At 46.4% G+C, this 454,416-nt stretch overlaps 1 protein-coding gene and 1 long non-coding RNA gene across 2 annotated transcripts; one reads left to right on the forward strand and one right to left on the reverse strand.

Moving 5' to 3' along the window:
* Nucleotides 1-50,016: 50,016 nt before the first annotated feature.
* LOC146775848 (persulfide dioxygenase ETHE1, mitochondrial-like) lies at nucleotides 50,017-240,783 on the reverse strand. Its single transcript, XM_085638002.1, has 7 exons — nucleotides 240,628-240,783; nucleotides 147,696-147,840; nucleotides 137,042-137,190; nucleotides 124,715-124,844; nucleotides 111,828-111,917; nucleotides 57,603-57,719; nucleotides 50,017-50,304 (listed from the first exon to the last, which is right to left on the reverse strand). Exons 1-7 carry the CDS (start codon nucleotides 240,658-240,660, stop codon nucleotides 50,255-50,257), a joined length of 714 nt encoding a protein of 237 aa, XP_085494128.1. The 5' UTR covers nucleotides 240,661-240,783; the 3' UTR covers nucleotides 50,017-50,254.
* Nucleotides 55,326-400,166, forward strand: LOC146775849 (uncharacterized). The gene is made up of 3 exons (XR_014972086.1): nucleotides 55,326-55,514; nucleotides 67,000-67,278; nucleotides 400,050-400,166. It is a non-coding gene; the product is annotated as an uncharacterized LOC146775849 (long non-coding RNA).
* The last annotated feature ends 54,250 nt before the right edge of the window (nucleotides 400,167-454,416 follow it).

Below are 454,416 nucleotides of genomic sequence, written 5' to 3' on the forward strand. Positions count from 1 at the left end.
CCCCAGCCATAGGCCTCCCTTCTCTTGCCACCAATCACTGTTGCCTCATGCCCCCCTCAACTACGCCTCAAGCGCCAACGCTGCCCCATTTCGAAAAACGTTGTGCCCTGTGTTTCCACCCAGACAAGCCAGGCACTAACAGCCCGTCACCACAGCCACTGCACCCGTATCTGCTGCCCCATCAGTACCATATCATCGCGTCTCCTGTGTCCTGCACTACCATACTCCCAGATGCCCCTGAAGAAATTGCCATATTGTCAGTGGTGCTACAACACGACCACAGTGTGCTGGCTCCTTGCTCCAGACACGCAACACATCTCCCCGCCCCTATAACAAAAACTGCGTCATGTAAACCAGAATCCCTGTATCCAAATTATTGCCTGCTACAACCCAGGTGACCATCTCATACCCAACGCATCTTGCAGTGCCCAAAGGCCCCTAACCCTGTCTGGCTCCCCCAAGCAGTGGCCCAACCCTTCCCTGGCTCGTCAGCTCCCCGTCCGGCACACCCCCTCAGCCCCCTTTACTGCGATGCCTACCAAAAGGTGAATATCTTATCAAGTGGCCAACAAACTACCTCTACCAGTCTCCACCTCCCAGGCAAGTCCCTGCCTATATAACACTGCCCCCGTCACGCCTCGCGACGCTCGCGCTCCAGGTACTGAGGCCCCCAGAGCCCCACAGTTCTTCAAGACCTCAGCCCCCGCCCAGTGTGCACAGTCAGGCAGGCAATCCCGCCTCCTCTGCATATTTGCCCTGTCTAACAGCTGCCCTAGCACCCAGAGACATCCCCCCCCACCCGGAGACCTCCACTACTCCCAGTCCTCAAATGCTCCCTATGCAGATGGACTTTGCCCCAGGTCTCCCGTACAAAAAAGGGGGAGGGGGGGCATCCATGATGGCCAGCCACGTCTCCCAGTGCTCCCGCTTGCCGCCGCAACTGCTTCCTCTTGTGAGTCAACTAGTGCCATGGACCCATGGCCTCCAAATAATCGAGAAGGACCTCCAGGCCCCTGCCTACCCCCAAGGGCTTCCCCCCCATTCTACTGGGGTGGCCCAGCTCGCCCCGTGAATGACTCTCTGTCCCTCCCACATCGTTGTCCAACCGACACGGGAGCCCTCACCAATCGCCCCTGTGACCTTTCCGGTAGAAGAAGTCCCCAGAAAACCCGCTCCCCCTCCATCCAGGTCAACCCCTCGTTTGATTACTTGCCCATCAATGTAAGTGCCGAGAAAATCTCCTGCCTGCCCCCCCAGCTGTGGGTAGCGGCTGAATATTGCGTTGAAAACCACCCCCAGGTGAGCTACGTTCGGGCTGACCTTAACCCTTCTCCCACCGTTCCAGCCCGGCACACACTCCATCCATCTTATAATACCCCCAGCTGTCCCCGGGCCTCACACCTCAATATGCTGCCCCATGTGTTCGAGACCGATATCCACAACTCAAAAGTCACCCTTCAAACATGGCAAATAGCCTTTAAACACGGCAAATAGTGACGAGCTACCAAAAGAAGAGTTTGAAAGTTTGCCACCTTATGACACTTTGACAGCGTTTGCGGGACTCGAACCCTTGTCCTGTGCGATCCTTTACAACCACAGGCACAAGACTTACCATTGAGCTACAGCTCCTGGTCTTTGCTTGCCAGCCTTCCGTTCGCCCGATATCACAATTGGCCGTTCGAAACCCAAAACCCTCTCCTCGCTTGGCCCCAAGGTTCCCAACGTCTGACATACGCCGCCGTGCTTGTATCACCACCAAACCCCCCACATTCCCCAGCTGACCAGCTGTGCGTCTTTTGGGCCCTGACCTCCCCAGGCCCCCAGCATTGTCCCAAACTTACTGAAGGAAATACCATTGCATACACTTATAACTGAGCACCAGGTGACAACCAGGGAGTGAACACCTAATCTTCAAGTACAAATTCAAGACTTTAACCCCTCATTCCTTTACCTGAGTGTCCGTCCGGGACCTCCTCATCCAGACCGAAGCTGCCATCCCCCTTGGAGCTCCTTGCCCCCGCTCCGTCTTAGGCCGCCCTTGCCTGAAACAACAACAAAATGGTCTGGTTACCTGAACTCCCCCCCCCCCCACCCACCCTGGCAACCCCCCACACCACATCCTCCTTCTATCGCACTGTATCCGGCACACCAAATTCTCATCCGTCGCACACCGTCACATTCCTCCATCTTCACCCCCACAACATCCATGCCATCCTTCACACAGCACATACTCAGAACTTGGTAGGATTCACAAGATTGTATTGCTCAATGCACGAATCCCTCGAAGGAGGGCAGGCCACCGCGGACCCCTATACTGCTTCTGGCCAGTGTCTCGGGCCGTTGTGCGCCCTGCTGGCATCACCCCTTATCTGCTGGACTTATGCGCCGGTCCTGGATCCCCCCCCCCCCACTCGGTCGCGCCAATCAAGTGGGTCCCAAGCACCATCGGGCCTCGTGCCGTGCTGGCAGTCCCTCACCCAGACTCTGATGACCCCGGCCACTACTGCCTGCAGCTCCCCGCCTCCCCCTAGGCCCACCCCCTACACCTCCTTCCCTAGCAGCAGCACCTATGCAAAGCCCTGCCTCGCTTCTCCTACACTGCCACCTGACTCCAGCCCCCCCCAAAAACCTATGCCGGACCCTGAGCCTAGCCGTGGGATAGCCGCTGGGGTGGGCCCACTGCCCGCTACCTTGAGCAGGCTCCACACATGCTGGGGGTAAGCCGTAATCAACCACCAATGCCGCCCCCCCACCCCAAACCATGTCCCTCTGAACCCACTTGGGCAATGTGCAGAGCCCGTTTTGCATATTTATATAACGCGAACTGGACCCGAAAGAATTGGAGCGCTTTACATAGCACCCTATTTGCAGCACACATTCAGGCACGGGGAGATTAAGTGATTTGCCCAGAATCACAGGATGTGGACGCGACCATGAGGCTCAACCCTGGTTTCCTGCACCAGAGGCGGCAGCGCAGCAGACAGTCGGAAAAAACAGATGCCCCTCCCGGGAAGCAGAAAGAGGCGGGGTTCTGCCTCCGCCCCCCCAGACCCCGTTGTACACCCCGCACAAAGAAACCGGAGCGCTCCCCCCATGCCGGGTGACACACGCATACCCCGCCTTCCCCCGCCTCATTCCCGCCCTGGGCCGCCTGACACAAAATTGCGCCGCCGTGTGTGCCATCTCCGAGCGCGCCCCCCTCCCGCATGAATCATTTCAGCACGCTCGCGTCAGACAGCAGACGTGGTGCAGATCAGAGCTTCCGAATCCCCTCTACTTCCACGGACGGAATGATTTCACAGTCACACACGCATACACACATCACACACTGGTGGGGCCCATTACACCAACATTCACCCTAAATCACACTATCCGTGCCCTGTAAAGGAGAAACACCTTCCACATATGCTCTATCTAATCTGCCTATACTTTGAGGTCAATGCGACCAGCTAGTTGCTTAAGATCTAGAGAAATGCATTTCAAAGAATACACAATAAAATCAAATAAACATGACCAGAAATAATCACCCGAGACAGGAATTCAAACAGATTGTTCATTTATCTAATATTTCAAGAAAAGCCAATTAAATGCAAATTCATTTTTCTCATATTTGCCTATTCTGTCTAAAAGTCAGATCCTAAGTCAGAACCGGTCCTCTGAAGAAAAATTAGAGTCTTCTGTTGTCATGTAGAGTCATCGTCCTCTCCGTCAGCATAGGGACCTCGCATCATCAGCTCGGGAAGAAGTGGCGCTAGACCTCTCTAGTCTACTTACTTTTATACTAAAATTCTACATTCAAAAGTTACAAAAAGAATATTAAAACATCCGTTGAACAGGAAAAGCTGTCGTCTTGTAACATTCAAGAATTTTCCCATTATTGATAATTCTAAGTTTCTGAATGAAAAGTCAGATGTCCATAATTTTGTTACTTCTACGGAAGTTCCTTTCGGATTAAAAATGTATAATTTTATGAGACCACCAAAAGTTCATGTAGTCAGATTATTCAGTTGCTACAAATTTTCACATCCAGGGGTTTTTGGCTGCCATCCTGGATTTGTCGTCATGTTCATGGCTTTTCAGTTCAACCAGAAGTCAGGGTCGCAGTCCGTGCAAAGCCTTTTTCTTTATTGCATCTACTCGACTGCAGGCTGCAGATGGTGGCCATCTTTCAGTAGGCCACAATTGTCAACTCAAGAGCAAAGAAACACAAAACATAATTACTGCATAGAAATGACTGAACAGTGTTATTCCCCAGCTAATACCCATATGTGTGTGTATTTATCTAGCCATTTGCGACATCAGAAGCCATTAATGCATATTAATTAGAAGCGCAAAACACCATAACATCACATAAGCAACATCGTTTTCTGTCAGTTTTGCTCACCAACTTAGTTCACTTGTTATTTAGCCATGCAATAGCATTCCCACGTGTAATTCTCTTGTTAATAAGGTTGATTAGTCAACATTCGACAAACTTTTAAATCATTTATAATTAATCAGTAATACTTTTAGTTATAACATGCGAAAATGAAACAGATATTCGGTTTTAGAGAAAAACCCTGCTCCATCAATCCCCCCTTTGGTGATATTTAATCACCACAAAAATCAAAACCCCAAAAATCAATTTAGTTTCCCCTTTTGGAAGAATTTGAAATGTCTTCTTGTTCTTGCTTTTAGACCCTAGTTTCCATCTCATCTTCCTTTTTTGTTTCTATATACATGCTTTCTCTTAGTTCTTCTAGTTCTATTTCTTGTGGATCTCTTTCTGATTTCTTTTGTCTCTTTTTAACATTTTCTTTTATGAATTCTTTTTATTTCTTCTATATCTACAACACATACATCCTAATCTGAGGATCAATAATGCAACTATTACACAAGTTAATGGAAATAATATCTTACCAAATATGGTACTACCTATCTTAGCTACAAAATTCTTAATAGCAATCATCTTATTAGCCATTTTAGTCCAGATACTTTCAGCTTCCAGTGGTACTAAATCTTCATGCAAATCAGTAATATTTTTGATGTAAACTTTTAGATCTTTACTTTCATCAGGAATGTAAGTGCAACAATGTTGATCTTTCAGCATTCCACAGACTCCACCCTCTTTTGCCAACAGAATGTCAAGGGCAAGTCGATTTTGCATCGCCATAGCGTGCAAAGCAACCATTTCTGTATTTACCAAAAGAAAGCCTCCAGCGGTGCTTGTTGACAAGCGATCTACCACTGTTGACAGTTTCCGAATGCCATATGCATTTAAAGAAATTCCCACTGCTGGAATTAAAGCTCCAAAAATATCTCCTACAATTTCTGTCCATGTTTCTCTTTTATAGCGTGTTAATGTGTTAGAATGTTCAGCATCATCTTCTCTATCCATGTGAAAATTCTTTGGAAAGACCAGGCCAACATAACATGTACCAAACCAATGGTCAGGCAAACGGTAATAAGCCTTGTTCCCACAAATATAATACACTCCGGGAAAAACTGGATCTTCTCCTCCTCTAAATCCCCATCCGGTTGCAATAAAGTATGTATCATGGCACTCACTAGTCCCTATGAAATAATAATCATATTGGGATCTCTTCCTGGTAATGCACAGTTTCCCTTTCTGTGGGGCATCTATAGCCATAGTTGGACTGGCTCCATTTTTCAACTCCTTTTCTTTCTCAATATCCCACATTGTGTCACTCATTTTATGCCCTTCTACTTTCTTGTGCTTGTTCAACCTTCTTCTCTCAACCATGTCTAGAAAATTATTTTCTTCTCCCTTCAGCTTACAAGTTAAATTATTTCTAAAAACATAGTCTAAGGTTAATTCTTTGGTTTCTAGAAAAATCTCACCTAACGTGTTAGCATCCTTTGCAGGATTCAGTTCTTTATTCATAGGCAACTGCCCAAGAATATTATCTATATTAGACATATTGTAATCTAATTTCCCTAATTGATAAAAAATACTAATCAACACACTACAGCAAATTCCATACGTAGCCGGAAGATGATGATAAGTCACTCCTTCCGAAACAGAGGCAGGTAATTGCATGCAAACGTAGCAATCCCTTACTTCCATTGTCTTTACGTACTTATACAACAATTTAGAAAAAACATTGCTAGAAAAATCGTTAATTGACCTATCTTTATGAATATGTACATTACTAGTTCTAGTTGGAACTACTTTTAACGGACTCTTCCCTATATTAGTCTTGTTCTCAATATGACCTTCTAAAGTGTCTATAGTGACTCTAAATGAAATCAGTAGAGCAAGCACGCTCCAAAGCAGCATTAATAAACCTGTACAGCAGCAGCACATTTTGCACCATCTTTTCAGAAAGGTACATCTACTTTTATTCTCAGTGTTAGCCATTTTGTTAATCTGACCGTGTCTTTTGATTTAGCCTCTTCTACTCCTTTACTGAACTTTTTAATGGGCAGCAAGTACCCACCAGATTATTAAACTCTACGGATTTTAGTACTACTTCTTCTTCTCTTCTCCAAGTGATTTTTTCCTTGGATTTACTCAATTTGGGTTTTCATCACTTTTCACTGTCTCTTCATCATCATCAAACTGTATCAGGTCCTGAACATCCGTCTCTTCTCCAATGTCGGACAAGATAACTCTCAGGATTCCCACAGCTTCTTCTTCAGCAACCTCCTTCAGTAAAGCCTCCTCTGGACTTTCTTGGCTGTCCGCCTCTTCTCCTTCTTCAGGCAGTGCCACATACGTCCATTCCGGTGACTTGTACCTCTGGTTTGGTTTTCTTATTCTTTTTTCTCTTTCAGGTATCTTTGTTTCTTCTTCTTTGGTTGGGTTTTGACTTGACACTTAGTTCACCTGCTCAGCTCTCGAAGAGTTAACTCGTGTCAGTCTGTACCTCAGTCTCTTTATCTTATTTGGCCAAAGATCTCCTTTAGCATTTCTCTTTTGCTTTCCTTCTTTATTGTTTCTTTCTCCAAGCCAAGTTCTCTTTCTCAGAACTCGTCCTCCATGTATCTCATTGTCACTTTCATCAGACTCTGTTTCAGTTGCTACTGGTTCATTAACAGCTTTCTTTTCTTTAACAACTTCTTTTTCTCCAACAGTCTCTTTTTCCACCAATTGAGATTTCCCTGCTCCTGTCCCTCCTCGGGTCTCCGACACGCAATCTTCTTGCTGTCTACTTGTCCCTTCACCTAGCTTGTTGTTGATGTTCCTTACACCTCCTCGGGGTTTTTCCGCAATCTGTCCCTCTCTATCTTTGTCTGTCCCTTTTTCTTCAATATTTATCTCAGGTGGAACTTGTCCAATTCCTTCATGTGACTCAGGTGTATCTTCTGTTGGAATGTTCTTTTCTTTTCTTTCTTTCTTTTTGTGTTGGTCACTGTCAATTGGAACCTCAGGTAATTTTTCTGAGTCTGAGCTTGCTTCTGCAGTTTGCACTGTTCTCTTTAGAACCTCTTCTGGTGGGATGAAAGCTTCTCTTGACTCACTTTCCCCACTTTCAGGATTCTTTTTCCTTCTTACTGCCTCACTGTCTGCATCATCACTGGAATCTGATTCTTCAAAGTATTCTTTTCCAGTACCATCTCTTGGATTTGGAACTCTCAGTGTGTGGCTTGCATGTATCCAATTCTTCACACCAGCGCACTTCACAGCAGTCGTTGTGGTCAAGATGACTTGTCTTGGCCTTCCCCACCCTGGAACCAGGCAATTCCTTCTTCTGTGGACTTTTATCCTTACCCAGTCCCCTGGGCTCAGATCATGGGCTGGTTTCTTTTCAAGTGTGGTGGCGTCTTCTCCAACCTGGTGAAACACAGAATGAACTGCGTCAGCCAGGCCTTTGCAGTAATCCAAAATCATGTCATCAGTTATAGTCATCAGCTTGTTCACTGGTACATATGCATGCCTCATAGCACGTCCCATGATAATTTCATGTGGACTCAAACCTGTTGTTCTGTCTGGAGTAGACCTAATGGTCATCAAGACTAGAGGCAAGACATCGGGCCATTTCATTCCTGTGGCTAAGCACATTTTGCCAATTCTGTTTTTGATAGTGCCATTCATCTGCTCAACAACCCCAGAAGCCTCTGGTCTGTAAGCACAATGCAACTTCTGCTGTACACTCAATGCTTCACAAATTAGACTCATGATTTCATTATAAAAATGTCCTCCTCTGTCTGATTCAATGGTTACTGGGAACCCATACCTTGGGATGAACTCTCTTAACAGTAATTTGGCCACTGTTATCCCATCATTTCTTCTTGTCGGGTACGCCTCCACCCATCTTGAGAAAAAACAGACCACCACCAGGACATACCTCAACCTGTTGACTGGGGGCATTTCAATGAAATCTATCTGCATTCTTGTGAAGGGTCCTCCCTCTCTGCCTATTGTTCCTAGGCTCACCACTGTTTTCTTTCCAGGATTGAATTGCTGACATATCAGACATCTCTGACAGAGACTTTCTGCTATCAGTCTGAACTTTGGACTGTACCAGGTTTGCTTAAAAGCTCTTATCATAGCATCCCTCCCCAAGTGTCCTTGGCCATGACACATCCTTGCTATTGTTGACAGCATGCTGTTTGGCATGACTTGTCTTCCATCCCTGTAGACCCACACATGATCTTTTTCTCTGGGTGCACAACCTGCCTTCACCCAATCCCTCATTTCATCATCTTCTGCCTCATCCTGCAGCTGTTTTACTTCCTCCCATGTCCCCACTTCATTAGTAAACATTAATGAACAAGAAGACATTTCCCGTTCTTTGCTCCTGTTAATTGAGTGATTGTTCCTTGCACAATATTGTGCTATGTCATTGGCAAACTTGTTACCAACTGTTACAAAATCATCACCATGACCATGAGCAGCACATTTTACAACTGCTAGTTCTTTAGGCAGCTGTATCGCCTCTAGCAGTTTTCCAACCACTTCAGCATTCTTTATGGGAGTTCCACTTGAGGTCAGGAAACCTCTTTGTAGCCATAGTTGGCCAAAATCATGGACAACTCCGAAGCCATACTGGCTGTCAGTCATCACAGTTACTCTCACACTCCTCCCAATCTTGCATGCCTTTGTCAGTGCCACCAGTTCTGCCACCTGAGCGGATTTAACTCCTTTCAAGGGTGATGCTTCCACAACTTCCGAGACTTTGCACACAGCATATGCAGCACTCAACACTCCTTCATCTGTTCTCAGACAAGACCCATCCACGAATAACACATGATCACTTTCAGGCAGTGGCAGATCTCTTATGCCTGGCCTTGGTTTTGTACAGTAATCAAGCACATCCAGGCAGTCATGATCAACATCATTTCTCACTCCCACACATTCAGCATCAGGTAACAGAGTCGCTGGATTCACATTCACACATCTCTCCAGACTTACATTGGTTGCACCAAGAATGACTTTCTCATATTTAGTCAGCCGACTATGAGACATGAACTGTGTCCGGCTCCTTGTTAAAAGGATTGCCACATCATGAGGTACAAATACCCGTACAGGGTATCCCATTATGATTCCCTCACTTTGTTCCAAACTTTTGCAAGTAGCAGCTACTGCTTTCAGGCAACCTGGCAAACCCACAGCTACTGGGTCAAGAGTTGCTGAGAAATAGGCAACTGGCCTTCTCAGACGTCCATGTTTCTGGATTAACACTGAAAGTGCACATCCATTTCTCTCACTGCAGTACAATTCAAATTCCTTTTCATAATCGGGCATCCCTAGGGCGGGAGCTTCACAAAGTCTGTCTTTCAGCTCTCTGAATGCAGCCATTTCTTCTGGGTTGAGTTCTAATGGGTCTTTCACCTCACTTTTGGTCAATTTAATCAATGGTTTGGCAATCAGGGAAAAATTACTTATCCACTGACGACAGTAACCCACCATTCCCAGGAACATTCTCACTTCTCTTTGTGTCATTGGGGCTCTCATTCCCCTAATGATTTTGATTCTGTCAATAGTCACTTTTCTCAGGCCTTTCTCAATATTGTGTCCCAGATACTGGACTTCTTTCTTACAGAACTGCAATTTGGCTGGAGATACCTTTAATCCTCCATCTGCCAAGTGATTCAGTAATGCAATGGTATCTACTTCACAAGCTTCACGTGTTTTTGATGCCACAAGTAGGTCATCAATATATTGGACCAAGACTGAATTTTCAGGCATTGTCAGACTTTCCAGAGATTTCTTTAGCAATTGATTAAATATTGAGGGGCTCTCTGTATACCCCTGTGGGATTCGGCCCCATGCCAAAATCCGCTCTCCAAATCTAAATGAAAATATTGGCTGGCTGTCATGATGCAATGGGATTGAAAAGAAAGCATGACACAAATCAATTACCGTGTACCATTCTGCATCATGAGGAATCTGATACAAAATCACTGATGGATTTGGCACAATCGAACAACATGGCACAACAATCTTGTTAATCTTTCTCAAATCTTGTACTATTCTGAACTTTCCATTAGGTTTCTTTAGTCCCATTATCGGTGAATTACATGGGCTGCTCAATATTTCTCTTAACACCCCTTGCTGGATCATCTTTTCAATTAAGGGTGTTATCCCTTCAATTATTTCAGGTGTCAATCTGTATTGCGGTATATTTGGGTAAACCACTCCCTCTTTTACAGTAATCTTTACTGGATCTACATTTCTCATCAGGCCCACATCTTCTCCACTAAAATCCCAAACTGCTGCTTTCACTGTCTGTTACAACTCTGTGGGTAATGCATCAGGATTAAATATTGCATATGTTCCCAAAGCCTCACATTCTCCGTTATCCATGGTCATTCTAGATAGCATATCCTCATCAGGTGTCTCAAAGGTTATTCCATCTGGAGTACAGAAAATAGTGCAATTCATTTTGCACAACAGATCCCTGCCTAACAGGTTCACTGGACTGGTGTCACACACCACGAATCGGTGCATGTCTGAAAATTTCCCTATTCTAACCTTTACTGGTTCAGTAAGTAGTGTTTTGATCTGTGTGTTGGACACACCAACCACTTGGATTGCTTCGTCCGAGAGAAGAAGATTCTTTATATCAGCTGACCTGACAGTTGATCTTGTAGCCCCAGTATCAACTAGGAAAGTGATGCTTTCACCATTAATTTTCCCGTCTACAAAAGGTCCTGCCTGGTCTATTTCCAGAGTAGCGCCAAGTACGCACTCCTCCTCCTCTCTTCGGCACCGTCAGAAGTCTCCCTCAGAGTCACTTCCCTCATTTTTCAGCCAGTACTGAGATACAGCGCTTGCGCGTTTTGGTTTGATTACCTGCTCTTCATCGTAGAACCCCGATTCTTGCCTGTACTTCTGGGATCCTTTTCTCTGTGGCAAGGGTGGTTTTGGCACCTGATTCTGCTGCTTATCAGCCTTCTGCTGTTGCCGATGCTGACCACACCCCTCGCTCTGCACCTGCAAATTCAATGATGAATTATCATCGTTAGTGGACGGTGGATTCTTACACTCGGATTTCCAGTGCCCCAATTTTCCACAGTTGTGGCAGGGGAACTTTTTCTTTGCTTCCTCTATATTCCCTTTTCCTTTTCCTGGCCCAAACCTAGGTTTATTTCCTGGGTTATTTGCCTGTTCAACTAGCTGAGCTTCCTGTCTTTCTGCAACTTTCACCTGTGCCCACATTGCCTTTTCTTTCAGTTTTCTTTGCTTTGCCTCAATCTCATCACTGAAGTATTTTGCATGTCTCAAAATCTCATCAATCTTCTTACTCTGCCAGTCCACGGTGTACTGCCGTATCATTTCACTGATTTCAGGCCGCAAACCATATACAAATCTGTACACAAAATGACTCAGATCCTTGTCACCCAGGTGTTCATCTCCACTGAACTGCTTAAAAGCTAGTATCAGTCTTTCATAGTAAGCATGGACTGATTCTTTCAATTCCTGATGTGTTCGGTCTATTTTAACCCAATCTGTCTCCTTGGGGGGTACTTTATTTTTCAAGAAGGCCATAACCTGCTCATATTTCTTCATGACCTCCGGGTCTGGAGCTCCTGTCTTTTGATCTCTCGGGTGTTCTTTAGAAGGCCAGTCTATGACTATTTTACATTCTGCCCACAGGTCTGCTGGTACAATTATATCAAACAGACTATTCAGGTCAATCCATAGTACTTTTGACAGTTTTACAAATCTGTCGACTTGTCTGTACCACTCCACTGGCTTTTCCCTTAATCGAGGGAAATCATTCGTGAATGATAAAATATCCTGTCTGGTCCATGGGACATGTACGTACCCTCCTCCTGGAATCTCTCTCATGGGGTAAGCTGTCACTGCCTTCTCTTTTTCTGTCAGGGGAAATGCTGAGTAGGTTCTATCCACTCCATCCTCTCGCTTTCGATACCATCTGTCTTTCCATCTTTCTACATCTCCCCATTTCCTTAACAAGGTAATAATTTCCTTAATCTGTCCTGTTCGGCCTGCATTGTTCAGATTCTCAATATCTTTGTCTGAAAAATCCACTCTGTATGTTTTCTGTAAAGCTTTCACCTTATCCATGTCAATTCCCACCTCACTGGCTATTCCTTTCAACCTGTTGTGTATGTTCTTTGCTCTCCATGTGATACTTTTACATAAAAAGAGAATCTCCCCTTCCTGGTAATTCTTCAGTGTATCTGTAGGTATGGTTCCTACTATCAATTCTTCCATCTCCATACGTAGTCTAGCTACATCCATTCCCTGTGACTCTTTCTCCTTTTTCTGTAATGTTTTCAGCCAGTCATTCAAATCTTCAGCAGTTATCACAGATTTTTCCGCACCCCCTGGTTCTGCCACCCTCTGCGGTTCCAAAATTGATCCTCTGTTCCCTTCCATACATCCAGAATTCAAACTTGAGTTAGTCTGCCCACTCATTTCTCCTCCACATACAGTATGTCTCCACTGATTTTCTCCTGTTCTCCACTGTGTTTCTCCCGCTCTCATTTCTGCCTGTTCCGGAGGTACAATCAACCTATTGCCCACATATGGCACCGTCAAACCATTTTCACCCGTCCTCTGCTTGTCAAAGATCGGCATAACCGGGCCTATTGTCACAGGCACTGTAACAGCCTCAAGATTCTTAGTCAGCTCCCTGATTTTCTCTGTTAGTTCAGATGTAGTTCTTGCTAGTTCTCTGGTCTTTTCATTTTCAAGTTCATTCTCTCTCTCTATCTCTCTTTCTCTCTCTCTCTCTCTCTTTCTAACTCTCTTTCTCTCTCTCTCTCTCTCTCTTTCTCTCTCTCTTTTCCTATCTCTCTCTCTCTCTCTCTCTCTCTCTTTCTCTCTCTCTCTTTCTCTCTCTCTTTCTCTCTCTCTCTCTCTCTCTCTCTTTCTTTGTCTGCCAGAGAACAACCGCTTTTCAGCTCAGGGGCTGTAGCCTCCGTCTTTATAATCCGCAGGGTGTTTCTTATTGGGGTAACTGCTGTTCCTACCTCTGGTTCTCTTCTATACGGGGGTGGTCCTTTGTAGAGCATGTCCTCTAAGATATCATCATCAGACTCATTTGCCCCATATCTTCTGGTCTCTACATTATGTGCTGTCTCTGTTCATTTTCTCCCTCCTGATTCCTCTGCTGTTCTTACAGGATATAACCCCTCGGTCATACTGGCATCTCGCCACCTTCTCATTCTGTCATGATGGGTTTCGCGATCATATTTTCTACCGAACATATATCGGTAGTTACCTCCACTCCTCTGTTTTTCTCGCTCATGTACTTCATCTTCCCATTCCACCAATGCCTCGAATTGCGTCGGCCTAGGCCGAGGCTCTAGATTCATCATTTTCTCTCGTAAATTTCTTAACACGGCCAAATTAAACGAGCCATGTTCTGGGAAAGCCAAAACCCCATCCTCTCTAGTATACTTCGCCCAGTTGTCTAACCAAATACAGGTATGATACCCATATTTTGCAACCATAAAGGATGCGGGGGTTCTGGTCGGAGGAAGTAACTCTCCTTCCCTAGTTATGATATCCTTATCCTTGTCGAACCAGGTCTTAACCTTACTGAACAAGGATTTATTTTTCTTTTCCTCAGCATGGTAATACATTTTCTTATTTTCCTCAAGCTGTTTACTCTTCCTACAACTGTACGATCTTTTGTCCAATTGCAGCGCGACTCACACTAACGCACCAATCCTGGAGCGTCTACGTCACTGACTCAGTCCGCGAATCCTAGCGCGACTCACACCAACGCACCAATCCTGGAGCGTCTACATCACCCTGTATGTCTCCCAATCCTAGCGCGGCGTACACTAACACACCAATCTCTGCGCTTCCTCCGTTCTAACCCACTGTTCAATCACAGCGCGATCTTCCTGACGTCAGCAGCCGCTGCAATCGCTTCTGCTCTTGTCTCCCGTCTCTTGCGTCTACCCCTCCTTTACAAGACTACTTGGTAGACTTTGTTTCAATTTCTACGAGTCTGTTAGTTACAACATACAAACATCTCCATTGTCTGCTTCGCTAACCACAGAACAGCAAAAGACCTTTCCCACGAGAATTCTGCCTTTCCCGAGAACAGCGCTTACCTCTGCCCTACTACAGAATCGTTACTTCCGTTGATAAAGTAGCACATCCGTCTACTTTACCCTTCTATCAAGCATCAATTAACTGTTTCCCTCCGGAATGCTCCTAAGAGTTTCACAATTAACCAGAATGCCTTCTCATTCAGTCACTTACACACCAGAAAATGTAGTACATTCACACAGAATTCTGTCTTTCCCGAGAACAGCGAACAGTCTGTCCTACTACAGAATTATATCATACGTTAACAAAGCAGCGCTTACCTCTGCCCTGTCCTTCTAACAAGCTCCGAGAAAACCTATTACTTCTCCAGCGGTAAGCTTTAACGGCAAACCTTATGGATCCCTGGGACTTAAGACCAGAGTTTCACAGATAACCTTCGCTACCATATACACTTCTTTCACACAGAAAACATTTCTAATGGCAACACACGGCGATGCTACCTTGTCGAACCCAGACAATGCGACGCGCAACTTCAACTGTCACACGTTTTCCCCTGTCTGCATACAGGGCCAACAATCCCGCCTTTTTCCGAGAGCAACACTCCCTCTGCTCTACTACGGAACTGTCACCGACTTCCTACATCCCAGAAGCCGTTCACAATATATAGAACTCAACACGACTTCAACATATAGTGTTAGTACAAATATCAATCAATAATCAACAAGCCTATATACACGCAATTCCGCTAGATCAAGACAATAGCTAACCATCAATCTGCTACCAAGAAACTGGTGCAGATCAGAGCTTCCGAATCCCCTCTACTTCCACGGACGGAATGATTTCACAGTCACACACGCATACACACATCACACGCTGGTGGGGCCCATTACACCAACATTCACCCTAAATCACACTATCCGTGCCCTGTAAAGGAGAAACACCTTCCACATATGCTCTATCTAATCTGCCTATACTTTGAGGTCAATGCGACCAGCTAGTTGCTGAAGATCTAGAGAAATACATTTCAAAGAATACACAATAAAATCAAATAAACATGACCAGAAATAATCACCCGAGACAGGAATTCAAACAGATTGTTCATTTATCTAATATTTCAAGAAAAGCCAATTAAATGCAAATTCATTTTTCTCATATTTACCTATTCTGTCTAAAAGTCAGATCCTAAGTCAGAACCGGTCCTCTGAAGAAAAATTAGAGTCTTCTGTTGTCATTTAGAGTCATCGTCCTCTCCGTCAGCATAGGGACCTCGCATCATCAGCTTGGGAAGAAGTGGTGCTAGACCTCTCTAGTCTACTTACTTTTATACTAAAATTCTACATTAAAAAGTTACAAAAAGAATATTAAAACATCCGTTGAACAGGAAAAGCTGTCGTCTTGTAACATTCAAGAATTTTCCCATTATTGATAATTCTAAGTTTCTGAATAAAAAGTCAGATGTCCATAATTTTGTTACTTCTACGGAAGTTCCTTTCGGATTAAAAATGTATCATTTTATGAGACCACCAAAAGTTCATGTAGTCAGATTATTCAGTTGCTACAAATTTTCACATCCAGGGGTTTTTGGCTGCCATCCTGGATTTGTCGTCATGTTCATGGCTTTTCAGTTCAACCAGAAGTCAGGGTCGCAGTCCGTGCAAAGCCTTTTTCATTATTGCATCTACTCGACTGCAGGCTGCAGATGGTGGCCATCTTTCAGTAGGCCACAATTGTCAACTTAAGAGCAAAGAAACACAAAACATAATTACTGCATAGAAATGACTGAACAGTGTTATTCCCCAGCTAATACCCTTATGTGTGTGTATTTATCTAGCCATTTGCGACATCAGAAGCCATTAATGCATTAATAAACATGACCAGAAATAATCACCCGAGACAGGAATTCAAACAGATTGTTCATTTATCTAATATTTCAAGAAAAGCCAATTAAATGCAAATTCATTTTTCTCATATTTACCTATTCTGTCTAAAAGTCAGATCCTAAGTCAGAACCGGTCCTCTGAAGAAAAATTAGAGTCTTCTGTTGTCATTTAGAGTCATCGTCCTCTCCGTCAGCATAGGGACCTCGCATCATCAGCTTGGGAAGAAGTGGCGCTAGACCTCTCTAGTCTACTTACTTTTATACTAAAATTCTACATTCAAAAGTTTGGTTTTGTTACTGTTTTAGTTTTAATATGTTTTTTGCAAAGCATTGCTAAGGAACACACCAGGCGCACATGAATGTAAAACAATAATTGCCTAAAAGCAAAAATACTTTAGGTCTCAAAAGCACACATTGCCATATCTGTCCTTGGCTTTTAAGGGAAATACTTTATGTGTGGATGTGTTTCTTGTGAAAGGGAAGAATGTCGTCACTCAAAGTGAAGTTAGCCAGTGAGTGAAGTGTGCTATCCCACGCTGTATGTTGTAGTAGACAAATAAAAAATGACAGACCTGTAGATGGAGAGGGAAAGCCTCTATAAGTAAAGATGCTGTACTTGTAATTTTGGTAAAATCAAAAGGTTAACTAACATCAGACTTAAAATTAGATGTATATGGTTTGGAAGCTCCCGAAGGGCACTGAGATCATATTGTGATGGCAGGGAGTCCTAGTAGAGTCAAGGACAGTCATGAATGCATATGATCCTGCATTGAAGTTAGGGGGAGACCTTATGATGGTGACATTTCTTACATTAAACGTTTGCTCTCACTAAGTACAGCACTTCAAGATAGGTGGTAGTCTAATCAGCTTTTCCAAAACCTATTCCTTAAATATAGAGCATGTTTCTGAGAGTTTGTCATTTGAAATTCTACATAACTTTTCACCCAAAAATTATGTCACATAAAATCCCATAAAATGGGATCAAGTTAAAAAAGTGATAGCGTGGCCTGTGATCCAGAAAATATCAAATGATGTAAGTACCATTAATGAGTAACATTTGATTATTGTGGTTGACGATGGGAGCAAGAGCGTAGCAGGTGACAGCATGTTTTTTTTTTTAATTTTATGTTTATTTTCTTTTAAACGTTGAAAATGACAGTTCTTACTGTTTCACTCTTGCATCATACTCCATTTACTAATCTCAGAGGGATGGAAGACTGAGTTTGCGTTTAAGGGTTTTTTATTTGAGACCTGCAGATTAGGAGAAGTCACTAAGAGTGTTCACTCACTGAGCTGTTTTGTGGATGTCTCAAGAGAAGGTGGGCAGAGAGAAGGAAGCAGGCTGTTGGGACAGCCTAACAAGTGTAGGATTATGACCAACGAGGACCGGTATAGAATTCTTGGAAAAGGGTTAGGTTGGAACTGAAGCACTGGTTTCAAACTATGTTCTAAACAGGCGAAAGCATGTATGTAGATGGTATTTCTGCAGCATGATCCTAGCCAAAAGGCAGTTGAGTGCTGTACAGGTTCAAAGACCAGGATAAAGTCAATGAGTTAAAGGGCTGTAGATGGTTAGTGCAGGCATCCGTGTGTTATGTTGCAAGGGTGCCTGTGTTGCGGGTATGATTGTTTTTGTGCATGAAGGGACACCTTCTTGCACAAAATCAATAATTGATGGCATTTCCTATTCTATCCGTGCTGCAGAAATCAGCACACATAGAAAGAGGAAAACATGAGAATTAAAAGTGTTTCTTCCCGTTGGGCCACTCCTACACCTCTCCTGGGGAGGCATAGGATTCTGACGCATTTCCAGGTTTACAACACTTTGTAAATCTGGGAATGTGTCAGGTTCCATGGATGTTGTGTGGGAACACCCACAGCAGCACCCATGGACCACCCCTTTCACACAGAGTAATGCGTGACTTTACGTGGCTTTGTAAATATAGGCAGGCACACTGCACCGCCGGTGCGTCAAAAAAGTGAAGCACCAGCGGCGCAATGGGCTTGTAAATGGTGCCCTGGCTGTGGGTGTGCAGAGATCCACCAGAGATGGTGAACTTATTTGCAATATAAGCAGGATTGCTGCTCGTGACAGCTTTATATATTATGCAGCTGGTTTTAAAAATAAAGCTTGCTGGCAAGTGACCCCTTCCTTCTCTTTTACAAATGGGTTAGCATGCCATCTTAACAGTAAAAATAAATTTCACTTGTGCACACACCTTGATCAACATTTGTTCACTCACAACACTGCCCACTCTCACCATTTCATTGGTGATACCTCATACATAGAATTACAATCTTCTGGTCACAACTCCCACACCATTTACTATTTACCACTCAGTACAATTCCGAACCCAATTGCAATGCCATCTATTTGTGCATAGATTACAAGTCCTCTACATGCAGCACTACTAGGCATCATCACTTCCACCTGTAGCTTACAAAGATACTTTCTTATATAATTCACTAAACATCAGTCTTCTACAGCACCCCTTCATTAAACTCATTCAAGGCATTCACCCCCCAAACTTCAAACTTAGCTGTGTGCGACAAAGCTCATCCGTCTACATGCTAACAGAACATTCCACTCACTTTTAACACAACTCATATAACTATCTCAATAATAATAGCTCATCTTACTCATACAGCCTTATAAAGCACCATTCAGCCACTTGCAGTACTATACAGCAACATCAGACGTGGTGCAGATCAGAGTTTCCGAATCCCCTCTACTTCCACGGACGGAATGATTTCACAGTCACACACGCATACACACATCACACGCTGGTGGGGCCCATTACACCAACATTCACCCTAAATCACACTATCCGTGCCCTGTAAAGGAGAAACACCTTCCACATATGCTCTATCTAATCTGCCTATACTTTGAGGTCAATGCGACCAGCTAGTTGCTGAAGATCTAGAGAAATACATTTCAAAGAATACACAATAAAATCAAATAAACATGACCAGAAATAATCACCCGAGACAGGAATTCAAACAGATTGTTCATTTATCTAATATTTCAAGAAAAGCCAATTAAATGCAAATTCATTTTTCTCATATTTACCTATTCTGTCTAAAAGTCAGATCCTAAGTCAGAACCGGTCCTCTGAAGAAAAATTAGAGTCTTCTGTTGTCATTTAGAGTCATCGTCCTCTCCGTCAGCATAGGGACCTCGCATCATCAGCTTGGGAAGAAGTGGTGCTAGACCTCTCTAGTCTACTTACTTTTATACTAAAATTCTACATTAAAAAGTTACAAAAAGAATATTAAAACATCCGTTGAACAGGAAAAGCTGTCGTCTTGTAACATTCAAGAATTTTCCCATTATTGATAATTCTAAGTTTCTGAATAAAAAGTCAGATGTCCATAATTTTGTTACTTCTACGGAAGTTCCTTTCGGATTAAAAATGTATCATTTTATGAGACCACCAAAAGTTCATGTAGTCAGATTATTCAGTTGCTACAAATTTTCACATCCAGGGGTTTTTGGCTGCCATCCTGGATTTGTCGTCATGTTCATGGCTTTTCAGTTCAACCAGAAGTCAGGGTCGCAGTCCGTGCAAAGCCTTTTTCATTATTGCATCTACTCGACTGCAGGCTGCAGATGGTGGCCATCTTTCAGTAGGCCACAATTGTCAACTTAAGAGCAAAGAAACACAAAACATAATTACTGCATAGAAATGACTGAACAGTGTTATTCCCCAGCTAATACCCTTATGTGTGTGTATTTATCTAGCCATTTGCGACATCAGAAGCCATTAATGCATATTAATTAGAAGCGCAAAACACCATAACATCACATAAGCAACATCGTTTTCTGTCAGTTTTGCTCACCAACTTAGTTCACTTGTTATTTAGCCATGCAATAGCATTCCCACGTGTAATTCTCTTGTTAATAAGGTTGATTAGTCAACATTCGACAAACTTTTAAATCATTAATAATTAATCAGTAATACTTTTAGTTATAACATGCGAAAATGAAACAGATATTCGGTTTTAGAGAAAAACCCTGCTCCATCAGACGCGCCCGCATTCAGTGCCCCCCTGCATCCCGGGCAACCATGATATGGCAGCCCCCACCCCCTACCTAAAACGACCGGTCGAGTCTGCCCTCCAGCGCACGTAATCCGCCCTCCAGCGCACGCGAGGCCATCCCGGCCCACACGCCTGACGATAACGCCCCCAGGACGCAGGAGATCCACCCGGCCGGGCCATCCAAGACCTCATGCCGCGCAAACGGCTGCCGCGTCGATGACACCGTGCCTTACAGCCCGCTGCGGCAAATTCCCTTTACCCTACCCTAACTACCAGTGCCAGCCCCCCGCCGATCGACCAATCGGCAGATGGCCTAACACTGTGACAAACTTTATTCTCCTCCCGGTGGTGCTCAGGTGTCAGGAAGAGGCCGGATCCTCCTCTCCTGACACCTTATATACCCTCCCAACTCCCGCCCCCTCCTTCACTCCTATGATCCCACCCCCACTTTGTCCTTCCGGTCGTTGCGCGAATCCCCCGGGGGAAGACTGGTCTGCGACCTTCACTTCCCCCGGGGGCCGTCATTCCTCTCTGCTTTTATGGAGGAGGTCGCATTCGGGTAAAGGAGAAAACAATCCTACTTTAAACACCTGGGATGCTGCTAAGAAATATGCGTGCAATGTAAATAGAAACATTTTAAAATCCAGCGCCTTATTCCTGGGTTTAAACAAACCAAGCTTAATTTAAATAGGAGAAAAGGCTGCATAATGCAATACAAAGTATCGCTGTGAGTCAGGTTATGCTGTGTGCATCGTATTTCAAACGGGATTAGGGCCACTGTATGCGTCTGAAATTACAGCAATGTCCACAAACCTTTTCCTTTTTCCCAAAACAAGGTTTCCATTCCCAAACCTCCACCACAGTCTCGCCTTTTCCCACGGCTTCTCTCCTAAGTGGTGCCCACACTTTCACTTCCGATCTTGCCTCTGTGCAAGAGGAAAAGCCTTGGTATGACAGCGTTAATTCTGTCAAGAAACTGAATTTTCTCCTCATTTTTGCTCGTTTCAGTTAGCCTGTACCTTTATTTGGTTGCACTTCTCAACTTCTGTGCCTACTAAACCACCCCCACCGTGCACAGTGTTTCTGGTGGTTTCTACTAAATAACAGATACTGGATTTAAGCGGCAGGGAAGGTCCACATTATGCAGCAGGGTTGACTAAATTATGCGGCCACAAAACAATAATTATGTAGCATAATGGGGTACATTATTTCATTATTTTGACATCTGTGGAGATATTAACACTGTCTGTGCAAATGTTTCGCCTCATTACTGTCAGATTAATTCTCAAATGTAAAAGTGACCAGCCAGTATTTGTGACAGGCTTTCCAATCTGTTGCTCTCCTTTTGGTAACGTTGATCCTTTGGAGTTAGACTCAACATTTGTTTTGTTAAAATTTGCAGTTTATGCAGCAGACAATGGATAATACGGCAAATTACGTGGAAAAAGCAGCAGTTGTAGAATCTTATAATTCCAGTAGCCCTGTATATAAATTGCATAAGTGCAGGGCCTGTCATTAGTGCATACATAATATGCTGTTTGAAGAGAGAGCTTCATAAATGTGCCAAAGCATATGTTGGAACTCCTGCATCATGTTGTAAGAATACCAACGCTGCTTTATGATTTGATTTCTCCTCTTCATGATGGTCTTGATGGCCTCCAGGACCATTGCCATTAGAGCATGGCAGAAACAAATTAAGCGACAGGGTTAACTAAATTATGCGGCAAGAAAAGGCACGTTCTTTTTCTAACATATCTTTGCCTTCATAGATCTCCTCCTTCCTTATTCTCCCTTTTATGTTTTTTCTTCTTGCACATATCTTTCATGATTTGCACATGTCTGTTTCCTTCCTTCTTCACTACTCTTTTTCCCCTACTCCTTCACCGTAGAAAATGTTTGCAAATTGTAATCCAGGCCTGGTATGTTAATATAATGATAGTCCATGCACTGTGGGGGTAACTTCACAATTTTATGCAGGACTACTATCATCAGGACTGTTTGTTCAGGACTCATCTGCCCAGCCCAATTCTCACACGGATTCCTGGCAAACAGCAGCATTGAATCTTCTCCAGACAGTGCAAAAAGCAACTAAAAGCTACCCCAAATTGGCCCACTACCCCAGCCATCTTTTCTTTGGCCACACAGTCACTGATTTGCAGGCCTCCTTTTGCATAGTCACAAAACGTGGAATCACTCTCCTACCGTGTTGCTACTCCTTTCCAATGGTCTCATCTATGCCACAAAGTGACAGGACTAGGTTTGAGCAATTTAAAATATTAAATAGGCAAAGGCAAAGCCAAAGGTTCTGGCATTGATCATCATCCGTTTGGTTTTGTTACTGTTTTAGCTTTAATATGTTTTTTGCAAAGCATTGCTAAGGAACACACCAGGCGCACATGAATGTAAAACAATAATTGCCTAAAAGCAAAAATACTTTAGGTCTCAAAAGCACACATTGCCATATCTGTCTTTGGCTTTTAAGGGAAATACTTTGTGTGTGGATGTGTTTCTTGTGAAAGGGAAGAATGTCGTCACTCAAAGTGAAGTTAGCCAGTGAGTGAAGTGTGCTATCCCACGCTGTATGTTGTAGTGGACAAATAAAAAATGACAGACCTATAGATGGAGAGGGAAAGGCTCTTTAAGTAAAGATATTGTACTTATAATTTTTGTAAAATCAAAAGGTCTTGGTTAACATCAGACTTAAAATTAGATGTATATGGTTTGGAAGCTCCAGGAGGGCACTGAGATCATATTGTGATGGCAGGGAGTCCTAGTAGAGTCAAGGACAGTCATGAATGCATATGATCCTGCACTGAAGTTAGGGGGAGACCTTATGATGGTGACATTTCTTACATTAAACGTTTGCTCTCACTAAGTACAGCACTTCAAGATAGGTGGTAGTCTAATCAGCTTTTCCAAAGCCTCTTCCTTAAATACAGATGCATGTTTCTGAGAGTTTGTCATTTGAAATTCTACATAACTTTTCACCCAACAATTATGTCACATAAAATCCCATAAATGGGATCAAGATAAAAAAGTGATAGCGTGGTTTGTGATCCAGAAAATATCAAGTGATGTAAGTACCATTAATGAGTAACATTTGATTATTGTGGTTGACGATGGGAGCAAGAGCTTGGCAGGTGACAGCATGTTTTATTTTTAATTCTATGTTTATTTTCTTTTAAACGATGAAAAAGACAGTTCTTACTGTTTCACTCTTGCATCATACTCCATTTACTAATCTCAGAGGGATGGAAGACTGAGTTTGCGTTTGAGGGTTTTTTATTTGAGACCTGCAGATTACTAGAAGTCACTAAGAATGTTTGCTCACTGAGCTGTTTTGTGGATGTCTCAAGAGAAGGTGGGCAGAGAGAAGGAAGCAGGCTGTTGGGACAGCCTAACAAGTGTAGGATTATGACCAAAGAGAACCAGTAGATAATTCTTGGAAAAGGGTTAGATTGGAACTGAAGCACTGTGTAGTATTCTAGATTGTTTATATGTCACTTTACTATGTCATGCTGGGTTATTGTGTTCTGGTGTGGAATGTACTGGGGTCAGAATGTTACTCCTTGAACGATTTGTCAGTTGCTCTTGAGAGTTGAAGGATGGGGTCTCTTGTCTTCGTGCTACAATAAAAGAACCTACAAGCACATCTTCTGCCTTGTCATCTTTTCCTGCATGCTCTATTCCTCATTTTGGCGACGAGTGGAAATTAACAAGAGACCCCAACTCACCGATCATTGGTTTCACGTCTTCCTTGGACCTCAGGACGAACTGTGTCCTTATGTGCCTCTGTTTCGCTTTCAAGCTAAGGGACAACGTCCACGCTTCTTCCTCTACCGTGTAGAAGCGTCTCTTTCACCGCCGCTGTGATTCCGGTGCCATGACGATCGTCTGAAAGCGTCCGATGCCCTGTTGGGGCATGGATCACCGCCGCTGTGCTTCCGGTTCCCTGTTGACCGTCTGAAAGTGTCTGCGTTGCACAGCTGTCCGCTGCTGTTCTTCCGATCTCCTGTTGGGGCCTGGCTATCCCGATTGCTGACGTGCAATCTTCAAGGCACAAGTAAAGTTTTTTTTTTTTCTGGGGTGTAAACGCGCAATCTCCGTAGTCTTTTGTATGGTTGCCTAGCAACCTATCCTGCGTTGGGCCCAGTGCATTTCCTTCGCCTATGTTGCATTCTGCTGCTTAGCAACCAACGAAGTGCCGACATTCACAACGCTCTACGCACTGCCGCAGCGTCATTTTCAAGCGTCTAAATACACGGAAGAAAGATTCGGCTCCTGAAGGTTTCAAGAACAAGTTTAAGGTACTGTGGGGGAATTTATTCCTTATTGGCAATGCTGATCTGCACAGCTTGGTTGTCTTTCACTGCAGATCATTTCCCAGCAATCTTGGTGATTCATCTTTGTGAAGGTTTCGAGGATATTGTATGTAAAGTATGGTGGGAGTGTTTCTTTATCGTCAGCGCTGATCTGCTCATCTTGCTTTCTTTCCTTACTCGCAGATCATTTCCAGTTATGCCTGTGTGAAGAGCTTTCTTCCTCCATTCTAGCGCTGATCTGCACAGCTTGGTTGACTTTTCTCAAATTAATTCCACAGTTTTCTGTTGGCTTATCTGCATTGCTATTTTTAATGTAGCTCATTTGCAAGTTGTTTTTTTTGTTAACGCTGACAAACACGACTGGTTTTTATAGAAAAGAGGGGATTTGTTGGAAACATTACTCATTTTATATTTTATCTTGTTTTCTCTACTCCTCACTCCTCTCCTTGCTGTTATGCAGAACGTCACTGCTCCTCCTTTCTTTCTATCCACTCCAGGTGATCCCACCATTCCATGGATAAAATGGAAAAAGGTTTTTGCTAATTACGCTAGGGTTTGTGGTACATCCCTGAGTGCGGAAAGAAAGTCAGCTCTGTTCTTACATTGCCTAGGCTCAGAGGGCCAAGAGGTCTTTGAACACCTTCCAGACCTACCTGATGGGGACTCCCTCAATGAGTATGAAACTTGTATTAAGAAAATGGATTTACATTATTTACCCAAAATGAGTATGATTTTAGAAAGGTATCATTTTGGCAAGAGAGTTCAAAGGCATGATGAATCAGTGGAGCAGTATGTTACGTCATTGCGCAAACTTGCTTCCACTTGCTCGTTTGCTGGTAGTTTGGATGAAAGACTTAGAGATCAACTCATGTTGGGTTCTTCGATAGAAAAGGCGAAAGATGCTCTTTGGCAAAAAGATAACCCGCCTTTAGAAGAAGTTATCACCACGTTGAAAATGCACGAACACTCTAAAGCATGTTCTGAAGCCATAAAGAAAGCTTCGGACACTGACAAAAGTGCGAACACTGATGTCAAAGAGATTAAAACAAAGCCTTCTGAAAATTCCGACAAACTGGTTAAATCTTCTTTACAAACTAGTGCAGGCTCCTCTAAGGTCATACGCTCAAACTGGAATTCTAAATTTTCAGTAAAGTGCTTTCGGTGTGGGAATGCAGGACATGTAGCTAATTTTAAAGACTGTCCTGGATGGAAAACAATCTGTTCCATTTGTAAAAAAAAGGGTTATCTTTCTAAGTGCTGCAGGTCTAGCAAAAATACAAAAAATGTGAGTGAAGTAGACATTTATGAGCAAGATGATGGTGATCTGATTGTATCTCAAATTTGCAGTCAGGCGGCAGATGGACCTATAGAAAGAGTGTTAGTTAATGACTATCATGTAGATATGTTATTTGATTCTGGAGCCAAGATCACTCTAGTACCAAAAACTTTTTATGAAAAATATCTAACCACCAAGGTGAAACTATTTAAACCAGATATTACTCCTAGAGGTTATGGTGGTCAAATCATAAACCTTTTGGGATATTTTATGGGAGCAATAGACTTTAGAGGGAGGATCATGGCAGGGAAGATTTATGTCTCAATGAAAGGGGACTCTTTGATCACTTGGTCACACCAACGTGATCTTGGTGTCTTTTTAGATCCCAATGAATCTCCTTCGGTGTGTTTGAGAGACCTATCCACCGTTGCATCCATCTCTGATAACAGTGTCTGGATAAGTAAGTTTCCTAAAGTTTTTGAGAGAAAACTAGGGTGTCTTAGAAAGTATGTACATCTTTTTAAATTAAAAAAGGATTCCATTCCGGTGGTGGCCAAAGTCAGGAATGTTCCTTTGTTGGTAAGAGACAAGATGAAGGACGAGTTAAAAAAGTTGCTGGATAGTGGAGTCATTCAAGAGATTGAAGCTACGGAGTGGGTTTCTCCGGTTGTTATGGCCCAGAAGGCTAACGGAGAGGCCAGGTTATGTATTGATTTGAGAGAACTGCATAAAGCTGTGGTTGTAGATCATTACCCTCTTCCGAATATAACGGAAATGCTATCCTCATTAGGTGGGGCCACACACTTTTCTACGTTAGACCTATCTTCGGCCTACCATCAGGTCAGACTCCATCCCTCGTGCCAAGATTTGACGGCCTTCATCATGCCGTTTGGCACCTTCAAGTTTCTTAGAATGCCCTTTGGTTTAATATCAGCCGCATCAGTGTTTCAAAGGGTGATGGAGAATGCTTTGCGGGATATTGGTGGAGACAAGATCTATCAGGACGACGTCCTTGTTTATGGGTCGAGTTTGGTTGAACACAATGAAAGGGTTAATCAAGTTCTCTCTAGGTTGGAAGATTCTGGTCTCACCCTCAGGTTAGATAAATGCAAATTTGACGTAAAGGAGATTGAGTACCTTGGGCATGTGATTTCTGGGTCAGGGATCAAGCCAAAACCGTCTCTGGTAGAAGCCATCTCTAAGTTGAATTATCCTGCGAGTAGAGATGAACTCACAAAATTTTTGGGGATGGCAGAGTTTTATAACAAGTTTGTTCCTGGTTTTGCTCAGAATACAGAAAAGATCAAGTCACTACTAAAGAAAGGTAGTGAGTTCAAGTGGGACGAATCTTGTAGTGCTGAGTTTGATCTGATTAAAACTTGTCTGAAAAAGGCACCTAATCTTTCCAGTTTTGATCCTACAAAAGACTCCTATGTTATGACTGATGCTAGCTCTAAAGGTCTGGGTGCAGTGTTATTACAACCCGGTGAAGTAGGGGATAATACAATTTTGTTCGTATCAAGGCCTCTTAGAGGGTTGAGTGTAATTACTCAGTAGTCGAGAAAGAGGCTCTAGCCGTGTATTGGGCTGTTCGTAAACTGAGAAAATTTTTGTGGGGTAAAGGATTTTTTGTAGTCTCTGATCACAAACCATTGAAAAAAGTATTCGGGAAAAAGGGTATTGACCGTGTTTCACATAGGATAAGGAGATGGGTTGTGGCGTTGCAAGATTTTGAGTTTGATGTTCATTATTTGCCAGGGGCTAACAATATTCTCGCAGATTGTTTGTCAAGACTTGGTGGCACTTCTGTCTTTGATGAAGGTGAAGATGAGGAAGATTCTTTTCTTGGGGAACATTCTAGAGAAGAATGGGAGTGTGTGTCTAGTCACTCAGGGGGTTGTTACTGAGGAAGAATGGAATGCAGTCATGAGGGATGATGCCATTCTTCAGCGTGTTGTCTGTTTTGTGCGTGATGGGTGGTGTGAGAAACGTCTGTGTGATGAGGAGATTAGGGGTTTTTGGAATGTTAAGGAAGAATTGTCTTTTTCGAATGGGCTTCTCTTTAGAGGAAGTAGACTGATTGTTCCTGGTGCTGTGCGCCAAACGTTAGTTGAAAGTGCGCACTCCAGTCATATGGGCATTGCGAAAACAAAGGAAAGACTGAGGGAGATTTATTGGTGGCCTGCAATGGACACCATGGTGGAAAGATTGGTGCGCTCTTGTCCCCAGTGTGCTGGAAGTGACAAAGTTCTTAAATGCAGGACACAACCCATGGTTATCAGGAAACAAGCAAGTGGTCCCTGGACAGATATAGCTGTTGATATTCTTGGTCCAGTCAAAGTGAAGTCTCGAGATCAGTATGTTTTGGTCTGTGTGGATATGTTCTCGAGGTGGCCAGTCATTAAAATAGTAAATAGTGTTGATTTTGTTGCGGTTATTAATTTCCTCGATGATCTTTTTGCTTGTGAGGGTTTGCCAGCATCTGTGTTGACAGACAATGGGGTGCAGTTTGTGTCCAGGGTGGTGGAGGAATTCTTCAGTGAACGAGGTATTACACACAAACGGGCTGCTTTGTACCATCCAGAATGTAATGGTGTTGTTGAGAGGTTTGTGAGGGTGCTCAAGGAGGCTATGCAGTTGGCATTAATGTCTGATTATGACTGGGAGGAAGCGGTCAATAAAAAAGTATAGGAGTATAGGGTTACTCCCCATTCCTCTACTGGAGTATCTCCTTTTACTTTATTTAGAGGAAGGGTACCTAGTACGCAGGTGAATCCTCTTTGGGTGACATCTAGAAGGTTGGAAGTGGGTGGTGTTGTTGGCAAAACTGAAGGTTGGAAGGATCGTGAAGTGGAAAAAATGGTAAAGAGAAAGGAGGTGTATGACACTAGGAAGGCTGTTAATAGAACGGTCATTCAAGTTGGTGATTGGGTCAGGGTAAAACTACCTGAAAGGAAATTTGGAAAGTCAAAATTTGGTCAACCAATTAAGGTAACCAGACTTCTAGGCAATGCTGTCAGAACCCAAGACCATAGAGTGTGGAATCTTAACAGGATTGCGAAATGTCCTTCTAAATGTATAGAAGAAAGTTTGTCTCATGCTTTGCCTGTTCCCACTCTTTCCTCACTTCCTGTATCGATGAGGCCTGTCAGGTTGAGGAGAGTTCCTCAACGATTTCAAGATTAAGTCTTATTAGTTTATACTGTGCACTTTTTGGTATTTTGTTTTATGTTGTGTTTGTTTGGTTTGGAAAAGAGGGAGGTGATGTAGTGTTCTAGGTTAAAAGAGGGAGGTGATGTAGTATTCTAGATTGTTTATATGTCACTTTACTATGTCATGCTGGGTTATTGTGTTCTGGTGTGGAATGTACTGGGGTCAGAATGTTACTCCTTGAACAATTTGTCAGTTGCTCTTGAGAGTTGAAGGATGGGGTCTCTTGTCTTCGTGCTACAATAAAAGAACCTACAAGCACATCTTCTGCCTTGTCATCTTTTCCTGCATGCTCTATTCCTCACACTCGTTTGAGACTAAGGTCTAAACAGGCGAAAGCATGTATGTAGATGGTATTTCTGTAGCATGATCCTAGCCAAAAGGCAGTTGAGTGCTGTACAGGTTCAAAGACCAGGATAAAGTCAATGAGTTAAAGGGCTGTAGATGGTTAGTGCAGGCATCCGTGCGTCATGTTGCAAGAGTGCCTGTGTTGCGGGTATGATTGTTTTTGTGCATGAAGGGACACCTTCTTGCACAAAATCAATAATTAATGGTATTTCCTCTTTCTATTCGTGCTGCAGAAATCAGCACACATAAAAAGAGGAAAACATGAGAATTAAAAGTGTTTCTCCCCGTTGGGCCACTCCTACACCTCTCCTGGGGAGGCATAGGATTCTGATGCATTTCCAGGTTTACAACACTTTTTAAATCTGGGAATGTGTCAGGTTCCATGGATGTGTTGTGGGAACACCCACAGCAGCAACCCATGGAACACCCCTTTCACACAGAGTAATGCGTGAAAGGGGCCCATATTTACAAGGCCACGAAAAGTCGTGCAGGGTGACTTTACGTGGCTTTGTAAATATAGGCAGGCACACTGCACCGCCGGTGCGTCAAAAAAGTGAAGCACCGGCGGTGCAATGGGCTTGTAAATGAGGCCCTCAGTCTGATGGTGCCCTGACTGTGGGTGTGCAGAGATCCACCAGAGATGGTGAACTTATTTGCAATATAAGCAGGATTGCTGCTTGTGACAGCTTTATATATTATGCAGCTGGTTTTACAAATGGGCTAGCATGCCATCTTAACAGTAAAAATAAAATTCACTTGTGCACACACCTTGATCAACATTTGTTCACTCACAACACTGCCCACTCCTTCATTATAACTCATTCAAGGCATTCACCACCCAAACTTCAAACTTAGCTGTGTGCGACAAAGCTCACCCATCCACCTGCTAACAGAACCTTCCACTCGCTTTCAACACAACTCATATAACTATCTCAATAATAATAGCTCATCTTACTCATACACCCTTACAAAGCACCATTCAGCCACTTGCAGTACTACACAGCAACATCAGAACAAGCATTGGCATAGCCAATAGGTCTCGCCTTTGGGACCTTATAAGTGTTTAGTTATCCAGCACAATATCCTTGGTGCAACAACATCAACTGTTGCATGGCTAAACACTTATAAGGTCCCAAAGGCGAGACCTATTTGCTATGCCAATGCTTGTTTTTCTCTTGCCACTGCAAATTATAGCACCATTTTGAGGTCAGGCATTCTCCCTTCTCATGGCATCCAGAACCACAGAGAGGGTTACATATTGGTGAAATGAACATACATTTGCATATTGTAGATACTAGATTTTCTTCTTTCTTCTCGTGCAATAGCTTCAGGAAGCTCTTTAATACCTGGTTGACTGAAATAACCATATTGCAGCCTCTAGAGTAAAAGTAATCCGATTCAGTAGAGGGGCACATCATGTTCTTGCTATGGTCACCTTTGAGGTTATGCCTCTATTCTTTTGCCTCCATTCATGCCATGTCCTGTTACATGCAACTCAACTATTTCTAAAATGCTGAAACTGAAGACATCAAGCATGAAAATAAAAATGGTTACAAAAATTGAATATTTTTTTCAAAGAGTGTGCGCAAACTGATAGTAAGCAAACGTCTGTGACCATTTCCTTATAATGCCTTGCTTAGATTAACATTTGAGGTCACCATTTAGAGAGTGCTTGTCATTAGTCCCTCTTCCTGAGTCTACTTGATCTCAAGTAATAGTGGGTATTTTCTGTTTACTCGATTTGATCTTAAAAAGGGTTTGAATTTGTTGCCCTCGTGCCACCTAAATGAGATTGAAATTGAGAACCCCCTTTACTCTGCCATTTTACATTATTCGCGTTTGACCCAGTGAGCCTTATTTTTCCTATCTTTTCTCTCTCTCATCTTATAGTTCCTTGATCTTTATTTTTGTTTCTTTTCGTCCGCATGCGAGTAAGATTGCCCTGCATGTGCTACCTTCAGCCTCCCGCACTCTTTAGGGCACTGTTGGTTTCCTGGTATGACCATAGCTTGCATTTGTTTTCATGCTATCATTTGGTCTTAGTCTCCTTATGTTTTTGGAATTGTCCTTCATATCTAATGCTTTTAAGTATGTCAGTATTGATTTATGATCTCTAGATCTGCTGTTACTTCCACATCATTCTGTTACTCACATTGCTCGTTTGCTCCATTTTTTTTGCATGTGGTCCCCACTAGAGACAAGCTGTTGCACTGTTTGTTATTACAAGAGAGTGTGCATGTTTCTGTGGGGCAGAGGCTTAAACTTTACCTTTCGTTGTTGTGTGATGTGTGCATCTTTTGTAATTTATGGGAGAAGGTGGGCTACTGTTTGTGTGTGTGTTTAAGTTTTTTGTTTTTTTTAAATGTATTGAATTTTCAGAAGAAAACAACCAAAGTTCATCAGCATTTACACATAATTACAAAGCCCAGATTAATGATTTGATACATTCCAATAAGATTCTGATGGTAAAATTTGAATACATTCAGCAGTTGGATTGCAATAACAGATCTCGAGCAGTACATGCAATGACATTAGTCCTCAATAATAGTCATCAAATAGGAAGTTAACCGACCCCATATCTCACGTGGCCTAGACGCACTTGGTAATTCTTCAGCATAGCAGGTGAGTTGGTCCCGACAATATACCATATCTTTCATCCAATGCGCATGCTTTGGTGCGGGCCTACCACCCCAATGAATGGAGATTCTTCGTTTCACCAACAATAAAGCTATAGCCACCAATTTCAGATTAAGGACTGTGATCTTTGTGACATTTCCTAATATACACATTTGCATAGTACAACCTATCCGCTCTACCACCATTTTTGTCAATGTGTGTGTGATCAGTACCCAGAACTCATAATTCTTCGGACAGGTCCATGCCAAATGTTCGAAATCTGCATTTGGCGCACCACATCGTATACAGCATGCAGAATCTCTTGAACCATATTTATGAAGCTCTGCAGGTGTATAATACATTTGATGCAAGTATTAAAAAGGTATAATTCTTAGGTTCCCATTTGCAGTCAGCTGTCCTTCAATTTGCAGTATGTTTTCCATTCATCCTCCGTCAGTGGCTCACTTAAAACAGCATTCCATTTCTCCAGTGAACCTACCCTAACGTTTACTGCGTCTATTTGTGAAACACCATATAAACGAGTGAACATTTTGGACCTTATTTGCGTCGTGTATATTAGCTGTAGAGCCCCTAAGGTGGGCGGCTCCTCAGGAAAACGTGTATAATGCACATAATGCTGCGGGTACTCTGCTGTATATGAACAGCAGCATTGCAGAGCCTCCCCTTTCCTCTCCTTTCCTCTACAAACTGCGAGACTCCGATAAATTTCCCTTCATGAAATATATCTCCCATTGTGTGTATTCCTGCGTCATGTAGGACCTTAAGCGCACCAGCCTCACTCGTTACAGAGAGTCCAGTATGGTGCAAAAGTGGCATCGCTGGAGCGTACAAAGGGAGCCATTGTGCCCTCTTCCCAAGCTCCTTCCACGCGTTGGCCGTGCATTGCACCGTATCTATTTCTCCCTTTTCAAAGATAGTGCTAGTGTTTACAATCAGGGTATTGGATGAACAGCGCCAGCTTCCACTGCCACATGCGGAATGAAGGCTGGAGCCTGCTGCCAATAGTAGGCGTAATGCGCCTGTGCACAGAGATAATATAAATGTAAATCTGGAGCTGTGAACCCACCCATTTTGTAAGGAAGTGTTAACACCTTCCACTTCACTCTTGCGAGCGTGATTGGGGATGTGCGAGGTGTAGTGCAGAAATGTTGTGTTAACCGAATTGGAATATTCATGAATAAATATAAGAACTTCAGGAGTACGATCATCTTGATTAGCGTTATTCTGTCTGCAAACGATAATGGTAATTTTATCCATCGGGACACTTGTTCTTCCAGTTGTGTGACTGCCCTTCCATAATTGGTTTGTATAACCACCTGCGGATCCTTATGAACCCAGATTCCCAGGTACTTTACCGGGTCCGTGCTCCATTCTAATGGATACCCAAGTTCTATGCTTGGTGTGCTCTCAGTGGATACTACAACTGACTTATTCCAGTTTATTCTGAGCCCCGAGTGCCACTCATATTCGATATATTCCATTTTCAGTTGCTCCAGATATACTGCCAGGTCACGTACATATAGAACCATATCATCTGCATACATTGATACTGCAAGGGGCACTGGTAAAAGCGCGACGCCGCCTGCGCATATCTCTGCCGTAATATGCATGCTAACGGTTCCAGTATTTCTGCAAATAAAGTCGATAAGGGGCAGCCTTGCTGCGTGCCAAGACGTATCTGGAAAGCATCAGACGTTTGTCCATTAATGCGCACTCTCGCTACTGGATCAGTGTATTATAGTTTGACCCAATTTGTGTATACGTAGGGCACTCCCATGCGGTGCAGGACTGCAAACATATATTTCCAGGAGATAGAGTCAAACGCCTTAGCGGCGTGTAGCAAGACTGACACCTCAGGCAATGTTGGCTCTAAAATATGTAGTACTGCAAATAGCATACGTAGGTTGTGGGACGTGGATCGAGTAGGGACAAATCCCGATTGGTCAGGGAGCACTATTGTAGAGAGCAACAAATGCAGTCTGGTGGCCAGCACTTTTGCCAAAATCTTTACATGCGTGTTCATAAGCGAAAGAGGTCTGTATGATTCGCAACTATCCGTGCCTTTCCAGTCTTCAACAGTGTTATGATCAACGCTTCCCGAAGCGTGTCTGGAAGGCGTTGTTCCTCATACGCCTCTAAGTACATCTCATGGAGATAGGGTACCAGCAAGTCAACATATCCTTTATCAAATTCTGCTAGTAAGCCGTCCATGCCCATAGCTTTCCCATTGGGCAACGCTGTAATGCATCCCGCATTTCTTCTATCGGAATTTGATGCATTAAAAAATTCTGCTGTCTGCGTGATAACCATACTAACGCTATATCTTCTAAGTACTGTGCAATTTGGTCTACTGCCACTGTTTGCCTACTTGTGTACATAGGTTGGTAGTATTGCACAAATGAGCTGAGTATCCCCGGCGTGTCATAATGAATAGTGCTATCTTCTGCAATCGCTTTTTAACTATATGGTTTTTGACCCAAGGTTCAGCAATTCTAATGGCCAATGCTTTCCCAGGTCTTCCCCCTTCCCCATTGTATCTGGCAGTCCATCTACGTGACATATGGCACTCCTCCTGATCTGCTGTCTCATTATACTCAGTGACTTTTGTTCTAATGCTAGCCAGCGTTGTCCTGTCATGCATGGTGTCATATTCTCTTTCAAGTCACCCTAATTCCTGCTCAAGCCACTTCATGGTCCCCCGTAACGATTTGAGCACTCCTGCTTGTAAGCCTATACATACTCCGCATATGGTTACCTTAAACGCTTCCCATAGCTGTCGCATACTCTGTACTGATCCTACATTATTGACAAAATAGTCCGCTATGGCCTCCCTTACTCCTTCACAGAATACCTGGTCAAGTAACGAGGAGGGTTGTAATCGCCATTGAAATTGGGGGGGGGGGTAATAGTCATATTTAATAAAACTGGGGCGTGGTCCAACAATGTTTTAGGCAAATGTTTGACGTTAGTGGTCCAGGTATTCACATCACTCGTGGTCAGCCAAAAATCAATGCGCGACCACGATTGATGTACATAAGAGTGGCATGTACCTTCCTGCAACCCAGGGTGCCTCAATCTTCAGACATCCAGTAGATTCAAATCTCTCATGCCATCCCTGACAGACAGTGCAGCTTTTTTAACTGTGAATTCTGCAGAGGATCTGCCATCCACTTCAGGCACTAATACAACATTAAAATCACCCCCACAAATAATTGCTGCAGGAGGCAATTTATGTACCTTACCATAGAACGTCTCATAAAAAACAGGGTCAACCATATTAGTACCATAGACGTTTACAATAGTCATCAGCGTGCCACATAGTTTGCCTTGCACCAATATATAGCACCCTTATTCATCCTCGTCTACATGTGAAATTTCATTGGGTACAGTTCTTTTTATTAATATCATAACACCTCTTGCATAAGATGAATAAGAGGATGCTAATCGCACTCCAGCTTATCTAGGTTCCACTGCTGCCGCTGTATGCTTAGTGAGGTGAGTCTCCTGCAACAGTGCCACCTGAACATTATGCCACTTTAAATAGACCAACACTTGTTGAGTTTTCTTTAGACTATTGAGACCTCTGACATTCCATGTCACCCTTGTTATTATGTTACCGTAAGTACCTGCCATTGCTGTCCCCATTTCGGGTTTACAGTTTGCTGATCTGTACCATCCAACTTCGTATGTATCATTATCGCCAACTGCATCCTGTGCTTCATGCTGTTACACCTAGAATGTACCCCAACCACCCCCCCCACTTAAGCATCCCAATCATCCTAAGGATTCCCAAACAAACTAAAAGACCACACCCATGCAACCGCATGCCTCGCTGTAGGCAACAACACCTTGTGTGGTGTCCAACCATAACCTGTAACCAATGTGGGTTGTACCCGCTTGGGGGTCGCCCGTAGCATCCGACCCCCTCGCTGCAGCAAAGAGGGGGGGGTCGGGGTACATATATTAATCCCACCCATCCAGCAGTATCTGAGGGCGCCAAAGCACAAGTGACCTCCAATTCCCCGTACATTGTTAGAACCCAGATGAAACACCGGAGTTCACAGAGCAAAAACTCAAACCTCATTATCACAGGTACAGTATAACTATCACCGCATTGATACCCATAACATTCTTAGTGGAGCAAGAACAGTATCTGCATAGATCAAAAAACAGCAGTGTCCGCTATCTAAAATCATACATGCATCAGCCCTCATATTTGCCATTGCGTTCAGATATCCTGCTCCATGCAGTGCATGTGTCCAGTCTTCAATGTCTGCTTCATGCTTGACGTGTAGTCGTGGCTCCTTCCCACACACCTATACATCATTATAGTACCACAATTGATATGCAATGTAACAACACAACAGTGCAATGCCCATACCACAAGTTCCGTAAATTGCAACTTGGATCGTGCACCAGAATTTATATAAACAGTAAGGAATGTCAACAATACCCATCTTTGCAACCGTCGTCAAGTGTTACCACCATTACCAGTTTCCACCTAAGGTGCGCATTCAGTTTTCATTGTCGGCATCTTCACCCGCTGCTTGCTCTCGAGGACTCTTGTTGTTCCACCTGTCGCACAAACTGCATAGCGTCGTTTGGTGATGTAAAAATCTTGGCTTTGCCCTTGTGCTGTACACGGAGTGTAGCTGGGTACAACATGGGATATTGCATTTGCAGATTTTTTTCACTAGATGGAATTCACGTCTCGCTTGTTGTACCACCGTCGTGAAGTCAGGAAACAGTGCAACGTCTACTCCACAATCAACATGGCCGAAAAATGCTCCGCACCCAGCATTTCTTTCAACATGTTCTCAACATAGAGCTCCATTTTGCCTGTGTTGGTTGATTCAGGTACTCCTGTAATACGGAGATTATTACGCCGGGACCTGGCTCCAAGATCCTCATTCTTTGCCTGTATCACTGCCAGGAGCTTCTCCATTTGAGCACAGGACTCATTAATGACCCCAACCTGGACCTCCACAGTGGAGATGCGGTGTTCTGCTTCAGTTATGCGCGAGCCATGCTTATGAAGCTTTGCCGCCATATTGTCCATTCAAAGGTTTAGGGTATCTATTTTACTGTCTATCGATTGCAGGCTTTGCTGCATAGCAAGCATCATGCGTTCAGCTTACTACTGGCACCTGCTTCCAGTTCTGTCTCTGTGTCTGACGTTACATGCATTTGAGACTTAGTTAATCGTTTGGATTCAAGCGAGAGCTTGGACTGCTGCTGCTTGTCTGCTTTACCCATCATCTCACGGTCAGAGCTCAACAGACTTACAACTGGGAGCCACAGATGTGTGTATACTTTATGTTGAGCGCCCACAAGTAATCACCTCCCACCCAGTTCGCTGACCTTTAATGCACACTGTTGGTAGCTTTCAAGGGCCTGCTGTCAGAGCGCTATTGGTGAATGGCTTTGCCGTGTCACAGAGCAGTGCTATAGTGGGAGCTGCTGAGATCGCCACTAAGAATGGAAAGGGCACATCATCACGCGCCCGAATCCCGCAGGCGGCTGTTACAGACCCACAGTGTCACCAGCAACCATCTGAGAGTCGCATCTCTCATGTCGTACTTCAGTCACTCATCAAAGTCTGCCCCTATGGTCCAGTGCACTACTCTAGACGGCCTTCAGCGGGCAGCACCGGTACTCGGGCACCACAGATGAGGAGCGCGGTGTCTGGAAAGTATTACTGGTCGTGGTATGACAGATACGTGCGCTCCACTACACTGTAGGGCGGTCACACCATACCCCAAACAGAGTCGCCGCCTCCAATGTACCCAAGCAGTAGCCTTTTACAGCGTAATCGCCATCTGTCTGTGAATTATTTGTCCGTTGCCAGCACTCTGGTAGGTGCACGCAATGGTGGCCATAAGCGCACTCATGAGCCAAGAGGAGGCCGTTGCCGCAGCCCCGCGCCAGCCCAAGTCGCACCAGCTGTGCAATCCACCACCAGATGCGCGCACTTGTCTTCAGGCTCCGGGTGTAATGAAGCCTGACTCAGTATGTTCTACCTTTTAGAGATTACTGTCGGTCTTGCGCAGTGAAATATGCGCACACTGTAGTCAAGCCAAAAAGTGTACCCTCATGGCGCGTACAGCTTCATAACTTCCAATGTCCCAGTCTGCCCTGCCTTTCCAGCACAGTTCATACATGGCAATTATGCCAGCAGAGGTCGGGCAATGTGATGGCAGAGGCTCAAAATGGCGGCAGCAGACAGATTAATCGGCCCTGCTAGGTGTCAGCAGGCCCACCAACTTTTCATTGTGCCACAGTAAGCTTCCCAGTTCAGATACACCATAGCAATCAATGTGAGCATTCTCAATGTACCAGCTGGTGCAAGCAAAGACAAGTATGACCGCTCAGCCCTCCACAGGGCTTGGTCGCCCCACTCACTGCTGCCGCTCCTGCCTGCCTTTGCCGCCTCCTGCCTGCAGATTCCTTCGCTCGCTGCCCGCTGCTCCTGGGAATTTCCCGCTGCTCCTGGGAATTTCCCGCTGCCCGCTGCTTCTTGGAATTTCCCGCCGCTGCCTCCCTGCGGCCCCACCCCCCTGTGATTCCATTCGCTGCCCCGCTCCTGCCACCCAGCTGCTCCTCCCTCCCGGCTCCTTACTTAAGGGGACCGTAGGGGACCACAGAGTGTGACCGCTCAGCCCTCCACAGGGCTTGGTCGCCCCACTCACTGCTGCCGCTCCTGCCTGCCTTTGCCGCCTCCTGCCTGAAGATTCCTTCGCTCGCTGCCCGCTGCTCCTGGGAATTTCCCGCTGCTCCTGGGAATTTCCCGCTGCCCACTGCTTCTTGGAATTTCCCGCCACTGCCTCCCTGCGGCCCCGCCCCCCTGTGATTCCATTCGCCGCCCCGCTTCCGCCACCCAGCTGCTCCTCCCTCCCGGCTCCTTACTTATAACGCCCCCAGAGCGACCGCGCAGCGGACGCGCGCAGCGGGAGCGCCGATTGAGCGCCGAAGGTGCGCCAAAGGTAAGCCCGTCTGCGCCCGTCCGCGCCTGGACCGCGCCCAGCGCCAGACCCCCTGGTCCTTGCCCTCGCCAGCACACCCTGCACATCTACGACGCCAAAACCCTCCACGCACTCAACGCCGGCCGAAACACCGCCTGCTACCGAGCCACCCCGAGACGCACCCACGGACCCTTCACCTGCCTGACCTGCCGCTTCACCGGCCTCCGACCCAACACCGCACCTGCTAAACCGAGCCCCAGCAACAAACACCTGATGTGCATCCTGCTCAACACCCGCTCCGTTCACAGGCATGCCGTCAAACTCTGGAACCTCCTCGACTCAACAGCACCAGAAATCGCCTTCCGGACGGAAACATGGATGAACGCCTCCTCAGCGCCCGACGTCGCCATCGCCGTCCCGGAAGGCTACAAAATCACCAGGAAGGACCGCGTCAACCAGACAGGAGGAGGCATCGCCATCATCCACAAGAACACCATCCGCATCACGACCAACTCCGATGACACCTTCACCTCCGCCGAACACCTCCTCTTCCAGATACACACCGACCCCAAGACCACGCTCAGAGGCACCCTCGTCTACAGACCACCGGGACCACGCACACAGTTCAGCGAAGACATCACAGACTTCGTCAGCCCGCACGCCATCAATTCCACCGACTACATCCTCCTGGGGGACCTCAACTTCAACCTGGAGGACAACAAGGACCGCAACACCACTGCTCTGCTGGACAACCTGGACAACCTCGGACTCAAGCAACTGGTAACCACCCCCACCCACTACGCCGGCCACACGCTTGACCCAGTCTTCTCATCCAGCAAATACGTCACCTTCAGCCACTCCACCAATCTCCAATGGACTGACCACAGCTGCGTCCACTTCAGCTTCAGTAAAACGACGACCCACCACCACCCTCAACAAGCCCCCCGCAGGAGCTGGAACAAGATCACCGGCGACCAGCTCATCACCTTCCTCAGCCAGAACCTCCCCACCAGCTCAACGGACCCCAACGAAGCCGCCAACAACCTCACACAGTGGATCACCAACTGCGCAGACGCCCTCGCACCACTGAAGAAGAACCCCCCCAGCAGACGCGGCAGCAAGAAAGCCTCCTGGTTCACAGACGAGCTCATCACCTCCAAGAAGAACTGCCGCTCCCTGGAGAACACCTGGCGCACCAACCAGACCACAGACAACATGACGGCTCTCAAACACGCCACCCGCAAACACCACCAACTGATCCGCGCCACAAAGAAGACAGCCTTCAAGGAACGACTGGACAACAACACCCACAACAGCAAGGAACTCTTCAGCATCGTCAAAGAGCTCTCCAACCCCGACGCCGGAAACAATGACATCACTCCCTCGCAAGACCTCTGCGATTCCCTCGCAGCCTTCTTCCATGACAAGATTGCCAACATTCACAACAGCTTCGGCCCACCAACCACGAACCCCACCACCGAACCGATGCCCCCCACCGCCAGCCTCCGCACCTGGACCCCAGTCAGCACCGAAGACACAACACGCACAATGAACACCATCCACTCCGGATCCCCACGGACCCCTGCCCACACCACATCTTCACCAGCGACCCGGACGCCGCCAGAGCCAGCCTACATGAAGGGATGAAAGACGTCGCCGAATGGATGAAGAACAGCCGCCGGAAACTGAACTCAGACAAGACGGAGGTCCTCATCCTGGGATCATCACCCTCCGCCTGGGACGACTCCTGGTGGCCCCCCGCCCTGGGAGCCACCCCCAAGCCAACGGACCACGTACGCAACCTAGGCTTCATCCTGGACTCCTCCCTCTCAATGAACAGACAAGTCAACGCCGTCTCGTCTTCATGCTTCAACACCCTGCGCATGCTTCGAAAGATCTTCCGGTGGATCCCCACCGAGACCAGGAAGACGGTCACCCAGGCCCTCGTCACCAGTCGGCTGGACTACAGGAACGCCCTCTACGCCGGCACCGCCGCCAAACTCCAGAAGAAACTCCAACGGATCCAGAACGCCTCAGCACGACTCATCCTGGACATCCCCCGACACAGCCACATCTCCGGACACCTGAGAGACCTGCACTGGCTCCCCGTCAACAAAAGAATCACGTTCCGACTCCTCACCCACGCACACAAGGCCCTCCACGACCTGGGCCCCAAGTTCCTCAACAGCCGCCTGACCTTCCACAAGCTCACCCACCAGCTCCGCTCCGCCAGCCTCGCTCTCGCCACCGTCCCCCGCATCCGCAGAGCCACCGCCAGAGGAAGATCCTTCTTCTACCTGGCAGCTAAGACATGGAACTCCCTCCCCATCCACCTCCGGACAACGCAAGACCATCTCGCCTTCAGGAAGCAACTCAAGACCTGGCTGTTCGAGCAGTAGCGTTTCCCCCCCCCCCCCTCAGCGCCTTGAGACACTCCGGGTGAGCAGTGCGCTATACAAATGCCTATGATTGATTGATTGTATGCAAAAACAGGCCACAGGCGGGCCGTATTTCCGCTCTCCCAAGCAGTCTGTGCTTCAAATTCGTTTTGCAGGCGTTTATAGAAGTGCCTCACCAGCACTGGTCATGTGTATCTGCCCAGCGAGATCCCCGATGTCTGCAGAGGGAGCAGCACAGTCAACTGCACCTCCGCCACACTTCACGGCATCCAATACGCTGCCGGCCGCACTCCACTCACCAGGCTCCGCACAAGCAAATGCACAGTATTTCGACTCGCTCACCTTCACCTCAGCTAATCATATTCACAGCAAGTCTGCGCTACCGCCACAGCCTTCCCTACTCAAAGCGCCGCTCAGCAAGCGCTGCAGGTGTCCAGTATCGCCCTCTCGCCGGCTGCTGCCACGATATGGGAACGGCCCACGGGAGCCACCATGTTGTGGTTATCCTGCTGTGAGAAACAAACGGTCCACAAAGCTCACTAGTGGCAGCGCTATTCACAGGGCCGTACTCCTTGCATGCAGGGGATTCAATTTTGCGGTTGTTTTCCGGTGGATGGCGTCTGGGAAAAGCAGGATGATTGTCGTATTTAGGCCCCGACCAGCAGAGCAGCAATAATGTGCAGCTTGGTTCGGGCTCCCTAGCACCCCTGTGTGTGTGTTTAAGTTCATACTGATGTCCATACTAAATCTGTTTGGGAGCTTGAATGGCAGCCACACATGACTATTGAGTGTGTGTTTAGCGAACCATGTGGGCCGTGTTTTCTGATGTCGTGTCTGGTTACATCTGCACTGCTCCAGTCCTGGCGCTGTACCTGTATATTATGTAGGAAACTAGCAGTTCTATTTATTTATGTAAACGTTTTGTATAGCGCGAACAAGACCCTGAAGGATATCAGAGCACTTCACAGTAATGGAAGGGAGGAACAAAATAAGGGGACATTGAAGAGGGGGTAAGAGAGGGTAACATAATGAGCGACTAAGATTGTACAAGGATGCAAGCAAACATTACTGAATAAGGTAAGGCAGAAAATCATGGACATTACAGTTGTTAGGACATTTAGCAAGCAGACAAACCATGGCCGATTAAGGCAGGAACTTGTTCTTTAGGATTGTTTTTACTTCATGTTTAAAAGTAGCCATGTAGGGGATTCTGCGGATTTCCGGTGGGAGAGAGTTCCAGATCTTCGGTGCCGATTCAGAAAAGGCTCTGAGTCTCGTTTTCTTTTTGCGAAAGGTCTGAGGTTTCAGTAGTATTGAATTTGCACTTCTTGATGGTCTGCCCCCTCCTGATAGTTCCAGTTTTAGAGCCAGGAAGCCAGGGGTTTTAAAGTGGAGGGCTTTGTGTATCAAACAAGCAATCTTTAGTTGTATTCTTGCTTTGTAGGATAACCACTTTAGGGATCTTAAGGCTGGGGATATGTTCATTTCTTTTTGTATCAGTGATCAGTCTGGCAGCGGCATTCAACGAAGCCCTGAGCGGGCCCAAGGTATATTTGGGGAGGCCACAGAGCATCGCGCTCCCATAGTCTAGCCTCGGTAGGACAAGCGCTTGTACCACCTGCTTCAAGTCCTCTTAAGGGAGGAATGGTTTTAGTTTTCTAAGAATCCTCATTTGGTGATTCGCACCCTTACACATCGTACTAATATTATTCTTCATGTTCAACTGCGAGTATAGGGTGATTCCAATAGATTTAGCTGAGTCGATGATAAGCGGGGAGCAGTTGAAGATAGAGAGGTGTTTCATCCAGAGGTCAATCTTGGGGGTGTGCTTAGGAGGGGTAATGAGAAGGAATTCCGTTTTGGCGGTGTTTAGCAGGAGGTGGTTTTCAGTTAGCCAGTTTTAAGAAATGGTCAAGGAGGAATTGAGTGAGATGAAATCTTCAGAGGAATTGATTTTCAGATAAAGTTGCGTGTCGTCCGGATACATATGGAAAAGAATGTTCATGCATGATAGAGTGTTCGCTAATGGTTTCAGGAAAATATTAAAGAGTATGGGAGAAAGGGCACATCCTTGCGGGACCCCCATGGAGACTGTAGACGTTGGGATAAGGTATGATTCACCTTAACTCTTTGGGATCTGTTGGGAAGGGAGAGAACCATTGCAGTACCAAACCGGAAAGGCCCATCCTGTGTTTCAGAATGGCTGAGAGTTTATCGTGATTAACCGTGTCGAATGCAGAAAAAAGCTCAAGGAGGATTAAGAGGCAGGAATCATTATGGTCTAGCATATTTAAGATGTCATTGATGATGTGAATGAGCGCCGATTCAGTACTGTGACCACTCCTAAAGCCTAATTGGTGTTGATCCAAGAGATTGAAAGTCTTGATGTGTAAGCACAGTTGTGATTGAACGCATTTTTCAAGGACCTTAGCCAGAGTAGGGATGTTGGAGATGGGACAAACGTTGTTGAGATCAGATCCGTCCGCATCAGTTTTTTTTTAGAATGGGTGAAACCTGAGCTGCTTTTAGACATTCGGGCATCTTGCATTGAGATAAAGAGGAGTTGATAATTTTAGTCCAGAAGGGGATGAGGGCCTCCTTGATTTCTTTAAAGACAGACGGTGGCAGTGGGTCGCTGAAGTGATTAGAAGGGTTAATGCAAAGAAGGGTTTTGTAGATGTCGTTTTCACTGAAAGGAGAGAAGGAGCCCCATATGGCCTTAAACTAGAGAAAAACTCTTATTTTACCAAAAGCCACAACTTTTAATTTTGTCATTGCTTGTCATCTCGCTATCCACCAACCTGTGTTTCTCTTTCTCACTTTCCTGTCTCTCTGTGTTGGTGTCAGTTTATCTCAAAGAAGGTAAGCTGCAGCTTTGTTTTTATGTTTGCTGTGTATATAGCAGTAGATGCAGGAACCCCTTAACTATATTTTGTTTTATAAATTAAAATTAGTTTCATGCCTACATACACTATCTGGACTTTGCGCCACATTTTTACAAAGCATGGATTAGACGTGAGATAATTCGTACAACATGGGTGACTACCACATCTGTTCACGCCTGAAGTAACAGCAATGTACATAGTATAACCAAGATCAGTGCTAAGTAAGTGTTCTTGTATTTGCTAAAGTACAGGTGTCTCCCCTAATTTTACTGCAGAATTGATATTTTTTACATCATTGGGGGTTTTGTTGATGTTCCCACCAGGGAACAAAGCTCGTGCTTCAGACACTGTTTCACTATTGGTTTCAGCCCCAATCCATGTTTGGACGTGGAGGTCCGGAGTTGCTGTTGTACCATGAGATTTAGCCTAGCCTTCCCTTATGAGGGTAGAACTTCTGACTCTGCTCTGAGAGAAGAGCTCAATTACCTCTGTGGGTGTGAGTTATGGGATAACCTCAGCCTACACTTGTGACACCTGTGGTTTACATAGGAGAGTAGAGCTCCTGTTAGTGGCTTCTTGATTATTCTCATCTACATAAAATGGATGTTCAAATCCTGATTCTTCCTGTGCACTAGAGCCTCGCTCCTGTGTCATGCAGTAGGTAGTTGATTAATTGTAGTTGCATTTATATTGCGATTACTACTCCGACAAGGCATCGAATGGCAAGACCACTGAGCGAGAGTATTAGTCATCATTCAGACTACTACTTGGAATACACCAGTGGACCACTTCCTAGAAACATAGACCATGTTGGGTTGCCTCAGAGGAATCGGATGTGAAGCGGTCTTCGGGTGACGCTTGTAGTGTCTTCTTGGTTCGGTCCCTAAATATTTACAAAGATTTCTCAGCTAGTGGTTTGTAAAGTGTGAATTGTAGCATGAGTCCTGGTGACCCCAAGTGGGAGAATAGAAGAGAGGGGAGAAGGGTGGGGCTGGGTGATCTTCGTCTTGAGAAACTGCAATCGCGCGTCTGGGTGATACCAAAAATATGCATAATGCACCTGCGCCACTAAATAATATAAAAAGAAGTTGGGAACTCCAAACCAGCCCGCTCGAACGGCTGGGTAAGTGTCTGCCATTGCACCTGCGCCTGACCCCCGCCAATACCAACCTCATCAACATGCCACAGAGGGTGTTAAAGAAAGTAACCGTGAGCGGGGTAGGAATATTCAGAAACAGATACAGAAAACGGGGAAGAACTACCATTTTTATGATAGCGATGCAACCAGCGATAGATAATAGTAGCGCTATCCAACGGTCTATTTGTCCCACCAGCCGGTCCATGGCCGGGCCTTAATTGAGACGGATGACTTCCACAGCTGTGCAGTGTAAGAGTACCCCAAGATATCTGGGAGGATCATCGCACCAGTGCAGGGGGAACTCCATTGCAAAGGGGAGGGTCATCTCTGTCTATGGAAAGATTTCAGACTTGGACCAATTTATGACAAGCCCAGAAAAGGCCCCGAACCGCACCACTTCACGGATAATTGAGGGGTTATTCGTAGCTGGTTCGCGAACAAATAAAAGAATGTCATCCACGTATAGAGAAGCCAGGAGGGGGCCTCGGTTGAACCCAATCCCCCGTTGGAGGTGGCATCTTGCAAATATCAATACCGTACCAGCAGGTCCATTGCTATTATGAACAGCAGGGGTGATAGCCAGCACCCTTGCCTGGTGCCGCAGAATAATACAAATTTGTCCGATAATATCCAAAGTTGTGCAACCAGATTTGTGTATAATAAGCAGACCAAGGAGCGGAAGTTGTGTGGAAAGCCAAGTTTGGAAAGCGCAGAATGGAGGAATTCCCACTCTAGAGAATCAAACGCTTTTTCAGCGTCAAGCAGGAACGCAACTGCGGAGAGAGTAGTATTGATCTGGTTTATGACGGCGAACAGCGTGCGAAGATTTACGGATGTAGAACGGCCTGGTATAAAGCCCGATTGAAAGGGAGAGACCATTCACATTCCACATACCCAACAGACACCTTCGCTCCGCTTATCTTTCCCTGGCTACCGCCCCACAAATCCGCAAGATCAGACCAGCGCCCCACAAATCCGCAAGATCAAACCGGAGGAATGTCCTTCTCCTACCTCGCCTCCAAGACATGGAAAAGCCTGCACATCCACCTCATGTTGTTTAGTCTTATAGTCCTTTAGTGTCTGCAGGTGCAGGTTTGTTGTATATATTTCTTTAGAGATGCAATTTGCGATCAGATACTATAAAAACCCAGGTATCAGTCCATAGGTTAGGGAGACTTTGCACTTGGACGGTCAATCCAGAAGTCACGCTGGTTCGCAGTTTCAGCCATCCCTAGTTGTGGGCCACGCCAGGAGCAGTGCAGAAAAGTGACCTTATAACCAGAACTGTTTTTCATTCAAAGCTGTAATAGAGAATAGCTGAGTTGCTTTCTTGCTAAAGTAAACACATGTATGTTTCATTAAACTCGAACCACAAGCCTGCTATTTGCTGCCTCTGCTAATATTGAGCATAGCTCCTTGAAATACCTTAGAGTGAAAGGATGTTAAGAACTCTATAACCATGTTAGTAATATTCGTACTGCTTTCTCTGACCATGACATGCATTGTTGGATTTTCTTTTGCATTCTTTGTGGTTACTGTTTATACGTTCTGCACTAGACTAGGGTTTTAAAATAAACATTTTAAAAGTACCAAGTGCCTCTCCTGTTTTGAGTGTATTAGTCAACAACAAAAGAGGGTTTGGTTTCCACTGCTGCCCTGAACTAATCCTCTGAGACTGATCATTACCAAAAACCCTTCTTGTGCAGTATTGCTCAGCGGGTTGTGTATGGGTTGCAGGTCAATTGGATTTCAAATTCATTTTGGTGCATTGTCCGAGCGTTTGCACCACTGGGTTAAAAATCCTACCTGTGCGTCTCTGGGGCGGGGCCCTAGAGAACGTGGCACCATAACCAGCTGGGTTTTGGATCTTCTCTATGCCATCTCAAAACAACCACTTTAAAAGAATTCCTGGGTTAAAAGCCTCCAAGCCAAAGCTTTCTGCCAATGTTGTTTGTAATAGCTTAATCTCACAGTCTAAAGGAGCCATACTGGCGGTATCCACAAATAAAACGCGCCACACATGGGTACATCCTGTCGCCACTGTACTGGTGACATTCAGGCCCACAGATCACCTCAAGAGTCCATGCCACAACCTAACATCCTAGCAAGTACTAGAATCTAATTAGAAAATAAAGGAATCCCGGATCCTCAGCACTCACAAAGTGAGCCTTCCCTACCATCTCACATGAAAGTAGAGCGGCTTGGTCATGACAGTGCGCTCCTCACCGCACCAGCAACTCCACCCAGTTGAAGAATGCCACCACCCAGATGCGTCCTCACTTCTTGTCCCATCTGCCATGCAGCCCCGTGCACTTCCTGATCATCAGAGACTCGCCTAGTCCCCTTACTAGTACAGTACAGACCTGCTCTCCGGCTCCAGTATGTCTGATTAGTCACCCAAGGTCTACAAATAACTATCTCCATCAACACCCATTTGCGGCACTCAATGTAACAGGCCACTGGCTGCCATGATGATAAAGGGCCGCCTGCAGCCATTTTGGTACAGCGCCATACTCTACCATACTGTATTGACTCCATTTTCCTACACTTAAATTTCATCTTTCAGTCTTTTTATTTGCTTCATGCACTTTGCTCAGTCTCCGAAGGCAAACAGGAATAATTCTATCCCCGACCATCTGCATTCGCTTTCCAAATAAATCAAAAGCAAGGGAAGGCGGATAGTGGGCCAGCATTGGCTGAGATGCTGCGGTGCCTTCGCTCGTCTTTTATCACCATTACAAAACCACAGGTGTGCCTGAGAGCGGACACCCTTTGTAATGGTCTGCGGTGGAGGATGGGCTCATAAGCATCCTACTGACTGGGAGCCTGTGTCTAGTTTTCTTAACATTTTATTTTGAATCAGTTCACCTTTTCATCGCTGAGGCCTAGTCTTGAACAGTACGAATCCATGGACTCCAATGATGTGCCTACATGACGCACTGCATCAGATTTTCGGCACTTGCCCCTGCTGCTTGATTTCTCGGTGCTAAATCACCATCTACGATCAAATGTGAATTGTGATATGTGCACGTTACGTACCTCCTTCAATTTATTTCCTTTTTTCCCCAAATAAATGCTAATGTGTAAACAGGTTCAAACATATTAATAACGTTTCTGACAAACTATCACCAGGCCCATAAAATATGACAGCAACAATACCGTAAACACAACTAAGTGAATTGATTTCAAAATCGATTATTATGGAGACCAAAGCCCATTGGGATCAAATCGAGATAATGTAATCCTGAAACTGTGCTCCACTTTAATTAACGCCCCACATGAAATTCAGGGGCCAAGGTATGATGCACTGATTCACTGGAATGAAGTAGTATAAATGTAACATTATACAGTGGGAGTCACCTCAGGCTAAGGTTCTTACATGTAGTACCAAACGTTTATATCTGAGCAGACATCAGAGCTTCTCTTTCCAACAGGATCTCAACATTTTAGGCGCAGGCCTGACTTCCCCAACGTTCTTCTTCTAATCCACCTCCACATCACCACGACCCCACTGTAGGTGAGGACACGTCACAGTTTCAGAAGCTGCATTTAATGCAGAATGGTCCCACTAGTCCAGCTATATTTTATAGGGATCTGTGGGAGGGTGTTGTAGTGAGGCAACCTATCCACACACAAACCAGAAGATTGGATATTCCCTGAAGAATTTTACACCCATGCAGCCCCTGGATGGAAATCAAGATGCAGTTTTAAATTCAGCATCATCATAATGATCAGGCAATACCAATACTTCAGCCCAGCCCACTCACCTGAGGCTGCGTAGGCAACCTTGCGATGTTGCTCCGGGTCTTCAAATTGCTTCCAAAGATAATTCATTCATCATTAGACCAATAGCCAGCCTTGAACTGTAAATGTACACCGCACAATACTGTTGTCTCCCTACTAACAGCAGGCTGGCACTTCCAAGAGGTTGGTAACAATCAAGCATTCTGTCATTAGTCGGGCATATAAATCACTCTGTCGCATCTATACTGGCTTTTCACGCCCATCAGAATGTGAGAAAATGTATGGGCTTCCATATTTCGGTGCTCCTCTCACCCTTCCAGAACTTGACAAAAATTGTCAATAGAGATGGGCAATATTAACCTGTTTAAGAGGTGCCAAGAGACTATTCAGTGATTGTTTGTCTCTAAACGGCCCCCACAACGTTAAGGATGCCTGGCCTCCACCTTGGGGGTGCCCAGGAGTGGATGCCTCACAGGGAAAGCCAGGATGGGTTCCAGCGTGGTATTCGTACAAGCGCCTTGAGACCCTTGCGGGTGAGTAGTGCGCTATACAAGTATCAAATTTACATTTACATTTAAATTGGATTATTAGAGCCCAGCCTGCCTCTGGGCTTGTGAATATCACTATGGCCAAGCTACTGAGACCTTTTAGAGTACATTAAACATGAATCATGACCTGTGAGATGTGCAACTCATCTCTGATGGTAATCCTACAAACCCAGTCCAACCTTCATCTAGTAACTACAATTCATTCAGTGTGGACTGCACATTTATTCATGTTTTTTACTGGTAAGTTCTGTTCGAAGTTCTTAAGAAACTACTTGTTTTCGTTCCTACAAAAACAAATGTAAACTTTAACAAAGTACCTTTGAAGCACATCTTGGGCAAATACAATACAAAAATGAATACAAGTTTAGTAGGAGTTAGAAGTCAAAAAAGCACCAACGATTAAAAGTAACGTGTATCGAATTGTCTTGACACTTAGAAGCCTAAGATGAATCCTGGACACCACAGAGGAGGTTTGCTGGAACAGCTCGATCTAAAAATGACAAGAAAATGACATTGATTAGGTTTTGTTTCATGTTATGTGCTCATTTTATTTTATTTTGGTAGCGCATACCTAACTTGAGTAGTTAGTGTAAAGAACAAATGTGGACTCAGTATTATATCTTTATTACTTTTCAGAAGGTGCCGCCAATTCATTCTATTTGCAGCCACTGTATAAAGGCTTGAGCGCTTCTTTGTTGGGTGTCCTAATGCCCAATAACAAACATAAATGGCGGTACATTGATTCAGTATATTAAGGCATAAATGTCTTAAGTCATCCAACCCGAATGAATTATTTTAATATTTATTTAAACCATCAATATTTCCAGGGCAAGATGATCGCAGGCCGATGTGCAGGGCACTATCAAACTGCCCCCACACGCAAACATTCTAACCCGATAATGAGTAGATGAGGGCAGCAAAATCTCACTTTGGATACGCTCCACTAAAGTGGCAAATATGGCTGCACCACAACTTCACAGGATGAGGCTATTGAATAATATAGCTCTATGCATTCATTCAGTAATGATACTGGATGGGAGGTCTACCACAGAGCTGAAGAATCATCACAGACAAGAGTCAATTGCCCCTGTTTAGTTTCCCTGCCAGAGGTCTTTTATTATGTTGAGCAATGACTATTGTGATAGATGCAAGTGGAAATTTTAAATGGCAAGAATATATAAATCATGCTTTTATCTATGCAATGAATCAGTTAAGGCCTAGAAATACACTTGTAAGGATAGCCATTTCTATGCTATTTGTTTACAATAGCAATTGGATAGAAGAGGTTGTAAGAACCCAGGTTACTGCAATAGTCAATACCATAATTGACAGTAGGAATGAGACCAATTATGGCTGGTAACTAACTAATCTTTTCCCATTTCTTTTTCAGTCAGTTAAATATAATGACTCTTCTACAGATAGCTTTCTCACTTCCTTTACCCATCAGACGGAGGCATTCGCCATTTTTTTTCTAATAAATTTCCAAAAACACGACACAGGCACCGCTCGGCGGAGACAGAAAATCAGTTTAGTGCCTGTGAGTCGTGCGCCAATTTGCCTTCTAGCTAGTACAAGTTTATAGGTCTGGCTCATACACCTAGCTAGAGCCAAAAATCAAATCTGATCCTAGCTTTACCTGGGATGCAGATTGCCAACTATGTTATAAAGTCTACTGGTGGACTCTGTATTTCGGAACTATATGTGTCTTGTGAGTCACTTCTACTTTGAATACATTATGTTCAAGGTGTATGTCACCCCATTCTCACTACAATTTAATGTAACGTTTGAATTAATTTTATGGCAAGGCACGGAGGCTAGCAGGAATCCATATGTCCACAAAAATTGCTGAGTGGTAGTCTGTTCTTAAGTCTGTATTGGCTTTCACCAATGGTTTATGTTTTCTGTAAGGCGGGGCCAAAGCTCTGGCTCACAGCTGTCCGCTAGATTCTTCCATCTATGGTGTCTGCAATGAATTGGGCAGGATTCTGGTTCATAAGAAGGTCTTTGTGAGCCCCTTTAGTAAATAATAACCAGCATTAGAAATACACTAGGTCTCGCATTTGATTGTGTTACAGCTATTGGCGTTTTAATTGACAATGTTTTTTACCCATGTGTGTTATGTAGTGTTTGTATGTGGTGTGTAGTGGAGTTAAGATCAGTTTTTTTGTAAAGGTATAAAAAATATTAAATTTACATGAACTGTTGGCCGTAAAGTGCCCTAAATTTCTTAATATTTCTAACTATTCTCAGCCTGTTGAGAAATGCCGGCTTGTCACAGATATAAATGTAATTGTACCGATATGAAATACCCTTGTAATAACGCTTGTTTTAATTCCTACAAAAATACATGGGGGATATTACCAAGGAATGGCAATAACTATCGCCAGCCTAGGTTAGCGGAAGTTTTCCTATCGCCTACTATCCCTGAAATATATCGCCATGTTAGTGAGAAGAGAGAAAGGGGACGGTAGGAGGTGGAGCATAAGCATGGATCCTTTCCCGATTTCAGAAAGATAACAAGGATGGCCTCACGTAGCGATGGGGACAGGGCACTGGTGGCCAAGGACTCGATATATAATGCCAGAAGGTGGGAGCCAATAATTGCTAAATGGTCTTATAAAAGCCTTCCAGTTAGGCCATCCAATCCAGGTGCCTTAGTGCCATCAAGAATGTCGCCAGCTACTGCAATTTCTTTAATGGTGATAGGCTCAGTGAGAAATTGGCATTGGCTGTCCGTCAGGCAGACCATCGCTACCTCCTCAAGGGATGCAGACATTTCAGATGGGAGATCAGGTACAAATGAGAAGTATAGATACTCATAGTACTGTTGGAGTTCTACTACAACTCTCTCACCACTGAATATTCGTTGTCCAGACTTCAAGCATAGCTCCATGATGTAATTGTGTAAGTGGTTAGGTCACAAAAATCGGGTAAGAGAGCGGCCCGGTCGCTCTCCCTCCGCGTAACAGCGGGTCCTGGCATGTTTCCCCATATATATGCGATCATTCTGTCAGCATGATCGTGGAACTCTGTCAGCAAGGAAGATTCTTGAACACGGGTCTCCGCCTGCAGCAGCAGGCCTCATCCAAGTCCCGTAGGACGGACTAGACACTATGTAATTGAACACAAATGTCACATAATATTCCAGTGTGTTCGGAGATGCATAATCCATAAATAAAGGCCTTGAAGGCTTCCCAGAGGATGGCCTGTGTCATAACCGATCCCATATTCAACTCTTAAGTATTCGGTTATGGCAGCAAGAACCTCTCCGCAGAACATCGGATGTCAGAGGGACTCACTGTGGACTCTCCAAGTGTGTTCCGAGCCGCAACCATATGGGTCCTGCAATTGGAGAAGGACTGGGCTGTGACCAGACAATGTGCGGGGTAATACCGTGATCTCCCACATACAGGAGTCTACATTAGCCGTGAGGAACCAATAGTCCAGCCTGGTCCAAACAGAATAAGGGGCAGAATAGAAAGTGAATCCATGGGTGGGGGGATGGCGGGAGTGCCAGGCGTCATAGAGCACATAGATGTCCGCGATGTGTTTGAGTACGTCCCGTGCCCGGGGCTTACCACTGGGGTGTGTACTGGTGGAGTCAGTTTGGGTGCACAGCAGCATGTTGAGATCCCCGCCCAATATCACAAAGCATGTATCCAAATGTCCCATGATTGCCAAGAGATCATGAAAAAAGTCAGGGTCATCCACGTTAGGAGCATAAATATTCAACAATAGTACCTGTTTGTCTGCAAGAATGCCCTGAAGTAGTACATACCGACTGGCTGGGTCAAAATGACTAGATTGGAGAATGAAAGGGACGCTTTTATGTATAAGAATGCAAGTGCCCCAGGAGTACGAGCTGCAACAGGAGAAATATTGATGCGCTTTCCAGGGTTGAGTATATGAGCAGTCGCAGTAGGGGGCAAATGGGTCTCTTACAATAAGGTGATTTTGACGTTGTGTCTGTTCGGATATGATAGTACCGGTTTCCCTTTCCTAGGCTTATTGATTCCATGAATATTCCAGGTAATGAAGGTGAGGTAAAGTGTTCTACTAGCATGGGTGGAAGGCATGCCAGTAGCGTGGGAGGAATGGGAGACGACACATGGGGGATAAAAGTGTAGGCATCATAGGATGTGCTGCAGTAGAAACGTATAATTCAACAATTAACCAGAAACTTAGATCAAACCCTAGAACCCCTACCCCCATCCACACTAAACCATAAGGTATCCAGAGAATCCCAAAAGTGCAAACCAAAAAACAAAACAATCCCAATAACAAGAATGTAGTATACACCATGAGGGCACATCGACAACACCGCAGGTGTCGGCCCATTATGAAACATTATCATGCAACAATGGAGGTTAATCAATTGCAGTTATGCAAGAACGACATGCACAGAGAGTACGAAATATGCACAGGTGATGTCAGTACTGAAGGCTTGGTGAAAAGGTAATGGTGGGACAGTGAACAAACTCAAATAAAGCAGTCATTTCGGAGCAGGATGATCCAGAGAGGGGAGTCATGAAGAGATGAAGGAATCAGAGAGTTCTAGTGCAGACCGCCTGGGAGAAGTGGTCATAGAACGCAACGATTTAGAGAACGCAGAGATGTCCAAGAGGGGTATCGAAAACTTGTGTTTTTCCATTGTATTCCACTCATAAGTGAGTTGGATAGAGCATCACATTGTGGAGGCCCTGCTTTTGAAGAACGTTCTCGACATTGCTAAATTTAAGGCAGGCCTCCTGTACCATGAGAGCAAAATCAGGACAGAGTAAGATAATGGCACCCTGATAGTGGAGTGGGTTCCTCTCACGGGCCAGACGCAGCACAGTATCCTTGGAGTTGAGGGAATATGTGATGAGAAATCAAGGTGGAGTGCTCTCAGGAGGATGAGGGCTGAGGGACCGATGCTCTCGTTCCACAGTGAAGGTATGTGAGAAACCAGAACGGTCAAAGAGGCCAGTAAGGAGCTGCTCCACGAATATGTCTGGCCTCCCCAGGTTGGTCGTCTCCGCAGTGCCGGATGTAGGTATGTTGTTTCTTCAGGATCTAGCTTCCAGGTCCTCATTCTTGATTGCCACCTTCTTCAGGACACGTTCCATCTTTTCCAGATGCTTCTACACAGTAGTACTATTGCCCTCCAGTCTCAATATTCGCTCCTTACCAAGGTCTATCCTCGCCCCCTGCGATCTAGGCACTCCCCCAGTCTGTCTATATGACCAGCAAGTTTGTCGAACCGTGCGTCCATTGCACGGAAGCCCACTTTGAGCCTTGGCATAATGACTGTGTCAGGATTCGCCCCTTCCCGACCCCGTGGGACACTTTGGGGACTCACCTTGTTTAATGCCCTCTGCTTGTTTTCAGCTTCCGGACATGGAGGCTACTGTTAGTGATCCAGGGACATCCGACATCCCGGGCTTCTGGCCCTTTAACAGCAAAGCCGGCCTGCAGTCAAACCCCGCCCCTGGAAGCAACGAGGGACGGGATTCGGCCACTTCAAAAGGGTGGAGCCGCAACCAGGGAGAGGAGCGCAAGGACGCCGCCATCGAGACGACCCTGGGAGAGCCCGAATCGGACGAGAGACGGTCGACTGCCGCGGAACCTGCTTCCGACACCGGACCAAGCGTCAAGGAGCCAGGAGGCTTTCCCCGCTCAGCGCCCAGCCGCGGACCAGGAAGTTCGTGGCTACAACAGGTGCGTGATCGGCTTCGGGGGTCAGGGCGACGGGCGGCTGACTTCCCTGTGGGTGGCCACTAAGACGGGCGGGATCCGTGCCTTTACCTGGCGGGACAACCCCGATCCTGGTGTTGGTTTTTGCCCTCACGGTCCGGCCACGCGGGGGCTCCTTCACTTCCCCCTCCTTGCACTAAGAGAAGTAGCCTGACATTTAAGGCTGTGCTTTCTTTTCTTTTCATGTTCCTCGTATATCGCATGGTGGAGAAACCATAGAGGCAACGCGACCCAGCAGAAGTGGCGAGCTAATTCCCTGCGAATAGACCAGAACGCCATCTATTGGATTCACTCTTCTTTGTCTTTTGTTGTGAATAATTTCCGGGACTTGCCTGCGTACTTGAATAAAATACCCCTGTAACTCACCTCTCTGCCTCGAGCATTCATTTACCCCGCAACAGACAGTCATGTTGCTAGTAGCAACATTGTATGGTTCGTTGTTCACAGGTTCATCTGTGTCACAGTGGGAGCCAGTGCCCTTAGCGGGCTTCGTTTGGTCGAAAGTCAGCCTGCGTTCTTTGCGATTGGTGCGGCCATTGCGGAAGGTTGATGAGCCTTGATGAGCGAGGGAAACAGCACTGCAACGCAGAGTGAGGTACAGCGCGAGAGGTTATGCACTCAGTCAGTCTCCAGACAAGGCATTCAAAGCAGAGGGGTTGCTAACTGTAACAGGGAGAACGGAACAAGGAACACTAGGGGCCCTCGTGTACCAACCTCACAGAGAGGGCTGCAATGGACTTCGCCGAGGGGAGTCCCACTAGTCTGCACAGGGAGGGGAGGTAGGCACATATGGCAGCCTATCTATGGGCTATCCGCATCAGGGTCAGAGTGGAGCCAGCCATGGAGAACTGCAGAGTCCCAAAAAACAAGTATGGAGCAGGGAGCGCATTCAGGGCAGGGCAGGTGGTAGGCCCTGAATGCTGAGGGAGGAGAAAGCAGCAGGCTAAAGGACGAAGGCCCCAATGGAGGCACAGAGGGCAACCCCCTTTGGGTGGGAGCAATATCGCGGTCTTAGGGCCTCCAGAGGGTGTGGCAAACGCACCGCTTCGACTGGTAGATGGGGCAGGGCAGGCGCCAGGCACCGCAGGAAGATCCCGAGACCCATCCGCTCCTCATTTTCATTGATGTAGCTGTGAATGGGCTCACCGAACAACCACTCCAGTTAGACGAAGGGAGGACTGTGGTTACCGCTCCTGCAGCTTCAGCAATCCGGGCAGGCCCACGGCGCAGCAGGCCCCAGTCCAAGGGCTCTGTGGGAACGTGGCCACTCTTCTGCAGATCCTGAAGGCCAGGAGGCATCCAAAGCAGAGGTGGGCCACAGTAGGCAGAATGACCCCCCTTCCCCTGGGCCGATGAGCACCTAGGTCAGCATGCGCAGCATCTCTAGCTCTCACAATCTGCCTGCCAGGGTCCAGGCAGGTCCAGAGGGGGGTGCGCTGTCCTAGCGAATCCAGGTGGACTCAGCCTCACCCATGACCCCTGTCGCAGCAGGGCCTCCAAGGTAGCACCAGGCAGCGCCGTCCCCCGATGGCAGGAATGGCAGTCGGAGCACAAAAGCTGCATCTCCCCAGCAACTTCAGTCCTGAGGGGCAGCAGCAGGGCGTACTGTTGACTGCATGAGGCGATGATGGCAGTGATTAAACAGGATACAGAGCCGACGCCGACGGACCCTCACGAGTTTGCTCCCATTTTGCGCCCCCCCCCCATTATCCCACTATTATGACATAATTGTTCAGGGTGAAATCAGTTATGGATTACGAAAGGATGTATTAGAAATGGCAGAGCCAAATCAAGAAATATGAGACAATACTTTGGTCTACATTAGACATAAAGAGACTGAGCCTATTAGGTTAATATATTACTATAGTGCTTTATTGTAAATCACCACATTTTACTCCAGTTGTTCCTTTTTGGATGATCGCAAAACTAATAATTAGTTAGATATGGTTCCTTTCTTTCTGCATTCTGAATTACAAAAAAAGCATCCACTTTGGATTTGAGTTTCATGTGCTTACCCCACCTGCTGTCAAATAATCACTAGCACATCCTTACCGATCTGCTTCGGTCTCGGTAGGTTGAGGTTGTTCATAATCTTGCAGAACTCTGACAAAGGCTTTGTGAGTCTTGGGTTGAACTTTTTCTCCTCAGATACTGTGGTTACAGTTTGACCTGAAAAACATTGATGTTATTTTTGCATATTTAATAAAACAGCTTTGAGAAACTATCAGTGTCCAAATTTGCCATAAAGTGGTAGAAGACTGTCACGGCTTAGGAGGCCAGCTGTGCCCTACATCGTTGTACAAAGACTCGTAAATTAAATATAGCTGAAAGAATGTCTAAACTGATCAACTTAATCAAACAAAATCTTTAAACTATTAAATGTTACATTACATAGCAAATAAAAAAATATATACATACATATATGTGTGCGTGTGTAAAACATCAGCCTTTATAATGTGCTCTAGAAAAGAAATGGTGTCCATGAACAATGTTATGACCATGCTTCTGACCCCTCTAACATGCCTCTCTTTTAGAGGTTTCCTATTTCTAAATTATTGAGGTACACTAAAATTTCCACTTCAGAGATTTTATGAAGCATCTCACCACACAAATTAATATACTGCAGTGCAATGTCTAAATTAATTATGTCATCCAAAGCAGCACAGGTTAGGTTTTCAAAGTTTAAGGCTGTGCTCAGAGGTTTGTGACATGATTGGTTCATGGGAAACTTTGGGGCATATGTACAAGAACTGCGGCTAACTAACGCTAACGCTAATTAGCGGCAGTTTTCTCAACGCGGCCTATCACCAAAAACTATCGCCCTGTTAGCGATGTATTTACAATACATCACTATATGGTGATAGATTCAGGTAGCTGCGGTGAAAACTGCCGGTAACACTAGCATGAAGGCGATACAAATTCTGATGTTAGCGGGCGAAATCTGATGAAAGGCCCATTAGCGGCAAAAAAACTCACGTTAGGCAGCCCAACATGGCTTTTTTTGCCTCTAGAGGCAACAATAGCCTATAAGTCCGCCTCCAATGAAAAACAGTGAACAAAACCAATGGAATGTAGAATTGAGTAGCCAGGGCTAAGTGCAGCATAGATCAACAACCCCTAAGCCCCCCCAACAACCAGGATGACCAGCCAGAGTCCCATTGAAGAGGAAATTCAGGGCTAAATCAATGAAAAGAGGCATCACTTTTCATTTCGCACTCCTTGCAACATAATGGCATCCAAAACCTTGAAAGCGTGGACAGTCCCTGGGGCCCTGAGACCTTGCTGGGGCTGTGTCTGGGACCCGGACCCGGACCCGGAGTGGGATGCGGAGGTGCTGTGGAGTCGCTGGGCCATGGCAGTAGACATTGAGGCGTGGCGATCGCCCTTACCTGGTGGTGACATCTGGCATGTTGCATAGAGACACATTGCTGACCTGTGTGAGAAGACAGCCTTATGCCCCTTGGAGCTGTGAATGGTAGAGGCGCTCCTGTGCACCAACGAAGGGAGGTCTGCATTGCATACTATGATCCACCAATACCCCGGGGTGCATGGAAGAGATTATCAATGGTGTGCCTTTCCTCTCTGCATCACAGGCCTTAGGATTTTGTGCTGGCTTGGACGCTGTAGAGGGTGAGGCCCCTGAGCTGTTCCAAACTTGTGTGGCGGGAGCACTGTAACTTTGCACCTAAGGGGGCCCTGTTGCCACACCTGCATCGGGAGGTTCCCCAGCAGACTTGGCAGCGACTGCTGTACCCATGCTTGTGAAATTCCAACTGGCTGAGGCTCCTGCTGGCTGAGTCACAGATTTGGAGAGAGTGCAGTGCATTGAGCGCCGGTGTCAATGTCCAGGTGAGGAGAAAGTGGGAGGCGTAGCGGAGGAGGCCGGGGGCGAGTCGAACCCAGGCCTAGAACCTGTGGGTGATGCACACCGTGCCCTGAGCAATCCTTGCGCTGCGGCTGACCTACATCACTGAGTGCACCGCACAAGACTGGCGGGGGACTCCACTAGCTTGCTCAATTCGCTGAGAACGGCCATTGGTGGCAGTGGGTGCCAGGGGCATGGGGGCTGGTTCTGGCCCAGGCCCTTGGGTATGCAGCACGATCCGCTGTTACTCGCTGGGGAACTCGGAATCTGGTCACCACTGTCAGATTGGAAGAGGCAACCGGGTGGTGCTGCCTTTCCTTGTCCCCTGTTAGTTTGCTTTTGGTTGTACGGGGGACTAACCCTTAGTGGACTTCCTCTTTCCACAGCGCTGCGCCGTCTGGTTGATGCTGCTGCTGTCCCCATCTGCTGCTGCTGGTTCCTCTGACACAAAGTTCAGGTGTTCGAGTCCTCCTCAACCCACAGGCTCCTGCCTGCACCTCTTCCCTGGTGGTCCAGTGGTAGAGCGTCACTGCTCTGCAGCTTGACTGCCTTCCTGTCCCTCTCCTCTTCCTGTTCATCTTGCTGCTCTCCTCCATTGCATTCCAACCTTGTTCTATATTTTTTATCTTTGCTGTGTTTAGCTTTGTTTTTCCTGTGCTTTCTTGCAGTTCCTTTTTCCCTATCCTCTCCCTCGTTGCTGCTGCAATCACCCGCCTCCCCGCCCCCCTCCAGTGTCCTTCCCTGCTTTTTCCGCCTCACAGCTGTCCAGCCCCCCTGCAGCACTGCTTAATGGTGGACGCTGTGCGGCCATGCGCAGCGGGCATGTCACTGGTGCGCCAAAGGGAAGCCACAGGCAGGCCTGTCTGTGTTCGTCCGGCCCTGTACTGTGCCCAGCACTAGGGACCCTGCCTCTCGGACACTCCACCGCTACGACGCTAGCACCTTCCTCCCCCTCAAAACTGGACGCCACACCGCCTGCCATCTAGCATCACCAAAGAATACCCTTGCACCCTGCGCCTGTCGAAACTGCAAACACACTCTCTGCCACATCAGCACACCACTGCCTCCTGCCGCCCAGCCGATCAACAGCACCCCCAACCAGCTCAACTCCATCCTCCTCAATGTGCTGTCCCTCCACAAATATGCCACAGACATCTGGGACCTCCTCAACGCCACTTCTTCAGACATCGCCTTCTTCACGGAAACCTGGACCAACCTCTGCTCCGGATCAGACATCGCCATCCATGACGGCTACTAAATCACCCACAAGGACCACCCCGATCGTCAGGAGGAGGCATTGCCATCGTCTACAAAAGCACACTCTGACTGACCACGCACTCTAATAACCCAACAGTGACCATGGAACACCTCCACATTCAGGTCCAGACCAACCCCAACACCATCCTCTGTGGCACCCTTATCTACAGGCCCCCCCGGGCCATGGACCCCATTCACCAATGGCATTGCAGACCTCATTGCACCCCAGACTCTCCTATCCACCGACTACATCCTACTCAGAGACCTCAAGTTCAACCTGGACAACTCCAGTGACCAGAACACCACCCCATGCCTAGGGAACCTTGCCAACATCGGACTCAAGCAGCTAGTCACTGCACCAATCCACATAGCCGGACACATGCTCGAGCATGTCTTCTCCGCCAGCAGGAACATCAACTACAGCCACAGCACCGGACTCTCCTGGACCGACCATTATTGTATACATCACGTCTTCACCATACCCACCACACACCACTGCCGTCATCGCCCTTCCCCCCTTGCAGCTGGATCAAGGCCATCGAAAAACTTCTCGTCAACTCCCTCAGCACCACCACTCTGCCAAAGCTTACACACAACAACACCACAGGGCGCAACCTCCCCTTTTGAATCCCCAACTGCGCAGACACACTGGCACCCCTCAAGAAAAGACCAGGCAAACAACACTACAAGAAGGCCAACTGGTTCACTCTCGCCCTCCACTAGTCCAGACGCACCTGCAGACATCTCGAAAAGTGATGGAGCCACAACATCAATCAACTCCGCAACACAGACTCCCTTGCATCATGGCACAAGGGTGCCTGCATTGGCATATGGCAGCCATTGTGGGCCAGCATAGGGGGAAAAGACAGGGGGGGCTTATTCATGAGCCCCTTCTGACAGGTTCACCCCGCCAGTGCGTCATTTCCTTGACGTACTTGCAGCGTGATTCTTGCACCACGTTGCGCTGTATTTGCAAAGTGACGCATCTAGGAATATGCGTGACCTTGTGAAGCCCTGTCCACATTATACCTGCATCAGGTATGATGTATGCAGGGTGGGCGTTACCATGCAAAAAAGCGTCATAGGAGTGGCGCTGTGAAATCTATCAGATTTCACTGCAAAAATTGAAGGATGCCACTGCATCAGCACCTTATGCCTGCCTCATGGCAGGCGTATGGGTGACGCAGTGCCACAGGCATAGGCTGGCTCCATGCATTGCTGGAGTTGCATCATGCTTGTGACACAACTGCAGCAATGCGTAACTTTAGCGCTAACAGATATGTCAGGATTACAGACATATCTGCCCCAGCCCCTTGGTATTCAGAAAGCCTGAAGGCAGAAAAAGCCATCCGGAGAATCAGAGAGCAGAAATGGAGGAAATCAAAGTTAGAGGAGGATAAACTGGTATACAAAACATTTGACAGAACGTACCTAAAGAATTGTAACATAGCCAGGAGATCTTATTTAGGTACACGAATCACCGAGGCAAAGTACTCCTCGAAAGAGCTCATCAAGATTCTTAAAAGAATTCACCAATCCTAGAGCAACTAACCCCTCGCTTCCACCCACGCAGAGGTTATGTGATGAGTTAGCTTCTCATTTTAAACAGAAGATTGACAAAATCTATAACGCCTTTGATCTTGAAGAGGAGGCTGGGGCAACACTACCCACCCCGGCAGATTTTCTCTCCCCAAGACTTGAAACCTTTTCAACCATTTCCGTGGAGCAAGTTCTTTCTCAGTTAACACATAGCACGTCAGGCTCGCTGTCAGATGTAGCCCCCCCTCACATTATCTCCGATCTGGCACTGGCCTTGTCCAATCCAATTATGGAAGTCTGCAATGTGTCATTAGATACTTCCTCGTTTTTCTCGAAATGGAAGAAGGCCTTTATTAAACCACTGCTTAAGAAAGCACTAGCAGATCCCGCAGACCTTCAAAATTATAGACCAATCTCGCTTGTTCAAAAATCTTGGAAACCCTGATTAATCAACAACTTTCGGGCTATTTGGAACAGAATAACTTGCTTGACCCCTCACAATCAGGTTTCCGTGCCTGTCACAGCACGGAATCTGCTTTGTCAGAGGTGACAGACTCAATAAGAATGGTGTTGGATGAGGGAACACCGACGATGTTGGTCCTTTTAGATTTGTCGCAGCCTTTGACACCATCTCTCACAGAATCCTTTTGGACAAGCTGTGTGAGATTGGTGTCAGAGGATCAGCACTAAAATGGATGCAAAGTTTTCTGTCCGATAGATCACAATGTATACAGTTGGACACATTTGTGTCCCAGACAACAATTCTAGATAAGGGGGTACCACAGGGCTCTATCCTAAGTCCCACTCTGTTCAATATCTATGTGTCTTCCCTGGCCACTATCATTAGATCATGCGGGTTCCAAACAGTCTCTTATGCGGACGACACTCAGGTGATAGTCCCCATAGAGAAGGACCCCGCCGTGACCAGAGAAAAATTCAAGAGTTGCATGTTAAAAATAGCCACATGGATGAGCAAGAACTTCCTACAGCTGAACTCCAATAAAACAGAGATCTTGCTATTTGGGAAATCTGAGGAGTAATGGACCACGGAGTGGTGGCCTGTGGAATTGGGAGAAGCCCCTACACCTAAAAAATGGGTGAAAAATCTGGGCATCATAATAGACGACAGACTCTCTATGGAAGAGCATGTCAAAACGCTCTCAGGTAAATGCTTCGGCATGATGCGCATGCTGAGCAAGATCTTCCCTTGGATTCCCCTCTCGGCCAGAAAGGTTCTTGTTCAGTCGCTTCTAGTCAGTAGACTAGACTATGGGAATTCTTTACTGGTAGGGATTAGGGAATTTTTGTTATCAGGGCTGCAAGTCGTCCAAAACACAGCAGCACGCCTGGCCCTTAACAAACCTGCACAAATCCCATCATTGCCTCTGCTACGAGAACTGCACTGGCTCCCCATCATGAAAAGATCAGTTTTCAAACTCTTATGCCTGGTATTTAAATCTCTCCATTGTCTAGGCCTGGTGTACTTAACAAAAATACTAGAATGGTATACTCCGGTACGCCAGCTGAGATCCAGCAGTCAAAAGCTTGTCTGTCCCCGGAGAATCAGGAAAGTTAAGATGGGTGTTGGGGCCTTCTCCCACCTAGCCCCTAAACACTGAAATGGTCTGCCAGAAGATATTCGGGCATGCACCAACTTGGCACAATTTAAGAAACGCCTTAAAACCTGGTTATTTTAATGAGCACTGTTCATCTATGTTGTCTGCTATCCGGGCGCCGAGAGATCCCCCTAGGGATGATTTGTTGCGCCATACAAATACTAAATACATTATTTTTAAAATAAAAAATTGTGACATGGAGCGTCGTACAGTAAATACAGCGGATCCATGGTGTCGCAAGAGGGGCGTAGTAAAAAGTGTTGCAATGCTGTTTTGTCACAGCATTGCGACACTTTTCATGAATGAGGCCCAGGAATGCGCCATATCGTATTGATGGTGCGCATTCCAGCCCTGTAGATTTGTCGCAGGGCAGCGCTGCAAGGAATGTTGCTGCCTACCTTGCATCTCATATTCATTAACTCTCGCTAACAGAAGTGAAGATTTTAAAAATTCATGTTTTTGACAGAAAACTGACGCTAACTGAGGTTAGCGGCAACTTGTAAATAAGGCGATAAAAAATCTAAAAAATCACCGTAACGTCAAAAATGGACTCTACGGCGGCGTTAACTCCTTCTACATATGCCCCTTTGTCTTTTAGCCCATGAGAGATAGGTGATTATAAGATACATATGTAAGATGTATAGTCAGAGTTGGGGTTCTACGATCCAGAGTCTCTTTTGATAACTGAGCACCAAAGTAGGTCTATGCATATGCATTATCTTCCAAGATATCACACAAATAGCAGCCCTTAATCCTTACCAAAATTATATCATGAGTTCAACATCTCTGGAGCCATTCATTTTAGAAATTTTTGTTAGTGCTGTCAGTGATGTAGTATAATATAATTAGGCAAAATAACTGGCTTGCCTTGAATTAAATCCACTTGAATCAACTTAAAGGTGAGCGTACCAGCTTATTCAAATATCTTTATTGCTCATTGGAAATTATATATATAGTCTGTCAAAACTATCACACATACGCACAGTTCTACCATAGCTCTCAATTATACTCTGCTACCATAATAGTATATGTTTTTGAAATCATAACGCAGGATACTATGATATAATGAACTATGTCTAACTGCAAACCAAACTAGTCATCCAGAGTCGATCTACCCTTACTCCCAACTGAAACCCCTCTGATTATAGATACAATTTGAGGTTTTACTCACCAGCGTGGAGTTAATTCAGATTAGAAATTGTACATTACCAAGTGACATTTAGCCCATTGCTAAAGAAATCCTGGATCATTCTAAACCCAGTTTGTGTGACCTTTTGATAGTGATGTTTATACAAATACAGTGTTGATAATGCAACTTTATAAATGTGGATACCACATATATGTAATAGAAATTATGCATTTTTAAACCAACATTTGAATTTGCTAAAACCCACAACCTATTCAGTACTTTGCAAAAACAAATTGGTCACTGTGCTATTCAGTAACTGAAATTTATTGAAACTAGATAAAAAAGGATATCATTAAATAAAACATCAATTTGAGGACAGCTATCATCTTTAGCAAGGTACCTAATAACAAAATACAATAGTCTATCAAATACTTTTTCAGGATATTAACTGGGACTCCACCTTTTGCAGCTGAGAGGAATAAACAAACATTCATAACTCCATCAATTTAGTGGGTGTGTACATATATATACCACCCAGTGCAAAAATCTGGATCCCAAAGGATACAACGAGCCAGAAAGAAATAAAATATTAAAGAAAGAAGTGACTCAAACAGATGGATTTACCAAAGAACAAAAATATATTTCCACTACAACGTTTCAGATTCCGCCATACTGAGGCAGTACAAGATGGTTTGCTCAGTGGCCACACAGATGATACAGCTGAATTTTCAAAAAGCATCACGAGTGAAGATTCCATTTGAAATGTGGAATCAATGCAGTCCTGAGAGCTCTTGAGATATGCAGTAATCAGGTAGCATTGGCAGTAATGTTCATTCCATCTGGATGCAGTGATTTTAAACAGTACATCTAGATGTTTTCTCTGGAGTCCAGTAGCTCTTCCTTTAAGACATGTTCCACAGGGAAAATCTTCACATCTGATAGCAGATGATCCACAAGGTTAAAATGATTAGCTACAGGCTGGTCAAGTTTCTTATTGAATATTGCCAATATGCATCAATATGACAGTCAGACCACGGCATGAAAGATCTTCTTCAAATCTTCAGACAAGTGGAAGAACTAGGCTAAGTACTAGATATCAGGTTAGTGCACACTAAACCACCTGTAGTAGCAAACAGGACAGAGTATCCACATCTTCAAAGTCTATAGACCTTTCCTTCATGTCCTCTCTGTGATTTACTCCAGAGCTTCTTGTGTATTTATCCTCTGGACCTTTCCTGCAACCTTGGCCCTAAAACTGTATCGTGCAAGGATTAAAGGCTTGAGCTTTGTGTTTCTTTGATGAACAGTAGCGCCAAGAGAAAACACTTCAGAGTCTTTAATATATGCATGCACCTTTTACTCCACTCTGTGCTCTGAGTGTATCCTTGGGAGTGCAAGTAACTCCAACCTTTGCTCAGAGTGTATCCTAGGGCTGCAAGTAACTCCAACCTTGCTCTGAGTATATCACTAGGAGTGCAAGTAACTCCAACCTTTGCACGAAGAGTATCATTAGGAGTGCAAGAAACTCCAACCTTTGCACAAAGAGTATCATTAGGAGTGCAAGAAACTCCAACCTGTGCACCAAGTGTACCCTTGGGAGTGTAAGTAACTCCAACCTTTGCACCGAGTGTATCTTTAGGTGCGTAGTAAATCCAACCTTTGGTCCGAGTGCATCCTAGGAGTGCAAGTAATTCCAACCTTGCTTTGAGCATATCAGTAGGAGTGCAAGTAACTCCAACCTTTGCACCGAGTGTATCCTTAGGAGTGCAAGTAACTCCAACCTTTGCACCGGATCTATTCTTGGGAGTGTAAGTAACTCTAACCTTTGCACCAAGTGTATCACTGAGGTTGCAAGTAACTCCAATATGTATTTTAATGTTATTCCTTTGAGTGCCACACCCCAATCTGTGATTTTGATTATTCTGCTCTTGTGCCGAGCTGCTGATGGAACTTGTAAGTGTGTCACTGTAGTTAATGCATCGTCATAGTATATACAGGCCTGTTAGTGTACTGATGGTAACTGCCTCCTCTTGTTATTTCCAGTGTATTGCATCATCGCAAAACCAGAGGTTCTGGTCCAGGGCGTATCTACCTCGCTGACACAGAAGGTGTCAGGAGCTGCAAATCCTGTTACGCACTGTTGCACAGCAGCTGAGCAGATCCAGCATAGCAAGTCTCTCTATACTTAATTCATCCCATTCAACCCCCCTCCCCAGGAACTAAAGTGGGAACCAATGTTTTCGATTCCTTGACCTGCATTGTTCTCGGGAGGCATAGGAGATCCAGCATCAGCTACAGTGTCGTCTCCGCGGTTGGATCCTGGTGAGTGCATGAGATATAATGGCATCACTGATGACTTTTTAAATGACATCATTGAGTACCTTATTGATGAACTCATCCAATGAATGTGACAGTTTGCCATACAATTATCATACTGGTAGCTATTCAGCGAGCTACACCTACATCTAATTTTCTATCAGCTCTGTAGTGCCAATGGGTGCAACAATTTACAGTATACAAGACATGAAACATATATGTGAAATCACCCACATTTAATAAATATTATGCTCTTAAGATGTATCTACTAAATACATCACCTGACAATTTTAAGTCAACAGCTTCACATCTATGCAATAGCCACTGATAAGGTATACACAACAAGGACCTATGCACAACCTTCCGTAGTTTATAAAAATACCTTACACATATTTCTGAATTGAGCTGAATGGCATACACCGTTAAAACAACACTTACAATCCTACAGCGACTTGAACTGTTTGTGAGTCACCAATACATTAAACATTCTATAACAATATGTCTGAGAATTTTCACTGTACTCTTGCAAATAAATGTCTGCACCTTATAAATCACCAGTTTACATAGAAAATGTTGATAGCACTACATGACAACTCTTTAATATCAGCATGTGCACAGAAATCCACTTATGAATAATGTAAGGTAAGGATGCACTTTACATTTTCACATAAATCTTGGAAACTTGAATTTGGTTTAAGCCACAATCTATTTGTTATTTAAGTCCGCAACTAAAAACTAGTCGTGCTTACTCTCTACTTTGTTGAAATGTAGCTTTGTTCGCACATGAAGATTTACTGGTACCATATAACTTTGACCATAGTAAATCAGATTTGCCTCCAATACAAAACTATTTCTATTTTGTATATGTTTATATAGCCAATTTATGCTGTATATGTTTGTTGGCCCTTTACTACCTAATTTGATTTCTAAAATGATGTGGTTTACAGAGTAATTTGAGGAGCAGTAGCTTGGATGTTGTCATCAGTGATACAATTTAACATGTTATGACATACTATGTGAGGTCATAAGCAGTGCATGTTGGTGGCACAGATATAGTTAGTGCACTGACCGATTTTGGTGCTTTTTTAATGTTATCTCTTGACTCATCCCATCACCAAAGTAAAAAGTTGCTTTAACCAATGTTTTTTAGTGAATGTCTAAGGTTTTTTCACATATGTTGTGGTCGTAGTGCCAATTTTAAGGAGGCTGTTAAGAGAGTGAAAAGATGGGTAGGCTGAGTAAATAGATGGGGAAATGGGATGCTATAATTATTTAAAGGTCTCTCTCTTTAACTTTTTTTAGCACCTTTAAAAATACACTGTGCCTCAAATTACTAAAAACTCATAGCTTCCCCCACATTTTAACCCTCTTGTTTCATGCCTGCATTAACATCTCAATGCTCATTTACTTTAACCGGCACTTCACAACAGGCTTTAAATTGAACAGCTCCTGTTCCAACAAAATGACATCCAAGAGTGCCTCACTTCTTGTATTGATTACAAAATGTTAGTGCTCTTGTTCTTCATTAGAACTGTGTGGTGATGCTGCAGCTGATTACCATGGGATTACCTGATAGACTGCTGCTGGTGTTAAAAGTACATGTTTTAGTTTGCATGTCAGAATGTTTTCCTGATATTGATGAGAAAGATATTTGAGAACTGATAGCAAATATGTCCTCATTTTAGCTTTCTAGAGCACTAACAATAATGTCTATGACAAAAAGAACCCGCTCCTTTGTTTTTTTACAAATTAAATACTATAGATTTTACAGCTTTGATTCCATAAAATGGCTTTAGATGTGCCACACATTTGTCATAAATACAGGATGTTAGCACTCCAGTTGTTCATTAGAACATTGTAGAAGCTGCATAAGAATACAGGGGAATCAACTGACAGGCTGCTACTACTGCAAGTATGCCTAACTCATAATATCAGATTTTATTCTCACACGGCTAAAACGTTTGTCTGAATTTATAGAAAATGTGCTCTCATGTTAGCTTTTGGAGCACCTTCCATAACCTTTATGAGAAAAGCATTAGATAAAACAGTTTTCTCTCAAACATAGTTTCTTAAATCACAGCAGAGGGTAAGCATTTTTCACATGGTAGAATTACCTGAAAACACCCGCAGAATTCCTAAAATGGTTATAACATTACCAACAATGGATTTGTACTGTAACAAAAACATTTTACCACCTTTTTTCTTCTTTTTGTGACCTTCAAAACCTGGCATTCATATTAATACATTTCAGTGGCGACCATGTCCCCAAGTAGCCAATCAGGGAAGGAGGAGCCCCCGTGCTCCTAGAGGTTTGGGTGTACTCTTGCCCTGCCACTATATATATATATATATATATATATATATATATATATATATATATATGAACAAGGAGGTGATCTCCGAAACGCGTAGAGTGACATAAAATCGTGAAAATAAAAACACGCTGAGACGAATTGTGTGGCCATGGCATCGTTTTTGTGGCATGGCAGTTCGGGCTGGACTGTTCCCATGAGGCACAGGGTCAAGACTGATTTGCATATGGCCATGTCTAAACTGGGGTGGTGTAGTGGGCAAAAGAACGATGGATTTAACCCAGATCTCTTGACTGGGGGAGAATGTATGCATTGTCAGCATTCCGTCCATCATTTGTTTGTTGTAACGCTTTTCGCCCTAAGTGGGATGGGTATTCCCAGACGTGGGACCCGTGCTCACTACGCCACTGGAGTCAAGCTATCCTGGCTGATGACGGCTGATAGCCAGAAACCGGTCCTAGGATGCTTGATTCCGGTCCAGGGAAGACATGGCTTGGCAGTTCGGGCTGGACTGTTCCCATGAGGCACAGGGTCAAGACTGATTTGCATATGGCCATGTCTAAACTGGGGTGGTGTAGTGGGCAAAAGAACGATGGATTTAACCCAGATCTCTTGACTGGGGGAGAATGTATGCATTGTCAGCATTCCGTCCATCATTTGTTTGTTGTAACGCTTTTCGCCCTAAGTGGGATGGGTATTCCCAGACGTGGGACCCGTGCTCACTACGCCACTGGAGTCAAGCTATCCTGGCTGATGACGGCTGATAGCCAGAAACCGGTCCTAGGATGCTTGATTCCGGTCCAGGGAAGACATGGCTTGGCAGTTCGGGCTGGACTGTTCCCATGAGGCACAGGGTCAAGACTGATTTGCATATGGCCATGTCTAAACTGGGGTGGTGTAGTGGGCAAAAGAACGATGGATTTAACCCAGATCTCTTGACTGGGGGAGAATGTATGCATTGTCAGCATTCCGTCCATCATTTGTTTGTTGTATCGTTTTTGTGAAAGCATCGTAACGATATCGTTGGAATATATATATATATATATATATATATATATATATATATATATATATATATATATATATATATATATATATATATATTTATATCAGCAAAGCACTCTCCTCTCTTGTGTCTGACCAGCTGAGCAGAAGGGAGCACGGACCACGGATTCTTTTCCAATATCGGTTTATTCACAAGACTAAAACAAACCAGGCAGCCATAACGCGTTTCATCCCTCCTGGGGGACTTGATCACATATATAAAAAACAGTGGTCCATGCCATTCAGAAAACTAAACTCATTTCTAGAACGGAAGCACTAACACCTAAGGCCAGACCAGAAAAGTCATTGGAAATAACTTCCGGTTTCCAATCGAGAGTGATTCTCTCATTTAGCAGACAACATCAAGAATTAAGAAAGATCTTCAATCGGAATTGGAACTTGATTCAGGGCGACCCAGTTATAGGTGGTACTATGAATAGTAAACCGGCCATAACATTCAGAAAAGCATTTTCAATGAGTGATGGGTTAGTAAAGAACAACAGTCCTGACTCTGTTCCAACTGCCACCTGGATGTCCAAAATGAAAGGCTTCAGGAAATGCCCTAGTTGTAAGGCGTGCAAATTTGGTTGTAGCAAGACTCACTTTTTAAGTCCATTTAAATCGACACCAATTGAGATAAATAAACAACTCACGTGCAAGACTGATTTTGCAATTTATGTGCTTGAATGTCCCTGTGGGCTTAGATACGTGAGCAGCACTAAGCTGCCGGCCCATAAAAGAATCTTGCAGCACATCAGGGCCATCTCTAATAAAGATCAGGCCTACCCTGTGGCTAGACATTTTGAACATAAGCACAATGGCAACCCCAGTTTCCTCCAGTATTATGTCATCGACACAGTATTACCCATGAAACGGGGTGGTAATCGGGAGGCTAAACTTCGATTACTTGAAACTAGGTACATTTTAGAACTGGACACAAAAAATCCGATAGGCCTCAACTCAAGTGAGGACTTTTTTACCTGTTTATAGCTCTCTCTATCTGAAGCCATTCCTTGGAGGTTAGACCATGTGGGCTCATTTGGTAACTCTGTAAGGAACGGTAGAGTTTTTTTATTTTATGTACTATAGGAGTTCCTTCCATCTTTCCCTACATCTATTAACAGAAGCAAGCAGGAACTTTATGTAGTCTTCTTTTGAAGTCCATTATGAGAAGGGACACAGCTTGTAATCGAGTAGAAATCATGGATTCTACTAAACTTATTATTGCTGTAGGTAAAACAGGAACATCAGAAATAAAGAGTAATAATAAACAATAAAGAATAATAAATAATGTATAAAAAATATATAACAAAAATGTGAAAATAAGTAATAATGGAAAATTGTAAGAACTCCAATCTTGACAGTAACAACTCATGGATAGTTTTTTTAGTTGGATTAATTGTTTTACTCTCGATGAGGGAATTGCCACAAGACGGGGCGGATACTCCTTGTCTTGTTTGTCACTGGGTGTTTTTTTCATACATTTATGTCTATTTTGGTTCCATTACACCCTATGAGCTTAAGTAGGGGATTTTGGGATTATATAATAAGGTGACCTTACGGCCAATGAGGCCTGCATCAGCCCACTTGGGCATGATTTAGCTAACAGAAGGACAGCTTACATGTTTACTCCTGCCATCATTCGTGGCCAACACTGTTACGAATTAGCATATTTGCACATTAGATTTTCTAATTTAGTCTTAATTTACAGACTCATGTGGTTTAAATTCTTCACCATTGGTATTTTATGGATTTTGCTGTTTTTATGAGATTTTATATATCTGAAATATTTATTTCAATGTAAATATTTATTTTTGTACATATGTATATTTATTGATATATTTATATATTTATAGATGTATAAATGAGTCGAGATATATTTTGTTCCATATTGTGCAATATATTTCATTCACCAGCATTGTAAATAGGAGAACAAACTTGTGAGGAGTTTCTCAGTTGAGTAACTCTTCGCTGTCCATGTTTGCTTTGCACTAAGGTCACACCCGGATGTACTTCACCTTTAAAAGCTGCTATTTCCCTTTGCAACGCGTCATGTGATCAAGGCCCAAGTGGGGGCTGAAACGCATCATGTCGGACAGGCTCGATGTAATTCTAATAAATCAACTTTGATTGGCACTGATTTTGGGTTCGTTCCTCGTCTTTTCTACAGAGACAGCAACTCAGACGATTTTACCTTCATATATATATATATATATATATATATATATATATATATATATATATATATATATATATGTATATATAAATTATCTACTGGCGGTCGCCAGTAGATAGTTATAGTTAGGACCATGTTTCCATAGGAAATCTGAAAATTCTATTTTGAATAACTTTGGCGCCGGTTGACGAATCCTCGTGAAATTTTCAAAACTAATGGGGCGCTCCGCTCAGCTCCTACCCTGAAAGTCTCGGGGGGATTCGTCAAGCGGGGGCTGAGAAAAAAGGGGGGTCCCAAAACACGTTTTCCCCATGCATTTTCCCATAGGGCCTTTAGTCGAAGGTACAGCCCGTACGGCTGAACAGAATTACTTGAAATTTGGCAAAGAGGTAGTCCTCAGGTCAGGGATGTGCCTTTTGCATATATGGAGTCAATCTGTTCAGTAGTTCCTGAGAAAATTGCAGATAAAGCACATAAATATCTATAGCCGCGCACAGTGCGCGCACCGTGCGCGCACCCTAACGTGCGCGAGCATAATTCTGATAGGTGGTTACATGTCAGTCAACGTTCGAATCGGTCGAAATCAGGAAGTGTCGGTCGCCATTTTGTTTGTTTTGAGTGCGAGAGTGAAAAAGGAAGGTGGCGAACGTGAAAAGGGGGCAGGGTAGAGAGTTCCTGACCCCCTAGCCTTTGTCAGGGGGTCCCCGAAGGACCCCGAAGGCAGAAAAAAACATTTTAATTTCTTTTTTAAAAATCGCGGGGTGCGCGCACGGTGAAAAACCATTAAAAAAATGTAAAAAATTTTTTAAACGTAGTTTATTGTAAAATAAATATATCAAAAAATATAATAATAAATACATAACTTAGCATTTAAAAAACCGTACAAATTCACTGAAAAAACCATAGGTTTCACACACGTTATAGTTAGGAATTAGTATTTAAAAAACCTTGCAAATTCACTTAAAAAACCATAGGTTTCACACATGTTATAGTTAGGTGGACATTTCACTTGTAAAAAAACAATGAAATTCCCCCGTTATAGTTAGTTGAGATAACTATAACTCGCGCGACCGCCACTCTATCACAAGGATGATGTCATCAGTGATGTCATGAGTGATGCCACTGACCATGTCATGAGTGATGTAATATGTGACGTCATGAGCAGAGGATTGCGGGCGCGCGAGTTAGAGTTATCTCAACTAACTATAACGGGGGAATTTCATTGGTTTTTTACGAGTGAAATGTCCACCTAACTATAACATGTGTGAAACCTATGGTTTTTTAAGTGAATATATATATATATTATATATATATAAATATATATATATATATGAAACAAAAAGGTTACCCTTCATTGAAGACGCACTGTTTCATGTAGTACGGCAACCCAGCTGTGAAATGCAGCTTACCCACAATAAAAGACTCTGCTGAGTTCATTTTGCCTTGAGAGTGCGTCTTCAATGAAGGGTAACCTTTTTGTTTCATGTAGTACGGCAACCCAGCCGTGAAAACGCACCACCATCAGAGGGAAATATGGGACCGGAAGCCTTGAACTTTTTAAGACTTTGTTACAGTACGGCAAACAAGGAATAATTAGGCTGCATTTTTCATTTGAGAGGCTCAATGGAGGGCTTGAAATGACTAAATTTTGCATGGTTTTGGCACACAACCCACTGGATGGGCCATGTACGCACCGTGCCCGCATGGAGGACATATTATGCGCTTCGTTGTGAAAGGTAATGTTTGATTTTTTGTTGTGCAACGGTATATATATATGCCATGCACAAATGGTGCACTCCGGGCACCATTTGCACACGGGGTGTGGAGAATATGGAAAAAAAATTTTTGTTGCAGTTTTTTTACCGTATGCGTACGGTAAGCGTAATCGGCGATGTGTCGAAAAAAATTAAAATTGCATTTTTGCCCTTGGGGGTTCTTTGAGGACACCTTCATCAAGGCTAGGTGGTTGGGAGCAGTCTAAACAGCCCCTTTATATGTTTTTTGCCTTTGTTTTTCTTCCACCCCCTCAGAGTGCGAGATAGAAAATGGCGGCCGCCGCTTCCTGGTTTCGACCGATTTGAATGTTTACTAAGATCTAACAGCCAATAAGAATCGCGCTCGCGCACGTCACCGTACGCGTACGGTAAGCGCACGGTAAGCGCACCGTAAGCTGGCTCAGATATATATATTGATTTAAAGGCTATTTTCTCAGAATCTACTGAACAGATTTACACCAAACCTACAAAAGGCACTTCCTTGACCTGTAGACTACCTCTCTGCCAAATTTCAAGGAACTCTGTTCAGCCGTTCGGGCTGTAGCTGTGTCTAAAGGTCCTATGGAAAAATGCATGGGAAAAATGCGTTTTGGGACCCCCCTTTTATCTCAGCCCCCGCTTGACGAATCCCCCCGAGACTTTCAGGGTAGGAGCGGAGCGTAGCGCCCCATTAGTTTTGAAAATTTCGCGAGGATTCGTCGACCGGCGCCAAAGTTATTCAAAATAGAATGTTGCGGTTTTCCTATGGAAACAGGGTCCTAACTATAACTACCTACTGGCGACCGCCAGTAGGTAATATATATATATATCCAACAAAGAGGTTAGCCCCAAAAGGGAGAAGCCACAGGTACGTGTATAATCCTCACTTTATTATCGTTGACAGCTTGCAGGCAGATACTGGGCAGTCAAATTTCAACACAAGTGTTCAGACACGCCAGACGCGTTTCGGGAATCCATTTCCCTTCTTCAATGGCGTTCAACCCGCAAACATCAAACTGCAATCGCGCACCAATTATATTCCCAAAGTCCTGCCCCAGTGGGCGGGGCCATTCCCATGACCTTATGGTCTTTGTAGTGCCGACATAAACGTAATCTCAAGTGAGTCAGTTTAGTGCGCAGTCTTTATAAACAAATTGTTGCCCGTGTGGGTTGGTGAAATTCCTGCTTGCAGTCTGCTGCGTTCACCAGCTGTCACCAGTGTACACCGCCTCCTGTTGTACAGACGAAGCCTCCTGGCTCCATCGCGGGCCCGCTGCTCACGGTGGGCTTTCTCCCGCGGCTGGGCTCAGCCGCTACAAATCCAACAAAGAGGTTAGCCCCAAAGGGAGAAGCCACAGGTACGTGTATAATCCTCACTTAATTATCGTTGACAGCTTGCAGGCAGATACTGGGCAGTCAAATTTCAACACAAGTGTTCAGACACGCCAGACGCGTTTCGGGAATCCATTTCCCTTCTTCAATGGCGTTCAACCCGCAAATTAATATTCAGAACGTGGGAACCATGCCCCTGGATCCTGTAATGGTTCCCACAAAATACTGTACATGTTGAGGCCGTCAAATCTGGATGCACTAGTCCCTTTTAAACTGGCCAATCAGAGCATATCTGGACACCAACAGTTCGGCTATACCTAACATTTTAACCTCTTCATGGCCACCTTAACATCACTTGAAACAGAAATTTCTCATACAGCTAATTGGATTTCACAAAAATATCACGCTTTCTGAATAAATTTCTAACTCTTTGACAGATGCGGTGTAATTTCGATCTGTCGTTTTTCCTATAGTTTTGGTCGCGTTCCACAGAGATGCACTAACTGGCACTTGAGAACCCTGATGTGTAGAGCTATATAGCCTACCCAGATTCAATTTGGAAATGGAAAATCTTTGCAATATAATACTCCACAAGATGATTATTGGTTGCATCTTTCTGTCTCTATAATTTCGAGACAGTGCTTTTAAACTCTTGACCGTGATTAAAACCAGGTCGATCAAATCAAATTAAAATAAATATGTGAAACGAGTCTACTTTGAATACATTAAGACATATTTTCTTTTAGTAATTTGTGCTGCCGGAAGCCTAGAGGTTCACTGCCAGCTATTATTTAATGGCATGAGCTGAGGTATGCTCATTTACGTATACCAAAGGAAGGAATATTATTACCAGTCCTGAAGAAGGTGGTTTTATCTCTTTATTCCACCGAAACGCGTCGACGCAAAGTTTTTGGTTGAATTTGTCTTGGGACTAGAATTACAAAAATCAGGGTGAATTGCTGCTCTTTTTATATATTCTCCTTCCATGTGATGTTTACTCATTGTCTTTTTATGAGATTTTAAATTAATTAAATTGTTTTAATTATGTACTTTCTGTATGAACATTTACATGTGTTTTGTTTAATAAAGATACATATTTGTGGTATATGTTTTTTTATGATTACCTATTGCTGTGAATTGGATCATTAATGTGTTAATAAATTTTATGTAATTCAATGTAAGGTTTCTCACATCTCATTTTGAATTGTTCCTAGCATGTGATGTATTTGACTGAATTATACATTTGACTGTATGGTCTCTAAGTGGCGATTTAAGTAAAGTGTGTTTTATAGTTCAAAGGGAATTTTTCTAACTATATAGTTTCCTATAGCTGGATCAGAAATTTCCTATGGGAATTAAGATGAAAAATCACTTTCTTAGTCCCTGCTTGATGGATCACCCAAATGTTTCCAGGAAGGAGCGTAAGTGGATTAACTTTTTTTGAACGTTTTGTGAAGATTTGTCAAACAGTGCCAAAGTTTTTTGGTGAAACAAAACATCCTGCTCCTATGTGACTTTCTGACCTAAATATAACTAGACTCTGGTACTGTGATATATGATATATGTATACACTATTTGGAAGCCTGCAATCCCAGTATAAAAGCATGTATCTAATTTCCTTATTACAATCAAGTTATGACATCTCTAGTAGGCTGTAATAAATACATAACAAAGCTGCCTAATTGTTATGAACTATTACAGTAGAGTTGTGATGTCATAACGCCTCCTCCCAGAGCCATCTGACAAGGTGAAAGTCAGACATCAAAACATCATTACAGCTGAAATTTAATCAAAGAAAACAAGAACTTGCTTCTATTGTTTTGATCATCTTTTTTTAAATAAACAGTGATCAGCAGAAAAAATATATATGTGGCAATGTGTTGATTTGTTTGCATTCTAGCACGAAGATCTCTGCATGTTTCTACGCATTCTGACCTACAGATTTTTTTTTTATGTAACTTAAACATTAAACTTTAATATCCTTTGCAACAAATTACTAACTACGTTTTGATGTGTTTAATTTTGCACAATAGATTTCACTTTTATTCTTTATGTCTTCAAATATACTATGCCTTTCTTGTGAAAGAGCAAGACACCAAGCATTTAAGCAGATTGTAGGAAGGGTGATGCTGTGACTATGAATTATAAGTAATAAAATGCCCTCTGCTGTGCATTAAAAGGATTTTGTAAGTCACTCTGAATCCAATTACCTTATTAAGGAACTTTTGTCTTTAGCCTTGTTCTTCCATGTGGTCAAAGAACCAATATTGCCCTTGAGGCGTTCCGGTGACACCACAAATTACAATACGAAAGACAAGCAGCTGATCAATGCCACCAGAATCCCCAAGATGGCAATACAGGACCATATTTGATGTTCCTAGCCATGTATTTGTTTGTATTAAGTGCTTATTTGGAGTAGTCGGGTTTCAATAGTGCCTCTTCAAAATGCGGCTAACAAGGAGCACGAATTGGTATAAAAATGTTTAGGTTAACCTTTCATAAATACATTTTTGATCCGACAATGGTGAGAGAGTGGATTTCTTTCTTTCTGTGGATGCAGTCTTTACCACTTAATTATGGATTTACAGCATTTGCCGCATGACTTGCAGATCTCACGCGCTCAAATGGATGAAGATGATACTGCTAGGGAATGCGCCGTATGATTTTCTTATTTGCTACAGAATGTAGATAATCTTGTTGAATTTATTTAGATAGTTTAGGGGCATAATCCTTGTACACACACATACACACAATCAAACACAGACACACACACACATGTTACCCTCAGTGCAACCTTTTAATATTATTAGTATACAATTATGAGTTATGCTAAGTACATACAGGTTACCCTGCAGTGCCACTAGTTAGTGAAAGTCAGTTAAAACTCTTCCTGTTATTGATTTGACTAGTCCCTTTTGGTGCTTTTAATGAAGTTGTGTGTTTACCTGTGAGACACTTTTGCTAGTATAATTTTTTATACTTTGCAGAACATGAGACCAATTCCTGCACTGTTTTGAGACACCACCACAGTGTGTGAGTTATCCTATGATTCATTGTGCAGCTTTACTTAACTAGGCCAAAAATATGTGGGTCTCCTTACATTTCTTATTACGATTTCAAAGATATATCGGCTGAGTAAGAGTATTCCTACACTAAAAACTAATTATCTTAGTTTTGTTGAGGATCAGCTAGATTCCTCATCTTTCCAACCTGTGCTTTGCTTGAAGCTGCTTTAATTTCATACCTTTTGGATTTCCTCTTCGGAACTTGATATGACAAAAGTGGACTCACATCCTGCCTTAAAACCATGGCCACTGAAATTATGCAGCAGGTGACTACCAAATTATGCAGCAGGGTTTGCTAAATTATGCAGAAAGAAAAGTCAAACTATGCTGCGCAATGCGGCACATGTTTTAATAGTATTATCTCATTATTTTGCCAACTGGTGAGAGTAGGTGTGCTCTCTCTTAAAAGGCACTATTGCTGACACTAAAGATCTTGAAGTCCATCATGTTATTCCTATTATGTTCTTGAGTTTAAAGGTGACAGTGTGAAGTGAATAGAGAGCCAGCTTAGCTTCTGTCCCTGCTGTACTTGCTCGTGTGTAAATTTCTCTCCACTTCTTCGCAGTGAGCAAACCCCAATTCAGCCTCCCATCTTTTTTAAAACTTTTTTTAAAAGGGGATTTCTCTGCGTTAAATCTGTTTCAGACATTTACAGATCGTCGCCCTCTTTGGTAGTGTGTCACTTTTTAACTTAGTCAGATGTCTACCACCTGATGATTTCACCATGATTGCATGGCCCAGTAAAAAAGCAGATAGTAGCAATTTCATTTAGACTCTGGTATGCAAAATTCCTGTTTAATAGTCTTGAATTACTTAATAACCGTGCCTTTGAAGATATTCGCCAATCTAATATAACTTCTTCATGACCATTCATTTAAGGAGTTCCCCCTCCATTGCAAGCATGAAGGGCGTATATTTCACTAGTGGTGAGTAATGTGAATGGAATGGGATGTTGTAAGAATCAATCTACAGGACACTTGAGACAATATTGCTAATGTAGCCATGGTGACTGACATGAGCATAGGTCCCGCCCCTATTCATTTTTCTATCCACTTTATCTCTCAAACATGCTTCTCTACTATGATTGTTCAATATAAAGCCTCTTTTTCTCTGATTTGACCCTTTCCCATTCGACTATGAAGCCTAATAATGCCTTAATGATGTTGGAGAGAACCAGACCTCCTTTATTCTGTGCCACACTGTTCTGTATGGTCCAGGTTTCTTTCTGGCGCACATGAAGTCCTTTTTGGATCTCAGGAATTGTTTAAACAGCAGTGATGGTAAAGACGGCAGCAATACCTCTAGTAAGTTAAGAATCTTGAGAAGCGCAGTCATCTTTACTGTCTCAATCCACCCACATAGGGATAGACCTTCTGTGAGAAAGTCATCCTTTTTGCCCTCATCATCCCAATTTCTTTGCTCAGTACTGGTGGTAACCGCTATGCCCTGGACTCTGCTTACAAGGCCCAGGGCTCTGATTACAAGGATTTGAAAAGTACGTGTAATTATAATTGGTACTGACGGCCTAGCTGAAAGCCCCTAGTTTAAAATAGAGCATGTAGGTTTAGAGGCCCAGTAGACTTAATGCACTTAAGTGTGGACTACTGTGGTGCCTGTTGTAATTTTAAAAGCAGCATTGCCTTTAAGGTTGCCTTTACCTTATATGTATATGCAAATCCGACTTTGGATTTAAAGGTACTTCCAAAGTCTTGAACTACCTTATTTGTACATATAAGTCACCCTACGGTCTCCCCTAGGTGCCCAGGGGTAAGGTGCCTTGTAACTATAAGCAGGGCCATTATAAAAAATGTTTTATAAGCCCTGGTGAGGGAAAAATGGCTAATTCAGTTTTTCTCCATTGTAGTGAATGGCTTCATAGGCTAACATTGAAATATAAATATTGTTAGGAGCCACGCAAAAATGTACTTCAAGGTATCAAATTAATAGTTAAGATAAATCCAACCACTTGCCGCTGTTAGACTTATAATAATTAGGACAAAACATTATTTACTAAACTTTCTTTTTGTGAGCCAAACTCCAGCCTTTCAGCTCCTTTCTCCGGATTGGCCAGCATCTGCCCAGGCTGGCTAGGGTGATCTAATGAGGTGTGAAAAGCCCTACTGGAGAGACAATGAGTTTCCTGTGGGTAGAGAAGTACAAGCTGCAGAGTAGATGGCAGGAAGGGGTTGAGGGGTAGCCAACACTGGTCTTTAAAGGGAGAATGACAATTTAGTACAGCACAGGCTGACCCCCACATCCTGCCACCCCAGCCACACAGAAGCCCCTGTAATTAAATTAGGCAGAGTGTTGGAAGGGGAGTGTTTAGGAAATTTAGCCACACAAATAGGTTGGGTTAGTCTGATCCAGCTCTCCTGGAGAGACTTTCTCCATTTTGGATTTTGAGAGAATAGTGCTTTCTGGAACAAGAATATGCCACACTTTGGAGGAAGATGTCGTACACCTGGGTGGCAACCTGCATCTCATGGGTCAGGGGTGACCTCCGTTTGATGCTCTGGAACACTGGATAAATATGGGAGAGCTGCATAGCTTCTCAGATCTGCTGCCTGAAACTACCAGGAGAAGAAGGATTGCCCTGCTGGAATCTGGCTCTGCACCCAAAGGATTGCACTCTGAAGTACTGCACCTGCTGCACAATCTGGTACTACAGTCCTGAGGACCTTGCTTCAAAAAGGATTAAAGAGTGGACTCACTGCAAGCTACAGGTTAATCGAGCCCACCTACATCATCTCCAGACAAGAGTCCCCATTCTGTAGAGTGTGCAGTGGGCCTTTAAGGATTTTGCCAGGTGCGAGAAGGTGGTAGGGGCGTGGCTTAGCCGGCTGCAAGATGGCCGCACTCTGAGTGGGCTCTGCCGACCAAGCCGATAATCCTTAAAAATCCTGCGGACTGCCTAGGTGCTGCCTCCCGGCACCGTGACACACAGACTCACCTCACACCGGGGAGTCGATTGCTGCCTTCCCGGGACTCGTCTGTGCCGGCACGCTGGGATCTGCTGCTGAGCCCCGACACGGCATCAAGGCCTCCCCGCTGGCATGCGGTTGGCGCTCGGCTTGAGCTGGGGCCGTGCCGCGAACCCACGGTCTTCCCCGGCCAGACTCCTGCGGGATGGATCACCTCATCGGAGCTGCCCTGCTACCTTGCTCCTTCGGACCCGGTGAGTTGCATCCCGCGCGGGTGCCTCGCGGCGGGGTAGGGGACGCGTTCCCCGTACCGCCGGGCCCGGGCCTACGCTCCACGCGGGTGCCGCTTTCCTCATCCTGGCGCCCGTTGCTCCGGTCTGCCTGCTCTGGGCCTAGCGGCATGGGTGGCATGCCCCCGTGACTCTTCACTGCCTGTGCCCCTGTGGTCGCAAGCTCCCGGCGGCCCCTCCTGGCTCCTGGTCACCGAGGTCGGGGTCTACATTGCTGCCTTCTGCCGGCCCACTGCTGTGCTCCTGAGCCCTGTGCCTCCGACGTTGCTTGTACATCCGGGTGCGGCCTCAGACCCCCACCCACGCATCTCTACAGACTTTGCCACCTGCATCAAAGGGCCCGATACTTTCCGACCTCCACCCTGATTGGGCATTCTTCTGCCGGGCTTGGCTCTGCGGTGGGTCATTGGAGCTGGCGTTTTGGCCATCTATTTTGCCTTCCTCCAGACTCTCTGGCCTGCATGCCCGCCTCTCGGGCCAACTATGGCGGCTAACCCGCCGAGATTGGTGCCTCCATTTGCTTACCGTCAGCCTCATCCTCCAACAGCTAACTCCCTTGCACAACGGGGACCTGGCACAGAGCCTTACATTCAGGGCCTGGCGCTCACTCACTGGTGCATTGGTGCTCCCTCGTCTCCCCTCAGGCCCCCCCTCTCTGACCCAGCCTGACTTTTCTTCCAAAGGGCCTGCGGACGCATGCTGCTACCGCACCGGCTCCGGCTCACCCTGCTGATCCGGACTGCCTGCTCCCATCCTGCTGGGCTCTCCTGCCAGTCTGGGGCTGTGATCGGGCACTACTCCTCCTGGTCGGCACGTCTGGCTGTGTGGCACCCCGCCCGCTCCGCACTGCCCTTTGGGCCTGACGCTCGCCACCTTCTCTGGTGATCACCCTTCATCTTTGCCTCTCTTGTCGGCTCTGGCCCCCTTGCACGCTGCCCCTGGTCGAGCAGTCTGCCGATTTGTGGGGAGCACCAGTGTCCAACTATGGAGCGGACAGATTCCAAGCAACCGAAGTTGGCATTTGACCAGCGCAAATCGTCACAACAGGAGGTAGCAGTCATGGACGCTGCCGAGTCTGCTACACAGCCCAAAACTAGAGGAGGATGACCTCAAGGACATTATGCTGGATGTGAAATCAATGGTTACCGGCATCGCTGCCCAGCTTGACCAGCTCTCCACCCGTCTGGACACCGTCAAGGCCCGGGTGGACTCCCACGATGAGCGAATAACCCAGGTGGAGGCTAGGGTGTCCGACGCAGAGGATGCTGCTGCCCAGGATCACCACCCACTTTTACAGATGGACAAGGTCTTGGAACTTCTACTCCTGTTACTCCTGCGGGGTGTCCATCCTCCTACGCAGAGGACTCCCCTGATGCACCATTAAGGCTATTGCGGACCCTGAGGGACGCTTCATTGTCCTCCATGGCACTCTTCTGGCTCAACCCATGACCCTCGCAGCAATATATGGCCCCAACTCCGACGACCCTGATTTCTTTGCGCAGGTATGGTGACATATCTCCTCCCTGGGCCCTGCCGCCCTGCTGTGGGGCGGTGACTTTAACATCACACCTTCAGCCATCCTCGATCGCTCTGGTCCCCGCACCCTGCATCCATGCTCCACCTCCCTCTTGCACTCCATACTAGCTGAAAACTCCCTGCTTGACGCGTAGGGACACACTCACCCGGATACGCACGAGGGCACATGTATTATGGGCTCGCTGGGCTGCTGGTCCCATTTGGACCTTTGGATCATTTCTCAAGACGCCTTCGCATGGATTTCTACTGTCGAACACATGCCATGCACTCTTTCCGGTCACTCCCCGGTTTGCCTAAGCCTGCTCCCCCCGCATGCCCCGAAAAGCATGTTTACCTGGCGGTTGCCCCACAATGCGCTCCGCGACGCGGTGTTTTGCGGCGAAATCCAGACCGCGATAGAGAATTATTTTGAACTCAACACCAACTCCGTGGACTCCCTTCCACACTCTGGGAGGGTTTCAAGGTGGTGATTCGAGGCGAATGTATCTCCAAGCAATCCGGTGTCTTATGCTCCATTCGTGGTACCCTCGAGCCTCTGGAGGGGGAAATTGAGACTTTAGATTCCTCGAACTCTCTCAGCCCAGATCCGGACACCCTCGTACAGCTCCGGGGAAAGTTACCTGAGTTTGAGGAAGAGGCCAATAGGTAGGTAGGTAGGTAGGTAAAGCTTTATTTGATAAAAGAAGAGGCCAATAGAGAACTCTCCTTTTAAGGTAGGGAGGCAAAGGCGTGCCGCTATGGCAAAGGTGATCGCCCGGGTAAGACTTTAGCCAATCTCTTGTGGCATCCCCTCGCCGCCTTCTACATCACCTCGCTTCAGGATGGGGGCCCAGAGTGCACTACCTCCCCATCAGAGGTGGTTTCCAGAGTCACCTCCTTTTATAGTTTTATATTCAGCTTTACACCGCTAGGATTGCTCCCTCGCACAACATCCCTGACCAATATTTCGACACTATTAAGCTCCTCTGGCTGGGTAATGCCCATTGGGAGTACTTTGACAAGTCTTTTCTAAAGAAGAGATTCTGGCGGCCATTAATAGCTTGCCTGGGGATAAGGTGCCGGGTTCCGACGGTCTGCCTGCATCCTTCTACAAGGCCTTCGTGCCCCTCCTCATCCCGCATCTAGCCGCTATGTATAATGACTCCTTCGAGTCTGGTCATTTCCCTCCGTTGCTTCGAGAGGCCCTGCTAACGCTCCTCTTGATGCCGGACAAGTTCTCGACTCTTATCGTCCCCTTTCCCTCATCAACACCAACAATAAGATTTTCGCCAAGCTGTTGGCTTCTCGCCTTCTGCCCCTCATGTCAATGACAGCTCGCCCGGACCAGTCCGATTTTATCCCCGGGCACACAACCTCCAAACTATATTTACTGTACTCCACCAGATAAACTCCGCTCTCCTGGCCGTGACGGCTCTCCTGGACGCCACTAAGGCCTTTGACACCTTTGACACCCTCGAGTGGCCCTTCCTTTTTTACCTCCTCTCCCGCATAGGCTTCAGCCCGGTTTTCCTGTGCAAGGTCCATCTTCTTTACTCCCTCTCCCTCCCCGCTGCTCGCCTTCGGATCAACGGTCAGATCTCGGAGCCCATCCCTGTTTCAAGGGGCACGAGGCAGGGATGTCCACTTTCGCCCATGCTGTTCGCTGTGGACATGGAGTCTCTTGCCGCTAGGCTCCGGCAACATCACACCAGAGGGGTCTGGGCTTTGCGGCTCGTGCGCTGGTTGTCTCCATGTATGCGGACGATGTCACGCTCTATGTCCATCACCCTCAAGAGAATCTCGGTCCCATGATTGCGTGAGGGGGTGCGTTTTGGAGGCCTATCTGGCATCCAGGTCAATTGGAGCAAATATATTCTTTTCCCTCTAAGGGATGCCACGGTCCCCTTCAATCCGGACTACCCATTTGTGTGGGCATCGGGGCCTACCACATATCTGGGCATTTGGCTCAGCAGAGACGTGGATGAACTTTGGAAGGCCAATTTTGGCCGGGCGGTCGACTGGCTGGAGACCAAACTGCCTCTCTGGCGTTGCTTGCCCCTCTCCTTGGCGGGGTGCATTGCCATCGCTAAGATGGTGGTACTCCCGAAGTTCTTATATTTGTTTCTTAATGTTCCCATTCCCCTCACGGCCCATTTTTTTTGCACACTCCGTTCTCTTATCATTTCTCTTGTCTGGGCCGATCGTCAGTCTAGAACTGCATATGATATTCTCACGCTTCCCCTCGCATGCGGCGGGATGAGTGCCCCGGACTTCATATTATATGCCCTCAGCGCCCAGGCTAGTTTTCTTCACTTCTGGCTGAACCCGATGCCATTCCAGCCCCACGTGGCAGTAGAGGCCGATCTAGCGGCCCCCTCCGGACTGCCATTTTTGTCCCTGCCAGACCCCCGCGTGGAGAGATCAACACTGTGGAGACCATGCGCTGGGCCTGGGATGGTCTTCGGAAATATTCTGGCTCTGGCTTGCTCTCCGCTAATGCTATGCCCATCGCATACAACCCGATATTTCACGCACTGTACACAGCAGGGAAGGTTAAACACGCGACTGGCCTGGGGCTGGACACACTATCAGACCTTTACCCTAATGGCACCTTTTTCTCACTCTCAGCTGAGTCCGGCCCAATGGAAACTTTGCTCGATTATCAACTCAGGGCGTCCTGTCGGGAACTGCATCCCACCTTCCCTTAGTCTCCCCCTTCAATGGCTGCCCTTGACCTGGCATACACTTCCGCCTCTCCCCGCAGACTGGTCTCCAGACTCTATGCCACCACATTAGCAGCATCCCCAATATCTGCTGATCGAGCCTGCGCTGCCTGGAGCGAGGTTTTCGGGACGGATCTTTCTCAGGAGGACTGGTTGTACTGCTGTAAGCAGACCAAACGTCTGTCCCCCAATTACCGCCTGCGCCTCATACATTTTAAATATTTGCATAGACTGTACAGCTCCCCCGCTCAGCTACACAGAATGGGCCTCATCCCTAGTAATAGATGTATCCGATGCTCGGCCCCAACTGCAGACTTTTCTCATCTTGCTTGGTTGTGCCCCAAGGTGCCTGCATATTGGCGCAATGTGTGCACCACCATTTCTGAGATTATCTCCACGTCCAGCTTGCCAGACCCACTTATTTGCCTCTTAGGCTTTGTTAAAAGCTGCCCTGACGCTTCCCGTCGGCTCACCGCGATGCTGCTCGTACTCGTGCGTCGCAGAGTCGCTATGCACTGGGGCCAGAGACCCGCCCCTAGGGTTTGCGCTTGGCTAGAAGATGCTGCGCGTTGTCAGACACTCCTGTCGGAATTCTGGGAGTTAATGTCGGCAAGAGGCCGCCCACCTGATATCTGGGGCCCCTTTGTCTCATACCTCATCCGCCGGAATGCTTCTCCCTCTGCGACCTCTCCCGCGCTCCCTGCTGGTTCCCCGCCCGTGGCGGCCGCCGGTGCTGGTCCGTAGAGAACTGTTACCCTCCCCCTGCACACTGCTGACCCTTTGCGAACCCTTATGTCTGTGTCGGGCCAGTACTGGGCACTCCTTCATGTCCTGTTCTGCGTCATTTCACAACGCTCCCTCCCATATTCCGTGGCGTGCCATTAATGTACAAATGCCGTTATGATATATGTAACTGATGCGATCTCTGGTTCCTTCTCTTTGTTATTCGCCTAAACCGTGATTGCTTACCCTGTAACCTTATGTGCAAGTATTTCAATAAAGGTCTTTGAAAACTTTTTTTTAAAAACGGATTTTGCCAGGTCCATTGTGGGAATTGTAGTCCAGACAACCCAATGACCATCTTGGAGATTCCAGGCCCTTGGATTTGTGTTTTGGACACTTTGAACTCTCAAGAGGAACTTCAGGAAGAAGTTACAGAAGTTTGGAGAAATTTCGAGCAACTTTTGGGAAAAGCTCCATAAGGTGATCGACTCAACGTTGATAGTTAAGCCGCGACTCGGCCTGGATTTCAGGATCGTCTCACTAAAAGCTCTGGAGCTCCAGACTTCTAGTATTTGATGGGGGCCTCGTGGAGAAGCATTCCGATGATGTCACATCAAAATCGGCCTGCTGGAGGGGACCGCTCCGCATCAAGAGAAAAATCCTCCAGAAAAGCTTTTAAGTCCGAAGGTTAAATTTTGACCGAGGTGTCCCGCTTAGTGGTTCCGACCAGGGCTCCATCGCGGTCAGCCTCAAACTTTGACTTTGTCCAAGTCAAGCGTGACCAGATGTCCCAAAGTAGTGCTATAAGTTTTTAAGCACTAGAAAGTGTTTATTCTTTAAAAAATCATACCTGTGGTTCTACACATTGGATTTTTGTCATTTTGGTATCTATTTGTTCATAAAAATATAATTGATTTTTACAAATTGGGGTTGGATTTTTATTGGGTGTTGTGTCTTACTTATTTAATGTATTGGTGCTTGTAAATGCTTTACACACCTGTCTCCTTAGTTAGCCTGCCTGCTCATTGCCAGCTACCAAGGGTGGAGCAGGGAAATAATTTATTGAGACCCTAACTGAACTTTTTATTGTGTTTGTGGCCAAATTACTAATGGTGAATCACTAATTATCATTACTAACAATCCACTTTACAACACCTCCTTGTTTGCAAATCTTTTCTCATCTCTTGTACTAGGGGTTCAAGTTTGACTCAGATCAATTTCTCTCTTTTGGGAGTTACCTGTATATCCAATTAAGTTATTGATCCTTTAGCCCATTGGAAAGGAAAGCAGACCTTCACTCCTGGGAAACGAATCTGTCAGAATGATATATTCTGAATTTGTGGTTTCTAATTGTTGATTCTAAAATCTAGCATACCCCCCACCCCCACACATGTGGTCTTGTTCCTTGGGCGATCATCTACCATTTTCTGTAGATCAACGTTTCTTAACATGTGGTGCTGGAAGCCCTGGCTGGTCACAATGCAGTCTACTAAGGGAGTCCGCTAAAAAATTTTAATATTATTAACAGACTAATGAAGTGTATATAAGTAAATAAGCAAAATGTAAAATATAATTTTTTTAACTTTGTTAAAATGTGAAGGGATTTGAATTTGGAGGCTAAACATTAAGTTGATTTGTGGGAGCAGTGCAAGGTCAACAGACCGAATATAGTATAAGCTCCAACCTTCCCATTAAAATGAACATTGTAATTTTATAGTAGTTTGTGAATTAAATGACATTTTTAATCATATGTGTATTTGATGGATGCTTGCTTCAGTATTTTTGTGTATTGTTTTGTGGGTTATATCCTATACATTGCATAGGCTTGAGTCTTGGATTCTAGTAATGACTCACTGGGGACCTCTTCATTCCAATAATGATTCAGTGGGGGTTCCCAGATTCCAGTAATGATAAAGTGGGGGTCCAGTAAAGTCAGTTAAGAATAACTGTTCTAGACTGTATACGCGAGAGCCTAGTGTTCCTATGTTGCTTATCAATTCCTTGAAGAAGACCTCGAAGTCCTGTTGTATTGTGAATGTTCCATTTTGACCTCTTTGAGAATAGTGATTTTTGACAACCTTTCTCTTTTTTCATACTTTTATTGGTGAGTAGCTTCTTTACTGAGGGTTTGCATCTTCCCCCGTTGAACATAGTGTGGAAGAAGAAACTACTCATACCGCTTCTTCAAGTCTAAACTAATTTTTTAAACGAGTATACTTAAAAGATGATATCACAATATAATATAGTAGTAGATTCCCCTCACTGCAATGAGCATCTAAAGCAAAAAAACTGCTTTCCCCACCCGCTTCCACGGCATGGAATGTGTTAGAAATGGGGTTCCTGGTGGGCAAGGGCATGCACCTAAGCCAGGCAGAACCCACCACTCCAGTCAGGGTAATGGAGTTACATACACAAGATACCCTTGCTCACCCCTGGTAGCTTGGCAGACCAGCTAGGCTTATCCCAGAGGAAATGTGTAAAGCATTTGTGCACCACATACACACCAGTACACCACAACAGAGAGTCCACACAAGGTTATAAATAAATATCTTTTATATTGTATATAAAACATAGACTATAATCACATAAATCACTTTGCCAACTAGGCAATTGTCATAACATCATAATTATTGCAACAAATTAGACACTTACTTTTTGCACACGTTATGAAAACACCCTTACTGCACACACAAGGCAAATCCTTAAATAATGCTTGTTATCCTGACAAAATAAGGCAAAAACGACATACTTTAAAAGGCAGGATAGGTCATATGTAAATCATGGATACTAGGCATAGATTGCCAGTCCTGGAGATGTAAGGAAACACAACCTACATCACAACCTCAGGGCATAAGTATGAAGCAGGTAGGTTAGAGGCAACCACATGCAAGAGATCACCGTAAGGACCTTAGAGTAAACATTTCAGTCATGGAATGCCAATTCAGAAACAAAGGGAAAACACAAGTTATCATATATCCCTCATAGCATGTAAATCACAAAGCCATGCATCAACACACATGGAGCAGCCCCTACACTCCGAATATATGGTGCTCCTGTTCTTGGTATGTAGGCTACTGGGCATCTGCCCGCCCACAACAGCGGATACAGAAATTCCTGGGTCAGGTTTCCTAATATGCAGCAAGATCTCCGTCGAGGCTCCCCACACAATTTTCCTGCAAAGTGCCCCTCGGTATGTGTACATAAAGGGAGGGGGGAACACCCTGGAAAAATCAATTGAGGGATCCATTCAGGTTCTCCACACTGGAGACCTCAACCTGTCTCTGTGATCACCTTCAGCTGCCTGTGAGCCTGCGGCGCAGCTGTCGACAATCTCGGGCAACCTGGCTCTGGGTGCAGGGGGCGTTCCCTTGCCCCGAGCCCTTGCAGGACTCCTGGTAACACCAAATTGCAAGCGGGCCTCCCTCAGGGGAGGGCAGTGTTCCTTACATCCGACCAATGCCTCCATGTGGGGCAACTCGGGTCTGGACAGACAGCCCCAAGCCAGTAAACATCTGATAGGAGTGCGGCATATCTAGAAGCTGAGTTGTAGTCTGATGGTGTTCAGAAATATGTCTGCCCCATCTTCCTCACCAGTGATCAATCAATCATGCATTTGGAACGTGCACACTGTCACCTCTGGGAGTATGTGGCTGCTGTGCCTGCGTCGAAGAGCCTCCGTATAATGCCGTATAATAGTTCCTGAACGTATCGTTAATTGCATTAGGCGAGAAGAGAGTGCGCCCCTCAGGTGTTAATAAATTGGAGATTGGGGAACCCCTGGTTTCGGGTCGGATCAGCCACGCTAACATTTTTCCAGCCTTCCCTCCTTCTATATGCTGTTTCTCTTGATATGTACGTTAGTGTAATAGCCTCAGCCTTTCCCAAGTCTCACTGTATCTACTTTTTATTTCTGATAATAATTTCCTGTCTTCCCATGGCATTCCCGGCAGCCCTGTCCAAGGTCTGTAATTGTGTCACAAGGGTCTGGAGCTCGTTGTTCATCCCTCGCCTGGCACCCAAAGTCTGGCCCATGCACTGCCTCCTGATTACCATCTTAAATGCATCCCATTCTATCAAGGGTGTGCTAGCGGAGCCCTGATTGTTTTCAAAATAACTTGAGATAGCGGTGGATAACATTTGCCTGAAGCAGTCATCCTCGAGGAGGTTAGGGTCTAATCTCCACAATGGGATAGCTGCTTCCTCCAGGGTAGGAGCGAATCTTAATAAAAGAGGACAATGGTCCGATAGGGAACGTCCTAGATATTCTGACCACACCAGATTGGATGCTATTTGTTTAGAGCAAAGGAACATATCTAGTCTAGTATGTAGGTCATAAAGTGGTGAATAATAGGAGTATTCTCCTTGTTGGTCGTTTTGCAACTGCCAGTTGTCTAACAACTCCCATCTGGTCATCCATTCACTGAGGGCCCTTACCTATAACTGCAGCCGCTGTATCCCGCAAAGGTGATCTGGATCTATCTATGGTTAGATCTACCACGCAATTGTACTCACCCCCCAAGATAAGGTCGCCTGATGCTATTTCGGACAGAGGACCAGAGACGTGTTGAAGGAATTGTGTCTGGTCTTGATTCGGGGCGGATAAGCTTGCTAGTGTTATTTCTCTCCCATTCATCCTCCCTTTCAGTAGTACAAAGCGGCCCTCTTTATCAAGGATTGTGTGTGCAGCATAAAAGGGGGTTCCCGGTTTGAGCCATATAAGGGCCCCTCGAGCATAAGCAGAAAAAGCCATCGCGAACAGCTTACCTCGCCACCTATGCTTGAGCCTGGTGACTTCCTCTATCGTTAGATGCGTCTCCTGGAACATTCCCACCTGCTCGCCCCTGCGTCTAATATAGCTGAGGTTGTTATATCATTAGGCGGGAGAACCTATGTCCCTAATGTTCCAGGAGAGCATCATTGTACCTACAGTTCAGACTCGAGATACTCCCAACTCGAGAGTTTACTAGCAAATGGAAGCCTCCCCACCAGACCCCGGACACTTGTTGGAATTGCGTGGAGAAGGTTGAAAGCACGGCCCACATCATGTTCGAATGCCCAGCGTATAAAAACCCTAGAAGAAGATGGCTAGGCCCTGCCTGCCGTCTCCTGGGCATATCAAACTACCGTGTGGCACTACGCATACTATGATCAGACACCAGCCTAGTGCTAGTCTGTGCCGTGGCCAAATTTCTGGGGTGGTCATGGATCATCAGAAGTAAACTCCCTTGTTCCACCACATGATTCTGTACAACGTTTTTCTCCTGTCTTTTCTCACATGTGAAACGATCTTCTAACCATATTTTAAATTTAACATTTTTTGATATTGTAACTTTTTTAGATAAGTCACTAAGTTATTAGATTGAGAGCGCTTCTACAATCATTGCTATTTGTTATAAATGTCGCTCTTTCGATGAATTGTACCTTTTATGTCTGTATGTTTATGCTTTTATGATACAATTTTTTATCGAAATAAAGCTTTCTGACTGACTGACATCTTAAATTCTTCAGCTCCAGCTATGTGGCTAGCCATAATCTGCATTCATTGTCCCCTCCCCCTCCGACAGTCCCCAACCCATCCTCTAAATAAGGGACCCCAGTGCAGCAAACAATAAACCCCACAAACTACAAACTCCACACCCAAGAGCGGACCGGCAACAGCCAGCTGCCCAAACCTGCAAACAAACATTAGTACATTTAGAACACTGCCTTCAGTTTCTCGGGGGGCACACTCTGGTAGGGGGGAGGGGAGTCAAAAAGGAGAGGGGATCCTAGAAGGGTGTTGTTTCCATCCCGGTACTCCAGTTCATGGGGGAGGTCGACCATTACTCACCCCGGGGACCATGGTGTGCAAAGTCTTTAGGTTTCAGATCCTCGTGCGTGTGGAGGTCACACTCTGTCCCTTCTGCTATATAATGTCACCTGCAGTGTGTGGTGTAATTTTCGGTAGGTCTGAATCATTTCCTGTATTCTCTTCCGGGTCCGAAGATAGGGCAAGATGTTCAGATGATGGGACCATTATTTTATCCGAGTTGTGGGAAGACATCAGCGATGCCACCGCTTGCAGAGTGGCTTTCATGTTCTGCTGTGTCTGTGATATTGTGGGTTGCTGGAGGGCGCTTGTTTCTTGGGGCGTCGTTGTCTGGGCCTTGCTATGTGTTCGTCCCTCGGGCCCTGTTGTGATTTGGGTGGAGGTGGGCCTTTCTCGTACGCCTCCAGCCAGGTTCATGTGTCCTCAGAAGTGTGGCAGAAGTGCGTGGAGCCATCTAGAATGATTCTGAGCTTCGCCGGGAAGATCAAGGAGTACTGTAGGCCAGCCTCTCGGAGGGCCTTCTTTGCTTCAATGAAGGAAGCTCGCTGTGCCTGCATGTGGGCAGTGAAGTCCGATAACATCTGCAACTTACTGTAGTCCAGGATGTAGGGCCCATGGGTCCGGGCCTGTTGTAGAATCGTGTTTCTGTCCCTATAGTGCAGGAGTTTGGCCACCACTGGTCTTGTAGGTCTCCCTGGGGTGGGTGGCCATCCTGGGACTCGATGAGCTTTTTCTAGGGCAAAGAACTTAGAGAGGGAGTCGAGGGGCATTTTATCATTCAGCCATTTCTTAGGAAGTCTATCATGTCCGTGCCCTTTGTTCCCTCCGAAAATACATACTATTCTAATATTATTTCTCCTATATCTCCATGGTGCATCTTTGGCCCTGCCCTCCAAGTCAGTCACTCTAGTGGCAAGGTCATCTAGGTGTGACGCCCCTTGTTTGTGCTCCGGGCTAAGTTCCTCCACAGTGGCTTCCACCTCCTTGACTCTATCAGCCAGTTTCTCATGTTTGACTTGTAATAGTCCTAGCCCCACTGACACTGCCCCTATATCTTGTTGGAGTGTTGCCTTGGTATCCACTATGGCAGCAAGTATCTTGTCAAGATATAGGTGTAGCGCGGATTCAGTGCCCGCGGGGTTCCCGCTATCGTTGTCAGGTAGGGTTGGGGAGGGCTCGCGTGTGGTAGGCTGAGTTGCTTGTTTTGCCCTTTTGTTTTTCGGCATGTTGTCTTCCATTTGTTGGGGGTGAGGTGTGGGAGGCTCATTAAGTTTTTCCCTGGTTTCTCCGCTCTGCTTTCACTCTTGTCCAGGTAATTTCAGGAGCCTATGGCACAAAGTCTTCCGGTCTTTCGAGAGTCACTGTGGGGATCAGCTTCAGGACCCTGCATCTCTCCTTCCATACTCAATTCTGCTTCCTTAGTTTCTCTCACCCGGATATAGGCCGTTGATTGTCCTTCCTGTCCTAGTCTTTCCTCCTTCACTACTGGAAGTGGTCTCAGACCGGGTCTGTTTACTGTTGAGGCCTGGCTGTGCCTCTCTTCGCTGCAGCGCCATACTCAACTGGTAGTGCCCATAGTAGTGAAATGGTCCTCCTCTGCAATGGGGCCCGGGCCTCCTTCAGGTAGGCCTGCTGCGATCTAACGGGCCTTCTGACACAATTCTTCGGGCGCTGCCACCACCTGTCTTTGTGTTGCGCACACCCATGCATCACAGGTCTCTCGCACTGTCCTTAGCTCCTTGGCCCCTCCATCTATGAATTTCGCCTCCCCAGGGGTCTCGCGTTCCATACTTTGAACCTTTGGGGCTTGGATCTGCTTGTGGGCCTTTTCCGATTCCAAAGGAGAGCGTCACCTGTATAGGGGACGTCCCCCTGGGCACTAGCAAAGATCCACAAGAAAATGGGTGTGAAAAGGATGTACACACTTAGGTGTCAAACAATAATTTAAATCCAAGGTGCAAAGTTGAAAGTTTGAATATGCATAGGTCATTGATATTCCATAATTCATATCAATCCCATAAACGTGCATGTGACGTAAATCATCAGAAGATCAAAGTGAGCATTTCAGATTCACGTTGCATTTTGGGCTGTCAAAGCCCTTCGTCAGGGGAAAATGATCTAAAAATATTCAGCAAGGATACAATAAAAAACACAATCCATCCAGCATTAGGATAACATAGATAAAGATAAAGGATATAGAGTACGGGAAGAGAGTACAGCATGATCATCCATGGTGGAACTGTAAGCATCACATGCCGCATCATAGGGTAAGACTATCTGAAGCACCCAAGTGCAAATAAAAAACCTATGTGCGTGGTACATGAAACAAAAGAACGTGCATACCGCTGGTAGCAGTGATTAATAATACAGTGATGCTGAGCAGATTTTAAGAAAGCAAAACGGCATAACAATGATAATTGAAGGGCACCTAAACCAAATTTCTAGCCTGGTGTCTAAAGTGAGACCCAGTGTCTATCCGTGACCGAACGTTAAAAACATGTGCCCAGGTCTAACATCGCGAGACCATAACAAAATGCGAGCTAACCTACAAACAAGAAAGAAAGCACTCACAAAGTTCAGAATGCTACCGCGTCTACACAGGTTGTGGAGTGTATCGGAAGTGTGGAAACCGTCATGCAAAGTGTGCGGGTATAGAAACTGAAAACGGACTCAAATGCGAGCCAGGGTGTAACGAAAGTGCGGCGGCATCTTAAAATGTCCAAAAAGACATGTGAATCAATTCAAAGAACCCGAAATGGTAAACATATGTAAGAAAGCTGCAATATAAACACATTTCATTCTATACGGACAAACCATACTGAAGATAACCTGGAAAATAAGTAGAAAGGTTGAAAAAGAAAGGTGAAAAAGAACGGGGTGTGAGAAATAGAACAGAGCCAGTAAAGTTGGGTGTAGATAGACTGTAACAACAGTGTGTACAAAAGAAAGAAGCAATGAGACAAGGTGAAATACAGCGTGGTAGGCTAAAAACATAATGAAATGTAATGTGACGTGTGCGTTGCTAAGACCCAACATAATATGAAAAAATGAAAAAGAACCGTTGCACAGTAAAATTCGAAGTGTGGCGACTAGGTGACATGAGAGGGGGAGGATAGGAAAAAGAAAAAGAAAAAACGGTGAACCAAAAGATGTGATCAGATGACATGGCAAGTCCAAAGAGGCCAGGGAGCTAGAGATAGCAAGAAAACTCCATTCTATCATTCAAACCAAAAGGTTTAAAAAAAAATCAGAGCCTCGATCCAATAGTTCTCTCTCTGAAGTAGGTAGTTGTTGTTGTTTCTACCTTCAATTTTCTCAATGGTTTCAAGTACTAAAAACTTTAAATGGTTGATGTTATGATTGTTGTCAGTGAAGTGGGTAGCAACCGTAGACTTTGAGGTTCTTGGTTCTGATGTTGCTTTTGTGCTCGTGCACTCTAGTCTTGATTTTTCGTTCAATCTTGCCCGCATAGGGCAACCCACATGGGCATTTGAGAAGCTACACCACGTTGGTGGTGTCACATGTCGCTGTGACTTGGAGGTTGATACGTGTTCCTTTCATAGGATGAGTTGTCCATGTGCCTCTAATCACATTATTAGAGTTGCTGCAGTTTAAGCACCCTTGTAGTTGGTCATCGGGATTGCATTTTGATGTTGTGTTAATAGTTCCTTCAAGTTCTTGCCTCTAGTGTACGCAAATATGGGTTTATTGCTAAACAATCCCTTGAAATCAGGTTCCACAGCAAGTATGGGCCAATGCTTATTGATAATGATTTTATAACGTTGGCTCATGGTCGAAAATTTGGATAATACTACCATGCGGTTCTGGCGAGGTTTGTCATTTTTAGCTAACAATTCAAGTCGAGTTTTTGATGCACATCGTTTTTTGGCTTGTTCCAAAATCTTGGAAGTATACCCCCATTTGGAAAATCTTGTGAGCATGGTGTCAATCTGTTTGGTGCATGTTTCAGGTTGAGAGACAATACGTTTGACCCTCAATAGTTGCAAATAAGGTAAATGATTTTTCAAAGGCTGTTGGTGAAAGCTGGTAAAATGCAGCGAATTATTCCTGTCGGTACTTTTACGGAACATGTCTGTCTCCAATTTGTTAGCAGATCTCTTAATTAGCACGTCCAAAAAAGACATGTACTTCTGGTGTATCTCGAAGGTGAACTGAATCCGATCATTAATTAGATTCAAGCCATTGAGGGCGATTAACAGTTCTTGGTGCGATCCATGCCATAAAATGAAAATATCATCAATATATCTCAGGAAAACTCTTGCATGTTCCATCCATGTCTTCTCGTTAAGAATATGTTCCTCTTCAAATTGTTGCAGGAAAATGTTCGCATACGCCGGAGCGGCGCAATTGCCCATTGAAGTGCCCGACAACTGTAAAAACCATTGTTCTTCCCACTTAAAATAACTCTGGTATAGAGTGAAATTAAGTAGTTCCATGAGAAACAATTGTAAGTTGGAATCTAAATCAGAATTTAGTAGTACATTTTCTATGGCGGCTATGCCCAGATCGTGTGGCATCGAAGTATACAATGATTTGACGTCTATCGTTCATAACCATAGTTCCTCATCTTCTTTTATCTGAATTTGACTCAGCCTGGCAATGAAGTCAGTGGTATCTCTGATGTACGTGCGCATGTTGAGTACAAACGGTTGTAGGTGTCTATCAAGGAATATATATAGTCGGTGATTTGGGATCCAGTTGCGTTAGGTAACTTTGAACCTTTTTTGTGATGACACCATCATCAACAGCCTTTTGGAGGAGAGCTTTCAGAATCGATGCTAATTCATTTGTAGGATTGTAATCCAATAAGACGTAAGTGTCTTTGTCACAAACGTGGTTAAGTACCTGTTGCTTGTAAAAGCTAGTGTCCATTATAACGAGAGCACCTCCTTTGTCTGCATTTTGAAAGGTGATAGAAGTGTTGTAGGATAAGTTTTGTAATGCTTTCTTTTCTTTCATGGTCAAATTGCGGCACTTCGATTTTTTCTGGAAGGTTAGAGACAGTAGATCATGTTTGACTAACGGTTCAAAAGTATCAAGGCTTTTGTGGCTTACTGGAGCCATATACGTGCTTGTTGATCTCAAACCTCTTAGAAGTGCATTATAACCTCACGGTAAATGCTAACTTTGAAACGGCTGCTTAGAAACATGTTGTGTTTGGTGTCAAACACCTTGGAATCATACCTCCCGCCAGTCACTGGCGGGGGAGGTATGATTCCACCCTCCGAGAGGGACTTATGTGAAACACCGGTACACTCGGTACCAGCTTTCGCAACCTGGCATCACAAAATGGATGCTGCCAGCCACAGACACGAGTCTGCCCTCCTGCTGCTGAGCTGAGCTGAGCTCGAGCAGGGGAAGGCCTCACAATAGGTTTCCTGTCACAGGGAGGTGTGACTACCTCCCATACAGGCTTTAGTGTATCGGGGCTGGGTGGGTGCACTCTGAGAGTGCCAGAAAGTCTGCACTGGGGGTACATTTGGTGTCCCTGTGCATAGTCCAGCTCAAACCGGTTGCAGGAGCCATTTGCTCCTGCTCTGGTGTGAAACTGGACAAAGGACATGGGTGTAGCCACCCCTCTGTCCTGATCCTCCTGTTGTCACAGCCCTTTCTTGGGTATAAAGTAGGAACCCTGACTACAGGACTTTAGATTTTACTTGGACCAAACTCTGCTACAGAAACCAAGTACTGCGACGATCTACACTACGCTGGATGACTGAAGAGTCTCCCTTGGAGTAAAGGAGTTACTCCCCTGCAAGGCAGGCACCCTTAACGCATCTGGATGGTTTGCATCTCCCCAGTTCCTGAGGACTCCGAAGATTTCTGCAACACAGGAGGTGGGTTCCCGAGGTCTGTGAGGTCGATCTGCTCTCTCAGCAATTCTGAGACCAGTATCCCTCGTGGGGACCGTGCAACCCGAACCCCTGTGCACCGTGTACTTTTGCAGCAGCATATGCTTTTTGGCAATCCCGGAGGCTGGGCTTTGGGCTACTTGTAGTCCTGACCCCGAGCAGTATTTCCACTGAAGATTTCTGGCCTACACTCCACGAGTGTTCCGTGGGCTGGTGTTTTGTGAATCAGCTCGAGGTCCCTTCGCGATCCCTGGTCCGTTGGCCTGTGGGTCACTGTGAAGGTAACTTTGACTTTCCGTGGGCTTCCCTGGTTGCACCAGATGTGCCCTGACTCTCCATAGCTTGGAGAGTCCCCAGGACCTTGCTGGTCCTCCCCGAAGCTTATTTCCTCTGCCCGTGTGGGTTGCAGTTGCCAAGGCTTGTTGGTGTTCGATCCGGACACTGACCCCCCAGCACTCGACATCCTTCATGGGACAGCTCACCTCCAGACTTTGGTTGTCACAGACATCAACTGGTCCCCGTGGTTGCAGAGTCAAGCATCGCATCTCCTCACCTGAAGCACCAGACATCGGTGGGCATTCGTCTATCGTGCCCCTGGTCACCCAGAAGTGACCCAGACTCTGTACCCTCTGCTTTTAGGTTCTTCTCATCTCGGATCCAGGCTTGGCTCCCACCGGGCACTTTTCATCTTCCCGGCAGCAGCACTTTTTTGCATCACACCACTGAAAACGACGAAGGTTTCCAACATCACTTGATCCCTATGCATCCGGCTCCTCTGGGATAGGTAACACGGGTACCTCAGTACTGTCAAGGGTGCTGGCCTTAGAACCTTCTATGTTTGAAAGAGTTTGTTTAAAGTCCTCTCCGAAGTGTCCTTAATCTTTAAAATTCCAACCGCGACTTTCCCATAGGATTGTACGGAGCTCGCGCCTGTGTTCACACACTGCACCCGTCCTCCGTGGGTCCCCTGTGTCACTACCTTGGGTTGTTCCTTGGAGTGCCAGCAATTCTACGTGCTCTAGGCACTGTGTCTAGTTAAGTCGTGGTTGTTATACCACTTTCTTAGTATATGGTTCGGTCTCCCCCTGGAGCCCGCTGTGTATTGTGCTATTTACTGTCGTTCTACTGATTTAATTTTGTGTGCTTTGTGCTCTAATCTCATAAAGAGGTTAGTAGAGAGTGTTTAGTAATAAATACATATATTTTATACATCTCTTGTGTTGTTCTCCTTTCATTTGGTCATTCAGGAGGTTCACATTGGTGGCAGCGGTGGGATTCAAGCTTGCTATTGTTTTACCAGATAAATCTCATTGAGTGATTAACTGAAAACCCCTAAAGGTATTAGGTAACATATAAATCAAGACTAGAATAAGTAAGTTCTACTGAACTTGGAGTTGGGAAGCCAAGGGTCTAGCACACCCTTTCTCCAACTCAAGAGAGTTTAGTTCCCACTAGGTTAGGTAGGTGCCTACACCAAGAAACACTAGTATGTCTTCTAGGCCAGAAGCAAGTGGGCCTCTGACAACTAGATATGATAATCTCACATTCCAAAAATTGAGAAATATGTGCACATCTAGGAAACTGAAGACAAGGAGACATGCAAGCACCCAACGTCTCATAGAGACTTTGCTTTTAGATGACCTCAGAAAACTCCCAGGGTCTCATGAGGTAGGCAAGTTGGACGGGACAGCAGATGAGGACAGACTAGGAGGTGAACACTTATATGAGCTGGACTCAAATGCTGACCTGGAGGATCAAGACTTAAAAATACATGGTTGGCTGCATCACAAATAACCCCGGAAAATAGGTTCCGAAGGCTGGAGATAGGCTCTGCTCATGCATTGGCACCCTCTCACGTAAAACCCAGCACCCTGCCTTCAGGATTGATAAGGCCTGCCATGGGGTTGATTGATAAGTTTATATGTGCAGTGATTTAGAATAGATATAGTGAACCTATATCTAAGTAAGGGACGCATGCACCACCTTACACAGGCTGCAGTAGCAGACCTGTGGTGCCATTTTGAATGGTCTCTCAGGGGTGGCAGAATACATGCTGCAGCCCCTGGGAGGCCTCTGGGGTGCCTAGGCCCTGGGTACATAATATACCATATACTAAGGACTTTTAAGGGTACCCCAGAATCCAATCTGGAGTGTACCTAAAGTACATGCAATCAATTTAGAGGAGAAAGCAGCTAGACTGGGGTCCTGGATAGCAGGATCCCAGTCAGACTAAGTCGAAAACAGCGATACATCAGCAAAAAGTGGGGGTAACCATAAGAAGCAGATCCTACTCTCCTATAATCAACTCCCCTTCAACTCTGATTGATGTTCCGCCTCCACCCGTCCTGCGAAGACACCATTGTTTGTCTGCCCCCATCTGGTAACTTCACTTCTTGAGTTACACTAGGAAGCCGGTTAATTAAATTGTTAAAAGGCCGGAATCTTGTGTGATGATGTCCCCCCCCCCCTGCCAGTTTGCCTTTGGCCTACTTATGCTGTGTCTATACCATGGGTCATTTGTTGGATAGTTGCATGTGTTCGATGGTTCTGGGAATCGCATGTGCCCTCCTGTGGATTCCCTTCAAGCCTTTCCTCCTGAACTGGACCCTGTGACAGTGGGGTATGATTTAAAACACTTGCTACCTCAGTACGGCGAGTAGTAGGCCCTGAGATCCAAAGCGTTTCGCCCTTCTCCATCAGTGAGGCTAGGTGCTGTTTTATCCCCTCTAAGCGTGCTATCACAAGTTGTAACACCTCTATTATGGTCTGCTCAATCTTTTTACATAAATGATGGGTTGTTCCAGTAGGGGCACCCAGACCATTGACAGAGTCAGTTACATTACATGCTGTTTTTTAGGTCAAGCCTAGCGGCAGCATGCATGCACAGCTCGCTCAGCGAGGTATGCTGTAATAGAGTATGCTGTGGAAGCCTCGCCCTCTCTCCGCCCACACTTTCCATTGACTGGTGTCATTGTCCTTGGTAAATGCTGGCTTCCGATTCATTATGAGGCTTGTTAGTCCCTCCTTGTTACCACCTTGTCGCCATTTGTTACCGCCCATAAATACTGGACCTTTTACTTGGCACATTACACAGACTGCTTTATCTAGTGAGTGAGCACTATTTTTGTTATTGGCACTGATGGGGACAAGAGCGGCTGCTTTATTTTGTGGTATTTACATATTGACCGCAGCGCCCGCTTCATGGACCCCACCCTCAGTTTATTTATTTATTTTATAATTTAATACTGAGTGCGGCGCCCGCTTCAGGGACACTGCACACTTTCTTTTTTTACTTTAATGAGCGCGGCGCCCGCTTCACGGTCACCTCGCTCTGCAATGTAATAGGTGTTGCTTTTGGTATTGTAAATGACAATGCCTTTTAGTTTTTTATAAAAGGCATTGCCATTTACAATGCCAATAGCTCCTAAACTCGCAGTTGGAAGACCTATTGCATTGTAAATGCTTGTTTAGGTCTGGGTGGAATCTGCTGTCCCACCCCACCCCTCTTTCATTTGACTGGTGGTTCTTTTGGTGAGAAATTCTGAAATCCTAAGTGCTGGAGAGTCAGGGGTTAGATTGCTGGAAAGGCAGATTATGCTAGTGACACCCCCACTGGGTTCTCCAAGAGACAGTATACGTTCAGTTAATACAATTTCTTTTGTCAGTACATTATCGGCCCTTGCCAAAAAGGAGTCTAGTGTTGCGATAGTTTCCATTCCAGGTTCTGGTTGCTTGGTCTTTCTTTTCCCCATAACGGTCCAAACATTAGGTCCAGATACACGATGTAAGAGGGCTGGCCAATCCCAGCCTCTGATGGCCTCGGACGGGGCGTGACCTTGTTCCAGGGCTTGTGGGTGTTGCGGTCCTCTCCTCTCTGGACTGGGAAGGCAGACAGTCTCTGAAACAAAGCGGCTACACCCACTGCGTGAGGATGCCGCTCTTAAGAGCGGGAGCAGGGCGTGACCTTGTTCCGGGGCTTGTGGGTGTTGTGGTCCTCTCATCTCTGGACCGCGAATGAAGACAGAGTCCCAAACAAAGCGGCTATGTAGGTCCCAGCTTTTCACAGTGTCATTGAGATCTGGCAACATGCTTTGTGATGTCACTACTCAATGTATCACTGAAGATTAACATATTCATGCGATTAGATGAATTCTGAGAAGAGAGACAGAGTCTATCTTTAAGCTACAAACCATCAGCAGACTGTTGACTGAACAGCAGAAGACGTGGGTTAATACACAATTGAGTCTGGACAGTACTAGAAGTGGCGTCTGATGTTTCTGACAACTGGCTAAAGTGCTGCATTTTTTTGTTGCTGTTGGTTTGCGATGGTATGGTGGCATCTTGAGAACGATTGCCAGGCAGGAAGACCACAGAGCCAGTCAACAAGAGCTCCACCTCCTAGGCCAGACAGCCTCTACCCCACCTACACACATACCATTCCAATCATGGGTCGGTCCGTTTGTCCTTATTCCAGGGGAAACATCTATTACAACGCAGTCATTACAACGACCTACCTTTACAACGCAACTGTTACAACACAACTGCCTTTACATCGCATGCCAATATAATGCATGCATTACAACGCATGTCACTACAACGCATGCCATTACAACGCATCCCATTACAACGCATTATAAGGTAAGTAATATAGATTTTTTTTAGTATTAGGGTGAGTATGGTTATGGGGTACATGGGAATAGTACTTTTTACCCCTACACTATCCAACACTTTCCCGGCTGTTGCACTCACTGAGTGGGAGTAGTAATTTTTACCCCTACACTATCCAACACTTACCCTACTGTTGCACTCACTGGATTGGGAATAGTAATTTTTACCCCTACTCTATCCAACACTTACCCTACTGTTGGCCTAAAAGTATTATGTGTTGTAAAGGTATGGGTTGTGATGGAATGTGTTGTAATGGTAGATTTAAAAAAGCGTTTTAATGGCATGCGTTGTAAAATCATGCAATGTAATGGTAGTTGCGATTTAAAGACTGCTTTGTAAAAGCATGCGTTGTAATTGCATGCGTTGTAAAGTCATATGTTCTATCCCAGGAAGCCGGGTCCGCGCTAAACACCCGAGTTTCCGCTGAGAACAATTACTCACTGCAAATCCAGCATCTTCGCACTTGCTTCGCTCTAGCCAACCCACTGTCACTAATGGTTACCTCCTTTAATTAACTTTTGCCCTTTGGTGGTTGTCAGTTTCCATTGAAGTGAGAGTGGATACCTCTCATGATTCTTCTCAAGTTGTAGGAGGAAATATTTGAATTTTATCTTCTAACACCTTCTCCCTTGGACAGCCATTCATAAAGTTAATTAAGTTTCTTTGATAAAGTCTCATCCACAGCTAACATTCTTTGTACCCTTTCTTCTCTAGTCAATAGTCATGTGTCTATGGCAGTCCTTCGTTTAGGGGATTCAGTGATTAAAATCATGACTTTCTTCTGTGACTGAGACTTTACATGCAGACACCGGCTCAATAGCAGGTAAAGAGCTAAATTAGTACAGAAATCCATGTGATTTAATACTATAGTGCCTATTTTCAAACTGCTTTTTGTCGTATTTTCAGTCATTAGACAATAGTTCTACTAACGTAATACAAAATTCTATTCACATACCTACATGCAGAGGTCATGCCTCTGTCTCTCCTATCTTTTATGTGCAGAGAACTCTGCCCCACTGCAGTGATGATCACGCACGTAGGTACAACATTTAGTAGTAAGTGTTGGTGGGGTGGTGAAGTGACTGGAAATTGGGAAATATTTCCTAATAAAGGTGATGAGTATTGGGAGAAGGAAAGAAGGATAATAGGAGAGCTAGGGAGGGATTTATGGAAGGGCATGCACCCACAAAACAATGAGACCATTGCTACTCCAACACTGCACTTCTATAGATACTAAAGAAGAAGTGGTGGCCGGCATAGCTCGCGGGTGGATGGGTTGGCACAGGGGGGGTTGCGGGGGGTGAATTGCGCGGGGGTTGGGGTTGTCAAGAATTGGTTGTAAAAATAAAATAAGTACCTTGCCGCCGGGTCCAGCGTCTCTGATCCTGCTCTCCTCGTCTTGACTTGAGGAACAGGAAGCACAGCCAGGCCCCACTAACCAATCGCAATGCTGCAATGCAGCATTGTGCTTGGTAAGCCAGGCTCCCCTGACCAATCACAAAGCTGCATTGTAATTGGTCGGAGCATCCTGGTTCGACGCTCAGCCAGGGAATGGGAGCCTGGGCATGTTCTCTACGCAGGCTGTCATGCAGCCTGCATAGAAAACAGGGAAAGTGCGCATGGCTGGTTTGGGCTGTCCGAGTGGGGCGACCAAACAGTCATTGCGCACTTAGGAGTGGGCAAACTTCTCCAGCCCTGCCCTGAGAGCAGAGCAGCCCTGCCCGCCTGCAAAGCAGCACGAAGCATAAAATGATAATAACTCAAAGCTATTATCATTTTATGCAGAGGAGCTCCACATGAAAGCGTGCAGGAAGGATGAGAAACTGGAAGAGGACATTACCATGTGGAGAGAATTATGCAGGGATCTCTTAACCGCAGATGTGAGTGCGAGTGTCCTCCGTGACTCAAGTGCCAACGAGATAGGGTCAGCCAGTGAAGCGAGCTACAGCTCATAATATGGCTATGTATATGTCCCCTAATATATATGATATATATGTATACGCAACTGTATGTATATGATTATTGGTATCAGCAGTTGGTTGAATCTCATGTGCCAATGGTTTCTATGGAATATTGGGCTTGCATTGGTGCGCAGTTGCTGCCTGCACATTTCAACCCACCGTGTTGTTTTTCACAAAATGGAAAAATTAAGTATTTATAAAATATTTTAAAAAAATAGTTTCTGAAGTTTGTCTGAGTCACGGTAAGCATTGCGTGCCCTACTGCCTAGTAGTACGAAATAAAGCCACTTTTCAAGCCAAGGTGTAGAATGCTTTACATGAGCACCAGTTATGTTACATAAAAGCACATGTATTTATTTTTAAGCAGGGGAGATTTAGATAGGTGAAGTGCCCACGATCACAGCAGACTGAGCCGGCACCGAGACTCGAACCGGGTTCCCCTGCTTGTAATTTATATTTAGTGACACAAAATTTATAGTTAGCACCCTTGAACACTAACAGCATTAGCCAATAGCTGCATGGTCGAAGAATGGTGACGACGGAATGACACAGAAATACATAAATAGGAAACATAACTAGAAACAAAACAGATTCTACCTTTTATTTTCTCTGACTTGCAGTGTGCTCATAATTTTGGCTGGACGCATGCCGGGAATCGGACATTCCCAGTTGACAAGGGGTCTCGCGTGCAGCACTCCTTTATGAACAATGCTGTTACTGTAGCAATGCGCACGAAGAGGGAAGAGAACGCAAGAGCAGAGAGGGCCAATCACCGCATGCCTTCATGATAAAGCCATGCAGTGATTGGTCATGCTTCACCCGCGCTACCTCATGCAGGGCCAACGCACTAGAGCCAATCCAGACTCTGCTCCAAGAGAGCAGCACCAGGATTGGCTAGAGCATGTGCATTCAGCGCTCATTAGGAGGCTGTGGGCTATGGCTGTGATTCACCCCGCTCCCTAATTGTGCTGGTGGAGAGAGTGCTCTAGTGCGAATGTCGGGTTGGCCACAGAAAAGCAGCCGGCCAACCTGACATGTGCACAGAGTGTGGACTCGGGTCGGGACCCAGGTGAGCGTGAGTGGCCATGTCTAGAGTCTACTGCTGTCAGTTTAGAGCTCCACCCCCGCAGGCCCGCATGCACTGCCCTTCCCACTAAAGATTTAGGAACTCTAAGCGGCACGGCATGGCTGAAAAAAGCTGATGCCACGGGCATTTAAATTTATTTCACATATACTTATATTTTAATACGGGGCTGGGGGGGGGGACCCCACGCCCTAATAAAGGAACTGCCCCTGGGATTATGTCCAGCACCAGACATGGCCACCTACTAGTTCTGCAACACCTTTCAATGACAATAATGGAGGTGGGACTTAAAATAAAAACCCATAGGAAGTAATTTTAAATTAAGTTAACTTATTTTAACATTTTGTACATACATTTATTGTTATGTTTAAACAAATATATGTGAACAAAAAGTATTCATCTATTATAACATATGTTAACCCTTAGTTTTAATCTAAACAATGCAACTTACATTTTTTCAAAAAATATTAAATTAAATTAAATTACTTCTAAACAGGACTTTAACATTTTTATAACACTTATTCTAAACAGGACTTTAACATTTTTATAACATTACAAATAACTATATTCTTATCTAAATATTGAGCAAAATAATTCTAATGTAATATATTAAAATGTATTTAAAAAATAATTAAAACATTATGTTACTGCTGTAGCTGTTTTATTTTGTCCTCCATATAAAATACATACTTTAGATTCACATTACATTAAAATATTTTTACTATTTTTAAGTTTACTAAACTTTCAAACTTTTTCCTATACTTTATTGGGAGATCTCTGCCCTAGTGGCAGAGACCTCCTTCTAAGTGAGAAAAATTACAGGTAGTAACTTTATACTCGTAATTTAGGCTCCACCCCTGAATTCAGGTTCTGTGGACAGTTAAGCCTACACGTTTGAGTAACTTTGCACTCGTAAATAGTGATTAGCCAAAAGAAATAAAGCTTCTCAAAAGTATAAGTATACGTTTATTTGTAGTAAATCTACAATGTAGATTTAGCTTTGGGAACTGGGCCCCATGTTACAGTTTCAAAGTATAAGCTCATACAATGGGTATTTTCCTAACTTCTAATAGAGCCAAGGTAAGAGTAGCGCACAGTGGGAAGTTACTGTTTCTTCACGGTTGCTCGCAGCCATTATATATCAGGGTTGTTGTACTAAAGGCCCTCACTGGTAATCACTCTCCTACTATCTACAACACTCCATTGTTTAATAATTATCTCGGGAACACACTGGTGCTGTGCATACATATGTACATACATTTAAGATATTAAAAGCTGTTAAAAATAGGACTGAAAGATATTATATTGGTTACTATGGTTCAGAGGAGTACTTATGGCTGTTGCAATTTTCAGCCGATCAGAAAAGCATTCCCATAAAAAATGTCATTAAACAAAAATACAATGAATAGCATTTCAAATTTTATCCAAATGCATTTCTTTAAAAAACATCTTAGAGCAGTTCTAGTTAATTGTCAGTTGAAATAACATGTAAGAACTAGGGGCCTGATTTAGAGTGAGGTGGACGGGTTACTCCATCAACAATGTGACGGATATCTTGTCCGCATTATTGCAAGTGGCATAGGATATAATGGACTTGTAATACGATGGACGGGATATCCATTAAGTTTGTGGATGAGTTACCCGGTCCGCCAAACTTTAAGTCAGGCCCTTAGTAATCCAGTGATTATTGGTTATTTTTGGTAATGGGAATTATCTTGTGCTCTCAAGAAAACCATTCCATGCTTCTACTCAAGCATTTTCGAGCTGGAATAAATTTATAGGAGTTCAGTGTCACATCATCATTTGGGGTGTTATGTGAGTCATAGAAAGGGCTGGTGAGTTGAATAGATAAGATAGGTGAGATTATCTATTTTCATAAGTAAAGTGATGTAGATTTGGGAGACAGGCATGCAATTTAGAGTAGGCCATAAGAGAGGGGAGGCATGCAAAAGATAGAGGTGAGGAGACGGTCTTTTTTTAGAAAAGAAATTACGGGAAACTATTGACCGATTTAAGTCAAGGTCAATTTTTAGGGTCATTTTAAGGAATATTTTGGGATTCACTGGAGATTTTACTGGTAACATGCAATCTGAGGATGTAAAGCTTTTAGAAAGCTGATTGACAGATACAGACATTACTTGACATTATTTTTGTGCTGCTAAATGGTAGGCCTTTAAAGAACGCGCATGACAATAAATGTGTTCAATTTTCTGTCTCTGCAAAACAAAAACGTATTGTAAATTAGTTTTCATTTGCTGGCCTTGCTGCTTTTCTCTGTAGCTTTCCTTTGCTAATATGACATACATTTTCAAGGCTGAAGTCTGTGACCTATTGGCAGAAGTGAACTTTTCATAATGTATCATGTGAAGTTTCCTTCACCATGATACATGAATGAAGACTGGTGCAAGAAGAACGATGTGATGATGTGCAAGAAATGAACTAATGGAGGTTACTTTTAATAGAAAGATTATATGAATAATAAATTAATTGCACTGAAATTAATAATGTGTTTTGTTTTTTAACAATACATGTGTCTGAATGGAAAACAAGAGATGTGTTTTTATCTTTGTGCAAAATCTTGTTTCCTAAATCCATACTGACAGAATGTTTCAAAACTTTATTTAAGATTTTACAAATAACATAACACAGGTGTGCTTTCGAAACCGGCAAAAAAGATCATGTGATCGTGCGTTAAGGTGGTTGCAGTACAAGACATTGGCCTATTCACGGTACATACTGACAGAATGTTAAGCATTTAAAAATATATATATGTTGTCCACCACTAAACTATTTATTTTTTCGCTCGGTTTATATTTTACAACAATTCCCTGTTTATTCCAGTTTTTTACCCAGCACAGTAATGTATTGACTTCTATGAAAACACTTAAGTGATCCAGGCTAATAAACAGATGTTGTTTTAATTAAAAAAGCCTTTTAGAGATCTAAACACTTAGGGGCCCATTAGGATGTAGGGGGGATCGCCACCGCCCGCATGGCGGTAGCGATCCGCCCTACATCCTTCCCCGCCCGTCACCCATTTCCCCCCGCCATAATAGTATGGCGGGGGGACCCCCGGCAGACGGAAACACCCTCCGACGGTTTTCCGCCGGTCACACAGGGTGAGAAAGGGGCCTGCTATGGTGGCTGTGTCTATTAGACACTGTAACCATATTAAGACGGGAGCGGAAAGCTGCCCGTTGCCGCCACGGAAAGGCATGCGGCCCTTGCCATTGGGGGCCCGTAGCAGGGCCCCGGGAATTCTGGGGTGTGGGGGTGCACATGGGGGGTACCTATGGTACCCCCCTAAATTTGCATGCACAACATGGCAGGCACTGCGGGGTGCCTGCCATATTGTGCATGCAAATGCACAACATGCATGTTTGGCATTGCAGCGGGTGGTGCTGGAAGCACCGCCCACTCACCGCAACGTTAAAAGTGCAGGATGCGCCGCAGTGTGGCGGGCGCATCGTAATCCCCCCCACGGGACCGCCGCACCTGTGGTCCCTTTTTACGTCAGGATGGGGGCGGACCAAGTCCGCCCACCATCCTAATGATGCCCTAAATCTCTATCCCCAAAGCACGCTTTAGCTACTGCTTTGCAACACTGACCTTCATCATAGCCTCTGCACAAGGGTTTCCCAAATTGTTAACATTTCCTGTTGCTCCATTTTACTGTCATTGCAAGAACAGTCTCAAGGTGGTCAGGTGTAGGCTCAAGACTGTTGAGGCAGTTCTCCAACCTTAGACTCCATCCAACAGTGACTTTCATTGACCAACACATTCCTTGGAATGATCTTTGTCACATTTTTTAATTTTTCTGGGCTAAAGGTGGGGTGGCAACTTTGTGTTGGGAGATAAAAAACATTTAATTGATTGATATTGTTCGCCTGCCATACTGCGAGTTGCGCGACCCACCTGCTACTCTGCAGATGATCATCGGCTGCCTCTGCCATCCAAAATCTGACCAGCAGCCCACCTGCAACTCCACTGTTGGTCAGTGTACTCTCGAAGGGCCAGCCCAGCCATTGCTTCATACATTCTCCAGTTAGATTATCAGGAAAAATCTTAGGTCCAAATAGGTAAAAAACAGAAATGACCCCCAAGGCCATTGATTTTTTTTCTTTAAGTTTTATATTCATGCATTCATACCCCTCAGTGGGGCATCAAAGCACATTTTGCACATTCTCAGATGGGTAGAGTGCTACCCCAAGGAGACTGAGAGAATATTGTCTATGCTGTCCTCCTGTGGGAAGTCTTTTGGTGTCGTATGTGAGTGCCAAGAAATGTGTTCTTGACCTGGCGCACAGTGTCAAGCAGTATGTGGTATTTCACTTCTTCTGTCATTTCATCTCTTATTGTTAATGCTTCATGGCTTGTTCAAATGGAATCTCAGATATGTCATTTAGTTCTATGCATGAAAAGGTTCTGATAAAGTTCAGTTACTTCACTGCCTGCTTGGTGATGGATGGGATTTATTCTCTTGGAATAAACTACATAAAATTGGCATTCCTGACTCCTGGATTTATTGTATGGAATGCTTCACAGTATGATGGGGTGGTAGGTGTGAGAGGTGCACAAAATATCAATGCAATTATCTGGCGATCATACTGGCTCTGCGGGTTTGGTGTTATATTTCATGGTTCGATTATGCTAGCGGTAGGCGGAAGAGGCAGAGATGAGGTGGATGTTCTCGGTTCCAGGCAATCCAGTGCAATGACAAACTACTTCTTTGGAAGTATGTTACTGGAATACAAGCGGCCTAACAAACATGGCACTGGCTCAGCCGAGTTTGTTGACTTCAGTGAAACCAATGCACATGCGACCGCACTGAGGCTTTAGAGATTCCTGCCAGCCAACCGGGAGGCTTCAAACCGGTGGGCGGTCCTCCACTAGAGGAGCAGAGCAGAGTCACCAATGAACTGGCAGGAGGGGAGACCACCCTCTATTCTCTAATTAACCTGTTACTTTCTACAAACTGGTCAAAGGAAAAAAGTGACAATTTCGAATCCATAACATGTGTTCCATTTCTAATCCTTTGATACAGTCTTGTTGGGGCTCGTAGTTTAGGCTCACAGAGAAACAATTTCCTTCAGCCCTGTATGGCGCAGTGTAAATAAATACACATTTGTGTTTGGAAATGTTGCTGGTCATATAACTGTTCTTATTTATGAAATTATCCTCACACTATGCAGAAGTTTTTCGGTCTAGTGCAGTGGGATTGTTTAAACCCTGCCTTAGTGGCAAAACCTTCCATTGCCGACATGCAGGCATTTCCACCTTATGCTCCAATACATGAGACACTTACCTGTGTAGTCGTGAGCAGGGTAGAGCAAGCACTCATTGGGAAGCGTGAAAATCTGGTCATGGACCGATTTGTATAGTGTTTCACAGCTCCCTGCCAAGGAAAACAGAAGAAAGACAGAAAAGGGAAGTCAGAAGGTGGTTGAACGGCTGAAGTTTATCATCAGACAGGCAGTTAGCACTGCACCAGTACCTCAGTACCCCAATGCCTACTTTCCCCCATTCCCTGAAGGTTACGAACACCACCCTGGTGTCCGGTCACCTCTCTAGCATAAACTCACCAGTGTGAATAGCTTTACATAGCAAAGTGCTCTGAGGTGGCTACAATACATGCATGGCTTGATTGAGCGTGGACCACCGCCAATCTGCCACTGGTGGCGTAGAGCCATGTTTGGCACAAAATACATTTTGTGTAACGTGCAGAGGTGGAAATGGGGAAATGCAGGGATCAAACAACTTAACTGACAGATTGCATGGAGTATTTCATCCCAATGCTGCTGTCTGCTGTCCTCCAGCTCTAGCATTCTAATTCCAACCATGGTACAAGACTGGCCACATCAGGTGTTGAGCCTTCCTGGAAACTGGTAGAAGTGAGGCACATCCTACTGGAAATCATTTGTAGCCTGCGCAGTGATGGCAGGGTCCTGCAAGGCCGTCATCATGATAGAATCTCTAACAGCGTACACCGCAACATGATGCTTCGACTGACCGAATCCATATCAGTGATCTTATAGTGACAACGCAAAACCTTAAAAACTGAAAATTCCTACTCATGTTAAGCGGTGCAAACCATAAGTCCTTCCTTGCTATGCGCTGCTCATGACCTCGCTCAGGACGTCACTGAGGAAATCTCAGATGACATCATTGATGAGCCTACTGAATACATTGATAACAACAGTGTCGTAGAGAGGGAGAGAGATTTAGCAAGAGAAATAGAATAGAAAGAGAGTAAATAGAGTGAAAATTCACTTTTTCAGGGGGCCCCTTGGAAGGTGGTGGCCCTGGGCAATTGCCCACTTTGCCCGTGCCTTAAAACGTCTCTGACGGTTTAGCTGTGCACAGTAGAGTGCAGTAAAATGCCTTTAGTGTTTCTCAATGATTTGCTTTAATTGAATAGTGCACCAAATCCATCCCACCCAAACTAGCCTCTGGGTACAGGGCATGGGCTCTGGTATTGTACATGTTGTAATATGGTATTGTTGGGGTGAAAATATGGTTGAAACAGTATTAGGTTGGGGTGGGCATTAAGGCTGAGTGAGAATGGAAGGCATGGGAGCTATACTTAGATTATTTCCATAATGTGTGAATCTCATATAGCCTAAGAAACATTATAGCCCTCTTGACCAAAATGCCACTTTAACTTCAAGTTTCCGGGGATATGATTGTTCTTAAATAAATGTCTCTTGTACTGGTGAAGGAAAATGTACGACTCACCATGGGTTTTAGAGTGCAGGAGAAATTTGCATACAAGCTCTGCTGTCACCTAGACAGGGTCTTGTTGTGCTGTATAATAGTGAAGACAACAAAGAATGGGGACAGCTAAAAATAGTTTGGCCTGATCAATTTGTCCCAGGGCACTCTACCGTGCATAATCTACGCACCATCTTCACACTCATACACCATGTAGACCCCCGGGCTTCTGCAACTGCGGCCCTTTTGGATGCTAATAAAGCATTTAATTCCCTGGAATTGGATTTAACTTTTTCCCCTGTTGGCACACCTAGGCTCCAGTCTGCAATTCACCAGGCAATACAACTCCTTTATACACTGCAAATGCCCCGAGCCCTGTTGAATGGTTTACTCTCCGATCCTTTCCCAATTACACAAGGTGCGAGTCATGGTTGCCCGTTGTCGCGGCTCCTCTTTGCGATAGCGATGGAGCAGCTGGCAGCATAGCTCCGACAATGTCACGCAAACAAGGGCATTGGCTTTACCACCAGGGGGATGGTGGTCTCACTGTATGCTGATGATATTACACTCTACGTGCACAACCTGCAAGAGAACCTAGCCCCTCTGATGTGTTACTCAGAATAAAAAACATCTGGACCAAATCCATCCTATTTTCTTTCACAGACAGGACACAGCCTTTTCAAACGGACTGCCCCCTCAAATGGGCTTCTGACTATTCGATACATAGGCATATGGCTAAGCAGAGACCCTGAGGCGCTCTGGCAAGCCAATTATGGCCATGCTGTTGATTGGCTGGAGGACAGAGTACCAGTCTGGTCCAAATTACCACTGTGCCTAGTGGGACGCATTGCGTTAGCCAAGAGGATAGTACTCCTCACATTTTTATATCTGTTCCTTAATGTGCTCATCCCACTAATTGCACAATTTTTTTAATGCATCAAATCTACTTTGATTACATTGATATGGGCGAATAAACAACTGTGAGTATCTTGTGACCTTCTCACTCTGGCGCTGGCGCAGGGCAGTTTGAGGACACCCGATATGAACTGTATGTCCTATGCGCCAAGCACACTTTCTCCACTGCTGGCTTCACCCAACTCCATTCCAGACACACTACCATAGAGCTGGATCGAGCCTCTTCTTGGTCATTTACAATGGCATTATACGTGCCTTATTGAACACCAAGAGCTTAAACAGACATGGTTGCATGTGTTTGTTGGGCATGGGAGGGACTGCATAGGCATGCGGAGTTGGCTTGCCGGTATGCCCATTCTGCCCCTATTGCCAACGAACCTCAGGATTACACCATTCCAAGACAGGGGTGCGATTTTGCGGGCAAGAGGGTGACAGCTCAAGACATTTCACAGACTTAAATCCCGGGATCGCTTTATCCCTCCATTTGAGGCTAAATCTACCTCTATCCCAACATTTTTGGACATTCTTCTTTATTATCAGCTCAGGGGTGCTTGCAGCTCTATTCATGACAAATTTCCTTCTCCCCCGCCTCCTCTCCCAGCATTGGAACTCATCCACGCTTCCCTTTCTTCACGCAAACTAATCACTCGCCTGTACAACAGTTTGCAAATCTCATCACCGATAACTACTCCAACTGCACGCAGGGCATGGGATGCAGATATAGACCCCCCGATGAATAAACAATGAAAGCTTTGCTGTAGACAGTTGGAATTTCTCCCCCAAATACAAACTAAGGCTCATACACCACGTTTCTTCATCAGTTTTATCGCACTCCGTTACAGCTATTCAAGATAGGACTATCCCCCGATCTGCATTGCCTTCGCTGCGGTTTTCCTCAGGCCACCTATATGCATTTGGCATGGCTATGTCCCCGGGTAGCATTGTTCTGGGCGGAAGTGTATATGGCCATACACACTATTACTGGGCACATGCCACCCTTTTCCCTACTGGTTGTGTTCATGGGGTATGTCTCAGACACACCTGTAGCTCACCGTCGACTCATTGCTATGCTCTTATTATTAGCAAAATGTAGGGTGGCCATACTGGGGGCGGCAACCTGGGCTTACATACATGGAATGGCTGCAAGATGTCTCATATCGTCAGGAGCAATGAACAAATTATTGGGACCTGATGCCCTTACGCTCCCATCCCAAAGGCATATGGGACCCCTTCCTCTTGTTTCTTCGCCAACAGGACTCCTCTTTGTCAACAGCTGATAAGTCAGATCCATGGTCACACACTGTACAGGGTGGCGATCATCCAGCGGCCTCAGCCTCTCAGTAGAGATAAGGCATGGGCACCATTGTTATGATGTGAATTAGCAGAGATACGCATGGCAAGGGGTAACTTGTTTGTTGGTCCGACCATCTGCTGGATAGCACACCATCCTATAATGTCTTTATACAACATGAATTTGTCTATTCTGTCCTGATATCATATGTACTCTGCGAATTATCAAAATGGAAATGTGTAACTTAAACACCGAATGTGACTTGGCTCCCTTGTTGTATGTTTTTTCATTGAAAAATGTCAAAAAATAAAATAAAAAGACAAAAGGGATAGCTGACACCTCAGCATGTTATTCACCTTTTCAAAGAGGATAGGAGGCAGCTGGGAAATCAATATCACCACCTCTGTCTTGTAGAAGGTCTGCATGCTGTGTGTTGGACCTTTCCACTGTACAACTGGCCCCCCCAAAACCTGCCCATGGTTGGGGCTATGCAGGCTTTTTTCATGTGAAGATTCCACCACTGCCTTCGAGGAAGGGGTGGGGTGACAAAATCTTTTTAAAAAAATGCTATGCCCCCTCACAATTGGGCAAGAAGGGCGATGACATCAGGAGTGACTCTCTCAGGCCCTTAAGCAGTGCTGGGGAGAAGTAAACATATGACTTCTTCAAACCTCCCAACCCACCCCCCAGCCACAATATTTTCTCACCCACTCAGTACCTCACGGCCCTTGCCAGGGGCTATACAAAGACTTATTTCGGGATCTCTCCCCAGGCTGCTTGATTGGACGGCGAAGGATTTGGATATTGTAGAATTGGTGTGATCTCTGTGGGGTTCTTTTTGTCAGTTTTCTTCAAAGATTCATGAGTGTCCATTGCGCATGTGCTTAAATGGCGCCTTCACAATTTGTTTTGTTTCCGTTGGTCGCAATTGACCTGCATTTTTCCAGGTTCTTACAACCATTTACAGATATGTACAGTACATGCTCATTGGATAGTCACATTTTTGCTTAAATTAACTAAACTGCTAGCCAGAAATTCATTAAAGTAGGACAGGGTCTCTGTGCCATTAAAATCTGTTAGGCTCTCACTCTGCAGTTTTGGAGATATTTGTTCAAAATGTTGTGCAGGGGAAAACCCATGTATTAATAATAGGAAAAGTCACACATTTTGTGATCCTCCTATTACTTTTGAATTGATTAACGTGCAAATTGGTCAGTGCGAGGGGGGTTGGGAGTTGGTGGGGGACAGAGTTATTAAGGGGCAAAAAGGTCCGTTCAATATACGGAGGTGGCAACCATGACTGCAACCTGTGGGATACAAACTGCAGACCCATCAACGGCCTCTAATCGGCGGAGTTTTTTCTTGAGCTGATTCACATACACATTTTAATATTATGGGATGTCTGCCATCACCTTGGGAGTGGGCTGCATACAACAGGGCCACTTTAGTTTCAAGATCTGCCTCCAAGATTCCAAGTGCACCACTGGGCCTGACCCGGATCCAACTGTCATAACCTTGAGAAGGTAGCTGACCCTTTTAGTCGGGTATGATGAGTACACTTTGAGACTTCATGTAGCGCAAAATCTATTTTTCATTGTAGGGGTGCATTATAATCACACAAGTAGACTGCATCCGCATATCTTTTGTCGTGTTTACCTAAGTGTTCGGATCTTGTAATGTGGCAACATGAATGTGATGTGTTCAGGCCAAAATGTTGAATACTTGAAGGAATAACGTAGAAAATGAATGTAATTCGCAGAAAATATTGACTGAAACGCTTGTGTTGCACAACAGACTATTATTTCACTATTGAATGTGCTTATTAATCGTGTCATTATATATGTAGATGAAATTATTAACTGTATATGAGTCAGTTTCTGTATAACTTCGTAAAGTTCATGTTCCATTTCTCTTATGTTAGCTGAATTTGGCGACCTGAAATGCATTTTCCCTGGAAGCTCTCGCATTAGAATTATGAATTGAGTTTTATGAGCACATTGGGTTTTATTCTTTCTCACGCTTATGTTGCAGGTGGAAACTCCTCTTGTTAGCTAGAATAAGGTCTTTGTTTTAGGAGTTAGGCAAGGACAGAAGGGGATATATTAAACGTTGATGCTGATATGGAGAACTGTTATACTTACTCACTGGACAGAGCCTGGGAATCATGGTCATCTTGCCACCACTCGGGAGCATTGCTGTCCAGTGGAAAAGTGCCTATGAGGATGTGGCCTGGCTGGATGAAGTGACCCATAAAGGATCCTGGGAAGTCACCTGTAGTACTGATGTATGGTAACTAGGGAAAGAGCCCCTTGGTACGGAGAGGGGTCCAGGTAGCCCTCCTCCAGGAAACCCACTTAGACCGAGAGGAGGGGAAGGCTTTGCAACGGCGCTGGCGGGGCCAGTTGTTCTATACTACTTTTTCGAAGTTTGCCCGGGGTGCTTTGATTTGGGTGAGGGCAGGAGTTCCTTTCCAACCTTTGATGACGCATGTGGACCCGGAGGGCAGAGTTGTAGCAGTACAGGGGCGATTGGATGGGAGGGACATAGCCATATGCAGTGTGTATGCTCCTAATGTAGACCAGACGGCCTTCTTCTCCCGACTGTCGGGGCAGTTGGCGGAGTACTTGACGGGAACGGTGGTGATGGGAGGGGACTTTAATTCTGTGGTCGATGTTGAGTTGGACAGGTCCCACCCGCCCCTTGCGCAGTCGGTGGTCCGTCGGTTGGCCAATAGTAGACGGGCTTGGCAGAACACCTGGGGGCTGGTGGACACTTGGCGGGCGCATCATCCGGTAGATAGGGATTACTCCTTCTATTCTGCTCCTCACGAGTTGTATGTCCGGTTAGACAGCATACTGTGCTCCCCGGATGCTCAGGCTTTGATGCGGCATAGTGAATATCTGGCGAAAACCATTTCTGATCATAACCCCTGTGTGGGTGCGCTGCAGTGGTCCAGGCAGCGGCAGGCGATCCCTACTTGGCGTCTCAACCCCTTGCTGTTGGAGGACCCGGTTTTCCGGGCCGAGGTTAGCGGCTGCATAGAGCAGTACTTTGAGAATAACTTGGAAACGGCATCAAGCCGTGCGACGGAATGGGATGCGTTTAAAGCGGTTGTCCGAGGGGTTTGTATATCGTCCACGGCTGGAGTGCGAAAGACCTTGCTGCGGGAGGTGGAGGGGGCGGAAGCCCAACTGCGGACGGCTGAGCGAGCGCACCAGGCGGGGAGCGGCACGATGGTTGCGGTCACCGAGGCGCGCGAGGGAGTAGCGGTGCGGGTGGAGAAGCTTCGCTGTTTTGACCACAAAGATTATCTCACCCGGGCGCATGTGGAAAGAGATAAGGTGGGATCCTCCTGGCATGGTTGGCGACCCCGACGGCCCGCGGTACCCCGATACTTTCTCTGGTCGAGGCGGGGGGGGGGCCTCGGTCTACTCCCAGACGGGGATAAATAAGCAGTTTGCTAGCTATTATACAGGACTGTACGATAGCACCATGCCGGGGGAACCTGACGGCCTGGACGAATTTTTAGTGGCGGCTCGACTGCCCCGGCTGGACCCAGAGACCGGGAAGGACCTGGGGGGTGCCATATCACCGGGCGAGATTCGCGCTGCGATTAAACATATGGCCCGGAGAAAAGACCCCGAGGGCCGATGGCTTGCCCGTAGAGTTTTATGCGGCTTACCCGGATGTGCTGGTGCCGCAGTTGCAGGTCCTCTACAGCGAGGCGTGGCGGGTTGGGCGCTTACCTACCTCCACTTGGGAGGCAATTGTGGTGCCCCTGTTGAAACCTGGAGGGGAGGCCGGCGCTCGCGCGGCGTACCGTCCGCTCTCCATGCTGACAGTGGATTATAAAATCCTGAGCAAAATATTGGCGTCCCGCCTGTTGACACACATGACCGCCCTGATTCACCCGGACCAGGCGGGCTTTATCCCTCGGCGTAACACGGCCACCTCCATTCGACGTTTACTGAGGGTGATGGAGATGGACCGGGACACGTACCCGGAGGCCTGCGCCCTGTCGGTTGATATAGAAAAGGCCTTCGACAGCGTGGAGTGGCCCTATTTATATCACGTGTTGAGGGCATTTGGCCTGGGGGATGGCTTTGTGCGCTGGACCGCCTTGCTCTATAACGACACAACGGCCCGGGTGCGGACGGGGGCAACTATATCGGCCCCTTACCACGTGCGGAGAGGGACGAGGCAGGGCTGCTCTGTGTACGTCGCTCCCGCATGGGGGCGATTGGTCTGGCCTGGCAGTTTGGGAGGAGCTGGGCGTGCAGGTGGTAGGCGATTTATTTAGGGACGGGGTGCTGTTGCCCTTCCAGGACTTGCAGGACTCTTATGGACTGCCGCGGGGGGACTATTTACTCCACGCGGCCCTTATCGCGAGCCTCCAGAGGCATTGGACAATGGGTCTCTCGGAGCCGTCGGTCGCCGCGGGTTGCCAATATGTAGTGATGGCGGCGGGGACGGCCAAGGCCATTACTTGCCTCTACCGCAGGCTGTCGACAGAAGGCCTGCAACCCCTGACCGTGTTGAGGGGTAAGTGGGAAGCGGACTTTGGGAAATTGATCCCCGAGACCACGTGGTCCACGCTGGTGCGGAGGGCCTGGAAGGGAACGCGGAATGCCCGGTTTCAGTTGGTTCCGTTTTTTATGCTGCACAGGGCTTATCTGACGCCGGTCAAGATATTGCAATATTTTGGGGGTGCTCACTCACAGTGCCCGCGGTGTGGGGGAGAGGGGGCTGATTTCCGCCATATGTTTTGGTCCTGCGTGCAGTTGGGTGACTATTGGGCAGATGTTGTGGATTGCCTAAATCAGGTGAAAGACCGTTCTATTGCTCCGGAAATGGGGGCTTGCTTGTTACTTTTGTTTCCCCACACCCGACGGACGAAGGTTACCAGTCAGTTCTACGATTTAGGGTTGATTATGGCCAAGAGGGAACTGACTATGCACTGGAAATCCCGGGCGGGGCCTAGTTTCTTGCGGTGGATGGTGGCGTTTGCGAGATGGGCTGGAGCGGAGGGTGCGCTCCGGTTGCAGTTGGCCCTCCGGAGGGAAGATGAGAAGGCCCTGGCGACGGCCCGAGCGTGGGAGGCGCTGGTGGTGGAACTTCAGGGGCAGATGTCTGGCGCGGGGGAAGCGGGGAGCACATCTGACAGGCAGGAGGACGCGGTGGGTGGGGAGTAGAGGAGGAGTAATGGTGAGTGCTGGACGTTTTAGAAGTAGCGGGATGTGTGGGAAGCCTGGGTTTCCTAGGGACGGTTGAGCACCCGTACATGATTCATTGTCGGGGAAGGGTACATCAGGAGTTGAGACGGCAGAGGGGGGCACACTGACATGGGGTGGGAGGCGGAGGGGGGGAGGGACCACCTGGGAAGGAGGATTAAGCTCCTGGACATTTGGCAACACTGATAAATGTAACGCTCTCCTTTCGAAGGTGGGGGTGGAGGGGTTTGTATTGCATTGTTGTCTTGAAAACAATAAAAAAATGTTTAAAAAAAAAAAAATAGGGAAAGAGCCCCAGCACTTCTTCTCTGCCTCGAGAGAGAGATCATCTTAGAACGAGCTCTGTCTTAGTACCTTTATGCTGCTTGACCAAACTGATGTGGCGAGACTTCTGAGGAAGACTCCACACGCTGACACCCTAACCGATCCAGCCCTGCAACCAGCTTAACTAGGGATGCCATACTTCTGTTAGTGTAGACATAGATTGTATTTTTTTCCATGAAATCTTCGATGCAGGGGAACTTGGATTCTTGTGCTCTGTTATTTTGTATCCTTATTCTTGAATTAATTATCTTGTGCATGTTGCACCGCCTTAAGTTCATTCATAGATTTGGCTTTGTATTAGTCCCAATGTATTTCTACACCCTCATCTTGAGGTGTTTGTATGTTCAATTATTTTGGGCTTTGTGATAAACCAACTAACCTCATGTAGTAGTCTGTAATTCTTAAGGGTCCTAGCGAATCGCAACTGAAAAGATTGACCCTTTAACGATTTCTCTCCCCCCACACACTCATGCTGAGAAAAATCACCATTGACTTGAGGTTCTAGAGCAGATCTAGAACGTTGAGATTCGGCTCCTTCAGACTTTAGCAAATCTTAGTGTATCTGCACAGAGAAAATGATTCAACCAGGGGCAAACCTCTCTTCCTTTAGTAAAAGATCGACTCTAGGATTGAGAAAGAAGCTTTATGTTGCTATGGCTCATTGAGAAGGAGGTAAACCACCCCATACCTGCCTAATACCATATCAAGAACCACAAAGGCCCTACTGTGCAAGCCCTGGAGTCAAATTCCAGTATATATTACAGGAACCTGCCTGCAAACAGAGTGCTACTGCTTATTCGCAACCAGATAAAGGCACATTGCATTAACACATCAACACAGAGGTTTCTTCCCTAAGCCCCTTTTAACATTTCTCTCGCAAGAGAGGCTTGTTGCTGTCTGTGGGGCAGAAGTTCAAAGCAATGGTGGGATAGCTCCAAAATATCAGGGTCAGACTTCTGCCTTTCTGCAGGATGCCAATGTGCCCCCCCCTTTTGGCTACCGTTCACCCGTCTCCATGCCCCTTTGCTACCTGTTTCAATGATAGTAGGATTCAACAACTTGTGGGTATCCTTGCGATGAGATGATGGCCACTACCCATCCATAGTAAAATGCTGACCCTCACACAATGGTGATAAGCTGTGGACATACATGGAATGATGACAATCACTCACCCTTGATAACATCTTGGTGCCAACATAGTCATGGCATTTCGTGGCTCTTGCTCACCACCGGTAAAATACCTGCCATAGCAAACAGCACTAATTTATGGCATATTCTGAGCATCCATGGTATGATGATGTTGATCTGTGGCATAATGCTGGTACTGACATAATGAGGGTTATTCTGTGCATGTTGTGTGGTCCATGACCATAAAGGCAATCCTGGACGTCGTATCGATTGCACAATGATGTGCAATCTAAGCACAATGTTCACCTTGGTACAATTGCGGTAATTCCTTTCATATAGTGAGCATATATGGCTACTGTGATTGTCCTGGAAGTATGGTGGTAATTGTTATGATGATGTGGGCATCAATTGCCCAGTGGTGGCAACCCTCTGGGTGGTTACCAGCAATTCTTGACATATTACGGGTATTCATGGCACCCACACCTGCTCTAATGCTGGCCCCTCCATATGTTAGTAATTCATGAACATTCGTGAGCAGTCGTGGCCTGCTTGTGCCATGCTAGCTTTATGGTGGCCTTTTCTCAATGGTGCTCATCCTGACATATTGAAAACATAAAAGTTCATGGTAGTGTACAAGCTCAGCCAAACCCCACTGCAAAACCGGGGACAAATAAGTTATTACCAGTGCTTGGATTTTGGAGAGCGGCTTTGGTAAAGGGAAACATACTCCAGTTGTAAATGCTGGCTGCATTGATAGGACATCCACATTGCTGCCTGTTCCTCCAGGAGCGGGCCTTGCCTACTTGAGCTCCCTACCCTCTGATGGTCATTTTCTTTATTATAAGCGGACACTGACAGTTGCGGGTACTCCTGAGCTGCTCCCTGAAATACGACTGTATGCATGTGCTGCCTACCCACTGTGTATGTCAGAGGACTTCAGGCTAGGGGGGAGACCCTCTGATGGGGTGGGGTTCTATTAATGTTGAGGGGGCACCTGGCTTTGGCCAAGAGAAGAATTTAGTAAGCCACTGTAGAGCACACACAAACAATAAACAATCAAAGAAAAGAGTGGAGCTGAGCTACTCTGCTAAGGGCAATCAGTAACTTTTTTGTCAGTCATGACCTGGCTGGCAGTAGGTTTTTAAGTAGGTCCTCCATGGACTCTCATGTTGACTGCACTTTTAAAAAGGACAGCTAAACATAACTGCAATGTTCGAAATCTCAAGCCTCTTTAGAGCTACAAAGAGGCCCGATTTCTTCTGAAACATACATTTTCAGCACGTTCTGGTATTTTAGCTAACATTACATTGCATTTTGGGACTTGTCGTTTCGTTTAACAATTTAAGGATGAGTTAAAAAAAAAATAGAACATTCAAACTCCTTTTGGCTAAATTGTCAGGACTGGCATTAGGTGTTACTCATAACTAGGGCTATTAGAACTATGGAGGTTTCGGTAAATTATGCGCCAAGAAAATGCAAATGATGTGGCATAATGCGGCACATTTTGTAATAGTATTACTTCATTATTTAGTCATTTTTAAACTTGGTGACACTGTCTGGGAATTGGTTGCAACTCATTAGTCCCAGTATAACACAAAAATATAGCAATAAGCAACAGAAAGGAGACCAGTCCAGTTTTGCAAACGGCCTTCCAGTGCACAGCAACACCTGTTGATGCATTTTAGTAACATTTGAACCGTTTGAGCTAGAAACAATTGTTTTTTAAAATCTGCAGATTATGCGGCAGATGGTAGATTATGTGGCAAATGCGGTAAATCTATATTTTTGAGAAATTTACTGCGGCCGCACAATCGCATAATTCCAGTGGCCCTGCTCATGACATGGGGCTAATTGTAAGCTGGGTATGTACATGTAACAAGCTTAAAGGCAAAAAGAACATCAGTTTTTCTGAAAAAATTGTTTGATCTACTTCAAAGTTTTTCATGTTTTACCTCTTCTGCTTACAATATTGTTCCAAGTTCACATATGAGAATTAGTGTAAGAAAGACTAAAACAGAAAATTGCTTCTGGAAATAAATTCTGTAGGTCACTCTACTATAAAATCTCACTTGGAATGATCTGCTCGCTTGCTATATTTTACCCTACATATCTGTAGAGTGAGGGATCAGTAAAAAGTATTTGGATTCAGCTTTGCAATTGGTAGTGTGACCTCAAGCCTCATAAACTTTTTTAACTTTCTTGCGGCAGTATTTAACTTTACATCGAAGAAAAAAGTGAATTTGTGCTTGTCACTTGGAGGAGGAGGGGGGGATGAAATAATTTTACACAAAGGGCGGGGTTGGGCCTTGATATGCTTGGTGTAAGTTATGTGACCTTAGGCTGGATCAGGAAGGTCTGGTAAGCCTCATCCTTTCAGACAGGATCCCCATATATTTACACAGTGGGATTTCCATTCATGTTATGACTAGTGTTCTGCACACAGGATATGTCTGTGCTCACTGCACTCATCCATTGTCACTCCACTCAGGTCACACATGAGAAGTTGCCCCACTTCCAGTATTTATGTGGGACCGAGAGGTTTGCCCTGTTCTTCATCCCTCATGCCACTCAGGAGGACCCGGGGCTACACACCTTGCTGGAAATCGGTTCTTCCACAGCCTCTGATGAGCAGCGCATCTCCGGTGAAGGCCATACTGTGGTCTGTGAGGACGTAGGTCAGACACCCAGAAGTGTGTCCTGGTGTGGCTCTAACCTCCAAACCCTGCATTAAAGGCAACAAAAAAGTTACATATCACCTGTAATTGCACACAAATCTCTGTCTGCCAATTTCTTTCAAGCTCATGGTTTCTGCACAAATATTTTGGTCTTGCGGGTTATCATTATAAAGGGAAATACATTCTTGTTCTTGAGAACATAGCCCACCTTCTTCGACATGTGTTCACTTGTCGCGGTGCTGGTCCGCTGTTGTGCGGGGCTCACTGAGGTCACTGCTCCACCGTTCCATCTCTAAAGGCCAGGGGAGAGGTCACTGACTTCTCTTCATTTTCACAGACCCCACCGTTGTACCATCCACTTGCATGTTGTATTTCTTTTCCTACTCCATTGATGTGCTTGCACTTTCTTACGCTATGCTGTATTGGGGTATATGTGTGACCCTATATGTTGCCACCAGATGGCACTAGTGTGGGATTACATTAGTCCCACAGACCGAGAAGAAGACTGTTTGCAAGATGATGAAGGAAACAGTACACCATTCCATTGCAAGTCACTGAGGTATATATGCCCAGGGACCTATTCCTTTTAGGTTGCAGGTGTACAGTTAACATTGGTTTTAGGTCAGCCTTTAGGTGACCCCTAAATCAAGGCTGCTGTCACTATGGAACAGATACATGCACAACACCCCCGTCTTGCAATCATTTTTTCCAAGCACGATATCAGGCCACTCTGGATACTCCTGACCTCCCCGCATTCATAGCACACTCCCAAATCCACAGACACATCATCCCTACAATCAGTGGTCGAAGTGAGCGGGATCTGAGGTGCACGACGTGCCCATACTTTTTTTATTTTAGATAAACAGTTCCTCTACTCTTTGCGAAAAGAAGACTGTCCCAAGACGGTTAAGTTGACATGCTTCAGCAGAAATATAAGGCAGGGAGTCTCCTGTGCTGTGAAACCAAGGAAGGGGCAGAGCGCTAAACCAGACTTCTTGCCAGGGTGCCTGTTTGCCTGAAAATAATGTAAATGTGGACAACAGGTTAATCTGCAAATGTAAAGACTGCTTGGAAATCGGTATTGGCTTTAATTGATGGAATCACTTGAAGCTTCCTGATGACATACATTTATCTTTTATTAGAGATATTGTAAGGGAGCTACTAGCTATGCTGTGAAGTGTGTGCTTTTAAAAGAATGGTATTAAAAAATCGCACTGCGTACCAACTGGGTATTACAAAAAATCTATGTTTTGGGTGCACTTTTTTATCTTAAACCTTTTTGCACATTTTGTAGCAGCCTATCTTATAGTGTGAGTAATGCAAGTTTAAAATAATGACTTATATGTTCACAGTGCTTTCTGTCACAGACTGAGGTGGGCCTCGTAGCATTAAACAAACACAAGCCCCTAGTTTCTACTGCATTAACCAGGATTACGTTTTGTGGCTCTCTGGTGCAGCGCATTAACTAATAGAGGTTTCTTAATGTACGATAGTGCATTTCCCACTGATTAACATAACTTGCATTTAATTTTCATTTAAGCTGGGTGTTATTTTATATGTAGTTACCTCGAGGTGAAAGACCGAAAAAAGTTACACAATCTTTCATTTCTTTAGCCACGTCTCCACGATTACTATTTCCGCCCCCCTGCGCACAGCATCACAGTTCCCATACTTTTTTTAATGCCCTTCAACCCCTACCTACAATATCCCACTGCCCACAACACTGGATACCAACCTTCTTTCAACAACGCACCCACAAGACAGCACTCACATCACAAGAACACTAAATACAACAGAGTCCACCTCAGCAATCACCAGATAAATACTCACAGAACGAAGTACAGCCCAGTGTTCAAGGAGCCACAGAACATGTATTATTACACACGCGGTCTACAACAGACTGCACTCTTCTCCTTATAGAGGTCTCACCTCATGTTGTTAACTGGTGGTAAACCTGGCAACACTTGCTATGACCAAAACCTTTTTTACACCTGTTCTTCTGGCCAGTTTGCAACTTATAATTTTCATTTCCAATACAAATCACATGCCCATTGCATCAGAAAAATCCCGAATAGGCCCTGGTCACTGCCCGGTAGACAGGCATCCATATGGACACCATGATAAACTCCACCAGGAAGCCTTGCTACGCTCATGCAAAGTTCATGTGCCGGCAACAATCCCCACCACACTCATTTTAATGAGTGACAAAGAAGTTCAATGCCATGGTATTGTAAGAAACTTTCGTGGGCCTTCCTTTTGAGTTACAAGTTCTCAACTAAGACCTTTGACATAGTCCTTTTGATGGACGTATCATGATATGGGCTTTAGGTTAAAATGTCTTTATCATATTCACAATTTATCTCGTTCACGATTATATTTAGGGATTTATATATCATTAAAATGCTCTGATTAACAATACCATTTATTGGCAGTTTGGGAAAAAAGTATTCTCATTGTTAGAATTGTGCCTGATATGTGTACAACTGTTTTTATCCTTCTACTGTTCATTCATCTTTTTATTTACTTAGTGTAACAAAGTATATAGGGCCCACATTTTAGATTGCTGCAAAAGAAGAGAATGCTCTTCTGACGAGATTCTGAAGGGCGAGCGTTAGAGAATCAGTAGCCACCTTTACTTGGATGGTGTGATAACGAAGAGTTCAGAAAAAAGAAGGCATGCATGGATAACGGTTGACAATTACAGGGAGCCGCCCCCCCAAAAATACTTCATGACATTACTTGGATCATTTTATAAAAATAAGCTACTGCAGTTACGTTTTGGTCTATGCCAAACACTAGAATACATCCCTAGATGGCAACCGCAACCTTTGAATACAATGTGCAGACTTTGCGTACTGCATGAAGAAAGTTTGACTCATATTTTAACAATCTGTCCGATTTTATCAACAGAAAGAAGAATTTTATTGAAAAGATTTTTTCATATGTATGGCATTAGATCATGTCGGCAAGCTCTACTATTCTGCATGAAAGGGGGAATCTCCACAAATAGCTGCTTTCATAAACTTTTATCTTAGAGCTGAACGATTATTGACCACAAAAAGACTGATAAATGTAACGTAAGGATGACTCCACAGTGACTTTACTGAGAAACAGGGCACAATATGAACTCCTGTGATGCTTAAAGGAAATCGTTAAAATCGGATTCATAATATTGCAGTACATGTTTTTAATGTTTTTACTTGTGCAATATTTTATGGTTTTTCTTAACTGAAATAACATTATTTATCTATGTGACTTAATTTCACTGGCAATGAGTGTAAACAGGACCCTATAGGAAACGGCACCTCAACACAAAACTGGTCACTTGGAATACAATTTCAGTGTGAGATCCCATTGTCGAACGAGGACCGCTATACTGTACTGATATAGAACGGAGAAGAGACTTCAAATGCGGAACACAATATTTGTTTCTAACTTAAATGTACAGGGTTGTTGGTGCGAATTGCGATCTGCTTACCTCCTGCTGTTCGCCCAAGGCGTGTACTAGTTAACAACATTGTACTGGTTGTTGTATCTCACTCGGTTGCGAAGTACAATATTGTAACATTTTTAAAGTTACAATTGCCTCAGGGCATTCACCTAGCTTAAAGTTCATCAAGGATTCTGATTCTGGCAGGTGAGGGAAAAGCTGCATTAACTGGAGCTCAAGGGTATGCGAGTATTCACAACCACGAGCAGTTGGGGGCTCCTTGACACGGCGGTAAGAGAAGCGATACAGCAAGTACTCAGAACGAGGCTGGTCTACACAGTGGCGGCTGGTGACATTTGAAACTGGTGAGCGTAAAATAATTGTCCTACTTCACTGTGGCGAGCGAGAGTAGCGAGCGAGCATGAACCACCTACGGGGGGAATTTTGAAAAAAGAGAAGGCAAATGGTGCATTTTCAAGCAAATTTGAGAGTGTGACACTATCCCGGAAGTGCTGCGTGTTTTCAGCCTCTGGCCTTTCAATATATATATAACAGCCCAGGTACTCCACATCAGCTGCAGCCTGGTTTCAGCCAGTGACCCCCAACATGCAGGCCTGTACCCAGAAATCATCCCAACATGTGTCTGGAGCCAGTACACCCCCACCCCTTCTTTCCCTATCTGCATCCAGTGAGTTACTCCCTTGGCAACTAGTCGCTCTCCTCTTGCCTAGTTCCTGAGCTGCAGGAATGACAACAAACACAGCAGAGGAGCCAGACGACCTCTTTCTGAGCCGCAGCAGACACTACAAGCTGCTAGCAATACGCCCTGCCGTCTTGCACTTTTGTCCCGCAGGACTGGGATTAAAGTTCTATCTTTTTGATCACCCAAACCTCACAGAGAGAAGCAGTGCTCTCTGCTCTGTGAAAAAAACAGTACTTGAGAGGAGTAACGGCTACAGTGTGACCACAGAAATGGACTTATATCCCTCAAATTTGGAAAGGTCTGCAGAAGCTGTTTAATAGTCTGTCCATGTAATGGACTTACCCCAATCACGACGTGAGTCTGAGAGTCAACACCTTTCCAGTCACGGATTCCCCACAATTAGACATAGATATCAATGGAAATGGGTACAGCTACAACACGTGGGCATTTCCCCTGCTTCGAGGAGGTGATATGGTCAGATGAAAAACAGTCCCCAAAGGAGGAATAGCGTGGGAACCTGTGTGAAAACAGAGATTCCCATCTAATACTCCCTATGTCTCAGGGGCAATCTTGTAATTGTCTGCTATTCCTTCACCCGTTGTAATGGGTGGTGGGGGGGGTCCCAAGTGTGACATTGCCTCTCTATAACAATCAGAACCACTCTCCAAGGCCCTCTCCAGACCACCCCACACTCATTGCCTGGCACAATTCTTGCTAAAGGGCTTACTAGCTGCCCAATACTTTACAGTCGCTAATACACTGTGGGGCTTATTTACAAGACCCTTGTACCGCCAGTGCGTCACTTCTAACATGGTAATAAGAGATGCACCAGTGGCGCATGGGGCTTGTAAATAAGCCGCTTCTGCACTTTTGCAAAATCCGCTAAAGTTAAGAATTAAGAATATAAGTAGTTTACTTTACGAATATGAATGTACAATTGTAAATTTTTTCTCGGTTGAAATTCCTGATTTCATGAAACATCAGCGATACAGCACACCCTTTCAACTTATCAGCAATCATTTAAAATGAAGTGTGCTCATACAAATGAACAACACCTCATAAAACACTACTCCCTGGTCAGCATATTAGAAAATAAACCACATGCTCCAGTCTCGTTAAACAGTAGTATCGTAATGCAATGCCTATTTTCCAATCAAACAAACTCACACCACTATCTCTCCATCGGGCATATTACATAAAGTGCACACTACGGGCCTCATGTAGGTAGCTAAATACCGGTCGGTAACGGCCGAAATTCGGTAAATATGCCGTTACCGACCGGTATTTAGACAAGTGAGATGTAGGAGGCCAAAAACCAGTTTTCGGTAAATATGAAGCGGTAAATACCGATTCATAATTACCGAATTCTAAAATACCGATTCATATTTACAGAATACATATTTACCGAATCGGTAAATATGAAGTGGTAAATATGAATCGGTAAATATTAAGTGGTAAATATGAAGTGGTAAAACTGAAAAAGACATGTAGGAAAATTCGGTAATTAAGAAATCCATGAAATTCGGTAATTAAGAGTCGGTAATTAACACTGAGTGAAAGCAGGTGGTAACCATCAACAGAGCATATAAGCAATCCCAAAATGCAACAGCGTGGACAACATGGCCGCTCTGTATGTCATTGCAAGGCGCCTACGTCTACAGGCAGCAGGTCTGAGGATATGGAGACGGGAGGAACGCATCTACAGACAGCGCATCACACTCTTCCAACTGACTGACGCAGAGATACATGAAAGGTACAGGCTACACCCCCAAACCATCATGGACCTGATAAGGGACCTGCACCCACTCCTGGACCATCCAACAAGAAGGGCGCATGCCATACCACCACATGTGCAGGTGCTCTGCAGCCTACATCTACTGGCATCTGGCAGTTACCAGGGGGTGATAGCTGAGGTGGGCGGTGTATCCCAGAGTTGCCTGTCCCGTTTCTTCAGGAAGTTCCTGGATGCCATGATGCAGAGAATGCACCACTACATCAGCTTCCCAAACACACAGGCTGAACTGCAGAAAACTAAAACTGACTTTTATCACATGGCACAGTTCCCCCATGTCATTGGCTGTATTGATGGCACACACATCCCAATCTGCCCACCAGCTGACACTGAGCACATCTACAGGAACAGAAAGTCCACCCACTCCATCAATGTGCAGGTAATCTGTGATGCAGGGAACATCATCACTGATATTGTAGCGAAGTTTCCTGGGAGCACCCACGACTCTTACATCTTCCAGAACAGTGGGATCTACACACGACTGATTGCCGGAGAATTTGGAGAGGGATACCTGCTAGGTGAGTAACAGTGACGCCCCTTGCAACCTGCAAATCATAGTGTATAGAGGCATGTGACTGATGGTTCCGTTTTACTCACCTAGGCGACAGTGCATATGCCTGCCAGTCATTCATCCTCACTCCCTACCTACACCCATCAACCCAGAGTGAGAGACGATATAACGTGGCACATAAATCTACACGCAATGTGGTGGAGCGCACGTTTGGACTACTGAAAAGCAGGTTCCGCTGCCTCCACAAGAGCGGAGGCGCACGCCAGTACACACCGATCAACTGCTGCAAGATCATTGCCACTTGTGCAATGCTGCACAACCTTGCCACGAAGAGAGGTACAGAGGTGGAACTAACAGATTTTGAGGACAAAGAGGATGAGTCAGGCCAGCCAGAGGGCAACGCAGCTGGAGTGCCAACTGCAATAGATGGGAGAGAGAGACGGGCAGAGATCACATGCAACTATTTCTGAGTAAGTAAGGGGACACAGCCAGTTGTGGTATGTCATGACGTAGTTTTAATGCGGCACTACGCCATTACAACAAGATCAAGCCAATCTGGCAACATAGCATATTTACAAGGGGTAAGTCCAGGGTTACGTCACCCATTGGGAATTGGCTACGCAGGGCTGCATCAATGTTTGCGCACACGCGCTGCAGTGTGGGATGGCACGGATTGAGCATCCTCACTACTGCCAACCCCAAGCCGCCTGCTGCTCCTGCGTGCTTCTGGGACGGGGGTTGTGATGCTGCTCCTGCTGCTGGAGTCGATGCTCTCCGCAGCATCCCCTGCAGCAGTTGTGGCCGCCTGACTTGTTAATAGCACCTCAAGTGCACTTGTGACCTGCACCATCCCCCGAGACACGTCGCTGCAGCAGTGTGTCAGGCCCTCCTGCATCGACACAGAGCGCCGGCAGAGTAGAGAAGTGGCAGTTGCCAGACGGTTGAGTGCCCTGGTGTTAGTGTCCCTCCTCTGCCGTTCCCGGCGCCGTGCATCTATGTCAGCATCTAATTTGCTGCACAACTGCTGGATTGACTGGGACATGTCCCGAATGCCCGCTGCCATTTCACCCATCCCCACTGCCATTGTGCTGATGTTCTTGTCCATGTTGACAAATGTTGATTTCATGCACCGTATATGCCTCTGGACTGACATGACTGCCTTTGTTTGCAGGCGCTGTTGTTTTAACATTTTGCCCTCGAGCCCCGAGAAGACACCATGGCTGTCAATGTTTGCTGGTGGACTCTGGACACGCGACCTGCGGCGCCCTCTTGCACCCGTCTGTTCTGCCTGTGAGGTGTAGGGCACAGTGGCATGGCTCCCATCCTGGGGCATAGTAATTTGCTCAGGGCCCCTGCTGTCGTCAGACGAGGTGTCTAAGGCTCGCAGCCTGGCGGCAGCACGCCTCCTCATTCTCACACATGCAGGCGGTGATGTGGCCGGTGACTCAAACATGAGTGGCGATGCTGGCTCTGGTTGAGGTGAGGCTGGCTCTGGTTGAGGTGAGGCTGGCTCTGGTTGAGGCGAGGCTGCCTGTGTTAGTGGTGCGGCTGCCTGTGGCACTGCTCCCTGGGCTGAACTTGTGCTGGCCAGAGCTGATCTGTGTGGCCGGTGTGCCCTCTCTCCTGCAGCATGTCCTGTCCTGCGCGATGTCACATCTGTGGACAGAAATGCAACATCGGCTCAGTGTACCTGAAGGGCTGCATTGCAAGCATCACAATAAAATCATGTTACACTCTCACATTGTCCTCTGCCTGCTTGTGGCTAATGTGTGTAACATGCCTTGTTGTCCTGTGCTATTTACTTAATGGTTGGGGTTTCCCTGACTACATCTCCCAGAATGCATTGCCTGTCTGCACTAACACATGGACTGGAGTGGGATACTCATTTCACAATGGGGGATGTGGGATAGGGGTAGGGGGGGCTACATTGCTGTGCATTCGTCTTACCTTGTTGGGTGGCGGCTCTGGCAGATCTGTCGGCATCCCCAAGGCCCAGGACGCTCTCTTGCTCGATTGTGGCCTCCACCAGCTCCTCCAGTTCGGTGAGGGCAGGTGCCCTGTTGGTTCCACCTCCAGTCTGGCTGGCCTCCTTCTGGATTTCCCCCATCTTCCTCTTGGTTACAATCCTCAGGTCATACCAGCGCTTTTTGAGGACCTCTATGTCCCTGTGGGTCACTCCCACAGCATTGACCTGCGCCTGGATGGCCAGCCAAATATTGCGCTTTTCTGCCTCAGGCACTTGCAGGGACTGCCTCCCAAACAGCTTCTGGTGCTGCTTCACCACCTCCTCCACCAGCACCTGGAGTTCCTTGGGGCTGAATTTCATCTTCCTCCTCCTTTCCCCTCCATCTCTCACTGTCCTCTGCGTCGACATGATGTTTTTGTGCTGCACAAACAGGCACTGGCTCCCTGCCTCTCCTCTGCACTCCAAGCCTCTCCAGAGTCTGTTAATTGTGTGCACCTGCCTGGGTGTGGCCACTTCCTGGTTGGGTGGGGTGTGGTTGCACAGGATTGGCTGTTTCATCCAGTCATGTGATTTTTTTTTCCCGATTCGGTAAATACCGATTCGGTATTTACCGATTCGGTAAATTACACTTCGGTATTTACCGATTCGGTAAATACCACCTCGGTAAATTCCGATTCTTGATTACCGAATGTTACCGAATGTTACCGATTCGGTAAATATTACCGAATTATTACCTACATATAACCTACCGATTCTTAAATACCGATTCGGTACGGTTCGGTATTTAAGAATCGGTAATTTTTATTTACCTACATGAGGCCCTACATGTGCTAATTTAAGACACAGCTCGCTGCCACAGTTTTTCTAGTTTTCTCAAATAATTTAAGAATGTGTTACTTTTGAGTGGGAATGAAGAAACATTTGACAACATTGCTAAACCAAACAACAGGACATAGAACAGTAACACACACAAAGAAACATGACAACACAATTAAAACATTATAAGACACAATACAAGAAACCAGTAAAAATAGCATGTAACACAACAACCACCTGGCGGAATCTCATCACATTACAATAATGTAGCACAAACATACAGCAACACAAATAAGAACAGAATATGTCACCACCACAAACAAAATGTAATACACCAAATACACACAAGCATTCTTGTGCCAATCACCACCTTCAGAAACCTGCTTTCATAATACATTTGTAACAGGTGTTTGCACCAAGCACAGCTTTAACTTCCGACCAAGGACTTCCGACCAAGGACATTAAATAGCGCATATTAAAATGTTTGTGATCCTTGCTCCATATATTTTAACACAACTGCTTGCACTGGCCAAAATAACACTTCACATATACAACTGTTATCTGGTTTCCACCTACACAAAATTTTTGTTGTAATGACTTTATAGTCTTTGCAGCAGGGAAATTGATTATCGGAATGAAGCGATTTTTTAATGAATCCTAAAATGTTTGTTAGGACTCAATCTTTGGCTTACTTCTGATGTGATGTTATTGGCAAACCCTTTTCACATAATTTCCTGTCCACATCACTCCAGTAATGCTTTCCGAATATATCCCTCTTTAAGATCATTATTATTCAAATCCTTTCCCTCCAAGTAACTGATGCCAACTGCAGATACTAACGGGGAAATAATCTCTAGAACCTAACTAGCCATACCGACTTTCCGCAGTGCCTCGAGAATCGAGAAAGGAAACATAGGCCTATGCCCTTGGTACTGTTATTTTTGTGAGGTTTAATGTTGAGATGTGTAAACTGTAAAATTAAATACTGTAGGCAGTGCCTATAACTACAGCCTACAACTAGATGGAATACGTGTTCTGTCACTTTTTCATGAAGGCTGCTGTTAAGATAGTTTGTTCCACGAATGACTAGTATTGGCGTAGCTATGCACTTTGCCGGCCGTGGCGGTCCCTACCTTGAAGAGCGGGGGGGGGGGGGTGGCGGCGGCGATGATTCCTGTAAGGCCCCCGATGACTAGAGAACTTTCTGTTTGTCATGGTGAAGAAACATGAAAAAAATAGTGATATAAGCAAATATGTAGAAGTGAAAGGACTGTTGATTGGAATAGTACATTCTTCACTTGAAAAGAGAGACAAGTAAACTGTGATCACAGAGATAAAGGAGCAATATGAGTTAAGAATATAAATAAATATTTTAATGACATTCGGACAGCAGCACTTCAGATGTCAGTCTGGGAATAACGCTTTGGCTTTTCTTTGGTATTCATTTTGTGATGTCTCTTTGTTCTTTTTCACACTACCATGAGTCATCATGGAGAATGGGACAGTGCCATCCTTTTTTCTAACCTGTCCTAATAAGCCTACTCTGAAATTGGTTAAATGAAAAAAGTGTTCTCTATATAAGAAAGATTATATGGAATGAGTTTGCGTGCAGAGAGGAAAGCATCACTGCTATTACATTGTTTATGACCAATTGGTCAAGAAGTGTTTGACCACTCACCATAACGCTTGAATGAGGACTCAGTTGGATTGAATGAATGTGAGATATACTAGAGTTACCCTGTCTGCCGAAGATTTTAATGGTCATAGAGAGATGTTTGTGGGTAAGAGGATTCCAAATAACAGGGAGTTAGAAGATTATGATTTGAGGACATTGGCATCTTCTTGCAAATTTGGTAATAGCTTTGAGGAATGAATTACGGTTTAATTCATGCCTGGGTGTGGTAATGACATCAAGAGGGAAGAAATGTGGATGTGTGATGAGGATTTTTATTTGAAATAATAATGCTTGCAAATCAACTATAATGCAGTCTAGCATGCGTAAAAGAGATTAATAATCGAATGCGGACAAATAAGTTGGAAATGTGGTACATAGTAAAATTTGGACTTGGAGCTCTCTCCAGGATCATCCCCAGACTTTTTACCTTCACAGCTCCTATTTGTGTTGGCATTAGGACTATGTGCACTTTACCGCTGCTAACCAGTGCTAAAGTGCTAGAGCACTCTCCTTAAAATATAGTAAAATTGGGCTCCATCTGATTAGCACATTTAATTTACTAAGTCCCTAGTATATAGTACCACTGATACCCAGGGCCAGTAAATTAAATGCTACTATTGGGCCTGCAGCACCCATTGTGCCAGCCACTAAAGAAGCCTTTTAAAACATAATTCAGACCCGCCAATGCAACCTGTGGTGCAGTTTTAGTCTGCCAATGTGACCTGTCAAAATACAAATTTTGCCAGGCTTAAACCTTCCTTTTCAATACATGTAGGTCACCCCTAAGCTAGACCCTAAACCGCCCACAGGGTAGGGTGCATGTGTCTTTATGTTTTATATATCCTCGTAAAGAAAAACTCCTAAAGTAGCTTTTTACTACTGTAAGGCCTGTCTCTCCCATAGGACAAAATTGGGTTTTCTTATTACATTTAATAAACACAAATGTTTGATAGGGTGCAGATAGGGATGTCAAGTTTTGATTCAAATTCATTGTAATTTAAAATCCTCTTTAATGGTAAAGTTGGATTTTATGTTACAGTTCTGGATATGTCATTTTTAGAAAGTGCTCTGCAAACAATTGTTGGACGGAATGCTGAACAAATCAAACATCTACCCCCAGTAAAAAGATCTGTTGTGCTGTTGTGCTGTAGCTCAGTGCCTAGCCTTCATAGGTTTTGTTCCTTTACTACCAATTTTGGGCAAAACAAGTCACGCTCATTTGTCATAACATATAACAGGATTAACAGTGGCACGCTCTAATCGAGACTGGCAGAAAAAGTACTTTTGAAGTGCATGGAACATTGATGTAACATTTTTCAACTGATGCATAGAAATGAGATGAATTACGTACAAAGTTACCGAACTTCACCACATCGCCATCCTTAACGTAAACATCGGCCTTGGCACCACTGTTCAGTGCGATAACGCTCTGGCAGCCGGGGATCTCAGCCTTTAGCTTTCCTGAACCAGTCACGTGATCTGCATGGACGTGAGTATTGGCTACAAAATAAAGTGGAAAAAAGAGTAGTATTAAATATCAAAATCCCTGAAGCATTGGATTTGCTTAGTAGTAACTTGCACAGCTAGTCACCATGTGTAATTCAACAAGTCTTTCCAGCAAGAGATACCATACGCTTAAACGATCCTTCATTCCACTTGGATCCTGCATTGGTTCCCTATTCACTGGTCCCTAGAACCCTCAGGAATCACATAAAGTGCCTCAACTCTTTCCACACATATTGAATAACTTTGCTCCTTTTGGACCTCCTCCTATTCCAGATTATTTGTAGATTCTGTTAAGACACAAACTATGGTATGGATACACAAGGTCTGTGTTCTCTACATAAAATAGACTTGGTTTTTGTGTGTGTCTATGTGTGTGTGTGTGTGTGTGTGTATGTGTGTGTCCGTGTGTAAGATCTGCATTGATACCATATGTTGTAACAGGTGGTTGAACATGTGATGTGTATTTTGAGCATTAGATTAGTAATTTCCTATATATCAGACTACATGTTCTTATATGTGTCATGTTTAGAAATTAAATTTAGCTTTATCTGTATTACCATTGTGTAAAAAAATCATAATCAGTTTTTTGAACTTGCTCTACAATATATTAAAAAGACATTCACAAAAGAAAACTCAAATGAGATGTAATAGTAAATGCACCAATATTCATGACAACCAAAATGAAGACATGGAACTCCCATGAGCCGGTCTTAAGCGTTATGGCTCATACTGGCTTGGACAAATCACTGCGATCTTGGATGCCAGATATGTTTTTTTTTAAAGTACACAAGTGCCAATTATCTTGCAAAAGTTAGCTGCAATAGCCTCTTCTAATTCTCACAAATGTTGCAACTGCAAGTTGTACAAACCTTATTTTAACAGAAATCCATCCTTTTTTGTACTGATTTACTTTTAGTATTTAACTTTGACGTAGTATGCACTGGGTCCTGAAGAGTGTTAGAGGGTTTTACTATTTCAGTTTCTCAAATCAGGAGCAAAATCGAGATTTATGTACAGTTATAGCTGTATCCATATAAAGCAAATTCATGTAAGCCTTGGATAAATATTAGGATATGATTATGCAAGGGTGCGTGAATCATGTGATGTATGTTCTCAAGAGATATGCCCAGCAGCTTTGCATTAGAAGAATGAAGAGCCGTTTTTCAGAACTGGGTTTATTGTCATATGGGGACATGAGAAGTAATTCCATTTTCTTAGGGTTCAGTTGGAGTCTTCGAGGCATCAATCTGTGTACTTGTTCGAGGCAATTTTTGAGGTGCATCGGCCAGCTTGAAGATTCAATTTGCAGTTAGAGGTAGGTATAGTGCATGAGAGTGACCAGTATAACCCAGGGATTTCACAAATCACCAAATGATTCCAGGAAAAGGCTAAACAATATGGTAGCTAAAATTAAAGCCTGAGGAACATTGAATCCTTCCTGCTTGGCAGTACAGAGAGTGTTTCCTAGTTTGATTGCTGGGTAGTAGTCTAGTAAAGTGTTTGAACCATTGTCAAATATTTTCTCAATGTTCGTTCTGGATTCAAGGGTGTTAGACAGTATCGAGTGGTTGAGTGTGGACTACTACAGTCGGGGCTTGAAGGAATACAAAGAAGGTATCATCATTTTCCTAAACCTTAGGGTATTATTCTCTATTTTAAGCTAAAACTATGGCTTTCTTTGAACTCAGACTGGGAATTTAGTAGCTTCCTCTCTTTTATTATTTTCTTTCAATTGGGCAATAATGCATTTTTCCAAAATGTTTTCCTCTTAATTGCAGGGCTAAAATTGATGGTAAATTTTGAGAATTGGATTGATAATATTATTTTTCAAGTTAGTCTGCACTGTACTGTGACTTGAGAGAATGTTGAGTTTTGAGCCAGTGGGCGAGATGTGCTGGCTCAGGAACTTGGCAATGTGAGGCAGAAAACGACCTATGTGGTAGGAATGTGGTTTCGTAGAAGAGATAATTTCCATTGTCTCCACGTTTACTGGCGTGAAATAGGACTACCAGATTTTGTGCATTTTTAGACCGTGTGTTGCAGGTGCTACTGTGAAGAGAGAATCATGTGAGGAAGAGATTTATTACTTATTACTTTCTGACAATCTTCTTGGATAACAAAAGTGCCTTGTTTAACAAGAGTGGAGAGCCCTGGAGTTAATTATTTTAGGTCATTGTGAGGATCGGTATGGTGGGGGGGAGTGGTTCGCCTAGTATATCAACACAGGGACCCACTGATGAGGTAATGAATCGGATTTTTATTAGCTCAATAAGCGTCCTTCTGTTAAGATTCTGTATGCGGTCTGTTGCTCCAGGGGTCAATGTCCGGTTTGGGTTCCTCTGTAGGGATCGTCTCTCCGTCCGGTTCTGCCGTAGGGACCGTCTCCGCCTCCTCCGTCCGTGACCGAGGGAAGAGATACAGAGGGATACAAAGGTGAGTAGGGTTGTAGGGACCAAGGGCGCTTTGAGGGGAAAAAGGGTTGTGAGGGATCACCGGGGACTACCACCAACTCGTGCTACTCGTGCAACTCAGGTGAGGTAAGGAGGTGAACGTAGGCAGAGAAGGCTGGAAGGGTTGAGCGTGGTTGACCCACAGAAAAAAAAAGAGTCCTCAACACTCCCCGTACTCCAGTGACCTCCCTCGTCTCATTCACTTCGACCCTCCCCGTACTTGTGACAGACTCAAGATACGATCACGTACCTTTCCCAGCCACGCTCCTCCAGGAACGTGGTGGGGCGAGTAGCGTATCCGTTGGCCTCCTGGCTCCGTCGGCGCCGTCTCTCGGATTCCGCACTCTCCTCCAGTCGTCTCTCCTTCTCCACTGCTCACTCGATCCTGCTCCGTCTCCTTCTCTCGGCTCTCCTCACGTCCTCCGGCTTTCGCGTCCTTCTTCTCTTCCGGGTTCGTTTTACCAGGTCCCGAGCTCACTGATTGGATGACGTGGTCTGTCGTGTAGACAGTCGGCTCCTCCCCACGGGGTTCTCTGGTGGAATTAAAGGGCCCGTACCAATCCTGTGGCCAAGGCGTAAAGGAACAATCAGTCCTCCGTTCAGGTTGGGTGTCAGAAGCCGTGCCCCCAGTGGTGCCCCCGTGACAATTCCCTCCCCCTGGTGTGACCCGATCGGGGGAACAAGGGAACCGAGAAAGAAAGTCAGCATTACCCTGATTCACCCCTTTCCGTGTTGGACGTCTATCTGATAGGGTTGGAGGGCAAGGAACCAGCGAAGGATCCTGTCATTGTGACCGCGATTCCGTTGCAACCAGGTGAGGGGAGCATGGTCCGTGTATAGGACAAAGGGTCTGCCTTCTAAGTAGTACCGGAGTTTCTCAACCCCCCACTTGACCGCAAGGCACTCTTTTTCTACAGTGGAATAAGCCTGCTCCCTAGGAAACAATTTCCTACTGAGAAAAAGAATGGGGCGTTCGTGACCGTCGGGATCTTTCTGAGAGAGAACCGCCCCGATCCCAACCCCTGAGGCGTCAGTCTGCAGGATAAAGGGTTTGTCGAAATCCGGGGTCACTAATAAAGGGGAGGTGGTTATAGCATCTTTTAGTGCTTGGAATGCAGACGCTTCTTGAACTGAAGGGGCGTGCAACCTGGGTGAGGTGTGTGTTTTGCGCAACAAGTCTGTGAGGGGGCCCGCTATGGTAGCAAACTGAGCTATGAACCGTCTGTAATACCCCACCAACCCTAAGAAGGCCCTCAAGTCCCTTTTGGTCTTTGGATAGGGAACGGACTGGATTGCGGCCACTTTTTCGGTTTGGGGTGCTATATGACCCTCCCCCAAGAGATACCCCAAATACTTCACTTTATGAAAGGCTACTCGGGTTTTCTTGGCGTTGATGTGTAACCCGGATTGACGAAGGCTGTTCAGTACGTTCCCTAAGTGCTCTAGGTGCTCCTCCCAGGTCTTGCTAAAGACCACGATGTCATCTAAATAAGCCCCTGAATAGGATAAGTGAGGGGCCAGAAGCACGTCCATGGCCCGCTGAAAGGTCGCTGGGGCCCCATGCAACCCAAAGGGAAGAACAGTAAAGTGATAGTGGCCGGAAGGGGTGGAGAACGCGGTTTTTTCTTGATCCGCGGGGGCCAAAGGGATCTGCCAGTAGCCCTTGGTGAGGTCGATAGTGGTGATGTATCGGGCCTCACCAAGGCGTTCTATGAGTTCATCCACCCGGGGAAGAGGATAGGCATCCTGCTTGGACACCTTGTTCACCGCGCGGAAGTCAATACAAAACCGGATGCTGCCATCCGGCTTGGGTACCAGTACCACGGGGGAACACCAGTTGCTATGGGAAGGTACTATAACCCCTGATCCCAACATCCTGGACACTTCCTCCTGAAAGGCGGCTCGTCGAGCCTCAGGGATCCGGTAAGGCTTTTGTTTCACCACCACCCCCGGAGGAGTAGGGATACAATGTTCGGCTAGTTGGGTCCTGCCTGGTTGATCAGAGAATACGTCTGAAAAGTCCATCAGCAGAGACCGTATTTCTCGTGATTGGGTGCATGTGAGATCGGGATTGACAGGTGTCTCTAGAGTGGTATGAGAGGGAGGGGTGATTACAGAGACCGTATGAACCCCTGAAGGAGGGGGTCCCAACCATTTTTTCAGTAAGTTGATGTGGAACATCTGGGTCCTCTTTCCCCTCAGCTGTAGAATATAGGTAGTTTTCCCTATCTTTCTTAGGATTTTAAATGGACCTTGCCACTCTTTTTTTAATTTGTGGGTGGAGGAGGGTAAAAGTATCAGGGCCCAATCCCCTATATCTAACTCCCGCCACTTCGTACCTCGATCATAGAAGGTTTTTTGTTTGACCTGTGCCGCCGACAATTCTGTATGGGCCAATGCTCGCAACTTATGGAGGCGGTTTTGTAACTGTTGTGTATAATCCAGCAGGGATTCAGCCTCTTGTAACCCCTCTCGTTCCCAACTGTCCTTGGTAATCTCGAGTAAGGTTCGGGGTTTACGGCCGAACAATAGCTCAAAAGATGAGGTCCCTAAACTGGATTGTTTCTGGCTACGAAGCACGAATAGGGCCAATGGGAGTAATTGGTCCCAGTGCCGGCCATCCCCAGACAGAAGCTTCTTCAAGGTAAGTTTAAGACTCCCATTGTACCGTTCGACTAGTCCGTCTGTCTGGGGGTGGTAAACAGAGGTGGTGATATGTTTAATGTGCAACTGGTCACAGACCTGCCTCATTAACCGGGACACAAAAGGAGTACCTTGATCTGTAATGATCTCTCGTGGGAAGCCCATACGGGAGAAGACTTCCACGAGTCGTTGTGCGATGGCAGTAGTCGTTGCGGCCCGCAGTGGGAACGCCTCTGGGTACCTAGTAGCATAGTCTATCAACACCAGTGCATACTGGTGACCCTTCGCGGACTTGGGGAGAGGTCCTATGAGGTCCATGCCTAGACGGTCGAAGGGTGTCCCAATGATGGGTAAAGGATTTAACGGAACTGGAGGGGGAACATAGGGATTGCGCCTCTGGCAGATTTGGCACTCTTGGCAATATTTTTGGATCTGTGCATAGACCCCCGGCCAAAAGAAATGTTGTAGGATGGCCTGCCCCGTTTTTTCTGCTCCGGAATGCCCTGCTAAAAGATGAGCGTGTGCAAAAAAGAGGATTTGGTCCCTGAACCCAGCCGGAACCAACAGTTGAGGAACAGCGTCGGGTTTGGCTAGACGGTATAACAGCCCGTTTTTTTCTGTGAACGTGGGATAGACACGATTTCCAACATTCGTTAGATCTCGCGCTTTCTGCCAAGCGTGGGTGAGACTGGCATCGTTTAACTGGGCCAGTCGAAAGTGATTATCTCTCGCCCAAGGCTCAGGGGTGAGACACACATTATATTTCATGGGATTGATCGCAGCTTGCAAGAGGGGGGTAAAAGACGGGGAGTCAATCCCTATTATAAGTAATTCAGGGAGTTCGTCCACCACCCCCACTACTACATCTGACTGTATATGGTTGTTGATCTCTAGGGTGATCCTAGCCAATGGGTACTCCCTCACATCCCCGTGTATACACCGTATGTGTACTGTCTTCCCAGGTATGAGCCAAGAAGGGGTTACTAATTCCCGCTTTATGACAGAGTGTCTGCACCCCGAGTCAAGAAGAGCCCTTACCCTCCTGCCATTAAAAGTCACACTTACATAAAATATGGGGCCTGACTCCTGGGCGAATAGGACAGAGCGGGGTGCATAGCTGATGTCCATGGGTTCGTCGTCTTTCTCCCTTTTCTTACGACAGAATCGTGCTATATGGCCCCATTCTCCACAGTCATAACATTGGGGGGAGGTGTAAGGGGGATTCTCGGGACGGGAAAGACGGGGTCGGTTTCCCTCTGGAGGGGGTCGTGGGGTTTTCCTCTCAAGTCTCGCCGGTATCGGGGGACGGCTGGGTTTCTCGGATTCTTTAAGGGGTGGTCGACCCTGGGCCCTAGAGTAAGCCGTCGCCATTTCTATGGCCTGTTCTAGGGTTAGACCGGCGTGTTGTTTCAACCACCGTTGAGTGGCATAAGGGAGCGCCTCCAGGAATTGTTCCAAATAGATTTTGTTCATGACCTCGTTCATGTTGCCTTCATGAGGTTTGAGCCAGAGGTCAGCAGCTCCCTTTAATTTAAAGAACAAGGTCTTTGGCAGATCACCCGTGGCTCCTCTCTCTTGTCTGAACTTCAGGCGATGTGTCTCGTCATCCACGCCTAATCGATCTAGCACATATTGTTTCACGTCAGCATAGGCGGTTGTCCCATCTGGGTTGATTGTCTGATAAGCTGCTTGGGCTTCTCCCGTGAGGAGGGGCGCGAGGTAAAAGGGCCAGCGTTCAGCCGGCCAGGCGCTGGCCCTCGCGGCACGTTCAAAATTCAAGAAGAACGCCAAAGGATCGTCTCCAGGCACGTATTTCTGAAGAGGAACCACGGTTCCAGGGGGGTTACTTGCTCTTCCCTGTCCCAGTGTGATCAGGAGTTGTGCATGTCCCTCTGCTAGTTTTATCAGGCTGTTTGCTTGGTTTTGTATTGCCGAGGTAAAAACGGCACGATCCGCCTCCGCCTGACTGGACGACTTCTCTACCGCCCATTCGAGCTTGGCCTGTCCTTCCTTCATCTGATGCACGATGGCCTCCATCCTGTTTCGGATGCTGATTCTCCACGGCTCCTATCTGGCTCGCCACTTGTGAGGATCGGTATGGTGGGGGGGAGTGGTTCGCCTAGTATATCAACACAGGGACCCACTGATGAGGTAATGAATCGGATTTTTATTAGCTCAATAAGCGTCCTTCTGTTAAGATTCTGTATGCGGTCTGTTGCTCCAGGGGTCAATGTCCGGTTTGGGTTCCTCTGTAGGGATCGTCTCTCCGTCCGGTTCTGCCGTAGGGACCGTCTCCGCCTCCTCCGTCCGTGACCGAGGGAAGAGATACAGAGGGATACAAAGGTGAGTAGGGTTGTAGGGACCAAGGGCGCTTTGAGGGGAAAAAGGGTTGTGAGGGATCACCGGGGACTACCACCAACTCGTGCTACTCGTGCAACTCAGGTGAGGTAAGGAGGTGAACGTAGGCAGAGAAGGCTGGAAGGGTTGAGCGTGGTTGACCCACAGAAAAAAAAAGAGTCCTCAACACTCCCCGTACTCCCGTGACCTCCCTCGTCTCATTCACTTCGACCCTCCCCGTACTTGTGACAGACTCAAGATACGATCACGTACCTTTCCCAGCCACGCTCCTCCAGGAACGTGGCGGGGCGAGTAGCGTATCCGTTGGCCTCCTGGCTCCGTCGGCGCCGTCTCTCGGATTCCGCACTCTCCTCCAGTCGTCTCTCCTTCTCCACTGCTCACTCGATCCTGCTCCGTCTCTTTCTCTCGGCTCTCCTCACGTCCTCCGGCTTTCGCGTCCTTCTTCTCTTCCGGGTTCGTTTTACCAGGTCCCGAGCTCACTGATTGGATGACGTGGTCTGTCGTGTAGACAGTCGGCTCCTCCCCACGGGGTTCTCTGGTGGAATTAAAGGGCCCGTACCAATCCTGTGGCCAAGGCGTAAAGGAACAATCAGTCCTCCGTTCAGGTTGGGTGTCAGAAGCCGTGCCCCCAGTGGTGCCCCCGTGACAGTCATATAGTTGATTTAAGCAATTTTCAGCATCGTTTACGTGGTTCTTGAAGAAATCATGGCTTGTAGAAAATTTGTGAACATATCTTCCATCTACTTTTGAAAATGTGCAGAGATGGGAGTGAGGGTCTTTATTTGCATTTCACTGTATGCTTATATTTCCATTTAGAGGTTTTTTTTTGGATAACTGATCAATTTCACGTATGAGTTTCATAAAGGAAGTCTTGTAGTTTTCAAGGATCGTGGTAGGGTCGCACGGATTGTGGTTGTTTATTAGAACTGTGCATGCTTGTGTCTTTTAAGTAGGTGTTAAATGAGTTGAGTTCCTTTCTGGGATAAGCATACTTCTTGTGTATTTGAAACAGGATCATACAGTGATCAGAGCGGTACAAAAGGGGGTCGTGATGGACGGAGCGTCAGAACCAATCAAACACTCACACCCAGTCAACAGATCTGGGTTTAATCCATCACCGTTCTTTATCCCACTCTGCCACCCCAGTTCAGACATGGCCATATGCAAATCAGTCTGACCCTGTGCCTCATGGGAACAGTCCAGCCCGAATTGCCAAGCCATGCCTTCCCTGGACCGGAAACAAGCTTCCTAGGACCGGTTTCTGGCATTTCAGCCGTCTTCAGCCAGGCTTGCTTGAATCCAGTGGCAAAGTGAGCAAGGGACTCCCGTCTGAGCATACCCTGCCAACTTATGGTGAACAAAGCGGTACAAAAGGGGGTGGTGATGGAGGGAGCATCAGAACCAATCAAACACTCACACCCAGTCAACAGATCTGGGTTTGATCCATCACCGTTCTTTAGCCCACTCTGCCACCCCAGTTCAGACATGGCCATATGCAAATCAGTCTGACCCTGTGCCTCATGGGAACAGTCCAGCCCGAACTGCCAAGCCACCATGCCTTCCCTGGACCGGAAACAAGCCTCCGAGGACCGGTTTCTGGCATTTCAGCCGTCTTCAGCCAGGCTTGCTTGAATCCAGTGGCAAAGTGAGCAAGGGACTCACGTCTGAGCATACCCTGCCAACTTATGGCGAACAAAGCGGTACAAAAGGGGGTGGTGATGGACGGAGCATCAGAACCAATCAAACACTCACACCCAACTCAACTTTGAGTTGAAGTCCTGGGTGGCAAGTGATAATGGTGGGCTGGACCTTACATTTTCAGACCATGTTGTGAGCCGAAAAGATGTGCTGATGGGGGCAGCATTCTGGATGCTGGTGGATGATGGTGAAACTTGGACCCAACAAACAAATGGACTGCTAGCTAGGAGGTCAAGGCTGGTCACGGGGATGTAAACATGCAGGGAATTACACTGTGTCAACTGCTGATTGTGATTAGGAGCCAGTGCAAATGGTGCTGAAAGCAGCAATGACAGACAGGATGCAATCATCATTACATGTATCACAGTGCTCAGCCAACAGATCCACAGGGTTTATGGGATCCAAGACTCCATCAACTGGCTGGTCCTTCACTGGCTAGCCAGTCTGCGATGAATCGGGGTCAGAAAGGAAACCAATGTTCTGGTGATCTTAGATCTGGGAAAGGACTATGTGACTCACATGCATGAGCGAAGGAGGTGGTAGGGCGGATGTAATTGAGTGGCAAATGGCGCATTTGCAAGGATACCTGGTTACTTTACTTATAGCATTTAAAAGTTCCATTATAGTCGAAGGTAATGCCTGAAGCTTGTATTGGAAATGTTTCAGCGAATGGTGCATCTGTTACCACATTAGGCCTGTAACGTTGGTCAAAGTTTGGTATTATTCGAAGCCCATGTTACAACAGGGTAAAATTGCCTGCAACCTACTTCTACTGTTTTGAAAATGTTTGTTAATCCAGTACAAGCCCTGCATGACAGAAGAAGGTCTCGTGGACACTAACTCCCTGGTTACATTCTCTCAAACACTAATAGCATATATTATGCAAACTATAACCTGATTAGTCAACCAGTGAGGAAGGTATATTATTTTTCAATATCAAAGGTTGGAGTAACACTAGAAGATGTGGGCACCAGTTGACTGTGGTTCGATTTTTTTGTATCCAAATTAACCAAACGTGTTTTGAAACCTCCTCGAAGTTTCCTATGTCATTTCGTTACAAGATGGTATATATTCACTTTTCATTGCAGGTCCTCAGCTGCTTTATTGTTGGGCGCTAGGAAACAGAACCTGCCCCTTTTACGCACTGATCTCATATTAGGATTTTTCCACATGTAAAATGTTTTAGGCCATCCACATGCAGTACAGGAAAGGCCATCAGGGGGAACGGAGGGCTACCTTCTGTTCCTGATATGTCTCCTTGGTGAACCCTATTAAGCCTCCCAGGGTTACTACTTACACATTCCAGAACATTTCCAGATGGTGTTGATTGTTAATGTCACATCCTCTTACCTGCATAGAGCAGCTTCAACCCAAGCTGTTGGATCAACCGTACGTCTCTGTCCGCTGTCTCCAAAACAGGATCTATAATGACCGCCTGCTTGGTCTCAGCATCAGCAAGAAGATAGGTGTATGTAGAGCTTTTCAGCTCGAAGAGCTGCAGAGAAATTGACAAGAAATGATACAAAGAATTTAGTCTTTGAACTTGCTCTTTCCTCTACACCATATGAGTACAAGCTTCAACTCTTGCTTCAATCTTTAATATACATGGAGTCCTACCAGGTGTCCTGTATTTTAAATTATTTTCTTCCGTGCACATGATCTTTTTAAAGTGCTTTAAGCTAGGAATTTGTTGTATGGTGTGTACATAGACATCCTTTTCTTGGCATTGCAGTCTTAAAATGAGCTTCAAAACACGAATGACTTTGACTAGAAGTCAGTAGCTGGGGATTTGATGTGTATTTTTATTTAATTGTATTAGTTGTATCTCATAATAATAACTTGGCCACAGTGCCGCATGAACCCAAAATAATACAGAAAACTCTAGTCTTTGGTCAAATAAACAATACAAGTACAGCACCGAATCAGCCCTGCTAGCGGTCACCGATAACATCAGGATGACCCTAGACAAGGGCCATTCTACGATTCTGGTGCTGTTGGACCTATTTGCCGCGTTCGACACGGTTTCTCACCAAATATTGCTCAGGAGATTGCAGGAGATTGGTTTAAGAAGCTCGGCTTTCCAATGGTTGTCGAGCTTCCTATCCGGTTGTTCGCAGACTGTCAATCTTGGCCCTTATCGTTTGGCCCCTATGGAATTGTCCAAGGGAGTGCCTCAGGACTCCTGTCTGAGCCCCACTCTTTTTAATATCTATGTTTCTCCCTTGGCAAACATCTTGAGGAGCCATGGGTTTATTCCAATATCATATGCCGACGATACTCAGCTGCTTTTCCCTTTTGACAAATTTACCTTGGTGGTACAGCTGGCCTTCTCCTCGGGAATGAGAGCTATTGCACATTGGATGAAGAGTAATTTCCTCCAGTGTAACATAGGAAAAACGGAGATTCTGCTCTTTGGGGAGGCCCCTTTATTGTGGTCTCCTGTGTGATGGCCGCCTGATTTTGGCACCCCTCCTGATCCTAAATCCAGTGTTAAGAATCTAGCCATTCGCCTGGATCAGACCCTCACCCTGAAGGAGCATATTGCTCAGACAGCTGGTATCTGCTTCCACATTCTGGGACTTCTTCGCCGAGTGTTTCCTCTTCTTCCGGACTCTACCAGAAAGACCTTGATTCAGGCACTTGTATTAAGCCGGTTGGACTACCTCCCGCCCTCTTTTGGCACAGCTCCACTGGCTTCCGATACGCCAGAGGATAAAATTTAAAATCTGCTGTACTATTCATAAGGCGCTTTTCAACCTCGGCTCCCCCTATCTGGCGGAGAAAGTTTTGCGCTATTGTCCTTCTAGGTCTCTCTGCTCGTGTTCTAAACATTTGTTAGAGGTCCCCCGTATTAAGAGGGCAAGATTAGGGGGGAAAGCCCTTTCCTATGTCGGTTCACGCTATTGGAATGAGCTCCCCCTATATCTACGTCAATGCTCTAACCATCTACAATTCAGGAAGCTGCTTAAGACCACTCTCTTTTCCTGCTGATTTAGGCTGTAGTTGTATTCTGGCTGTGTGCCTCGTCCGAAGCGCAGAGATACTCCTCGGAGTCGATTCTGGCGCTATACACACAAATAAATAAATAAATAAGAATAATAACAACCGAAAGAAGAGATGGAGCTGAAGTTAGGACTGTGGAAGGAGGAGAATTCATCTATTAGATATGATCCTAATCAAAGTTATTTTTCAGGGTTCTCTAGAAGGAGAGCTGGTTGGGATTCAGTCGAAAGGTCTAATTATGAGTTTTGCGTTCGATTGGACCACCAAACTCGCTGTGGAGGTGAGGTGACGTTCAGGGGACCGCCGCACCAGGGATCGGCAGTCTGACCTCCATGGGACCGCAGCAGCTGCCAGAGATCAATGATCACTGGTGCGGAGGTATTGAGGCTGCAATATGCTTGGCAGCGCTGCTGCAGCAACGCCAAGTATATCACCAGTTTCCTCACTGCGACCCTAACCTCGGCGGTGAGACCACATTTAAAAGGTGGCGGAGAGACAACAAATGGGGTCCTACAGGGCCCCCTCTTTTCTCAGCCCCTTGGGATGCATGAAAGGGGGCCAATGGTGTGCCCTCCTGTCTGCATGCACCCCCTTTCCTGCATGGCATGAACTTCACAGTCCATGCCGTGCAGGAACACGCTTTGACATTCCCATTGCGGTGTCTTTTTGAAAGGCACCACCATGGGAATGCTAAAGGCCCGCCTACCAGACTACGAGGAAACTCGTAATCTGGTGGGCGGCCAGAGGCCCTCTTTAGCACTGTGGGAGCGGTGTGGCGGCAGCCTGATTCCAAACCGTCAAACGCGTAATTGGGCCCTAGGATCCTTGGCCACACAGCTCCTGAATATCGGAGTTAACTATGAAAGTGACTGGTTTAATGTATTGAATTTTTTTACGATAGAGATTTCCTGGGGAGTTGATATTTGATTATCGTATTTATTTTCACTCCGATGATAAGAAATTGGACCAAGCAAGTCGAGCAAGGGACCACATGTAGGCAGGTAATGGTGGCTAAAAAGGTTGTATGTCATTACAACGCATTCCATTGCAACGCATGCGTTTACTACGCATGCGTTACAACGCGAATGCGTTACCACAAATAACATTTACCACGAAAATGCATTTACCACGCATATCGGTAAAGGCATTTTCGTGGTAAATGTTCTTTTTTTTTTTTTTTCAATATTACCCCTGTCCGACCCCCCCGCCCCTCTTTCTTCTAATAAATTCCCCTCCCCATAACTTTAATAATGTTTCCCTGTGCGATTCCCCCACCCACAAACCGTTAAATGTATCCCTTCGCTACACCTCATTAATTCCTTAAACTAAATTCCCCCTTACCTCGCTACGTGCTCTCCTCTGGAAGCTCTTCCGCGTCGCACGTCGTAAAGAGGAAGCGGAAGTGTCTTTCCGTTTCCTCTTATGACGGTACGACGCCGATTGCCTCCACATCGATGGAATCAGGATTGTTTTTTTTTGGGGGGGGGGATACACCCCCAACCCCCCTTTTTTTTATATTACCTTTAGCACACATGCCTTTACAACGTATCTCGTAGTAAAGGTATGCGTGGTAAAGGCAATCGTGGTAACCACGCATGCGTTGTAATGCATGCGTGGTTACTGTTATGCGTGGAAATGGCTGCGTTGTAGTGGCCGTTTCCCGGCTAAAAAGAGTGAAAGGACTCCGTCCTCTGCAGATCACATTGGTTTTGGGGCATTAGAATCTGGTTTCATTATAAACAAGGATTGGCAAAGCCAACATGTATGCTTTGGCCGCCCGGGTTTTGTGTTTGCCAATTCTTGTACCATTCTGTTTCAAAAATACAATTGATGAAAGCCCAAGTAATTTCTGGTGTAAAAAAAAAAGAACACAATACAATATTAGTCCCTGTGTTAGAAATTTGGTCTCTAGTTGGCAGAGGTATGCACCCTGTCCAAGTAGGGACCACAATCCTAGTCAGGGTAAGTCAGATACACATCTAAATTAACCTGTGCTCAAACTCTGGTAGCTTGGCACAGAGCAGTCAGGCTTAACTTAAGAGGCAATATGTAAAGTATTTGAGCAACACTTAAAACAGTAAAACTGTGACAACACCACACAAAACAATACCACACCTGGATAGACGAATAGGACTTAATTTGTTGAACAAAACGAGTCCAAAATGACCATAATCCAATAAGTAGAATGGGAGTTATGATTTTTCAAAGAACATCTGTAAAAATAGTGCTTAGAAGCTTAAAATGCCAACTTGGGCAATCTTGTCGCACTGGATTGGGCCAAATCTGAAAGATCAGGTCGACTGCGATGGAGCGCGGGACAGATATAGGGACTGTTAGACCTGTCATCCTTAGAGTAGTCTTCCCCCAAACCTTTTGCTTATATGCTCCATGTTTTGCTGAATCTTTTTGTTTGCCTTAGGATTCTGAGCACCTTACTACTGTTGACCAGTGCTAAAGTGGATGCGCTTTTTCCATAAACATGTGTGTAGTAGGTGTATACATGATTGGCATATTTAATTTACCTATAAGTCCCTTGTAAAGTGGTATACCATGTTCCCAAGGCCTGTAAGTTAAATATTACTAGTCGGCTTGCCCATCCTTAGAAGTTGCATTTCAAACCTGTCTCGGGCCTGCCATTGTAGTCCCTATGTGTACAGTTTCCTGGCAATTCGACTTGGCATGTACAACTACTTGCCACGCCTTAAACTCCCCTTTTACTACATATAGGTCAGCCCATAAGGTAGGCCCAAGGTGGCCCTAAGGACAGGGTGCTATGAAAGTAAAAGGTAGGACATCTGCTTTTATGCTTTGCATGTCTTGTAATGAGAAACATCTAAATTCATTTTTCACTACTGTGAGGCCTACTCCTCTCATAGGTTAGCATTGAGAATTCCCTTATACACTTTTAAATTGTAATTCCTGATCAGAAAGGAATAGCTACTTCATATTTTATATAATTCCTCCTTACTGGTGAAGTTGGATTTAACATTCCTGTTTAGGAAATGGCACTTTTAGAACGTGGACATTTATCTGCACTTACTACTCTGTGGGCCTTGCTGCCTGTCTCCAATACCCTTCTGGGGAGGTTGACAGCTACACTTTGTGCATTCCCTCTTGACAGCCACACACAGAAAGGACAGGTGTGATTTAGTACCAATCTACATACATCTGCATTCTGATCACCCTGCCTGACCAGGATGGAAGGGAGGGGCTAACACTTCACTAAATAGGTAGTGTGCAGTCCCCACACACAGTCCCAACACACAATTCAAGGAGCTGCTTTGAAGTCACCCCCACATCAAAGGCACTTTTGGGTATAAGTACTAGGTCTCTGACCCCCTGAAATCATACACTACTGGACTTGTAACTGAAGCTCTGCCAGAAGAACTGCTGTGCTGCTTAAAGGACTCAACTGGACTGCTGATCTGAAAGGTCTGCTTTTCTGCTGGTTGCCCTGCAGAGTGCTGCTCCCTGACTTTGCTAAAGGCGAGCTGGACTCTGCCTTCAGTTCAAGTGTGCTCCAAGGGCTTGTTGGCTTGTCTCCCATTGCTTGAGTCTCAGGGATATTAAAGTCTCTACCCCTGCTCCTGTGACTGGCCCAGATTCTTGCAATACAGATTTCGATGCATCTCCTGTCTGCGTGTAGCAGAACTGGTGCATCGACCCAGCTGCAGGAGTAAATTGGCGCATTGCATCGGAATGAGAGCTTTGCCACCCACGATCGATGCATCAGACAGCATATTGCCGCCTCTGCAGCTTGGAGAGATTGACGTCTCCCTTCGACTGCGTGGAGAAATCCGGCCCATCGCTTATAGCCTCTTGACTCCAGCACCCTTCTATGGAACCAACGTATCATCATCGGTGTGTGGAAAAAATCGACACATCCTTGACTTGCAGGACCCGCATCGTCAGCTCTCACTAAGTATCTAGCTGTTGCGACCAGGAAAGTTACCTGGTTCTCCAGGGCCTGCGTGTATCCCATAGCTGGCCTGCGCTCCATTGCGGTCCGCCTAAACTTTGACTTTGCCCTGGTCGAGAGCGACCTAAAGTAGCCCCATAAGCACTATTTGCTTCTAAGCACTACACTACATTTATTCTTTTTAAATTCCACATCTCAAATTCTATACATTGGATTTTTTAAGTTTAGGTATTGTTTTGTTCATTATATAATAATCAATTATTTTAAACCTGTGTGGAGTGCTTTTGAGGTGTATTCATTGGGTTACTGTGTGTGTGTGTGTTGCACAAATATTTTATACATTTCTATTTAGATAAGCATGCCTGCTCTGTGCCAAGCTACCAGAGGGTGAGCATAGGCTATTGTTTAATTTGTACTTAGCTTACCCTGGCTAGAGTGGTGATTCCTGCCTGGCGTGGTGCATTCCTCAGACAACCAGGAATTCCAGTTCTAAGTAGGACCAACCTTGTCCCACTGGAAAAGTACCTTGGATGGAGGAAGCATCGATGTTGAAGACCCGATGCAGGAAGCATCAGCATTGATCCCCTTGGATGCAGGCAATGCATTGGTTCCGATCTGCGCGGTCAGAGGCGTATCGTTAGCGAACCCTTTACGATGAAGGTGATGCTTTGTTGTCGATCCATGCATCCAGGATGCAATTTCCTTGACCAGCGATGCACCAGCCTCAATCCCTACGGATGCAGGCGATGTGTCGGATCTGATCTGCGCAGTCAGAGATGCGTTGTCAGAGAACCCTCTACGATGAAGGCCATACGTTGTCTTTCAGCCGCGAAGCAGGCAATGTGATGTTCTCGAGCAGCGATGCTTTGGCGTCAAAGGAGAGGCATCAGTTCTGACTGTAGCAATGGTGGCAATGCATGGATTTTGATGGTCCAACACAGAAAGCCCACTTCCAAGGGCCCAGGACTGCATTAGCAACACTTGGCAGGGTAGGACTCACAGATGGCAGAGTCCAGGTGCTGCTGCAGGGTTGCTGGAAGTCTTTAATGTCCCTGAGACTTCAGAATAGGAGGCAAGGAGACAAGCCCTTGGAGTCACTCTGGGTTCAAAAGGTGTAGGTCCAGTCCTTCTCACCCAGGCAGAGAAGGCAGCAGGCTGCAGGTAGGCCAGCACAGCAGAAAATCTGTTTTTACAGAGGAGCAGTCCAGCAGAGTGGCAGTCCTTCAGCAGCACAGCAGTCCTTCTTCATGGCAGAGTATCCACAGGTCCAGAAGTGTACTGAGCTGGTGGTGTCAGGGGCCCACTACTTATGCCCAGTTGGGGCTTTGAAGTGGGGAAGACTTCAAAGAGAGACCGTTGAAGTGCAAAGAGTCCCTGCCCTTCCTTCCCTGGCTCTAGACTTGCTACACAGGGGTATGCTTCCCTTTGTGTGGGGACAACCACAGCTTATTTGGATATAAGTGTCACCTACTCCCTCCCATTCTGCCCAGGATGACCCATCAGGATGTTGATGGTCCATCCGTCACACCAAGCTCCCTTTGTGTGTGGTTGTGTGGAGCGAATGCACAAAGCCCAGCTGTCAACCACCCTAGACATGTATTTAGGGCCAGGCAGAAGGCACAGAGTGGTTAAAGTAGGAAAATGGCAACTTTCAAAAGTGCAATTTTCAGACTTGCAATTTAAAGTCCATCTTTATCATAAGTTGTAATTTTAAATTGCGAGTCCAGAGACACCAAACGTGAAATGTCAATCTTTTGCCAATTGGAAATTACACTTATAAAACATTATAAGGTAATCCCAATGTTAACCGCTAGGAGAGATAGGCCTTGCAGTAGTGAAAAACGAATTTAAGGTTTTTTATTACTAGAACATGTAAAACTTAAAAGTCCATATCCAACTTTTTAAATACACTGCAACCTGCCCCTGGGGCTGTCCAGGGCCTGCCTTATAGGTGACCTAAATGTTTTAAATTGGAAGGTTTCAGCCTGGCAAGAGTGTTAACTTGTCAGGTTGACATAGCAGTTTAGAACTGCACAGAGACATGTTTAAAGGGATGCTTAAGTGGGTGGCACAATCAGCCCTGCAGGCCCACTAGTAGCATTTAATTTACAGGCCATGGGCACATATACTACACTTTACTAAGGACATATAATTAAATTAAATATGCCAATTGTGGGTAACCCAATGTTACCATATTTTTTTGGAGTGAGCACATACACTTTAGCACTGGTTAGCAGTGGTAAAGTTCCCAGATTCCTAAAGCCATCATAAATGAGGTCGGAAAATGGGGAGGAGGAAGGCAAAACATTCGGGGGTGACCCTACTGAAAGGGCCATTTCCAACAACCTGGCACTGTAGGAAACCACTTTGTGTGTGGATGTGCTTTTATCGAATGAACTCAGCCAATGGCTGAAGTGGGCTGACCCATTGCCCAATAATGCATACTGCAATGGGTGGAAGAAAAATGCGAATGACACCGCAACCGAATAATGAATTAAGACTGGCTGAAATCCTATAAATAACTGGGTTAAACACATACTTCTAGGAAAATCAAAAGATCTAACGCCAGACCTAAAAAAGCCAAGCAATCAGGTATCAGCTGCCAGCTCTTGCCTTAGCTAATGCTTTTTGGGAATGTTTTTGTAAATCTTTATTATAACTTGATAGGGTTGAAAAGATAAATAGAGATGTGTGGAAATACAGACAGAGAGAGTGGTATAGCTAGATCGTAGATAGATAGATAGATAGATAGATAGATAGATAGATAGATAGATAGATAGATAGATAGATAGATAGATAATAAACGGTACAGCTATAATTAATATTGTAGTAGTTAAATGTCTATATAAGCACAACATACTAGTGCACTGAAAGCAAAATAGAAAGGCATCCGATCAGGACATACAGACTAAAGTGGTTTACAAGTATAACTGTACTCCTCAGTTAAAATACTTCACAGCATAAAATATAGCAATGTAGTTTTAAATGCACTTTATTGTGTGCACCCTAAAAAGATGACAACTTTATAAGGAACATTTTCAAATGGACAGAATTTAGTATGCTGTGAAACAGGAGCAGTCAGATAAACAAATTATACTCCAAAAGGAATTTACAACACCAGTAGCAGGAGACAGGAACCTATAAAGGTGGAATGTGCTCATATAAAAACATGGAGAGCTGGTAAAATGTGCCCTGCTTTCACATCAGGGTGTAAACACAAAGGCAACACTAAGGTAATAATAAAGTAAAAGCAAAAACACTGGCAATGAAGGAACCTCCCATGTGTGTGTATATGCTGTTTGTGAAAGAGCAAAAGGCAGTCCAATCAAAGTGAAGTCAGCCAGTGGCTGAAGTAGACTGACCCATTTCCCCATTGCGTATGCTGTAATAAGTGCCTAATTTGTAACAGAATAAGAGCCAGGCCCAAAGTGTTTCTCAGAGCACACAGCCAGTGCTATCGAAGGCCGGAGTGCCAAATACCAAAGTTGCATAGTCTTGATTCTACCTCCTGCTTTTTAATCCATTAGCAGACACTACCTGACTCTTTATCTGAATCTTTCAAGTTCTTTACATCCCTGCTTACTTGCTTTGTCATTGTTTTGTCAGCTTACTTTCCTCCTTTTGTATTTTTCTGTCTCTTGCTCGGAAATAAAGTATTTATAGGAAAAATAAATGCTGGTCCTCAAAAATGAGTGCCGGTGGGCCCCACCTGCAACCATCAGCTCAAGTTAAGCATTGGCTGTAAAGTGTGGAAGCAAAATGTGAAAGAAACAATGACAGACCAATGGTTGAAGAAATCTGGCTCAAAGCCTCTTGAAGTAAGTATATTATACATAAACGTTTAGTAACATTAAAAGGTCTTGCCTAATGCCAGACCGAAAAACCTATGGTGGAATCTGATTGGATTTTTGAAAACTGGGCATTATTAGTAGTTGTATATCAAAAAATTCAATTTATAACCCATTGTTCTACAAGCTCACTCATCCCAATGAGTTACGTATGTCTGGATAGTTTTCATTTTTTTGACTATTATTGTACTCATGGCAATATCTAAGATGTAGTTTTTCGATTATAAATGTGAAATCATTGTAAAACCTGCTTAATGTACTCACAAATCATTATTGCACATTAATATGCATTTTAAACATACTGACATCTTGCACTTCGATGGTGTACACTAAGCACTTATCGTAGCTGTTCGAGCAGGTGTAGCCTCTTTTTCAAGGTGGCATAGACCAGCGAGAACTAAAAGCCTAGTGGTCAGATTTCTAACATACTCTTTTGTAGGAAGTCTTCACACATTCTTCCCATGAGAAGAGCTAGGTGCCTGTTCGTTATTCATTTGAAAACATACTCTTGGGGAATGCAACTATGGTGAAATGGAAATAGAGGTTGCATCACTGATATGGAAAACCTTCAGGACTGTTAGTCATTTTTAGGTCTGGTCTATTGTGGGCTTACCAAGGACTTACAGTGCAGTGAGTCCACTCTGAGACGTTTTAAGGCATGGGCAAAGTGGGCTCTGGCCCAGGGCCCCAGCCTTACAGGGGGCCCCGTGATAGAGCCAGCTATGTTCTGCAGAGTCTTGCCCTGATGACCTTGAATAATTTTTAAACAGATTGTTGAAAATAGCGTTTTTTAATAATTATTTTTAATGTGTGAGAGTCTATTACAAACATTGTGCAGAAAAATGTTTTTATGTTTCATGCAACATCCATATAAAAAATTCCTTTTAGATCAAAACAGGACCTCACATATGAGAAATTGGAGGGTGTGACAGAGATTATTTGCAGTGAAGTTAGTAAGATGCTGTTCTGTTACAATACTAAAACACACATCACTATCCCTGAATATCAGATGTACACACATTTAGAATTAGACCAAAGATGGCATGAAAGAGCTGAAACTGGATCATAAAATCAAAGCTGTTCTGAACAGGGGCCCCCAAAATCCTCAAAACGTCCCTGTGTCCATTGATTGCTATTGGTTGGCTTTATTGTCACTGACATTCCCTTGCTTCTTATTTGAGGGCTTTCCTTGCCCAGCTGGATCCACCTTGTGTTTACCTCTTTCTCACCCTCTTGACTGGCTGACTTATGTCCTTCCACTGCTCACTTTTAGGGAATTATTGTTTTTCTTTTTGGTTAAGCACCTGGCTAATTCTTTTGTTGTTCGTATTCCAAGGAAACTACTTCTCATTTATTTTTAAATATTTTTTGGGAGGGATAGTCATTAAATTGCTACCAGCCCCCCACTTTTAAAAATAGTGTTTTCACGCTACATTGCTATAATTTTTTATTTACAGTTTCATAAATAAAAAAATGCCACCCACACCTTGCCTACAAAATAATGCGGCGACAGCTGCAGAGTCATTGCACCGCTTTTCTATCTTTTTTTTCCTTTTGGACCCACCCCACTTTAAGCCCTGCCTACGCCATGTTTGCAGGCCAATAAACCAGATTTAGATGTGAGACTCCCAATTTCTGAAGCAAAAAAAGTCCTTTATTTTAGCTGTCTCCCTCCTACAATTGCCTTCTTCAGTATTAACAAATGGAGAAAATACGTCCTTCTTCCTTTTTTTTTTAAATCTCCCACGTTGAAAATATTGCCATGTATGCTGCTCGGGCATAAATAGATGTACAGAAATTGAATTCATTAGGAGGGGATGTTTAATTTCGGTTTCCAGGTTTTTGGTTTCTCTGTCCTGAGGTCAGCTCTGTAGGACATATCACTGGCTTTACCCCAGCCCTAAAGTTCTTTCAAATGTTTTAGACAAACTCGTGGGAACTTTTCCAGGTTTCCATTTAGCCCTGCTGGTATCAATGTTTTTGAGCTTGCATAGGTTCTCCGATTTAACTCACCCCTACGGTGCTCAACAGAAAAGAACATCTCGTGCGGCCCAGGAATTTAAATGAGGGGGGCAGTGAAACTTGAAAATCAAGTTGAGGGCCCCTGAGTACGTGACGGCAGTCAGAAGGATCACGTTCGTCTGAGAACAGCTGACTCATGGCCAAAAAACATGGTTCATATCCACGCTGTAATTACCGCGCTTCTTCAGAGCCACAGGAAGGGAGGAAGCCATCTGCCCTCACATTAGACCAACGTATTTGGTCATATTTCCAGAACCACTGTATCAGTCCAACAGCACAACGCAAATGAATTGGGCAACAAACAAAAAAGTATTTCTGGCGAACTGCATGGTAGGAGTCCGTCTCGAGGGTGGTTACACCATGGTGTAACCTCCACGAGTTGGAGTTTAACCCTGATCGGAGGCTCGAGGGGGAGCGCTCGTCTGATCTTGTTCTCCCTGGCAGCCTGATTGCTCTGCAAGTCCATCGCATACATTCTAAGGTTCATACCGGTCACAAGGACATACATACTCCTCCTGCCGGGCCATAACTGCAATGATGCATGGTTCAGACAAGGTGAAAAGAAGTCGCAGACAACTAAGAGGTCCTAACAGTTTATTCACACAACAGCCAGCACCCGGCACCCAAGTCCAGCAGCAAATGCCGAGAGCTGGACTCCCCCACCGCTTGCCCACAACATTCTGTCTCCACGTTCCAAGACTCCTTTAAAGTCGAACTCAATACACGCCCTTACTTTAATAATAATAATATGAAGTATAACATGAACAGAAACAATATTCAAGTAAACTTTACTTGGTTTCAGAAATATAAAACCATAAAAGTTAACAATACATCAGAATTGCATAAAATATCATGATGTCATAGAATATCAACACAGTTTATCATTATTAAAATACATTACACCACAGCCCATAGTGATCTGTAACATAAAAGTCCAGACACAGATAATCTCCCCCTTTGATCAGAGCTCTACAATAAGATTATCTCAACCCACTCAAATATGTGTGTCTTAAAAAAGAATCTTAAACCCTAACTCTTAAAAAACTTTTAGTCAAGACAAGCCCTAGACTTCACCACAGATTTCAAATAACTAACGACGAAGAAGATACATTCTTCCTTCAGCAATTGTAGGTACAGGAGAGCTGAACGAGCCTGTTCAAAATTCATCTTCTTTAAAATCGGGACTAAAAAAGACTTCCGGGGAACCTCATAAAATTTACAGAATAACATAAAGTGTAGCAAGTCCTGTGGAGACTCTCCGTCGCAGCCACACGGTGCTAACAACTGGCCTCTACTGCTCCCATTAGGGATGGCAAGCAGGAGGTGAAAAAGATCAAGGCGAAACCTGGTCAATAAAAAACACTCGTAAACAGATAAAAGACCCAGACGATAAGGCTCGGCTAGTGATGTTGTCTTTAGCATTAAAAATTTACGGACACTAGGTTTCCGCAGTTCCAGCTCCTCCCTTTCCAATTTCCTTAAACTACTAAAGGATTCCCTTATTATCCCCACATCCTTTTTGGTTATTAATTCAGGGGTGGAATATAGATCGACTCGTCCTAACATTTCAAAACTGCTCTTGATATATCTGAGCCAAGGTACGCTGAGCGCATAGTCGACGGTCATACACTCTTTTAAGATCGACTGGCTCAGCGAAAGTCCCTCGTTTAACCAGATATTTAGCCAGAACTATAGCGGGCGAAGTTCCAGGGTGTCACTTAAATAGGGCACCCCTAGTTACTCATGTACCACCAAGTTAGACATTCCACTGGGAACACCCAGCAAGTACTTCAAAAAGGTGTTCTCGACCACCTGTAAAGCATTGGTGGAGGCATGCCCCCATATATCACTCCCATAAGAGGTTGTAGCTACACTCTTAGCTTGGTAGATCTTCAACAAGGCAGCTGTGGGTCTGTTTCCTAACTTGGAAGCAAAGTTAAAAATGTCTGCATTCACCCGCACCAAGTCCCTGGTGACCTCTGCGCAATACGCTTCTCAGGTGATGCGACTCGCTTCGTGGATGATGCGATGGCAAACAGCTGCAGCGGCGGCACGCTTCTCCTCATTGCGTCACACTTTCAGCTCCCAGCGACTCGCAGTCTTCGCAGAGGGTCCAAACAACAGTAGGCACCTCTCTGTAGGCAGAATTCCACAGCAAGGGAATTCAGGGGAGCTGGTGGTGAAGTCTTATATCCCTGAGACTTCAGGCAGGAGGCAAGCTCAGTTCAAGCCCTTGGAGATTCTACTTCAAGATTGCAAAAGTACACACAAAGTTCCTTTTCTCCTTTCCTTGGCAATAAAGTAACCACTGCAGGCCAACAGCACAGCACAGGGGCAGTATCCTCCTTCAGCTTCCTTGGTTCCTCTCTTTGGCAAAGGGTTGTCTTGATTCCCAGAAGTGATCTAAAGTCCTGGGTTCTGGGCCCCAGTTTTTATACACCAACATCCTTTGTCTCTGAAGGTAGAGAGTGTCTGTACCTAGTCCAAACCAGTTGTGTGCAGTCCTGGAGCACTTTTTTTTACAGGACTCCTTCTTTCCTTTGACAGTGTGGGCCAGGGACATCAGACGCTCCACAGGAGGTGGAGCCAGCATTGTGGAAGGCAGACACAGCCCTTTTCAGACCCAGGTGCAACTCCTTCCACCACTCTACATGCAGATAGGTCTATTCAGCCCTGTGCTGACTAGCCCTGTCTCCTGGAATCCCCCAGCCCCTGTCACTCACAAACCAGACATGGAATACACAACCTAGCAGAGGCAGGCTTGGACAGTTAGGCAAGAAAAAAACTCCTTTCTTAAAGTGGTATTTTCACACACAGAATGTTAAAACCAACTTCACTAAAAGATGTATTTTATCATTCTGAGTTCAGGCATACTAAACTCGAATTTCTACCATGTTCCCTGAGTCAGTTAGGATTATAAGATGTTATAATGAAATTGCCCATTCTGGCCTATGGGAACAGGTAGCCTTGCAATAGTGAAAAACAAAATTGGCTGTAATTCACTATCAGGATATGTCACACACATCAGGGCATGTCCTACCTTTTACATACAATGCACCCTGCCCTTGGGCCTACCTTAGGGGTGACTAATATGTAGAAAAGGGAAGGGTTAGGGACTGGCAAGTGGGTGCACTTGCCAAGTCGACATGGCAGTCACAGACTGCACACAGGCTCTGCAATGGCAGGCCTGAGACACACTTTACAAGCTGCTTCTGTGGGTAGCACAACCAGTGCTGCAAGCCCACCAGCAGCATTTGATTTACATGCCCTGGGCACACATGTTGCACTGTATTAGGGTCTGACAAGTAAATCAAATAAACCAATCATGGAGTCACTAATTCAATTTAACACTTTACAATAGGGAGCACTTGCACTGTGACACTGAATAGTAGTGGCACAGAGCCCAAAGCATTTGAACCAGCAAAACACATAGCAAAAACACAGGAGGCAACAGCAAAAAATGGAAGGGAGACCCACGCCAATGGTGCCAGGTCTAACACGTACCCATATATAGGGGGAGTGTGTTTTGATCTGAGCAAACAATGTGAAGCTGCCAGCTCAAGCGGGCGAGTTCAGTCATCATGTGAGTTCCTATTCTGCTACTCAAGGGGTAGATCCAGCTCGTGACTTTGACCCAGAGCCATTGACATAAGCCTCTAGCTTTTGAACCAGAAATTCCAGACATATCTCTTTATTAGGAGGACATAGACAGGACTGACCCCAGACCTGTTTGCATGTTCTTGCTGCTGCCTCACCATGTATTGTACAACTGCTGCATACAAGAAGTCGACCACTTCAGGATAGTTAATACAAAGGAGAGAAAAGATAGGAGAGGTGGAGGTTTCTGGCCGTAAATTGGTGAATGGCACTTTGTGGCACTTTGTAGTAAGCGAGTAGTACTACTGTAGTATTACATTGCATAATTCAAAATGCGCTTTGTGAATCTGGCCCATTGTTTTTAAACCATTGTTCTGAGCAGCTTTGCAGATGGTGCACACACTCTGCAGCTGTCTTCTCCTGGCCCCAACACACATCAGAGCACCAAACGAGGCTAGAGGCAAAGGAGGATGACTGCACCCAGGATTGTCTTCCGCCACCCAGACTGTCACACGGGTGAGGCAAGGGGATGTCATGTTGCCAAGACTGACGTAACCAGCCCGCCACCTCCAACACCCCCGCAGTCAGGAAGAGATGGAGATGACTCAGGAGACTTAGGTGTATGAATTTGACCTAGAAGCGTGCCAAGCTAGAGACAGAAACATGAGCACCTTGGGCAAAAACCACCAGGAGGCTGGAGAGAGGTCTCGATTCTTCTGGCGGACCAGAAAGTCTGCAAGGTACTTACAAACGCGAGAATAAATCGGTGGGCTCAATTTGTGTGCTGGAAAAAAAAATATGTGGGATGTATACAACCTTCTGCTGGCGCCATCAGCAGGCTTTTTGGAATCCCAACTCAAGTTCAATAGATTTGTAGAGCATAGATCCCATTTTCATATTTGTAATAAATTCATAATTTGACTGTAGAAAGTTATTACAACACATCAGTGTTCTTGTTTTAATTCGTAGTGAACTCGCAATGAAACTGTGTTACGGAAATGATTGTTTTTGTATTAAAGAAATATTGTATTTCTGTCTTCCGTATATCATAATTAAGTGGCTGGTATATCTAAGCTTCTCGCTCACTTTCCTTCCATGAGTTTTCACCTTTACAACAGTGCGTGTAATACGTATTTTATACCACTATGTTTAAGTAAGCAATTTAAATTTAAGAATAAATCTCTAGAAATATGACATTGTTTCTGTGTCTTTATTAATCCAGTTCTGTTTTTCATATTCATGGTGGCTAACATACATGGGAAGCAAGCTTTTGGCAAAAGGGCCTCGTTGGTGAACACAGAATAAGGTTAAATATAACTATCTGAACGAATACTTAATGCTACACTTCCCTCCTCGTCGCAGACTCTCCTTCCTAACTTTATAAAAATATGAGTAATTGTCAGGGCTTAATTTGCACAGATCATATGGTTGCAGGTGACGGGTACCAGCACTAATTTTGGAGAGACCAGGACTCACTTTTGGAAAGCAGGACTTATTTTTGGAGACCAAGACTTGTTTTTGGACATGAATACTCAATTGTTGTTGTCGTACTATGACCTAAAGTGAGACAAAGGCAGAAGAGTGAGAAAGAAAAAGGGAGAGAAAAGCGGGCAAATAGTGGTAAGGGGAGAAGTAATGCAAGCACTGCTATTTCTAGCATGCAACAAACTCAAGACAAACCAAGACCGTTATATCTTCTGATAGATTTAACGTGCTCCATAATACAGCTATCTATGTCTTTATCTTACACAGTTTGGCATTTTTCTTGGAACTAATTAGGTTAAATAATGATTGTTCGAAACAATGCATTAGAAACAATGTTTTTAAAATGTACCCGTGTCACTAGTTTTTACTTTTGGTCAAACTTTTTAATTTGAAAACAACTAAAAAAATCTTTTTCTATCTCCAGTCATAGAATATTGGGGAACTGTACTTTTTCACAGAGCTCTGTACCTCTCGTCACTCAGCCTTTCTTTCTTAAAAATGTTTTGTAGAATTTTTACAAAGTTCTAATGCTTCCAAAGCATTCGCATAGTTTCAACAAACGAATTCATTTCAACTTCGTTGATTATTTAGCAAAATATTTCAAGCAATTCGTTATAACCAAGAGTTTTCAAACAATAAACTAGATGAGTGCTTCCCAAACTGTTTAGAACCGTGCCCCACTTCTTAGAATAGCAAACTTTCGCAACGCATCTAGTTTTAATGTATATGAGGCAGGCAATTTTTTAACGTAACCAAAGTATGTGCGGAAGGGCAGTGTCAATTACAGGAATCACCTTTTCCATTGAAATGGCCACTAAATTCAGACATACAGTTTTACTGACAAAACTATGTTGCACACAAATGATAAACTCTGGAAATCGGGGTTCAGTAAATATGTATTATATGTGCATCACCAAGTAAACTGTATTGATTTATTTAGATCCTGTTGAAAAAAAATTCCATCACACTTCAGATTTACAAAAAGGGCTTCATTTTTGCTTTCTTAACTGTTGAATATATTTAGTTCATTTGCAATTATTTACATTTTGTTGTGTGTTACAAAAATGACAGCCTTTTCTTTCACACTTCTTCTACCCCAGCAAGATTGATACATAACATAGCCTTATAGAGGGCTATACCAGCCATTAAAGGCCCGCATCAGAGTTAAAGGCACGTGCGGAAGGCGAGGACCTTTAACAAGGGAGCGGGCCTTTAATTGCCAGTAAAGCCCAGCTACAGCGGGCTATAAGGCTATTAGAACATTCCGCCACTTGAGGGCAGAATGTTCTAATGAATAAACAAAGGCCTCAGTGTGCCCAAGGGGATTTAAATCCCCTTGGGCTCCATGAGGCCTTTGTTCACAACAACAGCTGTGAACGACAAACATTGGAATTTTGTAGCTCCAGGCTTTTACCAGCAATTAGATGTCAGGAGCACTCCATTGTCTTCAATAAAGCTCCAAACATTCCATGTTCTAATATAGAATTAGAGCCCGCCGAAGTAAGTTCGACCATCCATTACCAAGGAAGTGGGCCTCTACTGTCAGGTAGAGCCCGCTACAGAGGGCTTTAAGGCTATTAGAACATTCCGCCCTTAGAAGGCAGAATATTCTAATTTGTAAAACAAAGGGCTCCGTGAAGCCTATTGTTATTGGCATGCTGGAGCTCCGGGCTTCTACCAGCAATTAGAAGCCCGGAGCACTCCAATGTTGTCAATGGAGCTCCCAACATTACAATGGTCTAATTAATTTTACTTTTCTTTCTCTTCCTGCAAAGTGAGAGCTGTATGTAAACACCAAGTTCCATGTTAAAAAATAAACAGCAATTTGTCAGAAGACATAGCCCGACATTTGACCTGTCTTTGAGGAGCAGCAAATGTGATAAGACAAATAAAATATGTAACATCATGATTTATTACTTCCACTTTCATGGCTCACCAAAAATTGGTTCGTGACCCACCAGTGAGTCATGGCCCATAGTTTGGGAAACACTGAACTAGATACTTATAACCAGAAATCTAAAATAAGGATTGATATATGTGAAGCTGAACCTTTATGGATTAAAGGTTTTTGTTAGGCCTCATTTTGGACAAGACAAATGCTGTTTCTGTCACTCAGTCTTTTCCTTCCCACTCCCACCCTGCCCCCCTGCGCATCTTCTCTCCTCAAAAACTCTGCCGAGCAAAGTCAAGCTGATGTAATGGTTTATTTCCACTATTGTGACTACAAAACTTCAGATGAATATTCTGTGTTCCTGACTTGTTGCAACATCAAGGCCCTTCTGCTGCAGCTTCATTGCTAGGCCTGGTCTTATTCACCTGTGTGGAGCGTCATTGTTCATAAGCGTCACCGTTCAAAATTCTGATTTGCCAAAGAGTTGATACTTTCAATCACACCACGATGATTCTGTGATTTTACTGATTTGTTATGCAATAATTGTGTATAAGAACCCCTTGATTATGGGGGTGTGACAGATATTGAAGAGCCTTTCTTTACTACTAGAGATGCTGCTGTCCGACTTTCTTTTGATTTTGCTGCTCACTTAGGACTTTTAGGATTTTTTGCTGATTGCGGCTACTCTGTATAACTCTACATTGAAGCCTTAGTGGCATTTATTCTGTACAATTTTATTTTGAGATTTTTGTATTAAAACCCTTTTCTCTGATCTAGAAATCACTTATTGAATGGTTCCAGTTACTTATTTCTGCTACACTGTTAAATTGATGTCTGGGAAGGTGCCTTTCTGTGCCATTACTTTCAGTGGGAGAAACATCTGAGGTACAGTTTTGCGTTTGCTGGATATTGGGGTGTCCAGACGATAGGGATATGGTTTTTGCTCCCACAGTATCTCCGACATCAGCAATTGGTTTGTTCATGTTATTGATGCCAGACAAGTCATATAGTATAGACAACTGCACCAAACATAGAGAAGCTTTACCCCTGGAGCCACACTGGGTTTCCATGGTGTGGCCCTGGAGGTATCATGGGTGTGACTGCACCAACAGACATGTTCCTTGTCACTGTCTGGTGAGGCTCATTTCAACGAGAATGAGTCAGAGATTAGGGCACCCGCCTGGACTCACAACAGAGTCCAATAACAATCGTGCGCCACTCTGAAATAGGCAGATTCCAATTGGGCGTTCATTTTGTGTTTACAAAAGACACAGAATAAGTATCTGTCATAATCAGGCGACAGGTGGATTTGACTTCTAAGGTAAGTGCCTTCTTCATTTTGGGTCAAAAACAACTTGGAAATAATTACATTTTATAGGCCAGACACGTGAAGGTTTTAGTCAGTTTCTCCACTGCTGAGAGGATTTAAGTTTGAATTCTGACTGCAGATTTCAAAGGTTTTGATTTGACCTTCATATAACATATCCTTTAGTCTATAAATAGCCTTGGAGGACTAAAGCTGCCCAATATTAGGGCACCTTCAAACCAAAACAGCTTCACAGTGTAAACACTACATATTTTATACTTCTTATGTACAGCTGATTGTGAGTAAGAAACTGACAATGTAGGAATGCATGGTTTTGGTGGAGGGGTCTTAAAACTGTTTAGCAATATCCATACATCGTCAGTGTCAGAGAGTATGCTCGTCTAGTCAGTCCCCGGTAAGCTAGATCTAGTTACAGCGGAGGAGACACCACCTCTTCATCATCACCAGAACCATTCCCCAAAGTGACAAGTGCAGCTAAGACAATCCGGTAAAATCTGTATTCATTTATTTAAATCACCGAGTTCAGGATGTCTGATTGAAAACTTTATTAACTGTATAACTAATTAAAATCATTACAGTAAAAACAATCAGTATATAAAAGCTAAAAACAGTGATCTCAAACTTCTGTGCTAGGTAAAATTTGACACCCCTCCCCGAGTCCCACATAATCGGCCTTTCCCCAGCATTTATGGACATGTTCTTAAAGCCCCCGTTTGTGCCCTGAAGATGATCTGCATTATGGAGCTCTTGAGCTGCCCACTGTGGCGCACTAAGTGTCTCTCAAGGGGAAGTGCTCTCTTGGGGGGCATGCGAGAGGGGCACTGTCATTGGTGCATCGTTGAGTGATCCCATCACCGAGTTCAGGATATCGACCACTATGTGTTCCAGGCCTCTATTAACCAAGATAGTAATGTAGTTAAGATTGAGAGTAGGGATGTGCGAAATTCGAGTAATTGTCTTCCGCATAATTACATGACATTTTGAGCAATTATGCACAATTATGCCAAATGCAAAACATTTAATTTAGTGCGATATACGCCATCACTTACATTTTTGACACAATGACTTATTCCATGCAAAGAAGGTAGCAGGACAAACAGAATTGCTGCAAACCACGGCCGCACGCATTTTGGTTGTTCACATTGTTCCCGTGGCCCTACGGTATCATGTTGCATGAATGGCGGCATAATTACGCAATGTGGCACATTGTGCTGGCATAAATAACATTTTGCCCTGGTCTAATTGTGAGGCGACGAGGGCAATGTCTAATGCACAACAGCTGCACTGGCGATATGCCTAATCATCAGTAGGCTCTCACACTTCCCCAAGTCTGACAAAGGTGAAAATAATAGACATGACATTGTGCTTGGAGGACTGGGCCTGCGATCTGCAGTACAACGTCGTTGCCAACTAACATCGTTTTGTGTACACTAACACTAGTGGCTTGATTTCTTAAGTTTGTCGATGTTAACAGATAGAAGCTCCTGGTGTGAGCAGAACGTGCATTGACAAAAGTAATCACCTTTGCCTGGTGCCTCTTTTAACCTCATTCCAATTAGATAAGAAACCACAAAAGTTGACTGGAATTTTTTAATAAAGTTACTTCACTTTTGGCATAAAATTCGGCCCTAGTGCAGCCTTCAAGAGTTAAGAAAAGATACCCCAACTCATTTCAATTCATTTGGGTTAACGCTCACTTGCTCCCATCTCTGTGGGAGAGTACAGAGGATGGTCTCTGAGAAGCGGGCAGGCACAACGTCACATGTGATTTCTGGATAAGACTTGGTATTACAGTGTCAGTCAGTCAGGATCTTCGCCAGGATTCTGACATCGATGTTCACAATATGTTTGGTAATAGATGTTCAGAGGTTGTAGCAGAGGGACTTAATTGTGAAAACTCATTGGTTTATTTTTGACTTCTAGTGTTTGTAAACTTGTTTCGAACTATACCTCCAGTGCCTATCTTATTGTTATTATTATTATTAGTTAACATTTGATAAAGCGCCTGGCTACCCGTAGGCATCCCAGCGCTAGCAACAGCAAGCCGGCAGATAAGAATCTTAAGGAAGATTCAGAAAGAGCCATGTTTTTAGTGGCTTCCGGAACGAGAGATGGTGGGTTGTTGAGCGGAGATGGATGGGAAGAGTGTTCCATAATTTTGCAGTGTTGTAGGAGAACATGCAGCCTCCGGATCGTGCTCTTTTGACTTTAGGTACTGTTGCCAAGAACAGGTTGGTTGATCGCAGACATCTTAAGGGGCGGTAGAGGGACATGAGGGGAAGATTAATTTTGGGGCCAGTCCCCCAAAGGGTTTTGTGTGCTATGCATAGCGATTTGAACATTATACGTTCCTTTATTGGTAGCCAGTGCAATGATCTCAGTTCAGGCTTGGCACACTGTGATTTAGGAATATTGTGCAGCAACCTGGCTGCACAATTCTGCACAACCTGCAGTTTTCTTGTGGTGGCATTTGGAGTGCCCAGGTAGAGAGAATTCTCATAGTCCAGCCGGGACATCACCAGTGCCTGGACCATGATTCTTTGTGCAGTTACCTGAAGCAGTGGGAGAAATTTTCGGGTCTGTCTGATGATCCCATGACAGGAGGCTGCTACTTGTACTGTTTGGTGATCAAATTTAAGCGAGCTATCCAGCCATACTCCTAGACTTTTATTTTTTTCTTTGGGGTTAGGCGGCGGGCCAAAACTCAGTCTGGATGTAGTGATGATCATCAGATCCGTCTTGTCTCCATTAAGCCAGAGACACAACTGGTCAATCCAAGTGGCCACCATTCCTAGGCTAGATTCTAGGTTAGCAGGCACCTTCTTCGGGTGGCTTAAAGCCACCACTAGCTGTGTATCATCTGCATAGGTTACTATATGGATCCCATATGGCAGGACTGACTCAGCAAGGGGTCTTAAATAAACATTAAACAGGGTGGGGCTCAATGAAGAGCCCTGTGGGACTCCACATTTGAGAGGCACCCATCTTGAGGTTTAGTTGCCTCAAAGACCTGATATGATCTATCTTTTAGGAAAGACTTGATCCAAATGAGGACTTTGCCTGAGACTCCCACCATTCTGAGTCTGTCCAAAAGGATGTTATAATTGACCGTATCGAATGTGGAGCTCAAGTCAAGCAAGATGATCGCCACCGTGTCTCCCTGGTCAAGGATTTTCTGGGATTCTTCCACCACTGCTAACAAGCATATTTCTGTGCCGTGATTTGGTCGGAAGCCTGTCTGTGAAGTATGCAGTATCGAATGGGTTTCTAGATGTTCGGAAAGATTTTTATTTACATACTTCTCTAGAATTTTACTGGTCCCAGGAGAAGCGAGACTGGCCGATAGTTGCCTCATAAGTCAGGGTTAAGGTTAGTTTTTTTTAGTAGAGCCCTTATCATGGCATGTTTCCATGCCCTGGGCACTTGACCGGAGTATATAGAGGAGTTTAATACTTCCAGTAACATAGGTATCTTGCAAAATATGATCATTTCCAGTATACAGTTGGGGTAAGTGGTTCTGAGCTGGTGTCACGTGACATACGCATATACACATGTGCAGGCTGAGTGAAGAACACTGTTGTGTCACTCAACCTGGCATCAGAAACACAGGTAACACTGTAGCAGTAACAGTCACGTCTAAATTCTGATGGTCCCAGAACTAAATCATCCCTCATGAGTAACCTGTATAATGGAGAGCAAAAGACAGAATAGAAGACGCGAACCTACACTGCTAGAGACACTACACTGCGATTAAGCGGCTCGTTAAGGGGGGGAGAGGGAGTTGATTTCTTGTTGCAACAGAACAGAGATGACAGACCTGTAAGCTAGAAATGTGTACTGATATCCTGAAAATGTGATAAGGAAACAGTATATCTGCGAAATGCCAGTAATATCTGTTTTAAAAACTATGAGTAACCTGTATAATGGGTAACATTTTCACTGTGCACTTTATGTGTAAATTGAGTTTTAACTGTAACTTCAGATTGGAACATGATACAAGTATCTGACATTAAAAAAGGCCTGTCTAGACACAGTGGCTGTGTTTGGCAGAGGAAGTTAATGATGTTGCAACTAACATTAAGGTTTCTGAATGAAATTAACAACAAACCAATGAGTTGTAAAACGTTTGTTTTAGCAACTAGTTCACTGAAAACAATGCAATGTTCTAATTATCCTGTCAGGCTACATTTACTTGAAACCATGCCTAAATGGCAATAAAACCATGAGTAAGAATCTCCACTATGATAATTATTCCATATTTACCCTGAGGACAATCCTCCGGGATATGCAAGATGGATTTAATTACTTGTTTACAGAGGTGGAAAAGCAATGTGATACACCAGGAATCCATGGTACCAAAAATAAGAAAGAAAAAAAAAAAGAGTATCGGGAATGACAACAACTGAGGTAATGAACTGAACTGTCCATTTTCAATCTAAGAGAAAGCTTGAATATAGCCTTATAGCCAGCAGTAGGAGACTATACCGTCCATTAAAGGCCCACAAAGGAGCGGGACTTTAATGCAGGTGTAGCCCAGCTATTAGAACATTCCACCACTAGAGGGCAAAATGTCCTAACAAATAAAACAAAGGACTCGCAGTGCCAAGGGGGGGTTGAAATCCCTTCAGGCTCCGTGAGGCCTTTGTTCACAGCAACAGCTGTGAAAAGACCACATTGGAATGTTGCAGCTATTAGAAGCCCGGAGCACTCCACTGTCTATAATGGAGTTCTCAACATTCCAATATTCTAATAAGGAGTATAATGAGGTTCTCAACTGCACTGTTTCAGGACACGATTACAGTTTCAAAAGCTGTGGTCTCACTTGGAGGTTTTGCAAATGTGATACTTAAGTAATATGCTTCAGTAAAGGATATACGTATGACTGCAAACATCTGCAGCGTCTCTCATGAGGAGCAAGAAACAGAATTGAGGATGGCCATTCCATGAATGTACTCAAAATACAATTCATGTTTGCCATCCATCTGTGCAATCTGTAGCATCTTTTGGACAGGTCAGGTTGTTTCTTACTTGTCCATCACTAGTAAAAGTGTGAAATTTACATTTTGAAAGCTCACACTGGTAAACACAAAATGTCATTCCGCAATGAGATAAGACCATCTAACAGTGATGGTGTCTGTGGAGTCTTTCTGAAGGGCCGCAGGATGGTATGTGACCATTATATGGACCCAGAAGTTATTTTGAGCCGGGGTGGCAGGTGGGGCCCACCGGCACTCATTATTTAGGACTGGCACTTACCCAGAGCAAGAGAGATTAAAACCCTAAAGGAGAACAAGGGAAGAAGGGAAAGATGGAAAGACAGTGCAAAGGAAGAAAGCATGGATGAAAAAGAACCACAAAAGTGAGCTGATCAGAATAAGAGTATCTGGTGGTCGATGAAAGAAACATGAGGTGGAATCAAGATTACGCAGCTTTGGTATTCGTCATGCCCGATACTCGAGAATACCTGCAGTAGGCTTCGGTGCAAAACGTGCCCAGCACTTATTCTATTACATGCTTACGGGTCATTTATAAACTACTGAGCTCTTTGTTCACTCTCTAATTTTTGAGGAATTGAATCTGTTCTGGCATGTATCTACATATCTATTGTAAGATGTGCCATTACAAATAGCAATATCAGCTTCAAAATAACTGCTCCAGAGTGACGCGAGCCTTAATATGATTGTAAAATGTGCTTGTCCTCAGCCTTCGCATCTTTATAGATCCTCTGCGCATAAATGCACACTTGCTAAGTAATTCAAGCCTTGGTGCTGCCATGGTTCAAAACATGGAAAGTTTCCATTGTTAGAGGGTTCGTAGGTTTTCAACAAACCTGTGGATACTTTAATTGCAGTCACCTTTTAGGTGGAAGCCTACGCTAACAACATCCTGGGGATATTATGAAAGCTTCCCTGGGAATGCATTCCGCTCATTGCTTACCATTGACTTTGTTTTTTTCTAACTCGCATTTCCTTGCTTTCTATTTGTTGGCTTTATTTGTTTTAGGATATCCAGCTTGAGTTTGTCTCTCCCGTGGAGCATAGCCTATTTAGTGTAAAGAGGCCTTTAAATCTGAATACAATCTTGTCACATTTGCTGTGCTTTAAAAGACAGAGGTCAAATGTCAGGCTCTGTCTTCAAAGGGAGCTTGGTGTTTACTTTTCTTTTTCTTACTTTAAAGTGAGAGGATTTATGTGACATGTTTGATGTGAAATGAAAGACTTTTTTCTAGCACACAACTAAATTGTAATGCTTGTAAATTAAATGGGGAGATATTTCGAATATATGACATTAGGAAAGCACAAATTAAGCACTTTTTTTGTAATTCTGAAGTGTGGTGGAAACAAATATTTTAAAACGATCACAACAAATCAGTACATTAGGTGATGACATTTCTACACATTATCATTTATGCTGGTATACTTTTATCACTTTAAACTGTATGCCTGTGAAAATGTAATGAACATGACAATTGAAAATGTGTTGTCTGTAGTGGTAGGGCACTACCACGCCAAGCATACTCCACTCTACGCCACTCCACTCTACGACATTCCACTCCAGTCTATGACATGCAACCCACTCTTCTCTACAACATGCCACTCTACTCTACTCTAAAAAACTCTATGACACACCATTTTACTCTACAATATGGGTGAACAGATGGAAAAGGCCTGTTGTCTTGCCTTTTAATTTTTTTCACACTTTTTAGTCTGCAGTCTGATGGTGACCTGGCTGTGGGTGTGTGTCGAGATCCACAAGAGATGGTCAGCTTGTCTGCAAGATAAGCAAGGGTTCTGACCGTGATGGTTTTGTAAATTATGTGGTTGGTTTTTAAGATGATGCGGGACGGCAAGGGGAGCCAATGTGGATCCGTAAGCATTCGGGGTGATATGATCGTATTTCTTCATGCACTGGATGAGATGTGCTCCACTGTGTAGGCAGCTCCTAAGGGGTGCTGGAAGCTCTGAAGCTTATTTCAGGAAGAAATGTTAGAACAGAGAGCTGGTACCAGTACATCTTTGTGTTTTTTTTTTTTAGCAATGTGTTATTTGAGGTTGAGGTTGGTGTCCAGGGTGATTCTAAGTGACTAGGCATTCCATGAATGTTGGGGTTTGAAGTCATCGTGGTTCAAGGTTCATGTCATAGAGCCAGGTTTGCACTGTATCTTGTTAATTGTTCTTGGCAAATAACAAGAATTCTCTCTTGGGTCGGTTGAGCTTCAGGTAGGTGCAGGACATCCATGCCTGGATGATGTGCAAGCAGTGTTTGAGGCGTTGGATGTCTGAAGCAGAGGAGACTTTCAAGTAGAGTTGTGCATCATCAGCACAATACCAGTCTATAATGGCTGCTGAAACAATTATATGCTTTGCCTTATTTAAGATGGCTGACATGAGTTAATAAGTAAGTCTAGATTATTCTTGTTTCCTACAGAGGGAACTGGATGTCACTGCCATGCCACCAAAACTTTAGGAGCATGGTCAACTGTTTCTTGAGTGACATTTTAATGAGGGGGGTTGTTTGCCTAGCTAGTGAGAATTGCCAATACTTCACTCTTCACAATAACATACAATGGTGGTGCAAGAAGGCCCAGTGAGGAGTTCTGGAGACTTGTAACATTTCCTCTTTGCTAGAAATGTGAGTGCTCAGATACTCAATACCACTTAGCTGTAGTGCGGTGGGTAATGCAGGCATAGCTCCAAGTTTGATTGGTATTTGCTCTCCTACTGAGGATTATAACTGTGGGATTTTTGTATCAGGGTGGGGTATCCCTTGACTATTCTTCTTCAATACTGAGATTTCAATGCCTTAAATCACTTCATTGAGATCTCCAGTAGTTCCTCAAGCAGCAAATAATAATGCAAACCAAGGTAATTAGAGATGTAGTCTGATTAAGGCAGAGGATGTCAAGGGAAGAAGCCATTTTGCTTCTTCGAGCACTGCTTCCTTTTGACTGGTCACAACACTTTGGCGATCTTTCATTATTGTTGTGCTCCTAGCCTCTTGCACCTCAGCCCTTTTTTTTCAGTACTCAACTTTTATGTCATTGTTCTATTTGCTTTTTGTTAATCTTGTTGCAGGCTTCTAATTGTTAACGTACTTTATTACATACAGTGGTGTTATTTGTTTTACGGAGGATGCCCACTCTGTGCCCCCGCTCCCCTTTCCACCTTGCTGATAGGCATTTCACCATCTACACCTGCAGGGCTGTATAATTGGGTGCTGCAGTACAGGCGGTGAAATGCCCATGGGTAAGAATGACGCCTTGCAAATGTCTGCATACCGTAATCCCCCTTCGCAGTCTGTGATGTCACTCCTGCAGATGCCTTGGAAGTAGATAAGAAAACCAAAGGCTTATGGTCTATTTCTATCACATATGGAAATTAACATAAAAATATATGTGTTAGAACTGACAGCCTTGGCGTAGTTTCCCCTGACTTTTTGCCTCTACCTCCTGTATTTTTTGATGCTGTGTTGGATTTCGGTTTTGCTGGCTCAGATGCTTTGGTCACTTTGCCACTGCTGATCAGTGTCAAAGTGCAAGTGCTCCCTGTGTAAATTGTTATTATGATTGGTTCTACCTGATTGGCATAGTAGGACCCTAGTAAAGTGAACTAAATGTTCCAGGGCTGATAAATCAAATGCTACTAGTGGGCCTGCAGCACTGATTGTGCCACCCACGAGTAGCCCTCAAAATATGTCTGAGGCCTACCACTGCAGTGCCTGTGCGCAGTTTGTTAACTGCCATGTGGACCTAGCAAGTGCACCCACTTGCTAAGCCCTAACCTTCTCTTTTCTTACATGTTAGTCACCCCTAAGGTAGGCCCAAGGTACCCCTGTGGGCAGGGTGCAGTGTATGTGAAAGGTAGGACATGCCCTGGTGTGTGTGGCATGTCCTGATAGTGAAATACTGCCAATTTCGTTTTTCACTATTGCAAGGCTATCTGTTTCCATGGGATAGAATGGGGAGTTTACTTATAACATCTTATAAGCATAAATACTCCTGGGAACAAGATCAGAAAATAAAGTTTAGTATGCCTGAACTCAGAATGTTAAAATGCATGTTTTAGTAAGGGTGATTTTTATATTCTGTGTTTGAAAATACCACTTTTAGAAAGTAGGTATTTTCTTGCTTAACCATCCAGTGTGCCTCTGCTATGATGTGTATTGACTGTCTGGCTTGGGAGTGACAGGGGGCAGGGGATGTGCAGTGGCTACAGAGAGTCTGGATGAGTCAGGGCTCAGCTGAATAGACCTGGGCTACATTTAGAGTAGGGTCAGGAGATTTCCTTTCACCTGAATGGGCCTGGTCTCACTTCCACAATGCTGTTTCTACTCCTTGCCAGGAAGCTGCACCAGAGAAGACAGAACTGGTTTTGACTGAGAACAGGGCTTCTCTGCCACCAGAGAACAAAGGATTTTGCGGTATCAATATTGGGTCCCAGACCCCAGAACTTTAAATCATCCCTGGAATTCAAGAGGACCCTTTGCCAAGGAGAAGAGCTGTAGAGACTGAGGAGAAGTACTGCCCCTTTGCTGTGTGCTGAGTGGGGTTGGCCTGCAGTTGCTGTTTCTGCCAAGGACCGGAGAAGGACTTTGCTGTGTGCTGTGTCCCCTGCTTGAAGGAGATCTCCAAGGGCCTGTGGGTGCTGGCCTCCTGTCCTGAAGTCTCAGGGACCCAAGGGCTTTACCTCCACCTCCCCTGAACTCTGCTGCTGTGAGCTCTTACCTGCCAAGAGGTGCCTGTGCCAGCTTTGGACCTCTGGAGGTTGTTGCTGCTGTTTGAGAGCTGGAAGAAAGAAGAAACTTGAAGAACTGCAAAAATCGACGCATCGCTCTTCTTGCGGCTGTTTTCTGATGCATCTCCAAGGCCCGAGAAGAATTCCCACGCATTGCTGTGTTGCTTCAAAAATCGACACAGCGCCTATCGCCGCTGCAAGAATCGGTGCATTGAGGGATTGGGTCTGAAGAAAACCGACACAGTGCCAATTGACACCACCGCATAGACCTCCGCCGCATCCTGGGTTTCCACGCATCGCACCTCTTTGGCAAGTCATCCCGACCCATCACCCGCGGACCAGTATCGTCTCAAAGAATCGACACATCACTTCCCCCTACAGACCGGATTCGAAGCATAACTTCTACTGCTTGCAGCAGAACTGTTCCATCGCCTCCCCAAGGTCTAAAGAGTTGACGCATCTCTTTGTTTCCGACTCTGCGGCTGTTTGGCGTTGTGAATTTTGATGCAACTACAAGTACTTTTTGTAAAAGACACGCATCCATAGTTTTCTATGGTACAAGTTCTTGAAACCTTTTGAAAGTCATATTTTTAATTGTGTACGTTGGATTTTTTTTGTTTCAGTCTTGTTAATTTTAGATAAAGATATTTTATTTTTCTAAACTGGTGTGGTGTCCTTTTGTGGTGTTTTCACTATGTTACTGTGAATGTTGGTGCAAATACTTTACACATTGCCTTTGGGATAAGCCTGCCTGCTCGTGCCAAGCTACCAAGGGGGTGAGCAGGGGTTATCTGAAGTGTGTATTCCCCCTTACCCTAACTAGAGGCAAGGGTCCCTATTTGGACAAAGGTACCTACCTCTGCCAACTACAGACCCCATTTCTAACAATATGGAAAATTATATCATCCGTGTTTTTCATTAGGTTCTGATTAGATTCTGATCAACTTGATAAAGCTGGACAAATGGGCCATTAAAGAGGTGTTGTTTTGTGATCTAATTTGGCATTCTTGAGGTGAGCACAAGGAGGGACCTAGCTATCATTGGTGTAGAAGGTGCAGTGGCAGTTGAGCACAGGTATGTGAGGGTGAGGGATCCACTGAACCAGCTCCTTCAGTCATTGTGGCAAACTGAAACCAACTATCACTGTTTTCTGCCCAATCAAATGGCAAGTGTTCCATTTTCTGCTTGTTCTGGTAGTAAGGTCCACAGCAACCTTGCTACACCTTTGAGTGTATGTGTCCACTCCTGGTGATGCTTTTGATGATCATGCTGGGAAAGAAATCCTGTGTTGTGCAAGGGATGAGCTGGTGATGTTTACCAGTCAGCATGGTAGTGATGGTGTTGCATTTGTGTTTTTCAGTGGAGTGGAAGGGGATGGGATTGGTTCATATCTTGCTAATGAGGGTGGTGAGAGGACATCATTATGGAAAATAGTAGCATTTTGTGGTCTTGACAAATAATGACTAGGAGCAGGGTGACTTTGCTGACGCAACGCAATGACGTGGTACAGTGTTTGAGATGGTGTGAAGCTGAACCTTTATGGATTAAAGGTTTTGGTTAGGCCTCATTTTGGACAAGACAAATGCTGTTTCTGTCACTCAGTCTTTTCCTTCCCACTCCCACCCTGCCCCCCTGCGCATCTTCTCTCCTCAAAAACTCTGCCGAGCAAAGTCAAGCTGATGTAATGGTTTATTTCCACTATTGTGACTACAAAACTTCAGATGAATATTCTGTGTTCCTGACTTGTTGCAACATCAAGGCCCTTCTGCTGCAGCTTCATTGCTAGGCCTGGTCTTATTCACCTGTGTGGAGCGTCATTGTTCATAAGCGTCACCGTTCATAATTCTGATTTGCCAAAGAGTTGATACTTTCAATCACACCACGATGATTCTGTGATTTTACTGATTTGTTATGCAATAATTGTGTATAAGAACCCCTTGATTATGGGGGTGTGACAGATATTGAAGAGCCTTTCTTTACTACTAGAGATGCTGCTGTCCGACTTTCTTTTGATTTTGCTGCTCACTTAGGACTTTTAGGATTTTTTGCTGATTGCGGCTACTCTGTATAACTCTACATTGAAGCCTTAGTGGCATTTATTCTGTACAATTTTATTTTGAGATTTTTGTATTAAAACCCTTTTCTCTGATCTAGAAATCACTTATTGAATGGTTCCAGTTACTTATTTCTGCTACACTGTTAAATTGATGTCTGGGAAGGTGCCTTTCTGTGCCATTACTTTCAGTGGGAGAAACATCTGAGGTACAGTTTTGCATTTGCTGGATATTGGGGTGTCCAGACGATAGGGATATGGTTTTTGCTCCCACAGTATCTCCGACATCAGCAATTGGTTTGTTCATGTTATTGATGCCAGACAAGTCATATAGTATAGACAACTGCACCAAACATAGAGAAGCTTTACCCCTGGAGCCACACTGGGTTTCCATGGTGTGGCCCTGGAGGTATCATGGGTGTGACTGCACCAACAGACATGTTCCTTGTCACTGTCTGGTGAGGCTCATTTCAACGAGAATGAGTCAGAGATTAGGGCACCCGCCTGGACTCACAACAGAGTCCAATAACAATCGTGCGCCACTCTGAAATAGGCAGATTCCAATTGGGCGTTCATTTTGTGTTTACAAAAGACACAGAATAAGTATCTGTCATAATCAGGCGACAGGTGGATTTGACTTCTAAGGTAAGTGCCTTCTTCATTTTGGGTCAAAAACAACTTGGAAATAATTACATTTTATAGGCCAGACACGTGAAGGTTTTAGTCAGTTTCTCCACTGCTGAGAGGATTTAAGTTTGAATTCTGACTGCAGATTTCAAAGGTTTTGATTTGACCTTCATATAACATATCCTTTAGTCTATAAATAGCCTTGGAGGACTAAAGCTGCCCAATATTAGGGCACCTTCAAACCAAAACAGCTTCACAGTGTAAACACTACATATTTTATACTTCTTATGTACAGCTGATTGTGAGTAAGAAACTGACAATGTAGGAATGCATGGTTTTGGTGGAGGGGTCTTAAAACTGTTTAGCAATATCCATACATCGTCAGTGTCAGAGAGTATGCTCGTCTAGTCAGTCCCCGGTAAGCTAGATCTAGTTACAGCGGAGGAGACACCACCTCTTCATCATCACCAGAACCATTCCCCAAAGTGACAAGTGCAGCTAAGACAATCCGGTAAAATCTGTATTCATTTATTTAAATCACCGAGTTCAGGATGTCTGATTGAAAACTTTATTAACTGTATAACTAATTAAAATCATTACAGTAAAAACAATCAGTATATAAAAGCTAAAAACAGTGATCTCAAACTTCTGTGCTAGGTAAAATTTGACACCCCTCCCCGAGTCCCACATAATCGGCCTTTCCCCAGCATTTATGGACATGTTCTTAAAGCCCCCGTTTGTGCCCTGAAGATGATCTGCATTATGGAGCTCTTGAGCTGCCCACTGTGGCGCACTAAGTGTCTCTCAAGGGGAAGTGCTCTCTTGGGGGGCATGCGAGAGGGGCACTGTCATTGGTGCATCGTTGAGTGATCCCATCACCGAGTTCAGGATATCGACCACTATGTGTTCCAGGCCTCTATTAACCAAGATAGTAATGTAGTTAAGATTGAGAGTAGGGATGTGCGAAATTCGAGTAATTGTCTTCCGCATAATTACATGACATTTTGAGCAATTATGCACAATTATGCCAAATGCAAAACATTTAATTTAGTGCGATATACGCCATCACTTACATTTTTGACACAATGACTTATTCCATGCAAAGAAGGTAGCAGGACAAACAGAATTGCTGCAAACCACGGCCGCACGCATTTTGGTTGTTCACATTGTTCCCGTGGCCCTACGGTATCATGTTGCATGAATGGCGGCATAATTACGCAATGTGGCACATTGTGCTGGCATAAATAACATTTTGGCCTGGTCTAATTGTGAGGCGACGAGGGCAATGTCTAATGCACAACAGCTGCACTGGCGATATGCCTAATCATCAGTAGGCTCTCACACTTCCCCAAGTCTGACAAAGGTGAAAATAATAGACATGACATTGTGCTTGGAGGACTGGGCCTGCGATCTGCAGTACAACGTCGTTGCCAACTAACATCGTTTTGTGTACACTAACACTAGTGGCTTGATTTCTTAAGTTTGTCGATGTTAACAGATAGAAGCTCCTGGTGTGAGCAGAACGTGCATTGACAAAAGTAATCACCTTTGCCTGGTGCCTCTTTTAACCTCATTCCAATTAGATAAGAAACCACAAAAGTTGACTGGAATTTTTTAATAAAGTTACTTCACTTTTGGCATAAAATTCGGCCCTAGTGCAGCCTTCAAGAGTTAAGAAAAGATACCCCAACTCATTTCAATTCATTTGGGTTAACGCTCACTTGCTCCCATCTCTGTGGGAGAGTACAGAGGATGGTCTCTGAGAAGCGGGCAGGCACAACGTCACATGTGATTTCTGGATAAGACTTGGTATTACAGTGTCAGTCAGTCAGGATCTTCGCCAGGATTCTGACATCGATGTTCACAATATGTTTGGTAATAGATGTTCAGAGGTTGTAGCAGAGGGACTTAATTGTGAAAACTCATTGGTTTATTTTTGACTTCTAGTGTTTGTAAACTTGTTTCGAACTATACCTCCAGTGCCTATCTTATTGTTATTATTATTATTAGTTAACATTTGATAAAGCGCCTGGCTACCCGTAGGCATCCCAGCGCTAGCAACAGCAAGCCGGCAGATAAGAATCTTAAGGAAGATTCAGAAAGAGCCATGTTTTTAGTGGCTTCCGGAACGAGAGATGGTGGGTTGTTGAGCGGAGATGGATGGGAAGAGTGTTCCATAATTTTGCAGTGTTGTAGGAGAACATGCAGCCTCCGGATCGTGCTCTTTTGACTTTAGGTACTGTTGCCAAGAACAGGTTGGTTGATCGCAGACATCTTAAGGGGCGGTAGAGGGACATGAGGGGAAGATTAATTTTGGGGCCAGTCCCCCAAAGGGTTTTGTGTGCTATGCATAGCGATTTGAACATTATACGTTCCTTTATTGGTAGCCAGTGCAATGATCTCAGTTCAGGCTTGGCACACTGTGATTTAGGAATATTGTGCAGCAACCTGGCTGCACAATTCTGCACAACCTGCAGTTTTCTTGTGGTGGCATTTGGAGTGCCCAGGTAGAGAGAATTCTCATAGTCCAGCCGGGACATCACCAGTGCCTGGACCATGATTCTTTGTGCAGTTACCTGAAGCAGTGGGAGAAATTTTCGGGTCTGTCTGATGATCCCATGACAGGAGGCTGCTACTTGTACTGCTTGGTGATCAAATTTAAGCGAGCTATCCAGCCATACTCCTAGACTTTTATTTTTTTCTTTGGGGTTAGGCGGCGGGCCAAAACTCAGTCTGGATGTAGTGATGATCATCAGATCCGTCTTGTCTCCATTAAGCCAGAGACACAACTGGTCAATCCAAGTGGCCACCATTCCTAGGCTAGATTCTAGGTTAGCAGGCACCTTCTTCGGGTGGCTTAAAGCCACCACTAGCTGTGTATCATCTGCATAGGTTACTATATGGATCCCATATGGCAGGACTGACTCAGCAAGGGGTCTTAAATAAACATTAAACAGGGTGGGGCTCAATGAAGAGCCCTGTGGGACTCCACATTTGAGAGGCACCCATCTTGAGGTTTAGTTGCCTCAAAGACCTGATATGATCTATCTTTTAGGAAAGACTTGATCCAAATGAGGACTTTGCCTGAGACTCCCACCATTCTGAGTCTGTCCAAAAGGATGTTATAATTGACCGTATCGAATGTGGAGCTCAAGTCAAGCAAGATGATCGCCACCGTGTCTCCCTGGTCAAGGATTTTCTGGGATTCTTCCACCACTGCTAACAAGCATATTTCTGTGCCGTGATTTGGTCGGAAGCCTGTCTGTGAAGTATGCAGTATCGAATGGGTTTCTAGATGTTCGGAAAGATTTTTATTTACATACTTCTCTAGAATTTTACTGGTCCCAGGAGAAGCGAGACTGGCCGATAGTTGCCTCATAAGTCAGGGTTAAGGTTAGTTTTTTTTAGTAGAGCCCTTATCATGGCATGTTTCCATGCCCTGGGCACTTGACCGGAGTATATAGAGGAGTTTAATACTTCCAGTAACATAGGTATCTTGCAAAATATGATCATTTCCAGTATACAGTTGGGGTAAGTGGTTCTGAGCTGGTGTCACGTGACATACGCATATACACATGTGCAGGCTGAGTGAAGAACACTGTTGTGTCACTCAACCTGGCATCAGAAACACAGGTAACACTGTAGCAGTAACAGTCACGTCTAAATTCTGATGGTCCCAGAACTAAATCATCCCTCATGAGTAACCTGTATAATGGAGAGCAAAAGACAGAATAGAAGACGCGAACCTACACTGCTAGAGACACTACACTGCGATTAAGCGGCTCGTTAAGGGGGGGAGAGGGAGTTGATTTCTTGTTGCAACAGAACAGAGATGACAGACCTGTAAGCTAGAAATGTGTACTGATATCCTGAAAATGTGATAAGGAAACAGTATATCTGCGAAATGCCAGTAATATCTGTTTTAAAAACTATGAGTAACCTGTATAATGGGTAACATTTTCACTGTGCACTTTATGTGTAAATTGAGTTTTAACTGTAACTTCAGATTGGAACATGATACAAGTATCTGACATTAAAAAAGGCCTGTCTAGACACAGTGGCTGTGTTTGGCAGAGGAAGTTAATGATGTTGCAACTAACATTAAGGTTTCTGAATGAAATTAACAACAAACCAATGAGTTGTAAAACGTTTGTTTTAGCAACTAGTTCACTGAAAACAATGCAATGTTCTAATTATCCTGTCAGGCTACATTTACTTGAAACCATGCCTAAATGGCAATAAAACCATGAGTAAGAATCTCCACTATGATAATTATTCCATATTTACCCTGAGGACAATCCTCCGGGATATGCAAGATGGATTTAATTACTTGTTTACAGAGGTGGAAAAGCAATGTGATACACCAGGAATCCATGGTACCAAAAATAAGAAAGAAAAAAAAAAAGAGTATCGGGAATGACAACAACTGAGGTAATGAACTGAACTGTCCATTTTCAATCTAAGAGAAAGCTTGAATATAGCCTTATAGCCAGCAGTAGGAGACTATACCGTCCATTAAAGGCCCACAAAGGAGCGGGACTTTAATGCAGGTGTAGCCCAGCTATTAGAACATTCCACCACTAGAGGGCAAAATGTCCTAACAAATAAAACAAAGGACTCGCAGTGCCAAGGGGGGGTTGAAATCCCTTCAGGCTCCGTGAGGCCTTTGTTCACAGCAACAGCTGTGAAAAGACCACATTGGAATGTTGCAGCTATTAGAAGCCCGGAGCACTCCACTGTCTATAATGGAGTTCTCAACATTCCAATATTCTAATAAGGAGTATAATGAGGTTCTCAACTGCACTGTTTCAGGACACGATTACAGTTTCAAAAGCTGTGGTCTCACTTGGAGGTTTTGCAAATGTGATACTTAAGTAATATGCTTCAGTAAAGGATATACGTATGACTGCAAACATCTGCAGCGTCTCTCATGAGGAGCAAGAAACAGAATTGAGGATGGCCATTCCATGAATGTACTCAAAATACAATTCATGTTTGCCATCCATCTGTGCAATCTGTAGCATCTTTTGGACAGGTCAGGTTGTTTCTTACTTGTCCATCACTAGTAAAAGTGTGAAATTTACATTTTGAAAGCTCACACTGGTAAACACAAAATGTCATTCCGCAATGAGATAAGACCATCTAACAGTGATGGTGTCTGTGGAGTCTTTCTGAAGGGCCGCAGGATGGTATGTGACCATTATATGGACCCAGAAGTTATTTTGAGCCGGGGTGGCAGGTGGGGCCCACCGGCACTCATTATTTAGGACTGGCACTTACCCAGAGCAAGAGAGATTAAAACCCTAAAGGAGAACAAGGGAAGAAGGGAAAGATGGAAAGACAGTGCAAAGGAAGAAAGCATGGATGAAAAAGAACCACAAAAGTGAGCTGATCAGAATAAGAGTATCTGGTGGTCGATGAAAGAAACATGAGGTGGAATCAAGATTACGCAGCTTTGGTATTCGTCATGCCCGATACTCGAGAATACCTGCAGTAGGCTTCGGTGCAAAACGTACCCAGCACTTATTCTATTACATGCTTACGGGTCATTTATAAACTACTGAGCTCTTTGTTCACTCTCTAATTTTTGAGGAATTGAATCTGTTCTGGCATGTATCTACATATCTATTGTAAGATGTGCCATTACAAATAGCAATATCAGCTTCAAAATAACTGCTCCAGAGTGACGCGAGCCTTAATATGATTGTAAAATGTGCTTGTCCTCAGCCTTCGCATCTTTATAGATCCTCTGCGCATAAATGCACACTTGCTAAGTAATTCAAGCCTTGGTGCTGCCATGGTTCAAAACATGGAAAGTTTCCATTGTTAGAGGGTTCGTAGGTTTTCAACAAACCTGTGGATACTTTAATTGCAGTCACCTTTTAGGTGGAAGCCTACGCTAACAACATCCTGGGGATATTATGAAAGCTTCCCTGGGAATGCATTCCGCTCATTGCTTACCATTGACTTTGTTTTTTTCTAACTCGCATTTCCTTGCTTTCTATTTGTTGGCTTTATTTGTTTTAGGATATCCAGCTTGAGTTTGTCTCTCCCGTGGAGCATAGCCTATTTAGTGTAAAGAGGCCTTTAAATCTGAATACAATCTTGTCACATTTGCTGTGCTTTAAAAGACAGAGGTCAAATGTCAGGCTCTGTCTTCAAAGGGAGCTTGGTGTTTACTTTTCTTTTTCTTACTTTAAAGTGAGAGGATTTATGTGACATGTTTGATGTGAAATGAAAGACTTTTTTCTAGCACACAACTAAATTGTAATGCTTGTAAATTAAATGGGGAGATATTTCGAATATATGACATTAGGAAAGCACAAATTAAGCACTTTTTTTGTAATTCTGAAGTGTGGTGGAAACAAATATTTTAAAACGATCACAACAAATCAGTACATTAGGTGATGACATTTCTACACATTATCATTTATGCTGGTATACTTTTATCACTTTAAACTGTATGCCTGTGAAAATGTAATGAACATGACAATTGAAAATGTGTTGTCTGTAGTGGTAGGGCACTACCACGCCAAGCATACTCCACTCTACGCCACTCCACTCTACGACATTCCACTCCAGTCTATGACATGCAACCCACTCTTCTCTACAACATGCCACTCTACTCTACTCTAAAAAACTCTATGACACACCATTTTACTCTACAATATGGGTGAACAGATGGAAAAGGCCTGTTGTCTTGCCTTTTAATTTTTTTCACACTTTTTAGTCTGCAGTCTGATGGTGACCTGGCTGTGGGTGTGTGTCGAGATCCACAAGAGATGGTCAGCTTGTCTGCAAGATAAGCAAGGGTTCTGACCGTGATGGTTTTGTAAATTATGTGGTTGGTTTTTAAGATGATGCGGGACGGCAAGGGGAGCCAATGTGGATCCGTAAGCATTCGGGGTGATATGATCGTATTTCTTCATGCACTGGATGAGATGTGCTCCACTGTGTAGGCAGCTCCTAAGGGGTGCTGGAAGCTCTGAAGCTTATTTCAGGAAGAAATGTTAGAACAGAGAGCTGGTACCAGTACATCTTTGTGTTTTTTTTTTTTAGCAATGTGTTATTTGAGGTTGAGGTTGGTGTCCAGGGTGATTCTAAGTGACTAGGCATTCCATGAATGTTGGGGTTTGAAGTCATCGTGGTTCAAGGTTCATGTCATAGAGCCAGGTTTGCACTGTATCTTGTTAATTGTTCTTGGCAAATAACAAGAATTCTCTCTTGGGTCGGTTGAGCTTCAGGTAGGTGCAGGACATCCATGCCTGGATGATGTGCAAGCAGTGTTTGAGGCGTTGGATGTCTGAAGCAGAGGAGACTTTCAAGTAGAGTTGTGCATCATCAGCACAATACCAGTCTATAATGGCTGCTGAAACAATTATATGCTTTGCCTTATTTAAGATGGCTGACATGAGTTAATAAGTAAGTCTAGATTATTCTTGTTTCCTACAGAGGGAACTGGATGTCACTGCCATGCCACCAAAACTTTAGGAGCATGGTCAACTGTTTCTTGAGTGACATTTTAATGAGGGGGGTTGTTTGCCTAGCTAGTGAGAATTGCCAATACTTCACTCTTCACAATAACATACAATGGTGGTGCAAGAAGGCCCAGTGAGGAGTTCTGGAGACTTGTAACATTTCCTCTTTGCTAGAAATGTGAGTGCTCAGATACTCAATACCACTTAGCTGTAGTGCGGTGGGTAATGCAGGCATAGCTCCAAGTTTGATTGGTATTTGCTCTCCTACTGAGGATTATAACTGTGGGATTTTTGTATCAGGGTGGGGTATCCCTTGACTATTCTTCTTCAATACTGAGATTTCAATGCCTTAAATCACTTCATTGAGATCTCCAGTAGTTCCTCAAGCAGCAAATAATAATGCAAACCAAGGTAATTAGAGATGTAGTCTGATTAAGGCAGAGGATGTCAAGGGAAGAAGCCATTTTGCTTCTTCGAGCACTGCTTCCTTTTGACTGGTCACAACACTTTGGCGATCTTTCATTATTGTTGTGCTCCTAGCCTCTTGCACCTCAGCCCTTTTTTTTCAGTACTCAACTTTTATGTCATTGTTCTATTTGCTTTTTGTTAATCTTGTTGCAGGCTTCTAATTGTTAACGTACTTTATTACATACAGTGGTGTTATTTGTTTTACGGAGGATGCCCACTCTGTGCCCCCGCTCCCCTTTCCACCTTGCTGATAGGCATTTCACCATCTACACCTGCAGGGCTGTATAATTGGGTGCTGCAGTACAGGCGGTGAAATGCCCATGGGTAAGAATGACGCCTTGCAAATGTCTGCATACCGTAATCCCCCTTCGCAGTCTGTGATGTCACTCCTGCAGATGCCTTGGAAGTAGATAAGAAAACCAAAGGCTTATGGTCTATTTCTATCACATATGGAAATTAACATAAAAATATATGTGTTAGAACTGACAGCCTTGGCGTAGTTTCCCCTGACTTTTTGCCTCTACCTCCTGTATTTTTTGATGCTGTGTTGGATTTCGGTTTTGCTGGCTCAGATGCTTTGGTCACTTTGCCACTGCTGATCAGTGTCAAAGTGCAAGTGCTCCCTGTGTAAATTGTTATTATGATTGGTTCTACCTGATTGGCATAGTAGGACCCTAGTAAAGTGAACTAAATGTTCCAGGGCTGATAAATCAAATGCTACTAGTGGGCCTGCAGCACTGATTGTGCCACCCACGAGTAGCCCTCAAAATATGTCTGAGGCCTACCACTGCAGTGCCTGTGCGCAGTTTGTTAACTGCCATGTGGACCTAGCAAGTGCACCCACTTGCTAAGCCCTAACCTTCTCTTTTCTTACATGTTAGTCACCCCTAAGGTAGGCCCAAGGTACCCCTGTGGGCAGGGTGCAGTGTATGTGAAAGGTAGGACATGCCCTGGTGTGTGTGGCATGTCCTGATAGTGAAATACTGCCAATTTCGTTTTTCACTATTGCAAGGCTATCTGTTTCCATGGGATAGAATGGGGAGTTTACTTATAACATCTTATAAGCATAAATACTCCTGGGAACAAGATCAGAAAATAAAGTTTAGTATGCCTGAACTCAGAATGTTAAAATGCATGTTTTAGTAAGGGTGATTTTTATATTCTGTGTTTGAAAATACCACTTTTAGAAAGTAGGTATTTTCTTGCTTAACCATCCAGTGTGCCTCTGCTATGATGTGTATTGACTGTCTGGCTTGGGAGTGACAGGGGGCAGGGGATGTGCAGTGGCTACAGAGAGTCTGGATGAGTCAGGGCTCAGCTGAATAGACCTGGGCTACATTTAGAGTAGGGTCAGGAGATTTCCTTTCACCTGAATGGGCCTGGTCTCACTTCCACAATGCTGTTTCTACTCCTTGCCAGGAAGCTGCACCAGAGAAGACAGAACTGGTTTTGACTGAGAACAGGGCTTCTCTGCCACCAGAGAACAAAGGATTTTGCGGTATCAATATTGGGTCCCAGACCCCAGAACTTTAAATCATCCCTGGAATTCAAGAGGACCCTTTGCCAAGGAGAAGAGCTGTAGAGACTGAGGAGAAGTACTGCCCCTTTGCTGTGTGCTGAGTGGGGTTGGCCTGCAGTTGCTGTTTCTGCCAAGGACCGGAGAAGGACTTTGCTGTGTGCTGTGTCCCCTGCTTGAAGGAGATCTCCAAGGGCCTGTGGGTGCTGGCCTCCTGTCCTGAAGTCTCAGGGACCCAAGGGCTTTACCTCCACCTCCCCTGAACTCTGCTGCTGTGAGCTCTTACCTGCCAAGAGGTGCCTGTGCCAGCTTTGGACCTCTGGAGGTTGTTGCTGCTGTTTGAGAGCTGGAAGAAAGAAGAAACTTGAAGAACTGCAAAAATCGACGCATCGCTCTTCTTGCGGCTGTTTTCTGATGCATCTCCAAGGCCCGAGAAGAATTCCCACGCATTGCTGTGTTGCTTCAAAAATCGACACAGCGCCTATCGCCGCTGCAAGAATCGGTGCATTGAGGGATTGGGTCTGAAGAAAACCGACACAGTGCCAATTGACACCACCGCATAGACCTCCGCCGCATCCTGGGTTTCCACGCATCGCACCTCTTTGGCAAGTCATCCCGACCCATCACCCGCGGACCAGTATCGTCTCAAAGAATCGACACATCACTTCCCCCTACAGACCGGATTCGAAGCATAACTTCTACTGCTTGCAGCAGAACTGTTCCATCGCCTCCCCAAGGTCTAAAGAGTTGACGCATCTCTTTGTTTCCGACTCTGCGGCTGTTTGGCGTTGTGAATTTTGATGCAACTACAAGTACTTTTTGTAAAAGACACGCATCCATAGTTTTCTATGGTACAAGTTCTTGAAACCTTTTGAAAGTCATATTTTTAATTGTGTACGTTGGATTTTTTTTGTTTCAGTCTTGTTAATTTTAGATAAAGATATTTTATTTTTCTAAACTGGTGTGGTGTCCTTTTGTGGTGTTTTCACTATGTTACTGTGAATGTTGGTGCAAATACTTTACACATTGCCTTTGGGATAAGCCTGCCTGCTCGTGCCAAGCTACCAAGGGGGTGAGCAGGGGTTATCTGAAGTGTGTATTCCCCCTTACCCTAACTAGAGGCAAGGGTCCCTATTTGGACAAAGGTACCTACCTCTGCCAACTACAGACCCCATTTCTAACAATATGGAAAATTATATCATCCGTGTTTTTCATTAGGTTCTGATTAGATTCTGATCAACTTGATAAAGCTGGACAAATGGGCCATTAAAGAGGTGTTGTTTTGTGATCTAATTTGGCATTCTTGAGGTGAGCACAAGGAGGGACCTAGCTATCATTGGTGTAGAAGGTGCAGTGGCAGTTGAGCACAGGTATGTGAGGGTGAGGGATCCACTGAACCAGCTCCTTCAGTCATTGTGGCAAACTGAAACCAACTATCACTGTTTTCTGCCCAATCAAATGGCAAGTGTTCCATTTTCTGCTTGTTCTGGTAGTAAGGTCCACAGCAACCTTGCTACACCTTTGAGTGTATGTGTCCACTCCTGGTGATGCTTTTGATGATCATGCTGGGAAAGAAATCCTGTGTTGTGCAAGGGATGAGCTGGTGATGTTTACCAGTCAGCATGGTAGTGATGGTGTTGCATTTGTGTTTTTCAGTGGAGTGGAAGGGGATGGGATTGGTTCATATCTTGCTAATGAGGGTGGTGAGAGGACATCATTATGGAAAATAGTAGCATTTTGTGGTCTTGACAAATAATGACTAGGAGCAGGGTGACTTTGCTGACGCAACGCAATGACGTGGTACAGTGTTTGAGATGGTGTGAAGCTGAACCTTTATGGATTAAAGGTTTTGGTTAGGCCTCATTTTGGACAAGACAAATGCTGTTTCTGTCACTCAGTCTTTTCCTTCCCACTCCCACCCTGCCCCCCTGCGCATCTTCTCTCCTCAAAAACTCTGCCGAGCAAAGTCAAGCTGATGTAATGGTTTATTTCCACTATTGTGACTACAAAACTTCAGATGAATATTCTGTGTTCCTGACTTGTTGCAACATCAAGGCCCTTCTGCTGCAGCTTCATTGCTAGGCCTGGTCTTATTCACCTGTGTGGAGCGTCATTGTTCATAAGCGTCACCGTTCATAATTCTGATTTGCCAAAGAGTTGATACTTTCAATCACACCACGATGATTCTGTGATTTTACTGATTTGTTATGCAATAATTGTGTATAAGAACCCCTTGATTATGGGGGTGTGACAGATATTGAAGAGCCTTTCTTTACTACTAGAGATGCTGCTGTCCGACTTTCTTTTGATTTTGCTGCTCACTTAGGACTTTTAGGATTTTTTGCTGATTGCGGCTACTCTGTATAACTCTACATTGAAGCCTTAGTGGCATTTATTCTGTACAATTTTATTTTGAGATTTTTGTATTAAAACCCTTTTCTCTGATCTAGAAATCACTTATTGAATGGTTCCAGTTACTTATTTCTGCTACACTGTTAAATTGATGTCTGGGAAGGTGCCTTTCTGTGCCATTACTTTCAGTGGGAGAAACATCTGAGGTACAGTTTTGCATTTGCTGGATATTGGGGTGTCCAGACGATAGGGATATGGTTTTTGCTCCCACAGTATCTCCGACATCAGCAATTGGTTTGTTCATGTTATTGATGCCAGACAAGTCATATAGTATAGACAACTGCACCAAACATAGAGAAGCTTTACCCCTGGAGCCACACTGGGTTTCCATGGTGTGGCCCTGGAGGTATCATGGGTGTGACTGCACCAACAGACATGTTCCTTGTCACTGTCTGGTGAGGCTCATTTCAACGAGAATGAGTCAGAGATTAGGGCACCCGCCTGGACTCACAACAGAGTCCAATAACAATCGTGCGCCACTCTGAAATAGGCAGATTCCAATTGGGCGTTCATTTTGTGTTTACAAAAGACACAGAATAAGTATCTGTCATAATCAGGCGACAGGTGGATTTGACTTCTAAGGTAAGTGCCTTCTTCATTTTGGGTCAAAAACAACTTGGAAATAATTACATTTTATAGGCCAGACACGTGAAGGTTTTAGTCAGTTTCTCCACTGCTGAGAGGATTTAAGTTTGAATTCTGACTGCAGATTTCAAAGGTTTTGATTTGACCTTCATATAACATATCCTTTAGTCTATAAATAGCCTTGGAGGACTAAAGCTGCCCAATATTAGGGCACCTTCAAACCAAAACAGCTTCACAGTGTAAACACTACATATTTTATACTTCTTATGTACAGCTGATTGTGAGTAAGAAACTGACAATGTAGGAATGCATGGTTTTGGTGGAGGGGTCTTAAAACTGTTTAGCAATATCCATACATCGTCAGTGTCAGAGAGTATGCTCGTCTAGTCAGTCCCCGGTAAGCTAGATCTAGTTACAGCGGAGGAGACACCACCTCTTCATCATCACCAGAACCATTCCCCAAAGTGACAAGTGCAGCTAAGACAATCCGGTAAAATCTGTATTCATTTATTTAAATCACCGAGTTCAGGATGTCTGATTGAAAACTTTATTAACTGTATAACTAATTAAAATCATTACAGTAAAAACAATCAGTATATAAAAGCTAAAAACAGTGATCTCAAACTTCTGTGCTAGGTAAAATTTGACACCCCTCCCCGAGTCCCACATAATCGGCCTTTCCCCAGCATTTATGGACATGTTCTTAAAGCCCCCGTTTGTGCCCTGAAGATGATCTGCATTATGGAGCTCTTGAGCTGCCCACTGTGGCGCACTAAGTGTCTCTCAAGGGGAAGTGCTCTCTTGGGGGGCATGCGAGAGGGGCACTGTCATTGGTGCATCGTTGAGTGATCCCATCACCGAGTTCAGGATATCGACCACTATGTGTTCCAGGCCTCTATTAACCAAGATAGTAATGTAGTTAAGATTGAGAGTAGGGATGTGCGAAATTCGAGTAATTGTCTTCCGCATAATTACATGACATTTTGAGCAATTATGCACAATTATGCCAAATGCAAAACATTTAATTTAGTGCGATATACGCCATCACTTACATTTTTGACACAATGACTTATTCCATGCAAAGAAGGTAGCAGGACAAACAGAATTGCTGCAAACCACGGCCGCACGCATTTTGGTTGTTCACATTGTTCCCGTGGCCCTACGGTATCATGTTGCATGAATGGCGGCATAATTACGCAATGTGGCACATTGTGCTGGCATAAATAACATTTTGCCCTGGTCTAATTGTGAGGCGACGAGGGCAATGTCTAATGCACAACAGCTGCACTGGCGATATGCCTAATCATCAGTAGGCTCTCACACTTCCCCAAGTCTGACAAAGGTGAAAATAATAGACATGACATTGTGCTTGGAGGACTGGGCCTGCGATCTGCAGTACAACGTCGTTGCCAACTAACATCGTTTTGTGTACACTAACACTAGTGGCTTGATTTCTTAAGTTTGTCGATGTTAACAGATAGAAGCTCCTGGTGTGAGCAGAACGTGCATTGACAAAAGTAATCACCTTTGCCTGGTGCCTCTTTTAACCTCATTCCAATTAGATAAGAAACCACAAAAGTTGACTGGAATTTTTTAATAAAGTTACTTCACTTTTGGCATAAAATTCGGCCCTAGTGCAGCCTTCAAGAGTTAAGAAAAGATACCCCAACTCATTTCAATTCATTTGGGTTAACGCTCACTTGCTCCCATCTCTGTGGGAGAGTACAGAGGATGGTCTCTGAGAAGCGGGCAGGCACAACGTCACATGTGATTTCTGGATAAGACTTGGTATTACAGTGTCAGTCAGTCAGGATCTTCGCCAGGATTCTGACATCGATGTTCACAATATGTTTGGTAATAGATGTTCAGAGGTTGTAGCAGAGGGACTTAATTGTGAAAACTCATTGGTTTATTTTTGACTTCTAGTGTTTGTAAACTTGTTTCGAACTATACCTCCAGTGCCTATCTTATTGTTATTATTATTATTAGTTAACATTTGATAAAGCGCCTGGCTACCCGTAGGCATCCCAGCGCTAGCAACAGCAAGCCGGCAGATAAGAATCTTAAGGAAGATTCAGAAAGAGCCATGTTTTTAGTGGCTTCCGGAACGAGAGATGGTGGGTTGTTGAGCGGAGATGGATGGGAAGAGTGTTCCATAATTTTGCAGTGTTGTAGGAGAACATGCAGCCTCCGGATCGTGCTCTTTTGACTTTAGGTACTGTTGCCAAGAACAGGTTGGTTGATCGCAGACATCTTAAGGGGCGGTAGAGGGACATGAGGGGAAGATTAATTTTGGGGCCAGTCCCCCAAAGGGTTTTGTGTGCTATGCATAGCGATTTGAACATTATACGTTCCTTTATTGGTAGCCAGTGCAATGATCTCAGTTCAGGCTTGGCACACTGTGATTTAGGAATATTGTGCAGCAACCTGGCTGCACAATTCTGCACAACCTGCAGTTTTCTTGTGGTGGCATTTGGAGTGCCCAGGTAGAGAGAATTCTCATAGTCCAGCCGGGACATCACCAGTGCCTGGACCATGATTCTTTGTGCAGTTACCTGAAGCAGTGGGAGAAATTTTCGGGTCTGTCTGATGATCCCATGACAGGAGGCTGCTACTTGTACTGCTTGGTGATCAAATTTAAGCGAGCTATCCAGCCATACTCCTAGACTTTTATTTTTTTCTTTGGGGTTAGGCGGCGGGCCAAAACTCAGTCTGGATGTAGTGATGATCATCAGATCCGTCTTGTCTCCATTAAGCCAGAGACACAACTGGTCAATCCAAGTGGCCACCATTCCTAGGCTAGATTCTAGGTTAGCAGGCACCTTCTTCGGGTGGCTTAAAGCCACCACTAGCTGTGTATCATCTGCATAGGTTACTATATGGATCCCATATGGCAGGACTGACTCAGCAAGGGGTCTTAAATAAACATTAAACAGGGTGGGGCTCAATGAAGAGCCCTGTGGGACTCCACATTTGAGAGGCACCCATCTTGAGGTTTAGTTGCCTCAAAGACCTGATATGATCTATCTTTTAGGAAAGACTTGATCCAAATGAGGACTTTGCCTGAGACTCCCACCATTCTGAGTCTGTCCAAAAGGATGTTATAATTGACCGTATCGAATGTGGAGCTCAAGTCAAGCAAGATGATCGCCACCGTGTCTCCCTGGTCAAGGATTTTCTGGGATTCTTCCACCACTGCTAACAAGCATATTTCTGTGCCGTGATTTGGTCGGAAGCCTGTCTGTGAAGTATGCAGTATCGAATGGGTTTCTAGATGTTCGGAAAGATTTTTATTTACATACTTCTCTAGAATTTTACTGGTCCCAGGAGAAGCGAGACTGGCCGATAGTTGCCTCATAAGTCAGGGTTAAGGTTAGTTTTTTTTAGTAGAGCCCTTATCATGGCATGTTTCCATGCCCTGGGCACTTGACCGGAGTATATAGAGGAGTTTAATACTTCCAGTAACATAGGTATCTTGCAAAATATGATCATTTCCAGTATACAGTTGGGGTAAGTGGTTCTGAGCTGGTGTCACGTGACATACGCATATACACATGTGCAGGCTGAGTGAAGAACACTGTTGTGTCACTCAACCTGGCATCAGAAACACAGGTAACACTGTAGCAGTAACAGTCACGTCTAAATTCTGATGGTCCCAGAACTAAATCATCCCTCATGAGTAACCTGTATAATGGAGAGCAAAAGACAGAATAGAAGACGCGAACCTACACTGCTAGAGACACTACACTGCGATTAAGCGGCTCGTTAAGGGGGGGAGAGGGAGTTGATTTCTTGTTGCAACAGAACAGAGATGACAGACCTGTAAGCTAGAAATGTGTACTGATATCCTGAAAATGTGATAAGGAAACAGTATATCTGCGAAATGCCAGTAATATCTGTTTTAAAAACTATGAGTAACCTGTATAATGGGTAACATTTTCACTGTGCACTTTATGTGTAAATTGAGTTTTAACTGTAACTTCAGATTGGAACATGATACAAGTATCTGACATTAAAAAAGGCCTGTCTAGACACAGTGGCTGTGTTTGGCAGAGGAAGTTAATGATGTTGCAACTAACATTAAGGTTTCTGAATGAAATTAACAACAAACCAATGAGTTGTAAAACGTTTGTTTTAGCAACTAGTTCACTGAAAACAATGCAATGTTCTAATTATCCTGTCAGGCTACATTTACTTGAAACCATGCCTAAATGGCAATAAAACCATGAGTAAGAATCTCCACTATGATAATTATTCCATATTTACCCTGAGGACAATCCTCCGGGATATGCAAGATGGATTTAATTACTTGTTTACAGAGGTGGAAAAGCAATGTGATACACCAGGAATCCATGGTACCAAAAATAAGAAAGAAAAAAAAAAAGAGTATCGGGAATGACAACAACTGAGGTAATGAACTGAACTGTCCATTTTCAATCTAAGAGAAAGCTTGAATATAGCCTTATAGCCAGCAGTAGGAGACTATACCGTCCATTAAAGGCCCACAAAGGAGCGGGACTTTAATGCAGGTGTAGCCCAGCTATTAGAACATTCCACCACTAGAGGGCAAAATGTCCTAACAAATAAAACAAAGGACTCGCAGTGCCAAGGGGGGGTTGAAATCCCTTCAGGCTCCGTGAGGCCTTTGTTCACAGCAACAGCTGTGAAAAGACCACATTGGAATGTTGCAGCTATTAGAAGCCCGGAGCACTCCACTGTCTATAATGGAGTTCTCAACATTCCAATATTCTAATAAGGAGTATAATGAGGTTCTCAACTGCACTGTTTCAGGACACGATTACAGTTTCAAAAGCTGTGGTCTCACTTGGAGGTTTTGCAAATGTGATACTTAAGTAATATGCTTCAGTAAAGGATATACGTATGACTGCAAACATCTGCAGCGTCTCTCATGAGGAGCAAGAAACAGAATTGAGGATGGCCATTCCATGAATGTACTCAAAATACAATTCATGTTTGCCATCCATCTGTGCAATCTGTAGCATCTTTTGGACAGGTCAGGTTGTTTCTTACTTGTCCATCACTAGTAAAAGTGTGAAATTTACATTTTGAAAGCTCACACTGGTAAACACAAAATGTCATTCCGCAATGAGATAAGACCATCTAACAGTGATGGTGTCTGTGGAGTCTTTCTGAAGGGCCGCAGGATGGTATGTGACCATTATATGGACCCAGAAGTTATTTTGAGCCGGGGTGGCAGGTGGGGCCCACCGGCACTCATTATTTAGGACTGGCACTTACCCAGAGCAAGAGAGATTAAAACCCTAAAGGAGAACAAGGGAAGAAGGGAAAGATGGAAAGACAGTGCAAAGGAAGAAAGCATGGATGAAAAAGAACCACAAAAGTGAGCTGATCAGAATAAGAGTATCTGGTGGTCGATGAAAGAAACATGAGGTGGAATCAAGATTACGCAGCTTTGGTATTCGTCATGCCCGATACTCGAGAATACCTGCAGTAGGCTTCGGTGCAAAACGTGCCCAGCACTTATTCTATTACATGCTTACGGGTCATTTATAAACTACTGAGCTCTTTGTTCACTCTCTAATTTTTGAGGAATTGAATCTGTTCTGGCATGTATCTACATATCTATTGTAAGATGTGCCATTACAAATAGCAATATCAGCTTCAAAATAACTGCTCCAGAGTGACGCGAGCCTTAATATGATTGTAAAATGTGCTTGTCCTCAGCCTTCGCATCTTTATAGATCCTCTGCGCATAAATGCACACTTGCTAAGTAATTCAAGCCTTGGTGCTGCCATGGTTCAAAACATGGAAAGTTTCCATTGTTAGAGGGTTCGTAGGTTTTCAACAAACCTGTGGATACTTTAATTGCAGTCACCTTTTAGGTGGAAGCCTACGCTAACAACATCCTGGGGATATTATGAAAGCTTCCCTGGGAATGCATTCCGCTCATTGCTTACCATTGACTTTGTTTTTTTCTAACTCGCATTTCCTTGCTTTCTATTTGTTGGCTTTATTTGTTTTAGGATATCCAGCTTGAGTTTGTCTCTCCCGTGGAGCATAGCCTATTTAGTGTAAAGAGGCCTTTAAATCTGAATACAATCTTGTCACATTTGCTGTGCTTTAAAAGACAGAGGTCAAATGTCAGGCTCTGTCTTCAAAGGGAGCTTGGTGTTTACTTTTCTTTTTCTTACTTTAAAGTGAGAGGATTTATGTGACATGTTTGATGTGAAATGAAAGACTTTTTTCTAGCACACAACTAAATTGTAATGCTTGTAAATTAAATGGGGAGATATTTCGAATATATGACATTAGGAAAGCACAAATTAAGCACTTTTTTTGTAATTCTGAAGTGTGGTGGAAACAAATATTTTAAAACGATCACAACAAATCAGTACATTAGGTGATGACATTTCTACACATTATCATTTATGCTGGTATACTTTTATCACTTTAAACTGTATGCCTGTGAAAATGTAATGAACATGACAATTGAAAATGTGTTGTCTGTAGTGGTAGGGCACTACCACGCCAAGCATACTCCACTCTACGCCACTCCACTCTACGACATTCCACTCCAGTCTATGACATGCAACCCACTCTTCTCTACAACATGCCACTCTACTCTACTCTAAAAAACTCTATGACACACCATTTTACTCTACAATATGGGTGAACAGATGGAAAAGGCCTGTTGTCTTGCCTTTTAATTTTTTTCACACTTTTTAGTCTGCAGTCTGATGGTGACCTGGCTGTGGGTGTGTGTCGAGATCCACAAGAGATGGTCAGCTTGTCTGCAAGATAAGCAAGGGTTCTGACCGTGATGGTTTTGTAAATTATGTGGTTGGTTTTTAAGATGATGCGGGACGGCAAGGGGAGCCAATGTGGATCCGTAAGCATTCGGGGTGATATGATCGTATTTCTTCATGCACTGGATGAGATGTGCTCCACTGTGTAGGCAGCTCCTAAGGGGTGCTGGAAGCTCTGAAGCTTATTTCAGGAAGAAATGTTAGAACAGAGAGCTGGTACCAGTACATCTTTGTGGTTTTTTTTTTTAGCAATGTGTTATTTGAGGTTGAGGTTGGTGTCCAGGGTGATTCTAAGTGACTAGGCATTCCATGAATGTTGGGGTTTGAAGTCATCGTGGTTCAAGGTTCATGTCATAGAGCCAGGTTTGCACTGTATCTTGTTAATTGTTCTTGGCAAATAACAAGAATTCTCTCTTGGGTCGGTTGAGCTTCAGGTAGGTGCAGGACATCCATGCCTGGATGATGTGCAAGCAGTGTTTGAGGCGTTGGATGTCTGAAGCAGAGGAGACTTTCAAGTAGAGTTGTGCATCATCAGCACAATACCAGTCTATAATGGCTGCTGAAACAATTATATGCTTTGCCTTATTTAAGATGGCTGACATGAGTTAATAAGTAAGTCTAGATTATTCTTGTTTCCTACAGAGGGAACTGGATGTCACTGCCATGCCACCAAAACTTTAGGAGCATGGTCAACTGTTTCTTGAGTGACATTTTAATGAGGGGGGTTGTTTGCCTAGCTAGTGAGAATTGCCAATACTTCACTCTTCACAATAACATACAATGGTGGTGCAAGAAGGCCCAGTGAGGAGTTCTGGAGACTTGTAACATTTCCTCTTTGCTAGAAATGTGAGTGCTCAGATACTCAATACCACTTAGCTGTAGTGCGGTGGGTAATGCAGGCATAGCTCCAAGTTTGATTGGTATTTGCTCTCCTACTGAGGATTATAACTGTGGGATTTTTGTATCAGGGTGGGGTATCCCTTGACTATTCTTCTTCAATACTGAGATTTCAATGCCTTAAATCACTTCATTGAGATCTCCAGTAGTTCCTCAAGCAGCAAATAATAATGCAAACCAAGGTAATTAGAGATGTAGTCTGATTAAGGCAGAGGATGTCAAGGGAAGAAGCCATTTTGCTTCTTCGAGCACTGCTTCCTTTTGACTGGTCACAACACTTTGGCGATCTTTCATTATTGTTGTGCTCCTAGCCTCTTGCACCTCAGCCCTTTTTTTTCAGTACTCAACTTTTATGTCATTGTTCTATTTGCTTTTTGTTAATCTTGTTGCAGGCTTCTAATTGTTAACGTACTTTATTACATACAGTGGTGTTATTTGTTTTACGGAGGATGCCCACTCTGTGCCCCCGCTCCCCTTTCCACCTTGCTGATAGGCATTTCACCATCTACACCTGCAGGGCTGTATAATTGGGTGCTGCAGTACAGGCGGTGAAATGCCCATGGGTAAGAATGACGCCTTGCAAATGTCTGCATACCGTAATCCCCCTTCGCAGTCTGTGATGTCACTCCTGCAGATGCCTTGGAAGTAGATAAGAAAACCAAAGGCTTATGGTCTATTTCTATCACATATGGAAATTAACATAAAAATATATGTGTTAGAACTGACAGCCTTGGCGTAGTTTCCCCTGACTTTTTGCCTCTACCTCCTGTATTTTTTGATGCTGTGTTGGATTTCGGTTTTGCTGGCTCAGATGCTTTGGTCACTTTGCCACTGCTGATCAGTGTCAAAGTGCAAGTGCTCCCTGTGTAAATTGTTATTATGATTGGTTCTACCTGATTGGCATAGTAGGACCCTAGTAAAGTGAACTAAATGTTCCAGGGCTGATAAATCAAATGCTACTAGTGGGCCTGCAGCACTGATTGTGCCACCCACGAGTAGCCCTCAAAATATGTCTGAGGCCTACCACTGCAGTGCCTGTGCGCAGTTTGTTAACTGCCATGTGGACCTAGCACGTGCACCCACTTGCTAAGCCCTAACCTTCTCTTTTCTTACATGTTAGTCACCCCTAAGGTAGGCCCAAGGTACCCCTGTGGGCAGGGTGCAGTGTATGTGAAAGGTAGGACATGCCCTGGTGTGTGTGGCATGTCCTGATAGTGAAATACTGCCAATTTCGTTTTTCACTATTGCAAGGCTATCTGTTTCCATGGGATAGAATGGGGAGTTTACTTATAACATCTTATAAGCATAAATACTCCTGGGAACAAGATCAGAAAATAAAGTTTAGTATGCCTGAACTCAGAATGTTAAAATGCATGTTTTAGTAAGGGTGATTTTTATATTCTGTGTTTGAAAATACCACTTTTAGAAAGTAGGTATTTTCTTGCTTAACCATCCAGTGTGCCTCTGCTATGATGTGTATTGACTGTCTGGCTTGGGAGTGACAGGGGGCAGGGGATGTGCAGTGGCTACAGAGAGTCTGGATGAGTCAGGGCTCAGCTGAATAGACCTGGGCTACATTTAGAGTAGGGTCAGGAGATTTCCTTTCACCTGAATGGGCCTGGTCTCACTTCCACAATGCTGTTTCTACTCCTTGCCAGGAAGCTGCACCAGAGAAGACAGAACTGGTTTTGACTGAGAACAGGGCTTCTCTGCCACCAGAGAACAAAGGATTTTGCGGTATCAATATTGGGTCCCAGACCCCAGAACTTTAAATCATCCCTGGAATTCAAGAGGACCCTTTGCCAAGGAGAAGAGCTGTAGAGACTGAGGAGAAGTACTGCCCCTTTGCTGTGTGCTGAGTGGGGTTGGCCTGCAGTTGCTGTTTCTGCCAAGGACCGGAGAAGGACTTTGCTGTGTGCTGTGTCCCCTGCTTGAAGGAGATCTCCAAGGGCCTGTGGGTGCTGGCCTCCTGTCCTGAAGTCTCAGGGACCCAAGGGCTTTACCTCCACCTCCCCTGAACTCTGCTGCTGTGAGCTCTTACCTGCCAAGAGGTGCCTGTGCCAGCTTTGGACCTCTGGAGGTTGTTGCTGCTGTTTGAGAGCTGGAAGAAAGAAGAAACTTGAAGAACTGCAAAAATCGACGCATCGCTCTTCTTGCGGCTGTTTTCTGATGCATCTCCAAGGCCCGAGAAGAATTCCCACGCATTGCTGTGTTGCTTCAAAAATCGACACAGCGCCTATCGCCGCTGCAAGAATCGGTGCATTGAGGGATTGGGTCTGAAGAAAACCGACACAGTGCCAATTGACACCACCGCATAGACCTCCGCCGCATCCTGGGTTTCCACGCATCGCACCTCTTTGGCAAGTCATCCCGACCCATCACCCGCGGACCAGTATCGTCTCAAAGAATCGACACATCACTTCCCCCTACAGACCGGATTCGAAGCATAACTTCTACTGCTTGCAGCAGAACTGTTCCATCGCCTCCCCAAGGTCTAAAGAGTTGACGCATCTCTTTGTTTCCGACTCTGCGGCTGTTTGGCGTTGTGAATTTTGATGCAACTACAAGTACTTTTTGTAAAAGACACGCATCCATAGTTTTCTATGGTACAAGTTCTTGAAACCTTTTGAAAGTCATATTTTTAATTGTGTACGTTGGATTTTTTTTGTTTCAGTCTTGTTAATTTTAGATAAAGATATTTTATTTTTCTAAACTGGTGTGGTGTCCTTTTGTGGTGTTTTCACTATGTTACTGTGAATGTTGGTGCAAATACTTTACACATTGCCTTTGGGATAAGCCTGCCTGCTCGTGCCAAGCTACCAAGGGGGTGAGCAGGGGTTATCTGAAGTGTGTATTCCCCCTTACCCTAACTAGAGGCAAGGGTCCCTATTTGGACAAAGGTACCTACCTCTGCCAACTACAGACCCCATTTCTAACAATATGGAAAATTATATCATCCGTGTTTTTCATTAGGTTCTGATTAGATTCTGATCAACTTGATAAAGCTGGACAAATGGGCCATTAAAGAGGTGTTGTTTTGTGATCTAATTTGGCATTCTTGAGGTGAGCACAAGGAGGGACCTAGCTATCATTGGTGTAGAAGGTGCAGTGGCAGTTGAGCACAGGTATGTGAGGGTGAGGGATCCACTGAACCAGCTCCTTCAGTCATTGTGGCAAACTGAAACCAACTATCACTGTTTTCTGCCCAATCAAATGGCAAGTGTTCCATTTTCTGCTTGTTCTGGTAGTAAGGTCCACAGCAACCTTGCTACACCTTTGAGTGTATGTGTCCACTCCTGGTGATGCTTTTGATGATCATGCTGGGAAAGAAATCCTGTGTTGTGCAAGGGATGAGCTGGTGATGTTTACCAGTCAGCATGGTAGTGATGGTGTTGCATTTGTGTTTTTCAGTGGAGTGGAAGGGGATGGGATTGGTTCATATCTTGCTAATGAGGGTGGTGAGAGGACATCATTATGGAAAATAGTAGCATTTTGTGGTCTTGACAAATAATGACTAGGAGCAGGGTGACTTTGCTGACGCAACGCAATGACGTGGTACAGTGTTTGAGATGGTGTGAAGCTGAACCTTTATGGATTAAAGGTTTTGGTTAGGCCTCATTTTGGACAAGACAAATGCTGTTTCTGTCACTCAGTCTTTTCCTTCCCACTCCCACCCTGCCCCCCTGCGCATCTTCTCTCCTCAAAAACTCTGCCGAGCAAAGTCAAGCTGATGTAATGGTTTATTTCCACTATTGTGACTACAAAACTTCAGATGAATATTCTGTGTTCCTGACTTGTTGCAACATCAAGGCCCTTCTGCTGCAGCTTCATTGCTAGGCCTGGTCTAATTCACCTGTGTGGAGCGTCATTGTTCATAAGCGTCACCGTTCAAAATTCTGATTTGCCAAAGAGTTGATACTTTCAATCACACCACGATGATTCTGTGATTTTACTGATTTGTTATGCAATAATTGTGTATAAGAACCCCTTGATTATGGGGGTGTGACAGATATTGAAGAGCCTTTCTTTACTACTAGAGATGCTGCTGTCCGACTTTCTTTTGATTTTGCTGCTCACTTAGGACTTTTAGGATTTTTTGCTGATTGCGGCTACTCTGTATAACTCTACATTGAAGCCTTAGTGGCATTTATTCTGTACAATTTTATTTTGAGATTTTTGTATTAAAACCCTTTTCTCTGATCTAGAAATCACTTATTGAATGGTTCCAGTTACTTATTTCTGCTACACTGTTAAATTGATGTCTGGGAAGGTGCCTTTCTGTGCCATTACTTTCAGTGGGAGAAACATCTGAGGTACAGTTTTGCGTTTGCTGGATATTGGGGTGTCCAGACGATAGGGATATGGTTTTTGCTCCCACAGTATCTCCGACATCAGCAATTGGTTTGTTCATGTTATTGATGCCAGACAAGTCATATAGTATAGACAACTGCACCAAACATAGAGAAGCTTTACCCCTGGAGCCACACTGGGTTTCCATGGTGTGGCCCTGGAGGTATCATGGGTGTGACTGCACCAACAGACATGTTCCTTGTCACTGTCTGGTGAGGCTCATTTCAACGAGAATGAGTCAGAGATTAGGGCACCCGCCTGGACTCACAACAGAGTCCAATAACAATCGTGCGCCACTCTGAAATAGGCAGATTCCAATTGGGCGTTCATTTTGTGTTTACAAAAGACACAGAATAAGTATCTGTCATAATCAGGCGACAGGTGGATTTGACTTCTAAGGCAAGTGCCTTCTTCATTTTGCTTCAAAAACAACTTGGAAATAATTACATTTTATAGGCCAGACACGTGAAGGTTCTAGTCAGTTTCTCCACTGCTGAGAGGATTTAAGTTTGAATTCTGACTGCAGATTTCAAAGGTTTTGATTTGACCTTCATATAACATATCCTTTAGTCTATAAATAGCCTTGGAGGACTAAAGCTGCCCAATATTAGGGCACCTTCAAACCAAAACAGCTTCACAGTGTAAACACTACATATTTTATACTTCTTATGTACAGCTGATTGTAAGTAAGAAACTGACAATGATAGGAAGGCATGGTTTTGGTGGAGGGGTCTTAAAACTGTTTAGCAATATCCATACATCGTCAGTGTCAGAGAGTATGCTCGTCTAGTCAGTCTCCGGTAAGCTAGATCTAGTTACAGCGGAGGAGACACCACCTCTTCATCATCACCAGAACCATTCCCCAAAGTGACAAGTGCAGCTAAGACAATCCGGTAAAATCTGTATTCATTTATTTAAATCACCGAGTTCAGGATTTCTGATTGAAAACTTTATTAACTGTATAATTAATTAAAACCATTACAGTAAAAACAATCAGTATATAAAAGCTAAAAACAGTGATTTCAAACTTCTGTGCTAGGTAAAATTTGACACCCCTCCCCGAGTCCCAGTAATCGGCCTTTCCCCAGCATTTATGGACATGTTCTTAAAGCCCCCGTTTGTGCCCTGAAGATGATCTGCATTATGGAGCTCTTGAGCTGCCCACTGTGGCGCACTAAGTGTCTCTCAAGGGGGAGTTCAGGATGTCGGCCACTATGTCTTCCAGGCCTCTATTAACCAAGATAGTAATGTAGTTAAGATTGAGAGTAGGGATGTGCGAAATTCGAGTGATTGTCTTCCGCATAATTCCATGACATTTTGAGCAATTATGCACAATTATGCAAAATGCAAAACCTTAATTTAGTGCGATATAGGCCATCACTTACATTTTTGACACAATGACTTATTCCATGCAAGAAAGGTAGCAGGACAAACAGAATTGCTGCAAACCACGGCCGCACGCATTTTGGTTGTTCACATTGTTCCCGTGGCCCTACGGTATCATTTTGCATGAATGGCGGCATAATTACGCAATGTGGCACATTGTGCTGGCATAAATAACATTTTGCCCTGGTCTAATTGTGAGGCGACGAGGGCAATGTCTAATGCACAACAGCTGCACTGGCGATATGCCTAATCATCAGTAGGCTCTCACACTTCCCCAAGTCTGACAAAGGTGAAAATAATAGACATGACATTGTGCTTGGAGGACTGGGCCTGCGATCTGCAGTACAACGTCGTTGCCAACTAACATCGTTTTGTGTACACTAACACTAGTGGCTTGATTTCTTAAGTTTGTCGATGTTAACAGATAGAAGCTCCTGGTGTGAGCAGAACGTGCATTGACAAAAGTAATCACCTTTGCCTGGTGCCTCTTTTAACCTCATTCCAATTAGATAAGAAACCACAAAAGTTGACTGGAATTTTTTAATAAAGTTACTTCACTTTTGGCATAAAATTCGGCCCTAGTGCAGCCTTCAAGAGTTAAGAAAAGATACCCCAGCTCATTTCAATTCATTTGGGTTAACGCTCACTTGCTCCCATCTCTGTGGGAGAGTACAGAGGATGGTCTCTGAGAAGCGGGCAGGCACAACGTCACATGGTATTTCTGGATAAGACTTGGTATTACAGTGTCAGTCAGTGTCTGTCAGTCAGGATCTTCGCCAGGATTCTGACATCGATGTTCACAATATATGTTTGGTAATAGATGTTCAGGGGTTGTAGCAGAGGGACTTAATTGTGAAAACTCATTGGTTTATTTTTGACTTCTAGTGTTTGTAAACTTGTTTCGAACTATACCTCCAGAGCCTATGTTATTGTTATTATTATTATCAGTTAACATTTGATAAAGCGCCTGGCTACCCTTAGGCATCTCAGCGCTAGCAACAGCAAGCCGACAGATAAGAATCTTAAGGAAGATTCTGAAAGAGCCATGTTTTTAGTTGCTTCCGGAACGAGAGATGGTGGGTTGTTGAGCGGAGATAGATGGGAAGAGTGTTCCATAAGTTTGCAGCATTGTAGGAGAACATGCAGCCTCCGGATCGTGCTCTTTTGACTTTAGGTACTGTTGCCAAGAACAAGTTGGCTGATCACAGACATCTTAAGGGGCGGTAGAGGGCCATGAGGGGAAGATTAATTTTGGGGCCAGTCCCCCAAAGGGTTTTGTGTGCTATGCATAGCGATTTGAACATTATACATTCCTTTATTAGTAGCCAGTGCAGTGATCTCAGTGCAGGCTTGGCACACTGTGATTTAGGAATATTGTGCAGCAACCTGGCTGCACAATTCTGCACAACCTGCAGTTTTCTTGTTGTGGCATTTGGAGTGCCCAGGTAGAGAGAATTCCCATAGTCCAGCCGGGACATCACAAGTGCCTGGACCATGATTCTTCGTGCAGTTACCGGAAGCAGTTGGAGAATTTTTCGCGTCTGTCTGATGATTCCATGACAGGAGGCTGCTACTTGTACTGCTTGGTGATCAAATTTAAGTGAGTTATCCAGCCATACTCCCAGGCTTTTCTTTGGGGTTAGGCGGCGGGCCAAGACAATTGAACCATCTCAGTCTGGATGTAGTGATGGAATAGTTACCCAGGATCATCAGATCCGTCTTGTCTCCATTAAGCTTGAGACACGACTGGTCAATCCAAGTGGCCACCATTCCTAGGCAAGATTCTAGGTTAACAGCCACCACTAGCTGTGTATCATCTGCAAAGGTTGCTATATGGATCCCATATGGCAGGACTGACTCAGCAAGGGGTCTTAAATAAACATTAAACAGGATGGGGCTCAATGAAGAGCCCTGTGGGACTCCACATTTAGGAGGCACCCTTCTTGAGGTGTAGTTGCCTCAAAGACCTGATATGATCTATCTTTTAGGAAAGACTTGATCCAAATGAGGACTTTGCCTGAGACTCCCACCATTCTGAGTCTGTCCAAAAGGATGTTATAATTGACCGTATCGAATGTGGAGCTCAGGTCAAGCAAGATGATCGCCACCGTGTCTCCCTGGTCAAGGATTTTCTGGGATTCTTCCACCACTGCTAACAAGCATATTTCTGTGCCGTGCTTTGGTCGGAAGCCTGTCTGGGAAGTATGCAGTATCGAATGGGTTTCTAGATGTTCGGAAAGATTTTTATTTACATACTTCTCTAGAATTTTACTGGTCCCAGGAGAAGCGAGACCGGCCGATAGTTGCCTCATAAGTCAGGGTTAAGGTTAGGTTTTTTTAGTAGTGCCCTTATCATGGCATGTTTCCGTGCCCTGGGCACATGACCGGAGTATATAGAGGAGTTTAATGCTTCCAGTAACATAGGTATCTTGCAAAATATGATCATTTACTGTATACAGTTGGGGTAAGTGGTTCTGAGCTGGTTCCACGTGACACACGCATATACACATGTGCAGGCTGAGTGAAGAACACTGTTGTGTCACTCAACCTGGCATCAGAAACACAGGTAGCACTGTAGCAGTAACAGCCAAGTCTAAATTCTGATGGTCCCAGAACTAAATCATCCCTCATGAGTAACCTGTATAATGGAGAGCAAAAGACAGAATAGAAGACGCGAATCTACACTGCTAGAGACACTACACTGCGATTAAGCGGCTCGTTAAGGGGGGGAGAGGGGGTTGATTTCTTGTTGCAACAGAACAGAGATGACAGACCTGTAAGCTAGAAATGTGTACTGATATCCTGAAAATGTGCTAATGAAACAGTATATCTGCGAAATGCCAGTAAAATCTGTTTTAAAAACCATGAGTAACCTGTATAATGGGTAACATTTTCACTGTGCACTTTATGTGTAAATTGAGTTTTAACTGTAAATTCAGATTGGAACATGATACAAGTATCTGACATTAAAAAAGGCCTGTCTAGACACAGTGGCTGTGTTTGGCAGAGGAAGTTAATGATGTTGCAACTAACATTAAGGTTTCTGAATGAAATTAACAACAAACCAATGAGTTGTAAAACGTTTGTTTTAGCAACTAGTTCACTGAAAACAATGCAATGTTCTAATTATCCTGTCAGGCTACATTTACTTGAAACCATGCCTAAATGGCAATAAAACCATGAGTAAGAATCTCCACTATGATAATTATTCCATATTTACCCTGAGGACAATCCTCCGGGATATGCAAGATGGATTTAATTACTTGTTTACAGAGGTGGAAAAGCAATGTGATACACCAGGAATCCATGGTACCAAAAATAAGAAAGAAAAAAAAAAAAGAGTATCGGGAATGACAACAACTGAGGTAATGAACTGAACTGTCCATTTTCAATCTAAGAGAAAGCTTGAATATAGCCTTATAGCCAGCAGTAGGAGACTATACCGTCCATTAAAGGCCCACAAAGGAGCGGGACTTTAATGCAGGTGTAGCCCAGCTATTAGAACATTCCACCACTAGAGGGCAAAATGTCCTAACAAATAAAACAAAGGACTCGCAGTGCCAAGGGGGGGTTGAAATCCCTTCAGGCTCCGTGAGGCCTTTGTTCACAGCAACAGCTGTGAAAAGACCACATTGGAATGTTGCAGCTCCGGACTTCTACCAGCTATTAGAAGCCCAGAGCACTCCACTGTCTATAATGGAGTTCTCAACATTCCAATATTCTAATAAGGAGTATAATGAGGTTCTCAACTGCACCGTTTCAGGACACGATTACAGTTTCAAAAGCTGTGGTCTCACTTGGAGGTTTTGCAAATGTGATACTTAAGTAATATGCTTCAGTAAAGGATATACGTATGACTGCAAACATCTGCAGCGTCTCTCATGAGGAGCAAGAAACAGAATTGAGGATGGCCATTCCATGAATGTACTCAAAATACAATTCATGTTTGCCATCTATCTGTGCAATCTGTAGCATCTTTTGGACAGGTCAGGTTGTTTCTTACTTTGTCCATCACTAGTAAAAGTGTGGAATGTACATTTTGAAAGCTCACACTGGTAAACACAAAATGTCATTCCGCAATGAGATAAGACCATCTAACAGTGATGGTGTCTGTGGAGCAGTCTTTCTGAAGGGCCGCAGGATGGTATGTGACCATTATATGGACCCAGAAGTTATTTTGAGCCGGGGTGGCAGGTGGGGCCCACCGGCACTCATTATTTAGGACTGGCACTTACCCAGAGCAAGAGAGATTAAAACCCTAAAGGAGAACAAGGGAAGAACGGAAAGATGGAAAGACAGTGCAAAGGAAGAAAGCATGGATGAAAAAGAACCACAAAAGTGAGCTGATCAGAATAAGAGTATCTGGTGGTCGATGAAAGAAACATGAGGTGGAATCAAGATTACGCAGCTTTGGTATTCGTCATGCCCGATACTCGAGAATACCTGCAGTAGGCTTCGGTGCAAAACGTGCCCAGCACTTATTCTATTACATGCTTACGGGTCATTTATAAACTACTGAGCTCTTTGTTCACTCTCTAATTTTTGAAGAATTGAATCTGTTCTGGCATGTATCTACATATCTATTGTAAGATGTGCCATTACAAATAGCAATATCAGCTTCAAAATAACTGCTCCAGAGTGACGCGAGCCTTAATATGATTGTAAAATGTGCTTGACCTCAGCCTTCGCATCTTTATAGATCCTCTGCGCATAAATGCACACTTGCTAAGTAATTCAAGCCTTGGTGCTGCCATGGTTCAAAACATGGAAAGTTTCCATTGTTAGAGGGTTCGTAGGTTTTCAACAAACCTGTGGATACTTTAATTGCAGTCACCTTTTAGGTGGAAGCCTACGCTAACAACATCCTGGGGATATTATGAAAGCTTCCCTGGGAATGCATTCCGCTCATTGCTTACCATTGACTTTGTTTTTTTCTAACTCGCATTTCCTTGCTTTCTATTTGTTGGCTTTATTTGTTTTAGGATATCCAGCTTGAGTTTGTCTCTCTGTGGCGCATAGCCTATTTAGTGTAAAGAAGCCTTTAAATCTGAATACAATCTTGTCACATTTGCTGTGCTTTAAAAGACAGAGGTCAAATGTCAGGCTCTGTCTTCAAAGGGAGCTTGGTGTTTACTTTTCTTTTTCTTACTTCAAAGTGAGAGGATTTATGTGACAAGTTTGATGTGAAATGAAAGACTTTTTTCTAGCACACAACTAAATTTCAATGCTTGTAAATTAAATGGGGAGATATTTTGAATATATGACATTAGAAAAGCACAAATGAAGCACTTTTTTTGTAATTCTGAAGTGTGGTGGAAACAAATATTTTAAAACGATCGCAACAAATCAGTACACTAGGTGATGACATTTCTACACATTATCATTTATGCTGGTATACCTTTATCACTTTAAACTGTATGCCTGTGCAAATATAATGATCATGACAATTGAAAATGTGTTGTCTTTAGCGGTAGGGCACTACCACGCCAAGCATACTCCACTCTACGCCACTCCACTCTACGACATTCCACTCCAGTCTATGACATGCAACCCACTCTGCTCTACAACATGCCACTCTACTCTACAAAACTCTATGACACACCATTTTACTCTACGCTAAAATATGGGTGAACAGATGGTAAAGGCCTGTTGTCCTGCCTTTTACTTTTTTTCACACTTTTTAGTCTGCAGTCTGATGGTGACCTGGCTGTGGATGTGTGTCGAGATCCACCAGAGATGGTCAGCTTGTCTGCAAGATAAGCAGAGGTTCTGACCGTGATAGTTTTGTAAATGATGTGGTTGGTTTTTAAGATGATGCGGGACGGCAAGGGGAGCCAATGTGGACCCGTAAGCATTCGGGGTGATATGATCGTATTTCTTCATGCCCTGGATGAGATGTGCTCCACTGTGTAGGCAGCTCCTAAGGGGTGCTGGAAGCTCTGAAGCTTATTTCAGGAAGAAATGTTAGAACAGGGAGCTGGTACCAGTACATCTTTGTGTTTTTTTAGCAATGGGTTATTTGAGGTTGAGGTTGGTGTCCAGGGTGATTCTAAGTGACTAGGCATTCCATGAATGTTGGGGTTTGAAGTCATTGTGGTTCAAGGTTCATGTCATAGAGCCAGGTTTGCACTGTATCTTGTTGATTGTTCTTGGCAAATAACAAGAATTCTCTCTTGGGTCGGTTGAGCTTTAGGTAGGTGCTGGACATCCATGCCTGGATGATGTGCAAGCAGTGTTTGAGGCGTTGGATGTCTGAAGCAGAGGAGACTCTCAAGTAGAGTTGTGCATCATCAGCACAATACCAGTCTATAATGGCTGCTGAAACAATTATATGCTTTTCCTTATTTAAGATGGCTGACATGAGTTAATAAGTAAGTCTAGATTATTCTTGTTTCCTACAGAGGGAACTGGATGTCACTGCAATGCCACCAAAACTTTAGGAGTATGGTCAACTGTTTCTTGAGTGCCATTTTAATGAGGGGGGTTGTTTGCCTAGCTAGTGAGAATTGCCAATACTTCACAATAACATACAATGGTGGTGCAAGAAGGCCCAGTGAGGAATTCTGGAGACTTGTAACATTTCCTCTTTGCTAGAAATGTGAGTGCGCAGATACTCAATACCACTTAGCTGTAGTGTGGTGGGTCATGCAGGCATAGCTCCAAGTTTGATTGGTATTTGCTCTCCTACTGAGCATTATAACTTTTGGAGTTAGGGTGGGGTATCCCTTGACTATTCTTCTTCAAAACTGAGATTTCAATGCCTTAAATCACTGTATTGAGATCTCCAGTAGTTCCTCAAGCAGCAAATAATAATGCAAACCAAGGTAATTAGAGATGTAGTCTGATTAAGGCAGAGGATGTCAAGGGAAGAAGCCATTTTGCTTCTTCGAGCACTGCTTCCTTTTGACTGGTCACAACACTTTGGCGATCTTTCATCTTTGTTGTGCTTCTAGCCTCTTGCACCTCAGCCCTTTTTTTTTCATTACTCAACTTTTATATCATTGTTCTATTTGCTTTTTGTTAATCTTGTTGCAGGCTTCTAATTGTTAACATACTTTATTACATACAGTGGTGTTATTTGTTTTACGGAGGATGCCCACCCTGTGCCCCCTCTCCCCTTTCCACCTTGCTGATAGGCATTTCACCATCTACACCTGCAGGGCTGTATAATTGGGTGCTGCAGTACAGGCGGTGAAATACCCATGGATAAGAATGACGCCTAGCAAATGTCCGCATACCGTAATCCCCCTTCGCAGTCTGTGATGTCACTCCTGCAGATGCCTTGGAAGTAGATAAGAAAACCAAAGGTTTATGGTCTATTTGTATCACATATGGAAATTAACATAAAAATATATGTGTTAGACCTGACAGCCTTGGCGTGGTTTCCCCTGACTTTTTGCCTCTACCTCCTGTATTTTTTGATGCTGTGTTGGATTTCGGTTTTGCTGGCTCAGATGCTTTGGTCACTTTGCCACTGCTGATCAGTGTCAAAGTGCAAGTGCTCCCTGTGTAAATTGGTATTATGATTGGTTATACCTGATTGGCATAGTAGGACCCTAGTAAAGTAAACTAAATGTGCCAGGGCTGGTAAATCAAATGCTACTAGTGGGCCTGCAGCACTGATTGTGCCACCCATGAGTAGCCCTGAAAATATGTCTGACGCCTACCACTGCAGTGCCTGTGCGCAGTTTGTTAACTGCCATGTGGACCTAGCAAGTGCACCCACTTGCCAAGCCCTAACCTTCTCTTTTCTTACATGTTAGTCACCCCTAAGGTAGGCCCAAGGTACCCCTGTTGGCAGGGTGCAGTGTATGTGAAAGGTAGGACATGCCCTGGTGTGTGTGGCATGTCCTGATAGTGAAATACTGCCAATTTCGTTTTTCACTATTGCAAGGCTATCTGTTTCCATGGGATGGAATGGGGAGTTTACTTATAACATCTTATAAGCATAAATACTCCTGGGAACAAGATCGGAAAATAAAGTTTAGTATGCCTGAACTCAGAATGTTAAAATGCATGTTTTAGTAAGGGTGATTTTTATATTCTGTGTTTGAAAATACCACTTTTAGAAAGTAGGTATTTTCTTGCTTAACCATCCAGTGTGCCTCTGCTATGATGTGTATTGACTGTCTGGCTTGGGAGTTACAGGGGGCTGGGGATGTGCAGTGGCTACAGAGAGTCTGGAGGAGTCAGGGCTCAGCTGAATAGACCTGGGCTGCATTTAGAGTAGGGTCAGGAGATTTCCTTTCACCTGAATGGGCCTGGTCTCCCTTCCACAATGTTGTTTCTACCCCTTGCCAGGAAGCTGCACCAGAGAGGACAGACCTGGTTTTGACTGAGAACAGGGCTTCTCTGCCACCAGAGAACAAAGGATTTTGCGGTATCTATATTGGGGCCCAGACCCCAGAACTTTAAATCATCCCTGGAATTCAAGAGGACCCTTTGCCAAGGAGAAGAGCTGTAGAGACTAAGGATAAGTACTGCCCCTTTGCTGTGTGCTGAGTGGGGTTGGCCTGCAGTTGCTGTTTCTGCCAAGGAACGGAGAAGGACTTTGCTCTCTGCTGTGTCCCCTGCTTGAAGGAGATCTCCAAGGGCCTGTGGGTGCTGGCCTCCTGTCCTGAAGTCTCAGGGACCCAAAGACTTTACCCCCCCCCCCCCGAACTCTGCTGCTGTGAGCTCTTACCTGCCAAGAGGTGCCTGTGCCAGCTTTGGATCTCTGGAGGTTGTTGCTGCTGTTTGAGAGCTGGAAGAAAGAAGAAACTTGAAGAACTGCAAAAATCGACGCATCGCTCTTCTTGCGGCTGTTTTCTGATGCATCTCCAAGGCCCGAGAAGAATTCCCACGCATTGCTGTGTTGCTTCAAAAATCGACACAGCGTCTATCGCCGCTGCAAGAATAGGTGCATTGAGTGAACGCGTCTGAAGAAAACGACACTGTTGGACCCGGCCTCGTAGAATGGCCCTCCGTGCCCCCGCACCACCGAAACCTGGTACCTACAGCCCAAGCCCCCCGGCCCAGCCGAACCTCCCCACCAGGACACACGCACCGACCCGGACATCCCCGTCCCTGGCCTCTCCCCTTTCGGCCACCCCGGGCCCGCGTGCCCACTTCATGCACCAAGATGGCTGCCCGGCCCCAGCGCGACCCGGGCCTAGAGGCGCCACTCCGGCTGGAGGACATCACGCTTCCCGGGGATGAGAGAGGGAGGAGCAGTTTCTATCGCACCTCTGAACTCCCCTGGGACGATGGGTTTCGATCGGCCCTCCGGCCTCCCTGAGGGCTGGCTCCGTGCCTGCTGGGTGTCTGGGACTCCTCCCGACCCGGCCCTGAAAGGATCAAAAGACTATAGCAGGAAATCCCGACAAGCGACCCCCAGGTGACAAGACCCCTGCCTGCACAGGCTCCGGACATCAAAGAGGGGTCGGACTATAACAAGGGGTGCTCTGGGGCTGTCCGGCAGATTCGACGCTGGAACAACGAGAGCCTGCTGACGTGGTCGCGGCTCCTGGAACTGGAACTCACCTGAGCCCTGCTGAGTGACTCGCGGCTCCCTGAAGATCGTAAGACCTCCGAACTTGTACCTGAGCCCTGCTGAGTGACTCGCGGCTCCCTGAAGATCGTAAGACCTCCGAACTTGTACCTGAGCTCTGCTGAGTGACTCGCGGCTCCCTGAAGATCGTAAGACCTCCGAACTTGTACCTGAGCCCTGCTGAGTGACTCGCGGCTCCCTGAAGATCGTAAGACCTCCGAACTTGTACCTGAGCCCTGCTGAGTGACTCGCGGCTCCCCCAGACTCTCACGGTCCCGCCGGACCCCAACTCCGACCACGTATCCCCCAGCTCGAGGATTGTGAGCTGTGCGCCGGGTACGTCCCTGCTTTGAACCGTTACCAGAGACAGTCCCGCTACCCCCTACCTTTCCGAGACTCGTGAGCCCGTGCTCACCTTGTACATATTTTGCAGTGATACCTGTTTGATAAAGCTTGTTCTGAGAATACTCAGTGTGGTCCCTCTGTGTCGTGTGGTACCAGAAGTACGATCCTGGTTGCGAGAGTCCTCCCCCTGGGGAATCTCCCGCCAGTGCCCGGCTACGATACTTTGAGGGTGGGTCTCAGGGTAGTCAGGACCCCTTTCCGGGCTCCTCTGAGGTCGCCGTCTCACATTGGTGGCAAGCGACGGGATTCGGGCCCATCACCTAGAGAGCGTACAGTAAACGACGGACGCACGACCAACAAAGATGGCAGAAGGAAGCGCCACGAGCTCCGCAGAAACCAACGCCAACAGAGTGTTCCAGGTGGAGCATCTGGAAGAATACACACACAAAGAGCTAAAACAATTTTGCAAAGAACTTAAAATCGCTACCACTGGCCTCAACACTAAGGAAGACTTGCAGAAAGCACTGAAAACTTGGGTGGAGACCGGGGCCTCCCGCCCGGAAGGCACGGGGGAGCGCCCCGACGAAGCCGAACCCCCCCAAAGTGAAAGCGGTAGCAATCAGGTGCGAGGCATCGTACCAGACGGGGGCCTGTCCCCGGAAGAGCTCGCGGACAGAGAGAGAAGCCGCAGTCATGAACTCGAGTTAGCCAAACTCAAAATCGAGGGCGAATTGAAGTTAGCGGAGAAGAAGCTAGCAGTAGAGCAAATGCGTGTACAAGGCGAACTGGAAGAAAAGAAGCTCCAACGGGAGCACGAAGGAAGAAAGCTCCAACTGGAGCACGAACGGAGCTTAAAGGAACTCGAGCTCAAGGCCCGAAATGAGGACGGAAGGCCCTCGGGGAACCGAGAGACGGCCCCCCCAGCGGAACAGAAGGTCCACATCCCCAAGGATGTGGTCAAAGAATATTATAAAAACGATGACATTCAGCAATGGTTTCGGGCCTACGAGGTCGCCATGACCTCCCATCGGATTCCACAGAAGGACTGGGGGGCGGGGTTGTGGGGACGGTTTCTGAGCGAAGGAAGGGACACCCTGCTCGACCTACCCCTCTCCCTGCAGACCTCCTACAGCCACATGAAAGAGGCTCACCTCACAAGATACGGCCTCACCCCAGAAATGTACCGCCAACGGTTCCGGGACTGCAGGAAGATCCCGGGCACCACCTGGGTGGAGTATGTAAACTTTTTTAGTCGGGCCTTCGATGGGTGGGTCAAGGGCAGCAAAGTCACCACCCTTGCCGAACTCACTGACCTCATGTTATGGGAACATCTGGCTGCGAACTGCTTCGTAGAGCTACGTCAACATCTGCTGGATAGCAAGCTCACAGATCCCCGGAAGCTGGCCGTGGAGGCCGACCGCTGGACCAACACCCGGGTCTCCCGGGGCATGGTAGGAGAGTACCCCCGAACCAGTCAGGGACCACCCCGCCAGAGAGGGGGAGGGAACCAGGGAGGGCCGAGGGAGTCCCAGCCTAGCCCCCCGAAGACACCACCTCCACCTTTCCCGGCGCCCCCCCCACCAGTAACAGGGCCCCCTGGGAGACGGGGACACCGGGTGACCGTCACATGTTTCCGCTGCCAGAAACCCGGGCACTACGCCAATGACCCAGAGTGCCCCATGGCCACCCAAGTCACCCCTGCGAGACAGATAGCCAACGTAGCCCTAGGGGAGGAGGTTGAGGAAGCCGAGGAGTGGGAACCCGCCGCGATGGCCCTAGTATCCCTGGGAGATAGGGAAATGATCCCTGGTAGCCTCCTACCGTCCAACACACAGAAATATGGGCAGCTCGTCAAGATCAATGGCCACCAGGTAGAGGCCCTGCGGGACACCGGGGCCAGTATCACCGGTGTCCTCAGGCACCTAGTTCCCGAGGAGCAGATCCTCCCCAATGTCTTTTGCCCCGTAATATCTGCAGACAATAGGGAAAGTATGTGTCAGGTGGCCCTGGTGCCATTTGAGTGGGGAGGGGTGATAGGTAAACTCAAGGTGGCCGTAAGAACCTCCCAGCCGGTCGACTGCCTCTTAGGGAACGACCTGGAGAGTTCTCCCTGGAAGCACGTAGAGCGCAAGGCCCACCTAGGGATGATGGGACTCCCCGAGTGGGTGTGCGCCACCACCCGATCTATGACAGCCCGACTCACTCCCTGGAGAGAAATCGAGAGCACGCCGGTCGAAGTAGCCAGCACCGTCCCCGCCGAGGGTCCTCCCGTTCCCCCATCGGAAGGGTCCGTCGCCAGCGACGAACCCGCACCATCCGACCCCGCCCCGGTCCCCGAGTTGGGGGATCTACCCGAGTTGGCCCATTGGCACCACGAGGGCGGGCGCGGGCCCACCCGAGAATAATTTTGCCAGGAGCAAGCCACCTGTCCTTCCCTGGTCGGGCTGCGGCGCCAGGCCGAGGGCCAAGCCGCAGGTGACCAGACCGGAACGCACCGAATCTATTGGGAGAATAACGTCCTGTATAGTGAGCAGAAAGCAGTGGAGCTGGGATCCGGACGGGTACTGGTGGTACCTCTCCGCTTCCGGGATTTCCTCCTGGGCTTAGCCCACGATGTCCCCCTCGCCGGTCACCTGGGTCAGGACAAGACCTACAGCCGTCTCGTGACCCATTTTTATTGGCCTAAGATGAAAGCAGCGGTAGAGGCCCACTGCAAGTCCTGCCCCACGTGCCAAGCCAGTGGGAAGAGTGGGGGGAAGCGCAAGGCTCCCCTCCAACCCTTCCCGGTCGTCAGTACCCCCTTCGAACGAGTCGGGATCGACATCGTGGGGCCACTGGACCCCCCCACCTCCCAAGGTCACCGTTTCATCTTGGTCCTAGTGGACCACGCCACCCGCTACCCAGAGGCTATTCCCCTACGCACCATTACGGCCCCCGTGGTGGGCCGGGCCCTGATGGGGATCTTCTCCAGGGTGGGTTTCCCCCGCGAGGTCGTGAGCGATCGCGGCACTAATTTTATATCCAGGTATATGACGTCCCTGTGGCAACAATGTGGGGTGTCCTATAAGTTCACCACCCCGTACCATCCCCAAGGGAACGGCCTAGTAGAGAGGTTTAATAGGACTTTGAAAGGGATGATCGCTGGCCTAGAAGAGCCCCTCCGGCGTAAGTGGGACGTCCTGCTCCCCTGCCTCTTGTTCGCTTACCGGGAGGTCCCCCAGAAGTCCTTAGGGTTCAGCCCGTTTGAATTACTCTATGGGCACCCCGTCCGAGGTCCCCTCAGTTTAGTTAAGGAAGGGTGGGAGGCAGCACACCAGACCACCCCCCGAGATGTGTTCCAATATGTCCTGGCCCTCCGGAACCAGACCAGGAGGTTCCGGGAACTGGCCGAGGCCAACCTGGAGGCGAGTCAAGAAGAAATGAAGCGCTGGTACGACCAGAATGCTACTCTGGTCGAGTTCCAGCCGGGCCAGCAGGTGTGGGTCATGGCCCCCGTAAAGCCGGGCGCTCTCCAGGACCGATGGACTGGGCCCTACAAAGTGGTCGAGAAGAAGAGCCAAGTCACCTACTTGGTGGACGTCCAGTCGCCTCGGGATCCCCTCCGGGTCCTGCACGTGAACCGCCTCAAGCCTCACTTCCAGCGGACAGAACTGAGCCTCCTGCTGGCCACCGATGATGGGGCCGAAGATGAGTCGGATCCCCTCCCGGACCTCCTGTGTATCAAGGAGCAGGATGGCTCCGTGGAAGGAGTGAACCTCTCCCCAGCCCTCACTGCCCAGCAACAAGCGGACTGCCGCCAGCTCCTAAGACAATTTTCTGACCTCCTCTCCCTGACCCCCCGGGTCACCAACTGGTGTGTTCATGATGTGGACACCGGGGACAGCCCGCCGGTGAGACACCGAGCCTACCGGGTTCCTGACCGGGTCCGGTCCTGCATTCAAGCGGAAGTCTCGAAGATGTTGACCCTGGGGGTGATCGAGCCCTCTGACAGTCCCTGGGCCAGCCCCGTGGTCCTGGTCCCGAAGGCAGCGGCCCCCGGTGTCGCCCCCGAGCTCCGATTCTGCGTGGACTACCGGGGGCTCAATGACGTTACCCGAGCCGATGCCCACCCCATTCCACGAGCCGACGAACTCATTGACCGACTAGGGGCAGCCCGGTTCCTCAGCACCTTCGACCTCACCTGCGGATACTGGCAGATTGCGCTCACCGAAGGGGCCAAAGAGCGGTCCGCTTTCTCCACCCCCGATGGGCACTACCGCTTCCGCGTAATGCCCTTCGGGATGAAAAATGCCCCGGCCACTTTCCAGCGACTGGTGAATAGAGTCCTGGCCGGGCTAGAACAGTTCAGCGCGGCGTACCTGGACGACATCGCTGTCTTCAGTTCAGAGTGGAGTGAGCACCTCCAGCACCTCCGAAGGGTGCTAATCGCCCTGCGCCAGGCAGGCCTCACAGTAAAAGCCAGCAAGTGCCAGATCGGGCAAGGATCCGTGGTCTACTTGGGGCACCAGGTCGGGAGTGGCCAGGTCGCCCCGCTACAGCCAAAGATCGACGCCATCCTGGCCTGGGAACCACCCATCACCCAGACGGAAGTCCGAGCCTTTCTGGGACTCACGGGCTACTACCGAAGATTCATTCGGGGGTATGGCAGCCTTGTCGGCCCTCTCACAGAACTCACATCTAAAAAACAGCCAAGGAAAGTGCAGTGGACGGCTGCCTGCCAGGAAGCTTTCGATGCCCTAAAAAGGGCCATGTGTACTGCCCCCGTCCTCCAGGCTCCCGACTACGCCAAGGAGTTCATAGTCCAAACCGATGCCTCCGAGCATGGCATTGGGGCCGTCCTGTCCCAAGTAAATGACCAAGGCCTAGACCAGCCCGTCGCCTTCCTCAGTCGGCGGCTGTTGCCCCGAGAACAAAGATGGAGCACCATAGAGCGCGAAGCCTTTGCCGTGGTCTGGGCACTCAAAAAGCTACGACCCTACCTGTTTGGCACCCATTTCAGAGTCCAAACTGACCATCGGCCCTTACGTTGGCTCATGCAGATGCGAGGAGAAAACCCCAAGCTACTGCGGTGGTCAATCTCCCTCCAGGGGATGGATTTCACCGTGGAACACCGCCCTGGTACGGACCACGCCAATGCTGACGGCCTCTCCCGGTTCTTCCGCCTCAGCGAAGAGAACCCCCCAAGCTGATGGGCAGTTCTCTCCGGCTTTCAGCTGGGGGGGACGCGTGTTGGACCCGGCCTCGTAGAATGGCCCTCCGTGCCCCCGCACCACCGAAACCTGGTACCTACAGCCCAAGCCCCCCGGCCCAGCCGAACCTCCCCACCAGGACACACGCACCGACCCGGACATCCCCGTCCCTGGCCTCTCCCCTTTCGGCCACCCCGGGCCCGCGTGCCCACTTCATGCACCAAGATGGCCGCCCGGCCCCAGTGCGACCCGGGCCTAGAGGCGCCACTCCGGCTGGAGGACATCACGCTTCCCGGGGATGAGAGAGGGAGGAGCAGTTTCTACCGCACCTCTGAACTCCCCTGGGACGATGGGTTTCGATCGGCCCTCCGGCCTCCCTGAGGGCTGGCTCCGTGCCTGCTGGGTGTCTGGGACTCCTCCCGACCCGGCCCTGAAAGGATCAAAAGACTATAGCAGGAAATCCCGACAAGCGACCCCCAGGTGACAAGACCCCTGCCTGCACAGGCTCCGGACATCAAAGAGGGGTCGGACTATAACAAGGGGTGCTCTGGGGCTGTCCGGCAGATTCGACGCTGGAACAACGAGAGCCTGCTGACGTGGTCGCGGCTCCTGGAACTGGAACTCACCTGAGCCCTGCTGAGTGACTCGCGGCTCCCTGAAGATCGTAAGACCTCCGAACTTGTACCTGAGCCCTGCTGAGTGACTCGCGGCTCCCTGAAGATCGTAAGACCTCCGAACTTGTACCTGAGCTCTGCTGAGTGACTCGCGGCTCCCTGAAGATCGTAAGACCTCCGAACTTGTACCTGAGCCCTGCTGAGTGACTCGCGGCTCCCTGAAGATCGTAAGACCTCCGAACTTGTACCTGAGCCCTGCTGAGTGACTCGCGGCTCCCCCAGACTCTCACGGTCCCGCCGGACCCCAACTCCGACCACGTATCCCCCAGCTCGAGGATTGTGAGCTGTGCGCCGGGTACGTCCCTGCTTTGAACCGTTACCAGAGACAGTCCCGCTACCCCCTACCTTTCCGAGACTCGTGAGCCCGTGCTCACCTTGTACATATTTTGCAGTGATACCTGTTTGATAAAGCTTGTTCTGAGAATACTCAGTGTGGTCCCTCTGTGTCGTGTGGTACCAGAAGTACGACCCTGGTTGCGAGAGTCCTCCCCCTGGGGAATCTCCCGCCAGTGCCCGGCTACGATACTTTGAGGGTGGGTCTCAGGGTAGTCAGGACCCCTTTCCGGGCTCCTCTGAGGTCGCCGTCTAACAGACACAGTGCCAATTGACACCACCGCATCGACCGCCGCCGCATCTTGGGTTTCCACGCATCGCACCTCTTTGGCAAGTCATCCCGACCTATCACCCGCGGACCAAAATCGTCTCAAAGAATCGACACATCACTTCCCCCAACAGACCGGATTCGACGCATAACTTCTCCTGCTTGCAGCAGAACTGTTGAATCGCCTCCCCAAGGTCTAATGAGTTGAAGCATCTCTTTGTTTCCGACTCTGCGGCTGTTTAGCGTTATGAATTTTGATGCAACTACAGGTACTTTTTGTAAAAGACACGCATCCATAGTTTTCTATGGTACAAGTTCTTGAAGCCTTTTGAAAGTCATATTTTTAATTGTGTACGTTGGATTTTTTGTGTTTCAGTCTTGTTAATTTTAGATAAAGATATTTTATTTTTCTAAACTGGTGTGGTGTCCTTTTGTGGTGTTTTCACTATGTTACTGTGAATGTTGGTGCAAATACTTTACACATTGCCTTTGGGATAAGCCTGCCGGCTCGTGCCAAGCTACCAAGGGGGTGAGCACGGGTTATCTGAAGTGTGTATTACGCCTTACCCTAACTAGAAGCAAGGGTCCCTATTTGGACAAAGGTACCTACCCCTGCCAACTAGAGAACCCATTTCTAACAATATGGAAAATGGTATAATCTGTGTTTTTCATTAGGATCTGATTAGATTGTGATCAACTTGATAAAGCTGGACAAATGGGCCATTAAAGAGGTGTTGTTTTGTGATCTAATTTGGCATTCTTGAGGTGAGCACAAGGAGGGACATAGCTATCATTGGTGTAGAAGGTGCAGTGGCAGTTGAGCACAGGTATGTGAGGGTGAGGGATCCACTGAACCAGCTCCTTCAGTCATTGTGGCAAACTGAAACCAACTATGACTGTTTTTCTGCCCAATCAAATGGCAAGTGTGTTATGCCTGGTTATTAAACTTAGAGTGTTAGCCTGTGTGGCAGGGTTTCATTAGGAATGTTCATGGGTTGCTGGGTGATGGTGTCAGAGGATTCCAGGGTTTTCAAATGTATGCGAGGACGTTAATTGTCGAAGGCGGACGTCTTTTGTTGCCTCTGCTGTGTTGACCAGTAATAAACTAACTTCAAGGATTCACGACTTCTGAGTTTATTACTACAATTTCACTGGCGACGAGGATGGGATCTGCAAACTTCGTAAAATAAATACATATATGTATGTATGTGTGTGTGGATCACAGAAGCAATCCACAGAAGAAACGGTAATCTTTAGTTGTAAAAACGAAGACTCGACTGCAGCACAGGAGCTGAATCACTTGAGTGCCGGTGATTGTTGCTTGGCAACTAGAACAGAAAGACTGACGTAAACAGATGCCTCAGACGTGTTGCCGGTTCGCGCGTGCGTAAAGCAAATAAAAATTAGCCCTTAGTTCGCGCATGCGCAGCAAGTCTGAAAATACGAGAGAAATCCCCAAAAACGACTGAAACAGAAGGAAGGCAAAAACTTCTTGCCTTCCTTCTGTTTTATGTTATGCCTGGTTATTAAACTTAGAGTGTTAGCCTCCATTTGAGCTATTGAGAGGACGTAAAGCCAATACATGTTTCCGACCAGGTTGGATGAATAAGTGGATCAAATCGTTACATGATGTCAACGTTCTGATGGAGATCGTGAAAAGGAATGTTGGGTGTGCTCAAGTCAAACAAAAGCGGTGGTATGATAAGAAAAATTCCGCTAAGCTTGTTGAAGTGCAGGTGGGGGATTTTGTTAGGATTAAATCTTCCATACATGTCAAGAAGGGAGAAAGTAAGTTTGGACTACCCATCCGTGTCATAGAAATCGGTAGGAATGCTGTAAAGGTTGAAGGGGGTAGTTGGTGGAATGTTGGTAAAATTGTTAAAGCTAGGGAAACAAGTGGGACAGGAAAGCCTTGCTTTTCTGATGCTTTAGATGCGGGTCGTAGAACTGGTGATGTGCGTTCTACTGTGAGGAGGAGTAGTAGGACAAGCAGAATTCCCATGCGTTTTCGTGAGTGATTCTATGTCGTAGGGTTTATGTGAAAGTTGGGGTTGTTTTATATTGGGGTTGTTTTATGGTTTTTTTTGTGTGACGTTTATTTTGTTTTAAAAAAAATGAGAAAGGGGGATATGTTATGCCTGGTTATTAAACTTAGAGTGTTAGCCTGTGTGGCAGGGTTTCATTAGGAATGTTCATGGGTTGCTGGGTGATGGTGTCAGAGGATTCCAGGGTTTTCAAATGTATGCGAGGACGTTAATTGTCGAAGGCGGACGTCTTTTGTTGCCTCTGCTGTGTTGACCAGTAATAAACTAACTTCAAGGATTCACGACTTCTGAGTTTATTACTACAAAGTGTTCCATTTTCTGCTTGTTCTGGTAGTAAGGTCCACAGCAACCTTGCTACACCTTTGAGTGTATGTGTCCACTCCTGGTGATGCTTTTGATGATCATGCTGGGAAAGAAATCCTGTGTTGTACAAGGGATGCGCTGGTGATGTTTACCAGTCAGCATGGTAGTGATGGTGTTGCATTTGTGTTTTTCAGTGGAGTGGAAGGGGGTGGGATTGGTTCATATCTTGCTAATGAGGGTGGTGAGAGGACATCATTATGGAAAATAATAGCATTTTCTGGTCTTGACAAATAATGACTAGGAGCAGGGTGACTTTGCTGACACAACGCAATGACGTGGTACGGTGTTTGAGATGGTGTTCCATTGTGTGTGATTTTTTTTTCAGAAAACGTCCAAGTTGCGGCCTTGCAATATGCCCAGTAGGAAGTAACTGAGTTGTTCTCTAGCCAAGATTTATAATATCCAGTGACTACAGATGTTTCAAAGAGAAGAAAGGTGTTGTGCATGATTGAGAAGAGCTGGTTTGGCACATTAGTGAGGAATGCAATGAATACACAATTGTTGATGGGAGGAAGGGTTGTATATGTGAATGGTGGTGTTTATTGTGATTGCTGGATAGTATTGTTCATCGATGTGCTATTCTTGAATTAAGTGTTAAAGCGTGAATTGTTTTCATAGGTTGTGTTGTTATTGTTCGAGAGGTGTATATGTTTTTCCATTCTAGGTTGCAACGAATGAGATGTCGTACTTGTTTCAACAATATATGAAAAGGACTCTCATTATAGGTGCCCAAAGCAAACTCTTGTTGTTACTAAGGCTGTGTTAAGGTAAACATTAGTTTGTGGTTCTCATGTTTACTGTTGAATGCATTTGTCTGTGATTTTTAAGGCAGTACACTCACAAGCACCCCCTCCCAAAACACGTGCACTAATAAACAAATATTTGCACGTTCATTCCGACAATGTGAAAGCGTAATAGTCACAGTAGAGTGCAAATGACTTTAGAAAACTGCTCAATTCCTCATGAATTCCACCCTAGGATTACTTTACAGAAGAATATCGTTGAGGCACTATTCAAAAGGCATAGTTATTATGATTTTATCTCAATGCACTTATTTTACTTATAGCTCCTTGATGGCATGGTTTAGTGAATCCAAAGGAATGCAAGGCAGCGCATAATGGTGCTTTGCCTTATCTTGTGGCAAGGTGGTGTTCCATGGGTGGAGTGTGGGCATTCCCACACATCCACCCATGAATTATGACACAATCACAGATTTACTAAAGAAAGCCTGGTATTGCGCCAAAATGCTGCGCCTTCTTAACTGAGGTGTAAGAAGGAGAAATATCTTTATTCCTCCTTGTTAATTCCTCGTTCTATGTATGCGGCGTACTGCAGCACACACAGAAAGAAGGAAATGCCTTAAAAGACCGTTTCTGTACAGCAAGGTGTCCCTTCCTTCAGAAAAAACCCTGCTTGTAACGCAAGCACCCTTGCACTTAGTGCTAGGGTGCTTGTGTTGGCGCTAGGCTGGCACAAGTGCGCTAGGAGGCAGCAGCAATTAGTCATATATTAGTAGATATGGCACATTTCTGCTGTCTCCCTTTCATAAACGCATTTAAAAAAAAGTGATGGATGGAATGCTTGAATTAATCTCAGCCACTGGCGATCGCTCAGGGCCACATACCAATCCAATGTTTTTCACCCACCTTGCCACCTCAGTTTGAACCCAGCTATATGCAAATCAGTCTTTTTTAAAAATATATTTTTATTGTGTTTTTGTCATGAACAAAATCACCTCGGGGGTGTTGCAAAGAGTAACAACAAATACATGGAGGACATTGACTTCATACATGGTTGATTAGGCAGCAGTAAATCTGTTTGTACAGACAGCGCAGTCGGTACGAGGCATTGCATCATGTTCCAAATCATTGTTCTATTTGCCTCGGAGGTATTTTGCCCCAGGTGGTTGTATGTAAATCAGTCTTGACCTTGTTCCAATCAGAACAGTCCAGCCCAAACTGTCAGACCAGGTCCTCCCTGAACCGGAACACAAGCAACCCAGAACCCGTTTTGCCCTTATTATGGGCTCAGTGCAGGTATTGAGTCATTCCACATACCCGTCACACTTAAAGCATCAACAAAAAAAAGTGATGGCTGGAATACTTGAATTAATCTCAGCCACTGGTGTTCACTTGGGCTGAATCCCGATGCATAGTTTTTCACTCACCATACCACATCAGTTTGGACCCAGACGAATGCAAATCAGCATTTACTCTGCTCCAAAAGGACATTGCAGCCCAAACTGTCCAGCCAGGTCTTCCCTGGACCAGAACACAAGCAAACCAGGACCGGATTCACCCATAATATGGGTTCATCAGCCAGGTATAACTTGATTCCTGTGGCATAGTAAGTACGAGACCTATGTCTGGGCATACTCATCACACTTAAGACATCAAAAAACAAAGTGAATGATGGAATACTTGAATTAGTCTCAACCACTGGCGATCGTTCAGGCCGCATCCCAATTCATAATTTTTCACCCAACGTGCCACTACAGGTTGGACCCAGCCATATGCAAATCAGCTTTGACCTTGCTGCAGTGGGAACAGTCCATCCCGAACTTCCAAGCCAGGCCCTCTCTAAACTGGAACACAAGCAACCCAGGACCGGTTTTGCCCTTATTATGGGCTCATCAGCCAGTTAATGTCATATTCACTACTAATAGTAACTTTACAGTCGTAGCTGAACTTTTTACTAAAGGGACATGTAAATCTATACTTTTGAGTAACATTACAATCATAAATGCTAAATATATTAAAAACTAGTAAAGTTGTTTAAAGGTGTACGAGTAAATATACATGTAGTAAACCTACACACATAGCTTTTGTTTTGTTAGTAGGCCCCTTAGAACACATAGGGGCCTATTAGGATGGTCCGCCCGCCACCCTAGTGGTGCAGGGACTGGTCGCCAGTGGTGCGGCGGTCCCACACCGGCAATTAGGATGCCACCATGGCGGTGGCATCCTCTATTCCTAGCATTGTGGTGGGCGGTGCCGTGACAATGTAGTGGGGGTACCATGGGTACCCCCCATGTGCACCCCCCACCCCCAATACCCTGGGGGAACGCAACAGGCCCCCGTAAGCGAAATCCACAAGGCTTTCCATGGCGGGGTCTCCGCCATGGAAAGCCCTGCACCACTGCCCATGCTAATATGGATGGCGGTGTCTAGCAGACACCGCCACCATATCCAGCCCCCTTTCCGCCCAGTCGACTGGTCGACCGGCGGAATACCGGCGGATGGTCTTTCCGTCCGCCGGGGTCCCCCCGCCATACTAATATGGCGGGGGAAATGGATGGCGGGCGGGGTATGATGTAGGGTGGATCGCCATGCGGGCGGTGGCGATCCACCCTACATCCTAAAAGACCCCATAATCTGTTAAAGCAAGGCTTGGAGGTGTGTGGAGATTGACTCCATGCAGCAGGACAGTAAGGGGGGGCACACTGCAGCTATATCAGAGAGATATTTTTTTACCTCTAGTGTTTGCATAGAACACCCTATCTCCACAGAGCGGTGTAGGCTATTTAGTAAGTGACCCTGTATCGAACTGTGAGTTGGTGCTCACCTTTGAAATCTAGATATGATTTTGTGCAAGCACAAAATAAGACACAATGTAGTCTATTTGTTTCTCTTTTTCCATTCTCTGACATTGCCAATGTATAGAGCTTTATATTATCTGGCTTGACAGCGCAGCAGTTGCCAGACAATTATATGAGGATCATTCAAGAGGGGCTTTGGCCCTACCCACATGTTGGGAGCCAGGAGTACATCTTTTGATTGGGCAGAAGCTGTGTACTTCCACAAACACAGTGCTTGCCCTCAACACAGCTGTGATCATTTTGTTTATTTATTCAGAGCTTGAACTTTTGGGGGCTCACACTTGACATTCTAATGCTACTAAGGTGTCTTAGATAACTAGATAATTTATTGTCTTTTACTCTGGCAGCGCACAGATGTGGGTGTAGGGGAAGAAAAGCATATCCATCTAGTGGCTGAATTGCACAATGTGAAACCAAAAAAAACAGGGATTAATCCCGTTTTCCCCACTTTTTCAAATGGTGTGATCTTAGGCAATTGTTTTATTTCACTTTCCCTCCTTTTTCTTCATGATCACATATAAGAGAACCATGACATACATGAATTCAAGTTGTGTGCTGTACAAAAACTCTTGTGTTTGAATTATTAAACGTTAATGTTGTTCATGTATAATAGGAACCCTGGCCACTCAAAGAGTGGACATAACAACTGACCTGACATGCTTTCCTAGTTCACTATTGGCATTTTTGTCAGGGTGGGGGGTAGAATGAATGTTTCTAAATTCATGTTTGAAACTTATCAGTTTAAAAAAAAAAATACTTCTCAATGCACCGATATGATCTGATGTACTGAGGTGAAATGGTTCTGCATGTTAATGAACTACACTTTTTGAATTCTGAATTTACTTTATCATATTTTTGCACTTTTTCTTTAAGTTGTCTTTAAAAAATAAAGGAGTCCCTACATTCATGAGTTGCAGGGCAACCTGGTTACTTCCTTTCTTTAACTTTAATTAACCTTTAAATTAAGGCTTGCCTGTTTATTTAAAAATAAAATTGTTAGTATTGTTGAGTAAACAGCCGCCTACTGCTGCTATTGATAAGGAGGCCACATGTAAAAGGTCAGGAGAGCCGCTTGTGGCCCTCGGGCAATACTTTTGAGTATCACTGACTTACATGGATGTTTAGTTCTGGCTTAGAAGTGGAGCACACACCTGACCTTTTAACCGTAACCAATATTATTTTACAGTTGTTTGCTTCCACACAAATGAATCACAAATACATGTCCATTGCAATGATATTTATTTGTAATTCTTCACATTACCATACAATATTTCTTTAAAGTCAGACCTATTGGCATTGCTAATGCTTGTTAATGATTGGTGGGACATTGCACCGTTTAACATTTATTTGCAAGATATTAAGTCAAATGGCAAATGTACAGTACTGGACACTAAGTCAGTCACACAAATGTACACTACACTATCTAAAAAATTCTTTAGATTTCACACAGACACTATATGATTATAGTCATGTGTACACTATACGATCTAATGTACACTATAAGACCTTTCATACAATATATGATTTCACAGACAATTTGTGAGCATCACACACGTACGCTATCTGATTTCACACACAATTTACAATCTCGAAGACACTATACAATCAGGCACCAACATACACTACACAATCTTTCTGACACTGTAAGATCACACACCCAAATACACTATACAATCTCACTGACACTATACGATAACACACACATACATTTTCCGATCTCACACAGTATGCGAACACACAGACACTATACAATCACCAATTATACATAACAGGCTGTGAAAAGCTCTTATCAAAAGGCCATGCAATTCATATCTGCATCCTGCGACCTTCTTACGTAGAGCATATCTATTTTGCATGACACTGTTTATAATGTTGATTACGCCACCAAGATATGTTATACCTGCATACTCATTATTTTTTTTGCAATAATGTCATCACACAGGTGCGCAATGCCCATGGGACTTAAAGGGTTTTACCTCCCCCCGTCTTGAGCCCGGGCTGCTGCAGCTTCCAGGACACACACACAGTTCCTTTAGCTGCTATGGGCTTAGCTGGGCAGTGTCTAGTGTCATATCTCAGCCTCACCCGAGTATTTCACAGGTTTTTGAAAGACCATTTACATGCCTTTGTGAACTGGTTAATGAGGCTTTGTGTTTTTTACCTGGATCCCCACTCTGCCTATTCCGTACATTCGTATTTACCTTTTGCTGCCACAGTGAAAGAATTAATTTTGTGAAACAGGCATATCACGAGTAGGGTTGCCAACTTTCAAAGAGAAAAATAGCGGCCATTTATTGTTCTTTAAAGAGTCTGCAAAGGCCTGGTCAGGATACTAAATAGGGCTGTAAATAAAATTGAATGTATTAATTTATACATTACTTTTCTGTCTTTGTTTCCTTTAATAATTAGTCATGCATAATTAATACAGATTTAGACCACAGTGGTTTCTATTTATATATGCTGTTTGAAGTGTGCACAGATAAGGCCCAGAAATACCAGCTGGCACATCAAAATGCCAGTGGTGTTGAGGGCGAAATGGGAATCAGAGGTAGGGGAGCTAGATGATTTAGATTGGGAGACAGCACTGATGCACCCAAAAGAAATGGCTATCAAGTCCAGACTAAGACTTATTCAATTCAAAATTCTTCATCGAGTTATTTTGACAGAACACCCCTCCCCAGAATTGGGAGAGCAGTGTCTCCCGAATGTCTGAGGTGCGGTGGACCGAGTGGGGACTTCCTTCATACCCTGTGGACTTGCCTGGCTATACACCCATACTGGCAACAGATAATATGCGAGCGGGGTAAAGTCGTGACAGCAACACTCCCCCTGACCCTAAGTATAGTCTTCTTGGTATACCTAATGATGTGGATATTCCACTGGTGAAGTTACTCTTCTGCAATCTGGGATTAGCGGTTGCAAAGAGGGATGTGGTGAAACGCTGTGGGGCTTCCAAACAGCCATCTTTGTCAGAATGGAGGGCGGGGATGGACTTACACATGGTCACAGAATAAGTTACTTATGGGAGCAGAGGGTGCCTCGTAAATTTCGCAAAACGTTGGGGTGGGTGGATTAAATAACATGACCTGGAAGTGATGGGAGAGGGAATTGATGCCCCATCTGCTCATGCCTAATGTTATACTTGATCTCACTGATTGTACTTGCCTGATGTCAAATGTGTATCTCATTGTTTTCAGTTCACAGTCGATGAAATATGTGAGGATTACTGTTGCATCTATGCCACCGGCATTGTTTTTTGTTTGCCATGGGCGCATGTTTGTGCCAATTTGTACTGTCCTTTTCAAAACTGACTGAAAATATTATTTTTTTTTAATGAAAATTATTTTTTTTTTAAATACCAGTGGTGCTGGTAGAAATCTGGTCAGCGGGCAACCCTTATCACAAGACTGAAAGTTTGTTGCAGGATCAGCAAAATATTTATTTGCTCCACCCTCCATCTCTGATTGATGCCATAATAGCAAAAGTTTAAGTTATGTCTAAAACCCTACTCACCAAACGTCAATAACATGCTGAGTTACTCCAAGTGTCTGGTAATACATCCTGCATTCAGACAACTCACTCCTCATTCTTACTGCTCACACTTCACTTTCACACTCACCACACATCCACAGCGCTCACACTGCACTCACACTGCTCATCTTGCACTCACACTGTAACCCCACACTCACAAGGGTCATCCTCCTCTTTCCCTGTGCTCACACACCACTCTCTCTCCTCTTACCCTGAGGTCACATGAGCACACCGCTCACCATGCACTCACGTCGTCTTAGTGCACTCACACCACTCCTCATGCACTCAAGCTTTTCATCTTGCACTCACTCTCCAGTAACACAAGCACACTACTTACCCTGCACACATGTGAAACTTCACTCATGTGTAACTCTCACTGCTCACCCTGCAATCTCACTCAAACAAGCACATCACTCACTATGCATTCATTCCTCCCACTCTAAACTTTCCCCGCATCCAAACTCATATGGTCACATCACTCACCCTGCAGTCACTCCTCTCACCCTACTCTCACTGGCACATCGCTCACCGTACACTCACATAGGCACTCCCATCAATCACACAGCTCATCCTTCACTCACATGAGCACACTACCCACCCTGCACTAACACCAAGCAAACAAGCACATCAATCACACTAGAGTCAAACCACTCAACCTGCACTCCCTTCCCCTACCCTGCACTCACAAAGACACACCTCTCAGTCTGCACTCAAACAGGCACTCTGTTCACCCTGCCTGCAGAAAGGTACAGTATTCTGCCAGAGCTCATAGGGACACACCACTCACCCTGCACTAACTCCTCTCACCATGCACCCACCAGTCATTCTCACAGCTCCCCCTTCACTCTTGTCACGCACACTGTATTCACACACAGGCACACCACTCACCCTGCTTTTTTACCGCTCAAACCACCCTGCACTAACTCCTCTCTCTCTCGCACACTCTTCTCACCCAACACTCACATGGGCCCTCCTTTCACATTGCATTCATGCAGCTCAGCCAACACTCACATCAGCACTTTCATCTCTCTACACTCAAACCACTCACTCTGCACTCACTCACAATATTCATCATCGCCCAGCACTAACATAAGCACACCTTTTACGCTACACATATAAAAGGTATACAATTCTAATGAATATACGCATATTTCTACAAAGGCACCCACAGAATATCCGCTCATTCCATAGTATTAGATGCTTACTTAATTCCATCTTTAACAATGAGGCTGGTGCAAGAGGGAGAGTGGACTGAGGATGTGGGATAGCATGGGGAGGGAGCGTAGAGCCGAGGCTTTGGGGATTGATGCTGGATTGAGTATCGTGTGACACTTTCAGCCATTCCTGGCTTTCCATTCACTACAATGCTTCATTCCGGGACTGGTTTTTAGTTTTTTACATTGTAAGTTGGGTCTGAAAATCCCAAATGCAAAGTGTTATTGAACAAAATCCATGGTTGCTGAAGAAGTCAAGCATTTCATAAGATCAGTTGGATGCTGTGATATTACATGTTAGAAAGTGGATTAGTTCATTTCCAGTACTGTTTTTTTTTTTTACAGAGTTTTATATAGCAGGAACTTGACCCGAAGGTATCGGGTATCAGAGCGCTTTACATAGCTCCAGTTGCGTTACATGAGGACACATCCCTTTTTACTAGGCACGGGGAGATTAAGTGATTTGCCCAGAATCACAGGATGTTCAGCGTCATTGCAGAGACTCGAACCCAGTTCCCCAGATTGGAGCTCGACTGCCCTAGCCGTTAGGCCAACTCCTCTCCCCTCTCCACTGTAATTGCTTGATCCACATGTGAAACCAAATATAAGCCCGGTACAGCTTTTTTAAGGAACTGCGCTTTTCATTCACATCATACTTGTAACAAAAATTGACAGGACAATATGTTATTATTTTTAAATAGTGTATAGAGAATATGTTTTATTAAGCTTCACTAAAAGGCAAGACAGGTATAGCAGTAGCAGCAGGTCAAGCTGTTCTAACACAATAAAAGCAGATTGACTAATGGAAGTCAGTGCCAGTGTGTCTATGTGTGAATGTGAATTTGACAGAGTACAGTTGTACAAAAGGGTGCAAAAGATATAGTGAGAATGTGTATCTTTGAGTAAGTGTTTGTGTGTGAGTGTATGTATGTTATGCTTGCAATTGTACTGCTGGTCTGGCATACTAGAGGTTATTCTTGCCTTATGGACAAGGGCACTAATAGCATCTGGATGGAGTACATCACCTATGGCAAACTGCAGGCCCTGACATGCTTATATTAAGATACCATCACTGGATGTGGGGACTCGAACTGTCTAACGGAGAAAGCCAGTAATCTGGTGCAGGACCACAGTCCAAGCCCTTGTAATCAATAGACTGGACTATGGGAATGCCCTATACATGGGGATAGCCGAGTACCTTTTCAGCCGACTAAGCTGATTCAGAATATGGATGAACAGCTCATTTGCACTAAAGACAAATATAAGTCATTCTCCGCTTGTCTAAAAACCCTTCACTGGCTTCCTATTCAAAAAAGGCTACTTTTAAACTTTTGTGTCATGCACACTGGGCTATACATAATTCTTCATGCCAAAATGGATTTTTACACTCCTTCTAGAAATCCTCCAATTTAGCCCTGGCCAAGACCACATGGATAAGAAAAGCCAGAACTGGTGGCTGCTCTTTCACATATTTGGCGGCAACTCACTGGAATTTGGTACCCTTGGACCTTTGCCGTATAGATGATTATCTCAGTTTCAGAAAAAAGCTCAGAACTTTCCTTTCTCCTGAGTAATTGTTTTTCTCTCTGTTCTTTTCCCCTGCGAAATAGTAACTGAATATGTGGCATCTGACAGCACAGTGATATCCCTTCGGAAAGGACTGTTAATGTTTAATAAATACTGCTAAATATATACAGAAAATAAAGCCGCTAGCCCAGCCATGCCCAGTGGCAGGGACACAAAAAATGCACCACCACACCTGGCTGAAGGCCCTGACATGATGCAGGCAATTCTTAGCATATGGGATGGATCCATAGAAAAATGCTGGAACTGATATTTGAGGTAATTCTTGCCATAAGAGATCTTGTACTCGTTTTATTCACTGTTAATGGCAAACTGCTGGCCCTTGTATTCTGGAGGGACTTTTTAGAGGTAACAATGACTATGGCTAAAGTATCCATGGCAGCTTTCTTGACCTGTCATATTGTATGTGCTCCTTGGCATAATGGGCTCACCCATGAAAAAATACTGACCTTGGTATAGTGGAAATAATTTCTGACTTGTGACATTTGAAAAAATGGGTTTTACTCTTAGGAAAGGCGAGGCTTCCCTAGCGACCATGAAAGTACTGGAATATTTCATTAATGCCCTTTAAGGGTCTGTTGCGGTTTTGCAAATTTGACCCTAAAAGTTTCCAGAATTTCTCAGGGGAGAATCACACTCTCCCTGAAACCACCTACAAGGAATCTGTTTTCTCGTTTTGCTCGCTGGAATTTAAGGGAAGTATCCCACCCCACCACTTACACAGATCTTTAGCCTGCACTAGTGAGCAGAAAGTGCAGGTGTAGACGTGACAGTTGAATGCACACTGTGTCTGCAGTAAGGACAGGAGCAGAGATTTAGCAATGAAATAACATCATTGTCTAATCATAAAATGGATATAATTGCTTATATTTAAAAAGCTGTTACGCCTGTGGCTCTCTTAACGTACCTGTAATTTCTTTCAATTCATAGTTTGTTTGTCTCTTTATTTGATTATTGCAAAATAATTATAAAAGGATAAAACATGCTTTCATCAGAAATGGTAATACAAAATGTAACCTACATGGTGATACACACTGACATGATTATGATGGAAAAATAATTAAATTATATAAAAACATTTTAAAATAGGTATATTCATAAAATACTATTAAAGATATATGTTAATCAAACTAGTAATTTGCTGAATTCCCCCATAAGAGAGTATTTTTTAGAAATGTTCCAACAGCAAAACAAACTGCCAGATCAGGTAAAATTAGCAAGAAACAAACAGCCAGCCTATGCTTTTGGCTAAGGGGCCACTGTCGCTGATATCCAAAGGATCGGGGTTAGTAGGCATGCTAGATGCGGGAGTTGGTGAATGAGCTTGCAAGTTTGACGTATCAAGCTGGGGGCTGCACGGCACAGGGGAAACCTTGTTAGCCACACTCAGTTAGTGTCCCAAATGTCCCAGTGGGCCCTCTCCTATATCTAGAGATAAGCGCCTAACCGCTGGATCTATTCATATTCAAAATTGAGCAATGTAGTTTGGATTATCCCACTAACTGAATCTGGCTACCCTGGCTTTGGGGAGCTGCACGTGTGCAGGTGGCTGCAGTTGGGAGAGCAAACTGAAACAGTGCATTGATGCAGCAGGAAGGATAAGCATGAGGCATGGTGGAGCTGCAGCAACAGGCATGACCGTCAGAGTACTGGAATGGAAAGGCAGAAGCAATTGCTTATTCTTCACAGCGCAAATGTAAATGGGGAGGAAAAAAACCTGCACCGAAACCTTTGCAGCATTAATGTGGATGATACGGCCATTTTGAATGAGGGAACATAGACCTCTATTCGCCAATAGGGTAAGCCTATGAATAGTGGGCATGTCATGACGCTTTCGGAATATTATTAGCCAATACTATTATCAAATGGTAAAGGAGTCTTCCCATTGCAACTGGCACATCATATGTTTTTTAGGTGACTGAACTCCCCTCAGGAGCCAAAATCAGTACAACAAGCTCTATTTCTCAAAGGAAGCACATGTGTTTTGCCCAATCAAATTTTGTACTCAAGGTAACCAACATGTGGGCGGAGACAAGGCCCCTCTCTTAGGTGTGCTTTTTAAAGCTCTTTTTCTGTTGATGACATATGGTCAGGTGACTGCTGCGATATGCATGCAGACCTAAATAATAAAACTCTGAATCTCAGGAGTTCTGAAAGACATCTGTTAACTATGGTGCTTTAAAAAAAAGCAATTGCAAAAACAACAATTGATGGACAGAATGCAGAACAATGTCATACATTCACCCCAGTACAGAGATCTGGGCCTAAATCCATCGTTTTTTTGCTCACCATGCCATTCCAGTTTGAACCCAGCCATATGCAAATCAGTCTTGACCCTGTGCCCCATGGGAACAGTCCAGCCCGAACTGCCAAGCCAGGTCCTCCCTGGACTGGAAACAAGCATCCTAGGACCGGTTTCGGGCTTTCAGCCCTCGTCAGCCAGGATAGCTTGATTCCAGTGGCATGGAGAGCAAGGGACTCACGTTTCTGAGCATACCCTTCCCACTCGGGGTGACAAATGCAAAAACAACAATTGATGGACAGAATGCAGAACAATGTCATACATTCACCCCAGTACAGAGATCTGGGCCTAAATCCATCGTTTTTTTGCTCACCATGCCATTCCAGTTTGAACCCAGCCATATGCAAATCAGTCTTGACCCTGTGCCCCATGGGAACAGTCCAGCCCGAACTGCCAAGATGTTTAATTTTCTTTTTCTTATGAAGATCAACCCAGGAGAAGGTAGCAGGAAACTCTGACTGAAGCCAGGAACACCATGAGACCTGATGCCTGCCTTGCTTCAAAGTAACCTGCCCTATGTCCTGGAAAGCGGGCTTGAGGCCTCAAGAGTAGACAGTGGTCAAGAGACCTTAACATGAGACCGGAGATCTGAACAGGGAGTGCCGATGATGGGTCTCAAGGTCACAAAAACAGACCTGCTAGAAGAAATCACAGGAAAAAGGATCATCCAACCACAGCATCTGAAGTGGCAGTACCCTTGGACATCCTGATGCCTTGACAGCACATTCGAAGGCCTCACCACCTCCACTTGCTGTGTGCCTGACACAAATGCATTCCTTCCAACCCTCCGAATAATTTTAGACCCCATGCTTCCCTCTTTATTGCTCAATCACACTTCCAGCAGTGCTGTGCAGTTTACTAGAAAACAAAACATGAAAACAACCACAGTAGCTCATCCTTAGCCTTGTGACCACACAGGACTTCATCAAGGCTGCAAAAGCTTGTATATCAGCATAATCACCAGCAGACCCATGTCCTGCTCATATATACAAGAATATCCTTATTTATAGCTCTGCAGCCAATCCAGCCAGAAATATCAACAACACATTTGGCTAAAGGTCTATTCCCAAAAGAACTTCCCAAAAACAAAGAGGCCTTCAAACGAAGGCCCCTTCTAACTTCTGGTGAATAACTAATTGCTTCTAGGCAAAAAAGTTCAAAGATCGCCTTTAAGACAAATGTATACATTCATCGAAGAAAGTAACCTTCTCTCAGATTATCAAACCAAATTCTGGTATGGCTATGACACAGAGGCAACACTGACTTCCACACCGGATGATTTAATCACTGCAATGGATTCAAATGGAGAACCAAAACGCCTATCCTTGAACTCTCCCTTGCCTTTGATTCTTTTCATCTCTACAAGGAACTGGACCAATCTTCCTAAACAAGTAACTTTGTATCGGTATTCTAGCTAGACCCCTGCCTTTGAGGCTGGCACCTCTGCCCATAATACTTTCTTCTTGGCAACTTTTTTTCCCCAGCTCATAAATAGCAACCTGGTGCATTCCTGCATGGATGTGGCTCAATATGCTTCATATACGGAAACTGCTCAATGTGGCATGGTAAAAATAACTATTGGATTTTTATTTAGTGCAGCACAGGTGAGTGACTGTGTCTTTATAGGCAGCAATATTACCAACTCATTGCCCACAATTAACTCAGATAGAATTAAAGTTTTTTGGGGAATCGAATGTGACTTACCAGTCACACACCCCACGGTAACATGTGATAACCCAGTAAGCAGTCCTTAATTTGTAAAATAATGCTTGTTTCCCGTTCAGGGAGGACCTGGCCTGGCAGTTCGGTCTGGACTGTTCCCATTGGGCGTAGGGTCAAGACTGTTCTGCATATGGCTAGGTCCAAACTGTAATGGCATGGTGAGCAAAGAAACAATGGATTTAGGCCAAGATCTCTGTACTGGGGTGAATGTATGACATTGTTCTGCATGTTTATTGAAACAAGCTGTGAATGGAGCGCGTCAATAGACTGTTTAGTCCCGGCAATTGGAGTTAATAGCAAGAAGATTGGTCATAGTAAGGAGGTGAAGACATTTTGAGACTATCCAGTCCCAGAATCTCAGAGCAATTAATTTGTATTATTCAACTCCAGGCTCATATAGAGTTATTTTCCTTAAAATAAAATTACAGGACAGATGTTAGGAATGGCCAGTCGTTCTGTCAATCGGAGGAGCCAGATCTCATAAGAATCGGTCATCAACATGTCACCATTTCTGATTTGAAACTTTGGGAGATATCAAGTATTTCTGCCTGATAAAGGAAGTAGGAACAGTATAAACCACCAAAACGTGTCGTGCTGCTGCAGCGAAAGCACTAAATCTAATTGACCCTGGTCAAAAATGAATTGTACATAATGTTGTTGTGATCATGGAATTGTCATCAGATTAGTGCCTAAATGACAAAACTCTAATGTCTATGACATTCCCCCACATTGAACTTTACGATGTATGTGATTATGTGATTTTCCACATTAGAATGCAATTTATGGTGCAATATTTGATGTTTTGTTATAAAAATATTTTTTTAATGAAAATCAATGAATAAAACATTTATATACTAGCTTTGGAGAATTTGTGACACTCCCTGGTGTGAGTGGTGTGTATGGTAAGGATGTGGTATTAGTTGACAGACAGTGTACTTTAAAAACAATCCAAAGGGAAATTGTTGCTTTGAGTTGTTGTCAATTTGGTGTCCCATCTCTTTGTCGTAGGTGGACCCCTCTCTTACTTTTGTGGTACACTAAAACTGTATCTTCAGCCAAAAATGGGTCAAGAGCATTTTTCTGGACTTGCAATACGTTGAAGCCTAGGAACAGTGTCACAGCTATAAAAAAAATGTATATCTTGTTTTTCTATTATGTTTAAACTGCACTATTTTTCACTTCTTTTTCCGCATATAATGGCCATGGGATTAGCTCCGACCATTTATGGAAATGCTTGTCCCGACCTGCCCCATTGCTGGGAGTGTTAGCCCCCTCACCGAAGTTCGGGTCTAGTTGAGACCCTGTCATCAAATATAGAACCTTGTCGCTGGCTGCATATGTACGTCTGAGTTCCGACTGTAAAGGGCCTGTATTCTTGACTACAAATGAAATGCACGACATTTCTGTACAAAAGAGGAACATGTTCCAACTACCAGTTGAAATGCATTGGGCAGTATACATTTTGACACATTCAACCCCGCCCATCACAATTGGTTGGTAGCAAGACCTGACTGACTGGCCTGAACGAGAGGCCTACGTCAGAGCCTGCTGACGTGAGTGACTCATCGTCCTGTCGTAACAGCTCCGCCACTGAAACCGGCTGACTCCGCCGAGCCCTCTCGGCTGACTCTGGCCTCAGCCCTAATCTCCGTGGTCGGCGTGGTATCAGGGAGTGACAAGAGGACCGACAGACAGCACGATTCTTGACTTGACAGTCTGCACTGGCCAAGCATTAACTGCTTTGAAAGACGCATGTAGCGTGTGGCTGGCTCTCTCCCAGCGTAACTGGCCGTTCAGATAGAGATCCCTGTTGTTCCTATGAAGTTCCACTGAATACATCCCAACTAGCCTTTCAGAGCCAGCCCAAGCCCGAAAGAGCTTGGCTTCACCCGTCCTGCGGTGCACCGCCTGCCAATTCACTCCCCGCTCGCTTTCCATGTGCAGCGCTTAGAACAGCAGGAGACGGGCGATGCGGAAAGCTCCATAAAATACAAGCTACTTTTACTTTTCGCGCCCCCCCCCCCCCCCAAACACCGTTCAGTTGTCTAGAAGTTGTAAAAAAAAAAATCCTTATTTAATACTGAGTCGCAGTCAATAGGGACCCGGACAACTTCCTGCTCTTGCCAGAAAAAACCTCTTCCACCTGCAATGCTACTGAACGGATTTGTTATTCAGTTTGCACCTCTTGCTTGGCTTACCTGCCGAAAGATTAAGCCTGCTGTCACACCCATGGCTCGCCTTCGCTTCCTGCACTACTTCTCTGTCAACAAACCCGCGCTGTACTTGCAGCAGGCCCCACCCCCAGCTCTCCTTCCCTTGGAAGGAAGTTCTGAAACCATCCCCGAACAATGACCTGCTAACACGTGTGTGCCTGGAGACCTCACTCGGCGCTAAGGAGCGCTATATGACACAAGAATGAGATGCTGCGGCTTTCCCTCGGGCGAAGAGCGACAGGATCGTGGCGTCAGGATGAGACAGCAAAATTTCAAACGCCGGGGAGAGGGCGTGTCTGTTTTCTAGGGCTGGCTATATAAAGGTTTAAACGGTATTCAATTTGTAATAAATTCGTTTAAAATGTGTATAGAGTGGGCTTGGCTCAGCCAGAACATCATACCTCTCTTACGTCATGCTGTCGGCTATTTACTGTATCGTTCTTCCTCCTGTGGAATGTTTGTATTGCATTATACGCCGATCTATTTTATACCGTGAAAGAACTCTCCTATCACACTCCTTGTCACAATCTATTCTTCAACCCATACATGCATTATCAATATCGCCACCACCATTACCTAATAAAACCAATACAAGTGCCACCAATACCACCTCCAACACCAATACCACCATCTCAATACTCCCAAAACAGCCACGACCAATACCACTAATACCAGCGCTACCAAAACAACCTTCAATACCACCACCGCCAATATCACTCATCAGCAACAGCACATCAATTCCACATTACCATCAATTTCACACCACCATCAATTTCACACCACCAATCACACACCACCAGGGCTTTAAGTGGGATTAAAAAACTGGGGGGTCTCTCAAAGGGGCGTGGTCAATGTAATTAAGGGCGTGGCTTAAAAAAACATAAGCCAACAATCTGTGTTTAGCATAGTGTGCCACCTGACTTGTATTTTGCTGTTCCTGTCATTGCGTCCAGATATATGATACAACAAGTCACATCATACCTACAAGTCAGGACTATTGGCTTTGTCAATGGTTGCTAGTTGCATAAGATAAATAAGCAGCAACTATGGCTTGTATATAATATTGAAAAAGCTTCCACTTAAAGCCCTGGTGACACCACGACAATGTTGCTGCTCCTGAGTTTCAAAAAGAGAAGGGAAATCCAGAGAGAAAATGACTCTCTTTAAAGGATTTCCCTTCCCCTACAACGCTCACCACGCGCACATCGATGTGCCTGTTGTCACTGCAGTCCGGAAACAAAACAGACCGCCTGTGCCAGGGCACAAAACAGAGCCCAACAGAGACTTGTTTCGAGGCCCCCTTAAAAAAAACTGCCGGTGCTCAGACCCGGTGAGACCCGACCCACTTAAAACCCTGCACACCACCACCAATACCACACCACTAGCAATACACCACCACCTACCTATAGAGCATCCCAACCAATACCGCCACTAGTACCATCACTAACAGCACCTCCATTACTAACACAAATAACACTACTATACATAGACCACCACTAATATCACACCACTACCAATGGCATCCATTTCACTTCAAATACTTATACCATAAATACTACCTCCGCCAATACCGTATTACCAGTACCTCCACCATGAGTACTACGATCACCAATACTAATATCATCAATACCACCACCTCTTCTTCCTCCAACAATACAACCAATACCACTATCCACAATACCAGCCCAACCAATACCAATCATAGCACCACAACCAATACTTTCAACACCACACCATTACCACACTACCACCAATATCTCCACGATACAACACCACAACCAATACCACCACCACCACCAGTACCATTGCCACCGTCAATACAACACAACAACCAATATCAATATCAGAATAGCACAACTAATGCAACTGCCATTAGTATCACCATCAATACCACAAAATCACCAAACACCAATAGCAATGGCGCCACCAAAGCCAATGCCACAACTAAAACCAAGAACACCACAAATACCGTATCACCACTACGACCACCTCTGCGTAGCATTGGCAAAGATAACAGGTTCAACTTTAATGTGCTATCGGTTGGAAGACGTTTCTACATGGTGTTACAGGAGAGAGATGTACAAAAGGTGAAAAGAGAGACATTTTTGAGAAAGGAAGGTATTCATACAAAGGTAGAAGTTTTGAAAACTTGGTTGGCTTATTATCTTGACAGAGCGAACAAGGCATTTGGAAGACTATTTTGTGTTTGGTTTTCTTATATCTTATTCTAACTCTAGATTGAACAGATGTGCTGAGAATTCTGCCTCTGTTATTGTTCACCAAGAGTTCAATCAGGAATTTTAATTGGGAATTTGTAGAGCGCACCGCTACTCTAAGAGTGTCCCGGTGCTAAAGGATTCCCTTTAGCGCCTTCAAAGCCAGGATTCCCTGGATTTGAGTTGTCTTTGAATAAGCTGCCTAAAAATTGAGATAGGGAGGATAGAGAGCCCCTTTAACTACAGACCTTTAGAGGCTTTTTTTTAAAAATCCTTTTGTAGAATTATTCTGGAGAATACAGATGTTGAGGTAAGGATGATACACAACCTGTTGTGGCCATTAATTACTTCCTCCAGCATGCCTACTATGCAGAGGAGTACTAAAGTATAGAGAGGGACACTGAAATAGGTAAGTGATGAGGACTAGAGTCGATACTACAAAGTGTGATATACAATTTGCTTTGTGATTGGTCTTGATACACCCAGGCAATTTTGAGGCACTTGGTATACAATTCAGTGTCTTCTTATCTGTATATAAGACCATGGCCAGTGAGCATTCAGTATCTTGCACCATGTTCAAATTGTTCATTTCCTTTCTGGAATGACTTATCCCATTTTGAAACAGCAAGTTCATCATGCAGCCCTTGGTCCACGTCCTGTTAGTTGTGTCTATGGGAAAGAGTGCACTGTGTGCTGACTTACTAGCACATTTCTTGCAGTTCCCAAATGAACTGGGGGTGCAATTGGTGCCTGAGACGATAGAGGGCACATTGTCAGTGCTGGTTTTGATGGATGTTGAGTTGGACTGTGGCTATAGAATCAGTGATGACTGGCAAGATGTTGGAGCAAATAAAAGTCATGCTGACAGTGATGATGAAAAGAATAAATCGTGAGCTGAGGAAAAGTAAACTTGGGGATCTCGAGTTCCACCTGTAAAGTTGTGGTCCAGGTAAGGGCATTTTGCAGATGGATAACAGTTTTGACAGCAGATGTTGTGTCACTGCATCGCATCTTGCGCTTGTCTAAGGTGTTTAGAGATGACTTGTGTAGGAGGCTGGCTTAGTATATGGTGCACACTTAGTTAAGTGAAGCACCTTGCACTAATCCAGGCAACACTTATGGTGATTTAAGTGGTCTTAGCCAACCATAGAAAGCTCTCAAAGTGGTAGCAGTGGAGAACAGCCTTCAGGCTTATCTTGGAGTATGAAGAAGCTTGTTTCTACCAGATCTAATCATGTAGTGTAAGTTAAATGAAAAAGATCCACACAATGTATATATAAAAAGATGTCTATTTATTACACAACCCTCACTAGCACATTGGTATATCTCCTACTCAGATATAAACACAAATACACAACAATACTTCAATTGCAATAGGAAGGTAATCACAAAATACAGTGGTCTCCAGGAGGAGACCAAACCATATATTAAAAAAGTGGAATGCGAACTTCGACCAAAGATGGGACTTGGACCAGGCGACTCAGAGGAGACGGGAACACCAGGAACCACCTAAGGTAAGTACCCAGGAAACCCACGGACGCTGTGCAGAGTGTAAACACAGTTGTGTGCCCAATAGAAGTCAACAGGGAAATCGCAGTTGCAGTTTTTAAGAAGGAGGACCATTTCCAGTTGACGCTGAATAAAGCTTGTGGAATACAGAAGGTTGGATAGTCACCCCACCCGTAGATACCCTAGGAGCCAGGATACCACACCAGGGAAGCCTGGTGCATAGGTGCGAAGTGACGTCGGAAACTGTCATAGACCACAACAGAGGTCTTCAGAAAAGATGCAGCTGGAGAACACTGTGCAAGAGTCAAGTGGAATCCAAGGATGGATGCTGGAAGTGAAGAACCTGTAACAGAGGGGATAGTGTTTATGTCTCTCAGAAGTGACGAGGAGGCGCAGAAGAGCAATGCCCATCGATAACTGATGGTTCAAGTGACTTGATGATGACATTGTTGCTCCAACTGTGGGGACCAGGCAATGCTGAGGAAGACCAGGAGCCATGCACAAGCTGTCTTTTTCATGTCGGAAGACGAGAGCCAGGGGGGTCGGTGTTCGGCATGAGCACCAACAAGTCTTGGCAGCTACAACAGGTGTGGAAAGCGAAGCAGGAGCAATGTTGGGACAAGCAAGGTCCAAGGGACTCACCACAAGCAGGAGAGTCAGAACAGGCCCTTAGCAAGCAGTGGAGCCCACTGAAATAGAAGAAGACCCTCAAGAGGGCCCACAGGCCGAAGGCACAGGAGTCGCAAGAGGACCTCGAGCAGCTCACCTAGATGGAGGGTCCACGGTGCAGAGGATGCAGTGAGGATGCTGTACTTGTCAGAAAAATATGCTGGAGGCTGGAGCTTCTTGTAACCCTAAGATCTCTGGAGTACGGAGTCAACTAGCCTTGGCAACAGCAAGTCGATGCGGTGCACATGGGTTTGATCCCAGAGGTGCAGAGGGGGGATACTGGCCTCAAGATTACAAAGAGGACAGGTCAGGCCTCGAGAGAATTGAAAAATCACCACCTTTATTGCTGAGCCTTTTGAGGTCCATGGAACGTCAGGAGCGGCAGACCGGTCAGCTTTGTTGCGGTGCCTACACATGCAGGGGAGTGACTCCTTCACTCCAAGGGAAATTACTTCACATGCCCTTTATGGCCACAGGTCTGTTGAAGATCTTGAAAGAAGCACAGACACAGACGATGAAGAAGACTTGCAGAACAGCAAGACCAGATACAGCAGGAGTCTTCCTTGATGCAGTCTCTGCTACAGGCAAAGTCCAGCGAAGTCCAAGTGTCCAGACGGCCGAAGAGTGATGTGGGTTCATGCTTGAGTCTTGTCCCATGCCGAATCTGAGGACCCACTCACAGGTAAGCCCTTAAATACTCTAGGAAAGGAGTTGGGACAACTCAGGGTGCCTCCTAGAGGAGGGCTAGAGAGAGAAAGGAGGATACTCCTATGCCCTTTGTCCAGTTTCATGCCAGAGCGGGAGCCAAGGGCTCCCTGAACTGGTTCGAACTGGAGTATGCAAGGGGGGCACCAAATGTGCCATTTAAAGCAGTCTGGTGGCACTGGCAAGTGCCCCTCACCAGTCCAATCCACTAACTCATGTCTGGGACGTGGTTACACCTCCCTGGGACACGAAACCTATTGTTCTACCTTCCCCTGCTTGAGCTTGGCTCAGCAACAGGTGGGCAAAATTGTATCTGTGGTCGGAAGCAGCACTATCTTGCTGTCAGACCCTGAAAGGCTGTAATTGGGAGTACAGGGGGTACCTCAAGGGAGCCCCCCAGTAGATGGAATCATAATTCCAACACTGGAATTGGTGTTGGGGTATAATTCCAACATGTTTGATACCAAACACTACCAGGTTCGGTGCAGCCGCTATATAGTTAGACATCTCATAATGACTGATGTCCACTATATGTATTAAAATGGTTGTCCGCACTTACAAATCCTGGAGAATCGACTACGGGGTTTGTAGGGGTGTCCTGCTTATGCCGGGGCACCCTCATACCTATAACCAAGCACCCTGCCTTCAGGAATGAAAGGCCTGTTAGAGGGGTGACTTATAGGTTTTAAGGGTAGTGACCTCAGATATAAGGAAATGTATATCTGTCGTCAGAAGTGCAAGCACCACCCCACACAGGCTGCAATGGCAGGCCTGTAGTCACAGTTTGAGTGGTCTCTCATGGGTGGTACAATACATGCTGCAGCCCATAGGAGACCCCTGTTGTTCCTAGGCCCTGGAGAGCTTACTACAATATAGTAGGGACTTAGAAGGGTATACCAGTAGCCAATTGTGGAGGTACAGGAGTTCTTACCATAGTCAATTTTGGGAGGAAGCACTGTGACTGGGGTCCTGATTAGCAGGATCCCAGTCAGACTAGTAAACAAAAACAGAATAACACCAGCACAAAGTGGGGGTAACCATGAAAGCAGGTCCTACTTTCCTACAACTTGGAAGAATAGTGCATGTTTCTTGAAGACATCATGCTTCTTGTGTGTGTCTGCTGCATGATAAGATAAAGAGAGGCTACTGTGAAATATGCAGGACAATGCCTGAGAGTTGGACACTTATGGGAAATAGGGTTACCTTCTTTGCTTTTTTACAGGGATTGTGGCTTTGGAATTGTGAGGTAAACATTTTGTTAGCAGAAAGGTGAATTTCAGGTTTCGTAATAAGTCTTTTATACATGTGATTAAAGGATTGACTACAAAGAAAGTGTGTACAGCTAAGCTACAGGAATATGACACTTTTGTGTTTGTTTAGGTCTAGATGCTTACCCTTAACACAGTCTGGGCCATCCACTGTCTGATGTACAGGCGGCTGTTTCTGGAACCCACAATGTCACCACATACAAGAATATGTGAAAGGCACGTGCCCTCGAGAACCTGTCTCCTTCTTAGGCGGAAAAAAGATAAAGGTGTTAAAAAACACCTTCCTGTACACAGGCTTCAAAGGATTGCAGAAAACCAGGAATCCAATAGTGCAATTCTTCAGGAGCGAGGAATCAAGATCAGCAAGTAGAGGGAGTGAGGGAACTAACAAAGTAACACAGCTGTGTTGTGATTTAATTGAAAAGGAACAGGAAAAAGAAATGACATCAAAACATCACATGACAAGAAACATGAAAGATTGGGAAAATAAGGTAGAATTCAATGGAGAACAAACCATGATGGAAAAGTAAAAGAAACAAGAACAAAAACCTGAAATGGACTGTCTGCTGAGCGACTTTAAAAGCCAGTTGCAAACCAACATACAGGTGATTGCCATTTTGGAGCTGGAGGAGCAAGGAAAGGCAGCTAGAAGCCCAGGAGCACGATGAAAGACAGCCCCAGGTGAGTGAAACTCACAGCCTGCAGAAGCCGGCTTTTTGCGGCATCTTCTGAGCCCTGGGATCCGCAGAACCATGCAAGATACTGTAGTTCTCAGGCACACGGGTGACAGAGATGCCCCAACTGCAACAGTGTTTGAGCTTGAATGATGTATTTGATGTGACTCTGTTTTCTGGGCAAGATAGTGCAATGGCTGACATTCTACCTCCTTGCAGTAGATGAGTTTCCATAGGTTAGTCCTAAAGCAGATGAGCTTCCCATGGTGTTGCCAGAAAGCCTGTGCAGCCTGGGTATAAAACCATGGAACAACAGCTATAAGCCTCCTTGGCTTTTTCTACAAGGGGTCTATATAGATTAGCTTGGTTTGAATTTCTGTTGAGGTGTGCAAAGGCTATCAATGAAGAGTGTAAGACATTAGTTATTATTTTGGGAGGTTGACTACCCACCACACGGAATAATCACATCTCTTGTCAGGGTGAACCATGAAAGTCACTAAATAAGCCTGAGCTCAACCTCTTGGTAGCTATGGCCCTGAGCAGAACGGCTTAACTCAGGGCAATGTGTAAAGTTGTTAAGCTGTACCAAAATGGTAATAAAGTAAAAAATGCAAAATGATAAAAATCCCAAACTGAATTAGAATAGATGAACATTTTATTAAACCTAATGACACCAGGGCATGGTCTGGCCACGAGTGAAGATGGCCGCCTAAAATGTGGGCTCTGCTCTGAGACGGACCCCGAACGGAGGCAGCGGCCCACAAAAAGCAGCTGGGGGCCCCTGATGCACTAATTTCTCTATGCCTATACATCTGGATCACGGCGCAGAACAGAGCTGGCAAGAGCACACCCGAGCAGTGACATCCTGGCAGCGGGGCGCAAACACTGGCCCTTGTGTAGCGAATTGGCCCCTCCCCCTGCTCCAACCTACGGCTAGCCTTTTGCATCGTGCTGACTGTGCTCCTGGGGCTTGTAACTCACAGAGTAGACCGATGGCGTCATGCCCTGAACCCGCCGGCGGCTCTGTCAGGGCCCCACCTTGCTCCGCAACTCGCCGCTGGGCACAAATACAGCCCTGGCTCATGCCACCTGCCATGCAAGACATCAGAGGTGCCGGGAGAGAAATAAACGCAGTGCCTGGAGGCCCTTGCAACCAGAAGAGATCGTCCCATCACCCCTCGTACCTAGCAACTAATGCACACACCGCACCTGGGGACTAAAACACATGGGGCCAGCCGTCAGCCTAGGAGAAACCCACCTGCAATGCCCTGCTGGGGACCAGCTGGTCTGCACACCTCCTTGGGCTCTGCCATAAGCTCAACGGCGACCCGAAGACACAGTGGAGGCCTACATCTGCCTGAGCTCCAGCACACCCAGCGTACCCAGTGAGGTAAGGTGAGGAGAGAGTGGAATCGGGGGGAGGGCACGACAGACCTGTGGCATCCCCCCACCTAAGGCCAACACCTGGGTCTTCCTGATTCTCCCAGGGCCCTTCAAACCACATGTAGACGGGCTAGAGCACCGCGCTCTGACCACCCAACTTACCACCCCCAGATGGCCTACCCTACAGATGCACACACTCCGTGACCCGCAGCTCCAGTGGACGACCAGACCCACTGCAACCATATAGTGGGACAGAGGGATCGGACAACGGGAGATCCCGCACACGTGGCATTCAGGGACCGCAAGGTACTCACAGCCCTCTCTTCCTCCGCAACCTGAGCCCTGGTTGTACTCTGGACCCTGACACCAGCCTGTGGCTCCTGGCCTCTCTCCACGGAGTATTAGGGGGCACCTCACAACTGGTTGTGCACCCCCCACCTCTGTGACACCACTTCAGACCCAAAGGGAGCAGAACCGTACCCACCGCGTCATCCGCCTTCCTCCCCTGTGGGAAACAGGGTTGACAGAACAGCAGAGTAGAGTGTCAGTCTACATTCAAGGGTGAATGTCAGCTGGCAAGCACATAAGCAAGTCCTCACGGCAGCTCCTGTTCACGGAGGCGCTCAAGCAACCGTGCACTATGGCCACGAAGGGCTCCACACCCCCCATGACCAACACATACCAGCTCTCCGCTGACCCTATGCAGGGCGAAACCATGGTTCGCATTCTGCAGGAAATCTCGGCAGTAAGCCGACGATTGGAAGGAATAGATGGCAGCATCTCCACACGAACGGAAGAAGCAAAGTCGATAGGGTCGACTATTGTGGAGTTCCATACACGAGTGGAGCGGCTGGATCAAAGGGTGACAGTGGTGGAAGGCCGGCTTGACTACTGGTACATTTTTATTCACACATTATCAATACTTAAAAATACCTTCGTCAATGGACATCAAGTCGTGGACGGCCTGCATCATCATTGTTGAAGACTTAGCATCATGCTCTGGGGCCTTTGGTGTGGGTGTTACCTTTCCAACACAGTAAGTACAATGAGAAGGAAGGCAATGGACGCACAGGCAACAAGTGAAAATGACACCTGCAATTACTACCAGAAAGATAAGAATCTTCCAACCCCAGGGTGCTATTAAACCCCAGAATCAACCAGAAAGTGTCCTGGTTCCATTCTCTTGGTGGATATTGTATGGAAGCCTGTGTAAATTCTGTATGGCAGCGTATACATTAGGAGCATGGTCCGTTATGTATACACAGCAACTGCTGCCGGTGATGCAGCAGGCCCCTCCCCGATCAGCAAGGATGACGTCTAACACCATCCTGTTCTGAAGAGCAACAAGCTTCGTAGCCTGGAGCTCAGCTGTAATATTTGTCAAGATTCCAGCCGTGGTATTAATGACTCCTTCCACCACCCTGGTGAAGCGACGGATATTAAAGCTATTGGACATAGGGCCCCAAAAGGGAATGATACCCTTCAGAGCATCAGTGAACTGCTGTAGAGTAGTATCCGTCTGATCTATGTCTTCTGTATTGATAACCCTTCTAATACGGGATAGATGGACACCCACTATGCTGCAATTGGTGATCTCTATAGTAATTGGACGGTGCTATATACACCGGGGATAGGAGGAAAGTGAGGTAACATATGCCAAACCACCCCTTAGGAAGCCACAAATAAGCCTGGGACCCACAAACGAAATAAATGTTATGGGGAGAAGCAAAAGTGGGTTACTTGTTGTGCTCAACACATAAGTATCATTGCAATTACTCTTTCCCACTTTAACATTCCCAAGGCCTCGAACACAAAAATTAGCTGTTGTGTTAAATACCGGCACCGGCTTCATCCTGAGTAATATTGCGCATCTGGAAAGACTTAAAATATTCGGTGACATTAAACCCCTGGACAGCCAACATTTCATTTCGAAGCCATGATACATTTTTTTCATTCTCATATGCATTCATACAGGCTGTTGGGGACAAAGTATCAGGGGCCGTTTGTTCTCCTGGAGTAAACCCTTGGTGAGCACGTATGTATTTTAACACAGTATCATAATCAGCATATGTCATATTCATGGCATCAGAATGGAAATGAGTATACACCATGGTAAACAGTTCAAACCAGGCCTCGCAACTCCTGAGAGAGGAAAATGGCATGGACAGAAATATATCGTTCTTATGTGTCACAGAAGGGAGCAATCCACAAATCCAACAATTAGTAAAGTTTGATGTACTATGTGCCTGGTGGAGCATTTGCAAGAAAACATTATCTACATATGTTGTCCTGTGCTCACCCTTGTGAGGGGCCAAAGTAACAAACGTGCTCAGGGGGAACGGACGTTGTGCCAATCAAAGAGTGCACAGGGTATTTCTCCTGAAGGAACCACACTATTCTAAGTACTGTTATCAGAAAAATCAGGACGATCACTACGAAAACGATTTTACTCTTAGTAGACCAATTAAACCAACCAGACCCACCCTGCCCGAAACGCGGGGCGCAAAGGGCTGTTCTATCTCCATAAGGGGACGACTAAATGGGTACATTTTTAAACCAGAGGAAAGGACATGCAAAGGAGCCAATGACAAGGAAACTAGAGAGAGGCAAATGTCCCCAGCGTCTGTCAGTTTCTCGCTGGTAGACTCCTATTGTTCATCAAGTGTTGGCGCTGTTAAACACCAACGGTGGAGCTAGGCTATCCTAGCTCTTTGAAGAAATCCCACATTGCACAGGATGAGGAACTCCCTTTCCCAGGGGAGCACACTCGAGAAATCCTGTCCAATATCCGAACAATGCACCAATTTCACCTCTCCCTATTCTACTGTGGCCTGACTTGTCGAGTCCATCCCTGCTAATCTGACTTTTCCTTTGGTGCAGCGTTCCTCCGTCGGGGGAGCAAATTGTACCTAGGTACTCCAAGGACAGAGGGTTCTGCAAGCAGGGGCTCAGACACAGAGGGGCCAATGGACTGGGGCTCAAGCACAGATGGGCCAGCAGGCTGGGGCTCCTGGATGGCCTTGATTTCAGGTGGCACTGCCTCGTTAAATACTGCATTGCTCTCCTCTGTGTGCGCCCACATCAGCCGGGCATCCGAGAAAAGAAGAAAACGGGGCAATTGCTCTGTTTCAGAATCGCCAACTCCATCAAGCACCCACTGATTGTAAGAGGATGTGGTCCGTTGGCTAAACTGCAGACATTGGTGCAGGAAACCAGGGTTTGAGCCTCGAGGTTGCTTCCATATCCTGTGATTCTGGGCAAATCACTTAATCTCCCCGTGCCTGAATGTGTAATGTAAATACGGTGCTCATGTAAAGCGCTCCAATACCTTTGTGTCGAGTTCGCGCTAAATAAATAAAAGTAAAGGGAGGCACACCTTACAACAGTGGTTGGAGTGTATCCAGTTCTCCCAGCCGGCCACCTTCACAGCTGAGCGAGTAGCGAGATGGACCTGTGTGGGCCCATTCCAGCGCCGCTCCAAACTGCCTTTCCTCTGGAAGTGCTTGGCCTGGCCCCTTGGGAACTGGTGGGAGGACCTCATGGATCTGTTGGTAATAGAACGCATATTTTTAGTCAACTTATACAAGTAATCCACTAATAAAGGATATTCAATTTCCGAGAATCTGTGAGGTCGCGGGACACCCCAGATATTCGCTGTGCGTCCCAACACGACCTCATACAGTGACAGTCCTGCCCCAGAGTGAGGCGTTTTCTTGTAGACAAAAGGGCTAATATTAAAGCATCTGGCCACTGCAATCCTGTGCTCTCTCGAATCTTTGCCAATTTCCGTTTGAGAGTACCATTGTACTTCTCAACCAGGGCTGCTGACTGAGGGTGATTTCCAGCATGAAATTTCTGCTTGATGTGCAAGCCGTCGCACACCAGCTGGATAACCTTTGAATTGAAGTGACTTCCATTATCACTCCAAATCAAACTGAGCAAACCAAAACGTGGAAACAACTCCTTTAGGAGTACCTTTGCCATCGCCATGGCTGTGTTCTCTTTAGTGGGGTAAGCCTCAACCCACTTACTGAATGCACAAACAACTACTAACACATATTTCAGATTGTTGACTTGTTCCATTTCGATGAAATCCATCTGGAGAACCTCTAAAGGGAAGGAAGGCCGTGCAAAATTACCAGGGGGTTTGGGGGGTGCCTTTTCCTGGGTTGTACATCATGCATACCATACAGTACTTTACCAAGTGAGCAGCAACCTTGCGAATATTGTCATTCCGCCATACAGGATCTAATAATTTACAGATACCCTTCGCACTAATGTGGACTGGTCCGCGCGCCATAGTGGACATATGCGTCTGGTAATATCCATCCCTTCTTTCCTGACTTATCTGTCCATCACACATCCTCATCTAAAAGTGCTGTACTTTCCTGCCATACTGCTAACTTCTCAAGCTTTGCCTCACTCTGAATTTCTTTCACATTGTCTCGAGTATCCTTGAACATAGTGGCCTTGGGCACCCACCTGGCAGGGCTTGCTTGTCGCGATCACAGGCCATAGATCAGGATTTAGATCACTGAGCAGACTCCCTAGTACCTTCCGCAGAATGAACATGGCTCCGTATAAATGCGCTACCGGGGGGGAGGCCACTAGGGGGCAAACGAAGAGACCGGAACTACAATTCCCATGAGCCTACTCTGTGGCAGACCGGAAGCAGGATTTGGCGTCTTGACCTCAGGAAGAACTACAAAGCCCCTCCCCTCTCAATGCTCGGGGCTTGACAATTCGTTTGTTTGCTAGGACGAGGGACCAGCCCGAGGAGTTCCTGCCGGCTTGTCCCGTTACGGCAATGCTGCAACCCAGCTGCTCTGTATTCCCATGAGTTCCCGGTATTCGCGCTCCCCGCCCCAACCATATGCGTGGTCGAGACTCGGACGGCGGAAGGTGCTTCCCCGCTGGAGAGCCGAGTCTCGGAACACTCCCTTCTCCCTAGGCTCAAAGGAGGACGAAACGGAATACGTCCTCAATCTTCCGACGGTGCGGAAGGCAGATACCCTCTCGGTGACGCAACCGAAAGGAGAGTGTCGGGGATTCGAGAAGCAGAACAGCGGCGGCGCTTCGTTTGCGCCGTTATCAGGTATTTAGGTTTTCTTTAAAGTATTTGGATCCGCATCGGTGTGATTTCATTGGAGGGTCATCCTGGGAGCAGTACGCGTCCCTCATTGCTGATTTTGTTTAGTTTTTGTGTACAATACGTGAAGAAAGCAACGTGTGTTATTACTCCAACGAAAAACCCTTGCTGATTTTGGTTCTTTCATGACAGTTACTGGTAGAGCATAAACTTCCTATTCCATTGAACTGGAGCCTGGACTACACCCTTTAACCCCCGACTATGGACACAAACTCCTGCACCCTGCAGCATTCTTTCTGATTGTTTATTATGAGGTAGAGTGTGTGAGAGTAATCGTGGTGTTGCCTGTGGTGGGGGATACTTGGGGGGTTTGTATTGTTCCCTGCTGACCTTTGGGCTTCTTGTCTCATTTTCCTATGTAGTTACCCCTGCTGAACTGCATTTCCTCTGTCCTGACCTGGCCTGACTGACCCGTAGAACTAGGAGTTCCAGAGGGTTGCAGCGTTTATTGTTTTATCCCTTTCCCTTTTTTCCCCTGGGTGCAGTTGTACATAGTGGTGTTGGTTTCACCCTGTGTGGGGCTGCGCCCAGAGGGAATTGAGGGATCTTTCTGCTTACCATCGTTCCTGCTGATGATCTACCGAGGTTAGTGGCTACACACTTCCAAGAGCTACTGGCGTCGCGACAGATTGTCAAGCCCACGTATACTGTCAGCCTGAGCGATGGACACTAATGTGGTGTTGGCCTCGCTGGTGGAGAGCCTGTCGGCTCTGCAGCAGGAGGTTCACACCTCACGACAAGAATCCCAAGAGTTAAGAGCCGAGATAGGGACCCTACGCAGGGAGGTAGCAGGCATCTCAAGGAGTGGCAAGACCTCCGTCTCAGGGAAGGGTTTGTACATTAAGGACTGGACACTACCCCCGCCTACAGCATCCCAGGGGGCGGGTTCTCAGAACAAGGGGTTCTTTTCCGCACATATAGCAAGTCCTCCAGCCCAAGGGACTACTCCCACAGTGCAGGTTATACATAACCCTGGTATTCCCTTGGCACCACCAGAACGTTTCTATGGTGATCCGAAGAAATTCGAGACCTTCCTCAACCAAAGCCGCCTCCATTTTTTATGCAAACCAGCCATCTTTCAGGACGACGCGGCAAAGACTTCATTTATGATGTCCTATATGGGGGGGAACGCGACTAACTGGATAATCCCATTAATGGAGCGGAACGATCCAGTGCTACATGACTTTAAGGACTTCTGTCTTGAAATGAGAAAACTCTTCGACAGAAAAACGCATATGTTGACCCTTGATAGGGAGCTGCTTACCCTTCGACAAGGGTCACAGGATCTGCTGACGTACATTGCGACTTTCAATCGCCTGTTGGTGGAAACCGACTGGCCACCGGAAAAAAGGACAACCCTGTTCTATCAAGGACTCCGAAGCGAACTAAAGGATTTCCTCTCCTAAGTGGTGCAACTGCCCCATTCCTGTGAGGAGTTGATAGAGCTTACTGTTCAATTGGACCATCGGGTACAAGAACGAAAAGGGGATAGAAGCCGAGGAGAAACACGCCCCTTCAATCTCAGACCTCGGCCTACCCAGGAAGAAACCACCAAGTCGTTAGAGAGACCCGAGCCCATGCAGATCGGGGGAATCCGTGGGCCACTTACGGCAGACGAGAGGGAGAAGAGAAGACAACAGAAGCTGTGTTTGTATTGCGGGAAAGGCGGGCATTTTATCAGAGAATGTCGGGCCCGGGCAAGGGGTCCTGACAGAGGCGTTGCTTCAAGAACACAGGCAACCACCCAACAGGAAACGGAAAACTAAGAAGCCCAAGAACGGATGGGATCACGGCCTTGGGTTTAGGTACAAATACAGTCCCCGCACTTCTAGCTAATACCATCCAACCTGCAGTGGCACATATATCAGTGAGTGTCGCGTTATGGATCACCGTTGCCTCTCCTCTCAGTGTCTCTGCACTGCTGGATTCCAGAGCCACAGGAAATTACATGGACCAGCAGTACGCAAAGAATATTGGAGTTCCTTGTGAACGCAAGAAAGCCCCTGAAATAGTGAAAGCAGTAGATGGGAAGGCGTTAACATCTGGACCCGTAACACACCATACCATTCCGCTTACCATGCGAATCGGTGCGGATCACTATGAAACCATACAGTTCGACCTTATCGACGCTCCCCATTTCTGCCTTATCCTTGGCATGCCCTGGCTAACACTACATGATCCGGTTGTCAGATGGACGGAGTGTACCATCTCCTTGACATCCACGTTTTGTAGAGAGCATTGCACCAACCAGTCCCTCCTCCCAGAAGACTCCATCAGTACTCAGGCGGAGTTATTGGCCACAGGTTGTAGTGACATTGGATACTGCTGCTCTACCTTATTACCCGAGGACTACGAAGACTACAAAGAGATCTTCGACAAACAAAAAGCCACTCAGTTACCACCCCATCGACCCTACGACTGTCGTATAGAACTTGTTCCCGGAGCAGACATCCCCTGCAGCAGGGTATATGCTCTTACAGAACCAGAGACGCAGTACCTAAAGTCATACTTGGAAGAAAACCTTGCTTCCGGATTTATCAGACATTCCACGTCTCCTGCATCCTCCCCCCTCTTTTTTATTTCGAAGAAGGACTGTGATGAGCTCAGGACGTGCATTGACTACCGGGCGATCAACAAAGTAACAGTAAAAAACAGATACCCGTTACCCCTGATCCCAGTCTTGCTGGACCAACTGCGAGGCGCATGTATCTTTACCAAGCTGGACCTGCGAGGGGCCTATCATCTGGTACGAGTCAAGACTGGCGATGAATGGAAAACCGCTTTCCGGACCAAATACGGGCTTTACGAGTACCAGGTGATGCCTTTTGGGTTGTGTAACGCCCCCGCAGCCTTCCAATATTTCATGGATGAGGTATTGCGCGGACTATTGGACACCAGCTGTATCGTCTATATCGACGACATCCTCGTATATTCGGACAACCTTCCGGAACATAGACGCCACGTAAAGGCCGTGCTGGACAGACTCCGAGCACATTCACTGTATGCCAAACTAGAGAAATGTCTGTTCTATGTCGAGGACGTTGCCTTTCTGGGGTACATTATTAATGCACAAGGCTTTCAGATGGATACAGGGAAGGTAGAGGCCATAACAAGATGGAAGCCACCCCAGCATGTAAAAGCGGTTCAGAGCTTTCTGGGGTTTGCTAACTATTATAGACGCTTCATCAAGGACTTCTCCAAAGTGATACACCCCATCTCCGGCCTCCTTAGGAAAAACACCCCGTTCGTTTGAAGTACGGAAGCAAACCAGGCCTTTGAAACGTTGAAAGGTCGGTTCACCCAGGCCCCCATCCTGCGGCATCCTGACCCTACCTTACCGTTTGTGGTGGAAACGGATGCGTCACAATACGCACTTGGGGGAGTGTTATCCCAACGGCACCCGGATACAGAGCAACTACATCCCGTTGCATATTACTCCAAGAAGCTCACCCCAAGTGAAGTAAATTATTCAGTCTCAGACAAGGAACTGCTTGCCATCAAACGAGCCTGCAAAGAATGGAGGCATTACCTACTTGGAGCACGCCATACAGTTGAAATTTACACGGATCATCGAAACCTCCTGTTTCTGAAAACGGCCAGAGCCCTGACCACACGGCAGCTGCGATGGTCCTTGTTCTTCTCAGATTATGATTTTGTAATCAGGTACAGACCCGGACTCCAGAACGGAAAGGCAGATGCCTTGTCTCGACAAGAGGAAAACACAACCCCTCCCTTGGTCGAAAACCTAGATCCTCCTGCCATACTACCTGCTTCGGCATTCCAGGACAAAACCCTCGCCTTCGTTGTCTCTCAGGATTTCATCGAGGATGTCAAGGTCGCTCTAGCCAACATTGATGGCCAAGCATGGCTACAAGAATCACCTGGACAGAGAAGCTCCACCGGGGACTTGTTGTACCACCAACATGCCATGTACATACCTCAAGCCGCGCTACAGCAGCAAGTACTAACCTGGGCTCACGACTCCATGCTCGGAGGACATCTAGGGGAATATAAAACCATTGCTAACATCGAAAGGTCATTCTGGTGGCCTACGCTGCGTAAGGATACAAAGGAATATCTAAAGAACTGTGCTGTTTGTGCTCAGGGAAAAACCAGCCATTCCAAACCCGTGGGACTTCTGAGACCCATACCGATACCTCCTGTTCCCTGGCACACAGTATCCATGGATTTTATTGTCGAAATGCCCCCCTGTGAAGGATATACTACTATTCTAGTAGTCATCGACCATCTAACAAAAATGGGGCATTTCATTCCGCTAAAGAGGCTGCCTACCTCATCCGAGTTGGCAGTGGTATTCCTACAACACATAGTACGAGCTCATGGGATCCCACGGATTCTCATCACTGACCGAGGCACGCAGTTCACTTCACGGTTTTGGAGGGCTCTGTGCACTACCATGAACATCAAAGCCCGGTTATCTACATGCTACCATCCCCAAACTGATGGGAAAACCGAGCAGCTCAACCAAACGTTGGAGCAATACCTACGGTGTTTCACCCTCCACAACACCTCAGACTGGTATTCCCTGATATGGACAGCTGAATTTGCATACAACAACGCAGAACACTTGTAGTGAAAGAGCCACTCTTGTAGTCTGGCACTCTATGATGACCTCCGACTGCCACCATTTCAACTGACTTTAGTGTGTTATTTTACTCTAGCCTTAATGTAGGATGGTCCTGCATATACTTGCTTCTCTTCCATCCTGTAATCTTGCTGTCTTTCTTTGACATGGCCTCATGTGATCCTGCCTTCTGACTTTACCTTGCTTCAAACTTTTCTGTGTGCACAGTGGTGCTTGTAAGTTGTGTGGATGAGAATTACAGGCACTGACTATTGCCTTTGACAGGGCCTCATATCTGACTCTACCTTGCTGCTGCATGCACAGCAGTGCTTGCAAGTTGTTTGGGTTATTCACATTCAAGGTCTTGGTGTTTTCCTGAGCGATTGTTTTTGTTTAGTGTACTGTGGAAGGCCTTGTGAGAGCTTCGTCAAGACAGAGGCTGGAAGAAGTGCGAATGGAGGAAGAGACTTGAGAGCTCCTTACTGCCATGGAGATGCTTGCTTGGAACTTGGCCAGTTCTGGTAAAATTCCTCTGGCGGTGGGAGGAGGTCTTTCACAAATCTTCTAGTGTGTTTAAAGCTGAGGGTTGCAGGCTGAGAAACTGGGAGTTTGGATTCCGAGCGAGGGCAGACGTGTCTATCTCGGATTGAACCCTGGCTTGCTCAGCTCTGATCCCCGGCTGTAATTCCCCCAGTCAGGAGTGGGCAGTGTATGCACCAGGTGATGTATTGAGTTTTATGGTTATTGCCATTGTGATGTGAGCCAGTGGCTGTGATAGTTTGAGGTGTTTTCTTTTTGGTGTGGGAGGTGCACATCCAGAGTGATCCTCTACTGTGTATATATATCTTTCTGATCTCTTGCAGGACGTCCAGTGTATCTTATCTTATATCAGTTATTGCTTGTTTATTAATCAGTATTATAGTTTGCTCAGTTACTGATTCATGCCTTTAGATTATAAGTTTGCTACATGTATTTGAATCTTATGTATTTGGTATCTGAGATAGCCTTTGTTTAGAGAGTATTATGTAATAAACCCCAAGCCTTATTCTAAAAGTGATAGAGTCTTTGCATTTTGTTAAATAAAACCCTTTTTCAAAAGTTGCTGTTTGTTTTGTGTTGAAGTCTTGCTGTGCCAGGGGTGGTAAGAAATGCTCAAAAGTGTATATTATTCGAAGGTGCAGTGGTATATTTGCCTCTCAGGTGGGAGTGCAGGGATTGGGTGTGGCTTATTGGTGAGAAGCCACATTCAAAACAACACTCCACACTAGGGTGCTCACCTTTCATTTGTTTACATGGGTTTCATCCGAACATACTACCCTTCGACTGGCCTGTAGTGTCCAAACACCCTTCTATACAGGAATATCACGATCACTTGAGAGCAGTACTCATAGACGCCAAACACCATTTAGCCCTCTCTCAGGCAACGCAAAAAAGAGTGGCAGATACAAAAAGGGCTCCGGAACCTGCATATCAGGTGGGAGACAAGGTGTGGCTGTCCACTAAATACCTACACTTAAGAGGGGCGGGTAAATTGGCTCCTAAATACATCGGGCCCTATAGGATAGAGGAAATCATCAACCCTGTGGCTGTGCGGCTAACTTTACCCTTTTCTTGGCGTATCCATCCGGTATTCCATGTGTCCTTGCTCCAGCCGTGTCCTGTGAACATGAGGCTGCCGTCCAAACCAGCTCCCCTAGACATAGACGGACAGGAAGAGTACGAAGTCAGGGAAATACTGGACTCTCGATTAAACAGAGGCCGGGTGCAGTACCTAGTGGACTGGAAAGGGTATGGGGTGGAGGATAGAACATGGGAACCTTCCACCAACCTACACTGCCCCCGTTTGTTGGAACGTTACCATGCTAAGTATCCCGGTAAGCCAGGACAACCGCCGAGACGGCGGTCCTTAAGGGGAGGTTCTGTCGCGATCACAGGCCATAGATTAGGATATAGATCACTGAACAGACTCCCTAGTACCTTCCGAAGAATGAACATGGCTCCGTATGAATGCGCTACCGGGGGGAGGCCACTAGGGGGCGAACGAAGAGACCGGAACTACAATACCCATGAGCCTACTCTGTGGCAGACCGGAAGCAGGATTTGGCGCCTTGACCTCAGGAAGAACTACAAAGCCCCTCCCCTCTCAATGCTCGGGGCTTGACAATTTGTTTGTTTGCTAGGACGAGGGAACAACCCGAGGATTTCCTGCCGGCTCGTCCCGTTACGGCAATGCTGCAACCTAGCTGCTCTGTATTCCCCAGAGTTCCCGGTATTCGCGCTCCCCGCCCCAACCATACGGGTGGTCGAGACTCGGCCGGCGGAAGGTGCTTCCCTGCTGGAGAGCCGAGTCTCGGAACACTCCCTTCTCCCTAGGCTCAAAGGAGGACGAAACGGAATACGTCCTCAATCTTCCGACGGTGCGGAAGGCAGATACCCTATCGGTGACGCAACCGAAAGGAGAGTGTCGGGGATTCGAGAAGCAGAACAGCGGCGGCGCTTCGTTTGCGCCGTTATCAGGTATTTAGGTTTTCTTTAAAGTATTTGGATCCGCATCGGTGTGATTTCATTGGAGGGTCATCCTGGGAGCAGTACGCGTCCCTCATTGCTGATTTTGTTTAGTTTTTGTGTACAATACGTGAAGAAAGCAACGTGTGTTATTACTCCAACGAAAAACCCTTGCTGATTTTGGTTCTTTCATGACAGTTGCTGGTAGAGCATAAACTTCCTATTCCATTGAACTGGAGCCTGGACTACACCCTTTAACCCCCGACTATGGACACAAACTCCTGCACCCTGCAGCATTCTTTCTGATTGTTTATTATGAGGTAGAGTGTGTGAGAGTAATCGTGGTGTTGCCTGTGGTGGGGGATACTTGGGGGGTTTGTATTGTTCCCTGCTGACCTTTGGGCTTCTTGTCTCATTTTCCTATGTAGCTACCCCTGCTGAACTGCATTGCCTCTGTCCTGACCTGTCCTGACCTGGCCTGACTGACCCGGAGAACTAGAAGTACCAGAGGGTTGCAGCGTTTATTGTTTTATCCCTTTCCCTTTTTTCCCCTGGGTGCAGTTGTACATAGTGGTGTTGGTTTCACCCTGTGTGGGGCTGCACCCAGAGGGAAGTGGGGGATCTCTCTGCTTACCATCGTTCCTGCTGACGATCTACCGAGGTTAGTGGCTACACACTTCCAAGAGTTACTGGCGTCTCGACATTGCTACACACATCTTTTTCATTTTTGTTCGAGCTGTCTCCTTCGGAGTCTGGTCTGTGAATGCATTTCCTCTTCCAACATCATCAGTAATCGCCTTGTGGGCGCTGCACTTTATTATGGCCAATTTCTTAGGGAGTTTCAGGGCAGACAGAAGGCTATGTATAAGGGGGCCATTCTGGATGCGTGTCCCATGGGATGTGAGAAACCCTCTCTCTGTCCAGAGCCACCCAAAATCATGTGACCCCGAAGGCATACTGGCTGTTAGTATAAATATTAACAGCCAGTCCATCGCTCAATTCACAGGCTCTGATAAGGGCGACTAATTTGGCTGCCTGAGCTGACTGAAAGGGAACTTCTGATGTCTCAACTACCGTATGCAGTGTAGTAAGCGCAATTGCGGCGGAGGTGGTGCCATCTGGTAATTTAAAACAAGAGCTATCGACATAAAGCTCCCCTTGGGGGTCAGATAAGGGAACGTCAGTCAGGTCTACCCGTCCCTTCGTCTCTTCCTCTGTCCGAAAAACACAATCATATATATCAAATTCCTCACTCTCAGATGGGAAGGGTAGTAACGTGGCAGGGTTCAGAGTGGCACATCTTTTGAACGTGATAAGCGGGGCAAAGAGAGTTAGCTCATTACCAGTCAGACGTGCACTGGTGAGGTGCTGTGTCTTAGTTCAATTCAAAAGGGTATCTACAGCATGGGGGACCATAACTGGGAGGTCACTATCAAGTACAAGCCCAGCCAACTGCCTTATAGAGATGGCCACAGCCGCCGACCGATTTTAGACAGCTCGGGGGGGGGGGGGCTCTTGCGACACGGTCAAGCAAAGCAGAAAAATAAGCACATAGTCGTTGCTTACTGTCATGGCTCCCACTCTGGGCAGATCTTGTAATGTGTGCATGTTGGTTCCCAGTCTGCGTTTTGCGGGCATTTCAACAGGGAATGCAGGACAGTCAGCGGTGTAGCCTTTTCAGCACAGGAAGCGCATCAGGTCAGCTGACAATGCACTACCGGGTGAGACCCCATAAAAGTCCACGGTACTCAACCCGACGGTGCTTCAAGTATTGAACTTCACCCGGATACCAGCTGCAGCTTTCACTCAGGATAATCCTTCCCCATCTTCAGTGAACAGGTAAAACCTAGTTCACACGCACTCGCGGCGGGAGCGCAGGTGTGTGCTTGCCCCCTGTAACACGCGCAGAAGCACACTGTTACTACTCCGTTTCTATGCTCGCTCTGGTGCGTGGGGCTACCGTTTACTATTGTGGCACGTTCTGGAGCGCGTAGTCGCATTTCACTGTATCCTGCAACCACGCAGGAGCGCCTTTGTTACACTACTATTGTGGCACGTGCAGGAGCGCGTAGTCGCATTTAACTGTGTCCCGCAACCGCGCAGGAGCGCCTTTGTTTGTTCACCCTTTGCAGCACGCACAGGATCGCATAGCCGTATTTACCCTTGCCCTACACTCGCACAGGGGCGCCTTTACTTAGTTCCCCCTTTGCAGCACGCACAGGATCGCATAGCCGTATATACCCTTGCCCTACACTCGCGCAGGGGCGCCTTTACTTTGTTCACCCTTTGCGGCACGCGCAGGAGCGCATAGCCGTATTTAACCTTACCCTACACTCGCACAGGACCGCCTTTGTTAATCCTCTCATTACAGCACTCGCAGAAGCGAGTAGCCACATTCCACATTTCTCGCAGGAGCACAGGAGCACTTGTGTTTCTCTGCCATTGCGGCACACGCAGGAGTGCGTTGCTGCCAATACTTTAACCCATGCAGGAGCGCTGGTATTACCTTTCTGTTACAGCAAGAGCAGAGTGCCCACAGGCTACCTTCCTGTTTATCCTGTTCACCTATACCTGAAGACCTCTCATCCCTGCTTATCATTACATTCTCCAGGTGACTATATACCCCTTGGCAGTACCCCTGGTGTTGGTGTGTGTGATTTACGTGTAATACCACGGGAGAGGGAAGGGCAGGCGCACTAATCCATATGGTTTATCCCTTATCCAGCCGGTGATTCCCAGGAGAGTTCCCTCAGCATCTGTAGGAGTACTCCACCAGGTCTTCACGAAAGACATCTCCACTCCACGTGTTTAGGATTCCTTCCCCCGGTTCCATCCTTACCCTGGTCAGTATACATTCATTTACCAGGGAAAGGTGAGGGACGGTGGAGGTTGTTCACGTCATCCCTCCGCAAGTACATAAGGTAAAACTTGTGGGGTCCTGGCACTTACTTCCAAAGGCCTTTGTTAAAACAGAGAGCGCGCAACCAGCTGTCTCCTGTACATACAGCGAGAATGGCTTCCCATAGTCAGGCGTGCCAAGCACAGGAGCTTAGCAAAGCGCAACTTTTAATTGCTCAAATGACTGCTGTCATTCAAGCGTCCAAGGCAGGGGCTCATGCACATCTTTAGTGGTTAGCGCGAGCAGAGGTTTTGTTAGTAGCGAATAACTAGGGATCCAATGTCGACAGTAGGAAGTGATGCCAATAAAGCGCACACATCCCTCTGGGTTTTAAGGATAGGCATTTTACCAATGGCGCTAATGCGCCCAGGGGTCAATCTCCTACCCTCCTTCGACAGTGGGTGACCTAAATAGGTGACCTCCTGTCGACAATACTGAAATTTAGAAAGGGACAATTTATGTCCATGGTGAGCAAAATGTAGCAACAACTTAACTGTACTGTCTTTGCATCTCTGTTCAGTGTCAGAAGCTATCAGTATGTCATCCACATACTAAAGCAATACATTACCTGAGCAAAGCATGAGAGAGTTCAAATGAGCCTTCAAAGCCTGGCTATATATACTAGGGCTTTCAGTATAGTCCTGAGGAGCGCAACAGAAAGCTTCTTCCAGCCAGGGTAAAACCAAACAGATAGCAACTATCAGGATGAACTGGGATACTGAAGAAGGCATTTTTCAAATCAATGACAGAGAAGAATTTGGCAGAAGAGGGAGGGGATCATTTTCAGAATGGCAGTAATGTCGGGGACCTCCGGGAACTAAGGGACCACTATTTTATTAACCATGCACAAATCAATCACAAAACGATAAACATCTGGGTGATACTCAGAGGAGCCTGAAGGTGCCCTTTTAAAAATGGGAAGAATAGGGCTATTACACACATTCGCAGTCGTCTCCTCAACAACTTCCGATTCAATCAAGTCCTGTATAATCCGCAACAAAGCTCGCTCCCCTGCTTGTGGTATTTTGTACTGAGGAATGCGAGGCAAAATTACATTGTCTTAACTTTAACAGAAATTGGGGAAATTTGCAGTAGTCCTATATCCGTGTCACCTGTTGCCCACAAAGTGGGCGGCACAGCCTTAAGCTCAGCAGGAAGGGGCGCATCTTTGGACAGACACTGCTTAGAGTTAATCACATTCAGTCCCATTGTCATGTAAACACCGTCTGGGGAACAAAAAATGGTTGCATGCAACTTCTTTAACAAATCCAAGCCCATTAAGTTTTCTCCACAACTTGCCGTCAATAAGAACTGTGAATCTACAGTAAAAGGACCGATAGTCAAAGCAAGAGGTTTGGAACTGGGGTTTACAACCGGTACGCCAGAAAATCCTACTGAAAAATTATTTTGGCTAGACAGAGCTGCCCCGGGGACCAGCGAATGAGAAACAGAGCTATTCATTGCACCTAAGGCCACTAAGAATTTCTTAATTGAGCCTTGCAGATATGCAGTGATATAAGGACCGCATTGATCTACAGGTATCTGGACTGGTCCCTCACCCTGTCCCTGGCTGTCCTAGCTGAGAGACATCTCTGTCACCTCATACAGATCATAATCATTGTGATAATACTGTCTCCTCGAGGGTCATCAAAATAGTTCTGGTCAGAGCGACCCTGCGATGTCCCATCCTCCTGAGTCCCAACCTGATCGATTGCTCGCTCCACAGCCCATTCAAGAGAACCTCTTCCTCTGGGTGCCGCAACTTTCAGCAATAACACCAGCCTGATCGCTTGCTCCACGGCCCCGTCCACGAGAACCTCTTAAAGCTAACATCTCGGCCTTTGGCTTCTCTCTAGGCTTTCTTTCCTTATCTCATGCTTTAATCTGGTCCCATGTACAACCTAATTCCACAGCATGGTCAATTTTCGCGTTATTACTGTTGATGAAGCAGCTTCTGTCAATTCCTTATAGTATGCAGTAGGATGTTTCCTAAGGTCAGGTAACTGAGTCTTAAGAGATAACACCTCAGTCCTCTTCCGTGGGGTGTAAACCCACTGTTCTTGAAACCGGGCCTCTACCCTTGGTCTAAGAACAGCATCACGCTGATCTCGAAGCTCTGGCACCTCAGGGTGATGTATGGGATGGACTTCCCTCATCGGAAATTGGGACACTGTCTTCGGGCTCTTCTCAAACAGCCTACCTCGGTAAGCTACTAATGTCGCAACATTTCCAAAAACCTCCTCAGACGCCATACCAGCTACGTATACATTATCTCTGATATAACTAATCTGGGGCGCTATAGCATTGAAGCACTGTTTCCACAATCCAATCAGTGTAGCCGACATGTGCTTAAGGGCATGCTGCTGCACAAACGGCTCATAATCCCTCATCACACTCCACACATCTTCAGTACTATAAATGGGATGACGGGCCCACTGAGTGGCCTGATTTGCTACCTCCCTTTTTTCTTCCTCCCCACATCAGATCGTATTAAAATTTGTCCCAACCTCTCTCTAGCAGTTGCCCAGTTCCCTGGTCCACGTACAGGCGTTCCACTACCGAGTACTGCTGGGGAATGAGGGAAGAGGGAAGGAGTAGTAACTGAAAGACTGGGCACCAATGTCGTCAATGGCTGTGTTGTGGGCGTAAGGGCTGGAGAAAAAGAAGATATTGACATGATAGGCATAGCAGAGAGACTAGCAGTTATCGCAGGCATGGAGGGCGAAGCCACAGAATTGACAGAAGGCGCAGGGGCTAAAGCAACTGAATCAATAACAGAAAAAACAGAAACAGCGGTGGCAGAAGAGACAGACAACTGGGGCTGTGGCAAAGCAGGGTATATTCTCTGTGGGGCGTATGGAGGCGGAGGTCAGGTGTCTAACAATTCCTCCACAAATGTATCATTGTCTTCCCGAACCACATAAGACTTTTTGCATTGCAATCGAAACATCTCTTGGCACACTCTATTCCCTTCTCAGTCTTTTCTTTATCATACGCAACGGCTTTCTGAGTCACTGTCCGCATCCTTCCCTTTCGGGCCTCCTTTTCTGCTTTCATTCATCTCTGTTTATCTTCCTTTTGCCACGTTCTAAGGGAATCAAACATTGACTGTCTACTCCTTTTCGCAAACAATTTATCCTGCAGGAAGTTATGCCTTTGCTCATCAAAAGTGCCCATCAACGGCCACAGCAACTCGGTGTTGTCCCTCGTATATTTGTGCCATAATGTACTAAACATAATAGGGCCAAGGCCATGTTTGACCTACATCTCGAAGTTTGGAGTTCCTTCTGGAGGTGCAGGGTGACTCTCTTCAAATCGAGCATCAGCAGAACAACAACAACAACTCACACAACATAGTTTACTAGGACAGAGCATCTTAAAACAAAAACGTTCTCACTATCTATGCCAAGCAGATATTTGCAAATATCTTACAAAAATTGGTCCGCAGACCTCAACAAATCCAGATCAGAACAATACCATGTTCACAAAGAACTCAAACAAATTCAAGCGCTTGTCCAAAAATGATCCTCAGACCGTACCAAACACAAACCAAAGTGGCGCCATGGCCACAGAACAAAACCAAAGCAAACTCACCAGGTGCACACAGGTCAAACAAAGTTATTCTCCACTCCCGACTCTTCGGACCAAACGGTCAGATCCAAGGGTTTTGCTGTTCAGGACCCCAGCCAGTAGACCACTGGCCGAGGCACTGCCTGGTCAGACAGACGGGAGAGCTGTGAGAACTAGACTCCCTCGTGCAGGGATCCCCGGTCCACCCATCTGACCCAACGTGGCCCTGTCCCCCTCACCCGTCCGAGGGCAAGGAAAGGCCACTCACCCGATGGGGTTCCTGTTCGAGCACCAACTGAAGGAAGTGACCTAATTAGGGACAACCGGGTCACTCGCGAACCAAGAGTCAGTCAGACAGTAGAGAATACAAACCAAAGTTATTTATTAGTATGCGCTCGTGCGGAGTCCGGTCTGACCAGCCTCCATGGATAGCTGCAGAGGGACTGACCCCCGTCCACAAGGTCAAATCAAATCAAATCAGGTGTTTGTTAAGCGCAACTACTTACCCTCAATTGTCTCAAGGCGCTGGGGTGTGTGTGGGGGGGGGGTGTTTCGCAGGTTCCTGTCCATCAAGGAGGGGGTCTGTCGAAGATCCAGGTTTTGAGGTTTCTTGCGAAGATGGGGAGTGATGTTATCTGTCTGAGCGGAAGGTTGTTCCAGGCTCTGGCCGCGCGGAAGGAGAAGGAGCGGCCTCCCGATCTGGTCTTTCTGGTGTGGGGGACCACAGTGTAGGAGAACTGGGCTGATCGTAGGGTCCTTTGGGGTGCGTGGAATTTGAGTCGGCTATTCAGGTATGCCGGTCTGGTGTCATGGAGGGCCATGTGAGCGTGGGTTAGCATCTTGAAGGTGACTCTAGCTTCGATGGGGAGCCAGTGGAGTGTGCGCAGGTGCTGGGAGATGTGGCAGTGTCTTGGCAGGTTGAGGACCAGTCTTGCCGTGGCGTTTTGGATGTTCTGTAGCTTGCAGTTGAGGTTTTTGTTTACTCCGACATAGAGGGTGTTGCCGTAGTCGAGCCTGCTGGTGACCAGGGCGTGAGTGACGGTCTTTCTTTGTTCGAGGGGGATCCATTTGAAGGTCTTACGTAGGAGGCAGAGGGTGTGGAAGCAGGAGGAAGAGACGGAGTTTATCTGGCGGTCCATTTTGAGCTCTAAGTCCAGGATGATTCCCAGGTTGTGTGCGTGGTCCGTGGGGGTGTGTGGGCTTCCGAGGGCGGGGGGCCACCAGGTGTCGCTCCAGGCGTCTGGGTTTGGGCCCATGATGCCTACTTCTGTTTAGTTGTAGGCACCTGTTTTTCATCCATTTGGAGACGGCTTCCATGCCTTCTTGAAAGTTGTGTCTGGCGGTGTTGGGTTCGTTGGATAGGGAGAGGATGAGTTGGGTGTCGTCTGCGTATGACACAATGTTGAGTCCGTAGGTTCTGACGATGGGGGTGAGCGGAGCCATGTAGACGTTGAAGAGCGTAGGGCTGAGGGAGGACCCCTGGTAGGTGTAGGGTCCGAGAGGAAAGAGGGGAGTCTGACCCGCTGCGTTCTGCCGGAGAGGAAGGAGCGGATCCAGTCGAGGGCCTTGTCTTGGATCCCTGCATCATGGAGTCTGTGTATTAGGGTGCGGTGAGAGACTGTGTCGAACACCGCTGAGAGGTCGAGGAGGATGAGGGCTGCTGTTTCTCCTTTGTCCAGTAAGTTACGTATGGATGTCGTCTGTTGCGATGAGGAGGGCGGTTTCCGTACTGTGGTTTTTTCTGAAGCCGGATTGGAAGGAGTCGAGGATGTTGTGCTCTTCGATGAATGTGGCAAGTTGGCTGTTGATGGCTTTCTCGATGACTTTCGCTGGGAACGGGAGCAGGGAGATGGGTCTGTAGTTTTTGAGGTTGGTTGGATCCGCCAAGGGTTTCTTCAGGAGGGGGTTGATCTCAGCGTGTTTCCAGTCGTCAGGGAACAAGGCAGTTGCCAGGGAGCGGTTGATGGTGTGGCAGAGCATGGGTGCGATGGTGTCAGCGGCTCTGTTGAAAATGTGATGGGGGCAGGGGTCCGTGGGGGCCCCGGAGTGGATTGACTTCATCGTCTTCAGTGCATCTTTGGTGGTGAGGGCTGTCCAGTTGTCGATCGCTGGCTTCAGGGTGTCAGGGATGGTTGGTGAGGATTTAGTGTGTTGGTTGTCTTCGTCAAAGTTGTCGTAGATGCTCTTGATTTTGTGGTGGAAAAAGGTGCTGAGTTTTTCGCAGAGGTCTTGTGAGGGAGGGATGTCGGTGGACTCGCTGGTGGGTTGGGCGAACTCCTTGATGAAGTTGAAGAGTTCTTTGCTGTTGTGTGCATGAGTGGAGATTTTGTCTTCAATTGCTTTTTTCCTCGTTTTTCTGATGAGTTGGTGGTGGGCGTTGGTGGTGGCTCTGAAGTTGTTATGGGCTTCTGTGGATTTGGTGTTCTCCAGGCCTTTTCGAGGCGTCTGGTGTTGGCGCTGTCGGAGATCCATCTGTGCATGGTTCGCGCTGCGGTGTTGGTGTCATCGTTTTCTGCGATGGTTGGGGTGGAGTTGCTGAGTGATGAGGTTAGCTGGTCGTCGGTGATTCTGGTTCAGTTTCTTCGTGGAAGCAGGTGCTGGTGTCTGTGGATGGTGGGTGTTTTGAAGGTGAAGTGGATGCATCCATGGTCAGTCCATTGGAGTTCAGTGGTGTGGCTGAAGGTGATGGAGTTTCCTGTTGTGAAGAGGGGGTCAAGGGTGTGTCCTGCTGAGTGAGTGTGTTCAGTCATGATCAGGTGGAGTCCAATGTGGTCGAGGTTGTCCAGGAGGGATGACGTGCTGGGGTCCAGTTGGTTGTCGAGGTGGAAGTTGAGGTCTCCCTGTAGGGTGTAGTTGGTGGACGCAATGGCATGAGGGGAGATGATGTCCGTGATGGAGTTGGCAAAAAGTCCCCGGGGTCCAGGGGGTCGGTAGATGAGTGAAGGTGTTACATCAGGTCTGTGGGCTCGTCGGGGAGTGTGTCCAGGCGGAGGGTGGATTTGTAGACGATGGTGATTCCTCCTCCCGGGCGGGTGGGGCAGTCCTTCCTGGAGATCTTGTATCCTTAGGGGAATGGCAATGGCGATGTCCGGTCCCGAGGTGGTGTTGGTCCAGGTTTCGGTAAAGAATGCTACGTCCGGGGTAGTGCTGTCGAGGAGGTCCCAGATTTCAGTGGCGTGTTTGTGGAGGGATCGGACGTTGAGGAGGATGCATTGCAGGGTCTTCGGTTCTGTTGTATTCTTGCGGGCGGATTGCGCTGGGTCAGTGGTCTTTGCGATGCTGCAGGTGTGCTGGCAGCGGTGACAGCTGAAGGGTCCATGGGTGTCGGCTGGTGATGCTAGCTTGCAGTTGTTGTTACGGCCTGGGTTGAGAGCGTGGAGTGCCGCTGGGTCGTAGCGTTGGCGGTGTAGAGATCCAGGGTTCCTGGCGCTGAGAGAAGGGGGGAGCTTGAAATGAGGGGAAAATGACAGAAAATGGAGGAAAGACCCAGAAGGAGAGTGAAGGGGGGAGACAGAAGTGAGGGAAAAAACGAGTGAAAAAGGAGAGAAAAAGCAGCGCAAGAGAATGGAGACAGCGGTCCACTGGACCACCAGGGATGAGGCGCAGGTGAAGCCTGCGGGTGGAGCAGGGCCTCGAACACCAACACTCGAGAGTGCAGGGGCTTGGGGAAGGCCTCACTTAATGGTGGAGCTGCGAGGGAGGGAGAGCAATTTCACTGACAATGAGTCAGTGGTCTTGCTCGCCTGTCCCCGCAGCGGCCGCCATTAAGTAGGGGTCGGGGAGGGCTGGACAGCTGGGAGGCGGGAGCGGGGAGGGGAGCTGGATTGGGCCGGTCGCACTGGTCTTGCTAGGGGGAGTGGCCGCGGGGGCATCAGCAGCGGGGAAAAAAGGGCTGAAAAAGAAAAAAGGCAAAAAGAGAGAGAAAAGTGCAAATAAGGCAGCAAAAGTGCAAGAAAGAGTGGAGGAAAGACACAGAGTACACAGGAGAGTGGAAGGGGGAGATTGAGATGAGGGTAAAAAACGAGTGAAAACCGGAGGAAAGACACAGAAGGAGAGTGAAGGGAGGAGCTTGAAATGAGGGGAAAATGACAGAAAATGGAGGAAAGACCCCGAAAGAGAGTGAAGGGGGACATAGAAGTGAGGGAAAAAACAAGTGAAAAAGGAGAGAAAAAGCGGAGCAAGAAAATGGAGACAGCGGTCCACTGGATCACCAGGGATGAGGCGCAGGTGGAACCTGCGAGTGGAGGAGGGCCTCGAACACCAACACCCGAGAGTGCAGGGGTTTGGGGGAAGGCCTCACTTAATGGTGGAGCTGCGAGGGAGGGAGAGCAATTTCACTGACACTGAGTCAGGTAAAGTCAGATATACATTTCCAACACCCCTAAGACCCGCCCAGACTGGAATTTTCCAGCCTGGGCACCGATGAACAAAGGAGGTAGAGAAAGATGAGCTACCATCCCCAGAGTAGGTACACACTATCTTAGTTTCAAGGTTACTCTGCCCATGCTCGTCTTACTGAGAGTGGCAGCATGGGGAAAGGCTTGCGGTTACATAATAATCTATTCAGTAGTACAGCGAAGCTCAACCTTGAATGATAAAGAGAAACAATCGAAGCTGCCTTCTTCGGAGGCAGACAGTATGAGACAGAAGCTTAATTTTGATCATGGTACAAGATGGCGGCTGAATACAAAATGGTGCCGCAAATGCTAACTTAACTCGCGCAATGCTAAAAGAAGTCAGCCAGACCCATTTTCAGTCCAACAACATGCACAAGGACCATTCACATATGAGGGGCATGACATTCGCGTGGCAGCAAACTTCTCTAGGAACACCAATGATCGCCGCAAGGCCTTTCTTTCTCTTTGACCCAGACTACGCCAAATGGATATCAAATATGTCCTCTTCGAGCCTGCATGCTTAAGAGTCACCACGGATGGCAAATCCAAGGACTTCTATGAGCCGGAGGACTTTTCGCCTGTTCTTGGACAATGCCTGACAGCAGGACATGGACATTCTTTGTATCACATTTGGACAAACCCACGGCAACGAACCCCCCCACCAGCCTCAGGCAGTAAGCGGCGAACCACCAGCGGGTCACAGAACCATGGCAGGGACAAAGAGAGGATCAGCCGCACCCAAGAAGACAAGGCACTGGACCTGCAAAAAGTAGCAGCCTTTATCCATGAGCAAAACAGGGACAATTCTCGCTCCCTCCTAAAACCCACCTCGGAGGCTGAATGACGAGGAGCGGACCTTTGCTGTGCCCCACACTAGAGGCACTTCATCATGAGACCGCACTGAGAGGCTCAGCGACCATCAGGCATTGGACAGCTGAGTATCACTTTTACTGTATTGGATGCTTGAATAGTTGCCTATGCTGATTGATGGCGATACTGCTATGCTGATTGCTTTGGTCTGCCCAGATATCTTTCCAGAGATGTAGGTTCATTGATTTTTTCAGTTTTTTAAGAGAACGCTATGTGTGGCAGCTGAGTGAGGTCCTCACCTGCAATAATTTGAGCTGTGGTACGCTTGATTATTATATTTTTGTATGCTTTAATCGTTTGGATAATTTTATTTTCTTGTATTGGTTTGAATGCTCGGCGACACGCGTAGAAAAATATACAGTCCCATCTTTATGTCCATGATTTAGAAACGTGGCCGCGTACGTCCCGTGCAGGAGGTTACTTATGACGTTCGAACTAGCCAGTGGCGGTAACGGGTGCGGCTTTAGAAGGAGAGGAAGAGGAAGAGAGGTGATAGACTCCCCAAAGACCGACCGTAAAGTAAGTAAGGCCTGATCGAGTGCGGGTTGATACGTGTTTTCAGTCCCATTCGGGAGCTCATGTAAGGACTGGGGGGCTCATTAGTATTTTATGTGTCTCCCTTACATAGGTGATGGTGATTATTTCTTCGGATATATGCGACATAAAACGGCGCTTAAGTAATAGAATTTCTGAGGAAGGATCTCCAGTGTTCGCGCTAGGAGGTAACCGCCAAGGAAATTACCATGCTGGATTGGTCTTTGTTAAGAACAGAGTTTTCTGATAAGAGAATTGTCTGTTCCTTCATGAGTGATTCATTCCGATTTTGTAGGCGCTGTGTGGCCTAGTTGCTGAGGAAGTGTTGGACTGCTGCATACCTTGCATTTTGTGGTTTAGCCAATGATTAAAGAAATGTAAGTTCCATTGTGTTTAGTTTCACTGTCACGTGGTATTATTGTTTATGGTCTAAGGGTCTTTATTGTGTGATTTTTTATTTATTTATTATTTACATATATTTTTCTGCTCCTTATACTTTTTTGCACCTCTAAATTACTTGCTCGGTGTATAAGAGAGGGTAGACGCCTTTGTTGGAGTACCCCCTCTGTATATAATAATTATTGGTTCTGAGTAGTTTACCTCTTTTTGGAGTAAGGAATAGGATGGGCACTGGTGTTTTGCGCACCTTTGGTGAAGGTCTGTTTGGGCAGCATCCATCCGCCAATCAGCTTGCTCTTCACATGATTGAGGACTGAAGTAATTTTTGGTATTTTGTGGTTTTATTTATGTACAGTAATGTATTGACCCTGTCCTGAGGAGGCCTCAGGAGTATTAAGGCTGAAACGTGGTCACGTAGACACTATTATGGAGGAGCCGACAGAATTATAGTGTTTGTTTTGAGCTTTAGGGTGTCATACTAAAATGAGTGGTACTATTTGATTAGTTGTTTGTGTGCCATCCGGACTACCTCTGAGTGGTCCTTCCAGAACTGTAAGGAGGACACTATTGAAAATAATTTTTGTAGGGTTAGTGTATTATACATTTATGTCTTTATGGTTTTGTATATAAATGTTGTGATATGTCATTTTTATGTCTCTTTCCTTTCCTGGATCGGGAGCCATTGTTAATGTAGATTATATATAAAATGTTTTTGATTTAATTCATCTAGAAATAATTGTCTGTGGAGAGGGTAATTAAATGTGCTCTACTCAGAATTTATTGTGTATCTTTTCCTTTATACCACCCTTTATTGTATAAAACTGTGCCCCACACTAGAGGCACTCCATCATGAGACCGCACTGAGAGGCTCAGCGACCATCAGGCATTGGACAGCTGAGTATCACTTTTACTGTATTGGATGCTTGAACAGTTGCCTATGCTGATTGATGGCGATACTGCTATGACTTTTTTGTTGTTCTTATCGACATAATTGTTTGACTCATGTTAAGTGCCTTGCGACCTGGCTCATGTCTTCATTCACCCCCTCCCCACTTCCGGAAGATATGGTGCCTCCACACCTCCTACCCCTGTCTTGGCACACCTCACCAATCCTGGAAGCTATTAGACAGAGGGCTCATCATAAGATCCCAATCATGGCTATGCTATAATTTCACACTATTCATCCTGAGCGCTACTATATGGCTGAAATGTACTTCCTTGAGCTCCCTCTCTTACCTATCATCCCCAGTACGCCCGGTAATCTATAGCCTCACCTCAGGCAGTGCCCTCGGAGCATCGCCCCAGTAAGTTTAGAACCGCAGTAAAAAGTTTGGTAGCACCAGTGTTACGCGCTAGGGAGCAGCCACCCTTCCCCTGCTCACCGCTCCTCCTCTACCACTCTCTTTCTCTTCTTACATCTGATCGTTGCTATCACCGTATTCCACATTACAAGGCCTAGTGCCCTTCCACAACAGACACCGGCTGGCGCACTAGCACACCCCATCCCTTCTGCGTGCCCAGGAATGTCCTCACCTTCCTCTCCTCTCCCCACCCCTGCACTATACCTACATAACCCTCTGCTACACCCCCACCCTCACTCCCCCCGCCTCCATTTGGTGTCCACCTTTCCGACCTCCTCTTTCCTTTCTCCAGGGACTGCTTCTGATCTCTCTCACCCTCCTAACTCCCAGCACCACCCTCTTGCTCAGAATCTTGGACACTACTTCCCCAACCATCTACATTGGGCACACGCTCTGTACCTACCATACTTAATCACACCCATTCACCTCAAGGAACTCTAACAGACTCCAATAAGAGTGTCACATCTCTGTAGTTTAAGCGAGCTCTTGCCCAGAGTCACATGGTGCTGGGCTAACCTGCCGCCAGCGCCGGGGATCGAACCCTGGACCCCGTAGTCCGGAGTCAGGCACCCTGGAACATAAACGTTCTCACACTCTAAATAAAAAGGAAAAAAATACTTTCCTATTTGCAATCCATTCGGGTAGACATGGCCCTGCTACAGGAGATGCATTTAGACGGTCTGGAGTCTGACAAACTATGTCGAGACTGGGTGGGAAAGGTGATCAACAGCAGTGTGCACAAGGGGCAAGCACAGATTCAGGTCTCCCCCGTAAATGGGGTGTAGCGGTTCTCCTTCACGAATCCATACCAGTCACTGTCATGAAGAAATGGTCTGACCCAAATGGAAGGTACGTATGTGCCAAACTGTGCCTAGGAGACAACCCTGTATGCTTAGGGTCGGTATGCGCCTGACAGGGGCGAAGCGGTCATTCCTCCTTCAGCTGAACCGCCTATTAGTGGAAATAGGTGCCTGGCAATATCTCATTGGCGGTGACCAGAACCTCACAAGGAACCCAGTATTGGACAGAACATGACCTTTTGATAAAGGCAATGCTGCAGATGCGGCTTTGATGGAGGAAGTGCTTGCGGACAATGGACTGGTGGACCACTGGCACCTCAGTCATCCGGCAGATACAGAATTTACTTTCACCTCCCCTGTCCGCGGCACACTCTCCAGGCTGGACTACATTCTTGTCTTCCACAGGATGGTAGCGCTCGTTCGGGACTATCAAATACTGGAGGCAGCCCTCTCTGACCACTCTCCGGTTCTTATAGCCTTAGAGATAGGACTGGCTCTACCAGGACGTAAGCCTTGGCGTATGAATACACAGCGTCACCGGAACTCTCAGGGCAAATCCACCCACCCCACCCTGCCACACCGCCCGCCCTAGAACAGGCCCGGATGGCCTTGAATAGCCTTTTTACCTCCAAAGCAGAGTATGCCCTGCCAAGGATGAAGGGGCGACACTATGAGCATGGGGAAAAAGTGGGATAGCTATGCCAGCGGGAGACAACCATGGCCATCCCTGCCATACACATGACAGGAGGCATGACCCTTACTCGCCCCAAGACATAGTGAATAATTTGCTTCGTTTTATACATCTCTCTACACCCCGGGACATCCAGCCGAGAAAGATAAAGTAGCCACTTTCCTGAGAGATGTGGACCTCCCCCTCCTCTCGGACAATGGCAGGGAGCATCTGGATAGGGAGTTCAGCAGAGAAGAGATAGCAAGTCAAGTCAAGAAAGCTTTATTCGACTATGCAAGTCATAAAAGCATTACAATTAACAAAAATAGAACAATGATTACGAAAATTTAAGATCTGAATTAAACATTCGTGCAAATAAGCTATCAGGACCGTCATTATATTACACATTAGATAATAAAAACAAGATTAAAAAAGACACATTGTTTAAATAAGACACATAAAACAATCATTAGCCCATCGGCAGGGGTGGAAGAGCCCGCAGGGCCACGTGAGCTCAATCCTACACACTAATGGGACATGTCGTCCTGCGCTTTATCCTGCGTTGATTTGTTTAGAACGTATAATCCACATCCACCTCAAAAATGTTGCCACCGGAATTGCATACCTGAAAATGGATCTGTGCAAAGGATACGCAGGGCTGCAACATGTGATCTTGTGCCCAGGTTCGTACATAGCTGAACCAACCAAACCTTCCGTGGCCTAACGTACGCAGGGCAGACAAAAAACACATGTGCAAATGATTCTACCTGTGTAGTACATATGTGACATCTGTATTCCCTAATAACGGACCATTTAGATGTAAAATACTTCAATGGAAGAGATCCAGATCTAAACTGAAAATAAAGTTTGCAATCCAAAGGCTTCTCGATAATATCCCAATACGGCTCAAGGCCAGGACTTGGCTTAGACTGAAGAAAAAGCGCTGAAAGAGAAGTCGTATCATGGCGCCTAAACTCATCATGCAGCACCATTTCCCAATAAACCTCTTTAAGACAATTTTTTGTTGGGAACGTTTCAGTGGAGGGTGACTCCCACAGGTGTTGCAGTCCCATTTTATTTAGCAGACTTCTCAGTTCGCGCAACCAACTAATTTTATGGAAACGGTCCGTGTTTACGATATCCCTTAGGCCCTGTGTGAACACGGCCAATTCCTTTGTGCCCCAGATTCTATGCCAGAATAGTATTGGGCATAGTCTGGCCAGGTCCTACAGGGCTTTTCTTCCTAAATCGTTCCTTAGAGGGTGCATGGGTATACTTTGTGGCATGCTAGTAATTACGCGGAGAAACGCCCTCTCTGCTATTGTAAGCTGGGCCAGGTTTCCAAAACCCCACAGCTCAGCCCCATAAAGAACTGAGCTCACCACTTTCGTGTTATAAATTTGGAGCACCGGACTTAAGGGTTTTGTAAAAGAAGTTTTAAGGGTTCCAGCTAGCTGCCTATGCTTTAGTGTCATAGCTTCAATGTGTGTTTTCCACCTCATATCCTTTTGCAGTTTGATGCCAAGATAAATAAAAGCATCAACCTGCTCCAGGGGTAGGCTACCCATCGTCATTCTCCCTTTAAACGATCTATGCTGATGAAATGCCATAAACTTGGTCTTAGCGGAATTGATAATAAGACCCCTCAGAAGACAAAACTCTTCAAAACGCTGGAGGGCACGCTGCAATCCTCCTGGCGTTTTCGAGATTATCAGCGTGTCATCCGCAAACATTAAAATGGTGATTTTTCTACCAGCTAAGACAGAAGCATCAGTGTTAATAGCATCAAGAAAGTTTGCAACTCCATTTATAAAAAGGGAGAACAATGTGGGAGCCAGCACACACCCTTGACGGACATCCTTTCGCACAGGAACTTGTTACCCGCCAACCCCCAGCGTATCTGCGCGATATTATCCTCGTGAAGACGGACAATTAGGGAAAGTAAATCCAGTGGCATCCCCAGCTCCTTCAGGAATTCCGACAACTTATTTCTGGAGACCAGGTCTCAAGGTCCACAAGATTTAAGGTCCACAAAGGCAGCATACATGCTGCCTTTGTCGAGAACAATGGTTCGCCAATATATAAGAACAAAGTGGAAGACCTGGTAAATAGTATTGATGTGGACTCTGAAACCTGCTTGGAATGGGGTAAGGATAGAGCTTGCCTCAATCCATTTCTGGACTTTGGCCACAACAAGCCTAGAGATCACTTTCTGTATAGAATCTATGAGGCTTATTGGCCTATAGTTACCTGGTACAGATTTGTCACCTTTTTTATATATGGGGATTATCTCCACCCCCGCCAGGTAGCCGGTAGTGGTGTACCTTGGGCTACAGCATTGGCTAGTAGTAGTGTATATAATTGGTCGATCTTTGTCTGTCATACAGGAAAACATCTGCAGGGATGCAATCTAGCCCGGGTGCCCTTCCGCCTGTTACAGCAGTGAGTGCACCACTGACATCTCACTGCCTCATTAAATACCCCACCAGCAAGCGCGCAACCAAGATGGCCGCGTAGGTGCGAGGCTCCCGAGGACCTCCGCAACCTCCTACGTTTATCCTGTCTTCATCCTGCATCGGTTGAGGGGAATGTGTCGGTGAGCCTGAGCCGAGGTGGTACCCGTTTCCCGTTTTCGAATCGGACCTCGGGTGCCGGAGTGAGCACCGATTGAAGTTTGCGGCCTGCTTCTCTCCTGACCCCGGACTCGCGTTTGGGGGCGATCCGGTGGCAAAGTGAATAACAACGGCGGGCTGGGCCTGGCGAGTCGCGTACCCCGCACTTTCACTTTCACTTTCGCGCCCCCTTGCCGTCTTTGCAGGCGGGTTCGCGGCGCTCTTAGTGTTGGGGTGGCCTCGCTGGGAGACCCTGCCTGCCTGCCTGCTGTGGCCCGCTCCGCCGTCCTGGGGTGACCCCCCGGAGCCCGTGGCTTTGATTGCTGCCTTTTACTGCGTGGCTGGTGAGGGGGTGAGACCCGCGACGATGGCCACGAAACAAGATGGCGATCGGTCGAAGGCCAAGTCGACCCGGCGTGGCGCCGCACATCAGGCCAACATCATGGACCGCTACACCCTCCCGAAGGGATCTCCCGGTGGACCGCACAAGTCCTCTGAGTGCCCCCCGGATGCCCCGGCTTTGCCCACAGATCTGACTCTGCAGGACGTCATGGGCGCCATTGCTGAGATGAAGGCCTCGGTGGGCCAGCGGTTTGACACCTTAGCCCATAAAATCGACGCGGTCCTCATTGATGTCAACTTGGTGAGAGCGGATCTCTCGAAGACTAACGACCGGGTCAATTCTTTGGCCCACACCGCGTCGGGCCTCACGACTGAGGTGGCGGCCCTTCAGACGGAGGTGCACCGGCTTCGTCAGGCGAGTGCGCTCATGGATCGGCGCCTGGAGGATTCCGAGAGCCGGGCCCGGAGGAATAATATCCGCATCATCGGAGTACCTGAGGGACGGGAGGAGTCGGCGGCGGATCTTTTTGTGGAGGACCTGATCACTACCCATCTCCAGCCTCGGGGACTGAGTAAATTCTTTGCCGTGGAGAGGGCTCATAGAGTTCCCGGGGGAAGGCCGAAGATCGGAGCCCCTCCGCGGCCTCTTATTGCCCGTATTTTCAATTTTCGGGACAGGGACGCGATCCTGCAGGCCTCCAGGCTGCAAGGGCCGCTTAAGCTGGAGAACATGGAGGTGAACTTTTATCCGGACTTCACCCAAGCGGTCCAGAAGCAGAGATTGAACTTCCTGGGCGTCAAGCGGCGGCTTCGGGACATGAACTTAAAGTACGCCATGCTCTTCCCGGCTAGGCTGCGGGTGGAGGTAGATGGTCGCACTCACTTTTTTGACCGTCCTGAAACGGCCGGGGACTGGCTGGACACTTTGTCTGGGGGTCGGGATCGGGATGGCGGGGGGGGGGGGGCTGCGGGAGGAGAGGGCCCACTGGACCGGGACTGAGGTGCTCATACTGGGACTCGCTCTGGACGAAGATGCGGCCACTTTCGGCCAAGCTTAGGGTCTCGTGTTGTTTGTACTTGTTCTCCCTCCTTTGTAGGTGGTGCGGGGTCTCGAAGGGGTACTCTTTCCTCCTCTAGGGGGTTTACCTAGTTTCCATTATATAGGGGCGACAGGCACACTGCAAGTTGGGGGGGCTGTCTGGGCTCATGCAGGGGTGCAGGGAGGGGGGAGTTTTGTTGGGGCGGTTGGGTTGGGGTGGGGTGTTGTTTAGTTGTACCACAAGGCAAAAGTATTGTTGTGCTATTCCTACAGTGCTCTCGGGGGGACGCATGATTGCTTTCGTTTATGATGGGGGGTAGGGGACTGAGTCTTTTGTCCTGGAACGTTAATGGACTGGGGGACAGGATAAAACGAGGTGTGGTCCTGCAGTTCTTGAAACGAATTTCACCAGACATAGTTTTTCTGCAGGAGACGCACCTCATTGGCAACTCCTTTCGTGCTATGAACCGACAGGGCTACCGCCTTCTGGCCCATTCGGGCTTCACGTCTGGTTCAAGGGGTGTGGGCATCATGGCTAAGACCTCGCTCCCGCTGGAAGTTGATGAGGTGATCCATGATGACAGGGGACGTTACACGGTTCTGGTGGGTAGACTGGAGAGCAGAGTGATTGTCTTTGTTTCTGTTTATGTCCCGCCAGGGTTGCAGGCGACCACCTTTGCGGATCTGGGGCGCCTCCTCCTTGGCCTTCCGGAGGGGATTCTAGTGGTTGGGGGGGATTTTAACGCTGTGGTTTCCGGAACTGAGGACCGTCACCCCCCTAGGGATCTCCCCCGTGCCCAGGCGTGGTTGTCTGGCCTCTTGGACACCTTGGGGCTGGTGGATTGTTGGCGTTTGAAACATCCTACGCAGATACAGTACACCTTCCATTCCGGGGCCCAGGCAGTCTCTCAAGGCTAGATTACGTCCTGGTGCCGGCGGCGCATGCGGGGAGGATCGGGGAGGTGCGCCATTTAGCGCGGGGTATTTCAGACCACTCCCCGCTCTTGTTGCACTTCGATATTCTTCCGAGGGGAGAGGGTAGGGTGGTCCCGATTAATACCTGGTACCTGCGTGACCCCACCATTCGCGCAGAGTTGGTTAAGTCCCTTAAGCGATATTTTGACGATAACGTGGGGTCTGTGTCATCGGCGATATCGCTGTGGGAGGCATTTAAGACGGTGATCCGGGGGGATGCCCTGTCCCTTATTTCCTATTCCCGGAGGCGCGAGCGGGAGGAGGTGACCCGTGTTGAAACTGAAATCACTGAGTTGGAGGGTGACCTCGAATGTGGGGTGACGGATGACAAACTGCATGTTCTCCGACTCAAGCAGGCGGCCTATAAGGCCCTCGTCGCGGAGGCGGCCAGGGGCCTTAGTAGAGAGCAACAGGGGAGACTGTATGACGTGGGTGATAAGGCTGGGAAATTGATTGCGTGGCTGGATAAAAAGGAGAGAGCGAGTCGAGTTGTCCCGTCGATTGAGAGGCCGGATGGTGTGTGTGTCACTGAACCTGAAGACATTGTAGATTGCTTCGCAGACTATTTCCGTAGGGTGTATTCCCCGGTGTCCTCCCGCTCGGAAGAGGATTCCCATGCCCTGCTTAGAGATATCGTGCTGCCTTCCCTTTCGGAGGAGGACAGGGTGTCGTTGGACGCCGCCCCGACCTCTGAGGAAATTGCCCTCGCCATACGTTCGGTCGCTTCCGGCAAGGCAATGGGTCCTAATGGTCTTCCCATCGAATTGTACAAGCTGCGACCGGACACGCTAGCGCCGCATCTCCGTGCTATGTTCCTTGCGGCCCGCTCGGCGGGTTCCCTCCCGCTGGACCAGCGCCTGGCTACTATCGTAGTTATTCATAAGGAGGGGAGGCCGCGGGACCGGGTCACATCCTACCGGCCTATTTCGCTGTTGAATGCAGAGCCCAAAATTCTCGCCAGGGTGTTGGCTAATCGGCTGATCGGCGTGGTGTGCGATTTGATCCACCAGGATCAGTCCGGCTTTATTCCTCATCGCAACACTGCCCTTAACCTGCGGCGCCTGCATGGGGTGCTCGCACGTGTCCCGTTCATACGGGAGCCGGCCATTTTGGCGTCCCTGGACGCCACTATGGCGTTTGACACTCTTGAGTGGCCATATATTTGGGCGACGCTCGCGAAGTTCGGGTTTGGCCCGGGATTCATCGGTTGGGTGAAACTGTTGTACACTGGACCGCTGGCGCGGGTGGTTGTGAACGGGAGAGTGTCGGCTCCGTTTGAGCTGGGCAGGGGCACGCGGCAGGGCTGCCCATTATTGCCGCTCCTTTTCGCGCTTGCTTTGGAGCCCCTGGCAGAGTGGCTGCGGTGGCATCCTTCTATCCGTGGTCTCCGATGGACCCCCGAGTATGAGGACCGCGTATCTCTATACGCTGATGATATTCTCCTGTACTTGGCTTCCCCACGTGAATCACTGATAGTACTGGTTGATGTATTGCACTCATTTGGCCTCAACTCCGGCCTGGTCATCAACTGGGCTAAATCGTGTGTGTATGTTCTCACGGGGGAGGATCCTATCCTTCCGCGGGGTTGTCCTATCCAGATCGCCCCGCGGGGATTTAAGTACCTGGGTGTCTTCATTACCCTGGACGCGGAGGCCCGATACAAACAGAACTTGCTTCCCCCCCTCCAGCGCCTGAAGGAGGACGTCACGCGCTGGGGGCGCTTGCCGCTCTCGCCGCTCGGCCGGGCGGCATTGTTTAAGATGATGTCGCTGCCACGCTTCCTGTATGCTTTACAGAACACAATGGACGTTGTCACGGCGCGCTACTTTCGTGAGGTGGAGAGTTTGCAGCGCCGACTGTTCTGGGAGGGCAGGCCGCGCATCGCCCTGACGAAGCTGACGCTCCCGTGGTACGACGGGGGGGGGTCGCCCTCCCTGATATCAAGCGATATTACTGGGCCTCCCAGTTGGCTGCGATCAATCACGGCCTTTGCGGGCCAGCTCTCAACCCTGCCTTTGAGATGGATAAAATGTTATTGCCGGGTGGTGACTATAATCGGGCGCTTTATTCGAGCTCGCTCGACGCACGTCTGACGGGCCCCACGCGGGTCATGGTACGAGTGTGGCACGCGGCTAACGTGGCGATGGGGTGGAAGGATCGCTTGACCCGGGCGACGCCACTATACGCATCCGAGAGGCTGGGCTCCTTGTGGACCTCGAAGGGCTTTGAGAAGTGGGACATGATAGGCATCAGCAGGGTGGGCGATCTCTGGACGAGGGGGGGATTCAAAACGTTTGACGTGCTGCAGACAGAATTCCAGCTGCAGGACAGGGAGTATTTTCGATATCTGCAGATCCGTCATGCGTTGTGCTCTGTATTTCCGGACGTTGCATCCATCCCGGAGTACTCCCCTCTAGAGGATAGAGTGCTAGATGGGCATGTCCCGGACGGCACGATTTCATTAATTTACAAAAAGCTCATTAATGACCGTTCGGGACTGCTGACTGGCCTTCGCGAGGCGTGGGGGGCTGATGGATTGGAGCTGGATGACGAGGACTGGGTGTCTGCTGTGGCCTCCCCGAAAGAGGTGGCCATACCGGCCCGCCTTCGCTTCGTCCAGCTCAAGATACTCCATAGGGTCTATGTTACGGGACCGAGGCTGATGCGTATGGGCTATGCTGTGGACGGGTTGTGCAAGCGTGGGTGTGGTTCTTTGGGGACCTTTCTCCATATTTTGTGGGAATGCCCGGAGGTGGAGCGATTCTGGCGTGGTGTGCATGAGGTTTTGCGGGTCGTTACGCATGTGCAGCTGCTGCCTGAGGCGAGGAGATGCCTTTTGAACGTGTGGGAGCCAACCGACTATTCAGTGCCGCAGACGTGGTGGGCGACTCTGGGATATATGGTAGCCAAACGTGACATTGCGCAATTGTGGGGCTCCCAGAGGTCGCCGACCGTCTCGGCGTGGAAGGACAACATGGACTGGTGTATGTTTCAGGAAAAGGTCGCGTATGTTGCGAGAGGTAAGCCTGGGAAATGGATGAAAGTGTGGGGCCCCTGGAACGCCTACCGTGGGGGAATCTGTACCCCGCCGCTGTTGCCTGATTCGTCACCGGCCCCGTCTCCTTAGCCTGTTTGTCTCCCCGGTGCTGGGCTGTGAGTCTACTTTGTCCCCGTCCTGACCTTTCCCCCCTTCGATATTCCTACGGGTCAGTGGGGTCCCCCCCCTAGGGGAGCACATGCTGTTATTTCTGACTGTGGGTTGCCTTGTGGACTTGTTTTTTGTTGATTATTTATATAAAAATGAAGCCGTTGTGTGGGGTCCGAATGGTGTGGCTACCAACGCCTCTTTCAACTACTGTGAATTTCCTTCTGCCGCAGCGTGCGTTCTACTGTCTGTATTATATGCTCCTTCTGTGTGCTAGCGGCCGGCCTGGAGGTTGTAGGCCCATCGTTGTATATTTTTTGATTCTGTAATAAACGGCTTCAAAAAAAAAAAAAATACCCCACCAGCCGGGAAGGGAAGGATTGGAAAAGGTAAATTATCATCAGCCTCGTCATCAGCATATTGAGTGGAAAAATGACTAACCCATGCATCGAGTTCAACGTGATTTTCCGGTGTGTGTGCCATCCCACTCCTACCCCATTTTACCACATTCCAGAACCATTTAGGGTTGTTACTGTCACTAGCACATTTTAATTCCTTCCACCTACTCTCATCCCAGGATTTTTTGGCCCTATGAACAGTGGCCTTATAAATAATCCGTGCCGACCGTACTCTCTCCACGGCTCTTGTCTTTATTGCTTCTCCTAGCGCCTTAAGAACAAAGTGGAAGACCTGGTCAATAATACTGATGCGGGCTCTGAAACCTGCTTGGAATGGGGTAAGGATAGAGCTTGCCTCAATCCATGTCTGGACCTTGGCCAAAACAAGCCTAGAGATCACTTTCTGTATAGAATCTATGAGGCTTATTGGCCTATAGTTACCTGGTATAGATTTGTCACCTTTTTTATATATGGGGATTATCTCCACCCCCGCCAGGTAGCCTGTAGTGCTGCACCTTGGGCTATAGCATTGGCTAGTAGTAGTGTATATAATTGGTCGATCTTTGTCTGTCATACAGGAAAACATCTGCAGGGATGCAATCTAGCCCGGGTGCCCTCCCCCCTGTTACGGCAGTGAGTGCATCACTGACATCTGCCTCATTAAATACCCCCACCAGCCGGGAAGGGAAGGATTGGAAAAGGTAAATTATCATCAGCCTCGTCATCAGCATATTGAGTGGAAAAATGTCTAACCCATGCATCGGGTTCAACATGATTTTCGGGTGTGTGTGCCATCCCACTCCTACCCCATTTTACCACATTCCAGAACCATTTAGGGTTGTTACTGTCACTAGCACATTTTAATTCCTGCCACCTACTCTCATCCCAGGATTTTTTGGCCCTATGAACAGTGGCCTTATAAATAATCTGTGCCGACCATACTCTCTCCGCGGCTCTCGTCTTTATTGCTTCTCCTAGCGCCTTACGAGCACGCCTGCATTCATGGTTGTACCAATGATGTTGGTTGAGCATGGGAGCCTTCGCCCTATGCCTACTCTGTTTCAGAAAGCACCCTTGAATTTTTAAGAAGAGTGTATTGTACAACATTGTAAGATCATTTACTGTTTGAGGGGAGGTGGAGCTTATCTCCATCAGTCTTATTGTGCACTCGAGCTCACTACTTATGGTAGTTAATATTTCAGGGCATGCTATTATCCTGGACCACTTAACTCGGCGCGTATCGTTTGAAACTACAAGGTCGCTAGTGTTGGGTAGGCTGGCTGGTTGACTTGTTCACTTAAGTCCTTAAATGTAAACAGAGAGCAAAGGGGATCATGGTCGCTCTCTAGGTGCGCCTGAATAGTCATATCCTCAAGGGTGTGCCATAGGTTTAGACTGACTAGCGTTGTAACCATTGTTGAATGTATTTGAGCCTAGGCTGTCAGAAGGAGTACGCCCATTTGCAGCTCTAAGGCCATGCTCCAGGGTAAAGGCTTTTACCTGGATAGTGGCCTCAGTCCACCGTTGGATTGGGTGTAATTCCAAGAGTGGAACACCCCATTGTTCGTCCTCCTCCCTCGCAAGCTTGCTATCCTCACCGTCGAGCGGTTCAAAAGTAGTGTTTAGGTCCCCGGCAACTATGACTCCATCGACCACTGGGATGTTATATAAAAGCTCTCCCAAGACATTGACTGTGTCAGAACTTTTCCCCCCTCTCCAGCCCCTAGTGTATACATTAAAGACGTTAATGTGTACACGCGGCCCAGACGCCACCCTGATTGCCAGAAAATCACTGCAGTTCGTGGGTAGGACCCGGATCTTAAGCCATGGGTCTTGTCTAACCCAGATTTTAAGACCCCCTGACGGCTGCCCCCTGTCACCCTTTGTGGCTGGAATATAATAATTTAGATATCCTGGGTAATATAATGGCTCTATTGACCAGGTTTACTGGAAAACACAGAAGTCATATTTCCCTATGTAATTATTCCAGTTGGGGTCATCACTCTTATTCCTCAACCCAGCAATATTCCAGGATAGCAAGGAGATGGACCTCAGCTTTTGGGATGTATCTAAATTCCTGGGAGTAGGGGCTATAAGGTCAGGTTCTCGAAGTGGCTGGGTCTGAACACTTTCATAGGATCCTATCTTTATTGATGGAATCACTGGTGTAAGTTGAATAGGATGCGCACTGGGACGATCAATTAATATAGCCTGGATGCTATCCCTAGATGTCGAAGGTGACTGTCAATCTGCCTCATTTATTGAGGATACAGATGGTTGGGAAGCAACAGAATTGTGTGGGGTGAGTTTTCTTGTACCACTAGGGGGGCTAAATGTGAAGCGAATACCTGTTTTAAAGAGGTGTTGTGTCCGTAAGTCATAATTTACCAGGCTCTCAACCATGTCATGATGTATTAAAGTGAGAGCTATGGTGACCGTATTTTGCCCTGGGGTAGAGAGCCTTCTAGCCCCAACAATGTCTTCCCTGATAACAGATCTACATCCCCGCACTTGCCTTATCCAATGAATGGATTTGTTAATCAGGGAGACCTCATCCTCTATTTTTGTCCAGGTACTGGCTTAGGTACCTTGGTCGAATAAATTGTCTGTCTCCGCTTTGTGTTGATATCACTACCATAAGGGTCATTTCCATGAGCGGACGGGTATCTTGGGGCCCTAGGACATGAGAGGCTTTGAGGGAGTGCCTTCGCTAGTAGAGGAGACAGCATTAGCAATATCTAATCTGCCCTACCACAAAGCCCCCGGAGAAGACGGTTTCCCAGTGGAATTCTGCAGGTGGGCAGGGGAGGAGATAGTTGCCACCCTACAGACCGCATTACAAGAGGCAGACAAGACATCCTCACTGGACTCCCTCTCAAATAGGGCAGCGATCTCTGCCATACCTAAACCTGGGAAACGCCCCCTACTATGCAGCAGCTACTGGCCCATCTCCCTACCAAACTGCGACATCAAAATCTTGGCCAGGGTTCTATCTTCTTGCTTACGCATAGTCCTCCCCTCTCTGATACATCACACACAAGTAGGTTTCGTGCCCGGCTGCTCCTCCAGCAACCACCTCCTCACATTGGCTCCCACGCATTGGTCAGCCAAAGATCTTTGGACGGGCGCACTGGCCCTTTCCCTTGATGCAGAAAAGGCATTTGCCCGCATTGAATGGCCCTACCTCTTTAAGGTGATGGAGTGCTTTGGCCTGGGTGACCAGTTCATTACTAAGGTGCGACTGCTACACCGAAGCCCCATTGCCCAGATTAACTGCGGGGGCTTCTTATCAGAACCCGTCCTGATCTGCCAACTGACTCGCCAGGGCTGTCTCCTCTCATGACTCCTCTTCCTTCTGGCCATGGAGCCCCTGGCTTCCACCATACGTAACTCGGCCAGCATCAAGGGCATTCCCCCTCCCCACGGGCAACTCCAAACTCTATGTTTACGCAGGCTACATTCTGTTCACCCTTACAGACCTGCATCGCTCTCTACCATCCTTGTCGGACATCATTGATGATTTCTCGTCATTCTCTGGATATAAAATAAACTGGGATAAGAGAGAAGCTCTTCTTATCTTTGCCGGTACCACCAAGGCAGCTATATATGGATACCTCTTCCGCTGGCAATCCTCCCGCCTTAAATACATGGGGTTCCTGGGGAATAAAGGCTTGGTAGGGATGGTCCTGGTTAATCTAAACCCATTGATTGCCCAGATGAAACATGACTTAGAGAAATGGCCTGTGCTGGGATTCTCCGTGTGAGGCAGAGTACAAGCCGTGGGAATGGTAACTGTACCACGCTTTATGTATGTTCTCGGAATGCTTTTTGTCCAGTTCCCACCACCACACTTCACCTCATTGACTCCAGGATAAAATCCTTTGTCTGAGGCTCATCAAAACCCCGCCTAGCGGCGTCCAAGCTGAAGGCTCACTGTTCCAGCGGAGGACTGGGTGTCCCATCTGTGGATCATTATGCCCTAGCTTTTCAGCTCGCCCAACTGGCATATATGCTGCTGGGGATCCCAGACCTGCCACAATGGGTGCAAATCGTATGACACCTACTGTCCATTGATGCAGGCCTCTCCGCCATATATGGGGCAGAGACATGCCAACATGACCCCACCCACCCGGTGCTACATGCTATACACAATGCCTGGCAGCACCCGCACTGTTTACTGGGAACAAACTTGCTGCTTCATGAGACAGCCCCCTTGTGGGGGAATGTCAACATACGCATCAATGGGCAGGCAATATTCTGGTAGAATGTGGTACATTGGAGTGGAGTGGGGTAGATTAGAGTGGAATGGGGTAGATTTGGCTCGATTAGGATAGATTGGAATCGGTAGATTGGAATAGAGTTTGGTATATTGCTGTAGATTGGAGTGAAGTGGGGTAGATAGGAGTGGATTAGGTAGACTGGAGTGAAGTGGGTTGGAGTGGAGTGAAGTGGAGTAGATTGGAGTGGAGTGGCTTAGAGTGGAGTGGAGTGAAGTGAAGTGGGTTAGATTCGAGTGGTGTGGGGTGTATTGGAATAGAATGGAGTAGATTGGGTACATTGGAGTGGAGTGGGGTAGATTGGAGTTGAGTGTAGTGTAGTGTAGCTGTTAGGCTCCATCTCTTGCACCTAAGTGCATATGAATTAAGGCACCTTAATGTGCTTTCGGTTAAATACATGTGAGATTGAGGACCTCAGCACATGTTTCAAGGAGAAATGGAGTAGTTGCTCTGCTGCACAAAACTGAAGCACTTTAAACAGACACATACTTGTGCAGAGAAAAGGTGGAATATATATGAGACTGAAGGCACAGGTTTTTCAGGAGGAATTAACTTCAGCACTGCCCAAAATTGAGACACTTTAAAAAGCCAACAAACGTTGGCTACAAACTCATGCAGTCACACAGACTGCTTTAAGACCGTGACATTTGTTTGTTACTGTAAAAGGAAGCACTAAATTCCAAAAGAAATGTAGACAAAAACAAACAAACAAAGCTGCACTTCATATAAGGAAGGGACATAAGTTAGAAGCAATTCAGATGTGTTGGCAAATTGAAGTGCCGAACTGTAAAATAAAGTCATGAACTGCTTCATATGTCCATGGCATATGCTCCTTGTTATAAAAGGAGTCACCGAATTCCAGCAAAAGAAATTTAGAAAATAAATTCAGTTAGAAAAAATGGGAATAAAGTACCCTGAATCACAACATGAGCAGCAGATGGACAAGGGAAGGAGACAAATAAATAGAACTCCATTAGTATTTGGTTATGCAAGTCAAGTCAAGTCAAAAAAGTCTTTATTGCGAATATTTCATCATAAAAGACATACTAACATTTCATCATATTTGGTTATGCTCCAGAGAAATAAAAGGAAGTGACATGAGGCATATGGTGGCTAACTAGGAAACAGCTAAAATGAAGGACAAATAATCCAACAAATGGTAAGTAATGGGCACGCTCCAAGCCCTTTACTGTATACAATAAGCCACGCAGATACAGCGCATGCGTGAATTTAGGTGAAACCTAAAAAGAACAGCTGGGACAGCTTCCACTTTTTGACAGATGTCCCATATCATAATCATCATAAATGTGGAGAGGTGACCAAAAATTCAAATTTGGGCGTGGGCAATGAAAAGAATGAAACAAAGAAATGCAAGAAACAATATATTTTTACATTTTTCGAATTTTCTTGTCCTATGCTTTTTCTCGTCCATAACCATTTCCCCATTAAAAGTGTTTCCTTGCAAAATGGCCTGGAAAATGGAATTATTGGTGCACCCATTTGCATTCAGTACAACATTGATACCTGAGGCATTCAGGTGTAAATCACAGAGCAAGTAACTGTGCGAAAGTGTGCAAAGGTATCAGCATGTCATGAAGAAGTGAGGACAATAAATCTTCACATGGAAAAATGATTACTATTGTTGGAATAAAAATGTTTTAGCAGAGTTATCCATTCATTGTATGTCTTATGTTAGCATTTGCGGCACCATTTTATATTCAGCCGCAATTTTGATCCATGATCGAAACTCACTTCTGTCTCTCTCACTCTCTGCCCGAGCTGAAAGCCACTGCAATAGTTTTTCATTTCTCCAAGGGTGAGCTTCGCTGTGCTAATGAATCTGTACATACCTTACCCACTAGATAGGCCTGCTTCCACCCTTAGAGCGGCGGGTGTAGGCAGAGTGACCTTGGCGCTGAGATAGCATGTGCCCGGTCTCAGGATCGAGACCCATCCTTGTGTATCTCCTTTGTTCACCAGCTACCAGAATTGTACATAATGTATTGCCATGCTTGCTAAAGTCAGTCCCTCTGCAGCAATGCCAGGAGGCTGGTCAGACTGGACTCCACTCAAATGTACCTGAATAAAGTATATTTGGTTTGTATTCTCTACTGTCTGACCGACTCTTCATTTGTATGGAAGGCTGAGAGGTGGTCGCGAGTGACCCGGGTGGCCCTAATTGGGTCACTTTGTTCACTATTTGTTGGAAAAGCAATGTTATGTTTAGTGTACTGTACACTAACCCTTACTATATATCTACAAAAAAAGTATTTGGAAGGCATCACACTATCTGGCTACTGGGGTTTCTTTATACACTACATTATCTTGTTTAGTAACTCGGGCATTGTTCAAACCACCTACAATTGTAGCAGGATGTTACCACTGGTTAGCACCCTCACGCTAAAAATGAATCACTGAACCCATCCAGTTAGTGCCAATCATAATTTCAAGGGCCTTTGTGAAGTGAAAAGGCACTCAATAAGTTTCACTAACATACAGCAAATGTGTAGCATCGGAAGCAGCACTGCAAATTTCCCAGTATGGGCCCAATTGCATGTTGTGTAATGCAGGAGTGCTGAAATTACCCCCTGAGCCATGGGTACCCGCAAACATTTTCCAGGGAGCCAGCACATTTGGCCTGTGATGTGACCAAGGCCCTGTACTGATGGCAACAGGGTTACAGTTAGGGGAGGGAGGCAGCAAATCATGTACATCAAAAAAGGCAGAATTGCACATTGTGAAACAAAAAACTTGGGATCAGTCCTGGCTTCTCCACTAGACCAAATAGTGTGATCCTAGGCAATTATTTTATTTCATTTTCTTCATTATCAAATGTAAGAGTTCCACAAAATACATGACTTTAGGATGCGCGCTGTTCAAAACCTTCTCTTGTGCTGTATTAAATAAACTATAATGTTGCCCATGTATTAAAGAAACACTGGCGGCCACTCAGAAAGTTCACATAACAACTGACTTTTAGTTCACTATTCGCATTATTGCTGGGGTGGGGAGCATAAATGTTTCTAAAAACATGTTTGCAAACTATCACGTTAAAAAATACATATATATATATATATTTGTACTCGTTTTTGCAAGTTGTCTTTAAAAATGATGGTTTTCCTAAAGTTAAATGGTGCAGGACACTTTAGTTACTTCTTTCTTTAGCATCAGTTAACCAGTAAATAAATGCTTGCTCATTTTTTGAACATCTTTCTCAATGTTCCTGTTGAGTCAGAAACAGCAGCCCAGTGCTGCTGTTCCCCAGGGGGTTGCATGTAAAGGTTAGGAGGGCTGTGCTTCGAGTATCACTGCCCTACACCATGCAATTACAAGTTTCAGGGCGGAAAATGGAGAAAAACCTGCTTGACCAGTGATTTCTAAGGTAAAAAATGTAGTTGTTTCATAATTTCGGGGACTTTACCACTACCATTTGCTTTTTACTCTCAGCAGGTGCCAAATGGGAGCATTGTGGCCACGGTCCTTTGGGGTGCTTTGGGTGGGAAGGGTGTAATGGAAAGAGTAGGCTATGGTGTACCCGAGGGGACAGTTCCAAGCTCCCCCACAGTGTGGCTGGGCTCAGGCTGTGCCAGCAGTTTCTACTCAGTCGCGGCCAGCATGGCTCGTGGGTGGGGGGGAGGGTGCGGGGGTAGGGTGACAGGTATTTTGCGTGGGAGGGGGGATTGGAAATTACATTTATTTTTAACTTACCTCGATTCCGGGTCCCGCGTCTTCTATGCTCCTGCTCTCCTGCCTCCGACAGGAACAGGAAGCCAGGCTCCCTCCCCTACTCCAATTACAACACTGCAATGCAGCATTGTGATTGGTCTGAGCGCCGTGACATAGCGCTCAGCCAGGAGCTGGAGGGGTGGGCATGTTCTCCATGCAGGCTGAAATGCAGCCTGCATAGAGAACAGGGAAATGTGCATGTCTGTTTTGGGCGGCCCGTGATGGCCAACCAAACAGTCATTGCGCACGTAGGAGTGGGCAAACCACTCCGCCCCTGCCCTGCTCGAAGAGCCAAGCAGCCCCACCCTCCCGCCTGCCGCAAAGCAGCAGGACAGGAAACATAAAATTATAATAACTAAGTTATTGTCATTTTATGTTTCTCACTGCTTAAAAGCAGTGGGGCGACGCTCCTCCGCCATAGTGGAAGAGCCGCCCCTGCATCTACTCCGGGCCTACGTGAGGTTTCACCGTTGTCGCACCAGTTATAATCAGGCCAGGTGTTCCGATGCCCAGTTACCCAGGCAGCAGCACCAGGCCACACCTATGTGGAGAACTGCGCATTCACTGTTCCCACCTACGGGTTCTCTCTTCTGCATTTTACGCGGGCTTGCAAACATCTTTTTGACATACAAATGCCAAAACGATTGGCGTTGTTAATGAAGCACAGAATGTAAGATTACAACTCAAGTCAAGAAAGCTTTATTCGACGATTGTCATAAAAGCATACAGATTCCATACATTTACAAAACAATACATTTTAAATATTTTGGAATAGTTTAAAACAATAAATAAATAGAGATATTTACAGAATAATTGAGCAATTCAAGGGAAGGGAAATTAATCAGAACAACATTTTGCTCCTAATCACCCATGCCCTTCCAAGAAACTTTGCAACAGATATGTAAACAAGTGAAATTTCAGCAGACCGTAAAATACGAACTGCCACCTTGGTATTTCTAGTACCCAAGGTCCGGCACATTGGTTTAAGCCAGGTCTGTCGAGGAATTACATAGGAAGGGCATTGGAACAAAAAGTGATTAACAGATTCGATAGGTGCAGTACAACCGGGACAATTAAGCACATTTTCTGTGGACCATCTAGATGAAAACTCTCTTACTGGGAGACTACCAACTCTGAACTGAAAATAAAGCTTCCTGTCCAAGGGATTGGTAATATCGTCCCAAAAGGGTGCCAAGGAAATAGTGTCCTTAAAATCCAAAAAGATGCCAGATAGTGAAAGCGGTGCTGTAGATCTGAAAACTCGGGAAGCTACCATTTCCCAGTACAAAGCCTTCAGTGCTTGTTTAGTGGGGAAGCAAGCATTTTGAGGATCCTCCCACAGGTTTTTTAAGCCCAGGTCCCGAAGCGACTCATAGATCCTGCGGAGCCACTTGACCTTGCGACAAATGTCCAATTTGATAATGTCCATGAGGCCAAGTGCAAAAAGCCTAAGTTCGGGGGTGACCCATATACGCCGCCAGTATAGAATGGGGCGGAATGAGGCAATTAATGCTATTGGTCTCATACCAAGGTCATAAAACAGGGGACAAAGGGGAGTACTCTGAGGTAGTTTGGTTACATTTCGAAAGAAATTATTTTCAGAGGAAGATAGTTTATGTACATTTTCAAATCCCCACAGCTCAACTCCGTAAAGTGCAGCTCCAACCACTTTGGCATCATACACCCGGAGTGCAGGATCAATAGGTTTAGTCAAAGATTTAGCATGTTCTTTGCTTAATGCACCAGAGAGTTGGGAGTGCTTAAGAGATGCCAGGTTTACCTGCTTTTTCCAGCCCAGATCATGCTGAATACAAATGCCCAAATAGGTAAAATCTTGGACCTGGTCCAATAACAAATTATTCATAAATATCTTACATTTGGTAGATTTTGGCTGATTAAAAGACATAAATTTGGATTTTAAAACATTAATCTCGAGCCCACGGGCTAGACAAAACTCCTCGAACAAACCTAGGGACCTCTGTAGGCCGCTCGGGGTTTTAGAAATTATAAGGCAATCGTCGGCAAACATTAAAATGGGGATTTTCGCACCTACCAGAGAGGGGGCATCCACATTCGCGTCTATTAATAGTTTTGCTACGTCATTAATATACAGAGAAAATAAGGTTGGCGCAAGGACGCAGCCCTGCCTGACCCCCTTCTGGATAGGGAACTGCCTGGTCACTTGTCCAACACCACCCCATCTAATCTGCGCAAAATTGTCTACATGGAGTCTAGCAATTAAAGAAACTAGAACAGCTGGCATCCCCAAATTGTCTAGGACAACCCATAGGGTTTTCCGAGGGACTAGATCAAAGGCTGCCCTAAGATCAATAAAGGCAGCATATAGGCTGCCTCCCCCCAAGTAAACCACCTTCCAATAGAGCATAGCAAAATGAAGCACCTGGTCGATGGTGCTTATTCTTGCTCTAAAGCCAGCTTGTAGGTGGGAAAGGATTGCATTATCTAGGGCCCAATCCAGCACTTTATTCAAGATCAATCTGCCTAGGATCTTTTGTGTGGTATCAATCAGGCTGATTGGACGATAGTTTACAGGGAGAGACTTGTCCCCCTTCTTGAACACTGGAATAATTTCTGCTCCTTTCCAGGACGTGGGAACCGGGGCGCCTCTAGCAATCAAATTGGCTAAGATTAAGATATAGTTACCCCATGACTCGCTGTTACACAAGAAAATATCAACAGGAACTCCATCCATCCCTGGAGCCCTTCCAGGAACCAACGACTTAAGAGCAGTAACAACATCACCCAAAGTAAAGGCGTCTTCATTGTAGAAAATACATTGATAATTTGAAGATGGGCACATGTTTTCGTCAATGGCATATAAAGATTCAAAATGCTTGACCCAATCGTCTTGTGAAACCCAGTTTTGTGGTTTGTCAGGGTTACCTCCAACCCCCCATTTAAAAACAGACCAGAATCGTCTCATGTCCTTATGGGCACCTGCTTCCCTAAGTTCCTGCCATCTTTGGAAGTCCCACGCTCTCTTAGCTTTAAAGATAGCTTGCTTGTAAGCATATCTAGCAGGACGAACTAGGGAGTTATCACCAGATTTCAGTGCGGTGCCCAGATTAACACGAGCATCTCTGCAATCAGTAGAATACCACCGTAGTGAGGAGTCGTAATTGGGTTTAGTTTTTTTGCGGGGTCTCACAAAGATATCTTTAAGTTCTGAGAAGAAGGATTCGTTGATCTAGGTTCCAAGTTTACAATGCGATGCCAAGGGGCACTGGGTAAGTACAGCCCCTATATCCTGAGTGGCAAGCACTAATCTGTTAAAAATATAAGTAAGACATTCTTGACTTTGAGCAACCTTTGCCCACTTTACATGACGCATATCATTAGAAATAGCTACATCTTGATGGAGCTGTAGAGAAAAATTACTATGGGCAATGGGAGTCACCCAAAACGAGGAAGTTAGAGAGAGAGGGTTGTGATCACTCTCCAATCTGGCTATAACTTCCATGCCCTTCAGGGTTTCCCATAGATCTAAAGATAATAGGATATAAATTATCCTGCTGGTACGGGAGCCACTTTTAAAGGTGATTGATCCGGTTTTAACTTGTTCAGACCTGCCGTTAGTGGCACGAAGCCCCTTGTTCAAACAAAGGGCGTTGATCTGGATTGCCAGTTCAGACCAACGAATGACAGGTTCAAGATCTAAGCATGGAACACCCCATAAACCATTCTCAGCCTCCGAGATACTCCAATCTATACCAGAGAGGGGTTCAAAGGTTACGTTAAAATCACCACCTAGAATTACATGAGAGTGCTGGGAGTAAAGAAACAACAGTTCATCCAAACGTGCTATGATATCAGACTTCTTGCCCCCAGTACTTCTAGCATATATATTATAGATATCCAGCAGTTTGCCATCTCTAAACTTAAGCTTAAGTAGCTGGATATCTGGGTGTGAAGTGGGGAGCTCCTTAACAGCAATACCTAGGTCCTGTCTAATCCAGATGGTGAGACCACCTGAGGGACGCCCCTTTTTGCCCTTTACGGCCAGGACGTTAAAATTCAAAAAACCCGCTACCAACTGAGCCTCAAGTAGCCAGGTCTCCTGGAATAAGCAAATATCATAAGAATTGATAAATAGTACCCAGTTTGGATCATTCAACTTAGATTTCAATCCTGCGATATTCCAGGACAGGAGTGTACCTAACTCAGGGAGGGTTACACTGTCTACTTGAGTGATCTCCGGGGTGCCATTCAGTGGAGTGATCCTTATTGGATCTACGGACAGACATTGCTTATCCATACTAACCAGGTTACCAATGTTAGGGACTTTGTTAATCTCCGGGATACTATTCAGTGAGGTAATCCTGGCAGGGTCTATGGAAGCGTATTGCTTATCCATACTAGCCGGGGAACCGATGTTAGGGACTTTATTGGGCAAAAAAGAGGAAACAGAGGAAGCCACTAGGCAATCCTCTTTACAAAGTCAATCATTTAGTTCTAGGCAGGACTCTCCCAAGAACTGCTGACGAGCACCACCTGGGCAAGAAGATTGAATAGGGGAAGACTTGATTTGGATTGTGGAATAGTCGGGAGGACAACTTCTAAACTCCAGATTAATTAGGTTATTTGCTAAGGTGGGATCATGAAAAATGACCTCTATATGGTCCATCCCTTTACCATGCTGAGAAATCCTGCTGGCTCCCGCTATATCAGCTCTGATTACAGAGCAGCAACCCCTTACGTGTCTGAACCAGTGTATAACCTTGTTGATCAGAGATTCACTGGATTCATAATCAGACCCAGAGGACAATCTGGGGACATTTATCATAAAAACTTTTCGTGAATGAAAAATATGACTGTATGACCCATGAGTTTGTGTTTGATGGTAGGGATTACCTCTAGGATTGATTCCAGTTCTCTCATTTATAAGGGGAGGTCTTCCAGCACGTGACAAAACCTGACACGTACCAGGAGAGGCTCTAGTAGGATGTCTAACGAGAGGTGGGGTGCAGGCAGCGGGATAGTCAACCCTTGATGGAGGTAGGAGACGAGACTGAATATTCAGGGGGTGAGAAACATGGGACAGAATCATAGCATTAGCATTAGATGGCACAGATGGCCTAACTGGCGCCTCTGAAGGGGCCTTGGCCAAAGCTCCCTCCGAGCTGGCAGAGTTTAGCTTAGAATGAATATCAGTAACCAACTTAGATTTATCCAACTTCATAACAGTGGTTGACAATGTATCAATCTTAGATTGCATAGTCTCAATCAAGGAGCACAAGTTTTTCACTAATACCAACAGAGATTTTATATCATGTTTGCAAGATTCAATCCCTATAAATCCCTCAGGCAGATTAATGGTAGGGCTATCTTGAGATAAGAGAGGACATACATTTGCATCCAAACGTGTAGGAGAAGGCAGAGCTGAACAACTGGCATCAGTATCAACTTCACTCAGAATTGAAAACCTATTGCTACAAGCAATACCCGGAGAGCAGTTAGAAACGGAAAGGGATTTACCAGAGTGATCTTGACTCGCAGCCATTGATACTGTAGGGGTAGTAGGTACTGAAGCTTTGTCCCTTACCCCTTTTGATTGTTCCTCCCCACCCTTTTTCGAGAAGAACCTATCCGGGACTGTAACAACACCTTTGGTAGATACACTTCTCCCACCAATAGCCGGCAAGGGGGTGGCTTTGAGTAGTTCCCCACATTCATCGACTATAACATCAATGCGGTCCATTACACAGTTACTGGCTGCATGTTGACGAGCTTTCTTTGGTTTGGTCTTCCTTATCTTGGATTTCACAGGTAGGGAACGTGGAGAGTCAGATTCTCCCTCAGGATTTTTCCTTTTACCCATAGCTGTAAGAGTTGTTGAAGAATATAAGGACCTTTGTGGACCAGGCACACGTTGTCAGGGACCAGGCCGACCCGAACCTGGTCGACCCCGGACGGCCACAGACGGCCCGCCCTCTGCCCGGGCTCAGCCCGGCGCCGCCCGCGCGCGTCCCGCAACGCGGAGGGAGCCTCGTTCTATGTAGCGCCTCCGGGCGCGTTGTCCGGCGGATGTGGGCGTGGCGGAGAGGGATGCTGGGGCCTGTAGTTTCACCCAACTGCGGCCTCGGGTGGAAGGAGGCGGTGGGAAAACTCTTGGCCAGAAGGATGTGCAAGCTGCTGTCGGGAGCCCAGGTAGGTGCGGCGCTGCGTCCGTGATGACTGGTTTTGCTAGAATGACCCCCCGCTCCACCGAGGGAGCCTCGTTCTATGTAGCGCCTCCGGGCGCGTTGTCCGGCGGATGTGGGCGTGGCGGAGAGGGATGCTGGGGCCTGTAGTTTCACCCAACTGCGGCCTCGGGTGGAAGGAGGCGGCGGGGAAAACTCGTGGCCAGAAGGATGTGCAAGCTGCTGTCGGGAGCCCAGGTAGGTGCGGCGCTGCGTCCGTGATGACTGGTTTTGCTGGAATGACCCCCCGCTCCACCGAGGGAGCCTCGTTCTATGTAGCGCCTCCGGGCGCGTTGTCCGGCGGATGTGGGCGTGGCGAAGAGGGATGCTGGGGCCTGTAGTTTCACCCAACTGCGGCCTCGGGTGGAAGGAGGCGGCGGGGAAAACTCGTGGCCAGAAGGATGTGCAAGCTGCTGTCGGGAGCCCAGGTAGGTGCGGTGCTGCGTCCGTGATGACTGGTTTTGCTGGAATGACCCCCCGCTCCACCGAGGGAGCCTCGTTCTATGTAGCGCCTCCGGGCGCGTTGTCCGGCGGATGTGGGCGTGGCGGAGAGGGATGCTGGGGCCTGTAGTTTCACCCAACTGCAGCCTCGGGTGGAAGGAGGCGGCGGGGAAAACTCGTGGCCAGAAGGATGTGCAAGCTGCTGTCGGGAGCCCAGGTAGGTACGGCGCTGCGTCCGTGATGACTGGTTTTGCTGGAATGACCCCCCGCTCCACCGAGGGAGCCTCGTTCTATGTAGCGCCTCCGGGCGCGTTGTCTGACGGATGTGGGCGTGGCGGAGAGGGATGCTGGGGCCTGTAGTTTCACCCAACTGCGGCCTCGGGTGGAAGGAGGCGGCGGGGAAAACTCGTGGCCAGAAGGATGTGCAAGCTGCTGTCGGGATCCCAGGTAGGTGCGGCGCTGCGTCCGTGATGACTGGTTTTGCTGGAATGACTCATATCCGCGGATTTCAATGTCAGGAACCAGCATCTCACATATTAAATGTTTATTGGACTGAAATTGCTGCCCTTTACATTTCATTCGTTATCTGCAGAACTATTCTCTCTGACCGTGAAAGTACACCGGTGATTCTATGGTACATACACAGGTGTCTTGTTTCTGTTCGCTGTGGCCTTTTTCTGGTGAGGTGTCATTCTTGAGTTTAGGGCCCATATTTAACAAACCACCTACACTTCTAAAACGTTGCTTTAACATTTGATGGGTGGATGATGTTTGGTTGATATGACTGTAGTACCTGATCCAAATGTGTGTTGTCATTAATGTGCACACACTTGCCTTTTCAAACACGTGCTCATTGTAAATGGTGAGCTCATTCGAAAGGGCGAAATTGTTAAGGAAGAAAGAGCCCACACCGCAGGGTGATTGAGATAGGTCTCAGCATTGTTAGTTACACGTGGTTTAAGTTGAGGAAATCTGAGGACCGTGTTTATTATCCAAAACCTGCAAATTCCAGGGACATCTCCTAGTCTGAGATGGGGAGCGTCTTGTAGAAGGCACACAAAGGGGGTTTATCTACAGCGACAGGGCAGCTGCTTTTTTCATGGTGACAGACTTGATGAAAGATTCCAAGAGCATATTTGACAGCCCCTAGGCTGCTGAATCTCCATTACTGCCTCTTAATGGACCGGAACCAGAACACTTGTTTTCCGTGTAATATCTGCTGTCAGGGCCCAGCTCTGCGTGGTGAAGGATGGGGCACGGTTCTCAGCGACAGAAACTCATAATAATCATGCCTTTGTGAGGTTCTTGTTGTGATCATGTCCTTACAGGAGGAATAGCTGCTTCCCTGTTCTCAGGCACCTGCTGTGCGTCTACACTTTCCATCCACGGTAACAGGGGCGGCTTTAGGCATGTGCAAGCTGTGCACCTGCACAGGGCCACCAAACCCCAGGGGCCACCACGAGGAATCAGATACAATACATATTCGTGGCGGTCCCTGGCAGGGATTTGGCGCATGAACGACTGACGCGTGCTAAATCCAATGTGATGCATGCTGAATGGTTGTTCTTATACTCTTTTCCTTTCTAACCCAGTCTCGTCTTTGTGTGGGGTCGGCCTTGTTTCGGGCTCTTCTGGTAGGTCTTGTGCTTGTTTAGAACTTTTTTTCCAGGAGAATCGAGCTTGTTTTAATAGTCCAGATCTGGCACCTCCGGAGGCTCGCATGCGCGCGCATGCGCAGTGCCCACGAGTCCTGCAGCGAAGGGGTTACAGAAGCACCACGCATCACTGGCGGCAGGAGGGGTGGCAGCACCCATGCCCGGCGTGCAGCGAGCAGCACTGAGACTGGCCGAGGCCATGCACCGGCGCGCCTAGAGACCCTGGGCAAGAAAGGCCGCCTTGCAGAGGATAGCATGCCAGTGTGCAACCTTTGGTGCCAGCTGCGAGGTGAGCAGCCCGAGGGTCAGGGCATGGGGAGGGGGAGTGAGGAGGTCAGCGTGTGCCACTGCAGAGTGAACCCGAGGGAAGGTGAGCCATTGGACGAGGGTGTGGGGAGCCCTGGGGAGGAGGGTAGATCAGGCGTAGGAATGTATCCCAGCCCGTGGGGGTGAGGAGCCGGGGGCGTGGGGAAGGTTGGGTGAGGATGTTATTGTAGATGGTGTGTGTTTTGGGTCTGGGTGGAGGTAAGCCATGTGAGGTGGCGAGCTGGAGGTATTCTGGTGGTCATGGGAAGGAAGGGCATGATGAATCGTGAGAGAGAGCCTCTCTCTCACGATTCATCTCTGAGAGGGCACGGGTCGGAGAGGTGGTCACCATGCGCCAGGGGTAGGGAGTGGTACAGATCGGTGCTGTATGTTGAGGGAAGAGTGAGTCAGGAGTGCAGGGGCGGTGTTTACTTGTGGCTGAGGGGAGGCATGGTGACTTTTGGAGGTGTAACTTGGGAGGCACGGTCGTATTGGGGGGAAGAGGAGAGCAGGGTACGAGGTGTTAGACGTAATGTTAAGGATTCATTAAAATGATTACAATTACTTATCAACAATCATGAAAACAGAGTATGAAGCTGATACTTGTGATCTAATGAGTGGATCTGCCTGCACAAATCTTTTAAAACATCGAGTGTTCAAATGTACTTGGCATTTGGTTATGTCAGTTTATATGGTGTTGAGGCAGACATGAAATGCAAGCACCTATGGATGGACGCCTGGAATAGGATGGCAGTGCCTACCCATGTTAACTCAATCTAATGCCCTTTTGCAGAGACCTTGGTAGGAGACTGGCTTCTTGATAATTTCTTTAATTACATTCCAGTGCTTGTCATGTGACTAGCAGAGAAAACTAGTTTAACTAGTCCTCAGTTTGCAATTGGTGAAGCAGCCTTCTCTGTCCATACTAGGGGCATAGTTACCATTGGTTCAGCAAGTACAGTGGTACTGAGACCCAAAACCCTCAGGGGCCCATTGAACCCTGATAATTGCTATATTTTACTTCCTGAGCAGCAGCCAAAGGGGCCATTTTCCTTGCTTATGCCACGGCCCATGGGGTCTTTGGTACGCTGTTCTAGTGATTCGTACGTCTGCTTGAAAGTTGTCTCCTGACTGGATGTTCCTTGCACATTAATTTTGTTTCAGTGAACCTCTAGTGCCTTTTCATAGCCTTAGGACTCACTGTAAGGAATCCTTGTTTAATAGGTGCTCTGAAAGCGAGCAGAACTGGTTGCTGGAAAATGGCACTATACAAGAAACCTTAATTAAATATATTGTATTTTGTCTTTTGACAATGTGGTAAAGTGGACGAGTCTTTGGTTACCTGTAGGCTGTCTTCAGGATCAGTTAGTGACGTACTGAGACAGGTCTCTGTGTGCCATGATTTCAAGGTAGCTTACTCTCTTCCTGCTAAGGTCACTTCCCAAATAGATCATGAACTATTCTCCAGGCTCTACTGTTCTCAGTGGACTGAGAAAACAGACCTTGCATGTCAAGTCACATGATCTACCCTATAGTCTTATAACACTCTTCAAATAAACCTTCCATATGTGGCTAGTCCTCATAATGTGTCATACATGTAGTGGGAAGGGTAATTACTATCAATCAGTCAGGGTTTGTAAAGCTCAGCTGCTTCACACATAAGGGTCTCGAGGCGGTGTGGGATTCATGCTGCTGGATCATGCTGCTTGTTGGTTGAACAGCGAGGTCTTGTGGTCCTTCCTGAACTGCTGGAGCGATGGTGAGGCTCTGAGGTGCAGGGGGAGGGTTTTCAGGTCTTCACTGCCAGGTGGGAGAAGTAGTGGCCTCCACTGTTTTATCAGCGGCTGCATTGGGTGGCTGCTAGGGAGATGGTTCTGGAACATATTTTCCTAGTAGGTTGGTGGAAATTCACTCGTTCATTAAGGTATGCTGGTCCTTCATTGTGTAGTCCAGGGAAGACATGGCTTGGCAGTTTGGGCTGGACTGTTCCCATGAGGCACAGGGTCAAGGCTGATTTGCATATGGCCATGTCTGAACTGGGGTGGTGTGGTGAGCAAAAAAACGATGGATTTAGGCCCAGATCTCTGTACTGGGGTGAATGTATGACATTGTTCTGCATTCTGTCCATCAACTGTTGTTTTTGCAAGAAAATAAAAATGACACATCAAAATCTTTCAGCAGCCGCCACTGCTGATTGTCTTCTTTTTTCCCTACCCACTGGTAGCCTCGCCCGCTGCATTGCAAGCAAAATGAAGAGAATTCGAGTACACAAATCTGGTTATTCGAAACGAAAGAGAAAGGTGGCTCAGCAGGCTTTCGTAGTGTCACAGGAAGGAGCAATCCTGAACTTTATCACCCAAGCGAAACCTAACGATGGACAATCCTCTGGCCAGAGTACTGCTGATGCACTTGGTAAAACAGGCACTGACGACCATAAAGTAGAACAAAAAAATGATGATATCCATGAGCAGAATGATACTCATGAGCAGACCAATGAAAATGAACAAGGTGACTCTGAAATTGATACAAACATGCAGCAATTACCAACTCAGGATGAGGATTATTACAAAAGACCCTCAGACAGAGAAACTGAAACATCATTCATCGGTCCATCAACATCTGGCATTCTGAAAGAGGTTCAGAGTTTACAGACGGGTGGTGCTGGTATTGAAAAGGAAGCCAAAGAGCAAGACCATGTTACAGACCCGTGTTCTGAATATGATTTATGTGATTGGAGGGATCCTACTTTGTGGCCGAACTCTCTTACGGACGCGCAACGTGTTTTTCTTGTTGAAAGGGGTCCCTCCAGAGACCCATATTCTAAAACAAAGTATCCAAGTGATGAGCACTCAAAAAGTAAACGTCGTTTTTCTGTTACCATGTTACTGGTCATCTAACGCCTTTTCTGGACGTTTTATTAAAACACCTTCCTGAGCTCCGCCCCGCCCGGACCCCCTCTTCTGGGGCCCCCTACCTGCGCTCCCTGCACAGGGCCACCATGAGCCTAGAGCAGCCCCTGACGGTAATCATGAAACCTGTTCTTCGTTCCGGCTAGAGACTGCTTGGGTGTTTTGCAGACCTCATGCACAATACAGAGAGACAGAGAGTAATGGGCCCCCTCTTTTCAGCCATTTTAAGGTTTACCCGTCATTCATGATGTATGGAGTATTTTCTCCTCACGGATACAGACATTTCATTGGTGCATTTGGTGAAGGGGGTTACATACCTTGAGGTATACATTATACTGTAATCCTCTACTGTCTTTCCTCTTGAAACAGGATCATGGCATGCTCTGGCGCGATATCGTAGGGACGTAACCCTAAGGCAGCCAAACAGTGGCAGCTGGTATCAACGGGAAGGGGGGTAGGGGGCGAGGGGGGGGGCGAATGAGCACTCAACCAAAATAAAAAAAATATTAGAAAAAACGGGCACGTGCAAATATAAATGTAAAATATAAGAAAGCACTTACCTGACAACAGGACCTCCTGCTCCGGACCTCGGTGCGCTGCAGCCTGGCCACCAGAAAACTCCCTTGACCAATCAGGGTGCTGCTCTCAACGGCATAAGAGAAGCGCCCTGATTGGAGGGAGCGGCCTCACTCGGTGCTCTTCAGTGCTCTGGATGCCTGCACTTACTTTATTATAGCTTTCAAAGTGCGCATGTCTGGCAGACCGACCAAAAAGACATGCGCACTTTGAAAGGTGCATATACAAAGCACCATCCTCCCAGGCTCTGCACGCTCGTTCAGGATGGGAGGATGTCAGGATGAAAAATAAAATGGTAATGATGAAATACCATTTTATTTTTCAACTTGGGGCTCAGGGGCACTTAAGTGGGGCAAAGCTCCTCCTTTCCAATGGAACAGCTGCCCCTGAGGTAAAACCCTGCTAACCCTGTCTCAGGGCCCCAGAAGCGTAGTGTGGTGGAGGAGCTTGTTTCTTAGCCCCTGTCGGCAGAACCGCCATCATAATGTACCTGGCTGAAGCTAGAGGTGGATAAGCCACTAAAGGCTCGAGCTTGGCTCGAGTCAGATGTCAAGCTTTGGCTCAGGTAAAAGTGGCTTGTCTTGTCTACCTCCCTTGCCACAGGGCCGGCTTTAGCACTGGTGGCGCCTGGTGCAACAATCTTTTTTGGCGTCAACCCCCCTCCTCCCCCTAATATGACCTCCTCCTCGGATTCCCTCACTACCACTGTGCAAAAGTGCCCCTCATCTCTTCATTGACCCTCTCTCAAATGCATTTCATTTGTTTTAAAGTGCTGGTTAAGGCTGGCTTTACTAATTCACGCAGCTATCCACATAAAATATAGATCTGTTCTTTGCGGAAGGCATATTAACCATCTACACTACTTTATGGCTGGAAAAACTCCGATCCCTCTCTCTAGCAGGAATTAATTACAAGAGTTATCATTACATTTGTATTGCTGCCTGAAAGCTAGACTCACAAGAAACTCTGCAGCATGTGCTTTTAAATCCTACTGTTGTATACATTGCCCCCCCTGAGGTCAATGCCCCACCTCAGGTCAGCGCCCTGTGCGGCCGCACCAGTTGCACCGCCCTAAAGCCAGCCCTGCCTTGCACCATTGTCCAAATACTGACAGGAGTCTGCTGTGCCCCTGTTTATTTCTCCTCAGACTTAAAAGGATGATTGTGCCTCATTGAAGACTTTGAAAGCAAGCATTCTAGTTAGGCGGCCACTGCACCAGCTGAAAGTATTCAAAGTGCTTTACAATCACACAGAAGCAGCGCTTCATTTGTAATTGAATGAGTGCTGGTGCGCAAAGCTCTGCTCAGAAACCAGTGGACGGTCCCTTTAAACATTGACCCACTGAATACCAAGGCTGCGAGGCTTACAACGACTTCATGGCTCTTCCATCCACGACCACACTCACACTGCCTTTTTATCTTTCTCTTGTGGGTACCTGCTTTCTCTCTATGTGACGTTTTCTTAGGCTTTCTCTTTCTGCTTCTTTCCCATTTGTGTGATTTTCCTTCTCTTGCTTACGGTCAATGTGTGATGACAAAAATTACATCTGGTCCCTAAAAATGAGTGCCGGTGGACTTGACCAGTAACCACCAGCTCAAATTAAGCCCTGCACCCAAGGTGCGTGCTTGTGTGTGCTTTGAAGTGTTGGTATTTTATAAGGGTAATGAAAATGCTAGCAGACTGCAGCGCTGTCCAGCTGCTATTATACAGTACCCAACTGCCCCCCTCCCCCAATGGTGTGCACTTTTGGAATACAGGTAGTGTGACAAGGCACGTTTTAGTCTACCCTTTATTCAGTGACTGCATTACATGGGGTCTGAGTATAGAGGAATCTAGAACATGCCTGGGGATTCTTTTCTCCTCTTTCTTCAGGGCATTCTTTGAAGAATATGTAAATGAATTTCTTTCCATGCTCTACTGTGCTTGTCTAATGTATAATTGTGGGACGCTTTGTTTTCCTAATCTTTTACATGTCATCATTAACGTGTTGAGCACCTCATAAAAGTGGTGTTTTTGTTAAGACAAGGAAAGCTGTGGATATCACATTAAGTAAAGGGTACTGGCCTCCCTTGGGCTTAACATTGTACTTTCCAATGATTAGGTTTTGCAGCCTCAAAGGGGCTTTTCTTGAAGAGCAAAAGCTTATTTAGATCTGACCATTTCACTTTACCAAATTTATATGTATAATAAACTTACTTAAAGGGGCTTTCCCCAACCTCTCTTGATCCCTTGGTCTGTTGTTATGTCATTCACATTTTGCTTCCGCCCACCACAGCATCCAGTTTGGGGCAATGGGTCTGCCTTCTTCAGCCACCGGCTAGTTTCACTTTCAGTGAATGCCTTTTGTGCTTTCACAAAGAGCACACCCAAACTCAGGGTAGTTCCCTTCAGTGCCAGTGTTTTTGCTTTTACTTTATTATTACTTTAGTGTTGCCTTTGTGTGATAGCAGGACCCTTTTCACCAGTTCACAGTGCTTTCGATTTGAGCATAGGGCTCATTCCAGCTTTATCAGTCCCTGTCTCCTGCGAATGTTGTTGTGAATTCCTTTTTGAGAGGCCTTTGTTTATTGGACTGCTGCTATTTCACAGTTTACCAGATTTGACCCATTTCAAATTTCTCTTTATAAAGTTAATCTCTTTTTATTATGCACTAAATAAAGTGCATTTGTAACATTGTTGTATGTTATACTGGAATGTATTTTAATTGAGGACTACAACTATAGTTCTAAGCCAATTTAGTCTGTATGTCCTTCTTGCATGTCTTTCTAGTTTGCTTTCAGTGCTATTATGTGTTGTGGCTACCTAGGCATTTAACTGATATTTATTAACTGAAGTTGATCTATCTATCTATCTATCTATCTATCTATCTATCTATCTATCTATCTATCTATCTATCTATCTATCTATCTATCTATCTATCTATCTATCTATCTATCTATCTATCTATCTATCTATCTATCTATCTATCTATCTATCTATCTATCTATCTATCTATCTATCTATCTATCTATCTATCTATCTATCTATCTCTTTGCAAGCCTCTCTGTCTCAATCAATCAATCAATCATAGCATTTATATAGCGCACTACTCACCCGGAGGGTCTCAAGGCGCTGGGGGAGGGAGGGGTGGGTGGGAGGGTGGTCCGCTACTGCTCGAACAGCCAGGTCTTGAGTTGCTTCCTGAAGGCGAGGTGGTCCTGGGTCAGGTGGAGGTGGGTCGGGAGGGAGTTCCAAGTCTTGGCGGCCAGGTAGGAGAAGGACCTTCCTCCTGCGGCGGTTCTACGGATCCGGGGGACGGCGGCGAGGGCGTGGCTGGTCGATCGAAGCTGGCGTGTGGGAGCGTAGAAGTTGAGGCGGCTGTTGAGGTATGCTGGTCCTTGGTTGTGCAGGGCTTTGTGTGCGTGGGTGAGGAGACGGAAGGTGACTCTCTTGTTGACCGGGAGCCAGTGCAGATCTCTCAGGTGTCCGGAGATGTGGCTGCTACGGGGGATGTCCAGGATGAGTCGTGCTGAGGCGTTCTGGATCCGCTGGAGTCTCTTCTGAAGTTTGGCGGTGGTTCCGGCGTAGAGGGAGTTGCCGTAGTCCAGACGGCTGGTGACGAGGGCCTGGGTGACCGTCTTCCTGGTCTCGGTGGGGATCCACCGGAAGATCTTACGTAGCATGCGCAGGATGTTGAAGCACGATGAGGAGACGGCGTTGACTTGTCTGGTCATGGTGAGGGAGGAGTCCAGGATGAAGCCTAGGTTGCGTGCATGGTCTGTTGGTTTGGGTGCGCTGCCCAGGGCGGGGGGCCACCAGGAGTCGTCCCAGGCGGAGGGTGAAGATCCCAGGATGAGGACTTCTGTCTTGTCCGAGTTCAGTTTCAGGCGGCTGCTCATCATCCACTTGGCTACGTCTGTCATCCCTTCGTGTAGGTTGGCTCTGGCGGTGGCGGGGTCGTTGGTGAGGGAGAGGATCATCTGGGTGTCGTCGGCGTAGGAGATGATGTTGAGGTTGTGTTGGCGTGCGATGTCTCCGAGGGGGCTCATGTAGACGTTGAAGAGGGTTGGGCTGAGCGAGGAGCCTTGAGGAACGCCGCAGATGACTTCGGTGGCTTCTGATCTGAACGGGGGAGGCGGACTCTCTGTGTCCTTCCGGCGAGCAACGAGGTGATCCATTCCAGTGCCTTCTCCTGGATTCCGACGTTGCTGAGGCGCTGTACTAGGGTACGGTGGCAGACAGTGTCGAAGGCCGCGGAGAGGTCTAGAAGGATGAGGGCCGCCGTTTCTCCGTTGTCGAGCAGTGCTCGAATGTCATAGGTAGCTGCGATCAGGGCGGTCTCAGTGCTGTGGTTGGCCCGAAAGCCAGACTGCGAGAGGTCGAGGGATCCGTTCGTCTCGAGGAAGGCGGCCAGCTGCTTGTTGACGGTCTTCTCGATGACTTTGGCAGGAAACGGGAGCAGCGAGATGGGGCGGTAGTTCTTGAGGTTGGTGGGGTCGGCTGATGGCTTCTTTAGTAGAGCGCTGAGTTCGGCGTGCTTCCAGCTCTCCGGGAAGGTAGCGGTGTCGAAGGAGGTGTTGATGATGTCCCGCAGGTGGGGTGCGATGACAGCGTCGGCCTTGTTGAAGACGTGGTGAGGGCAGGGGTCGGTCGGAGATCCGGAGTGGATGGAGTTCATCGTGCGGATAGTGTCTTCGGTGCTGATCGGGGTCCAGGCGCGGAGGGTGGTGGTGGGGGGCGGTGGTTCAGTCGTGGCGTGCGTCGGTTGAGAGTTGAAGCTGTTGTGTATGTCCGCGATCTTGTTGTGGAAGTAGGAGGCGAGGGAGTTGCAGAGGTCTTGCGAAGGGGTGATGTCGTTGTTTCCGGCGTTGGGGTTGGAGAGCTCTTTAACGATGTTGAAGAGTTCCTTGCTGTTGTGTGAGTTGTTGTCCAGCCGGTCCTTGAATGCAGTTTTCTTGGTGGTGTGGATCATTTGATGGTGTTTTCGGGTGGTGAGCTTGAGGGCATTCATGTTGTTCGGTGTTGGGTCTCTGCGCCAGGCTTTCTCGAGGGCTCGGCAGTTCTTCTTGGAGCTCTTGAGTTCATCTGTGAACCATGGGGCTTTCTTACTGCCGGGTCTGCTAGGCGGGGTCTTTAGAGGGGCAAGGTCGTCTGCGCAGTTGCTGATCCACTTTGCGAGGTTGGTGGCCGCCTGGCTTGGGTTCGTTGCGCTGGTGGGTGGGTTCATGCTCAGGGAGGTCGCGAGCTGGTCGGCTGTGATCTTGTTCCAGCTTCTGCGTGCAACCTGTTGCTGGTGGTGGTGGATCGTGGTTCTTCTGAAGCTGAAGTGGACGCAGCTGTGGTCCGTCCAGTGGAGGTCGGTGGCGTGGCTGAAGGTGATGTCCTTGCTGGATGAGAAGACGGGGTCGAGTGTGTGTCCGGCGTAGTGGGTGGGGGTGGTCACCAGTTGCTTGAGACCGAGGTTGGTGAGGTTGTCCAGCAGGGTGGTGATGTTGCGGTCGTTGTTGTTCTCCAGGTGGAAGTTGAGGTCGCCGAGGAGGATGTAGTCAGCGGAGGGGAGGGCGTGCGGGCTGATGAAGTCAGAGATGTCTTCGCTGAATTGTGTGCGTGGTCCCGGGGGACTGTAGATGAGGGTGCCGCGGAGGGTGGTCTTGGGGTTGATGTGGATCTGGAAGTGCAGGTGTTCGGCGGGTGCGAGGGTGTCGTCGGTGTTGGTCGTAATGCGGATGGTGTTCCTGTGGACGATGGCGATGCCTCCTCCTGTCTGGTTGATGCGGTCCCTCCGGATGATCATGTAGCCGTCCGGGATGGCGATGGCGATGTCGGGCGCTGAGGAGGCGTTCATCCAGGTTTCCGTGAGGAAGGCGACGTCTGGGGCTGTGGTGTCGAGCAGGTTCCAGAGCTCGACGGCGTGTCTGTGGATGGACCGGGCATTGAGCAGGATGCACTTGAGGTGGTTGCTGCTGGTGCTCGGCTTGGTCGGTGCTGGTGTAGTGCAGGTCCGGATGCAGGTGAACTTGCAGGAGTGGCAGCAGAAGGGTCCGTGGGTGCGTCTCGGGGTGGCTTGATAGCAGCCCGGGATTCGGCCGGCGTTGAGTGCGTAGAGTTCGGTGGCGTTGTAGGTCCGGCAGGTGGGCTGGTGTCGGCGGGAGCCAGGGGTCCTGGCGCTGGGCGCGGTCCAGGCGCGGACGGGCGCAGACGGGCTTACCTTTGGCGCGCCTTCGGCGCACAATTGGCAAGTTGTCTGCCTCTGTGTCGTTGCAACCTGTCTGTTTTTGCCAGTCTGTATCTGCCTTTTCAAGCCTGCCTGTCTGTCTTTCTGTCTTTTCAATCCTCTCTATTTGCCTATTCAGCCCTCACTATCTGTTTGTAATAAAGTTTTGTGAAAACATTACAAAAAAGGCAAAAGCAATAGCAAGGTGCTAACATTGTGTTTTTTAGGTCTGGTTAGCCAAGACCTCTAAGTTTGCTAAACGTGTATGTATAACAAAGTTACTGATGGGGAGGGGGGGGGGGGGAAGGTCAGTAAAACTTCACCCATTACTCTGTTGTTGTGTCATTTGCAGTTTTCTTCCGCCCACAGCCCACTTAAGCCTAAGGCAGATTCCACTGTAAGTTATGAAATGCTGCCCTTTCACAAAGAGCACATCCATACACAATGTAGTTCTCTTTAGTGCCTCAGACTACTATGGTAATGTGTATTTTTTTGGGACCCCAAAGATATTTCTGCCTTTAACCAATGTATTTCAGTAGATTGGTGAGGGCTTTCCCGACAATTAAGTTTTGCAAAAACCATGGCCAAACCCAGAACTTTTTGGTTTAAGCTTACCAGCCAACACAGCTGCCTGGTTTGCTGAAGATATCTTGGGGACATTCAGAAAGCTGACCTGGGAATGCATTCTGTCTATTGCTGACCATTGGCTTTATAGTTTGCAACACACATTTTCTGGATTTCCTTTTGATTTTTTTATTGTTTTAGACTGTCCAGCTTGAGTTTACCCCTCCCACTGCCCAAACTTTGTTTACTGTATTCTTCCACAAACTCGCTTTTTGTAAACAGGCCTTTAAATCTTGTTCTTATCTTGGCATATTTGCTGTCTATTCAAAGACAGAGGTCAAATGATAATCTGTCATCTGTAGGAGCTAGGTGTTTACTTTTCTTTCTCTGACGTCAACTTGGGAGAATTTATGTGACATTCCTGCTGAGTACCCATGTCAGAGGAGAGGGTGTAGGATGTCTTTTTTAACACACAACAAAAAAATTAACAATGCTGATGTTTCGGAATATATCAGAATTAGTACAAATGAAGCTATTTTTTTTTTAATTCTGAAGTGTGATGGAAACAAATATTTGAATACAAGCAAAATACATCAATACATTAATTTATGACAGTTGAACACATTAGGGTTTGTGTGCAGTAAAATTGTATTTCGGTGCAAATGTAACGGTCATTGCAATAGAAAATATGTTGTCTGTACTGGTAGCGTGTTACCACACCATGTATACTCCACATTATGCCACTCTACTCTATGCCCTTCCACTCTATGCCACGCTACTCCATTTTATGCCACTTCACTCCACTACATAACATGCCACTCCACTCTACGCCCCTCCTCTTTAAGACACACTAAGACATGCCACTCGACTCTACGTCACTCCAGTCTAAGCCACTTACTGCACGACACAACACGCCACTCCACTGTATGCCCCTCCACTCCACACCCTTACCCCACTCCACCCCAATGTACCCCAATGTCCCCCACTCCACTTTGCTACAATCTACCCTAATCTACTTTACTCCAATATACCCCACTCTACTTCACTCTACCCCACTCCACTCCAATCTACCATATCCCAATTTACCCTACCTCACTTCAATCTACCCCACTTCAGTCATCCCCACTCTATCCCAATCTACCCCACTCCACTCCAATCTACCCCAATCCACTCCACTACGATCAAATCAACCCCACTCTACTCTACCCCAATCTACCTTACTCTTCTCCATTCTGGCATGCTATACTCCTATCTACTACACCCACTCTAATCTACTCCACTCCACTCAATTTATTCCAATCAACCCCACCTCAATCTACCCCACTCCAACCCAATCTACTGCACACCGCTCAAATCTGCCCACTCTGCTGTATTCTACCCAGTCTACCCCGCTTCACTCCACTCTACCCCAATCCACTTCAATCTACCCCAATCCACCCCACTCTAATGTGCTCCAATCCAACCCACCCCTCTCCACTCTACTCCACTCCATTGCACCCCAGTTCAATTTACCCCGCTCCATTCCAATTTTCCCCACTCCAATCCAAATTCCACTGCAATCTATTCAGGTCCTCTTTACTCTAAACTACCCCGCTGCACTCCAATCTACCCCATTCCACCACAGTCTACCCCACTTCACCACACTCTACCCCACTTTAATCTACCACAATCTATACTACTCTAAGCTACCACAATCTTCCCCACTCCACTCCATCCTACTACACTCCAATCCACCCAAGCTATCTCATTCCACTTCAATCTACCCCACTCCACATAATCCACACCAATCTACCACACTCCTCAAATATACCAAACTCCAATCCAACCAACTCCACCGCAATCTACCCTACTCCAGTCTACCCCACTCCAATCTACCCCTGTCTACTTCACTCCAATCTACCGCAGTCTACCCCAAGCTACCCCACTCCCCCCCACCCCACTGCATTCTATGCAACCCCACTCTGCCCCCTGCAAACCACTCTACCTCACTCCAATCTACCCCATACCACTCCAATATAACCTATTCCAAACTACCCCACTCCAATAATCCCACTACAATGTACCCCACTCTAATCTACCACACAACATTCCAATCCATCCTATTCTAATCCACACAATTTTCCCCACTTCACCATAATCTACCCCACTCAACTCCACTCCAACCTAACTTAATCCACTCTACTCTTCCCCAGTCTATTTTAGTCCACTCCAATCTTGACTCTACTTTAATCTATCCAGCTTCACTCCACCCCAGCTCAATCCAATCTACCCCCCTCCACTCTGCCCCAATGTACTCCTCTCCAATTTACCCACTCCAATCCTCCCAATCTAATCCACTTCACACTACCCTAATCTAGCACACTCCATCCCACTCTACCCAATCTACCCCACTCCACTTCACTCTAATCTACAACACGCCACTCAAATCTACCCCACTCCAGTCCAGTCTAACTTACTTTACTCCAGCCCAAACTACCCCACTCTATTTTCTCACACCCCACTCCAACTCATTCTACCCTACTTCAATCTACCCACTCCAAACTACCCCAATCTACCCTACTTCATTCCATTCTACCCCACTATAATACACCCAATCTACCCCACTCCACTCTACCCCAATACACCCCACTCCACTATTCCCCAATACACCCCACGCCAATCCAGTCAACCCCATTATATCCCACTCCACTCTACCCCAATATATTTCACTCACTGTACCCCAATATACCACGGTCTACCCTACCTCTATCTACCCCACTCTAATGTACCCCCTTAATCTACCCCAATCCACTCCTCTTGAGTCTACCCCACTCCACACCAATTTACCTCATTCCGCCACACTCCAATGTCCCCTACTCCAATCGACCCTACTCCAATCGACCTCACTCCAACCGAACACATTCTAACCCACTCCACCCCACTCCAATCTACACCAATTCACCCCACTCCATTGCACCCCACTCTACCCCTTCTAAATGCCAATTTACCCCACCCCACTCTACCATAATCTACCCATTCTACACTACCCCAATCTACCCCACTCCAGTTTACCCCACCCCACCCCACTCCGCACCATGCTACTTTTAGCCATGCTGAATAGCAACCACAATGGTGTACAATAAGGCTAGAACACTTTACCAAAGCCAATTGTTCTTGCACAGGTGAGACCCTTTAGGCTTAGCCGATGCTTGTTGGCTGTGGCAATGCTTGCTATGACTTGTGAATGCAAAATGGGTTTATCCATCCTTTCCAAATCGCAAATAGGAGAAGCATGAGCGGGGGGGTCCCAATCCTATTCCTGATTGGGAAAGGAATGTGGCAAAGGTTTGTGACTACAATTGTGATTACAAACTATTGATGAGCTACTGACCTCCGAGTTGGGGTGGTGATTTGCGACACCTTCCCATTTGTGAATCATGTCAGTGGTCTCCTGATGTCTTTGCAAACGGGAAACATTATTTTTAAAAGCAGCAGCTGTGCCAATAAAGGGCATTGGCTGCTTTATAAAAAAAATGGTTCCAATACTGGAAAGAAAATGCAAGACAGAGGCCAGCTATGTCTTGCCTGTCTCCATCCTTGAATTAGCAGACAAACACAGAGGGTAGCAAATTGAGCCATGTTTACGAAATCTTTATTCTGCAAGTCATTTATAACTCACTGTGAATGGACAAATTGCATTCCCATTTGCAAACCAGTTAGTGTGAAAATTGCATGTGTCTAGTTGGCTAACGGGAATAACACTTGGTCCACTAATTTAGCTCATTATAGAACTGAGCAGGAAAAATTGCTTTTTGTTGTAAATGAGAGATTGAAGAAGATATTCACTGAGAGGCTAAATTGCACAATATATAACAAGGAACTATGAGCTCAAATCCCCGCTTGCTCACTTGACCAATTTGTGTGATCCTAAACAAACCTTTTCATCAAAGTGTCTTATTTCCCTTCTGTTACCAACATGCGAGCACCTTAAAATAATTAATTTCAATATGTGCTCCAGGGCTTTATGTGGGTCCGGTCTTGCCAGGTCTGAGACCATGTTGTAAATAAAAACGTACATTGAAAAGGGTCACTTTCGGGCTCATGACCTTAACTTATGGGCAAAAATGTTGATCGATTTCTGAACAAGAAATGTTTAAAACGTTTAGGTAATCCATGTCAGAGATGTGGTTCCTGTTTATATTTGACATGTTTTACTTAATCTTGAAATCCCTAAGAGTTTTGGCTGTTTGCAGGATGTTGTGTTTCCATATTTCTTTTGTATAGCATACTACTCTTGTATAATGCATACTATGAACTGAGTCGCCGACAGTTTCTTATTACAGCTATGATTAAGGGCCTGGAATTGAGGCAGACGGTAATGTGAGTTTCTCACAATGGCTGTCAGTGGGTCAGAAAGGTGCTCAGAATACGCAGTCATCCAGTTCTTGGCCTCTCACAGAGAAATGGTCTTGTATTTCAGTTGCAAATGTGATTCTGTGCGTTCTGTGATTCTGTGTGAAGGAGGTATAGAGTTGGCAAAATAATGACAAGATGGAAGTAGAAAATGTTGGGGCATATTCTCAAGGAGTTATCGCCGAGTTAACGGCACTTTAGCGCAGCCAAAGTCGCGATAAATTTTTCGCCCCATTGAGAAGCTGATGTTAACAGCCCATAACACCAGTTTACCCGCGATAGCACCCGCAAAAAACATCGCCACAGATGACCCCTGCAACTATCGCTAATGAGATGCAGAGTAGGCATTCCCGTGCAAAAAGCCGCGACAACACAACTCCGCAACATTCTCAACGACCAGCCAGATTGGCGATAAGATCACAAAACATGCGATAAGGCGCGTTAGCAGCAGGAATTTAGCACCTGCTCTGACCTGGTGCAAAGTCGGACAACAACCGGCAACAGACAAGGGAGCACAGCCCAGAGCCAAACATGAAGAACAACAGATGCACCTGGGCAACTGAACATTCAGCCCGGAGCCCCAATAAGGCAACAACACCCACCGCCACCACCCCCAGAACTCCCCCAGACCCCACTGCCCCCCACCCGGACCCACACTGAGGCAGTGAAGACAAAGACAGTGTCAAGAATTCCTGTCATGCGAGGGGAGGAAAACGGTAACCAGCGAAAACGGACTACATCTCCCAGGATGCTTAGCGGTTGAGAGGTTATGTAAACAGGAGAGCTGTTACATAACTCAAGGAAAACACGCCCTTATGTAAACAGGAGAGCTGTTACATATCTCAAGGAAAACACGCCCTTATGTAAACAGGAGAGCTGTTACATAACTCAAGGAAAACACGCCCTTATGTAAACAGGAGAGCTGTTACATAACTCAAGGAAAACACGCCCTATAAAGGGAGGAACCGGGAGGTACAACGCTGTCGGATATTGTGTTTACACCGACGTACCTGCTTAGTGAAGAGCAGTGTTCCGGAGTGGTGCTCCAGTAAGGCAAGAACGGAGGTAGGTCGAGTCGTTACTCCCTGGGCCGTGTCTTGCCCCATCGTCACCTGTGAAGGACCCGGAAGCTCTACCGGATAACCATTGAGCTTCGCTTTTTGACTCGGCTGAGTCAAAGCGCAGTGGCGCTTTTGCTGGTTGGAGTCGTAACTCCCAGCCCGACCAGAGATACAGGGACTGCCAGCTGTAACGCACACCAGGAGGTGTTTGCCGCGTTACAGACTCGGAAGTCCCCAGGATCGATCGAGCGGCTGCTCTCGGTTCAGTCTTCTTTGCTTGTGATTGGGGTATCGGTGATGCATCACCAGGAGGTGACTCCGCGTCCCGGTGCAGTCTGAGGAAGAGGTAGAGACCCCGGCTGGGTGTTTCCCTGACTCCTCGATTCTCCCCAACACTCTTTGTGCCCCTCACAGCCTACCGATTGGCATTGTCGGCCATTTAATTTCTGCCCTCTGTTGGCATACGCCGGGATCGGCGTATATGCAGAGGACGGCTAGGACCATCCGTGCTGTGGGCTGGTAACGTACTTAGCCTGGAGGATTCCAGTGACTATAACCTTTGTTTATTCCTTGTATTATTTTTGCCTTCATTAAAATAACTAAACCTTCACAAGTGGTTGCGTTCTCATTATCGTGTCTGTTAAACGATCCTGAGACGTTCAGGGCGTTACAGACAGCGACCTGCTGAAAACGCACCAGCCTCACGGACCCAAAACCAGGGAACGTCATTGCCCACCACAGGCTCAAAAGGGGAACCATCCTACGCATCCTGACCACCATTGCCCACAGGCCGACTGTACCAACACAGCGGACAACCAACATCCCTTCGCAGACAAAGCTGCTGGCTATGCTACACCTGTTGGCCTCTGGGACCTGCCAACCAACAACCGCCAGAGTCCGAGGAGTCTCACAGCCAGCCACATCCAAGCCATCCCCAACAGTCTTGGATGCCATCATCAGCTTGGTACCACACTACCTATCCTTCCCCCACATTGTGCAGGAACAGCTGGAGACCAAGCAAGGCGTCAAAGCCATAGCTGGCTTCCCTCACGTGTCAGGGGGCAATTGAATGCACACATGTCCTACTTGTGCCCCCTGGTGACACTGCACACAATATCCGCTACCGAAAGCACACGCTTACCATCACTGTGCAGGCAATAGTGGACCACCTGGGAATCTCCACCAACCTTGATGCCAACCACCCATTCCAAATGCATAAGTCCTGCATCTTCCGGCAGCCCATCATCACCCGGCGCTTCCTGGCTGGTACCTACGTAAATGCGCTGCTCGTTGGCAAGTACCAAATGAACACACCACACACCTCAACTCCACAACCATGCAACTCACAACACTGGGAATGCACACATCACAAACTCACATACAACATGCCAAACAACATGCCCACCCACATGTGCGAAGGAGGGAACTGGCCGATGAATGACAATGTACACAATGCCAAGTGTGGCGTCGAAGCGATGGCCAGACTTCAGTATGCAGACCACACACATATCCATGCCGACATACAACGCTGGTGTATGGAGTGCAGTGGACAGTGGATGCAACCATGTCACCCCAGCCAGTGGGGAAGATCCCTGAAATGTAGCTTGTTACATTCCCCCCCTGTAAGCGTGAGCGGAGTGGGCTGGCCCAGCATACTCCGGGCACGCGTAGGGGTGTGAATAAAAAGCATGTAGCTCTGGGCGTGGTCCTCTTCCGGAATGCCCAACGACTCTGCCAGGGCGGCGCCCCTCACCCTGCCATGAGGCCGACGCTGTCGCCGTGAGCGGTATTGCCTGCGTTCCTGTGCACCTGATGCACCCCGGGCCGCAGGGCCCCATACCAGTCCTGCCAGACCTGGCGCACCCAGGCCTCAATGCACACCTGCCGACACCGACGTGTGTCGATGAGGGCACACCACGTGCCAATGAGGGCCCACCACGTGCCGGTGCAAGCTCCAAGCTCCAAGCCCGAGTGCCGCGAACTTGGCAGCCTCCTCAGACCATCATGGCCTCCCCGACACTGGCCCGATGTACTCCCTTCTCGTTGAGGTACTCCACCAGCATGCACAGCGGAAAAGTAGGTCACACATTTGGGACTGAGTCTTGATTATACATTGTCTGTGTACGCACATTAATGCAGAGTTTACATCACTGTACTCCCTTCGATGTGGTGACACCAAGTTTGTGCCTGGCATCCCAACCACACGTGTCTGTGGGCCCTTGATGACTACGCCGTTGGCTTACACTGCAGTCCAGCAGGCCTCACGCCAATCCAATCCAGTATGTACCAGGCAGGACACGTCATCGTCGCTGACTGAACACCCACTCGGCTATGGTGCTTTTGCCTCCGTCAACCACAAGTCACCCCCAAATGTCATGTCAACGCCGTGAGTTAGAGTTCCAGGAGGAGCTTGCTGAACCGCGTCTGGCCCGCACTCACCGCTGCCTCAGGCCTACACTGCGGTTGAGTAGGTCACACTATTCAAATTCAGTCTTGATTTATTTATGGCTGATTTGATGTCATTGTACAGGCCTCAACGCAGCCTGCATCCCCTTTCAGCCCCAGTGCCACTAAGTCTGTTTCCCGAGACCCATGGACACTTTCTGGTTGAACTTTGGTGGCAACTAAGTCCATGGACTTGGGGTTGTCGTCGCCATCATGTCGGTGATACTCACTTTGTGGCTAAAACGATGCCGTGGCATTCCACTCCTCCATTTGCTGCTTCTGGACAGCTTCCACCCTCTGCATCATGCCCTGGAGGACACCTTCCACTGTCTCCCGCAACCCTCCTCCATATACACCTCGGACATTGATAAGGAACCGCTCAGCTCGCGTGGCCCATCTGACTGCACCGCAAGTCACCGTCCTGTGGCGGGGTGCCTGTGCCGGCCGTAGTGCATCCAGGGCCACTAACTCTGTGCTGGTCAGGTCCGGCACCCCTTCTTCTGAGATATTGGATGGCCTCTGAGGCGATGGCCTTGGGGTCGTCAACGCCATGTGTCTGTGGCAATGAATGTCCCCTGCTGCCGGCCTCAAATGAGGCCCACCAGGGCTCACACATCAAATCGAGTCCTGACCGGCCCGGACGTCGCATCACCGCAGGAGGCACACGCCACCACCGCCAGGACCAACTCCAACCGCTAACTGCCAGTGTCGAAACGGTCGTACTGGCAGACTGACGGAGTTGCTCGCACCTGTTGTGGATACCATATTCTGCCTGATCCCCTGTTCAGCACTCCAGGTGCCACTAACTCTGTGCACCATGAATCATCGTTCATTACTGTTTTGATTATGTGCTGTGGAGAGCTCATGCTGCAATGTCACCTCAGGCAGTGTGGGAGACCTGGGACGACGATGATGCAGGTATGACTCCACCCCCCCACTGCAGCTGCATCATCAATCCTAGACATTTTCTTCACATGAGCACGCTCAGGTCTGGGGCCCCAACAGCAGCGCAGTGAAACTCACTGACACTTCTGTTTGTATGTTGGGTGACCTCTGTATCCCGTGCGGGATGGCTTATACTCACCCCACACACATCCAGCACAGGCGTCACTGTACATGTGACCCTTCCAATAAAGGGGCCGGGCGCACGTGCCCGTAGCCAGTTCAACATGATATATGCGTGTGTACCTGTGGTCTTGTTGTATGTATGAGGGCCCTGGGCCCTACTACATTACATTGTGCTGTGTCCAGCGAACGCAGACATGTCACCGCAGGCAGCGGGTTAGAGCTTGGACATGTAGCTTTGTCGTCACCCACTCAATTCGTAAGGGCAGTGGACTGTGGCATCGTACGCAGAGCCAGTGTGGGTGTGTGACTGATATGTGCGTGCCCCTAGGCGTGGTTCTGTACTGGGAATGTGCATCTGCATGTGTGTCTATGGCAGTGTGGGTCTCCTTAGTGGGGTGTAGGTGGTCCCTGAAGGGTAATAGACACCCACGTATGTGATCTAGTTCACCTTCCATGGGTTTGGACCACACCCGCACCTGTTCAGCCACCTCCATTTGGCGTTCTGACACCTGGCATTGGGGTGCCATGTGTGGGTCGGTGAAGTGTTGTGAGCCTGCCGTGCTTGCAGGTGCTTCATGCTGTGTGGTCTGTTGCAGGGGCTGGGTTCTCCTCTAAGTAGCATGGCTGCCCTGGTTCTGGTGGTGGGTTGCGTGGGATGTCCATGGGCTGTAGTAAGGCGTCGGTGTCGAAGGTGTGGTGGTCCTCTCCGGCATCACTGATGTGTGGTCTTCTGTGCTCTGCTGGAGGTTTTGTGTGTCCCTCTGCAATGTGGAGGGGATATGCATGTTGACATTGTGTTGGCATGTCTGTTGGCGCATAAGGTATTGTTTACATGCAGACTGTATGACAATGTACATTGTGACTGTTTTGGAGGAGCAGGATTTAGATGCGGGACAGTGCACATTTGGACTACATGACGGGTGTGAGGTTTTATGTGTGCATTTCCATTTGACAGTTTCCAGCTCTGTCAGATGTAGTGGGCCTGTTTTTGCGTGTGTCTGGAGCCACTTGTGTCTTCTGTTCTGCAGTGTCGGGGTTGCACATTGTACCACATTGTCGTCAATGTGGATGTGCTATTATTGCTATGTGTGTGTGCTGCAGTGTGCCACGGGGATGAGGGACATGATCCAGGGTCATTGTGGATGGCAGTGTGCTACACATAGTTGTGCATGTGTGCCATTCTGCCCATCTCCCCCGTCCCCCCAGTCGCTGGTCTTTACTCACCCTGTTGATGTTGTGTCAGGTCCTCCCGAGCTGCGTCCGCACTCCCGACTCTTTGCACTGTCTCCGCACTGTTGACTGTGGCCTCCATTTCCTCCAGCTCCTCCTGTGGCGCAGGACTCCCACCTTCTGTCACCGTTGCTGCCTTCCTGTTGGCAGGGGCTTTGTGCCTGGTTTAGATTTTCACATCATGCCAGTGCCTCTTGGCCTCCTCGACACTATGACTGCATTCCAGGGGGTCTGATTGTGGGTCAGTTGTTGGTAGTGTTCTGTCATCTCCGTGACGCTGAGCTTGTTTTCCTGTGGACTGCACCCCGTCTTCCTCTCCCTTTTCTCCTTAGCCTTCCCCAACCCCGTTGTTCCTTGCTGGTGGTCTGTGGGGCTTGTTGGGTTCGCGTTGGCCTCTGCGCTCGGTCAGGGTGCATCCATGTTGCTACACACTTTGGATTCTTTCTGGTGTGTTGTTTTTGTTGCTTTTATAGTGCATTTTACCACCAGACGCGAAGGATTTGCAGGCCTGCCGCTGGTTTTCGCTGCTTTTTGTATCGCGATTGGCCTCATTGCAGCTTTTTTGGAGTTCGTGTTACGCATTTTGGCAGCGTGGCGTTGATTTTATCGCGGCCATTTGATGCGTTGTCTGGTGACTATCACATGGTACCACCGTGTTGTGAATACTTGGTTAACAAGGCGTTAATTTCCCGTGATATACTGCGATGTTGAGGGTTGCGTTAAGTAACTTTTGCGATAGTTATCACACGTTCTTAAGAATATCCCCGTAGTTCTTCCAGAAAAGTGATTGTGTTGTGTGTTAGGTGATGGTGTAGTGAAAGAGATGCAAGGGAGTGCAATTCAGGGAGAATGAAAAGAGGCTGCCAGAAAAAAGACGAGGTGTAAGATATGCAGATGTGGACAGAAAAAGGGCGCACATGACTAACAATGGAGATGTGGAGAGAAAGAGGTTGTACGCGTATGTAAAGTGAACGTAGTGGGATTGATTGAGACATTTTGAAGACTACATAATACTTAATTCACAGTCTCACAATTTTACAATTGAAACTTTTTAAAATATTAATTATTTGCAACAAATCATTGTTGTTACTCATTTTATTAAACAAGTAACGACCATTGGCAAAGACAATGGTCCTGGCTGGTTTTAGGTGTTTGTCAGTTGTGTTATATAGCTGGTTGCAATAACAGAAAGCTCAGAAAGGAACCAAAATACCAGTCGCATCATACGCTACGGAAATCACAGAAATGTAGTTTACATATGTAAGTCATGCCCATAATTACAAAGGCTCACCCACTTTAAAGACCTCCCCCCATTTTTTCATCCCACTTAGAGCCCTGATGTGCCCCCTACAAAAACATAACTCATATATGTTCCTTCACATATAACATCATTGGCCATGCATACAGTGAACTTGCCAAACACTTGTCTTGAGTCTGTCAAGAATTCCTGTCATACAAGGGAAACACGCCCTTATGTAAACAGGAGAGCTGTTACATAACTCAAGGGAAACACGCCCTTATGTAAACAGGAGAGCTGTTACATAACTCAAGGGAAACACGCCCTTATGTAAACAGGAGAGCTGTTACATAACTCAAGGGAAACACGCCCTTATGTAAACAGGAGAGCTGTTACATAACTCAAGGAAAACACGCCCTATAAAGGGAGGAACCGGGAGGTACAAGGCTGTCGGATATTATGTTTACACCGACGTACCTGCTTCGTGAAGAGCAGTGTTCCGGAGTGGTGCTCCAGTAAGGCAAGAACGGAGGTAGGTCGAGTCGTTACTCCCTGGGCCGTGTCTTGCCCCATCGTCACCTGTGAAGGACCCGGAAGCTCTACCGGTCAACCATTGAGCTTCGCTTTTTGACTCGGCTGAGTCCAAGCGCAGTGGCACTTTTGCTGGTTGGAGTCGTAACTCCCAGCCCGACCAGAGACACAGGGACTGCCAGCTGTAACGCACACCAGGAGGTGTTTGCCGCGTTACAGACTCGGAAGTCCACAGGATCGATCGAGCGGCTGCTCTCGGTTCAGTCTTCTTGCTTGTGATTGGGGTATCGGTGACGCATCACCAGGAGGTGACTCCGCGTCCCGGTGCAGTCTGAGGAAGAGGTTGAGCGGCTGCTCCCTTCAGGTAGAGACCCCGGCTGGGTGTTTCCCTGACTCCTCGATTCTCCCCAACACTCTTCGTGCCCCTCACAGCCTACCGATTGGCATTGTCGGCCATTTCATTTCTGCCCTCTGTTGGCATACGCCGGGATCGGCGTATATGCAGAGGACGGTTAGGACCATCCGTGCTGTGGGCTGGTAACGTACTTAGCCTGGAGGATTCCAGTGACTATAACTTTTGTTTGTTCTTTGTATTTTATTTGCCTTCATTAAAAGAACTAACCCTTCACAAGTGGTTGCGTCCTCATTGTCGTGTCTGTTAAACGATCCTGAGACGTTCAGGGCGTTACAAAATATCCGACCTTAATAACACTAACTGTCTCCCGGTCGATAACAGACATGGCAACACTTGATGATGTGCTGGCTGCTTTAGCGGCCATGCAAGTTGAAGTGGCTGCCTCTAGGCAAGAAACAGCCGATGTAAAAGCCAGACTGGATGCTATCCAATTGGACCCGCTCACGCCCAGCACCTCCCTCACGAACCAGACCCCTGCGGTAGTAGTGGAAATGCCGGTAGCCATCCCCTTGGCAACACCAGAGAGGTACAGTGGGGATCCTAACACAGTGCAGGTATTCCTCACACAAGTGGCGCTACATTTATCGTGCAAACCAAAGGCGTTCCCCACGAGTCAGGCTCGTGTGGCTTTCCTTATATCCTATTTGGCTGGAAACGCGGCACAATGGGCCGTACCTCTGGTGAGCAGGGACGACCCCCTCTTATGTGATTGGGGTGCTTTTCGCGAGGAATTCCTGAAGGTATTCGACAGAAGGGCTGACTCGTACACGGCGGACCGTGAAATGCTTGAGTTGAGACAGGGATCCAACGACCTGGTGCAGTATCTCAACGCGTTCCGAAGGCTGGTTGCGGAAACCAAGTGGCCTGTTGCTAAACAGACGGCGCTCTTCCATCAAGGGCTGTGCGATGAGCTCAAGGACGCCGTGGCTCATATTGACCCTCAACCCAAGACATGTGAGGGCCTTATCAACCTGGTATTACGGCTGGAACATAGGCTAAGTGAAAGAAAGGGGGATCATGGGAGAAAAGGAAAATCCCTTCCATCCTATGTGACGGTGGGAAGTCCTGAAACTTCCACCGCATCCAAGGGAGAACCCATGGACATCAGCGCAATACGAGCGAGCCTCACAGCCACGGAGAAAGAGTCACGCCGTAAACAAGGATTGTGCCTATATTGTGGCAAAAAAGGCCACTACGTACGTGAATGCCCTGCCAAACCGAAGACGTCACGTTATCGGGCCAACCGGTCGGTAACAGCCGTGGTGGACATACCGGCGGAAAACTAGAGGACTCCAAGACCAGAGAAGGGGCATCTCGGAGTCACTCATCCATCCCTTCACTTTCCAACTCGGTCACTAAGGGACAACGACACCTGTTTATCACGGTGCACGTGGGAGTGCATGACCAGTGGATACCCGTTGTGGCCATGGTGGATTCAGGGGCCACTGGCACGTTTATGGACCACAACGAGGCATGCAGGCTAGGGCTAGTGCTTCTTCCCAAAGCAGTACCCGAAGACGTCTATGCGGTAGACGGAAGGCGATTGGTGACGGGGCCCATCGGACAGCACACGGGGGTCCTTCCGATGAGATATGGGAGGAACCATTTGGAACAAATCGATTTTAACATCATCCGAGCGCCCCAATATGGCGTCATATTGGGATTGCCGTGGCTACAGAAACACAACCCCTTTGTGGATTGGCCAACACATCGCATCGAAATGACGTCACCGTATTGCATCCTGCATTGTGGAATAAGAACGGAATCCCTTGACGCAGATGAGAGCGGGAGTCAGACGGTGGCTACAGCGGCAGAAAAAGATGTGGCTCTCCCCCAGGCTTATCACAGTTTTGAGGATGTATTTGATGAGGTGAAGGCGGAAGTGCTACCACCACATAGACAGTTTGACTGCCAGATCGACCTGGTGCCAGGGGCCAGCGTTCCCAGCGGCAGGCTGTATGCCCTGACGGAGCCTGAAAACGTGCATCTCCGGGGGTACCTGGATAAACTCCTCAAGCTAGGATTCATCCGCCCGTCCAAGTCTCCGGCCGCCTCGCCACTCTTCTTCATCCCGAAGGCTAATGGGGAGCTGAGAGCCTGTGTGGACTTTAGGGCATTGAATGCGATAACCATAAAAAATCGGTACCCCTTGCCTCTCATCAGTGTACTTCTGGAACAGGTCAAGAAAGCTCGTATCTACACCAAGTTGGATTTGAAAGGGGCATACCATCTGGTGCGCATGAGGGACGGAGACGAGTGGAAGACCGCCTTTAAGACCAGGTTCGGCCTTTTTGAGTACCTCGTCATGCCGTTCGGTCTGTGCAACGCCCCGGCAGCCTTTCAGTACTTTTTGAATGAGGTATTCAGAGAGGAGTTGGATATCTACGTGGTCGTATATATCGACGACATCCTCATCTATTCGTCCAGTGTGGAGGAGCACGTACACCACGTCAAAGCTGTGCTCCAAAAGCTGAGGGAAAACATGCTGTTTTGTAAACTCAGCAAGTGTGACTTCCACGTCACATCCGTGGAATTCCTCGGAGTGATGCTGAGTCCAGAGGGACAGGAGATGGCAGAACGAAAGATCAAGGCGGTGAAAGAATGGCCGGTGCCCCAAAGCGTGAAGGACGTCCAAAGTTTCATTGGCTTCGCCAACTTTTACAGGCGGTTTATAGATGGATTTTCAGGAGTGGTGGCCCCAATCACACAGCTACTGAGGAAGTCCAAGGAGTTTGTCTGGTCCCCTGAAGCGAACAAAGCCTTTGAGGCCCTGAAAAGCGCCTTTGGTAAGGCGCCGGTGTTGGCTCACCCCGATCCGGATCTCCCCTACGTGGTGGAAGCGGACGCGTCGGATGTGGCGCTGGGGGCTATCTTGTCCCAACGCAACCACGACACAGGGGTGCTTCATCCCGTTGCGTACATGTCCCGCAAACTCAACGACGCCGAACGCAACTACCATATTGCGGAGAAGGAGCTTCTCGCAATCAAGGACGCCTTCACCGAATGGAGGCATTGGTTGATGGGGGCAAGACATGTGGTATCGGTGTACACGGACCATCGGAACCTACAGTTCATGACGGCCACTAGACACCTTTCTCCCAGGCAGCTGCGGTGGATGATCTTCTTTGCGGGGTTCAACTTCCGCATCACATATCGGCCGGGGAGGGAAAACCGGAAGGCGGACGCCCTGTCCCGTCAATCTGCAGTTAAGGAACCATTGCCTGCAACCGAGCGTTCCATCATTTCCCCGAGGATGGTATTGGGGGTTATCCAACCGGATACTTTCCTGAGGGGAATAAAGAGAGGGATCAGGTCATTCGCATGGCGGAGGTGGCTCCTCAGTCACAGAGAATGGCAGCTGAAGGACGGGATACCCCTGAAGGGCAGGTGCCTATTGATACCCACGCCTAGGCTAAGGAAACAAGCATTCATCTGGTGCCATGACTCTCCATGCGCAGGTCATTTGGGCTTTGAAAAAACGGTGGCTAGCATGGGACGGCATTTCTGGTGGCCAACCATGAGAGTGGATGTCAGGAGGTGGGGACAGGAGTGTCCTACGTGTGCTACCATGAAGGCCGACCATGGCCGAACCCAAGGGCTCTTACATCCACTTCCGACCCCGGATAGACCATGGGATAGCATATCACTGGACTTCGTGGTGGGCCTACCGGTAGACCAGGGGATGACGGCAATACTGGTGGTGGTGGATTACTTGACGAAAATGGGGCACTTCATCCCCTGCAAGAGAGTCCCTACGGCCGGGGAATTGGCGTCACTACTCCTAAAGAATGTGGTACGACTGCATGGATTACCTGGGGTGATCGTGTCGGACCGGGGGTCGCAGTTTACTGCGCAATTCTGGAAGACTTGGTGCACTGCGCTGCATGTTAAGACCGCCCTGTCCACCAGCTACCACCCTCAAACGGACGGCCAAACCGAGCGCCTGAACCAAACGCTCAAACAGTATCTGCGATGTTTTGTGGACCAGGGCAGGGAAGAATGGGTCGACTTGCTATGGGTTGCAGAGATCGCCTATAACAACGCCACTCACAGCTCCACACAGTCATCTCCGTTCTATAGCAACTATGGCCAACATCCCAGGTTCTTGCCATTTCTACATCCGTTCAGAGAGGACAGGATTCCCGCCACAGTGGACAGGGTGGCACACATAAAAGACACGTTGATGCGCTCAAGGGCTGTCCTAATAGAGGCCAAGAGAAGATACAAGGCTGCGGCAGATAGGAAGAGAAGGCCCGGGCCACTGTACCGCACTGGAGACTACGTCTGGATATCCACAAGAAACATGAGGTTTCGAAAGAACAGTGTGTTCCATCCCAAGTACATGGGCCCCTATCGAATTACCAAGTGTATGGGTCCCGTGAACGTGAAGGTGTGCTTGCCCCAGTCATTGCGGATACACCCTGTCTTTCATGTATCATTGCTCAAACCAGCACCCTCCAAGCCGTCTGGGACACCTAGGCCGGTATGCGTGGAGTCGGAGGTGGAGTATGAAGTGTCGGGCATACGGGCGTCCAAATGGCGCAGGGGGAAGCTGTGGTACCTGGTTGCGTGGAAAGGCTATGGCCCGGAGGAGCATTCATGGGAACCGGCTGAAGGGGTTCATGCTCCGCGCTTGGTCTCCTTGTTCCATCGGCGTTTTCCTGCCAGCGCTGGACCCGTGGGGAGCCGCTGAGAGGGAGGATGTACTGTCAAGAATTCCTGTCATACAAGGGAAACACGCCCTTATGTAAACAGGAGAGCTGTTACATAACTCAAGGGAAACACGCCCTTATGTAAACAGGAGAGCTGTTACATAACTCAAGGGAAACACGCCCTTATGTAAACAGGAGAGCTGTTACATAACTCAAGGGAAACACGCCCTTATGTAAACAGGAGAGCTGTTACATAACTCAAGGAAAACACGCCCTATAAAGGGAGGAACCGGGAGGTACAAGGCTGTCGGATATTATGTTTACACCGACGTACCTGCTTCGTGAAGAGCAGTGTTCCGGAGTGGTGCTCCAGTAAGGCAAGAACGGAGGTAGGTCGAGTCGTTACTCCCTGGGCCGTGTCTTGCCCCATCGTCACCTGTGAAGGACCCGGAAGCTCTACCGGTCAACCATTGAGCTTCGCTTTTTGACTCGGCTGAGTCCAAGCGCAGTGGCACTTTTGCTGGTTGGAGTCGTAACTCCCAGCCCGACCAGAGACACAGGGACTGCCAGCTTTAACGCACACCAGGAGGTGTTTGCCGCGTTACAGACTCGGAAGTCCACAGGATCGATCGAGCGGCTGCTCTCGGTTCAGTCTTCTTGCTTGTGATTGGGGTATCGGTGACGCATCACCAGGAGGTGACTCCGCGTCCCGGTGCAGTCTGAGGAAGAGGTTGAGCGGCTGCTCCCTTCAGGTAGAGACCCCGGCTGGGTGTTTCCCTGACTCCTCGATTCTCCCCAACACTCTTCGTGCCCCTCACAGCCTACCGATTGGCATTGTCGGCCATTTCATTTCTGCCCTCTGTTGGCATACGCCGGGATCGGCGTATATGCAGAGGACGGTTAGGACCATCCGTGCTGTGGGCTGGTAACGTACTTAGCCTGGAGGATTCCAGTGACTATAACTTTTGTTTGTTCTTTGTATTTTATTTGCCTTCATTAAAAGAACTAACCCTTCACAAGTGGTTGCGTCCTCATTGTCGTGTCTGTTAAACGATCCTGAGACGTTCAGGGCGTTACAGAGTCACTAGTGGCAACGTTCTCTAGGCGTAGGCCCAAATTGGCGGCTGCCACAAACAAAGGGTGGTGAGGCGGGTGGAGGTAATGCGGGAGGGGGAGCGTGGGGAGGAGGCTAACGGGGTAAGAGGATGTTAGAAATAATGATTTTTGTTTTTTTTAAATTTACCTTTAGCTGCCGGCCACCTCCATCGCCATACCGCTTCTCCTCTTTCTGGTCCCAGCTGCCCCTGGGACAGACTCCCATCCAAAAAGCCTGTGCTGCAGAGCAGCGCGGGGGTTGGCATGAGCGGGCTAGAAAGATGCTCCACTCAGGCCAGGGAGTCTGTGGGGGTTTCTCCATCCCAGCTGCTCAATGCAGCCAGGCTGGGGAAACCCAAGTTCGCATGTGTGTTTTGGTCAGCCAGAGACTGCCGGCCAAACACACATGAGCACTTAGGAAGTGCACATAGCACTCCTCCTCCTCCTCCAATGCCTCGGCCCTGCTCCTCCCTACAGCGCTGGTTCAGAGCTAGCAAATGCAAAATAAAACAATGCAAGAACATCGTTTTATTTTTAGGTCTCACGTGGCGTTGCAGGGCAGAGCCCTTCTCCGCAAGAGATTTTGTAAGAGAGGACTTTCAGAAGAGGGCTTTAAGCCCCGCCCCTCATTTCCATTGGCTGGCATCACCGTTTATGCTAAACGGTGGCCTGCCATTGGAAATGAGGGTTTTCTGTTCACGCCCTTTCTCTCCGAGCTGGACTGGCTCACCTACTTTGCTGCTGTCGCAAAGCAGTTTCTTCTCTTTATGGGGCCAAACACATGGCCCCATAAAGTTAAGAGATCGATGCTTGTTTCCCCTTTGCATTCAGGGACTTGCAGCGCTGTGTGTCACATTCATACAAACAGCTGGGATTGAAAGGTACTCACGCACACATGGACGTGGGAATGATGCGGGCTGCGCTTTTCCTGCTTTAACGTCTCCGTGTTCGTCAAACAGTCATAGATATATGGAAAGGAACACTCCTTCGTGTGGAGTAGCCCCCATCCCCTTTGGTCTGTTTGGTGTTTTATTTTTATGTTTCCATCTGCTAGTAGAAGTGCCTTCTGTCGGGGAGGAGGACAGGCAGGGTGTTGTCCACGTCTGGGGTGCATTGAACAGCATGTGGTCCTCGTGAGCCGTCCCACATTATTTCCCTACCCTTTTCTCTGGCACTAAAGTGTGAACTCTGCCTGCTTGTGGCAGGCCGCCGTCACCGGTTACGAAGAGCGGTAGTGCGTATGTAGAAGGTTTGTTTAGTTGGGACCCTCCCCCGGGTTCTGATATAGGGGCCCGGGCCAGGCATGTGCACACCGCTCGCACCGGTGTCTTCCTGGAATAAAAGTAACGAGCTGCTTTGTGCCCTCCGGGAATCATCCACACCTGTTCAGGGAAACAGTGTGTGTTTTGGGGGAGGGGCCTTGTTTTTTATGTTCCTAAGAGTTACTTTGCCCAGGGACCAATTCTAAGGCAGGATTGCTCAGCCGTGACGCTTGGTGTCAGGCAAAAATGAGCCCTCCTGTATTATTCAGACACTTGTCCAGAGGATGGTAAAAATCCTGCTTGCGCTAGCTAACGTAACTAAGAACAGAAAGGATAACCATCTTGCTTCCGGCGTCTAAGGACTGGATGGTGGGAAATAATTAATTTTATACGGGTGTGTTCATAAAAGGGACAGAAGAAATATGTTTATTTACTTGTTGTATTTTTGTGACTTTTTAAACCCGGCTCGCTGGCATCAGAGCACTTTACAATACCCCATAAACAACCAACCAACAAACAGATTTCCTTTAAGTATCTCGGTTTTTCTGACCGCACTCCAGAATTAATATTTCTCTTTCCACCTGCGAAAACAACCTTCTGAAGGCTTTCAGGTCAGAGATATAAATACAACAAAAAGTATAAAATGTATTTTTTTATATCTTTTACAAACCTAAACAGTTTAGATGGATGAGCAATATCCTTCAGAATACTATAACCAGAATAATCATTTCCACAGACCGATCATGGCAGTCTCCCTTTCACAGTGTCTCATAGTCTCTCTCTCTCACAGACCTCACCTCTACCTTCCCACTATTCAGCCCGCCACTTCAGCCCCTACCCCATCTTACCGTGTGAAAACATGATTATACCCACATTTCAGCCTCACCATGAAGTGAGTAGCTTCACTACCTTTTTACTATTTTTTCCCCTTTTTTTCAACAAGAAATAGGAGATTTGGGCCCACCTCTTTTGGTATTAAATATGCATAATGTAATTCAGCCTCTCAAAAGCATCTTGAAAACAGTGTTCTTTCCTGGTTGGGGATGCCTTCTAATCACAGCGATAAATGCTGCAACTGGGCTGCCAAATAATAAGGTTAAAAATCTGGGCGAGCTAATCCCCCTTGGCAGGGCTTTAAGTGGGATGACAAAACGGGGGTCTCTCTAAGGGGCGTGGCCAATGTAATTAAAGGCATGGCTTAAAAACCTGTAAGCTAAAAATCAATGATTAGCATAGTGTGCCACCCGACTTGTATTTTGCTGTTTCTGCATCCAGATATATGATACAAAAAGTAACATCATACCTACAACAAAGTCAGGACTAATGGCTTTGTCAATGGTTTTTAGTTGCATAAGGTAAATAAGCAGCAACTATGGCTTGTATATAATATTGAAAAAGCTTCCACTTACAGCCCCGGTAACACCACGATAATACTGCTCCTGAGTATCAAAAAGAGTAGGGAAATCCAGAGAGAAAATGACTATTTAAATGATTTCCCTTTCCCTATAATGCTCACATGACATTACGATACCAAAGGGGATGATGGACGGAGCGCTTGAGCAAATCAAACACTCACACCCAGTCAACTGATCTGGGTTTAATCCGTCATCATTCTTTAGCTCACTCCACCACCCCAGTTCAGACATGGCCATATGCAAATCAGTCTGACCCTGTGCCTCATGGGAAAAGTCCAGCCCGAACTGCCAAGCCATGTCTTCCCTGGACCGGAAACAAGCATCCTGGGACCGGTTTCGGGTTTATATAACCCTCGTCAGCCAGGCTATCTTGAATCCAGTGGTAAAGTGAGCAAGGGACCCACGTCTGGGCATACCCTGCCAACTTAGGGCGAACAAAGCGATACCAAAGGGGATGATGGACGGAGCGCTTGAGCAAATCAAACACTCACCCCCAGTCAACTGATCTGGGTTTAATCCATCATCATTCTTTAGCTCACTCTACCACCCCAGTTCAGACATGGCCATATGCAAATCAGTCTGACCCTGTGCCTCATGGGAAAAGTCCAGCCCGAACTGCCAAGCCATGTCTTCCCTGGACCGGAAACAAGCATACTGGGACCGGTTTCGGGTTCATAACCCTCGTCAGCCAGGCTATCTTGAATCCAGTGGTAAAGTGAGCAAGGGACCCACGTCTGGGCATACCCTGCCAACTTAGGGCGAACAAAGCGATACCAAAGGGGATGATGGACGGAGCGCTTGAGCAAATCAAACACTCACCCCCAGTCAACTGTTCTGGGTTTAATCCGTCATCATTCTTTAGCTCACTCCACCAACCCAGTTCAGACATGGCCATATGCAAATCAGTCTGACCCTGTGCCTCATGGGAACAGTCCAGCCCGAACTGCCAAGCCATGTCTTCCCTGGACCGGAAACACGCATCCTGGGACCGGTTTCGGGTTCATAACCCTCGTCAGCCAGGCTATCTTGAATCCAGTGGTAAAGTGAGCAAGGGACCCACGTCTGGGAATACCCTGCTAACTTAGGGCGAACAAAGCGATACCAAAGGTATCCCCTTTGGTATCACTTGACATTACGTCATGCCGTAACTTCTCCACTAGTGAGAAGTGAGCAGTGTGAGCACGCGCACATCAATGTGCCTGCTAAAAACTGACTCCTGTGCCAGGGCACAAAACAGAGTCCGATAGAGACCCGTTTCAAGGCCCCCTTTAAAAAACTGCCGGTGCTCAGCACCGGTGAGATCAGGCCCACTTAAAGCCCTGCCCCTTAGGCAATTTAACCATAGTCAGTTTATTTCTATGGCAGAATCCTCCCTGCATCAGAACATTTTGAATATACTGTCAATTTTGTGGACTATCATTTTGGCACAATTATACTCTGGAATGCGTACACACACCTGAGCTGTAAATTCATTTTAGAGGGGGCACCTTCCCTGCCTGTATTTACAGCTATCAAGACCTCACTCATTTGTGCCACATATATACCTAGATATTTTAAGGACTTGGGGTGCCATAGCTTTCCCAGATACGGAAGTTGGTCTTCCAGTCTGTGGTACAGAAGCCATCAGCCATCAGAAACAGCCAACACTTAGTTCAGTTTGATTTTTAATCCAGATAAATTCCTGACCTTGTCGTCCAATTGTACATTTATAGGATCACCCTCTCTAGATCCATAATATACACAAGATCCATCATATACCCTAGACCACAGGTCTTCAAATTGTGGGGCGCACCCCCTGGGGGGTCGTGGATGGGGTCCCAGGGGGGCGCAAAGGCCTCTGCAAGCACATGTAAATGAAGAGGCCTGGAAGTGCAGCGATGTGTATTTTGCTGCATTTCCAGGCTGTCTTCATTTACTCTGAAGCCCTCAGAGTGCCGTGGGGCCAGAGGTCAGTGGGTGTGCTGCTGGGGGGCTCGCTGGGCAGTGCCCACCTCGCAGCCACTTTAAAAAAAATAAAAAATTATTAGCAGTTTTAAAGTATACAAGTCAAATTATAACCATAACATTTCGGCCTCAGTACAACAACATCCTTCATCCCTTTCCATATCTATTCAAAGTCACTCCATACCCTCCGCTCACCAATGCAGTTATTACAATCAATCAGTTCACTTGATGCAGTTGTAAATATTGAGTCAAGTATTTCCAATAGTCTCTTGGTTTCGATCTAGTTGGAAGTTCTTCTTCATATGTTTGTAACGTGTCTTTACAATATGTTAAATCATAGATCCAGTCTTTGATCTTGGGAGTCTTCCTGCCATTCCAACACAAGGATATTCTCCGTTTGGCTAAGAGTAGCCCTATCACACATAACTTGCGCTTCTGGGCCTGCACCCCAGGAATTAGACCTAGCAAACATGTGCGAACATTGCATCCAACTTCATTGCCCACCATTGCTCCCAGCATCTGCGTTACTTGTGACCAGTTTTCCGTAATCGCCCTACAAGTCCATGCCAGGTGTACAAAATCTGCCCCCTCTTCATTGCAGCGGCTACATCTAGAATCAGTGCGCAGCCCATAACTATTAAGCCTAGCAGGCGTGTAATAAGTCTGGTGTAGGTATTTGAAGTAGAGAATGCGTAGATTGCCATTAGGTGTTAACATACCGGTCAGTGAGCATGCTACAGCCCATTCTTCCCCAGTCAAGGGATCATCTAGGCATCAATTCCATTTCTCCAACGCTTTATGTGTATTTGCCGCTATATCGTTTTGCAGTTTAGTATAGAGCGTGGATACCAAATGCTTAGCCGTAGGAGTGGTGATCAACCACTGCAAGGCGGACAGCACTGGTGGTTCCGCCGGGTATGTTGGATAGAGTTTTTTTATGGCTCCCTGTAGTCTGTGATAGTTAAATTGAAACAATAATGTCTTATTGCTAGGAGGAGCCTAGCACGCATCCAAGATGGTCGCGTGAGCACAGGGCTCCCCGGACCCTCGCTGCTCCTCGGAACTTATCCTGACTTTATCCTGACTTGGTTGACGGATTCTGGAAGATGAACGTTGGCTGAACCCTAAACTCTTTTCAGAAACCAAATCGGACCTGGGAGACCTGATCTATGGTGGTTTGAACTTTTGAGGCCCAACTGATGGCTGTGCCCGGTGCGAAGGTGAACTGTGGAGCCGGGGCATAGTTGAACAACAACGGCATCGGGGCTGTGCCAGCGGCCGTCTCATCACTTTCGGTTTCACTTTTGGATCTCTGAGTGGCTGGACAGTGGATTTGCTTTGTGCGGCTGGGTTTTCACTCGGCCTTCGCTTCGTGCCTTTGTCTCCGCCTGAAACCAGTGTGCCCATTGACTTTGATCCTCTCGCACCGCCACATTGCGGTCCCTGGTACGGCTCGTGTCGGCTTCGCCTGTGCCACTTTGACGCTTGCTCGGTGGTCCACTTCGGCGAGCGTGGTTCCACATGGGAGGCAGAGGGGATCCCGAGAGGCGTAAGACCAAGACATCCCTGCGTGGGGGACCGGTCCAGACCAACAACATGGACCGCTACACTCATGGTAGGGGGTCCCCTGGGACGGCCGGTGTTCTCCCGGATGACGCTGGGGGTGTTCCGTCCGCCCCACCGGATTTGTCACTGCAGGACATCATGGGCGCCATTAACGGCATCAAGGAGACCATCGCTCAGCAGTACGAGGCCTTGGCCCGTAAAATCGACACGGTGGCCATTGATGTTACGCTAATTCGGGCGGATCTCTCTAAGACCAATGAGAGGGTTCAATCGCTGGATTTGTGGACGTCCACCCTTGGTACGGAGGTGTCGGACCTGCAGACTGCTCTCGGCGACCTCAGGTCGGCCAACGACCTGATGTCCCGGCGGCTGGAGGACTTCGAGGGACGGGCTCGACGCAATAACATCCGCGTCATAGGTGTTCCGGAGACCTCCGACAATCGCCCGGTGGATCTTATGGTTGAGGAACTCATCCTCAAACAGCTTGCCCCCGCTGGCCTGAGTAAGTTCTTTGCCGTGGAGCGGGCCCATCGAGTCCCAGGCGGTCGGCCGCGACCGGGAGCTCCCCCGAGGCCTATTGTCGCAAAACTTTTTCACTACAGAGACCGAGATGCGATTCTGCAGGCCTCACGGGTACATGGCCCGGTCAGATATGAGAACTCATCCGTTAACTTTTTCCCGGACTTCACCCAACTCGTCCAGAAACAGCGGATGGGTTTCCAGAGGGTGAAGCGCCGTCTCCGGGACCTGGGTTTTAAGTACTCAATGCTTTTTCCTGCCAGGCTTCGGGTGGAATACGAAGACCGGACTACCTTTTTTGACTGTCCTGCGACCGTGAGTGACTGGCTGGATTCTCTGCCGGACCGGGGTGACCGGCCTGGGCCTTCTGGTGGTACCTAGGGTGGCGGGCCTCCTTCGGAGTGACTTTTGGTCCTTGACTTTGATATTTTGTTTTGTTCGGCTGGGTTCTACTTCTTTTGTACATTTTGTTTCATTTTGATCTGTGGCGGGGACGGGTCCCTTTCCTCCTCCGGGGTCTTTTCGTAGAATGGGGTTTTTAGGGCGACAGGCACACTGCAAGTTGGGGTGGTTTTCTGGACCGCAGGGGTGTAGGGTGGGGGGAGTTGAATTTGGGGGGGGGGTTGGTGGGTGTGAGGGGTTGTTTGGATTTGTGTTTTTTGTTTTCAAGGCGAGGTATTGGCTCTGTTTCAGTTTCAGGTGTCGCGCTTTCTGCTGGGGGACCCTTGATCTACTGGAGGGGATGGGGGGGGATGGGTTGAGACTGATGTCTTGGAACGTCAACGGATTGGGGGATCGTATCAAACGGGGTGTTGTGCTGCAGTATTTGCGTCGTTTGACTCCTGATGTGGTATTCTTACAGGAGACCCATTTGGTTGGTAATGTTTGTCATGCCATGAACAGGGGGGGATACCGACTCGTGGCCCATTCCGGTTTCACCACTGGCTCTAGAGGGGTGGGCATTCTCCTACGATCTTCACTTCCGCTAGAGATCACCAGGGTTGTCCTAGACGATAGAGGGCGCTATGTGGCTCTGACTGGGAGATGGGAGGGACAGTCCCTTTCCTTGGTTTCGGTTTATGTTCCCCCGGGCCTCCAGAACTCCACTTTCTCAGACTTGGGTCGTATGCTGCTTGAGCTTCCTGACAGTCTTTTGCTTATGGGTGGGGATTTTAACTCGGTTGTTTCGGGTGATTTGGATCGCCACCCGCCCAGGGCCCTCCCTGCTGCCCAGGCGTGGCTCGGCGGACTCTTGGATACCTTCGGTCTGGTGGATTGTTGGAGGTTAATGCATCCGACACAGTGTCAGTACACATTTCACTCTGGGGCCCATGGGAGTCTCTCCAGATTGGATTATTTTCTTATGCCCGCGGCCCAGACTGCCTGGATTCGAGAGGTAAAGCACTTGGCCCGGGGTATCTCTGATCATTCCCCACTGTGGTTGCTTTTCGACGCCGGGATGCGGTCCGCTGGGCGGATCGCCCCTATTAACCCTTGGTACTTGCGAGACCCCAAGATTCGTGATAGCCTGGTTAAGTCGATTGATCAGTATTTTCTCGAGAATGAGGGGTCGGTGTTGTCCTCAGTGTCCCTGTGGGAAGCCTTTAAAACAGTACTCCGCGGGCATGCCCTATCCCAGATAGTGGAGGCTAAGAGGGTTAAGACTGAGGCGGTGGTGAAGCTGGAGACTGAAATAGCGGGGCTGGAGGCAGCTTTGGAGACGGGTGTCACTCAGGATGGGCTTCATGCCCTCAGCTTGAAGCAGTTTGAATATAAGTCTCTCGTCACTGACGCTGCCAAGATCATGTATAGGGAGCAACAGGGTAGGTTGTATGATGCCGGGGACAAGGCGGGTAAACTGATTGCTTGGTTGGATAAGAAGGAGAGAGTGAATCGTGTGGTCCCGGAGCTTCGGGTTTCGGATGAAGTGTGTGTGACTGACCCTGGTGAGATTGTGGAGTGTTTTGCTGACCACCTCCGGGCGGTGTATTCCCCGGTGTCTGATAGAGATGAGGATGACTCTCGTCTCTTGCTGCGGGATATTGCCTTGCCCGGCCTATCCGTCGAGGACCGTGAGCAGATGGATGCCTCCCTGTCAGTCGACGAGATTGCTACCGCGATTCGTTCCCTTCGCTCTGGCAAGGCGATGGGCCCCAACGGACTGCCGATTGAACTGTATAAACTACGCCCGGATAAAATCGCGCCCTTCCTCCGTCGTATGTTTCTGGAGTCGCTCGAGCGGGGTTCCCTTCCCGACGACCAGCGTCTGGCTACTATAGTTGTTATTCCCAAGGACGGTAAGCCACGTGACCGCTGTGCCTCATATAGGCCTATTTCCCTACTAAATGCCGAACCGAAAATCCTTGCCAAGGTCCTCGCTAATCGCTTGCTGAGAGTTATATGTGATTTGATACATCTGGATCAATGCGGCTTTATCCCTCATCATAATACCGCTCTCAACTTGCGGCGTCTACATGGCGTCCTCGCTAGGGCGGAGTACTTCTCTGAACCGGCCATATTGGTTTCCTTAGACGCCACGATGGCCTTTGATACCATCGAGTGGCCATTCCTTTGGGCCGTATTGGCGAAGTTTGGCTTTGGGGAGGGATTTATTAGTTGGGTGAAGCTCCTCTATGCTGGTCCAATGGCTCAGGTTGTTGTCAATGGGCGGGTTTCTCGGCCCTTCGCTCTCGGGAGGGGTACTAGGCAGGGGTGCCCGTTGTCCCCTCTGCTCTTTGCTCTCGCCTTGGAACCGCTCGCCGCCTGGCTCCGCTGGGAGCCCTCGATCAGAGGGATCCGGTGGGCCCCGGGCTTCGAGGATCGGGTCTCGTTGTACGCGGATGATATTCTTCTGTACCTCACCTCGCCGCGGAAGTCGCTCACTGTGCTTTTTGATGTCCTTACTTCCTTCGGGAGAAATTCGGGTTTGATAATTAACTGGTCCAAATCTTGCGTGTACCCTATCTCCGGTGGCCTTCCTCTCTTGCCGCCTCGGCTTCCGGTCCAAACATCTCAATCCGGCTTTAAATACTTGGGGGTATACGTTTCGTTGGATCCGGCGGTCCGCTACGAGCAGAATCTCCTGTCTCCCCTCCGGCGTTTGAGGGCGGATACGGCTCGGTGGTGTAGGTTGCCCTTGTCTCCACTTGGTCGCGCAGCACTGTTTAAAATGATGTCCCTTCCCATATTTCTTTACGCACTCCAGAACTCCTTCGATATCATTCCGGCGGCCTACTTTAGGGAGGTGGAGAGTTTGCAGAGGAGACTGGTTTGGGACGGTCGTGCGCGTATCGCTTTGGCAAAGCTGACTCTTCCCTGGTATGACGGGGGCATCGCGCTTCCCGACATTAGGAGGTACTATTGGGCCTCCCAGCTGTCTACCATTAACCATGCTACGTACGCTCCTGGCTCGAACCCAGCATATGAGATGGATAAATTCCTGCTTCCCGGCGGTAACTATAACAGAGCGCTCTACTCTCGATCTGCCGGAGGGACCCTCACGGGCCCTACTAGGATTGTGGTACGTGTGTGGAAGGCGGCGAATGTAGCTGTGGGCTGGAGTGAGCGGTTAACGTGTGCTACTCCTCTATTCGCCTCAGAGCGCTTGGGAAGCCTCTGGACAACGAAAGGCTTTGAGCACTGGGATACGATCGGCATTAGCAGAGTGGGGGACCTATTGGTTAAAGGCGCGGTTAAATCCTTCGCGGCGCTTCAGAGCGAATACGAGCTTAGTGACAGGGAGTTCTTACGCTATGCCCAGGTTCGGCACGCCCTGCTCTCGGTCTTTGGGGAGGGGACCACGGTCCCTGTCTCTTCGCCTCTCGAGGACCGTGTACTCGACGGACACGTCCCCGACAGTACTATCTCCCTGATTTATAAAAAGCTAATAAATAATCGGGCTGATCTCTTGGTGCGTCTTCGGGAGGCATGGACGGGAGATGGGGTTGAGTTGGACGACGAGGACTGGCAGTCTGCGCTGTCATCCCCTAAGGAGGTCGCCATCCCGGCCCGTCTCCGTCTGGTCCAGCTTAAGATCCTCCATCGTGTCTATGTGACGGGTCCCCGTTTGGTCTCGATGGGGTTTTCTGACGACGGGCTCTGCAAGCGTGGCTGCGGGCTCAGTGCCACCTTTCTCCACATCCTCTGGGAGTGCCGCGAATATTGGCGCCGGGTGCATGATGTTATGAAACGAGTCACTGGGGTCGCTTTGCTGCCGGAGGTGCGCCGATGTGTTCTGAATGTGTGGGAGCCCAATGACTATAATGCGGCCCAGGCTCGGTGGGCGGCCCTTGGGAACATGATCGCAAAGAGAGATATTGCGCAGCTTTGGGGTTCCCAACGGCCTCCCACCGTGTCCGTATGGAAGGAGAACATGGACTGGTGCATGTTCAGGGAGAAGACGGTGTATGTGGCTCGTGGTAAACCGGGGGCGTGAGGTAGAATCTGGGGTCAGTGGAATGTGTATCGAGGGACTATCTGTTCTCCCCCCCTGGTGGATACGTCTGAGGTTATCTTGACCCCCTGATCCTTGAGGGTTCCTTGCTCAATTTGTTCATCTGAGTATAGATTTGGTTTTCCCGTGGCCCCCCCCTCCCTCTCGGACCCCCTTTTTATTGACCACCCTAGGGTGGTCCTATGTGGAGTTCCTCTGCTGTGGTTAGACGTCCTTTTCATTTGGCGTGGCTCGGCGGACTCTTGGATACCTTCGGTCTGGTGGATTGTTGGAGGTTAATGCATCCGACACAGTGTCAGTACACATTTCACTCTGGGGCCCATGGGAGTCTCTCCAGATTGGATTATTTTCTTATGCCCGCGGCCCAGACTGCCCGGATTCGAGAGGTAAAGCACTTGGCCCGGGGTATCTCTGATCATTCCCCACTGTGGTTGCTTTTCAACGCCGGGATGCGGTCCGCTGGGCGGATCGCCCCTATTAACCCTTGGTACTTGCGAGACCCCAAGATTCGTGATAGCCTGGTTAAGTCGATTGATCAGTATTTTCTCGAGAATGAGGGGTCGGTGTTGTCCTCAGTGTCCCTGTGGGAAGCCTTTAAAACAGTACTCCGCGGGCATGCCCTATCCCAGATAGTGGAGGCTAAGAGGGTTAAGACTGAGGCGGTGGTGAAGCTGGAGACTGAAATAGCGGGGCTGGAGGCAGCTTTGGAGACGGGTGTCACTCAGGATGGGCTTCATGCCCTCAGCTTGAAGCAGTTTGAATATAAGTCTCTCGTCACTGACGCTGCCAAGATCATGTATAGGGAGCAACAGGGTAGGTTGTATGATGCCGGGGACAAGGCGGGTAAACTGATTGCTTGGTTGGATAAGAAGGAGAGAGTGAATCGTGTGGTCCCGGAGCTTCGGGTTTCGGATGAAGTGTGTGTGACTGACCCTGGTGAGATTGTGGAGTGTTTTGCTGACCACCTCCGGGCGGTGTATTCCCCGGTGTCTGATAGAGATGAGGATGACTCTCGTCTCTTGCTGCGGGATATTGCCTTGCCCGGCCTATCCGTCGAGGACCGTGAGCAGATGGATGCCTCCCTGTCAGTCGACGAGATTGCTACCGCGATTCGTTCCCTTCGCTCTGGCAAGGCGATGGGCCCCAACGGACTGCCGATTGAACTGTATAAACTACGCCCGGATAAAATCGCGCCCTTCCTCCGTCGTATGTTTCTGGAGTCGCTCGAGCGGGGTTCCCTTCCCGACGACCAGCGTCTGGCTACTATAGTTGTTATTCCCAAGGACGGTAAGCCACGTGACCGCTGTGCCTCATATAGGCCTATTTCCCTACTAAATGCCGAACCGAAAATCCTTGTCAAGGTCCTCGCTAATCGCTTGCTGAGAGTTATATGTGATTTGATACATCTGGATCAATGCGGCTTTATCCCTCATCATAATACCGCTCTCAACTTGCGGCGTCTACATGGCGTCCTCGCTAGGGCGGAGTCCTTCTCTGAACCGGCCATATTGGTTTCCTTAGACGCCACGATGGCCTTTGATACCATCGAGTGGCCATTCCTTTGGGCCGTATTGGCGAAGTTTGGCTTTGGGGAGGGATTTATTAGTTGGGTGAAGCTCCTCTATGCTGGTCCAATGGCTCAGGTTGTTGTCAATGGGCGGGTTTCTCGGCCCTTCGCTCTCGGGAGGGGTACTAGGCAGGGGTGCCCGTTGTCCCCTCTGCTCTTTGCTCTCGCCTTGGAACCGCTCGCCGCCTGGCTCCGCTGGGAGCCCTCGATCAGAGGGATCCGGTGGGCCCCGGGCTTCGAGGATCGGGTCTCGTTGTACGCGGATGATATTCTTCTGTACCTCACCTCGCCGCGGAAGTCGCTCACTGTGCTTTTTGATGTCCTTACTTCCTTCGGGAGAAATTCGGGTTTGATAATTAACTGGTCCAAATCTTGCGTGTACCCTATCTCCGGTGGCCTTCCTCTCTTGCCGCCTCGGCTTCCGGTCCAAACATCTCAATCCGGCTTTAAATACTTGGGGGTATACGTTTCGTTGGATCCGGCGGTCCGCTACGAGCAGAATCTCCTGTCTCCCCTCCGGCGTTTGAGGGCGGATACGGCTCGGTGGTGTAGGTTGCCCTTGTCTCCACTTGGTCGCGCAGCACTGTTTAAAATGATGTCCCTTCCCATATTTCTTTACGCACTCCAGAACTCCTTCGATATCATTCCGGCGGCCTACTTTAGGGAGGTGGAGAGTTTGCAGAGGAGACTGGTTTGGGACGGTCGTGCGCGTATCGCTTTGGCAAAGCTGACTCTTCCCTGGTATGACGGGGGCATCGCGCTTCCCGACATTAGGAGGTACTATTGGGCCTCCCAGCTGTCTACCATTAACCATGCTACGTACGCTCCTGGCTCGAACCCAGCATATGAGATGGATAAATTCCTGCTTCCCGGCGGTAACTATAACAGAGCGCTCTACTCTCGATCTGCCGGAGGGACCCTCACGGGCCCTACTAGGATTGTGGTACGTGTGTGGAAGGCGGCGAATGTAGCTGTGGGCTGGAGTGAGCGGTTAACGTGTGCTACTCCTCTATTCGCCTCAGAGCGCTTGGGAAGCCTCTGGACAACGAAAGGCTTTGAGCACTGGGATACGATCGGCATTAGCAGAGTGGGGGACCTATTGGTTAAAGGCGCGGTTAAATCCTTCGCGGCGCTTCAGAGCGAATACGAGCTTAGTGACAGGGAGTTCTTACGCTATGCCCAGGTTCGGCACGCCCTGCTCTCGGTCTTTGGGGAGGGGACCACGGTCCCTGTCTCTTCGCCTCTCGAGGACCGTGTACTCGACGGACACGTCCCCGACAGTACTATCTCCCTGATTTATAAAAAGCTAATAAATAATCGGGCTGATCTCTTGGTGCGTCTTCGGGAGGCATGGACGGGAGATGGGGTTGAGTTGGACGACGAGGACTGGCAGTCTGCGCTGTCATCCCCTAAGGAGGTCGCCATCCCGGCCCGTCTCCGTCTGGTCCAGCTTAAGATCCTCCATCGTGTCTATGTGACGGGTCCCCGTTTGGTCTCGATGGGGTTTTCTGACGACGGGCTCTGCAAGCGTGGCTGCGGGCTCAGTGCCACCTTTCTCCACATCCTCTGGGAGTGCCGCGAATATTGGCGCCGGGTGCATGATGTTATGAAACGAGTCACTGGGGTCGCTTTGCTGCCGGAGGTGCGCCGATGTGTTCTGAATGTGTGGGAGCCCAATGACTATAATGCGGCCCAGGCTCGGTGGGCGGCCCTTGGGAACATGATCGCAAAGAGAGATATTGCGCAGCTTTGGGGTTCCCAACGGCCTCCCACCGTGTCCGTATGGAAGGAGAACATGGACTGGTGCATGTTCAGGGAGAAGACGGTGTATGTGGCTCGTGGTAAACCGGGGGCGTGAGGTAGAATCTGGGGTCAGTGGAATGTGTATCGAGGGACTATCTGTTCTCCCCCCCTGGTGGATACGTCTGAGGTTATCTTGACCCCCTGATCCTTGAGGGTTCCTTGCTCAATTTGTTCATCTGAGTATAGATTTGGTTTTCCCGTGGCCCCCCCCCTCCCTCTCGGACCCCCTTTTTATTGACCACCCTAGGGTGGTCCTATGTGGAGTTCCTCTGCTGTGGTTAGACGTCCTTTTCATTTGGCGTGGCTCGGCGGACTCTTGGATACCTTCGGTCTGGTGGATTGTTGGAGGTTAATGCATCCGACACAGTGTCAGTACACATTTCACTCTGGGGCCCATGGGAGTCTCTCCAGATTGGATTATTTTCTTATGCCCGCGGCCCAGACTGCCCGGATTCGAGAGGTAAAGCACTTGGCCCGGGGTATCTCTGATCATTCCCCACTGTGGTTGCTTTTCGACGCCGGGATGCGGTCCGCTGGGCGGATCGCCCCTATTAACCCTTGGTACTTGCGAGACCCCAAGATTCGTGATAGCCTGGTTAAGTCGATTGATCAGTATTTTCTCGAGAATGAGGGGTCGGTGTTGTCCTCAGTGTCCCTGTGGGAAGCCTTTAAAACAGTACTCCGCGGGCATGCCCTATCCCAGATAGTGGAGGCTAAGAGGGTTAAGACTGAGGCGGTGGTGAAGCTGGAGACTGAAATAGCGGGGCTGGAGGCAGCTTTGGAGACGGGTGTCACTCAGGATGGGCTTCATGCCCTCAGCTTGAAGCAGTTTGAATATAAGTCTCTCGTCACTGACGCTGCCAAGATCATGTATAGGGAGCAACAGGGTAGGTTGTATGATGCCGGGGACAAGGCGGGTAAACTGATTGCTTGGTTGGATAAGAAGGAGAGAGTGAATCGTGTGGTCCCGGAGCTTTGGGTTTCGGATGAAGTGTGTGTGACTGACCCTGGTGAGATTGTGGAGTGTTTTGCTGACCACCTCCGGGCGGTGTATTCCCCGGTGTCTGATAGAGATGAGGATGACTCTCGTCTCTTGCTGCGGGATATTGCCTTGCCCGGCCTATCCGTCGAGGACCGTGAGCAGATGGATGCCTCCCTGTCAGTCGACGAGATTGCTACCGCGATTCGTTCCCTTCGCTCTGGCAAGGCGATGGGCCCCAACGGACTGCCGATTGAACTGTATAAACTACGCCCGGATAAAATCGCGCCCTTCCTCCGTCGTATGTTTCTGGAGTCGCTCGAGCGGGGTTCCCTTCCCGGCGACCAGCGTCTGGCTACTATAGTTGTTATTCCCAAGGACGGTAAGCCACGTGACCGCTGTGCCTCATATAGGCCTATTTCCCTACTAAATGCCGAACCGAAAATCCTTGCCAAGGTCCTCGCTAATCGCTTGCTGAGAGTTATATGTGATTTGATACATCTGGATCAATGCGGCTTTATCCCTCATCATAATACCGCTCTCAACTTGCGGCGTCTACATGGCGTCCTCGCTAGGGCGGAGTACTTCTCTGAACCGGCCATATTGGTTTCCTTAGACGCCACGATGGCCTTTGATACCATCGAGTGGCCATTCCTTTGGGCCGTATTGGCGAAGTTTGGCTTTGGGGAGGGATTTATTAGTTGGGTGAAGCTCCTCTATGCTGGTCCAATGGCTCAGGTTGTTGTCAATGGGCGGGTTTCTCGGCCCTTCGCTCTCGGGAGGGGTACTAGGCAGGGGTGCCCGTTGTCCCCTCTGCTCTTTGCTCTCGCCTTGGAACCGCTCGCCGCCTGGCTCCGCTGGGAGCCCTCGATCAGAGGGATCCGGTGGGCCCCGGGCTTCGAGGATCGGGTCTCGTTGTACGCGGATGATATTCTTCTGTACCTCACCTCGCCGCGGAAGTCGCTCACTGTGCTTTTTGATGTCCTTACTTCCTTCGGGAGAAATTCGGGTTTGATAATTAACTGGTCCAAATCTTGCGTGTACCCTATCTCCGGTGGCCTTCCTCTCTTGCCGCCTCGGCTTCCGGTCCAAACATCTCAATCCGGCTTTAAATACTTGGGGGTATACGTTTCGTTGGATCCTGCGGTCCGCTACGAGCAGAATCTCCTGTCTCCCCTCCGGCGTTTGAGGGCGGATACGGCTCGGTGGTGTAGGTTGCCCTTGTCTCCACTTGGTCGCGCAGCACTGTTTAAAATGATGTCCCTTCCCATATTTCTTTACGCACTCCAGAACTCCTTCGATATCATTCCGGCGGCCTACTTTAGGGAGGTGGAGAGTTTGCAGAGGAGACTGGTTTGGGACGGTCGTGCGCGTATCGCTTTGGCAAAGCTGACTCTTCCCTGGTATGACGGGGGCATCGCGCTTCCCGACATTAGGAGGTACTATTGGGCCTCCCAGCTGTCTGCCATTAACCATGCTACGTACGCTCCTGGCTCGAACCCAGCATATGAGATGGATAAATTCCTGCTTCCCGGCGGTAACTATAACAGAGCGCTCTACTCTCGATCTGCCGGAGGGACCCTCACGGGCCCTACTAGGATTGTGGTACGTGTGTGGAAGGCGGCGAATGTAGCTGTGGGCTGGAGTGAGCGGTTAACGTGTGCTACTCCTCTATTCGCCTCAGAGCGCTTGGGAAGCCTCTGGACAACGAAAGGCTTTGAGCACTGGGATACGATCGGCATTAGCAGAGTGGGGGACCTATGGGTTAAAGGCGCGATTAAATCCTTCGCGGCGCTTCAGAGCGAATACGAGCTTAGTGACAGGGAGTTCTTCCGCTATGCCCAGGTTCGGCACGCCCTGCTCTCGGTCTTTGGGGAGGGGACCACGGTCCCTGTCTCTTCGCCTCTCGAGGACCGTATACTCGATGGACACGTCCCCGACAGTACTATCTCCCTGATTTATAAAAAGCTAATAAATAATCGGGCTGATCTCTTGGTGCGTCTTCGGGAGGCATGGACGGGAGATGGGGTTGAGTTGGACGACGAGGACTGGCAGTCTGCGCTGTCATCCCCTAAGGAGGTCGCCATCCCGGCCCGTCTCCGTCTGGTCCAGCTTAAGATCCTCCATCGTGTCTATGTGACGGGTCCCCGTTTGGTCTCGATGGGGTTTTCTGACGACGGGCTCTGCAAGCGTGGCTGCGGGCTCAGTGCCACCTTTCTCCACATCCTCTGGGAGTGCCGCGAATATTGGCGCCGGGTGCATGATGTTATGAAATGAGTCACTGGGGTCGCTTTGCTGCCGGAGGTGCGCCGATGTGTTCTGAATGTGTGGGAGCCCAATGACTATAATGCGGCCCAGGCTCGGTGGGCGGCCCTTGGGAACATGATCGCAAAGAGAGATATTGCGCAGCTTTGGGGTTCCCAACGGCCTCCCACCGTGTCCGTATGGAAGGAGAACATGGACTGGTGCATGTTCAGGGAGAAGACGGTGTATGTGGCTCGTGGTAAACCGGGGGCGTGGGGTAGAATCTGGGGTCAGTGGAATGTGTATCGAGGGACTATCTGTTCTCCCCCCCTGGTGGATACGTCTGAGGTTATCTTGACCCCCTGATCCTTGAGGGTTCCTTGCTCAATTTGTTCATCTGAGTATAGATTTGGTTTTCCCGTGGCCCCCCCCCCTCCCTCTCGGACCCCCTTTTTATTGACCACCCTAGGGTGGTCCTATGTGGAGTTCCTCTGCTGTGGTTAGACGTCCTTTTCATGTTTTTCGCCTTGCTTTTTGTTTTTCTTTATTTTTGTTGATAGTTATGTAAAAAGGGTGTATCCTGACTTCCCTTATGTGCAGCCTGATCGCCTGTCATTTAGCGGAGCCCCTGTGGGCCAGTCATTGTTTTTGAACTGCTTGACCATTTCTGCATACTAGCGGCCGGCCCAGGAGGTTGTAGGCCCGTGCTTGTACCCTTTTTCTCTGCACAATAAAAATTAAAAAAAAAAAAAAAAAAAGAAATAATGTCTTATTGCTAATGAAAGACAAGTCGTCCAGTGTTCTAAAAATCCCATCCGCGTAAAGATCCCCCATAGTGTCGATGCCCACCTGCCGCAGCAATCCCACTCCCACTTCTTCTTGAGTAACCGAAATCTCTGGATGCCAGTGGAGCCGAAGCGCCGGGGCGTATAATGGCAATTTGTTAGCCTTCCTACCCATAATGTGCCATGCCTTATTTGTGGTATCTATCGTGTTGATGTCGCGGTTATGCAATGGAGGCCTATGATGGGTTATCACTGCGTCTAGTGGAACTGGCTGGCCTTCTTCAATTGCAGCATGTGTGAGGTATGGGACTTTGTGATACCAGAAATGCGCATATTGTGCTTGCGCGAATAGGTAATAAAGCAAGAAATCGGGTACGCCGATCCCTCCCTGGCAGTAGGGCAATGTAAGTGTCCGTAATTCAACCCTGGCCAATTTACCCGCCCATATTAGCTGGAGGACCAAAGAGGTAATTCGACGAAAAACCTCTGCTGGGGGCTGAATGGGTATGTTATTAAAAAGATACAATAGTTTAGGTAAAACTACCATTTTCACAATAGCGATGCGGTCGGCCAAGGACAGCGGTAGCTGAATCCATCGCCTTACTTTCCCTTCCAGTGCATCTATTGCCTTCCCATAGTTAGTTCGAATAACGACTTCGGGATCTCGTTGGTACCAAACGCCCAAATATTTTACCGGTTCCGTTTTCCATTCCAAGGGATATTCCATGGGATGTGGCTGAGTGCTGTCCGTTAAGGGAATAATCAATGACTTGGCCCAATTTATATTTATACCTGAGTGTTGCGCAAATTTAATATATTCCTTCAGTAGAGGGTTCAGAATTTCTCCTGGGTCTCTCAAGTATAGCAACATATCATCTGCATACAGTGAAATGTGTAGCGGCCTCTGCGGGAATTGAAGTGCCGAGTAGTGATGTCCTTGCCGAATTTTACATGCCAGTGGTTCGAGTGCTAACGCAAACAACAGCGGGGACAGGGGGCATCCCTGTCCAGTTCCCCATTGAATATCAATGGGCTCTGAAATATATTTATTCACTCGAATTCGCGCTACTGGCTCAGTATATAACAGTTGTATCCATTGGAGAAACATGGGTGGAAACCCCATCCTCCTTAATACTGTAACCAGATATGTCCACTCTAGCGAGTCAAAGGCTTTGGCCTCATCTAGGAATACCGCCGCAGCCTTGGTCGTGGGTGTCAGGTAGTGCGATAGTGCAAAGAGTGTTCGTGTGTTGTGAGCCGTGGATCGCGAGGGGATGAATCCAGATTGATCTGGCAATATCAATCTGGTCATTAAGGGGTTTAGTCGAGCAGCAAGCAGCTTGGCCAGTATCTTATTGTCCACATTTATGAGGGACAAGGGTCTGTATGATTCACAGTATTCTGGATCTTTGTTTGGTTCGAGCAGAGCCAGTAATAACGCTTCTCGTAGTGATGGAGGCAGACTCTGCTGTTCATGGGCGTTGCCATACATCTCTACCAGATGGGGGGGCTAGCTTATCTATAAAAGCTTTGTAAAATTCGCACGTGAACCCATCTGGGCCCGGAGCTTTACCATTTGGCAGTGATCTAACCACTTCCATGACTTCTTCCACCGTGATAGGCAACGACAGATATTCACGGTGCGTATCCGATAGCCATGCTATCGCCACGTCATCCAGATATTCCATTATTTCCGCCGATGATGCCGTAGGTCGTGAAGCATAAACTGCTCCATATGTTGACACAAACTCATTTAAAATTTCCTGCGCTCCGTATCTCCGTTCCCCCTTACCATTCCAAATCATTTGGATAGTCTGTGGTGTATGGCCGTCACATATTTTAGCAGCTAAATATCTGCCCGATCTACCCCCCTCTCCATAGGCTCTCGCTACCTGCCTCTTTGCTATATATTTGAGTTCGTCCTCAGCATAATTTTGATATTCAGATAGTATACCTCTGATGTCTCCTAGTATTTTGGCGTCTTGTGTCCGCTCGTATTCCCTCTCCAGAGTGCGCAGCTTATCTTCTCGCACTGACAGTTGCTGCTGTATGTCCTTAAGAATACCGGCGTTTGTGCTCATACAGATGCCTCGGATCTTCGCTTTAAAAGCGTTCCAAAGCACGCCGGGATCTTTCATAGTTGGCGCATTTTGATCAAAATACTCCTGTATCACCTGACCTATAGTGTCTGCATATATGGGATCTAGCAATGCTTTTGCGTTAAACCTCCAGCTGAAGGGAGGCAGTGTATAGTGTGGCATTTCCAGGGAGAGGAGCACCGGGTTATGATCAGACAGTGTTCTGGGTAAATGTCTAACCTCTCGTGTCCATAATGCTATATCTTCAGAGATTAACCAGTAATCTATGCGGGACCAGCTGCTATGTGCTGCCGATGCGTGCGTGGCCTCTCTCCCCTTCGGATTCCTACTTCTCCAAATATCAGTAAGTCCCCTATCCACCATTACGTCCTTTAATGTATGCAACGCCCGTCTGTGTGTCTCAACCGTTGCCCCAGATCTGTCCAAGTTATCACATAGTGCGATGTTCAAGTCTCCTCCCCATATCAAGAGTGTATCCTGTAGATCCCTCAGAGTACCCCACAATGATTGATAAAATAGCGGGTCATCAACATTTGGCCCATACGTGTTCAGAATAGCCAGTCTTTGCCCCCGTAGCATACCTGTAACAAGAACAAAGCACCCCAAGTCATCCGCCACAGTATTATCAATAGTAAACTGTAGCCCTTTTTTAATCAGTATTAGAACTCCTCTAGAATATGATGAGTACGAGGAATGATGTATTGTCTCAGCTCACTTGCGCCCGATACTAGTTTGAGCTGTCGGTGCACAATGCGTCTCCTGTAGGAGAGCAATGTCTATGTGCAGTCTATCCAAATAGGCTAGCGTTTGTCTGTTTTTTTGGGGGTTATTAAGCCCCCGCACGTTCCACATTAGCAAATTTAAATGCCTAGCACTCATCCGTACATCCACCATCTTCCATTAGTGATATCAAGGCAAACATATGACAAAGATTTAGTTAGTGCATTCCAACGAAGTTCCAAGCATAGAGCGAGCTCACTATTCTTCAGAACGTATGTGTGGATTTCAGCGATGCTTCTCATGCACCGTGGCCAACAAAACAATTCCCCAACCCAAGCCCTCCTCCCACCACCCACTTCAGCATCCCAACCATGCCAAAGACATACCCTACAGAAGAAAACTATCATAAATTAACTGAGTTCGGGGATTACCCGCTTCGGGGGATCACCCAGAGCATACATCTCCATCCAACTAAATGGATGTGGACAGGTATACATTAAGATTTTGAGCTGTATAATTGCTGCAGCAGTACATTCGTCCTACTATCTTACAGATGGTCGTTACTTAACCACTCTGCCCATTATATCCAACCAGTTTGTAGCACACCACAGCTGCCTTCAGGTGGGCAGTGGTTTCCACCCCCCAGCAGCAAACCAGCAGTCAAATCCTGTGACGCCACATAGACGGGAGGATCGCCACCTGGGGGCAGTTCCCACCCCCCACCCATCCCATCCGCCCCGTTATTTCTCATACCCCCAGTCTTATTACTGCCATTCATAGTTCAGCAGTGACAACCAACAATGTAGCCCCGTGGTTTAGTGCAGTAACTCCCCTGCCACAAATCAACAATAGCGACCCCGGCCCCATCAGGACTGTACGCACTATGAAGTAATATAGTTCCAGCAGATCGTGCGCAAAGTCAATATATTTCATATCGCTTATACTTACAGTCACCACCAGACTTGTCTAGTCCCCAGCCAGCGTGGATTACCGGGGTCCCCTTCCAGGGCCTCTGAAACTGACTCATTATCTTTACCTTATCATGTGTAACAAACACGTCAAACTCTTACGCCCCGTAGGTAACAACCAATTTTTTCTCTTCATCTGCCCTTAGTCTGCTTCTCGGTTCTGCTCCGTTCTCTGTTGTTCCTTGCGTTTGGCACCAATCTTTTTAATGAAATCCAGCGCTGCTTTGGGCGTCTGGAGGAGTGTTGCCCGACCTTCATGCGTCACTCGGAGTCTAGCAGGATATAGCATGGCATAATCTATGCCGAGGTCTCGCAGCTTTCTGTTCGCCGGGTTGAATTCTTTCCGCGCCAGCTGGACTGTAAGCGTGAAGTCTGGATAAAATTCCAGCGAATTACCCTGGTGTGTGATCTGCCGTTTCTCTCGCGCCAGCCTCAGTATAACATCCCGATCTCAGTAGTTAAGGACTCTGGCCACTATGGGTCGGGGGAGTGCGCCAGGCTTTGGCCGCGGAGCCAGGGTCCGATGTGCTCGCTCAATCAAGAACATCGCGGAGAGGTGTTCCGTGCCAAAGGTGCTGCAGATCAGTTCCTCCACATATGTTTCCATCCGTCCAACATTGGTGGATTCCGGAACCCCCGTGATTCTGACGTTATTTCGCCGCGACCTCGCCTCCAAATCCTCTGCCTTATTTTTTAGCACGTCCAATAGCTGCTCCACCTCTGCACATTTTTAGGCCGTGGCTTGTGAGACATCCTCCACCGCTCCAACCGCCTCCACCAGTCTTTCCCCATGCCCATCCAGCTTGGCCGCCATGTTGTCGATACGTAGCGTGATAGTATCCAGCTTGCCGTTTATGTCCTGCAGACTCTGCTGGATTGCTTGCAGTACCCCTTCCATTCCCGTGGATACCTCCTCTCCAGCATCAAGAGCAGCGTCCGATATTGTGGCAGCGCCCTTTGGCTGCCGTTTAGTTTCAAATGGGAGTTTGGATTAGTGTTTATCTGGTTTCCCCATATCCTGTTCTCCCACAGCCAAATGCTAAGAGAAGCAGAGTCGTGGGACTCCCCTGTTCAGACGCTTCAGACCACCTCTTGCAATCTCAGTGGATCCGGGCAGCCCAGCACACAGACCCCCGATATCTGTTCAGCCACTCCGGCGTCTATGCCTGCACCACCGCACCATGTGAGCTTTTAGTCTCTTTCAGCCATATATCAGTCGAACCAGGCGGTAGATCGCAGTGCCTGCCCGTCTTTCCCGTGAGCTATGATTTCGTCCACCAAGTTCGGAGCCCAATGCACATCAGCCGTTGTTCCAGGCAATCTTTATCCGCCACGTACCGCGTATTGCTTGGAGCGGTGAATAGGGGCGAAAGTCAGTCCGAGCGTCCCACATCTGATTGCGGCTTGAATGGAGTCTAAATGTATCGGATCGCCTCCCTTTACCTCCTCTCGTACACCAGGGGGCCAGACATCCTCAAGTCGTCCTCACGGCAGTCAGGTCGCCCTACAGTTGCATTAGTTATCCGCCATTTTCCATTCAACCAAGCTTGTAATCTTTCCCTCCGGGGCAGGCCGATGCATAGTTTTTACACAGGGATCGTGCACACTCCCCACGCGCACATGTGCATTGTTTGATATCCATGCATACTTTGGCGGCATCGCCTTATGTTCTCACCACACTCCACTCCCCATCGCGCTCTCACCAGCAACGGTTAGCTTTGTTATCTGCAGCCGCCATTTCGCGCCTTTCCATGAGCCATCGCAGTATCTTTCACAGAGTCTTCAGGACAGGAGCGCAATCACAGCGCACAGGGGCATTATCGGCGCCGTCAATGCCGGAGCAACAGAGCGTCTCGCAGCGATCGTCCCCTGGTCACCTCGCCGCGTCTTCCAGCCTCAGAAGTCGCCGTTCTTTCAGGGCGGCGCCATCTTGTTGTCCGCCAGTCACGTCTATTGCATATCGCTAATCTTCAAATTGCGGGTTCTACAGTGACATTATAAAGTCCCCCTCACCATCCTGGTGTGGGCGCCTGTGTCCGATCACGAGCGGAGCCGCTCTCCGCTAGTTTTGAGCCCGTTTCATGGTAGTTATTGCCGCTTTTCGAACCTGTCCGGCGGAGCTGTCTTAGGAGGCAGCCATTCCGCTGTGAGCCCTCTAGCGCCCCCTACCTTTGGAAAACTGGTTACCGAGGTTTAGGTTTTTTTTCTGTTTCCAGTACCCCCTGGGCCCCCACTCTGCCTATTTTTTCATTGGATTTTACATTTACTGATGTAGTGTGAGAATGCTTTTCATGAAAAGGAATATAAAAAAGGGTTGCCAATAGAAAAAATGCCAGCCATGTATGTTTAAAGAGCCTGCAAAGACCTTGCTTTGACACTAAATAGGGTCTTAAATAAAAAACGTATGTATTCATTTGTAATGCGACTTTCTGTCTGTTCCTTTTATTTTCAGTCATGAATCATTCAGGCAGCCCTAGAACACATTTAAAAGTGCTTTATATTTCCTTTTCGAAGTATGCACAGATAAGTGCTGAAAATAGGGCTTTAGGTACTGTTTATTTTTGTACCGTCTGGGACATCAAAATAATGAGCTGGCAACCTTAATCATAAGACTGGAAGTTTGTTGCAGGATCAGCACATTATTTATTTCCTTCACCCTCGATTCCCTGATTAATTCCGTAATAGCAATAGTTTAATTTATATCTGAAACCCTACGCCCCATCAATAACATGCTGATTAACTTCAAGTGTCTGGGAATTCACCCTGCATTCAGACAACTCACTCCTCATTCTCACCCTTCACTTTCAAGCTCACCCTGCACTCACAGCGCATAGTTATGGTTTTTCCCCATTTGCCACATAATCCATCATCTGCTGCATAATTTGCAGATTATAAAATGCAGAAACACGTTACCTCACAGTGGAAGGCCCTTTCTAAAGGTTGACTGCTCACCTTTCTGTTGCTTGTTGCTACATGTGGGTGTTAATGTGGTACTTATGAGGGGCAATAAAGGCCAGGACAATGTGAACAAGTGTAAAAATAGCAAAATAGCACAGTAATGCTATCACAAAAAATGCTGCATAATTTGCCTTTGCTTGCTGCATAATTTGGCCTTCTCCTGACGCTTAATTCCAATGGCCCTGTTTATAGTGCTGTGAAGTCCCAGCCTGTGGCAGAAAGCACTGTGAATATGTAAGTCCTTATTTTAAATCGGTATTCACATACTCTAAGCTAGTCTGCTGCAAAATGATGCAGTGATTGAGATAAAACAAGTTCTTACAAAATATACTTTTTAGTAATAAGTAATCAAACTGTATCTAATGCAGACATTTTTGTAAGTGTCTCCACTATTCCAGATTCCAGCTGATAACTCCTTTACATTACATCTTAAAAAGAATAGATCTTTGCCACCATAAAGCTTTAAGCAGCTCCACTGGAATTATTCAGCAGAAGAGGACAACATTATGCGGCACGTTTGACTAAATTATGCAGCAAGAAAAGGTAAATTATGCGGCACAATGCGCCACATTTTGTGGTTAGCATTACTTCATTTTTTGTCATTTTAACTCACGGTAACTCTGTCAGGGGAAATATTTCACCTCATTAGTACCAGTTTAACACCCAAATACAGCAGTATGCAACTACAAGATTACCAGTCAATCTTTGCAAAGGGCCTTCCACTGCTCCGGAACTTTGTCACGCTTTAAGTAACTTTTGTTCCGTTTGAGGTAGAATCAAGTATTTTTTGTTGAAATCTGCAGATTATGTAGCAAATGCAGTAAACTGATAATTATGTGGAAAACGCTGCTGCTACACAAACTCATAATTCCAGTGGCCCTGGCTTTTAGTGACTCAATCAATTAATGGCTGGTAAGAAGGCTGGTTTCTTTTTTAACTTTCTGCACTACCACCACACACTTTGATTTCAGGCAGAGGCATCTCAAAGTCAGTATTAACCATTCAGGGGCAGTTTTTTTGTGAAAGCTGAGTCCATGGGGTGGCAGGTAGAAGGCCAGCAGGGTTGCATTCAGATTCAGAACCCTAATCCTCTCGATCTCTGGGGCCTCACAGTAATGGTCTAGGAGACAGAGGAAAGGAGTGAGATTCAAAGATATTGTCAAAGAGAAGGCCCAGAATAGGGAGCACTGTATGCAGACTCATTTTTATGTTTACAAATGGCCAGAGACCGCTTCTTCAGAGTGATACCCCAAAGAAGGGGACGATATAAGTGTTTTAGTTTTTTTAAAGGGACATTCATTAGTGAAGCTGGTACTGCTGCCAAGTGTGTAAGTGGCCACTGCTGGTTATCATAAAGGAGCAGATACAGCAGGACTGGGGCCAAGGGATTTGGGGGGCCCACTGCATCACAATTATGACTGTCTACCTTTAAAAAAGTGGCATCAGAGCTTATTGTCCTTTCAAGCATTAGGACGGAGGTGATGATCCGTCTTGGTGGGGAAGAGATAAAAGATTCAGAGGAGATAGCCTGCTACTCAGGACTGCAGTTATTATTAATGCAGCAGGTATAGTTGCATTGGGGTCAAAGAGTGTGAGGGGCTTACAACACCCCTATTATGGGGAGCAGTTTGTTTGGGATATGTGTTTTTGTTTGATTCATTTGCTGTTTTATAAATCTCATATTTGGTGCGGTTCATAAGCTATAGAAAAAGTATTCCTGAAATTATCTCATAAGCCCCGCTCCCTGCACGCAGCCATGTCCCTTCTGCTCCCCCAATCCTTGCCATAAAGTTTTGGAGAGGGGCCCGACCTCAAAACATTTTGCTTAGGGGGGACTCAGAGTAAAAAAGTTTGAAGACCTCTGCCCTAGACTCTAGTGTCGTCTGCATAAAGCAACACTACTTGCGTCCTGTTTGGATACCCTTGTCCTCCATCTCCATTCGTAATATGGAAGCCCATGGCTTCACAGCCAGGGCAAACAACAGGGTTGACAATTGGCACTACTCTCCCATGCCTTGCCTAGTTACCACTTTTCAGAGAGCATGTCTCTCATCTTGCCTCAGGCCTCTGGGCGAGTGTACAACAATTTAGACAAGCCTATATTATACAGACCAAAGTTAATTTGTTTTAGTACCCTGAACATGAACTACCATTGCACAGAATCAAAAGCTTTCTTGATATCTAGAAAGCCACTGAATATTGTGTACTCCTTATTAAGTAAGAACATAACACAAAGGCTTCCAACCCTATACCTTTACAATTGTATACATCACAGGGCTCGAAAAATCGCCAAATTCTTACTAGACCTGCAGGTCTTGTAACTTGAAAAATCTACTCGACCTAACTGTAATGCACTTGACCTCTGTGAGCAGCTACACAATGCTGCTTAACACCAACACTAGCTCAACTGAACCCCGTACTGTTTATAATGTCACACTCTCAAATCCCTTTTTGATGACAATATGGATAAAACTAAGTGGCAAAAGAACTGTATATTATCGTAAGGTAGTGGAGTACAGGTTCAGGGATATAATATTTATTCTAACTTCATTGCCACCCAGCCTTCTCACCTGCCACTTGTTTCTAGTGATTAATCATACTACCTCAGATGTTTTAACTGTATCTCCTGGAATGTTGCAGGTGTTGGTACTAAATTGGTTAATTTGGATTGGGTTTCTTTTATCAGAAGATATATTATCTGCCTCCAAGAGACATAGTCCATTGTGAATTTTTATATTGATGGATACCAAATATTGGGTACCGTGGCCGGCACTGCCAAGGGTGGGCCATCAATTTTAATTTCAGTTAGGTTTCCAGGTAAAATATTGTGGGTTGGCATGGATTCTCCTCACTATCAGTTGGTGTGCTTGAAGTGCTCAGACACATTTAACATCTTGGTCATTATTTTTTACAATAACGGTTTGACCATCATTACTGATTTGTGTATGTCAAGTCATTTAATTTTGTTTTGCAAAGAATAATTTTTCTTCATTCCACTGGTGGCCTGAAGGTCTCACTAAGCCACCTCCCTCCAAGGATGTGGTCAGAAATCTGATAGAGACATTTAGCCGCAGGTTTATTACCTTTGAACTTCCAAGCGTCACGCTGGATCTGGAAGATATTTCGTAGCAGTACCCCTGCATGCCAGTAGATGCCATCGGTCGACTCCGTGTGGCGTCGTCGGCCTCATATTCATCGTCGTGATGTCCGTGTCATCAAAATAACCCTCATCCGGCGAGCTGATGTCCGTTGTTTATTTCCGTGCCAGCCAGCGCCTATCCGTTTAGGAGAGCTACCCCTATCATTTTTGACACTTTTTTTCTGTGTGTATTACTTGCCTTGTATATATGTTTTTAAAAAAAAAGCCAGGCACATCATTCTCCAGTAAATCACTTTCTTGGCATCTCCACTGCTAACCTACTGAATCCCAAACTTCCTTGATAATACTCAAGAAGCACTTTTGCTGTTTCTTACTCACACTCACGCAGTACTGTTTTCATGCACAAAAACTATTCAGTCTCTTTCACACCCAGTGTGTAGTTATTGTATAGCTCTTCAGACAGGCCGTACAGCACCTAGAATAATGCACTGCATAGCTAAACACTTAGAGGGTCCGAAAGGCGAGACCTTTTGGCTATGTCAATGCTTGCTAATTTGCTGGCTCTGAGCCAGGCAGTGGGGCAACGCTACTCCGCTATTGCGGAGGCCTCACCGCTGGCGTAGGGGTATGCCTCTAAGTTCATGTTTAGAAACATTTACTTGCAGAAAATATCACTCCGTGCAATCATATATTGTAATGTGTAAATATTTTTAAAAAAACATTTTAAAGAACTAACCTCTTTTAATTTTAAAGAGTATGTAGCACATTTTTGTACATGGCGTTTGTTTCCTGATTTTCAAGGTAAATCTTTTGATGTCTCGGCCTGGGCTCTCAGAGGCATGCCAGACTCCCTGGCTCGGCTCGCTCTATGAATTTGCTGGCTTCCCCCTTCTCGATGAAGATGCTGTCCAGTCCCTTCAGGTGCTGCATCAATATGGCAAGGAAGGCCTGAGGCGGAGTGGAGGCAGCGTGTCCGGGGCGCCAAAGAGAAAGGACAGAGGGTGGGGAGGCCTATATACCCCCCCCCCCTTCCTCGCGCCCTGCGCGCCGTAGCCCCAGGTTGACTGAGTAAGGGGACTCCTCCTCGAGGGGTCCCCATAATCAGAGGAAAGAGGGTGGGCTGGTGCCTTGCTGGCACTAGAGGCCAGCCCTTCTGGCACCCCCATTCATTCTGCATCAGCTGTTAACACAGATGCATTTATAAGAGGGGCCGTCATTGATTTTATTTATTTTATTTTATTTTATTTATAAGAATTTGTAAAGCGCACACTGTCACCATTGCAGGCATCCTGGCGCTGACAGAATCCAAGGAAAAGCGAGAGAGGACCAGCAGGGATTGGACTAGCAAGGGAAAAGCCACGTTTTAACCTTTTTTCTGAACGGCAAGAGTTCATTAATGTGCCTAATCTCGCTGGGGAGGGTGTTCCAGAGTTTAGCGGCAGCCACCTCAAAGGATCTGCCCCCAGCTCTGACCAGCTTGAATTTGGGGATGTCCACCAGTTTGGCATCAGAGGAGCGAAGATGTCTGGTAGGAACATACCATACAAATTTAGTTTGGAGAGGGGCTGGCCCAGTACCATGGAGGGCCCTGAAAACGATACAGAGGGCCTTGAATTGGATCCTCTGTCTAAGAGGGAGCCAATGCAATTTAGCCAAGGCGGATGAACCATGAGATCTTCTTGACAGCCCCAAGGCCAATTTTGCAGCTGCAGATTGGACCGTTTGGAGCCTATCCAGCAGAAACTCAGGGGACCCGAGCAGGAGGGCGTTGCAATAGTCCAACCTGCTCAGGATGGTACATGTAACCACTTGGGCACGGGCCTGGATGGGTAGGAGGGGCAGGACTTTCCTTAAAGAATGGAGAATGGCAAAGCAACAGGCCGATGTTTTTTGAACATGGGTCTCAAGCTGAGTCTGTGGTTGAGCGTAACCCCTAGGTTGCGAACAGAATCTGCAGGCTGCACATTGGACCTAGTTTCCGGGGGCCAAAAGTTGTTAGGGAACGGGCGTGGGAGCCTAGAACCTGTGCTGAAGAGCACCTCAGTTTTCCCTGCATTAAACTGAAGTGAGTTATCCTTCAGCCACCTAGAAGTGTCCCGTAAGCAATTATGTAAAACCTCCACAGAAATAGAGTCCTCCCCTTCCAAGGAGAGGATCATCTGCGTGTCGTCGGCGTAATTGACGGTTTTGATGCCGAAACTTTTGATCAGTAATATTAACGGCCTGAGGTAAACATTAAAAAGTATTGGGCTGGGGAGGAGCCAAGATGGCGACCGGAGCAGACGCTTGAGCGCCCGGCTCCGTCGGTCCGTGGCCTCGGACTACTATCCTGATGCCCATCCTCGCCGATTTTCGAGGTGCACCGTGTGCGAAGACGCGCTGACCGCGCTGCCGCTTTCCCGGAGTCTCAGCCCGCCTGGATGCCCGAGTTCTGGGTGCTTTTGTCCTCTGCACTGAAACCCTGCGCCATTACGGCCTTTGCTGGCCCCCTGGAAGCTCCGCAGTTGCCTGACCAGCTAGCGCTAACCTGAGCCCCGCGGTCCCGATTTTACCTCGCACCACGGATCGTTGCCGGACGAGCCCGGAGAGGGACGGCCGGACACCTTCTGCACCCTGTGCCGGACGGGCTGGAGCTGTGGGGTGGGCCCCGGTGCGGCGGGTCCCCTGCCCCGCTCTGAGGACCGCGCGGTGGGAGGCAGCCGCCCCCTTCACCTATTGCCTAGCCAGCGGCGGAGGGAACCTGCGAGAAGAGAAGCGACTGTCGGCCTTTCCCGTTGCGGCGTAGACCTGAGGGGAATTGACTCCTTGCTACGACCCCCCCCCCGGCCATTGCACCGTATAGCGGCAAAACATGGCGTTTAGTGCCTGCTTGCGGCTGGGGGGCGATACTCCGGTCTCGCCTGCTGCCCACTTCGCCCCCCCTCTTCCGGACACCAGCTCCACTGTGCCGTCCCGGATTGCTGCCGCTGTGGGGGCCCAGCCTCCGCTTACATGCGGCTCCGTTCTGGCTGCCCTGCGGGACTTCCAACTACAGATGTGCGCTGGCCTGCAGGCGCTGAGTGAGCGGTTTGACCCCATACTGTCGGCCGCGGGTCGTGAGCGCACTGTGTGCCATCGACAGGGCGTGGGTCTCCCGGTGCTTTTGTCCGCTTGCGGGGACGCAACGGCGGTGTGTGACTGTGTTACACTGGTGCCTTCACCTGGCGCTCCCGGCGCCCAGGGTACACCGCTCTACACCTCAACTGCGGATGCTTTGTCCCCCTGGTCATGGCTGCCTGCTTCATTGTTGCCTGCCCCACCGCGTCCAATGGACTATCCTGTTGAGAGACGCCTAACGGCTTCGAGGAGCCGTCCGCGGTGGCCCACTGCTGACTTTTTGTGGAACTCCTGTACCTTACTTGCCAGGTTTGGATTTTATGTGGTGCAAAGAGGGACCTTAATCGATGGGCGGCGGCCATTTCGTGATCCTACTTCACCATCCTTTCACAAGCGACCATCTTGTTTTTGTTTGCTCGGGACACGGGGCCTTCATGCAGGGGCTGGTTTAATCCCACGCCCGCGATCGGGCCAGGGCTAGACTGACTTCTATTGCCATGGTTTATGGACGGGCTGGCCTGGGACTGGAACTGTATGTATGTTATGCGCGCACTCGTTGCGACTTGTATCCCTTCGCTTACACTGTGGTGCCATGGTATCTTCGCATGCCGTTTTTTTTTTTTTTTTTTTTTTTTTTTTTGGCGTAGTGGGCTCTCAGTGTGTGGGGGCCATGATTGGCTGATGGTTCGGGGCGCTCTGGTGTCCCGTGGGCTCCTCCCCGCCTTCTTTTCTGTTTTCTTACTTTCTTTCCTCTATTCCTACTTTCTTTCTCCTCTATATTTCGGGTTCATTGGGCGACAGGCACTATGCTGGGGGGGGGGTAGGCCGTAGCCTCCGCATTGGTGTAGGGTGGGGGGGTAATACTCTGTTCTTAATTAGTTCTATGGGCCTTTTTTCCTTTATGTCTCTGCGTTCTACTTTCTTCGATTCGGGGTCCGGGTGTGGGGTGGATCGAGTGGGGGCGGCTCCGGAGGGGTGCGTACTTGCTCATGTGACTATCCTGTTATATTTCTGCACCGCCTCACTGTTTGAGTTTTTGCTTCAATTGTTGTTCTTACTGCTGTTGCTGCTCTCCCGTGTGGTGAGGCTATCTTGCGGACTCGAATCTCCTTTGTTCCTATCCTTCATTGACTTTTTTCTTGATAAAATTATCTAAAACTTAAAATTAACCTTCACTTCTCCTTCCCCGGGTGTCAAAGATATCTCCAGTATGTGATCCATAACTTGTTGTTAATCCTGACGGTTGACGCATGGGGGATTTAATGTGGGTATCAGTGCTTCATTGTATCGTGGCCGGCCTGACGGTTGTAGGCCCGTATTTGTTCTTTTAAGATGCACGAATAAAGGTTTTTAAAAAAAAAAAAAAAAAAAAAAAAAAAAAAGTATTGGGCTGATAGCAGAGCCCTGGGGAACTCCGTACGACACCGGGGAAGAGACAGATTGGAAAGGAGGCAAAGAAACAGCCTGCTGCCTGTCCTGCAAGAAAGAGCGAAACCATTGCAATGCCGTATCCCTCACTCCAGCTTCCGACAGCCGCCTTAATAGGATCTTATGATTCACCGTATCAAAGGCGGCAGACATATCAAGCAGTATCAGAAACGATGCCTGCCTTCTGTCTGCCCGTCTTTGAAGTTCGTCCATGGCGGTGATAAGGGCTGTTTCGGTGCCATGGGCCGGCCGGAAACCAAATTGGTCCCCGTCAAGTAAGACATGATGTTCCAGGTGGTTGGAGAGAGTGTTACTAACCACTCGTTCCACTATTTTGGCAGGGAACGGCAGCAGTGAAATGGGCCTGTAATTTTTGGAGCAGTCAGGATCAAGGGACGGGTTTTTTAGCAAGGGGGAAACTAGTGCTCGTTTCCAATGGTCAGGGACAATGCCAGTCAACAAAGATTGCTAGGTGGCAACAGGAACTGAAGTTCGCTTTGGTCCGTCCTCTTCCTTTTTCCTGTCTTCTGGCTTCTGGGTCTCAAGTGTGGCGTGCACAATGCACTGTGTGGGCGAGCGCAAGAAGAGTGCCAGTGTGCCTGCCCAGCCCTGCAGAAGGCATTGGGATAGCTCATCTGTGAGTGCCGCCCACACGCTGTGCTCTCTGAACCCTTTGAGGATGGAGAAGGACGGTAGGAGGCTACTAGTCACATCAGAGGTGCAACACCCACTGCAAGTAGAAATCCTGTATGGTGGTTTGTTGCTGAATGGGTGGAACGCGGCACGATAATGGCAACCATCCATTCATGGTAGGGGTCGCTCAAGCTCCCCTGAGCTCCGGCTCCTGACGTAGAGATTGTGCGGGGGTGCCTGCATGGTTTGCGTTTCTGTTGCTCACCACTTGGGATGCTTCAAGGTGCATTCTTAAGCCATGCCTGGTCTGGCCTGTTCTCTTCTCCCGACCTCTGGTTTTCGCTTGAATTCGGCCTGGTCAGAGCTTCTGCCTTAGTGCTTTGCACCAGTAACTCTTCACCATCCCTTCCTTTCACCCCCCTGCGAGGGCAAGTGAAGAGTGTGAGATGAGCACAGCAGAACCCAAGTTGCAATCAGTTGGTAAAGGAGGTCGGAGACAACAGGACTCTACTGGGAACTAGCAGTAGCACTAGAAAATACATTAAAAGGAGGCCATCCTGCATCGGGTGAGTGAGTCAGAAGGGATCTCTCATCATCTATTTCAAATCAGCCTAAACATGTCACTCAGCAAGACAATATTTCCAATATATTGGCTAAATATCCATAGGAAATATGCAGGTCCTTTTACAGTACCCAGAAGCATTAGTTCTCCACAGCAGCAAATCATGAAAATTGTGGTCCGCACCTATATTACAACTTTCAAGGTTGCATATATGTAATATCCCTCAACCCAATCAGGCTTCAAAGCAGTTTCCTTTGGTCCAGCCCTTTGGGTGGTTTTCCCTCTGCCTTATAAGGGCAGTCCTTTATGGAGCACAAGAGGAACCCGTTATGCCAATGGGGACCGGCGTATGTAGGACTATAGGAAATAATAGTTCACCAAGGGCTCATTCGGCGCGAGAATTCAAAATACTGAATAGCAAATCAATTAATATGAGCAATCAAATGTTTGAACAAAAAACGTATTAAAATATAGAAAATTACATCTCTAGCCTCCCTATGTGCAAATGATGCTTCTGCATGAGTACGCAAGAGAAAGAAATACAGAAAACTTAGAATGGCATTTGCCTTGCGTGGCCCTGCGTGGCTTGGTAAATGTGGGGTAATGCCAGGCAGCACAAGTCGCTGCCTTCTGTTACTGTGCCCCAGGGAGGCGCTCCATGGGTGCAGCATGGGTGCAGCCACACATCCACCCATGGATTTTGACACATGCCCAGATTTCCCTTACTGCACAAACCAATCCTGCCTATAGTGCAGGCACCCTTGCACCATGGTGCAAGGTGCCTGTGTTGATGCTAGGCAGGGATGTATGACGTTACAACGCATACTTTTACAACGCATGCACTTACAACGCAATTTTTACATCGCAACATCCACTACAACGCATTCCATTACATCGCATGACACTACAACGCATTTTAAAAAACTACCTTTACAACGCATTCCATTACATCGCATACTACCTTTACAACGCATACCATTACAACGCATACTGTTACATTGCATTTAAGGTAAGTATTGGATAGTATAGGGGTAAAACAAATCACAAGCTTCATGAAGTCACTAAGAGGCATTGACTTAAGAAGCTTCACAAGAGGTAAACAAAGAGCAAACTGCAGAATTTACAAGCTGTCCAGTCACTAACCAGCCCTGAAATTCCCTTTACAGTATTGCTCGATCCAAACTCTGGGGACTGCTGAAGGGGGTATTTTGAAGTGCCCGCATGTGCCTTTGCACCACTTTTACTCTGTATTGACCGTTCAGCAACACAGCACAAGATGTCCAGATTCAACATGGTTTCTTTCTTAAATAAAGTCCTGTTCTGTAGTGTTGTTCACCAATACATTTTATATAGTGTAGCACTTGTATCTCTATCTTGGTGTTCCATTTAGATTAATGTGATTCTTCCTCTCCATCGTGGTTTTAAAGTCTAAGATCTTTTGGGTCTTGCTAAAGACAGGTTTAGCGGTCTGACAGAGGACATGTCAACACAACATACAGCATCAATAATTCAATATACACCCAGGGGCTTTAGGTCATCCCACGTCAATAATTGGCTTATTTGTGTGAATGCCCTTCCAGCACTGGCTTGATGGGGTGTCCATCACATTTAGCATCAGCCTACGACCTATCATGGGTGTTCACATTTTTCACAGTTTACATAGGTGATTGGTAAATGCAGTAGTTGCTCTCCATAAACGCAGCTGTTCCTTACATAAAGATTCTCTCAGCTAATGAATCTCCGGTGTTCTGTGTCCACTTCTGTGGCCTAGTCATTGCTTTCCTCTACTAAGCACAATGTGAAAAAGCTTCATCAACGCATCATATAAACCAACCCATGGACGTTGTAGATGAATTCCCAACGAGTGAGAAGACCCTATGTCACTCTCACCCTCTGGGGACATTAGCTAAACTGCTCTCAGTGAATACCTGGAGAATCAAATGTCACAGAGTCAGCAAGCAGACAGAAACTGCAGAGGTGTGCCACAAACATACCCGAAGGGTGTCTATGTCAACAACCAATTTTAGCCTTTGAACTGGAAGGCTCAGTAAGACAGATTGACCAGGAATTTGTTTGCATATTCATGGACTCTGCGTCTGCTTCATTGTTATTGGTCCGCTGGAAAAACCATGGCAGTTGGACCCTGCTCCTTTATGCATATGTCATCAGAGGGGATACTCTGCAGGCAACTACTGTAGAACCTAGAGGAACTTGTGAAGCTGAACCATGAACAACAGCATCAGCATCATCCACAGCAGTCCGCAGGGTTTGATGAGCACCCCCTTCTTTACTTGGTGCTATCCAATTTCAAATGCAGCAATACAAGAAGAGGTTAAACAGACAACCCCATTTGAAGAGATAGCCCTCTGGAGTCAAGAGGGAAAGCAGGGACAGGCTGGTGCATTGCTTTTCACACCCACAGGTCTGTGGCTTGTGTCTTTGAAAGAGTTTCCTCTTGGCATCGCAAAACAAGTCTGGGGTTCGGGACAGGACTGCGCTTGTCCATATTGGCAGGGATGTATGACATTATGGAACATGGTGATAGATGGGGGAAATGGCTGCAGATCTCTTCCCTGTGCCTGACAGAAGCTTGTGCTGCTCCTGTCCATACATGGGGTTAAAACTCAAAATATAGACCTATTGGCTTTACCTGCAACCTCCTGTCAGATTAGGTCTGATTTTATTCCCTGAACATGTGATGGCACTTACATTTTTTTGTTTTTTTGTAAATAACCTCCTTCCTGAAAGAACTCATCATCGATCATGTGAAAAGTCACAGCCTTTTATACACTATGTATAGGCATGTAAATGCATACAATATGTGGTGCATTGTGATGGAACAGGGTGTGGTCAGGCCACTCTGTCAGCCTACACCAAAATTTGTAACAGTTGAGACTTAGTCATCCACTCAGAAATAAATTGACCTTATGGAAATTGTACTAAAACGTGCCTCCTGTAACCAGATGCATGCATATTCCCCATTAATACAAAATAATCAGTCTTATAGGTTTATTTCATTAATGTAACACATTTTATGTGCAGACTAGGTCTAGATGGTAACATCCATGCATTGAAGAAAATCCAAAATCAGGCATAGGCAAGAACTTCCAAGGCCATGCCCGATAAGCCTTCTGGGGATCATTGCACATCACCCTCCTACTCCTACTCCCTGCCAGATCCTTGTAAATCTGGGGTGGCATCAAAATGCAATGGGTGTTTCAGTGGAATGACCACAGCAACTCCCATTGCACGCCCCTATCATGCAGATACAGGCTTGAAAGGGTACGATATTTACAAAGCGGCATTAAGCCGCGCAATCTGGCTTAGCACCGCTTTGTAAATATGAAGCAGGGAATTGCGCCACCGTAGAATCAAAAGAAGTGACTCTCCGGTGGAGCAATGCCCTTGAGAATATGTTGGAATAAAGATGTTTTAGCTGTATTGTTCATGCATTGTACGTCTGAAGATAGCATTCGCTGCACCATTTTATATTCAGCCGCCATTTTGAGCCATGACCGAAACTAACTTCTGCCTCTCTGCCTCAGCTGAAAGCAGCTGCGATAGTTTTCGTTTCTCCAAGGTTGAGCCTTGCTGTACTGATGAATACACTGATCTTATTAGTGCATACCTTTCCCAGTAGATAGGCCTGCTCCCACCCTTAGAGCGGCGGGCACAGGCAGAATGACCTTGGCGCTGAGATAACATGTGCCCGGTCTCAGGATCGAGACTCATCCTTATGTATCCCCTTTGTTCTCCAGCTACCAACTGTAAATTTCCAGTCAGGGCGTGTCTCTATTGGTTCTGAATTGTACATAATGTATTGCCATGCTTCCCAAAGTCAGTCCCTCTGCAGCAATCCCAGGAGGCTGGCCAGACTGGACTCCACTCGAGTGTATCTGAATAAAATATACTTGGTTTGTATTCTCTACTGTCTGACCGACTCTTCATTTGTGTGGAAGACTGAGAGGTGGTCGCGAGTGACCCAGGTGGCCCTAATCGGGTCACTTCCTTCAGTTGGCGCAAGAACAGGGACTTCATCGGGTGACCCGTCCACGCCCGCAGACAGGTGGGGAGGTCGGGGCCATCGTTGGGTCGTACGGGCAGATCAGGGATCCCTGCAAGAGAGAGTACTGAACTCGCAGCTGCCCCGTCTGTCTGACCAGTTGGAGCCTCGTCGAGCGGTTATCCCGACTGGGGTCCTGAACTGTGAAACCCTTGGATCTGACTGTTTGGTCCGAAGAGTCGGCAGTGGAGGATACATTTTTTTGACCTGTGTGCACCAGGTGAGTTTGTTTTGGTTCCTTGTGGATATGGTACCATTTTGATTTGTCTTTGGTAAGGTCTGAGGACCGATTTTGGTTTGCATTTGGGATGGTCTGAGGACCGCGTTGGATACAAAGTGTTTTCAAACACTTTGCCAGGCAATATTGCGAATTTGGCTTACTTTTGAAAATGCCGGTGTTTAGTCGCTTTTTGGTCTCTTGTTGTTGTTATTTTGCTGATGCTCGACTGGAAGAAAGTCAGCCGGCGCCTCTGGAAGACACTCAGAATTTTGATATGTATGTAAAACATGGCCTTGGCCCTATTATGTTTAGTACATTATGGCACAAATATACGAGGGACAATGCAGAGTTGCAGTAGCCCGTTAACGGGCACTTTTGATTAACAAAAAATTGTGTTTTTACAGGAGAAGTTGTTTGCAAGAAGGAGTAGGCAGTCTTTGTTTGACTCCCTCAGAACATGGAAAAAAGAGGCTAAACAGAGGCGAATTAAAGCAGAGAAAGGGGCTCGGAAGGGGAGAATGCAGACATTGACTCTGAAAGCTGTAGTGCATGATAGAGAGAAGCAGGAGATAGGGATAGTATGTGAAGATAGGAGGTTTCAACTGAATATTGATAAATCTTATGTAGTCCGAGAAGAAAATGAAGCTTTCGGAGAAGAATTGCTAGATGCTCGACCCCCACCTCCGTATGCCCCGCAGAGGGTATATCTTGCTCTTCCCCAACAGGCCCAGCTACCCGGTTCTCCTGTCTCTGCTGTTTCTGCTTCTGTTACTGTTGATCAAACTGCCTTGGCCACGGCACCTCCTGTTCTTTCTTTGTCTTCGCCATCTGTGGCAACTGTGACTGTTAGTACTCCTGCAACGCCTATTGCTTCGGCGTCTTTCTCTCCAGCTCTTGTACCCACGACGCAACAGACAATGACGTTAGTGCCTGCTCCCTCTGTTGTCACCCCCATTGTGTTCCTCCATTCCCTGACATCACTGAGTAGTGAAACACCGACGCTCGGCCCTGAAGATAGAGATTGGATGAAATTTAAGGAGCGGACATTGGTCCGATCTGATGTGGGAGATGCAGAGAAAAAGGTGGTGGCACATCAGGCCGCACAGTTGGCTCGTAACCCCATTTACAGTGTGGAAGATGTGTGGAGTGTGATGAAACATTATGAGCCTTTTGTGCAGCAACACGCCCTTGAGCACATGTCGGCTACTCTGATTGGTCTTTGGGAACAGCATTTCAAGGGTGCAGCACCGCAGATCATACATGATATTAGGGATCATGTGTATGTGACTGATAAGGAGCCTGCCCATGTTTTTGTTAATGTTGCAACCCCGGTATCCCCGGTATCTCAGTTTACGATGAGGGAGGTGCATCTTAAGTACCATCCTGAGATACCAGAGATATGGGATCAGCATGATAATGTGACTAGGCCAAGGGTAGGGGCCCGTTTTCAAGAACAATGGGTTTATACCCCATGGAAAAGGAGTGAGGTCTTGTCCCTTAAAACTCAGTTACCTGACCCTAGGAAAAATCCTACTGCATATTATAATGAATTGACTGAGGCTGCTTCTTTGACAGTAATGACGCTTGCGGATATTGATATGTTCTTTGGTTTGTTGGTTCCTGTCGATATTTGGAGAAAGGGACACACACAGGATCATGTTGCAGAATTGGGTGGTACCTGGAATCCAATTAAAGTATGGGACCAGGAGAGGAAGCCTAAGGCAGAGATACTTGCTTTACCTGGCCGAATTATCACGTAAATGCATTCCCTTATTCTGCCCCGAATGATTGATTGGGACAAGCTATTGGCTTCTCGTCAGAAGAAAGATGAGAGTGTGTCTGATTTTTCCACCCAGTTTGAAGTGTGTTTCTGGATTATAGTGGACAGGACTTGTCGATTGAAGGTGGTGTGCGTTTGTTTGTTAGTAGATTTGTTTCAAACTTGCTCCCTGAGATCGCAACTCGATTACAGGTGCCCGAGAGTACCTGGTTCGCATCTTTTACATCTGTGATCTTGAATATGGCGCAGTATTATGAGCACAGGGAAAATGAGGATAAGGAGAAGATGCAGAAAAATCATAAGGAATTGAAGACGAAGGTGTTGTTGCAGCAGGCGTCTTAAGGGAATGGTAGAGGACGTGGTGGTTTAGCACGACAGCTTCCCCGTACTAGCAAGATTACTACGCCGGTAGGGCCGAATCAGTGTGCGTATTGTAAGGAGGAGGGACACTGGTGCAGCGAGTGTCCATTGCTTTTGCCGAAGGTGGTGGTCCCAAGAGGATGAGGATCTCGTGGACGGGGTCGTGGAGATGGTGGCCAGGACAGGGCTCAGACTGTTGGGACATCGCAGGGTCGTACTGATCAGAACTACTTTGACGACCCTAGGGGCAAACAATATTATCATGATGACTATGATACCGTTGAGGTGACCGGGATGTCTTACAGCAGGAAAGTCGGAGACAGGGTGAGGGACCAGTTATGATACCTGTAGACCAACGAGGTAGGTACGTTAGTGCAGACGTGCATGGTTCAATGAAGGAGTTTTGGGTGGATACAGGTGCAACAAACCGCTCTATTTCTCGTTCCTTGGTCCCCGAGGTGTCTCTGTCTCGCCATAATAATGTTTTGGTAGGATTTTCTGGTGTACCGGTTGTGAGCCCCATTTCAAAACCCCTTGCGTTGACTATTGGTCCTTTCACTGTGGATTCGCCATTCTCATTGACGTCCAATTGTGGAGAAAATTTGATGTGTCCGGATTTATTGAAGAAATTGCATGCCACAATGTATTGCTCTCCGGAGGGTGTCTACATGACAATGGGCCCGAATGTTGTGCACGCTACACAGTGTCTGTCTAAAGATGCACCTTTCCCTGCTGAATTTAAAGATGTGCCACCCACACTGTGGGCAATGGGTGACACAGATGTGGGTTTGTTGCAGATATCGCCTGTTTCGATTTGTTTCAGGGAGGCTGCTATTTTATCCCATATTCCTCAGTATAAGATACCGCAGGCAAGTGAGAGAGCTTTAATAAAGATTGTGCAGGATTTGATTGAGGAAGGAGTGGTTGAGGAGATAACTGCTAATGTTTTTAATAGCCCTATTCTTCCCATTCTTAAAAGGACAACATCGGGTCCTTCTGAGTATCACGAAGATGTTTATCGCTTTGTGATTGATTTGCGTGAAGTTAACAAAATAGAGATTCCCAGTTTCCGGTGGTTTCTGACATTACCACTCTTTTGACAATGATTCCTTCTTCTGCAATTTTATTTTCTGTCGTTGACTTGAAAAATGCCTTCTTCAGTTTCCCCATTCATCCTGACAGCAGGTATCTGTCCAGGTTCACCCGAGCTGGTTGAAGCTTCAGATTCTGTCATGCTCTTCAAGGCTATACAGAAAGTCTGAGTATTTATAGTCAGGCATTGAAGAGTCAGCTGGATTCCTTGTCACTCCCTACAGGTAATGTATTATTCCAATATGTCGACGAACTGCTCATCGCCTCAGAGACAGAACAAGGTTGCAGAGATAGTACGGTTAAATTGTTGTTCCATCTAGCTGACCATGGTCATAAGGTATCCTTTTCCAAATTTCAGTATTGTTGACAGAAGGTCACCTATTTAGGTCACCTACTGTGGAAGGAGAGTAGTAGTACCATTGTGAAAATGCCTACTCCGCAAACCCAGAAAGACGTGCATGCTTTCATAAGTATCACTTCCTATTGCAGGCAATGGATACCTGGCTACTCGCTGCTTATGAAGCCCCTGCTTGCCCTAACACTAAAAGATGTGCATGAACCCCTGCCTTGGAAGCCAGAGTGTCTTTTGAGCAATTTAAAACTGCGCTTTGCTCGGCTCCAGTGCTTGGTACCCTTAATTATGCAAAATGCTTTGTGTTGTACGTCCATGAGCTGGGTGATTGTGTGCTTTCCTTTTTAACAAAAAATTTTGGGGATAAGTAACGACCTTGTGCTTATTTCTCTGCTGCACTTGTCGTCCGAGCCCTCCCGAGCTGTCTAAGAGCGGTCACGGCGGCTGTGGCCATCTCGATACGACAATCGGCGGGACTCGTACTCGATACTGACCTCACAGTCATGGTACCCCATACTGTGGACACACTTTTGAATAAGACAAGGACACAGCACCTCACTAGTGCGCGTCTAACAGGTTACGAGCTAACGCTCTTTCAAAAGCACATTACAATCAAACGCTGTGCCACTTTGAATCCAGCCACGTTACTACACCTACCTTCTGAGAATGAGGAGATTGACATACATGATTGCTTCTTCCAAACGGAAGAAGAGATGAAAGGACGGGTAGACCTGACTGATGTTCCTTTATCTAACCCCCGAGGGTAACTATATGTTGATGGCTCTTTTTTCAAATTACCAGATGGCACCACCACTGCAGCATACGCAATTACTAAGCTGCGCATGGTAGTTGAGACATCACAAGTTCCTTATCAGTCCGCTCAGGCAGCTGAGCTAGTCGCCCTGATTCGAGCTTGTGAATTGAGCGAGGGACTGGTGGTTAATATTTATACTGACAGCCAGTACGCCTTCGGGGTCGCCCTTAATTTTGGGGAGCTTATGGCAGAGAGAGGGTTCCTCACTTCCCACGGGACACGTATTCAGCATGGTCCTCTTATATACAGGATTCTGTCCACTTTGACACTTCCTAAGAAATTGGCCATAATGAAGTGCAGCGCCCATAAGAAAGTAACTGACGATGTGGGCAAGAGGAACGCTTTTGCAGATCACACAGCTAAGAAAACAGCCTGAACAAAGATGAAAAGAATGTTTGTAGCAGGTCCCGCCAGGTGGGTGTCCGAGTTCTCCATGTTTGAGGATACACTTGAAAATGTAAAGGAAATCCAGAGTGAGGCTATGATGGAGGAATTAGCGTTGTGGCAAGAGAGTAGAGCAACATTAAATGATGAGGAATGTTGGATTGATAAGCCAGGGAAGCAGAGATGGATGTTGCCAGATACGTATGTTCTTCCTGTAGTCACTATGGCTCATGGGCCAGCTCATATCCGTGCTAAGGGTATCTGCAAGTTGTAAGACCCTGTATGGCAAAATGTCAACATTTCGAAAATAGCTACTCATTTGGTGAAATACTGCATGGTGTGTATGATGCACAAACCTGGCAATGGTACCCCCACACCACCCGGTAATTTTGCACCTCCCACTTTCCCTTTTGAGGTTCTTCAAATGGATTTTATTGAAATGGACAGGGTGAATAATTTGAATTATGTGTTGGTGGTTGTTTGTGCGTTCAGTAAATGGGTTGAGGCTTACCACACTAAAGAAAATACAGCCATTGTGACTGCAAAGATACTCCTAAAGGAGTTCTTTCCTCGTTTCGGCTTGCCCCAATTGATCTGGAGTGATAACGTAAGTTATTTCAATGCCAAGGTTATCCAGCTAGATTGCGAGGGACTACACATCAGACAGAAGTTTGCTGCAAATCACCCCCAGTCCGCCGGTTTGGTTGAGAAGTACAATGGTACTCTCAAGCTCAAATTGGCAAAGATTCAGGAGACTACAGGGTTGTAGTGACCAGATACCTTACCACAAGCTCTTTTGTCCACAAGATTTACAGCACATTCTAGGACAGGGTTGTCACCCTACGAGGTTTTGTTTGGACGCCCAGTGAATGTCTGGGGTGTCCCACGTCCACATAGAGTCTCTGAGATCGAGGATCCTTTATTAACTGATTACCTGTGCCAGTTAACTGAAAATTTGCGTTCTATTCACCAACGGATATACAAGTCTCTTCCATCTGTACCAGAGGGGCCCGGACATGGTATTTGGCCCGGTGATTTTGTCCTGGTAAAGAACTCACAGCGGAAAAAGAGTTTGGAGCCCCGCTGGAAGGGACCTGTCCAGGTCCTCCTTGCTACCCGCACAGCCGTAAAAGTCAACGGCTGACAGAATTGTGTACATACAAGCAAATGCTGCAGAGTACTCCTGCCCTTGCCCTATGATCAGTGAATAAGGGAGGGCATTGGGGACTCTGAGCATGAGAAGGTGCCTCTGTTCATCCCATTCAACGATGCGATTCTAACGTGGCCCTAAAAGGATGCTGAAAATAATGAAGTGCTAAATGCGCCAGTCCCTCCTGAGATGAGAGCCATTAGGGAGCCCCTTTCCACTGACTCCTCTGTGCCTGAGCCCCTTTTCGTTGACCCCTTTGTGCCTGGAGGCAACAGGTACAATTTGCCTCCTCAGGTGAAGGACAGTGCACCAAAGGAGAAGTCAGATTAGTTAGGGATGGACTGTGCTAGTCAGGGTATACTTTGACAATAGTACCAACGGTGTTAGTTTAGGGTGAGGTGAGATTGGTGCTTGTTTCCAGTCCAGGGAGGACCTGGCTTGGCAGTTCGGGCTGGACTGTTCCCATGAGGCACAGGGTCAAGACTGATTTGATTTGCATATGGCTGGGTTCAAACTGGAACGGCATGGTGAGCAAAAAAACGATGGATTTAGGCCCAGATCTCTGTACTGGGGTGAATGTGTGACATTGTTCTGCATTCTGTCCATCAACTGTTGTTTTTGCATTTGTTCTGTCATTGGACAGGATAGATCAAACATGCTCTCTTGGAGGGGGCGTACATTATCCTGGATGACGTGGGATTCATCGAGAGCTAGGGCTGAGCAGCTCCACCGCCAGTGCTCAAGAGCGCAAACGTTGGTGAACAATAGGAGTCTACCACTGAGGCTCCGACGGACACTGGGAACACCTGCCCTTGCCATCAGTTTTGTTGCATTCCTTTTTCCTTGTTTCATAATGTATTCGTTTGGTCGGCCCATTGAGGAGGCGGAACGGCCATTTGCATCACCGCGACTAGCGCAACAGGGCTGGTCCAAAAAAATTAAAATTGTTTTTGCATCAATAGTTGCGATTGCACTAATAATTGTATTGGGAATATCTTGGTTTCTGGAGGAGAAGTATCCTGTGCATTCTTTGGTTGGTACAACACCCATTTCCCCTGAACACATTGTTTTTCACTTTGGCCCCTCACAAAGGAGAGCACCGCAAGTCTTATACAGATAATGTATTTATACAAGTGTTGCATCAGGCTCATGAGGTTTTCTGATGCCACTAATTGTTGGGTTTGTGAATTGCTTCCCTCAGTGACTCAAAGGTTATAATTTGTTGTCCATGCCACTGTCATACATCAGTAGTTGTGAGGGTTGGTTTGAATTGCTAAGTATGATGCGCCCCATCCCCAAATCTCTACTCCGGATAGGACACCTGTTGATTCTCGCACTATGGTAGCGAATGCACAGTTCCATCACAGGGTTCCCCCCGTAGGACCAACAGGACAAGAGACATTTGGTAAATTGTTTTCAAGGTCCTGTATGAACGCGTACAAAAGAGTAAAAAATGAGACCTGGTTTTGAATGGAAACAGCTGATTTCTAAGGGCTTAACACGTCTGAGCACTTCCAATCTTTCTAGGTTTGTAATGTTACAGAGATCCAGCCGATACCAGTGTCAGTGGTCAACACAACAGCTAGTTTCTGTGTCCAGGGGACCGGCAGGATAAAGGTGGGGGAGAGCAGATGCAATTCCACATGCAGAAGGAGAACGTCCGATAGTCCGCCCTTAATACCACCCCCTAATGTCTATTTTGTTTGTGGATCTCAAGCTTCTGTCTGGCTCCCGAGGGGATGGTCAGGCAGGTGTTATCTCTCTTCTCCCCTTCCCCCTGTGTATATAGCTCCATCCAGTTACCATAAAGATCATCAGCTGCGGTGTAGGAGTGTATACTTGCCCCAAGTCAGAACTGTCCTTGACACGAAAGATATAGATCAGATAGATACCACCTTACAACAGCTTGAGGACACCATGAAGGGTATCATACCTTTTTGAGGCCCCATGTCCAATAGCCTTAATTTTCATCGGCTCACAAGAGTTGTGGAAGGGGTTATTAATACAACAGCAGGGATACTGACCAATATTACTGCTGAGCTCCAGGCTACGAGGCTCATCACTTTACAATATCGGATGGTGTTTGACATTATCCTTGCTGATCATGGAGGGACCCGTCGCGTTATTGGCTGTAGCTGTTGTTTGTATATACCTGCCAATGCCCCCAATGTGTATGCTGCCATACAGAAATTGCCTACACTCCCATCTGACATACACCAAGAAAATGGTACTGGGACTCTCTCTGGGTGGTTTTGGGGTATGTTCACGCCCTGGGGTTGGAAGATCCTTATCTTTCTAGCTGTGATTGTTGGTATTTTGTTCACATGTTGTCTTTGTATACACTTTCTCCCGACCTGCTGTACTTATTGTATAAGTGTTCTCACCCCTAAACAGAAAAAGCCAGCTCCTGGAACTAATGATGAGCTAGCAGCAAAGAAGGTAGAAGAAACTCTCTCTTCTCTAGCCTAGAGGAGGATTTTTACGAGGAAGCTACGAACCATGGGCCAAGGAGTAGTGTACCATCCTGGTTCAATAAAAATTGTAGCCAGGCTAAAAGCGCTCTGATTACTGCCATTAGGAGCTGTAAGAGGGATGTTGTCTGGGAGAAAAGAATTGAATACAAGCTAGCTCTAGCAATGGCCCAACGGGACTGGGACCGCCCAAATTGGGACTTCCTGTTAGCTGAAACTAAGGGAAATAATCGAAATTTCTTTTGGAACCTAATTGCCTCTGGAAATAGGGAAGGAAGTTCCAAAATTGACAATAGTGTAGTAGCAGAGGCTTGGATAGCCCACGTTACTAAGTTATACCAACAAAAGCCTATTGCGAACTTCCTGATACACCACTGGCTAGCGGCAATGAGAGGGATGATAAAGGCTTTCCGCAGATTACCTGTAAGGAGATAGAAGATCGTATTAGAAAGATAGCGTCTAATAATGCACCCAGTATCGATAAAATACCAGGGGATGTGTTTTTGACAGAAATAGAGGTGTGGGCACCATATTTTACTATTATTTTTAACGCTATTCTAAAGGGTGCTAGTATACCAAAGGCGTGGGCCGGCGCTGAGACCCTCCCCATGTACAAGAAGGGTTGTCCCTTGGACTCACCCAATTACAGACCAATTAGCTTAATTAATACAGTGAAAAAACTTTTTAGCAAGGTCATATTGGGCAGATTGCAGCATTGACTGGAAGAGAACAATATTCTTTGTCCTCTTCAAGCTGGCTTCTGACCGAATACATCTATGGTGGATCTAGTCTTCAGACTGCAGTTGATCTACTGGAAGACCGTTAATTTTGAAACGGGGAGGTTGTATGCAGTCTTTGTGGACTTAAGAGCCACATTTGATCTTGTTCCCAGATGTTTGCTGTGGAAAAGTCTTGCCTAATTGGGTATCCCAATTTACTTGTGCAAGATAATCGAGAGACTACACCAGAATAATTATGCGCAAAATAGATGTGGCGAATTAGGTGAAGCACGGCGTAAGGCAGGGCTGCGTTTTGGCCTCCACCCTATTTACGTTGTTTTAAATGGCCCGGTAGTTTTTTTGAATAGCTGTGATAATGATGCTCCTTGTCTTGCCGGCCAGAGGGACCTGGCCCTCTTGTTTGCAGACGATACCCTTTTGCTGTCAAAAACACACATGCTGCTACAGAAAATACTTGAAGGCTTTAGCAGATTCTGTGAGATGAGGGGATTTGAAATGAACATCAGCAAAACAAAATACATGGTTTTCAATCTCCGTTCATCCTCGTGTGCCAAACCAACCCTAGATGGTGCCCCTCTAGAACAGGTCTGCCTCTATGAGTATTTGGGGATTACTCTAGATGAGAATCTAGATTGGTCATCACACGTCACAAAAAGACAATTAAAACTAGAGCAGCAATGCTGCTGAAGCTGTTAAAAAAGTATTTTTGTGAATTCGTAGCACCGGTAGCTCAATTATACTTGCACCAGGCACTGGTGGTTGCACTATATGGTGCAGAGATCTGGGGACACAAGGACAGTAAACTCCTGGAAACAAATTTTTTAGGCAAATCCTATGTTTACCGGCCAGTACCTCTTTAGTACCTTTGACGCGTTATCTGGAGCTTAGATGAATTATTGAAAGATCGAACTCTGTCCCCTAATCTTTTGTAAAAGCATTTGGGCCACCCCAAGCTATTGCCCTATTGAAATGGGCTGCTTAAAATTCTTAAACATCCAAATGCTACTGCTTTACCATGGATTCTTTAATGGGGATGGGTCTGGATAATCTGTGGAGTGACCCAGTGGGCTGCTATACCCTCGTCACAGCTAAGGAACAAAAAAAAAAAATATTGCACCCATAAGCAAAATCTTCTTTTAATGGGGGCACATGGCACTTTAACAACCCAGTTTTTAAGATAATCATAACTATGAATCCTTCTTTGATTATATCGAAACTAATATTGCAAACAAATTGTACATTCAGTTTCATCATGGAAACTTGCCTCTAAATTGTTTTACTTCTAATTGGTCAACCTCCCTAAGTAACTCCACCCAGGGGTATAGACTCTGGGGCTACAAGAACAAGGACATTCCACACTTGTTATTTTTTTGTCCACTGTACAAAGAACTGTGTGCAAAATGGATGACACCAATTTGTAGGAAGCTGGGTGTTAGAAAGTACAAGGAAGCATATAGGATCCTCCAAGTTGATACAACTTTTTATCTAGTCTTTGCAGTGTCTAGATATCTGCTTCGTGCTTGGCTAATAAAAAGCAAAAAGCAGAAAGTAGATAATTGTTAAGTAAAAAGGTACACTGTTCACCCTATAAAGTACATTTTAATTGTTTTGTTTATTTAGTCTTTATTTCGATTATCAAATTATTAAAGACAACATACATCAATAAACTCATGTTATGGGCCCTTAAATTCCATTACAAACTAATAATTGTAACAGCCCAATCATACAAATATTTTAAAATTAATAAAACCGATATACAAATTTCACATAAAACCATAAATGGATCCATCCTGCTGTGCATTCATATTTCCCATTCAGAAGGTAAAAAATTTGTAAAATCAATTACATAGAAACATTATTAAGATCGTCTTAAAAACTAACATGTATTTAAATGTAGCTACAGTAACTTGATTTTAAGGGAATTATCCCTTTATATGTTGGCTACATTCCGAGCCTTGGCAATTTTGCTACGGATGGCCCACATCCAACCTAAGAATTTCGCTAGGGCAATTATTATGGGCTCGCTTGTATCTCTCCTTAAAATCCTTAGTGCCTCAGTACCTTCCCTGGTACCAAGGTTTAGACAGATTGGTTTGAGCCATCTGTATCGAGGGGCTTTGTAGGCTGGGCAGACAAAGAGAACGTGTGCTATGGTTTCCCGCTGCGACAGACATGTGTTACATTTATCGTCATTCAGGGGGTGCCATTTGCAGGTAAAAGTCTTTATTGGGAGTGAGCCCACCCTGTATTGATGGTACAGTTTCCTGTCGAGCACCGTAATATAATCCCAATACGGTTCATAACGGTACTCATGTTTCCTCTCAAGGAAATCCCTCGTCAGAGTTGGACTCGTAGGCTGTCTTAAACTCTTTCTTTGATGGGAGAGGGTTACCTTCAGGTTTTTCCCATATACCATTCATCCCCATGTCATTCAGAATGGTTTTAATCGTTGTCAGCCATGAAATCTTACATGAGGTGTCAGCCTGCCTGATTTCTAACAGTCCCCGGGCATACAGAGACAATTCAGGAGTAGCCCATAGACTTCTCCATAAAGCCACAGGTCTAAAACGAGCGATATCCTCTAGCTGGTTACAGCCCAAATCAAGATAAAGGGGCAATTGGGGGTTCGATGGAGGAAGGGAAAGCAAAGTTCTCACACACTTCTTCTGGGCTACAATCAGAGGAGTTAAATCTGAAAACCCCAAAGTTCTGCCCCATAAAGTACTGAGGTACTAATTTTAGAATTATAAATCTTCAGTACAGGAGCCACTGGTTTTGTATGGGACTGTCTCTGCTCCTTCACAAGGGCACCTGCCAGTTGAGCATGTTTGAGAGTCAAATTGTTAATCTGGGGTTTCCATTTTAATTTACTTTCAAGAGTTACTCCTAAATATGTAAAAGCATCAGTTTGCTCTAGCTGTACATTGTTCATAAAAAACCTCCCTTTAATGGCCTTTCTGTTGTGGAGAACCATGAACTTTGTTTTCTCCACATTGACCTCGAGGCCATGGTTGCGGCAAAACTCATCAAAACTAGTGAGGGCTAGCTGCAGCCCTCTCTGGGTTTTTGATAGTATTAAGGTGTCGTCCGCAAACATTAACAATGGTATTTTCTGACCAGCTAAAGATGGAGCATCGGTTGGGTAGTTCGAATAGTATTCCACGACCCTGTTAATAAAAAGGGAAAACAGGGTTGGGGCAAGAACACACCCCTGACGTACCCCTTGGCAATGGGAAACGTGTTTGTGACTTCCCCATTCGCACCCCAGCGCAACTGAGCGAAGTTTGAATTGTGCAGGGTGATTAAAACAGCCAACAATGAAGGCGGCATCCCCGTATCATAAAAGGTGCTCCACATTTTATCTCGGGGCACCAAATCGAATGCCGATTTTAAATCAATGAAGGCTGCAAATAGCGACCCGCCCCCTAAGATCACCACCCTCCAGTAGATGATCACAAACCTGATAACCTGGTCGATAGTGCCTGTATGTGGCCAAAACCCAGCCTGCATGGATGATAAAATGCCTGTTTCATCCATCCATGTCTGGATTCTGCTTAATACCAACCTGGCAAAGATCTTTTGAATACAATAAAATAAGGCTTATAGGCCTATAATTGCCAGGTTGCGATCAATCCCCTTTCTTATAGATCGGGATGATCTCAGCTCCAGACCACGTCTCTGGGATGGGGGCTCCACTTGCTATAGCATTAGCTAGGGTCTGTATGTAACTCACTCACTTTTCTCTATTGTACATAAACAGGTCCGCTGGAATGCAGTCCAGTCCAGGTACCCTACCTTTCGGGATTAGTTTGAGGGCTTTTTCAACCTCTTGTATGGAGAAGTGCAAGGTAATGGTAGGATTAGGTTTTGGAAATTGGGCTATATAATCACTACTAACAGCAAACTGAGCCTCAAAATGGGAGATCCACACTTCCGGTGCAACGTGATTGATGGGAAGTGGTTTCAATATACCATTACCCCATTTAACAAGGTACCAGAAATTAGCCATGTTTTTGTCTTGGCTAGCGCTAAGCAGATTTTGCCAATGTTGGTCATCCCATTCCTGTTTCGATCATGATAAAAATGTGTTTATATCCAGCCCTTGCCTCTCTAATCTCTTCCTTATTCCTTGATCTAATAGCTCTTGCTAATCTCATGAATGCCTCTCTACATAATTTGTTATACCAAGGGGCTGCCTTTGGACTTAACTTCTTTTGCCGGTTTCTTTAGCTTCTTTACAAAAAAGGGTTTGAGTTTGGAGAACAAGTCATTGTGGACCTGCAGAATAATTGAGTTGATGTCCTCTTGAGTGTCACAAATTTGGATAGTCGCTAGGGAACACTCAACCAATGCCTCCATCTGTCTTAGATGTCCTTCATTGGCTGCGACACTAACCCATTTGACTCTCCTGCAATCTTTGGTGGACTCCACTTCTGCTACAGCTTTTACTATTTCCTGAGATTCATGATTGGGTAGGCCTGGTACCTGCATAATCAATACTAATGGGTTGTGGTCACTTTCAAGCCGATCCTGAACTTCCATATCCTGTAAATACGACCATAATTCCAAGCTAAGGAGAATATAATCAATCCTACTGCTTCTTGTGCCATTATTAAAGGTGCCTATCAGATTGTGATCTCCCATTCGCTGCCCTTCTAAGCAAAGCCCTTTCAGCTGGAGAGCCAGTTCAGTCCACTTTTTAATGGGTGGTAGATCAAGCAGCGGAATATCCCATTGTGTATCCTCCTCGCTGCTCAGATTGCCATCTTCACAGTCAAGGGGCTCGAAAGTGCAATTAAAATCCCCGACGATAATCATGCTACTACGTCCCCTATGCCTATCCAAAACCCCATCCAGTGTCGTGACTGTACTTGATTCTTTGCCTCCAGGTGTCCCTCTCACAAATGCATTAATGAGCAGTAAGTTCAAAACCTTGCCCATCCGCAGTCTTATGGCTAAAAGGTCCTCACTATCGGTCTTAATTTCCTCTACTATGTATCCCACGTTCTGTTTAATCTAAATGGCTAGATCCCCTTTTGGTCTACCCCTTTGTCCCTTCTGTGTCGGTTTAAACAAATTTAAGAATCCTGGGTGACAGATTTGGTCAAGCGCCCAGGTTTCTTGAAAAGCCCAGACGTCATATTTATCAATAAATGTTGACCATTCTGAGGAGTGGGTTTTGGTGGAAAGACCAGCAATATTCCAACTTGCCAATAAAAAATTGGGTTGGCCGTGGCCTGGTAGTGACATTTTCGATACATCCGGGGAGTTAAAGTTAACAGTATGGTCCATTGCCCCTTGGTTGATTCCATCATTAAACTCGATAGCCCCTACTTTAGGCTCAGTACAGCGCAGGAAGGCTGGGCGGTCCTCTTCTGCTACCCTTCTCGGGGTCACCCCTTCTTCTGCATTTCCCAACCTGCCTGAATTAATCTCCTCACACCCTACCTCTATACAACTGTTGTTCCCACTTATGTTTGAAGTTCTGGTGGAATGATAGTAGGATACAATCCCATCCTTCGGGACACCCATGCGATTATTTGTGCCTTGAGATAGTGGATCGGTGCCAAGACCAAGACAGTCTATATCTTCCAAAGAGTTCAACACCCCATAGTGGTTATATGTAGGGATTGAATAGCTTGGTGTTCCATGGGCTAATCGCAACAACCCCGCATTTGTGGTCCTTTGGTTTGTGATCGGTTGGTAAAAAAAGCCCAAGGGGAAGATGTTGATATCCCTCTCCTTGATTTGTAAATTGCCAGCCCTATCCAGAATGTGTTGGACCAACCCTGGGGACCCAAAACTTAACACCACGCAATCCCCTGGTAGAGATTTAGGTGTACTACCAATCCATGGTACCCTACGAACCATCTTGAAATTGGAAAATAGCTCATGCTTGATGCCAGTCCTGGCTGTCAAGAAATGTAGTGCCCTTTTCCTCAGTGAAGACCAGTGTTCCTGTGCCACAGGCTGGATAGCTGGAACGTTAGCCAGAACCACTGTGTATGGTGTTGCATCCGGAGGCAGGTGCAGCGTGTTGTGGTTGTGTGGGATGGAGCTGGTACTCCTACTCAGAGACGCTCTGGTACGCCCATCCCCTACGAGTGACGGGCAAAGAGAATTAGTACCGCTTTTGGTGTTGTTCGGGAGTTGGTTAGACCTAGTTGGCGCTGTGACTGGAGCGGGGCGAAGCGGAGTGTCAGCACAGTCCCTGGTGCATGTTCGATACTCATTCTGAGCGACCAATCCTTCTCCCTGTCCCTCCTTAGTATGGGTGTTGGTTATCTTGACACTGAATAAAGTCTGCTCTATTTGTGTCAGCCTACCCTCTATCTGGGTCAATTTATCTAGTAATGGGTTGATCATGGCTGCAAGTTTATTACCAATCTGGGTGAGGAGACCATCCTCAGGCATACAGGTGGTTAAATCTGCCACAACGGGTGTGTTAGGGGTCGTATTTATATTGTTGGGGGATGTGCTGTCATTGGTGCTATCTACACTTCCATTTTTGCCCACCTCCCGTGCACTGGGTTTGGATGCCAATTTTGTGTGCTTGGGGGGAGCCCGCAATTTCCTTTTTTTAGAGGGTGGAACCCACATTGAGGCTGTCTCGTTCTATGGCTTCTTGTATTTACCGTGGGAATGCAGGGGACTGGGGCTGATGATACCTTGCCCGTATGGGCAGTTTCAGGATTCATTGGGAGCAAAATGGGTGGAATTGTAGAGCTGCTCGATAGGGCTGCACTATTACCGACAATGCTATCTGGGGGGGTCGAAGACACAAGACTGACCAAAGGTTGCAGTGGCTCTAACGATAATCTGCGTTCAGTAAGCTGTATTTCATGTATCAAGGCAGATTCCGCCCTCAGGAGAAATGCATCCAATGTACCCATGACCCCAGGGCCCACTCTCCACCTGTCCATGTTAAGTCGAGTTCAATAGTGAGCACAACAATGGATAGCACTACAGGTATGTACTGCAACTAGCGTTTGTTAGGGGGGTGGTCCAGTCCATTCTCTGCCGGTCTCGGACGGCCTCAGATGGGCCCACCCTTGGTCTGGGCTTGGTCCGGGCTTTGTCCCGTGCCGCGGGTGGAGAGGCAGCACTTTAAGCGCAATGGCCACACCTCCCCCTCACTCGCGGCAGCTGTGGGTTGCCTGGTGCACCCTGGGAGCTGGAGTCCACACCCTGGGCGTTGGAGCGCCACGCGCCGGTTATGCGGCAGATTTGGCAGGGCAGATCCCAACAGGGCAGCGCAACGTCCTTTGCAGCCCTCCTCCCCTTGGCAGGTAGTCAGGAATTACTTTGTCCGCAGTAGCAGCAGTGAGCACAGCAAAGGTCTCAATCACATTCCCACTAGTATTTTTATTCCCCCTTATGTGCTAATGAAATGGTCATGCATATAATATACTGAAATTGTCAGCAAGTGGATCTATGCTTATTATCTTTTAACATGCTGAGGATGGTTTTAATGGCTGTATTGTATTTCTTTTTTGTAGCTCTTTTATGGCATACTACTGAAATACAGAGTATTTGAATCGAATCATAAAGAAAATGTTGCAAACTGACATAATTGCATACAGTCATATCAAAGCAGCCTTGAATCCCAAGTTCTATCCAATGCCAAATGTAGATCACAAAAGGTACATCTTCTGTCAAGAATGTCAGAAAGCTGGTGAGACCATCGATGAATTAGTTGAGAGACTGGATACCCTCATCAAACACTATAAGTTCATTGAATTAAATAATGAGGAACCTAAATGCTTCTGAGTGATTGATGGATGATTGTCAAATTCATTCAGCCAACGAATGCTGAGAGAAACTCTTAGTCTGGAGAGTGTTCTCATAGCTGCCAGAACTGAAAAGCATGCTGATCGATAAGCTACTGACATGGAGGCCGGAGGTGCCCAGAACGAGTCAATCATGAATGTGGGAAATAAGCCAAAGCACAAGGGCGAGGGACACAGAGTAAATTCTCCACAGAAAAAGATGATGTGCTTCAGGTGTGGAGTTTCAAATCCACACAAAGGTAAATGCCCCGCCCTTGGGCAGATTTGCAAAGGCTGCAGAAAGGAGAACCATTTGGTGATGGTGATGGTGTGCAAGGTGAAAGAAAAAGTAAGTGTGTCACAGTTGGAAGACAAAATGTCTGCCCAAGCTTTCCAGAAGCGACATTTGACGTACGCCCATTAGGTCAAGTGACCACATCAGCTGAGGCGAATCAACACCAAACAGAGTTGATCGAGATCTAAATCTGTGTTAAATAGTTCTTCCACATCAATATCAAGTGAAAGTGAAGAAGATGGGCGTGCCATGTCGATGTTTGTCTCAGAGAAACATGCACATGTTGGACTGCCCGCCAGTGAAGAAAAACACTGATCCAAGAGAAACCGACATGACAAAGCACCAAAGTTATTCAAACATTGTCTGAAGATCACACTAAAAGTCAATGGTTGTTCAGTAGCTTTCATTATCGATAGTGGAATGTCAATAAATATTATGCCTGAGGAGAAATATAATGACCTGTCTCCAGTGGAAAATTAAGTGTATACGTGGGCTGCATCGATGCCACTAGAAAGGCAAGGTTCATTTGGGGCAACAATGAAGCATAACAAAAGTATAAGCACCCATTCATGTACTTCAAGATATGATGTAAAGCACCTGTTTACTCAACTTCAGCAGAGCCGCTGATATGGCACTGATATCTATGAACTGTAACATGAATGCTCACCACAAAATAGTAAGTCAATTCCCTTCGTGGTTTCATGGGTTGAGAAAACTCAAGACTATGAAAGTTCAATTATACGTTAATGGGGACATCCATCTTATTGCTCAACAACACAGACTAATTGCCTTTAACTTACAGGAAGTTGTTGAAAAAGAACTTGAATCTTTACTCAAACATGATACCATTGAGCATTCCCGAGGTCCAGCTCCATGGGTTTCTCCCATAGTGGTAGTACCCAAAAAGGACAGTGAAGGAGCTGTATCCATCTGTGTGGATCAGCGTCGAGCAAACATGGCAATTGAAAGAGAACGACATCCAGATCTGCGCATTGCCAACATGATAACACAATTGAATGGTGCAAAGGTATTCTCTCGCCTGGATCTGAGTAAAGGATATCATCAGTTGGAACCCGAGGAGAAATGCAAGTACATTGCAACGGCAACCTTTACTACACATGTTGGTCTGTTCCGTTATAAGAGACTAAGGGGGTCATTAGTATAGCGGCCAGATCGCCACCTCCCGCTAAAAACCTCCGCCTGCTGCAAATTTCCCCCGCCACATTACCATGGCGGGGGGACCCCGGCGGACGGGAAGCCTGGGAAGGCAGCCGGTAGGCAATCCGCCCGATTGCCTACCGGGCGGAAAAGCAGTTTATATGGTTGCCGCCACGGAAAGGCAGGCGGTTTTTGACATTGGTGTCCGTAGCGGGCCCCCAGGGATTCTGGGGGGGCACATGGGGGTACCTATGGTACCCCCCTGCATTTCAATGTACAACGTGGCAGGCACTGCGCGGTGCCTGTCATGTTGTGCATTGAAAGGCACAGGCTGCCTTTGTGGCATTGCGGCGGGCGGTGCTCTCTGCACCGCCCGCCGCAATGTTGCAAATACGCCATGCGCCGACCAGTGTGGCGGGCGCATACTAATCGGGAGTGGGGGACCGCCACACCCTCAGCGGGTGGTCCCGATTCCCAAGGGTATGGCGGGCGGACAACGTCCGCCCGCCATACTAATGGGGCCCTAAGTTTTGGTGTGTGATCAGCTGCAGAGCTATTCCAAGATGTCATTTGACGTATCATACACCCTGTCATGAATGCTTTCAATTACAGTGATGACGTTTTGGTTTTTGGAGCTACACAGGAGCATGACAAAGCTTTCATGCAAGAGTGTCAGTTGCTGACTGATGCCAGTTTAACTTTGAATACCGAGAAATGGGAGTTCCATAAGACATATGACACCCAATGCTGCTAAAGTGCAAGTGCTGTCAACTCCCTGTCCACCACAAGATGTTTCCGAGTTACATTCATTCCTTGACATGGCCAGCTATTGCTCTGAATACATATGAGACTTTTCCATTGTTAGTGCACCATTAGGAGACTTGATGAAAAATAATATTTATTTTCTTTGGTCACATGATTGCGAGCAAAGCTTCTAGAAAATCAAGCAAGCTATCAAGAATGCTAGTGAAATCCAATCTTTTGATCCAAAGCTTCATACTGAGGTAGTTGTTGACGCTCACCCTGGCGCGTTGGGCGCCATACTAGCACAGCAGACACCCAAATGTTTGAAGATGTATTGTGGCATATGCAAGTCGAAGTTTGTCCCAAACTGAACATCCTTATTCACAACCTGAGAAAGAAAGCTTAGCAGTGGTGTGGGCTTGTGAGCATTTCCACGTATTCTTGTATAGGAAGCCCTTCACGCTTGTGACCAATCATCAAGCATTGTTGACTATCTTTGGAAATCCAAAAGAAAAAATGACTCCTTGCTTTGAAAAAAGGGGCTTGTTATTGCAAGAATACAACTACACCATCGTGCATCATCCATGGAAAGATCAGAACTCTGCCGACTACTTCATACGAGTGCCTCTACAATGCCCTGGCACCAATTCTAATACAGCTGAAGCTTACATACATTTCATAGTGAAATCAAGCATTGCAGCTGCCATTTTGTTGGAACAAATTGTCACTGCCACAAGCCAAGATAATGAAATGCTGAAACTGAAAGATATTATTACACATAAGTCTTGGTACCAGCACCCCTGACCTCTTACCAGTGTCAGTGAATATCAAACGTTTGAGAATGTCAAAGATTACCTGGGGCCGAGAATTGTCATTCTGGAGAGCCTGCGGCAACAGATAATTAAAGTGGCTCATGAAGGACATTGTGAAATTGAGCTCTCTGAGGCTGAGGCTGGTTTCCACATCTCAACGATAGAGTAGAAAGAGAATTGAAGGTCTTTCATCTTTACAACTGCCTGTCATAGAAAACCAATCAACACCTGTTAAAGATGTCAGCGTTGCCAATGCATGCATGGAAAAGAATTGCAGTGGACTTCTTTGGTCCTCTTGACAACGGACATCACCTGATGGTGATCATTAATGAATATTTCCATTTCCATTGATCGAAGATCTCTCATCTATCACTCAAGAATGTGTCATTAAGAGATTATTTCCACTGGTCTAGTTTATAGGTGCCAAATGGCAATAACAAGATTTCCACAAGAATTTCGAGATTTAAATATTGAACAAAAAATAACTGTGACAAGAATATCAAAAAGCAAAATAATGTGAAGGTAAAGTAAGCACATTTGAGTAGGTATAGGTTTACTACACAAGTCCAAATAGATGTACCTAAACATTATATATACCTTCATGGTATGTAGGTGTGGAGTTAAGAAGTAAATCCTAACTTTACAGTATCTTGGTAGTCAGTATGTTTTTGAAGGTATATATTTTTTGTACTTCATATTCTGACATCCAACCCAGTGACAACATAATGCTGTGGATGAGGACTTAAACATCGATGTTCTAATAAATCATTGGAATGCGTTGGATGTGGCACTGTGGCTGCGCGGCTCCAACCCTGACGTTCACAGCGCGCTGAAGGGAGTGCTCCTTGTAATTGCCTACTCCAGGATCTCAGCGGAGAGGGGCTGCTAGCCCCAGACCTGTAATTTCTGGGAGAGGCAATGTCAGGACTCATTGATTGTAAAGGGTTGATGAAGACTTAATGATTACTGTGATATTACGGCAGGCAGGACCGTTTCTAGGTGATTTGCCGCCATAGGCGAGAATTGAAAAATGCCGCCCCCTCCCTTTTACTACCATCACTCTCTCTCCCTGTCATCCAGGCAAGAAGAATGAATGCATTAGATCACAAAATGTGCCCCGTTATGCCGCATAATTTGCCTTTTTTATACGCATAATTTAGCCAACTCTCTGCATAATTTGGTTCCCCCTGTGGCTTAATTTCAAGTGGCCCTGAGTATAAATAACACCAACAATCAAAGAGCACATGGCAAAACAGCTGAGTAGGTTAACCACTTGCTGTAAAGATCTGCAGTGTAAACTGGTCATAAATTGAATATTTGCACAGTCCACTCAGCCTTTTATCTTTCCAAGTTAAAAAGAATTGCATTTGTGCTGAGTAATATTGACCTATTACCTAAGCCCCGAGGCACAATTTAATTAGCGATGTATGTTTTGTAACTGGGCGTAGAGTGCAAATGTAGCCGTAGAACATCACAGCGCGGTACAATAGTTGCCTGGGTACATTTGAGTTGTAAATCATATACAGCTGCCAAACTGACTCTAGAACTAGGTGAATTGGAGAGTCTCGCTATATGATTTTATTCACGCAGGTCAAGCATCACACACTTCATATCCAGCCGCCAATGAGAAGTCTCGCCACATAAATCGTGACAAACAACCCCAAAAGCTAAAGCGCAAGAGGCAGAGCACAAGGTGAACTTGTTTTTATTGCAGGTTAGAAAATAAATTATGGCTATTCGTCTTTTTTTTCACTATTTCCAGACCATAATAAGACCGTAACTGTATTTTGGGGTGAAAAAAACGAATTTCAGATTGACGTGATGGAAAAAATAAGCCTCTGGGCACCATATATTTTTGTATGTGTGGCGTGCTATTAACCACCTGTTTGCACTGCTTAAAAACAAATAAAATATGTGAATTATAAACCAATTACCTGACACGGTTATTTTATTTCCTAGGGCACCCGAGCAGCCGACACACACAGTCCGTCCCCCGCGCGCCGAGAGAGAGGGTAGTGCGATGTGTGAGGCGTAGTCACCATCACTGGCTGCTGCCTAAAGCACCGCTCGGGGACCAGCCAAAAATAATGCCCAGGTCCGTCATTGGTAGCGCTTTCCCGCGCTACAAGATTGACGGCCCTAGGGACCCACACACTGGTACCGCCGGCCTGCTCCACACACCACTATACTAGGGTGCGCTGCACAGTATGTACAAGCAGGTGCGCTTGCACTCATATACAGGTGCTGCTGCCTTCAAAATAAAAAACAATTCCCCCTTTTGCCGCCCTGGGCGGCCGCCTAGTCTTGCTTAATGGTAGAAAGGGCCCTGAAGGCAGGAGTTGCCCGGCAGGCTCGATCCGAGGTCCCATCCAACTCCCGCGTTGTGTTTCTTATCTGACTCTCAGTCTTTGCGTTTCTTCCCTGACTTGACTTTCCATTAGCAAATTGATCTTCTGAGGAAAATGTCGCTAAACCACCCTGCGCGCTGCTGCCCTCTGGGCAAGGCCAGAACATGGCTGCCGGCCCATTGAACATGGAGCGGGAATGCACTCAGCAGACGGATGCAGACGGCTCGGTTTCAGCAATGTCACAGAAAGGCGAGAACTGGTGTCTGCACAGTATGATATCACGTGGACACCAGAGACGCTCGGTCCTCACTCCGGAAGTGAGGTCAGTCGAGAGTGTGGACACTAGGGTGACCAACTGGCATTGGTGCAAATTCAGGACGGTGAGTGTAAAAATTCAGGACAAAGGGTCAAAATTCAGGACACAAATTCAGGACAGGAGGTCAAAATTCAGGACAAACCTTCAGGACAATAGGTACGTTTTACAGACACATCAGAGGAGGTCGCGCAATAGTATATAAGTAAGCCCAGCCATATCCAAACATATTCAACCATTTGGAAACCTATTCATCATGTATCCTTCTATCTATCATTTCACTCATCCATCCCTTCATCCATCCTTTCACTCATCCATCCATCCACCCTTTCACCCTATCCATCTGTACACTTATCCATCCACTATTCTACCCATCCGGCCATTCACTCATCCATCCAGCCATTTACCCTTTCACCCATCCAGCCATCCTTTAACTTACTCATCCATCCACCCAGTCACTCATCCTTCCACCCTTTCAGTCATCCATCCACCCTCCCTTTATCTCTCCATCGACCCTTTCACTTAGCCATCCTTCCTTCCATCCATCCACCCATCCATCTACTCATGAATTTATCCATTGACCCTATCACTCATCCATCCTTTCTCTCATCCAGCTATCCTTTCACTCCTTCACTCATCTATTCATCCTTTTGTCCATATACCCTCCCTTTCACTCACTCATCCATCCTTACATCCACCCTTTCACTCATCCGTCCATCCATTCACCCTTGCACTTATCAATTCATCAATCCAGCCATCATTTCACTCATCCATCCACCCACTCACTCATCATCCACCCACTCACTCATCATCCATCCTTTCACTCATCCATCCTTTCACTCATCCATCCTTTCACTCATTCATCCACCCTTCCACTCATTCATCCAACCTTTTACCCATCCAGCTACACTTCCACCCAGCTATTTATCTTTTCTCTCATCCATCCTTCCAGTCACTCATCAATCCACTCATCCTCTCTCATTATCCATCTATTCAAACTTTCATTCAGCCATTCACCCTTTCCCGAATTCATCCAGCCATCCACCCATCCCTTCACTTACTCACTCGCCCACCTTTTCATATTAATTTTGAGCTGAGCCTTTTTGAGAAGAGGCCCATCAAGAACTTCACCCTCGCTGCAGGAGCCATTCCAGGACTGGGACAGAAGCCACCCAGGGCGGAGACAGGATGCACCACAGGGGGGAGAGGAGCCATCACTTGGTGGGGGGGGCGAGGATCCATCACAGGAGGGGGAACAGGATCCATCACGGTGGGCATAGGGGTGAGCATGCAGTATTCTAGTATCATCTTGGTCTCTTCCAGGGTGGGGTAGGGCTCCTCACCCCCTCCTGGACAAGACAACGAGACGACAGGCTCTCTTTCTAAAATGTTAGTTTTGCCATCCCCCACTGTGATGTACAATACTTAAATGAGATACTCCAAGAGAACTGATTTAACCGATTGTCCTCCATACTTTTTTTTTAATCAGTGTGGGTGCGATTGTGCCATTTCTTTATTTTATTACATTATAGACTGCATGTTTGAAGAACCGAGGTTTGCTTACAATTTAGTGAAAGTAATTAAGCTCTGTGAAGAGAACCACGTGCTGCCTCCGTGTAATCGGGCCGGTTCTATGATTTTGGGGCCCTGGGCAGAAAGGGAATGTGTGAGACCCCTCTAAATTGCAGAGACATGCCGCATTCAGGGCTGTTTGCATCTGAATAGATGCCCCTGTGCCTGAAGCTGCAGCCCCTCCCTCTGTCACCTTCAAACACCTCTTAACAGCTCATCAAGGGCGGAAGGTGTGAGGGTGGCCATCCCGCTGTGCCTCTCCAATGCTGCTGGGTATCTGAGCTTTGGTACTGCATCGGAGCCTGTTACACCCGACCTCAACAGCATCGGAGTCAAGAAGGGAGGTGGGTGGAAGCTGTGCCGGCTTTAGGGTTTAGGGTGGTGCGAATGGTGCCCGGTTAAAATTACGGACAAATGGCGTCCCTTAAAGAATCCTTCACGGACAACGGACAGACGGCCAAAATTACGGACTGTCCGTGAAATTTACGGACGGTTGGTCACCCTAGTGGACACCAGAGACACTGGGTCATCACTCACGAAAGGACGTCAGTCGAGAGTGAGGACACCAGAGACACTGGGTCATCACTCATGAAGGGACGTCAGTTGAGAGCGAGGACACCAGAGACACTGGCCAATCACTCACGAAAGGAAGTCAGTCGAGAGTGAGGACACCAGAGGCACTGGGTCATCACTCATGAAGGGACGTCAGTTGAGAGCGAGGACACCAGAGACACTGGCCAATCACTCACGAAAGGAAGTCAGTCGAGAGTGAGGACACCAGAGGCACTGGGCCATCACTCATGAAGGGACGTCAGTTGAGAGCGAGGACACCACAGACACTGGCCAATCACTCACGAAAGGAAGTCAGTCGAGAGTGAGGACACCAGAGGCACTGGGTCATCACTCATGAAGGGACGTCAGTTGAGAGCGAGCACACCAGAGGCACTGGGCCATCACTTGGGAGGGAAAGTCAGATGTGAACAGGGCAAAAGTTTGAAGTGGTCCTGATGAGGGGTTAAAGGGGATTCATTCTCTCCGGAGATCACAACACGCATCACCTCCGCTCCGTCTCTATGGGAAGTAAAGGGCTATTTGATTTTGTAAAATCTATTTATTTTTAATTTCGGACTTGTATTAACATGAGGATGTATGTGAAATTCCAAATGTGGGTATTGGTAAGGCCCCCAGGTTAGCCAACAAACACTAGCCAGCATTTTCAAACTATTGTAATCCACAAAGGCATATATTCAGTCGTTTTGTAAGTCTTTCGTGTAATGATCAATTCCTCGAAGGGCAGGAAAATGGTGGAGTTAAGTGAGGGGAAAGAGGGGATAACATTTCTGGAGTACATGTTCCTAAAGTTGTGGGGTTCATTGACCTAATCCTTCCTGGTTAGTAGAGACCTGTTTTTGAGATCAAGGCTCCCCAGTGGGCATCACGACCCCAGATCATACTTTGTTTTTGATATAGTACGTCATACCGATGCCACTTCTAATGGCTGCAAGTAACAGATAGTCTAGTACCCAATTCACAATACTCCGCTCACGGCCCCTGGAAACATGGAAGGGTGACTTTGCCTTGCTGGGTTTCAGAATTGTGACTTTTAGATCACCACACTAGTCCGCGGCGAGTTTTCAACTCACTGAGCCATCCTCGAACTCTCTAGATAGATGTTTAGTTTAGCACTGAACATCTTCTAAATGCTAATAGAAACTCCAGTTTTCAACCTTGTGCTTCACTGTGCTCAAATCTAAAATGCGAGGACCTCTTATGGTCAGAAATAGGCAGGGCAAGGGACCGATCTGTGGGTGCCATGAATCGAGTGTAAGTGGAGTCAGACTGTTATTGAGGGACAGAGGCTAAACGGGGACCTGTGTTTGTCTAATTGTAACCCACAACCTCTTCAATCCTTTTCGGCAGGATGGGTAGCCTAATGGTTTGCGGAAGAGGGGACGAGACATTCCTACTGAGTGGCGGTCACTAACCGCTCCGTGGGTATAAAACAGTAACTGCAGAGAAGCCGAGCTCCCCTGAAGACCGTCAAAGACGGTGAAATGTATGCAAGGACGCGCGCGCCTTATGCAATGATAAATGGTGAAGGATGTTTGTCTGCGAGCAACCACTCGGTGTAATCAAATGTTTCCATAGACATACACTTAGGTAAGAAGACTGTGTCACACACCTGCAATTGTGCTTTTGAGCATAGCCTCCGTGCCTCTAGTACAGGCAACCCGCCTCACTGTACCCCTGCCACACCAAAGCGGCATTTTTACTTTAAGAAGACTTCTAGGTCCCAACTCCATCATCACACTGCAGGTATTGTACCCCGACTGTACCCCTGCCCCACCTATGCGGCATTTTTACTCTGGGATGTCTTATAGGTCCCAACTCCATCATCACCCTGCGGGCATTGTACCCCGACTGCACCCCTGCCCCACCTATGCAGCATTTTTACTCTGGGATGTCTTCTAGGTCCCAACTCCATTATCACCCTGCAGGGATTGTACCCCGACTGTACCCCTGCCCCACCTATGCGGCATTTTTACTTTAAGAAGACTTCTAGATCCCAACTTCATCGTCACACTGCTTTAATTGTACCCTGACTGTACCCCTGCCCCACCTATGCAGCATGTTTACTCCAGGACATCCAGGGTTTGGTACCCTCACTGCACTGCTCATAGGAGCTGAAGTAAAGTTCTGCTGTGGAGACCACTCTGGGATGTGCACTCCCTTGAAGGAAAGTGTTATGATCACTTTTGAAACTTTTTAACCCATATATTTTCGAGAACACGACGACTATTGGGAACCAGCCCAGGCCTGCGGCCTGGGATCCGATTCGAATGTTTATGATCATCACTGATTTTATACTAAATATGATCAGGCTCAATGAATTTAGTACAATGTTAAAGTAACATCAGTGATCACATTTAAAAGGATGAAAATGAGTCCAGCACCCTCCAGTCTCTTGAGGAATGTGCGCGTGTTCCAGTGTCTGTCCCATCACTGACTATCCTCGGGACAAACCATTCCCATCCTGGACTATAAGTTTGCTGGCTGCAAATGGTCTGCTCTGTGAATCAAACACGTGAAGCAAACTTTGACTGTGACTGGGAATGCCTCCATTTGTGAGGAAGAGGTGCACAGCCAAGGGGAGAAGTGAGTGAAAGAGGCACATGGAGGAAGACGCTACCCATAGCACAAGAAGTATCTCATTGGTGGGAGACTGAAAGTCAGTGATGGAGAGGCGTGGTTTACGTAGGACAACATCAGGTCCAACTTCCAATTTTCCACTGGAAGAAAGACACAGGGATTTGGACCCTACGCAGACAGTAAGGGGATGAAATGAATCAGCCCCACAACCCGTCATGCCGCAGAAAGGATAACGCTGGGTGTGTGGTGCTCGAATAAGGGATCTCACCAGAGCACGCAAGGTTTGGAGCCGGACAAGTGCCGCAAATGCATGACCATGAAGATAAAGTCTGTCAAAGGAAAGGAAAACCTAGAGACGATTGGAAGTCAGTCGTATTTACCTCTGTTTTCTAGATTGAGCAGTTATCACTCAATCACATACAGTCTCGCAAAAGAGGCAGGACATAGGAATACTCATGCTGCTGTTTGTAAACTACAATTATGTCTGTCCATGAGACAGGCTCTCTCTGTCTTTCTCCATCTGTTTTACTCTCAAGATTTGAAATTTCAGGTCATCTTGGAGATGATAGAGTTTAGATTAGAAAAGGGGGAGGGATTTTCCTAGCCCATGTGTTATACTCTTGGACTACCATCTCTCTATCTCCTTCGTGGGGCGGGATATTGCAAGGCTGCAACCTTTTGTGCTGCAACGGCTCATCTTGGGTTGCCTGACAGAATAGTGAAGCCAAAAATATTATGTGGTCAAAATAATGTGGCAAAAATATGGAGGACAAGAATATTGAGAAGGTCAGTAAAAAGAAATACCTATAAAATGCCTATTCTTACCTTCACATCTACGCACCTTGAAGATATCTATACCATCAAGGTACATATATGTGGTGTTACGTATAGTCAAACTTTGCTTATTCATAGAAACTTACCTCCACAATGTTCTTGTCTGATATTCATACTACAATATTTTGGCTTCACCATAGTGTAGCCTCGACATTTAGTCATTCACCTCATCTTCCTATTGGTTTGACCTCTCTCTTCTTTGCCCTGTCTTGGTCACTACACCCACTTCTATCACTGGCTTCACAATACAATCCTTATAATGTTGATGATGTGAAAAGATGAGTGAGTTGCCAGTTGAAGCGATGACGGAAGGATCAGCTGACATTGGGGAGGAGAGCAGCGGTGCCATATTAGAGTAGATTTGATCCTGCTCTGCCTCTTACCGCAATGCAGTGCAACAAATCAGTATATCTGCTCCATTTTGATTTATGTACTGGTCTGACACAATCGGAGGAAGTTTTCCTGCCTGCATTAATTTTACCTGGATTTTCCACTACTGGATACGCACTGCTGGGGTTGGACTTCGTCTCCCAGCATTCCCCTGAAGCAAGGAGGGGCCTCAGACGCTGGGCTGTTGATGCGCTTGAAAAGCGCCACAGGAATCCCGCAGCGTGGGACACAATCGGAGGCAGTTTTCCTGTCCGTATCTATTTTGCCTGCATTTTCCACTATTGGAGAGGCTCTGCTGGGGTGGGACTTCGTCCCCCAGCATTCCCATGAGCAAGTAAAGGCCTCAGCCTCTGGGCTCTTGAAGCGCTTGAAAAGCACCACAGGGGTCCCGCAGTGCAGGACGCGCTTGGGTTTTCACCTGTGCCAAGACAGGGCCACAAGCAGGTCTGTCTCTGCCCATCAGAGCCTGAAATAGGCTGGGCCTGTCTCTTGACTTGGGTTTTTTAAACCTCCAGTGGCACAAATCGAAACAATTAGGGGAGTACTCCTATCACCATTAATAAGGAAACCAACAGGTATTTAGCCCCCTTTTTTCCTTCATTCTAAGGATGGGCAAGTGGAAGTGAAGCCACTTGACAGCTTGCATGAACAAGCATTGGCATGGCCAAGAGGTCTCACCTTTGGGACCTTATAAGTGTTAAGCTTTCCAGCACAATATCCTTGGTGCAACAACATCAAGTGTTGCATGGCTAAACACTTATAAGCTTCCAATGGCAAGACCTATTGGCTATGCCAATGCTTGTTAAGAGTTACGCCAACATGCTGAAAGGTAGGCCTGAAGTGACCGTCTCCAGGTGAAGCAGACATGCAACCACAGCCTCAGGTGAAACCGTAACCACTCAGAGGTCGACACAGGAGGGCTGCAGTCCTTTGGGCCAGTTAGTACGGGGACCAAATTTGTCAAGACATCACAAAAAGCACCCGCCAATTTACATGGCTTATGTTGTGAAAACAGCAGCAAAAGATTAAGCCCCAGAGGTAAAACAATGTCCCATGGACTCACATTTTTTAGGATCTTTGTGAGGTTTGAATATAAGGGTTATTGTGGCCGCATTCCAAGATTCTGGAACTTTTTCCCCATTTATATATACAGAGTTAAATAATGCAGTTAGTGAGTGAGTGATTTCCTCTGCCAAGGCTTTGTATAGTTCGCTGGGAATCCCATCGGGTCCAGGCGCTTTCCCATTTTTTAAGTTTCTTATCGCTAGAGATACCTCTTCAGATGTGATGGGATTATTAAGTAGCGATGCCTTATCTAATGAGAGTTTTGGAAGAGGATCGCCTAGTAACCAGTTAGTTAGCTGTTCATTTGACAGTGGGATCTCTTCCTTATATACATTTTGAAAGAAATCAACAAAGGCAGTCCCAATATCATTATCATCAGTATAGCACAGATATTGCCCTTCCAAGATGATCTCTTTTATTGAGTTTCTAACTAGATCTTCCCTAGTTTTCCATGCCAATAACCTCCCACACCACTCACCATACTTATAATGTGCCAATTTGCTAGCGAATCACTTTTTCTTAACTATACCTTCGAGATGTTCCTCAAGCTTTCTTCCCCTCATCAATTTGTGTTTGAATCTCATTCGCTACTGCTGGGTCACCTGCAACATAAAGATCTTTTTGCCAAGAATTTACTTTCATTTCTATTGTTGCAATTTTTTTGCTTTTTCTTTGTTCCTGTGTACAGCATAGCTAGTTGTTTTCCCTCTGATTTAGGGTTTATAGGCATCCCATATAACATGTAGTGTGGAAGAACCAGTGTTCAATTCAAAATAATCTAGCATGTCTTGTTTTAGTTTTTTTTGTATTTCCAATTCTCCTAATAGAGATCTATGCATTGTCCATCTAAATTCAGGGCGCTGTTGTTCTGTGAGTATCTCTAAACTAACTGCGGCATGGTCTGATAAATGGGCAGGGTCATGGAAGACTGCTTTGACCTTGTTGTTTAATCTTAGGTCAATGAGAAAGTTGTCTATGCATGAAACGTGGCCATATTTTTAGGTCTCGCCTGACCCAGCGCATGCGCTGGTCTGGCGAGACTTATTGAGAGGGCTCCAAAAAGTGCTACCAGGCCAGCCCAGAGCTACAGTGCATGTCGCGGGCGCGCGCGCTGCGCTTTAACGAGATTACTTTCACTTTCGCGGCCCCACGGCCGCTTTGATGTTTGATCGCGATCAGTTTCACTTTCGCGGCCGCTTGGCATAGCCAATAGGTCTCGCTTTTGGGACCTTATAAGTATTTAGTTATGCAACTGTTGCAGGGCTAAACACTTATAAGTTCCCAAAGGCGAGACCTATGGGCTATGCCAATGCTTCTTTATTTTGATGTGTAAACTCCTTCTTTCTACCAGCTCTTAGCCTCCAGGGATCTATTAATCCTAAATTCTTCATAATGTTTGTATGAAAGCCCGCATTTTCGGAGCATTAACTGTTGGTCTAGGGGTGGATTTATTTAGTTCGGGATCCAGCAAAGTATTAAAATCCCCCGCCATAATGATGGGATGATAATCATTCAATGTTTGTTGAAATAGGTCATGTAGTAATGATGAGTCATCTATATTCGGGCCATAGTAGGTTATCGTAGAGTAGTTCTGACTGTATATCCTCACTGTTACAATGACCCATCTTCCTTTAGAATCTGAAACTATTTTTATTATTTTTGCATGAGCTGAATTCTTAAATAAGATAGCAACCCCTTTAGTATTACAATTCTGATTGGTACATGCAAGCTGGTGTATCCACTTATGTTGTTTAAGTATTGACTTCCATTCTTTTTGTTGCAGGTGGGTTTCTTGCAACATTATAATGTAACTCTTAGATTGTCTAAGAAGTTGTAGAATTCGTCTTCGTCTATCTGCTACTCTAAACCCATTTATATTTCAACCAAGTATCCTCAAGGTAGGTTTGGTATCTGTATTAACCATGTCCAAGGAATGTTTGCATGCATATGAGGACCTATTTTTTCCCCCCAATGCTCCCATTCCCAAGTGCAAGTTACAAAATATATACAGTGGATTCTTACCCCATTCTCATGTAACCCCACCCCCCCACCCAAGGGAACCCTCCCTTTAACCAAAATGGGCATAACAGCTGCCCAGCGTCCTTCATCTCTCCAGCAAGATACTTTATATATGTATAAGGACTCAAGCTATTTTAAAAGTTTAATTTTTTATCTGCTTAATGAAACTTTCCACTTCCTCTGGATCTCTAAAGAGATGCATTTTATTATTCCACATTATTTTTAATGTGGCAGGAAATTTAATTTGTGCAGTGGCTCCTAAAGATTTAAGCTCCCGTATGTGCTGGCCCAGTTCCCACTGGCACAATTGGGTTTCCTTTGATAGATCCGAACCAATAAGGAATGACCATTGACCATCCGTCTTTAGTGTATTTCCCTACTTTTAATGCTTCTGAGAGTATCTTTTCCTTAATAGATTATGTATTGAAGTTGATTAGTATTCTTCTGGGTCTATCTCTATTAGGGTGCCGCTTAAAGGGGTCTCTATGAATTCGCTGGATATCATGAAGTAAATCTAATTCCCCAGCATCTGGTATTATTTCTTGAAACAGGTTTATGAAGAATCCCTTCAAGTCCTCCCCCTCTTTCTCCTCCGGAACATTCAGATGCCTAAGATTATTAAGTCTTGAATTATTCTCTAAGATTTAAATTTTTTCTTGAAGGGCTTTTTCCTTTTCTTAGCAATGCTGAATCTCCTTACGATTGTCAGTGGCTTCCCTTCTCATATCTTCTGAGGAGGTTTCCAGATTTTGAATCCTATCAGGCAAATCTGTGAGCTTCTTCTCAAGGTTCTCACAGACATCGCAGATTCTCACTTGATTCGCTTCTGACATAGCGAATCTATTTTTGACTTCTTCTGATAATGTCGGTAATAATTTCTCAATATTCTCCTGCCCTGAGGGTATTGCAGTTGCCCCTCCTGCCACTAGGGGCTCGGATGACATGGATGATGTAGGTAGTGTGGGTTGACTGACGGATGGAATTTCAATGGATGGAGCATCTACCTCCAAAACCTGAAATCTATTAGCCAGGGGCAGACTGGAGATTTGCTGTGATTCTCCAATCATTTTTTGATTCATGGTATTTGTACCACCCAAGGGGTCTGACACACTTGCGACGGTGGTTGTCGAATTGACACTCCCACTGACCTTAAAGAAGGATCTTAGAGAAGGAGTTATTTTAAGTCTAGATCCCCCCCCCTATTAAAGCTGTGATATTAGCGTCTTGCTTTTTTTTACCAGTCTGTTTGGGGGTTCGGTCTTTACGAGGTGCTACTATTAATGTATCTGAGAGCTGAGGGGAGAGGATTGGTGAAGATTCCTTTTGCCCCAGGTAGGTTTCATCAACAATTATACATTTGCTTTGTAATGTGTACCTGTTAGTTTGTGTCCTTTGCTCCGTAGATGTTGCAGGCAATTTCCCCTCTGGCTTCACCTTCTGTGGTACTTTAACGTTGGCGCTCTGCTTCCCATGCAGCTTTGACTCTTTACCCAACACGGGCACTTTTTTTGGGCTCATGTGCCAGATCAATCCAGGCTCCAAATTGTTGAATAGATCTCCTTGTGTTCGTGCGCAGTAAGGTTGTAGCTGCACATATGTGTTGATCAAACCACCTTGCCCTCGTAGGGAGATTTGCGCTACTGCCCTTGGGCCTCGACTAAGTTGAAAAGCGGCCAAGTACCATGGGGCCCCTATGCAAGGATCTTAATTAATGGCCTACTTACCCAGCAGTTAAGAAATGGTAGGGACACACGGTAAGGCTGTCCCTTATCTCCCTTGCTGTTTAATCTCTACATTGAGCCCTTAGCCAGGAGGATTAGGAAAGAACGTCACGATCCTGCCCTTTCAACATCAAGGCTGGGTTAAGAAGGAGGCGCTTTATGCTGACGACTTAATAATATACACACAAAATCCTACAGAATCCTTCTCAATTATAATGGGTTTATTAAAAGATTTTGGTAAGATAGCACAGTACCAGGTAAACGAAGAAAAAAACTAAATTATGACCTGGAACATACAACTCGACCCTACTCTTAAAAAAAACATGAGAAAGGAGATAAGGTATTTAGGAGTTCAGGTAGCCAAATCTCTGGAGACAACGGCACAGATAAACTTTTCAAAACTTATCAAAGAAACTAAAAGGCTCCTGCAAACATGGTCCACTTTACCATTATCGATCATTGGCAGGGTTAACCTGATAAAAATGATGATTTTGCCTAAGTTTACTTTTATATTTAACGCCTTACCACAGCACTTTGATCTAAAATGGTTTAAGAAATGACAAGGAGATCTTCATATGGGCTAATAAGAACCCAAGAATTGCCTCGAAAAAACTCTGTAAAAAAAGGATAGATGGAGGGCTTGCTTTACCTGACTTTCTGCTACATTGCTGTAGATCCTTGACCAGGTCAACCAGGCACACTGAAGGTACACACGCCACAGGTTCTAGTACCATGTCTGTAAAAGCCCTCGTAATATGTGTCCAAAATTGATGCACCCGGGGGGAACAGCCATGACCGGTGTAGAAAATCAGCGTCTGGAGCGCCGCACCTCACACCACGCACTTCGACACGTAGACCATACCTATATAATTTAGCAGGAATGCGGTACATTCGACAAAGGTATTTGAAGTGTATCATAAGCAGGTTACAATTGGGCGTGACCAAACTCAACTGAGAGCAGCAGAAAGACCACTCAGCCTGGTCCAGTGACCGCTCCAGCACCTCATTCCATTTTGCCAATGCCAGGCATGAGGCCTGTCAGCCTGCGCAGCTGTATACAATTTGGTAATAAGACCTTTATGCGTGGGCTGGCCAGTAGGACTGGTAGAGTCTGTAGGGACGGGGGTTACCAGGGTGGGTGAGGAAGAGTGTACACCGTGGAGCTCTATGGCGGAAGTAAATGAACGTGAGCAAGGGGGTGTGACATTGTGTATTGGCCATGTTATCTAAAGTAATGACTGTCCCTCTGGCATAAACATCATCCTTCATTTTCAAGCCCCCCTCCCCCCCACAAGGATGCAGTCTGCGCTTGGCTTTTAGGTAATGGATAGGGCCGGGTGGAAAAGTAAAGGAAAAGCCAGAGCATACAGGGCATTCTCCAAGCATGCGCCATGCCCTTGTGGTACAGTGGATGGTGTTAAATTCAGTCCTGATAGTACAGGTAAAAGTGTGGGGTAATATAGCTGCAAGTAGTGTAGGGTGGGCGTTATCGAGTTCAATTGCTACATGGGGAATGTAGTCAAGCGTGTGATACGAGTAGTGAGCAGAATGCATCTGCGCACAAAGATAATATCGTTCCTTGTCTTGAGTGCCAAACCCGCGCTATGTGTATGGGAGCGTAAGTATTGTATTGTATTATAATTGCATTTATATAGCGCTTACTACCCATGACGAGGCATCAAAGCGCTTTTTTGGCGAGTAGCACGCTACTCCTGGACCCATAGAGGATTAGTGTTGAATTAGTATAGTGAAACATGCAAGTAAATTTTAAGTGGTGGATAGGTTAGTCAGTTATTTGGATTCGGTAGGATAGCAGAAGGTTAGAAGAGGAAAAACAAAAAAAGGTTTGTATTTATATAGCGCTTGTTACCCCTGATGGGGTGTAGAAGCACGCTACTCCGGAAACCCATAAAGGATTAATGCTGAATTGGTATGGTGAAATATGAAAGTAATTTGAATGGTGGATATTAGTCAGTTATTTGGAGTGAGAAGGGTAGCGGAGGGATAAAAGGGAAGAAAGGTTTGCATTCATGTAGCACCTGTCACCCCTGATGTGTGTTGAAGCGCTTTACTGGCGAGTAGGACGCTACTCCGGTACCCATAAAGGATTAGTGTTGAAAATTAGTATAGTGAAGTATGAAGTAATTTGAGTGGTGGATATGTTATTCAGTTATTTGGATAGAGAAGGGTAGGTTACGGGATGGAAGAGGGAAAGAGGTTTGTATTTATATAGCGCTTGCTACCCCTTGTTGGGGTTTTGAAGCACTTTATTGGCGGGTAGCACGCTACTCTGGAACCCATAAAGATTACTGTTGAATTAGTATGGCTAAACATGAAAGTAATTTGAGTGGTGGATATGTTAGTCAGTTATTTGGATTGAGAAAGGTTGGGGAGGGGTAGAAAAGGGAAAAAGGTTTGCATTTATATAGCACTGGTAACCCTGATGGGGTGTTGAAACGCTTCATTGGTGAATAGCACGCTACTCTGGAACCTATAGAGGATTAGTGGTAAATTAGTATAGTGGAATATGGAAATTGAGAAGTGAACATGTTAGTCTGTTATTTTGATTGAAAAGGGAGGGAAGAGTAAGATTTTTTATTTTTATATTTTTTTGAGGTCATAGCAGTAGGAGGAGGCTTTTGGATGAGTAAACATTGGGTTTTGAGGGGAAGAGTCAGAGGGGAGAGTTTATAAAGGTATGTTTTGGGGTGTCAGTATAATAAAAAAAGAGGTGTCAGATGATGCAAGGAGGAGAGAGTCTAGAAAGAGTTAGTTTGGGGATCATAGTAATGGTATGGGTTTGGGATAATTGAGAGAGTGGATGTAGAGGATATATTGATAGATGTATAGGGTGAGAGATAGGGTAGTGAATTGGAAACAGTAGTAGAAAGAAGTTTGATATGAGTCAGAAGGTTGGGCCAGAGGATATATTGAGAGAAGTATAGGCTGAGAAATAGGGTAGTGCATTTGAAATGCTAAATTAGAAGAAAGTGATAAATATTTAGATCCATAAGTACATTGAAAGTATATAGATGCATAAAGAAGGTAAGTATATTTAGATTAAAGATATTGATAGAGGTACAGGATGAGAAATAGGGTAGTGCATTGGATATGCTTTTTCAGGAGAAATGTAACAGACACAGATCCAAGTACATGGAATGTACATAGATGCACAATGGAAGTAAGTACATATAGACCAAAGATGCTTTTTATCTAATTATTTATTTACAACAACATTATTATTCTACATGTTTATACAAAGCAATACACAAAGATAGGTACATATCTAGAGTGAAAATAAATGATTATATACAGAGGAATATGCTGTAAATTTCTGTTTGCGTATGGTGCTTATGTGGGAAAGAGCCAATTCATGAGTAGTTTTCTGAAGATAAGGTGGTTGTTGTGGATCTTATGTTGGGGGGTAAAGAGTTCCATAGTTTGGCTGCTTGAACAGAGAAGGATGTGCCACCCATGGTTTTTTTCTTGTATCTTGGGATTTTGAGGCGAGATGCCCCTTTAGAGCGTAGGTTCCTTAGTTGAATGTGTTTGGTGATTTTATTCCTGATGAAGAGTGGTCCCATTCCATGTATTGCTTTGTGGGTGATACAAAGTAGCTTGAACGTGGATGTTCTGGCAACCGGTAACCAATGCAGGGCTTTCAAGGCAGGTGAGATGTGGTCTCACGGTTTGATATGCAAGAGTAGTCTGGCAGCCGAGTTCTGAAATCGTTGTAGTCTTTTCATGGTCCTTAAAAGTGATCCGTGGTTGAGTCTACTGGCGTATTCGAGTTTGGACAGAACAAGGGAGGTGGTAGCTTGGACCTTGTGTGGCAATCCCAAATGAGGGAAAATTCGTTGCAGCGTTTTTATAGTGACAAAGCTTGATCTTGCCAGTTTGTCCACTTGGGCATTCATCGACAGCTTGGAGTCCATGGTCATTCCGAGGTTTCTTACTTCCTTCGATAATTTAGGTGGTGATTCCAGTTCATCAGGCTAGGCGGCAAGCGGGTCATAATGTTTCCAATCGCCACATGCAAGTATTTCCGTTTTTGAAGCATTCAATTTGAGATATCTCCAAGTCATCCACTGATCCATGCCTCTGAGACAACTGAAAATTGGGGATTTTGCATTGTCTTTGGGGCATTCCAGTTGAAGGAGTATTTGCGTGCCATCTGCATAGTTATAGCACGTGAGGTGAAATTGATTGATCAGTACCGGTAATGACTTCATGCAGATGTTGAAAAGCATGGGCGAGATGATAGAACCTTGAGGGACCCCTGCTTTTGTGGAGTACGGTTTGGACGAGAAAGGTGGGGTATGGATTACATTAGTTCTGTTTCGAAGGTAGGACACGATCCAGTCTAGAGCAGTTCCCTCTATGCCGGCTTCATACAGTCTTTGTTTCAGAGTGTCATGGTCAACCGTGTCAAAGGCAGCCGAGAGGTCCAAGAGGAGTAGCGCAGCAACCCCGCTGCGGTCAACTGTATTCTTCAGGTCATCCCAGATTGCAAGGAGGGCAGATTCAGTGCCTCTTCCCGGTCGGAATTCTGTTTGGAAGTCTGAGAGTATGTCATTCTCTTCAATGAATTGTGACATCTGGGTGAACGCTGCTCTTTCTATCAGTTTGCCCAGGAAAGGTCCATTTGTAATGGGTCTGTAGTTGTCAGGGTTCAGCGGGTCCAAGTTTGTTTTCTTCAGTAAAGGGCGTATGTCTGATTTTTTTAGTTCTTCTGGAAATATTCCAGTAGTTAAGGAATCGTTGATGATTCTTCTTACTGGAGTGGCAGCAAAGGTTGTTAAAAGAATTGTCTTGAAGTTTGTGGTGGACAGGGGTCAGAAGGGCTGCCGGCAGGCTTGCTTGCTTTGACCAGGTCCATAAATTCATCGTGTGAGATGTGTTGGAAGGAACGGAGAGGCTGGGTTAGATTACTCTTGGATTGTTGTTTTGTACAGGGGTTAGTGCTGGTGCTTTGTTTCTGTTTTAAGTACAAGCCCAATGTGTCTGCTTTGTCTGTGTAATGATTTGCCAGTTTGTCTGTGAAATCTTGAGTAACATGATGAGTTCCTTCTAGGCAATTTGGTTTGCGAAATTCATTGAGTATTTTATAGAATTATTTATTTGCACATATAGCATTTTGAATTCTGTCCGAATAGTACCTTTTCTTAGCTTTTTTGATAGCTGACTTTGTAATCTGTTAATTTTTTGTAGGTGAAGTTTGTCTTGTTTGGCGTTTGTTTTGAACCAGTACATTGCAGCTTTCTAATTTGTTGTTTTATGTCGTTTATTTCTAAGTTTCTCCAAGGCGCTTTTTTTCTTTTGTGCTCTTGTGTGGTTTTGAGTGGAATCAGGATGTCAAAAGCTTCCTGTAGTCACTCATATAGATTTTGAACCGAAGTTATTGTTTCCAGATTTGTACTTGATGTTAGTTGTGTTTCCAAATGTTCCAAATTGAGTTTGTTCCACGGCCGATAGGTGGATGGATGTAAGCTAGTTTTAGGTGAGTCCCTTAGTGTTTTATGTTGGAAAGCAAGCAAGTGGTGGTCTGACCATGTGAGTGGAGTTATAGTTTGAAAGGTAACTAGTTCCGTATTAGCAAAAAGGACATCTAGGATATGTCCAGCGATGTTTGTGGACAATCTGATGCAGGTTCAGTGCCTCTAGGCCAGTGATTAGTGTTTTTGGATGGGTCATATTGGGTTTGTCAAACCAAGTGTTGAGGTCACCCAGAATGCATAAGTTGGGGTGCATTGTTATCAGGTTTGAAACTGTGTCTAGAAGTGCGTCTGAGAATGTCGCCTTGCTAGGTGGAGGTCTGTAAAGGAGCAGGAAGTTATAGGATGAAGACGGTGTAGTATTGCATCTTGTTAGAAGAGCCTCACAATTCTTTATGGAGATGTCGTCAACTTTAGTGATATGTAATGTTTGCCTGAACACAACAGCTAGACCACCTCCTTTTTTGCCTATATGATTTTGGGTGATCGTTTGATAGCCTAGAGGAACGGCTTCATCTAGGACTGGAGCCATATCATCTCCCAACCATGATTCAGTTATGGTGTGGGCCCGTTGATACGGGCTGCTTGCCCGTACATGCTAGAGCCGCCAAATGTGTCTTTAGTGTGTTAAAAAATTGGCGCGTCAGCATTAATAGTATATTAGAGAACAGATACAGGAATTTAGGTAAAATCACCCTTTTCATAACCTCAATCCGGTCCGCCATGGAGAGCGGCAGTTGTGACCACTGCACAACCTAGTCCTCCAACCGCGACATCGCCCTACCATAGTTAAACTAAATCATGAGGTCCGGGTCTGAATGGATCCAGATTTCCAGATACTTCACTGGGTCCGTGCTCCATTGCAAGGGGAAGTCAATATCATGTGATTGAGTGATAGAGGTCAAAGGGAATATAATAGTTTTGGACCAGTTTATCCCTAGTCCTGAGTATCGAAAAAATTGGATATATTTGTGTATTATGGACGCTAGATTAGAAGCTGGCTCATGGACATAAATGATCATAAAGGGATATGCCCTGTTGGACTGAGAATGCATCCAGCCGACTCCTTCTAGCATTGTGCACGTTAAGTTAGCATTTGCAGCACCATTTTGTATTCAGCCGCCATTTTGTACTATGATCGAAAGTAAGCTTCTGTCCCATACCGTCTGCCTCAGCAGAAAGCAGCCTCGATTGTTTCGCTTTATTATTCAAGGTTGAGCTTCACTGCACTAATGAATAGATCGTTCTGTCTTTGCATTCCTTAACCAGTAGGTAGCCTGCTCCCACTCTCAGAGAGACAGGTACGGGCAGAGTAACCTTGAAACCAAGATAGCATGTATCCAGCTTCAGGATTGTAGTCCATCCTTCTGTACCTTCTTTGTTCATCAGCGCCCAGACTGGAAAATTCCAGTCTGGGCGGGTCTTTAGGGGTGTTGGAAAAGTATATCTTATATTAACATGTTGACGGGGGTCAGTCCCTCTACAGCATTCTAAGGAGGCTGGTCAGACTGGACTCCACTCGAGTGTGTGACTAATGAATAACTTTGGTTTGTATTTTCTACTGTCTGACCGACTCTTCATTTATATGGAAGGCTGAGAGGTGGTTGCGAGTGACCCGGGTGACCCTAATCTGGTAACTTCCTTCAGCCCAAGGCACACTGCATGAATTTCAGTGCAGATTTCTCATGCCGTTGACAGAGTATACATGCGAGGGGCTTAAGTGCGAACAGCAGTGGGGCTACGGGCAAACCGTGATGGGTGCTCCTATGAATGGATAAGCTGTTCGATATCACCTCATTAATATGCACCCGGGTTACCGAACCCGTGTAAAGCAGCTGTCGGGAATCCCATGCACTGTAGTATAATGTGCATGCATGACCATTCACAAGAACTGAACATTTTTGCTGTGTCCAGAAGGACCATCGCTGCTGGCAAGGATGGGTTCAACTGGTGCAATAATGTGAAGATGGTGTGCGAATTGTGAGTGGTAGAGCAGGCTGGAATTTATCCCAATTGGTCCGGTAGTACTAAGTTGGGTAGGAAAGGTTGCAGTCTAGTTGCTATTATTTTGGCTAGAATTTTGACGTCTGTATTTATTAGGGACAGTGGTCGGTATGATTCGCAACTCTCGGCGGCCTAATCTCATTTTAATAACACAGTGATCAGAACCTCTTGCAGAGGGGCCAGCAAATACGTTTATCATTTGCTTCCACATTTAGGGCAAGGAGATGTGGTGCAAGGATAGAAGCAAACTCTTTATGGAATTTACTGGCCAAGCCATCGAGGCTTTCCCACTCTGGAGGTGGGTAATGGCTTCTTTAATTTCGGCACCCGTGATCGGCTGGGATAGGTATTCCCTTTGCCCCAGTGATAGCCAGGCCAATGCAATGTCAGATAGGTAATCTGCTGTGTCTTCAGCTGAAACAGACATGCGTGTATCATACAGTTGTGTATAGAATTGGGTGAAACTATCTAGTATAGCAGGGGTGCGATAGTGTTCTACGCTGTCCGGGGCTACGATTTTTATGACATGTATCTGTGCCCATAGTACTTTCAATCTGGCTGCTAGGCTGCGCCCCGGGCACCCTCCCTCCCCATAGGACTGAGCCATATGGCATTTAGACAAGTAGAGGAGTTCTTGGTTCTCAATTTCATTATATGTGGTGACATTTTCGCAGATAGCCTCAAGGGTGTGGGAGTCTGGCCAGGTTTCATAATTGCATCCAAGATCATGTATGGTACATTCTACATTATGCAGTTGTGTACGGAGCGATTTCAATATGCCAGTTTCCGTACTAATACAAACGCCCTGCATCGTAGCATTGAAGGCTTCCCATAGAGTGCTCACGTCTGGCACTGAGTCCATGTTTTTTGCAAAGTACGCAATAATGGAGGTTCACAGTTCCTCATGAAACACAAGGTCTAGCAGAGGAGCTGCCTGGAAGCAACAGAGATATGGCTTAGGGGTATGCATAGGGAGTTTCACTATTATGCGAACTGGGGCATGGTCTGACAAGGTTTTGGGAAGGTGGGTTACATCCATTACCCAATTATAAATGTCTCTGGTGGCGAGCCAGTAGTCTAAATGGGACCAAGAGCCATGTACTGATGATGTATAGGTCTTCTCCTTCCTCCTGGGGTCCCTATGTTGCCATAAGTCTACCAGGACATGTTCCTCCATGCCATTGTGCACCACTCTAGCGGAGTGTTTGCCATGCCATTCCATAGTGGCAGAGCTGCCCCAGGTCCCATAGAGGATCGAGATAGGCATTTAAATCTCCTCCCCAGATAATGGTAGTTGTGTGTAGTTTGAGTAGCTCATTCCAAATGGACACATAGAAACTGGGGTCATCTATACTCAAGCCATATGTTCTTATCAGGGTAATGGGGGTACTGATGAGAACGGCTTGGACAATAACATCTGCCCTGATTGTCCATGAGGGTTTGAGTGAGCTGGAGAGGGACCCCTATTTTAACCAGAAGCATCGCACCACTAGAGTACGCGGAGTATGAGGAGGTTACCCTATGCACAGCCCAATGGCTCCTATGAGCTGTTCAGTGTGTTTCGTTGGATGTGTTTCTTTCAGAAGTGCAATCTGGACACAGTGGTGATTCAAGCGGACCAGCACCAGTCTTGTCTTCTGCGGGTTATTTAGACCCCGCACATTCCAGGTGATCAATGTGGTGATTTCACTGATCGCGACTGTCACTGTGTAGGTGAAAGGTTAAACCTAAGCTGTAACGTTCGATGTGATGTAAGGCACAAGAACTTGAAGGTGTAACTGGTGATCATATTGTCCCAATATGAAGTGAAACCAATTTAGCGACGTGGACTAACGCTGAAACTTTGTCACAACTCATAAAAGCATTCCCTACCCCACCCACCACCCACATCAGCATCCCAATCATCCCAATGATGTTTCCCGTCCCAACAAGTGAACTAGAATAACATTGTGAAGGATACGTTGGAAAATCTCTCCAACCGGGGGAAGTGTCCACAGACAGCTGCATTACGAACTGTTGGGGTCTACCCATCGGGGGCCATCAGAGTCCCATTCGTACCTCCTGGAGTATGCAGGTGGCCAATTATATGCTCTTTCAAGCCAACATAGACCCATGAGGCAAGTGGTGCGGGGCAAAAACCCAGCTTAAAGTTTAGGTGTACCCACAATGCACAGCCAATGCAACACAGGTTGACCGTTCCAGGATAGTCGGTAGAGGGGGGGGTGGGTGCCCTCCCAGAGTCGGTGTGTTTCATATCTCTTCGTCCTCTCAAGGTGTTTCACTCGGATCCATGCGGCATGAGGAAATGTGTTCAAGAAGACGGTCACAGCCTTGGGGGTGGTGTAGATGGTCTGCTTGCTGCAGTAATCAATCCTCAAGCATGCGGGTATAACATGGCATACTTGATCCTGGCTTTCTGTAGACAATGCTTGACAGGCAAGAATTCCCTTCTGGCTGCCTGAATGCTACTGTGAAATCAGGGTGGATGGCTATTTTATTTCCCTGGTAGATGATGTCAGCACGCTCACGGAACAGTTGAAGCACAGCATTGCAGTCTTAGTGGTTCAGTAGCTGCACTATGATAGGGTGCGGCGCTGTCCCAGGGGGAGGCCTCACTGTCAGAGAGCGATGCGCTTGTTCTACCACAAGCAGATGTTAGAGGGTGTCTTTGCCAAATAAGGAGGCTAGCATGGTCTGTACATACTGCTCCATCCTGCCTGGTATTGGTAGATTCAGGGACCCCGGTAATTCACAAGTTATTTTGTCTGGACCGTGCCTTTAAATCTTCAATTTGGCCTGATTCACAGTGAGTACCTTTTCCATATTCAAACATTTGTCCTTGACCTGCTTTAGGTCATTTTCCACACTATAGATGCACTGCTCTGTAGCCGGCATGCACGCTGTTTGTTTGTCAAGCTGTGCCGAAATATGATCATTGCATATGTTCAGGGTGTCTATTTTACCGACTATGGAGACGACGCTCTGCTGCATGGCCTGAAGCGTTGCCACCAAGCCTGTGTCTCCCAGGGTCCTAGACCTAGAGCCCTGCTCCACCTGGCTATTCTCTGTGCCCTTCGTAGTGCGCCGCAACTCAAATGTAAGTCGAGACTGCGTGCGATCCGGCTTCCCCATGGCAGGATCACGGATTGACCAATGTGCTAGGAAATTAGGCCAGACACATCCAGGTGGTCATAGGCCTGAGCGTGGGGCCCCACAGGTCTGAACATGTATAGCTGGGCAGTACCGGGTGTATCAGGGGAGAGGGCCTCAAACCACGCCACTGGGGAACCTATGCTGAGCCACACCACAGGTCCTATAGAGATCAGTATAGTTCGCTTAGACTCTACAAAGCCCTCAGGTCGTAACCCCCTCTTCACAGTCACTGTCGGAATTGGTGTTATGTAGCGTCATTATATGCCCAGAGCAGCAGAGGGTATGGCTACAGTACACCTAAAGCTTGAGGCTGCACCATTCATGCACTCCAGTTAACCCCTGCTGTAAGTTCAGGCTGCATAGAATCCAGCACCGGGCCCCAGCAGCGTCACACCACACAGTCAGAAGGGAAGGGTGGGCGGCCGTGCCAATATGAAGTGCTGCAATTACTCACAGCTCCATCTGGCAGCAGGCAGCATCCGCCAGGCACCCACAGCCACAAAGCCCAAGGCATCCTGGCCGGACTCCAGTGCAGGCAGCCTCAGCAGCACCCGCAGTACCACAGCCCACAGCCCAGCGGTCCCCTCAGCACTGGCAGTACTCCGTAGCAGAATGGGGGAGGGGTTTGCTGGTCATGCCACCGCCACACGGCCGCCAACCGGGACGATCAGCGGCTGTACGGCTCCCCATCGACCAGACAGCAGAGTTCGGCACAGGATGGCCCTGCGACTGATGAGGCGCAGAAGAGGCGATGGTCGACCAGCCGCACCGGCTCCGGCCTCACGTACCAGCTCCGCCAGCAGCAGTCACACACACCTCTCCACCTATAACAGGGATGGCAGGGTGTGCCCCAGCGCCACCAAATAGCACTGGTGGAGTCTGGCCTCCACAACGGGTACGTAAGAATAAGATTTTCTCTTGGGTATCTATAAAGTCCACCTTTTTTCCCAAATATACACTATTATATCATACATACATCAATTACCATTATTCCTAACCAGAGGTAAAGACACCCCACTATTTATCCTAGCTCAAGCTTCAGTGTGAACCCCAACGAACAACCACATGTGACAAAATGATAAAAACTGAAATGATGTAAAATATGCACAATTTATTAAAAATTACAATCACATAGACAATAATCAACAATCATACAATCCCAATGATGAAATACATAAAAAGTGTGTGTTAAAAATGAGAAGAACGCCTAGAGAGCAAAAACATTGCGTGAAATCATTATATTAATCGAAGAAAAGGTTTTTTCCAGTAAGAATCACTGCATAAAAATCATCAGTCTATTATTTCCTAATGGATTTCGACATGAGATAGTTCCTGGATCTTAACCAATTCTTAAAGACATAAGCGTCGACGCGTTTCGGTGGTGGATGCTTATTTGAATCCCACCTTCATCAGGACAAAAATAATAAAATCTCACCGACTTTCATGAAAGTTTAAAAACCCCATCTATGGTTTAAATGAAATCAGGAGAATAGCCTTGTCGCTAACTCCTGTTCTGAGTGTTTTCCAAATAAAGTAACTTGGTCCATGGATTCCACTCTTAATAGAGTTAGTTTAACATATCTTGCCCTCAGCTAGATAATATTTGTTATTTTAAATATAGGTCCAACGGAATATGTCCAGGCAAACTCAGGGCAATATTTCAATATATATATTTATTTAAATGATCATCTCATGGATGGCACGTGGTCAGTTCCACCTTTTTGTAGGGATCAGGGATATAACCGCGGGTTCCACGGGACTTTCCCCGTCTGCCTCATCTCTGGATAAAAGACCAACCACAACGGGTCCCGCAGGACAGCAGCGGACCTTTACCTACTCCACCATAGGCACCAGTGCGGAAGCAGGTAGCCCTGCCCACATGTAGGCCACACTGCCCGATCATGTGGCCGGTCGGCAGTGCCAATTCACCACTCTGGCCAAAAATACGGCGATTCAGGTATGCACAGCTGTGCCTGCTTGCTGATGGTCTGTCAAGTAGATGAGTAGAGCATTCGATTGCCGGATAATTGATGGATAAAAGGTTCTGGCAAGCAGAGCTGCACTAAATTGTGGCCATCTTGCCTTGGGCACTCTTAGACCCCCCCGAGATCACATGGCTTAAGTTTGCTAAACTTAGCTTTATAAAGTTCGGTATTAAGGAATACTTCTCTAACCCGGGCAGTCTTGCCAGCCGCTCACCGTGTAGTGAAAGAGCTTTTTCATAATCATGTTCAATCTGCCGTATGGTGAACAGACGTGTTGGGGTGGTAGAGCACCCTCAACAATTTTTACAAGCCAGTTCACAGCCAGCACCTTATCTACAGACAATCTTAAATGAGACGCATACATTTTTGCTATCCAGGTTCTGTTTTAAATCTATACACTTCCTGGTGGTTTTCCCTGCCCAAGGCATTTGGGAGCATATTTATTACAGACGGCGATAAAAATCGCAAAGCGCGCTTAGCGCTTTTATATTTATCGCCGTCTATCGCTGGAATTTATTGCCATGCTTGCGCAATGGCGATATAAATTCCAGCGATAGCGGGGTAATCGCCGTTTTGCAGGGAACATCGCTGGTTTTCCAGTGATGTTCCCTACAAAACGGCGATATGCTTGTTGATACAACCATATGGTCGTAACACAAGAATCTACCCCCCATGTTAGGTATGGGTTAGTCATGATTTTAGCAGACGTTCGTTTTTGGCGAAAACAGCGGTTTTCACCCAAAACTAACGTATGCTAAAATGCGTGGGCCACCTTGTAAATATCGCGATGTGCACATCAATGATATTTACAAGGTTGTACTGCCCAGTGACGCCCACTTTGCATCTCATTAGAGATGCAAAGAGAGGCGGCGGAAAAAAGGGTGCTAACATGCGCTAATGTATGTTAGCACCCTCTTGTAAATAGGGCGATATTTTTATGTCCGCTTTTTTGGCTTTAAAAGCCAAAAAAGCGGAGATATGGCCCTTGTAAATATGCCCCTTGGTTCTCCTCATTCCCATTTTAGGTTGAGCTTTCCAGACCTCTTGTATATACTTTATATACTTACTTCTTTGTGGGCTTAAAAGCCCGCCTCTGCTTTTCATTTGTTTGTTTCAATGTCCTTTGAAAATCCTTGCTTCCTAGTGGTCAGTCCTTCTTCTTTGTCCCTCCTTTTGGTGGTTGGTTTCCTCCCACAGAGCAGGGATTAATTACTGTATTTTTACACCTTGCTGGTTTAGCTGTTCTTGAGGCGACTCTTTTTTAAATTTCTTTCCTGCTCGTGCTACATTGTGGGTGCATGCTAAGCAGTGGCGCGGTTTTATTATTGCATCTTCCCTCCCACTCCCACCTTCCCCTAATGTTGCTGCATAGTGCCCCTACGTCGTGAGCTTTTATTTTGTGTTAAACAGTGCCTTTTGCTGCTGGTTTTTTGCACACTCTGCTTGTTATCCAGTACAAACGCTTTGTTTAGTTTCAAGGCTTCCTACTGTTGAAATCGCGATGTAAAGGGAGATTTGAGTGTACTGCCGTACACAAATGTGACCAGCGATGACTGTCACTTTGAAACCTTAATATTACAGAGCGCTCAGAAATGTTTAGTGTTGATGAAATTAATCTAAGCAGAAAAACAACAACTGTAAGGCAGCTCCCAGGCTCCGTTTGAAATGGAGAGCAATTTGCATTAATTGTTGTGGCTTTCACTCTGCCCCCTTTAATTTTCTCATTGGCTGTAGCTGGAAAAGACCAGCTGTTGTGCTCTGATAGAAGCTGCTGCGACCGAGGTTCTCTGCTGCTTCGTAAGTCTTTCATTTTTAACAGATCATTTACATTTGCAAGAACCATTTATAGGATAGAAGTGTTTCAATATCAAACCACTCTAGGGGTGTATTCACAAGGACTTATCTCCGATTTATCTCCACCATAAAGCATCACAAGTGGAGATGGATTTAACTCCCCATTCACAAGCCTGTGCAAACAGCAGACTCCGCCGGTATTCCCGCGATAACTGCCCTCACATTTATCTCCACGGTGGACACCACCAACTAACCCTAATGAGATGCAGAATAGGCGTTCCCGTGCAAAAACACGAAAAAACGACAACACCACTTTCACAATGAACTGCCAGATCCGCGATGCGAGTCAAAACCACGCTATAAGCCACGGTAGCAGCAGGAATTAAACATCTGCGTCTGGCAGGCGTAAAGCCGGACGACTAACTGCAGTTGGCAACGGAGCCCCGCGCACAGCCACCCCCGAAGAACAAACGACACCATGGAGCTACTCTTCATGCAGCTTGGAACCCCAACAGGGCCACAACACCCACCGTCACCACCCCCAGGACTGCCACCACCCCCAAGACCTGGAGCCGACCCCCTCGGACCACCACAGAGGCAGCACAGAGTAAGACAGCAGACCTACCAAAAATGCACCACTCTCACAGACCTAACGGCCAAGGAAGTCATTGCCCACTACAGGCTCAAAAGGACAACCATCTTTCGCATCCTGACCCATATCGCCCACAGGTTGACGGTCCCAACACAGCGGAGAACATCCCTCCGCAGACGAAGCTGCTGGCTGTGCTGCACCTGTTGGCCTCTGGTACCTTCCAACCAACAACTGCCAGAGTCAGAGCAGTCTCACAGCCAGCCTTATCAAAGTTCATCACATCTGTCCTGGATGCCATTCTCAGATTCATACCCCAGTACCTTCACTTTGCCCGCACTGCGCAGGAACAGCAGGGGATCAAGCAAGGCTTCTATGCCATAGCTGGATTCCCGGCTGTGTTAGGTGCAAAAGACTGAACTTGTCCCACTTGTACCCCCTGCCACTACTGCATACCACTACCGTAACAGAAAGCACATGCATTCCATCAATGTGCAGACAATAGTGGACCACCGGGGACTCTTCACCAATGTTGTCGCCAACTACCCAGGCAGTGTGCATGATTCCTTCATATTCCGACAGTCCATCATCAACCAGCTCTTTGAGGCTGGCACCTATGGAACTGGACTGCTCGTTGGAAAGTGCCAAATCAACACACCACACACCTCAAAGCCATCATCATACAACGCACAACTGTGGGAATGCACATGTGACCAAACCACATACAACATGTCAATCAACATGACCACCTATCAGACACGACAACACCACTCCATGGTGATCCCGGGCTACCTCTGCACACAATACAGCTGTCTCATGGCACCCCAGCCACACAACAGCTGAACGTGTGTAGATGCGGAATGCAGCCATGTGCGAAGGATGCAAGTGACCCGTGAATGGGAATGTACACAACGACAAGTGAGGCGTGGATGTGCAGGACAGACATGGGTATGCAAACCACAGATATGTCCATGCAGACCACAACTGCTGGTGACTGGCGACTAGTGAACTGTGGATGCAACCATGTCACCCCAGGCCGTGGGTCAGATAGCGGAAATGCTGCTCGCTGCGTTCCCCCCTGTGTGCGTGAGCAAAGTGGGTTGGCCCTGAGTACACCAGGGCTGCGCAGGGGTGTGGACAAAAACCCTGTGGCGCAGAGCATGGTTCTCTCCCGGAAAGACCAACGTCACTGACAGGGCGGCGCCTCGCAGTCCACCACGAGGCCGACACCGTGAGCAGCGGGGCCTGCGACCCGACCCTGTGCGCCTGCTCCACCCCCGGATGCTGATACCTAGACCAGGCCTGCCCGCCCCAGTGCCCCAAGGCTGCACTGCTTACCGGCCGACAACGTCGTGTGTCAAAGAGGGCCCACCACGTGCCGGGGCAAGCTCCAAGCTCCAGTCCCACGACCTCTACACCCTCCGCAGACCATCGCTGGCACCCACGACGCTGGCCCACATCACTCCTTTCTCATTGACATACTGCACCGGCGTCCTCTTCGTACCAGTAGGTCCCACATGTGGAACTGTGTCCTGAGTCCTGAATGGCAGTGACCCCGAGTCCGTGGCAGCGGCCACAGCATCGGACTCCCTTTGATCAGTGAGGCATAATTCCATATTGCAAGCCTGCGACACATGGTGCCACTAACCCTGTTCAACGCAAGCCTGCGACACGTGGTGCCACTAACCCTGTGCACCGTGAGTGACCGTCAGCCTCCGGCGGAACACCGTTGGTGTCTGAACCTGTGGCCTGGGAGTTGTCATCAGCAATGGGCAGGTACGACTTGGTGTCTGGCATGAGTCTGTGGCATTCACATCTGCCATGTTGCCGGACACAGCTGGCATGTGCCCTCTGCATTATGCCCTGGGGATAGACCTCCCATTCTCCCCCGTGACAGTCCACGGAAGGCACCTATGACACATACAAGACCCTGCTCTGCCCTCATGACCCTACCCCAGTCTCCCGCAGGTCAGCGTCCTGTGACGGTGTGCCCGTGTCGGCCGCTGTGTATCCGGGGCACTAACCCTGTGCGACTCAAGTCATCCCCCCTTGCTGTTCTGACATTGCATTTCTGTGTGCCTGATGACTGTTGGAGTTGTTGGCAGCACCAGCTACTCCCTGAGGGCTGGCTTACACTCACCTCACACACAGCCAGCACAGGCGTCACTGGATTAGTGGGCCTGCCATCACATCCTGCCGAACCAAGTATTGACTCTTGTATCCCTGCACTGTCACAGGTGATCAAGGATATGCACTCTCCCCTTGGATAATGACACCTCTCCTAGACCCGAACACACCTGCCCAGAGGCAGTACAATGCGGCCCACATACGCACCAGGGGCATCGTTGAACGCACATTTGGCGTGTTGAAGTCACGTATCAGGTGCCTAGAACGGCACAGGTGCAAAGCTCCTGTACAGCCCGGACATCGTGTGCAAGATGATTGTTGCATGTTGTGTGTTGCACAACATCTGTGTACGCACCAATGCCCCATGGATCCCAATTCCAGAAGTACCCGACGATGATGGGGACGATGGGGCAGGTGGCCCATATCCCACTGCAGCTGCGGCAGGAATGGCTCCTAGAAACACCATCATTGACAATTACTTCTCATGAGCATGTGACAATGTGGCCGTCCCTGGGAATCATGGGACAGTACTAAATGTTCATAAGCACAGCATGTGTGACTAAAACATATTTGCAGGTTACAGGTTGTACTTGTACATTGTCATGTCACAGTTTCCTGCCGTGCCAGATGTGATTTGCCATGTTGTGCACATTTGCGGCACCAGTTGTGTCCTGTGTTCCGTTGTGGAGGTGTTGCTGTTTGTACCGTGATGTTGTCAATGTCGAGGTGCACTTATACTTATGTGCGTATTCTGCACGGTCGGTGATTCGCTCCTGCGGCTCTGATTTATCTGTCACTGGTCCCTCTCATGCAGTGTGCCTGTCAGTTCTGTGCTTCCACGGTGCTGAGGTGTTCAGGCTTGGCTAACTTGTGCTCTTTGTCGAGTTGTGTCCCTTGGGCATGGTTTTTCCACAGATTTGTTTTTGACGTCAGGGGTTGTTTGTGCAGGTGGTTGTGTCCGAGTGTGACCTGCTCCTTTCCGGTTGTGGTCCGCTCTCAGCCTCCTCAGTGTCATGCTGTGTACATTGTCATGGTGTTGGGACTGCAGCCATGCTACTCGTCATGTGGTGTCTCTTGCATTGTCAGTGTGGCTGACGTATATGCATGTTTGCTGTGTTTCGCACGTGTGCATGTGTTGGTTGTGTGCTTGTTGATGTGTTGTGTGGGTGCCCCTTTGGGCACATGGTGTACGTAGGACTACTTGGTGTTTGCGTGTGTGCTGAAGTCTTACCGAGGGATAAGGGACATGATCCTGAGTCATTGTGGGTGTGAAGTGTGCTCTGCATAATTGTGCATGTGTGCCATTGGGCCCATCTCCCCCCGTCCACTCACTCCCTGGTCGGTGCGCACCCTGTTGATGTGGTGTCGGGTCATGTTGGACAGTGTCCAGATCCCCGACTCCTGACACCGTCTCCCGACTGATGACTGTGGGCACCATATTCTCTGTCATTCAGCTCCTGGTGTTCTGCTGGCCCCCCTCCTCCGGGGTAAATTGCTGCTTTCGTGTTGGCAGCGAGTTTCTGCTTGGTTTTGCCATTCACATCAGTCCAGGGCTTCTTCTGCTCTTCCATTGTCCTCCTCTGCCATGCAGCAGCATTCACATGGTCCGAGGTGCTGTGCCATCTTTGCCTCTTTGTTGCCAATGACACGTTGGAGGTGGCGTGCAGTTGGTGGTGGTGTTCTGGCTCATCCGTGGCGATAATTGGGTTTTCCTGGCGACTGTACCCCGTCTTTCTCTTCCTCTTCTCATTGGCCTTTCACGGGCCCTGTATTCCTGGGTGTTCCTCCGTGGGGATTGTGGGGTTCATGTTGTCCTCTGCAGTCGGTCAGGGTGCATCCGTGGTACTCCGCAGTTGATGTCGTTTTTTAGTGGCCTTTCCCGTATGGTGTTCTTGTGCTTTTTCCCGCATTACGTGTGGGTATTGCTGGCGTCTCGCTGGTTGTCACTGTTTTCTTATCGTGTTTGGGCCCATCGCATGTTTTTTTGCGTTGAGATTAGTGTTTTTATCTCCGTCAAGGGGGTGGTATCGCGGACATTGGCCGCGTTTTTGGCGGACTATCGCATGGTACCACCGTGTTGTGAATTCCGCGTTGACACTGGGTTATTTTCCCGCGATAGGCTGCGATGTGTAAAGTTGCGTTAACATTTTTTGGAGATGTTTAGCACACGTTCTTGTGAATATACCCCTTAGTGTTCACTCGCTTCTCTCCTACCAGTGCTTTTGCAGTCAGTCTTCCCTCTCCTTGCCCTCGTTTGCACTGCCCATGCTGCCCACCGTGGTCTTGCTGCCTCTTCGAGGGTTGGGTCCCACTTCCACCTATGCACAAACATGCTCTGTAACCGCACTGTCCATTAATGCATACAAAATGTGGCCAAGTACGTGTGAGCCATTTACTGAATTCCTAGCTTTTTAAATTCCATCCTCGTCTCGGATAATTGATAATTACACTTTCATGCCTCGATAACCCCTTCCTGTAGGAGGGCAGCCCAGAGGCTACTCATCTAGAGAGTAATTTCTCTCTGCTTGTAACTTTTCTCTTTTTTTCCGCAACATGGCGAAGCGTTATTACAACAAAGACGTGCCTGCGCTCAACTAGGATCAGTATCGTCAAACTGCTGAAAATGCTGCTGCCATTATGTCATGAGTACAGTAGCCCGGCAGAGACATTCGGGTATTTCCAACCTATCCTTGAATTGCCGGTGCTGGTAAAAGAGCAGTGTAAAAGTGCCAGTGCTTGAATATTGCATCTCAACTCATGTATCCAATTGAAAGCCATGCAGAATTGTTCCAACTGTCATCTAAAACTATGACAATTCTTAAGCAGGGCCGGTATTTTCAGATACATTTTTTGCAATCCGGGTGCACTCGTATACTAATAGTTCAGTGTTGTAATAATGCCGCAAAATGCTTTAAAATACTGGTTGACAAATACTGTTACTCATATTATCATGCAACTTGGCTGAAAATGGAGACGTGCTTGTTTTGTTGTTGAATTTCTTCATTCTCTCACATTTGGTTCTTAACATCCCCCCCGCCCCACCACTCTTGCTCTTGGTGCCTGCACCCGCCCCTCCGTCCTGCTTGCCCTGTGCCCTGCGACTCTTCGAGAATTTCTCTGCTCTGGAATCTCTATGAAAGCTGGAAACATGCAACTAGCATTAAAGATAATTTTTTTCATCTATCTTTTAGTTAATGTTTCCAATGCCTGGCGACGTACAAGGTAGAAGCTGACAAGTTGACTAATTTTGTTTATGTTATTTGCTGCCATGCTTAATCCACAGGCCTCACTAGACACACAGCTAGCTGTATGATGAGGAACATTATCACGCGTGGGAAATGTATGTTATTATTCAATGGTTGTTCATTACTTTTAATTAGTCAAGACATTGATTAAAACTTTGGTTATGAGTAACTTTTATTGACGAGAGACACGCAGGATAACTACTGCAATACCTTGTTTTGATTGCTTTCCATGCAGCCTTAAACACTGTTCTTCAATAAGGGATTATTAAACTGTGCATTTCTAGTCAGCCTGAGACTTGCTACCTATTACATTTTTACACTAGTGCACCATGTTTAATCACAATGAAGGGCATATTTTCTGTTGAGGTCCAGATTTTACTGTTCATCAGTGGATTTGAGTTTGGAAGAAAACATATTAAATTCAATCAATCAGCAATTTGTATAGCGCACTAATCACCCGGGGGCCGGGGGGGGGGGGGATATAGGGGTATAAAAGTAAATATTCCATCATTCGCCATAACACAAAATACCATTCCATATAATTACACTCCCATTCCACATAATTTCAGTACACTCAATACCACAGAATTACTATTCACATAATTCCACTGCACACTATGCCATGTAATTCTGTTCCACAAATCCACTCTCCACTACACAATTCCACTACTAAAAATTCCAATCCAAACCACATATTTCCACTACAGACCACATACAGACACTCCATAACACATTGGTAAAAGGCATTGACATTTACAATGCCAGTAGCTCTAACTCAAACAAATGCGAGGCCTATTGCATTTCCAATGCTTGTTGCCCCTGTGATAGCTCTGCACCCCAAATCACCAAGCACTTTATCTTATTGTACACCCTTTATACCCCACAGAGGAGGCTGTTTCTCCGTCGAGTTTTAAAAACATCCGAGATTAGATGAGTTGGCTCTTTCTTGTCTACATCAGTTATTTATGCTGCGTTTAACTTCATTTTAAGTGCATTTCGGATCCGCATTAAATATTGAGTCGATTGGTTTTATTAATTGCTGCCATTTTATAATTTTTAAAAATCTTTTTTAATAACACTGTATTGTATTGTATTTGATGCACACTTTAATGGCTCGTCAGAGTCGAATAACGTATTTACGGAACTGAACTATTGGTTTAAGTCTTTAGATACAAAATAACTAGAATGGCCACCAGATGACACCAGAGCGCCATTATAGGAACGCTGATTTTCTTGAATGAACGTCTCATCTCCATATGCTTCAACACTAAAGACTTCATAGAATTCCATTTACACGGCTGGACCAGCTGCAGTGCATTAAGTGGAATCAAAAGGATGGGGTGTATCTAAAAGCGATGTGTCAAAAGGAGCGTATTTAGGAATTCTTTTCTAGAGGCATGGCCTATGTAATTTAGGGCATGTCCTAAGTTATTGTGGTCACACAAGTGCACCCTGGTCAGTATTTGGGTGCCTCTGTGAGTTTTCTGTTATTGCATCCGGACATATAACACAACAATGGGCATAAGCCTACATCAAGCCCGTCCTTTTCTCTTTGGCTATGCTTGTTAGCAGTATTAAAATTAAATAAATGGGACCAATGATTTTGTTGTTAATAATTTAAATGAACATGTTTCAATTCAGAAAATATGAGACTGAATTAAACATTACTTACTTCTGTGGAATGGCTAATGGTCTTGAGAGTGTGTCAGTCACCCAATTCATCTTTTCACACCACTTTACTATGCACTGCCCTCAGCCTCCGTTCCTGAGTACTAAATTGTATCCTGTCATATTCACCCACCCTCAACCTGAACTCATCCAAGCACTTCAAGGTGAATCATTTGACCGTATTCACTACTTAAGAGCCTTACGTCGCATTAAAAAACAACAGAAATTCAGGGGCTTATTTACAAGCCCCATTGCGCCGCCAGTACGTCACTTTTTTTGATGCACCGGCGGTGCAGTGTGCCTGCCCCATATTTACAAGCCCACGTAAAGCCACCCTGCATAGCTTTTCATGACCTTGTAAATATGGCCCCCATTCATACATTACTCTGCGTGAAAGTGGCATTCCGTGAGTGTTGATGTGGGTGTTCCCAAGCAACATTTCTGGAACCTGAAGCATTCCAAGATTTACAAGGTTTTGTAAACCTGGGAATGCGTCAGATTCCAAAGCCTTTCCCAGGGGAGGCGTAAGGGAGGCACAATGAGGAGAAATGCCTTTATTTCTCCTTGTTTTTCCTTCGCAGCACACATAGAAAGAGGAAAACACCTCTTGTGATTTTTTTTTGCAGGAAGGTGTCCTTCCCTGCACAAAAACAATCATCCCTACAACGCAGACACCATTGCACAAAGGGTGCCTTCGATGATGCATGGCAGCTCATTGTGCACCAGCGCAGGAGAAGAGGACAGGAATGCGCCGTATCTTGTAGATACGGTGCATTCCTGCCCTTTTCTTTGGACGCACGGAAGCACGGCAGGAATGCTTACTGCGCTGCTGTGTGTCAAAAAGTTGTAAATGAGGCCACAGCATCTAGAAAAAGTAAATACTCTTAGGTAATGCAAGGTGAAGTAAACATGAAGAATGAAAAGAGGGACTGCATGACTGACATGGATTACCTTAGGTATGTTTAGTAAATGTTGACAAACCTGTCAAAGTTTTAGCCTCATAAGGTAAAAACATAAGTAAAGTGCCCAATAAGGACCTGTTTCAAAGTCTGTTTTTAATTACTGGGATTGGAGTTGCCCCACCTTAGATCGTGGCTAGTAGTATAAAGTTTTTCCATCTAATGGTTCAAGTTCAGTCTCATTCAAGATGCCCTCATGTCACTCATCAAAGTAAACTTCAGCCAGTCTGAAAACCGCTTGTAATGGGGCCATCCTAACAGTGATGCCAGCATCCCATACAAAGGTCATTGATCTAAGGCACAGTGAACAAGCATTGGCATAGCCAGTAGGTCTCGCCTTTGGGACCTTATAAGTGTTTAGGCATGCAACAGTTGCATAACTAAATACTTATCAGGTCCCAAAAGCGAGACCTATTGGCTACGCCAAGCGGCCATGCGGCCGCAAAGGTGAAAGTGATCGCGATCACGATCAAACATCAAAGCGGCCGCAAAATTGAAAGTAGTCGCGGTAAAGCGCGGCGCGCCTGCCTGCGCACATGCACTGTAGCTCTAGGCTGGCCTGATAGCACTTTTTGGAGCCCTCTCAATAAGTCTCGCCAGACCAGCGCATGCGCTGGGTCAGGCAAGACCTAAAAAGGCCTATCGATGCTGATTGTTAGAGATGCAGGACTGGCTGAGGTGAACTGTTTTTTCCCTTTAAACTGGATGCCCTATTTAAATTGCCTTTACATTTTTTTGCGGAATTTATTGACTCATCTATGTAGAGTGAAAGCAGAACTGCGGGTGGCAGAATGTTTCTAAATGACTCATTACCCAGTTTATCTGGCGTCCAACTACACAACCATTACTAAAAAGCTTGGGCCACCATCAAAATGACATTTTCCTCATGTCCTATAGTAAGTTTCCTTCAGGGGTGTGTCCTGGCCCCTTTTCTCTTTTTAATTATATATAAATGGATTGGGAGAACAACTTTGTGCGGTGGGGAAGGATATTCCAAGATTAAATATGTGTCAAATCCCTGTATTATTATATGCTGATGATGCTGTCCTGAAAGCCAGGATAGCAAATGGCCTACAAACAATGCTTGATTCGTTTAATGTTTTTATGAATGATCTGGGCCTAAAAGTTAATCGTACTAAATTGTTTTTAATGAAATGCGGACCAAAAAACTCTGAAAAAAGGACATTTTTATTGGGGGGTGAATAAATTAAAAAAGCTCCGTATTTTACATATCTGGGGGTACCATTTGATGTTGAATTTAACTGGAAACATGTTTTAAACATTAGAATGATGCAATTTCAGAAATCTAATGATGCCATTTTTAGATTTGCTAAAAGACTGGGCCACAAACCAACTAAGGAGATTTTATGTATTTAGAAGAGCAAGAGCTTCTCAGTGGTAACCTTTGGGGCTGGGGACATATGAATTGCAAATCATTACAAATAATGGAAAATACGTTTTTAAGGAGACTTTTAGCAGTGCCTCAGAGTTCCCCTGTTGCTTTTTCAAATGATGAAGTAGGATTGAGTCACCTGTAAGACAATGTTGCTTTGGTTAAACATTTGGAAAAATCCCGAGACTACCCTGTGCAGGACAATATTGACTGATTGCATGGGGTTGAATAAGAGCCTAGATATGCCTTGGTTAAGAAACATCAAAATGATGCTTACTAAAATGGGTGTCTCAGAATACTACAGAAATCCTGACACCCTTAAAAAAATTTCATCTGCCACTATTAAATCTCTCTTCTACCAATGTTTCCAGCGGACAGATCCTACTTATAATACGTCTAATCAACCAGAACCCTTCCCCAAGCAACAAAGAGAACCTGCACTTTATTTACAAATTGATCTAAATGAAAGGCGAAAATTTCTGCTGACTAGGTTGGGGTTAAAAAATAATTCATTACCTAGTCGCTTTCCCTACACGAGGCACATGGTTTGCATGACTCCCATTATGCCCCTGTGATGGTCAATCATGTGAGAGCACTGTGCACTTTATTTTATTTTGTAGTCTGTATACACCCCAGAGGAAGCGTTTTATTCGCCCACTCCTACTTGCTGCTGGGATCAGAAATTATGAACTGGCAATAGAATATCTACTCTCATTAGAGACAACTGAAATGATATACTGTCTTTTAAAGTATCTTTTTACTGCTTTTAAGATTCGTAGTAAGTATTAATTACTGTCTATAAATGTGTAAATTCTGTGTAGGAGGACCTGTTTGGCTTTTAAAGTTTTCAAGTGTAAATATGTATGTGCAATCTTTTATGGCTCTTCCAAGAGTCGAATTAAGTATTTTCTGATCTGAAGTTTTCCTATTCTTCAACCACTTGTTAACATGGACAGATTGTCCACCCTGTTCTTATGTAATCATTCATTTGAAAGCCGATTTCGTTAAAGAACTTTAATTAATAAAGGTATCTAATGTTCCTGAATATCAATCAATCAGGGGTTTGTATAGCGCGCTACTCATCCGTGAGGGTCTCAAGGCGCTGGGGGGAAAGGGGAGCGGCTCCGGATCAGTCGAAGAGCCAGGTCTTGAGGTCCTTCCTGAACGTTTGCAGGGTCGGGGAGCATCTGATGTTCACAGGGAGCTTGTTCCAGGTCTTGGCCGCGATGGAGGAGAAAGCTCTCCCGCCGGTTCAGTTTCTGCGGATGCAGGGGACCTCGGCGAGGACGAGGTCAGTGGAGTTTCTCTTGGGTACGTGGAAGGATACTCTCTCGTTGAGTTATTTGGGTCCGATGTTGTTGAGGGATTTGTAGGCGTGGCGTTGGTGAGGAGTTTGAAGGTGACCCTCTTCTCAACGGGGAGCCAGTGGAGGCCTTGCATGTGTTGGGTCATGTGCTTGTGACGTGGAGTCCCAAGAACGAGTCTGGCTGCGGTGTTCTCGATGGTTTGGAGTTTGCGTAGAAGAGTCCTGTTGATTCTGGCGTAGAGGGCGTTGCAGTAGTCCAGTCTTCTGGTTATGAGTATCTGTAGCATTATAAGAGGAGAACCCAAGTTTGAAGAAAATGGCCTTATGATCCAACCAGATTACTGGCAGAACCTTCTCGATTTTTAACTCCAGATTATTAGTGAACATTCCGTCCAGTGTATGGTGGGCAAGGTGGGTTGGCTCTGTTATCAGCTGATTTAAATAAAAACTCTTATGAATCTCAGCTAAACTGTTCTTGTTTGAATTATTCTGCAGCTCCAAATGAAAGTTAAAGTCTCCCACTAGCGTAAAACTGGAGTAATTTACACAGGATTCTATAAAATCCTGTATTCTATGAATGAAATTAGCCTTTGGGCCTGGCGGGCGATAGATCAGTAGGCCCTGGAAGGTAACATTATAATTCAGTTTTAAGGTAAAACCAAGCGCCTCACAATCCAGATGGAGTATCGGCTGAATGTTAGCCTTTATTAAATTACGAAACACAATCACAACTCAACCCCCTTTCTTGCCTATTCTGTTCAGGCGCTCAATATTGCATTCCGTGGGAATCACAGTATTCTGGTCAGGACTGGAGGAGTTATCAGCCCAAGTTTTGGTGAGAAAAACTATGTCTAGATTGTATTGCTTCAGAAAGTCTGCAAATTCACATTTGTTTTTTATTAAAGATCTTGTGTTAAGAAGCATACATAAGACCTTCCTCCTTAACTCCTGCCTCTGCTAAGAAAAGGTCGATGAGGAACCACAAGACTGCTTGCTGTGTGCATGGTTGCTGGCCGTCTTTATGGATACATCCATTGTACCCATAACTTACTCTCCACTTCCCCGCAGGGTTTTTCAGGAATGAGAACCATCCAAGCTCGAAACTCTTCGTCATAATGTAAAATCTCCAGATTCCATGTGAGCTTTACGAATGGTATCAATATACTTCTCACAATACACACTGGCAAATATTAAAAATGCTGATGTCCATTTGTCAATTGTTGGTGGAACCTTTGCACTTTTAACTAACTCCAAGGCTTCTTCTCTGGACCCTTCTTTCGATTGTATCTCTCTATGCAATAATTTGTATGCATCCCCAAAATCACCTGTCCAAATTTTTTCTTTAGTTGTATTGTTGAGATGAGCCCCCAACGGCAAGGATAACCCTATGTAAGGCAAACATTTCAAACCATCAGTTTGTTTTTATCTTTTCCCCAATTTCAGATGTTTTGTCTTTCTCCCCACCCGCGTGAGATAGCTCATCGCTGACCCCTTTTTCTTTGTTCTCTTGAATTTACTTACTTCCAGTTAATGACTCTTCATTATTTGATTCTGTACCTACACTTTTATCAAATACATTGCAACCCAATAATTCAACTTTTTAGTAATGTGCTTTATTAGCTCCACAAGTATTCCACCATTGACTCTCACCTGTTCTCAATGCACTGGCTGGTTCAGGCAATGTCTGCTTCTTTTTGCGTCTTGTTTGTGACCCCTTCAAGCCCTGATGTCTGTCCAGTGAATCAGCATTTATCTCTTTTTCCTGTAACACATGACTCTTGGGAGGATTATTAGAACCTCCCCCCCCCCCCGTTCAGTCCCCTCCATTTGTTTACAATTTTTCTTTTCGTTCCAACTTGATATCTCTCCCTCCTCTAATTCAGCAACAACCTCTTCATAATCCAACTCACATTCAAACTGATCCTCATCACACATATAACTCACACTTGGATATTCACCACCCCCCAGACCCGGGTCAAAGTGTTTGCAATCCTCCATTTTGGATTTTTGTAGATCCATCTTCTTTTCCCACGTTGTCGGGATGGTTGTAGCTAACCTCTCGCTCTCTTCGGGCCGGTCTACCCAGGACACTCTAGGTCCGGCCGGCAAAACATCACTGCATCTGAAATTCCCATGCTGTATTTTCCCTTCGCTGCTCTGCAAGCTTCCAAAACCTACAGAAACTGTGGTCCTGGGTGCTTTCTGACTTACATCGTCCTGTACTATGTCAGCCTCCCCAGGTACCCAAACCCATTTTCCTGCTTGCAAGACTTTTTAATATCCCTTGAAACTTCTTGAAAACTCTTCACATGTCTCTTTATTTCCCTGTAACCTCTTTCCACCTTGATTAAAAAGAGGATCTTCTTCCCTAATACCTTTACCTAAATTTACATCCTTCCCTCCCGCTCCCTGACCAATTTCCCCACCAGTTGACTGGACTGTGTTCACAAAAATATCACCTTTCATATCGCATTCTATTGAAGGAAGCGTCCTTTCAACACCAGGCTCCATTGGTTTATGTAAACTTCTTTTAAAGTACCTTTAAAAATTTCCACTTTAAAATTAGAGCTCACACTAATAGGCACTGTCAAGTTATTATTTACTTCCTGCTGATAAAAAACAGCTTATTTTTGTTCCATGGGCGGTGTGGATGCAGTGCGCTGCTTAACAAAGTCTCCTTTAATTGCCAACATCCCCGGGGCCCGCCTTTCACTAACCAGGCATTTCTTACTGAGTTACGCATGTGCATGCAGCCCCTCCCCCACCTACCAGTCGGGCCGTTTCTTGGAGCAGCGAAGCAAGCAGAGCCTCAGCTCCAAACCTATCTTCATTTTCTTTTTCCTCCCCTTGACAACGAGCCTTTAGCTTCACTGCATTCTGTGGCGACGCACACACCCAGTGGCGTAACGATAATTGAGGGGGCCCACCTGCAAGGTACGTGGATGGGCCCCCTCCGGACTCTATCAGGAGTTCCCCGGCCGAAGTGCAGTGCTGAGGGGGCCCCCTGGAGCTTGAGGGCCCTCCCGCACTGTGGGGGAGGCGCGGCCTGTGTTACGCCCCTGCACACACCATTACAGCCGCAGTGACTCCGCGGGCTGCCAGGCGCTTGGGCCGCTCCATATCAACCTAGGCTTGCGAAAGCACGCCGGGTTGGATTACGTCTTCTCTACCTGCCTCTTACAACACTTTTAGCGCTTCCCTCACCTCTGCCTCTTTATTATCCATAATTACCTCACTACATCTAACAAAAAACGTATCCTGGAAACCAAGCAAAATTATCTGCCCCCTACCTCTGGACCACAGCTTGAGAATTAAGCAACTCAGCAACAACCCTAACTGTCAATTAAGCCGCGCCCGAGTAACCTCAACCATTACCGCAACCTGACCAGGCAGGAATCTAACACCTGCCCGAAGCTGCCCGGGGGTGGACATCCTGCAGATGCCACCCCGAGTAGCCCTCAGTGTCCTCGTACACAGCTAATTTCTTCTTAACACTCTGATGCAAATGAAGCATGTCAAAGCTTCTCTTGTTTTACTTTGTTTGGTGAATGAGGGGTCGTGTGTTTCCCTAAAACACATAGCCTTCCAGTTAAAATAGCATGGCTGTCAGGACGTTCCTTTGGACCACAGCGACTGACATTGATTCTTCCTGATACTAATTACTTTGACTGGACAAAGAAACCATTGGCTTACAGAGAAAAGAAGATTGATGTGAAAAATAAGCCATTGGTGACAAAGGGAGAAAGCAGGGATGAAATAGAACAAATAAGAGTTGGGTAAAGAGATAGGAAAGGAGGTTGGTGCAAGAAAGTGGTATGAGGTGAAATTAAGGTTAGCCATTCAAAATGACACAACAGGTCTGCTACAGCAGCCTATGTAAGGTGGTGTATGCACCCCTTATATTACTGCAAATATAAACCTATCAGTCACCCCTATGGCAGGCCTTATCAATCCTGAAGGCAGGGTGCTGGGTTTTATGTGAGAGGGTGCCCATGCATGAGCAGAGTCCTTCTGCAGCCTTCGGAACCTCTATTCCGGGGTTGTTTGTGATGCAGCCAAACCATATACTCTTAAGTGCATTATAACCTCTAAATTTGGAATGGCTGCATGGAAACATGTCGTGTTTGGTGTCAAATACCTTGGAATCATACCTCCACACCAGTAACTGGCGTGGGAGGTATGATTCCACCCTACTTGAGGGAGAAACATGCCTGCACCGGTACACCCAGAACCAGCTTCACAGACCCTGGCATCACAAAATCGATGCTGCCAGCCACAGACACGATTCTTCCCTCCTGTTGCTGGAAGAAACTCCAGCAGGGGATGGCTGGACAATACATTTCCTGTCACAGGGAGGTGTGACCACCTCCCAGACAGGCTTTAGTGTATTGGGGCTGGGTGGGTGCACTCCAAGAGTGCTTTGATGTCTGCACTGGGGGCACATTTGGTGTCCCTGTGCATGATCCCGCTCAAACCGGTTGCAGGGGCAATCAGCTCCTGCTCTGGCGTGAAAATGGAAAAGGACATGGGTGTAGCCACCCCTCTGTCCTGACCCTCCCATAGGTGGGTCCCCAGAGTTTGTCCCACCCCTTCCTTGGCTATAAAGTAGGAACCCCTGGCTACAGGACTTTAGATTTACCTGGACGAAACTCTGCTACAGAATCCCAGAACTTCAACTATCTACATGACGTTGGATGACTGAAGAATCTCCCTTGGAGTAAAGGAGTTACTCCCCTGCAAGGCAGGCACCAAAGACGCATCTGTCTGATTTGCAACTACGCAGCTCCTGAAGGACTCTGAGGACTTTGCAACACACAAGGTGGGTTTCCAAGCTTCCCCGAGGCCGATCCGTGCTCTCAGAAATCCTGAGATCCAAAGCCCTCGTGGGGACCGTGCAACCCGAACCCCTGGACACCGTGCACATTTGCAGCAGCATATGCTTTTTGGCGATCCCTGAGGCTGTGCTTTGGGCTACTTGTAGTTCACACCCCAAGCAGTGATTCCACTGAAGATTACTGGCCTACACTCCTTGAGTGTCCCGTGGGCTGGTATTTAGTGATTCCGATCGAGGTCCCTTTGCAATCCCTTGTCCATCGACTTGTGGGTCCCTGAGAAGGGTACTTTAACTTTCAATGGGCTTAACTGGTTGCTCTAGATGTGCCCTGACTCTCCATCGCTTGGAGAGTCCACAGGACCTTGCTGGTCCATACCGAAGCTTTTTTACTCTCACCGCGTGGGTTGCCGTTGCCAAGGCTTGTTGGTCTCCAATCGGGACACCGACCCCCCCAGCACTCGACATCCTTCGTGGGACAGCTCACCTGTGGACTTTGGTCATCGTTGACGTCTCCTGGTCCCAGTGGCAGTGGAGTCAAGCTTTACCTCTTCGCACCTGAAACACCCGACATTGGTGGGCATTAGTCTACCGTGCCTCTGGTCACCCTGAAGTGACCCAGACTCTGTCCCCTCTGCTTTCAGGTTCTTCACATCTCTGATCCAGGCTTGGATCACACCGGACACTTTTTCTCTTCATGGCAGCAGCACTTTGCAGCAACACTCCATTGAAAACGACGAAGATTACCGACACCATTTGACACCTATACACCCGGATTCCCTGGGTTAGGTAACACGAGTACTCCGGTGCTCACATGGGTGCTGGCCTTAGAACCTTCTCAGTCTCCAAGGGTTTGCTCCAAGTCCTCTCCTAAGTGTCCTTAATCTTTAAAATTCCAACCGCGGCTTTCCCAAAAGTTTGTACGGAGTTCGCGGCTGTGTTCTCACACTGCACATGTCCCCCATGGGTCCCCTGTGTCACTACCTTGGGTGGTTCTTTGAGGTCCCACCGATTCTTCGTGCTCTAGGCACTGTGTCTAGTCAAGTCGTGGTTCTTATACCACTTTCTTAAAATATGGTTTGGTCTCCCCCTGGGGGCCCATTGTATATTGTGCTATTTACTATTGTTCTAGTGTTTTAATATTGTGTATCTTGTGAGATTAGTAGAGAGTGTTTAGAAATAAATACATGTATTTTATATATACCTTGTGTGGTTCTCCTTTCATTTGGTCAATCAAGAGGTTATACTCTGGGAAACCAAGCTGCTTTGCATTCCTTCAAGACTTAGCCTGAAGGCTGCTCTCCATAGCTACCACTAGGATAGCTTTCAATAAAGGTTGTCTTTAACCTAATCATCAATAAGGGTTGTTTGGACTGGTTCAAGGTGCCCACTATAACTAGTGGACAGCATATACCAGGCCAACTTCTCACAGTGGTGTGCAGCGGTTGGGATTCAAGCTTGCTATTGCTTTACCAGATAATCTTATTGAGTGACTAACTGAAAACCACTATAGGTACATAGGTACATATAATCAAGTCTAGAATAAAGTAAGTTCTACTAAACTTAGAGTTGGGTAAGCCAAGGGTTTAGCACACCCTTTCTCCAACTCAAGAGAGTTTAGTAGTTCCCACTAGGTTAGGTACGTGCAACACCTCACAACACTAGTATGTCTTCAAGAGCAGAAGCCAGTGGCTCCTTGCTGAATAAGTATGACCACCTCTCATTTCAGGAATTGAGAAATATGTGTGCATCAAGAAAATTGAAGATAGGGAAAAACCCTAGAACTCAACGCCTCATAGAGGCACTGCTTTTAGATGACCTCTGAAAGACCCCAGGGTCTGATGAGGCAGGCACGTTGGGGGGGGGGGGGGGGTCAGCAGAAGAGGAAAGTCCAGGAAGTGAAAACATCCAGGACCTAGACTCTGATGCTGCCTAGAAGGATCAAGATGATTCTAACCTGGACAATCCAATTCTTCCTGAAGGTGAGGGAAAAGGCCTCAGTGGCCCTCTCTTTACCCCACCTGGAAGGGTTAACAGTGAAGCCAGAAGGTCCAGATCTCCTTCTCAGGAATCTAATAATTCTGGTACTTCTGTAGGGACCTCTGTTTCTCATAGGTCTACTACCTCTCATAAAAGAGAGTCCTCTTATGAGAGGAAGTGCCAACTGCTTGACTTTGAGAGAGCTAAGCTCAGACTCAAGAGAGAGCAAGTGGCCTTAGATAGGGAATTCCTGGAGCTGTAGAAAGCTTCTAAAAAGGTGGGGCTGGAGCTCCATGGTGGCAGCAACAGTGTCCCTAGAGGTAGAGAACATACTCATGACCATAGGAACCTGAAGAAGATTGTCCCTCCCTACCAGAGTGGGGATGACATCCCCAAATGGATAACTGCACTGGAGAGGGCCTATAAAGTACAGAGGGTCCCTCAGGAGCAGTGGGCAGCAATCTTGTGGTTCTCCTTTCCAGACAAAGGCAGATCCTAGCTCCTCACTGTTAGAGAAGAGGATGCTGTTAATTACAAAGTCTTGAAGAGTGCTCTGATTGATGGGTTTGGCTTAACCACTGAAAAATACAGGATTAAGTTCAGAGACCCCCAAAAGACACAGACTCAAGACTGTGTTGACTTTGTAGATTGTGCTACTAAGGCTCTGAAAGGTTGGATAAATGGCAGCAAGGTGCATGACTTTTTAGGATTGTACAATTTGATTATGAGAGATCAGATCCTTAATAATTGTCAAAACCAGCTTTTACACCATTACCTGGTGGACTCTGATCTGTCCTCTTCCCAAGAATTGGGAAAGAAGGCAGACAAATGGGTCAGAACCAGGGTAAAGCCAAAGACTCAGGGTGGTGACCAGAAGAAAGATTCTTCCAAGACCCAAGAGAAAGGTGGGGATAAATCAAAAGATAAGTCCACTACAGGGCTTCAAAAGTCCTCTTCAGGGGGTGGGCCCGAAACTCCTTCCTCCCCTGAAAAGAAACCTTATGGCCATGTCTGTAAGAATCCTGGCCACTGGAAAACTGATCCCAGTTGCCCTAGGGTTAGCAATAAGGAAAATGTTTCTCCAAGCAATACTACCACTCCTGCTGGTACTACAAGTAGTAATCCCCCAATTGGTAGTAGTGCACCCAAAATGTTAGGTGCATTCTCATGGGGAACAGAGGTGGACCATAATTTAGAAAGGTCCCCTCACAGGCCTCCTCAGTCTGTGATGATGTCATGGGACTTGCCACTTTTACTGTCAGCCCCAATTCCTAGAGCAAGTACAGACAGGAGCCAATAATCAATGGTCAGAAGGCTTTGGCATTCAGGGACACAGGGGCTAGTGTCACCATGGTGTCAGGGAAGCTAGTCCCCCCTCAACAGCTTTTACCTGAGTTCAAGTACCAGGTGACCACCATTTATGGTATCAGAACAGATCATCCCATGGCCATAGTCAATCCCAGCTGGGGAGGGGTCACTGGCCCAAAGAGAGTGGCAGTGTCCCCAAACTTGCCTGTGGATTGCCTGTTGGGTAATGATCTAGAAATTTCAGCCTGGGCTGAAGTTGAATACCAGGCCCGTTTAAGAATGTTAGGCCTCCCTGAGAGAGTTGGTGGGGCTGTGAGGGCCACAGCCCTACCCCAGGGAAATTTTGGAGCGATGGAGCCTGAAAGAATGGCCCGCTCTCCTCCACAAGAGAGTACAAGGGTTGAAGAAAAGTCTTCTTCCCCCAGACTATAGGTAAGGGTCAGCCTCCTCAGGGAACTGATCCTACCCCTAGTGAAGGAACTGCCCCAGAGGTGGTTAAGCCTGTCCTGGCAACACCCCTGATGGCAGGGGCCCCTACCAAGGTGGTACCCAGTCTGGAGCAGGTAGCCTGCCCCTCTCTACCCTGCCTTGATCGGCCTGGGGCTGCAGAGGTCAGGGAGGTCAGTGGACCGCTAAAGGCCCACTGCCCAGAGGAACCCCCCATCAACAGATTAGGGGCACCCAGGCTAGTAGCCCTAGCCAGTTGAAATTTCCTCAACACACTGAGAGATCCCTCTTAACATTGAATAGGGACCACCCCCAGATGGGCTCTGCTGGGCAAAGACAAACCTGGGGCCAAGTGTTTCCAAACCTACCATGTCCCTCTAGTGCAGAGGTCTTCAAACTTTTGGATGCCGAGACCCCCCTGTCAACATTTTGAGGCGTAAGGACCCCCTCCTGACAAAAATGTCTAAACCTGTTAACTAAATTGCGTGGGATGAAAATGTAAATGAGGTTATGTGATGCCGCGTATTTTGGGATAGCATTGCTTCATTATTTTGATGTTTGTTACACACAGTAACGCTGAGGAAAGATTTCACCCAATCAGTACCCATTTATAACCAAAATACAGCAATTATCATCAGAAAGATTTCAAGTCAACCTTTGTGAAGGGCCTTCCACTCTGCAGCAATACGTGCTGCCACATTAGAAGCTCACCTGGCCCTGACCGGAAGAAGCAGGGGTCCCTTAAAACCCTGGCGGTTTTGTGTAGAGTTAAGCCGTTTACCCACGCAGCTTTCCTCTCACCCCCTCCCTTCCATCCCTCTCTCCTCTCCTAACCCCGGATCCCTCTCTCACTTTGCAGGTCATTTTCTTTCACCCCTTTTTACAACTTCTGAACTCTCCCCATTCAACCTCTCACTTCACCTTTAATCACCTCTTGACATTCTGTCCTTTCACTGCCCTCATCTCTAACAGTCTCTCACATTTATCTCATGGCCTCTCTGGCCCTGTCACCTCCCGTGCCCCTCAGCACTTCTCATTCACCTCGTCTCTTCATTCAAATTTTTGTCTATTTGTATCTTACACCTCTCCAGTCCCCCCATTCCTCTTTCACATCTCCCCTTTGTTCTAACAGAAGCCCTCACCTTTGGATCACACTCACTTCTTGCGTGTCCACACTTCTCTTCGGCAATTCACATTTCTCCTCATCCCTGACCTCTTCAATCAAATTCTCTCACTCCCTTGCTGTCCTCTCTCATTTTGGGTGCGGATGCAAGTTCAGAATGGGATGAATGAATGTATGATTACTGATGGGCTTGTTTGAGTGAGTTGCATATTGAGTAGTGAGGGGGACAGGTGAGTGAAGTGTCACATGAGTGCAGGATGAGTAGTGTACTCGTGTACTCGTGTGACTGCAGGTTGAGGTATAGTGTGAGCAGGACAAGTGCATTTTGAGTGCAGAGTGATCACTGTGAGTGCAAGGTGAGCGGGTGAATGGTGCAAGTGCATGGTGATCAGTGTGAGTGCATTGTGATCGCTGTGAGTGCAGGGTGAGCGGGTGAATGGTGCAAGTGCATGGTGATCAGTGTGAGTGCATTGTGATCACTGTGAGTGCAAGGTGAGCGGGTGAATGGTGCAAGTGCATGGTGATCAGTGTGAGTGCATTGTGATCACTGTGAGTGCAAGGTGAGCGTGACAATAAAGGGCGAGAATGAGGAATGAGTTGTCTGAATGCAGGGTGCATTCCCAGACCCATGAAGTAACTCAGCATGTTATTGACGGGGGCGTAGACTTTAAGATCTAAGTTAAACTATTGCGGCATTAATCGGGGATCGAGGGTGAAGGAAATAAATAATGTGCTGATCCTGCAACAAACTTCCAGTCCTATGGTTAGGGTTACCAGCAGATTATTTTGATGGCCCTGTCGGTACAAAAAAAAGCAGTCCCCTAAAGCGGTATTTTCAGCGCTTATCTGTGCATATTTCCCAGGGCCGGCTTTAGTGCTGGTGGTGCCCTGTGCGACAATGTTTGTTGGTGCCCCCCCAATGACCACCCCCACCACGGATTCTCTCACTAGCACCCTTTAACAGTGACCAAGTCTCCATAACCCCACACTCTCCGATGCATTGAATTAGTTATATAGTGCCACTCATACCAGTGTAGGGTGTCCGAGCACTTTGCATCACACACACATTACACAGAGACAATCAATCATAAGTGTGTAAATCAGTGTATAGGAAATGTTACATAAGCCAAAGGACTAAAAGTATAGGAGTCACATGTCATCCATACTGGTAGGCAGTATAGTTCAAGAGTGCTTGGTGTGGAGAAGCACAAACTCAGAGTCGAAAAAGAAACAGCATAGTTGGGAGTTTCCTTTAATAATAAGAATTGATTGCTAGCCAAATTAACCCTTTTTGCAACATTAATCAATGGTCTAATAATGTATTCTTTGTAGTGTGCATGCTGTTCTAGGATGAAAGTTAATAGCTCACTATTCTATATTAGGACTTTAAGTTATAAATTGCAAGTAACAAAAGGATGTCTCTTTTGAAAGCAGTAACCTGCTGATCTCTTCACATCATACACACGCTGTAATCTACTTGGTACACGTTCTTTGCAGCAGGCATATTAACCCACTGCACTAACTTCACCTAAGTCAAAACCTCAACTATACAAAATTCTGATCTCTCTCCAGGAAGATAATTAATCACAGGAGTTATCTTGACATTTATGTGAGGCCTGGTAATTGCCGGGAAAGAAACGGTGCAGCAGGTGCTTCAAAAGCACAATAAACTTTCACTCACGGCCCCCAGGAAGCCAACTTTGTATTCCTTTCCATGAAATGCATTCTCACACTACGGCAGTGAATGTAAAATCCAAATGTAAGGAATAGGCACAGTGGGGACCCAAGGGGTACTGGAACCAGCAAAAAAACCTAAGCCTCTGTAACCAGTTTACAAAGGCATGTTAAATGGTCTTTAAAGACCTGTGAAAAAACACGGGGGTGCCGGAGATAGGAATCCAGACACTGCCCAGCTGAGCCCCCAGCAGCTCAAGTTTCACTGCAGCAGCCCGGGCTGAGACACGACACAGGACGGGGGAAGTGTGGGGCCTGGGCAGAAGTGTGACTGGGAAGGCGCGACCCCCTTTGCATCACTCCACGGCCCCCCTGGGGGTCGCGCCCCACAGTTTGAAGACCCCTGCTCTAGTGTTACAACCAAAGGGACCCAGCCCACAGCTGTAGGCAGCCAGAGGTTGACTCTTAGGGTCAGATACAACTCAGTCATGGAAAGAAAGGCCTCCATGGTGGCCAGTGATATGAGGAAGATGAGACCAACTTTATTAGGGCCTCAATTCTCTACTCAGACACCCTACCAGCCTTTTTCTTTGCCAAAATACCCTATAGTTAGAAATCCCAAATTTTGGAGACCAGCCCATACCCTTAGGGGTAGGGACTGCCTAGTGGACCATAAGAAAGGGGGCATCCATGCTAGTGCAGGATCTTCCTTATATGGCCTCTTAGTCAATAAAAGCTCAACTGGCCAAGGTTAGTCTTATCTCCTTTTGTGTGTGGGGGGGTTGTGTAGGAAGGTGGAATCTGACTGCATGGTTACCCCCACTTTTTGCCTGTTGTTTTGCTGGTTTTTGACTTAGTTTGACTGGGATCCTGCTAATCAGGACCCCAGTCTATCTGCTTTCTCCCTAAAATGGATTGCATGTACTTTAGGTACACCACAGATTGGATTCTGGGGTACCCTTATAAGTCCCTAGTATATGGTATACTATATACCCAGGGCATAGGTACCCCAGAGGCCTCTCAGGGGCTGCAGCATGTATTATGCCACCCCTGGGAGACCATTCAACATGACACAACAGGTCTGCTACAGCAGCCTGTGTAAGGTGGTGTATGCACCCCTTTCTTAGATATAGTTCCCTATATCTATCCATATAACTGCACATATAAACCTATCAGTCAACCCTATGGCAGGCCTTATCAATCCTGAAGGCAGGGTGCTGGGTTTTATGTGAGAGGGTGCCCATGCATGAGCAGAGCCCCTCTGCAGCCTTCGAACCTCTATTCCGGGGTTGTTTGTGATGCAGCCAAACCATATACTCTTAAGTGCATTATAACCTCACGGAAAATGCTAACTTTGGAATGGCTGCATGGAAGCATGTTGTGTTTGGTGTCAAACACCTTGGAATCATACCTCCCACACCAGTAACTGGTGTGGGAGGTATGATTCCACCCTACTAGAGGGAGAAACATGACAGCACCAGTACACCCGGTACCAGCTTCACAGACCCTGGCATCACAAAATGGATGCTGCCAGCCACAGACACTAGTCTGCCCTCCTGCTGCTGGACAAAACTCTGGCAGGGGACGTCTGGGCAGTAGGTTTCCTGTCACAGGGAGGTTTAACCACCTCCCAGACAAGCTTTAGTGTATTGGGGCTGGGTGGGTGCACTCCAAGAGTTTTTTGATGTCTGCACTGGGGCACATTTGGTGTCCCTGTGCATAGTCCAGCTCAAACCGGTTGCAGGGGCTATCAGCTTCTGATCTGGTGCGAAACTAGACAAAGGACATGGGTGTAGCCACCCCTCTGTCCTGACCCTCCCATAGGTGGGTCCCCAGAGTTTTCCCACCCCTTCCTTGGCTATAAAGTAGGAACCCCTGGATACAGGACTTTAGATTTACCTGGACGAAACTCTGCCGTAGAATCTCAGAACATATTTTTAAAGGACAAGGGGACCCAAAGAGGTAGTTGAGGACCTTGGGTAATCGTTCAGTACAAACAACAATGATCCTCAAATAGTTGGGGTAATGATTAGATAAATATAGTTCAGAATCGATACTATATTCTGGAAGTCCAGCCGGACAACCGATTTAATTATTCAAATTAAAATTGCATACATATAAGAACAAAATACACGTGGGACACAGTCCTGTGTCCAAATATAACAATGACATTAACAAAACAAACAAGGCATTTCAGGCAAGACAGAAAATTGAGCTTTTTAGATTATCCAGTGTTATAAGCTTTTTCAAAACAGCTAGTGCACTTTTTCAACACAATGGAATAACGTGCATGCTATTTTAGAGGGGGTCGACGACGTTTCGATCCTTTTAGAGGAGTACCAGGATCATCATCAGGACTTTGATGTGTACATGCCTGATTGTGAACGAAATTGCCTGTGGGGAAACAAAAAAGGGGTTGATGTAGAGAAGGAAAATAGAGGAAAAAATGAGAGAGAAGATTTAAGGCGGTCCGCTCGTGGCATGTTGAACACGGTGAATTCGCACAAGGGATGCAGGTGTGGTGCCAAGAGTGCATGCGGATGTGTAGGCATGCGTAGGGTACAGGAGTCAATATCGGGCGCGAGTAAGCCGTATATGTGGTGAGTGAACGGAAGGATGGCCGTTCGCGGGGGTAAAAAAGACCGCTTGATGTGAGGACATGCGTCAAGAGTGCATGCGAATGAGTGGGCATGCGTAGGGTACAAGAGTAAAATAAACGCTCAATATCGGGCACGAATAAGCCATATATGTGGTGATTGCTCGGAAGGATGACCGGTAGCGGTGGTACAATGACTAATAAGAAGTGGCTGAACAGACGCGAAGTGCACTTCGCGTCCGTTCAGCCAATGGTTATTTCAGACGCAGTTTCTCACATCACGCGGTCCCTTTCCGCTCCCACTTCTTATTAGTCATTGTACCACCGCTACCGGTCATCCTTCCGAGCAATCACCACATATATGGCTTATTCGCGCCCGATATTGAGCGTTTATTTTACTCTTGTACCCTACACATGCCCACTCATTCGCATGCACTCTTGACGCATGTCCTCACATCAAGCGGTCTTTTTTACCCCCGCGAACGGCCATCCTTCCGTTCACTCACCACATATACGGCTTACTCGCGCCCGATATTGACTCCTGTACCCTACGCATGCCTACACATCCGCATGCACTCTTGGCACCACACCTGCATCCCTTGTGCGAATTCACCGTGTTCAACATGCCACGAGCGGACCGCCTTAAATCTTCTCTCTCATTTTTTCCTCTATTTTCCTTCTCTACATCAACCCCTTTTTTGTTTCCCCACAGGCAATTTCGTTCACAATCAGGCATGTACACATCAAAGTCCTGATGGTGATCCTGGTACTCCTCTAAAAGGATCTAAACATCGTCGACCCCCTCTAAAATAGCATGCACGTTATTCCATTGTGTTGAAAAAGTGCACTAGCTGTTTTGAAAAAGCTTATAACACTGGATAATCTAAAAAGCTCCATTTTCTGTCTTGCCTGAAATGCCTTGTTTGTTTTGTTAATGTCATTGTTCTATTTGGACACAGGACTGTGTCCCACGTGTATTTTGTTCTTATATGTATGCAATTTTAACTTGAATAATTAAATCGGTTGTCCGGCTGGACTTCCAGAATATAGTATCGATTCTGAACTATATTTATCTAATCATTACCCCAACTATTTGAGGATCATTGTAGTTTGTACTGATAGAATCTCAGAACTTCAGCTATCTACACGACGTTGGATGACTGAAGAATCTTCCTTGGAGTAAAGGAGTTATTCCCCTGCAAGGCAGGCACCAAAGACGCATCTGTCCGGTTTGCAACTACGCAGCTCCTGGAGGACTCTGAAGACTTTGCAACACACAAGGTGGGTTTCCAAGCTTCCCCGAGGCCGATCCGTGCTCTCAGAAATCCTGAGATCGAAAGCCTTCATGGGGACCATGCAATACGAACCCCTGGACACCGTGCACATTTGCAGCAGCATATGCTTTTTGGTGATCCCTGAGGCTGTGCTTTGGGCTACTTGTAGTCCACACCCCGAGCAGTGATTCCACCGAAGATTGCTGTCCTACACTCCTCGAGTGTCCCTTGGGCTGGTATTTAGTGATTCCTCTCGAGGTCCCTTCGCGATACCTTGTCCGTCAATTTGTGGGTCCCTGAGAAGGGTACTTTAACTTTCAATGGACTTACCTGGCTGCTCCAGACATGCTCTGACTTTCCATCGCTTGGGGAGTCCACAGAACCTTGCTGGTGCATACCGAAGCCGTTTTTACTCTCACCACGTGGGTTGCCATTGCCAAGGCTTTTTTGTCTCCAATCCGGACACCAACCCCCCAGCACTCGACATCCTTCGTGAGACAGCTCACCTGCAGACTGTGGTCATCGTCGAGGTCTCCTAGTCCCCGTGGCAGTGGAGTCAAGCTTCACCTCTTCGCACCTGAAACACCCGACATTGGTGGGCATTGGTCTACCGCGCCCATGATCACCCTGAAGTGAAAATACGCATGTATATTTAAATTCGGCGTGTTCCCGTGATTCCGTTTATCTAACCAATGGAAAATAGGATGTGTAAGGCCCGGGCACTCCGCCGATACGGAAGTGAATCGCAGCAATAAGCGAGAGGAGGCTTGTAAGATTCACTCCCTCAAGCTGTGGTTATGGTCGTAAATGGGATTTTAGACATACTACGATCTAATGCTGTTTTAATTAAAGGTCAAGTCAAATACCAAGGGTCCACAACGTTTTTTAACTACACAGAATAGAAGGAAAATCATGTAAGGCAGCCGTGAGCGCTGGTTTAACATTGAGGTCGATCGAATAATAAGGAAATTGTGCAAAATAAAGAAGGGCTGACATATGGTCCAAACTTGTGCTAAATATCAGCAGGGGCACAGTATTCATAACGATCAAGATGCTTACAGCGACTGTATAATGAAATATACAGAGGGACTTGAATTTATTATGGTTTTGAAAAAGATGGATTATTAACAAGGAACCATCGAAACGCGTCGATGCAATTAATAGCATAATCTATGGGAATCTTGGTCTTCTAAATGGTGCAAAGACTAAGTATATCAAGGCCTAGTCTTTAAATTTGTCCCAATTGATATGCTCCTTGAATGACAAATTGTGCTGTCAATTTTCTCTCTGTTTAACAAATGTTGTTTTGGATATGAAATGTTGTTTTGTATGATGTTTTAATTGTACTGTACTTTATGCAATATTGTGTTTTTTATTTTAGAAAAAATTGTGTCATACAGTTTGAATTTCTTTAAAATGTCATTACAATTGTATAACAATATGTTTTTAATAAAGTAGTCCTTTGTGACAAAATTTGGGAGTTGAAAATTATATATTATTAGAAGCAAGTGAGGGTGCTTTTTAGAGGATAGAATTATTGTATGATTGAATAAAATGAAGGGATTATTGTATGTGTTCTAATTATACTCCAAGGGATAGCAGACTTTGAAACACCCTGAAGTGACCCAGACTCTGTCCCCTCTGCTTTCAGGTTTATCACATCTCTGATCTAGCCTTGGATCACACAGGACACTTTTCCTCTTCACAGCAGCAGCACTTTGCAGCCACTCTCCATTGAAAACGACGAAGATTCCCGACGCCATTTGACACCTATGCACCCGGCTTCCCTGGATTAGGTAACACGAGTACTCCAGGGCTCACATGGGTGCTGGCCTTAGAACCTTCTAAGACTCCAAGGGTTTGCTCCAAGTTCTCTCCTAAGTGTCCTTAATCTTTAAAATTCCAACCGCGACTTTCCCATAGGATTGTATGGCGCTCGCGCCTGTGTTCTCACACTGCACGCATCCCCCGTGGGTCGCCTGTGTCACTACCTTGGGTGGTTCTTTGGGGTCCCAGTGATTCTACGTGCTCTAGGCACTGTGTCTAGTCAAGTCGTGGTTCTTATACCACTTTCTTAAAATATGGTTCGGTCTCCCCCTGGGGACCCATTGTATATTGTGCTATTTACTGTTGTTCTAGTGTTTTAATATTGTGTATCTTGTGCTCTAATCTCATAAAGAGATAAGTAGAGAGTGTTTAGAAATAAATACATATATTTTATATATACCTTGTGAGGTTCTCCTTTCATTTGGTCATTCAAGAGGTTATAATCTGGTAAACCAAGTTGCTTTACATTCCTTCAAGACTTAGCCTGAAGGCTGCTCTCCATAGCTACCACTAGGGTAGCTTTAAATAAAGGTGGTCTTCAACCTAATCATCAATACGGGTTGTTAGGACTGGTGGTATGGACAGCATATACCAGGCCAACTTCTCACAGTGATTGGTGGGCATCTTGGGATATCGGGGACGGGGATCACGGGGTAAGAAGTCCAGGATGGTGGGTATTGGGGATGGTGTGATGAATGACTCCTGGGCTGCCCTGACAAAAGCAGTGGTGGCTCGTGGAGTAAAGGAAAAAGGGAAGTTTAGGAAACAGGTAGTGGATGCCGGGGTCCAAACGGATGGTACCAGGGAACGCTGACGAGAAAGAGGAGACCAAAGTAGACAAACATAAGAAGCAAATGCCACATATGGCCCTGACGATGCCTTTGGGGTCACATTTGTCCAAAAATAGGATTTGGAACATGAATATCTTGATGTTTTCGAACTTTTGCATCAGGAGATTCAGGCCAAGGAGGGGCCCAAGGAGGAGGAGTGGGAGTTGACTAGCAAAGCGAGGGTGTCCATTAACATATATAATTGGATCTTAGCCTTTTTGATTTATGCCAGCATTTATTGTGAGCATCACTTAGACAGGACGTTAGCCTTGTTGAAGTATATGGGCATCATCCGCAAGGTGCACATGCATTTTGGGGGGTATGCAAGACTGAATCTGGACAAACCGTGGGGGAGGTTGATTTAGAGCTGTGAATGCAGTGGATGTTGTCCACTCAATCCTCGGCTTCGAAACATACAGCCAGTGGACTGCCTGTGACTTATCAGTCTTTTCAGCCCTGTCCTTCTGCAGAGGGAGCGGGATTCACGCAGAAGCCAATGAGACCCACAACTGGGGCGTGTTGGAACTTCATCACGGGGTTCTGTTCATGACACCCATGGAAATTCAAACATGAGTGTTCTAACTGCGGGGTCGTCATCCCATCACCCAATGCTTTACCCTGGCCAGCCTGGCGGAACAGTGGAAGGCCTCAAGAGGCCGGGGGCAGTCTGGGGCTAAGGGCCCCTACCCCGGTTAAAGTGGAGGCCTTGATACCTTGTCTCTCTGTTTACCCTGATAGGGAGGCGCCCTTGCATTTGAAGTGGGGTGTTCGGGTGGGGTACCAGGGCCCAAGGGGACGCAGGTGGGCAGACAGTTTGAGGTCAGTAAAGGAACCTCCGCATGTGGTAGCAGCGAAACTTGCCTAAGAAGTGGCAGAGGGTAGGATTGCAGGCCTATTCTCTGAGTCACCCTTGGAGGAGTTGATGGTTTCTCCATTGGGAGTGGTGCCCAAGAAAGAGCCTGGGGAGTTCAGGATGATTCACCACCACTCATGACCAGAGGGTGGGTCGGTCAATGACTTCATTGCTGAGGAGGACACCAGGGTTTTGTATGCATCTGTGGACAATGCCATACTGCTAGTTCAGAGGTGTGGACAGGGAGCCGAAATGGCAAAGTGTGATGTTAAATCCACTTTTTGTTTGCTGCCCATTCATCCTGCGGATTTCCCGTTGCTTGGTATGCAATTTGGAGGGGCCATCTACATGGACAATTGCTGCCGATGGGTTTAGCTATTTTCTGGGCCTTGTTAGAACTTTTCAGTACTTTTTGCAATGGGTTTTCAGCAGTGGTTATTGGGAGGTGTCAAACTATCTGGACAATTTCTTTTTTGTGAGGACACGAAGGTCTGGGGACTGTGTCTGCGCATTGCGCCACTTTGAAGCCTTGGCACACAATTTTGGGGTACCTTTGTCTTCCAACAAGATGGAAGGACCTGGCAAGGTGTTGACTTTCTTGGGTATTCAGCTGGATTCGGTGCAGTGGGTGTCATGTCTGCCAAGTAAGAAAGTGGAGGAGATCCAGGCTTTTCTGTTGCATGTGATGGGGGTGCGAGCTTTGAGTTGAGGATGGTGCAAAAGTTGTTGGGCTTTTCTAAACTTTTGCATGCAGAGTGGTGAGAACAGGCAGGACTTTTGCAGGCCCTCGGCATGGCCATGTCGGGGCAGTGTTGCCACACCACAGAGTGCGCATATCCTTGGGCATACGAGCGGACATGTGCCTTTGGCAGACTTTCCTGGGGGATTTAAATGGGGTTTTGAGTTTTGTTTTACTCTGCATTGATAAAGGTCTGTCCCATACTTCTATTGCAGGCTAGATGGCTGGGATTTCGTTCTATGGTAAGCTGTATTTGGGTTTCGAACCTGTCAAGGACGAGATTCATGGAAACATCTTGAAAGGGTGGGGCAGCGGAGAGTGGTGAATGGTGCGGGGAGAAAAGAACTGTCTGGGTTATGTCAGTTGTTCATAATTTGGAATTTATTGTTAATGTTAATAAAGCTCATTAGTGTGTGAGCAACCTTGTCCAAATAAATAGCACTCTATGCAACAGCGTGGAGTGTGGTTATTACACGATTTCGGCCCTTGGGGGAAGTGAAGGTCGCAGACCAGTCTTCCCCCGGGGTGCTTCGTGCAGGAGCCAATAGGACAGGGCGGGGGGTATGCCAAGTTAGGGGAAGGGGCGGATTTTAGGTATGTTATAAAGGTGTCTGGGGCAGAGTATCAGGCCTCCTCCTGATACCTGAACACCACTGGGCAGGGAGACGGGTTTTTTGGCCTCCCACCCACCATACATGTTATAGGAGAAAGGGGTGGTAAATGCCTTGTTGCGTGTTGCCAGTTTAGGACGGGTTGCAGGTCGCAGGTGGTATTTTGGGGGGGGTGAGTCACATACGGGCATATCCACCCCTTTGGGGGAGTAAAAGTGCACAGGAAACTGATGGCGGTGCACGGGATGCAACAAACAAGGAAAGGATCTTCAAAGGAGGATGTTTGGAGGGCGAGTGAATGAAAGTTTGGGTAGATGGAATGGGTTTAGTGATTGAGAGGGGGAAAAGTGGAACAAATGATATGGTATTATGGGGGACGAGGGTGAGTGGTGAATGGTACAGGGAGAATGGAACTGTCATGGGTTATATCAATGATCCATATTTTGGGATTTATTGTTAATGTTGATAAAGTTCAGTGAGCAACCTTGTCCTAATAAACAGCCTTTTACGCTATCAAGACAGCGTGGAGTGTGGTTATTGCATGAAGACAGGACCCCAAGAGATTTGGATTGCAGAGGATGCCAGGCCATATTCGAGTGAGGGTGTAATGAGGCCCCTCCGTTGTTGAAAGCAGACCTCCCAGTGTGCAAAATCTGGGGTATACACCATGCCTCGCTCCTGTAAAGAGCATATGATAACTGTGTCTGGCTTAGCAGCGGCCGTGGTGAAACGGAGGCAGAGATGGGCCTGGTTTTGTGGTGGTAAAATCGGTAGCAAGTGAGTTGGAAGAGGCCCTGACTGCAGTGGGGGTCCAATGTGACTCCCCTCCTCTCCGCACAGATATTGAGAGGCCTGTGATTTGGCCACCAGGGTGCCCTGAGAGCGACGGCATACAAACCACACCAAGGGCCGTATTACAGTAAGTGCACCAGGGGCACAATGGGCATTTGCATCCCTGGGGCACATTGGTATTACTGAAGGGGGCACAGACGATTGTGCGTCCCTTTCAGTAATACCGATAGCGCTGGCGCACTAAAGCGCCAGAGCTACCTTCAGGGGTCGATCCCTTATTTGCGTAGGGGCGTGCCCTTTGCAAATGAGTACCTACTTCCGGGCAGTTGGCCGACCGTTGCGCTGGCGTCTCAGGGGCTGATTCTGGTACCTTTTTTGGGGTTTGATAGATAACCCACTATCCGTATTTTGGATATATTTACAATTGGTGATTAGAGGACATATTGTTAATATTTACCTTGTATTGTGGTTGACGTTGCGAGTACATGATTCATAGGACACGATAGATGTGATAGTGAAAGTTTGAAGGTTGTTTGGAACTGGGGACAAAAATAGAAGACATATACCACAAGATGTGAATCAGTTAATTCTACATTTTGCCTTGAAGAAGTGCAGTGTGTTGGACGAAACGCCTTGGCTGTCTGATTATCACATATTTAAAAGAACTTTTGAAACAACATATAGAATAAAATGAAGATTTATACACAATTTGGAAACCTTTCCTATTGGACTGTTTTCCTGCCTAAAGACCGTATTTGGTTTACCCTATTTTCTGTTTATAAATGAGTGAATTCATTTACCTCTGTGCCCATGCCATATTAATGATGCGGGCTCAGCGGCAAAGAAGCTCTCAGGGGGCAAACTCACAGTGCACCCCCTGAGAGCAGCCCTCTGGAGTGGGAAAAGAGTGTCCTATCCCCTTGTGTCGTGTAGTTCCTAGGAATCCCTAGGACCTGCGTGTTTTGGATGACCTAATTTGAGGGCTGGGTGTTCAAACCGCTTCCAGACCCCCCCCACAGGATATGTCAGCCGTTAGACCAGCTAGTTGCACAGTGCCACTACCACCCCCCTGTACCTTACACTGGTGCTGGTGTAGGTAGTTTCTGAAAAACACTGAACATCTCAATTCCTCAGGGATCGTGGAAAACAGGCCAGTACTTTATGCCTAGTCACTCGTGCCTGCGTATTCTCAGCAAGTGCACAGGATGGCGATTAGGATGTTTCAATAAGTATTTATTGGTCTAGCGTCAGTCTTGTGTAAAACATATTTGCTGCGACAATTAGGAGACAGAAGCATACAAAAGAAATCACAAGTACAAAGAGCATGAACATATACAGTTCAGATAAAACAGTAACACTTGCATACTCCAGAACTGCATGCCCCACGTAATTTGCTTAAATGTACCCAGCCTAGATATGTAGGTGTAGCATAAATATATATCTATATATATCTATATATATATATATATACAGAGAGAGAGAGAGACAAGAGTCCACTAGGGAAGAACCATCCCCCTCGCCTGATGGTAGAGAATGAAGGACCCCGTTACTGCTTCCAGGATGACACCCTGCAAGGGATGTCAGACCACTGCGTGTCGAAGATTCAGCATGCAGGACACCGTGTCAGCGTGGAAGGAATTCTCCTCTAATTTGCTCTTATATACTAGAGTGGTCACTCCAGGCTTTCTTCTAGAATCAATGTTTTGTAAACAATCATAAATGTTTTAAAAACAATCATGAATGTTTTTCTAAACAATGTGATCATGCACAGCGGGCTCTTGGCCAAGGATGAAAAAAGTGGTGACCCTTATACAGAATAATTATGCAGTGCCTGAGGACATGTTTATGTACGTCAGGTACAGGGATCATGATCGAATACTAAGAGCCATGTGTCGAAGAGACAGGAGCAAGCTGCTAGGTAAAAGGTCACCTGTTTAGAACCGTTAGTGTCTTGTAGATGGGACAACGCATGTAAAAAGGGGGCATACATGACAGGACTATCCTAAAAGACATGACACCCACTCCTCATCAAAAGGTCAACAGGGTCAGCTATATAATGAAAAAGCTAAGGCCATTAGAAATAATAAAAATAATTTTTAATAAAAATACTAAAAATAATTTTTAATAAAAATACTAAAAGCACTTTAAAAGCCTGTAAAAAAAATTCATAAAAGAAAAGCCATTTTCACTGAAAGCGTTCAAAATGTCCTCTAAACTTGTATATGAGGTTATTATTAAAGTTTATTATTAAAGTGAGCGCCTCCAAAGGCGAAAAATAAAACAGAGTCAGTTTTGACCTTCAATTTGGAAACTATTTAAAAAAATGCTGAATAGTTCCCAGCACAGATAAGGCGTGATGTAGCCATGAATTAACCATTCTGTAGATGGTGACTCTGCTACTGTTAAAGGTAACTTCTCTAAGTTTTCAATGAGCAGCATGGTGTACTTTGCATCCCTGCGTGTCATGGTCAATTGTCTGTCGGTCAGGTTATAAGCCGAAAACAGATTTGTGCCATTAATGTACCGCCTTGGCACGTGGCCAGAATGGAGTGATTGTAGTGTCCAGCTCAAAAGCAAAATGGAGCACAATTGAGATTGCCCATGTTGTAGAATAGACAAATCGTGTTCCATTATGTCAATTGCTGAGGACACAACGTTGCCTAGTGAATAAATATGTGAAGAAAGTGTCGTCATACCATTGTCTACCACAGCCAAGGCCTTTTCTAGGTTAATTCTATTAATCTCATTTAATCTCTCAGCAGCATCCTGTTGGGAGATTTTCCACAGTTCATTGTAGATGGCATATAAGAAGCGCTTTTCACGCAGTTTCTTGGGACCTAGCAAGAAATCCCTAAGATCCATGTTATCTGACAGAAGGGACAAGTGTTGTTTCACCTGTAAAAGTGTTGAGGTTTTTAGCCATTCTAGACACAACTTCCCAACATTATAAGAAGTCACTACCCCTGGGTCATCTGTGTGTACATAGCGTGGGTCAGGCCTATGGATACTAAAGCCTCCGGTGGTACCCCTGAATCTTGATTGACACCTATTTGTGTTGATCGGCCAAACCAACCATGCCTTCCAATTGGGAGCTGATGAATTGTATGTACCATTCTGTATCATTGTCCCCAGTACCTCCTCACTAATCGGTGTATTATTCGAAACACCTTCAATAGGTGTGGGCGAGGGGATACGTGGTGTCTTCAGGTCTTTTATGTTTGCAAACCCATAGCAGGTAGTGTGTTACACTGTTCTGTTCTGGAATATTGTCTGTAATAGTATGAGGCAAGCTATAAACAAAGCCTCAGATCCCTGAACTTGCCATTCTTTTGTCCCTCCGATGGATTTTGGGCTTATTGTGTCTCTCCAATAGTCAAAACCTTGTATAGACAGTTGGTAGATAAAAGGTGCTGAATATATAAGCTTGGTGCTTGTCAGCATCATTTTCTTTGCAGTTGCATTCGTGTGCGCAAGCTTATAATAATATGACTCTAGGTCTGATGTATTAAACTCTGTCAAGTATGCACATTTTCGTGCAAATGTGACAGCACTACCTTTCAGTGTTGTCGGGCAATGTTCCCATTGATGGTAAGTGTTAACAGTGTGTGGGACACTTGCTTTATGCAAAAAGTGATGACCATAATGTTGGTAACAATACATACTGTTGATGTCATATAGTTCCCTGTAAGAAAATGCAGCAGATTGTTCTAAATCTGAGCGCATTGTATTTACAGTTTCAATGTCACAATCATCAGAGAGTGTACTCGGGGTAATGAAATCATTCAATGACATTTTAAATACATGAGGAATTTTCAAATGTTCAGTAGGACCAAGTACATCATATGAAACCCTATCCCAAACTATACCATCAGGTACGGAAACTGCTGTAATGTTCACTAGGGACAGGTCTCTCTGTTCACGATGTGTTGACGTATGTGGTTTCAGGACCAAGTTGGCTGGCTTACGACAACCAGCCAAGCTGACATTGTACTTTGCAGTGTCTGGTCAGTCCTTCATGCTGCCAATTGGCTGCAAAGGACACACTCCCATTTCTCCTGGTTCGGGGGCAGGCTGGAGGCTGCTACGAGCCATTTAAGAGTTTAAAATAAATTGGAAATGAAATAATTTAATTGCCATTTTATTTTTAACACTCAGCGTAGCTTACAGCGGGCGTGGGTAACACTACCCTGCCCTCATGAAGAAACTGCTGCTGGCTCGTGGTGGTCTTCCACGAGCTGTCCCACCTCAATGAGGCGAATGAAATATATTTCAGACCATTTGGCTACCTTCTAAAACACTGGTTATGGTTATAAAATTCAGTGTCACTTCTCCCACTCAATCTTAGACAAAGAGACTATGTGACCTCAGCTTCCAGAATCCATACTGGTTGCCAGTCTTGTTAGATTAGGCTCAAAATAGAAATCGTATGTATCCCAGTAGGTTTCTCCTAGACTCAAAGTGTCCTGGGTAAAAACCTTTCATGGAACATTTGCTACACCCTCCAAAGAGGATCTGCACTTATTTTCAAATGAAGGCCTTTTGAGGACATTCCAAGACCTCTTCCCTATCCTGTCTAACACACACCCTCCCATCTCTCTTCCAGCAGTTGGGAACCAAATTATCCAACTATCGCCTTAGCAGATGAATTTGATTTGCGGGTGTAATACTGCTTGCCCCCACAAACGTTCAGGGTAGCATGTGAAAACAGCCTGAAAAACATAAACTGTACAAATATAGACTCAAACAGATACTGCTCAAATATGTTGCGGTGAAAATGTTGACACAAGTATAGATCCACTATCAATCAATTGTCCTGAAGAAGTATAAACTACAGTTAGAACAGTAAATAAACCCATTCCTACATTTTTTGAGGAATGAATATGGCTGAACCTGGTTATTTAAAAAAGATTTGCCATTCCAGTTTCAGATATATATGTATGGCAGACATGTTGGTAGTAGGTCTATTTTTCTCTTTGCAGTTCTTCCTGTTTCAGCCTGTGTTTTCACATGGAACCACATTTGGCACCTCGTGAATGTTACTGATGTTCATTTTATGTTCAGATAGTATGCTCATGGAGCGTCTTTAATGATCATTTATGACAAACATCTTTTTTACAAGAACATGGCTCCTAGCTCTTTGCTGATACTCTGTTTCTTAGAAACCACTTTTCAGGACCTGGAAGCCATCGCCAAGGCAACGATAATAGTGCTCTCGACAAATAGCATCATTCACACATGCACACATACAAAAGCCTTCCTTTGAACACTGCAGAGAGGGTGGGGAACCTCATAAACCTGATTCATGTGGTACCGGCATGGTCTGAAAAGTACTTGGGATCTACATTGCTAATACAAGTTTATGAAGTATACATACATACCACCCTTTCTGTAACAATTGTAATACAAGGAGGCTGTGTAAAGCCTTTCAGGATTCTGGTGGTGGCCAACATTTGTCACTTTACATTATCCATTCCTGGAAACTGTATCGCGCCCAACGTTTTGTATGATATATTGGAACAATTTAAATTTCTCTAGACCAATCATATATATACTCTCGCAATATAAAATTGTGGACAGATTTGTAATGTTTACATGAATATGTGACCAGAACTCAACGCTGAGGACTGTAAAATGATGGCAGTTAAATGTTGCAGATAAATTCCCAACTAACTATATTACATAGATATACAAAGGGCATGATCCACAAACATGTTTACGGCTGTAAGCCACATTTGTGACGTTTAAATTTCTGCCTTTTATGTAGCCTCAAAAGGGCACCAGGGAGGTGTAAACAGTTTTACTTCTCT

Source organism: Triturus cristatus, chromosome 12, assembly GCF_964204655.1.
Source record: "Triturus cristatus chromosome 12, aTriCri1.1, whole genome shotgun sequence".
Classification (NCBI taxonomy): domain Eukaryota; kingdom Metazoa; phylum Chordata; class Amphibia; order Caudata; family Salamandridae; genus Triturus; species Triturus cristatus.

Bases quoted from the DNA above. Each gene is read 5' to 3' on its own strand.
- LOC146775848 (XM_085638002.1), bottom strand. From the start codon at position 240,660: ATGGGTGTGACAGCAGGCTTAATCTTTCGGCAG. The intron at 137,191-147,695 runs GTAAGAGGATGT...TTTATTTTGTAG, and splicing joins GTTGAAGCTGCTCTATGCAG to CCAATACTCACGTCCATGCA. The intron at 50,305-57,602 runs GTAAGGATGTGC...TGTCATTTTTAG, and splicing joins ACCGAGACCGAAGCAGATCG to ATCGAGCTGTTCCAGCAAAC.